The sequence below is a fragment of the Hirundo rustica genome, chromosome 1 (genome assembly GCF_015227805.2).
Source record: "Hirundo rustica isolate bHirRus1 chromosome 1, bHirRus1.pri.v3, whole genome shotgun sequence".
Classification (NCBI taxonomy): Eukaryota; Metazoa; Chordata; class Aves; order Passeriformes; family Hirundinidae; genus Hirundo; species Hirundo rustica.
In genome coordinates this window covers 2,017,831-2,432,830 of record NC_053450.1, presented here as the reverse complement: position 1 = coordinate 2,432,830, position 415,000 = coordinate 2,017,831, and the positions used below count along the sequence as shown (strand labels likewise).

The window sequence follows — 415,000 nt, the reverse complement described above, 5'->3', positions numbered from 1 at the left end:
CTGATCTCTGGATGTTCTCTAGTTTTAAACTATTTCATAGACACTGTGCTCCCAGCAGCTGATCCCAAAGGAACGTGTTCCTGATGCATTTTTGAACAGCTGACGCACTTCACAGCAAGTCAGTGAGAGAATGGCTTTAAAAGTCTTACAGACTTTTGTTTCTTCTGCTTAATTTTTCCCCTTTCCCTCAGCTCATATTAAAATGAGTTGTTATTTTCAACAGTGAGCAGACAAGCAAGAGTAAAAGAGGGCTGGAAGCAGAAAGCTGAGGAAGATCAGAAAGGGAAGGAACCAAAGAAGACTTGGTGACAGGCAGTAAACAAACATCAGACAGGAGTCATCCAAGAGGGAAAACTCATTTTGGAGTTTGCACCTTGTCTCCTTAGATGAGGGGTTGTCATTCCTCCTTCACAGAAAAGGTTGAAGACACCCACTACACAAAATGCTTTTAAGCCCTAAAATCAGTGTGGGAAGAACTGGAAGACTGTGTGTGTGTGTACTTCCACCATCCCACCAGCCTAGCACCATTCATTTTCTTGAGAATGCCCTCTCTCCCGTGTGGGGCTTCTGCTTCATTCTGACTTTGTTAGGCTAGGAAGGCTGTCACAGTGTCCAATTCGCGCTGACCCGCGCGTCCACAGGCTAGCTCAGAGTTTCACTGTGGCAACGTGGTATGGTCGGAGCGGCGGACGAAGCGCGCCGCTTCCTCTCTGTGGGAACTTGGATCCCACCCTCAGCGACGGGCACGTAGATGACGTAAGCGACCCCGGCAGCTAAGTGAAAGGCGGACTCTCCCGAGCAGGATGTAACGTAGGTTTATTGAGGCAGAGGAAGCGCGGGGCTCTGCACGCTGCACCTGCTGCCCAGGAGAGACCCTGAGGCCAGGCACGCGGCAGGGTTTAAGGGGGGGTGGAAACAGGGGTGGCGACAACCGGTCAGCCAGTCACAGGGATCGGGGGGTTAACCGGGGGTGTGAACCATGGAACTGGGGACCAATCACAAAATGAGGGGAGGGGGTCTCCCGGGCCCCAGCCTATCACTCGACACCCCTCCCGGAGTTTTCTAGAAGCCAGGGAAGGGTCTCCGAATGACAGACAGGGCGACCACGAGGAGAGAGGGGGGGAATTGACAGCGACAGGTGCAGGGAAGGGATGAATGACAGAAAACGTCTGGTTTTACAATAGACAAAACAACCAATGCAGAAGGGAAAACCAATGCAGACCACAGGGGTGTACAGTGGACTCAGCCATTATAAAAATAACTTAAAAATCTTACAAAAATAACTTAATAACTTAATAAAAACAATTCTCACACCACCACAGAAGGCAAAACCACTGCATGGTGGTATGGGGGACGAGGAAAAGCTGTGAACACCAAAGCCAGAGGAGAAGGAGGAGGAGCAGGTTTAACCCACCTCAGCCAAGGGCAGCTGCCAACCTGCACCTCGTTGTTCTCTCACTCTGACTCAACAGGTGGGAAAAGGTCAAGATAAAGGCTGAAACTTGTGTCTGACAAAGGGGAAATCCAGTTTCTTCTCCCTGGCTACTCTGCAGCCCCCACTGCCAACCCCTGGGCACAGCCTGACAGTGTGAGTCACCAAACTATGGAATGCACAGGTCTTGCCATCCAAGAAGCCAAAGTAGCCTCTGAGAGACATTTCACTGGGAGAGCACTGGGGTAGGAAAAAAGCCAGAACCTGAATTTCCCCTACAGCTCCCTACAACTGAATTTTTCCTTGTGTCTGCCCAGAATTAACTGCATTATCTCTCAAGGGAAGCCAAAGTGAAAAGGAAAGCTTAATTAAGCAAAATGTGTTAAACACTCAGCTAGAGAGTCAACTACCCCCAGAATACTGAGAGCAGAAAATGTTCTAGTCTAGATACGCGTTCTATGGATTTGTATTGCAAATTTCACTTTGTATTTCTAAAACGTTTTTCACCACATTGATTCTATAGGAAGAAGCCATGGCTGAGAGTTCAGCCACTACAACTTTTGTATGCAAGCAGACTCTAAAATACTCACCACTAAACGCAGAAACAGAAACTGCCCTGTGCTGCTGTGTCACAACTAGGAAATGCTAACAAAAAAAAAAAAAAAAAAAAAAAAAAAAAAAAAAAAAAAAAGATGCAAAGAAACATCTGATTTCTGTACCACAGCAAGTATGGGGGAGGTTTCGACTAAAAGAGGAAGAACAGAGGCTGAGTTCTGTCCTGTAAATCACCACTGTAAAACCAGCCCGAAGAATTACTCTGGATTCACATTGTGCAGATTTGTCCAGGTGTTAGGAAGCACATTCCTTGACCAACAGAGCTTTGCAGGGCAGCATGTTCCAAACTAAAAATGCCTTACCTGCACTGGTGTCGCAGTGAGATTTCCAGAGCAGGGTAGATTTACTCCCCTGGTTCAAAGCACAGTTGGTTTGCACAGCTGCATCCTGCTCTCAGAGCTCTCTGCGAGTCCATCACGCTCTTAAACATTCCCTTAAGTGCTGACATTATCATAGATACGTAGTTTGGGAGAAGGGGGATTTCACTCTTGGTTGGAGCTGCAATTTGGCCTGACCTCCTCTCCTGCCTCCCGAGGCAATTCGCACCCTCTGCACCCCCCGCACTAGAGGAGAGCACACAGCTAATGATTCATTGAGAGCCCAGGCCTTTAAACCCCATTGATTTCTTGCGTCTGGCTCTTGATTGCATCTGGTAAATTCATTTCTGTTGGATGGTATTAAGTGTTTTGAATAATTAATATGGTAATTTATCCCAGGCTGAGGAGTAAATGTTACCTTCTGCTGGGAGGAGGGTTGGGAGGGGAATACTCTTTAGGGCACTTTTCCCAATCCCTTTAATGTCAACGTGGTACTTAATGTAAGTGCCTGTCTGACAGCTATTGCTGCTCTGAGACTCCAGGGCAAGTTCGGCTGCGAGAACAAGCACTCCACGCACAAGCATCCCTTCTTGCAGTTTGCCTTTAATTGTCTGAAAAGCGATCAAAATGCCTATGTGACATCAAACAGAAGTGGGGGAAAAAAAAAATCTCTGATCTATCATGGTCTTCTCAAATCAATGGAAGTTTTTCATGTGAGGTCTTCAGGAGCTGAACTGGATTCCAGGTTCCAAACAATGCTAGGAACACTCTTTCACAGAACTCTCCTGGAAGCTTAATCCATTTCGGATTTAGCAGACCTGGTAATGACTCCTGGACCTTCCTGTCCAATCCACAGTAATGTAATCTCTTCCTTAATGGAAATCAGCATTGGGACATAATTGAATTTTCTCATTATTTCCATTGTAGTACATCTAATAATCAGAACCATTAATTACAAATGGGCTCCATTAACTTCTTTTCTAGACTGGTATTGATATATTTCAGGCACTCATATAATTCCTAGACCTTGAAGTCATCAGTAAACTGACAGCTACCCAGACCAATCGAATACTTTAAGTCAAAATAACTCTTCCTTTGATTTGCTTCTGATGTGTGGGTTCTTTTTCCTTGTGAGGTCATGCAGTACTAAGCATTCAGACACTGAAAAAAAAATCATAAAGTCAAACTGCTAAGACACTTTTCATTACAAAGGTGTTTCAGAACCAGGATTCCCTCTAAACAACGGACTGAAATATCCAGCAGTGGTTATGTACAAGACAAGCTTAACTCCTCAAAGTGTCTTCCATTGTTTAATGACTTCCCTTTAAGGGTTTGACTTCTGACAGAAAGTGATTGGTTTTGAGATTTTTGGGTTTTTGTTTTTTGTTTTTGTTTGTTTGTTTGTTTGTTTGTTGGTTGGTTTTTGTTCCCCCCCCTAAGCTGATGTTGTCTTCTCACATGTCTTTCCTGGCACTTGGGTCAGTTTCTGATCTGTTTCCTTTAGTGCTGTGTGCAGTTTTGAGGACAGAAATAAGAAATGAAGAGACAATTTATTTTTATCAAAACTGTAGTGATGAAAGTAATTTAATTCTCTTTATTTATTGGATAAGTCCATCCAGAGAGGGTTTGAGCCGTATTATTTCTTAGATTAGACAGCAGTATTTTATGACCAACTGCAGAACTTTCCTGTCTGACAGTGCCTAGAGAGCAGTTTAATTCCCATGGCTTGGTTCCAGTAGAGCAAAATCCAGAATAAAAGTTTCAGGTAAGTGGTGGGGCTCCAAACCAGTGCAATTGTGGATTAGAGGTTACAGCTCTAATTTGTGGGGGTTTTGTCCTTGCTGGACTGTTAAAACCTTGATACCTTCCTTCTTGTGCAAACTCCATTCTGTCACTACCCCTACCATCTCCAGGAGCAGAGAGATTCAACCAGTGACTAAAATGTGTTACACATTTGGGCACATCTGAATTGATCTGTGCTTCTACACATCTTCCAGCTCTGCTTCTCCACTGCAGAGTGCCCTTTTCTTTCCTCGAATGCACATTTTTATCTTCAGAGATGGATTCCACATTGTATAAACAGTTGATCTGTGAGAACATAGTCATTTATTAGCTAAAATGTCCAGGGGCTCCTATTAGAAGAGGAAAAAAATCTGAAAGGCATCTATTTGGCTGTTTGCCCACAATTCAAAGCATTTAATATCTAGTGCTATCTTAAATAATTAATTACTGCTCAATATGCCTAATACCTCTGTTGAGAGCAACGATAAATGAGGTTAAACGGGATTCCTGCTGATTTCTTCTCCTTCTGTTAGTTTAAACTTTGATAAATATATGTTTTACTAGGTTTGATAATAACATCAGGGAACAAATGCTTTCAGTCAGGGAAATGAGTCAGAGGCATTTTCCTCTCTCTATGACAGCAAAGATAGTATTTCCTCTTTAACCTTACAAGTTTCTTTGAATTACAGCTGGTGAATTTGTATGAGGAACTGGTCCTTAAGGACCAAGCTGTGTGGATCAGCTCAATAGCTTCAAAATTCAGATTAAAACAGACTTTTGGCAGTATATGAATCTGTGTGTACGTATTTGTCTGTATGCTGCTAAGCAGCTAAATCAAATAAACAAATTATAAGAAAAAAATTAGATAAAAGACATTTCAAATATATCTGCCTAGCCTCAATTTAAGAGAATGTGCCCCACTGGGAACTTATCCTAAGTGGAAATGAATATCCAGACATTAACCATGAATCTTGCAAATATTTCAGCCTGTCATTTGTAGCTGTTCAGGAGCATAATAACTTTGCAGATGACGACAGTGTGAAATGTTTCCTCTCTCTTAACCTATGCCCCTCCTCGGTGTTCTTAGAACTTTCCTAATAGGCAACATGATTCCTGCACAGGAAATTTATTAGCTCAGCATACTGTTCCTGACTTGCCACCTTTTGCTTGTAATTAAATCCAACTGCAGACGGAAAGACAACAAATCCCTGGCAAGGTTCACTAGGAAGACAGAGAAGCTGCACATATGGGATAATAAAGGATAACAGATCGTGGAAATGACCTCTGATCTGAGGTTTTCTGGTCTAGAATCATACTGAAAGCTAAACTGAAGTCTGCCCACCTGTTCCTATAGCTCCTTCACTTGGCAACTCAGTGTTTAAACTGGGGTGCATCTCTCAAATGTGAAACCATCATCATCTCCCATGCCAAATCTCCTAGCAGTGAGACTTGGGCCACTGCACCCTCCCTCCAGAGATTTTGCCTGAAGCCAGGGAGGAGATTCTAGGAACAGGGTGATGCTAAAGATTTTTACCCTTTTTTTATATATTTCATGTATTTGTATCTTGGTAAACTGTTAATACATAATTAAAATACATAATTCTAGTACTTTTCTCGCCCTCTACCATAGTTTATCAAACCCTTATTATTACAATGTTGAATTCTATTTAGTCTTGTTTTTAGTCTAGCAAGGACATTTTGTTTTCCACCATACATTGTAGACACAATAAAGTGTAGTAATAAAAGCTGGGGGGGAGGGGGGAGCTCCAGTGGGGCAGAACCCTGGAGAGAAATTACCTAACCAACTGCTCTTGTAACTGGACAATATTTGATAGATATACTAATCAACTAACATTATAAAAATTTCAGAAATGCTACATCATGTGTGCATATTTCCCTATTGTGCACATTGGAAGCTTTCAATAAAACACCTTCTATATTATTGTTTTAACACTGTTTGGAAACATTTTGTGTTTTATTCCAGGCAACAAGGACACTGGAGCAGTAGTTCCATCTAGTACCAGAGACCACGTCTGTGCAGACTCCCCCACACCCACACTGTCTTAAAACTAATCCAAACCCCAGCTCTGACAGCCAAAGCCCCTGTTAGCCAGTCCTGAGAGCTGTGCTTCTCCTTAGCTCTTCTAGATGTCATTCCCAGTAACACCTGGGTAAGAACACTGAGAAGGAATTATCTCAAGCTAAAAAGGGAGGACTTTCCTTAGTCAGAAAATTTTCAAGCAGGGAACAGCTTAGGAACATTTGACTTTACGAGCTGCTCTGTAAGTTGTTATTTATCATTATTTGTTGGAAGGAAATGATTGTTGTGTTACCTGCTGGAGTTCTCAGCTGGTCTCGATTCATCACACTCTCTTTTATGAACACAAATTGTGGGAGCAACTTCTGTGTCACAGGTTACTGAAGGAAAAACTCCAAGTTGCATTTTAAACCTCAACAAACCAAGGACTTAAAGATACCTGAACAATTCTGAAGTACAAATGAGAAACCACATAGAAGATCTACAGTTTGGTGTCTTCTTTGTGGCACTAAATATTATTCTATTGAAAATTGTAGTATTGTTTTTGATGATTCTTTTGTTGGGAAGTCCATTAGAGAGAATATAAGCTACAGAATTTTGACAATTAGGAATCTTGATATAGGTAATCTGGAAAAGAAAAGTAAAGCTGCACTGTGAAAACACTTGTTTTTCAGACAAGCTGTCATAGTTTCGCTGAATAGTTCCATCATATTTTGATTCATAATAATTATAAATATTTAAATAGGTGTATGTATGGAAATTGAGGTCTATATATATTAAAGGATTAAAACAGGTACAAGAAAGCCCTGCATCATAGAAGCATGGGGGAAAAAAATATTCCCTGTAAGGATGGTGAGACCCTGGCACAGGCTGCCCAGAGGAGCTGTGGCTGCCCCATTCCTGGAAGTGTTCAGGGCCAGATTGGATAGGTATTGGAGCAATCTGAGATAATGGAAGGTGTCCCTGCCCATGGCATGGGGTGGAACAAGATGATCTTTAAGTCCCTTCGAACCCAAACCCTTCTGTGGCTTTGTGACAGAGTATTCAGAAATATGTTATAAATATTCTAATGTTTGGTTTTTTATCATTCTTACAAATATTGAAACAGTGTCCATGTTTCTTGTCCATAATCTGTGAGGGGTTGGTTGAGTTTTGGTAATTCCACCATCAGACAACAATGGTGATGAGACAGCACAAGAAAAACAGTTTGGGCAAGTTTCTTATGGTCATTTTTCAAGTGGGACAACTTTTGAGAAGATAACCAGAAAACCTGGGAGATACCATGTGTCACCAAGTGAAAAATAATATTCAGCAAACATAAATTCTACTTTTCTGAAGCGATTATATTCTGAACAGAGAAGTCAAACAGGGAAATATGCCGTGACTACAACACCTCACAGCATTCTGGAGTTAACGATACAATATGTCATTCCAGCTCTATAGTAAAGCAGGGAAAATGCTTCCAGGTCTCTGAGACTAAAATTAATTCTACATCCAAGAACTGGAGCATGGAAAAGAGACAAGCATTAATGTATTGTTACTTTTCAAAATTGACAAAGAAAATAAAATTTGTCTTAATTTTGTTCCAAATACAAAGTTTATTTGGCACTTGCAATACTCCCATGAGGTGATTTATTTGTTTGTTTGTTTGTTTGTTTGTTTGTTTTGGTCATAAAAAGGCTTTTTCTATCCAAACAAAAGTCTCATTTCCTGGGGTACGACTACAGTACTTCAAGTAAAACATGACAAGAACAGGGACTGGATAAAAATAAAAAAAAACCCTTCTCTTTCATTTTACAGATGATAAAACTGACAATATGAGAGACTGGGTAATTTATACATCACACTGAAAATTTAAGATGGGCTTGAACGAATTAATGTCTTGAATTCCCATTCATTGAATCACTGATTAAAAGATAAATAAATGAATAAACAAACAAACAAACAAATAAATAAAATCTCTTCTAGGAAGTAATTCTGTTGAAAGTTATTTAGCACTGAGAATAAAAAAAAAAATTTTAAATGTTATTAAGAACATGATTGAAATATCAGTCATGTTCATTTAAGTGTGTTAAACATCATTTTATGAGAATACTTTTAAAAGGTGTAATTTCTTTGACTAGCAGCTAACCATGCAGCATTTTTATGTCTTGTAAAAAAATAATTTTATCGAAAATACATGCAGCATTTGAATGAGATGCAAACTAGCTTTTATGACCCCATCCAAGTACGGTGAAATCTTCAGTCCCTTTGCTGCTGCGCTGGAATAAACGGGCAAATTCATACCCCTTGAAAAAGCAATTTTTTAGCAAAATGCTGATCCTGACGCTCCACTCCCAGAAACTCGACTGTTTATCTGCCTCGCCCACAGACACCATACGGAGCATATGTAGGATACACTGAGGGGCTGGAATTAGCAGAGTCACTTATGAACTGCATATAAATGCATCATTTGCACAAATTCTCAGTGATAATAGCCAAATTAGGGAAGGTGATAGCACCATCTTTTTTTTTTTTTTTTTTTTTTTTTAATTTAACATTTATGGAAATGATTACTTTATCCAGCTGCAGTGCTTCTCAGATCTGAAGTTAAATCAGAAACAAGATGTCAGGATATATTAGAAATAAATGGTCAAAACATTCTATTTCAGTGTGTATTGGAATTACGAGAAGTTTCTTTTTTTCTCTTTTTCTTTTGAGGACCAGAGGGATATTTTTCTCATACTGACTGCAGTTTAAAACCCTGATTAAACACTTCCTTAACCTCATGGATGTCAGTGGATCTAAGTGTTTGTTGAACTGTTACCACAGCAACTCTTCCATACCCTCAAATGCATCGATGTGGCTCTGGTGCAAGCTAAAAATCACTTCCTTGCTTTTGAACATTGGAGTCTGAATGCAAGCAGAACCCGGCCCAGGGATGCCAGACAGACTCAGTGTAGGGAAATGAGTTGGATAAAAGCTTAACGTGCCAGCTCAAAGAACATCTGTTCCTGCTTTTCAGAGAGAATGGAGCAATTTAAAGGCAGTGAAGCCTTTTGTCAGACTTCCTGCTTAGTCTATAATTGATCTGCAAAGGTTTTTCAAAGTGTCACCAGAGGAAAGAGACAAGCGGGTTCAGGATTTTTAAGATATTCTGGTTCTTCTGTTAAAATTTGCCTGAACCTTTTTTAGAAACAGAAACAACTGCACTCCAAGATTGGTATTTTTCAAACTAAGATGAAAATATGGCAGTGGCACTGCCTTGCTTTCCTCATCCCACATCTCAAGCCACGACCGAGGAGTTCAAAGGGAGGCTAAAGCATCACATACAGCAGTCAACAACTCAGTTTCTCCAGGGACCAGATGTAAGAGAGGAGCAAATGTAGGCTGTGATTATTGCCTGACCAATTTTATGCCACTTTTACTTTCTGGCAGCAGCTCAGTTCCTTGTGGGAGGGAATGAGTGTCAATACTTGCTGAAGTCAGTTGTAATTTCTCCTCATCTTGAGTCTTGGAGAAACCAAGCTGCTTCTGAGAGTAATGCTCCACAGACACAGATGAAGGAAAGAGGTTCCTACTTCCAAAATTTTGAGAAGCACTGGCATAGCGTTAATCACTGTAATTTGCCAGTAGAAACAATCATGGAATGCAATCACTTCTTGATTGCTAAGGAAATTTTCCTTTGCCTGGAGTACTAAGGTTTGATTTTTCTTTTTTTTTTTTTTTTAGCAGAAATATCTGTTGCAGCTGCCACTGAAAACCACAACTGACAGCAGAAGATATTTGCGATATTTTGGTTTTTCTGTTTACAAACAGAAGCTCAGAAAGTTTTTATATATATATATATTTTTTATATATATATATATATATATATATATATATATAATATAGACGTGATGGAGATTGTCATATCCATGGGTATTTCTCCTCTCCTTGAAACCATAGTCCATGAGAGCACCACCTACCACTCACAAAAGTCCTGTATTCATTTAACCCAAGGAATGAAGCATTATAACTTCCAACTTTTCACAGGATATCTGGAGCTGAGGTAGGACTGCAGCTGGGATAAGCATCCTTTGAAATGGGACTTCCACTCACTGGTCTCTATTCCACTCAGTCATGGCTGCTAAAAGAATTCTCCAGTGATGAGCAAGTAATGCTGTTATGTGATGTTTTATGTAATGCTTTTATGTGATGTTTTACCCTGAGTCTTTACCAAGCAACAATTAATCTTAAATCATACTTTTATTGAGTATTTATTCTTTTATTCCCTCTGGGCTTTGTGATATCAGCACCATGCATGTCACAAACAGTGACAAGTGGTGGTACTGAAAACAAAGATGCTTAAGAGGATGTATCTTGTTAGGAATTCAAAGAGATAACACTTGATCTGGGAATAACAGTGAAAATGTCCAGGAAATAGGCGTTAAATCTCCAAATTCACATAGATGTCTCTGTGGCAAAGAAGAGCAAAGCAAATAAGTTTTTTTGCCCTGAATGGTGGCAGGTGCCCCACCCCTGGAAACATTAAGGTGAGAGAGAGCTCTGAGCAAACTGATCTACTTGTAGATGTCGTTGATCATTTCAGTTGGACTACATCACCTTTAAAAGTCCCTTTAAGCCCTGAGCATATCAGTGGTCTATTTTAGACTTTTGAGGACTAGAGAAACCTATCTGAAATGATTGCATCACAGACACATTTGCATCTCACCTGCAGCAAGTCATCACAAGCACCCGAGAGTCAATAAATTGCAACTGAGGGACTGACTGATTCCAGCCCTTAGGAGTATTTTCATCTCCATTGTAAGGAATTAACTTCCCACAGAGACAATAATTACAAGACCATGAAGCTTGATCTGGTTGTCAATGAGTTCCACAAATGACTTACAAATTTAGGTGTCCTTCTGCTTCCTTTCTCTGAGATGCAAAGCCAATAATTGGGATAATAGGTGGAATGGAAATAGGTTTATTCCTCATGAATTTTCTGTTATATTGGTCAAACTGCAATGTTCTGTATGGTTTATTTTCCTTACCAGAAGTTTAACCTGGCATATATCCTGAGCAATATAGCCTTCATTGAGGAAGAAATCTAATTAATCTGCTGTTCTATTGGTTGAAGAAAAAACAACGACCTAATGCACAGACTCATCTCTCAAATTAAGAAAGTGGAAGGGACTACAGCATAAACAGAGAGCAGACATAATTGAATATCAATAATCCAGTGGCAATGGCCATTAGTCTCTATGGGAACTTGTAATCACATAACAACAATTAAGGAGACTGAATGGGTGATAATGAGATAGAGAAATGCTGGCAGTGTCACTGGCCACGACAACAGGACTAAGAGTTATACAGGAGAATACAGAGTTGGGCAGAGAGAAACCCAATGAGGTTCAACAAGGGCAAGTGTAGGGTCCTGTATCTGGGGAGGAATAATTCCAAATGCCAGCAAAGGTTGGGAGCTGACCTGTTATAAAGCAGCTCTGCTGAGAATGATCTGGGTGTCTGGGTGGGTGACAAATTGTCCATGATCCAGCATTGTCCCCAGGGGGCCAGGAGGGGCAGTGGGATCCTGGGGTTCATAAAGAAAAATGTGGGGGTCCAGGGAGGTGATCCTCCCACTCTGCTCTGCCCTGCTGTTATTTTGGTCTCCACAAAGACAGGGAGCTACTGGAAAGGGTCCAGCAAAGGCCACAAAGATGATGAGGAGCCTGGAGCAGCTCTGTTGTGAGGAGAGATGTGGGAGCTGGACCCAGCTAGTCTGGGGAAGACATGGCTGAGAGGGGATCACATCAATGCAAATATCTCAAATATTTTATATCTCAAAGACTAGTGTCAAGAGGAGGGTGTCAGACTCTTTTCAGTGGTGCCCAACAACAGGATGAGGTCAATGGCCATAAACTAAAACACAACAAGTTCAACCTCAACAACTTCTTTCCATGAAGGGTGGCAGAGCTCTGGAAGAGCTGCCCAGGGAGGGTGTGGAGTTCCCTCTCTGGAGATATTCCAAACCCACCTGGATGTGTTCCTCCTCACCTGGTCCAGGAGACCCTCTCTTGGCACAGGGGTAGGCCTCCACAGGTCCCTTCTAACCCTAAATCATCAGTGATTCTGTGATTCTGTGGTTCTGTGATTCTTTAATGAACAGAATATTACAAATGTATTTTTTTCTGCTTTCACTTATCTTTCAGAAATGAGACTTAAGATATTGTTATGACCTGCATGTTTCTCCTAAAAATATTTTAAGCATTAGCCCATTTCAAAAAACAACTAAATAAGGCAATATCTGGAATACCTTAAATTTTGTCATTAAATTGATTAAAAAAAAAATAGATAGAACTGAGAACTAAGGGAACTGAAGTGTCTCACAGAGGGAAGCAACACAATGTGACCATGCACCTTCCAAGATACCAGAAAACTCAAATGAACATTTCTATATTATTCTGAATATAAATTGATATAATTCATATAATTATATAATGATTTGGGTTAAAACAGACTTCCAAAGGATCTTTAGCCCAACCTCTGTGCCATGAGCAGGGACATCTTCAAACAGACCAGTTTGCTCAGAGCCCAAACCCAGAGGGCAGAAGCTTCTCTAACTCCTGTGTTTACAGAGTAATTTTTGCCCTTGATGTGTTTGTTCAAGCAAGGCTTTAGAAGAAGCATCTCTTCCTGCCTCTTTCTTTCAAAGGTCGCCTCACCTCTCCTAGACTTCTCCCCTCTTCTGAGCTCTCTTCACTAATCAAAAACAACATTTTCAATCTGCTCTTAATTTTCTCAGGCCCAAGTCCTAATTCCCAGTCTCAAAGACTTTTACTGCCCCTCCCCTTCCACTTGAATTCTAACAAGGGAAATTATTTCCAAAAAATAAGTGAAAGCAAAAATTTAAAAAATCCCAGAAACTTCTGGTTCAAATTCAATGTGCAACAAATGGAAGACGGATGGCATTCCCGATCACATCCATTATATTTTCATTATGATGACAACACACGAAGTTCTGACAGTTCTGAAGTTCCTACATTAATCAAAAGCTGTCTTCATTGTTTTTCTGGCACTTCTTCATTAAAACTGTTGCAGCTGAGCTATAGTCCAGTAAGTTATCCTAAACTGACTCCTTTTCAAGTACAAATGCGATCCAACCCTGGAATATATGAGAATTTCCAGGCATGGAGATTTCAAAGCACAGTAGGGGGGGATAAAAGTAATTATACCTCTGTTTTAAGAGAAAGACTGACAGAGGATAACACCAAATGTGTCTGACAGTTTCTCACTTTAATTTCTCTAATGTATGTCTAAGCACTCTCTTACCATTAGCTCACGACTTCTTAAAATTCAGCCTCATAAGAGAACAGATTTTACAGAAGGACCGGTGAACACTTTTCCTAGGAGGGAACTGAGGCGAGACACATCTGGGGTTGAATTTAACTCTTCTCATGTATCAAATTACTCCTTTAAAGAATGAGGAAACTTTTTTGTCCAAAGTCTAACAAAACATTCAGAAACATCCTAGATCTAATAATATTGTGATGTTCATTGACAGTAACCAAAAAAAAAAAAAAAAAAAATCCCAGCCAATTCAAATTTTCTATATCTGAAGAGACCTTCTCTGGTCAGGCTGGCACTCTCACCCTAATCTATGTGTAGGTTTGAAAATAGATGGCCAGTGTCAGGATAAGTGGAAATGGCCTCAAACTGTGCCAGGAGAGGTTCAGGTTCGGCATCAGGAAGAATTTCTTCTCTGAAATGGGTGAAAAGCTGGTATGGCATTGCAAGGGGGTGTCCAGAGAGATGGTGGAGTCCCCATCCCTGGAGGTGCTCAAGGAATGACTGGAACTGGTACACAGGGGTCTGGTCTGGGTGACAAGGTGGTGTCTGGTCACAGGTTGGACCCAATGATCCTGGAGGCCTTTCCCAAACATTATGATTCTATGGGTTTAAGGCCAGGAATATCATACAGGATTGCAGTAACACTGCACAAAGTAGGGCTGAGTTCTGTACTAGATCAGGTTTTCCACCCAAAAATGGATGTTGTGGAGCATCTCTGGATAATCTCTTCTAGGGCTTTACTCCTTATTTTTCTTGTATAATGCCAGCGTCACCTCATGTGGTGACTCAAGGACTAAGCATTCTCTTAGATCCCACAGACCACTCTCAGCAGCAACACTGACCAGGATCATTTCCTCAGGGTTTGCTGAAGACACAAGAATTTTTCAGCAGACTTCTCAGATGCCTATCTTCAAACTTTTTATGAATTTTTCGGACCTCTCAGTGTTTGTGGTAGACATGGAGCATCCACTTCAGCCTCTGGTGGAGTAGAATGAGGTGTCCTTTGTCATTCTCTAGCACTGTCTACATTATGTAATTATTTTACAAATAGCTCTTTACTTTTACCATCAATTCTCCCACTTTAATTCATAAAGGGTCCAGTAACACCACTTACCTTTATTTTGGTTTTGGCATGTACAAGATTAGCTCGCACCTAACCTATAGTTCTTTAAATTAAGCATTTCCCTGTGTTTTGTTTCCCTTACCACTTATCTGTTTTCTCATTCCTTAAATTATATTGATTGTAGTAATTCTTTCTACCTTCTGTTTGTTTATATTTCTATTTCTATGTCTACCTAGAAATTGTCATCATTTTATATCTTCCTTTCATTTTCCTGGCAGCCCAGGCTGGCTAATAATCAATGTGGCCTTTCTTGAACTGCAATTTACTGAGTTTCTAATAAAATACACTTATAGCTTTCAATTTTTCATTTTAGCTGTGTTTTGTTTTTCATATTTCTAAAGCTAATTGAAGCAAAGGAGACAGCAATCACCTCCCTCTGTCCAACAGGTCAAGTCATAGGTCTAGAATAAATGCAGACACACTGACCCCCAATTTTTCCTTTTATGCATTGAAATAATTTTGTGACAACCAGCTGCCTCTCTTTGCCTTTGGTTGGAATATTTCTGGAATACTCCACACCTACACATGCAGCTGTTCCTTGGACACAAAATTGGACGCTGCTCTGCCTTCTGAGAGAGTAAATAGTGAGTTAAATATCCTACTGATTTTGCAGGGTCTTTTTATAGATCCTAATATTAGTTATTGCAGGTGTTCAGTGGTACAAGTTTTATTTTCAGATCAATTTTGTCAACAGCATTTGTTGTGCCTGTGATGCAAGAGCTACTAAGTGCAGGAGACACACAATCTTCTATCTGTCAGGTTTAACTTGTTTTGAGCTAATAATATGTTAAAAAAAAAAAAAAAGGAGAAAAAAATTATTTGTTGCTTTAGTAGGAGATACACCTCGATCACCCTGAGTGAGCTCACTTTGCATTTAGTCCAATAAAACTATGAAAGAAGTTTTGTTGGACTTGCCATCTAAGGCAGTGTCATAATAATTGTCCATCTCAAGGATGGCCACTTCCATCTGTTGACATGTGAACTGGAGGAAGTGCAGAAAAGGCTTCTCAGATCCTTTGGAAGCACATCAAAAGCATCACTTATTCTGTGTATCTATTACTACAGCTCCATGGGGAAAACCAGTGATTATCATTTGGGTTCAGTCCTGTGGCTCCCAAATTTTGTTACAGGAAATTTTTTACTCTAGGGAACTCTTTATGCTTTTGGTGAGCATGGGACACAGAGCCCAGCAGAGAGGAGAAAATTCGCTGTTGTAATTCCTTACAGCTCAAACTGTATATGTCGATATATTTTATTATTGAATGAAATGCTCTTAACCACTAAGAATACATGTAGCAAATCATTAAAATTATAAAGAAATAATTCTGTATGAAGACGACATCTCTCCAAATTTCCAGGAGTGAAAGCACAGCTTTCCAGAATTTATATCAGCAGGACCACAGTGTCTTGGATATTTCAATCTTTGCCTCCCAGCATGCTACAAAAACCAGCTGTTCAGGCTCTTGTTTTTCCTTCACTGGGATATGTTTTCTTGGTCTGTGGTGTAGAGGAAATCTGATTTGTAGCAGTTGCTCTCACTCCTAAAATTGAACTATCACCCTATATCTTCCTGAATGGACCAAAATAAATGTGTGTGCAAAGAACGGCAGTGAAGCTGGGGTACAAGTCCTGGGAGGAGCAGCTGGGGAAACTGGGATTGTTTAGCCTGGGAAAAAAAAATAAAAGAGTCTCAGTGGGGGAATTTCTTGCTTTCTACAACTCCCTGAAAGGAGACTGCAGACAGGTGGGGGTCGGGCTCTCCTCCCAGGTAAGAAGGGTTGGGATGAAAGGAAGTGGATGTTAGGAAAAATTTCCTCACCAAAAGGATTTCCAGGCATCTGGACTGGCTGCCCAGAGAAGTGGTGGACTGACCATTCCTGGAGGTGTTTAGAAGATGTAGCACTTGGGGGCATGGATTAATGCAGGACATGCCAGTGCTGGGTTAATGCTTGGACTTGATAATCTCAGAGGTCTTTTCTAATGCAAACCATTCCCTGATTCACTGAAAATATTTAGGATAAACTCTGAAGGAGGGGGAGCTACAGGCAGAGATTTGAGATGTAAACCTTGCTTTGGACCATTTTTCCCCCAAATCCAAGAGCTGTCTGTTCCTTGACTGTTTTTGAAGCAGCCACCAGCATTGTACCAGTAGCATTCTACCTCTCCTTGATCTCTCTCACTGGAGATTTCCCAAGACCATTCCCTGTACCTGAGATTGTTCAGCATTCAAAGAAATACTCAGTTCAGTTTTCCATAAGTGGGCAGATTTTATAAAGACTTTCAGACAAACGTACTTGGTCTTACCTGCTCCAGGTCGGGACTTTACACAACAGGAGCTCAGCCCAGACTGAGAGAGATGAGACACTACTCAGAAATGACTGTGAAACCTTGCTTTTTATTTTATTTTCCAGGACATTTCCCATTTTCTCCTGAAGCCCTTCTTGAGTCTTTCTGTCTCCCTTCCCTGCTGCTTTGAGAACTCCCTTCCCTATTTGTTCTCACTTAGCAGAAAACTGCAAATGGCCAGCAATTTTCCATGTAAAAGAGGCTGGTTTCCTTAAATCTGCCTGAAATTTAATGACTTCACTCCCTGGGTAAGGAAACTGAGCCAAGTGTACCTGCAAAAAAAATTTTTTTCTGCCTTTCCTCTAAAGAAAGTGCATTTGCTCAGATGTGTTGTTTGTCTGTCTGTGCTGAAGGTGTTTCACACTGCTTATTCATCAGAAAAATGCAGCTCATGAAGGTAAAAAGTATCAAATATTTTAAAGAAAATGGATTATTGAACCCAGTGAGAAACTTGAATTAAGGTTCTCAACATCCTATGAAACCAGTCATCTCAACAGAGATTGGAGAATCCACACAACAGAGCTAAAAGCAATCAGACCTCATAGTTCCCCTGAACATATACAACATATTTTAAATTTAACTTAAACTTCATTAAAGTGCATCCCTTCAAGAAGAAAGACTAGTTAGGCAGGAGTATGTTTAGGCTGCTATTTCATTTATTTGAATGTTATCATAATTTATGTGTTAAGGTGGTTGCTCACTGAGCAAACAAATATAACAACAGTTTTTATTCTGATATTGATTGGGATGTTATTTGGACAGATAATTTTCTTTATCTTCTCAGTCATCTCCATGCTGCTGGAGATGCAGCATGGAGATGACTGAGAAGATAAAGAGAGAAAAAGACTCTGATCTTTTTTCTCAGACAGAATGGAATTGCACTTTACGCTCCAGTTTGGGATGGTGTGTAACTTAAGGCTCTCATGAAACTACTTTCCTGCTTTCCTCAACATTTCTACACTGGCAGTAGCATTAATGCTGTAACAGCCCTGTCTGTCTTTGTAAAATATTTACAAAATGAGTCTTCAACATTATTATTAGTAGTATTATCATTACTATTATTATCATTACCATTATTATTATTACTACTACTACTACTACTACTACTATTATTGGACTAGTTCCATACACAAGAAATTTATAGTGGGACAGCACAATTCTGTGAAGATAAAGAAAATTATTTCATTTAATTTTTATATTAATAAAACCAGAGATTGAAAGGCTGACTCATCTTCCTTTAAACACTGAACTCTTCATCCCAGTCCTTGCAGAGACCGCAGAGAAATTTATTTGCACAGGAAGCAGAAATATTGAAGAAATAGCAGTATCCCACAAAAAAACAGTATACCAAAAAGTAATTATTGATAAAAATATTGGTTTTCCCAGCATTAATTTGAGAGGATCTCTGAGTTTGATTTTGAAATATGCATTATATAGGGAAAAAAATAACATTGCTCAGAAACACAGCAAATGAGGTACTGAAGCAGGACAACCCCTGCTTTACTGCCTAAACTGGCTGACACCTTGAATCTAGTGGGCTAAAAAATCCTCCATTACAATATTGATTGCACTTTGTTATTCTGCTTTGGTGATTAAATGCGTCAGCCACACCATCACAGCATTGAGTCTTGATTAATCATTCTCAGAACCACAGGAGTAATATACAGAATATTTATTTAAAGTGTAGGTAGACAGACCCATTTATGATTTATTCCTAGGTCAGCTGGAAGCTGTCCTTTGACTTTTCATTTATTTTGTTTTGATTTCTCTCAGTTCCTCACAGTTCAAAGGATCACAGAATATCCTGAGCTGGAAGAGACCCACAGGGATGATTGAATCCAACTCCTGGCCATGCACAGAACACCCCAAAAATTCCACTCTGTGCCTGAGAGCTAACATTCCACTTCCTAAGCAGCTGACTCAGAGTTGGGCAACATTAAAAACCTACTATAAATACCAATGTTAATATTATACTACTTTATGCTTTTGTTTAAAAAACTGTAAAATATTTTGGACATGAAACAAAAAACAAAGCAGAAGACAACATCAAGTTATTATCTAAAATGACAAAACAGAAAAAGACAATTCAAATAAAAAACAGAAAAAAATAATAATTTAAAAATATATTAATTTTTTTTTATCATCATTTAAAAAAAAAAAAAAGTTCTGAGCTAGTTTTTTTTTTTTTTCATGCCACTAAGATATGACCAAGCTCCAAGCTGCTAACAATGATTATCATAGGGCAGTATTCAAAGTGGCAAATCCAGACTCCCAATAGGATTTTATAACCTCCAGTCCATTGTTTCATTAATGCAAATACAGGGTCAATACCTGAGTGATGTCTATGCTCCTGTGATCAGAAGAAGCTTAAAGTTCTGGCTTTTCTTACAAGAAAATTCGTAAATGTCCAGTAACACAGAGAGGAAAATATATTTTTTTAAGTAGAAATTAAACAGAAAAAAACTATGTTGCATTAGGATTTTTTTTATTCATAACCCTCACTTGCAAAATAATTAATAACAAAATAGAAATCTAAAATGCTATTCCTTATCAGTTTATGATTAAATTGCAACAAAGAGGAAGAAATGTTTATCTAGCAGAGTTACAGAAGAACAAACAGCCTCAATTTTCATTGCTGTCTCTGACAAAAGTCTTTGCCTGGTGGGATAGTCTTCATTTCAGACAAAATATGCACAATCCAAGCTGGAAGAGACAAAAAGGCTTCAAGCAGATTATCCAGACAAGTGAGGTTGTAAGAAATCCAGGGCCACCAAGGACTTCTTGTTTGTCTTTTTTACACAGAGTCTGGCATTTTCACAGTGATGCCTGCAGAGCTCTGTCTGAAGAGTTCATATTTTTATATTTTCACAGGGTCCTAGAATGGCCTGGGTTGGAAGAGACCTTAAAGATCATCTCACCGCAACCATGAGCAGGAACGCCTTCCATGACACCAAGGTGCTCAGAGCTCCAACCAGCCTGGCCTTCTTCTCCCTTGTTCTTTTTCTGCATGTTTTTTTTTAAATAAATAAAAACCTTGAGAACTATTCTATGCCTGCAATTCATGATAATTGCACGTGACTGAATTTTGAAGTTGGCATTCAAGGTTTCCAAGACTGTTTCTGTACCACACGAGGGAATCGTCCATATTACAAACCACATATTCCTGTGACTCTCCAGTTTATTCATGAGACTCTTAGAACATCCTGAGTTGAGGGGACTCATCAGGATGAGCCAATCCAGCTCCACCTCAAGAATTCCACCCTGTGCCTGACAGAGTTGTCCAGACACTCCTTGAGCTCTGGCAGTCTTGGTGCTGGGACCAGTTCTCTGGAGAGCCTGTTCCAGCAGCCAACCACCCTCTGGATAAAGAATTTTTTCCTAATATCCAACCTGAACCCCCTCTAGCACAGCTCCAGCCATTCCTTCAGGCCCTGTCACTGGTCACCAGAGAGCAGAGATCTTCCTTGTGAGAAGATGCAGAGCAGCTGCCTGTAGAAGGGCACCCCACAACCGAGTGGGTGTTTCCAAATAAGGAAAAGGGATTTCAAATCTAACCCTAACTTTTTTTAAAAAAGAATCATCAGAACTTTCTGTTCTTTCCTTATCACAAGTGGCCTAATGCCGGCACAGGGGCGCTGGTGGGCTTTGGAAATGTTTCTCAAAACCTGTAGCTGCTTCTCTTGGCAGTAAGCCAAATTGTCCCTCCTTAATCATCCTATACTTGCGAACGGCTCAGAGGTGCTTGGGGCTTTTGGGGTGTCAGGAGCTTCTCTGACACCTGTGCTCGGCTTTTGCTTTTTGTTTCTGTATTGTTTGTTATTTTCCGCTTTTATTAAACCTTTGCTTTACAAAACACTCCCAAGAAGCTGTCTCGCAATATTATTAAGCCACTCTGGGAGGTTGCAGGTCAACCCTCAGACTTGATACATCTTCACGGAGCTTATTACACTCTGACCACGGCTGCAGACCTCCCAGAGAAGGACTGATGTTCACGCACAGATAGATCTTGATAGGAAGATGGATCTGTTGAACATCTCACACCCATATCTGCACTCAGCTCTTCACCCTGCATTGCACAAAAATCCGTTCCAGTGAGAAAAGAATGAAAAATGACAGCCTTAGAAGTAGAAATGAGGCCCTGGGTGTTGTGTTTTCCGCCTCACAGTACAAACTCGTTTCTTGTGTCACCTGCTCCCTGTTTTTAATACTCATGTTGAATATCTTTTACTTCAGCACTGAGCCGAGTCCCAATCCATCCTGTGGTTAGAAACGCTTCCTGGGACACATGTTGTTCTGAAAATCTTTGTTATCATCACCATAGAAATGTCTGATTAGTTATAACATTTACCTGGGAAAAGAAAATGAAGTGTCATGTTTCTGAAAATATGTGCAAGGGCTACAGGAGACCGAGTTATTCAATTCCTGTAATTCTGGCGTGCACTTTTAAAGGTGTAGCTCAGCTAGCTGCCAGTTTTCCTTGCTGCCTTCTTCTTATGGGATTTCAAGAGTCTAAATACACCTCTGTGGCATGGGGGAACCCCAGTAACCAGTCTGAAATGATGATTTTCTCTAGGGAGGAAGGTGTGTGCCTTATTTCTGTATATTTTGCCCTTGTTATATGTATATTATGTAGAAAATTTTAAATAAATAACTTATTTTTATTTTAGTCCTTAAATTGATTAAAGCTAGAGTCTGAAACAAGCAGAGATTATCAGACCTTGAGCAGGTTTCATTTCAAGTAAACTAAGAGGAAATACATATTTTTTTAACATCTGATAGCCAATTATTTGACAATTCTACACTTAAATAGAATCTCAATAGAAATATAAATAACATCCCTGTGAACAGCAGATGGTTTTCCATGATGGATGCCATTAAAATAAAGGATGAGAACACTTCTGCAAACAAATAGGCATTAATTAAATCCGTTATCTATATTAAAATATGGGTGTGCAGAGAAACATATTACAGATGTCTGATGTGTTAAAAGTATTTTTCCTACCAATTAATACAGTACTAAACATTATTTTATTTATTTATGATTTTTTGAGTGCAACTAACTTAGAAAAATAATCTCCTGAGTGTAGATCATTTCTTTATTAGCCTCTGGAGAAAATTGCTCTCTCCCTGGGGAAGAGTAATCTATATTCCTTCCATTCTTCTTTAACTAGATTGTGTTTGCAAATACAATTGCATTAATAAGACTCCCACTTGCTCAGAGTCTTAGATAAGTTTAAATATAGAATTTTGGTAGTGCTCTCATGATGAATGTATCTATTGCTACAGGCACTCCAAGACCAATTTTTCAGAGTTATCTGCACGATTATTCAGGGAAAACTTGTTCACTGTGTCCTGGGAGAGTTTAATGCATAATGACTGCCTTTCTTGTTTCAAATTAGGTAAATACCTGAGCAGAGAGTTAGAACTGCGAGTAACTATTTATGTAAGCAAGGTTTTCCTTTGTTTACGCTGAAATAATTGTGTGTATAACCCAGAGGTGTCGTTACATCTCTATTGCATGAACAACTGCATCAGCCCTTGCAACACGTGGAATGAAATCCTCTTTTCCTGCAGTATTTTGATCTGTCAGGCTAAGCATGGACCACTGCTGCTGAGCCCACTTGTCCCAGTGCTCTGGAGGCTTTTCTCCCAAGGGATCACGTGCTATATCAAATGATTGACAGCAGCAGCAAAATGTCCTGGGAAATGGAAGTGAACCTTTAAGAAGAGTTTCTTCAATTATCGGTGTTGTTCCAGGGTTCATTAATGACTGGAAAAAGCTCCCCAGGGAAGGGGAGGAGTCACCATCCCCAGAAGGGTTCAAAACCCAAGCAGATGTGGCACATTAATGGGCGTGGTGGTGTTTAGTTGAAGTTTGGACTTGATGACCTTGTTGGCTTTTTCCAAGCTCAGGGATTCCACAATTCTATAATTTGGTGTGACCACAGCTTCCAGAAGGATCAGACTTTTAAAAGCAGGAAAATTAATGTTTAGAACCCCATGTGTTTCTTGTGAGCTTCAGGCCTGTATATTTAGGGGTTCAATTATATATTTCTTTTGGTGAAAGGAGCTACAGAATGACCAAAGCAGAGGAAAAGGAAACAGAATATATGAAATTGAGTGTGACCAATTTAGGAAGCAACTTCAACTGGGTGAATTTGTATTTCTTTCTGTGTGACATTTGCCAAAGAAAGAAAAGGAAATTAAGACAAAGTGTGGTTGTTATTGGCTCATTTCTCCTGCAGTAACTGTCTGTACCTTGTCTTTGCATGTCATGGAGAAGCACTTCATCCTAGAACTGAGGCAGCTCTTGATTTATCCAGGTTCTTCTTTTACCTTGAATGAAAGGGAAATATTTACAGGATTAGCTGACAAAACTGCAAATTCATTCAAGAACTTGCTGCTATTGAGATCTCTAAGCATCTACACCACAAAACTTTGATGTCCCCTTTCTCCTTGTTATTTTTAGCAAAATATGTTCTAAATGACAAGCTAGGGAGCCAGGCCCACACCCTTTCATCCCCAGAATCCTCTTTTGAAGGATTTAAAAAGGGGAATATGCAATTTCCTTGTAACTGCTGTAAAATGGGTGTGCAGCTGGCTATAATGATGTTGAAGAATTTAGAGGAAAAATCAAGTAGCAACAGCTTCTGGATCTTATATAGTCAGTATTTTCACTAGAAATGCAGAAGATGCTACAGGAAAAGCATATCAGGCATTAAAAAGAAATAAGTTATTAAAGGATTTAAAAGGACAGGATTAACATTCAAAATGACCTTGAGAAATTAACATGTGGGGCTCAGACTGATAGAGCGAGACTCTTAAAGCAAAATTAAAATCATTCTTCTGTAGAAAATGCAACCCAACACAGAAGTTTGGCATTCAAGAAAACCAGCAGAACAGCTGAAGAGGGGTGAAGGATGATCAAAGGGCTGGAGAACCTGTCCTATGAAGAAATAGTGAAGGAGTTAAGATGTCTCCCATGGAGAGGAGAAAGCTCAGGAAGACCTCACCACAATATTCCAGTATTTGGAGGGTGGTTCAAGAAGAAGAGAGTCTCTCACTGCATGAGGGGCCACTTGCAGAAAACGAGGAGAAATGGGAACCAGTGGGAGAGGTCTCATCTTGATATAAGGGAGAAAACTTTTATAGTGGGAACAATCAACCAGCAAAACAAGCTCACAAGGGGTTCTTAGGATGGGTCGGGACAGCTGAGTGACTTCATCTAGGCCCCCTTTCCCAGGGAAACTTGGACCAGGTGGTCTTTTGATGTCCCTTCCAACCTAGGCTGTTCTGTGAGTATATGAATTAATATCTGTCCTACACTATTTTTTCTTCCACCCACTCATATCCAGAGCAAGATCTGGGAGCAGGATGGCCCATATGCTTCTGTGAGGTTTTTTTTCTCCTCAATGTGCCTGTTTCTATATATTTCTGTTAGTGAAGACAGGCTCTGTGTGTATGTGTCACACAGAAATTAAATTTGCTCTGACCCTTTATACATCAAGCTATCTGTCTCACAACTAAGTTCCCACCCTGCTGTTGTCAGTTTTTCTCATAATATCCATAGCAACAGGATTGTCTTGTCAATCAAATATTTCACAAGTTTCAAGACCCAAAAGAATTATTAAAACATCTTCTATAGCTTTCTGAAGGAAAAAAAAAAAAGAAAAAAAGAAAAAAAAAAAAAAATCCTGTTTTTCCTGCGATGAATCCAAAATGCATATTTTTGAAAAATACCTTCCAGAAAGAAACCACCTGCATATGGCCTGTAAAGCCCAGAAAGATGGAGCATTCACCAAGACCATTGAGAATTTTAGACTATGTTAATTTTTTCATGTGTTTTAGAATTCATGTCTTGTTTCTAATTTGAATTTATATGTTTCTCGCTTCTGGGCTCTGTTTCTTGTTATGTCTTTCTCTACTAAATTAAAGATCTCTTTACTACCTGGTATTTCTCCCTGTGGAGATATTTAAACCATAATAGAGTCACCTCTTGGTGGTCCTTTTTTAAGACAAACAGCCCAAGTTCTTTATGTGTGATTAAATAAGTCTTTGAGCACATGAAAAACCTAATAACTGAAAACAACAACAACAAAAAATTTCTTTCTTTCTCGTCCTCAAACATCCAAAAAAATTACATGGCTACTCAAAAGGGAGTACTTACAAGAAAATATAATAATCTATACAACACTAACGAGTTAGACTACAAATGCTGAAGTTATCCCAATACGGTGGTTCTTTAGATGAGAGCTGAGAGGGGAGAAATGAAATAAAGATGAAAATTTTGTATATAGGCTTTTGGTAATTAAAAATAAGTTGAGCAGCCTCTGTTCAGAGAAAAGGAAGCAGCCATTGCTTAAAGAGCTGGTGTAGAAGGGCTCAAGCATCTCTTTGAGTCAAGTGGAGCCCATAAACAGAACAAAGCAGGGTGTGCAAAACTAGGGGGACTTCACTAACGAGGACTTGAAAGTAACATGAAGAGAAATACCATAACTTAACAATCATTCTGGGATTAGAAGTAATTGTCAATGAAAGTTGTGGAACTGTCATCAGAGGAGTTATTCCAACCTTGTTATGAGCTTTTGAGATAAAACCGTGTGCTGGAAAACTACCGGGAGTGATTGGGAAACCTACATGGTCCCGTTTAAAGCCAGAAATCCATAATTAGATATTTTAAGCCACACTGAGGAAGCTGATGGATGATGAACTGAGGGATGAGCCACACTGAGGGATGATGGTGAAACATCAAATGAGTGTCATTAAGCCACTCTAAAGTTAGTGTTCCTGATGATCTGAAAGAAATTTTTTTTTTCTTTAATTAAAGCCCAGCAAATTAGCACCAAAACTGGACAATTAGAGTTGGAAGAAACTTCAGGCTCAACTTCCCATTGTAAACTGGGCATATTGGGTTGAATCAGAAAATATTTCTGACCATGACCCAATAGTGGGAGAGCAGCAGCTGCCTTTGCCCTGGGCATTGCATCACTGATAGCTGTACATCACTGGAACTCAATCAGTCAGTCAATCAATCAATCAGCTACTGGAGATCAGCAGGAAAATTCTAGATCCCTGGTGCTGTAAAACAAGATATTGGTGAATGAATGACAGGAAAGGGGATATTGCTGGTTGGAAGCCCTTCTTCATTGTGAAGAGAGGAAAGGCACTCCTTGCTCTGAGGAGGGGATTTTCAAAGCTGATGCCTCTCTGCCCTCATCATTAGGTCACTAACTCAAGGACTATCAGTTTGTTTTTCTCCATGCTGAACACGTAACTCACCCACCAAGTGTGATCCAGCAGGATACCCCCAACAGTGAGATTTCTGAGACAGAAGTGTGCTGGGCTGTCTGTGGCTAATAGGGCCAGAAGAGCACTGAAAACTTGAAAAGTTGAAATTCCAGACTGCCAGAGGCTCTGCAGGTCTGTGTTCAGTGTCTAACAACATTTCTTTCTTTGTTTATCCTTTAGGATGATGTTACGAGATTAAGGGGTAATTTGTCTTTCCTTTGAACCAGGGTTTTGTTCAGTCTCTTGCCGTCTATGATTACAATACCGGGAACTCTGGAAAAATCACAACCAATTAAAAAAAACTAACCAACCAAACAAAAAAAAACAAACAAAAAACACAACAACAACAACAAACAAACAAAAAAACCCAGTAGAAGCACAAACCTAGAACTATTTATCTAATGACTTACAATGGGACATGGCTTCCTGAATGTGTGATTAAAGTTTTTTAAAACTGAAGCCACCTGTGGTCATTTTCCAGTAGGTGTAGGCAGCAAGCAATAAATACAGGTAAGATCCAGAAGGAAAGAAATCAGAAGATGTGAGATACAAATGCTGGATGTTCTTTCATCATGGAAAAGGATGTCTTCCAACATCATGTTACATTAATATATTTAAGATTTTAATCTAGTTGATAATGGCTTAAAAAATGGGAAATTCATGTGCCCATTCAAGACACACCTGAAAGGAATTTTAAAAAAAGCCCCAAATTTGTATTTCTTGTGGAATACATCCCTTTCAGCAGGGGATCACAGCACAATTGTCTCCCACAGTGCAGGCTTGAGCACTGAGTTAGATAATGAACATCCATAGGTCTCCTATCACGTTCTTGGATCGAGACAAGGCACAACAAGGATGGGGGCTATTTTCCTGTAAGTGGATAAATTTCTGTTTGGACAATTTAGGGTCAAATATTTACCTGGCTGTGAATGTCTTGGTTACCAAAAAAGAGCAATTAATTTTCTTGTTACAGGCAAGGGATTCTGCAACCTAGATAGGAATATTTTATTTAACATAATTAAGTCCTTCATAACACCATGTATCATTTTTGAAGACCTGAGGGTAAGATGGATAGATAAACACCTCCAAATTTTTTTTTCTCTCCTGGAATTTAATTCACAATTAACTTACTGCTATATCTGGTCAATCCCCTTCAGCCACATTTCACTCCAAAGACTGCAGCCACAGCAGTGAATGTTGTTTTAAAGACTACTTGAACATTTCTGGTTTTTTATCCCAGTGACTAATTTAGTAGTCCTTCACCTCTTGCTGCTTCCTTATCAAATCTTGCATCCTCATCAAATTTATAACAGAGGAGGAAAATCAAATAACTATTGTTATGAATTATAATGTTTGCTTTTGCTATTGCAAAATCATAATTTTTATGAAGCATTTTCAGAAGAACCAGAAGAAGCCTAATCTAAAGTCAACAGTGCTTCTAATCTCACCAATGTTCTTGCCCAAGATGAAATAACTTGCCTGAAAACAAAAGGAATAAACCACTTTAAAATTCCAGAAAATATTGGTTTCAAGTGCTTCAAGAGCAGGTTCTATATCTTTGACTTTTATACCACAGCCAAAATCAAAATAAGTGACTCCAGACATCTCTTTATCCTTACAGAACTCCTTCCACAGTCTACATTCCAGAAATTTGTCACATTTCACTATTAACTTGCCCTCCTACTTAGGAAACATCAGGAAAAAATATTGTGGATCCATGCTTAGTGGGGTTGCAAATCGAGGGGAATCTGACAAAAATCTAATACCCCTGAAACAAATTAGAACTGGGGTTTTTTTTATTTTTTAATGTAATTAATGGGTCTCAGTTGTCTGCAGCTGTAGTTATGGCAATTAGTTCAGCTTAGCACAAGTCTCTAATTTCCTACATCAATAATTGTTAGATCAGGGCAGGATCACTATCAAGCATAGTCATTGTTTACAGCATATTCATCTTCATAAGTGCCTGACTATAAACAGAACATCTTTCCACTGATGTTGGCCTAAAAATATCCATCATCGTGCCTTAGAAATCCTGGGAAATACTGGAGGGAGGGAGGGAGGGAGAAAATGCAATAGATCTTCTGCAAAATTTTAAGCCAAAATGTCAGTGTAAGGAAGACATTTATTTTCCTCTACTACTTAAGTACCTACATGAAATAGAAAGCCTATGGTCTTGTCCAAGCCAAGTGAGAAATGCTTTCTGAGGGATCAAGAGCTGCACTTAAAGGATCCTCGGGGGTCCCTTAAAACTCAGGATATTCCCTGATTTTCTATGATTTGCTAAGGCTACAAAGTGGGGTTAAATGTGGAAGATGTGTGAAGAGGGAATAAGAGAAACAAGGATTTCATAGGAATGTAGTGGTGAAGACAGGACTGAAAATCAAGTGTTCACCTACAGATCACAAAGGGACACAATAATTTGGACTCCACTCTTTGAGGAGAGCGGTTAGGGAGGAAGAAATCTGAGGGAACTCTCACTTTGCACTCCTAAGGAAAGACCTTAAAGAAAAAACATTCCTCTACTGCAACAAGGTACTGACTCTGCCACTATTCCCTAGGAAGGAATCGCAAGGCTAAATCTACTCCGGCATGAGCAATGAGGGCAATGAAACACCAAATGCATTAATTTCTGCCATGAAGTTTGTGCTCCTTGATAGTGGCAGCACTAGTGAAGTAAACCCAAGGAAGAACCTTGTACATCATTCCATGGGAAAACTGCCACAGGCTACACTGGTACTTTGTATTTACCTTTAATTACACTTCCTGGATTAAAAGTAATTTTTAAAATGTGTGTGGGAGCACTCAGATGTTTGTTTCTATGGAACAGGAAGACTATCCAGTGCTTAAGGAGATGGTTGTAACAATAAATAAGACTTAGAGTACATTTTTTCAGTGCCTGGTATAGCAGAGCTGGGACATAACAAACTGCTCCTGACTCCCGCAGTTTTGCTGTTTCCTTTCAAAGAGAGGAGTTCTGCTTCAGTTAACAAATTTTTAAAGCACCTAAAGAAACCCTAAGAAATGAGTGAGGCACACTTGAAGACTATCATCCTTTATCTCCCCTTGAATTCATTAGATTTGGCCAACCAAACACATTGGAGGTTTCAATAGGTTCTTACTCCATATATCTGTATCAGGAAAGTCGCTCATTACCAGAAGAGTCTCCAGAAAAGAGGAAACAAAAACCACTTATGAACATACAGTTTCCTCTTTCTCCTCCCCAAATGAGCAAAAAACCTGTTAAGATGACATTTTCAATAATGTATTATGGCAGGTAAATTAGGCAAAGAGTTAATTAAAATCTGAGAGTTAATTAATGAGATCCACTGCACGTTAAAGATCATTACTCCATCTGAAAAGAGTAATTAGAGAGCAGTTGCTGGTGTGTTTTATTCTCCTGGGTGTTTTGCTGACATGCCACATAAGTCATTTGATGTTGAGAAAATAATCTGCTGATCTCCATATTTACTGTGATTATTAGATAATTGTGGAGAGTTAAACTGTAGCAGGGAGAATCCTATTTCTACCATATTTCCTCTGAACTACTTATTCATCTGTCTATTTATCTGGCCTCTTATATCCCTTAATTAAGTCCTTAATGATAATAATAATTTCCAATCGCCATTTTAACTGGTTGCTTTCACCTAGAAGGCTCCTATTCTTTAAATCAGCTTCAGATAATAGAGCTGGAAGTTCAAGAAATCTGCTCTGCTGCCACTGCTGGGTTGTGTGGCCATGGGCAAACTTGGCTCACTTCAATTCCCAACCGGTTGTGAAATGAGACTGAACTTGTGTGATGAGACCTCTGATAGTTGGGATGTCAGCCAGCAGCTGGATAATCATTTACAGGGATAACTCTGAGAAAACAGTTAAGTACTCAGTGGATAATTCTTCTTGCCATTTTCTAAGTTGCAGATCCTTGAACATTTCCAGAATTTCATTAGCATTGATTAGAATTGTTGCTGCTGAAAAATTCCCAGTCAGTTGTCATTGTTCTGTTTGCTTTATTTCATTGTGGATTTTTTCATCACAGAAGGGTTTGGGTTGGAAGGGGCCATAAAAATCACCCAGTTCCAGTTCCCTGCCAAGTGAAGGGAACCTTCTACTAGATCAGGTTTCTCAGAGCCCCACTCATCCTGGCCTTGGACACTTCCAGGGATGGGAACACACAGCTTCTCTGAATAACCTGTGCCAGCGTTTGACCACCCCCACAGTAAACGATTTCTTCCTAATACCCAGCCTAAATCCAACCTCTTTCAGCTAAAAGCCATTTCACCTTGTTCTGTCACTGCAGAGATGTTTTCGGGGTAGCCTTTGAGAGTTTGTATTTGTCTTCACACACTGGCACAGCAGCTCACTCTCAGATCCATTTGTTTTTGCCTGATTGTTATTTATGCTGCCTTCGTTCATAAATGCCTTAAAGAATATTGCTTACTTCAGTTTAAGCTTGATATTTCATGTCCTGCCATCCCCATCCAAGAGAAGTGTTCCTCTTTCCCTGTAGGATCCCTTCATCAGCCCACATTTCAAACCCACATTTTTTTACATCTCTCCTCCACCTCTTTACCCCATCCCTCTTCCCAGCCTTACTCTGTCCTTCACCTCCAGCCCTTGCAAGCTGTTACCTTTCTAAATTTGTCCTGCATTTCTGAATTTCCCAGATGTTTTCCATCTAGCAGTACCCCGAGTCAGGATCTATTGGCTGCAGGACTCTGAAATTGCTCATTTCATCTTTAGCTTCATTAGATAATCACAAGGTTTCTGCTAGGAAGGAGGTGGATGCCTTCTTCAAGTTTGTTTGGTTTTTTTTCTTAAGCTAAAGATAACTTCAGAAATCAAATTAAGAAACTACAGAGACCAGATCTCTGTGATAGTTGGAGAGAAGCTGAAGAAAAAACACCAAGAAGCATATTTTGGCTCTATGGTGTAAACTCCAGAACACTCTCTCCTCTCTTCTATTTTCAATAAACGTTTTTCATTTTCTCTCATACAGGAGCTGATAGTTTAAAATGATTGCTCTCTTCTCCGTAGACCACTGGTTTCTGAATTTTTCAAAAATCGTTGACCCCCTATAAATTTTCATCTGGCAGTGTTCTGAAGAGCCAATGTAAGTCTGCTGTCAGCTGCTGTGTTTCTTCTGTGGCTTTACAAGGATTTTTTAGATGTAGATTACAAGATGCTCCCCATGCAGCCCTTTTATCTCCCAGAAATTCATGGTCTGTAATTTCAAAACCTTTCCTGTGTGCTGCACCTATAGCAGCAAAAAGCTTTCCACATATGGTGAAGATGTCAATATTTGCCACCCGTCATTCAAAGATCATTATTTTTCTCATGGAAACAAAATGGAATAAATTTTTGGGTATAATACCAAACTCTGAGTTATTTTTTTTTCTTGAAATTTTTGTGTGAAAAACTTTTCCCACATCTCAGAATTGGGTTTCCATTTTTCCAAAGGAAGTTCAGATTTTATTCTTGTTCTGCTTCAGGAAGCTGAGAGCTTGATTTACTTCAGGAAAGAGAAGATCTAATAAAACACACCAGAAGGGAAGAAACAGTAATATTTACTGATTAGTAAACATGTGCAGGTCTCAGTATAGCTGATGGCTCCACTGAACTGGAATCCTCCTTTCATCCCTCACGATCTGCCTACATCCTCCCTGGATACACGTGATGATAACTCTTTATTAAAATGTCAGGCCATTCTGCGAATCAATTAATAAAAAAAGAACTCTGGAACTGACACAACACTAGATGTTAGGAATTCTTATTAATCCACAAACTACATCCACACAGCAGGATGACAGCTCTTCCCAAATGCATTAAGCAGGGACTTGACACAGACAAATGGTTTAGAGAATCAGAGAATGGTTTGGGTTAGAAGGGACCTTTAAAGGTCACCTAGTCCTGCCATCCTGCCATGGCTCAGGACATCTGCCACTAGGCCAGGTTACTCAGGACCCCTTTCAACCTCATCTTGAACAGTGCAATATCCCAAGATTTTTCCCAATGTCAGTGCCCTTGCCTAGGCAATTTTTCCCTGTTCTGATCAAGAGGTCCTTACTCAGTCACACTGGTCTCCTTCCTTCCATACTCTGTTTCTTGCATGTTGGAATGAAGAGTTATTGTGCTTGATGAAAAATTGAGTTGCTGCCAGTTCCCTTCTACTCCTGGGGGTGCTTCCCTAGTTCAGCTCACCACTTGCCCCAGGATACCTGAGGAGCAGCCAGGACTGGAATTCAATCCCAGAAAAGCAGATTTTCCCAGTATTCCCACAGGGAACAGATAGACACCTTAAATTAAAAAGCTTTATTGTTCAAGTGATTTAGTACTTCAGGTTGTTCAGAGGATTTAGTACTACATGAAAGTTGATTTGCAATCAATTAGAGTTAAGAAAGGAGGAAATTGCTCCCCAACACAATTATACAATTCTATATGATTATTCTATATTATACAATTTTCATGTACACAATTAGATTCCAGTGAATATGGATGATTACCTTTCAGTCTGAACTATCAGCCTAATCCCTCAGCTATAAAGCAGCAGATAAAATATGGGTTTTTTTCTATCAGATCTTTAAAAAAATAAACATTTGAGTGACTTTCAACATCATTATTAAATCAGCTATGCTTCTGATTACATAATGAGATACTATTAAAGAGCACCTAAAATCATGATTCTATTGTGTTGCTGAAGGGTATTGGAGACAATGAAGACACCTCTGGATTTGGAAGTTCCTTCATAGCAAGTCCCCACAGGCTGAAATGCTGTTCTAGAAGAGTATGGATCAATTCTTGCTCTGTCCTTGTAAAGCCAAGGGGTTGTCTCTGCAGTGTCCCCTTCCCAGGGCCCAGCCACCTGATTTAAGGACTCTCTGATAAATCATATGCCGAAGTTAAGTAAAAAAATATTGTGTTAAAAATAACAGAAGCTTTCTAGGGCAAGGATCCAGATTTCATTCAGTCCATGTGGGCCAGGTTCTGATTTATCATAGAAATTTCCCTTAAAACGTGTCCGGGCAAAGCCCTGCAAAAGCTTACTATTTTTCCTTCTTTTTTTTTTTTTTTTTTTTTTTTAGATTTCTTTAATTTATTTGATTTTTAACCTCTCCACCTTGAGCATGGGAATTTTTTATTGATCCAACGCACCTCATAAATCATCAATTGCTCTCAACCATCTCTTAGAAAACTCCAGATTCTATGTTTTCAAATAGACATTTTACCTTCCAAATGCACCTGCTTATCTTTTTGAGCCTCTTTTCCCATTTCACTTCTTTCCTTCTTAACTCATAGATGGCTGAAGGCATGAATTGGTTATAATTTTCTCATCTCTTGCATCTTTATTTATCAAATGGAGGCACCGCTCTTCCCAAGTGCAGTGGTTTGTAAACAGTGCCAATTAGACTCTTGTTCTGCTCCAAGCTGGGACAGAGCAGAGAGAGGCAGAAGGGAGGTGCTGCCTTACAAATGGGACTCACTGAGTTACGCATGCCAAGACTCTGTAAAAGCCTTATCAAACAAAGTCGGCGAGGGGAAAAAAAGCACAGAGCTAATTATCAGGCAGAACTGGTAAAACAAAAAAATGTGCTTAAAATCCTGATAATTAAGCCTTGGTTTAGGAACAGGGGGATTCCTGCCTGCATGTTCAAGTCTTTCTAAACCTGAATTTGAAGGCAAAAAGTAGTGTTGTTTGAGTTACTATTATTATTTGGCCCTCTGGTGAAGAAGAAGAAATCATGGGAAAGTTGCTCAATTGTTTCATAAGAGGAAATCAAATAGATAACAAAGGGCAACTTGCCATGTTGATTGTCTGACAACTTTTTAATGAGTGGTTCTGGTGAACATGTTGGGAGAATTAAACAAAGTGTTTTCTTCTGAGTGATATCCCAGAGTCATCTGGATGCAGTCCTGCGCAGTGTGTTCTAGGGTGACCCTGCCTGAGCAGAGAGGTTGGATCAGCTGAGCCACTGTGGTCTCTTCCAACCTGACCCATTCTATGGTTTTGTGTGGGTCTTTGATCTGAGAAAACACCAGCTTTAAACTGAGAATAGATTTAAAATAACCAAGAAGAAACTCCTCCTGTGAGGGTGGTGAGGCCCTGGCATGGATTGCCCAAAGGAGCTGTGGCTGCCCCATCCCTGGAAGTGCCCAAGGCCAGGTTGGATGGGACTTGGAGCAACCTGGGGTAGTGGAAGGTTCCTTGCCCATGGCAGGGGGTTGGAACAGAGTGATTTTTAAGAATGATCTTCAAGAATGATCTTCCAACCCAAACCATTTCATGTTTCTATGACTTCTGATGCAAGAGACTTTAGAAAACCCCAGTTTGCATATCAAGGTAAATATGTTCCTAAATTGTTCAGGTGTGTTTAAATATTCCTAAGAATGACCAGCTGTGAGAAGGGATATGTGAATGTTGATAGTTTCATTCCACCCTTTCTCTCTGGATGGTTGTGGGAGACCATGGAGGGCTCCCAGCTGCTCAGAGGGGACTGGAAAATTCCAGAAAAGAGAGGCTGAGCAATGCTTGTAGGGGAAATTATTTCTTTTCAATTTATCAAAGCTATCAATTTCCTTAGTCTAGATGTGCAGGAATATATCAGACTTCTGCATCCACCACACAGCCCAGCTGAACACACATTGTAAGGCTGTTGTGTTCCTGACAATAACAACTGTGACATAAATCTGATGAATTTTGGTAGTAATGGTCAATTTTCTTGTGTGTTTCTGATTTCTTGTCCAGGAGATTGTGCTGCTGTTATGGAATGCTGAGGTGCTGGAGTGTGTCCAGAGAAGGGAATGGAGCTGGGGAAGGGGCTGGAGCGTGAGTCCGGTGAGGAGAAGCTAAGGGATCTGGGGATGCTGACGCTGGAGGAATGGAGGCTCAGAGGAGACCTTAAACCTCTCTTCAATTCTCTGACAGGAGGTTGTAGCCAGGCCCAGGCAGCAAATGGTAGGACAAAAGGAAACGGACACTTTCTGAGGTTTCTTTTCTCCTTTTTTTTCCCATTTTCTTTTCATTCTCAGATCAGTAAAGGACAAGCTTAATTCTGATCCTTGTCCTTATTTCATCAAGTAAAGACCCTGAAAATATCCTGAGTTCTGTGGAAATAGATAGTCTTAAATACAAAATGTCCTACTGCTGCCAAGACATCTTTGATGACAGATAAAAGTTCTTTAACTGACAAGTCAAATATAGACTAAGGTGGGTAGAGTTCAATGGAAAGAGAATGAGATTGTAAAGAATTACAAGGACTGGTTCCAGAGGATTTTCTCCTTTTGTCTGAATTCACTTTATTTCGCACTCCTGGATTTGGTTTTGCCCCAAAGGTAAGTGTGTGGCTGTGTCCATACCTCTATGAAATCCAAGCTCTTTGTCAAAACCACAAGCCTCATATCCAGATTTCCAAACATGAAACAATATTTATGGCACAAGAACTTCTGGTATTAATAACCTGTATATTTCTCCTCTGTTCTTCTCCTCCCTTCCCATCCCACCTTCATTTTGAGGTGCTGCTGATTGTCAATTTCAATCTTTTAAAGCTGCTGCTGCTGAATTTACACTGAAAAACCACAAAGTTTTAAGAATGAAAAGAGAAGTGAGGGAGTGGGGGAAGAAACAAAGAGAACTCCCAGGTTTTCTGCTAAACATGGGTTAAATTCTGTGAAATTACTATTTCAATCATACTTTTTTTCTATCAGTACTACAATGACAGCCATGTTAAGGAAAGGAGATAAGGAAAAGGACAATTTGTACTTTCAATGTCCAGGCTTTGGTTCATGAATAGGAGGTGGAACGCAGGAAGTTAGCTGCCCATTGGATCAATGGTTTCCCTAAATTTCCCCAAAAGAAAATACACAGCAGAAATTTTAGTTTCCAGCCCTGCTGCAGAGCACATACTAAGCTTTCATGGCACAGTGCTCTGTACACAATTCATTTGCTGGTCTTTAGGAAAAAAACAAACACAAAGAAACTGAAAACCTCTTAACAATATAGCAAAAGTTACTTGCCTGATTGTTTTTCACCTCTATACAGACAGAAAAGGAGAAATTCCTGCTTGCACCTTGTATCTGGGCTGTTTTTAGCACTGCTCCAAGTGGTCTGGTCTGAACTGCTGCCCCCAATTCCTGGAGGGTGAGATCTCATGTGTCAGGTTAAGATTTAAGCAATCCGGAAACCAAGTGTTGAGCACTTTTTAAAGTTCAAGAATGGGTTGAGTACTTGTGTAGTCATAATCCCAGAGAAAATCCTTCTGCTGGAAATGGTCTCTATCACTGCTTCAGCTAAAGCACGAAGGTTTTGTCACAGCAAACCGTTATCAGCTTTGAGGGGATCTCAGCTCCGGTTCTTTGTGTACACTCAGCATCTTCCCAGAGGGATTCACTTAAAAAAAATAATCACCACAGAGGTGGACTCTTTTACACTCCATCATAACACATTATATTTGAGATGCAACCACCAGCTAGATGGAGGCATCCAAATCTCTCTTTTAAAGAGTAAATAACAATTCAGTGCTACATGGAACAAAAGAGCTGCACGTGGGAAAACAGTGTTCAAAGAGCTAGCATAAAAATAATGAAGCCAGGGAAAGTGAAATTAGAAGATGAAGCAAAACCAGAGGGAAATATAGCAAGGAACCATAAAAGGGATGGGAGATCACAGTTAAAATAAAATAGACAGCAATTTAAAAATTGTTTAAAGCTCCTAGAAAGTTGTGAGACAAAAACATAATGGTGCTAGAAAAAAATGAGAAGTGATAGCACAATGTAGGAATTGTGGGCATAAAATTAATGTATTAAAAGTTATGATATGCTTACACTCTTCAGAGAAAAAGGTCCATTTCACAAGTGATAACACAGAGAATCCTCCCCACCTCTGTCAAGGTCGTGGACCAAAAAGTGCATTCTACGTGTAATTGTAAGTGGGATAATGAAGCTGCAAGTCATGATTTCAAACTCCTCCTTCTACCCTCTATGAAGGTGTCCTAGAGCATATTGTCTATGCCACTGCCCAGCAGAACTGTCAGTGGTTAACAAAGATTGATTTGGTGGAAATAAAATGAAAGTGCAAATCTGAGCAAACAAGTGGATACGGAGCTATCTGGGATGAGGAATTCCTGGCAGCTACCCTGAAGCAACCAGCTGTGCACGAACATGGAAACGGTCACTGGGATTATTATCATGCACTTTGCCTCCAGCATTATTGTAATTATTGCTTCCACTGGACAAATTGTAAAAGTCAAACCAGCCATGTTGTGCCACTCTTTGTGCCGTGGCAGTTTTCCAGGTAGAACTGAGTAACACATGTGAGTAGCAGAGAGGTGAAGAATTGAAAACACACATCTGTGCTTTGCTTTGCCTTTTTCTATCTCCCTCCTAGCAGATATTCCTTTTTGCGTCCCACGTTTGCATGTTTGTCCAGGAGAGCTCAGATGGCTCCCACTGGATTTGCTCTTTGGAGAGCTGTGGAACACTCCTTCCAGCTGGATGGAGAGTACTTTGGCAAGAGGCTGCTCCTCAAGAGAAAAGTCTGGAAACTTTTCCTGTCCACTTAGTACTTATGAAGACTTAAGCAGTAAATACAAAGTCCTTAGTGCTTATAAGTGTAAGACTCATCACTGAGTATCTCTGGAAGGCAGGAACTCGAGTGCTGAATTCAAATTTCAAGAGAGTCTGAGTCTCTCCTGCATGTTGTAAACAGACTTTCATGGACCTTTTTGAGCTCAGGCTCAGGGAAAACTTATGTGATGATGACCATAATAGATGTCTTGACATTTCTTGCAATTTTGAAAAGCTCCATTCAGAGTGGGATGGTAAAATATTAGAAATTGATTTCATAAGATATTTGACATGCAGTAACAGGGCTGTTGCTGTAAACAGCACCGAAGAAATCTGGCAAGATGACTGTCAATCAAGCAGTTTTCCATTAGGAATGTTGCAGTCAAACAATGATAAGAACTGGGGCATATATAAATAATGTCATGGATTAATGATGGACTTTCTTGTCATAAACAACCACCTAAATAATGTTTATCATCATAGTCTTCCAAGTTCATTACCTTATTACATACCACTGGAAATCAACAACCAAAAATGTAATGACTGAGAACTGGCTTGAGAGGAGGAGCATGTGGGAAATCTAATGTGCTTAAAAATGACAAGTCAGACTGATAAGAATAAATCAGAATCTTGTCAAATATGTCAAAGCCAAATTCAACATAATAAAATTAATCTTTACTATGGTAGTTCCTGTGACCATGACTCACTGGCTCAGACGCCATGTTGCTTTCAACATTGTCTGTGTCTTCTCATTTGTCATTTTGACAATGACTTAAATTAGGTTAAATGTGAACTAATGTACAAGAAGTGCAGGAAATCATTAGGTGTGAAGTGTTTGTGGTGTACAGAAATAATTTAAAGAGCAGCAGTGTATGCGCCAACATAATTAACAAAGTAATGCCATAATGCCAGTTAGTACTTTCCTCGAGTGAGAATTTTATGCTGCTGCATTTCAGTGTGGAAAAAACTAATTTACAGTGTGTCTGCAACAAGCAACAATAAAGCTCTTATTTGTTTACAAATAAATCTTCCAAGGAAATGAAATGCTTGGGAAATTACAGGTAATGCATTTCCATTTTTGACTGCAAAATGAGGGCTGTGATTTCAAGATTTCCACGGCCTTACAAAAATAGCACTTGTAGTGGAGCAAGAGTTAATCAGCTACAACAAAAACTGAGGCATCAACTCTGCAGCAGGACTTGGGACAGCAGGAGATTGTTAGAAAATACTGAATGGCCAATGCTCTGTAGGAGTGGGAGGTGGTGCTCCATGAAGGGGTTCAGGAGGTGACGCTGGAAATGTAAAGCATGATTGAATATACTTCTGGGAAAACGCGTATTTATCACCTACACACACACACATTTCACTTGGAAAAATCCTCCCTAAATAAGGGGATAGCAAAACCTTCCAAATACAAAACAGCAGAAGGAACCTCCCTTCCCTTCCCTTCCCTTCCCTTCCCTTCCCTTCCCTTCCCTTCCCTTCCCTTCCCTTCCCTTCCCTTCCCTTCCCTTCCCTTCCCTTCCCTTCCCTTCCCTTCCCTTCCCTTCCCTTCCCTTCCCTTCCCTTCCCTTCCCTTCCCTTCCCTTCCCTTCCCTTCCCTTCCCTTCCCTTCCCTTCCCTTCCCTTCCCTTCCCTTCCCTTCCCTTCCCTTCCCTTCCCTTCCCTTCCCTTCCCTTCCCTTCCCTTCCCTTCCCTTCCCTTCCCTTCCCTTCCCTTCCCTTCCCTTCCCTTCCCTTCCCTTCCCTTTTCCCAACTCTTATTTCCTGTAAATTTGCAGTATTAATCCACAGGATGTCTGGAGCTACCATAAGCTTAAAAAGCAATGCAGGTTTTTTAGACCACTTAAATATTTTTGGTGCAATGGTTTTGTCACAATGCTCAAAGGCTATCTCACACTTACTAGAGCAATGCTTAAAATAAAGTTGGTTTGGTTTGGTTTGGGGCTTTTTTTTGTGGGGTTTGGTTTTTTTTTTTTTTAAGTTAAAACCTGAAGGGTTTTAGCTAAAACAAACCTCCAGTTGGTGCAGGCCTGCTAAAACTGTACTTAAAGTGAACAGTGGATTTTTACACAAACTTGGGTTGGCTTGACCAAGAGATATCTCCGGCCTCTGTCATCACAGCATCTGGTCTCTAAAACATTTTTAATGTCTTTAATCTCACAGCAGCCATAAGAAGCAGAACATTTATATCCCTATTTGATCCTTAAAATATCACTTTTGTCATATAAGGCCAACACCGAAATGGATGAGGATACTTGCATAACAGGCATGGAATTGTTAAGGCTGGAAAAAACCTCTAAGATCATCAGGTTCAACCATTAACCAGCACCACTGTGTTCACCACTGAATCACATCCCCAAGTGCCACATCTGCAGACCTTTTGAACACTTCCAGGGATGGTGACTCCACCACTTCCCAGGGCACCCTCTTCCAATGCCTGAACATGAAAGTTTGAACTCTCCTGAATGACTTGTCCAAGGACATGGACTTTTGGGGTGGAGGGAAATTCCATTCTTTGGAGCACCTATGTGTCATTTTAACCACTGAACCAGCCTTCCTACAGCCTTCAGAAGGATGTTGAATTAGCACATGGAACAATGCAATAAAATAATTGCTTCTTTGATTTCTGTTGTGGCTCTGGGAAGATTCTTTAGATAATATACTTTACCTGTGTATTGAATTTACTCCAGAAATCACCATTGTAGAAGCCTCATGGTTACAGTGCCAACACCCATGGAGCTTTCTTAAGAGAGCATTAAAAAATTCCTCTCAAGTCCTTTGAAAAACAGATAATCCTATTTAATATGCCCAGAGACAGCAGAGATCTGCCTGCAGTTAAATCTAAGGCTGTGGCTACACTTGCTGTTTTTTCCTTTCCTTTTTTTCTTCCAAAACTCACTGCTAAATCCAGAGAGGAATCATCTCGCAATGCTTACATCTACGACCATGAGAAAGAAGAATCTCATTTATCATGGAAATATATCTCATTTGATGCATTGGAATTTCTTGCCAATGTTTTAATTCAGGTTGTTTAGTAAACATTAAAAACAAAAAAATAAAAGGCAACAAGAGGAAGGAAAAAAAGAAAGTTGAAGAAGAAAGATTGCCTTTTAAACTTTACCGGTTTTGTTTTACAAAATTAAAATGCATCTAATATACACAATCTTAGAAGCTCCTTCATCCCGTCAACACATTGATCCCTTTGGCAGTGTCTGTGTTCCCTCTCCATCCTTTCAGTAGTCATTCTCCCACATCCCAACCAAAGAGAAGGAAAAAATGCTATTTTCTGACTCTTTCACCAAATCTAGGTAAGATTGTGTTGTCTAGACTTGTTTAGGAGGAAGATGAGGAAACAGGTCCACGTTGCACACACTCCCTTACTGTCACATGAGGGGTGGTTGCAGGTGACCTTGCTATATCAAATCAACCACAGATTTCCTTTATTTGTATTGAAAGACAGCCTGATTTACCCTGAACAGACTTCCTGCTTTCATGAATGGCCTCCAAGCCACCTAGAGAGACAGAGTGCCCCAAAGAACTCAGCTTATCCATGAACACCTAAGGGCAAGAGTGGTCTCCAATTTCCTTTTAGTCTTCAGTAGATGTTGATACACTTGATAACCCCCTATACCAGCGCAGGCTGCTGGAGACCGGTGTCTTAGGATGCAATGCAAGATGTAACCAAAAGTATGTGTTCTTGTTACCAGCTGTTAAAACCAGGAGTGGCAGTGTTCTTTATCTCTTCCACTACTCATCGTCCCTCCAGGGGATATCTTCCATTAATGGGCCATCAAGGCTCACTGCCTGGCTGATACAATTACATCATCCCATTGTGAGATGCTCCACCCAGTGGGAGGAGCCAAGAATTCCTACCTGGATAAAATCTGAGATTCAGAAAACCAGATCAGCCTATTTGCACTGGATTCCCAGAGGAAAACTGGACCCATCTCACCACTACTGGACCTTCAGAGGAAAACTTCATCCTTCTGCAGGATCATTGCTTCAACAGAACCACGTCTGTCACTCCAGGAGGACTTGATTGGACTGCTGACAGAGTGTCAGGTTGTATTCTGACTCTGCCAGTGTTTTCTTTTTCCGTTTGTTTGCTTTTTTTGTGATACTACATTTTTATTTTAATTTTCCTAGTAAAGACCTGTTATTCCTATTCTGAAACCTTTGCCTGAGAGCTCCTTAATTTCAAAATTATAATAATTCAGAGGGAGGGGGTTTGCATTCTCCATTTCAAGGGAGTCTCCTGCCTTCCTTAGCAGATACTTGTCGTTCCAAACCAAGACAACCAGCTCCATGGGAAGGACCCGGTGTTCCTGATGGGCAACAACTGCCCATGACCAGCAGAGTGACCTGGCGGCCAACAAGGCCAATGGGATCCTGGGCTGCATTGAGAAAGGCATGGCCAGAAGGCTGAGGGAGATGATCTTGTCCCTCTGCTCAGTCCTGGAGAAGCACATCTGGAGTGCTCTGTCCAGTTCTGGGCTCCTCAGGAAAAGGGAGGCATGGAGCTCCTGGAGAGGGTCCAGGGGAGGACTGTGATGATGAGGAAGGGACTGGAGCATCTCTCTTACAAGGAAAGGCTGAGGGAGCTGGGGCTGTTCAACCTTAAAAAGAGAATGAAAGGGGACCTGATCCCTGTCCGTCAGTGTCTGCAGGGAGGGCTCAGAGCAGGGACCAGGCTCTGCTCCTGGTGCCCAGCAATGGCACAAGAGGAATGGGCAGGAACCAATGACCAGGAAGTCCCACCTGGACGTATGGAAGAACTAATTTAGTGGGCACTGAACTGATTTTCCAGAGAGGGTGTGAAGTCTCCCTTGCTGGAGATATTCCAGAACCCTCTGGACACAATCCTGTGCCCTGTTGCTGGCCCTGCTGGAGCAGGGAGGTGGGACCAGATGACCCCATGGTGGTCTCTTCCAGCCTGATCCATTCTGTGATTCTCCAAATGTTATCTTGAGAAATCATTTTTTGCTCACACTATGGAAGCAAATCATGCTGTGGTTTCAGGCACACTTTAAAAGTAATGGATACGTAGGAAACTGCACAAAGCTGACTAAATTGCAGAAAAATTCAGACACAACCACTTGTTATGGTCGGGTAAAGTGTCCTTGTGATGTGTATCAACAGATGAAGTGGAACGCTTTCATAACATGAGGCAAATACAACTTCAGAGTTCTCAGTAGAGCTGGACTCAAGTTCTTAAACTTTTACAATATCTAAAGCAACCTTTTTAGAATAGTAGTTCTATATTTTTCTACCCATCACTGCAAGAATAAGATTTTTTTTTTTTTTTTTTTTTTTTTTTGCCAGCATGTACATATCTCTTCAATGTCACCCTGTACAGTGGTCATTTGTTTTCTTGACAGCACAGGCATAGGATATCTGAGGACAAGAACAGTATTTTAATCCAAATAGCATTCTTGCCCATCAGATTCTTGTCTTACATAAACATAATTGTCTTGGATAAATTTCTGAAGCGAGTAGGAACTGTTATTACATGAAAATTAAATATGAGTCCTTGCAGTTATATCAATTACTTACAATCCTTAATTACTATTATTGCAACCTTTATTTCTTGCTGTAGCACCATGGGTATACACAGCACACACAAAAATTTGGTTTAAAGCCTTTTCTAAGTAGTTGGTGATGTAAAGCACTCTGTTGTCTTCTCAGATGTTGGTCAGGTTAATTCTTGTTTTTCCTCACTATGTTGTTGCAAAACCTGGCACTGCCTCTCTCTTTAGGAATGTTGCCATGAAGCAATGGAATTAAGGAGTCCTTAGGAATTAGTAATAGACTTCAGTGTGCACATGGAATCAATAGCACTCTATAAATTCACCCTAGGAAATAATTTCATACTCTGCACTTATTACTGTTGCAGAAACTGTGCACTGAATATTGCTTTAAGCCCATCTGTAATGCTGAAAGGGCAAAGCTCACAAGTTTCTGACTGTGCTGAATCTGTATGAGCAGTGGTGGTTGGTGAAATCAGGATTCAGATGGGGTGTGCCTCAAATGGACCAGCTCACCGAGCTATTTCTGCATGCAGTGGATAAATTCTTTCTTTTACAGAAGATACCTGGGGAAATTTAGCAGTTCCTGCAAAAGGAGCTCATGAAACATCCCAGCTCCAACCTGCTCCTTGCAGGCAGTTCATCTCATGGCCTGAAACCCTTGGAGGCACCTTATTGCTTGCAGAGTCCACTTCTTAATTTATCTTCAATACTTCCTAAATCGATACTAATGAACTAAAGAAGTTGTCAGGGAAAGAAGCAAGCAAACTCTGGTCTCTGCACCAGTGCCAAGATAAAGTGGTGAGGTGGATATTAAGAAAACAGTTCTAAGTACATATATAGAGGGAATTAAATACATAATTTAAGAGGAAACATTATTGGAGGAAAAGAAAAAAAATCATTGAGACCTACTGTTTGTTATTTCTAGTTCATTAAAAAGTAATTGCTACATTTTACTCTTCTTATGGCTGAAGATTTTAAAGCACTTTACAAGCATTAGCAAACCAACTTTTCCAGCATCCCAAGCAGAAAGTCGAGGCTTACTATGTGCACTATATGCATGGAGAAACCAGTCATCATTAGTATTTGAAGATAATTCTCAATGTCCTGGGAACCAAAAATATCTTTTAGGTCTTATTTTACTTTCTTAGAAGTACAATTTTTATTTAGAAGAATTCTTTGTAATTTTTCTTTTTTCTGGAAAAAAATTGACTTAGACAAATAATCCAGAGCCATCAGCTATTCTTGACAGAAGTTACAGAATAATTAAACAATTTTTGCCTTGCACATTTTCAGGCTCTGACAAGAAGACACTGAAAACTTACAAAAACTCAGATTGACATATGTCAATGTATTTTATTGAGAAATTGTTGCCAAAGTTCAGACATAAAATAATTAATCTTGTGGAGGTCCTAGGTCAGCCTTGGCAAAGGTTGTGCACAAGTAGCAGCAGCAAGACTGTGAGTAGTGGTTGCACTGCAGAGTACAGAAACTTTTTCACTCTTACAATACTGTACTTTCAAGCACAAAATCAAACTGCCACATGTTGAAGCAAAGATAATCTAAATATATATATACATATATATATGTTTACTTCTATCCATCAGCTAAGAGCAGCTGAGGAGAATTTTAGCTCATCTTCAGCATCCTTTTAGGTATTAAAATAGAAGAGAAATACTCTATGAGGGTATCCTGAGCAATTTATTTTTTTTTTTTTTTAATAATAGTTTTTATTAACCAAACAAATCTGTGATTGGGGAAGATACTATCTATGAATAATGAAAGGTTTCCTTTTGTATTCAATTTCTGGATGCCTTGTGATTAAATGGATGTTGTTTGTGAAATAATAATAAAAACTGCTGACACCGTAAATCAACCAGAACCAATCTTCTACTTTCCCAGCCATTACTGTAAGAAAATTAATTCTCTGCACCCAGGAACAAGCCCTGTATCTCAAAGTAAATTGATTAACTGTGTTTCAGCTTCTGTGTAATTAGGAATAATGGTTCCCATTCTTTCAGGTGAGTGGCAGAAGCAGGACTGAGGAGTTTGCAATATCTGTTGGTGAGATATTGTTGAGGCCTTGTTGCCTCATTGCCTTGTACTTCTTTGTTGTGTGAAATCTCATAAAGTAAAGCTGCAGTTCTTTGTCTGGGATTTTTTGAAAGTGCTTGATCTTCATCAGCCTCTGCAATTTCCTTGGCTGTGATGTGCACTGGGAGGATGGAGCACCTCTCCCACGAGGAAAGGCTGAGAGAACTGGGTGCTCAGCCCCAAAAAGAGAAGGTGTTGTGGTAACCTAATTGTGGCCTTGAAGTACCTCAAGGGACCCTACAAGAAAGATGGAGAGAGATTATTTAAGGAGCCTGAAGTTACAGGACAAGGGAAAATGGCTCCAAACTAAAAGAGAATAGGTTTGGATTAGATATGAGGAAGAAATCCATTACTGTGAGGGTGGTGAAGCCCTGGCACAAATTTTCCGGAGAAGCTGTGGATGGCCAGTCCCTGGAAGTGCTCAAGGTCAGATTGGACAGGGCTTGGAGCAACCTGGGATAATGGAAGGTGTCACTGGACATGGCAGGGGGTTGAAACTAGATGATATTCAAGGTCCCTGGCAACCCAAAGCATTCTGTGATTCTGTGATCCTATGTCATGGAAGAAACTTTCTGTCTTGGTCATCAAGAGATGGTTAGAAGGCATGACCCCAGAGAAACAACACAGAGCTTCTTCCTCCTTCCCACTCTGTGCCATGCAGCTCCCATGCAGAGATCCCATGGATGGGGAAATTCAAGCGTCTGTTGATCTGTAGCCTTATTCCCACATTCATAGGGCGGGAGAGGGAAAGTGGGACCATGCTGACAATGCATACGTTCTGGCTGATCTAAGATGGAAAATAAGTGCTATGCTGTCTCTTTGGCAGTCTCAGAAATTTATGCTGGTTTCTGTCACTTGGGTGCCTGAATATGAGACAGATGATGAGGGATCATATTTACCGGAATCTTCTTCCCAACTTTATCTCCACCCCAAAGTTTATACTTGATATCATGTGGGATCTCCACCCCAATGTTTACACTTGATACCATGTGGGACACTGACCAGACAAACTGGGCTGATTCTTCAGGTGAAATTTCACAAGCCGCTGTGGCACGTGCTTGCTTCATCCTTTCCATTTCCATCAAATTTTACCCACCATAATTATTGTTTTACAAAACTGGGAAGCTTTCCCTCTCTACATCTGTTTTTTTTTTTAGCAAACAGAAACAAAAGGCTTTCATCATTCTAGAAATGAAAGTGTAGTATCTGAGGAATACAGAGTAACAAAATCTATGGGAAACCCATGAATTCCAGACAATATTGAGATCGTAAATCTTCACTAAACCACTCACTTTGCTAATAAATTCTAGCATGAGCATGGGGAGTTTGGACTCGGTCTTTATATTTTAGTTTCTTTGTAATGTGTTAAAGTACATTTATGGGATTTTTTAAATCCACAAAGGCCTTCTATGTAGTAGTGGAATTGTTGTATCACTTCAAGGCATACTTCCTATGCTGTTTGCACTGGGGTTTTTTTGAGGATTACTGAACATTTTCCACTAGGGGTTGTATGCCTCTAAAGATGTCTTAAATGTAGATCATCACATGGCAAAATAGAAACTGGAACTCAAAATACCCTGCATTTTTTAATGTTACCCCAGTATTCAACTTTAGACATGGACTTTTAGAATCTATTACCCAAAATCTGCAAAAAGTACTTGAAAACAATGGCAAATTGATTGATTTTTTATTGAAAATGCTTGATAGTCATGGTTTTACTCCTGTTTTTATAAGTGATTTTTTTTTCCAAACTTACTAATGGTTAGTTATTATAGTAGCAATAAAAAATAAATTAAAAAATAACCTGAGGGGTAAAATCATTGCTGTGTAGAGCTTTCTTATTAAGAGGCAGGAGAGGGAAAGGTGCTGATCCCTTCTGTGGTAGGGAATGGCTAAAGGATGTGCCAGGGGAACTTCAGACTGAATACTAGGATTCAGGTCTTCACTGTTCAAGCACTGGAACAAAATCCATAGGAATGTGGTCATGAGTTCCAGCCTGTCAGTGTTCAAGAAGTGTTTAGGTAACAGTCTTAGATACAGCATTTAATTTTCCAGTTGTGTGGTGCCAGGAGTTGGACCCATTGATCCTTTTTAGTCCCTTCCTGTTCAGGATATTCTATGAAAAATTGTATGAGATTTTTACCCTAAGTGACTACATCTGTTTCTGTTATGAAACTACAATTCTATCACGTCCTTTGAAGCCTTTGGCATTTTGTCACTTATCACTTGGACTGAGCTCTCCTGCAAATCAACAATCAGCAGGTCTGCGCAACAATTCCTTCCCAGAGCCTTCTCTTCACTCATAAAACTGCTGTAGGACGACAGCTGTAATTATGCTTGATGCTGATGTCCAAACAAGCAAAGCCAGCAGCAGGTCAGAGATGAGAGATAACTGAGAGCAGCTTTTTAGACACATCTGTGCTGTAATTTGTCTCACATTCTATCTGAAGTCAAATCAGCCCTGTCTCTGACCTGAGCATCTCCATCTGGGGATTTAGATCACAGAGATGAAAAGCAGAGAGATTGGGTTCTAACAGCTTGAAGAGAAAATGAGGCTGGAATTAAACCTTGGAAAATGAAACTGGAATCAGACCTGGGTTTTATATACAACACACCTCAAAAAACCTCAAATGAGGCCAAAAATCCAGCAATGTTGCCAGGTTGCTGGGAACCAAACACTTCTGAAAAATGTCATTAATATATGGGATGTGACTTTCACTTATAGTGCGGGCAGCGAAGGTATTCAGTAGTAGATTGAAACAAAATTCCTGACATTTACTGTTTTGTGTTGGAATTCTGGAAACTTGGATTTTGGGATTTTCGTATTGTTCTAGGGTGACTTTATGCTGCTTGTATCCCCAGTCGTCTGTTCTGTTTGTGCTGTATATTGAGTTCTGTGCCTTTAAGACTGGTTCTAAGAGCAAGGAGAAGTTCAGAGTTTGTTTTGTGAAAAGTGCCTGACTCCTCCACATTCTTCTCCAGACGGGGTGTTTGGGAGGCTTGGAGAGACTGCAGGACAGAGATCTTTTTGCTTCTAGTTAGTTTCAGCTAGCTAGGGCAGAGGAGTTCCCTGGACTGTTTTTTTTTTTTCTTTTTTTTTCTTGTTACTGTATAAACCTGCTCTGGAATGAAAAATACCCAGGGGAGCACTGGGGGCTTGCATCTTCGGCCTACCAGGTCCTGGACCTTGGCATTTCCAGCGGTGCTGGAGAGACAGGGACTGATAAAAGACTGAGAGAGAGCCAAGACTCCATGGCAAGAACTTTCACAATTTGCCATCTCACTCCAGAATGAGAGGTTTTATTTTTTCATATTGTTCATTCTTTATACTTGTGGACACTTTGTTTGTTAAGTAAAATAGTTTTTTCCACTTTTCTCTGAGGAAGTTTTTTACTGGACTGGTGGAGGGAGGGGCCATTTGGGTTTGCATCCTGGAGGGATCCATTCAGGAGTTTTCTCACAAATTTGTCCCTAAACCAGGACAAGTATATAGCAATACATGTGAGTCAAGATGGAGGGCTTTGGGCGTTGTCTTCATCCTTCTTCTTCACCTTCTTCTCCCTTTTTCTTCGTGGGTTTGCCTGGTTTTCTGTAATTGGGTGAAAAATGTCCGCCTTGCGGGCCTTGGGTGGTCATTATTGGGTCAAAAGTGTAAATAATATGTGTCACCTTGTTATTGGATATATTATCACTTAAATAACCTTGGAAAGAATTAGAAGAGCTCCATTTTACATCATTTCTCTAACTTGCTAGATATGCTCACGGCTCGTGAGTTTGTAAATACTGTAAATAAATAAGATATAATAAGCAACCAAGTCCAAACTTGACATCTATGTTTCTCTGATCTTGGCAGAGAAAAGAAATCTGAACTGCAATAGTTTGGGTTGAAAAAGTTTTCCATGGATATTTCTTAGGCTGTGATGGATAAAAGCCCATTAAGTTTCTCCTGGTGTCTGGGAGAGATCGACTGGTGTGGTGCAGTGTAATGGAAACCTGGCTAATCAATACTGGGCTATTTTTCTGTTTAACTATATTAATTGTGCATACTGTGTTCATTTGTGTCTGAAAGAGAAATAAACAGGTGTGAACATCGATTCCTGCTAAATAACAACATTATGAAAGAACATTATTTAGGCATGTCTCAGCTCCTCACCATTGTTCTAGAGAGGCAGAATTATGGAGAGGCCTCTTCTGCTCTTTACCCATGAAAATTAAGACTCACTAACCCTGGCATCCATCATGTTCTAACACCGTGGCAGTATTTCCATGTATCCATGATGTCTGAGTGATTGAGACAGGTAGCAGGGCGGAAAATTAGGCCATACCTTAGCAGGCAGTCATTGGTTCTTGGCTGTAGGCACAGAGAAAGAGTTCCCCCCTTCCAATCCATGGAAAATAAACCCAGCAGCTTAAAAGTGATGAACTCCTTGTCTCCAGAGGGCAGAGTGATAGAGTGGAGAGAGCAGCACCTGCTCAGAGACTCCTTCCAGCTCTTTCTTAATGCTTGCTGAGAAATGTGCAGAAAGTCTTTATTTGCAAGCATCTCCCTCCTGTACCCCTGCCCAAATCCATTATATCAAAACCAGAGACAAAATCAGGTGCCACAACTCATCCTCCTGCCTTGAGTTACAGCCAGAAAAAATTCTTGAAAATAAGCTTTTGACTAGTGAGGTTTGGCAAATCAAATTTCATGAGGGATTTGTGCATCTGAACCCCACATCAACCACTGACAAGAGATGAGCTTTTGCATCACTATAACCTCTGGCAGTTGCTCCATCACAAGGCATCTCCAGCCTGCTGCCACCTCCCTGTGTACCAGATGGGTCCTGGTCATTATCCCCAGTCTGGCACTGCCTCTCTATCAGTCAAAGATACGCAACAGATCCATTATATCACAGCTTTTAGGATGTGAACTAATTAGTTGTCTTGAAAATATCAACTAAGTTCCTTCATATTTCCATCTTGCTCCCTAGGGGGTGTAATGTATGTCCAAATACATTTATGTAAGGAGGATTCATAATGTCTGGGGAAACAAGCCTGATAATAAATAATAGTAATATCGTAACTTGCAAACTGATAACAAAAAAAATATAATAAATCATGTCTAATAAGGTAGATGTTTATCTAATTTGCATTGCCTTTATTATCTTGACTTTAGTTGAGGTGCGCTGCTCTTCACTGCTGGGAATTCAGCCCACAGACTGTATAAAAAGGTGGTAGAAATGCAAGGTAACATTATAACTTGACAATAACAAAGCAGAAATGCAAGAGAGGGAGCACCTTCTGCAAAACAAAACCCTGCTGCCTTCAAAAGCTGTGGTGAGGATCCTTGACCTTGTGGTACGTCAAACCTGCTTCACACACTTACTCCTTCGTATGTTTTCTTGCATGGATAAAAAATAAAGCAAAATCAGTTTGTGGATCTGTTGGCTTCATGCAAACAACCTGTGGGGAAGAGGAAATGTAGTAGATACCTGTCCTGGTTTAGGGCAAATTTGTGAGAAAACCCCTGAACGGGAAGCAAATCCAAATAGCTCCTCCCACAACCCGTCCAGGAAAGAACCTCCTTGGAGAAAAGTGGAAAAAACTATTTATTTAACAAACAAAGAGCCCACAAGCATAAAGAATGAATAATATGAAACAATAAAACCTCTCATTGCTCTGAAGGGGGATGGTAAATTCAGAAAGTCCTTGCTGTGGGTAGCTCAGCTTGCTCAGTCTCTTGTCAGTCCCTCCAGTGCTGGAAAATGCCATCCTGGGCCCAGTGGGCTGCAGGTGTGAGATCCGGGTGTCCCTCCAGGTTTTTCAATCCAGGACAGGTTTAAACTGTCCCAAGAAAAAGGAAAAAAGTCCAGAGAGCTTCTTTGCCTCAGTTAGCTAGAATTAACTAAGAGCAAGGCAAATCTCTGTGCCGTCATTTGTCTGTGCCTCTGACAAAAACCTTCTGGAGAAGGAATTTGTAGGAGTCAGGCAGTTTTTCTCAAAACAAACTTGGCACTTCTCCTTCCCCCTCCTTTACTCTCAGAACCAGTCTTAAAGGTGCAGAACACAATATAAAGCACAAACAGAACAGACAATTGTGGATACAAACATCAGAAAATCACCCCATGACAATACCAAACAGGAGTAAGAAATGGTCACGGTCTCAACATGCCAGTTGTAAGAGTCTGTCTGAAGTTCCCCTCATTTGCCTCACGATCGTCATAAGGACCCTGAGGACCCCACTGCAGTTCTGACCTGCTCAAGGTGGATGCTTGCCAATCGTCTGCGGGTGCATTTTCCTGTGTCACCACACCACGGTACATGGGCTTTGAGCAGTGCAATGGTAGTTCTGTACCTGAAGATTGCACCTGCTTCACGGTCCCTGCTTCACAACAATAGCCTATGAATTTCCCCACCTCTTGGCCAAGGGAACTTTCTGGGGTAACTTTGGTGGTCCCCCACAGAAAATCCTTCATCTGCTTCGCAACCACCGTGACAGACAGAGATCAAAACCCCCCTTCCAAGGACTGAGATTGAGACCCCTATATGAAGCCCCTCTCAAGGACTGAGACATGAGACCCCGACAACCCTAATTCAGGGGATGGGGGCTGACTTAACTGAAGCGAGATGTTTGCCTGGAGGCGTGATCGTTGGACCAAGAAGACAATGGCTCTCGCTTACTGCTAAGAACATGGACTACCTGTTCCCCCTCGGTGGCTTCAATAGATTTACCTGTTCCCCCCCGTGATTGAGGACTATAATAAAAACGCCTGAGTTAACCAGAGATTTTGAGAGACTCTCCCTGACGTGACAGGCGGACCCATCGACCGGACCACGAGGACTCCGTCTCCACGTTTGGTAGCTATATCCCCCCTTTCCTCTATCTCTTTCTCTATCGCTTTCTCTCACTCTTAATCCCTCTATCGCATTTGCTATGGTCAATCAATAAAAGGTGCATTTGTTTTAATGCTGAAATCCCCTCTGTGTTGTGTTTTGCACTCTGAGATCAGTAAACGAACCATCACGACCCCCGCTTGTACGAGCGGATCGTGACACCAGTGACCAAGACAGAGAGGGCAGAGGGATAAAGACACAGACCAGGACATGAGGGGGCTGAGGCACAGGGTGTCTGAACTTCTTTGTTTCCAACAGGCAGCCAGTGTTGTTGAACTGCAGCTGGGTGTTTTATGCGCTCTGGGATTTTGCAGCCCTGTGCCTGAGCCTTGGCTCTGGCCGTAGCATTGCAGCAAGGGCCAGAGAAAATCACAGATTGCACTGGAGCCATCAGAGACCCAAAACAGCACTCTGGGAGAGTGGGTTTTCTGGCAGGCTTCTCACAAACAGTTTTCAGGCTCCCTTCAGGCACTGAGCAACTTCTAGAGGAGGGAAAATCCTGAAATTTTCTCGTACATTAGCAAAATTCCCATACATTCTGCCAGCTTTCCCTGCTGTGACATTAACACCAAGAGTCACATCCTGTACTGCTCTCACCTTTGATAAACTTATAATCTATGCAACACCTTGCTGTAGTGGTAGTCAACATTGCTGTAGGACCCCAGGATATTTCAGGTGGGTTGGGGAAATTCTGTATTTTGCCATCCCTGCCAGCAATTCTAAGTCCTGTTATTCAAAGCCTCTTGTGACTGACAATATTCAGACCAACAGAAGAGCTAATTAGTCTGAGCTAGCTTGGGAGTCTTTCTGCTGAATTCAGGAGGCTTTGGGACCAATCAGCTGGGCTTTGTGCTGCCCGGAATAAGAGACACTTGCCCTGGGCTGCTGTGACAGACGATTTCAACTCCATGTATGAGTCATAGCATTAAATTTCATCTTTTTTTAATGACATACAGGTTCACTTGACAGCCATTTCTCTTTTTTTTTTTTTTTTTCTGCTAAAAATTCTTTGTCAAGCTCTTTTGAAAAGACAGGTGTCCAAAATACAAATTTTAAAACCAAGCTCTATGAAATCCTCATATTAATAGCTGGCTACCACTTGAAAATTTAAGCTCTCATTTCCCAGGGACTCTCTAACTATATGGTCATGGCCAGCACTCTTCTTCTTTCCTCTCAGAGGGCAGTTTCAAGTACTTTCATTATTTAATTTTCCAATTTTCCCTGGAGAGAAAGAGGTCATAGATTATTATTATTATTATTATTATTATCATCCCTAAATTCAAAATGTGTAAACCAAGGCATAGCAACAACAAGTGAACTGCTTAGCAAGACCAAGATTAAAAAATGGCTAGGATATCATCTCTTCAGAAAAAGAGGTAAAATCAAGATTACAGGTAAAACCCTGTAATTTAACACTTCAGACCCTGTGCATGATGAGATGGGAGCCCACTCAACAAACTATTTATAAAAGCTTTTTGATTGTTTATTCCTAGAAGGAAACGATGCGAAGTCAATTGTCCCAGACGCTGTATGAAATCAGTCTGTGGGGAAACTGTGATCAAAACTGAAAAGGGGAGATCATGGCAACTTGAGAAGTAAGGAGCAATCCCAGGATTTTTAACCTTCCCCTGAGCATAAAGGATTGCCCAAAGCATGCAATCTTTTAAAGCATGCATTTCCTTTTAAAATAAAGATATTAATAATCTATAGCAGTGATTAAATTGCTATTTCTTCACTGGTGTCACTGTCAAGAGAGGCTCTACCTTGAGAGTGCTGGAGTCCAGGAAAAGAGTAATAGTCTAAAAGTGATGTTTACTTTAATTACAATGACTGAGTCGAAATTCTGTGATCTGTGGGTTTGTGTTATGGCGTGTCCAGAGAGCCTTTTCTCTTGATTTCCAGCTCATCTCTTACCCAGGTATGGTGGTTTCTAGACCACCTAAAGGAAAGTTTAGGTGAGATGGGACTGGTTGGCCCTGTTTCTAAACCCCGTAGAACTGGGCTTCATCCGAAACACAGGCACGGGATCTTGGGAGCACTACTAACCCCATTCTGATGTTGATCAGTGCGCTGCCTTTGATGAGTTATATTCAAAGCCTGAGGTGGTCTGAGGAACTCAGCAAGCTTCTTGCTAGTCAGCCTTTTCTTCCTCCTTTCCCTTTGATTTTTGCTGAAAGATGCAGGCAAGTGAGAAGAATTATTTTTAAAGGACAGCCATCAATGAGCAAGAAACCAACCGAGCATGAACATGCAGAAAGAGAGACATCAAAATACAGTGAGATCAAAGGAAAGAGAACTGTGGGGCACATCTCCTTTATTATGAGTGTTAATCCAGCAAACCCTCCTTTTTCAACACTGTTATTGTCTGCTTGAGAGGTGTAGGCTTAGGGCAAGTTACATTTCTGTATATACCAGCCTTGTCACAAAGTACATTTTCATGGTTGATTGAGAAAGGGGAAAGTGATTTTCCCAGGTTTGTTCTCCAGACACATTTGAACAATCCAGTGTGAACTGCTTCACAGAGTTTATTTGCATAGCTTTTACTGCAGCTCCTTTTAGTTTAATGGCACAGTCTCCATTGCTGAAATATCCCATCCTACATAATCAAGGATTATCTTTCTTAGTCATATGATATGATACAATTTATATTTTATAGAAAAAAAGCAATTGCCCATAGATAAATAATAGATAAATCACTGATATACAAATGGAAAACTTGAACCCTTGCACACATTGAAAGACAACCTCTACTTCCACTGAAAGAGAAGTTCAAACCCAAAAGTTGCTGAAAGTTAATCAAGGATATACTATAGAGTCATTGAATGGCTTGAGCTGGAAGGTACCTTAAAGATCCTCCAGTTCCACCCTCCCTCCCTGGGCAAGGACATTTTCCCCTACATCAGTTTCTACAAGACCCATCATTTACCTTTGGTCTCGAACACTTCTAGGGAGGGAGAGTCTACAATCTCTTTGTGTAAACCATTCCAGTGCCTCACCACCCTCACAGTAAAGAATTTCTCGCTATAAATAATCTTATGCTTCTCTCCTTCCATCTGAAAACCTTCCTTATCCCAGAAATCTATTTAGCATTTTTTAATCACCATTTCCCCTTTGATATACAGGCTATGGTACTTAGTTTCAAACTTGACTCTCGGCTTTTGGATAACTAACATTAATTAAATCAATTATATGTCTGTGTGACTTGGGGTTCAGTTCCAACATTTGCCAGGTATTCTATCATGTCCCAAAAGACCTTGCTTCTCTCAAGCCCTCTGCTTCTGGACAGGGATATTTTGTGTTGTCTGTTTACTGGAGCAGTGTTTATTTTCTTTTTGGCCTTTCAAAGAGAGCTTTTTTCCTTGGAAATCCTGTGTCTCTTTATGTGCTATAGGCAGGTACAGCAACATTTACCAATTAAAAGATTAGCAAATGTCCTTAAAACACTGTAACCAGAGGGATGCAATTTTTCTCTCCAGCCTCCCAGTTTCAAGCACTGCCTTAAAAACCTTCTTGGCATCTTTTCCCTTTGTCATTTCCATTTTTATGGAAAATTCTGAGAAGAAGAGAAAATGAAGCATTTGTAGGCTAAAATAAATTAGTTTAAAAAGTGTTTTCTTTGGGTTTCTTAGTGTTCATTCCCACAATGTAAAGATTTATGATTTGAATAAAAGGAAATAAAATTTAAAAAAAAAAAAAAAAAAAAAAAAAAAAAAAAGACAAGAGAAGGAAAACCCTGAAATTGCACTTTTTTGCTTTTATGGATTTGCATATAGTTTTTTCAAAGGAAGATTCACACTAGGCAACAAAGACTGAATAAATCATTAAGTAGAGACAGAAGAACACTTTAAAAGAAATGATTTGCTGCAGATCTACTGTAAAACATTACCCATGGTAAATGTTGGATCAGCATTATATATAGAGCTGCCACTTAGGAATTTTATGGGCTTCTTGGGAAGTTGCTTGTGAAGAGAACTCTGGTCTCTCCAGCACAGGGCTGTGAACTAGGAGATCTTGACTCTATTTTCAGCAATGTCAATGCCCTCACAATGTCAGCTAAATAAATTACTCCATTTCTCTGTTTGTCCTTGCAAAACTAAAGGTGAACTATTCATACACATGAACTTAGAATCTTATTTAGGAATATACTACAAGATCTTCGGGTGCTACAAAATCAGAAAATTAAGTTTCTATTACAGATTTTATATTATTTCTGAAACAGAGAAAGTTTGAAATAACTTAGAATTGTGCATGCTACATGGAAAGACTAGTCCATTTTTATTTGGCAAAAAATTACAAATTTTTGTAGTGGAACATTCTGTCAGAGTGTATAAAAGTCTGTGGTTTGGTTTATAAGCAGGTTGTACGGAAAACATTGTTTGGGTTGTATTGCTTGTGTTGATTTTTTCTTTTAAGCTCTATGGAAACCAACAGCAAGAAACTTACTCCAGACTGATGTTTTTATTCCCCTTTCAATTTGTTTTTATTTTCAATGAGAACTTAAAAAAAAAATTAAAATCTGAGGTCATTTTAATCCTTGACTTGATAATTTCTCATCCACCCAGACTGGAGTGATGAAAGAACCTGCAACATATACATACTGAAGCTCTGAGGGAGTTCCTTTAGCAAGTCTAAGTAAATTGGATATTGGTTTTATAAGATTGGTTTTATTTTTGTAGCAGTCATCTCTGAGATATCTGTAGCAGCACTAAAAGAGATTGGAGTCCCTTTTCACCTTGGGAGAACATTATTATTTGAAACCTTTCACCACTTAGGTATGTGAGTTAGATGAGATATTTCCCTAACTTAAAAAACTGAGCTTAGCTTAGAAGTTTGTCTCTGCCTCTGGCCAGGAACCATTATTAGATTATTTTCATAATTACAGGATTTTTAAACAGGTAATTTTATATTTTACAGATGTGAGGCTGTGTTGCTCCTTAATTAACCTTTAATTTTATTGTCCGTAGCTCTTAATCAAAGATTATAGGATCAAAGAATGTTCAAGGCAACGCTTGACTGCTTTGTGCATTTCATAGTTTATGCATTTTATGTTACGTTTTCCTAACTCTGGTGAGTCCTGGGTGTAGGAGAGACCCCTAAACACCTTCTTCTGTTACACAGGTCAGCAAGACATTCTCCCAGAAGGGTTTGTTGGCTTTATCTCAAAACCCTGTAAACACTGACACTGAAGGGGACTAGAAAATTCCCTCCTTGCTGTCAAACAATAGGAGGTCAAACACAAGCCCAGCACTTCTGGCATTTCCATCACCAAAAAAAAAAAAAAAAAAACCCACACACACAAAAAAAAAATACCTCAGTGTTTTTTAGCTAAAATGTTTAAATACAAATGAGCTAAGCAAGACTTCAGATGGTTCTACTGCAACACTATAAAGTCAGGAGAGGCTTCTGTAGGAGGGAGCATTTGAAAATTTCCTTCATGTCAACTGCATAGCTGAGTGCTGTCACCATGATCCACAAATTTCTTGTAGCTCCATATGTCCAAGTGCTAAAGCATGCCCGTGCCCTTATGTTTTTATGTAGGTCAAATCTTTGCTTTGCCATCACTGGAAACAGCTCTTTAAACCAAAGAGAAATGGCCTCTTTGTGATCAGTGTTATTACAATGAATTTTAGGAGAAATTATAATAATGGAGCACTTAAAAGTAAAGAGCCAGCACTTGAGCTAGCTAGCTATTAATTATAAATGCCAATCTCTATCAGGAATCCCTTTTTATGTAAAAGCGGTCTGTTCTGAGTACTTATTTTAGTGTTAATTAGAGGGAAGTGAAGATGAAGTGTTATCCAAAGATGAGCATTCATTACGAGGTCTGCTGGCCCCTTGTGCTTTTCCCTGGAGTGCACTGGTGGTGTCCCTGGCATGAGCAGACGCATTAAAAACATCTATGTTTTGTCCTGAGTAACAGTGAAGATATGTAAGGGTGAGATCTACAGAAGATTCTTGTTCCAGTAAAAGTGTTTGAAAGGGTTCGGTTGTAGCACAGAAAGATTTAATTCTAAAATAGCCATGCTGTGGAGGCCACAAAGGTGAGGGAGCATCTGGAACATCTCTGTTGTGAGGAGACACTGGGAGCTGGGACGGATTAGTCTGGAGAAGAGAAGAGAAGAGAAGAGAAGAGAAGAGAAGAGAAGAGAAGAGAAGAGAAGAGAAGAGAAGAGAAGAGAAGAGAGAGAAGAGAAGAGAAGAGAAGAGAAGAGAAGAGAAGAGAAGAGAAGAGAAGAGAAGAGAAGAGAGAAGAGAGATCTCATCAACCCATGTAAATATCTCCAAGGCAGGCACCAACACTTTTTCCAGTGGTGTCCAACAACAGGATAAGGAGAAATGGCCATGAATTAAAACACAACAAGTGACTTAACTGACTTCTTTACATGGAGGGTGGCACAGCCCTAGACCAGCTGCCCAGGGTGGGTGTGGAGTCTACTTCTCTGGAGACATTCCAAACCCACCTGGTTGTTTTCCTGTGTAAACTGCTCTATGCCACCCTGCTTTAACAGGAAGACAGGACTCCAGAGGTCCTTTCCAATCCTAACTATTATGTGATTCTGTGATAACGAGGACCATATTTTCAATAAATATAGGAAAACAATATTCAAAAGTCCTGAGAAGGAAAAAAACGGAAGACATTGACCAAAGTTTTAATGTATTTTGACAGTGCATCCATGAGCCAGGAAGGAGGGAGATAATTTAAACATACCTAAAAAGAACCCTCCTTGAACTGTCTCTGCTGTCAGAGGGGCTGCCAGGAACATTGAAGATCACAGATGACAGCAGCGACTCTGGTGCTCATCCATGTCCATGGACTCCCTGACCACTCTTTCCTCACACACTCTTCAAGAGCGCCCAGACAGCAGAGGCTGTGGGCCAAGATATAACAGAAACTCACTGTTCTTTCCAGGTCACTCCTGGCAAGGTTGGTTTTTCTTTTGTCCTGCAGGATATGCAACCCTCCAACCCCAGTAATTTCTGTCATTCTCTGAGTCAGTGAAGGGTGAGGATTTACAGTGCTTGTTTTACTGATGTCTTTACAGCTTGGGATAGGATTGCATTGTTTTCATCAGCTCTTGTGCTCATTCCAAAGGTAAGTTAGATTGACTTATATGGAATAAGAAGGATGAATTTTAAAACCAATTTTGTTTCATGTATAGAAATGCAACAGTCAATAACCCTTATTTTGGGGCAAATAGACACTAGTAAAAGCCATCAGACCCACCAGAGTAAATTAGAATGATTTGGCACAGGACCCTTTTGGGAACCTTGGCCAGTTTCATATATATCACTTTAAAGTGTAGAAAACACCTAAAAATGCCCTAATTATGATAACCTATAATAAAGACTTTTTCAGTTCCTGTGGCACGTAAATACAATTGTTTCCAAAAGGTTTTGGTTTTGGTTTTTTTTTTTTTTTCTTTACAAATGCAGATACTCTTATCAACTACAGGAAAGTGAGCTTTTACTCTAAAAATGTTGTGTACATCCAGAGTCCTGAAGACTGGGATATGACCTTTCCTATTGCCTGAATTTTCGTAAGCATTTCTTTAATTTTTACATTCATGACAATGAGCCTCCTTTCTTTGCCAACTGTTGCCCTTATGCCTCCCTTCCTGCCATTAGTGAACTAAAAGTTTGGAGAATGTAATTGTAAAAATCATGCTTTAATGTAATAGGCTCTAGACACAAATGTCAGATTTTATTTCCGCTAAAGCCGATAATGGCACTTGATAGAACCATTTATAATTTCTTAAGAGGGAGAAATAATTCTCTTTAACTGATTTATTCACATAAAGCCATTTACTCTTTCCCTGTATGTAGTGGATCAAACTGAGTTATGTTCCTTAATTGACTATTGATACGTGTGGGGCAATTCTAACCATGCCCACCCACATCCTCTTTTATATCCAGGGATCATCATAACGGGCCTGAGACCTTGGATAAACCAGCTGGAGAACTGCTGCTATCTACTCTCATTCCCCAGCCTCTTAAAATAAAGTCGTTCCATACAAAGGAGCTCTAAAACATACAGAGAAGTTGAAGGCAATATTCCCTCTTAATCCTACTGGGATATGTTCTGCTTTGGAGGATTGAGAGTTTTCAAAACCTACTGGGTGTTGACCTCTTGATTGCTGGTTCACCCTTAATAATGAAACCACATCCTTGAGTGTCCTGACTGGGAAGACCTTTGCCAGGCAGAATAACCCCTGGCTCTAGGTTTGAAAGGAGTGGAGAGGTACACTTTGACATCTTCCCTTTATAAATAGGCACAAAGCATGGCAGGGAGGCTTTAAAAATAACATTCCTCTAAGAGAAAGGAAGATGAATGCTGAAAATGAAATTTTGACCCCGCTGAAGTCAATGGAAGTTTTCCCACTGATTTCAGCTGGGCCAAGACTTCATCTGAAGCACTGATCCATTTAATGGGCTTACAATAGCTACACAAAGGTGGAGAGGGCCTTTGAAAATTGTATTCAGTGCTTCAATGTGGCTGGAAAATCACTGGGTCTAGAAATCAGGGAAAATGCCACAATAATATCAATTATTCCAGTATCTGCAGAATTATTAAAGGGAGTGCCCAAAATACATTCACTAATACCTGCTTTTGTTTGTCACCCTAAACTATAACAAACACTTTGTGTAGGGTTGGATATATGTCTACATCACTATAATTTTATGCTGCTCTTGCTTTTCTGGGTGCCCTCAGAGTTTTTCTACTGCATTTTACCAAGAAATCAATAATAAATTTAATAGAGATTTTTCTTTGCACCAGACTGGTTATAAAACATGTCACCATGTGCAAAATTTGTAAATACCATGCATTTTGTGGAACAGTGCATCTCATAGTAAGCAGAATCTTTGCCTCCTGAAAAGGATGATCAGAATAAATATGAAAACTATTTTGTTAAGGCGAGGCAGATATTCTTACCAATAGTTATCAATTTAGCTTAAATGGGTATATGCTGATTCATATCAGCTGGGGATATTACTCTTGTAATGCACCTGTGTTTTCAGGAATGTTAAAATGTTTTTACTGCTTCCTTTAGTGTTTCACTTCATGCACAGAACTGCCACAAATGTAATACGCAATTATTCTCACCTAAGAAGCTATTCCCACACATCCCTGTACTCTGTACACACTTGTACCTTCAAATGACTCCTTTCCCTATATTTTATGGGAAGATATTGCCCTTCTCTGATTTCCTGTATAGCCCACTGGTTCTACCTTATTAAACTCAGTGATCCTCAGACAGGGTTTGCACCAGGACAATATTTAACTCTAATGGAAATTCGGCAACAAATTCCCAGAAGCATCTTTGAAAATTTATCCTTTGGTATTATAATTACTTTCTGCTCTTCATTCTACCCCGAGCGCTTTTGTTTAAAGTCATTCTGTAGTCAAGCTCTGTGTGTGCTTCTAGCAAATGCACACAGCTCCTCATTTGCACTTTGATTTAACAGATACTTTTTCTAGCTTTCCTCCAAAAGGCTGTAAATCTGGAAAGAAAAAATGTTTTTCTTAATTTTTTTTTTTTTCTTTTAAAGAGATGAATCAAAAGAGAGAAAAAGAAAACCGAAATTTAATTGGTTCAGACTATTTCAATTAAAAATTAAAGTTTTGTTTATATAGGAATTATACCTATATACCTGTGTGAGCAAATCTATATTCTTGTATTTATCTTCTCTGCCAAACCCTTTTGGTTTAATAACCCACTGTTCACACTAAAACTCACATGTACTCCACATTTCAGATGAAGGGATTGTAGGTCTTATTAATGATGCAAACAAGGCTGGATATTTGTACAATTTACATGCCTGGCTTCCATTTGCAAGATTGTAATTAATTTTAGCAGCTAATTACCTACCCTCTATTCATGGCAGTGGAAGATTACAGATCTATTTTGTACAATGTCATTGAATCTGTTGCAAGCAAATTTCAGCTTGGTCATCAGCACGATTTGGAACAGGTTTGCTGTCTGTGGTTTAGCCACAGAAGTTCTACCTGAAATCCAATTAGCTCCCAAAATGTATAATGGGAACAAAATATTATGTTGTTATTTCTTCTGTTGTGCTATCCTAACTACAGGAATATGAACTTGTAAAAATAGTAGAACTGGGGAAATGATATATCAGATATCAGGCACATTCTCTCTGGAATACTTGAGATCAAATCCATGCTTGCACCCCTGGAAACAGAATCACAGAATGGGTTGGGTTGGAAGGGATATTAATCTTCATCTTGTTTCAGCCCCCTGCCATGGACCAGGACACCTTCCACTAGTTCCACTTATTGCCTGGATGTGACTTTGGCCAAGTCACTTGATCTATTTTGAGCCTTAACTCAGTTGTACAGATAATGATTTACATCTCCCTTGTGCAGAGAGTTCTTTGGATACTTGTGGGGTTTTTTTGGCATAAATACGAATTCAAGATGGTTCAACCTCCACTGTAAGGAAGCACTGAGAGAGTTGGAGTTGTCCAGCCTGGAGAAGAGAAGGCTTCAGGGAGACTTCGGAGCCCCTTCCAGTGCCTAAAGGGGATCCAAGAAAGATTGGGAGGGATTCTTTGTCAGGAAGAGTAGTGTAGGATGAAGGGTTGTTGTTTTAAACTGAATGAGAGTAGGCTTATTTTAGATATTAGGAAGAAATTCTTCCCTGTGAAGGTGGTGAGGCCCTGCAACAGGTTTCCCAGGGGAGCTGTGGATGTCCCATTCCTGGAAGTGTTCAACACCAGGATAAGGTTAAGAACCACACTGCCTTTCCAGTTACCTAGAAAATGGGACAAGGCTGAATCTGGATTTTTTTGGGCTGCACTTAGGAAATGCTTGCAAATATGCATAGACTGCAAATGTGGAGGATAGAAAAAAGACAATGCAGAATGGGGGCTTATAATGAAATTAATCCTATTAAAAATGTAAGGTGGATACCAGGAAAGGAGGCATATGTAACACACCAAAGTCTGTAAATTTTCCTTTTACACAAAATAGTGGAAGTTCTATGATTTACCTTGAGAAGCAAAGCACTAAAAATCTGATTTTTTTAAATGAGTTTTTAAATGTTGCTTTTCAAGACTATTTACTGTGAACAACTAGAAACTGGCTGCAACTCAAACTGAGTTCTGCGGCTCAGAGAAATCTCAATTGAATTTAAAAAGGGATTAAATGAGAAATAATAGACCTATAAGCATTGAAACATTTGAGATACTTCTGACAATTTCCCCAGATTAAAAAGAAAAATCTAATATGTAAGGGATTAGGATGTTCAAAAGCGTGAATTACTCTGTAAGTAATTTCTGGAGACTGGGGAAGTGTTAAAAAAATGCTAAAGACTTCTATGAACAACCCAGCTGCTAAACCCTGCACAGCCAACCATTTCTTAAATGAACTCAGCAGAAACTTTTCTGAGTTCCTGGTAAGAACATTAACATCAGGAAATAAATAAGAACAATACTCTGGAATTCATGAATAGGCTATAATTTGTATTGTGAAATATAAGATCAAGTCAGGATTGGAAAAGGGCATTTTATTGGTTCTGAAAATGAACAGAATTGAAAAGAATATAGACCATGCATGTTGATTGAAGAAAGAAAAACCCTGTCCCCACAGTACAAGTATCTTTGCAAAGGAAATTTGAGAGCAAGCAATGAAAAAAGGCAAAATCTTTCACAGTTAGAACAAATAGCTTTCAAGTCTTTTGGGTCTCATGAATTTCAAGATAGGGTGCTTAGGCTGAAAACTGAGGTAACTGCAGATTTCTTCATGGACATTTCTGAGAACTTACGAAATGCAAATGAATTCCTTGATAACTGGTAGAATGAAATCTTAATACTTATCTTTAAAACTCAGAGAGAAGAGAAACTCTAAACTAGTCAGCTTAGCTTCAGTTCTTGGCACAACACAGTAACAAATAATCAAACAATCCGCAAACACTTAGAAGATAACAAAAGGATGAGTTAAAACAAAAATAGATTTGTCAATACAAAATCGTGCCAAGCGCTCTAAAATCATACTGTGTAAAAGAGAGTGTAAAAGCCTCATGGATATAAAAAAAGCAATAGACATCCTCTGTATTAGATTTAGAAAGTGTTTGACACTTCTGGTATTCTTATCGTGAACAGGATCTAAACAGAACGACTGATGTAGATGCATAACTGGTAGAAATACCATGTTCATGGTGTGATTATCAGATCATTGTGACAGGAATCCCCTACTGAACTGGCAGGAATTTATCAGTCTTCAGAGCACAGTAGGTCATAACAGAAAGTAGATAAGGATATCAGATTTGTAGGTGTCATTATGATGGCTGGGGCTACCAGGAGGATGCAGTGGAAGACAAGATTAACAAAAACTCAAGAAAATTATCTTGACAAAGTGGACTGAAGAAACTAGTACACTGCAGTTCAGTAAGGGCGAATGCATATTTTAATCTAAAGGGTTGAATGATTGGTTTTGGTTTTGTTTTTTTTTAATTTTGTTTGTTTGTTTGTTTGTTTTTGTAGGTATGGATGAGAAATGTAGGCTAAATAGTCTGCAGCAGAGGATCTAGACTACTGATGCCTTGGGAAAGCTGACCTGGAACAGAGACTGCACCGAGCTAGAGAATTAAGTAGATGTTTATTGAAAGGCCTTTAGGATGCACCTTGGGCAGGACAAGAGCCTGGCCAGGGCTACACCCAAGGTGGACCTAAAATGGTCACAAAATGGACAATTGGTGATGAGGTCTTACATTTTTATAAGTTTTGGTCCATTGGTATATTGGGGTTTAATTGTCCAATTACAGCTTCAGGTTGTGAGGTCCCATCCTTGTTTTCTCTTTTCAGTCCACCATTGTTTGTGGTTTGGGCCTGAAAGTTGTACTTGTTGTCCTTGGTCTTCAGCAAGAAAAGGATTTTTTGGTCTACCCACTCTGTGAAGAGAGCTGAGTGACACTGAATGTGAGGTTCAGAACTGCACCCATAGGCAGCACAGAATGTGAAAAACATGAAAGCTAAAACTTAAGGCATCACTTCCCCCCTGCCAGGAAAGTATTACTGGTTCACAAGCGGTTTAGAGCCACACAGTTAAACTAAAAGGTCCCATCCAGAGTTCTGCTTCTACTTCTGGTGATCCCAGCACAGGAAGGAGATCAGTCTGCTGAAGCAAGTCCAGAGGAGTCCATCAGGATGATTAGAGGGGTGGAACATCTCTCCGGCAAGGAAAGGGAGAGAAAATTGGGATTTTTCATTCTAGAAGAGACAAGGCTTTGGGGTGACCTCATGGCAGCCTTCCAGTACCTGAAGGGAGCTGACAGGAAATCTGGAGAGGGACTTTTCACAAGTGTATGGAGTGACAGGACAAGAGAAAATTACTTTTAACTGAGAGTAGGTTTATATTAGATATTAGGAAGGAATTCTTCCCTCTGAGGGTGGTGAGGCGCTGGCACAGGTTGCCCAGAGAAGCTGTGGCTGCCCCATCCCTGGGAGTGTCCAAGGCCAGGTTGGACAAGGTTTGGAGCAACCTGCGATAGCACCCATGACAGAGGGTTGGAGCAAGATGATCTTTAAGGTCCTTTCCAACCCAAACCACTCTGTGATTCTGTGATTCTGTAAAAGGACAAGAACAATGAAGAAATACTTCAAGGAGCATGGAGTGCTCTCTTCTCTGTTAGACACATGAAACAAAATTTCAGTTTTGGCTGCAACTGGTAGGGAAAACGCCTTCTGCTCTGATATCAATCTGTTTAGACGTCATGCATAGAGGTTTTCATGTTCCCTTAGCTGCTGTTTCTATTCTATTCAAAAGAGGGCTGAACAAAACTATTCAAATTCCATGGCTCAGATTCTATGATAGGGGAGATTTCTTCAATAAAGCATAAGGGGGATTATCAAATTCTATAAGGGCAATTTAGATTAGACAGTAGAGTTTCAGTTCAGTGAATGGTATGGCATTTATCACCACTCACACAATCTGACAATTCCTACAGTGTTTTGTCTGGCCTTATTCCCTTTCCAGAAGGTTGTGGCTTCTGTGGCTTCTCCGTCATATCTGTCAGCCCATGTGGACATTTGGACTCCTCAGGATCTCTCAAATGGTGCTAAATGCCTGTACTCCAGTAACTGAGCTGACATACCCTCACAGTTAAATTTAATAAGTGCTAAGGAGAAAAAAAGGAAGTCTCCTATGGAAGGTGAAGATTTCACAGAGGTGACTCACAGATTTCATGGCTGGGTGTTCCCAGAGATGTGGTCAAGCAGACATTTGGTCAGATCTCTTTCTAAGAGAGTTTTTGCTGCCTTGTGACTGAAAGAAGGGCTCCTTGACAGGGTTCCTTCCTGCCTTGTTCACGGTGTTTTTGTGGGCAGCACTAAAGATTTAAGTTGCTTCCTCTCTTACTTTGGGAATGAACTAGAGAATGTCAGATTGTTCACTTGCCAGCTGAAATGTAGTGAGCTGACTGAGTGCAAAGCCTGTGCTGTGCTGTTCATGCTTGCTCTTTTTTGTTTTCCCCTCAGTGGTGTCTCATTTTGTGAGTCTCTGTTTGGGTTGTCTGAGGATGTGTGAACTTTCTTAACAAAAAGGCAATGAATAGTTACATGCACTTTGTCATCTGCACTCTTCCCTGAATATCTTCCTGTTCCTTGCAGCTCTGTGGTTCCTATTCTGTCTCTCCCCATGCCTGTACATGACTCTCATCTTCTTACTCCAACTAGCTTAATCTACTTTTCATTTCTTACAATGATCATTCTTTGTTTTTCATATTTATCAAAATAACTTATAAAATCATCACCATCGAGACGCCTTCTCTCTCACAAAAATCAATTCTCAGTGCCCAAGTCTAAGCAAGACCCACCTGGAGACCCACCTCTGACCTGCTGAAATGAGTCCAGAAGAGGCCATCAGGTTGATGACAGGGCTGGAGATCCTCTCCTCTTGTGGCTGTTTCTGTCCCGCACTGGGCAGATGCCAGCCTCTGGCTGGCTCAGATCTGCACAGCTACAAGATGTTCCCAGTTTGGATGGGCACACAGGTTATCTTTACCTGCTGGATCGGCTTCTCAGCAGCAGCTGGACTAAGTAGTGTCGTGAGAGCGGCGGCAGCAGAAAAGGCTGGCTCTCAGCTTAGCAGGTTAAAAGATGTTTATTCAGGCCCAGCTGCGGGAAGTCCACAGCTGGTCCAAGCCTCAGGCCAGAGAGCCCAGAGGCCAAGAGCAGAGAGGAGAGCAGAGCAGAGAGAGTTTGAATCTCCCTCCTCCACCTTATAAGCGGGGGAGGGGTTCAAGGCAGGTTACAACAAGACAACAAATCAGGGGATTCAGGGGGTAACAAGGTGTGCCCACCCCCAAGCCTCTGACCACTGACACCAAGGGCAAAGGAATTCGGCCCCCGGGGGACCTATCACCTGAAGCCCTCTCCCTGAGATTTTGCAATCTGGGAGGGGTCCCAGAGTGATAGACAGGCTGCCCCAGAGCGGGGCGGGGCAGAGGGGATGTTCCAAGTCAGGTGAGGGGCGGCAGGACTGACACAAAACACCTTGTTATACAGAAAACACAAAAGGGTTACAGAACTGGGGATACAGTGAAAGGAACCATAACATAAAACTTCTTACAAAAACCTAATAAAACAATTCTCGCACCGCCACACTCTCCCATGGGGACAGGCTGAGAGGGTTGGGGCAGGTCAGCCTGGAGAAGAACTGGCTTGAGGGAGAATTAACAGCTCCTTCCAGTGCCTAAAGGGGGATTAAAGGAATAATGGAGAAGGACTTTGAAGAAGGGCATGGAATGACAGGACAAAGGGGGATGGCCTTTAGCTGAAAGAGGGTAGAGTTAGATTGGATATTAGGAACAAATTCTTCCCTGTAAGGATGGTGAGGGCCTGGCACAGTTTTCCCAGAGAAGTTGTGTATTCCCAGCTCCTGGAAGTGTTTAAGGCTGGGCTAGGTAGGGCTTGGAAAAACCTGGTCTAGAGGAAGATGTCCCTGCCTGTGGCAGGGGGTTGGAACTGGATGCCCCTTGAATTCTCTCCCAACCCAAACCATTTTGTGACTCTAAGATGTGCACATGAGCACATGTACTCTCTTCTCTCTTTGGTTATAGTCTCATCCTTCACAACCCCTGACGTGATCTACAACCAACTCCAGTTAATTGTAAACACATCAGTTACCACAATAAACAAGAAACCTTTTGTTTGTACAATAGTTGCAACTTAGAGACATCTAATGAGGTGGTTTCTTTGCTGTGATTGAGGAGTTTTTGATATGTCTGCGTTCAAAAGATGTTAAAACAACTTTTCACCGGAGGTTTAATTACAAAGCAGGCTGATCATATGCCAAACCCACAATCCTTTAAGATCCTCTTTCTTCTTTACATTCTTATCTGAGATTTTTAAGACACTGATACTGCATTAGAAAGATATAACAACAAATTAAAAAATCTGAACAAACTAAAGAGATGAGATAAATACTTTGCAGATAATGTTCAATTAGATGAGTGAAATGATCACTGAGTCATCAAAACTTTCAATTCCCTTGTTGCACCATCATATTTCACCAGTAAGTGAGAACAGAGTTGTAGCTCACAAAAGTCATCTCTGGTCTCTCTGTTTCCCTTGCATTAAACGTATTGCTCATGAAAAATTCAATTATGTTGAAACCAATGAGTCTGTTGTTTTCCCAGGAAATATAGAGGTGGCAGCAGTGCCAGTGTCACCCCTCTATCCCCGCGGTGGCCGCCAGTCTGCCCAGTCTGTCAGCCCAACTCCTCTGCCACACTGAGCAGGGAAGCCATGACCATGGTGATAAGAAGAACCCTAGGAGGAAACAAGCCAAGATCCACACCACACAAGGGGTAATAATTACACAAAGCGAGAGCGGAACAAACCTGAGCCTTTAAAGTTCCAGTTAATTTCTTACTGACCTCCTCTGTTCTTTTACTGTGGTAATCCTGATCATTTGGAAGTGGATCAGGTCCTGCTGAAGCTGTAAGTCCTGAAAGAACTGGCAAAAAAAAAAGAAAGAAACCTTCAAAATATTAATCAACTGCCAGTCAAACTCTGCATCTCCTACGCCTCCCTCGGTTCTTGGCTCAAGACGCTTTGCTGCTGAAATCATAAAATTAATTATTACTAAGGATTTTCAGTATAATACTCCGATCTTAATATTTGAACAAAAATCCTTCAGTGTTTTGAATGCATATTTAAACCAGCAAAGCATAAATTTTTAAAGTAATACCCACAGCAGATGACAAATGTGTCTTGTTGTTGTAATAACTTCAGATCTCTAAATTACGAACTGTGGTTTGAAGGAATAACAGTAATAGTTCACATACAGAGAGGCTTTTCATCTAAAAGGAAATAAAGTTGCCTTTCATGGCCCAAGCACACACACGCAGGTGTAATTGCAAATACTTAGTTTGATTCAGTGGTCATTCAAGTAAATTGAGATTATTGGTGCTTCTGCAATACTGACAATAGTGAGTCCCCAGTTATCAAACTGTGCTTGGAGCTGCATGAATGAATGTGTGCAAGCAATCATCTACAAGCAAGCTGGAGAAAGAACTCTACTCCTCTAACCTACACTTAGCAGAGGCGTCAAAGTGTTTGAGGATAATCTGGAATCACAGAGGTAATTTCATGTCTCCTTACTGATAGGACTTAGTAAAATTAGTATGAATTTTTAAGCCACAATATAGAAGAGGTGTGTCCCAAACCCATCCTTGCTTGGTTTTAGGCTGGGATGTCTGACAGAGTAAATTCCATCTAAGCCCTTCTTGATGGCTTTTTTCCCTGTGCCATGTCAGACTAAGCTGTGTTTTGGGACTTCATCAGTGTTTGATGTCTTACTCAGGAATTCCACCCAGGGTGAACTACAGCTGAGAGTAAAGGAATTCACTTTCCCACACTGCCATGTTTCTTTACCATATAATTTACTTGTGACTTTTTCCATGGCAATAAACCCACCTGGAGACGGTGAAAACTGACATGGATGTTTTCCTGTATCATCTGCTCTAGGTGAACTTCCCTTGGCAGGGGGGTTGAACCAGATGATCTCCAGAGGTCTCTTCCAGCCCTAAATATTCTGTGATTCTGTAATTGTCTATTGGTTTGTTATTTCAAGCACAGTATTCAGTTGTTGATCAAAACTCACCTTTCTCCTTTAATATCTTACGTTATTTGAGAAAAAATCTGACATTAGATGTCAAGCAGACACTGTAGGATATTCTTCTTTAATACCACTTATATTTAACTTTTCATCATCTATAATCTCACTTACCTTCCTTGTTCTTCTGTAGTATCAGGCTGGCATTGATGAAGAGATTAATTCTCATCTAAACTATAAAAAGAACTGTGAAAAGTTTATTAAATGAACATGATCTGCGATCTCCAATATGTAAAAGGTATGTAAAACTGGGGGGTTTTGTTCCATTGATTTACCAAAGTGAGACTTGGACATTTTAAAAAGGGACATTTGTGTGGTGGGGTGGATTTTCATCAGGAACACTTTGCACAGTAGTCCATGATATGACAAGCTAAGCAGTGATAAAGTCATAAAATTGTTTTGATGCATTTTCAGAGATATGTTTTTGCTGAAGGTCTGATTGTCATTGACTGCAGGTAATACTGTTTGAATGAAGACAATTCAAAAACAGCCAAACTGATCCTACAGGTTTTTTGTGGGAGAAAAGGAGGCATTGTTGCTCAAGAAGTCATGTGAAAAACTCCTCCAAAAGCACAACAGACTGAGTATAACTTCATAAAAAAAATGTCCTTTCAGCTCCATAAAGCTTCAGTAGGATTTGAGGTGAAGAAACATACAGAAGCCTTGAAACAGAAGCAGCCCTACTTTGACAGTTACATTCCCAGAAGTCTTCAAAAAATGTTTGGCATTGGCCCCTGGGGACATGGTTTAGTGCTGAACAGGGTGGGTTTGCTGCATTGATGGTTGGACTTGATAATCTTACAGGTCTTTTTCAACCTCAAGGATTCTATGATTCTCGGAATACAAAAGAAAAAAGTTCAACTTTCACAGTTCACATGTAAAACGGCCTTTATTTTCTGTAATAAAAGGCAGTAATTTTTCTAAGGGTTCTTTATTTACCCCAAATTCGAGCCAAACCTGCGCACAGGTGTAGCATCAGGCTGGAATCCTCAGACAAGAGACTTATAACGCTAATGAATTCCCCTCACCTAACTCCAGATATCTGCAGCGGGGCATCTGCTTCAGAGATGGTTCTTCAGGCTCTTAAAATAGTCAGTAAAAAGCTGGTCAACAGAATTTATATTGAGCTGAAAGCAGGTGCCTATTTAAGGAGATGAATCACATCCTGAAGTCATTGACTACACAATGAGCTCTCTACTACCTTTGACAGGAACCCAGAGTGATTTCTTCAGATGTGCCCTGTAGATACCAACTCCTAAAGATCCTAATTTAGTATATTTTACAGTTACACTGATTTCTCATTAGAGCTCTTTCTTCCAGTCTAAGCTGTTACAAAACCCATCCAGGCTTCAGATGGGAGCTCACAGCTCCCCTATGCACAGGGTATGAATGAATAGTTATTATTTCATACACAGAGGAAATCTGGTCTGTAAAATATATGTTGGAAAAGTCAATGCAGTTGCATCCATTTATGTCTGCACCATGTAAAATAACTCCATGTCCAATATTATTATTCAGCAAATGCATCCTGTAGCCAGTGCAGACATCAAGATTACCTTGTAAAGCAGCTGTGTTAAAACAGAACCTTTTCTGACCAGTCATTAAGTCAGTATTAAACTCCTTTCAGTCAATGGGGGCATGACAGTGTAAAATTTATAGGGAGATGGAAGTTACAAGAATAAACTTCTTTTATGTTTTGTAAATTCAAGGTCCTTCGTTTCTTGTGAAAAGGGAGTATAAGCAGACTGATACAAGAATGAATAAAAGGCATCAGATTTTATGTTGTCCTGCAGTCTATCAGGATCTGATTTTATGTTGTCCTGCAGTCTATCAAGTCCGGGTGAAAGTGAAGAAAACTGTATTTCTCTAGAATGTTTTGGTGATATGGCATAACTTGAGCAGAAGTGATGAATCACACCCAAGTATATTTTCTCCATGCTGCAAATTTACACCAGTTGCAACAGGGCTTTTGGCAGCAACATTTTATGGTGATTTAATTATTATTTATAGACACAAAATCTATTTTTGTCATCTTTACCTCTATTTGAAATTAATTTAATGTATCAATTTTTCAACTGAATGCCTGCAATCATAAATGTTCATGTTGCATATATGTTATCAAAATGTTCCTCTGAAGAATGTAAGATGTTAAATGGGAGTAGTAAAGGCAATATGTTCCATTTCAGTCCATGAACTGTTCTCTGAAATTTATCCTGCCTCTCTTAGCTTCTTTCCAAAAAGGAAATATTAAATTGCTTTTATGTACACTTGATCCATATTTTTGGTGATGAATACATAGAAATTTTATTTTGGCCTTTCTTTGAATTAATGAAGAGGAATTTTTTTTTTTTTTTTTTTTTTTTTTTTTTTTTTCCCTGACAGTAATTGATGATAAGAACACATGACTTTATTCACTCCAGTAAAACAACTGTGAGGATTTAATGGGTAAATTAATTGTTCTGTGTGATGAGGTGTGAATGAGTGCCTTTGTTAGGTAGAAATGATTTATTAAGAAATTCTCTACTGCAAAGTTGTGGAAACAATGGAACAAGCTGACCAGAGAAGCTGTGGCTGCCCCATCTCTGGAAGTGTTCAAGTCCAGATTGGACAGGACTTGGAAAAACCTGGTCTATTGGAAGGTGTCCCTGCCCATGGCAGGAAGTGGAACAAGATGATTTTTAAGGTCCCTTCCAACCCAAACCATTCTATGATTCTCTGATGACTAAACAGCAGGTGGAATATTAAGTCCTGGAAAGGACAGTGTTGAAAAGAAGAACAAAAAATTGAAAATATTTTAAGTTGCATCTGAGCTTGAAATGACAGTTGGCTCACATCCTAGAATCCCTCTGAATGTCTTGATGTGAGTTTTCAAGTCTACAATAGGCTTTGGTTGCTAAGAGCTATGAGAAAGGTAAAAAAAATTGACAAAATGCCAAATGAGCAAAATCCTGCATAAAGCAAAAAAAAATGAGGGAAAGAAAGTGATGAGCAGCTGCAAATATTGTGAAAACAATGTAAATTCTGGTGAAAGAATGAAATACGAAAGAGTCATGTCCGACCACTGGACACAGACAAAGCAAACAATGACTGTGTATCAGCACAACATGATATCAGGATGTAAGAAAAGCCAGAGATGGTCAGAACAAGACTCGCCTTGCTCAGTATTGCCCTGTTCTCACCTGGAATAGAGTAAATTTTCTTTCTCGTGGCTTGTACAGTGCTGTGCTTTGAATTTAGGATGAGAAAAATATTGATACACACTGATGATTTAGTTGTTGTTTAGTGGTTACACTAAGTCAAGGACTTCCCACTCATACTGCCCTGCCAGCAATGAGACTGGGGAAGGACAGAAACCTGGGAGGAGGCACAGCTGGGACATTTGATCCAAAGTGAAATTCCATACCTTATGCCATCATGCTGAACAATAAAACTCAGAGGGGTTGACCAATGAGTGGCAGCTTCTGCTCAGGAACTGGCTGGCCCTCAGTCAGAAGGTGGAGAAAAATTGTGCATCACATCTTTGTACATGTTTTTATTCATATTATAGTTTCCCCTTCTTTTTCTGTCCTATTAAACTGCTTTAACTCAAGCTACAAGTCTCAGCTTTTTTCTGATTCTCTCCCCCATCCCACTGGGGGAAGGGGGTGTGAGTGAATAACTGTGGAGTTTAGCTGCCTGCCAGGTTGACTACAAGTGCCCCGTCTTCAACAGTACCATCTTCCCAGAGAAAGAAGGTAAACCAAGATATTTACTAAATGAACTTTATGTGTACCACTCCACAGGAAGGTCTTGAGCAATTTAACTCACTCAGGATAAGATTCAGTGAAAGATTTAGACTTAAGTACCCACCTGTGAGCATTCCATGGAAACCAAGAAAGATGTGATACACAAAAACTGGAAAGAATTTAGCTGGAACAGCCAGTCTTTTTTAGGATGAGCTCTTTCGCTTTCTAGGCCCCTGTAAGTATATGAGATGCCTTAAGTTTTAGATTTCATGTTTCTCAGATTCTGTGCCCAGGGGTGCAGTTCTGAGCCTCATATTAAGTGTCAGTCAGCTCTCTTCACAGAGCAGATAGATGAAACAAATCCTTTGCCTGCTGAAGATCAAAGATGAGTACAAGTTTCAGGCCCAAAAGCATAAACAGGGGACTGAAGAGAGAAGAAAAGAAGGATAAGATGTCACAACCTGAAGCTATAATTGGACAATTAAACCCCAATATGTAAATAAACAAAAACTTATGAAAGTGTAAGACCTCATGACCGGTCATCCATTTTGTGACCATTTTGGGTCCATCTTGGGTGTAGCCCTGATCAGGCTCTTTTTCTGCCCAGGGTGTACCCTAAAGGTCTTTTAATAAAAATCTACTTTATTCTCCAGCTCTGTGCAGTCTCTGTTCCAGGTCAGCCTTCCCAAGGCATCATGTGGAGCTGATGTTCCCTGAGTGTCACAGGAGCTCTGACATCTCCTCCACCTGTAGACAACTATCAGTTCTAAATTTAGAGTCCTAAAACCATAGAATGGATAGGGTTGGAAGAGACCTTAGAGGTTTTCTAATTCCACCCCCCTGCCATGGACCAGATCAGGTTGCTCAAAGCTCCATCCAGCCTGTCTTGACCATCTCCAGGGCTGGGGAGTCCACAGCCTCACAGGTGTCCTCATCTATGGCTCACTCACATATTCAGTAGTTAATGAGCATGGACCCTGTATATGCTTATTAATGAGAAATAGAGTTCATGTTTTTCCATTAAGAAGGTTTAATTTTTTGTAGTGACTGTGTGTCTCTAAATCACCATTGCTTGCCTAATTTCAGGTGTGTAGGTTCATCCTAGGAACCATAGTTCTAGTCTGAACAAAACTCCCCTACATGATCTTTAGACTGGATATTAGGAAAAAATTTGTTCATTGAAAGGGTGGTTGAGCATCAGAACAGCTTCTCAGGGCAGTGGTGGAATCACCACCCTTGGGATTTTCAGAATGTGTGTAAATGTGGCACTTGAGGATATGGTTTAGTGGTGAACATGGAGGTACTGGGTTAATGGTTGGACTTGAAGATCTGAGAGGTTTTTCCCAATCTTAATGATTCCATGATGCGGATTTTTTAGCAGGTAGTAAGCAGGAAGCAATTGCTCATTCATTTTCAAGAAGGACCCAGTATTGGGAGGAACACTCTGTAGGCTCAGCCATCTTCTTAGGGGATGAGATCATAATTTTTCATGAGACATCAATCTTTTTGCATTTTTCTCCCAGAAAACTTCCAAATCCCCTGTCCAAGAGAATATACTGCTGCTTGAAAGCAAGCAAGCTTTCAGTCCATGATGCCAACTCATGCCACAGAATCCGGGCTTTGTGAGCTTTGGTGTCTTGTCTAAAGAAATCATTGAGTTCCCTCGAGGGTAGGGGAGAAGTGCCTGCAGCATGAGATGCATCTCTGCCCTAGAGACCTATTTTAAGATGGGATATAGGAAGCAATAGCTCACACATGCTTTGCTTTTAACAACTCAGCCTGTCTGTTTATCCTAGGACTATCATTATGGTCTCTGCTTTATTACATTAACTCAGCAAAAGCACACATGTGTGTCAAGTGCTTCAGTGAATAGACTTAAGCACATGATTAACTTTAAGAGTGTGCTTAAGTACTTTGCTAAATCAGGACTTCTATGTTTTCCCCTCTCAGTACATCTGGTCGATTTGCATACACTTTCCATATAAAGAAGTTCATTTTCAGAGCAAAATGAAACTATTTCCTTGCTTGCACATTCAGTGGTACTGCTGCTGTAGCTAACTTGGGCAAATTTAATCCCTCTTCCCTTCCCACAAGTTTCCAGCTGGTTGTTCCAACAACTGCAGGCATTGTGCTGGAATGACTCAGATGGTGACAGTTGGGTGAAGTGGATTAAGGAAATATTTAAGTTGTCAAGTAATCATTCATTCATATAATCAGCATGGTTTGGATTGGAAAGGACCTTGTAGGTCATCACCTTCCACCAGAACAGGTTACTTCCCGCTCCTTCCAGCTTGGACTTGAACTCTTCCAGGGATGGGGCATCCAAAAATTCTCTGGACAACCTGTGCCTGGGCCTCCCCACCCTCACAGTAAAGAGTTTTTTTCCTAATATCTAATTTAACTCTACCTTCCTTCATCTTAATGTTGTTTCCCATTTTCCTATCCTCCATGCCCTTGTGAAAAGTCCCTCTCCAGCTCTGTTTTATCCCCCTTTCAATAAATATGTATTCATATATATTGTAAGCATAATTTTGGTGAGTTGTTTTATTCTGGATTAGTTTATGATACGCTGTGCAACCTGGCTGCACAGTCAATAAAACAGATATAGTAACATGATCAGATTTGGCAAGTGTTTAAACTGTCATCAGCTGAAGAAATGTAGAAAAAACTGTTGATCTGCAAGGCTGGGGGTTATGATAAATTCAGAAGACATTGTACTACATATTGTTTCCAGGACTTTTTCCCTAAAAAATCTATATTTAGGTGTTACAATGAAAGTGGAAAAAATCAATAGATTCATTTTCAGCCATGTTGCCAAACTCACTGGAAGGAAAATATAATGCAAAACAACTTGTAATTACTGTCATTGTTTGAAATTACCTAGAGAGCATGAAGCATGAGAAAAGTCCTGCTTAAAGACAAATCAACTCTAAAGTTAAAAAATTATTTTTTGTGGTTTAGATAAGCCAGTTTTCCCATAATAATAATCTTCTTGTTCCAGCAAAGACAGAAGAGAAAGAAATGAGCATTGTTAAATGTTAGCTTTGATCCAGACATATGTGACAATACAAAAATATTAAGCGCCACAGAAAAAGAGGAGCACTCAGTACCAGAGCAGCTCCTCCTCTGCGTTCTGCTGGGTCTGTTGGATCAACAAAATATTCTTGGATTGAGACATTTTGGGAGAGCTGGACATGTTTAAGGACCTGGCATTCCCTGCTGTCTTTGTAGGAGTAAAAGGACAATATGAAGCTCTGAGTAGTTTTAGTCCCTTGAACTATAGTTTTGTCTACTCATAAACTGTTAAAAGACAACCCAGCAGACAAATGTGTGCTGCTTTTGATAAAAACATTTATCCTTGTGGAATTTCTTCACTGTCAAAAATAGAATTCATACGATTAAATGTGAGGCTGACAAGAAAAAAAAGTTGTCTAGTTTTATTGTTGAGTTCTAGCAATTAATGTGTGGTCTAATAGCCTATTACTGCTTAATGTTATACTTTTCTACCAATTAAAAACCAAGAGCTTCTTCCTCTGTGATACATGAACTTACTCTATGGCCTCATGTAGATGAGACTTGAATCTCAAAGTATTTGTATACAACTATTATATTTCAGTTCTATTGAATTATATATATTTAATTATTAACTTAATTGTTTAATTTAATATATTTTCATTCTGGAAAATATTTGGAAGGACCTTAATAAACATGATTCCCTCAGGAATCTGTGTTATGGACTAGGAAATGTGTTCTTCCATTTTTTGTCCCAGATATTTAGCTGAATTTGACTTGTGTTCTTACATTGGAAAAGGCACTTGGGCCAAAAATGCAAAACCTGATTATCTTTTCAGAAACTTGCATTCCAGAGTCAGCCCTTTAAGTTTTAATTTAAAGCATTCTATGTCTCAGAAACTCTGAGTGATTTTATCTCCCCAAAAAAGTTGACATAACATTTATTTAACTGGCTGGAAAAACACAGCTTTGCACATAATTAACAGATTATAGCAAGTAAAACCTGGGCGTATTCCCATCTACTTATAATTACTCTCAGCTGAATGTGATGTAGATGATTTTAGCTGATATTTTTAATCAATGTTCTTAACAATCAGTTATTGTATTGTAATACATGGCAGAGCTTGATCTGCAGTTTGAGACTTTTGTACCCAACACTGTGCAATGTAACACAAAATTCTTCCACTCATAACTCAGAGTTTACAGAGAAATTATGCCTGAAAAAGGAGGCAGATTGATTAAACAATATATTCTTTCTGTGTGCTTTCCAAGCAAGGAGATAAGCAGATAATGGACAAAGGAGTTTAAGCCTTAATTACTGTCTACAAATCCATTTTAGACAAAGACTTCCAAAGAAAATCTTGAAAGGTTTTTCTGCTCTTTTCCTCAAACAACACTTTGATAGCTCATGATAAAGAAAAAGAAAATTGATTTGAACAGAAATAGTTTGGCTTCTTTATCTGAGAGTGTGGTCAAGTGGATTACTCATTGGTACAAAACAAACATTTATGAGCTATTGCCTATAATAAGCCAGGGTTTAGGTATAAAGAGCTGCCTTGGTTTATCAGTTACCATAGTTTGATACTTGTGGGCAACCATTGCTCAGACTTTTAAACTGGAGGAAAATAAATTACAAACAAAGCTGGATATTATCCCTATTAATGTATCTTATGAGATGATTAAGCTCACAGTGCTGTTGACTAAATCTCCCTGGATTTTTCATTTTTGTTTGCACAGCATGCAGAATTTATCCCCTTTGCTGGTTTAATTACCTCTGGTTATGTTTACACTGACATCATTATGAGATGATAGAAGAATAAAAAGCAGTGTCAATTACTTCCAAAGACAATGAAATTAATCTATGTAGATAATGGAAAAGGTGATTGAAAGATAGATTGTTCAGGAAAACAATTAACACAGGCACCTTGAGCCCTAAATGGGTTATCTTTTTATAAATCCTTGAGTCATAGGAAGCAAACCAAGTTAACACATCATTGTTTAGTTCAGCTCAATTAGAGTCTAAAGCAATTGGGAAGAATATGCCTTCCATGAAGCAACATGCAATGTAAGCTGATATGAACTTCCAACTCTGCATCCCACGATGAGCAGAGAAAGAATTAGAGGGGCACAGATCTGGAATCATGGAATCACAGAATCATTGAGGCTGGAAAACACTTTTAAGTCCAATTGTTAATTCAACACTATCGGGTTCACTACTAAACCATGCCCCCAAACGCTGCATTAATTGAACACTTCCAAGGGTGGTGACCCCAACACTTCTCTGGGCAGCCTGTTCCAAGATTTCACCATCCTTGCAGTGAAGAAATTTTTCCTAATATCCATTCTAAGCATTCCCTGGTGCAACTTGAGGCCATTTCTTCTTGTCCTGTTGCCTGTTACCTGGAAGAACTGTGGAAAGAGAGGCAAAACCCTGACCCCGCGGGAACCAGTTGGGTGAAAATTTTTGTGCTTTCATTCCTACCACAAAGCAGAATTCCTTTGAGTTTCTCTGAGACTTCCTGATGGCTGCAAAGTGAGATGCAACTATGGGGCCTCTACTTTTATAGCAGAAAAACCATAGAAGGGTTCTTTAGTGAAGAATGAAAAATATGAGTGAAAAGAAGAGTTGTCAGCTGGAACATACCATGCTACTGTGCATCTTGGCCAGATGCAGAGCAGGCAGATCAGGGAGGCGAGGAAGATGCAAAGGGGAGAGATGGTGACACTCATTCCTGGTTCAGAAAAATACACTAATCAAAAATTTAACAGGGATGTTGTGTAGAAGTTGCACATTCATAGAGGAAAGTATATTTACCTGATCAATGCTATCTTCATCCTCTTGCCTTGTGGCTTTTCTTGTTATTTTTACACCTGGTGGGAAAATATTTGGGAATATTTTAATACTCATATGAAAAGTTTTCTCAGGCGAAGTGAAAAGGGGATTCCAGGGAAGGGCAACAAAGTTGATGCAGAGCCCTGAGAAAAAGTCATAGGAGGAGAGACTGAGGGAGCTGGAAATGTTTAGGCTGGAGAAAAGGAGTCTCAGGGAAGAGCTTATCACTCTCTACATCGCCCTGAAAGGTGGTTGGAGCCAGGTGGGACTCAGCCTCTTCTATCAGGAAATTAATGACAGGACAGAAGGAAATACTTCAAGCTGTGTTAGGGAGGTTCAGGTTGGACATCAGGAAGAATTTCTTCCTGAAAAGAGTGGTCAGGTATTGGAAGGGGAGGGGATGCCCAAGGAGGTGGTGGAATCCTTATCCCTTGAGATTTTCAAAAACAACTGGATGTGGCATTCAGTGCTCCGGTCTAGTTAACAAAGGCGGTGGTCGGTCAAAGTTTGGACTTGATGATCTTGGAGATCTTTTCCAACCTAAATGGCTCAGTGATATTGTGAAAATAATAGACCTAAGATAATTCCATTTCATCACGTTTATGTAGATGAATATTCCTGCCTTAAGGACTACTTGGTTTTTAATTAACTGCAAAGAATCAGGCTGCCCATCATCCTCCTGCTTGTCTGGAAAAACACTGTCATTCTGAAGAAATTTAATTTCTGAGAGCATTAGGCTGCTAAACATACTTATGTCTGCTCGTCAAGTTACAGAGCACTACTGCAGGTTGGTATTTAATTCTGAGTATGCATTTCCTTTGTACAGATGAGTGAGGAGAGACAAACACAACCCGCGCTTACAGGACATCTCTCTCAGGGGTTGTGTACTACAGGTTCATAACACAAGTGGAGGAAACTTCAGAGGAGGGACAGTACTGAAGACAGAGATGTGAATTACCGCAGAAGTCAAAGTTTCTTCCTCTTCAAAGAATTGATATCCACAGGGTCTGATGGAGACTGATATAACAGAGAAACACAACAGAAATAGAACATTAATAAAATGCAACACAAGCTCCCCAGGCTGTGGCATGCAGGGAACCTGGAAAGTGTGAGTCCAAGGGCTCCAGAAGGATCTAACCATAAATCTTGGGCTAATTATGGAAACTAGCACCTCTACAAAGCACTATTCAGTTCGACATGGACGTACTATTTTACTTAAACACCTTTACAACTTACCTCACTACTACCTTGCAGATTTTTTGAGACTTGCCCTTCATTTTTGGAAGCTTCACCTCCTGAGACCTAGATTCAGCCTTTCCTTCACAGAGGAAAAGTTATACTCCATCACCTCACACTGTGAAATGAAAGCAAAAAATTTAAAATGTTCCTCGCCACATATTTGAAAAGTCACAAATACATCTGGGTTTAACAAGAACCATTTTGCACAAGTGTTTCCCCCTCTCATGTTCTTGCCCAGAGTTTGTCTAAAAGATGAGGTGCCCAAGGAGGAATCAGGCAGAAAAGTACTGATACCAGGGTTCAAGTCCCATAGAGTACTTCAGAGATGGTAAATCTCAAGCTCAAGTACATACCATAATTAATAAATTTATAATTACCACACACAGTGCTGCAATAGTGGAGCTAAAGTTAAGAAGATGCACTTTGATGAACATAAACCTCCAGCTAACATAGAGGGTGGAATTTCAGACAGCCAAGAGGAGTCATAAATCAAGAACAGAAGATATAATTATTCCCTGAAATAAACAAATAAACAAGATCAGTGCAAGACTTCTTTTCCAAATTAGGAGTGGAAATACTGGCAGAGCTGGAATGAGGTAAACATCTCTATAGACTAATACAAAGCCAATCTCTGTACTTCCTGCATTTTAGCTACAAAATAAAACCAGGACTTAGTTACATTGAAAGAGTTTGCCATATATTTTATACCATGCATTAAGAAAATCTTTCACTGGAGGTTTTAAACAGCATATTAAGAAGTACTGAAATCATTCCTATCAATTGGCTGCGGTATAATTGAGCTCTATAAAGATTATTGAAATACATTTGCAACTATAAGAAGTCGTATAAATAATAAGGTGTAATAAATCATCTTTTCACTTCCCACTCCAGAAGAAACAAACTTTCTTGGCATTTGCTTCTGCATTTTTGCCAGCCAAAAATCATCAGCGCAAGGAGAAAAAAAATCTTATCTTATTCTCTTTATATCAGTAACAATGGGTTTTTTGTGCTTTCAAAATTCTCCATTTCTTGCTTGCTTCTTAATAGAATTTGTTCCTTTGCGTTTTCTTTTGAGGGGAATGTCCACAGAGTATACTCACTATACAAGGAAGTTTTTTTAGGTTTTTTGGGTGATTATGGGGAAGTTTCTTTAGTTTGTTTGCTTCTTTCTGTGGTGGTGGTGGCTTTGATGCTCTTGAAAAAGAACATGATCCAGATTCAGACCAGAAGGAAACTTGATCTGTCAATGTATTCACTAGTTGATATTTTCATTTTGAGGCTGACAAGGCTGTGAAAGGTGTGACCATGGGCTTGGCAAGAGACTCTTGACTCCCCAAGGGACAGACTCATCCTTTCTCCTCACTCATGGCAAGGGCACCAAGTAACCTGATATATTGTGGTGCCAAAATATTTCCATAAATGATCCAAGTATCACCTGTAAATTACAATTACACAAGACAAACACACAGACACAATAACAGAGATTCTTACACCCACAAATAAAATGTCACAGTGGCCATGAGAATTCAATACACCACTTAATGTGCTCCTGCAGTCCAGTGTATTTCATTTACCAGGTAATATATTACCCAATTTATAACCAATCTGTCACGCACATGGATCAATACAAATCATGAAAACACACATACATTACACGCTTCTCATAATCGAAATTTGTGCTCCCTGGACTCTCATTACCCTGCTTCAAATGAATACCTCTTATTACCTTCAAGGTAAACACAGCAGGGACACCAGGCCAGGTGCTGCACAACTTTTATATATAAAACCCAGTATCAACTTTCAGGGAGACTACGCATGTGGAAAACCTAACTCAAATTTCCAAAGTGTATCCTGAAAAATCATGGAGGAAATGAAGAAGCTGGTAATTTAAACCAAAACAGTCTCCAGTCTTCATGGTCTAGAAGAACGTAAGGACTTGCATGATTGCACTTGGTGCCCCTTTGAGCCACATCTGACTGTGTCACAGCCATGTGAATGTGAGCAGCATCTGTCAGTGCATGTTACACGTAGATGGATGTTGTTGCTATCAGGCTGTCCGTGTAGATCTTGGTTGGGAAGGAAGTAGGTGTTCCTAAACTGTCTCTGTCACAGGTTGGAAGCATGTCCATCAAAAAGTCTGGCATTTTGGCCAAACAAAAAGAGCTCAGAGCAACTCCTTAGTATAAATTCGATAAGTTTGATATTTTTACAATTAAGGGAGGGTATCACAATGGGAATTTAAGCATGTATATGGATTTATTGGGAGTAACAGTAATTCAGATTTGAATTAACTTTCTTAATTCTGACTGCACTTTCATTGGAATTGTAACTCTCTAAAATGTGATGTCTCTTTAGCTGCACGATAAAGGTGAGAGTAAATTTTAGAGAACACCTTTTTCCTCACTTCCTTTCATACACAGATAACAGGCTTAGATAACTGAAGGAAACTCCCACCCATTTTGAGGATCTCTTGTGCATTCAGACGTTCCGAGTAAGAAGGATATCTCATATCAAAAGTGTCGTGTATGTCTGGCAACTGAGAATGAAGCTGATACCTTCTCTTTAGTTCTGGAAGAACTTAGCTACTCTATATACATGACAGGTGTTTCCAGGTATCTTGTGTATTCATGCTTTTTATCAAGATTTGTTGATGTTTTTCTCTTGATTACAGGGATTTTTTGCAGTCAGTTCTGTTGTATTTATTTAGCTATTGCCCTAAATATGCAAACTGTGCTTAAAAATCAGAGATATCAGAGCTCCTTCTGACAGGTTTACATATAACATCTTTCAAAAAATGATTACACAGCATTCATGTGTATGTGGTTAGAAGCTGGTGCACAACACTGGATTGACAAGTGTGGAAATTAAATTTTTCTATCTGAAATACAATAAAGAGCAAGCAGAAACAGCTGAGGTCTGTGGGCTACCCATATGGTGGTGTCTGGGTTTGTAAAATGACATTTTTGAGCTTTGCACAAATTTTGTCCCCAGTCCTTGCACCTGTTTTGAGCCTTTTTTAAGTTCATGCCTTGGTTTTGCAGGTTCTCCTAATCCATAGGAGGACATAGAAAGAAAGATCAGATCTATCCACCCTGATTTAATGTATTTCTTTTAATTTTTCTTTACAAGTTCTCTGTCGGAGAACTTGAAAAATAAAATTTTGCCTTTTTCTTGTTACTGTAATTGTCCCAGTCTGTCACTGTGATGGTCATTTGCCAATCCCATTCTGGCTCCCTTTTCTCTGTATCCTGTGAGAATTAAAGGCAACAGCATCTTATCTCCTGCTTTCAAAGGCTCCCAAAGACTATTCAAAGACTATTCCCAACTTTTTTTTTTTTTTTTTTTTTTTTTTTTTTTTTTTTTTTTTTTTTTTTTTTTTTAATCCTATAATGCAGTTTCAGTCTCTCTTTAACAGTCTGGCAGAAGATAACTCGTCTGCTTGGTGGAGCTCTGTATCTTTGGGGAGGGATTCATAAGATCCTGTCTAAAGCAGCTTTTTTATTTACATTTAAATTTTATTTTTGTTTAATCTGCCATGACAACCATTCAGGAAGAAAACAAAAATCAGGAATCATCCCTAACTGCATTTTCTTAATGGTCCAGTAATGTTAAGAGCAATAAGACATTAATGTAAAGAGATGAAAATTCTATTTGCTGTAGTTATTTTAGTCATTCACATATTTGTTGTAGAATCCTTTACTGGTAATAATCTAAGATATTTTAGAAAATTTAACAACATTTAGAGGAACTCTTCTTAGTTGTCTCCTGCAGTCACTTAAATATGTCTAAAAGGGCCTTCAGTTCAGCAGGTACAATATTGGAATAAAATTGAAAAAGCAACTCATCTTCTTCTACCAAACAAGTTGGGAGATCTGGGAACCACTCTTCTAAATTAATTATTTTGAAAATCAAACCAAATCAAATCTTTGATCCAAAGACATTTCTATTTGCATCAAGAATTATGAGGTCCTTCTCAGTATGTTCTTAGAAGACTTGTGTCTGTTTCCTGTCCCATTCATTTATGACAGGATGCTCTCTGGTTCACTTGCACAAATCCCAAGCCAAATTAATCCTATGACAATGGAAGTATTGCTTGGACTTCTGGAGACCTGCAGTCCAGCCTCCTGCACATCACAACAGTGTGCCCAGCAGTAGATCAGGCCAATTATCATCTTGCCTCACCAAATCCTAAAATCCTCCATGGCCAAGATCCCACCAATTTCTGGATGATCTGTTCCAGCACTGCACTAACTTTCTAGTGAAGTGTCTTTCACTTCCCCGCCCCCCCTGCCGCCCCAAATAAAATCTGAATCTGTTGAGCCCACCCTGAACTCCTCATTAAATCAGAATTCTCTTTTGTAAGACTGGATCTCTTGAGAAGGAAATGCAATGCAAACTTTGGCCATAATAACCCAGAACCCACCATGTGTTGAATGCCCATCCAAGAAGTGGGAGATGGGAATTTTAGGATGTCCTTGGCTTCAGGTGTTTAAAACTCTCTCTCTAACATCCTAAGAGGATGGTTTGCCCTCCAGGCTAAGGAATGTCCTTGCCATTCTAAGCATTTCCAAGCAGTTTATTTGGCCAAGCCGATTATTTGAGGTCAGATATAGGCAAATAAAAAGCAAATGCTGAATATGATTAATGCTAAAAAAAAAAAAAAAGAAAAGAGAAACATAGGTAAAAAAGTCCCAAAGAGTGTCCTGCTGCCAAAACTTCAGACTGATTTTAGATTGATTCTGTTTTGGTGGTTTTATTTTTTTTTTAATTTTGTTTTGTTTTGTTTTTTCTTTTGTTTGTTTGTTCAATTGTTTGTTGGTTTTGTTTTTTGGTTTTTTTGTTTTTTTTTTTTGTAGTAGACCAAGTTTCAATGCAAATGATCTGTGCTTTTTTTTTATTGTCTACACAGGGAGTCAAGCAGTCAAGTCACTGTAGCCATAGCCAAAGTGGAAAGTCGAATCTCTGAGGTGATTTACAGCTTAAAACTCATGATAAAGGTGCTACAGCCCTTCTAAAATTGATTGTGTGTCTCGGAGAGAAGCTAGCACCTCATTTGTCCTTGTTCATTTCAATAAACTCAGAATTAGTCCCACAATTTGGACTCAAATTTCAATGTGTTCACCCATCATGCTTGTGACAGGAGTGGTTTGAGGGTATATTGGAACAGATCTGATCAGATTACTTTGAAATTTCCATTATAACCCCGTGAAACAGCTACATATTCATTTTGCTTTGCTTCCAAGGCCCCTGGCTCACTCTGCAGGCAGCAGAGAGCAGGGGGAGTTAACTTCAGTCAAGCTGACTGAATGAATTGGAACAAGATGAAGTGTTTCTGAGGATTCAGGATGTGTTTTTTGTGTGTTGTGACCTTGGCAGACCCAAGGGAGCTTCTGTGGGGCAGTGCTTGGATGAGGAACTTCTCAGGCAGATCCAAAGTAAATGGTAGTTTTACAAATCATATTTAACAATAGAATCATGGAATGGTTTGGGTTGGAAAGAACCTTAAAGCTCATCTCATTCCAACCCATGTCATTGCCAGGGAATCCTTCCACTGAAGTCAGGTATCTCACTGAGAGCAACATGTTACTGCACCCCTAAGATTGTTCTCCTGAGACATAAACAAGATTATTGGACTTTTTTTTTTTTTTTTTTCCCTCAAGCAAAGAAAGATATCCTGCACTCTTTGCAAATACAGCATCAATAAATTTAGTGCCCTGGCCAGACATAGGAATTTCCAGTTTTCCCTGCCTAAATTATCTTTAAAATGTCAAATCTTATATTCTTTGTTCCTGGTCTATTGAGAAATATTCTACCACAGCAACAAAGAGACAGAAGAAGCGACAGATTAAAGTCACAGGTAAAAAGTGAAGATCTGGAGCTTGTAATCTTTAGTCTCCCCACTTTAATAAAGACACATGATTAGCTCAGCTATCTGGACAGTTGGCAGAATTGCCTCCACAGCTTAAGGAAAATCTATGAGTTTCAGAAAAACACCCAAACCAAGCCCAAAGTGGAAAATATGTGGGTAGTTTTAGAATAAGGTAAGTAGCAATAGCTCAGACAACCAAAAAAGGAAAACTCAGTGTTCCATTACAGTAATTAATTTGCTTTCTTAAAGAGTTGCTTGTGGTGGGGTGTGGTTTTTTTTTTTTTTTTTTTGTTTGTTTGTTTGTTTGTTTATTTGTTTGTTTTTTAATTTAAGGCAATTAAGTGATCATTAAAGTGACCTGATTTGTATGTTTATTAAGCATTTTTATGTTTCATTTTACATTCTTTTGTATTTCTCACTGGAAAATGGGAACAACAAACTGTGTCTAAATAAAGTGACTGAAAGAGCCACTATAATCCTAGAACCACAGAATCATTTAGATTAGAAATAAAAACATTAATATAAAGTCCAGCCTTTAACACAGGTTTTCACCACTAAACCATGTCCTCAGGTGCCACATCCACACATTTTTTGACCACAGCTAGGAATGGTGACTCCATTGTCACTTGATCTGTTCCAATGATTTACAACTCTTTCTATGATTTTTTTTTTTTTTTTTTTAAATTAACATCTCATCTAAGCCCCCTGGTGCAATTTGAGGCCGTTTTTTCTCTTCCTATAACTGGTTTTCTGGGAGAAGAGACTGATCCCCCAGCTGGCTGCCACTGAGGTCTTTCCATTACGTTTCTAAAGACTATTATTTGAAGAGAAACAAATTTAAACTTCAAGCACTAATACAGCAGAAAACATCTGGTCTTTGAAGAATACACAATTTCAAAAATAGCGTTGCTTCTTCTTTCACGTGGACTTAAGAAAGACTGAAGAAACAACTATTAATAACCCTGTATCCTTTTCTTTCCCGTGAACATTTCAAATGTCATCAGTATTGTGAAATGTTTCTCTCCAGCATCACCAAGAAGTGGAATACTGACCAATCAACCAGCAGTTAATTTCTCATATAAAACATTTCCAATCTTCACTGAATGTCCTGCATGGGACCTGATATAAATTAGGAGCATTATTCTCAAGAAATTGCCACTGTCATCAAATCCAGAACCAGTTATTGCAGGCAACTGCCTCATAGGGCCCTGTTGACAACTCTTCATTTTCTGTCTCAAGGCAGTCAGATCTTTTCCTTCCATGTCCCTGAGCAGAGACTATCCTAGAATTAACATGGACTAAATATCATACGAGCTGAAAACAGCAAAATCCCTCCTGACATACAATCCTGGCAGGAGTCCTTGCTTCTGGATTCTCTATTCCTTGACTTCTTGCCATGAGCAGATGCCTGATCTTTTGAAGATCTCGGGGAATATGTGACCAGATGTTTCTAATCCCCTGTTTCAAGCATTCCATGAACAAACCAGTGCAAAACAAGCCCCAAGTTCACTGTGTCAACCTTTGAGACGTGTTGAATAGTGCAGCAGAAAACTTCAAATAAAACTAGGTCCACAGTTTCATGAAGACATCCACCTTTGATCACTGTTCCATACAGTGAGAGAGGGGGACTTAAAAGAAAAACATGAATTCGTACTTCCCACAGGTACAGCAAGGGACTCCCTTTGTCTCCATTCCTTTTTGTGGTATTTAAGTGGTTAAAGAAGTACCAAATTCTGTAATCAAGAGGTTTCTGTCGCCTCAGAATAAAGGGGTTTGAGCTATCCATGGTGCTAGTTGTTCATTCAACACTCCTGTGTTGGCCTGTTATGTAGAAACATGGAAGCCCAGAATAGTTTGGGTGGGAAGAGACCTTAAAGATCATCTCATCTTTAAGTGTCAAGGAACACCTTCCTCTGATTACTCAGAGCCCCACGTGGTGCTTTATCACAGCAATGATATCTCACATCTGGGGATGTGAGATGCGTCTGAATGTCGGGAGATACGGAAAACATTGATAAAATGACATTTCATATTGAAGTAACTGCATTTTTAATTTGGTTAATTGCTTTTAGACACAAAAACCACATGTGTGTTTAGGTCTGCTTTCTCAGTGCTCATGCAGTGGTTGAGAGTATAATAGCAAAAATGTAATTTTCGCAAGTAAAAATTGCGCTGCAATAGCAGTTTTTAGAAAAAGGCATATTAAGGGATTTGTTTTGGTCCTACCTGTTTTATTGCAGGAGGAGGAAATTTAAGTAGTAGTTTTGGGGTTGAAGTGTCAAGCACACAGAAAACTATTTCTCAATCATCATGATATCGCACTTTATCATGTGAAAAATTCCCGGCTTGCTCTGGGGATGCAGCAGGATCAGGCAAAGAGGAAGATGTTTTTGGGATTCACTGCAGCCTTTGAGAGAGGTAAAGTTTATTAGGAAAGGAACCATTGGAAATCTGACAACGTCTTTCTCTCTAAGATAAATTGTGTTTTACTGCTTGGGGCTTTTGTCTGAGAGGTTCAGTTGTGGTCAAGTCAAGGAGCTGGACTTGAAGATCCCTGTGGGTCCCTTGGAACAGAGATTATTCTGTGATTCTGTGATTCCATGAACTTAAGAGATTTTATGATAAGTAACTATGATTCTATGATAAGTAACTTCTTCCAAGATATGTATTCCTTATATGTTTCTCATTTTATTCCTTGTGTGTTCTTCATTTTGTGGGTACTGAACTTTTGGGTTGTGCATGAAGCCCATGGCAGAATGACCGCAAAAATTCAGAGTTCCGCTGAGTTGCGCTCCAATTCTGATCCATTCTTCTCTCCTGAAGGCTGATGGTCAGGTGAGCCTTAAATTAATGAGTTACCTCACAGATGTGAAACTGGAAATCTCACAAATCCAGAATTCCTTAGTGAAGTATTTGCTTTGTGATTCTGGTGGATCAAGATCACCATGATGAAGGTTTTCTTTCTCTGCTCCTGATTACAGTCTTCATTCTCAACCTCCCCACCAGCAATTGGAATTAACATTTATTTCTCTCATTGAGTTTTACCAGAAAATGCATGTGGAAGTGGGGAAAATTTGCATTATTATTGTAACTTCAGACTTGGAGAAGCCTTATTTAAAAAAAAAAAAAAAAAAAAAAAGGGAGAGAGAATAGGTAATTTTGGAGACTAGAGAAATTTTTGTAAATAGATCAGAAAAGTACTATAAGGGATTTGACGTTATTAACACCACAAATATGACGAGAGTCCAATCCTGAAAGATGCTGAGTCTATGAGAACATGCAACATTTGGCAGCTCTCAGGAAGCTCTCAATAACTCTTAGATTCAGGCATAAAGTGCTGTGATCCTGAGCCGCCCATTAAAGATGCACTAAATGTTTCCACTAAGGGAAGTCCCAATTATGTGGTTTTATATAGAAAAAGGGAAAGTTAATGAATGGAAATGTAACAGCTCTGACACCACTGAAGCACTGAGCTGTCATCCTCATAACTTTCCCAGGGAGATAAATATGCTCTTTCCAGCTCCTCAGAAGTTATTATCACATCTGATTTACAATCAGTATAAAGGAAGAGAAAGGGGAAAATCTGTGGCAATTTTTAGAGTTTTTTTCATAATGAAAATTTTAAAAGCTTTTCTTAAATGAGCAGTAGGGAAATACCACATTTTTTCTTAAAGAAAAAAAAATCCCCCATAGATTATAACTAGTTTGTATCTAATAAAATAATCATGCTGGCTAACATGCCAGCACATCATATTAGAAATCTCATGCATTTAAAAACATTTTTTTTTTCCAATCTCAAACATTTGAGGTTCACAACTGTCCTGTGGAACATTCTAAAACCACACAGGTTTTAAACCTTCTTTTTGCAAAAGGCACCAAGATTCACTAGAGGGGGCTCAGATTAGGGGTTGCATTTTAGAAAAGTTCTTACTGGGGTATGTGTAAGCCAAACAATTTTTATATCTGTATTAGAGTGAAAAGATTCACCTTCTGGAGGCTCCAGTGTGTTTCAATTGTGTGTTGAAGAACTTGTTTAAGTTAGAAACCCAATTTTTATACTGTTGGACTGTATTAGATTGATGCTCCTTATGCTGTCTGTTGTTCCCACCATCTGTCTCTGCTTATTTCACACTGTTTTTCTGTTCTGATAGACACAGAAGAGATCCACTGTTTGCCTCCACAGCTTTTTGCTATTACAATGACAGCAGCTGGCACTGTCCTCTGACAGCAGAGCCCACTTGAGCTACAGGTTGCAGATGCACTTCCTAAAAGGTAACTTCAGCTCTAAGGTCTGTTCTGCTCAAATGCAGCAAGGAGGGATGGATGAGAAAGTGACTATGGGAGGACAGGAGAATTTGACATAATCCTCAGCTTGCCTTCATTGAGAACCAAACCTGAGTTTGTTGCTGTCAAACTGTGTACAAGCAAATAAATCTTCACATCTCTGTGCATTTTCTGGTTTTATCATCATTTTGAGAGTGTCAGCAGTGATGCAGATGAATGCCAAGCCATAGCAAAAGACAAGAGTCAATTCATTAAGCCCCAGGTAGATAAAATCTGTACCCATTCAAAACAGGCAAATCCTCAGTGTTGTGTTTAAAGGTGGTGCCTGCAGTGTGGGTTTATTCCAGCTTAAGCCGGGTTCAGGTCACTCTGGAGTCCTGACACACACAGTCCAAACAGCAGTGGGTGAAACTCAGCTTAAGACAAGATGTCCATGTTTATTGGTAGGACTCACATCTGTGTTTCCATTGACTCTACTGGCTACAGAGTCTACTGCCTGTCAAATATAATAACCTAAGCCTTCAGCTCATATGGAGATGGATGGATTGTGCACTTCCAAAAGAGAGCAGAAGAGCCCATTCTAGTTCCTTTATGAGGGACCAAACTGTACTCTACAGAAGACCCTGGTATTTCCATCCATATGAGCTTCAGTGACTTAATTGGATGAGTTCAGCTAGTTTGTTCGATCTTCTGGAGAAACTTGGGGATTTCAGCTTCCTCTTCTAGAAATTTCCCTCCCAGCTCAGGTTCTGGGGTCACTTGATAGCTGACAGCTTTATGTCCTTTAACTTTCTCTGGGAGAGTGGCAGGTGGGGAGTGCACAAAAGATAAGACATGTAAGTAAAGGAGTTTGGTTTGTGTCATATTTTGCAGAGATCCCAAATCAGAAAATTGAAGTGTTCAGGTTTTTCTGCCACTGATATCTCCTGAAATATTCCATCTGCCTTCAGCAGAGTGACCTGTTTGCAATACTTTGATTTTGCAGACTCAGCAGCAGAAATGGAAGAAAATTTGGGAAGGAGAAGATGCACAACTACTCCATATTTCCAATTACTATTTTTAGGCATTAGGCCTTGGCACAAAAAGGGAGAAACAATTACCAGTACATAAAGAAGTCAAACGTTCAGTATCCCAGTGTTTGGTGAATAACAAAGCCAGCATGCTTGGCAGGGAAATATGTTTATGGGCCAGATCAGGCTCTTGAAGCACATAAAATATCTCTCACACCATCATTATTTGAAGTGCCTGTGTTTGACAAAGAGATCAGAAAGGGTTCAGAAGGGAAATCTCAGTGAAGGAGGATAATCCAGAGTGTTTTTCAGTAGGAAAGAAACAACAGGACTGCTTCTTGCTGTATGTGTTAAAGGCATTAGAGATTAAACAGCACAGATTGAAAGAGGGGAAAAGCCCCAAATGAGGAAAAATCAAGAGAAGTCAAGGCATGTTTTCAGGTATTTTAAACCAATATTTCATAGTACAACGTTCATGAATACAAAATGTTACATTTCAATGTTAAATAAAATATAGAACAAACAAGCATGACTAATAAAAAAATAATATGAAGTTCAGTTTAGTCTTATAAATAAAAATATATAATAACAAAATTTGTGTCATAGATAAAGAAAAGAAAGTGTTTTATGTGGAAAAGAAATTTGATATATTCTCTTGGTCTTGTTTCTACTATGCTTGAGAGAGTTCGAGGCAGCAACAGCTTAAGTCTTGTTTTCCTTAAGGAACTTATATAGTGATCAATAATTTTGTAACCTACCATATTTTACTCTATGAAAATACATTCTTTTTGAAACAGCTTTTAATAATCCATATGACTGCTTAAAAAGATGAAATTACTTCAGAAGCAATTATTTTCTAGAGCTATCTTTTTCTCTACCAAATATTTGTCACTTCAGAACAATTTCTTATTGCCCATTATTTGACTATTTAACTACCTTAATGTGCTCATTCTCTACAGTCTGCAGTGAGGTAAAAGAATGGTCTTCCTCTAAAAGAAAGGGGAAATAAGGCAAAGTAAATGCATGAGCATTTCATGACATGAAGGATTTTTTTACTACCTCTCTGTAATGTTGACCTTCTGTTTAAATTGCAAATCTAACCTTCATTGTGGAACTGGATTTAACTGTCTCGTTGAACCACCTTATTTCTATATAATGTTATTTTAATGGGCATTAATCCAATGTATATATTTTGGAAGCTACGGAATAGATTGTAGAAACTAGAGCACAGATATTACATTCAGCGCATGTAAAATTCAGTAAATATCACAAGAAAGCTGACTCTTTCAGTTTTTATACTGCATTACTTTGCATTTCATGAAGAACTATCCTTACCCAGACTTCATGCAATCTGTGTGCCTTAACCACATTACTGAATATACAATAGATAAAAAGCAATGTTGGGCATTTTATTTCATTCAAGTGAAATAAATAAGTAATTCTTTTTAAAAAATTGTTTGCTCTGCATATAAAAATTTATCCTTTGGGATGCAGTGTGGTTTTTCACACAATTATGGCATCAGCCTGAAGGCAAAATGCTAGAATGTGGAAGATTTTGCCTCACAGGAGTTGTTTTACAGCCTATCAGTATGGCCTCAGTGTCGGGGCACGTTATGGAGATCACCTGGAGCACCCTCATGTGACTTCTGCAGAACCTCCAGGGGATGAGGGGACTTGGGGCCGTGAAAGTCAGGTCCTGCTTGACCATCCTGATCCCATTTTATGACAAGGTGACTTCAGGGATGAGGGCAAGGCTGGAAATCTCTAAGTGGATTTTAGTAAAGCTTTTGTCACCATTTGTCCCATCGTTGTCATGGATAAACTGCTCCGGGCTTGGGTGGGTGCTCTGTTAATTGGATAAAAACCAGGCTGAGCAGCCAGGCTGGGAGAGTGGTGGGGAATGGAGTTAAATCCAGCTGGGGCCAGGCACCAGGGGCTGAGAACTGGGGTCAGCCCTGTCTAATATCTTTGCAAATGATTTGGATGAGGGAATCAGGGAGTGATGGAGTTACCATGTTTGGATGGATTTAAAATACATGGCACTTTGGGACATATTTTAGTGGGAACACCTGCGTACATGACCCTAAAAGTCTTTTCCAACCAAAATAATTCTATGACTTAATGTTTCTGTGAGTTTTTAAACACATTTTTTGGAAAGGTCCAGCCAGCCTTGTGGTCTGATGCTTAACTACATCCAGGTAGTCCCAGCTACTCAATTAAGGAGATATTTTCTCTGCCCCAAAGAGAGTTTCTGTCTAAACCCTAAGGGTTCTGCATAGGCATTCCTTGAGCAGCAGTGGCTGTGCATACCTTCCAGGAAAGGAGAGGCACTGTGGGAATACAGAACAGGCAGCACTAGCTCTTAGCAGGAACTAAGTCATTAATTGTTACCTCAATGGTGTGTTTCACCATGGAGACCCAGATGAACTAAATCGTGACCCGCAGAACTAAATCATGTGGGAAGACAGATGTTTTCTCTGATGAATGAGGTCTTCTCCCTAAAAGAAATAAGCCGTTTCCTAACATTATGTTACAGATGCTAATGCATCTTGCACAGCGATGGGAAGTGATTTGCTTTAGGGAGACTTGCTGCATAATTCCTTGTTCCCTGATGTTGTTTTTCAGTTCTTTATTATTGTGATAATTTATTATTTGTAACTAAAGCCCTTTCTGTTAAAAACCTCCAGCCTCCACTGTAAGCAAATGCTTCCTAACTGATCAATTTGGGGATTTCCTCCAATTAAACTAAAACGGAGAATATATCACAGACAAAATTAACATTTGCTTGCTTGTCTATGTAATGGTTGATGTGTGGGGCTGCAATTCTTCAGATAAGTCTCCAAGAGTGGAACTGTACTGAAATAGGTCCATATAGACAAAACATGTTATTGAACACAATTTTTTCCAGGCAGAATCTCCCAGCAAAAGTGGAGCTGGCTACCAAGGGAAATGACTTGGATTAGACAATTTCTCTTCACAGCCCATTTTGGGATTCACCCGTTATTAGTTCTGACAAACCCTTTTTCTCCCCAGCTCTAGGGAAATTCAAAATTAAAGGCTGCTGCTTTGTTTGGTTCATTCAGGGAGTTGTACCCTTTAAATATGTGTTAGTATTCATACATAATGTCAAGCCCAAAAAATAAGGAAGCAAATGAACTGGTCCTGGAGGGAGTTCTGCAGATCCTGGTTTTTCCAATCACTGCTGATAGCAGCAGATACTCACACGATCAATGCTTGTGGATAACCAGGAGGGCTGTACCAAATCACAAGTCCTTCCAGTCACAGATATTCTTTAGACTGTAGGTTCCATAACCCACTAGAAAATTTGTCGACTTTGCATTTTATTTATTTGGAATAGAACTGGAAACCCAGTTTGATTCAATCCAGTCTGGCAAGACTGTTTACAAGGGCATGTAGTGACAGGACAAGGGGGAATGGGTTCCAACTGAAAGAGAGTAGATTAAGATTAGATGTTCACTGTGAGGATGGTGAGACACTGTTACAGGTTGCCCAGAGAAGCTGTGGCTGCCCCAGCCCTGGAAAGTGTCCAAGGACAGGTTGGATGGGGCTTGGAGCAGCCTGGTCTAATGAAAGGTGTCCCTGTCCGCAACAAGGGGCTGGAACTGGGTGATCTTTTAGGTCTCTTCTTACCTAAACAATGGTTCTTGTAAAAGCAGAATTGATTTCAATCCCATGCCAGTGCTGTGTACCCCTACACCTTCCAAACCAGTGTTTGGCCATTGCAATAGAAAGCTTGCCAGATAAGAGAAGGAAAGTGAAAATCTGAGTCCATGCTCTGGGTGACCAGACAGTGGATTCTCCAAACTCACAGAGAAACTTTGGACAAAGACCCTGAACAGCAGCCTCAAGCTGCAAACATACCCTTAGACAATCAAGTTTGTTAGCCATGGAAATTTTGACAGATGGATCTTTGAATCATAGACTGCTTTGGGTAAGAAGGGGCCTAAAATTCATCCAGTTTCAACCCTACAGACATGTGCAGGGACACTTCCCACTAGTCCAGGCTGCTCAAAGTGCATTTACCCTCTTGACAAGTTTGGTGAGTTTTTATTGTGAGACACTAGATGCTTTTTAAATTATTTGTCTCATCTGCCTCAAGTGATGTACAAATTAGTCCAAGCACTTTATCAAAATTTCCACTCTATGTGATGGAGAGAGATAAATAACTACAGAAATCTCTGTAGAAAAGAGGTGGGCAAAGTAGGTTAATAGAATTTCATTAATAATGATAGAAGTGTTTGGGGAAAGAAGGGGAATATTTGTGAAGAAATGGTATTTTTCCCTCTTTCTCCTAGAGCTGTGCATAGATTCCTTAACCTGTGCTCACACAGAACTACTGGATGTGACCACACATTCATTTAGCCAGTGATTGGATTAAGTGGTCGCTTTTTCCATTCAAGGAAGGTTTAGATGGGATATTATTAAAAACAATAAACAGAAAAAAAACCCCAAACCAAATCAACCAACCAACCAACCAACCAACCAACCAACCGCACAACAAAAAAACAACAACACAAAAGCTCTCAGCAACCTGGAGGTGCATAGTGAGATGTGGGTATAGATTACATCTTGGGGCTGCCTCTAAGGGTTCTGCTGAAAATTAATAATTTCCATCAGCTGGTTGGAAAGATATGGGTTGGAGTGCTTATGTGGCACAGTTATCTTCAGTGAACTCACCCGGCTGACACCAATTATAAATTCAGGTTGAATTGAAATGAGATTCATTATAACATAAAATCCCAGAACCATGGAATTGCCTGGGTTGAGAGGGATCTTAAAGATCATCTTGTTTCAAGGTCCCTACTATGAGCAGGGACACCTTCCACTAGACCAGGTTGTTCCAAACCCCATCCAACCAGCCTTGAACACTTCCAGGGATGGGGCATCCACAGCTTCTCTGGGAAAAGTGTTGAACTCAAATAATCTTCCTACCTATTCTTTCTTGGACAACTCCATTGACTTGCTAAAGCCTCCCTCAGGTTCCCAGGAAGAAAGTCTGGCTCAGAACTGTTTCCTAAATTGTGGATTTCCTCCCATATGACATTAAACTGCTGAAAGCAATCTTGAAAACCCCGATAAATGCGTGTTTCTGTTAAACATAGTTTTCAGTTCTGTTTTCTGCTTCTCTGTCTCTTGGTTAAAATCCTTCTGACAAATCTGTCAGTCTCAGTCTTCTCAGGGGATCAGTCCTGGAGCCATATTTAATGCAAAAGCTGGAGGGAGAGGAAGGAAATGCCTTTTCTCACTTACTATGGCATACTGAGAAGCCCAATGAGTTGATTTTGTTAAGCGTCAGAGGACTGCAAAGGAAGAGGAGAAATTTTACGAGGATCCAGGAGGTCATTTGGTCAGTCCCTGAAATACCTGGCAGGTTTTGATCAATGATCTTGAAATCACCCAAGAACAGGGGCTGTTTTTACACTCCTGAGGGGAGACTATCTCTTCCAAAGCCTCGCCATCCCATCTATCAAAAAGTTTGACATAAATCTACATGAACATTCCCTCCCGGGAAATGTGCGTGTTGCTTTCTACTTATGTTGAAAACAGAACAGTTTATTCCCTTTTTCTCCATGTTATCTTCAGCAAATTTGAAGATAGTTTGATTATCTTTGACTAATTACATAGCCCAGACTACTACTGAATTTTGGATCTTAAAAGACCTCTGATTTTACCTTGCTAAGTACACACAAAGGTCATCTGTGACACTGTGCAATCCTATTGTGGGTATATTCAACCTTCCTGACACAACTTCTGCTTTCTTAAAACCATTTTTCACACCTTAATTTGGATATGTTAGAATACAGAGCGTAGGGGGCAAATTAGATTGTAACGCTTGGCTTGTTCCTCTTATTATTTGTTTTACTATTTGAGTTTCAGACAAGTCACTGCCCACCAGCACTTCTGATTCTCTTGAGTCTTGTTTGGACTTGGGAGCCCTGGCCTCACCTAGCTGAGACTGGAGCTGTCTGTTGGGTGAGAAAAACTGAAAATAAGTCAAAATTTAATCTTTTTATACACTGGTGTATCACATACATTGGAGATACAGAGAAAATTTCCCACTTGGAGCAGTCTTTGCCACCAGGAAGATATTTATAACCCCTCTGCCCTGAGGGTTGCTGAAGCCACTTCCTCCTCATCCAAAGGAAGTGGAGAGGATGGGAGGATATGGATACATGCATATTAGTTTTGGGAATAGAGTAAAATATCAAACTTTCTACAGGCCGGAGTAGTTGTTGTCATTCTTCTTTAAATATTCTTTGAGTGTTTGTAAAAAATCTTTGTTGTCAATATCCTTCTACCTTTGAAGCTGAATTTTCCATCTTTAGGGTAGCTGGAAGCTTCAGTCTGGAAAAGCCTTGATCCTAATTATGTTTTTCTGAGGGAAAAATAAATAAATAAATAAATAATAAAAAATATATATATATGGGTTACTTTAGGTTTTTTACAAATAGGGGCCAAGAATCCAATCAGCAAAGGATAAACATCTCTTTAGTTATCTCTTTAGAGATAATGTTGGAACCTAGGAATACCAGTGCAATAAGGGACTCACTTTTAACTGGTGATATGTATCAGGCCATTCAGACCATTTGCTATAAGAACCCCACATCTTCACAATTTTCTTTGTAGAAATCAAATTAAATAAATCATTGTTGGGGGTTAAGTTTGGTTTTGTTTTTTTCCTTTCCCTATAGAATTTTTCCCCCCTATAAGTTGCTAAGAGACTAAATACTGGTGCTTAAAGAGTACTTGACCCACACAAAAGAAGTGGCGAAGGTGGTAGATCACTTAGTCTGGGGGGGAGGGAAAGGCTTGGGGGCTCCGGGAGCTGAGAGTGCTCTCTTCCTGCTCTTGGCTTCAGAGAGGACGGTCAGGCAACTGCTGGCTGCATGAGGAGTCCACTGTTAACGGAGGGTCCGGTCCTGGGAATTCTATCACCTGCTGGAGCGCCCAGGAATTCGGAGCTCCTCGCCTGCCCTGCTGGAGCTGGGCCAGCCTCGTCCAGCCATCACGGCTTCTTCAGCACTTCTCACTTTGCCTGCTGGGACACCCCCCTGCCTGCCGGGACACCCCACCGTTTCCAGCCATCAGCCCCGAGTTTCCACTGTTGCGGCTTTGTGCTCTCGGGGTCCCAAGAGATCCGACTGCCCGGGGCTTGTGAGACAAAGCTCCTCAGAATTCTTGGTTCTCTTTATTATTATTGCTGTAGTTGTTGTTGTTTGTTTGTCCTGTTATATTTACTAGTAAAGGTCTGTTATTCCTTTCCCCATAGCTCTGACTGAAAAGCCTCTTTAATCTTCTAAATTATAATAACTTAGAGGGAAGGGATTGGAATTCCCCATTCCTAAAGGGGCCATGTCCCCCCCAGCAGATACCTGTCTTTCAAACCAAGACAATCATGTAGAGGTATATTTTCAAATGTTTTAAGGATACATGTGGTTTTGCTTTGGTTTGGTTCTTTGGTTGTGGGGGTTTTTTTGTGGGTTTTTTTTGTTTGTTTGGTTGGTTTTTTGTGTGTTTTTTTTTTTTTTTGTGTGTGTGGGTGGGTTTTTTTTGTTTTGTTTTGTTTTTTTTTTTTTTTTTTTTTTTGTTTTGTTTTGTTTTGTTTTGGTTTGGTTTTGTTTTTTTCGTTTCATTGAATTGCCATTCAGAATTAAACTCAACTGGAGGTTAAGAAAAGGACATGTAAGTGTCCTTTATGATGAATAAAGTTACAAAAGGAAATAAATAAAACATGGCATCACTAACCACTGAGACATCTGGGGCTTTTATCTGCACTGTAATAAAATACTTAACCAGTGAACATATGTGATACTTGAAAAAATGACCTTTGCCAAGCAACAAGATTTTTGTTCTCCCTTGTCTAGGAAAAAACCCACAAAACAGTATAGAGCCTTGCAGTGCTTGCGGGTTTATTACCTCTTTTTTGTTGTTTCTTGCAACCTAATGCAACAGTGATGAAATACTTTGGGGGGACAGCCCCAGAGGCTCTCTTAACTACATACCTGTGCAAACATCCCCAAGTCACCAGACGAACCAATGGGCTCCAAATGTGCCCCGCAGGGTCCTCACCAGATATTTACTTCATCAGAATAAGAACTTTGGTTTATGTTGAAGAATGGGGGCAGGAGAGGTAAAGCACTAACAATTTACAGAAATACCTTTGAGCTGGCAGCAGGAGCTGTGTGTTTTGGCTTATCAGTGGTTTAGACTTTGCAGCATGAACTGCTGGTGGGGAGTCACTCCAGTTGTCGTGGTGAGAGATGCATACAGAGTTAAAATATATATATAAATATAGAATAGTTTGGGTCGGAAGGGATTGTAAGGATCATCTCATTCTACCCCCTGCCATGGGCAGGGACACCTTCCACTGGACTAGATTGCCCAGAGCTCCATACAGCCTGGCCTTGAACACTTCCAGGGATGGAGCAGACACAGCTTCTCTGGGAACTATCTACAGGTTTATTAAAGTTGTGATTTGCTGTTTCAGTGTTCATCTCCTTGCCCCCACAGCATATTTTAAAAATACCAATGAATGCTGAGATCAAATCCACCAGACTCTGAGACTCCCACCCACCCAGGTTACCTTGGGGGAGTTACCTGAAATATTGCACAGTATCCCTGAGGAATCATTCTGGGGTCTCTCATTCTGGAGCTTCCTCTGCTGCTTTTGCATCTCTTGTCACAATGGTCCTGGTGACAATTTGACCTTACCCTGTCTTTTCTGTGACAGTCATTCAAACTTCATAACAAGTGTGGCTTCCTTTTTCTTTCTCCTTTTGTCAGCAGCAAAAGAGCTCAAAACATCAAAATTACATCAACATATTGATACATCAGTAGTCTCCTTTGTGTGACTGGGAAATTTTTTGCACTTCAGTGGAAGTTTTCCATTACTCTGAGTGGAAAAAAGTCTTGCAGCCTCAGGTATTCTCTCCTTGGCCCAGATGATGTAGATTAAGACCAGAGTGACAATTCCACCCTTTTTGATCCAAACAAAAATCCAACATCTTAGGAGTGCCCAGGTTTTAAAAACAATCTTGATCTTCATATTTTTTTTCCCTAAAGTGCATCTTTTTTTCTTTTTTTTTTTTTTATAAACCTCTAGTTTTCTTAAGGGAGGCATGAGACTGACCTCAGGCAGCAATAATTATTCTTTACCTAAATTTATGTGCCTCTAACCAGCAATAGAAATATGACAAATGAGTATCAGTGGAAACTGTAAACCCCAGACTCCCCTGGGATTTAGCAACTTTCTTAATGAGAAAAACAATAACCATCCCAGTCCTGGGAGAGTTGAAGATAAATGACTGTCTGTTGTTGATATTTTGATCTATGGGACAAATATGGTGTTTCTATTGAGAGAGAGTTTATATAAAGGCAGCTGAAACCCATAGGCTGTGTTCCTTGAAGGTAAATCTACTTGATATCACTAACAGAGAAAAGCAGAAATATGTTTTTAAATCACTACTTTTCCCAGGCTCAAAAAGGAACATTTTCCCCCCTTCTCTTTTTTCTTTATTTCCATTTTTTAAAAATTTCTTTTCCATTTCTTGAACTAAAGGATCACCTAATGGGTGGAACAGTACCTGGAAGATCATGTCACAAAATTCACAGCCGTCTGTTAAACTGTCCTTTAGACAGCCACATACAAAGGCTCTGAACACCAAAAATCTTCTTTAACATCCACAAAATGTTTTAGTAGGGAAAGAAAAAAAAAAAAAAAAAGCACATGTAAAGAGACAAATTTAAATGGACCTCAGAGGCAGAATTACGGTAATATTTCACAGAATTTCCAGTAATATTCCTATTTTTTCCCTTAGCTTTCAGACTGTATTGTCACACTCTGTGATGTAATATTGTTAAATTGTATGAAGACTGTATATCACACTTACTTTAATTAACCCAGACAAGTAATTTTCTGTCTGATGGCAAGTTTGTGGTGTCAAAATAAAAGATGGTTTTTCTCTTGAACAGAGTATTGTGACTTTACTGATACAATTCTCTTGTGGTTTAACCCCAGTTGGGAACTCAGCCCCACAAAATCCCTCATTCGCTCTCCACTGGAGAGGTGGGAGAGAGAATCAGAAGGGTAAAAGTGAGAAAACTCATGATTTGAGATAAACCCATTTTAATAGGTAAAAGCTGAACACACCAGCAAAGCAAAACAAGGAATTAATTCCCTGCTTTCCATGGGCAGGTAGGTGTTCAGCCACTGTCCTGGTTTGGAAATATGGGTGTCTGCTAAGGAAGGCAGGAACCTCCCTTGAAACGAAGAATGTAAATCTCCTTCCTTTTGAATCATTATAATTTTGAAATTAAGGAGCTCTCAGGCAAAGATATGGGAATAGGAATAACAGATCTTTACTAGGAAAATTAAAATAAAAATGTAGTAGTACAAAAAAGCAAACAAACAAATAGAAAGTACTGGCAGAGTCAGAATACAGCCTGACAACCTGTTGGTCAGGGTGTTGGTAACAGTCCAATCAAGTCCTCCTGGAGGACTTGTTGAAGCAATGATCCTGTAGAAGGGTGAAGTTTTCCTCTGAAGGTACAGTGGTAGTGAGATGTGTCCAGTCTTCCTCTGGGAATCCAGTGGAAAACAGGCTGTCCTGGTGTTCTGAACCTCAGATTTTATCCAGGTAGGAATGTTTGGCTCCTCCCCCTGGGTGGAGCATTTCCCAATGGGATGATATAATTTTATCAGTCATGCAGTGAGCCTTGATGGCCCATTAACAGAAGATATCCCCTGGAGGGAGGATGGGTCATGGAAGAGATAAAGAACACTGCCACACCTGGTTTTAACAGGTGGTAACAGAATACATACTTTGGTGACATCTTGCATTGCAACCTGTGACAGCCACTCACAGGAAAGCTGGGCTCTATTTTGGGGGAAAGAAGCATGACAAGAAAACACTCAACAGATTAAAAACAATTCTGGAAAGTGGAAGCAGGGAAACTTTCAGCAGGGTTGAGTTTGGGGTTTTTTCTTTGAGTGAAGGAATTCAGTATTTGAAATTATTCACCATATAGGATTAGCCACTTTCAAAGAGTTAAAAAATCCAGATTAGCATTGATGAGGACAAAGTCTCCTGAGTCTTAGCATACCTCTTGTCAGGCCCTGAAAAAACATAAAAATTTTGAGCAGTATGTGTCTTAAAGTTTCCAAATTCTCTGGAACTGGAAGCCACAACAAACCCAGCACAGTAGAGGGGGGGTGTCATTTTGGGACCCTGCAACTGGATTTTCACTGAACGCATTGACTATGCCAGCAAACAGATTAAAGAAGGAAAGCAAAGGAGAAGAGACACATATCCACAGTGACACATTTAACATTTTTCTTGTGAACTGTATTTTTGGTGCCCTCCTATCTCATTTCACTCCTCACTTGCATAATTCCCCCCCGAACTTCTAATTCTTTCTCCCTTAGGGTCATTTTATCCTGTAGATCTCTGCCTCCACCACCTGAATTTTACAACACCTCTTTTCCAGATTTTCCCTCTCTGTAGCTCAGATGTCAAGGCATTTTAGGCAGCAGGGGCTTTAACAGTTGTGCTCACAATTGTGGCAGTTCTCATGGATTTTATGTCTGTCCATTAAAATCAAAGGGGAAAGATGACTAAGAGAAAAAGATGTGTTCTTTAAAAAACTTTATTTTATAAAACTGTTGCAGTTTAGCTTTGGTTACATATAATGCAGAAACAGTGAGGTGAAACCAGCAATGGAGTTCACAAGACAAAGCAGGTCTTCATTACACATGAGCAGTGATTGTGTGATCATGGAATAAACACTAAAACCTTTCATCAACACTGCTGAGAGTTTTGTGGCTTACCCTCCAAATTACCTCTCTTTCTCCTACTCTCCTGTTCCACTCCAGGGGTTTTACCTTACCTCCAACCATCCCTTCAGACCTTCTGACATGGACCAGCCAGTTTCCCTGGCTTATATTTTTTTATATTACACTTATTGGCTGTGATGGAAACCAGCAAGAGGCCGTTCTCCCACTCCCAACCTCCTGCCTCCATGTAACTGATAATTGAGTTGTGGTTGGGGAACATTAACTCTCCAAAGGCGTATGGAAATGTTTGCTCTGACTGGTGATCTGGGAGATTTTATTGTCATGATTACCATCTTGCTTTTCTATTCTTAGCTTCAGTTCTTGCTTTTAGTGCCTGCCATATCTCAAGGGGCTTTGCAGAGATAGAAGTAATTTTCTGGAGAAGAATGTGGAAGATTCCATGGGGCACAAAGTATGGAAAGGGAGCGTGGTCAAGTGAGTAACAAATCAGGATATGAATCAAAGACTGTTAAAATTGAGAGGAACAATAATATGAACTGCAGGGGCTTTGGGTCTTGGGAGGCAAACTATATCTTATTATGCCACAGCTTAGTGTACAGGGCAAAAATGTAAAAATATAACAGGGTTTTTTTTGTTTTTTGGGGGGTTTTTTTGGGTTTTTTTTTAAAGCTGTGTTTAATAATATGTAGGAGGGACTGCTGAGAGCAGGAGAGCAGTGCATTTCCCAGTACTTCCTTAAAATACTTTGCCCCATTAGTTGTAAAGTGTTTTACTGGGAGATTAAATACAATCCTTAAATCCCTTACTATAAACATAGTCTGAGTCCAAACCAAACAATGCACATACCAGCAGCAAGCCTTTACTCCTGATCAAGTAGGGAATTAATGAGCTCAGAAGGCAGTGCCAGGATTGCCTCTCTTGGCCACATGTAAGGAGAAAGATCTGCTCCAAAACTAGCATCTGTGTTCTTGCTTGCACAGATCAAACCCCTATTTCTACCATCATGAGTTTGGGAGGAATACATGGGAGACTGTGACGAGGGAAAAGGTTTCAGTGCTGTGGACAGAACAGTGAAAAGGGGAAAAGTGACTTTATGAATCTTTCCAAACCTCCTCACCACTCCAGACCTCACTGGATTTTCTTCCTAATCCATTGTCTCCTTTTAGACTTCCTCTTTTTGTTTTTAACCTGTATTTCTCTGAGGCCTGGCATCATCTTCACATTCTTCCCCTGAAATTCCACGACATTTTTTATGCCTTAAGGGCTGGAAATGAGAATGAGGATCCCAGGCAAGGGTTTTTGCCTTTTGAGGCCACCTCACAGCTATTTTTTTTTTTGCCACGGCTGACAGAACAATGAACTTTCTGATTCAATTACAAATTTCCATTTCCCCACACCACGAAAAAGGAAGCAAAAACCCCATGCACACTGCTCATCAGTAAATCAGACAAAACCAAGCTCGTGTACAGGAAATGATTAACTAATTGTGGAAAATAACAACACACTAGGATGACGTGCAATTTGGCTTCTTGGTGCTTCTCTGTTGCCTTTTAGTCTTTGGAAACTGCCATTGCCCTTCATAAGAGGGCAAACCTCAATGGACTGAGTAGTTGGACAAAGGCAGAAATATTCACCTCATATAAGAAGCTGACGAAAGTGAAGTGATCCATCATTTCCCGGTTGTCCTGCAGCTTCAAATACAAGAGAAATATTGATGATTTTTAGCCCATAGGCACTTGATAAATGTTGTTGATCATGGAAGAAGGGTGGCTGATAGCCAGGGTAGCATAATACATCCTGTTTAGGTTTTAAAGCACAGACCATTTGATGCCATTTCTCAGTAAATCAAAGATCAGAATCTGAATTCTATTGTTATGGATCTAACATGGAATTGGTCATACCTGGAACCCACCTAACTTGGACGATCAAAATACATTAACTGAAGAATTAGCAACAGTTTCCATCCCTGTCTATCTTGCCTCAGACATGAAAAGCTGTTTTGTCTTTACTATATATCCATATCTCTCGGATTTTTGTCCCGAGATTCAGGTGGTTTTAGAGTCTTTTTGCCTTCTGCAAAGCCCTGAGCCAGACGCAAGAAAGAGACAGTCTTTAGGTTGTGATTTTCAAGGTTGTGCACTTTGTTTATTGTTTCTTATCTTACAATTCTCTCAGTGCCCAACTAAGATCTGTGCAGCTGCTCGGGCATCTGACAACTCCCCCTGCACTGGGCTGTCGCTATCTTTTCTACTAATTGTTACGTGCTCTTTATTTATCATTATTTGCCAATACCTACTACCTATACTAAACAGGTCACCTCTACTTTGACCCAATCTCCTTAAACTACTTTGTGCCACCGTCACCACAGAAAATGGAGTGAAGGAAGAAGAAAGAAGAAGCAAGAGACAATGTCCAAAATCCTTCATCTTACTCCCATCCACTTCCATACTAAAAACCCAAACCCACTATTTTTCACCCTGTGATAAGCTAAACTACTCTCTTTCACACTCTTGTGGCCTGCGATCCATCCCAGAGTGCAGGAAACCTCTCCCATGGACTGGGATCAAAGCTGGTGTCTTCCTGGGCTCTGTGCCAGGGTCCCAGACCCCCCTGTCCAGCTCCCAGACCCCTCTGCCCAGGTCTCTGACCTTCCAGGGCAACAAAAGGAATGCCCTGGACTCCAGCACGTATCATCTGAATTCTCTTCAGCTTGTGTTCAATTCTGTCCCCATGGATGCATCTTTCTCTGAGTTATCCCAATAAATCCTTTCACATTATCCAGTGCCAAAGTTTTGTGACCATAACACATGGATATAATTTCTCAGGTGCCATCTACAGCAAAGTTCTTCACAAAAAGTTTTCTAATTTCAGTAATATATAAAGCCATTGATGAATCCTCTAAGGACTTTGGACAATGGAGAGTGACTTTTTTCCAGTTTTTGGACTGTGCTTGCATTTTCTCTTTTGGGGACCTTAAATATTTCAGGGCATTTATAAAGGTTGATTTCTTCTGCTTTGCCTGCTTAGCTCTGTGGAGTGTTTTATTTGGTCTTATGTTAAATGAAGATGCAGGATCAGAAGGTTAGTAACACTTGAAAGCACAGGAAAGATCAATATGGGATTTGGAAAAGTGGGAAGAAGCAGCCCTGATGGAACTTTATAGCCCACCAGAGAGCGTTTTTATCTTGGAGCTTTGTGAAGGGAAAATCAGTCTAGACTCACCCCACCTAACTGAGGCTCTAAATTTTGAACACAGCAGCCCTTGGGAAACATAAGAATCTCCAGAGGGTAGTACAGTCTATCCCAAGATCTTTTTCCACTGACTGTAATAGGAGCTGAACGTGGCTGCGCTCATTTTTAAATGCTTAAAGTAAGATAAGGTAAATCTGGGCTCAGCAGTGAATCCAACTTACCTGTAAAGAAAACGAGTGCTAAACCCATCCTGTAGATTGAAGAATTGCTGAGTCTGTGCACGGAATGTGCAGGACTGGAGGATCCTGGCACAGGCTTTCTAGCACTTGGCTGAGCTGCTGAGCATGTCAGAAACACCCCAGTGGAATCATAAAGCCAGGAAACCAAAGGCAAAGGACATCCCAGACCTGGCTTTTGTTTTCCTACCTGCTGCTGTCAGCACTGTCACTCATTCCAAACTTCTGCCTTTTGCTAACTGTATGGTGGTCAGGAATTCCAGGAGCTGTTCTGGTGCTTCAGCATTCTCCAAGGAGTCATTTTTTGTTTAATTTTCTTTTTTTATCTACCATGACAGCAAGCTGGATACTACAAAGTTAGTGCCACAGTTAGAAAGAGGATTGCAGTAATCACTCCTGGGGTCTGTTCCAACAAATTCTACTCTGCTCTTGTGAGATCCTTCCTGCAGTTCTGTGGTCAAACCTCAGGACCCCAACACAAGAAAAATGTGGACCTGTTGGAATGAGTCCAGGGAAGGACACTGAGTGGATCCCAGGGCTGGAACAGCTCTGCTATTGATCTGGGCTGGGAGAGCTGGGGTTGTTCAGCCTGGAGAAGAGAAAGCTCTAGCGAGAACCAAGAGTCCCTTCCAGTGCCTGAGGGGATCCAAGAGATCTGGAGAGGAACTTTTCACAAGGGCACAAATACCTAGGATGAGGGATGATATTCTTAAACTGAAAAAGATTAGGTTTTAGATATTGGAAGAAATTCTTTATGGTGAGAGGGGTGATGCACTAACACAGGTTGCCCAGAGAAGTTGTGGATGCCCCATTCCTGGAAGTGTTCAACACCAGGCTGGATGAGACTCTGAGTAACCTGGGATAGGGGAAACTGTCCCTGCCCATGGCAGAGAGGTTGGGACTGGATGACCTTTAAGATCCCTTCCAGCCCAAACCATTCTGTGATTCCTTGATCCTGCTTTCATATTTTGCAGCCAGCACCAGCCAGAGTCCCCTGGTTTGTCTCTACAGGTTCTTCCTTTCTCCTCTAGAGTTCAAGTCCTGCAGGGATGTCAGTACACTCATGGAAGCACCTCTGCAGCTACACAAACACATCCAGAGCCTGTAGGGTCTCTAAGCTGTGTCACCCCCTGAGACACGCAGTGCAGTGGCAGTAGTGACCCATATAATGCCCAGCTTTATCCCGTAAATGCATGCTACAAAGTCTTTCGTTCATGTCTACAAACTGTGTGAACGAAGGATGGAAAAGGATGCTCCACCTATGCCTGTAATGATCTTTTGGGCTTTTTCCCCTTGAAATAAAAAGGAGACTCAGCACAGGGATGATTCACTCTATCCTTCTGTACTCTTGTGATTCTTGAGCACAGAGAGATCCCGTTAGGTTGTCCGAGGGAGCAAGAAGAATTTGCAATAGGAGATTGAAAATTCAAGCAAAACATTTTGAAAAGTCATTTCAAGATAGGATACTGAGGAATTTCTCCAGGTGAGGCTCCCTCACCACCCTCACCAGAGGTGAAAATCCATTTTTAATGGTGTTTACTTCTGAATCTTCAAATATTCTACTTCAGGGGCAGAAGAATATAATTTCTAACTTTTCAAGTGATCTCACGAGAGAAAGAAAAAAAGGAAGGAAGGAAGGAAGGAAGGAAGGAAGGAAGGAAGGAAGGAAGGAAGGAAGGAAGGAAGGAAGGAAGGAAGGAAGGAAGGAAGGAAAGAAGGAAGGAAGGAAGGAAGGAAGGAAGGAATTTCTAATGGAATTAATAGAATATGTCTTTTAAATATTCATTTTCCTACACATTTTTCATGAAACCTCAGTACATGACCTTCCTTGCTCTGTTTATATCAACCAAAAACATATTCACCTTGGTGGTAGGTTCTAATTTAATTTCTACATTTATCTATAATTTCTAGTTATGATGGTTAGAGATTTTGGCATTGGTCATATCTCCATTGCACTGAAATAAAGACTACCAAGAAACAATGACCTATCTTATTTTCTAAATCCCATCTGATACTCTTAAACCTGATATTCCAGTTACTGACAGCATCCAAGGATCAGGAATCCCTGTCCTTTATTGTGAAACTCAGCAATTTCTGCTACTGCTGTGTATAATCAACAACTGATCATCATCAAATTTTTATTCATCTTCCTTCCATGGCAAAGTGAGGTGGAGTTGGCCCAATGTCCAAAGCAAACAGTAAATTCCAGAACCAGTAAAACAAAGAAGAAGTCAATTAAACTTCCTTATTACATATTACTGATCTGCCCCAGACCAATTATAACCATATTTCTTTGTGGTCTAATTAGGCTCAGCTCAGTTCCACAGTGTGGAAGCCTGTAATGAGTGAGCACATGAGAAGCACAGCCCAGACTCCATGTGAGGGATCATTAACATGCTCTGGGCTGCTGCCTTGGAAGAGACTGCACCTCATTATGTGAGTTAACACACTTAAACTAAATGGATGAATTGCAGCCACTTTCAGTGTTTCAAGTCCCCTTGGACTGACAGAACTGCAGATTAATAAGTTGTTAGAGAGTGATCTACTGACCTGCTCCATCCTTCTTTGCTTTCACTCCATCCGCTCTTGGAGGCGTGAAATGCTAAAGTGTGGAAATGTGTCAATCACTGTATTTTCAGTTTTGTGGCTTTCTCTGTTTTTTGCCTAAGAAGTTATCAAAATAGGTGAATGAGCAAAACAGAATGCTTGACATGCCCAATAACTTCAGGTGGCTTTGGATCAAAATGCACAGGAGATAACAGGTCCCCTGCTAGCACAAAACAATTTAGGATAAAGACTGAACTCCTTTCAGCTGGATCAGGCTGTCTAAAAGTCAGCATATCACAGAATCAGAGAGTAGTTTGGGTTGGAAGGAACCTTAAAGATCATCTTCTTCCAACCCCCTGCCATGGGCAGGGGCACCTTCCACTAGATCAGATTACTCCAGCCTGGCCTTGGACACTTCCAGGAATGGGGCAGCTGCAGCTTCTCTGGGCAGCCTGTGCCAGAGACCCTTATAAGAAATAATTTCTTCCTAATATCTAATAAATCTTCTCTCTTTGGGGTTTATATCCTCTGTTTAACAGCCTATGAAATTATGATGAGGTAGAAAGGATGTATTGAGACAGACTGTCAACACCTTTTGTCAATGGAAGGAAAAAATGGATATGAAATTATAGTAGTAGGAGCCAAAATAAATGAGAAAAAAATAAACAACAAAAACAAACCCTTTGGGATTTACACACACACACACACACACACACACCCGCCCCAGGTGGTAGTAGACCTTTGACATTTGTTTTCAAGCCACAGCATCACCAGGAAATTCCCTCAATGGAAAAATTAGGATTGAAGACTGTGAGATTATTAGGGAGAAATGATCAAAGGTACTTTCTCTGTCTCCTATTTACTTGTTTATGGCCAGTGCTGGCGACAGAATACCAAGTGATATAGAGCATCGAGTTGAGGCAGGAGAATTGTCCTCATGTCCCACCTTGTGCTGATGAATGCATAGAAGGCAACTCAAGGCTTCCTCCTGCTTAGTTCAAGCACCTGTTTTCCCAGCAGAGCATCTTTCACAGAATCACAGAATATCCTGAGTTGGAAGGGACCTACAAGGATCATCAAAGTCCAACTCCTGGAATTGTGTATGCAGTAAATTTTTTCATGTGTCATTAAAAGGGAGAAAAGGTCTAGAAATTGTTGAAGAGTTGATGGTAGGTGCAACACTGTCAGTTTTGAGATCTGTCTCCTTTAGTGGACGCAGCTTTGCCAAACAGTAATTTTTAAATGTCTCAGATCTGAGAAATTTCCCTGGCTCCTGCATGGCTTTTCAGCAGCAGCACCTAAACTGGTTTCTTTTCTTGTTCCATTTATCCTTAAGGCACCAGACGAAAAACTGTTTCCTATTCCACTCCAGACTAAGAGGACCTGACAACTTAATAATTGAACTGGGTACTTAGCTCACTATGCCTCTGATGTGCCTCTTCTTAATTGATTTTGTCAGGATCTTTTTAACTTCTCTTCCGTTCTTGCCAGCATGCTCTCGCTCCTCATAATGTCTTTGCAAAGAGGTTTTATTAGAATTTTCCCTTGTCATATCCCATTCTCACCTATTTGTTACCAATTAACCCTCTACACCATGGTGGTTCGCAGGATCTGCCAAATTGAACTGCCTGCTGTTGGAAGTCTTTGAGCTCTGTGTCTCTGCCAGAGATATTGTAAAGAAGAAGAAACTGTGCCTGTATTTTCTCCCAAAGCTTCAGCAACTAAAACAGCTGCTTAATCGCATTGTTAGATATATTTTCCATGAGGGGGGGAAAGGAAAATATACTCACAAAGCCGCTAAAGAAATAGAAAACAAATCTTCATTTGCAGTTGCAACAAAGTTTGCAGTCAATGGCTCGTTGTCCAAATGGAGGCTGGTAACAAGATGTGTCCATATTGGAGCCAGCATGATTTAATATCATTATAAATGACTCAGGCAACAGGATTGAGTGGATGCACCAAAAGGAAAGGATGCTGGGCAGGGGGACTTTGTCAGGTTGGGAAATGTGAACTGTGTGAAGCTAAACAAGGCCAAGAGCAAGGTTCTGCGTCCCATCAGGTGAGATCACCCAGCAGTTACTGTCATGGGCAAAACACTCGACTTGGGGAAAGTAGTTTAATCTGTTACCAGTGAAATTGGAGCAAGATGATAAGAAATAAACCCAAATGTTGAAACACCTTCCCCCACTCCTCTCTTCTCCCTGAGTTTGACTTCACCCTTCAGTCCTCTGTCTGCTTCCCCTCAGTGGGGCAGAGGGACAGGGAATGGGGCTTGCAGTCACTTCTTCCCCCATCTTTACTGATCCTTCTTCCGCAGGGGGAGGGCTCCTCACCCTCCTCCCCGCTCCAGGGTGGGGTCCCTTCCACATGAGACAAGTTTTCCAGGAACTTCTCCAATGTGAGTCCTTCCCACGGGCTGCACCTCCTTCACAAACTGCTCCAGTGTGGTCCCTTCCATGGGGGGCAGTCCTTCAGGAATAGGCTGAGCCCTTCTGGGGTGCTTGTGGGGACAGTCAAACCTGCTCCAGGGTGGGCTCCTCTCTCCACAGGGTCACAGGTCCTGCCAGGAGCCTGTGGACCCCCGAGAGCTGCAGGGGCTTGGCTGCCTCACCATGGGCTGCACCCTGGGCTGCAGGGAAATCTCTGCTCCAGCACCTGGAGCAGCTCCTGCCCCTCCTTCACTGACCTGGGTGTCTGCAGAGTTCTTCCTCTCACACTTTCTCACTCTGACTGCTGCTGGTGCTCCACTGCTCAGCCTGGAGAGGAGAAGGCTCTGCACAGACCTTATTGCACAATTTCGATGTATGAAGGGAGCTTATAAAAAACACAGATTCTTTTTACCAGGAGGAATAGTGAAAGCACAAGAGACAATGGTTTTAAACTGAGAGAGGGTAGATTTAGATTAGACATGAGGAACAAACTGTTTACAGTGCAGGTGGTGAGGGTCTGGAACAGGGTGCCCAGAGAAGATGTGGCTGCCCCATCCCTGGAAATGTTCAAAGCCAGGTTTGGGACAGGGCTTGGAGCAACCTGGTTTAGAGGAAAGTCCCGGTGGCAGGGACTTGGACTACACAATCCTTGAAGGTCCCTGCCAAACCAAACCATTTTCTAATTCTATGATTTAGCATGAATATACTGTTTTAGAATGACCTCATGAATTGTTTGGGGTTTTTAAATGACATTTACCTTTATAACCAAGTCCCTAATACACAACAGCCCATCTTTGTTGCCACATGATTTCCTCCTTGCTTGAAGCCAGGCAACCTCTGTAGTTTCAGCAGAGAAATTCTTTACCTGGGTCATCAGTGCCAAATGATCTGCTATGTGAGCTGGCTCAGGGAAAGCTCAGACATACTAATGAGGTAATCACTGAGCTCCTAATGAATGGGATTAGTGACTGGGCAAGGACTGTTTGTCCTGGATCCCTTGTTCAAATGCAGCTCGAAGCTCTCAAAATATTTGCTTGCAATCATATATGAGCTGGGTTCATTTCAGCTCTCACTAACTAGGTGGAATGATTTTCATCACTGCAGGATTTGCCAAATGTGCTGATGGAGTCAGTCTGCAGTTTGTGGTGAAGAGGGGAGTTCTATTTCAGAAGTAAACTCTCTGTAGTAAGGTAAAGCTGTAGGTGTCATAATTTCTAATTTCATGCCAGCATGAAGCTTGGCTGGAGAAAAAGAAGGAGAATATCAGTGTATTCATTAGCTTTTCTTAATAGCAATTAATGAATGCTTAATGTAACATACCGATCCAGTTAGGTAGATTTTATACATCTAAAGAAAAGCCATCAGAAACTGACTTGTGTTTCATCTCCAAACCTGACTGTGCTGATTTAAGAAGTTTCACAGTTTTGACCCTGAATGAGCTTAAGCACCTGCAAGATTTCTCTGAGCATTTTCTATGCTCAGCCTTTACTGATGAAAGACTCTGTCAGCTCTTTGGAAAGGGAGCATGTCACTGAAATCAGTGCAGGTAAGAATCCAGTTCAATATTTGTTACTCTTCTCTAAAACTTTATGGTACCCAAAACCCCATAACGTATAGAAGTAACTTCCCCCCCCCCCCCCCCCAAGATTTTACTTTTCCCTTTTTCAAAAAGATTTTACTTTAAAAGAGTATAAAATATATAACTTTGTTAAATTCTCTTCAATAATTCCTATGGCCTTTTAATTAAAACCATTTTTTAAATACTTTATTTTCTGGAGGAAAACTGCATTTATAATACACGACAGTTAAAGATTAATTTAAATGGCACTTTCAATCATGTCAAGAGAAAACATTGTGGATGAAAATGGAACAAAATCACAAATGTTCGTTGCATTGAAGCCTATTAAATGAAGTCTAGAGCAAGATCTGGCATTTTTCATGAGATATTTTGCTTGGTCTTTTTTAAAGGCCACCAAAAAGTCATAATAGTGTATTTTGTTTATTTGTCCTGCTCTTTCAGTGATGTTTCTCATGAATAAATATGGTGTTCTCTGCATACAGTGGGATAAAATAAGCATCTAATTCATGTGTTGTAAATGGCATATGTAATTGTGGAAGTGCTTAGCTCAGATCCAGCAGAGCAAATTCTAAAGCAGCAGTGCACAGCAGGGGAATCTGAGCTAAATTAATTTTTAAACGTACAAAAACAGTAACAAAAAAAAAAAAAAAAAAAGAACCAGACAAACATCTTGACTTTCACAGTTTTAAATGAGCAGAATTAGAGATCAGGAGCATGTTAAAAACACAAACAATAGAGATGGATTAAAAGCTACTTATCTTACAGCACATTGTATAGCAAATTTGGAGGCAAAGAAATAGAATACCTCAGATACAGGGGACATAATTAAAATCTGTAACATAAGGTAAAACACGCCTGTGATGAAAGGGAGAAAAACAGGCAAAATTATTCACAAATGATAACAACACACAGTATAAAACTTAGCTCTTCTTTCATACAATTAGTGCTTGTTGGCTATAGCGGGTTTAATATGACGTGATCAGTAACGCAGACACGGACGCGGGGCCTGAATGTGCAATGCCTTGAGAATCCATTCCACTTCCCAGGGTGACCACAGGCTCTGTAAAACCAAGAACAGCTGGTGAGTATCCACAGGATCCCCAGAGAATTTCTAGTGCAGAGTTGCGCAGAGGGTGACTGCCCCCAAAAGGCACAGTCACCAGCTGTCTTGGATTATGTAACCTAAATATGTGTATTCTATTTCCTCTGTTGAAAGCTGTTTTTTGGGAGATGTCTTATCCTTCTTACTTCAGGGGGGAGGGGGGCAGATGCCTTCTGATAATGGCCCAGCCATTAAAACCAGGTGGGGCAGTGTTTCTTATCTCTGTCACCACCCCTCCATCCTTCAGGGGGACATCTTCTGATAATGGGCCATCAGGGCCCACCAATGCCATGACACATTCCATCATCCCATTGGGAGATGCTCCACACAGTGGGGGAGGAGCCAGCTGTTCCCAGCTAGATAAAAACTGGGAATGAAGGACACAAGGTACCCGGTTTTTCCACTGGATTCCTGGAGGAAGATCGGACCCATCTCGTCGCCACTGGATTTTCTACAGGATCATCTCTACTCCAAAGAACCACATCTGTTACTCCAGGAGGACTAACCTGGACTGCCTCCAACACCCTGACCAACAGGGTGCCAGGTCGTATCCCTGACCCTGTCAGGGTTTTTTCCAGGTTCTCTGTTTACTTCCTTGCTTGTTTTTTTGTACTACTACATTTGTATTTTCCTTTCTTTTTAATATTCCTAGTAAAGAACTGTTACTCCTATTCCCATATCTTTGCCTGAAAGCCCCTAATTGCAAAATTATAACAATTTGGAGGGAAGAGGGTTTACATTCTCTATTCCAAGGGAGGCTCTAGGTTTTCTTGGCAGACAACTGTCTTTCAAAACCAAGACACCAACAAAGAAGATTAAGCTCAGGAAAGTGAATTTTCCCTGACTCCAGTCTAAGATAATCATGGAAGTGGAAGGGATGAGAAGACTGGGACAGATTACCCAAAAAGGTTGTGGACACCTCATCCCTGGAGGTGTTCAAAACCAGGTTGAAAGGGGTTGTGAATAACCTGGTCTAGGGAAAGATTCCCTGCCCATGGCAGAGAGGTTGGAATGAGATGATCTTTAAGGTCCCTTCCAACCCAAACCTTTCCATGGTTCTGTGGTTCTATGACTGAGAATACAGAAAAAACAAATTCATCAAGAAAATACAGCATATAACCTGCTGTGACAAGGAAAAGAGTAAATTTTGTGTTCTCTTCAGTGCCAGCAGTTCCCATACCTGAAGAAAAGTGCATTTAGTTTTAAAAACATATTTTTCTGCAAAATGGACAAAGAATAGAAGAGAGAGTGTGACACTGGTGCACTTTGCAGGGCAGAATACAGCTGAGAAATTGTATTGTTTCCCATTTTTCCATGCAATGAAAAAATGAAAACCTTAGGTACTTCCTCTGACTAGGGACAACACATTGTAACTTGTAGATGTCTAATCAGATATCATAAACATGTAGATCTAAACCATGAAATGTCTACACTATTCACGTAGACAGTTAATGGAATAAAAAAGGGGCAATTTTTGATGAAAAACTGTTTCTCTCCAATTACTGTAAAAGAAAGTTCTTAAGAAAGACATCAGCAGCAGGACAGCACCTCCAAGATCAGCACTTTGCCCTTCTGAGGTCACACAGATTGTATTTTTGCACTCACACCTATGAAGCGGCCCTGTGTGTTTGTAGGAAGCATCACTATGGACTACATCAGCAGGCTTTTCTAGTGTTTGTGTTTATTCTACCTCTGCTTCCTCACTGACTATGTTTGTGTACACAGGCAGTGTAAGAAAGTCTAGTTAAACCTGTTATTCAGGGTGAGGAAAGGAATGAAAAACTGGTTTGTCATTATTATTACTGAAGACATAACTGTTGACAACTTATTTTTTCTAATTCTCTTGATACAGGTGAAAGCCTTGGAAACATTGTTTTAATTATGCTTTACTGCAAACCAACAAGGTGTTAAAATAGACCATGCTCAGACACAAAGCAGCCAAATACAGACACAAACATATTTTCATTTATGCTAATTTTTAGACTGCTCATCATAAGATTGTTCAGATAATATTTTTGAAACCAGATGTCCATTTTGTTCTGTGCCGCAGATACAAAGCAGAGATGAGAGTTCCTGCATTGTATCCATATAAACACCTCAAAGAGGCAATAGAAACACTCTAATGGGAAGGGTACACTTCTGACGATGACATTCATCCCAGCTATTTTAAGGTGTAAGCACCTCCATCTGAGTATAATGACTCCCTGGCTGCAGGCTCCTATTACAGTAATTACAGATCTAATCAATACAGCCAAATATTTTTAGGGTTTTTAGGGTGGGGATCATTTGAATAAAGTAATCAACTCCATTTGACCTAAATTTCACTGGCTGATATTGACCCTTATTAACTGCAAAGGGATCTTCAGAATGACTTTCTCAGATGCAGAAAGGTTCACTGTTGACATCTAAATTTAGCTGTACAAATTCAGCAGCGTTAAAAGTCCTTTTAAATGTTGCAAGAGGAGTTGCTCCAGTCACGTAAGTAAAAAAGCTCTGGAAAGGGGATGGACACCACTAACCCTTTAACCTTTCTGTCCACTTGGGAACTATTCTCACTTTTCTGTCTATTTAATATTTTTTAAAGAGGAAAGGCTCTAAGGTGCACCTAGAAGTTCTCTTCCAACCCAAACCTTTTTACGGCATTATGGAATACTATCATATTTCTGCAGTTGACAGTCAACAACATTCACCATCTGGTCAAGTTACAGAATCACAGAATGATGATTCTGGAGATGGAGCAGGACAATCAGGGCTGTGTCCAGTTGGATTTTGAATAGCTCCAAAGCTGGAAGCTCCACAACACTCATCAACCTTTTATCCCATTTGGTCAATCTTATACTGAAAACAAAGTGTTTTCATATGCTCAAAAAAATTAATATTTTTCAGGTTGTGATCACTGACTTTTGACCTGTCAGTAGAAACCACTGAGAAGAGACTGCTTCTACCTTCTTTATCCCCTGCCTCAAGTATTTACAGATGGGAAAGATCCTCCAGAGCCTTCCCTTGCCCAGGCTGCAGTCCCAGCTCCCTCAGCCTCTCCTCATATGTCAGAGAGTTCCTGTGTAGGCACACACATGCCTGTGTTCAGGAGAAAAAGAACACAGTCAGATCCTCTGGAGCTTGGATAGAATTCCCCAAGCACAGGGTTGAAGAGCACCATGGGCTGGACATGAAACCAAACCAGCACAGGCCACTGTTCTTAGCAGGCTCTGCAGCTGCTGGGGATTCTGAATTTTGATTTGCAGGCAGGGAAAATATTTAACGTTACAAAAGACATTTGAATGAGAAATAGGTAATCTACCAGCTTGGAGTGCAACAAGAGAGATTCTCCAGACACAAACTGGCTAAGAGATATTCTGGGCCAAAAACTCAACAGATTTCATATATGTTTCAGGATTGCTTGAGGATAAAAATCAATTAGAGGTACTGAGAGAGAGTTTGAGTTCTGTCATACTCTTAGGTTTTGATTAAAGATGTTTTTTTTACCTTTTGGGTGGTAATAATTATGCTGAGCTTAGCAGTTCTACTCACAGACTATACAGTCTTGTCTTCATTGCTATACAAACAGAGAACTAAATAACAATCTCTAGAAAGAAAGAAATTAAAATTGTGCTGGAATATATCCTAGGTATTTTTAATGTCTGGAGAACTTTACCAGTTTAAACGTGTCTGACTTGAGGCTTTGTATGTTGGTATTTCTGTGAGTAATTTCTATTATTTTCATAATCATCAAAAGGAAAGAGATATATCTATCTTGGATTTTTTTTTTTTCTTTTTTTTTTTTTTCATGCATAAAGAGAGAGGGCAAATAAGAGAAGGACCCTGGTGCTGTCAGTGTGCTAAAATGATGCTTGTATGCAAGCTGACAGATCCCTTTACTGAGAACTGTAAAAACAGACTGTAAAGGGCTGCTCCAGCCATGTGGTAGCTCCAAGATCCAAGAGGAACCTGAGGTAGGGATCCATCCTCCAGCCCTCCTCAGCTTTGGAGAAGCTTTCCCCTCTTTGAGGTTTACAGTATAGACTCTGCTTGTTTATTTAGTCTAGGCTGTTCTGGCTGTGAATTAAAGGGGTGATCTCATGGGAAGATAAATTATCCAGAGTAATAAATTAATTTGTCCCCACCTGCTGTTGTTTCAAATCAAGTGAGATCTCTGTCTGGACAAATATGAGGACGTCTATCACACTGTGTAAATAAACTGTGATAATACAACCTCTGACATCTGCAGATTTGTATGGATTTTAAGACTTTCTCATAGATACGAATCTCAATGAACTTCTCCGTTGGAGGAGGCTCATCCAGATAGATCACAGTCCACTATTAGTAGTAGGTGACCATTATATATGCAGAGCTTTTGAGTGCTTGAATGCTTCTTTAAAAGTGTGAAGCAGTGACAATCATTAGAAGCCAACTGAGATGATTGAAGGTGCCCCACAAAATTGCCAAGTGGAATTCTGCACCAGAGAAAGGGGAGAGATGATCCAAAGCTCATTAAAGTAGCGCAAAAACTCTCACTGACTTCATCCAGCCTTGCATCAGGCCCATAGGAGAGTTGTTGCAGCTGCTCTGCAAAGTCACAGAATGAACAGATGGACTTTGGTGGTGAGCACTGACCATGAAATGACCATGGAATGACCATGAAAACATGGACATGAAAACCACTCTTCAGAGTTATTTAAAGGCTCCTTCCCAACATGACAAATTCAGGCATGGAAGGAGCCTGTGCCAGTGCAGACCCTCAGCACAGGTATCTTGAGTTGAAGCCCAGAGAAAGGAAATGTTGAGCCATTGATTTTATTTTGCTTTTGTTGTTGTTGTTGGTTGTTTGTTTGTTTAATTCAGTTTTGTTTTCTCTTATTTTGATTTTATTTTTCAATGTTCTGGTGAACCTGTTTCCAAGGCACTACTGTCTTTTGATATTTTCAAACTGAAACCTTCCCATATGCAAATTCACACTAATTAAATCCATGTCACAACATACTTTATTTATCTGCTTTCCTCTGAAACTGTCGCATACTTTATAGTTTCAGATGAACACTGCAAAGTAGCTTCAAATACCACAGAGCTGAAATCCTGCAACATCATCTCATTCATGATGTGAATGTAGCACCCAAATTAATCTGTAAGGCTGATAGTGGAGACAGCATCTTGTAACACGAGGATCTAAATTTTCTATTTCTGAAACCCCTAAGGGAGTATAAAAGGGAAAGCAGGAAATCTCTGGTTGTTTACATTTTTCTGACTCTAGCCCCTTGTAGCTGCTAATATTCTGATTTTCATTTCCTGACAATATGGTAAAAATACGTTGCTTCATTGTTCAAGATCCAACAGATCAACAGCTTTGGACATCAATGTCAAATTTATCCTAAGTCAGATAACCTTTTTCTGCAGTTGGGGTGCAATTCATGGATTAACTCACTTGAAATTAATCTCTTCCATCTGTGGTAGCAGGGAATGGCCTCTGAAAACCCTTCCTGATCACTTTGATGAGGGTTTCGACAAGGGCCTGATATAACGGCTTTCTTATATACATAAAATTTAATGATGTATTTTCAGGATAGGAAAAAAAAGACAATAAGACAAGGAAAGAAAGAAAAAGGTCACTAAGAAAACCTGTGGTGTTTCCTGCCTCTTTGAAGCTGAAGTTAATCAGATAGCAGAATAGTCTGAGAATTGCAAAATAATTTACTGACACTGTAAACCTTCCAGGCCTTTAGCTGGGCCTTTTTTTCAAGTATAGTATATGATGATGAGATTTTGCCTTCAGTAAAGACTGTTGTTTCATCAGTTAAAGTTCATCACTTTAAAGAATCCTTCCTACTAATTTTCTAGGGAAGAAAATGATGTCCAGTTTTCATTACAGGATTTCTTTAGTACACGACTGCCCACAGCAGGAAAGCTGCTGCTCTTATTCAGCCTCTTTGGTAATTTCTGCTTATACTGGAGTTCTAACAGCAGCTTCTTAAAATAGGACAGACCTAATAACCCTAGAGTCTTCTGTCAGAAAAAAAAATGAGATGGCAGGGTGATGATATACCCCGTGCAATATTGCTTAATATTCACTTACACTTTTATTTCCCCTGTGCATTCTCTTAATGGCATCAATGGTTCCCAGCAGCCACCTTTGATTCAACTTCACAGAAATAATTTCTTTTTTGGTTTAGAAAGATGCCCCAGTAGAAATCCAGGTCCCCTGGAAGTCTAGAGTATTTTTGATATGAAGTTCTTCAAATTTGGCAGCTGCAGAACATTGTTAAAATAGCAGCTTTAGATAAAGATATTAATGCAAGTGCATGGTTATTTTTCAGGGACCACCACAAGAACAGAGATATGTTTCGTGGAGAGGACGGGTTAACCCTAAAGCAAAAATAAATCAAGGAATTAGATGATCCTGGGAACAAAACAAAGCCCCAGCAACAAATCCCAAGCCCACAGTCCAGGAATTGTTTAGGGGTCCAATAAAGGTGTTGTCCATCCAAGTCAGTTCCTTGGGATTCACTACACTAAAAGAAACCCCAAATCTTTTCCATCTTGGTGTCTGAAGTTAGTCATGTGCCCAGTAGGAATTTACCCCTGTGCATTTCTGTCTGACCCCTAAAGGTTAGTCTTAGCAGTGCACGGTGCATGCCAAACCTTTTAAGAAATGTGCTACTGGTACTCATATAAACTTGTAAAAAAGGTCTGCAGCAGTTCAGAATTCACACCTGGGAGGCAAAGCTGCAGAAGATGACACAATAATGTGAAGAGATATAATAGGTGATATCACATTTCAGAAGCAAAAATTGCTAGCTGAACTTCGGGGATCATGAGAAAATTCATTTCACAAAGGTGGAATGCCCAGTGCCTGGGAGGTGACATGTAATGAATTAGAGTAATTTTGCCCAACCTGTTAAAAACAAATGCTGTTATAGAACTTGCAGGGCCATTTGCATAAAGATTTTTAAATTACCTGATGTTGAATATGTGAAACATCGGGTAATGACATTGCAAACTCAGCTCTGATTAAATGGCAAGTGAAGAGCGAATCTCAGCAGCATTGTCTTATCACATTAAAACAAGGGGAAAATCTATTTATGAGTGAGCTGACCTCATTTTTTCTCTCATAGCCCGCTGTGCGTGGCAGAGCTTGGTATGATTGAAAAGTCATTGCATAGTTCTTTAACATGACAATGTTTAATCCAAGAAAAAGTCCCTTGTCAACCTCCAGCAGCAACTTTTTTTTTTTTTTTTTTTTTTTTTTTTTTTTTTTTTTTTTTTTTAATGCAGTCGATGTAAGCCTCAAATGCATTTTTTTGAGGTTGTGTGAGGTTTAAAATTTGGGTTCTAGCAAGTTCTCCCAGAAAGTTCTGACTTTCTCAGAGCTATGTGAAGCACAAACTTCATGCCTGTACTCTAGCAAGTCAGGAAAGAGAAAGAATCAAAGAGAAAGAATCCAACTCAATAATAAGGCCTTGCTTCTTCTCATGGCCACAAGTCACAGAAGATGCTTCCCCCAAAGAAATGTGTACTCATTTTCTCTTAATTCTACTTTTCTTGTAGAAGCATTGTCACCTTGTTTAGCCTGGAGAAAAAGGAGGCTGAGGGGTGACCTTACTGCTTTCTACAACTACCTGAAAGAAAGTTACAGTGAGGGGGTGTCAGTCTCTTCTCCCAGGTAACAGATGACAGGAGAAGAGGAAATGGTCTCAAGTTGTGCCAGGGAAGATTTAGAGCTGATATTAAGAGACTTTCTGTCATGGAAAGAGTTGTAAAGCAATGGAACAGGCTGCCCATGGAAGTGGTAGAGTCACCATCCCCAGAAGTGTTAGAAAAAATGTGTGGATGTGCTCCTGAGGGATTGGTTCAGTGGTGAACTTGGCGGTGGTGGTAGGAGGACAGTTGAACTCAATGACCTCAGAGGTCTTTCGGAACCTTAATGATTCTATGATTCTACTTCTCAAAAACCTCCCATCCTTGTTGTTTGGGATTTCCTTCACAACATCCCAGTAACAAAATAAAGAAACTTATCTGGAATCATCTGTTTCTGAGGACTGAAACTCAGAAGAGTGAGGCTCGAGCTACAGAGGAAGGCTATGACTTTATTTTGTTGCCTTGACAAAAAGGTTAAAATTTCCAGCAATGTGTGATCTAAACCTAAGTGACTGAACGACCTGGAAAATACCATCGGTTGTTCTTCATCCATGGGTTCACTTTGCAGCTTAAGTTGTGATAACTTTGCTCAGCTGCAAGATGGTTTTGTGAAAGAGGCCACATCTCTTCCGGTCTGAGTAGCCACTGCCTTTCCCTAGCAGGACAGAGCTCCCTGACTCACACTTGGCAACTCCTGTAGTGTGGAGGGAGGAAGGAGAGAGAAAAGCAGCTTCATGAATATGTGGAATTATTCTGGGAAGCACTCAGGATAATGTAAAAATGAGGAACATAAAACAGTGGCCAGCTAAGACACTAAGAGAGATTAGATACAGACCTGGCAAGCCATCCATTTGCACCAGCATGGCAAATCTTGTGGGTTTTTTTTGGGAACGAGCAGAGTTACTGGCATTTGACTTTCATCTTGGATTAAGCATCAAGATGAAAAATGCTGACTTATGTTAAAAGGTGTCTGGTTGCAGGACAGATCCAAGGAGATGGACGCTTAAGCACTGGAGTATACAGCCAAGGGTGCCAAGGATGCAAATCTCTCAGTGCCCATCCAGACTATTCCACCATCCCAGAGAACCTGCCAAGGGGAAATACCAGCCTTTCACCTTGCAGCTGCTTTTAACTACAGAGCGAGCAAATCACAGCTGTAAAAGGTGACAGAAACCCTTAAATTCTCATTCACGTGTTACTGGAAATAAGCCTTAAAAAAGCCCACAGAAGACACACAAAATGGTTGTCATTAAACTACTCCAGCTAAGGGAGCAGGAACTGTATGCTCCAGTTCTGCTGAAAAGGAGCTGGTGGAAGAATAATGTGGTTTGTGTAGAACTAGAGAAAATGAGAGCTGAAAAGGTTCCCTATCAGGGAAGAAAAAAACATTTGCATAGCAAGAGTTGCTCTCACACACTGATGGGTGTTCTCAGAGCACCAGCAATGCATATTTAAACTCAGGAAGGACCTTCCTCTGATATATTTTTTAAAGACTATTTAACTACAAAGGAAACAAAACTGGTTTTAGTCAATGAGGGCAGAGATGGAATGGATAAAACTCTTAACACTGGAAATAAAACTGCAATTGATAAGGTTTTCATTAAGAACAGCACTGGAAATAAATAGCTGCATAGAGAGATAATTTAAAAAGAAGTAATAAATTCTATAGATGTAAATATAATGCTTTTTTTTTTTTTCATCCATCTGGGCCCTAGTTGTTAACTCTGGGTGATGCTGGTTTTACATACATATGCTGGTGTTATTCCCATAAATGGTGCCAGGGCTGAGGCACAGGGTGGAAGGAAGCTTCACGTTTGCTTTGATTGCACTCTAGCAGTCAGTACTGGATTAATGCAAACCCTAATCCCATCAGAAAAGAGATATTTTAGTAGACACCAGGGAGACTAATGCAGTTGATCCCTGCTTATGGCAGGAAAATGCACATATGTCAGGGATTTCACTCTGATATTTCTAGATAACCTTGATAAATCTTTTGGACACCTCCTCATTTAGACCTTAGTGGGCTGTTCATAAATAAGGGCAAAAATAGCTGAGCTGACTTTCCTTTTGATCTCTTCCACCATTCTTCCAGTGTAGGTGGGTGAAATATCCTATCTAGTGGATGTTTATTTCCTTTTCTACTGCTCCAGATGAATCAATATGGAATATTACAGATGAGATTCAAATTCAAATGCTCCAAATCAACACAAATCACCCTCTTTCCTCTTTAGAGCGGACAGTCTGACAAATCTATTCAGTAGGGGGAAAAAAAAAAAAAAAAAAAAAAAAAACCATGCATTAGCCTGAAAGGGAACATCAAGTGACAAGTTTTAGTTTAGTTGTCTAAATTAATGTCATATTTCTTCCTTTTTTTTTTTTTTGATATCTTAATTCTGAAACAAATATTTCTGTACCACCTCATTCCGTTCATGGGTTTTTATGTTTGTCTTTGTATATTTTTTCTATAAATAAATTTTCAGTGACCAGACAGATGAGTGTTGCAACCACTAGTATCAGAAAGAAGCCTTTATTTATCATGTGCCCTGAAATTTAGAAGTCCTTCCTTCCTTCCTTCCTTCCTTCCTTCCTTCCTTCCTTCCTTCCTTCCTTCCTTCCTTCCTTCCTTCCTTCCTTCCTTCCTTCCTTCCTTCCTTCCTTCCTTCCTTCCTTCCTTCCTTCCTTCCTTCCTTCCTTCCTTCCTTCCTTCCTTCCTTCCTTCCTTCCTTCCTTCCTTCTTTCCTTTTTTCTTTTTTCTAATGTACAAAGTGTTCTCATTTTCATATGGAATCCAAATTATCTTCATTTTCTTGGGCAGCATTATTGGAAATAAACGTAAGTATCAATTCCCATGTTAAATCCTACTGGGACCCATCTAATGAAAGCCTTATAAATTCTTTAGTTACTGCATGGATACAACTCCCATCGTGTTTTCCCCATAATGCACTTCAGGCACAGAGAAGCAATCCTACCCTCCATGTTCTCCCACCATCCTCACCAAAAAATGAATAAAATAAAACCCACAGGTTGAAAGGAAGAGTAGAAAAAATATTTCAAAGAAAGATCTCTGAGTTACTAAGCAAGAAACAATGTCAGAACTCCCTGAGCAGGAAATAATCAGAAGCTTGGACAGTGCCTGAGGGAATGTTTTATGTACATAATTTGTTATTACTCTTCCATGAGTGCCTGTTCATGGGTGCTGCTGGAGACAGGGAAGGGGTGAAATATTATTTTGTGCTGGCCAGGTTGGGTGTCCTAACATTCCCCAAATCAGGGATTTGGTGGATTAGTCAGGGTGCTGCATCCATTTAACTCCTCCCTGTTTATCATCACTGATGGGAAGAGCAGCACTAACGGGATTATGCAGAGTTCTGCAGAGTTCCAGGAGTGTCTTTCTCTCTCTCTCTCTCTCTCTCTCTCTCTCTCTCTTTTTTTTTTTTTTTTTTTTTTTTTTTTAATGAAGAAACAGTAGTTTGCTGGGGAGGAAAAGTAATCATTAGTAGTCATTGAAGAGTCAGTTATACATTATATATTCTGCATCTTGCTTCTGGTTCCATTTCTGTGAGTAGAAATTATTAAGATTTTACTTACTCCTTAGCATGCAGTGCTATAAGGGATTGAGAGAGAAAAGAGGGGAGATGAAGTATTTAAGGGCTCCGGAAGACACAGAGAAAGCTTTTGGGTATCAAAAAAGCCTTTTTACAGCTCAAGTCTATTAAACAAGAGGCAAAGGAAGAAAAAAAAGGAATATCTGTTCAAGTATTTTTAACAGATCTTGGATACTACAGTGACTGAGGTGTTTGACATGCTTAATATAAAAGTAAAAAACTAGTACAGACAAAATACAAAACAGGAATTTCCAGGGAGTTACTGTGAATCCATGGAATGGATAGTGATTTTTGAGTTTTCTTTATGTCTCTGTAGCTGTTTGAAAAGCAGAATAATTTTGGTAGTTGATGCACAGCCTTCTCTGTCCAGCATAGCCAAGACCTCCAAGACAATGGCATTTAGCAGTGAATTTTAGGACTGCCCATGTTCTTTTTTAGAAGGCTTTTACTGCACATCATATTTAACAGGACTGAAGAGAAGCCTACACTTCCTCACATGCACCAAGCAAGTGGAGATCCTTTCCCCTCAGATACTGAACTTTCCTCTTAACAAGAATGACAGCAACACTGAAAAACCAAGCAAACAATCAAACTAAAAAAATCAAACGCCTAATATTTATTCTTCTTCACCTGCAGCTGGCAGCAGCTGGAAGAATCAGAATAAACTCCAAGTACACTTTGCCAAGTGTTTCTTTAGATACCTTCTGCCTTCACTGCACTGAATTCCTAGCTTGGAATTCCTTCTTTGAAGGTGGCAGATTCCTACAGCACCACACCCCAGCCCATCACTCGAAGTGACACCCCAAAGCACACGATTCCTCTCTACATTTGCCCCTCAATAAAGCTGCAGCGCAGCTGCATCTGGAAATGAGGAACTCCCTCCTCCTGCGCAGCAGGTGGAGCCCGGAGCACAGCCTTGTCTGCGGCAGCAGTGGTGAAGTTGGACAGGTTCCTCCACAGTAGGAGGGATCACACACGTTTGGGAGACCACTTTGCCTGTTATCCCCAACTCTGAGGATGAAGGAGAAGTGAATCGCTTTGAGAAGGACAGGAACACTCAATGAAACACGTCAGGCTGTGATTTTAGACCAGGTTCATCTTTGTTCTTTGGTGAGGAATAGTAAATATTTTAAGGGAAAACTGCGATGCTACTTAAAAAGCACTTACCTAATTAAACCTCAAGTGCAGGGATCTTTATTCTGCAGAGCTGCACTCTGTGATGCTCAGCACCTCAGGCTATACCTCAGCCATATGGTACTTTAATAGGCACTAGCAAAGGGAGCCCTTTTTATATTTTAACAGATGGGTGCAAGATACTGGGGTTGGAGCAGAGGGCAGAATGAAAGCAAATGTAAGGAAACAGAATTAAGAAAAAAAGACGAAGTTCAAAGGATGAATTCCTTTTGAGCTCTTTCACTTCTGCTTAAAACAGCTCGAGGTCTTGTTTCTTTCCTAGAAGGAGATTCTGTCATTCCAGCCCCTTGGACTCAGACTCGCCAATCACAAACCACAGCAGATTTACCGTGTGAGGCATTGTCCTTGCAGCGGAAATATCACTGCTGATTTCAGAGTCTGCTGGCCCAACAAATACTTTCATGAGTTTAGGAGTAGGATTGAAGCTTTTATAGTGTTTCTTCTGCTGTACCTGTGTCCCTGTATATTACAGTCTCAATGAATTTGGGCTGAATCTGAAAATTACTAGAAAACCTCAGAGGGGAAAGCCAGTGCAGAGCATTTTACTGAGGAAACAGGAAAAGAAGAATCCAAGAAAAGAGTCAGAAATGGGAGCCCTATTTGAAAATAACTAATTTGTTGAAACATTTAGCTTTCAGATAGCTCCTCATCATGAGGCCAAGAAGACCAATGGGATCCTGGGATGCATCAGAAAGAGCATGGCCAACAGAGGGAGGGAGGTGACCCTGCCCCTCTGCCCAGCCCTGGTGAGGGACATCTGGAGAGCTCTGTCCAGTGCTGGGCTCCTCAGGACAGCAGGGACATGGAGCTCCTGGAGAGGGTCCAAGGAAGGGTTATGAAGATGATGAAGGGACTGGAGCATCTCTCTTACAAGGAAAGGCTGAGGGAGCTGGGGCTGCTCAGCCTCAAGAGATGACTGAGAGGGGACCTGATCCCTGTCTGTCAGTGTCTGCAGGGAGGGCTCAGAGCAGGGACCAGGCTCTGCTTGGGGGGCCCAGCAATGGCGCAGGAGGAACGGGCAGGAACTGATCCCAGGAAGTTCCACCTGGACATGAGGAATTTCTTCCCTGGGCCTGACTGAGAAGATTACCCAGAGAGGGTGTGGAGTCTCCCTCCCTGGAGATATTCCAGAACCCTCTGGACACAATCCTGTGCCAAGTGCTGGCCCTCCTGGAGCAGGGAGGTGTGACCAGATGACCCCGCTTTGGTCCCTTTCACCCTGATCCATTCTGTGGTTCCGTGTGATCTGGTAAGGCTGTGGTTTTAATTGCAGCAATTGCATTCAACAAATAAGACAATCAGCCATAGGGTTGAAAGGATGATTATTCCATTTACATTGTGGTTGCTACACAGTTTCCCAGATCTGTTTGGATGGCTGCCATTTCATACCATTGTTGCCTCACCCAAAATGTTGTGTGATGCCTGTCTTACCGTCCTATAATTCCTTGACTGTACTCCCAGAAATACCATTCTTTTCACGATATGCATTCGTTTTCCACTTCACAGGGTAAGTTTGATTTGTCCCAAAAGACCTGTGGCAAGCTTTTACCCTCTGGGGATAGATGGGGACCCGATTCCAGGGAGCTGTGATGCAGAGTGGCTGCATCATTCGACGTGGCACCACAGACAGTTCTGTCTGCTGATATTCCTGCACCAACTCTGGGGCTGCATCGCGCAGGGTTAAGCATCTGCAGCAGCTCAGATATCCTTCTGCAAGGGTACACAACATGCTAAGTATTTAATGTGGGCTCTTGATAAAACGCTCTCTGAGTTACCTTGTTCTATAAAAACAGTGAATACATGAAATGTATTAAATATTTATTTAATCAGTGATTTTTCTTTCTTTATCTTCCAGTGTCCATCGGTGCACCATAAAAAAATAATGTTCTGTGAATGTGTTCTCAGAGCATTAATTCCTTTATTGAGAAAATCTCTTGTTATTTTAATCCTCCATCTGAATTCCTTATGAAGAAAATTATAATTAATGTAGAGTTTTTATTTTCATTATTATTCCTCACTCTCTGCAATAGTTCAGTATTTTAAAAAGGCAGAACTGGATGTTTCCAGAAAAACATAGACTTCACATGGGATTCTATTGAATTTTAACTACAAGAAATAATAAACAGGAACATGTTAAAATGTTTATGTGTATTTCAAATTGTATTTCCCAAATTATCTGTAGATCTATGTCAGATTTGAATGAACATTAGATCTACTCATGGCTGTCACATTGGAAGTTTTGTGACAGGCATAGTCATGCCAGCCACAACATCAAATTTTATTCTTAGAACATTATCAATTTTTATATTAATTTTTTCTTTTATTTAACACACTGGAGACTTTTGACGGGAACTACCTGGTTTATATGTTTAGGGTTTTTTTTTAATTATTATTTTTTCCTATGTGGCCAGGCCTGTTTTGGTCAGGTTTTACCCAATAATTGAGAAGTAATTGTCATGGATCAGCTGTGCACAGGGGCAGGATATTCTAAGTCCAGCGTGGTGTTCATGCAGTCAATAACAGAGTTATCTGCTTCAGAAATGCTCTTTTTTGTTGTTGTTGTTTTTTTTTTTTTTTTTTTTTTTTTGGAGGGGGGTGTTATTCTTTTACTGGATCTTTTCTAGCTACTCCAAAACTGTGCAAACTGAAAGGAAGAAGCTCTTCCAACTTGAAAGTGAGCAAACAGCAGTGATGAACCCTCTGTTAGGAAACTGGAAAGCATTGCACCATCTTTGGGAAGCTGGTTGTAAAACTGCTGCAAACACACTGGGTCTGGTTCTCACATTAGGCACATTTTATGCTTAATGTAATTCAGTTTATGGCCCCAATGCACTGCAAGAGTGGTGTAAATTTGTGTTAAAGTTAATGAGAATTAGGCCTAGGGAATCTAATATTTGCTTTGTACAGTGTTTGAAATTACTTCTGTTGTTTTGTAGCAGGGTTTAAAAGTCATCACAGAGACATTGCAAATAAAAAAACTTGGGTCACATCCATCCATCCATCCATCCATCCATCCATCCATCCATCCATCCATCCATCCATCCATCCATCCATCCATCCAAGAGAAATGCACTGCAATGTTTGATACAGAGTCTAAGCCTTGTTTCAATTACAAGGAGGATTAATTTGGCCTTTTAAATGTAGATGTGGATACAGTACTTTCTCTAAATCCATGTCTTTCAATCACTTAAAACTGCCAACTCTTTATTCAGAGGAAAAAGTTTTCATGAGCCTCATTTCACATTTCTTCTGTGAGTAAAAAATGATGCAAGGATAACAATGATAAACACAAATAGTGGATCATGAATAAGTTTCAAAATGCTGACAGAAAATATTTGCTCTTGCATGAAAGAAATGCTTTGGGAAAACAGAAACAGAGATTTCCTTTACCTTCAAATGTAATAACCTTTTTAATGACTTGGGAGCCATCTGATTGTTTGTTATGAAACTCATTGTTTCTGCTTATGTAAGGATTTTGTTTATTATTATGGTGCTATTTGTCTTTCTCTATCCAAAATTAGTTGGTGCCCAAAGGAAAGCTTTAAAAAAAGAATTCACAAATTTCTGATATTTCATCATTTCAGCTATATTTTAGCAAATATTCAGATCTCTGAGGTGCTCTCAGAGCTGTGTTTTGCAGTGGTGTTATAATTCTATGAGGCTGGAGAGAGATATCACAGAAATCCAAGAATACAAATGCATTGAGACTGTTCTTTGTTGGAGGAAAAATCTGTAAGACTACAAAAAAGCAAATGCAATCCATGCAGATACTTTTTGCATTTTCTTACTAAAAATTATCATTTTTTTATAGACCAAAATAAAACAACAAAAAAACCCTTTTAAGTATATTTACTGCCATATATTATTTGAAGGTAAAAGGTGGGAGATAACTTCAATAATTGATAAGACAAGGGGAAAAGGCCTCAAGTTGTGCCAGGGGAGATTCAGGTTGGATATTTGTAAAAATTTCCTCACTGAAAGATTAAATTAAATCTTTTAAATCTGGTTAAATATTGGAACAGGCTTCCCAGGAAAGTGGTGGAATCGCCATTCCTGGAGTGTTTAAAAGATGCGGCACACATTATATTGTTTACTGGGCATGATGGGATTCACTCAGAGGTTGGATCTGATGATCTTTGAGGGGTTTTCCAACTGTAATTATTCTGTGATTCTATGATTTAACACAGGTGTTCAGAATATTTCTTGGAAATGAAGTTCAGTGTCCTGAAACCATCTAAGGCAGACAGCAATATTCAAATGGCATGGTAAAGGAGGTATCCTATTCTTTACATAAACTTAAGTACTCTTATTTGTTGAAATTTCACAGATATTTATGGTTGGTGTCTCTATGGTATAGAAATCCTGTTGAAGAAACATTTTTTACGTGGACTATTAATCTGGAATAACTGAAAATGTGGAAAAATATGTCTCATGGGAATCTCCACAAACCTCACTGACAAAATTATATGCTCCAGACTTGAGGTTTCTTCCTCAATGTAATTAAAAGGCAAGGGTAATTAAAGGGTAATTAAAAAAGGACACATAGCAATCCCAAATCCAATAAAAAGAAGATCAAATTCAAAATATTACATAAAAAATGCTTCAAAGTATAATCCAGAATACCCTACAAAGGCTTTTATATAATCCTTTACCGTAAAACAGGAGTACTAGTTTTGGAAACTCAAGGAATTCTGACTCACTACTCATGGAGCTGGAAATCAAAACACACATAAGTATAATTTTTAGCTCGGGCTAATATTGTTTTGGGGGGGGGCAATCATTACAGAGGATGTCTTAATAAAGGGCTTGAAGAAGAATGGGGAAATGGATTCACTTCTCTATCCCTATCCAGGGATTGAGAAGGCAGAAATGCCAAGGTGCACTTATGGCCTTGAAAAACAAAGGCTGACAATTAACATTTCTATTTAGAAGTTGGTCTAATTTTCTCCCCTCCAGTATGCACTAATTAGCTCTGGAAATGCAAAACATGTTTGTGTAACTTTGTGGATTCTCATTTTCTAAACTTTGCAATCAGGAGGACAGATATTCCTATTAATGCAAATCTTTTTGCTTTTCTCTTTTGATTCTTGTTTGTTTGTTTGCTTGTTCTGTTTTAAAGGGCTGCCAGTGGAAGAACCACACTTTGTAGAATCTGTTTCTAAAGTGACTAGAGGGACTTCAAACTCTATAAAATCACGCTTCTTATGGTAAAGAAAGAGAGAAAAAAGGACAGTTTGCTGAAGCAAATTATCCCATGAAAAATTCAGAACCACATGGGCTACCCTCAACATCAGCAGAACAACACATTTCAACATAACCATAAAAGAGTCTAGGAAAATCAAACTTAATATTCCATCACCAGCACATCCATCTCCTTCTGCCATATGCCATTTCCCTTCTAGCTGCATTTAAAAGTTTTCTATTGCATTGCCTTGATACTGTATTTGAGGACAAGATGTCAGAAGAGATGGCTTGAAAGGGAAATATCTGTCACAGGCCCTGGTGTCACATGCCAGAAGTGTCTTTGAGGAGCTGGCAGTTCATTTGAGAGTGAGAACACTGTTCCTGCTACCTTCTCTTGCTTTCTAGCCCTGCTCACACTGTGCCATGAAGCCTTGAACCCCCACATTTTTCAGCCCATGGACTCTAAATATGAACTATGTTCACAGAATAATAGAATCAGAATGGTTTGGGTTGAAAGGGACCTTAAAGATCATCTCATTCCCACCCCCTGCCATGGGCAGGGACACCTTCCACTACCCCAGGATGCTCCAGGCCCCACCCAGCCTGGCCTTGGACACTTCCAGGGATGCAACAGCCACAGCCTCTCTGGGCAACCTATGCCAGGGCCTCACCACCCTCGCAGGAAAGGCTTTTTTTCACTATCTAATTCAAACCCACTCTCTCTCAGTTTGAAACCACTTGTTCAACATATTATACCAGCCATGTCTGAACGTAAATGAAAACTCACTGGAAGTTGGGCTCTTTTCTCTGAGGAATGCAGAAGGACCTCATGGAACCCGAGGTGACAAACTGGAAAGTCCGGGTCTCACTTAGGTGTTATACAATAGGGAATATTTAGAATGATCAAAAAGTTTTAGTGATGTTCTGCCAAGAGGTACGGACCCCAAAATTGATTTAGGATCATGGAATATCTCAAGCTGGAAGGGACCCATACTAAAACTAAACAATTTGAGTAAAAGCTTTGTCCATACTTTCCTTGAATGCTGACAGACTTGGTGCCAGGACCACTACCCTGCTGAGCGACCTCCCTCTCAGTGAAGAACCTGAAAATGTCTTTTATCCTAATGGAGAACCTTCAAATCCTGCTGGAAGAAGATGTGGTATGACTCGCTGGGTTTCCTTAAAGGCTACAAATAAATGCAAATTGTGAGGTGCTTTCCTCTTCTTTTCATTAAACATTTGGAAGACAGAGAGAACAGACTATCTAATTTTCTGGTTTAACAGTGGCTTGTTATATATGAAGTCATTAGGAACAATTAAGTGATAATGCTGAACATTTTAATAATGGAATTAGAAACCTGAGAAAGTACAGGAAATGTATAATCTACGTAATTTGGGTCCCAATTCACCCAGTTCTGCTGCTGCTACTGCTCCGTGGAGCTTCATCACAGCAGACTGTGCGCTCTCTGTGATGTCTGCCTTGGAACAGTGAGCAAGAATTTTGAATTCAATTCCATTTCTGGGAATAAATAAAAACTCTTTGGATTTTAATATTAAATCCACTTGGTAATGGGCTGGATTTGGTTTGTATTCAGAGAACAAAGTCATATTTTTTCAAAATCACAACAAAAATTTTTAAAAAATCAAGAAAAAGAGAGAACAAAATACATTATTTACAGATTGAAATGAAATTCTTTGGGATAACTCATTCAAATTGCCCTTTGACAATTGAGCCAGTAATCTTGTAAAGATGGGAAAAATGTGTCACAAAATTACTATATTTTTTATCCCTATTTTGGTAGCTGCAGTTGCTGTGATCAGCCTTAGTGGAGCACAGGACAGGCAGGGATCTCTGGGTTGTTTTAGATCTTTTAGAAGATGCACACAAGTTCAGCTTTTGATCTCAGCTCTGAAAAAAAAAGGAGTTTGGTTTCCTGTGTCTGCAGCATCACTCCGTCCTTCTGGCACCAAACACCAACCAGCTGCAAAGTTCATTAAAAAACAATATCCTGCAATGAATGGTTACATCAACACCCAAGCTGAAGCCAGTCAGCAATGGGACTTTTTTCTTTTTTTTTCTTTTTTTTTTTTTTTTTTTAAGAACAGCAAAACAACAACCACAACAACAACAACAACAACAACATAAAAAAAAAAAAGACAGAAATTTAGTCAGATGAATATTTCATCACCCAGTTTACTTCTCCACTTTAAACACAAATTGATGCTTCAGCAGGACTACAAGGCAAGCAGCCACCTACAGAACTTCCCCAGGCAGAAATCATATGTATTTTTTGAAGTTAAACAGAAATAAGACAGTGACGATTTTTTCCATTTTGTTCCCCTAATTGCTAGACAAAGTGCAATTTTCTGTTCTGTTCTATCAACCAGATGCCCTTGTCATCCACCATCGTGCTACAGTAATGGAACTTGACGTCCTCTTTGTTGTTTCTCACTGCATTCGTGTGACTCACTGCTCAAAATAAAAATGTACTAAGAATACCAAAGGTTGTTGTCATAGAAAAGTTATGAAATTCCTTTCATCTAATTGCTTTCAGTTGTTTTTTCCTTTTTTTTTTTTTTTTTTTTTTTTTTCAGTGCTGGGGCTTTTGAAGTTGTCTTGATATGCTGTGAGCACTCAGCCATGTGGTTATGTACCATCCAACACATCAGTTTTCAGCAAAAATCCTGCTAAATGTAAAGTTTTCCAAGGTACTTTGGCATCTAAAGCACCAAGCGGAGACCTGAGCAGACTTTCCAAAGATATGAAATCTGCAGGATTGCTTTTGAATACTCCACTGAAAAGCTGTCCAGAAATGACAAATGGCCACAAATTACCCCAGAGCATTACAAGTCAGCTGAAGTTGTGGTGCTCACCAGTCGAGGTGTTGGAGCATCACAAAAGGTTAAAAAGAAAGGAAGGAATTGTGCCATTGGTTCTTGAAGCCAGGACTGGTGAGTCACACAGGTGAGTCTAAGTAGGAAAATTTCCTTTCATTTGTTAAGTATTAAGAAATCAAATCAGTCATTCCATGACTGTTTTACAGCTCCATGTCAGTGAAAACCTCACACCAACTTTTATTTGTGAGGCCAGTCCAAGACTGAGAGAGAAATTTCACTTGAAAAGATAATAGCATTCTAAAAAAATGGAAGGGAAGGGAAGGGAAGGGAAGGGAAGGGAAGGGAAGGGAAGGGAAGGGAAGGGAAGGGAAGGGAAGGGAAGGGAAGGGAAGGGAAGAATAGAATAGAATAGAATAGAATAGAATAGAATAGAATAGAATAGAATAGAATAGAATAGAATAGAATAGAATAGAATAGTGCAGTAGAAACAAGCCTACAATGACCATCCAGCCCAAGGGATTTATTTTAAAATTCAGATCACTTCTCTTCTTTATAAAAAGCTGGATGCATAAAAATCAAAGCGAGGACAACTAGTACTGAAACAAAACTGAGGGACAGACTCAAGGGAAGAAACATTAAAATTTAATGTATTTAATTTTCCTTAGTGATTGTGGAATATGGTGAGAATTTGCAACAAAGGCAAATATAAAATTAGAGGTGGCAGGGCAAACATTTAGAGCCTAAACCAGAATGAGGCGAAGAAATGGTGAGGATGGAATTACTGATAAGAGGAGAGTATTCTCCCAAACAAGACGAAAAAATCAGGAGGTTTATTATGCAAATGCAGTGACATGGTAATGTAGCTAAAAGCATGTAAAATAATCACATTTTACCAAAGTCAATTTATAACTCAGAATTGATCCAGAATTGTATAGAATTTTGGAGTAGGAATAAATTGAAAAGCTGTATTCCAAATGACTGAAAATCCCACACATAAACTCACATTTGGACTGTGAAACTCACTGCCCTGTGATGCATTTCAGCTTTTAGCAGAGCAGTTTCTAGAGGTGTGGATAAGAATGCTATCAAACTTCATCCCAACATATTAAAAAAAAAAAAAAAAAAAAAAAAAAAAATTGAGAGCATATGATACTTTCACTGTTAACAGTTTAACCCCCCCAACTTTGGGAATTAGCAATTAGTATGAAAGTACAGTTTGGTCAAGGTGAGAGAGGAAATATTTTCATCTTGTATTTAAAGTAATCTGCATTTTGTTCTGAATATCTGCACCAGAGCTCAGGGATGCTTCTTTCCTATGAGTCCAGCCTAACTCAAGCCAAGGAGGTTATGGGCTGTAAAGTAAGAACAGAAGTAGATCAATAACGCTCTAGGAAGATGGGAGAGGTGAAAGTCCTGAAGTGAGATACATTTATAACAAAACCAGACAAATTACTTCACCAGAGCACCTCAGCCAGACAGGAGCCTCTCTCCACAGCACCCCAACTGCACTATGGCAGCACAATGGCCTTTCAGACCATTTTCCACCTTCAAGTCTTGTGAAGTTTCTATATATCCTTGTTTTAAAGGATATTTTTTTTCTGCATTCACCCTTATACCTTGCTCTCAAAAGACTTGATGCAGGCCTGAGTGTGTCAGAAATTACATAAAATTGTTCTCAACCCAGAATGGCAGTCACAGCACAAAAAAAAAAAAAAAAAAAAAAAAAAAAAAAAAAAAAAAAAAAAAAAAAAAAAAAAAAAAAAAAAAATTTACAAACTCAACTACTGTAACAGTCAAAAGAGTTGGGGAAAAAAAAAAAAAGGCAAAATTCTTAAACCTAGAAACAATAACCTCTGTTTCAACAAAGGCCAGAAGGGTTCTGTCATACTCCTGAATGTCTCATTCCAGGTAATGTGAATGGTTAATAAAAATTTGCTTGAGTTAGGAAATTACATACTCTGGCTTTCATCCCAGGGGAATTTGTTGTGTTTTGGGTATCAGATGGCAAATGTAAAACAGAGTTTAAAACTCCTTGCAGGCATTTTGAGCCACAAAGAGTTCAAATGGCTCACCAAGAGCTGTATGATGAGCAGATGACAGAATTCGCTTTTCATCGCGGAAGTGGATAATATAAAACTCAAAATTCTACTGCAACAGCTGTTGAATACAGTGACCCAAGTGCTTTAGTACCACTTGTTTTGCATGTATTTATCCTATAATTTGACAGCACAGCGTTCCCACCTTTTTATGCTGAAGTTTCCTACATTTATTTCAAGCTTTAATTTCCGATCCCAAGGATTCATTTCCATTGTCACGCGGTTTATCGTGGATGTTTGATCAGTGGCTATCTCTGAACAGCTGTAGGAATGAATTGGCTTTGTCAAAATACTGGGTTTTTGTGGGTTTTTTACAACTTCTTTTTCTCTCTGTTTTGCTGACTTTTTATTTTATTTTTTATTATTATTATTCTCTTCTTCTCCCAAGTTTGTAATGTGCAAGTGTATCCATTGCTGGAAATAACCTTAGCTTTAATAGCCTCATTGATGAGGCCATAAGGGGGCACATAACCATTTAAATGAGCTTACCCAGAATGATTCGCTGCCAGAAATGCTTGAAACATCCTGTGCATCTCTGCCTCCCTTTCAATGAGGGTCATTCTTTGCTTGCTGATTACCACAAATCACTTCATACAGCAAGGCAAACTTGGTAAACTGATTAAACTTTTCTCTTTTTTATCCACAGTCCTAAAATATTCTTCGGATGCCCTGCTGAGAAATTCTAATGTAGCCATTTTTCAAACAGGGGACTGATACTGGAAGTGGTCCCCAGAATATTGCTTTTGTCATTCATCTGAAAAATAGATGCAGGGCTGGATTTGCCTATGTTTATTATAGGCATCAGGATGGCCACTTCTAAATCCTTCAGAAATTTAAAAACTCTTTAGAAGTGTCACCTGCATGATCCATCCAGTTGCTCCTGTCTTCATCCCACAAGCTCTCAGGAAGTGCAGGCAAAGGCAATGCCTCTTCCATGCTTCTCTTGACTTTCACTCACAGGGAAACAACCATCCAAAGACCTGGGTGTCTGCAAAGCTTCTGGGAAAGCACATCTGCTGCTAAGATCTGTTGTGAACCTACAGGCTGTCCTCTGGCTCAGCTCTCTGGATAAAACAGGCTGTAAGCATCAATAATTCAGCATCCAGATGCCACCAATCACTGTTGATGAAAACATCTCTGCACTTCAGGTCCCCGTTCATAAAATTTGATCAAAAAAGGGTGATCCTACATAAAAGAGGTGTTTGAGAGGTAAGCCCTGGTATGCAAGGGTTCAATGAGGTACAGATGCTCCCAAGGAAGAGAATAACTTTATGTTTTTGGTTTGAGAGGTGTACAGTAAATTAGATCTGTGACCACGTTTTGGTTTAGGGTGGATTTGGGAGAAAACCCCTGAAAAGGGTCTCTTGGGGGGGCAAACTTTAATGGTCTTTCCCCCAACTGATCTGGGAAAGAACTTCTTTGGAGAAACGTGGAAAAAAATATTTTATTTAGCAAATAAAGTGCTCACAATCACAAAGAATGAATAATATGAAACAAGAAAACTTTTTGTTGCTGTGAAGTGAGATGGCAAATTTAGAAAGTCTTTGCCATGGACTAGTTTAGTTTTTTTTATTCTTATTAGTCCCTCTAGAAGACTAGGCCCCAGTGGGACCCAGGTGCTGAGCTCCTAGTGCTCTTTTGGGTTTTTCAGTTTAGAGTAGGTTTAAACAGTCATGAAAAAAAGGAAAAAAAAAAAAAAAAGTTTAGGAAACTTCTTTGCTTCAGCTAACTAAACTAACTAAAAGCAAAAAAAAATATTTCTGTCTTGCTACTGTCCATGCTTCAGCTGAACACACAATCTGGAGAAGAATGTGGAAGAGTTAGGCAGTTTTTCTTCAAACAAACTTGGTGCTTCTTTTCCTGCTTTACTCTTAAACCTAGTCTTACGGGTTCACAATATGCAGCACAAACAGAGCGGGCGATTGGGGATACAAGCATCATAAAGTTACCCTAAGACAGACCACAGGGTAGAGATGAGATGGAGAAATGATTGTTCACTGGCCACTCACCATTCTGTGCCTAATGTCATGTTCCTTTGATGAGTGAAGTTCATATTGTGGTATATGTCCTAAAGTTAATTCGTGTTAAGCAATATGATATGTAATTGATTCACTGCTGAATGTAATAATATACCATGTAAAATTGATCTACTGTAAGTTTGGTGTAAGATCAGTAAACCTAAAATGGTGTATAGGGTTAACTGAGATGAAAAGCCGCACGGGGGGGACACGAGGAATTCCTGCCAGGAAACGTTTTGGAAAAACACAAAAAGATGGAAAAAGGAGATGGGTGCCCTGACGATCAAATGATTACATCAGATCGATATCTTATCTGTTCCGGCCCGGTGTTAACATTTCCAAACCTTCTCCAGACACGGCAATCAGGACATTGTTCTTCTTCGAGAACCCATTCAACAGACCCCGGACACGAACACGAATACCTAATGAAGCCACCCCGATGCAAGAGTCTTACGGTCTCGGTCCACTCTCAGCGGAGGACTGTGTAAAAAACCAGCAGCGTTGGACCCAATTTGTGAACAGAGGGGGTAACAGCCTGACAGGGTCGGCTACCGTGTTCACCCAGTGCCGAAATCCCGGGATTCGACGCTGTCCCTTTTAATTGTGGCTATCGGAGACTGTGTTCAAGTCTCAAAATAAAATTCTAAATTTTGATTTACTGAATTTGGCCAGTGGTTTTTATTACAATATCATACCAGAAGATATACAAAAGAGAGATGAAATAAATTATATAAGCAATATTAATTTTTACATTTGTTAACAATAAAATAGTTTAGTTTTTAAATATTATGCTCCTTTTAAAGATCTAAATCTTTGCATAAATAGTTTATACTCATTTCACATAAAACACACTCCTGTTTGTTGCTGAACTCTGATTATTTTTTCTTAATAGATAAAGTTGATTATACGTGGAAAAGTGGTAATCTCCACGTGTCAAGTATTGTTTCATTTTAAATTACCACCAGACAACACTGAACATCAAACACTGAATGCAGAATTCTTCATTCAGACATGACAGTTTTCTTTGTCTTTTTTTTTTTTTTTTTTTTTTTTTTTTTTTTTTTTTTTTTTTTTTTTTTTTTTTTTTTTGGTGCTTTGCCACATCATGCCACACATTTTTTGGGGACAGCTGATCTAAATTCAAATGCCAAAGAATTCCTCTCCTGTTAGATTCCAATTAGGATCAGCCCTAACTACACAGCTGGCTGTTCCCCTTTTATGAGGCTCATCTTGCTTTGCAGCCTGCCTGCTGGAGGCTCATTGCCTCTCCCTGGCTGTCAGATATAACTCGATGGGATGTGCCTTTAGGGGGTTCTTGCACTCCCCGTTGGAGGAGCCAGTTGCCAGTGGAGGTTAGAGATTCCAAGATATTTGTTTCGTTGAGGCTGCATTAAAAATAAACCAATCCCTCTCTTTGTGTGGAGAGGCTGAGGTGCCTTTCACATTCACGGCAACTTTCTTTTGATGTCTGCAGGAGGTTCATGGTGATTTCAATACCACGGATCACATTTCACTGAATTTAATTGCTCAGTGCAGGACTCCTTATCAGCCTGGTGCTTCCCTGTCAGTGCTCTGAACTCTCCTCCCTGAGGGACAACAGAAGCACTGTGAAGTAACTGCTCAGAGTCACTGATTAAGAACCAGAGCAAAAGGGTTTCCTTGCTCTTTTCATAGATTGTCTTGGTCCAGGTGTTACTTAAGACTGGTGTCCTTAGGTTGTTTAAGACTGATGCTGTGGTCTGCATCTTTCTCACTGATCTCTTCTCTCTGGGGATCAATGACAGGACCTGAGGGAATTTTCTGAAGCTGTGTCAGGGGAGATTTGAGTTGGATATTGGGAAAATATCACTCAGGGATGTTGGGCACTGCAAAAGGCTCCCCAGGGCAGTGGTCACAGCAGCATGTGACAGAGCTCAAGAAGTAGAAAGTGCTTGAAGCCAGGCTGGATGGGGCTCTGGGCAACCTGGTCTGGTGGAAGGTGTCCCTGCCCATGGCAGGGTTGGAACTGGATGATCTTTGGGATCCCTTCAACCCCAAACCGTTCTGCTGGTTAGAATTGGACCTGCCAGCATCTTCAAGGGAGCACTGCTGAGTACCCAGCCAGCAGGGACAGGACCACACAGGCTCTGCTCTCACACTCTCTCATTCATTACAACCCTCACAAAAAGAACAACTCAAGCCAGGATGAACAGTGAGAAAATCCCTGTAAAAGTGAATCCATTACAGCAGAGTTTGGGAGCACAGCAGCTGAGACCCTACCACCAATGGGAGGTCCCACCAGCTAACAGCCGCCTTCAAAGATGTCTTCATGTAAAGAGATGGTTCTTTTATCTGTCTCCTGCCATGGAAGCAGGTTAGGAGAAACTTAGCAGCACTTTTTTTCTAAAGATGCTCAACAGGAGCCTGGCTGCAGAGATGGAGATGAAAGTGGTCTCAGCTTCTCAATGCTGGAAGGTTCAATTTGGTGGCAGTCACTTTGCAGCCTCTCCAAAGCAAATCAGTGCCTCATCCCCATTCCTGGGGAGGCCTTGATGGTTAAAGGTACCAATGATTGTGGCTGTGCTGCTGATGTTGTCTGGAGAGGTGCCCGAGGACAAATTCTTTGTGCCTCTCAAAGGTTTTAGTGACTTTGAGACAGCACAAAGCCTTGTATGACCATAGGTGAGAACTTAATTGCTCACTAATTTTTTGAGCTTTGGTAACACTTTCTTCCTCACAGATGAAATATGTGCATTTACATATGTATATGTATACAGGCAATTTTACCCAAATTACATAAATTAGCAGTTCAAAATCAGGATGTGAAATGGGGAGGATATGACTGAAGATGTGAAATAAGACACACCATTCATCCATCGAACAGGGATCTGGAACAAAACTTTTTTTCTCAGCCATGAAAGGTGTCCTTCCTCTCTGTTTTTCATTTCCCCCTCATTTTCATGTAGCATTTCTCATAACTCATCACTTCAGCTTGCCCTGTGTCCATGGAAAGGAGACTGGGGTGACTTCAGGTGGTCCCACTGTGCTCAGGCATGGTTTTTGAAGGCTGTGGAGTCCTCCCATGTGCTGCGTGAAGGATCCCACCACAGCTGCCCAGTAAAATCAATACTGCACCTCCACACCGTGGCATGAGGTGTTTGTGTGCACAAATGTTAATAAAGACAAAACTAATGGTAATTTATAATCTTAATCAGCCTCACAGCTCTGCCTCTCATTACAGCTCTCCTGATGTCCCAGCTCAGATCCCCTCATGCTTTGTCCTTTTTTGAGAGACTGGAGAAGAGGGAAGAGCTGAATAATCTGTTCTGCTGAGTGCACTTTTAAACAAGCAGATACACAATGAGAGTTAAAGTGTCAAATTTTCATCCTGTTGTCTGCAGACAGAACTGGAAACAAAACCACTGCAGGATCAATCAAATTCATGGAATAGAATCACAGAATCACTAAAACTAGAAAAGAGCTTTAGGATTATCTGATCCGACTGTCAACCCAGCACCAGCACCATGATCACCATGAAATGTCCTCAAGTGCCACATCCATGTTTTTGGGCACTTGCAGGGATGGAGCCTCCACCACCAAGTAGTTTGGCTGGTAAACTTCATTATATATTGTCTTCATAGCCATGATTCTGGGCTTTTTAAGGTGGCAATTATTTTTCTTTTCAGTTCTTCTCTGAAGGTGTCACATAAATCTACCTGAATTTTTAGGCATTAAACACTAAATTGTATTATATTCAATTTTACAGGTCATAGAGTTTAATTTTTTCTTATCCCTTCTCTCATGTCACGTGGCTGGAGAAGCATGTTTCAAGAGAAAATGTTTGTGTTCTTGTGTTTGAAGCATAGATATAAACAAGAAGGCAAACTTAGAAGCTATCATGGGCTTAGAGTAGGTTTATTAAAAAGAAAAAAAAAATCAAGATCTGTTAACAACAGCAAAAAAACGGCATTGGGTTTTGCCAAAAAAAAAATCTAAAATCAAAATAAATAAAAGAAGCAGGAGGATAAAATCTGTGCTTAAATATTTTCAAAAGAAAATAGAGGGAATTGGAAAGTTAAACACTTTTATTTCCAATTAAAATTTCTATGTTAAGAAATAGAAGAAATTAAAAGAAACTGAAACTGAAATATTCAGGTTGACTTCAAGCCTTAATAATTTTTCTAGTCTTCTAACAGCTTTTTTTAAAATTTAAACTTTGTTTTGACTTGATTTTTTTTTGCTTTCTTGTTTTTTAGATCTATTTGACATTACAAATGCCCAGGATTTCCTTAATTTTTGGAATACAAATTGATAAAAATAAAGGACTATTAAATGATGGGATCAGTAGGATGGGATCCCATACCAGAAAAAAAAAAACCTTCTCTGATGACCTTGACTAAATTAAGGATTTAAATTATGAAAAAAATCCTTCTTGTTAGGTTTTACCACCGTGATGTGTTGGAAGGAGAGATTCCTGTAGGTGCTAAACCCGCAATTTCAGCCCTTTAAAACCAGACACAGACACAATTCCCAGCTATAGACTGAAGTTCAAAAACATGATACAAGGCTAGTGGACATTTTCTGGGGATCAGTCCTACAAACTGACCCGTGAGTGATCCTCAGTTGTAACCTCCCTGCACCACAACAGTGTTTAGCCATAGTCTCTATCCCTTATTTCTGCACTCACTGAAATAGGGGCACACAGATGTATTTTCTCCTGTGCCCGAGTGCAATTCCGCAGTTGGATGCATCAGCTTCGAAGTTATTGGGAATCATTTAAAGAAGTATTTCCTACAGAATTCCTCTTGACACCTCCCAGGCTACCCCAGATGTTCTACAAACTATCTTCACAACATAATTAAAAAAAGCTGACACCTTGTCTCTGCAGAATCCTGCCTTAGACATTTTCCTACTATTTTCATAACTCCGTCTTCTCTTTCCCGGTGGGTTAACTCGAGTTTTGTTGTTTCTTTCCACAGTTGCAGGACCTGACCTCGAGACCAGGCAGATCTGACATCTGATCCACGCTCTAACACTGGACAAAGCGATGGTGTCCTAAAATTAAAGCATTTCTAGGTCTTCTCCCAAAATGTTAAATATGTTAACACATTCCAGACAACAGTAAGAAATTTTGTTTTGCCTTTTTTTTCTTTGTTTGTTTGTTTGTTTGGTCTGGCATTTTTTGTTGGTTTTGTTTGGTTCTGCTTTTGTACATATGAGAAAATCTAGGACAGGTAATGGCAAAGAAACCATGTTTTAACTGTTCCATGGGTAGCCACAGCTGAGACATGAATGATTTCAGACAGACCTGAGAGGCTCATCTTGTTCCCACACATATTCCAAACTCTAATTGTTTCCAGCCAAAATGAGGATTGGCTGATGGCAATGATGGTGTGGAGAGGAAGATTTTCAAAGCTACAAAAGCACAGTCTCCTTCTCACTGTAAACCAATGAGTAGTAACATTTTACACTTGATTTGGATCTTTGAAGTTCTCTTTCTTCTCTGTTAAAAAAGATTATATTCCTGCTGTCTCATTCTGTGCATATGCTTTACCCAAATAAGCACTAAAACTCAGAAGAAATCTACATGGCTACACAAGCCGAAGTTTATGCATCTGCCAAAATAACTGGAACTCCAGCTGAACACTTGAAACCACCAGCTTAACTCAAACAGCATCGAGGTAAATTCATCAGCTTCAGACTGAGAGGGAAAAAGATTGTGAGACCCCTCCTGAACCCCAACACCTTTTAGGCTGAAATACCCTTCCAGATTTCCATTCCCTCTGTTCCTACCTGAGGTATTTCTGAATTTAAGCAGCTCTGCAGGTAGCACAGCAGCAATAACCAATGATGGAGAGCTACAAAGTTCTGTGAAGAGAGCACTTGCAAAAGCCATAATCCTGGAGAAATAAAAGAGTTCCCCCGCGCCGCTTAGCAGACTGAGAATTCATGATTTCAGGTGCTTTTTTTCTTTTCTCTCTATGCATTAAGAAGATGCACATCCCGTATTGAGCATTTGTTGGTTTGCACTCTCTCTCAATTCCTAAAGAGTGTTCTTAAAGTGAGAAAGATATTGCATGAGTGGAGTGCTGGCATTTTTCCCAGCAAGGATCTGAGCACTGGCAGTTTTCCTGAACTAAGAGGGACATTTCTATTTTGTCCCTTTCTGTTTTACTTGAAGAAGGATAAAAAAAGAAAAAACAATTGCAGCAATAAAAGGAATCAAGAAGCCAACCAATCCTGCAGTTAATTCGACTTCAATGTATTTCACTCCAAGACATGCTGCAGTGTCCAAGCCACTCTCCCATTTTCCTGGATGTCTCTGTGTTGTATTGCAGGTGGTGCCTGTGGAGAACAGCTCTTCCCAGGCCTGAATCTGAGCAAGCAGCTCCACTGTCTAAAGGTTTTTCATGAGAAATATTCCATATCTGTGATCAGCATCATTGCCTTCCTCTGTATTTTGTTCCATGTTTCTATAACTTCCAGAGACAGAGCAATTAGTCTGGCATGCAGCTTCTGGACCAGTGCATCCTGTGAATTTTTACAGGCCAGCTTAATGATGTTTTCTGGTTTGTTCTCAAACAGTTTTCAAATAATTCCTGTCATTATAATTGCCCTTTTGGCTGCCACTGAGCTCTGAGCTGGCTTTTTCAGGTGATGACTTTACGATTCCTTCCCCAAGCTGGAATAGATAATTTGAGTTCTGACAATAATTGCACACTGTTTCCATATTTTTTCCTATGCACCCATTTTTGTTTTTGTCAACAGTGAATTTTATTCTTTTGTGCAGTCATTGAAATCATTTGAAGACTCTTTAGTTCTAAATAACCTGAATGACTCTCCATCAGCAGTAATTTTACCAGATCATTACCTCACTTCTTGAAAGAGCATTATGCACAGCACAGCCAAGGCTCCTGTTCATAATTTCCTCCACCATGAAAATTAATCACCTTGTTTCTGATCTCTTTTGTTTCTGATCTTTTTCGTGCTGCTAGTTACCAACGTTCTCTCTTACATTGTGACAGACTCTTTAAATGTGGGTGTGGAAGCGTTTCTTTGGTGCAGGACTCTGTGGGAATCAAACCACCCTGTGCTGACCACTCGTTCTTGACTGTGTATTCTGGGCTCTGACTCGGCATCTGACCCTCTGCTTAGTTTTGTGTTTTTTTTTTTTTTTTTTTTTTTTTTTTTTTGTTTTTTTGTTTTTTTTTTTTTTTTTTTTTTTTGTTTTTTTTTTTTTTTTTTTTTTTAAATATTATTATTTGCTGTGCTTCACTTACCCAGCAGTGCTGAAGATTCTTTGAGACATTATCCTGCTGGATTGTCATTTAAAGTTTGTAACACTGAAATTGCACCAGCCAGGCTGAGAGAGACTCACAAAAGGAGAACAGACAGAACAAGAGCAAAGCAGAGGCTATGACAAAACCCCAGATAACGAATAGCATATGGAATTGCAAACTTGTGCTGATATAAAACCAGATAAACAGGCAGGGATTCATTTCCAGTAAATCTCCAAGGATATGATCTCCAGTTCTGCAGTCCATTCTGCTTACACTGCACACCCAGCTGTCTGAAAAATACATTGTTTTGCTCATCCCAGTCTTGCCCTAAAACATCTGACGGGTTTTATAACATCAAGCCGAGTTTATTTGTCTGCTGGGCAGGAGCCCCTTTGGAAGTCAAACAAGCTGAGTTATGGGGACTGACTGGGTCAGTGAGATATTCCCTTTGCCTCAGTGCTATCAGTGATAGAATAACAAGAATTTCAATAGGGCACAATGGCAATCAATTTAGGACTCATCATTTGAAAGGGAAGTCACTGAGAATTTCTCTCTGCATGCTTTCATTCCTAAAAAATCTTCTTTCACTTCCAAAATGTTTTAATTTGAGTTTTCATGAGTACAGGGTTGTTATTTTCCTACTAAAGGAAAATAACTGTACTGAAGGTAGAGTACTAGAAATAAAGGGTGCAAAATATATATGTTGCTTTCTTCCTTGTTGTTCAAAATCTGGGTAGTTTGTGTACCTGGCTAAAAAGACACAAATGTATCTCATTGTTTCCTATGTAAGACATTTTCTCTGATTAAAAATAAAGGTAATCTTCATTTTCAGAGGCAACCATCAGCTTCTGAGGAAGTGGATTCAGGCTTTCTGAAGAGGCTTTTATTTCTTGCCATAACCTGAACAAGTGTAAGGAAAAATAAAAACTTGAATAGGACTTCTGAACTGTCTTTGACAACAAACACATGATAATTACCTGCACCTCCAGCTGTCTGATATTTTGATAAATTTATTAGATCTATGGGACAATTGTGGAAATGGAAAAGTACACAATGGATTTTCAGAGCTTTTTGTGTTTGCAGTTGTGTTCAGTTGCTGCTTGAAAACATGAGTATCATACGGTTTTTACCTTGGGATAGGCAATATTCAGATGAAATTGGTATAAAAGCAATTAATATGAAATTATATGGAAGTCTGTAGTAATTATAATGCAAATAATATTTTTGTTACAGGTCTAAATCAACAACTAGAAATCATTTTCATGTGTCATTGGACTCACTGGATCACAGAACAGCCCAGGTTAGAAGGAACCTCAAAGCATCCTCTGGTCTAACCCTTTCTGGGAAAGGGAGCCTTGGTGAGACCATTTAGGACTCTGTCCAGCCACAGACTGAAAGCTTCCATGGACAGGGACACGTCCCTCTGGAGGTTGTCCCAGTGATTATTTGTTCTCACTGTAAACAATTTGTTTCTTTTCTCAAGAAGAAACCTTTCCTGGTCCAACTTGTCCATGTGTCTCCTTGTGATGAGAGAGCCTCTGTCCTCTTTGTAGCCACCCTTTGAATTCTAGGGTACCATAAAGAACCTTCCCTTCTCCAGGAAGAGAAGGTCTAATGTCACCCTGGTTTTTCTGAGTTTTTTAAAGCCTTTTGATTGTTCATAAAATGGAATCAGACTTTTTAGCTACTGTACAATATTAGGAGCAGTTTTCACTTTTTCTCACACATGTAACATAAACAAATCCTTTGTTTTTCATTCTCTGTCCTTTGTTTGCATATTTCTAACCTGAAAACAATTGTAACTGACAGTTGGTCTGGCCACTTGGCTGAGGGGTGAAAACTCCAGAAGCCAATCCACAGCCAGACCCACAAATGTATAAAAAGTAAGAAATAAACAGGCTCTAGGTGTAGAAAATGCCTCCTGCTGCTGCTGAGGACTCCAGGATGGTGTGGATGAATGTAGACGAGAGATCTCTGAAGTTAGGTTTTAGAAGAAGGGGTTTATTGTATGGGATGTGAGGCCTTGCTCAGAGCTGCCAGGCGCAGCTGTAGCATGGCCTTGGAAGGTGGGGGTAGTGAGAGATAAGGAAATTCCAAGAGCAAGATGCAAGAGGCAAGAGAGCAGAGCAAAGGAGAGAGAACAAAGAGACAAGAGAAGAGAAGAAACAGAAGGGACAGAAGGGAGGCCCACTCTCGCAGCCCCCTGATAAGGGGTCTCGAGGTGGGCTGTAACAGGCTTGTGCCAATGGGGTTACAGATACTTGATACTTCGGGGGAGGTTACATGTGTGGGATAAATCATACATTGGGGGTTGTTTTCGCAGGCATCTAGTAGCTAGGACATCTCAAACATCAAAACTTACTTTCAATTCTAGCTCAGTTACAGGTTTCATATTCTCAGAATCTAAGCAACCATATTTATAGGGCTTTCTGGCTTCATCCTTCCCAACATCTAGGGCTCTTGGCCTCGGCTCAGCCTTGAGCTTGCTCGGAAGAACTCTCTGCCCTGCGAAAATCTCTCGTCTCCGTGTGATTGCTTTGCGTATCCCGGTCACAGTCTAACTCCTCCAGTCTTTCCTTGCTATTTTCCTTTTTATTTATTTTTCCACTTTTATAGGGCTATAATAAAAATAAGATTATATTTGATATTGTGCTGCTCTTGTTGACACCTCTGTCAATCTCCCACCACTGTTGCAGTCTGTCCTGCTCTTTTTTATCCATACTTCCATCCTGATCCCAGAAAGCTGCCCTTGAATCACTTCCACAATTTCCCACACTGTGTGGATCTCTCCCTTGCCTTACAGGGCCACTTTACGATGAAACTCTCCTTTCAAACATCTCCAGCCCCCCATGCTAAGTGAGATTGATGTGAAACTAAGAACACTTTGGGGAGGGTTTGTTCAATTTGTATGCTCTGCAGCCCCCTCTTTTTGCATGGAATGTTAAACTTATGTTAATTAAAGCTGAAAAATGGCTTCTGCTGCAATTGAGTGTTTGCAGGATCCTTTATCTCCTTTTTGTCTTGGAGTCAGAAAACAAGTTTTACTGGGAGAAAAGCTGGAAAAGGGCCCCATTGAGGCTAGTATGGGCATACCTTGAATTCCTTGGTGAACCAACCAACCTGAATATCATGACATCACCGAGCCCCTAGTCTGCCAAATTGAAATCAATATCACTTAGGACAACATTTCATTAGAATTTTATGCCCGTAATTACAACATATACTGCAGCTCGTGGAGGGCCTGTTCTCTGCTTGTCGATTCAAGTGCCCTTGCCAAGGTAACCTGTAAACTGCATTATATAGGATTTATTACATCATTTCCTTTGTGAATATAAGGTGATTATCACCTTCATTACCAGTCATAGATGTATGCACTATTGTATTTTAAGTGTATTAGTGCCTTCCACGTGGCACAGGGTAATTTACAATTACAATCGTTTCCCCTTAATCGTTACACTACAGTCTATTAGCAAATTGCATTTCCTAAGGCCCAGAAACATTATTTTTAATCATCCTTGAAACACAAGGGTTTTGGTTTCTTGATGTTCTATGCTGCTTCACTTTTACACAAACTTTTAAATTGTTTTTCCTTGTCTCGTCACCCTTGAAACCAGTGTGCTGAAGGTATTACCCAGCAATCCTCACCTTATGCTAGAAAACACAAAAATACCCAGGAAGACAGTGAAAAACTACCCAAAAAATTAATTAAATTACCTCTTATCTTACTCTTCCAAATGAATTACTCAATTCTGTGCCAAAATCATCTCAACTGCAAAGCACCTCCAGAGCAATTTTTACACCAAACTGGGATAGGAAATGTAGAAATTGCTCCTCTGCTGTGGACTCCAGGACGGTGTGGATGAATGTGGAAGAGAGATCTCTGAAGTTAGGTTTTAGAAGATAAGGTTTATTGTAAAGGATATGAGGCCTTGCTCTGAGCTGCCAGGCTGCAGCTTGTGGCAAGGCCCAGGGAGGTGGGGGAAGGGAGAGGAAATTCCAAGAGAGGAAAGTCCTCGGGGAAGGGTGCCAGGCAAAGAGAGCGTCCAGTCCCCTGGGACCCCTTATCAGGGGGCTTCAAGGTGGGCTGGAACAAGCCTTGCGCCAATGGGGTTACAGATACCTGATACCTCAGGGGAGGGGTACAGGTGTGGGATGAACCATACATTGGGGGTGAGACAGAACATTCCATTTGACCTCTGGGTCTAGCTGCAGGTGACCTTCAGCTGGTCACATAACTGTTTTCCCAGACATCTAGTAGCTACGACATCTCAAACATCAAAACTTACTTTCAATTCTATCTCACTTACAGGTTTCACATTCTCAGAATCTAAGCAATCATATTTATAGGGCTTTCTGGCTTCATCCTCCCCAATAGGAAAGGATTTGGTACTTCAGGGTCTGAGATATTTTCTCAGCATTTTAAATCCCAAGGCTATCAATTAATCATCACTGTCAAACTCTATCCAGAATGCCACTATGCTGATTGCTAAAAAACACTCCCTTCCCAGTGGAATAGAGGAATTAAGGATAATATTATACAATCTGTGCGACACTTTTTTCCTTTAACTTCATCTTCAGTCTCCTCCCCATATAAGACAGTGTATCAGATATTTTTTATACTTTTCTATAAGTAAAATTTACTGTTTACTTTTCAAGTTATCAGGCCTGATTTGACTTATCTGTAAATTTTCTGTCAATTGGGGGATTGGATCATATCACAGAAGTTAAATGAAAAGTTTTGTACATTCTAAATGAAAAAAAAAAAAAAAAATTAGAATGATCTGTCCTTAAATTTGACTGCTAGGAAAATCTGCTGGAATCTCTTAATGACCAACAGTTCGACAACTGAATCTGCAACATGTGCTTTTCCTGGGAATATTCATTTCATGTGGATTCAGAAGGAAGGAGCCTGTATTTTGCATATAAACCCACACTCTTCCATCCATTCTTCTCCAGGCTCCTGACCAACAGCAGCAAGGAACAAAAATCCATGATCTAATTTGGGGTACCATTGATCCCTGGTGTGAACCCAGCTGAGTGCTTGAACCCAAGAAACCATCCTGGGGAGCCTTCAGCAGGGCAGAGGATAGATCTTCACTTGTGGGAATGGTTTGGGAACAGTGACAGTGTTTTGGGAAGTGACAGTGACAGTAGTTCAGTAACTGACAGCAGAGCTGAACAAGCTCTGAATTTTGTATTGAGACCTGTGTTTCTCCATCAGAAAGGTTCTGGATGAGTGGAGTTGAACAAATGAGCCCTGAATAGATATCCTGGTTCTCTTATCTCCGAGCTGCAGTCTGCACTCAGCTGTGTGGCAGATTTTCTAATCTATGTTTCCCCAGCATTAGAGTCAGGGAATGATGGGATGCTCAGTCAAGACTGCAGGACAGACTCTTCCTTTCTCTCCCTTTGACATCTAGAGATTTAATCCTTCCTAATCTGTGAGTGTCCCACTGCCCACTACAAGATGGTTGAACACTTTGTCAGGCCCATCCAGCATTTTTGAAACGGGATGGAAAAGAAATAAAAAAACCTCCCCCAAAATAGCTGTCTATTTGAATACAGATTTCTAAACTCACTACTGATCTGTATTAAGCACATGAAAGGGAAAGGAGTAAAAATTAGATACAAAAGAAAACTTTCATTTGGAACAAGACATTGATTTACTCACAGCTTTAAAAACTGAATCTGTGCATCTTTCTTAGCTGGATCTTTGTGATAGATTTATAATGAATATTTGCATCCAGTCTCAGATTGCCTTTTGCAAAAAGAAGCAACACAAGCCCTTTGTGGGCTCTGCCACATCTCATTGCACACAGGAACATGGAAGTGCTGAAGGAGAATGCTCAGTAAATTGGGAAAACCATTGTAAGCGACCTGCACTACCTCTAAAGTGCCCCAGCCCAGGAATGAAACGTAGCCTTGGCCAAGCTGAGCTGACTGGGGTTCCTACAGAGCTCAGCTGGTCAGTACAGGCTCATTAGACAATTTTTGTAGGACAAGGTCTCCTCCTTGTTGTCACAGCAAGTTACTGCAGTGTCCCAGGCTGTGGCCAGGGTGGCAGGAAACCTGCCCAGCAGGAAAGGCCCCGGGGTGCTGGCTGAGAATGCCAAAGGTGAGCTGGCGTGTGCCCAGGTGACCTCCTGACCTCTGTGTGAGCATCAGTGTGGCCAGCAGGACCAGGGCAGGGATTGTCCATCTGTGCTGGGCCTTGGGGAGGCCACACCTTGAATTCCTGGGTCAGTTTTGGACCCCTCACAAGAGAGACAATGAGGGTCTGGAGTGCATCCAGGGAAGGGAACAGAGCTGGGGAAGGGTCTGGAGCACAGGTCTGTTGCTATATTCTTTTAGCCTTTTGATTGCATTTTTGTAGTGGAGTTTTCTCATGGATTGTAACATAAACAAAGTGATTGTTTTCACATTTCTCCTTGGAGGAGGGAAAACTGATGGACTTTTAGTCTGGCCAGTGGGGTGGAGAAGTGTCAACCTCATTCTCCAATCCCTGGTCATTGTCCAGAATCTATAGAAGCGAGGTCAAGAAAATAAACTTCCCTTCTTTTTGCCCTGACGCCTTAACTGTGTAAGTATAATTCCTTTCGTGTCCTCTAGCAACACAGGTCTGAAGAGAAGCAGCTGAGGGAGCTTTGAAGGGCCTCAGCCTGGAGAAAAGAAGGCTCAGAATGGACCTTACCACTCCCTACAGCTCCCCAAAAGGAGGCTGTAGCAAGGTAGGGGTTGGTCTCTTCTCCCAACTAACAAGTGACAGGACAAGGGGAAATGGCCTCAAGTTGTGCCAGATGATGTTGATATCAGGAAGAATTGGTTGGTCAGACATTGGAACAGACTGTTCAGAGAAGTGGTGGAGTCACCACCCCTGGAAGTGTTCAAAAAAACAGCAGATGAGGAGCTTCATGATATGGTTTAGTGGGCACCGTGGTATTTGGTTGATAACTGGACTTAATAATTTTGAAGGCATTTTACTGTCCTAATGATTCTGTGAGTCTGTGATTCACTAAGCAGTAACTGCTTCTCCCTCCGCTCCATCTTCCCAGTTTGAGTTTAGGCTTCTTAGCCATAAGTATGTGTTATGTTCCAGAGGGAAATCCTGTCATTGCCTGTGCCATAATTGTTTCTGCATCCCAACTGGAAATGGATTAATTGAAAAAGGCCTCATGAACACCCCACATCAATGCCTCACCCTCTGGTCAGCCGAGTTCCTTGATGAGGAAAGAAGTGCCACCACTTCTCTGAGTGTCTCTGCACTTTGCTGGTAAAAATAAGCTTTGTTTCTCTAAACTATCACTGTGAGGAAAATGAGATGGGTTCTGCTCTGTCTCCTATATAATGCACCATATATTTTGCCTGAGTATCTGTGACAGGGTGTACTATTAGTAATGATAGGTGATTCAGAAAGAATAGGGGGATTGTCATATCCCAGGCATGATCCGGTCTATATCAAAACCCAAAACTTTCAGCTGACATACAGAAATGTCAGTTCATTTTGTAGGAGTGATTTCCCTTTCTGTTTCCACTGGAGATGTGCTATCTTTGGATTTCACTGCAGCGTGATGCTACACTCATTGTAGTACTGAAGGAACAACTGCTCTTGTGAGCAGGAATGGCAAACAAAACTGCTAAATTACTATTAATCTTAAAGTTCTGATAAAATTTAAAGAAAATGAATATTTTAAAATAAATCCAAAGACAAGAGATTTAGATTAGATATTAGGAAGAAATTCTTCCTTGTGAGGGTGCTGAGGCCCTGGCATAGGTTGCTCAGAGAAGCTCTGGCTGCCCCATCCCTGGAAATTTTAAGGCCACATTGGATGGGACTTGGAGCAACCTGGAATAGTGGAAGGTGTCCCTGTCTATGGCAGGGGGCTGGTTCCCTACAACCCAAACCATTTTATGATTCTATGATTTTTTAATTTTCTTTATGTTAAATTATCTCATTTAATAATTAAAACATAGTAAAGCGGGATTGACAGAGAGTAAAAACCTCTTGTCTCTCTCTGTTCCAGTAGAACCTGATGTCTTTATGTGAAATGGGAGAGGTCCACATGTATTTTCTAAAGGTAGGGAAGATAAAAGGCCTTATAGGATGCATGTGTTGAACAGCTGTAACTATTCAAGAATATGCAGATGACCACTATGCAAGCAAGTGCTTGTCTGAGATCTCAGAAGCAGGAGAGAAGATATTAACAAAGCATAAATCTGCTTTCTTACATTCTAAGAAACAGCATTAAGTTCTTACTAAACCTGAAATGTGCCAGAAACTGGTGTTCTATTCCAAAAGAATTCTAGAAACATTGATGAAATTCCTAATAAATAAGTAAAGCTGAATTTTCCTAGTCACACATTAAAAACAAACAAACAAACAAACAAACAACAACAACAACAACAAAAAAACCCACACAAAAAAACCAAAAAACAAAACAAAAAAAACCAAACAAAAAACCCCCACCAAACTTGGTGGAAATGTAATTAAAATTAATCATTAATGTTCCAAGACTAAAATCCATAGCTTTTTCCACAGGAGAGGCAAGTCCTGTGCTGACTGCTCTGGCAGAATAGCAAGGAAAAACAAAAAGACCAGATAATATATGAGGACCAATGTTAAATGCTTCATCAGGCAGGAACAAGGAATTATCTCTTAATAGGAACTGTTCTGCCCTCTTTGGTTTGTTCCTGTAAAACTGAACTAAATAGACAGTAAAAACAACCTTTTATTTTAGAGTGTAATGTAACAGATGTTCTTTTTTTTCACCTCTGCTGCCTTTTCAGAACATGGTTGTGTAAAGATAACTTTTAAGTAATGGAACATCTAGTATAGTAAAAATACCTTATCTGGAAATGCATTTTTAAGAACAACACAATATATAGTAAGATAAGGGTATTTAAGTTTACATCCTTTTCACTGCTTCTTAGTGAAAAAAAAAAAAAAAAAAAGGAACGTTTTGGTAATACAAAAAAGATTCTATTCTCACCCTCTCAAAATCTAAATTTTGTCCTTTTACATTTTTATTTGAGTCCTAAAATCCTGTTTCTTTGATAAACCTGTTTAAGAGATTAATTTCTTAAATTACTAGGACTTAATGACTGAATTTCAAAGCAGTCCTGACTTCAGCAGATATATCATTAAGGAGTGTGTCCTTCCAATACTTGTGCTCCTGTGATTCTCTCACTCACAAGTTACTGATTACTCTCTCAAGCAACTACAAAATATGCCAAAAAGTTCATAAAAAGAAACAAATTCTGAAATAATTAGTTTTGGTGGCAGTTGTACAGTTCTCTGAAGGAGATGGCTGAATCCTATGGAATTACTGGAGAGGAAAAGGCGATTACAGCAAATTTGAGCTCTTTGAGCCAACATTCTGCTGGGCAAAAGGAGCAAGGTAGAATAATTTTTGTGCATTCATGAATTTATTTAGATTATGCGGACTGAAGGGCATTCAAAATGCTGCCCTAGTTTCCTGTTGGCAGGCAGGACCATCCCAACACAATTAACTCCCAAATCCATTTAATAAATCCACAAATCACATATAAAAGCAGCAGTAGGTCTCCCAGACATCCATGGAGCCAAATACAAAGCACAAAATCCAAACAGAGCTAAGGGAATTTGGTAAAGGAAGTTTGTGTCACTCACTACTTAATTGCTAAAGAAATGTGGGAGAAGCTGCAAACTCGACCATACCATTGTTTGAGGATGTTTGGCTCGTCCAGGCAACAGTGTTCCCAGTTTTATCTAATTATTAGCACCTGAAATCAGAGAGTCATGGAATGGTTGAGGTTGAAAGGATGTCCACAGAGAGCCTCCTGTGCTTCAGGTTGTGCCCATTGCATCTGATCCTGTCACTGGGCTCCCCCTGGAAAGAGCCTGGCTCCATCTTTGCACCCTCCCTTCCTGCATTTTAGGAATTAATAAGATTCCCCTTCAGCTTTCCTTCTTCTCCAGGCTGACCATTCCCAGCTCTGGAAGAGATGCTCCAGACCCTCTCTCTGGCCCTTTTGCGGGACTCTCTCCATTATGTCCTTGTGTCTCTTGTACTGAGGAGCCCAGAACTGGAAGCAGCACTTCAGGTGTGGCTTGGAAGTGCTGAGTAGAGGTAAAGATTACCCCTCTCAGCTGGCAATACATCTAATGCAGCTGAGGATTCAATTTGCTGTGTTTGCAGCAAGGCCCTGCTGCTGGCCCCTGCTCATCTTGGTGTCCACCAGCACCCTCAGGGCATATTCCACAGGACTTTCCAGAGAGATTTTCATAAGTAGTAGGGCTGGATTTTTTTCCTGAAAGCACCAACATTTCTCTTAAAGGCACTCAGACCTTGCTTAAAAAGTAGGAAACTTGCAGTACTGGAGCTCCAGACTGGGCAGTAACACAAAGTGCTCAACCACGTGAGGACATCAAGCTGTGTGGGACGAGTCTTACACCAAGGGGGAACACAATTGAAAGGGAGACAACAGCATGGTTGGTTTATGGATGTAGATCATTACCAGTCAGAGAATCTTATTATAGAATCTCAGAATGGCTTGTGTTGGAAGGCTCAAAGATCATGTAATTCCACCCCTGGTTATGGCTAGGGACACATTTCCCTAGACCAGGTTTCTCCAAGCCCTGCTCCAACCTGGCCTTGGACACTTCCAGGGATGGGGCAGCCACAGCTTCTCTGGGCAACCTGTGCCAGGGCTTGACCACCCTCTGAGTAAAGATTTTCCTCCTAAAATCTAACGTAACCCTGCCCTTTGTCAGTTTAAAACCACTACCCTTGTCCTGTCACTAAAGGCCCTTGTCAAAAGTCTCTCTCCAGCCTTCTTGTAGGCTCCCTTCAGGTACCTGAAGGCCAGAATAAGGTCACTCTGAAACCTTATTTTCTCCACTGCATAAAATCAACATATATCCATGACTCGTGAATTTCCACCAGTGTATTTGTAGTTTTGATCTACCAGTTCAGGAAAATGCTGTTGACTAAGAACACCACAGGTTCCTGCACGCATAGTGGGAAATGATAATTTGGCATTATTCTTATGAGCACCTCATTAATGTTATATAAACTTTGATAAAATTCAAAGTACCACTTTCTGGCCCCAAGTTTCAAGGGTTGCTTAGTGTGCATGAACTCTCCCCAGAAACCACATCAAACTGATAAAAATGGGTATTTAACTCAAGCAGCAAAGTCTTTACTCAAAAAACCCCCATTGGTTCCCGTTTTAAGTACTGGCTGCATTAGCACATAGGAGCCAGCAAGTCTCACTGCTGGATAAGGTACTCAGTCATTTAGTGAAGACTATTAAACTATTTAGCCATTACTGATAATACAATTTACCTTGCTATTATGGTCATTATTATCAGTATTTATGTTGCTCCTGGAAGGTTGAATCAGACAGTGCATTCACTAACCTGAACTTTACCTGAAAACACAATAATTGCCTCCAATATGTTCCCCAAGCCTCCTGCAGCCACAGCTCCTGCAGCAGATCAGAGTGGCCTTTCTTCATTCATAGAAGTATTTCTACCACAACTTTGGCCTGGGACAGCTATTCCTGCCTAGGAAAACTTGTAACTATGGCTGAATGGTAGCAAGGACCAAGGGCGATGGACTGTTCCCCACATGGATACAGGAACTCTGTGCCAGCTGAGCCTTGACAGTCTTTTTTTTTGCAATGGATATTGTAGGAGAGCTCTGCTCTTCCCAAACCAACAGAACATGGGCAAGACAAACCAGATCTGTTTATATTATTGACCTCACTGCCATGTGATGGTGGCTGACATGTGGCTGTGCTGTGTCTCAGGAGAGGCAACCTTGCCAAAAAGGCTTGGTAAAAATACCTGGCCTGATATCCTTTATTTTACCTTTTTTTCTTCCTCTTTAACAAAGTCTGGAAGCTTTTTGAAAGCTGTGACTGCTAAGCAGGACCCATCTGAATTCACCTGAGCTGGTGCAGGGCACCCTTCTGCGGGCTGGCCGATCACAGAGATTTCATTGTGGGTGGCCCCTCAAAAGCTCCAGGGATACTTCAAAGGAAATGCATTGAGATGAGGGAGGACAATGGGAAGGAATTTGCATTTTAAACAGGACACTTCTATGAATGACTAATAAGGGATTTGCAAGGTTGGCCACCAAGAATTAAAGGAATAAAACCCTCTTCATTGGTGCTACAGTTAATTCTTCAGGCCTGTTTTTCAGTGATATTAACTCACAGTTTCTTCCAGCAGAGGCTTTAGGCAGCCAAAATGATTAAAACATTCCATCAGTTAAATGACAGACTACTCTAGGGAAGGTGGAGTCCAGAACTTAATCTCATGACACTTGAAACCTCTCAAACTGGCAGCTGGACTTCTATAGGAGGTCTCCAGTCAATCTTAGGAGCAGTCTGTACATCTTAATATTATGAAAATTAGCATGAAGCAGTTTTCATATTATTCCCTTAAAATGGAAGCAATGAAATTTTTTTTTTAGCATGAAGCAGTTTTCATAGTATTCCTTTAAAATGGAAGTAATGGCAATTTTTTTCCCCTTTCATTTCCACTAGGTTTCTAGGTTTCCAATACTTCATGTGTAGCAGGTTGTGATACTCATCAGGAGTAACCCAGCTGCATCTCCTCCGTGCTTGGGCCCTACAGGGTTGTGAGAAAATTTGAGGAATGAAGCAGTACATTCACCGTGGTGTTGTGGCCTCGTTATTGTGAGCATTTTAACATCCTACAGGATTCAGAGCCATATCTCATTTACAGCCCCCCCAAACATCAGCCTTCCAGCAAGAAAATTCTCCTGTGACACTGAGAAACCTCAGTGATGAGCACAGCACAGAAACCCCACCAGAACTAATTAATTAATTATTTTTAAAAACCCAAACGGATAAACAAACAAACAATTATCCTCACCTCTGAGTCTCAAGCAACTTCTCCCCTCAGTGACCAAACTGCATCCTAACAATGATCAGTTTGAAAAGGAAGAGATTCCCCCTCTCCTGTCATCAGAGTAGCAATTAAAAGATGGATTTATCATTAAATCACATCTAACCATGGGCAGCTGGGTGCAGAAAATTCAGCTGGCAGAGGATGGAGAAGATGTTGCAGTTGAAGTAATCATGTGGCAATAAAACAGGAGGAGTCGTGGTCCTGTACTTTAAAGTTCTTTATTGTGGATTTTCAGTGTGGTACTGGGAAAATTGATAAACTGTGTGCTGCTGTTTCCTCAGTCACTGAAGCACAGTTAATATCATGTGTTTTTAAAAGCATTTGGAGGTCTCCAGATGAGAAATTGTGCTGCACAGTAGACAGAATGCTTCTCCTTTTGATGATGATGATGATTATTATTATTATTACTGCTATTGGGAAAATAAGGACAAAACCAGGGTTGTTTCCTCCTTGGTAGTTTCCAGTATCATTTAGAAAGGAAAATAGAAAGCTATTTTTATGGAACAATTCAGGGCATAAAATAAGAGCATATCTAGTACCTTACCTGAATATAAGAATTATTTTGAATTTTAGATGATTTAAAAAAAAAAAAAGAAAAAAAAAAAAAAAGAATTATCAGAAGACACAACACTCTGCTTCTGGTAGCTGAAGGTAAGTTATATATGATGCCATTTGAGCTACATTTTCAAGGTAAATTTCAAAGAAAGTGGTCTGAAGCATAAACAAGAATTTAATTTTTGACATCTTATTCTAATATTTGCTTTTTTAATAATCTTTCAAATATAAAGAAGAAAATAAAAATATTTTTCTATAGAAGCACCATGTTCTTTTTGTGGACTGCTGTCCCTTTTATTGAGCAGATTGTTTGTGGCTTTGAATCACACTACAGCAAAAAAAAAGGCAGCAGTCCTGGTTCCAGGTATAGGCTCCCTGAATATGGAGCTGGGTTCTGTAAAATATTTAGGCATCCAACAAAGATTAAGTTGTTTTAGAAGGTACTAAAATGCTGTTCCTACTCTCTGGTTTTTTAGCAAAACCAAAAAGAACTGAACACAAAGTACTGGAACAGTTGGAATAAAGCAGGCCAGAAATCTGAACTTCACAGCAGCATGTTGCAAGTTTTTGAGGGCTATTTTAAAGTAATTAATGATTTTTGTTCTCCTGATGTCCTGACTAAAACACGAGGGCTGGAGAAAATTACCAACAGTTTGGAAATAACAATAAACTGGACAGTCTATTTTGTTATTTGGTATCTAACTGTCCCCTTGCCTACACCCATAACCAGCTGCTCTGTATTTTGTCCTCAGTTTTAGCCATGAGCTCTTCCCAAACACATGGGATAAAACTCTATGCCCTTCACCACCCTCACTGTCTAGTTGGGTGAAAAAGTTGCAGTAAAAGTTGAGTTAAACTCCACGGTGGATCTTTTTTAAAACTTTGCAGTGCTCTAATTGGCTTTTTAAAATGCTGCTTGGTGGTGGTTGGTTGTTTTTTTTTTTTTTTTTTTTTTTTTTTTTTTTTTTTTTTTTTTTTTTTTTTTCCCCCCTTTCATCTATTTTCTTCAGCATCCCTAAACAGTCCCATCAAAAAATCATGGTTGTGGACTGGATGGACTTCTGTCATTAAATCCTCTTCCTCTTCTTCTTCCTCTTCCCCTTCCTCTTCCTCCTCTCCCCTTAATTTTCCAAAGGACATCTACCCAGATGTGTGAAAAGCCATCAGGAAGGAGCAGGCAGCTCCCAAAGCTGTTTCATCATCTGAGATATTATTAAAAGAGAGGAAGAACTGCTCAGCCTCTATTTATAGCTACAATTTTGGCTGTCCAAAGGGGGGTTCAGAGAGCTCACTGAGGCTAAAAATCTAACTTTTGGATGGACAAGTTCATGATGATGAATCTGACTTTCTCCATTTGACTCGGGACTGTTTTTCTTTAGGAATCCTTACAGCTGGTTCACATGAGGTGGCTTTTTTTTTTTTTTTTTTTTTTTTTTTTTCCCCCCAAGAAATGAGGTATAAGGCAGAAATTTTGATGTTGAATATCAACACCTTCCTCATGCAGGGGTCACAATCAATATTTGACCCAAACGCAGCAGTGAAATTATCAGCAGAGGTTGTGGGAATACATTTATATCTGAAATCCCTTAGATGGTGAAAAATATGCTGGAGTGGAAAATAATGAAACACTACAAAACCCAAACAAAATTATCATCATGAAGACAAACGACCTACTGCAACCCAACGCAATCAATTCCCCAGCAGCCCCAACAGGTGGGACCAGTGTGCTTTAAATACACACAGCAGAGTTCCTGGTATCTACCCAGAAATGAGCAGATCAAATTAATCCCCAAAGCACTTCTGCTGAAATCATCAGATTTATGCAACAGATATTTTCCCTTCATTTATCTAAACATGTACTTTGAAAAGAGTGTGGTGCAAATAAAATCTCTTTGAGCTTGAATGGCAAGAGCTTGGGAGGAACTGACACAATTTTGCTTCTCTAACAGCCTACAGCAAGTGATTTAATCTCTTTATATCTCAGTTTTGCTTCCTTTAAAACAAGAATATTGAAAATTCTGCCCCTCAGAGGGGTGCTCGGAGGGTGAGCTGAGACCTGCTGGGTGAAAGGCATGCAGGGCTTTTATTTACATGTGTTACAGCATCTTCAGTTCAGCACACAGGCTTAGTCCATTATTAAAGGAATGTGAGGCAAACAACACTGTTCAGTACTAAATGCTTCAATTTCTGTTTATTCCAACAAAAAAGAATACCTGGATTCTTGTTGAGCTCCAGAACTGATAGCCTGAGTTCACTTAATGCCAGCCTCTGCAATACCCTTTTATAAATCCATTTTTAATTTATTATTTTTTACACTTGGCTACATGCAATTCTGCTGCTGCTCAAGAATCAAACCCTTGGTCTCAGCCTTTGCAAAACCTGATAGTGCATTTTTCATTATGTCCATAGTAATTTCAATTATTTTCCTTTGTCTAAGACTTCCGTTACGCTTTGGTGCCTGTAGACATTTTAAGTAACTACCTTTTTTATTAGCTGACTCAACACATGACAGATTATTCTGTCCAGCTCTTCTCCTTAGGTCCTTTTACCAGCCTAAGTCCTTATACGACCTTTCTTAATGTTCCTGTATTATCTGTGAGGGTGGAAGCACTCTGTGAATTTGACATAAAAACCCATAAAAACTCTTTGGGTCAGAGATTTACACCCATTTTTAGAAGAAGAATTGACTCAAATGACCCAAATAATCGAAACAATTGGTCCAAACGCCACTGTCCAAATCTGAGAAAGAGAAATGGACAAAAAAATGGGCTGTTTTCCCATGGAAAGAGATGTTAAAAATGAGGTTTAAGCTGGGATTGTCACTTTTTTATACAGTTCTTTATCAGTCATCAAATTGGTCCTTCAGTCCAAAGAACGAAAATAAAACACAGGTTTTGTGCATTCTGGAATCTAATTGCTTGATTGTTTCTCGAGGCTTTCTTTTGTAGAAAGAGAAAGGCAGAAGTCCCTCAGCTGGAGCTGTTTTTCTTGCAGAAGTATTTTCACTTTTGTCAATGTCTGTGTCTCATTCTGGTCCCCAACAACATCAGAGCAGTCAAATATTTAAAAACTGTGCTCCCTGAAGGATTCTCTGTGGTAGAACTGACATTCTCAGGCAGAACACACCACTTTCTTTTGACCGAAGAGTCTCCCTAGGGGTGGACGCCTCAACCCATTCCATTCCATTCCATCCCATTACCATCCCATCCCATCCAATCCCATCCCATCCCATTCCAATTATCCTATCCTTTCCCTTTGCTGAACACCCCAACACCTTTGAGAAATCTTACCACAAATCCACCTCTCTTTGCTGTATCTCCGGCGATGACTCAAACAAAGAAGTTTTAGGCACAATCTATCACAGCTATTCCAAAAGGATTGCCAACTGGAGCTAAAAAAACCTCTACACCTTTCACAGCAAATTCTGTGACACTTCTTAGCTCATGAGCTCACTCTTAGTAGAGTGTTACATTGTGGGTACTTCCAGAGACAGAAACACAGCCAAAAATGTAGAAAAATGTCTTAGAACCCCACAGGACCCAGAGAAGACTCAGAGTTAAGGATTATGAGATGCTACCCTACAGTATGGAACTGCAGGATTTGCTTAAGTAACAAAGATGTGTAATTTAGCTCTGAGGCCAGAGAAATGTTCTTGGTATTTTTAAAATCAGAAATAGACCTGAGGCCCCTGGAGGTCCGGCCTGAGCTAGAGCAATGAATGGAAAATACACAAATGTTTATGCTCAAATATCCTTTACTTTGCTTTTCACTTGCATGGCAGGCAATTTTCCCATCTGTACCATCATCACCCTGAGTTTTCAACTCTTCTTCTCTCCCAAGAAAAGTAACAGCAAGCAAAGTTTGTGTCTGGAGAAAAATCCTCATTAACACTCCGAAATAAGTTTGGTATATTGTGATATTTTCAAGAGATCTTCCTCTCTCTAGTATTCATTTCTCCAGGAATCTATGTCAAAATGTACAGAAAAGAAACATCAGTTCCAATGAGTGGCTCTTCCGTCAAAAGACAAAAGGATGGAATAACACATTAAATTTTCCCTAACCCTGAAAAAAAAACCCCTTAAAAATCAAAGCCTTCCCTTCCTTCTGACATATCCTCACCTGAAAAACAGGCTCTTTGATGGGACTGTTTCTGCTGTCTCTGGTTCTGGATACTGAGAGTTAAAAAAGGAAAAAATTATGAAACTAATATTAAGTTCAGAACAAGACTTAGTGATCTCACTAAATGCAAATTGAGCTTTAATGCTGTTTTCATTAACTTCATGCCCTTTCATATAAAGCTGGAGGGCTACTCAGTGATAAGAGAGCCCCACCAATAGAGTAATGTGAATGGATGCTAAATGCAAATTCTGGAAGCACTGGGCAATGCTCACAGCAGGCTTTGACAGGATAAAGATTTTATGGAGTGCCATATCAGGACTTGTTGAGAAGGCTGAATGTCAAGAGTAAAAGCAACAGCAGGAAAAAATGAAAGCAAGAAGGACTCTGAAGTGATGAGGTGGTTTTGCTTTGTTTTTTGTTGGAAACCACAATTAAAATAACTTTCTGCTGTAAGTAGGTAAAAACTCAATAGGAAGCTCATCAAAAGGAGATTAAAAATAAAAATAAAAATCTGACAGAGAGCAAAACCCTGCTTTTCACTGGAAAGCCTAAGATAGGCTGACAAAATATTTCTGGCAGGCCAAAACTTTCCCAGTTTCCCAGTCAGTGAATCTAAAGTTTCAGCAAGGGATTTGGGTCTCTGAGCTGCAGCATCGAATGTAAAGCTTCGGCTGAGTATTATTTTTTTTGTGGGGCTTGGATGAAGGATTTGCATTTAGGCTGGCAGGAGAAAGAACTCCCAGGACCAGGAGAGTTACAACACCGAAGTGTGTCCCTACCTGGAACTGCAGAGACCGTGGAACCCCTTCCAGGGCCTAAAGAGGCTCCAAGAGAGCTGGAGTGGGATCTTTTACAAGGGCAGAGAGGGACAGGACGAGGGAATGGCTTCACACTGCCAGAGAGCGAGTTTGGATTGAATATTGGGAAGGAATTCTTTGCTGTGAGGCACTGAAACTTCTCTGGAGGGGTTCAAGGCCAGGTTGGATGGGGCTTTGAGCAGCCTGGTCTGGTGGAAGGTGTCCTTGCTTATGGTGGGAGGTTGGAACAAAACGGTCCCAAAGGTCCCTTCAATTTTGGTTTCACAGTGGATGAGAGGAGAAAAATAGTGCAGTGTCCTGGAAGACGAAAATCTGCTTTCCTGGCTACTGAGCAGCTTTTCTCCACTGTGCCCGTGTGCAGCAAGTTCTTACCAGGAAAAGGGCATTACGTGGACTCGCAGCGGGATTTTCTGTTCCCATGGAAGTAAGCTCATTAACTTCCCGGGTGTTTAGACAAGAACAGCCCTCATGGCCTTGCATTATAAACAACACAAAAGAAAGAATGGCCACCTTTTTGACTTAGGAAAACATTTCAAAGGGAAAGCATTCAGTGCTTATTCACAGAAATGCAGGGTAATTTTAAAGCCCTTTGTTTTGTACTGAAACAACTGAAACCAACAGTATCCGATTTGCATGATATTTCATAGTGAAACGAAACTGGTTCTTGGCAAAGAAAGTGATCAGAATGGCATGGGTTGGAAGGGACCTTTAAGATAGTCTCACTCCAAGCCCCTGCCATGGGCAACTGGATCAGGTTTCTCCAATCCCCATCCAACCTGGCTTTGAGCACTTCCAGGGATGGATGGGGCAGCCACAACTTGTCTAGGCAACCTGTCCCAGTGCTTTGCCATCCTCTGAGCAAAGAATTTCTTCTGAACATCTCACCTAAACTTGCTCTCTGTCAGTTTAAAACCACCTTCCCTTGTCCTGTCACTGTACAAAAAAAAGTCCCTCTCCCTTCTTTTTATCACCTCCCTTAAGGTTCTGGAAGGTGTTCTAAGATTTTCCCAGAGCCTTCTCTTCTCCAGGCTGAACAACCTCAGCTCACTTTCTCATCTTGTCAGACACAGATATGAACAGAAAAACACATAAACACACAAAGATTCATGCACTTAATACTTAATCCTGTTAGTACCTTGCCCTTCAGCTCCAAGAAAATGGAAGGGAAGGCTGGCTATGTGTTAACCTCTTGCACTTTCATTCCTCTTCATAGCTGGAGCAATCTTTACTTTTATCCCCAACTGTAATAATTTCTGTGAGTTTTTTCCACACTCCAAGTTCGGGATTTTTTTTAGGATTGCTGATTGCCCCAGATTCCGGGGGGGTGTGTGTGGGGGGTGTGTGTGCATACACATCTTTGTGTACTCTAGCAAAAAAATGAATGTTGACTTCACCTAAAAAAAAACCCAAAAAACACCCGCAACAGAAAATTGAATTGAAACTGCCACAGCAAATTGTCAGCAGGTTCTAAAATTCAGTATATCCACAAATTTAGAAAATAAATTTTAAGGTGATGGCCTTCCCTCACTTACATTTTTCAGCAGTTGTATGGGACTTAAATTTTGCTTTATCCCTGTGAGAATGAAGGATAGAAATGGCTCTGCCTTTGGGTACACCTGAATGCTGTCACTTTGGTTCCTTTAATCCCACAAGAGTGAAGGAGAACAGTTTAGTGCTCCACACAATATTCCTTTTGGCTTTATATTTATATGGTTAAGATGCTTTAGATTTTTACAGTTAAATTAGAACTCAAACCTAGATCTTGCCTTAAACCCTGAGGAAGGATTTGAACCAGATTCCTGCCAAAAAATCAGGAGGGTATGAGGCATGCAGGAGAGATCACCATTTAATGTTTTGTAGTTGTTTCACTGTTCCAAAAGTATAAATGACTGCTGAGACAGACATTAAACAGGCACAGTCCCATTGCTTGACAGCAAAGACAGGAGAGAGGCAGTGTACTCAAATTCTGGTCTTTTCATCAATAAATATTTAAGCATTCATTGAAAGTGGAAAAGATGTAACAAAAAGAAATCAATTCCTCCCCATGTCTGAGCTGATGTGAATTACCTTTACCAAACTGAGAATCACTCTGTCTCTGAGATAATTTGATTAGATTTAAGGTAAAGCTGCTCTTTAGTTTCTCTTCAGATCAAAATCAAGAATGTGTTAGAGATGGAGAATGTTCCCTGGTGATCTGTTGGATAACCTGAGCCATGAAAAATCTGCCTCTCTCTGTCAGATATCAAACCCAGATGTGCCATGGAGGAGGTGGCTCAGCCAGACACTGTGCAAAGGGCACAAGGAAACTCAGTTTTCCATATAAACCTCGTTACAAACAACAAAATAATAAACATTTAATTCAAATCCAGCCTGGAAAATTGGCTCTCCAATTATCTCTGGAAAACTGGTGAGTTTAACTGCATGTCAAGCTACTGCAATATGCTTTGTTTATATTAAACAATAAACTATACCAGCCCTTTTTGACCCAGGAGAAACAGATGTAAATTAATATATGCCCAACTCAAGATTAGCATCTGCTACTGCCCAAAAAAGCTGTTGATTAAAAGCCTCCACTAAGTAGTTCACAGTAAACACAGTGGGAAATTATCCAGGACCAAAGAAGAACATCAGAAACTATTGCTAGCAGTAGATGGCAGAGAAACATTAAAAAAAAAAAAAAAAAAAAAAAAAAAAAGCGCAAAACTGGAAAACTGGCTATTAAAATATATTTTGTACTGATAAAATTAGCCTTAATGAACTATACAATAAATAAGCCCTAATGAACTATAGCAGCCACTTGCAATTATTTCTGTACTAATAAGCTTGGAGAATATATTTGCCATATACTGGTCATTATCAAGATATTCTCTGAAATATGTAATTCAGTAAAGGAGAAGTTGCTACAAATTAAAGGGATTCCAGAAAATTTTTGTGCCCATACTCCACAAAAATATTTGAATGTCAGAAGAGCAGATTTCCTATCCAAATCCCCAAATTTGTTCAACAAGCTGAAATGGAGGTTTTATAGCTCCTCTCTTGCATTATATTTCTTCTCTATTGTCTTTTCAATACTGTGCTCTGGAAAAATGTAAACAAACATTGGTCATTGGGATCTGCCTTGTGAAAACATTTAATAGGAGTCCTTAATTGCATGTCGTAAACTTAATACAAATGGCAGTTGTAAAACTGAGAACAATTTTGTTCTAAATAATCAACAAGAATGCCTCTTCATAGAGCAAACCCTTACAAGGCACTATACATCAAAAAAAACCCCACCAATCCTTGCAGGAATTGAAATAGAGGGAATTCCATCTTTGGCTTAAGAAAGAAGCTCTAGTTCATTGGATAGGGTCCCATGAAAAAGCAGATGCCTTGAAAATACTCCGCAGATGATAGAGTTCTTTCTTGTTTTTTGGGTTTTTTTAATAAATATCTGAAGAGCAGGCAGACAATGAAAAGGGATCAAATCATTGCTGTTTAATGAGTTACTGCTCGTCAGCTGTAATGTCTGGGATGTTATTCTTGGCAAGTTTCGATGGTGTGACATCAGGACTAATGCATTTTACTCCGCACTCTCAGCGGGCTGTGCACGGACAGCCACGGCAGTTCAACTAATGAGAAGTAATTCAATCAACCCCAGTAATGTGCAAAGTGAGGTGATCTTCCTCCATTCCACCTCGCTCCTTGTTTCAGTGGCCAGAAGCTTCTCCCACCTTCTGGGCTGGGATGGTGAGATCCATGTGAGGTGCACAGTTGTAAACGTGGGGGCTCTTTGTAAAAGCCCCACAAATGCAGTAATTTCTGGCAACCTACTTGTGAGAGGAATTAAATGGTCTATGGACTATACAGCAACACTGTAATGTGAAAAAAAAAAAAAAAATCCCATTTCAGTGTCAAAATATGGCTGTTGAGGAATTAAGAATCTGTCAAAGCTCAAGCAACTTCCACACCAAATCCAAAAGAAAAAAAAAAAAAAAAAGAGCCATTTCTCCAGCATTTCTCTTTCTTTTTTCATTTTTTTAGGAAACAAAAACTACTGGCTACTGAAGTCAAAAGTCTCCTTTCCCAGAAATACCTTAAAAGCCCATTTTGAGAGCTGGAGAACACTCTGTAAAGATTGATCGTTGTGAAGCAGATTCCAACTCCTTTTAAAGCCTAATGAAGTTACAAGAAATACTTCAGAAAATTCACCGAGTAGGATGGAATTATAATTCTCTTTTTAAAGTTGGTTTGAGAATCTCACATCAGAGACATGATTACAATTAGGAGGTTACTATGTACATATTGAACAGACTACGTATTTTCAAAGATATTTTACCAAAATGTGGACATTTCTAGTTTCACTTAAAGAGGTGGAGAGCTAACAAAGACATGGTTACCACTGCATTAGAAAGAATGTAGTAAAGTATGAGTTTTAGAATTTTCATCTTATTTTTATATTTTTTATAATTTTTATCACTTTGTATTTTTTATTTCCTAGGGAGAAAAGGAGGCCACCAAAACAGCCTTGAAGGAATCCTGATTTCACTCTCAGTTTTGAAGGATAACTCCCACATCATTGTGGTTGCTTGGAAAGAGTCATGTGGCTGCAAAGGAGAATTTAACAACCTGCAGCACATCATGGGATAAGGCCACGTCCTAAAAAAAGGCTGACCACCACCAGGGCTTCAGAGGAAATGGATGGGACAAAGCACAGCAATTCAAAGAGTAAATTTAATCACTTGCAGTGATTTTTCCTCTGACACTGAAACGTTTTCCAACCTGTTGAACATCTCCCAAACAGCGCTCGAATTTTGGCACTGAAGAAACAGAACAATCTTCCCATCTTACCTCACTCTGAGAGGCACAACACCAGAAACACTGTCCCCTCCAACATCTTTCTTCATGAAAAGATAATCATGGGTGTATTGCCTTTCTGAGATTTTGCAGCTGAACTGACAAAATATTTATTCTTTAGCAGACTTTTACCAAAGAAAACCATCCTGTGCTGATTTTCAGTTTTTCCTCCAGACAACACTGATCCAAAATTACCTTGCTTTGACAGCACCAGCAAGGATAACCAAGTAACACTTTCAAGCAGCTTGGATACCAGTGAGAATCAGAGTCTACCATGTAAGGAATCGCTCTGATGAACTTTGCGCTGCCCTATCCCCAAGAAAACCTCTGAGACTCTGAGGTGGGTTGACCTTGGTTGGACACCAGGTGATCACCAATCTACTCTCCCTTCCTCATCAGGATTGCAGCAGTGGTAGTGGAGAAAATAAGATGGAACAAAAAAAAAAAAACCCTTTTGGACAAGGTAAAGGCAGTTTAATAAGGCAAAAGCGAAGGCTGCACATGGAAGCAAAGGAAAACAAGAGATTTATTCTCTACCTTCCATCTACAGGCAGTGTCCAGCCAGTTGAGATAACTGGAATGATGGTAAAACATACAGAATTTGTGGCATTTATTGGATCAATACAGGCCAGAACAGAAGTGGTCACCCCTGTTCCCCCAAACACCAAGCTCTGCACCCAGTGGCAGAACCTCACCCATGTTCCCATCACTCCCAGGCCAAGAGGAATTGGTCTCTACAGAGGAATTCACTGCTTGAGCTTTATTAAACAAAAACCCACACACCTTCCCAATCTGACTTCACTGCAAATCCAGTCACTCCACAGTCCATGGGCATCAGAATGAATGAGGGATTTCCTTGTGCTGATATTTGCTCTTGTCCCTCACGACAGCGCAATCTCACTGCATTTTTGGGGCTTGATGGGACAGGTAATTCCAGCTGAAAATGTCAGCTGATAGTGGCGCAGTGACGTGAGAGCACTTTCTGACTCTGTGTTGCTCCTATAGAAAGTTTAATCCTTTTTTCTCCCTAGGTTACTGATTTATGCCTCAGAGAACCCCCCTGAGCCATTAATCACTGCAATAGCTCCCTGAGCTGAGCAGCAACTGCTCCCTCAGACATCACTGCTCCTGAGGAACTGAGACTGTCCACAGGGAAGAGTGCACTTTGCACCGTCTCATTCAAATATTCTAGATTTATAAAAATATTTTCCAAGTTGAAACTGAAATTTTAGTAATCTACAGCCACACTTGGGCTGGTGTTGTCCACAATTCTAGCTGAAATATCAGCTTTTCAGATGTTATTTCCTTAAACATCTGTGAATGGGACAGTAAGTGAAAGAAAAGCCATTGGTCTGAATCAGTGCATCCATTTTTGTGCTGTTGCACAGTCCAAACTGAAAGTTCTGAAAATCACCGTGTTCTGCCAGATCCTTAGAGGTGCGTCAGGATGGTTTAAGTTTAAAGGAGTTACAAAGCATAAATAATTATTGTCTTCAGAGAGCTTTGGGAAGTTCAGATCAGAGACTTGTCATCCATCAAAAGGGTCAGCATTGTGCATTCAGTGGGAGTATCCCATTTTCCTACTGATGGCAAAGAAACCTGAGATGGGATGAAGAAAGCTGCTGGCTGCTGACTTTGGAATCAAATCAATGAACTCGAGTTAATTGAGCTGCAGGAACTGCCTGCACATCGGCTCTTGAGCAAAGGTAATGTGATACATCACCCCTACACTCTCTCACAGAGTTAATGACCTGGCATTATGTGAGACCGATAAAGGTCAAGGACCATAAGATGGGCAACAATCATAATCTGAAACGCATTAAAACACAGTAACCTGATTGTGTGATGTCCCATCAAAACACTAATCTGTTTGAAGGTTTGTCTCAACAGTCAAAACTCACAGAAATTCTTAGAAAGGGATCTGCCTATTTCCTGGCACTTCTGCCTTTATTGCCTGGTTAATTTTTTTTTTTTTTTTTTTTTTTTTTTTTTTTTTTTTTTTTTTTTTTTTGTACAAAGCAGAGCTCTTATCTCTTAAAATTTATTTTTCTACTAGCAATCATTTCTCTCTTCTGCCCATTTGTGGCAGCACATTTTTATTGTGCTGTCAGGGAAATAATTTAGCAGAGAGAAGTGGAGATGTGGCCATTGGAACAAGGAAAGTCTCGAAGAATACAAACGTTATTACCTAATTTAAGAAATTGGGCCAAATCATAAACCCAGGCCCATTATATACTATTCAGCGAAAATTCAGATCCCATTTTTGACTCACTTAAATTTGAAGCAAAAAGTTACTGCAGAATCAGGATGTACCTCAGTCTTCTTGTCAGAGCAACAATTGAGCAGGGAGGCCAGTTGGATCCAAGCAATTAATTATAGACTAAAAGACAAGAACTGAAATGACAAGAATTGACACCTGACTCTAAATGTAGGAACTTTTTCGAAGTAATAGGATACAGGGAATAAAAATATTACAGAGCTATTGATTTCTGGTTGGGCGGCACAGCAAACACGACAGCAGTGCCACAGCCGGGTCAGAGGGGTGAATTATTTTAGGATTTCAGTGACAGCTGCCAAAAATATTATGACCCTTAAACAACTTGAAAAATTGAAACAAGGTTGAAAACTCAGCCACTTAAGCCACATATAGATGTGTGGTGAAAACAGAGACACCAAGAAAAGCCCTGTGATAACAATTTAAAAAGCAAAAACAATACCATGAAACAAAATTCTATGTGCTTTGCCTTTATTTACGGAGTTCCTAAGGTTAAATTATTTCTCTGCTCAACACTGAGTAAGAACTGCTGTGCTTTAGCAACCTGACATGGCCAGGGAGAGATGCACCAGGCAAATGTCAGAATTTCTGCTGCGTGTGTCAGAAGAGGGTGCCCAGACTCGGCTCCTGCTTGGAAGGAACAACAGACCTGCAAATGCCAAGTGCCACAAAGCCACTTGTCAATCACCCCCTCTCTGCCATCCCGACCCTCACAACCCCGACACGCAGGGGCTGTGACTGCATTTGTTGGTGGCAGGAGGAGCAGCACGCAGGGACAGTGTAGTGCACGAGGCACTAAAATAATCCATCCAACTCAAAAGGCATAAGGTCTGAAAGAAAAACAAACACCAAGGATGGGCTTGCCACACCAAGGATGATGTAAAATCAGCCGTCTGAGCCTCGTCCTCATTGATCAGCTTACATAAAACACTTACCACATTAGAAACCCATAAATGAATTATGCGAGGAAAGCTGTAACTGTCAGGGAGGGGAAAAATAATCCAAGCTAAACCAATATTTTCTATTTTTCCATGATAATTCAATTTAAATCCTAAACAAGACAGTTGTATATTCGGGAAACACATACTTGGTGCCTGACTATAATTTTTTACAGCCCAATTAAGGAGACACTGTCCAAGATGTTAAGTGAGATATTAGAACGAAAATCTTTACTATGAGGGTGGTGAGGTGCTGTCACAGGTTGCACAGAGAAGCTGTGGCTGCCCCATCCCTGGAAATTTCAAGGCCAGGCTGGATCGGGTTTGGAGCAGCCTGAGCGGGAGGAAGATAACACTGCTCATGGCAGGGGATTTGGAATGGGATGATTTTTAAGGTGCCATCTAAACACAGACCATTCTATGATTCTAAGGATTTATGTTTGTGTAATTAAGATTACATGCAGACTGTAACCAGAGTGCAACACCTCACTCAGGATGGTTAATATTTTAAAAGCTGATGATGGTTCAGAATCCAAATGGTCAGATTATCAAAAAAGGAATGAATCAATGTCCGTTAAAGATTTAATAACTTTTCTTGTGTATCAGAAAGGCTTTGAACTTCAAGATACTGAATGCTGGGAAAATCTGAGGAGTCACAGCACACAAGATTTAAGGAATCTGTATGGCAAAGTCTGTGTGCTCAGCCAGTAACCTTTGGCTGACAGAAATGTGTCTTGGTAATGGTGAAGGCACCCTCTGCTGCAATGACTTCTTCCAACAACAGGGCTCAGACAAGTCATCATTCATTCCCTCTTTCCTTGGCTAATGGCACTGAGATGATGAAGTTGTCGTTGGAAACCATATTTTCCAGCTGTCACATGCATGCAGCATCTTTCTCAGAGTTTGTCACCTCTATTTTCCTGTAAAGAAGCCTTAAAACCAAAGATTCCAACAGTCTCGATTGTCACTTGGGATAAGTGTGCATTCATGCAAATGAGTCAAAAGAAGGGCACAGAAGATCTGTCTCGCTGAAATATTAACACTATCCAAAGCTGTTGTTAACAAAAAAGCTTCTTTCAGACTGCTCCTGCAACACTGTCCTTTTAAATGGGCACTGATGTTGATGGAACAGCAAAAAGAGCAGCTGCAGTGCTGCTCCAAGATGTGCACAACGTGACCCAAAAGTTCCTGGGCTCTTTTCCTAAGGTGTCAGCAAACAAATGCACAGACACAAGTCCTCAGGAGCTGCTCTGCAGTCGCTGTGGACACTTTTCTCTCTCTGTCTGCCAGACAAAATTGCCCCGAGGGAGCAGTGCCACACTTATGGCGGGGCCCTCGACAGGCTAAAGTCAGGGCTGGGAGCCCTCCTGAACAGCTGTTCTCTCTCTGCACACACTGAGAAGCAGCTAGTGAAGGCACAACTTGGGAAACTCACAGGGAAAACTGCTTTTTACTTTGCAAGATCCATCAGGTGATGTCCCCTACGGAAGGAACGGGCTTGTCTGTCCAAGCCATGTCCGATTCATGGTGTGGGGAAAAATTCTTCTTTTGAGAACTGTTGATTCAGTATCATTATTGCAAAAGCAACAAGAAACATCAACAGATTAAAAAAAAAAAAAAAGAAAAGAAAAAAAAAACCTTTATATGCTAATGATCAAAATAATAAATGCTGATTTTATTATTAATTAACTAATCATAGATATTAATGGCATAATTTCTTTAATTCACTGGATAGTGACCTTCATATTTCTTATCAACAGCTAAAGAAGCTTAGCTTTAATATCCTGCAAATGGGGTTTAAACCACTGGAATGGAGTGGCTGGGGGTTTTTCTTTTGGATCCTTCCTAATCCAGCATGGAACAAACATTTTGAGGAGATGTTAAGTAGGAATTCTTGCCAGTCATTAAAAACTTGGGATTTTTTCCAGCCTGTGCCAAACAGAGTATGTAGTAATTAGTTCCCTCACTTGCTTTTCTCCCTTTATTTTGTCTGAAGTCATGCAGAGCTGTTACACATTAAACCTCAGCTGTTCTCTAGCTCCCTAAAGTGTGTAAATGAGCTTTACATGAACCTGTTTCTTGAGGTAGTCTTTATAGCCACTGATATTTTAAAAACAGATTTTTAAAAAATCTGCATTAAAATTCAGAATAGAATTTCATTTTTCACTATGGACACAAAAACCCTGAAAACATCCTGGTTTAGAAATCCTCAGAGCATAAATATGAACTCTGCTGCACACCATGAGGGCTAACCCAGACTAAGAACCGTTTATAAAGATCAGAAATCATAATTATTCCTGTATAACTCAACGCGGGTCCTGCCTCCAGTTCTACTGCTATGGAGTAACTCTTGTTTTAGAAGCTCAATAATTAGTTTCACAACTGATGATGAAAAGTAGAGCATAATATTTTTCCTGGGGCTTTCATTAGTATCTCTAGGTTCACTTTCCTCAAGACATGGCTCTTATAAGAGGAGATTAATTTTAGTTTTCTGAGGGAGCTTTGTTGTAAGAATATTTTGTTCTCTGACTTTCTCTACTGAAGGGATTTTGATTAAAATGTGTCTAGATGTAGTTAACTGATGGTAAGGCTTGTAATTTCCAGTAGATAGGAATATTTAACTATACTAAAAGAAATTGCGTTGTATTACAGATTATCCTGATGGAACACATTTCCAAACTAATGCAGAGTAAAAGCAGAGTAGTGCAACTAAAATTGTTGTAGTTGCTCTAGATTTAAATTATCAGGACAGATCCCTGTTTGCACCCATAAGCAGTGTCTCCTCTATAAAAACAGGATAAAAAATATATAGAAATGATAGATAAATAGATGGGTACACTATAAGAAGATTGATGTTCAGTCAATTAAAGTTCATTTCACTAATATTATCCTCACTTCAGGGTTGGCCAAACACCTAAGTAAAGTTCAAGTGTAGCAAAATATTTTTACCTATTTCTCCTAGCAATGATATAGGGCTTGTGATCATCCTCATCCAAAGCAGTGAGATGGTTCTTGACATCCTTCAACATTTTTTATCTTTTTTTTTTGATTTGTACAATTCCTTCTTGTACCCAAATTTTGATGGCCACAATGTCATGTCAGAAGTGCCAAAGCTTAAAAGGTGTGAAGAATCATCCTTCTAGGACGGTTTTGAACCAACCCCTTTTATTTCCCAGTGGAAAGAAGGCATTTTAGAAGCCTCATCCTCATGTGGAAGGAGAGCATTTTCAAGTAACACTAAACCCTTGTTAAACAACGGAATTAACAAAATCTCTCAATCCTTTGTGCTTTCCCAAGGGTAGTATTTGCTGTCTGCAGGAAAAGTCCCATTGCTGCTTTTGGGTTCTGGCTTTACCCGATGGGACCCCTGCCCTGGCAGCAGGCACACAGCCCCTGCTCTGGAGGGGTAGAAAATCTGTAAATCTGATATTCTCTCCTTGAAGAATGGCTTGGCAACCTTCTAAAGAAGGAGACAACCAGACATGCTCTGCATCAGAAAAGAGAATATCACAAACAATTGATGAGACATTCTACCAGGGCAATGAGGGAAAAGAAAGGAAAAAAAAAATAAAAAAAAAGAAAAAGAAAGTGTCTTATACTTACATTTAAAGCACATTTTGTTTTACAAAGTAAATATGCTATAGGTGAAGCTTCATTAACAGGATGAAGTTGCTTTGATATCTCCCCTATATTCCTAATATTCCTAAGATTACAGCCCAATCCTCCTACTAGAGACCCAATATTCCCTCTAGGTGTAGATCCAGAGCAAAGATCACCAAAAATCCATTTTCATATTTCATCCCTACTGCAATCTCCAGTTGTTTGTCTTCCTGTTCCTTAGGAGGGCCTCTGGCACACCTCAGAAGACAAAAGCACTTGGGAACAACTCTGGGCTGTTGGATTGCCCCTTACCCTGATCCATCCTGGAGTCCTTAAAACTGCTTCTGCATCTCTAACTCCTAATCCTAATCATTAGGATCCATTAGTTAGCATTGCTATGAAATTCATGTAAAATCAAACATGGCACAAACAGCAGAGGAAAGGGTCATATGTTGTTTTGTTGGAATCTCACCTTGGCTTAATTTTAAGGATCCATTAAGAATATTTCTAATACCGTTTAAAAGAAAATATTTTAGTATGCCAGACCTGACTCTGCAGGTGAAGATATTTTTTTCTTATCGTGATCAGCTTCCTAAAAATGTCTTTCAGGCACCTTACAGAGTATGATGAAGGACTTGGCTAAAGGGCTTTACCTGTGCAAACCCCAGCCAGGTCAGCGCTTGACGGAGACTGCGATGATTATGACAATGAGCAGCAGAACAGCCAAAGCAATGGAGAGAAGGCAGCACTTCATCTTCCTGGCTCGTAGCTGAGAGGAGAAAAACAAAGAAATTAATTCATAGAGATTAAATCCACAAAGAAATGTTATTATTCCATTGAAAAAATGGTTTGGAACAAGCTGAAACAACACAGAAAATTTCTCTGATTTTTGGATTGATTTATCCTTCTGGATAATCCAGATTCCTCCTCCTGGATACAATCCCCTTTTCCTACACTACTTCCTTCCTGCTTAAATCACCATCACACTAAATTTCCAGGCTCAGCTTGGAGGGCTGAACTTGGGTAAGACCACTCAGTTTGGGTGTGGTTTGGGGGTGTTGGAGCTGCATCTGGCTGCCAGGAGAAAGCTTTCCCCTCTCCACTCTGTTGTGCAATGAAATTGAGACAAGCACTGACATAGGCTGCTCACAGGGCAGGCAAATATACTTCCAGTGTGAACCACCCTGATCTCATTCACTTTCAGATATGGTAAAAGAGATTCTACGGAGTTTTAATTTTGATGTCTGTTTCTACTTCAACCCATCGGTCGTCCTAGTGATCTCCGTGGATGTGATGTTGTTTCTTCCTGTTTAAAATCTTTGCAGATAATTCAATTCCCCTTCCTCCTTTTTAGATGGATTAGAAGAAGGGTGTTTCCATGATCCTGCAGTGTAAGTAGCCCTGTTATCCAATACACACAAAAAAAAGTGACTTCAGTGAAATTCTTAACTTGGACATTTTCCTTGAGACCAGATCAACCAGTCCTCCAGCCACCAGAGTTGATAACATCACCTTGATGTGACAAAGCAGTTGCTTTATTCCAGAGTATTTTATCTTCCTTTTAATGGAAGCAACACTCTCACAGGGTAGGTGATGTTAATATTACTCCTATTATCCACTTTTCCTCCTTTTCCTTTTCCCTTCCCCTTCCCCTTCCCCTTCCCCTTCCCCTTCCCCTTCCCCTTCCCCTTCCCCTTCCCCTTCCCCTTCCCCTTCCCCTTCCCCTTCCCCTTCACCTTCCCCTTCCCCTTCCCTTCCCCTTCCCTTCCCCTTCCCTTCCCCTTCCCCTTCCCTTCCCCTTCCCCTTCCCCTTCCCCTTCCCCTTCCCCTTCCCCTTCCCCTTCCCCTTCCCCTTCCCTTCCCTTCCCTTCCCTTCCCTTCCCTTCCCTTCCCTTCCCTTCCCTTCCCTTCCCTTCCCTTCCCTTCCCTTCCCTTCCCTCCCCTGCTGCAATCAGGTCTCCCAGTCTGCCTTGGATCCTTCTCCAGCTGCTTTACATCATTCTGCACTGCATTTCCCACAGAGCCATTGTTCCCCAGCTGTTCTGTTCCGTGGATGTTTTGGTCTCTTACACTGCAAAGGGCAGGAGACTCATCTCTTCCATTGATTCTCCAAATCCTGTCCTTCATTCCCTCTCGGTGCCTGAACAAGCTGGAGAAGCACTTCCAGCAGGGAACAGTGATGCATGGCCTGTCCTCTCTTCCAAAATCAATCACCAATAAAACTGGTGGTTTTATTTAAGTGTGGATTTCCAGATTATTATTTTTTTCACCTTAAAATGCTGCACTGTCCTGCCTCCCTAGCAGATAATCAGTGAATCATCGTGGCTCTCCATCAGCTTTTCAATCACTCAGACAGGGAGTTTTTCTTTGATTTGGAAGAGAAAAAAAAAAAAAAAAAAGTGTTTTAAATTTATAATTCCTTGTGCACTTGTGAAGAGGGACCTTCTTGTCAGGCATGGTAGGAGGGAGTGTGTGAGGGGACATTATTCCTCTTCCCCAAACCCCTGCTTTGGAGCACAGATTTGTTCATGCTTTCCCATCAGTTTACTGTGGCTTTGTGGGGGCAAATATGAGAGGACAAAGACTCACAGAGATCATTGTGATGGTGGTGAGGTGCCCAGAGAAGCTGAGGTTGCTCCATCCCTGGAAGTGTTCAACGCAAGGTTGGACCGGGCTTGGAGCAACCTGGGATAGTGGAAGGTGTCCCTGCCCATGGCAGGGGGTGGAATGAAATGATCTTTAAGGTCTCTTCCAACCTAAAACGTTCTCTGATTCTCTGATTCTCTTTAACCTTTTTTTTTTTCTTTTTTTTCCTTTTTTTTCTTTTTTTCTTTCTTTTTCCACACACAAAAGGATTTTCCTTTGTAGCGGATCCTCACCTGACACTCTTATTTCTTCAGGAGTAACTGCAATGCCTGCAATGCCTTTGCAATGCAAAAACTGTAAGGTGCCTGAAATCTCAGCCCATGAGACAACAGACTTGCTGCTGCTTCCCCTTTAATTTTAACCTTCATTAATTCCAAGTCAAATAAGGAAACCTCTGCTTCAAGCTGCAGACTTTCAAAGGCACTTGGATGTCCTTGCCCACTTCTAAATCGTCAGAGCCTGTGTTTGGTCAGCAGAGGATGCTAATGGGTCATTTAGCTTCAAGCAGAATTCTCAAATAGTCCCATTAAGAGCTTCACAGACTGCACAGTTATCACTTCACACGGCTTTTCCATCATTCCCTTTGCAGAGAGATTCCCTTCTTTTCCCCTTTCCAGCACTACAAAGTCCAAGTCACTCTTATTTTGCATTTGTGTAGTCTCTTCTCCCTTCCCTTTTTCCTTGCTTATAACCAACTAAACCATAACAGAGACTGATCGGAGGACAGGAGAGATGCAGCCCAGTCTGAATCCTGGGATTTGGTTCACATTTTATGAGCTTGTCCTTGCTGGCAAGTCAGGGTAATGATTCCTGCCCTTTAAGATATCTCCTAGCATATTTAGCATAACTGCCCTTCACAGCCAGAAAATCCATGGCAGGATCCTCCTGTCTATTCCTAGTTTTGTTTTTGTTTTTGCTTTTTCTTATTTTACATTTCAATAAGGAAAATGTTGAATTCTTTGAGTTGTTTTAGTTTCCAGCCATAAATCTGTACATGCTGGTGGAGCAGTAGAAGCAGCTTCTGATCCATTCCTGGACACACCATCTTCCCTACAGATCCTGAAGAAGAGTGGCAGGATCCAAGCACTCCAGGGTTTTGTCACTTAGTTAGAAAAATACTGATATCTGAGCAATAGCAGCATGTCCCTTCACCGGACAAGCGCACATGTTACTTTGGGAAGGGCCTTGAAAACATCCCTTCAGTGAGAGTTGGCACTAAGACTGGAATTGATAGCGTTGGAGGTCTTTTCCAGCCTTAATATTCTATGATTTTATGATACTCTGTGGAGCTCACCAAGCCTGTCCTGTGGAGAGGACCAGCCTGGATTTCTGTGAGCCCCTGGGACCCCTTCCCTGCCTTTGTCAGAGGAGATAAAGATGCAGGCACAGAATGTGTTGAATAGATTCTCTTCCTCAGACAGGATCTGCAGACTCTGATATTCACCTTCACTTGAATATTACATAAATATACACTAATAAACAACATAAATAATAATATTACATCTAACTAAGTCTGTCCCTTATCCCTAGTTTAGGTTTACAGAGTCTGCCAAACTGAGATAACGAATGGTGTCTTGATGCCCTACTGCCATTCTTGAAGGAAATCGAGAGACAAAAATAAACACATCCCTTTTAATGAGTTTTTCAAAGAGGATTTTTAAGAATCCTGAGGTGACATTGCACATTGGAAGCGCAGCAACCTCAGAAATATAAACACTGTGCAGCGAAGAAATTCCAGAGCTTGTGTTTTCCATGTAGGCATATACAGGGATCAATCTTTGCCCTCCCTCTAAAGTTGGATTTCTGCCTTATTCAGTAGGGGAATAATTATTATGCTGCGTTCATCATACATATTTAGATATTTTACTTATCTACTCAACTTTTCTTAGGACATCTATCCAAAGTCATATTCACATGAGGCCACACAAAGCTCTCACTTAATGTAAAGATCCTAATTTTTTTTTCATGGGGTTTCCATGGCAGCAGAATCATATGATTAATGCTTTCCACCCCAAACATCAATACAATGATTGGGTTACATCCATTGTAAGTGGAGGAAGTAGAGACACATTCCATGGGTGAAAGTACAGCAGATCTCAAGAGAGTTCCAGTTTTCCCAAGGAATAATAATAAAAAAAAGAATAAAAAGCAAATGTGATTCATGATGCTACCCCTTGCATCACAGTTAATCTACACTTACATGGAAATAGAAAACTGTTTCCAAACTTGTAACAGGATTTCTCACCAGGACAAGTTCCTTACTGCCCCAAAACAGACACTACAAGGTTTCTGCTGTAATTTTAGTAGTCTCAGAATAACAGAACCACAGCCACAGAAAAGCTGAGGAAAAAATAATTAAAAAAATCAAACATCAAAACAACCCACAAAAAGCCAAACCACCTGTAAAATGAATCATTTGTGTTGCACCATAATTCTTCAGGGAGCTTTGCATTTTTTGCAGCATTTCCCAGGCATCCAACTATAGTGCAGTGGATTTCACTCATCTTTTCCCAGCTCTTTCTGCCCTCAGCTGCTGAGGATCCTTCTCTCTCACTGTGCATTATTCCTATTCCCTGTCTTCCTTGGCTTTCCTGGGAGCTCTGAGATGATGTGACCTCCTCTCAATTCCTGCAGCTACACCCATGATTGCTCACAGGAGCGATTTTAAGACCATTTCTCCCAGAATCTTCCACCTGCACTTGGACTTAGATGTTTGCAGAGAAGACATACCCAAGACCATTGGCACAGTGGATGGATCAACAGCTGGAGGGCATTTTTGGTACAAACTGAATTAGGAGTGTCTTCACCTCAACTTCAAAAAGTATTCAGAAAACCTGAGGGAATAACTGGTTTTGTTGTTTTTTTTTTTTTTCCCCCAGAGACCTGAAGGTTTTGACGATCACTTCTGGAGGTCACAAAAATCTGTGGCTGCTTTCTCCATTTTTTCCTGCTAAATTGCAAAACTCTGTCCACATACAGGAGCTGCTGGAATTTAACAAAATCTCCCCAAAACCCTGTTTCTCCCAGGGAAAGGTATCCTGGAATTCCACCTTGGAAAGCACTGACTCCCTATAACTATCTGTTAAAATAAGTCTTTAAATAGAGATAGAGAAATCAACGCAACAAACAATTTCAGGCTGAATTTGGGAAAAGTTCAAAGCTACAAGATTATATTCTGCTGGAAAATGTATGAGAAATAATTACAAGCTCACTATCTGATTTCATTTTAATTATCTTAGCTTATTCTAAACCTTGAATGCTATGCTGCAGCACTGCTCTGGTTTTACAGCTCTGTCCCTACCTGTTGTAAGTCCATTTCCCATAACACCTAGAATTTGTTGATTAAATTGCAGCTAATCTGTTTTCATTGTACACATTTTCCCACGATGAAAAGAACGCAACATGGGACCAAAAAATTCTAATCCTGTAGCAAGATGTAATGGCTTTTTACAGTTATTTTTTCCGGGCTCTCAGGGTTTTTTAGCAAAATAAGTAAAGATATATTTCAATCCTGACAAAGGCTCTTTAAACACACATGTGAAATAGGAGTGAAAAGCAGGGAAGTAATGAACAAGGGTATTTAGGGACACAGTTGAGACGCACTTTATATCGACAGGAAAACTGGATGTGACTGAGCCTGTAAGAAACCTTTCCCTCATTGTTTCAGAAAATTAAGCTGCAAGTCATATTTTACAGCCTAGAAGATATTTACTTCTTGGGGGTGAAATGTTGAAAGATATTTTAATTATGTCACAACAGATAGTTAAGTAATTAAAACCCATTAAAGCCCATTACAGCCCCAGGCCCTGAAAAGTTTCATCTTGGAAACTTCTAAGCAAACACACTTACGAGGAGAAAAAGAAATACTTTCTTGCTAAGCATTCAAAAACTAGCTAAGGTCAAGCATAAGTAATAGAAGAGGCAAAAGGAAACTGTTTTTCCTGTATTTATAATGAATGGAAACAAACAAACAAACACTGGATTCACATATAGAAAAGCAGCACTGAGCTTCTCCACCCTTTGTGGAATGACTACATTATGGGCTGTAGCGAAGGGAGGTTGAGATTTCTCAACTGCCTCCATAAAGGAGGTGAAAATCCCTAGAAATAGGAATTTTAGTTAAGGCAGGGATTTGTACTGGAACAGCTGCTCTATTCTGGGAACATCAGAGCATATGACACCACTTCAGAGCAGAGTTACACCCTACGACTTCATGGTCAAGGAGTTTTCTAGGTCTTCTGCAGGACAAAATTGGGAAGCTGTCTTCATTAGAAATTAGTTAATTGATCTCTCCAGTATCCCACCTTTATTCCATCACTCCCAAGTCTCAGCAGTGGGATAAGGACAATGACAGTAACCAAAGAGCTTTGCCCAAGAGGGTTAACCCAAGACCACCTGACTCTGACTCTGTCTCCCCCTCCTGCAATGTTAAATAATATAAAATTAATAGATAAATGGGATTGTTAATGGGACTGTTAAGGAAAAATCCTTTAAGGTCACCAAGTCCAAACTTCAACCCTGCAAGCACCACCACATCAACCATTAAACCACGTTCTCAAGTTTCATATCTGCAGTTTTTCAAACACCTCCAGCGACACTCACCCCACCACTTCCCTGGGTGGCCTCTTCCAATGCTTCCAAAGTTTGGGAGCGGGAACTAGGAACAGGGCTGGAAATACCCTGAGCTTTTCAGTTTGGTTGTATGGGCAAGAATCTGTCTCCTAGTGAAAAAGGACAATTTTTCCATTGTCATATCTCAGGTTATTATGGCAAGCAAGCAAAAATCTACCCATGAACTCAATGCCAAAAGACTCAATAAGACAATCTGTTTTACTTACAGAAAGGCTTACCCATATTTCAAACACATTTTTAAAATAAAGAACAAATCATGAAGCATTTTCAAGCAGAGCCAGAACTGGAAGAACTTCTGAAAGTACAGTTCCACTATTCCAGAAAAAAAAAACATTGCAAACTAATCTGCTCTGGAAATTTATTTCCTGCAAACCCACTCAGCAGATAAAAAACAAAATTAAATTTAGCAACCACACAATAACAGCCTTCAGTTATCAGGTCAGGTCCTTTTAAGGGCCTCTGTTGGGCAATGAAAACCCACCCTGATTAATTTTCAAGTGCTGCTTCCTTTATTGTAAGATTAACAAATCTGTTTGACATAAAATGGTTCATTTTATATGCAAATCTCTGTAGAGAGTTTTGTGACATTAAAGAGGTTCATACAATTTTGTTCACCCTGACCTCAGAGGTCATTTGGAATTTCACGAGAGCATTTGTCTATGCTCTTAATATGCATTTTGAAAGCTAATTTGAGGTATGCTGGATTGAGAGCCCAGGTTCTTAATTACGTTTGGACGTGTTTATACAGAGATGATATTATGAATCTGAAAGTGCTGTCATTCCAGTGGACAATAGCAGAAACTCTGCTGAACGCTGGGGAGTTCTCATGGGAGAGGAAAACAAAATATTGGAGCAACACAGCAGAAAGTCGGACCCTGTAGATGTGTGGTTACCTCCAAGAATTATATAAACTTACAGAGGGGAAAAAATCCCCTTACACTTGCAACAGTATTATTATTATTATTATTATTATTATTATTATTATTATTATTATTATTTCCATTTGCATTGATCAGATCCCTTAGCTAAGCCATGCACAATCAGCTCAGATAAGGGAGTAAACACTCTGTGTTATTGCAGTGAAAGGGAGGAACATGACCTTTTACGTGTGTACAAATTAAAATGCACTGACCAAATTTGGTGACCTTTATGGTATGGCTTCCTTATAGAGCTACAATGAATTTGCTATCAAATATCACTGCTTCTGCAGGCAAGCTAGAAAAGGCCAGGAATATTATTAAGCACTTACAGTGTTTTTTAAATTAGAACAAAGTAGACAAGTTACATATGAATAAAACACAGAAGTTATGAGAGCAACAGGGAAAGGCCAGCCCACAGCAGCAAGGAAATAGATCACTTGGCTTTGAGATATTACTTTTGGGCCTTCACTTGCATGCCATTTGGACTGATTCCACACTTTCCTTTACGGTGCTGTGTCTATGTACTTGCTGCTTCCCACTAATTCTGTGCAGTTTTCCCATTCCCCACAAGTCTCTTCATGATCCCCTTCTCATTAATGAATTTTCTTTGCATACATCTCTGGAGGTGTTCAAGGACAGGCTGGATGCAGCCCTCAGCAACTTGGTCTAGTGGAAGATGTCCCTGCCTATGGCTGAGGGGATGAACTGGATGATTTTTAAGGTCCTTTCCAATCCAAACCATTCCATGATTCCACATGTTTCTATGATATATCCCAGGTGACGCCAAGTGCCATCTACAGGTATGATTCCTCAGCATATCCTACTGCAAGCCTGTGTTTTCTGCCACTTAGCTAGCCAGGGACAACGATCCAGGATTGTATTTTCCATGCCTGGGATCTCCCCCAAGCTATTTCTTTTGAATGAAAATATGCCAGCCAAATTAAAGGAGAAAACTATTAAAAAATTTCCAAGTATCTCATCCTGAAAAGGATAATGGAAATATTTCCTCTACTCCCTCCCTGCTTTGGGGAAAAATCACAGAATCATTAAGGTAGGAAAAGACCCCCAAGACCATTGAGTCCAACCTTTGTCTGATCACCACCTTGCCCACTAAACCTCAGGAAGGAGTGCCTCATCCATTTGTTTTTGAACACTTACAGGGATGTTGAGCCCACCCTGTCCCTGGGCAGCCTGTTCCAATGCTTGACCACTCTTTCAGTGAAGAATTTTTCCCTGTTATCCAGCCTGAACCTCCCCTGATGCAACTTGAAGCCATTTTCCCTTGTCCTGTGTAAGGAAGAATAGGGAGAGAGGGAATTGTCCCTTTGAGCGTGCTAATTTTAGTGTTTCTGGGAAATTCGGCTCAGTTTAGGAAAAATGACTTATCTCAAACTCTTGTTGATGTACACTCTTGACTAGTTCAAAATTTGAGATAATTTTCACCATCTGCCACATCTATCAGGGTGAGGATGGCAGCACAATGCTTTCTGTGTTGGTTTGCCTGAAAGCTGACAGGGGCTGATGTTGAGCCCCTACACTCAGATTTAATTGCTGCATTTTCTACCTTCTAAATGCTTGAATTAGCAATCTTAATATTCCCCTAATACACTTGTTTTTCTAACGGCTGAGACATCATTTGTAATAACACATGATAATGGCTTACATTTCTAGCACGCCTTTCAAGGCAGCAAACCTCCAACGTGATTTACAAATTCACTATAAAGAGGATTATCTTTTTACCAGCTCTGGAATGAAGCCACCTACCTCTGGCAGCTGTTTGAGTTCTACACAGCAGACCCAGCCAGTAATTTAAAGCAGGTAATGACTGGTGTATGCACCTGAAACACCAGAGACCGCAGTTCCCAAATCAGAAGTCACCCAATGTAGCAAAACAAACGCCTACACTTTTGCAGAAACCACCTTGAGATGCTTAAAAGCCCCACACAGGCAGATTCAGAGAGAACTTAACTCCCCCAACAATTCAAAGCCAGAAACACTGCAAGAGAGCAGAGCAGAGGGAGAATGATTCGACCATGTTAAAGTTGCGCAGTGCTCGAAGAAAACCTTCCTGCTGAGCTGTGTTGATTAGTTAGATTATATTATTTTATGAATGGGACTACTTGGAAGGATTGGAAGTGACAGATTTTGGCTCACTGTGCTGCTATCTCAGTATTTTGAGCCCATCCAGCTTTCGACCAACCTCACTTATCAGGTCTGTACATCATCAGTTTCTCTTTCAGGGCAGAAAGTCTTAATTCTTGAACCAGCTCAATCTCTGTTCCCAAAGACACTTGTGCCCCCCCAGATTGTCTCATTTTGCCAACAACAGCCGGGTCAAACTTTGAAGAATCTTAAAAGAATCAGAGCCAAAAAACGCATTTAGTCTGGCTTAACTCGAGCATACTCTGATGAGACTCTGGTCCAAATAATTTAAGAATTTCTCCTCACTACCTTGTATATAGGTGCAAAAAAGAATATAGATGAAAATTCTAATAAAGATAAAATGCTTTACAAAGGATTCCAATATCAGCCATGTAGGACCTTTTGAACATCTTCAAACAAATGAAAACATCAAATAAAGAAAACACCTTGCAGGGGGTAGTAAAAAAAGAACCACAGAATCATTTGGGTTGAGAAAGACCTCTTAGACCACCAAGTCCAACCATTAACCCAGCGCTGCCAAGGCCACCACTAAGCCATGTCCCATTTATATGTTTTAAATCCTACCAGGGATGGTGACTCCAACACTTCACCAGGCAGCCTTTCCCAGGGCTTGACAACCCCCTTAGTGCAGAATTTTTTCCTGATGTCCAACCGAAACCTCCTCTGGTGCAGTTTGAGGCCATCTCCTCCTGTCATACAACAACATTGCTCATGCTGGGACTGAAAGAAAGGTTTTCTGTCTTCTAGGCAGAACCTGTGATCTTGAACCTAAACTTACCTTCCAATCTCACCAGCAATAAAGATAAATTATCCTCAGTGCAAGTCTTCAGGCACCAAAAAACAATCTGAAGGTCTAAGCTGGTCTGACCCTACCACCAGAAGGTATCTGTGCACCTCAGTATAAGTCAGTACATTACAGGAACTGATACACAAAAATCTCCTCCCAGCCATGGGAATCACAAGTAAAACCAACTTTTGGAAGGGCTTCCATGAAGTACCACGGCATTAATGCCTCAGAATGCCAGTGTTAGGAGCTGATGAATCTCCAGAGCAAGAATGTCACAGAACCATAATAGGCAGTGTTTAACATCTGTGTTTTAAATAAATTGATTGATATGATTGGGATTTTTTTTCATTACTGTGTCCATTGATTTAATAGAGAACGTTACTTCCTACAAACTTTGCTCACCGCTATCACTTACATCACTACTATTTTACTAGTACTAAAATACTCCCACCATTAGCAAGTCAAACAGTGGCAGACGGGCACAAACTACCCTGCATTATTTTGTAAAGTGATAGAACAGAGCTGAACTTCTGCTCTGAATTTCAAATAGACCTCTAAATACAGTAAATTATTTTGCTTTTTTCCTGGTACTGAAATCCAAAGAGTGTAGAAAATAATTACACGCACTCACCATGTCCCTGCTGCTCCTTTGCACCCTGCAGGATACTTGGGAGCAAAGGGCTAAGGAAGAGAGAGAAAATTACATGGAGACCAAGGATGAAAATCTTCCTTTTGAAAAGTGGCAAGTTGTCTGCTAGGAACTCAAGGAATGCAAACCTCACACTTTGCCTAATACGGACTAAAATGTATTTTGCTGCTTTTTAAACCCATGTATATAAGTGTGAATCTTCACCTCTTCAAAGCAGAGCTGAGACATAAAAGCTGAGAATCTTAAATAATTGCAAAATTACAAAAGGATGTTTCCATTTTATTACTTACTTATATGTCTGTCACAAAAAAAGAAGTGGGTAAAGTCACATCTAGTGTAGCACCAGTGAAACTAGGCAGAAATTGAGCGACCATATCATTTTACTGAGTGGCACAGAATTCAATTTGAGGCAGGTTGATTTTCTATAGAAGGCACAGAGAACTGGTTAGGCTGTCAAAATATCTGATCTAAGTCTTTGTTTAAAGCCAAACAACTTCTTCAGGGTTTAAAGATTATTTTGACTGCCTATTGTTTTTTCATTTTCATTTTTCTGGTGGATTAAATGCACAAATGGCAGGAGGTAAACTGAGTTGATATTGAACTTCTGGCTCCAGGGGAAAGCACCAAGTATTGGAAAATCTTGTGTGAGACAGTATTCTCCTGAGGTTTGCTTCTCAGTTTAACAGATGGAGATCAGGGAAAGTCAAAGAGCAGAGTCCCGGACTTGTAAGAAGAGCATTTAAATACCAAAAAAGAAATCTGGAAACAGCAGGCAATGAGGGGAACTGTACAGGGAGATATAGCACTATCCCTCCTTTTCTGATGAAATTGTCATGTGGCCATGTATTTATAAGTCCTGTAACTTCTGCATTCCTCATTTTCCATGTTATGACATCAGGGATGTGACTTTGTTAAATGAATAGAGCAAAAATAGTGACACCTGTGGTGATGGAGCCATTATTTGCCAAGATCAATGCACAAACATCAGCTTTTTCAAATATCCAGTTTTACAGGGATGGTTTTTTCTTCGGTGTTGTTTTAGGTAAACTGTTTGAGCCATTTCTAACTTAAAACATTTAAAATTTTCTCTTTAATTATGTAGTCACATAATAGAGTTATGGATATGACACTGGAGCTCGTATCACAGAGGAATACGTTTTTGTCCCTTCCTTCATCTCTCAAACAACCATTCTAAGCTCTTGTCAGCATCCTTAAATACATCCTAAAGAGGAGTTTGGTCTGATCTAAGCTAAGGGGGACAACGAATACAAAAGCTGAGAAGGACCAGAGGTCAAAACGTTTCACTGTTCCTCAGTCCCCGGCAATGAGACAGCATTCAGAGCATCCCGAATTATTCACTGCCATCAAAGCTGAGAGTTTCCTGCTCTATGTCAAAATCACTGCAAAACTGCAAATTGTAATGGATTCTGAATGAAAGGATGATTGTAACAAACAATGGAATATCAGCATTGCTTCACAAATGGCCTTGGAGCCTGACCTTGCTGGTCAGAATCCCAGTTCCTGTGACTAGGCTGAGTCTTGTCAGCTCTGCCAGCACAAAGGGCTCCTTACATGAAGAGTGTAGGAATAACTCGACTGTGATAGACAACATAATAGAGCTCTGGGAATGTCACACAGCACAGTGCCAACAGTCTGTCCCACAGAGCATATCAATCCCTCACAGCAACGAGAGGACAGCCTGGAAGAGAAAGAATTAAATTAAATCACATCACAGGTCTATAAGGATGGGAGTGAAAACAGTCTTCATGTTTGAGTTTTATCTCATGGCAAGGATGGAAAGGGGCGGAAAGGAATGAAATGTGTTAAATCCAATGTATCTTTGTGTTTATGGTTTCTGTCATGGTGCCAGTTTGGAGCCAGGTTCACATTAGAAAGCTCATCTACTCCATCCACTAATGCTGTGTAAGAAACAAACAACCTGTGAACATTTCCTCCAATTAACAAAGCAGCAGAGAGATGGGATCCTCCAGAATGGTGGAGCCTGGAACATGCAGCCAAAAGGCAACATGTCACTCAACCATAACTAACTTTAGGCCAAGAAAAATAAATTTAAGTTACACACCATCTGAAGAAAGTATTCTTAGAGGTGCACAGACAACAAATTAATAAACTGAGAACTAAGTTAAATTAAAAGGGCTTTATGTAGTTAGTTTGCTATGACATTTTTTTTTTTAAATGTGGCAAATGGTTCTCCTACACGGCTGAGATGTGGACATTAATCACTTTTTAGGATAAGGCTGATCTGAAAATCCTCCCAAATCTATTGACAGATTCTCCCAAAGTCCTGAAAACTGGACTGAATTACTGTTTTGAAGCTCTGAGAAAGTTTCCAAAGTAGTTCTGAGCACTTCTACCTAAACTGAAGCCTCCATGGGAGATTATGCCCTGGTGCTATTTGGAGAACAACTCAAAGACAGGCATCTCCAGGGAGGTCCCGCTTACGGAATTTTTTTGAGGTTGACATTGAAGAAACCAGGTATTTTTGAAGAGTCTGGAGAAGTGAAGGGAACCTCTGAACTTGTGAAGTGTCCCAGCTTTTTTTGCATGAAGCCGATCAAAGCTTTTAACTCTTCATCCCTTTTCTCCTAGCATCTATGACAAGAGCTTAAATAGTTGAGCTCCACGTGGGGAAAAACCCATATAGATATCCATATGGATGTCTGTATATTCCCCCTCACGTCAGAGCCTCTGTACTTAACATATTAATTTACCAAGTTTAACTTTTTAATGCTAGCTCCTTTAAGTCATTAGAGAACCTTTTCTCATTATAATCCTCTTATTTGGTAATCAGTCTGAGGCTGTCTGTATTTTAAAAGAATATTTTAAAGGTTCTGGTGAAGATCAATGGAAGTTTTCTCTTGCTCTACTTCACAAACTCCAACTTATTATTAGTAAGTGGTTCAGTGCAACACTACCACAGTTGGTTTTTTTTGCTCTTCTGTCTCATCCTTTATAGAACCACATTATCATAGAATTATTTAGGCTGAAAAAACCCTCGAAGTTCATTCAGTTACAATCATTAAGAATGGAAGTGCTACTTTTAAATGCATTATGGCTGTTGAAAGCTGACCAGAGGAGAGATGGAGGAAAGGAAATGGATACGGCAAAGATGGTAGTAATAGCTTCTGTAAAGTGCTTCAACTGGAGGAACCACCAACAGACCCTTTTCCTTCATGAGTCATTCCTAAAATTGGTCATAATGCATTTCTTAATGATCTTAATTATTTGTCATGCAGGACAGTCTGTGCACAAGAGGTCTGAGTAGATGAACTAATCTCAAGGCACCATGAGCAACAAACCCCCAGCCACCTCTGACTCAGATTTCTATTTCTAAAGACAAATAAATCCACTGTTCACCATTACCACCCTTCCTGCTGTTCACTGGATGTGCTTTAACAGCCAGAAAAATCATGAATTCATAACTACATCATATCCCAGTTTAAATGTATCAAAGAAGTTCCTGATAATCTCTTTGGATCTAAGCGATGGGGCACAGTGAAACTCACTGAAACAAAGGGCCACAATAGACTTTACAGAAGTTTAAAAGCTCCCTTATACCCTCTGTGAGCTTTCAAACTGTATTTAAGATAGAACTTAATTTATCCACTTCAAGCAAAAATCTGTAGACAGCAAGCTGTTTATGCTTCTCCCTCAAATTTAATGTTCACAGGGGGAGGGGGAAAAATAAGAAAAGCAGTCCCACATCAACTAATCCCTGCAACCAATTAATTAAACAATTATATTAGCCAAGCCTTCACTTCTGACATGGAACAGCTGACATTAATTGGGCCACAATCAAGATAGTAATTCAGGTTAATTGGATTTCCACTGTCAGCAGCTATCAGCTTGTTTCAATATGCTGCTGTCATTTAAGAATAATTAATCATGGATGACTTTATTGGATGGCACCAGTTGACAGCTGATGCCGTGGTGACGCTTGAAGAAGTTAGTGATTGCTCTAGGCCTGGGGAAATCTGGATACTTTTGGAGAGATTATTGCACTCCCACTGCGTGTTGAGACCCAAAATGTGCTGCATGAAGTGTTGAGCTGGTGGTAAAAAGAGGGGGCTGGAGGAAGAGTGAGCCCTTCCCATGGAAAGAGCTCAGCAGAAGGTCAGAGGGATGTGCAAGTTCCACCACCTTCAGGGCTTGTTTGGCTCTTTCTGCAGCAGCACAGGATTCAATAAAACACTTATTCACGTGCTGCAGGAGCAGAGATGCCACCCTTCACCTGGTGTTGCTGTTCTCCATTCATAATAGGCCATTACTCTGGCTAACGCTGGATAATATAATTTATTCAATCCGCTGTCAGAATGTCTGCAAAAATTTCAAGGAGCTGGTAGAGCCAAGTCTTTATTTATTAATAACTTGAAGAAAAAAAAAGAAAATAATAAAAAAAAAGGTGACGAAATTGTTGTGAGGAAGTGGGGGGGAAAAGATCTAGACATTAAAGTGTAAGCTGAAAATAGTTTAGAGTGTTCCATGAGGAGTAATAGGAATACATTATGCCTCTGAAGGAAAAAAGAAAAAAAAAAAAAGGCAATTTAAACTTGAGGAAAGAAAAAGCTTTAGCACCAAGTTCTATTAGACTACATAATTATTCCCCAAAGGGGAAAATATACATATATATTTAAAATTAAAGTACAATTTTAGGTTATTCATGACAGAGTGTTAAAAAATCATACCAGAAGTGGCAACACTACTTTGACAGCTGGACGGAGAAAATTTTCCATCAGAAATATGATGAATTTATTGTGTAACTGCCAGAAACCAGTTCAAGATGGATGGAGTACACGGAATGAAATTTCTAAAGGAAAATTTGACACCATGGCTGGTGAATTTGGCTCCCTCCTTTTCAGCAAAACCCTGGACAAAAAAATTGATTATGCACACTGCTCAGCAGAGCACAAATTCCCGCTTTGGAGATATTTTCTTGCTGTCAGTCAGAGAAGCCTGATGAGGCAGAAGCACCCATTAACCAAAGCTGGGCAGAAGAAACCATTAATTGTGACTTCTCTTCAAAGTGGGCCTGGCAGTGCTGTAGGTACAAGAGAGCAGCACACAGGAGGTTTTTACCTTCTAGGGGTTTCAATTCAGTGAAATTCTCCAGCATTTTACCTTCTATTATAGCTAATACCTGGTTGCTTCCTTTACCTTATTTTCTTGGAAAATTCCTGTGTTTACAACATACTTCTCTGTTAGGATGAAAATAAGCAGTCTGTTGGAAGCTAGTGAAAAATCCTTGCTGAAATCTATCCTAGCCTGAGCAATAGGAAAAACCATATAAGTTTTTTGGGGTTTTTGTGTTCCTCGTGACCAGCAGATCAAGGGAGGTGATTTTCCCGCTTGTGAGATCCCACCTGGAACAGTGTCCAGCTCTGGGCTCCTCAGCACAAGAAAGGTTTGGATTTCTTGGAGTAAGCCCAGAGGAAAGCACAAAGATTCTCTGAAGACTGGAGCACCTCTGCTGTGAAGACAGGTTGAGAGAATTTGGGTTATTGAGCTAGGAGAAGAGAAGGCTTTAGAGAAGCTTCATTCCAGTCCATTAAGAGGGATTTAAAAAGGAGGGAGAGGGACTTTTGAAACGGACAGTTAGATTAGACAAGGAGGGATTTTTTTTAAGGAAATATTAAGGATAATAATTAAGGAGATATTAAAGATAAAATAATAATTGAAAGGGTATATATTTATATTAGATATTAGGAAGAAATTCTTTACAGTGTGGGTGATGAGGCCTGGTAGAACTTGCCCAGAGAAGTTGTGGATACCCCATCCCTGGAAGTGTCCAGGGCCAGGCTGGATGGGTTTTGGAGCAACCTGGGACAGTGGAAGCTGTCCCTTCCCATGGCAGGGGGTAGATCTGGAAGATCTTTAAAGCCTCTTCCAACACAAACCATTCTGTGATTCTGTGCCTCTGATTCAAACCATGCAGTAGCTGGCTGCCATTTAAAAGAGGAATGAGTGGGAATGTCAGTGAACTTCTTTGCTTGGTTCACTGATGAGGTTTTTTTTTTTTTTTTAATCCATAATCCTCCTAAATCTTATCAAAATGTCTCATTAAATTGTGGGTGTAAATTACTTCTCTAATTGGGGAGTTCCTGAATAAATATCCCAAAATGTTGTTCTACAAGTGAATGTTGCAAACAGTTGATGCTTATCAGATTATCTGTGGGATCACTGCTGACAGATAAGAATTGAATCTGAAGCTACATGTTTTTTAAATCTTTTTTGTCCTTCTACATATATCCTTTTAAAGCAGGATTGATGTGCTCTGTCAGTAGCCTGTAATTTGCAGGAAAGCAGGTATTCTGTTTGTCAGTTCTTTTCCTGCTCCCAAGTGCTCCAAAATTTCTTTGCCAAATTCAATCGCATCTGAGAGAGGAGCAGAAGCATCTTAAGTACTCCTGGTTTCAGGATACTTGATGCCTTGTAGAGAAGACACCTCCTTCTTTGGTTAGGCAGAAGTTAATTGATTAAACAGCAAATAATTCAGTTTCTGGAAATGCCCTATTCCTATGGTTTACGTATAGTGGAGTACAAAGGGGAGAAATGCAAGGAAAAAAAAAAGAAAATTAGGGTGACAATGGCCACAGGTGACAGCAAATTAGGCATTAAAAATTCTGCTCTTTGGAGAAAAACTTGGGGTACAGTCCTAGAGTTTCAGGAAGTGCTTCTGGGACGCAGGGAAATGCAGTGTCCTGTTACCCATGACAGCTGCAGTCTGTGGACCCTGTAGATCACCATGGCAGTATTTGGACTGGATGGTCCTAGTGGGTCCTTCCCAACCAATGATTTCCTTTGAGTCTATGATTCTGTTTGAGGAAGAACCTGTCACAGACAAAGATATGATGGAATAATAATTACTTTTGTTCCTGTTCTTTGCTCTTTATAAGGAGAAATCCCTTTTGGATCTGGTCTAAGATAATTTCTCCAGACCAGAAAAATATGACAAAGCAGGAAAACAGCAGCCATGCCTCTCAAGCAAGCAGATAAAAATGCTAATGAGATCAAGAACAAACACTGCTCCCATCCTTTTAGCAGGATGGGCTGATCATGATCTTAGACTATGCTCACATCCCCAGATTTAATGAAAAAATGAACCCTGGTGGAAGCAAAGGTTGCCTTCACAGGCAACTGTTTCTTCCCTGGAGTTTTTGCTGTTGAATAAGAGATTTTTCTGCTTTATAGCCTCAGCCCACCCTTCTTCAGGAGTTCTCCAGCATTTGGAAAACAAGAGGAAAAGCCTGAGCAAGCAGGGGAGCTAAACTGCAGCTGTGCTGTGAACCAGGGGAGTTCCCCCCAGCAGTGTCAGAGCAAAGCTGCTGGTGAACGGACATGAAGGATGCCAGGGCAGCTGTAAATTTGGGACTGCTGCTGGCTTTCAGCTGCTCACTAGCATCTGATATCTCATCCTGCAAGGAACTTGTAGGCCCTGACAGTATCGCCAAGTGCTGTCATCTCTACAGGCTGTCACTGGTGCCAAGGGTTGGGAGAAAGGAATAGCCAGGGATGTCAGAGCTGTGGTTAAGCTTTTAACCTCGTTTCTTGCTAATTTTTTTTTTTTTTTTTTTTTTTTTAATAGGGCTCAGAAAACGATCCAGATGGCAGGCAGGTCAATGTTGTGTTATTATCTTTTCACCTTGGAAAGACACAAAAATTATGTTTCCAAGAAGGAAAAAAATATCTATGTCTTTTTTGCTCCACTTGTTCAATGGAACAGAAATTATATCAAAAGATTTTGGGGGGGGAAATTATTAATTATTTGTTTGTTTCACACAGCTAAAATCATATCATAATATTTTAGGGTTTTGATAATTGTGTGCTCTTGTCGCTTAATCCTTCAGAGCACATTGCCATTAATAACAAATCACAAAGACCCCACAGCTTTTAGGTCTAAAAACTGCAGAAAAAGCCAGGGTGTTCCTCCTTGGGTTCTTATGTAGAAATACCATTTGATGTAGCTTATACTTTAGAAAAAATGTGATTTTTACCTCTCAAGTTTACAGGTCCCTAGCACCTGGGTGTTAATGAAAAGATAAAAACAGGCCCATCCTTTTAACCTCCTGTTGGAACAGCAGCTTAGGAGGAGAGGTGGGTGGGGATCTTCTATGTAGCATTTTTAGAATTTCTCAAATTCACACGCCTAGTTTGTAAAATCCTGCAACTGGAGCCTTTTTGGATGCATCAGCCTATGATACTCAAAGCAGTGGAATTGAAATAATTACCATCTCTCTGTAATTAGTTCTGTTAATCTCATTAGCTGAGCTCAGGTGTTGATCTGTTGATTGTCAACTTGCAACTGCCATGAATCAATAAATGATTGTGTGGGTGTGGTGGTGAGAGAGAAGTGAGAAATTGTGTGGTTTTTAAAGGATGTTTCTCTTTTGCTTAGACTACCTCATTTTCTTATTTGCATCTCCATGTTGTGGACGATTCATTTTTTTGTTCTGTTTTGTTTTGTTTTTAAAGAGCATAGAATTCTGGGTCTGTGGGCTCCAAAAATCCAAATATTTCAGAAGAAAAACTCCACAGTACAGGTAAGAGCATTTTCACTTATCCCTCATCTCTTGTGACACCTTGGGGTGGCATTGCAAGAGAATAACACATCAAAGGAGAGCTGTTCTGAGCCCATGGCCTGTTCAACACTTCATCTTCACCACAACAGTCAATGAAGATGCTCTTCTTGACCAGACTTTTCTAGTTAAGAAACTGGCTTGGTCTTTTGTAGAATCGTAGTAAATTAAGGCTGGAAAAACCCTCTCAGATCATGAAGTCCAACCTTTGACACAAACCCACCACACCCACCAAATCATGCCAAGATATGAGACATGGACTCATTTATTTGAATACTTGCAGGGACAGTGACTCTGCCACTCTTAGGAGCCTGTTCCAATTCTTGACCACTTGCACAGTGAAGAAGCTCTTCCTAACATCCAACCTGAACTCCCTTGGTGCAACATATGGCCTTTTCCTCCTTTTGTTCCTGTTTCTATCCAGCTGTTCCCTGGCAGTTCAGCTGAGATCATTTCAGCTGTGAGACATTGCTGAATTCTAAAATGCTTCTCAATGGGTGACAGAGATTCACGTAAATAAAGGGACATGTCTGAGGTCTCACAGCAGAGCCAAGACACTGTGTGTGATGTGTGTACACACATTTCTGCTGTGGACTTTTGCAGCTCTGCACCTTGGCAGGTGCTGAGCCCTTTCTTTGGAAGGTGAGGAAGTGGCCCGTGAGGAGAGGAGGGCAGTGGATTTAATCTCTACCTGGCAGATATTGAGCTGGGAGCACATTTTGAGATGTTCACCCCCTTCAGCTTTCCCAGAAAGTCAAAAAAACACTTCTGATGTTTAGTTCTTTCTTACTTAACAGGGCTCAAAAAGGTGAGAGGGGTGGAGAGGACAGCAATAAGAACTCTTCATCAAAGATTCTGCTTTTTATTAAACAATTGAGAATTTCAGGATTATTTCTGAGCCACTATTGCAAAATAATTAATATTTCTGAAATTCAGTGCTACCAAGTAAAGCCCAGGAGCAGACACAGAGGTGGAGATTTGTTATAACTATCAAATAAAACAGAGAAAATGAAGTTACTCCTTAAGCACCTGCCTGCTGATAAGAGAAGGTTAAAACCAGAATCTATGTTGGGAAGCAGAATTTCAGTTATTGAGGAATAAGATTAAGGTTGCAAAGAGTCACTATTAATGCATAAAAACGGCAGATGCTACTTCTTATACCAGGCTACTGTAGCCACAGCGAAATTACTTGGTTGTACTTGATTATGAGGGATATAGATGAATTACTTGCTGGGTTGGAAATCTGTAGGCATCCAGGGATGAGTGATCATGATTTGATTACATTCAAGATGAAAACCAGAATCAATTCTCAATCAGTAACATCTTATGTATATAATTGGTGCCTCTGAAGAGCACATCTCCCGAAACAGAGAAAGTTCTGAGAAAAAAAAAAAATCACAACAGAAACCATGTAAATAAGAACATAAGAGAGAAAACTGAGTGTGCTCAAAAGAACAGCTCATTAACTGGTGAGGATGCCTTGATCTCACAATTAAAAAATGGAGAGTTTTAGCTAAAACCTCGTCCTGATTCAGTGACAGATTTTGGGCAGCAACTAGAAATTGAAGGATTTGTCCTGTAGGTGGGGGAGGAATCTTCTCTGCAATCCTCCAGTTCTACATCCAGACTGGAAATGTCCCTGCATTGGTGACAACAGGTTTTGGGTCTGGATCTTTAAGGTCTCTTCCAACCCAAACCATTCTGTGGTTCTCTAATTCCCTCACAATGATACCACCAATGGTATATCCATAATCTGGAATCCCCACGAGGAACACCCACACCCCACCCTAATCTGATATCCCCAGGTCTCAGTGATGACAGATTGTGGCAGAGTTTTGTTAAATACACCTCATTTACTCAAGAGATGGGGCTTAAATAATATAAAGGTAATATAAATAGACAGGTTGTAAGGTCAGCTGCACATTACAAAGAGAAGCTAAAAGCACCAGTAGAAACAATTCCTGGCCTAGCTAAGGATAAAGGTTTGGGATTTGGGGCAGAATGAAAGAAAAAAAAAAAAAAGAGCAGAGAGACAAGTAACTACAATGTGCTGTTTGACCCCAAAAATGCAACAACACAGGACTCAACTGAGAATGAATTAAAGTGTGAGGCTGGACCAGTACTAGACAATATATACACATGTGTATATATTTAATTTTTTAAAAACACTAATTATTGGGATTAATTGCATTGCATTCTGAAATTAACAAGAGAACTGACTGCTGAAGGTGATTAACAATCCAATTGTGAAGTATGAGGTCCTTGACTTCCACAGTCCAGAACACTCTGATGGAAAATGCAGCATTGAGAAATTTCCACAGAATAATAGAATGGTTTGGGTTGGAAGGGACCCTAAAGATCATCTTGTTCCAATCCCCCTGTCATGGGCAGGGACACCATTAAAACATTTCCATTTCAAATAAAGATGAGGGAATATTACCAGTATAGACATCACTAAGGAGGAGAGGAGAGGAGAAAGGAAAGGAAATTCTGAGACCACCAATAATCCCTCATAAACCATTTCCTGGGACATGGTCATATCCACAAAGTTTTCCAATTCTTCATGCTGTTGTTGAGGAACTCATTGAACAGAACAAGTTCTAAGGTGGATTTCTGAAACAAATGTCTGGATCTGACATTTCTGATCTTTGCATCAGTGCTCAAAGTGCTGCAATGAACACAAGGAAATAGAGGTGATGAAAGAGACACAGTCAAACAAATTAAAGCATTTCAATGCAGATAAATGTAAATCCAAACATCTGAGAATTGCAAATATACACCCTGGAAATGGGAAAATGTATTTTAATATGTAGAGAGTGCAGAGGACTTAGGAGTCAAAGCAGATAAACAGTTTGAGATGAGATATTGGTGCAGTAATACGACCGTGGGTCTGATGCAAACCCTGGCTGATTTCATGGCTGTGTGACACTGAAGAGATTGGTCCTGAAATTTCAGTACTGGTTTAAAATGGATGTTAAGTAACATGATGTGGGTGAGAAGACAAAAATTATTTAAGGCTTAGAAAACTCTTTTTCAGCAAAAGACAGAACACTAAAACCTTTAGAAAATTCCAGGAACAGAAAAACAAAAGCCATCTATTAAAAGAATCTTCAAGCTAATGGGAAATGAAACAGAAGAATGTAGTTGGAAACATCAGTTATATTCTATTTAGAAGCAAGGTGTGGTGCTTGGGAGGTTGATTAACCTCTGGAAAAAACAGTCTAATTTCTGAATCTGGTTTGCTGGTTAAGCCTGAACATGGAGTAATAAATACTTTTTAAAAAACACAGTTATGAGATTCAATGGACAGGTAATTGAGCTGGGATATAAGCAATCAGACAGATCTTATAATTACTTTTGAAAATCAATGCATCATCAATGACCTACACAAATTTTTTTGTGAAGTTTTAGAAGCATAAATTTCACCACTTTAACTCAAAAAAGGGAACATTTGATGCAGCAAGGTTGTGCTCTTCTGCAAAATGGAAAGCATCTGTATCGCCTAGATGTTGCACTTGCCCTGAACGTGAGCTGCACTATTTCCAAACAGAATTATCAAAACTGTGTAAATGCATTCTATGTAAATATATTCATAAAATATGTCATTCAAGATAATTTGTTTATATTTAGACCACATGTCAGATAAAGTACTCTAGAAACAAACCATTTAGATAGATCCAGGTGGAGTGTGTTTATTTCTTAAGTGGTGCTGTCTACAGTGCTACATTTAATAAAAGAGTGCATTGCATTGGGGAGAGGCAGGGGAAAAAAAAAAGAAAAAAAAAGGATACCAAAACACGTGGATGTGTAAACAACAGAACTGATCTGCTGAGAAATTATAATTGCAAAAAGCATTTATTGGTTCTCTGGTAAAGGCAGCTAACACCACACTGTTTTCTTTGAAGGCAAAGTATTGATCTGAATAACTGTCAAAGGGTTTCATCACGCCAACCCCCCCTGACTTCTGTGAGGACCCAGAACTACAGCCCTTTGTCACATATCTCGTGGGTGACATCCCTTCCCACGCCAGAGGGGTAAGAACTAAAGGATCTTTAATGTCTCTTCCAACCCAAACAATTCCATGATATCCAAGAGGAAAAGCTTTGCATCACCTAGGGTGAAACAAGGTGTCTTCATGATGCTTAAATGTTCTTTATGGTCTGTGTAGTTACAAAAACTCTGTGAAACTGTCTAAATTATGTCTATCGAATTCTGGAGTACTTCCATGTTCCTGGAAATGATCACTACTCATTGTTACCATTTGGGATGGCTCAAGTAACAATACGTAGAACTCTGCTCCCTTTGGAAGGCATTATAGCAAAGGTTTATTGAAAGACAAGCTCTTTTATGCAGTATTTCAGTACAATGAATGTTATTGGTTGTTTCAGACTAACGCCTCTTAGTAAACTTCTTTACCAGTAAACAACTTGGATAAAACACCAGGTGTCAGGAAGAAGACATCTGCAAGGATTGTTTTGGGTTTCTCCTTATGATTTCCCAGGCCCAAGTGGGATTTTCCCACAGGCTTCGAGCTACTGTCTGGAGCCTAAAATCTATTTTCTGACCACTGCCAGTTCGCACAACTACTCGCCCTCCAAAAAGCCTCTGTAGTGTCAACACACAGGCACATTTTTCAGTTGCTATTCCATTCCCTGCTCTGAGAGAGGAAGGTGTGGTTTCCTTTTCACTCATTTTGGTGTCACCTACAGCAGCTGAGGCGGGAGGTGAGGAGAGACACAGGCCCCTTTTTCCCCCCACGGTTGTTCACTAAACATTTGGAGCCAAGGAAGCTTCTCTTTGCTCCAGAACTGGCTGCAGACTCCAACGATCAGCACTCCAGATTGTTCCCAGCACCATCACCAGGAATCCTTACTGCCCTGGAAGGCAGAAGGAACCTGCCTGTAAATTCATCATTAACATTTCCCATCTGCTCTCGTAGACAAGCCTCGCTTGACAGCAAGACCACCTGCTGTGAAAGCATGCCTGGTTTTCCAAGAATTTTCTCCTACAATAAATAAATAAAAAAGTCTGAGAGCAGAGAAGGACTTGGGGACACTGGTGAGTGGAAAGCTGGCCAGGACCCAGCAGGGTGAAGATGGAGCCCAGAGAGTCAATGGCACTGTGGGTGTGGCAGGATGCCTCACCCCGATAAATGTCACCTGCTTGGCTTGGAACCCAGACAGAAGATAAAAACAGGACAAGCTGTCTGTGCTGAGTTACCAGTGGGGGCTTTTTGGTGCTGAATCTGCTAAAAAGCCACTCTGGGTGGTCATTTTCAAACACACATCTGACCCTCTGAAGTGAGGGTTGACAGATAAGCTGTTAAACTGTCCTGAAGGCAGCAGCTTCCTTACACTGTAAATCCAGAATACCTTTCATACAGTCAAATTCTTCCATTTATTTATGCCTCAAAGTACATGGAGCTTTTCCCTGGGACAATTCTTTATGGTTGCTTTCCAGGGATTGAGAGGAAGAGGGAGAAGTACCCCAAAAATGAAGAGGGAGTGCTAACATACATCACCCTCTTCTTGAAGTTTTTTTTTTGCTAGTTTCAATATATGACTGCTTTACTGTTATTCCTTTAATACAGTGCACTTTGCCCTTTAATGTTATAGTCAATTATTGTTTTTAGCTTTTATACCGTGCAGTAATTCTGATTCAGACCTTCTGTCTGTTCGTTTGTCCAAACAAATAAAGCATCTTTCATAAATAAAGCTGATTTATCATCATTAAAACTTACAGGACAAAGTTTCAAAACTTAAACTGCTAAGGCTGAGATTGGATCCAGCTGTCCCCTTAACTCCTCTCTCTGAGCAGGTTTTTGAAAGCCAGGGAGTCTTTTCAGCACCTCATGAGTCAGCCTCAGGGCTTCTTTAATAAACTTTGAAGCTCCTACTCCATCCATGACAGGGACTGCAACAAAAGCAGTGTGGGCAGTGGGAGAGGGAGGTGACTCTGCCCCTCTGCTCTGCTCTGCTCTGCTGAGACCCAGCTCTGTGGGCTCCAATACTCACAAGATATGGACCTGTGGGTCCAGAGGGGAGCCAAAAATTATCAGAAGGATGGAAACATTTCTCCCATGAAGAAAGAATGAGAGAGGCCGTGTTGTTCAGTCTGGAGAAGATGAGGCTCCAGGACAATATTTTTGGAGCCTCCCAGGGCCTAAAGGGGACTTAGAGAAAGACAGGGACAGACTTTTGGTGTCACTGGAGTGATACAGGGTACAATGGTTTTAAATTAAATGAGGGTGCATTTAGATCTGACATAAAGAAGAAACTTTGTTTGCAATGAGGGTGGCAAGAGACAGGAACAGGTTGTCCAAAGAAATTGTGGATGTCCCATCCCCTGGAAGTGTTCAAGGCCTCATTGGATGGGGATTTGAGCGACCTGGTCTAGTAGAAGGTGTCCCTGTCCATGGCAAGGAGACTGAACTAGATTACACTCAAAAATCCCTTCCAACCCAAACCATTCTATGATTTTATGATACAGAATCACTTTGAAAATGCCATAAGCATATAAAATAGTTTTATGTTTAATCTGGTCCTTCTCCAGTGCCATTTATTATTCAGCACTAAGCCGAGTGCTGACTAAATCTGACCACAGAGTACCTGGCAACTTTGTGCCCACAATTCAACAGCTGGTTTCAACCAGCCCCAGAGAGAAGAGCTAAACACTTCTGAAGAGAGGCAGTTTGCAGTTCTGCTCCATTAGCCAATTCCAGTTTTTGCCTCCTCAAGAAAAATCCAAGTCAATAATTCTCTCTTTGTCAAAGTAATGAACACATTTCACCACAGCTGAGTCCACAACTGAGAGACTGAAGCATCCCCTGCTGTAGACAGAGAAAAACTGTTGAGAGGAAGGAAAAACCCTAAAATCTCTACTACTTCTGGAAGGGAAGAACTGCTGGCAAGTTCCATATAAGTTCACAATTGTTCAAGAAAAAGGATTGAGTCATTTGGTGTCTGAAAAAAATCTGTTTACTCACTTTTTTCAGGTTAAGAGGGAGAAGGAAGAGGTACTGACTTGGCAATTTTTAAATGGTAAACTCCTTTCAAAGATGGAAGTGTTCCCTTTTTTAATGGAGTTTGTGCCACTGACGGTGTTACTACATCATTTTCCACTCTACTATTCCAGACCAGCACGGGTAATCAATCATTTACTTATCACACCAGCAAAACAGACTTTTCTTGGAAGGAGTGTAAAAAGTACTACAATAAAGCAATTTTGCCAATTTGAGTGTTCCACTTGACAACTATTTGCATAATAAGGTTTTGCCAAGATAAGAAGATTGGTAATTTTCAGCAGTATGGAGGGGATTGAAGTTTTTAAGCTTTTTTGCCCACTATCTACACACTCACAGACCTCCGCTCTTGATGTATGGTTCTTTTTAAAGTACTCCATCTGTCTCCGTTGTGTAATGAATTCTGTCACTCTCAATTGTGCTCCTGAGCACTGAGCAGTGGAAGGGAGTTTGCATTTTGATTACAAAAAGGTACCGTCAGCTCTTATTACAATGGAAAACCCATCTCCATGTGAAATTTTAAGGCACTTACAAGCTTAGTCTCCCCCTCAGAAGCTGCCTGTAGATCACACTGTCACCATCTGACAGCGAGAGCACAGGCATGGGCTGCACTGCCAGAAGAGAAGTTCAGAGAAATGGGAGTAAATCCAGTTTCTTCCCTAAGAAGCTCATGGGAGGGATACAGCAGTGCTGTCATGTAAAAGTTGTTCCACGTGCAGCTTATGCTGGAGCTCTCACGGGCTATCTGGAGGAAAAGGGTGGCAGGAGGAGATCAAACCTGTCAGCTTAAGTCTCTTTCCATCTCCTCACCCTCATGAGCCAGTTTATCTCATCCCAAGACTTGTCAGCAGTTTTCTATTTGGGATAGTGGGAGGGCAGGAGAAAGATTAGCAGAGCTTTTACAGGTTAAGCATTAGCATACTTTTAGGGGCTTTGACAGCAAAGTGCTCAAGAAGGATTAGGATGTTAAGGAAAATGTAGAACACGTCTGCACCATGCAGTGGGAAGAGCTGCACAGATGCTGGGCTGGTGAGAATAAACCTCCTCAATGTGATGCTGTGTGGAACTTAAACTGTCACTCCTGCTAAAGGACCCAGTAAAGAAAACCACCATAGATCAGCCTTTTCCTAAACACTCTAGAAGCAGGTTTGCAGATTCAAAGTGTTCAGCCAGCTCAATGGGCAAATTTTTAACCCGATATTAGCTCCAGGTGTGGTGCAGGTGGACTTATCTGGATGAAGCAAACATCCATGAAAACACATGAAATGAGCCTCAATAAGTGTAGCTCAAGATGCTGAAAGGATAAAGAGAAAGAGGTTTCCAGTGCAAACACCAGATTTTAAGAGAACATGTTTTGGTTTGCTGAGGGAACCCGTCAGTGGATCCCATGTGAGGCTACTCTGAAGGGGAATGGAGTTCAGAAAATATATCAGAGTTTTAAAGACAGCATCCTCCAAGCACAAGAATGGTGGGAATGGGGCATACCAACACTCAAAAAAACAATCAGACATATCAGAACATGAATCTGGCCTTGAAGAAAATTCCTGACAGGCTCCAGTGCACAAAGGCAGGACTCAGGGGGCAGAGGCAGCAGATTTTGAGCTGGAGTTTGAACTGCAGAGCTGCTGAGGTCCCTTTCAGCCTGAATTATCAACCAATCTTATGCATTCCCGTGGAAAATCATCACCTACCAAACCTAAACCAAAAGCTAAATAACGTGGGAAATGAAGACATCCTTTCGTTCACAGTTCTGGATTTGTGTGTCCCAGGTCCATAGTCCTACATCTGGGGGGGAATAGTCCCACACAGCAGCACGGGCTGAGAGCTGGGATTTCTCAGCCTAGAAAAGTCACAGGTGTATTTTATCCATGTGTATTAGAGATAAATGTGAAGGGAAGCCCTAAAGAGTTCCAGGTGAGAGAACAAGAGGCAACGGGCACAAATTAAAATAGAAATTTCATTTAAACACAGGATTTATCATTCTTCTTGTCTTGTGAAGATGTTCAAACATGGGAACAGCTTGCCCAGAGAGGCAGAGGAGTCTCCATTCTTGAAGATATTCAAACCTCAGATGAACACAGCCCTGAGAAACCTGCTCCAGCTGACCCTGCTTTGAGAAGAGGGCTGGATTATGCTTTCTCCAGAGATGCCACAAATGGAATTATTCTGTGATTGTCAGTGCATTCCCACTCAGCTCCCAGGCAGACATGGAGTCCCTAGTCTTGACCCAACAGGCTGTTCTGCTTTGCCACCCCTCTGTCCTCTCATTGCAGTGTCCCAGAGAACCCTTAACTGATTTCAGGGAGCAGTAAGAAGAGCACTGCACAGTCAAAAAGTAGTGGTACCCAAAATGCAGCCAGTGCAAAGCCACAGAACACATGGGGCAAAATAAAACACCATCCAGAGGCTGCAAATGCTGCTGTTCACTGCTCTCCAATCTGGGCTACCAGCTGTCATATTAAGGTAGGAACTGGCATGATAACAGTGTTAAAACTCCCTGTTAAAACTACATCTGTGCCTCCAAACCACTCTTCCACCCCTCCCTTTTAAATCCCTTTGTAAAACCCACTTTATGGCTGACAGCCTCTTATATACTTAGCAATAAAGAGGTTTAAAAGAAATAATCACAATAACTAACTAATAAACATTCTTCATTATTTCGAAGATGATAATAATCCCTTGCACTTGCATTGCACTTTACGTATTCAGGCACTTTATAATCATTAACTAATTAGTCCTTGCAAAGCTCATCTAAATATTATTATCCTGTTAATGCAGAAAGAGAAGCTGTAAGAGAGAAGGTAGAGAATTTGCCTAAGGGCATACATCAAGCCATTTGCAGAGCCAAGATTGGAATTCAGCTCTTTGGCATCCTAATCCTTGGCTCATATTCCTCTTGCTGTCTCTGATAATATGGGCTAAATTACGTGATAGTAGGATCATTTTCTTTAATACTCATCCCTAAATGCATGGTGTGGAATATTACATTTCACCTTTTTGTTGTCCTCAGGATCACTTATTTCTTTCTCCCTCTCCTTCTGCTCTGATAATTTCCTCCTGCCTTTATATCATGAGGAAACCTTAGTAGCACCCATGGCCTAGCTCCCATTTCTGCACAGGAATAATGGACTTGGCCATGCTATCCATGCATAAAAAGGGCAAAATTCAGGCATGCACCTTTGAGCAGGCATAGGAAACTCCAGGTCTTAAAGGAATAACCTTATTGATGGTTCACAGACAGAAACCCCATCATATACAGCCCTTTGTTATTCCTCTTTTGATGCCTCAGCTTCACAAGGAGGGGTGCAGGCTGATTTACCCCAATACCTTTTATACCCCCAAAATAAGTGTGAGGACCAGCCCTTTTCCATATTTTTTTTCCAATAAATTGAGGATGCTGGTGATCACAGAATCATGGAATAGCTTGGGTTGTAAAGGACCTTAAGGATCATCTCATTCCAATCCCCTGGCATGGACAGGGATACCTTCCACTATCCCAGGTTTCTCAGAACTCCAGTCAACCTGGCCTTGGACACTGCCAGAGATGGGGCAACTTCTCAGAGTAACCTGTGCCAGGTCCTCACCACCCTCAAAGTAAAGACTTTTTGTCTTAAAGTCTAATCTAAACTTACTCTCTGCCAGTTTGAAGCCATTCCCCTTTGTCCTGTCACTCCAAGTCCCTCTCCATCTTTCTTGTCATCTCTTTCAGGTACTGAAGGGCTGCAACTAAATCACCCCAAATCCTTTTCTTTTCCAGGCTGAACAATCCCAATTCTCTCAGTCTTTCCTTAAAGTGGGGCTGCTCCACCTCTCTGATCATCCTGGTGCCTCCTCTGGACTCCTCCAGCAGCTCCACATCCTTCCTGTGCTGGGTCCCAGGGCTGGGGCAGCTCTGCAGGTGGGGTCTCAACTGAGCAGAGCAGAAGGGCAGAATCCACTCCTTTAACCTGCTGGTGTTGATGGGATTTGGGGGAAGGACCCTTTTTTTTTTTTTTTTTTTTTTTTTTTTTTTTTTTTTTTTTTTTTTTTTTTTGTGGTTTATTTTTCCCCACTCAGATAATTTATACAAGAAAACCAGACCTTCACATGAAAGCATCACATGGCAACTCTGAAACACAATGAAGATTTTTTTGTTTTGGTTTGGTTTTTTTTTCCCACTGTCATATAAATCCAGACTGTGGGAATTATTCCTACACAAGAGATGCTAAATATCTTCATGGTTGGAAAATATGAGGAAAAGCACAGAATCATAGCGCAGTTTGGGATAGACAGGAGCTTAAAAGACCATCTAGTTCTAAAGCTCTTGCCAAAGGTAGTGACACCTTCCACCAGAGCAGGTTGCAAGATGTAGTGGAAAAATAATGGGGGGAAAAAAAAAATAAAAAAAAATAAAAAAAAGAAAAAAAGAATGTTTCCACCAGAGTATTAAGCACATGGTTAGCATGGTTTAAAAAATGCCTGAGCTAGGGAAAGTGGTGTCAGGGATGTATCATCACATGTCTGTCCCTGCTGTTCTCCCCACTGAAATTTCGAAGAAAGAAAATTTTTTCCAAAGTTTACTTTCTTCATAAAAGTGGTTTCTTTTCATAAAAGTTTTCTTTCTTTTCAAAGTGGTCATGCATGGTCTATGCAAAAACCCTGCCCAAATTAACCAACTTTGAGGCAAGTCCTGAACTCCTACTGTACTCTGTCAGTACATTCTCATTCTCGTTTTATTTCCTGCAGCTGTCATGCTAATTCCCTAAGGTAATTTTAGTTAATTGAAAAGGAATGATTGCCATTGAAGGCACTCTTCCTAGCGAGGTAAATAATGTTTCTTCCCTTTACCTTAATGTGCCACTGGATTTTGTTTAAAAATTTAGTTCATTTTAATTACATACCTTTTTATAATTGAAAAGAAAAAAAAAAAAAAGGGCAATAAATTAAATTATTATTTTCCACACCAGTAGGGATGATTTTCTTAAGGAAATTAAGCTGGTTTTTCCCTGTGACTGTGTCTTCCATGTCTGCAGTAACACTCACGTGCCTTTCAGCCTTCCAGCATGGCCCCTTTTGCCATTGATGAGGACAGAAAATCAGACTATGATCCTGCAGCCCAAAAGAGTAAATCTGAATTAAAATGTAGTGGAATCACCATCCCTGGAAGTTTTCAAAAAATGTGTGGATGTGGCAGTTGAGGACGTGGTTCAATGGTGAACATGGTGGCGGTGCCGGGTTGGTGGCTGGATTAATGATATCTTAAAAGTCTTTTCCAACGTTAATTATTGTGTAATTCTATGAAATCACCAGCCAATGATAAAATTTGAATGGGACATGATGTTTCTGTTGAATTATTCAGTGAAACAGAGTTCAGGCTACCTTCACGTGGTATTTGCTTTTACATAAAATTGATAGAAACTTAATACAACCACTGGCTGACCTACAGTCTCTCATGGCAGGCTACTCCAACCAACTTGAGCAGATTTTAACCTGAGCAATGCCTTTAGACATTACATTGCACTGATGCAACATTTAAAATTTATTATTCGCCATTCAAATCACAAATTTCACACCCTCATGAGCTGTTTTATGGGGAAAAAACAACAACAACAACAACAACAAACTAAGGCCATGGATGTATTAGTTTTACTTCCAGTGACTGACTGCAGATAACAACTGTAACAAAAACAGTGGGGAATTCCCAGATAAGCTTTTCCATGATGTGGATTCACACACAGGGTATTTCCAACAGAGTCAGTCTGGCATTCTGCACCAACAATCCATGAGCCAGTGCCTTCAGACATCTCAGCTACCCCACGAGTATCCACTAATAGCAGTTACATTTGAGGTTAGACACCTTCTTTTCATTTAAAAAAATTGACTTTGTTGTTGCTCGGGTATTGCTTCGTTTCTCCTCAGCCCAATGCTGTCCCTGCTACTCTTCCTGCTGGAACAACCCGGGAACACTGAGTGTTCACTCATAACAGCTCATCTGAAAGGTGTTAATTGGAAGGTGAGGTGTGGAGGTTTTTCAGCTGCTCTAACCTGACTGCAAGGTTAGATTAAACTTGTATTCCCTCTAGCAGTGGAGAACATTTGAACTAAGAATTGGGAAGGACTCAAAACTCCCTGATGGCTCCTAAAACTCAAGGTCAGCTCCAAACAGATTACGGGAAATCAATCTCTGGTAAGGAACAGTAGATAAATTAGCAAAATAACATTATTTTGGGCTTGGTGCATGTGCTTCCCATAACAATGGGATTGTATTTTTTAAAATACATTATCTCAACTGAAATCCATATCCCTTTGGGGAAAATTTCCATCCCAGTCCTGTATCACACACCCTTCATTTGCCGTTGTGTTCCATGACCATGGAAGCTTTACAAACCCAGTGTAGTTTAGCTTGAAGAGGATGTGGTGGGGTTTTTTTGTTGTTTGTTTTGTTTTGTTTTTTGCAGTGAAGAGAGGGTGGAAAATATGAGTAGAAGCACAGAATCATTAGAGGGTGAAGAGAGGGTGGAAAGCTGAGGGAAGCATCAGCCTGAAGAAAGCTGCAGCACCCACTGCAGAAATTATAAATATATGCAAGCCAGAGGGGCTTCTGATGGCAGGTGGAACAAATTTCTTTCCCGAGTTTTTAAAGCCTGTGTGCTGCATCACAGTCTGCAGTGATAACCAATCTCAAACACTTATCACAGGGTATGATGAATTTCTTATTGAAGGAGTCTTTCTTTCCCCACTAGGAGCCCAGATGAATTAGTTTAAAAAAGGCAAATCATATTTGGATGGTGTAAATTAGTTACAGCAAATCCTGATGCTTTTTACAGATAATTCATAAACTGTTTTTTAAACTGAAGTGACTCTCCACTCCCTTCTAGCTTGTGTGAAGGCTGAGTGTGCCTTGCGTACTGTGTCTTGTGTCTGGACCTGCCTTCCTTGAGGATATTTAGCCTTTAGGTGGACACAATAACCACGGGAAATTTCCCATCTGTATTTCTGAGGCATAGATTTATTGTCCCTTTTTTTTTTTTTTTTTTCCCCTTTTTTTTTCCTTTTTTTTTTCAGAGCAGGCTGCTAGGATTTAAGGACAGGTGTTTTTCCAAGTGGGCTTGTTACAGATCAGCTCTTTAATTACACCTACTAAAGAAGTAATGCACAGTGATACCCTGAACTTGTCCCTAATTAAAAATACTGTACTTAAAGCTTGCATGATTCCCTTCTGCTGAAATATTTAATCAGGAGATGAATAAGGCTCTGGAGCCTTGATTAATAACAGGACCAAGTGCTGTGCAGCTGAAAATGCCAGGGTATTAAATTTCCTTAAGTCACCTGGTGTCCCCATCTAATAGAGATCCTGGCAATGTTACTTATGCAATAGCACAGAATAATTGAGGTGTAAAGTTATCGGTCCCAAATGAGACAAATGATCCCAATTCTCCTGGAGACAAGTCTGATGTGGATGTGTGCACTAATGTAATAGACAAGATCCCTTTGTAATTGCATCATTAAATAAAACAAATGGCCTTCTTTGAAGCAGTACTCATGGAATACAATGCACAGGTGAGATGCATTAAAATCTGAAAAAAAGATCCAAGTACAAGGGAGTTGGGAAAGCGCAGAAATAAGTGTCCTAAACAAAAACAACACAGATATGACAGCCCTGAAAGTAAGATGAATTTTCAAAAGAACTAATTATGCAAAGAAGAAAAAGGTGTCTGATTCTTTTACTAAAAGTGCTGGGCTTGGATCAAGCAACGAAACAAACCAAATATAATCCAAAGCTTGTGGATATAAGCCTTGTTTTCTCTAGGCTGGTTCGAGAACAGCTGGTGGCAGAACAGATTCACAATTCTCAGGAGGTATGAACAGTTAAAACTAAAATATTAAGAAGAAGAAGGAGCTTTCCTAAATTTTTAGGTACAATCTCCTCCTCTTCAAGAGAACTGTGTCATGTAATCATGCTTGGCTATTTCACTGCACTTAAAATAATGCAACATTATTACTTTAAAGGCATATAAAGGAATGAAAGTGGTAAGAAATAATTCCACAACAGGTCCCAGGTACCACTAAAACAGGTCCCAGGTACCACTAAAACTCAGTTAAAGGCTGGGCTTTATGATCTTGGAGGTTTTGTCCAACCTTAATGATTCTATGATTCTGTGATATGGGAAGCACTGTCACAGGGAGCAGTGCAGAGTCCTGAATTGAGAACTGCAGAGGGGAGGCTGTAAAACTTTTCTTGGAATGTGCTCATGACTATGAATTTTTAGGAGCGCACACTGAATCAGGCACCTGCATTGGTGCCCTGACCCCTGCAACTGATCAGAATGCACCTCAGCCTGAGTCAGATTGTGTTCCCTGGACAGGCTCAATCCAAATTTAGCATGAATTTACTCAAGGGTACGGTATAAGTGTTTGTTCTTCCAGTGCCACTGATCTGAGGGATAAACAGTGCCCTTCAGCCCTTCATTAGCTCTCCCCTCATGTCATATAGAGACAAACTCAGGTCTGAGTGACTTCACCGAAGTGTCAGGTGCAGGAGCTCTGGGTTTGGTATTTGGGAGGTAAACAGCCAAATTTCCATGTTGGAAATTCATCCATGCACTGCCAGTGCTTGCATTATCTGAGCTGTCCCATATGGAGCCAGCCAGCACAATTCAGTGCTGAGCTGCAGATTGCAGCAGGCAAAAATGCCTTTATTCGGGTAATACCCTCCTCTCCCCATCATGTCCCCTCTGCTCTTGCCTGAATTAGGGTTTTTTTTTGCTCAGGGTGACCCAAAATACTCTCTCTGAAGTCCCCACAGTGTCTGGTACAGTGGCAGTAGCCCCTCTTAGCACCAGAAATATCTTGCCTAACACATCTCATGGCCACACCTGTCTTTTCAGGAACCTGTACATTAATAATTTATTCTCACCCTGGAACGCACAAGCTTTTTCCTTTCTCAATTTCAGCTGATGTGGTACCATTTTACACTGAAAATTATTAGTCCCTAAGTGAATAACTTGGTACTTTCTGTTAGGAAATGTATTTGCAGCTTCACTACCTGGGGTAAAAGTATTCCCTGTGATACCCTTTTCTCCCCCAGAACTCCCAATACCTCCTGACCGAGCACCAGGCTAGAATGGGATGTGAAAATCCTGAACAAGAGCAGTCCCAGTTTGCACTGCCAATTCAAATCCAGCTGATCATATCTCAGCATCTCCCCTTAAACTAGTGCTTTATCCACTTCTAAGTGTTTTCTGTAATCTCCAGCTTTTTCAAATTAAGTATTCACTTTCCAAGTGATAATATATCAAAGAGCTTCACTGATTTTTTACATGCATCCCATCAGCTTAATTTCCTTATCTAAAAGCTCTTGAATGTTATCATAAAAATAAATATTTAAAAAATAAAAAATTTGTCTGATTTAGCAAATGGATGATGGTCCCTAAAAACAGATTACACAGAAAAATACAGATAACACATCACTATATGATTTTGATCTATAGTTTCTATTATCTAATCTAGTAATTCCAATATGAAACAGCCCATGAATTAAAAGCTTCTGGTTTCCACTCCATGCATTGCCTGCATACCCTTAGCAAGGGTTGTAATCCTTGCAAATGCAATCTGAATATGATCCCTGAAAGACAAATGATGGGGAAATTATAGTGAAAACAGTTGTAGCCAAAGAAAGAAAATCTCTTGTGACTCCATCTCCAGATAATAAAGTGTTATTGAATTTTTAAATTTTTTGTGTGTTTTATGGGGAAAAACAGTGCAATAATTCTTACACTGCAATTGCAGTGTAATAATTCTTGTGTTGTTTTGGCATAGGTAGAATTGTAGTTGGAATCCAAGTTTTAATGACTGTGGATGTTTAGAAGCCTCGTAAAATGCATGATATAATGTGCACTTATAATAAATACTGTTAATCAAGCTTATGGCAGTACTAGAAAAGGGGCCTGGAGTACCAGGCAGGGTACAAATACCACCAGTCCTTTAATAAGGGATTGGAGCTGAAGCGGTTGCCGTGAAATAGGTGAAATCAGCAGAGCGACAGAGTTCAACTTGGTGTGTGGGACAACAAAGAGGATGACACAGCTTCATCTCCCAGCACTGGTGGAAGTCTCAAAGCCACGACAGAAAATGAGCCAGGCCCTGGGGATCCCTTTTCCATGCCAGGCAGAGCTCACACCTGAGTGGGACATGTGAACCTGCCTCCCAAAATGTGCCCATCCTTCTCCTGCCCTCCCCCACTGCCAGGCTGCTGAGGCCCTGGCAGTCACTTCCAAGACGTCCTGCCCAGCCAGGCAAGAAGTGATCAAAGAAGAGGAATTGCGTAAATGTTTCTCCCAGGCCTTGATTATCGCTTTTAATAAGCAGATTTTATGTGAGCAAATTAATTTGTGTTTCTTCCTTTATATTTTCATTGTGAGGCTGAAGTCAATGCCATATTAGAGGCTGAAAATAATCCACTCAATGGTTATTATATTTATTATTTTTTTATTATTATTTTTTTTCTCCCTCTTAATGCAGGCAGCTTAAATACATAGATCACTGAGGAATTTGGCCAGGTTTTAAGACATTAAAGTGCATGGAAAGTGAAGTAATTCTTCAAATGGATATGATGGCTTGGATCAGCAATAGTGTGGCCATCAAGACCTGGGCAGGGATTGTCACTTTGTGCTGGGCAGTGGTGAAGGGCGCACCTTGAAACCTGGAGACAGATTTGGGCCTCTCATGATAAGAAAGACTTTGAGGGGCTGGAGCATGTCCAGAGGAGGGAATGGAGCTGAGGAAGGGTCTGGAGCACCAGGAGCGGCCGAGGGAGCTGAGAGGGCTCAGCCTGGAGGAAAGGAAGCTCAGGGGGGACCTGCTCACCCTCTACAACTCCCTGACAGGAGGGTGCAGCCAGGTGGGGGTCAGTCTCTTCTTGCAAATAACAGGCAACAAAACAGAAATGGTTTCAAGTGGTACCAGGAGAAATTTAGATTGGGTATAAGGAATAACTCCTTTGCAAAAGGGGTTGTCAAGCATTGCCACAGGCTGGCCAGGGAAGTGGTGAGCTCCCCACCCCTGGAAGGATTTAAAGATGTGTAGACGTGGCACCTGGGTACGTGGTATGGTGGTGGACCTGGCAGTGCTGGGTTGACAGTTGGACTCAAGGATCTTCAGGGTCTTTTCCAACTAAGCAATTCTATAATTCTACTTAGGAAATAGATCAGAACATGAAGACAGGAATCTATACCAATATGGGCCAGTGAAAAATGGACAGAATCACAGGAATGTTTTTCCCACTGCTTTCAATGTTTAAGTTAAGATTGCTTCATGGATTCTCCTCTTTGTCCCTGATTTTTCTCCTTTGACCTGGTCAAAGATGAGCAAGCTCTCCCGCACCAGAGCTAGGGTTACTTCTCTTACCCAAATTCTATCAAGTACCTCTGCAAAGCAGCACAATTTAAGATGCAGATGTTTCCTTAGAAGGGTTGCTAAAGTTACCTAAGACTGCCTGCATTAAAAACTGTGGCTCCCAAATCCCAAATCAAGATCAGGAAAATGTGTGTCCCTAAAGACAAAGCTTTGGCATCACCCAGATGGTGTTTCAGGTCTTTCTTGCGTTTGGGTTACAATATGATAATGATAAAAATGCTTTTGCTCCCTCAGGTCTCAAGACATGAAGAGATGGGCACTTCCTAACAGGGGAAATCCTGACATTTAAATGACTCTGTGACAATTTGGGGAGTGGAAAGTCATGGAGTTTTCCTGGAGAGCCTAGCCCTGGATTTTAGTAAGGAAGCAGTCAATCCGTGGACCATAAGTTGTTAAAGAATTTGGGTTGAATTTTGATTGGCAGAAATTCTACCAGCAGTTTTTCTTAATTCAGATCATAATTTGCCATAAGATTTTTGAGGCCTAATTAGACTAAACCAAATAGCAATTACAATTCCATCCCTTATGTTATTCTGCTGTCACAAAAGAAGAAGAAAAACACTCAGATTTTGTTTGATTTTAGCTTTGTATGTTAATTAAGTCTAAAATGAATTTACATATTTTTTTCTTAACAAAGTGTCATCTTGTCACACCTCCCCCAAAGAAATTACAGTATAATTAAAGAGCAAACATAGTGAATCAGATGAATTGCATCTTCAATTTGCACAGAAAATATTTGAACGAGACAAAGGTAAAGAATTTTTCCCAAGATTCACTGGACATAAGTGGCATCTTTCAACAATGGAAAATGGAATTCCGGTGTCCAAATTGTAGTCCGAGTATCCAAGTGTGTTTTCAAACAAATATTGCATGTTTTTCCAGAAGAATATAAAACTTCCCTTTCCTTCAGGAGGAACAGAACTTACACATTCCAAGATTTGGCACTGCAGTTTGCAGAGATGAGATAAACCAAGAAATTGTAATAAAAAATCTGTCTGTTCTAATATAATCCTATATTAATCATTTAACAAATGAATAATATCACCATAATTAAACTCTCCATAAAGAATATGCAAGTATTGGAGAAACTAATTGATTAAATTCTAGTTTTAAATCCTGCCACACATTCATTTTCTCTGATTTTTTTCCCCCCCTATTTTGTAATATTGAACTTAGTCCTGTCAGGAATGTTTTATCTCTCTGCTTGTCTGCTTTCCTGACTTTTGGAAGTAAAATTCGCAAACCTGTCCACTTATAACTCACTGAATCCCTTGAAGATACAGGGCAGATAATGTCAACAAATGGCTCTCTGTGTGTTCAGTGAACTAGAAGGCAAAATTTTGTACCTTAAGAATGCTCTTGTTGGAGCCCAAACTAGTGGAGGACTGTGGAAGGTTAAGTAAATTGAGAGAGACTGTCAGCGTTACAGGGGCTTTCTGTACGTGGGAGTTTTACTGAAAATGCAGTGCTGAGACTGGCAGAGCACAACAACACTTAAGGTCAGATGATTCCCTTTGAATTTTATCTTTGCTGAAAAAAGTAGAAAGCAACATGAATGAGGAGGGTCTGCTGTGTTTTACATTTTGCTGTGAAATCCTATGTCTGGGAGAGAAAAAAAAAGTGACAACTAAAGGTACTCTGCATGATGTCGCCTTGCCTTGCCTGGCCTTGCCTTCCTTTGCTTTATTTACATTTCTCTGCATTGAAATGCTTTCATTTTTTTGGATGGATCTTTCTCATCCATATGTCCTCATGTTCATTGGCACTTCACAGATGCACAGAAACCCAGAATGGGTCAGGCTGGAAGGGACCACAGTGGGGTCTTCTGGCCCCACGCCCCTGCTCCAGCAGGGCCATCCCAGAGCACAGGCACAGGATTGTGTCCAGATGGCTCTGGAATATCTCCAGGAAGGGATACTCCACGCCCTCTCTGGATGATCTATTCAAGTGCTCAGAATGAAGTTCTGCCTCATGTCCAGGTGGAACTTCCTGGTCATTGGTTCCTGCCCATTCCTCTTGTGCCATTGCTGGGCACCAGGAGCAGAGCCTGGTCCCTGCTCTGAGCCCTCCCTGCAGACACTGACGGACAGGGATCAGGTCCCCTCTCAGTCTCTTTTTAAGGCTGAACAGCCCCAGGTCCCTCAGCCTTTCCTTGTAAGAGAGATCCTCCATTCCCTAACCATAATTGCAGCCCTCCATAGGACCTGCTCCAGGAGCTCCATGCCATTCTTTTATTATCTCTATAACCCTGACATGAAATCATTAAATTCCTGCCCAGTCTAAATCTTAAAATGTGGCATGGAAGACCCCCAAGTATCTGTGCCTGTAAAATACCCCAGAGATACAAAGGCAGCGAGCTCCACGCGAGGCGGAGCGAGACTCAACCAACAGCCTGATATCAGATGGTTACTGAGTGCTGGAGAGAAGTTATGAATAAACGACAAAAAAGTGCCTGCTCTCCTCACAGAGTAATCTGAAATGTGCAACTTTGCTTGCAGAATGTTGTATTTCTATCCCCTCTTGCCAATTACTGAGTTAAGTGGTGCATGGAGCCTTTTAAAGACTAGAATTATTTTCTAAAGAGTAAGAGAACGTGAATCAAAGCTGCTCATTACATATTCTCCTAACTTGGATGGTGTCCTCCACAGTAGGCTGCAGCTACTGGTTATTACTTTTTTTTTTTTTTTTTTCCTGTTAACAAGAAGAATAAAAGGCTCTGAGCCAAAACCCAGAAATATCCAACAAGCAATTATAAAATCCCATCAGGAAATAGCTGCTGGTTGATTCTGCTTATTATAGCAACTCCTAATAACAACAATGTACTTCTAAAGTCAATTTGGGCACCTCGTGCTGGATGATGATATTTAAAAACACATTTTGGAATTTTCCAAGATGCTTTTCATTGTTGGATGTGGTCACAGAATATCCTTCTGAATTAACAACCCTTTCCTCACTTTTATATCTATTATGGATGTATGGGGAGACTTAATTCTACTAAAATAGAATGTACCTATCTATCTATTCTAAATATATATCAAGGGAGGAGAAAAAAAAGATTTCCTCTGTTAGACAGATCGTTTTCTGCAGAAATGTACTTTCCCTTTACACTGAGGAGTAGAGTTGGTGATTTATTATTGATCTTGACACAGAGAGCAAAAGTGTAACACAGTAGTCCTGCCACACACTGCTCATTGACTTGCTTAAAGCTGCAAAATCTGTTTTAAAAAATCTGTTAATGTACATTCTGAAAAGAATTCAGTAGTCTGATGCAAATCCTGAGCTGGAGGAAACAGTCATACCTCCCACAGACTTCAAAGGCTTCTTCTCATTCCTGCACTAGACAGAGCTTTTTTATCTCTCTGGGATGTATTTAATCCTGCCTCATGTCTTTAGCTCCAGCAAAGATCCAACAACAGAAAATCAGCATAATAAACACATGTCATTTATACTGAGGATCCCTGAGACACATTTGGGCTGGACCAGTGGACATGCTCTCCTTGAGGATGTGAAACTGTGAAGGCTGACACATTTCTCTGCCCATCTTCCCCTTCTTCTCCCTTGTTCTGACTAAAAACCAGACAAGGAGGAAGCTGCTGTGTTGCACTATTTCTAATCTTTAGGGCAAAAAATATCCATGGTAGAAGATACACACGTGCATGAACATGGGTTTAAATGACATGACTTAGAGATTTTCCTGTGAAGAAGATGTGGCATTGCAGGGATCAGCTTGCAAAAATGGTCGTGATGAATCAAAGCAGTGCTACCAAAAAAAAACCCAACAAAAACCAGACAAGTGTTCTGGCTTCTGTTTTGTTTTGGATTTTGTGTGTTTGTTGGTCTATTTTGTTTTTTCCCCCAAAACTCTAACCAGAAAGGCTCTAATGAGACATTTGATTTGCAGTCCCCAGATCAAAAGCACTTGATGCATATGCAGCAAAGAATACCTGAGTACCCAACAGCTAAAAATACCCTCTCTCCTCAGAAGCAGAACCTTAACCTTTGTGTTACCCCATGATTTCCCTTGAAAAAGGGTGTTCCTTGAAGGCTTTACTCCCCTGAGGGTCTAGAATAGCAGCCCCTTTAAAGGTACAAGTAAGAGGAAGTTATGTAATGTTCGGGATAAAAATGTGAGAGTTTCAGTTGTGATCCTGGTTCATGCAAAGCTCCCAGTAAAATCCCGAGGAGCTTTGCCTCAAATATCTTCAGTGCCTTGCTGTGCTGGCATCACAGTGAGTTGTTAAAGCTGTGGACCTAAGCAAGCCTCTTCATCCCAAAATTTATAGGCTGCTGGATATATATTTGACGCCGTCTCTCATTAGCATCAAGCTAATGAGCATAATTGAAGGTCTTGAAAAACTTATTTACACTGCATTGTTTGTAATTGCTGACAAATCCCTTGAAAAGAGACATCTGTTCCATATGCCCGGTGGGAATCAGAAAGTAACATTTTTTGTGTGTAGGTAAATCACAGGATATTAATAGATCTCGAGAAGGAACTGGCTGTGGAGGGATGGGGCGGAGGGAAGGAGTGGGCTGGTGAGATACAATGAGAGTTTAACCAAGAAAACTCAGAAATTGTTGCTAATTGCTGCTTCAGGGGCTCAGTGCTGCACATAGATTTGTTCCACTTAAAGACAGGACATGTCGGTGGCTGGGCAGCTCTGGAATGGGAAAAACACTGACTCCAGCTCCCAGGAATTGCCTCATGACCCAGGCAATGCAAGCAGAGCATTGGTCCTGCAGGAGAACTGGGCTGAGTTTGGGGTTCCAGTCTGGGAAGTGGCACAAAGTGGGAAGTTGGCCACTTGCAGGTGTAAATGCAGATCCCCCGGGTCTCATCTGTCTACAGCTTGTTCAGAAACTCTAGATAGTAAAAACAAAGAGCTTTTAGAGGAGCAGAGGAGAGGATATGAATCCATACCAGGATGAACTGGTGATTATCTTGCTCTGCTCTGCTCTGCTCTGCCCTGGGGTAGCCTCACCTTGAGCACTGTGCACATTTTTGGGCACCACTAAATAAGAAGAATATAAAGCTGTTAGAGGACTGTCCAAAGGAGGGCTATGAATATGGTGAAAGGTTCGGAGGGGAAGCATGAGGAGCAGCTGAGGTCACTTGGTTTGTTCATCCTGGAGAAGAGGAGAATGAGGAGAGACCTCAGTGGGGTCTGCAACTTTTTTGTTGGGGGAAGAGCAGGGGCAGGCACTGATCTCTTCTCTCTGGTGACCAATGACAGGACCTGAGGGAATGGCCTGAAATTGGGTCTGGGGAGGTTTAGTTCGGATGTTGGGGGAAGTTTCTTCCTCTACAGGGTGGCTGGGCTCTCCAGCTTCTGGGAACGAACCCAGGGGAGTGATCACAGCACCAAGCCTGACAGAGCTCGCAAAGTGTTCAGACAATGCTTTCAGGCACGTGGTGGAACTCTTGGGGTTGTCCTGTGCAGGGCCAGGAGCTGGACTTAGTTGATCTTTGTGGGTCCATTCCAACTCAGCATATTCTAATCCCTTCTGATCCTATGAGTCTATGACCAAACTATCCAGTCCCAGATCTTTTCCCACTCCAACACAAAAAGTCTATTTACATCATCTAACACCTGAGGACTAACAGTTCCCCACATCCTGCACTGCTCCACTGAACACCAGGGACTGCTCCACAGTTACTGTTTCATCTTCCAGCTGTGGAAACTACCAATTCTAACAGTTTTAAATTCCCCCTGATGCACAAACTCTTGAATTCTACCACATAATCCCACAAACACCACTTCCCAACACGATCCTATGTCCTCCTTCACCAGAAACTCCCCATTTTCCACCTCGGTGTGGAGAAGGATTCTCCTGTTAAACTTTGGCAAACAGCTTGCTGAAACACCCCCAGTAAAGATTCAGTGCTCAGTGCAGCAACTGCAATTGTAGTTCTTGATTTTATTATGTTGGTTTGATTGGATTTTTAATTTTCTTTAACATGTTCTTCCAGGCCCTTCAATCTCTAATTTGTCTCTAAGATTGTCTGTCACCCAGAATGAGATGAGTGGATGATCAGTCGGGCAACATCTTTCTGGAGCCATTTACCATCAGGAGGGGAACATGCTTCAGGATGAGGAAAACCAACAACCAGCGTCTAGCATCTTGCTCAGTGGAAATCAATCCAATCAATCCTTTTATACACTCATATATATATATGTATATGTATATATATATATATGTGCGTGTGTGTACATATATATATGTATATGTGTGTAAATGTGTGTGTGTGTGTGTATGTGTATATGTATATGTAAAGGTTTAATATTCTCCATCTGTTAAAATCCCAGAGTGGCAGAAGAAGGCTCCTATATTTCTCACTGAAACATAACAAACCCTCTCCTTGTAAACTGTCCAAAAAATAAGCCAAAACCAAACTAAGAGCAAAATCTCAACCCCCCCCAAGTAAATAATAATAATAATAATAATAATAATAATAATAATAATAATAATAATAATAGTAGTAGTAGAAGACAAAGAAGACAAAATCCCCATACCTAAAATAAAACCACATCACCCAGAGGGGATCCTGTGACTTAGTGTGTTATACTCATAGAAGCCAAAGGCAAAGGGATATTAGTGCACACTTGAGATCACTTAGAAAAGCCCAAGGGAAATGCTCCAGTATTACTGTCAAAGTAGCACACACACACACAAACACACCCTCCCCCCCATGTCTCTGAATACCCTGAAGGGATGAAAAAAATGTTTAATAAATGAGTTCTTTTCAGAGGTCAAATATTAATGATTTGTGTGTGTGTTTTCTATTGAAATTTCATTTTCTCTGTTCCAGCCTGGACAGGGAAAAATATCAGGAGACAAAACTTTGATTAAAATAAACGAATCAACGCAGAGCTGTGTGCCTGGGTGAAGCTAATGCATGAGATTATAGAGTGCGACAGCTGCAATATTAATAAGGTGAAGAAGAGGAAAAAAAAAAGTGTTAGAAACCTCCCAGACTGATCTTATTTGGCTTGACTGTTCCTGCATTATCTAAAAGCCAGGAGAACTGGACAAAGAATGATCTCTGTTATTCTGGATATTTTTGTTTTCTGTGGTATGGTTAAGCAGAAATGGAGAAAGAGAGGGGGAAAAAAAATAGACATCATGGAATCACAGAATGGTTTGAGTTGGAAAGGATCGTAAAATCATCTAGTTCAACCCCTGCCATGGGCAGGGACACTTTCAACTGGATCAGGTTGCTCAGAAAGAAAAATAAAGACGAAATAAAGTTAAATAATTAAATTAAAAAATAGAGTTAAAATATAGTTAAAGAGCTAATCCTGAGGCAATGTGAGCACAGATGGTAAAAGTGATGTTGGAAAGGAAGAGAGGAAGACTGGAGGCTGCAAATATTGAAGCTCACAGGCAGAGAGCAGAGGAGGGAGGGACGCTGCTCGTGTCAGGGAATCCTTCCCATGTGGTGTGAGCCCTGTCCAGGCCAAGTTATGGCTGCAGGATTTGTGGCTGCACAGGGCTGATGGCAAAGTCTCCCCGTGCACCTGGCTCTGCGTGGCAATTTGTAATAATGAGATTCATTAGCGCCGCGTGCTCCGCTGGAAACGCTTCCAAAGGTTTAATCAGAGCCGCACAAATGAGTATTTACTTAGGTAGCACTTCATTAGCTGCTCCTGCCCTGCTGTGCAATATGGGATAAATTACTGCCTGGCACCCAAACTGCCTGCCCTGCTCATCGTGCCACCCCGCTGGCTATCAGCTGCAGGGGATTCTGCTTTACAACTGAAAAGATACCACTCCTGGCCAAAAAAAAAAAAAAAAAAAAAAAAAAAAAAAAAAAAAAAAAAATCCAAAATGTGTGCAACATTTTGATTTTCAGGCACTAAATTTATGGCCTGTGTAGCAGAATGTGGTATGTCCCAGAGAGGGGACCAAGTCTCCTCTTCTAGGTAACAAATGGCAGGATGAGAGGAAATGGCCTCAAGGTACACCAGGGGAGGTTTGTGTTGGATATTAGGAAAAATTTCTTCCTGGGAAGGTTTGTAAAGCCCTAGAATAGACTGCCCAGGGAAGTTGTAGATTCACAATCCCTGGAAGTGTTCATAAAATGTGAATGTGGCACTTGAGAACATGGGTTAGGGGTGAACGTGGTGGTGGTGCTGGGTTGGCAGTTGGACTTACTGATTTTAAGGTCTTTTCCGGCCTCAAAGGTCCTATGATTCTATGAATAATTTGATATGCATGGCTTGAAATTTTTCCCAAGCCTTAAAAGTCCACAGAGCCCACAAAACAAAAGTGCCCTTTGCAGCCTCCCCTGCTTTCACTCCTTTTGGTTTTCACCATATTCTTCATGGAGACTCCTCTCAACAGCACCAAGATCTCAGGTGTTCAGAGCAGAAAGAAACCACAGGTCAGGCAAGGAGCTCAGAGACCTAGAGCCTGGACTTGGTCAGTTTTGGGGGGACCTGGGACCCAGACCCCTTTGATGGTGGGGAGCAGAAGCAGGTGACAACACCCCACTTTTTAAAAATGCTTCTGTAGCTTTAAAAGATATCCGTCATAGCTGCTGAAGCCAAAACCAAGCTGGTTTGTACTAATGGGTTAAAAATTGATGTCAAGCCTTACATTTTTTACTTCTCTGTCGAAATGAGGCTGTTCCTGTGTCTGTGTGGAGCTGACACTGCATGCTCCCAGCCTGTGAAGTGTGGCACATTCCTTGTCATTTAGATTGCAAGGCAAAGGGTGGCAAGGAAGGGTCTTTGCATGAAGATTTGGGCCAAGACAAGTAGAAACTTGAAATCTTGCAAATTGCTTTCTGTGGGATTTCTAATAACACAGAGTCTTCTGCAAGCACTGAAATGTGACGAGGCAAACACAGGCTTCAATATTAATTAAGCCTGTGAAATGCAGGTGGTCATTTTCAGCTAATGACGATGCAGGCAGCAGTTTTCCCTGCCCTGATCCACAGGGAGGCCCTGGCTGTGGTGGCAGTGGCCTGGTGGACAGACAGGCACCAGACCTGGATTCCTCATGGGCTGCCTTGTCAGTAGGTTCCATGGGTGAGTTCTGTGTGCTCCAGCAACTCCTGGAACCACTAACCTTTACACTAGGCAGGATGAGAGAAGGCTGTGAAATCCTGATGTGTATTGAGCTGTTTTCCCCGCAGCTCCAGCTAATCACCCCAGTTTTAGGCACAACTGCTTGAGCATAGGACTCAAATATTTCCTGAGGCTCCTCCATCCCAGCAGCAATTTTGATTTACATTCATTAGTTGGATGAGAGGAGACCTCAGGACAGCCACAAGCTGCCACACAACTCTTTAGGGTACTTCACTTCGCTGTCATGACCTATATTATTGTACTATTTGCTCATTACCTTTTAGGCTGTTTCTGAGTGCAACACAGTCTCTGAAAACAATTTTACATGGAAGAGTCACAGATATCAGATTGGATATTGAAAAATTAGGAAATCAGATCAGATATTAGGAATAAATTCTATATTGTGTGAGCAGGGAGGCATTGGAAGAAGTTGCCCAGAGAAGCTATGGCTGCCCCATACCTGAAGGTGTCCAGGGCCTGGTTGGATGGGGATTGGAACAACCTGGGATAGTGGAAGGTGTCAATGCCAGGGGTTGGAATGAGACGATCTTTAAAGTCCCTTCTGACCCAAACAATTCTATCTGAAAGGTTTGGGGAGCTGGGAAGATCTGAAATAGTATATTCAAAACCCCAAAAAAAGGAAAATGGTTTTAAGCACTTTTAAAAGCTGTAGGAAGCTGGTTTTCCTTAGTACCTTTTAAATTACTCTGGCTTCAAATTTTCTCCATGTAGGGCACCATGAAAGACAACCCTTCCAATCAGAAGTCATGAAAACACAAAGAAAAATGATTTAATTATTTTCTTAAAAAAAACCCCAAAAAACAAAAAACAAACAAAAAACCCCAAACAAACAAACAAACAAACAAACAAAAAAAAAACCACAAAAAAAACCAAAACCCAAAACAAAAACAAAAAAACCCACCCAAACCAAATCAAAACAAAACAACAACAACAAAAAAACCCCAAACTAGATAAAAAATGATGCAACCATGACCAAGATGAACACCATCAGAGGAGGCTTTCAGGGTTATTTTCCATGCTGTGGGTTGAAATTCCAGAAAATCCTTAACAGGCACCCCATCATGCCACTGTCCAAGATTCTCACCTTGCAGAATGAATCAGTGCAGTTCCAGTGCAGGCTACTGACTTCAGCAAGATTGAATCACGCCACAGAGAAACCCAGCATCCCAACACAGATGGAAAATGATGTGTGATAAATATTCATAACCAATCACTGGGATTTCTCCCGAGCTTTGACCAGGCCAGTAGAATCCTGGACTTGACTGGGAAAATGACTGATTGTCACTTCCAACCCAGAGAAGCTGCCACAATCTCCTAACACCTCTCAAGGGGTTCCCAGGGATCTTTATAGTTCGTGTATGACTGAAAACTGTAAATAACAGAGGATTTAGCAACCTGAAGAAGCAGAGCATCCAATTCTATGAACACTTTCCTTTGCCTGGAAAGTCATCTTCTTCTCCCTCATCTCTTTCTCATCTTACAAATATATTCCCCAATATTCCTCACTCAGCCAGAGCATTGCTCCATGCACAGACTTTTATGCAAATTATTTTGTTTATTTTTATGATGTATGCAAATGAAGTCTTTACTCTGAACATTCTTTATGGTGCTATAAATGTAAGAACAGATCTTGAATTAGCCCTTGTCATTGTCAGAGTGGCATTAAAACCAGCTGAGGGATTCAGAGGCTTAAATATGTAAGCATTTGGGTATAAAACAACTTTAATATCTTGTAAAAATTAAGGGTCTGGGCTGAGGTATTTGAACACTAAAACAGGATCTCTAAGAAGTTAGAAAAAAACCACATTTTTTCACAGCTAAATGGAGATCAAGACAAGAAATCAGTGAGTGAAGCAACCTGTGGTTTAACAACCTCTTTCCATTCAGTATTCCTTTTCCTATATTAACTGGAAACTTCTAATGGGAGCTAAAGATGGCAATTCCAGCAGGAACTGAATAAACAGGATGATGTTCTATCACTTTTTTCCCCACCTTACGCACTCCATTCTCTGCATTGTCACATTGTACCCAATAACCCACACTACTCTAAAAATAGGTTTACTTGGCAAAATATATCATCAGATAAGCTCCACTTCCACACAACTGGGACAAAAGGAGGTGCACAGGCAGGGATGAATCAGAAACAGGGAAGGACTGGAATAACAGGAGCAGATGAGGGAAGATCAGAGGCCAAGGACTGCTGGGGAGCTCTGAGGCAAACACTTGACTTTGCCTCTAATTGTGCGTAACTCGGGCTGCTGCTCAAATATATTTCCCTCCTTATTCTGACTGTTATGTTCATGGGAGAAAAAAGGAAAGCATATCCCAGCCTTTTCCCACAGAGAAGGATATAAATTCCTGCCACTGGGCTAGAGGAGTGTTGCCCTGAGTTTTAGCCTTCTGATGTTTACATTCCTGTAGCGGAGTTTCTCACATAAACAAGTGGCTGTTTTTCGTTTCCTCTCTGATGAGGGACAGTTGATGGATTTCTAGCCTGGTGAGATGGAGAGGTGGTAACCTTCTTCTCCAATCCCTGGTCGTTGTCCAGAATCTATATAAGCGAGATCATCTAAATAAAGTTCCCTTCTTTTGTTCTGGACGACTTGAGTGTGAGTATCATTTCTCTTCATGTCCTCTAGCGACAGTGGAGTACAGAGGCAATCAGGGAAACACTCCCACATTTTAGGTGATCAGGATAAATATTCTTACCTGCAGACATTCTACACTTAACAAATGCCTCTTTGGTGAACGAAGGGAAAAGGTGTAGGAGACACTGGACTTGCACAGGGTTGTTCCCAATGGTTAAACAGAATCTCTAAATTTATAGCTATGGATAAATATTTTCTCTTACTCTACTGCTTTACAGCAGAATATGGAAATGCAAAGGTTATTTCATTGAAAACTTCCCCTCCTTTCAAAGACCCAAAAGAATACTGTTGATTCCTGTCCTGTGGCAGGGGATTGGAACCGGATGATGTTTAAAGTCCTTTCCAACCCAAACCATTCTGTTATTCCATATTTTCATAATATCAGCTTTCTTAAATCTACTAGGGTGGAAAAAACAAGAAAGTCACTGTTCTAACTTTCATGAGGAAACCCAAGTCTATAATATTTTTCTATCACTGTGTTTTGATCAACACAATACAAAAAAAATCACCTGACATATATAGCCAGGAATAGGAGAGATAAAGGGAATTTCCTTCTACAAACTTTGTTCTCGAATTGTTTCAGTACCCAGGAAGGCTCTGTGAAGACAGAATTCATACTCTCTGCTTAGGATTTACCTGCACGTGCCAGCTGGGGTAAACCTGGTGCTGGAACTGGGAAACTGCTGTGGGTACAGGTTTAACACGGAGTAAGAGGGAAGGTACAGAGGAGGCTGGATGAAGGAAGAGATTTGAAGAGCTTAAGAGTTTTAAGTATGAAAATATCCACATTGACATGGTGCCAGTGGCTCCCTATGCCACTTGCAAGGAGTAAATACAGCCCAAAGCTCCTTTGAGGAGAATCCATCTCCCTGCAAGGTGTACAGCAGGAATGTGCCTTTACATGTTGGTAAAGTCAATTTGAATACAGTGTGAATATGGGCTTATGCACACAGCAATTCTCGACCTTTCTGCCCCAGAATGTCCAGATTGCCATCTGTGCTTCCACTGGACCATGGAATTCTTGGAAACTTTGACTTTCTTTGCAGCAGCCCACAGCACGCTCCTGAGCATCTTCCTGAAAAACATCTTTTGCACAGACAACACTGGAAATTTATGAAGATTAATTTAGGCTTGACTGCATAACCATTAATTTAGGCTTGACTGCATAACCATTAATTTAGGCTTGACTGCATAACCAGTTCCTGCCTCCAACTTCCTGAATCCAGAAAAAGAGATTAACATATCTTTTCTCACTGAGTGGTTGCTTCTGAGGCCAGTCCTAGACCAGGTCCTGTTCATATTCTCACTGCTGGAGCCCAAGATGCCTCCATCGTGCTCACATCACATCTACACTGCACTACCTACAACACAGGACAGAAATCCCAAAGCGCTGAAGAGTAAAAAAGTCAAAGATCTTCTGGGAGGAGTCTCATGGAGGAAAGAGAGGCTCAGTGAGGTTGATGAGTATTCAAGAAATGTCTCTTCCAAGTTCCAGAGAGCTTCCATCCCAGTGAGTAAGAAGTTAGATTAGGAAACACTGTTGTATTGATGGAGAATAAAACCTCAGTGAGACAAAACATCTCATTCAATATTTTTCTGTGTCAAGAACTGACCTGAACTCAGATACAAATTATTTTTATTGTGATGAGGAAACTTCCTTCCCTAGACCTCCACCTCCTCTACAATGAAAACAAACCAAACCAAAGCAATTCAGCCTAAGATTTCTTTACAGACAGAGAAAATTTACTGTGGAAAATAAGAGTGAAGAGTTTGCCTGCTGAGCTGTGTCTCTGAGCCTGCAGTACAGATGCCTGCAGTAACCTCTGTGGGACTCTAAATTCCTCCATTCAGAGTTCAAATATGGATATTTCCATGAATATATCTGTCACATCCACAATGGCAGTTGCAGAAGAAAAGAAACCCCTATTGTGCAGAAAGCATGGAAATGAGAATAACAGTGAAAGTGGCACCATTATAGCATTTAATGAGATGCCCTCACCTGGAATATTGTGCTCAAGTTTCACTGTACTGCCTCAAAATTGAAATGAAATTAAATGAAATGAAGTGCTATGAAATAAAACATAGTAGGTAGAAGGGGAGGAGGAGGCTGGAAGAAGTAAAGAAAATATCAGAAGCTTGGCAGGAGAGGGAGAAAGAGAAGAGAAGAGAGAGAAGAGAAAGAGAAGAGAAGACAGAAAGAGAAGAGCAGGAAAGAGATAGAAAGAATGAGAAGAGAAGAGAGAGAAGAGAAAAAGATGAGAAGAATCGCAAGAACATAGCCCGACGAGGAAAATAAGAGGAAATATAAGAGAAAGCTCCTCTCTCTCCGCTCAGAAGGCTGAGCTGCAAGAAGAAAGAGCCTAAGAGCTCCGACTAGAAGAGAGAAAAGCAGAGAAGCTATTTCATTTGGGGTAACATCACTGCAGAATTGTGATTGGCACAAGGAAAGCCAGGCAAACAAAAGAGGGAAAGGACAGAGGGGAGGGAATCTGGGAAAACTAAGACAGCACAGCCTTGTGAGAAGATGACAGGAGACAGAAGAGATAAGCATTTTGTGCCATAGATTCCTGAGTAGATTTCCTAAATTACAGCTTATGCTTTTGTTTTGTGAAGGTTTGAAAACCTCATCTCTCTGCATCTTAAATGAGCAGGTGAGGCAGACGGAAGTTGTTTTACAAGCGTGAATTCTTGTAAGAAAAGCCAAATGAAATTAATGAAATGAAATTAATTACATGAAATGAGATTAACAGCAAGGAATCAAAACATCTATCTCATGTACATGGCTACATAGTTCACATATATCTGAAATAAAGTTTTATTACAAATAATAATAGTACAGCACCACGAGACACATAATTAACTCTTCTGGCAACAAAATATCCCAGATTTCCCACTAAGCTTCCACAAGTATCAGAATAAAACTGTCTTCCTAAGATGTCTGACCAAGTTTTATCTTTTGCTGGTGCAGCCTTCTACAGTATTTCAGGAGTTTAAGCCAAGACCTCACACAGTGGAGATCATCCCATTTCAGAACACCCACTAAGATCTTTGAAGTCTTCAGCCAGGATCTACAGCAAGCTGCTGGGTACAGAGGGCCAGGAAATCTGATGCATCACAGCGGATTTTGGGGAGTTTTGAGTAATTCCTGGGCTTTGCAGAAGACCATCTGATCAGAAGTGAACACTTTACCCTAAATACTCACAGAATTATAAGGCTTTGGGGCTGGGAGCATATATGGGATGTGGAAGAGCAGGTTCCTTTTTCGCTTTGGTGTATCCATGTTCACACTGCTCCTATCACCACCGCTCAACATGCTCTGATCATGTTGTGATCATTCCTTGGGAAGAAGTTAGACTTAAATCTTCCCTTCAAAGTCCTTTCTCCAAGCTGGGCTCAGTGGCAAGGAAGGTGGAGCTGGGAGAAAGACTTCTGTCACAGGATTCTCTTCTGTTTATATTTACACTGCTGCAAAATGCCTGCTCTGGGACTACGACTTCAAAGGGCAGAGTAGATTTATCTGCCTCATCCTGGAATGGATCGGGCAGGTCCTTGGCCAAACTGTGATGCCTTCCCAGCTCCAAGATATGGAATCATAGAATCATTAAGGTTGGAAAAGACCATCCAAGATCAAGGTCAACCATTAACCCAACACTGCCATGCCCACCACTGAAATGTGTCCCCAGGCATCTACAGACCTTTTGAGCACTCCAAAGAAGGGTGATTCCACTGTTGGAGTCCAGGGCATTCCTCTGGCTGCCCTGGAAGGTCAGAGATCTGGACACGGGGGTCTGGGACCCTGGCACAGAGCCCAGGAAGACACTGGCTTTGATCTCAGACCATGGGAGAGGCTTCTTACACTGCAAGATGAATTACAGGCCACAAGAGTGTGAAAGATAGTTTAGCTCATCACAGGGTGGAAAATAGTGGTTTTGGGTTTTTAGTATGGAAGTAGATGGGAGCAAGATGGAGGATTTTGGACATTGTCTCTTGCTTCTTCTTTCTTCTTCCTTCACTCCATTTTCTGCAGTGACGGTGGCACAAAGTAGTTTAAGGAGATTGGGTCAGAGTAGAGATGACCTGTTTAGTATAAGTGATAGGTACTGGCAATAATGATAAATAAAGAGTACGTAACAATTCGTATAAGAGGCAGCGACAGCCCAGTGGCAGGGGGAGTTGTCAGATGCCCGAGCAGCTGCACAGATCTTAGTTGGGCACTGAGAGAATTGTAAGATAAGAAATAATAAACAAAGCGCACAACCTTGAAAATCACAGCCTGAACACTCCATCTCTTTCTTGTGTCCGGCTCAGGGCTTTGCAGAAGGCAAAAGACTCTAAAACCACCTGAATCTCGGGAAGCCAAACCCGAGATTCCACCACTTCCCTGGGCAGCCAGTTCCAATGCTTGACCACCCTTTTGGTGAAGAAATCTTTCCTAATGTCCAATCTAAACCTCCCCTGGTGCAACTCACTTGTTACCTGGGAAAAGAGATTGATCCCACCTGGCTCCTGTCAGGTGGTTTTAGGAAGTGAGAAGGTGCCCCCTGAGCCTCCTCTTCTTCAGCTCCCTCAGCTCCCTCACCTGCTCCTCATCATCCCTGTGCTCTAGCCCCTTCCCCAGCTCCATCGTCCTTCCCTGGACATACTCCAGCACCTCAATGTCTTTGTTGTTGTTTTGATGGGCCCAAAACTGACCCTGGGCTTCAAGGCAGGGCCTCACCAGTGCTGAGTACAGTGGAAAATAATTATCAAGTTTTGTGTATAGGTTTATCAAGTTTTGGGGTTTTTTGTTTGTTTGTTTGTTTTTTTCACATCAAAGCTGCCTGAAACACTTGAAAGATTTGTTGCTACCCAGCATGGTTGGATTTTATGTCATGATTGTATGAGGATATTGGAGGCTCACAGTGGAAATCACGTGAAGGGTTGGAGTGCTCTGGATGGGGGAAGAAGTTAAACCTGGTGTGCTTCCATTCACACTGAGGGGATTCATCCCACAGTCATCCAGGTTTCACTTTGGTGTGGAGTATTTGGTTCACACAAGCAAAAAAAAAATTAACCCAGAGAATCAATATTTATGTGATGTGGATGATCAGGGGACCAGGGTGTGAGAGTTATTTGACAGTGTCGATGCATCCTCTGCAGCAGCCTTTGTTTATTCCTCCATCCTTTATCTCATACTGGTGTTTACAACTTAAGGTTCCTGATGTAGGAATAAATCCTCCCCATGGATTTGGGTAATGCCTGGTATGAGAGGTCTGTGATCTCAGCTAAAAATTACTGTCATATCAATACCAGCATTCCATCTTATAGATGGAAGAATCTCAAAGGGCTTTATAATTTTAAGCGATTTACATAGGCTAGGATTGCTCTGTCTGCTCCTGAAATGCCGCAGTCTCTGGGGGAGAAGGTTTTGGCCTATAAAGAATATACAGACTGTGCATGAGGGAATTGGGATTGAGTAGTGATCTCTCTCTCTCTCTCTCTCTCTCTCTCAGAGACTTGTTCCTCAACTGCTTGCACTTAAAGGAATTTAAAATGCAGCCCATAAAATAGATGTTAAGTAAGGAAACCAGCAGTCTGCAGAATAGGTTGTACACATTCTACAAAAAGCTATTGAGGGAGAAATATTGTCATAAGCTGTGTAAAGAACAGTGTGTTAAGTCAGAAGCACGGTTCTGACGGAAATTACAACAGCAGATCGAAGGCAAGTAATTTTGGGTCTTGTGCCATGCCAAGCAGGTTGTACAAGGCCTGCTTGATGGGTCTGGCAGCAGCAGGTCCTGGTGTTTTCCTCTGCCACAGCCATTCCCCAGGAGATGCACTCCTGTGGGGAGAAACTCTTGCACAAGGAGGTCATGGGCTGTCCATTCCTGGAAGTGTTTAAGGCCAGGTTGGATGAGGCTTTGAGCAACCTGGTCTAGAGGAGGTGTCCGTGCTCCTGGTAGAGGGTTGTAACTGAAAAAGCTCTATAGTCCTTTCCAACACAATCCACTCTGAGATCCTATGATCCTGTGAAACTTGGCCCAGGCTGAACAAACTGAGCATCAATATTGTGCCCATTGATTACAAAGAATTTTTTGGAGCACTTTTTGGCCTCATTCCTAACAAGTTGCTCAGGTTTGGACCTGAAACCTGTTACTCCTGGCCCTGCCTCTCTTTGTTTACCTAATGGCCACCAGCTTCATGGCTGCTTGTTTTTATGTAGCCAGCATCTGAAGGAGGGCCAGTATCCATCCCTTCCCACAGACACAGTGGGTGGCATAAATCCTCACCATAGGGTTGGGTTTAGACCATTTTGGGCATCAAAGCAGGACTTCCATGAGGCTTTTGCACACGTAGGTAAAAATAAATTAATAAAACACCTGGTTTGAAAATTTACCTGCTCAGCCTCAAACTGGATTTGCTTCCCTGTGCTGTACTGATGATAAGGGAAAAATATTTAGAGTAATTTGCAGGTAAAAAGTAGGGAGCTTAGCAAGCTCAAAGCTTCCTGAATACAGAGGGAATTGATTTTTTCCAAAAATAGCTGATGGGGAATTTCTCTGCCATTTATACAGCTCTAGTACCAGATGACTCCTTCTAGCTTGATATAAGAAATCTGCTAAGGAAGGGACAAATGGGAGTGTGACAAAAGAGAGCCCTGCTGTTCTTCCAGCAGTGTCAGCATCTCTCTGTGAGTGCAGCAACCATCATTTTAGGCTTCATCCCCATGTTTCCTGCCATTGTCTGTACTGCTGGGTTCACTCCCAGACCACAAGCAACTGGTCCCTTCCCACTGGTGGGATTCCAGGGATTGTTTGGATTTGTCTGCCCTTTGCAGAGAGCAGGGATGGGCATCACACTGGGAGTTGCTCCCTAAAGGAGGTAAGAAAAAGAAACATAGAAAAGTGTTTTGGGAGGGTTTTGTACCAAGGAAAGGTCATGTTGACTCAGGAGCTTCTGGAATGTTACCTTCCTTGAGTGCTGAGGACACTATGGACTCAGTGTGCTATTTTTGGGGGCCAGAAGCAAACAATGAATCTAAGTAAAATGAAAATGGATTTTTCTTCTGCTTTTGAGTCAAGAGAAAGCCACTCACAAACAAAATTTAAATAAATAAATAAATAAAACCTAATTTTGCAGTCACATAATTTTTAGTCATCAATACTCTTGTGTGTTTTTTCCTCATGAGGACAAAACTGGGTCTGCTGGGGAGGAAGGCTTCTAGGAAATTTTCTTGCCCTTTTGTTGGAGTATGTTTTTACCCTGAATTATCACCCAAACACTATTTGCATTTTACCATACTCCTTATTCACATCTTTTTTGTTTTTCCTTTAGGTGACAGATCAACACAGAGAATTCATAACCTGGTAAAAAAAAAAAAAAAAACAAAAAAACAGAAAACAAAAAAACAAACGTGCAAAGAGGATTCTGAGTCATAATGTACAAGACATGTGTTTGCCCCCTGAGCAGCAGGCAGTGAGGATATAATTGGCAGGTTTTATTCTTCTTCATGCGCTCTAACTTTGCCAAGAGCAAGCTGAGAGGGAAGCTGAGAGAAACTTCTCAGGTTTCAGAGGAAATGATGGCCTGCAGCTTAGCCCCAGCTTACAGAGAGCAGGTAAGTAAGGAATGTTAGTTGAATGTGGAAGACCAGAGTAGTCCAGAATTTCTCTTCCTTGGGACTGCTGTAGGGAACTAAACGTGAGTTTCACCTTTTCTCTGAACCTCGACTGCACAAATCTGAGACCCACAGGAAGAAGAGCAATGGAATTACTCTGGAAGGGATGGCTGGGGAATGCATGGAATGAGGATATCATTCAAAGCCAATATCAGAACCAGAATATCACAAAATTTTTCAAGTTGGAAAGGACCTTATGGATCATCTTGTTCTGACTCCCTGCCATGGGCAGGGATACCTTCCACTATCCAGGATGCTCCAAGCCCCATCCAGCCTGGCCTTGAACACTTCCAGGGATGGGGCTGATGCCTTGGGAAGGCTGACCTGGAACAGAGAATGGACAGAGCTAGAAAATAAAGTAGATATTTATTGAAAGGCCTTTAAGGATACACCTTGGGCAGGACAAGAGCCTGATCAGGGCTACACCCAAGACAGACCCAAAATGGTCACAAAATGGACAACCGGTCATGAGGTCTCACACTTTTATAAGTTTTGGTTCATTTGAATAATGGGGTTTAATTGTCTAAATACAGCTCCAGGTTGTGAGGTCCCACCCTTCTTGTTTTCTCTTTTCAGTTCACCATTGTTTGTGCTTTTGGGCCTGAAAGTTGTACTCGCTGTCCTTGGTCTTCAGCAGGAAAAGGATTTGTTTTGTCTACCCACTCTGTTCAGAGAGCTGAGTGACACTGAATGTGAGGTTCAGAACTGCACCCCTGGGCAGCACAGAATCTGAAAAACGTGAAAGCTAAAACTTAAGGCATCAGGACATCCACAACTTCTCTGGGCACCCTGTGCCAGGACCTCAGCACCCTCACAGGGAAGAGCTTCTTCCTAATATCCAATCTAAACCTACCTTTTGTCAGTTTGAAGCCATTTGCCTTTAAATTGTCACTCCAGGCCCTTGTCCCAAATCCCTCTCCAGCTCTCCTGGAGCCCCTTTAGGCACTGCAAGGGGCTCTGAGGTCTTCCTGGAGCCTTCTCTTCTCCAGTCTGGACAACTTCGGTTCTCTCAGCCTGTCTCCGTAGAAGATGTGCTCCAGTCCTCTTGGATAGCATAGCCCCCAGCCAGACAATTTAGTAATTAACCCTATAACTTTCCTAATGCAATTCCCCAGCACAGGCATCAGTGAAAATGAATGACAGGACAGTGGAGGAGGACAACAATGGATAAATGTCTGCAACATCACATCATTTTATCTCCTGTGCTAAGCCCAAAATTCTCCTAACATATCCCATAAGCAAGGAAAAAAACAGTCAGATCCTGTATGACATGCTGCTCTAGGGCTTAACCCATAAAATCCTCATATTTCTTCCTGCTAATGATATTTTCCACAGAGGAACTAGATCTGATTGCACTGGTGTCAGGAGAAAGTGTTCCAATTAACTCTATAAAAGTCACTATTGCTTCTGAAAGCCTGAAAGGAGCAATATCACTCTCAAAAAGTAGAACTGTGAAGTCTTACAGCTGCTTTGTGGCTTGGGATGTTTGGACGAGGCTGTTTGTTGTAACAAAACCAAGTTCAAATCCCACAAGAGTTGTTTTGATGACTGCGTGTTTCATTTTGAGAGTGTGTGTGTGTGTGTGTGTGTGTGTGTGTGTGTGTGTGTATTTTCACACTACCCGTGGCTGGTTCAGACCAGGAGAACAAAGGCTGGGGAAGGGGATGACCAATCTCTATGAATAAAACAGGAGGATCCGCATCAGGGAGGGAGACAATCTACTTAAAGCAAATGAAAAAAGGTGCCACAAGGAGAAATTTTTGCAAACTAGCCACAAAGACATGGAGACTATAACTTAGAAGGCTGTCAGCGTAAGAGTTGTGAAGCTCTGGAGCAGCCAGAGTGGGAAGTGATGTGGGAAGGAACAAACTGATAGGTACCAAGATAGAAACTGATGCATTTATATTCTTAAATAATGAATAAATAATGCTGGTTGCATGCACTAAGTATCAACCAGCTCTCCTCTCCCAGTTAACACACAAACTTTGGGGACTCAAGGACAGTTTCGTATTTTAAATTGCTGTATTTTCCAGTTTTTTCTCCTCCAGAGAATCAATAAATAAATACCCACATAAATTATAAATTTGAGCTGGAGAAAACAAAACAAAACAAAAATGAAAGCACCTAGAAAAATCAGAGAATGAACCATCCTCCAACCCCAGAAGAATTAGGAGCTCAACTGCAAAGAAAGCCACCAGGCACAGGGACTGCATGTCCCTGAAGGCCTGACTGTGAATGTTTCATCGGTCCTTACTACCAGGAACTGAGAACATTTAACAAACTATACAGTGTTCACAGATCAGACCTGGTGACATCTGACTGACATGTGAGAAATATTTGGTTCTGTTGGGAAAACACTGAGAAATTGAGATTCTTTCTTCCTGCTTTTTTACTTCAGAAGAAAGGATTTAAAAACCAATCCAGGCAAGCTCCACAAAAAGGAATTTTCTTAGAAGAAGACTGACCCACTTAGGTTTATTTTTAATAGAACTGGAAGACCTGAGATATTTCAGAGACTAGAAATGTAAAAGTAAATAGCATAACCTCATTTTACTCTGTAAATGGTGTAATGAGACAAATACCAGAAAATTGCTGTCTTTCAGGGGAAAAAAATAAAAGGCAAAAGAAAAGAAAAACTAGATAGCGGATGGGAAAAACTAGCAAATATTATTTTAAAGCTGAAGGGAAAACTTCAAGGAGACAATGAGATAAATTGATTTCTTAGGATGGCTTTCTCTTTTATACAAAAAAATGAGAACAGGTTAAGGCATGGGCCTGGGAGTGTGACAGAATTTTGTGCCACACTAGGTATTAGGGCATCTGGAGCTGAATTCAGGCTTGAATTTGTGTTCATTTGTAAAGCTCAGTGAGTACTGAGCTATACTGGTTTGGCTCAAATAACCACTTGATTCTGTAGCAGCACCTTCACCCTGGCTGTATCCAAACAGTTTACGTGTCCTTTATAAAGACATTGCTGCCAACAATTTTGCTACCATTGTTACACTTCAGAGAACAAAGCAAGAGCAGTGAATTGTCCAAAATACAGAGAACTGACAATAATTACAGACACCCAAACAGTTGTGGGTGGGTTTTTTGGGTTTTTTTTTGTCTTTTCTTCTGATGACAGGAATGCACATCACCCACTTCCTAGTTCTTAGAAGCATAAAATGAACAGAATCATTAAAATTGGAACAGATCTTTAAGATGATCAAGCTCAACCATCAACTTACCACCACCACCGTGTTGACCACTAAGCCATGTCCTCCAGTGCCATATCCACGTGGTTTTAAAACCCTTCCAGGGAAGGTGATTCCACCACTTCCATGGGCAGCCTGTTTCAGTGATTTACAGACCTTGCCATAAAGAAATTTCTCCTAATATCCACCCCAAACTTCTCCAATGTAACTTGAAGCCATTGCCTCATGTCCTGTCATTTGTAACTTGGGAGAAGAGACCAACCCCTACCTGGCTACGACTTTATTTCATGAATTTGAAGGGAGAAATAGGGTTTACCCTCAGCCTCCTTTTCTCCAGTGGAGGCTACTAAACTTTCTTACTAAGATATTATTCCTCTAAACTTTCTTAATAAGATTTTATTTCTCTGGATGCAATCGTAGAGCAAAGTCTGTGTCCCAAGGAAAACTTGGCAGTGTTTGTTTCTGCAAAGTGCAGCACTAATAGCCATTGATGGTCAAAAATAGTGGAGAAGTGTGAAGAAAAGAGCCATAAAATTCCTGCCCTGTGATGGGGAAGTGGCAGATGACTGAATTACCTGAAGTGAGGTTGTGATGAGGTGGGGATAAGGCTCTTCTTCCAGGCAACTCGTTATAGGACAAAGGGAAACAGCCTCCAGTTGCACCAAGGGAGGTTCAGGTAAAATATATAGGGAAAAATTCTTTGTTGAAAGAGTGGGTAGGGATTGGAACAGACCCTCCAGGAAGATGCTGGAGTCATCATCCCTGGAAGTGTTCTAAAAAGGAGTAGACATGGAACTTTGGGGTATGGTTCAGTGGGTGTGGTGGTCTTTGGTCAAGAGATTGGACCTGATGATCTTGAAGGTCTTTTCCAACCTCAGTGATTCTGTGATTCTAAGACAGGACTTCCAGATCCCATCACTGGCTCCTTACTGATTCCTCCTGTGACTGAGACAATATTTGTGGCAAAACTGGTATCCAAATGCAAAGAATTGTTCCTTCAAATTTCCTCCCTCTCTCCCCCCTTTAGAAGGGATGATAAACACACTTCAGTCTTTAGCTTTTACACCTGTGTTTCATTGCTAAAATTGCTGCTGGTTCTGTAAAGGTTACCTTTGTTTCAGAGTAATTACGTGTTGTACACAACAGCAGAAAGAAAAAAAAAAAGGCAAGAGGAGGCTTCAAGAGAAACTCTGACACATTTATTGTCATTTCATGGGATCCTAACCAAAAAAAGAGACTTCACAAACTATTAATTTGCTCAATTATGGCTGATAGATGCTAGCTCTTTCATTCCCGGGAATTCATCTCTTTCCTCGAAGCTTGTCAACGAGTCCCTGAGTGGCACTACAACCTTCACCAGCAACAGATCTCTAGGTTTCATTATGGAAGATTTTTATATTGCTCAGTGATTTGTGTGTCAGTAGGTGCTACACACTCACAAATCTGCATGCAGAGACAAGAGAAAGAAGGACAATGTGAGAGTTTGGTTTCTTCAGCATTTTCTGCCATGGGGTAATGGAATGCGTTGTTCAATCTTTGTAAAAAGAGAGGTTTGGTAACACAGCCTGTCCGCGGCAACTCAGCCCAGTCAGATCCAAAGTGCTCATTAGCTGATGTACTCCATGACAAATTGCCTACCTGCTACAATATGCGGAACCTCTCATACCAATTGCACCCATGAAATGGTCTCCAGTTAAATAAGATTGTTACAGCTAAATTATAAGTGAGGGAAGGAGAAATTAACAGGCAGGAGCCAGGGAGAGATGAGCTGTTTTCAACTTGTGTTTGAAATGAGTCAGAACAAATGGGACACAAGGATAAAGTCAGAGCCGTAGGGAAGACACCAGCAGCAGAAATAGCCCAGGAAATGCCTGCTAATAATAAAAGAGAGGACAATGGTGGCAGAGGCTAGTCTTGCCTTTGTGGTGGGTTTTATAACACAGAAGGGTAATTTTAAACTGGAAGGTGTCGTAAATGAGGGAGTTAAGAGGAATTGTCTAAGGCAGAGGAGAGTGTGGACTTTGTCTTTTAAATATGTAGAAAGTGGCAATAGCATTTGTGCTTTCCCTTGACGAACTGCAATAGCAAAAGGGGGTGATAGTGGTAATGAAGACCAGAGGAGAACTAATTAAATTCAATTTATTAGTATTACTCTCTATTTCTTCATGTTCCATGCTGATTATTACATATCTGCTTCATAACTAGGCTCCTCCTGCTGTGCTGCTTCCTAAGCTGCACTGACAGGCATTTGGAGCTTCCAGGATGTACCAGGTAAAGCCACTGTGTTTGGGGTAAACATCCAGACTGGAAATTACCTGCTGATTCCTGCAAACAGAAATCTGACAGTTAGTCCACAGGGAACTTCCCAAATCCTAAATGAATGTTGAAATTAGAAGGAAACAAAGTTTAAAGTCTCCAGTTGGGGCACACAACAGAGGATAAAGGTGAATTTGTATTGCAAAGGAGGTGGAGGGAATTTGATGGGTGATCTCACACTGGGAGAGGTTGAAGCCTGTCCTACAGAGATTCCAACAGATCCTATCAGTCCTTAGAGCAGGAATCAGTGAGGTCCTGGGGCATTACACAGCACAAAGGAAGGGCCAGGAGAAGAAACTGCCTACCCCTGGTGAAAATCTCCTAATCTAGAGAGTAATAGTGAAGTTAGAAGACAAATAGGATGTGCTGGCTTGAAGGCAAAATCAGCGAGAGACTCCAAGTCAGAAAAAACAATTTAATAGGAGAGGAAAAAAAAAAAAGTAAAATAAAATAAAACACATGCAATGGTACAAAAGATCACTGACAGAGTCAGAATACAACCTGAAACCGTGGTGGTGGCAGTCCAGATGAAGTGGTCTTGTTGAAGCAGTGTTCTTGTAGAAAGGTCTGGTAGCTCTTGTCTTCTGGGAATCCAGTGGGTAAGGCTGCCTGTGCTGTCCCAAGGCCCCGATTATATCCAGGTGGGAATGCTTGGCTCCTCCCCCTGGGCGGAGCATCTCACAATGGACTGATATCATTTTATCAGTTTTGCAATGGGTCCTTGATTGCCTATTAAACAGAGATAGCTCCTGGGGAGAGTTATCTATGAGTCATGCAGGGCGGTATTGATGGGCCATTAACAGAAGATAGTCTGGAGGGAGGGGGCACGGGAAACAGTGGTGCACAACAACATTTCATGTAGATGGTGATAGAATACATACTTTGGGCACATTTTACATTGTAACCTAGGACATAATCCACCCCTTATTCTATGACCATCTACATTATACCTAAATTAATACATTCTTACAGCTAGATAGATAAATATACACATATACAGAATGAAACCCTACACTCAGTTCTCACTTAAAATTAGGTCTCCCTGTGGTACACAACGGGTTTCCCCATCTTTCTGCATTACCCACCAAGTGGAACCAGGTCCTTGAGCAAAAACAATCCCACGGATGGGTCTGCCTTTGCTTGATGTGGGATTAATCCAAACAGTTTTTCCTAAGATGCCTTTCATGTGTACCACAGGGACTTTATCTCCATCCACTGTGTGCAAGGGTTCAGACTGGGCAGGACCAGCTCGATTGATTGACCCTCGAGTGTTGACCATCCAGGTGGCCTTTGCTAAGTTCAGTTCCCAATTTTTGAAAGTCCCCCCACCAAGCGCCTTCAGGGTAGTCTTAAGTAACCCATTGCACCGTTCAACTTTCCCGGCAGCTGGTGCATGATAAGGGATGTGATATATCCATTCAATGCCATGTTCTCTAGCCCAGGTGTTTATAAGGCCGTTCTTGAAATGGGTCCCATTGTCTGACTCGATTCTCTCAGGAGTGCCATGTCTCCACAAGACCTGCTTTTCAAGGCCTAAGATAGTATTCCGAGCAGTAGCATGAGGTACAGGGTAGGTCTCCAACCATCCAGTGGTGGCTTCCACCATAGTTAGCACATAGCGCTTGCCTTGGCGGGTTTGGGGAAGGGTGATGTAGTCAATCTGCCAGGCCTCCCCATACCTGTACTTCAACCATCGTCCACCGTACCACAGAGGCTTTACCCGCTTGGCCTGTTTGATTGCAGCGCAGGTCTCACAGTTGTGGATGACCTGTGAGATGTTGTCCATAGTAAGGTCCACCCCTCGGTCACGGGCCCATCGGTATGTTGCATCTCTCCCCTGATGACCAGACGCATCATGGGCCCAACGGGCTAAGAATACTTCTCCCTTGTGTTGCCAGTCTAGATCCACCTGTGATACTTTCACCTTGGCGGCTTTGTCCACCTGCTCGTTGTTGTGATGCTCTTCATTAGCCTGACTCTTGGACACATGTGCGTCTACGTGTCGAACCTTAACGGTCAGCTTCTCTACTCGGGCGGCGATGTCTTGCCAAATCTCAGCAGCCCAGATGGGTTTCCCTCTGCGCTGCCAATTGGCCTTTTTCCAGCGGTTCAGCCATCCCCACAGAGCATTAGCTACCATCCACGAGTCGGTGTAGAGATAGAGTCTTGGCCACTTCTCTCGTTCAGCAATATCTAAAGCTAGCTGGATGGCTTTAAGTTCTGCAATTTGACTTGATCCACCTTGTCCTTCAGTAGCTTGTGCAACTCGTCGTGTGGGGCTCCATACTGCAGCCTTCCATTTCCGGTTAGCGCCTACAATTCGGCAGGAACCGTCAGTGAAAAGGGCATATTGTCTTTCAGTCTCCGGTAGCTCGTTATATGGTGGGGCTTCCTCGGCACGTGTCACTTGTTCTTCCTCTTCTTCAAAAGATAATCCAAAAGTCTCACCTTCAGGCCAGTTAGTTATAATTTCCAGAATCCCAGGGCGATTCGGGTTTCCAATACGGGCGCGCTGTGTGATGAGGGCAATCCATTTGCTCCATGTGGTGTCAGTGGCATGATGCGTGGAAGGAACCTTTCCCTTGAACATCCATCCCAGCACTGGTAGTCGAGGTGCCAAAAGCAGCTGCGTTTCAGTGCCAATTACTTCTGAGGCAGCTTGAAGTCCTTCATAGGCGGCTAAGATTTCCTTCTCTGTGGGAGTGTAGTTGGCTTCAGATCCTCTGTAGCTTCGGCTCCAGAATCCCAGTGGTCGGCCCCGAGTCTCCCCAGGCACCTTCTGCCAAAGACTCCAAGACAGGCCATTGTTCCCGGCTGCTGAGTAGAGCACGTTCTTCACCTCTGGTCCCGTCCTCACTGGGCTAAGGGCTACCGCATGAGCGATCTCCTGCTTGATCTGGGCAAAGGCTTGCTGCTGTTCAGGGCCCCAGTGGAAATCGTTCTTCTTGCGGGTGACCAGGTAGAGAGGGCTCACAATCTGGCTGTACTCAGGAATGTGCATCCTCCAGAAACCTATGGCGCCTAGGAAAGCTTGTGTCTCCTTCTTGCTGGTCGGTGGGGACATGGCGATGATCTTATTGATGACCTCAGTGGGAATCTGCCGCCGTCCATCTTGCCACTTTACTCCCAGGAACTGGATTTCTTGGGCCGGTCCCTTCACTTTACTTCGCTTAATGGCAAAACCAGCTTTCAGCAGAATCTGGATGATCTTTTCTCCTTTCTCAAAGACTTCCCCTGCTGTGTTCCCCCATACAATGATGTCATCAATGTACTGTAAATGTTCAGGAGCCTCACCTTTTTCCAGTGCAGTCTGGATCAGTCCATGGCAGATGGTGGGGCTGTGTTTCCACCCCTGGGGCAGTCGGTTCCAGGTGTACTGTACGCCCTTCCAGGTGAAGGCAAACTGGGCCCTGCACTCTGCTGCCAAAGGAATGGAGAAGAAGGCATTGGCAATATCAATGGTCGCATACCACTTTGCTGCCTTGGACTCTAGCTCGTACTGAAGCTCTAACATGTCTGGCACAGCAGCACTTAGTGGTGGGGTGACTTCATTCAGAGCACGGTAATCCACAGTCAGTCTCCATTCTCCACTGGACTTACGCACTGGCCATATAGGGCTGTTGAAAGGTGAACGAGCCTTGCTGACCACCCCTTGGCTCTCCAGTTTCCGAATCATCTCATGGATAGGAGTCACAGAGTCTCTGTCGGTGCGGTATTGCCGTCGGTGTACTGTTGTTGTGGCGATTGGTACCTGTTGTTCTTCAACTCTTAGTAGTCCCACAGCACAGGAGTCATCTGAGAGACCAGGCAAGGTACTCAGTTGTCTGATGTCTTCTGTCTCTACAGCAGCTATCCCAAAAGCCCAGCGATATCCTTTTGGATCTTTGAAGTATCCATTTCTGAGGTAGTCTATGCCAAGGATGCATGGGGCCTCTGGGCCAGTCATGATGGGGTGTTTTTGCCACCCATTCCCGGTTAAACTCACTTCGGCCTCCAATACAGTCAGCTGCTGGGACCCTCCTGTCACTCCAGAAATAGAAATGGATTCTGTTCCTACATACCTTGATGGCATCAGGGTACATTGGGCACCAGTGTCAACCAAAGCCGTATATTTTTGTGGGTCAGATGTGCCAGGCCATCGGATCCACACAGTCCAATAGATCCGATTGTCCCTTTCCTCTACCTGGCTAGAGGCAGGGCCCCCCTATTCCTGGTCATGGTACACGTTGCTTTCTTCCTGTAAATATGTTCCTGAGGTCCCTTCAAGTGGATCAGTCATATCATTCTTCTTATACTGTCTGGGGTTCTGTGCCTTTGAGACTGGAGCAGTGTTGGCTCTAGATGAGCTCTTCATGGTAGGTGTCTCTCTCTTCAGTTCACGTACCCGGGCTGCTAAGGAGGAGGTGGGTTTTCCATCCCAATTCCTCATGTCTTCTCCATGTTCCCGAAGAAAAGACCAGAGGTTACCCCGTGGAGTGTATCCTCTCTCCCTGGCTGGTGGGTACCTGCTCCTAATGGCAGAGACTCTTGTTGGTTCTGGCGAGATGTGGTAAATTTCTTCCTTAAGTTCCTTTTTTAGTTTCTGATGGCCCTCTTCAATCAAGCTCCGGACTTGCTCAGCCAGCCTTGTTTCCACGGATGAGACATGGGTACGAAATGGGGCGGTGACAGTATCCTCGTAAATTCTTAGTTTATTGACCAAGACGCCCACCTTGTCCTCACCTTCCCTCCATTGCAGCGTTGCCAGGTAACGGGAGTACATCTCTGGTCCAAGCCGTGCAAATCTCAACCACATCTGCGATGTGCACTGGACATCATCTGGGCTTTTAGGAAATCTCTCGTCTTCTGAGAAAATGATCTCTAGCACAGCCAATTCCCTCAGGCATCGGGTACCTTGTTCCATTGTGCTCCATTTTCCTTGGTGCACCTGGAGGTCTTCTTTACAAAGGTATCTGTCCCTCACACTTGTTAGCAGTCGCCGCCAGAGGCTGAGAGTTTGTTGGGTTCTCCCGATCCCCTGGTCAATGACCACATCCCGAGACAGCGATCCCAGTTGCCTGGCCTCACTTCCATCCAGAATGGTGTCATTGGCTGCAGCGTCCCAGATGCGGAGCAGCCAGGTCAGGATGGACTCGTTTGTCTGGCGGGTGAATTCCCTCCGCAGGTCACGCAGTTCACCCAGGGATAGAGAGCGGGTGATGATCTCTGGCTCTGTCTCTTCTGCTGAGTGTGAAGGTCCTGCCACATCCTCATCAGTCATTATGCGGACTGATTTGCTCTTTGATTTCTTCTTCTGAACAGGGGCAACTGCCACTGGTTTAGGTTGTTCTGCTTCGGTGACAGTTTGTGTGGAGATGCTGATGGCACCTTTGGTTTCTTTCTCCTCTGTGACAGCTTGTGTAGACACTGACACTGTTGCTTTGTTTTTGGTTCCTTTCTTCTCTGTGATGGTCTGAGTAGATGCAGAAACTGTTGCTTTGTTTTTGGTTCTTTTCTCTTCTGTGATGGTCTGAGTAGATGCAGAAACTGTTGCCTTGTTTTTGGTTCTTTTCTCTTCTGTGACAGTCTGCATAGATGCGGTTCCTGTTTCCTCTACGACAGTTTGTGTAGACACGGATGCCGTTGTTTTGCATTTGTTTCTTTTTCCCTCCTCCTCAAGGAGACGCTGCACCACCCCATGTAGTGTTTGATTTCTAAACATGGTGAGCATGGTGCAGGCCGTGCAGAGAAGGCAAAGCAGAACTAACAACAATATTATGCTGTCCTTGGCACCTAGAGAGAACTCAATACTTTTGAAAACTGCTGTGCCATACCTAAAAGACTGGAAAAAATCATTCTTTACCCCTCCCCACAGGGGCTGGGTGCGATTATTGAGAGCCCAGATGTAGCATTCTGGACCAGGACAAGAACACAAAATAGAGTATATATTCCGAATGATGCTCATTGCCTCAGAGGTTATCATACAATAAACATAATAGACCAATACAGCAATTCTGGTACCATACCCTGGTCTACACATGAGCATTAAGACCGGCAAATACTGCCCCATGTGCGGGAAAATGTAGAGAGCTAGGTATAAGATATATGAAAGCATGTTGAGCATCATAGCGGACAGCTGTTTCTTTTTTCCTCACTACAAAATTGTAATTCTGACTTCTCTCAGTACCTCCTGCCCCACGTTGGGCGCCAAAATATATGTGCTGGCTTGAAGGCAAAATCAGCGAGAGACTCCAAGTCAGAAAAAACAATTTAATAGGAGAGGAAAAAAAAAAAGTAAAATAAAATAAAACACATGCAATGGTACAAAAGATCACTGACAGAGTCAGAATACAACCTGAAACCGTGGTGGTGGCAGTCCAGATGAAGTGGTCTTGTTGAAGCAGTGTTCTTGTAGAAAGGTCTGGTAGCTCTTGTCTTCTGGGAATCCAGTGGGTAAGGCTGCCTGTGCTGTCCCAAGGCCCCGATTATATCCAGGTGGGAATGCTTGGCTCCTCCCCCTGGGCGGAGCATCTCACAATGGACTGATATCATTTTATCAGTTTTGCAATGGGTCCTTGATTGCCTATTAAACAGAGATAGCTCCTGGGGAGAGTTATCTATGAGTCATGCAGGGCGGTATTGATGGGCCATTAACAGAAGATAGTCTGGAGGGAGGGGGCACGGGAAACAGTGGTGCACAACAACATTTCATGTAGATGGTGATAGAATACATACTTTGGGCACATTTTACATTGTAACCTAGGACATAGGAGAACCATAAATTCACATGGAAAGGAAATGTCTCAAGTACACCTTGTGAGTTCACTGTCACACTTAGCTTTTGTTTATTTGTCCTTTTTTGTTTCTGTGTTTGTTTGTTTGTTTGTTATTTTGGTTTGGGTTTTTTGTTGTTTTGTTTTGTTTAATTTTATTAAGCAAAATTCTTATATGAAGGAGAAAGACTCCATTGGATTCAATAAATCTACTCCACTTTATCCAGCCTACGATTCAGTCTGACTTTCTGCTATGACCTCCCATTATCTTTCTACTTCACCACTCTTTATTACTTCATTCATTCCCTGTAGACACTGACACAGAAGTTCTTAGGGAAGGAGGTGAGTGTGATTTATGCAACGAGTCGATGTATGGGTTCACGGAAAGGGCGGGATGAATTTAATTTCCCTTTAAGGATCTGATACAGGTGTCCCACCTGAGTCCCTTGTCTCCCACTGAAGACACTTGGAGGTATAGAAAATGTGGTTAATGGAGTTCAGCGTGAGTCATCTGGCCAAATGTGGGTGCCTATTTTGGGATGGGAAATCACACCCTGAGCTCCATTGACTCTGCTGACTCACCCTCCATTGACAGTGAGCAGAATCCAGGGCAGCTTGCCCAGATACTGACACCCACACTGCAGACAATCACAGCTGATGGGACAGCTCCCACCAAGTGTGCTCCAGGTGAAGAGCACGACCTGCAAGGTGTCACGTGAAGGGGGACAGAGGGACAAAGGTGGCCCTTCTGCAGGGAACAGGGTGTGGGATAGGGAGAAGTTTTGTTGGCTTGAGAATGAAAAGGAAGAGATGAGAAAGATTTAGCTGTTAAATATTTTTGCAATATGCTGATCATTAAGAAGCTGATTTTCAGAACTGCTGAGCAGCCATGACGCCCACTGAAGACAATGGGAGCTCAGCACTTCCGAAAATCAGGCTCTTGATGCTTACATTGAATGTAATCTTTAATATTTAAAGGAATAAAAGGGTCTAGGGGGGCGGGTATGCAGGAAAGTAAATGAGCTTCCTCCTCAGATGCTTTGCAAAGCCCTTTCCATCATTATTATTAATGCTTGCAAACATTATGTTCTAAGAAACACTACAGCTGGAGCATTACATGGAGAGGAAGATTACAGAAGGTTGGGTAAACTGGATGCTGCTCCAAAGGCTGCTCCAAAGGTTAATAAAGTCTGAAAGAAAACACCTACTGGAGTGACAGTCAGAAGAGAGGTTTTATCTGGTTGGAAAGGGGTTCCCAGCGGTCCATCTCTGTCAAGGCACTGGGGCTCACTGCCCCCTCAGGGGGAAGCTCTGTCACTTGGCTGAGCTAATGTGAAAACACATCTCTCAGGAAATGTGTGACTTGATCTTTAACTACTGTCCCCCCTCACCCAACCAAAGTGCCAGTGTGTGCCAGCTCCAGTCTTGGACTGAGAGCTGCAACTCCTTTCTGCTCTTGAGGAATTTCCCTGTTAGGTGAGTAAGATGAACTGGTTCTCTACAGCGCTGGGCAGACACCAGAGCCAGAACAAAGAAAGGTGACGCGCAAGATTTTGGGAAAAGCGAAATGCGTCCTCACCCTTTTACAGAAGGTAATGTGGCCACCTTGAGGCACTTTGTCACATGAAGCTACACCCTGCTGTGCTGACCTGGAAGGAGGTTGGAGTGAAGAGAGAGTTGTTCTATTCTGACATGTCTCAGACGAAAGAGGAAATGGTCTTAAGTTGTGCCAGGGGAGGTTCAGATTAATTTTCTTTTTTTTTTTCTCACTGAAAGAGCGATTGGGCACTGGAATAAGTCACTGAGGGAGGTGGTGGAGTCACCGTCTCTGGAAGTATTCCAGAGGTGCCAGGATGTGGTGATTGGGGATACAGTTTAGGGCTGATTAGGGTGGTGCCGCACTGATGGTTGGACACAATGACCTTGAAGGTCTCTTCCAACCTTGATGATTCTGTGATGTCCACGTGCTCTGAAAGAATGTATGAAATCACTACATGGTGGTGAGCAAAACAAAATGTTTCTTTCTGGTTTACTGTAAAAAAATCACCTGGATAATTTTCCCAGTGTGGTTTTTAGTGTGACTGTTGCAGCACAATAAGGATGAGGCCACTTTGCCACTAAATTGCTTATTTCAGTGATCAGGAATACACAGGAGCCCCGGTGAATCCCTTTTCCAAAGAGAGAAATCAACTCCCGAGCTTCAGCTCTACCCGCAGAAAAAACAGTAACACTTCTAGAAATCAGAAGTAAAATAGTGATGGTTAATGAGGGTGCAGAGAGAGCTGAGGTACCCCAGGGATGTTTTGCTTGTCTTGGCAAGGATGGTAACCTGCGAGTAGATGCTGGCATAATTATTCTTACCACAGGAGACTGGAAGGAGATTGTATCACAGGAAGAGTGGGTTTGAAGTATTTCATGATGGCAGAGATGTTTGAATCAGTTGGGTCTTGAAGATTTTGCAGGAAACCAGCTAAAGAAAACTGAGTCATTAGTGATTATTTTCAAGAGTTTGTGGAGGATTCAGAAGTACCAGAAGATTGAAGAGGCACAAATATAGAACCTGCCTGCAAAAAAACAGAGTTGATGACTGAGAAATTACAGACTGCTAGGCCTAACTTCAATTTGTGGGCAGATGCTAGAAGAAATTATTAAGCAATCATCTGCACATACTGAGAAGATAATCACCTTCCTAAAGACAAATAAATAAAATGCAAATGTACTATAGGAAATAATTCCAAATAACCTAATTTAATTCCTCACTTTAGAAAATGCCAGAAGAGAGAAAGATGGTAAAACAAGATGCTACATGAGGCTAGAAAAAGTTTTTAACAGTAAGGTTAGGAAGAACCAATTGTAGTGAGGAAGGGATAATCGGCAAATCACTTTTGAAGGGTAATTTTCATAAGCTTCTTGGCATCAGAATAGAAGGCGATCTTAAATGAGATCTTGGTGATGTTTCTTAGACCTGCTTCTATCCCAAATACAACCACTGACTTGTTTTAATGGAAGAAATATAGCTAAATGCTTGCAAATATCAGCAGGGTGGGGTATATGGAGATGCATTTTGGTGAACAGAGGTGGAATCTAAAATGGTCTCGAAAAAAAATGGAGAGAGGTGAATTTAGGAAGAAAAAAATTAACTTGCAGGCATACAATATGCTATGCCAAGGATTAAGAAGGTAAATCCTAGAACCATAAAATGGCTTAGGTTTGTGACCATTCAGTTCCAACCCTCTGCCATGGGCAGGACGCCTTCCACCAGACCAGGTTACCCCAAGACCTTTCCAACGTGGCACTGAATACTTTCAGGGATGGGGCATTCACACCTCCACAGCTTTTCTGGGCAAAAAGCACAAATGTAAAAATGTTTAGCAGGATATCAGACACAATTCTGGTGATGAAAGGGGATCTTGAACTCCCTATAAAGCAGTGGTGTGGTGCTGTACAAGAGTAGAACTCCTTTGGGAATGTCTTGATGGGACTATTATCAGTCAGAGCAGACTTGTCAAGGGAACTCAGTGCCAGCAGGGCCAAGAGCTGCAGCTCATTGTGGACACTGCACTTCACAAATTGTAGATATCACTTGGTAATAGTCCTGGTGGAGCAGCAGAATTACGAAAGGGATTGAACACTTGTTATATCGGGAGAATTTGGGTAAATAACCCTCTTTTGTTTCAGCTACTGCGAACATTTCTCCACCTCTCAGACGGTCCTCTGATTACCAGAGGCAAAGCAATGCTCAGATTCCACACTTGATGTTTTGACCATCCTGACTTCTTCCTTAAAGACCTTCCCCAGAATATCCAGACAAAATTCCTTCTTGTTGCTTTCTAAGAAGGTCTGCATTCACTGCTTCTCCACACTCTGCCACTGCCTCATTGAATTTTGGATCCCCTCTGCTCTGTTCCTCATAGAATAGATACCCTAGTCCCCTCAGGGGGATTCCTCTTCTGTGTTTCTTATTGGCCTGACTGAAAAGAAAATCACACTTCTTAACTTCAGGAATGAAAATCAAACATCTTAATTAGACCTATATTTACCAAGTAAATCCTTCTCAGTCCTACTCAGTAAAAAAAAAAAAAAAAAAAAAAAAAATTGAATAATTACTGTCTTCTGCAGGGCCAGGAGCTGGGCTTTGATGATCCCAGTGGGCCTCTTCCTGTTCAGGATATTTTTTTGATTTTATGATACTCCAGTAGACAATCTAATACTTCAAAGGTCCAAGCTCTAATCTGGGTACCTCAATTAAATGAATAAAGTCAAATGCTGTAACTCTACCCCAAACTGAATGTCCTGCCTTAAGTCCCTCATATTGACTTCATCTTTCAGTGGAAACTTCAGAAAAGGTTGGGGTTGTTGTTGTTGTTGTTGTTGTGTTGTTTTGTTTTGTTTTGTTTTGTAAAGATGCTTTTAAGAAATTCTAGAATGCGGTGACACATATCAGCACATTCCCAAGTCTTTTAGAAAAAAAATAGTAAAATATATAAAATTTTCCTACCCTAACATCCATGCTTTTTCATTTCAATAATAGGATCTCCTCAAGATAGGGAGTTTTCAAGAACTGACACCTCACAAGCACTATAGAAACATTTAATAAGCAATACATTTCAAAAATTCCCATTTCTCCCTTATCTTCAGCATTCTTGTCCACATAATATATAAACTGTTTTCTATTTCTATTCTTCCTCCCACTAAAAGCTTATGTTTCCTTACAAACCCAGAATCTATGTAATTTGACACATTTACACATTTTTTCCAACATTTCCAGAATAACCACTCAAGTCACTGCAAACCCAGCCCCTTAAGATAATCCCCTGCTAATCAACCATGAGTTTCTCTATTTCAGAAAAGACTCTCCAAAAGCATCACACACTAATATTTAAGGAAATGTATTTTCAACCCAAAATCTTGACTAACTGCAGTGAAAATACTTTAACTGCAGGCAACAGCTCTTCATATATGAACTTTTCATCCTCAGCAAGAAATGTAGCCTTGTGGACAGGGAGAAGTCAGGTTTCCAGCCCAACTCTGCAAATGATTTACTGTCCAGTCTCTTGGTTAATTCAGTTATACTCTCTGCTTATTTCCTGCTGTGTAAATCAGAACTCAAAATCTCATCAGAAGTGGAAAGTTCTCCATGGTAAAGGAATTAATATTTCCACACTGGCACTACTCATTCAGTTTTGTGTTTAAACTATTATTGTCTGGATCTGAGTTAGATGCCAGTTGAAAACTCACAGGAATTCATGTGAATTCTTCATAGAGCTGTAAATCAGAAAATTCAGCACTGGAATGTAACAGATCTGATTCTGAAATGAAATGGTTGCAATACAAAACTTGGAAAAGTTATGAAAAGGAAAGCAAGCAGTGGCAACAAAGCACATAACCTAGATTTTCCTAAAGTTTATTCTTGATTGTAGGAACATAAATTGTAACTAAATTGCATTTTATACTAAATTGTCATTTGGTATCTTTGCTCTGGAGGACTTATTTCCCGTGCCAGTCTGTTCTGTAGGGTTTGATCAATAAAAATACCCAGATATTTTGCAAATGGGGAAAAAATAAGAATGTGTTATAAATCAGAAGATAGGAAATGAAGAAAATTCATCAGGTGAACTACAGGGCACATGACAAAAACTGTGATTGGCAATAGTAGGGACAATAAAGAAAAATTTTCCAGCTATGAGAAAAAAGACAAACCAAAACCAACTTAAGCTAGAAGCTATTCCTGCAGGTGAAATGAAAGAGTATCATTAATAAAGCTGAGGGGGGGAAAAAAAAGAAAGGTGAATGAATTCAGTGACATTTAGGTCCAGTCTTTGTGAAGAAGGCAGATGGTGTAGACAGATCAAAAAAAGGGATGGCCCAGATTATTAGAGGCCTGTCAATCTAGCATTGATCTTACTCAAAATAGTGCAGCAACTGATATAGGACTCTGTTAATAAAGAATTAAAGAAAATTAATATAAATCAGTATCAATCATCACTAGCTTCTGGAGAAAAGACTGCATTAAATAAATGCTATGTCCCTGTTGGTGAGCATATAGGACATGTTGGTGTGATGAAGCCAATTATGTAAAATTAATGTCTGGGCTGGTGCAATGAATCCCCAGGTCTCAAATGATACCAAACAATGGATGACCAAGCACTCTGGTCTCTGGCTGCCCCAGTAACCAGGAAAATATCCCACAAGAAAGTGGTTTTCCTTCACAAAAAATGGCCCCTCTGAGTATTTCTATCAGCTGAAGCCTTAGGAAGGCTGACCTGAAACAGAGACTGGACAGAGCTAGAAAATAAGATATTTATTGAAAGGCCTCTAGGATCCACCTTGGGCAGGACAGAAGCCTGACCAAGGCTGCACCCAGGGTGGCTATCAAAGAAAGATAGCATCAGAGTCACAAGATCTTACATTTTTATAACTTTTGGTTCATTTGCATATTGGGGTTTAATTGTCCAGTTACAACTTCAGGTTCTGAGGTCTCATCTTTCTTGTTTTCTCTCTTCAGTCCACTGTTGTTTGTGGTTTTGGACTGCAAGTTGTCCTTGGTCTTCAGTAGGAAAAGGATTTGTTTTGTCTATCTGCTCTGTGAAGAGAGCTGAGTGACACTGATTGTGAGCTCAGAAGTGCACCCCTGGGCAGCACAGAATCTGAAAATATGAAAGCTAAAACTTAAGGCATCACAGCAACATGACAAATCTATCACATTGGACAGATTACTGTAGGACCCTTGTTACAGGGGTATCAAAGGACGTCCATAAGATCAAAGCAGTCAATTGGGACAAATGAACATCCAGAGATGGATTAAAAAGGGATTTGAGATCCTGGAATTTGGGACTCCCAAGGAGGAATGTGAAGAGCCCATCTTCAGCACTCATTATTGAAGTGCTGAGGTCCACATCTAGGATCCACAACCTATGAAAGATTTTGAAGACATAGGAAAGAGTCCAGCAAAATTCAGTAAGTGATAAATCTAAACAGTCCTACCCTCAAAGGAAAGGAAGAAAAAAACAAAACAAAAACCAAACCAAACCAAACCAAACCAAACCAAACCAAAAACAAAACCAAACCAAAACAAAACAAAAAACAAAACCAAACCAAAACAAAAAAACCACACCAGAACAAGCAAACAAAGAAACATATAAAAACCCAAAGCCCACATCAAGAGAAAGGGATCAGGAAATTGTATGAACTTCCTTATCAAAGAGAGAAGACAATCTCTCATGGCACCAGGACATGGTTATTTGGGGAATATGACTTTGTTAATGATGGCTATGATAGATGATGTAAGGGAAAAGTAAAATACTGTGGTAGGATTCATTAGATGGACAAATTTACTCTGGGAATCCGGGGTGGGTTTGAACATGGCAGGGAATTTCCATCAGAGAAGCAGAATTCAGGTTATGGTCAGGCCCCTCATCATTCAAAATTTTAAAACGGCAATTCCTCCCTCTATCTCCCTTGTCCCCAAGGTGAACTCATTGAAGTCAAACCTGATTTGGGTGAAATTCACTGTCTAATGGTCACTTTATGTGATCACAGCAGTTCCTTCTGCTTTCATCATTTAGGATACCATGACTGGATCCAGTAACTGATAAAAGCTTCCTGGCACTTCAATGTATTTTCTCCCCCTGCACTGTACTTGCGTAGTGTAACATATGTTCACTGGGTGCACAACATGGTATTGTGGTTATTAAAGAGCAGAATTAAAGGAGGAAGCCAAACAGACCTTCCCAGGCTGTATTTTCTTCAAGCTGAGGTGTGTTTTTCATCCCATAAATTTGTAATGGCTTCAGCTCCCAAGCTTGAGTGAACATTCATCTTTCTTCCTTTACATATATACCCAAACAAAGCTGAGCTGTGGGCTGGCAGTAAAGAAATGAGACTCACATTATTGGCTTTGCATTAGGTTTGTTTATAAAAGACAAGGCATATTAATCATAGATATCTACAGTGGGAGAAGCATGCAGCAATGCAGGAAATGTATTCATTCCGCAAAAGCAGGATGTCAGGCAGACGAGGAGGTGCTGTGGATTGATGCACTGGCTTCTCTCGCATAAAGAAAACTAAACAAGGTTTTTCTCCAGCACAGGCAGAAAACACAAATTAACCCTGCCCATTTCTGGCTCCCCAAGGGACATTTTAGAACAGGTTTTTCTCCTTGGAGTTGCCAATTCGTTTGCACTGCTGTGACAGTCAGTAGGTGATGTTTTAACAAGGGTTTGCTCCAAAACACAGTCCTTGTCATGCTCCCACAGAATATGCCTTCCCCATGTGGGCGAGATAATTGGCTCACGAAGGGACAGGCTGGAGAGTCCATTCACCTCAATTCTGGTTGCTTCAAATTTGAACGCTAATTCTGCCTTTAACATTGTAATGCCATACAAAAGTCAGTGATACTCCATGGGGGAATATCTGCTGAGTGGCAGGAACCTGCCTTTAACATGGAAATTTGCCTTAAAACCAGGGGTGAGGGAACCTTATCCTATTGTGCATATAAGTGCTCTGGGAAAATTACTGGACAAAACTGTTGTGATAATGGGAGATATTCCAGAAGTGTCTGGACATAATCCTGTGCCCTGTGCTGGTCCTGCTTGAGCAGAGAGGTAGCACCAGATGATTCACTGTGGTCCCTTCCAACCTGTCCCACTCTGTGATTCTGTAATTCAAAATTATGAATTCGCTACTATTAAAAGGCAGCACAATTTGTGCAACCACACATTGAAGGAAAGAAAGGGACCCTGTCCAAAGGAACCTTTTAGAAAAAGTTCAGTCACTGGGGACAAGCTTGGTTCCTAAAAGCTTCCACAGAGCTATGTAGGATATTTGGATATATGGGTCCCAAAGAGAAATTTCACCCCAAGTAATTTGTGGTGACTTGTTCCTTAACTGCTTCTCCTCAAATTTCTGCTTGTAAATGTGACCAAAATCTTTTAGAGGCTCTCACCTAGTAGCACAAACAACTTTCAAATGAGTGAAAAGACAGGACATGTGGTCCCAGTTTCAGTGCTAAAATAGGAGCTCTTTTCCTGTGGTGGTGTCGTGTGGAGATAGACCAAAACCCCTGGATTTCTCTCTAGCATTGCATGACTAAGAAAAACAGGATTGACAAAATCCCGGGAGGAAACTGAGCTCAGTTGGGTTTTATGTGTTCAGTGACCCCGGCGTTGTTAAGAAACAGCGCTTGGTAGTGACAGTGACACAAGAATGGCCACACGACTGTCTTGCATAGTGGTGACCTTGAGAAGTCATTCACAGGGACGTTAAGAGGAATGTCAAAAGCATCACAGAGTGATGTCCAGAGGCAGGAGATCCAGAACAGATCCAGACAACTGGAGACAACAACAACAGAGGAGACAAAAAAGAACTCAAAAATTAACCACCTTACACAAAAGAAAGTAGCAGAGGCTTCCACATCTGTCTCTTCGCATAAATGTAATCAAGCAGCACAAGTAGCTGACGGCCAGCTGACTGTAGCCCTCAGAAGTCAGCAGATGCCAAGAAGAAATGGTCCCGGTGGAGGAGCAAAGTGATGCAGAATCAACAAACAATGGATTTTATTCTCCAGACAAAACTCTTGCTCAGTCTGAATGGGAACAAATGACTGGCAGCCTGTGAACATCTATCTTTATTTATTTATTTATTTCAGAACAGCCAAGACCATGATCTAGTCATGTCTCCAAAGGTCTCTGGAGGATTTCTCTCTTTCTTTTTCAAAACTACTCAGAAAATGGAAGTTTTGACTGGTCACATACTCTTGAATGTCACAGATAGTAAAGACTATTCCCTTGGTTATGACATGGAATCAAAAAGGGGTTGAAAAAGTGAATTAACTTAACCTTCAAGGATAAGATGCGCTGCTCTGTAGAAAACCACAACATGCCCTCTGTTTTCCGATATTAAACCTTCTTGGGAGAACATTCTATGGAAAACCTGGCCTGGCAGCCCCTGCAGTTCCAATGGAACATGAGTTCTTTCCACAGAACCTGCTCAGTAACGCAAGGAAAGCAGAAGAGACAGTCCACAGGAAAAGAAGGAAAATACTAAAATCCTCCCCACTGACAGAGAGATCTCACAAAAATCACAGAATGTTTGACGTTACAAGGGACCTTTGGAGGTCATCTGGTTCTACCCCCGTGTCCAAGCAGGACCACCCAGAGCCACTTACTCAGGCCCATGTACAGGATTAAACACTTCTTGTTCAAGTTCTTGAGGTTGCTGTCAGCCTATCTTGACTATCTTTGCTTTCTGCTCATGTAGATTAAAACAAAACAAAACAAAACAAAACTTGAAGAATTTATTATCCATCAACCCAGGTCACTGTCTGTGCAGGACACGTGGCAGTTTGACTTCTCACATATAGATAGCAGTGATGTCACAGATCAGAGAATCATAGAGCAGCTCTCATCACCTTGGTGGCCTTCTCTGGACTTGCTCCAACAGCTCCTTGTTCTTCCTGTGCCGGGACCCCAGAACTGGAGGCAGCTCTGCAGGTGGGGTCTCACCGGAACAGAGCAGAGATGCCATCTGAGACACCACAAGATGTAATCTCTGTCCATACCAATGTCCTGTCTCTCTCCAAGCTGGAATGAGAGCAAGTCTTGGTGTTGCCCTGTGCAGGGCCAGGAGTCGGACTCGATGATCCTCATGGGTCCCTTTCAGCTCAGGATATTCTGTGATTCTAGCATGCTTCTCCTCCATCACCCTCTGGTTCCAGCCTCTGAAAGTCAGTTTAGTATTTTCTTGACTTAGAGAGCCACGTGAATGAACATCTCAGCACACATGGCCTGAGAACCATCTCAGCAGGCCCAGCCACAGGACAGGGTGGTGGAACAACCAGAAGAATGAGTCAAACCCCTTCTCCTCCACACCCCATGTCATCATCAGCAGCTGCAGCCCAATACAGCTCAACAGTTTACAGGTGTCTCCAGGAACAACTGTCGCAAAAAGCTCCTAAAATATGCACTTTTTAAAAATTTCTTGTTTTGTTTTTTTGGGGCTTTTTTTACAACTCTTAAAATATTGTACAGCAACAGTTACCCAATGAAAGCAGGAATTAACAGAAACTAAAGGAAATGAGAGACACTGAAGGAAAAACAAACATAATCAGCACCAGCTGCAGCTCAATTAAACAACCGCTCAGAGAAAACTACTCATTCATAGTTTACTCACAGATATCCACTTTCTTACATTCTCTTCAGGATTTCAGAAGCACTCTAAGACTCCTTATGAAGCAATTTAAAGCCCTCCAAACTGCACAGGCAAACAGCACCTGCTTCACTGGCCACCCTCAGGGAAGCTGATGAGAGGTGAGGCCAAGAAGTGATGCCCCACTGTTAGGGAACAGGTTCAGAGCCTGTACTCATACGGACAGAAAAAAAGAAACCTGAGTTTCTTCTTTTCAAGGTCCTGAGCTCTGCCTGCAGCCTCCTTCTTGTCATTTGGTTGATTGGGGTCTTTTTTGGCAAGAGTGTGCACTCACCATTTTTCTTCACCCACTTGTCTTTATCTCATGTCCTCATTTTCTGAGATGATCCCAATGTTTCCAATTTACATAGGAAATATATTATGAGCCCAGTGCACACACAGCTGGTGTCAAAAGTCCAGGAACATGATTTAAGATTGAAATACTTTTCCTTCAGACTCTGACAATGAAATCCTTCCTCCTTCTTCCCACGAGACATGGTCCCTCTCTTCATGTACTTGTCTCACCCCAGCAGGAATCAGCTTTTATTCCAGCATGAGCAGGAATGAGCAAGCAGCAGTGAGGAAAGCTCTCAAACTGGAGAAGGGATCAAGTTAAATATTCTGCCTTCTTATTTTAAACCCAGTTCCAACTGTGACTAAACGGTGTCCTGAAAACACTTCTCATATTGCCCCCTCTGAGGGAGAGTAGCTGATCCAGTGTGACCAAAGCAGACTGTGGGGATCTTTCCTTCCAGCATTTAGGATTTTTTTTTTTTTTTTTTTTTTCAATGTACCATGATTTGCAAAAGCATGAATTCAGAAAAAAATAGATGCAAAGAAACTTTCTCCATATATTTCTCAAACATCAGCAGAATATACTTCATTTTAGGATTAAAAAAAAAAAAAAAAAAAAAAAAAAAAATCTTATCTTGAGTTTTAAAGGATGGATAGGTAATACAGAGAGGTAAAGGGAGAAATTATCTTGTCTAACATCTTGCTGTTACTGAAATACCTGTCAAGGCTCACAATACGGTTTGTGTGTTTGGGGAAATGTGGATGTCACTAAAGCACTGACAAGCTCCTAAAGTGCAGCCTGGGAAGACCAAGACCCACTAGCATTTCCAAGGTGGTGCTTATCTATCAAGCCTTCATTTCCAGAGTCTGGACACTGGATACTGCTATACTTTCTTTCAGCATGTGATATTGTGATTTTCTTAGGCAAGCACAACTGCAGTGACATTGCTTTCCTCCTGCTGCTCTCAGATAGTAACTAATGAGATTCTATTCTTATATTTTTTTATCAGAGAAAAGCCAACCCACTTGTCCACTCACAATGGTAAAGGAATAAAGGACTTATAAAACATGAAAACAAGACATTCACTTCATAATCAGTGTAATTACAACTATTTGGAACCTTGGTTATAAAAACACATTTGTTCTGTTTTCAGTGTCTGAAAACCACTGAAGCCTGAACTCTGCTCTTTCTTCAGACCTTTCAAACCAGAATTGCTCTGTGCTGAATCACACAGGTCTTCTACAACTGAGTGCAATTCTCTCAATTACAGGGCAGGATGTAGGACAAAATATTGTGAGGCATCTCCTTATGTATTCATTCAAGTTCAATAGGGAATGGTGTTGAGGGGCACAGTCCCACACTGATTCTGCAGATGGGCCAATCAAGAGGACCTGTCCAGAAAGATTCTGGGCTCCCAATCCACGGAAGTGTCCCAGGCCAGACTGGATGGGTCTTGGAGCAAAGTGGGATAGTGGAAGGTGTCCCTGCCCATGGAAGGGGTTTGGAATGAGATGATTTTAAAAGGTCCCTTCCAACCCAAACCATTTTATGACTACAATTCTATGATCCTATGACCTTTCTCAAGGTGACATTTTAAAATATGTCACCATGCTCTATTTTTCCTTTACAAATACAGCTTCTACCTCTCCTGCTCTATCTTCTTCAGTGCACACCCATCATTACACTTAATATCATCCTGAAGTATCTGCAACTGATTCAACCTCTGGTGAGCTGCTCTGCAGCTCAAGCATGTGTGGATGTCCTGCATCACGACCTAACAGAGAAACATAAGGAAAAGTTTTCAACAAAACAAAGGCCCCTGAGGAATGCGCTGTAAATATCCCTGCCCTCAGTCCTGCCCTGAGCCTTGAACTGATCCCATGAATTTCTCATCAGCAACCTGAGGCTGTTCTGGGAGACCTGTTTTGTCTTCCTCTCCAACACTTTGCAGCAGTGCAGCTCTCAGGCTGAGGGAGATTCTAACCATCACCAGTGAGTTTTTAATTGATTCTTTATTAAATAAAGAGTAATTTAATTCTTTACCAAAACTTCTGCCTGGTGTAATACCAGCCATAATGACCAGGATCTTCCCTTGGGATACACAGAAATGGGAAGAAATGACAAGACCCTGGATCACCTGCACCCATCTAAGAGTGTTCTGAGCATGGGCCTCTTCAGAATTCTGGTGTTGAGAAAACTGTTTTTTGCCAAATTGGTCTGCTTGTCGCATTAAAATAGGAAGACAACCCATAAATATTTAGATTTACTGCAGAGCAAATTTGGGATAAGAAATTAAATACTGGAAAGTTTCCAAGGGAGAAACAGAACTGAACCAAAACAAAATAAAATATCTCCTGGCTTTAAATCAGAGTCCTCTGTCCTGCACATACCTCTACATAATTTTATTGTCTTTTTCATGGCTAAAATTATTTTCCTTTGCTCAAAGTCTGATGTTGAGAACTGTGTACCTACAAATTTAGGTGTGATCCTCCCTTCCCCATTTTAAAAGCCCAAAAATATTTGTCAGGACATTCTGGGCATAAAGTTCCATGGGATTGCTTGAAGACATTTCTCTGACTAGAGAATCTCTTTGTTCCGTATTTACATATTTACAGCTGCAGTCGTTGGGAAAGCTGTTGTGTCATCTGGCTTGCTGAGCAGCACAGAAGTGCTGTGAACACCTTTTGGGACTCTGTCAATGACAGATAAATATTAATAATAATGTGACTTAACATCTGTTTTTTCTATCTTTTACTACCCTGCTTCCATGCAGTAAATTGCAATGCTATAAAAATGATTGGAGCGAAGAGAAATTTTAAGAGGCGTTATCGATTAATATTTCGGCATGAAGAGCTGAGTAATTCTTGGCAAAGAATCTTACTGAATTTATTCACTCTAAATTGCATTCAGTGCCAGGAAAAGGTGACCAGCTGACATCAGTGAAGGCAAAACTTCTGAGAAGCAGATCTTCACTAGGAAAATTGTCTCTGCCTAATGGGACTTAGCAAATCAAAGAAAAAAGGTAAGTGTGGACATTTCCAGGTTTTAATCTATCTAGAAAGCCATAAGGAACTGAAGACATTCTGTGATCACTAACCCAAACTCACAGCTTACTGTTGTGATAAGATTTTTTTTTTTTTTTAAATGATTGAATGAAGATTTTGTGCCCTTTAATAAGAAAGGAATTAATGAAAATAAGCACAAAACCAGCGCAGTGGGCAGGGGCAGTACAAGCTCCTGCCAACATTTCTGTAACACAGAAGGATAATGTCCAAAGATAAAACCACAGAATCACAGAATGGCTTGGTTTTGAAGATCATCTTAAAGATCATCTATTTCCAACACTCCTGAGAAGATCTGGGACACTTCCCATCACACTAGGTTGCTAAAACCAAGCTTGAACAATTCCAGGGATGGGGCAGCCACAGCTTCTCCGGGAAACTTGTTCCAAGCCCTCAGCACCCTTCCAGGGAAAAAATTATTCCTAATATCTAATCTATCACTTCTAGAAGTGTTTAAAGATGTGTGGCTCTGGCATGCGAGGACATGGTTTAGTGGTGAACACGGCGGTGATGTTGGCTTGACAGCTGCAGCTGATGATTTCAGAGGTCTTTTCCAACCTAAACAGTTCTATGGTTCTATTAAAAGAAATGTGAGACACATCCAGAAACCTCAGGCTCTCTCTGTGCTGTGGGATGGGAAACTGCATCATCCTGTGGTATAGAGAACACATTGCAAATCATGGGATACACGGAATGTACCCACTGCCTTAGCCCTTTCCTTACTAAACTGGCACTTCTAATTTACAAAAAAAAATAGTTTGGCACAATGATACACTATTCTAAACATTTGGAGCTGAATTGCCACTGCCAAACAGAGCCTGTGTGGTTTCTAAGCAGGAATTCAATATGGGCAAAACAGTGACCTTCGGATGAGCTTCTGAAGAGCGTCTCGTGTAAGTGGAAAGAGTCAGTCTGTGAAGAGATGCCAAACCTCCCAGCTCTTCCAAAAGCTGCATGGAGGTGCATAACCTGAGCTAGTAAACCCTTCCAAGTGTTTGTGGTGTTCCTATAGCAGTTTAGATGCTGTATATGTTCCTATATTTCCATATAATGCTGTATCATACCATGGGTGCGTTTTCCTCATGACACACTGAAAAGCTGGGAAGACCAGTGGATCATGGAGTTTATAAAAACTCCATTAAACACAGCCAGGGTTTCTGAAAATTCTCCAAAAGCACTTTTGCGAATATTATCCCCAGAGGTCTGAGATGGAAAAAGGCAGAGACCAACCTGCATCCTGCTTCATCCAGGGAACAGCTCAGCTGAGCAGCCCCTGTGCAAACATTTTCAAACACTGCGCTCGGCAAAGAAAAACACAATTTGGGAACATGAATGAATGGGAATGGAAATTACATGGCTGCCTTGCAAAATAAGTGGAAAACAATGGAGTGAAAAATAAGTCGAGTAAGAGAGAGAGAGCAAGCACAGCACTAATGATAAGGCAAACTTTTCCAGATGTGAAAATCAATTTTATTCCAAAACTTCCCAGCCTTTTCATTTACAAAGCAATAAAATTCTATTTGTCCCCCATTCATTTGCTACATAAAATGCCACTAAGCTACTTGCTCTCGGCAACCACACAAAACGTAATAGGTTAGGACTGCAGCCTTAAAATATATTAGGGTTTTTTAATGAAACCAATTTATATCAGTTTGTGCCAGTGAAAGGGCTGAAGCAACTTAATTTAGTTTCATTTTCCACACACTTGTGGTCAAAGCTAGGATTCACTTATTTCTAATTCAGCCTGGCCTCCACGTGCCTGTCTAAGCCATTTCTAACTGATTTAGCTGGTGACCTCTATTAAATAGCCAGGTGTTGGGCTCTATTAAATGGAAAATCTCTTGGTACCTACATATGACCATGGCAGACACCTCCTCATTTGTATGGCTTTGATTTGCGTGTGTGCTCAGTCAGAGGGCACAGGACTTTTTGCAGATGAGGGGGGAAATTATAGCCATGAAATTGAAAATTCTTGTAGCTAAAACCTGCCTGTGTCTGTCCGTGCTGTATGCAGCATCATCGTAATCTGAGATTTAAATGTTACAAAAGCCCCAGACAAACAGATTTTCAGGGCTTGGTTCTCTAATAACTAAATACTTTTTTTTTTTTTTTTTTTTTTTTTTTTTATGTTTCCTTGTCTAGACACTGTTTCCTCACTTCATAAAATCATTGAATCGCAGAATGGTCTGGTTGGAAGGGACCTTAGAGGTCACCTGCTTCCAATCCTGCTGCCATGGAGGAGCTGCAGATAATTTAAATCAGTGTGAGATCAGTCAAAAAAGCTTTGTAGGATGAGCATAAATCTTTCATTAGAGAGAGGAGGCAGAAAACTTTGAGGCACATGAGCCAGTCTTCAGGCCACTCCAAAGGTCTGTGCTCCCAAGAGAGTCTCTGGTTTTGTTTTTTCCCAGATATCTGGCTCAGTCTAATAAAAAACATGATCTCCACTACGAATCCTGTTTGAGTTTTATCTCAGAGCAACACAAACACAGTCAGTCCATTTGTCCCATGCTCTCTGTTGTAGTAATGGTGGATCATTTTGAAGTTTACTCCAAATTTAATAACTCAGAGAGTACCAACCTACCAAAGCTGTTTTTCTCAAGCCTTCTGTTGTGTAGGGTATTTTCCATCTAGCAGGGAAGTATCTTGCCCTATACTCATTTCCCTGGTGGAGTTATTATTAGTGTTTCTCCTCTGCCTGGCAGAGGTTTTTCCAAAACTTTGTAGGAATGTAAACCTGAAAATTTCTGCTTTGGCCAACTTGATAGAAATCAGCTGAATGATTGTAAATTTATGCAGAGCAGAGAGGACACAGGGATGCCAATACCCACAAATGGCAAATTCCTGGAAACAACATGTCTGCAAAGCTGAAAGGAGAAGAAGGGAGGTTTAAAAGAAAAAGAACCATCCTGCTTTCTAAAAATTCAAATCCAAAGCCAAATTTGTTGGAAAACAAATTTGGAGAGAGGTTTTTCCATCTGACCTCACCCCTTTGAAATCCTGCCTTGGCCACAGGGATTAAGGGATCTCTCTCCAGTGTATTCTGTGGAACTGTGGAGGGAATTTTATTTCATGTTCAGTGGAAAACAGGAAAACAAACTCCTGTGGTCATTTCTCAAAGGAGTGATGAAAGGCTGAACTTCTTCTCACCTCTCTGAGGATGATTACTTTGCCGTTGTTCCCTAGAGAATTACCAATGGGACAACACAGCTAACTGTTATACAGGAATAACATCCTGCCTGAGGTATCCCACAAATTAAAAGGTTTGGAAAAAGCTCTATTTCTCTCAAGACCTGGGAGCATTAAATATGAGAATGAACAATGTGTTTTTGTTTTGGGATTTCATTTTTTGACAGTCCAAAGTTAATAATCTCTAGTCTGGGACTAGGAGATCAAACTCAATGTTAGAATTGAGAAATCTTTCATACCTTGTTTATTTACACTCAGACAAAAGGGAGGTGATGATTTCTACTCTGTGGGGTTCTTCAGGCTGGAAAAGTCTCTGGGGAGACCTCACTGCAACCCTCCAGTACTTAAAGGAGTTTTATGAAAAACAGGGAGAGCAGCTTTTTAAACAGGCAGACAGTGATATCAGGGGTAACAGCTTTAAACTAAAAGAGGAGAGATTTAGATAAGATACTAGAAAGAAATTCTTTACCCGGAGGGTGATGAGAAACTGCAAATGTTGCCCAGAGAAGCTGTGGCTGCCCATCCCTGGGAGTGTTCAAGACCAGGCTGGAGCAGCCTGGTCTCATGGAAGGTGTCCCTGCCCATGGAAAGGGGAGTTGAAATGAGATGGTCTTTAAAGTCCCTCCTAACCCAAGTCCTTCTGCAATTCCATGATTCTATGATTATTCTCTTTTCCCATTTTACAAAACGGGGATGCTTTGGTGGACTAATTATCTACTGCTAGACAGATTGAACTGTGGTCATGTCAAAGTGTTAAGAGATTCATTCCACACCTGATGGACTAAAGTGCCTGCTCAGTGTGTTTGAAAAAGCAATGCATCACATATTTGGCTCTGCTTAGACTGATTTTCTATGCAGAAAGTTATTTTTAGTAGTTTTCTCCCGCTCTTTTGCTGTTGCGATCAGAAAAGTGACTGTGAATATTAATCATTTTTCTTTCCATATTTCTCTCTTCTTCCAATGTGAATTCCATCACTGTGCATGCCAAAAGTTTATTTCTGAGAGCCAGTGTTTTAAACTTCACCAGGAATTGATTATCAAGATGTCCGTCCTTTCTCCTTTGCTCATCCTCATCATTCACAAAGATTACAGAAAAGTATTAAATGACAGCGTTGTTGTTGATGCACGAGGCAGAACACCACAGCATCCACCCTGCTGCAGCTCCATCAGTCTGCCTAAAAAACGAGAGAGATGAAAACTAATGCATTTCAGTAAAATCCATCAGAGTCAACGTCACAAAGGACAAGACTGGCAAGGGGTGGAAGTTGATGTAGTGCCACAGGCTGAGTCTGTGCCAAGTATTGCAGCTGAAAACACGGTCCAAGGGGAGAAGCCTTCAGATATTGGATGAAATATTGCTTTATCTTACATGCTCTAATGACACTTCATTAAGTATGAAGGGGCAGGGGCGAGGATGTCAAATCTGACGAGCTTCTTCATTTGCTTAAATCTATTTGAAAAGTTGAAAATGCTAGACTTACTTTTCCTTGAAAATTAAAGCTGTCTTTTAAAACTCTTCTGGTGTCTTTAGCTCTGCTAGTAAAATACAGATCTTCAGGAGCTCTGGTTTGGTTTCCCTTCGTGCTCATTTGATCTTGCTTGTTAGCCTTCCTCTTCACAGTACAGCAAATCGCTTCAATTAAAGCGTCATTAAATCGACATTGCCATAATCACCATATGTTACTTATATATTTTTAAAGCATAACTGTTACCAACTGATCAAAATACAAGTGGGCATTTTATATGTCTGTATTCTGTGGTGTACATACACTATTTATGGTACACTTAAATTTTCACTTCCCTCAGTGCGGACCAGAAGGAATTGCTGAAATCATTTCTGCATTCACTTTCTATGATTCTCTGACAGGAGGCTGCAGCCAGCTGAGGCTTGGTCTCTTTTTCTGTGCAGCAACAGGGCAAGAGAAAACTGCCTCTAGTTGCACCAGTGGAGGTTTAGATTGGATATCAGGAAAAGTTTAATTACAGAAAAGATGTCCCAGTATTAGAAGAGTGTACCCAGGGCAGTGGTGGAGTCACCATTCCCAGAGGGATTAAAAAGACATTTAGATGTGGCACCTGGGACATTCTTCAGTGGTGGCCTTGGCAGTGCTGGGCCAATGGTTGTATTTGGTGATCTCCAGGGCCTTTTCTAACCTAAACAATTCCATGATTCCGTGATCATTAGTTTTCAAAAGCTCTGTGCCCCTGTGATAATGGCATCCACCATCCATGGCCTTGACTACTTGATACTTTTCAGGTCTTTCATTCTCTCTCCTGTTCTTCTGCCATCAATATTATGGAATCCAGAGGGAAAGAGGCAGCAGAACTCTCAGTGGGGTAAGCCTGGGGGATGGACCGGGTTTTGAGCAGGAGGGAGGAGCTGCAGCAGCAGCAACAACCACACCACAACTCCACAGCCTGTGCCCACTGGCAGGAGCAAGCTGGGTATGGTGGCACCAGTCCAACAGCCCTCTTGATAGCCACAGAAAATAATTCTCACAGCAGTGAAGTCCAGATGAAGAGGAGCTGGTGGAAATGACCGTGATTTTCTTGGCATGCCTCTCTAAACAGCCTGTGGTTATGTGCAGATGGACCAGCTGATCGCATCATGCATTTCACATGATGTAAAAGACAATAATGGAAAACAGTAGTTGTCAAAACGCTGTGTTTATACCTGCACTTATTTTTCATTGTCTTGGAGCCTGACTGAGTTTGGATCAATAATATGATTGTGGTGCTTTACAGAGCAGAGCAAAATATCAGATCCAAAGCCCTCCAAAGAGCGATGGGCACATGGATCCATGACCCTGGCCCAGACCCTTGTGTGATGATGTATGACTTCTAAAGGTCAAAGGGAATAAAAGTTGGACTGGGTACTAAATTATGAAACAAAAGTGTAATTATCTCATTTTTTTCCCCCTCTCCCCCCAAAAACTCACTGACAGTCTATATTCAAAACCAGTTAATAACAAAGAAATATCTTCTTTTCTTTGTTTACTGATGAAGGTCATACAACACAGTCCTGACTGCATCCTGCTGGTCTTCCAAAGATTTGCTAAATGACACATATGAATTATTCTACTGCTAAGAAGAGTAGATAAGGATTGGGGTTTTTTTAATAACCTGATAACTTGCTCTATCAACTGCTGAAAACTGGTACTACGTGCTGTATCTGGATTTGTTGCTGGTATATGGAAAGATGTATTTTATTCAAAGAGGAAATTTCCAAAGACTTCTGGTGTAGCCAGAGAATATACATGTGAGGACACAGGCACAGAAAAAGGAATAAGAGACAAACAAAAAATCCAGGGGAAAATAGCAGGTATATAAAACCTGAGAAAACTGGTCCTTGATTTATTAGCTGTAATTGCATTTAGGCACACATTATAGTACTTACTATTTGTGTTCCAAAGGAAAGACTAATAGATAAATTAACACTTTGCGTATGTTCCAAAAATGTATTAAACAGATGAACAAGGTACTTACTAAGAAAACAAAGCTAATTAAAATTGCTCTTTTGTAACCACTGTTCTTTGTAAAGAATAACTTTTCAATGCCTAATGGTATCAAGGCACGTGCATTTTTTGCTGGTCTCTCTCGTCCCAAAGACTCTAAATGCAGAGTGTGGTGTTGTTGGTGGTTTTTCCAATGTGCTTCTCTCTTAGGAACAAACTGCAGTTTAATACAGGGTGAAAAGAGTTTTTCCCTTGTTCAGAGAAACAAGCTCAGATGCCTGTCACATTCAGCTGTTAATCCATATTTATAGTCAGTGTGATAGGAATAAAAGCCCTTCACGACCAAGCCACAGCTCTGAGTTCATAGTTCAGAAAGGGTCACAGAAAGACAACAAAGGGAATAATCGATGTAAATCCAACCCTGAACTTTTAGACTGGCTTGCATCAGAAGGCAATGAGAAGTCAGACGGAAAAGAGAGTTAAAAGGACAGTTCCACACAAATCAATTCAGAGAGACAGAGGAACAGCTCTTAAAACTGGATCAATGTCTCTTTTCTTTCCCCTACTGAGAAGCTTTGATGCCAGCCTAAGCCAGGACTTCAAAAGATATTTGGGTGCCAATTGAAGAAAAATAAGCATTGAGAAATTTATGACGAATACAGGGAAAGCAATTGAAAACTTCTGGAATGTTGTACATGAGAAAGTAACTATCTATGCCATTAAAACTGGGACACATCAGGGCAAGGTTTCCCTGGTGTTTCCTTAGTGAGGTATTTGTTAAGTGGCAGGGAGGAGCACAAATCTGGGCAGGCAGCTCCTCAGGCAGGAGCAAGAGGAAAAGAAGCAGGATTTTAATTTGGGGCCTCAGTTCAGATGTCCCAGAGCCTAGTGCCATTTGAAAGTCTTTGGGGCATTCCACGGGGCCTTCAACAGCTGATCAAGAAGGCCATGAGTTTGTCCTGTTCCTGTGCCTCACCCGAAACAGGGGATTTATTTTGGGGGGTCATGAAGCCACTGAAATGTCACAAGCAGCACTAAATATTTGCAGAATCTGGTGATCTATGCCTAGGAGAGTCTATTTCAACTGTGGGCTCCCTCAGGAGATTTTCTTTTGTGCTATATCCACCGTGATGGAGGTCCAGCTTAGTTTCAGAGGAACTAACATATAATATTTTGTAAGAAATGGAGAGAAAAGGAGCATTTCTTGTATCCTGTGGACAGCAGATAAACACTGTTGTTTTTCCAGCTCCTCAATGGTTCATCGCTCCCAGGAATCTCAAAAACATCCTTCATCAAAATGATAGGAAGCTTTCCATGGACTCTCACTCCAGGAAGCCTAAGAGCTCTGATATCTAATCAAATTCATCTGACAATCCCTCAAAACCTCATATAAAACAATTTTGTTCTCACTGTAGTTCTCCTTTCAGTTCCAACAAAAAATCAACACTTTATCTTTGCTTCTAGTCCCTCAGATACTGGAAGCTTCTGGAAATGTTGTCAAAGACCTCACTTAACCACTCACGACACAAAAGGTCACAAGGGATCACAAAACCCCTTCAGAAGGGGTAAACTGAGGCATTTAAATGACATTTGAGGGCATGTGAAATACTGAGAGATCATGAATGGATTCACTCTCCACTATCCTATGTATTGGCCTTTTCTTTAAAACATTGCTTTTGTCTTTGTAGAAGGATGTGGTGATTTCAGCTGATTTCTAAACTGACAGGGACCAGCCCAAACTCTACTCCAAAATGTTTCCAACAGCTGCCAGAGCTGTCATCTTGGCTTGAAACCAACTGGCTAAAACTCAGCCCTGAAGCTTTTGGCTATGACAGAATGTATTTATTTTGTATTTAAGGAATAAAGCTAATTAATTTTTTAGACCTTGCTGAATGTGAGACTCTTCCCCCTACTGCTGGCAGTACTTACAATGGATCCTTTAATGCTTTTTATACTGACTAAAAAAAAAAAAAAAATTAAAAACCCCCACAGCTTTAGCTGAATAAGGCATTTCCTAATGGTGGTACAGGACCTGGAAGCATTACAGCTAATTGAACTTACTGTTTTTGGAGTAGCCACACAAAGGTCAGGTTGTCTTAACAGCTTGTATGCTGTCAAGCTGTATTTGTTCTTGAATACATACAGCAGTCCTTTCCACCCCGAGCAGTAATGACTCAGTGCACCCAGCTCCAAGAACCCTGCTTGAGTGCCAATCCCCTTCTTACACTCTACTAAAATGGAAAAAGGCAGGCAGCAAATACAGGGGTTTTATCTCCTGGGTTCCCACAGACTGGGGACAAGAAGAGTGATTATGTCACCTTCACTAATTCAGGCTGTCTGCCTGGGCACCCCCCATTTATGGCAGGGTGTCTCAGCCCCCCCAAGAGCTTATCTGTTGTTTGGTATCCAGTCAGATAGCTCAAGCAGGACAAGCTGCCTTGTAAGGAGTTATTTTGGTGCCTTGGAGTAGCCACTGGTCTGGCATCTCCCAACTGCCAATGAACATCTTGCTTTTGAAGCGACATCTGGCACATTAAGCTGGATTTCTGACTGACGGATACTCTCCTTACAACTATAAAAGCCATACCAAACTTTCCAAAAGTGGAAATCTTCTATACATTTCCCCGGAAATATGGGGAGTTTTTTTTCTGTGAGTGGGAATGCTGCTTCATGGATACTACCAGGAGGAGAGTGAAGGAATCTGTCCATTATCAGCATTTTGTTGTAAGTTACATTAGACTCCTAATGATACTACTTCTTTTGCTGGCTTTAATACAGGTACCTCAATATAGTGAACTGTTTTGTGTTATGCTGAAATCTACCAGTAGTTCTTTTAGTTTACTCTGCACAGTAATTCTGATTAAGATCTTTAATCTGTTATCTCTTATCTGCTTAATAAAGAATTAATTTTTACAAATAGATCTGGTTTGCCATCATTAGATCTTGTGGGCCAGAGCGATTCCTTAAAGTGTCGTGAAAACTTGAGTCCAAGGCAGGGCTTGTCTGAAGCTGCCACTCTCCCTGTGACAGCGTTTCACATTCATCAGTAATTCCCTTAGAGAAAGCCAGCACTTTGAGGAAGGCAAGCAGCGTGGATTGCAATGCAGCAGAAGATGAAAAGCCTTCTGCTCTTTTAGTAATCTCCACCAGTTTTCTATTACCCTTTCTGTTAGAAATAATGAAGTAAAGTATGAAGTGCCTGGCCCCAGCTTCCAGGCATTGATTTTTGTTGTGTTTTCTGCCTGCTACATTTCAGAACCCTGAATGCTCAGTATTCTCCTGCAAGCACTGTACATGCACAGTGCAATAAACTTTCTCCTAAGTCTTCATTCTGATAATCTATACACACTTCTAGTTTTTTCATACATGCTATTCTTTTCAACCTGGGAATTTTGCCATTTCCCTTTTGAAATGTGGCAGACAGAGGTGCCTCTTCTTGACCATTCAATGCAGAATTAAAACCTTCTCCTGCAGCCTCAGGGGGACTCACCTGTCATGGATTTCTGCTGGCTGAAAAGGCCACTCGAGAGTACTCAGAGGACTATATCTAAAGATATAGGACTGAAGTTAGAGGAATGTAATAACAGGTAAAAAATGGCAAGAAAATACCACAACCATGAGATTCAATAACAACGTTATGGAATCCTGGGAAAACTGATTCTTCCTTTTGACTACATCACAGACACAAGGAGAATCATCCCTGAAGTCTCTCACTGAAGGAGGTGCTTTAGCTGAGCAGTAATTCCTCATACACGCAACATTCAGGATCAAGACACATCGCTGGAAACCAGATGAGTTTATTCCACTCATGTTTAAGCCACTTTTTCTTTGGGGCACCCTTCTAAGTCCTAAAGTCCTTTTCTCAGCCCTTTTGAACCCTTAAGCAAGATTGATCTGGTAACTCAATCTCTGCTCTTGCAATTGCTAAGCTGATTATCTCCCCTCACAGGTCTGCAAAGGCATTATTTAGCTTTCTTCAAACTTTAACTTCCTCAGATTGTCTGAGAAGCTGCCCCTTTCTTGAGCTATTTCTGTTCCAGCCTGACAGGAACAGTAACTAAAGCACAGGTCTATTGATTAAATATCCTTATTTTTTTCCCCTGCAACAGCCTAAGGCATTTAATCAATATGGCAATGCCCCATATCATGGACCAGAGATACAATATCCAGTGATCATAAACTGCTCCAAGAAGTGGTATAAAGTGATTTTATGACCTGGCACCTGCTAAAACATCCATTCGTAGTGGAATAGATACATGCATTTCCTCTGCAAGCCAGTTACATAAAAGGAGTTGAACATCACATGGAGAAACTGAATCACAGAAAAGACCCCTACAAGATTATGATTTCACATACATCAAAAGGAAACAGATTTTGCTAAAGCATTTCTATACAAAATGCCATTTATTTCTTGAAAGTGATGCACAAACACTTCCCAAGAGGAGGAGGAGATGGCACTCTGTCGAACATTCTTTATGTGAATCCTCCTCCTATAACCCCTGAACTGCTCACAAGCTTATTCCTTTTTGAATTCAATTCTCCTCACAACCTTTTGGGAGAACTGGCTGGTACATTTATCCTTGGGAATGTAGAGCTGATTTGTATTAAAATAGTTTTTCAATACAATAATGCCACTCAGGTTTATTATTCTTGAGCCTTTGTAGAAATGAATGCCCTGCTGCAGATACACCTGTTTGTAGCCAAACAAAAAAAACCCAAATTAACTAAATAACAGCACTTATAACTTGGAAACAAATAATGGAAATAGGGTAGTGGCAACTGTTACAAATGAAAACATCTATGAACAAAATAATACTTTTTCCCACTCAGGGTATGGTTACAAAACTGACATTTTTTGTGCCACTGTTTTAGACCATGGTCCATGTGGCAAGAATTTTAAGTGGTCAGAGGACATAGTCTTCTGTCAATGTCCTAATCGCTTGGTTGGAGTTTGGCAACTGAGACTAATTATAAAAACTTAGTGGTCATCAGCAAAACTCAATATTCATCAGCTCAAAGCTCTTGAAAAATTAAAGGGACAATCGATTTCTATGGAAACCTTAGGAGACAAGCCAGGGTTATTCATCTTATATAAGACACATGAAGGACTGGAAATAAAAATTACACTGGTGGTCACTACTAAAATCTGCTTTTTTCTGAAGTTTCTCAGTCATTTTATTGGTAAATCCATGAAAAATAAACTCAGTGATTGTCAGTACCATATTCACGACCCTCTTCTGAAAGTGAACATTTTTTAAAACTTCTGCACTTAGTCCTATTTGGCTACAAGGAAAGATGAGTATTTAAACATTTCTATTTCAGCCTTCTAGGATAAAAACCTCCAGGATTAAACCTGATTTATTTGGTCATAGCATGGGCTGTCAATTGAGGTACCTCCTGTTATGGAGCATTTTGGGCTACAAACCAAAAGGTTCAGTGTGTAAGATTCAACTCACCTGGCATCAAAAATCTAAAAGCCAGGTGGTTAAACAACCAGGGTTGATTAACCAGGGTAAGTCACTGAATCCTGAATTAGATCTTTTAAAAGGGGAAGGACCTTCTAAAGGCACTGGTCTTTCTCAAGTGGTTGTGAAACAGAGCTTGAGAATTGGTTTAGCACAGGTTCAGAGAGAGATCCTTGTAGCCAGCCGAGCCCTCCTCACACTCCTTCCAGGCAGGAAAAGGATATAGATGCTTTTTTGGATATTGGCTTCTTTGACTGGTTTTGTTTGTTTGTTTTGGGGTTTTGTTTTGTTTTGAACTTCAGCTGTCTGCTGTAGGATAATGTGTTTGGCATCCAAGTACAGGATGAGTGAGAAACAAAATAAACGGAGTGACAGTGACTTCTCTCAGATTATTCCATATTTATGCAGTTATTAGGAACGTTTAAGGAAATATATCTATACCTATATATGCAATTCCCAGGCTGGTGTGAGAAAAGGTTGAAAAATTATGTACAATGCATTCACATTTAACTTGGAAAAACCTCTTTTTACCTTTAGGTATTTTGCAATAGCTCAGATCTTTCCTTTCTACCCCATCCTTAAAACTGTGAAAGAACACACTGATTAAAATTTTTTCAAGGTCATTTTCATCTTTTGCATTAACATTTGCGTATAACAGAAACATCCAACCACTGCTTCTGAAACCAGGGGGACAGAGGCAGGGAAATTTGAAGAGACTTGACAGGAAACCAGCCCTTTGCTTTGAAAGGGGAGAAAAATCAGTAATTAAATGTGCAGTTCTCATAAGCACAGCAAGGATGGTACATAATGCCACAAAAGTCCAAATTTATAAAAATATGATCAGCTGAATGACATTTTCAAAAATGCTGCTTTCAGGGAAGCTCTGATTTGTTAAAGCCCATTGTAGATTTCCTATGAAATACACTTCTTTAAAATTTAGTTTGATGCACCTGAAAATTAGGAATGTAAGCACTTCTGGGCAGTGGCTGTTGCTGGTAACAATAACTGAAGTTCTGCTTTCACTGCCCTGAAGATACATTTAGAGAAATTTCTGATTTCAGCACTTAGTCCTGGTTACAGTGGAGTAAGTTGGAGTAAATATTTTGCAGTAAAACTAATTAAATCCTGCAAACATCCACTATATACACAAGGGAAAAGAAAAGGAGGAAAAAAATAAAAAAAGAGCAAAACAAAAATTTAAAAAGTAGTCTTATTACTTGGATTTATCCCAGAGTGAAACTGGGAGAACTGAGACTGAAATGTGCCTTTCTGCAGCTCTAAATGTAACTAATGTAGAAAACTAATGTAGAAAACAACTGTAGTTTGATTTGGTCACTAGATCTGGACACACAACAGCAAATACCTTTTCAGATAAGGAGAAGGAAATCTATTCTAAGTTGGATTTTCCAGACTATTCTTTATTAGGAGGTGAGATCAGCTGGAAATAAACTGTTTTTAAGATATGAATCTGAATGCAAAGAATCACAAACAGTTATGTATATGGAATTTTTGTGAAGAAAGAAAGGAGCTACAGGATAAAAAAGTAAAAGGAGAAATTGTTTTAATCCTATTAAGAGCCCAATTAATGCAATTAAAGAAACATATTTCAATTAGGCCATGTTTCAAGCTGCTTTACTCCAAGGTACTTCTCCCTGCGGTACCACCCTTTAGCATACTAGATATAACATTGAGGTTGGCACTTACAGTACAATCCTTCTGTCCCATTTATCCAGCAGGAACTAATTTTCTTTTCATAGTTTTAATAATGTGGGCCTAGAGGATTTAGACATGTGGAACAGGATATAGGTAGGATATAAGTTCAGATTTCTTCATTTCTGGTAAAACAAATGCCCCCAGGGTTCTTTTCTTAGGAGGCTGCAAAGCAAACAGAGGAATAAGTTTTATGTTTTCCTGTTTGAGGAAGAGGAAGGAAGATGTTCGAGGGCTAAAAACCCAGCTTTGATAAACTGAACTCATTCTGGGGAATTATGGCTGTGGCCAGGAGTGGTGCTATGGGATGAAGGAGCAGCGGGCACCTGATGTAAAGAGAAGGGAGGTGCTTGCTTTGCTCAGGGAAATTCTCAGGAAGGTCAGGAGGAAATGCAGACTATTTCTTTGTGAAGCTTACTGTCAAATCTTGGACTATGGAAAAGGTAACGGTGCAGGGAGAGGGAATAATTCAGCCTGGATCCATCCTGGGTTTGTGAAAATCCCAAAACCATCCCACCTCCACAGAAAAAAACCTTTTCAATTCCTAATTAAGTTTGGTACTCTGGACATCATTTGGTAAGGGATTTCCTTAACTTTTCATGGTGTTGGGAGAACTGGAATGTCCTGAATAGCATTTTCCTGTAAAATGAACAATGGGATTTCAAATGTGAAACGTTGACTTTCACATTATCATCCCTGAACTCTCCCTGAATCTGGGGTAAATATCTGTAGAACTTCACTAATGACAAAAATAGGAAATGTTGATTGTGAATGAGGAAAAAAAACAACAAAAACTTAAGTGCTGAAACATCAAGGTACTTTCTTTTTCCCAAGTGCTTCCATAAGACTTATTTTGCCATTGACTCACCCTGTTCATGCCTCAGCTTGAGGTAGATTAAGAGAAAAAGCATAAGGGGAAGGCAGCTTTTCACCCTGAAAAGCAATTTTATGTTTGGCTTGGAAAAAGGAAAAACAAAAAAAACCCAAACCAACAACAAAAACAACATTACAAGAAAGGATGAAAAGTGAGAAATAAAGCCATGTACAAGTTCAGTACAAGAGACCTCACAGATCTGGGAATGAAAAACTTCAAATGAACCACTGATGCGCTCTGATGGAGAATACTATGGACAAGAAATGAAAGGAATATAAAACAAACAAGCAGGAAGGAGTTTCAGCGGAAGATTGGCTTGTTGTCAAGAGGAGCATCTGCAGAACAAGAATTACAGGGCTACCTCACACTCAGCATTTCTGGGTATCAGATGCTCACCAGCTGAGGCCATGAAGACATCTTCACCATGGGGCATGGATGCGCACATCTGAGTCGCACTGGATTTTCATGCATAAGTCCAGAAAAACAAACAAACAAACAAAAAACCCAAATAAACCCCAAGAATTCCATAAAGTAATTGAAAGTATTTGCTTATTTTAGGCAACCTAAAAAATGTTGACAGCTGAGCAACAAAAAATTCTCCTCAAATAAAAGAAGAGTTATAGCAAAGTTAGTCATGCTCTCCTCCCTTGTCCTGGTGAAGGTGGCTAAGCCTTGATGTACAAAATTAATGTAAAAGCAAGAAAGACACCACAATTCACTGGTTCTGCTTCCTTCTGCTTTCATTTTGAGCATCAACGGGTCAGAGATTGATTTGCTTTACATGTAGACAAATTCGTTTGGAGGGGAGCATGCACATTTATGAAAAGGTTGGTAAAAAAGATCAGCTACAGGTGGAATATTTAGGAGAATATGTGACTTAGGGAGACAGGTTAATAATTAAATAGCAAAAAACCCACCCTCATTAAAAAAAGGAAATTTTTTTAGTAATTAGTGAAATCAAACCAAATGTGTTAGACCAACTTCATGGCAGGGGAGGTGTGACGCTTCACAAAAAACAAAACAAAACAAAAAAAAAACCACCAAAAAACAAAACAAAACAACAACAAAAACAAAATAACCTCTCAAAAAGCTATTCAAGCAATTTATCAGTCTAGCAGGAGTGAAGAACAATTCTTACAGGAGTAGGTAAAATTCTCATATTTTTCTTTGAAACATGGAAAAACCCTAATCAACAAGAGAATGAAAGAAGAATGAGACCTAATATACTAATATACTGGAGTGCTGCGGAACCATTCCCAGCTGGAGGTGACACAGGGCTTTCCCAGGTGTTGGTGGGATGGGTGATGGGCTTTGCAGTACAATCCTCCCCAGCCAGCTGCAGAACAGAGCACACATACAAATACAACCTAAAATAGAGTGAATAAGGCAGTGCTAATGGCAGGGGGATTGGAACTAGGTGATTATTGTGGTCCCTTCCAACCTAAACCATTCCATGATTACCACAAGGAAAGTCCCAGTAAGTTTGAAATTAAATGTTTTTGGTAATTGAAAGGAAACTGAGAAAAATACAATTAAAGTAAATCTTGGTTCTGGTTAAAAATCCTGTGTTCTTGGCTGTCAATCACACCCAGCATGGACATTCCATGGCAACACAGGAGCGGCAGGAACCTCCCTCCACCTGTCACCTTTGGGGTGTAGGCATCCATTCATACATTTAGTGCCGCAGCCTCTGTTTTGCCAGCAGTCACTGCCAGCAGGAACATCCACACTTGGAAAAAAAAAATAAAAATAATGTATTGCACTGCCACAGCAGAGCTGAATCAATCTTCAGCTTTTCCCAGGCTGACATCCGATGGTGCCTTCAAGTACCAGTATATTTTGTTAGCAAAAGGTGTCAAGCCAGGCCTGGCTCAGGGTGCAGCTTAACTGCACATAAATGTACTCAGCGTGCTGATAGACTCAGTGAGGCTGCAGAGAGCTACAAAGGCTTTATCCTGGGGAAAAGAGGCTCAGGGAGGATCTTACCACTCTCTACAACCACCTGAAATGAGGATGTAGCCAGCTGGGGATTGGTCTCTTCTCCCAGGCAACCAGAGACCGGACAAGGGGACATGGTCTTAAGCTCCAGGGGAGGACATTAGGAGAAATTCTTCACTGAGAGGGTGATCAGACATTGGAAGGGGCTGTCCAAGGAGGTGGTGGAGTCACCATTCCTGGAGGGTTTTAAGGAAAGACTGAATGTAGCACTCAGTGCCATTGTCTGCTTGACCAAAGTGATGTTTTGTGAGTGGTTGGACCTGAGGACCTCAGAGGTCTTTTCCAGCCCATTTAATTTTGTGATTCTGAGGTTGGGATGCTTTGAAGACTCATGCTGAAGCTCTTCTAATACAAACTATTGTCTGGGAGACTTTTCTTCTCATGAGCCCCTGATTAGGGTTTTTCTTTTCCTCATAAAGTCCTGTACCAGGGTTAAAAAATGAACGGAACTTAAAGATTTTTGATCTTTAGAGATGAGTATTCAATTTCTTATCTCAAGGTCCTCATGTCACCAACACCTAGCTTAGTGCCCTCGAAAACACAGCTGGTAAGAACACCAGCCAGAGAATTCCAAGGTCTTCTAAAGGTTTCTGGTCCAATTAACTCTTAAAACGTACTATGTTTACAGTTTTGTGCCAATAATCGCTACCTATTCTAAACACTCAATTTCTGCATCAAACCCATTCTACCAATGTCTCTGTGCCACCATCACAGCATAAAATGGAGTAGAAGAAGAAGAAGAAGAGGAAAAAGAAGAAGAATAAGGAGAAAATGAGGCACAGCCCAAAATCCTCCATCTTGCTCTCATCTATTTCCATACTAAAAACCCAAAACTACAAATTTTCACCCTGTGACAAACTAAACTTTTATTTATTTCAAATCTTCATTGCTTTTAATTCTTCTCTAAGTGTTGGAGGTTTTTCCTATGGACTAAGGTCAAAAGCAATGCTTTTCTGGGATCCCAGCCAGGGTCTTGGACCCCCCAGGGCAGCTCGAGGGATTTTCCACGTGCCCTGGACTCCAACAGTTGTCTGGTGTGTTGTTACATTTGAAGTTACACAGGCTTTTACAGGCTACTCAGGTAACTTCCTGATGCTGCTCTACCCCTGGAATATCCCTCCCCACTACTCATCTTGCTCCAGGTAGGTTCAACAACTTGGGATCAGCCTTTTCTCCCAGGCAGTTACGGACAGAACAATGGAAAACAGCCTTGAGTCATGCCAGAGAAGGTTTTGGTTGATATTAGGAAAAAAGTCTTCACCGAAAGAGTGGTTAAACATTGGAACAGGCTGCCTAGGAAAGCAGTGGAGTCACCATCCCTGGAAGTGTTCAAAAGATGAGCAGATGTGGCACTCTCTGATATGGTTTAGTGGGCAAGGTTGAATACTATGCTTTAGTATTTGGTCAAAGGTTGGACTCAGTGATCCTGGAGGTCTTTTCCAACCTCAATGATACAGTGATTCTGTGAAAAATAAGCCTTCCCTTCCATCTTCAGCAGGTGAATCCTTTTCTTATTGCTCTCCATCAATAGACCTGAAATAGGTTTTTTTGCCTTTATTATGAGGAAGTTCTGCTGACTCCTTACCTGGTCTTCAGGGATTGGAACTGCATTTAGGAGATGGAACAGTCATGAGGCAAAGCTTTACAAGTTTATGCCTGTTTCTCTTTGAAGAGCCATCTGTGGATGGCTACACAGGGACCAACATTTTATTCATTTATTCATTTATTCATCTGTGCAAACAAAGCAGGTACACCAGAATTTTTTTGTCTGCTTGAGAATACCAACTCAACAACCTCGTTCTGTTGTTCAATCCTAATTAGCTTTGGATGCCAAAATGCAAGGAAGACCAGGGAAAAGCAATAAAGCAACACCCATGCTGCCTGTCACTGAAGGTGGTGCTGCTGAAAAAGTCTGGGACACGGGTTGGAGACGTAATCCAGTTCCTGGTGTCCTTTGGGTGTTCCTGGCAATGGTGATGGATGCAGCAGGCTGATTGCCACAGCCAGCAGGCATTTCACTACGTCTGGGGCTGGGGAGAGAGCAGACAATGTCCCTCCGCTGGTGCAGAAGCATGGTCAGAGTAGGAGGTGTATTCTGCTTTCTTTCTACCAGGTTACTCCTTCCCAATTCCATGATGATTCTCCAGATTCACGGCAATGACACCGAAAGCGGGCTATGACTTGGTGGCTCTTTTGCTGCATGCGGAAAAGCACTCCAAGTATTTAGAGAGCAACTTAAAAAAAAAAAAAAAATTAAAAAAAAAAAAAATTAAGCTCAACTTTGTATCTCACATCATTCTGCTGCTTTGTATTTCTCTGTGCTCTCATTTCCTGCTGCATAGATCAATCTGCTGCCTGGTCTTGGGCATGCTGCTCTCATTTCCAAATCCTTGGACTTTCAGGTCTTACTTTATGGCTTGCTGCTGATCCTCTGCTATGTTTAAATCCTCTCTAAATGCAATACCCAGAATTCAATGTCTTCCCTGCCAACACAATTCAGCTTTATACAAGCAGTACCTATATTCAGCATTCTTTTTCTCTCTACAGTGAATTTCCAGGATGATACAGAAATATGTCATCTCTCCTTTGTCCTCCAGCATATCTGCTCCTAAAAGTTGTGAATTCTAGTTGCCATTTTTAGAGGCTTTCAGATAATTAATGACCATCACATTTGTGATCATGGTGGAAAAGACTGGTTTTCATGTGTTATTGGGGATTACTCTCTATCAGAGCCCAAGGGTCCAAGTAGTGATTCAGTCCCCTCTTCATCTTGACTCTATTATCTCTTTTAGCACAAAAACCCCCCAAACCCACTCTTATTAAATTAAGAATTCCTTTTGGCCGTGGAAAAGTAGCATCAGTAGCTACTCAATATCTTTACTGGACACACCACAGCTGTTTCAAAATCTATGGGTCAAAAAATGTCTATTCTGTTTATAAATACAGCCCCCCAAAAAAATTAGAAAAAAAACCCCAAAAAGGCACTGGATCAAACATGGAGCACACCAAGTTCATCTCTGCCTAGACCATCAGAAAGAAAATTTAGGTTGCTCATGACTCACAGCACAAATACCAGAGTTGGTGAACACCGGGCTCAGCTTTCTCAAGAACAATTCTAAGTGATGAGTAAGTTTATGCATCCCTGAGAGAATTTTTATTTTGAGTTGCCAGGGAGCTCCAAGCCCAAGCTGCTCTTCCAGGGAGGGCAAGCCAAGAAAGGGGGTGACAGGAAGGGGAGCTGGGGCAGCAGCCTCAACACCAAGGGCTCGGTCCCACAGAACCCAAGCAAGAGCAGAGCAGGTCCCGTGACAAAAAACAGGGTCAGCCCAAGGGTCAGGCACCTCCAGAGAGGAGATAAGGGAGATGCAAGGCCAAGAGAGAGAGACAAATGAGTGAACTGGGTGGGGTCAGCACTGTGCATGGGCAAGACGGGCAGAGTAATGGCAGAGCTCAGGCAGGGACTGAATCTCAGTTTATCTCCCAGGCAAAGCAGTGCTGCTCCCATGGAGGCATCTCACAGCTCTGTAACCCAAGGATGCAGAGGAGTGTATCTCAGACCTGGCCTAAATCACAGTCATACAAAACCCTGGGGCAAGGGGAAAATAAGCAAAGAGAGTCTGCGCACAAACTTTGGTGCAAAGTAGCTGCTTCTGTGCTCATAACTCAAAGAGGGATGAAGTAGAGGCACAAGTGGTGACTCCTCATCATCCATACAATTTTTTGGGTGCGGCTTTGTCCTGCTCTCCCAAGGAATGACCCAGGCCCTGTGTAGCAGGTGGCAGTGACCTTTCCCAGTGGAGCGTTGGGATGCTGTCCTCTTTCTGCACAGGAGATGTCCCTGCTCATCTCAGGGGGTTGGATTAGGTGACGTTTAAAGGTCACTTCCAACCCAAACCATTCTATGTTTCTGTTTCATAATTTAATCATGAGGACATAACCAGGCCTTGGATTCATAGGACAGCCCCCGGCCTTATTTAATTCAGCAGTAGGGTTACATTCCCTCCTGAATTCTACCATTACTTTCATTTCCTCTCTTCCTATAAATCCTCCTTATTTCCAGCCCTGATGTTAATCAAACATAACCAGAACTCAGAATTCCAACAGCTTGTTAAAGTGAAATGTGGTGATTATTTGTTACCCTTAAAGGAGAGTACAATGCCAGCTCCCACAAATGTCAAATCAATGCCTGTGTGGCTCATCTGCCTCATCCAAAGGACTGCTGAGGACACCCACCATTATTTTATTGACTACACTTCTGTGGAAATAATTTGGAGAACAAATCTGGGACACCTGGAAGCCATGTAGAAAATACTGGGATAAAGTGATTTATGGGATTTAATGGCTTTAAGCCGAAGGAGGTCTGGATGAGATGTTAGGAAGAAATTCTTCCCTGTGAGGGTGATGAGGTCCTGGCATGGTGTGCCCAGAGAAGCTGTGGCTGCCCCATCCCTGGAAGTGTCCAGGGCCAGGCTGGACAAGGCTTGGAGCAACCTGGGACAGTGGAAGATGTCCCTGCCCATGGCAGGGATTTGGAACTGGATGATTTTTAAGGTCCCTTCCAACCAAAGGAATTCCATGATTCCATGACTTGTCCCCAACAGCCAGTCTAAGCAGAGCTGACAGAAAATGTTGAGTCTCATCACCTTTGTCAAACTAAATCAGCGATTTTGGTCCCTAAAGCAGTTTCCCAACAGGAACACGTTTCTTTGGAGAGGAGAAGGCAGGGAAGGAGGAGAGGGTGAGAATGAAAACCAAAGAATTATTCACAGCTGCAGCAATTTCTGATTAGATAATGATGGTTTGTGATACAATATGAACATGTCCTGTTTACACTGGACCTTGCAGTGTGATCTGACAGGCAACAGTAAAACCAATTACACAAACACCGTTCCTGAAATGTTTCACTTGATATTGTTACAGATATCCAGTGCTAGAGACTCTAAAATCTCCCCAGAAAGTATTTCAATCTCCTTATCATTAAACAGCTTTTCTTAATATCAACCCTGATTCTTTCTTGCTGCAGCTTAAGTCCATTACTTCTTGTTCTTCCCAGCTGTAATAAACAAAAAACCCCAGTGATTATTCTTTTCCTCTGTGCAGCAGACTTTTATATACCAAGAAACCTTTATCTTCAACTCTATCTTTTCTTTTTTAGCTTAAGCAACTCTTTTTGTAATCTTTCCTCACCAGCCTGGCTTGGCAGCTCTCGGATCACTCCTGCTGCTTTCCCATGCCCTCAGTAACTGCCCCCTGCCTCAAAGGGAGTGCCCAGCACCAGACAGAAGATTAAAGTGGCCCATTCTAATGTGATGAAGACTCATACAAAAGCCACATTAGGATTAATTTATTTAATAGAGAATTGAATTAATTAAAGCCGCATTAAAGTCAAATTAATTAGAGAATTATTTTTTGAGGAAACTAAAGCTTGTGTTCTCAACCCAGGCATAATAAACTGCCCTGCGATGGGATCTCTCCAACTCAGTGCGGCTCACTCCCACCTAAAGACAAACATCTGGATATGAGCTGTCATGTGGGATCTGGCACATTCACACAGACCTAAGGGATGTGGCACAGGCCGTGTTTGAGGCTGGAACAGACCCCATAGTCTGGGGGATCCTATGGAACCACTGATCCCATCTTTCAGCAGTCATATGAAATCAAAATGCTCCCTAGATCTCTGCTGAGGATGTAGGGTGCTTTGGCAGCACAGCCAGTGATTAATTCCTAATTTGGAGACACCCAGACTTGGTTGAGGTGGATCCCACCTCATGCATCAGCTGAGCTGTAATCAATTCCACGTTCATGATCATTGTTTGTGGCAAAGAAAAGCAGCACTTAGATTTTTTTCTGCTTGAGATGTAAGGAAGCCATGCTGACAGTCACCAAATATTAGTTTTAATTGTTTCTTCACTAGTTTCAGATCTATTTAAGTCTTGCCTGGATGGGGAGAAACATGGCCTAGCATTAACAAGATTGGAACCTCTCAAACTAGAGCAAGATTAGCATCCTTATACTACTCAATATTCCATAATAAACCCTTTTAAAGGCACAGCTGGGAAGAGTGGGGAAAGCTTGGAGAATGTGAGTAGAATTTAAGATTTCTCTGCTTAGAAAAAAATAAACTTACCTGCACGCTCATGAATTCTCCCCAGTCCTATTAAATCAGCAAATGTGATCTGTGTAGTGGAAAAAGCTCTATTCTCTTTCTGTTAACGTGCCTTTGACATCAGTGAAAGCCTGAAGTTACAGATTATTCCTTTTCCTTTAAACTCTTAACCAAAAAAAACCCCAACATTTCAGAGAAAAGGTAATATCCACTGGGACAGACTCTAAAGAGGAAAGATAAATACAAATAGAGTTTATTTTACTTTTTATATATGTCAAGTCTATGTAAGAAAAATGTCTTCTACAGTAAAAAGAACTGATGCAAGAATTGTGTTTGTAAATGGACAGCACTGTTGTCTGTAAAAATGAAGAAAGATATGTTGTGGCTCACTAGACAGAAAAGAAAAAAAAAAAAAAAAACTATGAAGAATATACCCAAACCCACTAAAAATAGATCAAATACAGCACTTACTGTTATATAAAAACCATAACAAATTTTTGACCCACCTGGTAAATTGTTTTTCCTAGAGTCATCATAAAAAAAAGTAAAAATGAAGTTGTGCTTTATGAAGAGGAGCATGTTCCTGTAGATGTTTCCTAGCCTCCTAAATTCATTCCACAGAAAGCCTTAATCCCTTCATTCCCCCGCAGGGAATATTGGAATGACTGAATCTTGTCAAAGGCTTGAGCTGCGAATCCTGAACTCATGACAAGGTGTGAGGAAGAACAAAACAGAGAGACACCAGAGCTGGCCATACAAGAACAAGCTTCTCCTACAAATCTTCTAAACAAGGACAACCCTCATGTGATAGAATTTAGAGAATATTTCCCTGAAGACCAGGAAGTCAAGTGTCTCTCTGTCGAAGGAAATCCTTTCTGCTCACAAAGAGAGACATGCAGTGACTCTTTCAAAGTGAAACGAAACCCCGAATTGTCCCACCCAGCGCAGAACTCCTTGCTTTTCATTAATTTCAAAATGTTTCCAAGAGCTTTACGTGTTGCTGAAGTCAGATTTAGAAAGGCTATAACTAACTCTCTTTTCTCCTCTTGAGCACAAGCTGAACACAACAATTCCCATTCTCCACTTCTGATAGTGCCAGGCCACAACCCGAGAGCTGTGCTAAAAAGGTGCCCTACCGGGCCTGCAATTTCTTTCAGGAATATGGAAAACACTTTTGATTGAAGTGCTTCCAGCCTTTGTCAAAATGGAAATAAAAGCAATTTCATTTTCTGTAGCTTTTTTTCTCCTTACATATCATTTTCCCTTCGTGGTCAAGACAGTTATTAAAGCACAACAGGGGAATAATCATTTACTTTCTCAGCTACTTCCTGACTATTGGAGATGCCCCAGGTTCTTTGCAGCATTTAAACACAACTGGCACAGGTGACACGTGATTTGAGGAGGAACAACAGTCTTCCATAGCAGAAGCCAGAAAGGCAGCAGGATTCCCTACTCAGTACAAAAGGATAATAAATATCAGCTTTTAGGCAAAAAAGTCAAACTCTCCCTGTCTAGTAAAGTGGTTTTTTGAAGGTACTTGTCTATCAGCATGAAAGCAAGATGTTCACCTCCTGGGCAGTGTTCATCACAGTCTGAGGTACAATATCCAAGAGAAACAGGATGAACAATCTTCCAGAGGCATGGGAAAGGAAGATTAGCCTGTTCTCTTCCAGCTGCCTAAATGTTCAGTACCAAGTCTGACTGCAGGTCCCTTACATGTCCCTGTGGAAAGATGGACTGAAACTGGTGCTCAGCAAGTAAATCAAGTTAAAAATTAAGACACAGGAACTGGACTGTAAATCCCCACAATGGAATTTAACTATTAGTTTCCCTATGGCTTTGAAGACCAGTGTGGCACCTTTAGAGTCACCCAATGGTTTGGGATGGGAGGGACTTCAAAGATCATCTCGTTCCAAACCCCCACCATGTGCAGGGACAGCTTTCACTATCCCAGGTTGGTCCAAACCCCATCCAACCTGGCCTTGGACACTTCCAGGAATGGAACAGGTGATACGTGCCAAGGTCTGCACTCTCACAGTGAAGAATTTTGTCCTTATATCTAATATAAATTGACCCTTTGTCAGTTTAAAGCCATTTCCCCTCGTCCTGCCACTCCAGGCCTTTCTTAGAATTCCCTCTCCAGGTTTCCTGCTTGTTCCCGTCTGTTTCCCTTAGAGCCCTTGAGGGGGCTCTAAAGTCTCCCCAGAGCTTTCTCTTCTCCACACCCCCAGCTGTCCCAGCCTGTTTCTAGAGCAGAGGATCTCCAATCCTCTGAGCATCTTTGTGGCCTCCTCTGACTCACTGACACTTTAGTGACTTTACATGAAATACTTGAGGAGTGGTGGCACTGCCTGGACAGTGTCCCTGCGCCAGAAAGGAAAACAGAGCAGGAGAACACTGCTGCCTGCATGTGCAGATTTTCAGCAGAGGTTTCCAGTGCAAGCTCTGGCCAGCCTCGACCATTTTGCTGCTTGATGAGATGTGACAAGCTCACAGCCCAGTGCAATAACACTCCAGGCTACACAGCTGGGACTCAAGGATTCTTAAATTCTGTTCCTCATTTCCATGGACCCCAGGCAGGTATGCATCTCCAGTGATAATATTCCTAATTCCTTGGTATCCCTAGCCCATTAAAAGGTAAGTTTAATACAATTTCTCAAAGCTTTGACCTTTGAGCAGGGCAATTTATTATATGTGCTGCCACTGGGCACAAAGATAAGTGTAAGTGTGGTTTTCCAGTCAGTAACCAAGGATTTCCATTCGTTCCTCTGTTAAATGAGGCCATTAAGAGAAATGTAACTCACTGGTTTACGCTGCTGCTAGCAAGGGAAAATTGCTTTTTAATCTCTGACCCCTCAAAATGAAATTGTACCCTGGAAAGAGATTCTGTTAAACAAATGAATTAGAAAAACAAAAGACAGTCTGTGATTTCCTTCTGCCATCTCTGACTTGTCACAGATCAGACATGTTCAGAGCTTTCAAATGGAAAATTTTTGCCTTTGAGATACTGAATGCAGGCCATCACAATCAGTGTAACTGATATTCTTATAATAAGAATATTCTTAACTTGGAACAGCCCCAGTGCTGCATTCCACCAAGGTGAACAGTCATTAAAATCTGTGTCCTACTCATCTTCTCACCAGAGAAAACAGACTGATCACCAATGGCCCACCAAAAAACTTGCTCACAAGTCTTTCATATCACAACAAATCACAGAATGGTTTGGTTCAGGAGGAACCTTAAAGATCATCCAGCTCCAACCCCCTGCCTGGGCAGGGACACCTTCCACTACCCAGGTTGCTCCAAGCCCTGCCCAGCCTGGCCTTGGACACTTGCAGGGATGGGGCAGCCACAGCTTCTCTGGGCAGCCTGTGCCAGGGTCTCACCACCCTCACAGGGAAGAATTTCTTCCTAATTTCCAATCTAAACATGCAATCTGTCAGTTTAAAGTCGTTCCCCATTGTCATATCACTCTTCCCTTGTAAAAGTTCCTCTCCAGATTCGTGGTATCACCTTCCAGGTACCTCAAAGGCCACATTAAGTTCACGCTGGAGTCCTCTCTTCTCCAGGCTGAACCATCAGCATTCTCTCATCCTTTCCTCACAGGAGAGGTGCTCCATCCCTCCAAGCATGTTCATGGCCTCCTAGGGATTCCTTCCCTTCTCCATTCATGCCCCTTCCATTTCCTCCTTGAATGATTTGTGCTTAAATAAAAAATGAGCTCACAGTGGATAATTTTTATTTTACAATAAAGGATTAAAAAAAAAAAAAAAAAAAAGACTAAGCTACTACCTGAATCAGGCATCTCTCCCTTTTGGATGGTACAAACTAAGAGATGTTCAGCTGTGATTAAAAATGGCCTGAAATATTTTACCTTTACACACAAGAAAATGCAACTGCACAACATCCAAAAGCTCTAAACAACTCCTTTCTTAATAAATATTTGATCACATGGATCCATTATTTACAGAAAACAAAGAGAGTTTTAAGTAAATGTTGTGGCTCAGACCTTGCTGAGGTTAAGTTGCTGCATTCACACAGTTCATTTATCACACGGACTGGCGCTGGCTCAAACGCTGCTTCCCACCGAAAGCAGCTGTTTTGTAAATGGCTGCATTAAAATACAGTGAAAAAGCAGGCAGAGACAGAAGCTGCTTCAAAAATGAAGCACTCTAAAATTCGGAAAACTCAGCCCGCCATTCATAGGGAGCCAGTGAGCAAGGAAAAAAAGCAGGCAGAAGTTTTATCCCAACTGACCACTGCTGGTGATGGGGCTGAAGCAGGAGTCTGATGAGGAGCAGCTGAGGGAGCTGGGGGAGCTCAGCCTGGAGAAAAGGCAGCTCAGGAAGGACGTTTGCATTCTCTACAGCTCCCTGACAGGAGTGGGTAGCCAGGTCAGTGTCAGTCTTTTCGCCCAGGTAAAAAGTGACTTGTTAAGGGGAAATGGCCTCAAGTTGTGCCAGGGGAAGTTTGGGTCAGATATCTTCACTGAAAGGGTTGTTAACCACTGGAACAGGCTGCCCAAGGAATTGGTGAACATTCCTGGAGGCATTTAAAAAAACATCAAGATGTGGCATTTGTGGGCGTGGTTTAGTGGTGGACCTGGTGGTGCTGGGTTCATGGTTCGACTGGATAATCTTAGTAGCCTTTTCCAAGCTAAATGATTCTGTGATTATATTTAATCATTGAAAGCACTGCCCCAGACAGCTCTGTTTGCTGCCCAGAACATGCTGCAAGACAAAGAGAGCCTGAAGGAAGGGGCAGGCCTGCAGCAGCAAGGATTTTCTTCAAGGCTCTGTAGCAATACAGACCATGCTGGGGCACATCTGGCAGGAAATTCAGGCAAACATCTGTATGTGGGAGATTTTGAGCAACCTGGGCAAGGAGGTTAGTGGGATCATTGTGAGGGAATGGAATGCTTGAGGCAGCAGTCGTACTGGCAGCCATGCTTCAGCAGGGAAGGACTGGGAGGTTGCAAATGGGGGGAAAAAAAAAAAAAAAAAAACCAAAAAAAAACCCACAAACTTGATGGGAGAGGGAAAGGGTGGAATTAAAACAAGTGCAATGGGGGAGAAATTGCTTTGAAGCTGAAGAAATTCAGTGTGAGTGGGAAACCCAGGCAGAGGTTCCTGAGCTGACCTGGTATGAATGTGTTGCTGTGGACTGAGAGACAGAAAGTGGAGAGGGTCTGCAAATTGATTTGAGAGATTCAAGCAATTTGTGCAGAAATTCTTTTCCTAACTGGAGATCACGTTGCAGAACCATGAAGACTCTTTATGGTGGCAAAGTTTCTTTCTTCTGCTGAAGAGGAGGATTAAGGCTCAGTCACTTCAGTAATGGCTTTTGCTTGGAGTCCATACAGAGACCTGCGTTCCTACTGCAGCTTTAGTTCAGCTGCCATCACTTTGACAGGCAGGAACTGCCAGGAGAAGGAATAGCTCTGCAATCCCCCAAATGAAACTTCCTAGTGATAATTACCCAGGGGAGCTGCAAACTCAGCCACTCGCATCGTGGTGACACACACGGACAAACAGCAACATGAGGTTGATTGTGTTGAATCCTAGAAATTTGCAGTAGAGTGATGTTACACCTCGGTCACAAATCTGCCATGTGAGCACCCAGCCTTTTCTTGTCCTAGGAGATCACAGAATCACTGAATTAAAGAGTTATTTAAGTAGCAAAAGGCCTCTAAGCCCATCGAATCCAACCCTTGACTGATCACCACCTTGTCATCTAAGTGCCACATCCAGTCACTTCTTGAACATCTCTAGGGTTGGTGATTCCACCACCTCCCTGGACACCCCACTCCAATGTCTGACTTGGAAGGGTCCATGGAGAAATTTTTCCATGCAGAAATTCTCCTTCAGTCATTTCTCATCCTTTCACAGCTCTGTTGCCCTCCTCTGAACATGCTACAGCACCTTGATGTCTTTCTTGAGCATAGGGATCCAGATGATGCAGCTGAGGGAGCTGGGGTGGGAGAAAAGGAGGTTCAGGGAGCAGCTTCTTGCTCTCTAAAACTCTCTGAAAGGAAGGTGCAGCCAGATGGGGGTCAGTCCCTTCTCCCAGGTAAAAAGTGACAGGTTAAGGGGAAATGGCCTCAAATTGCATCAAGATAATCCAACCATGCTGGTCCCCCATGGCTTTGAAGTTGCTGGATGGCTGCTGCACACGTCAGGGTGCAACCATGCTGCCAGCTGGGTCTTAATTATAAAACTAAGGTTAAAATTATTTAGTGGCAGCAAAAGACAAGGTCTTAGAGCACATCCATAGTGAAGAGGAGGAGATGACCTTCATTGCCACAATATTTACAAGCAACAATTGCTTTGAGAGGCTGCCATGCCAAAAAATTTCAAAGACTCTGAAAAGGTGATTTTTGAAACTCAAATTTTCTTTAGTTGTTAAAACACTAGTGAGTTATTTCAGTGAAAGTTGAAGACAGCCCCTTATCAGTGGCCCCCAGGCAATGAGATCTCTGCAAATATCACAGATTTATGGGGATTTTTCTCCTCAGAGCTCCAGCGTTCAAAGTGCCTCTCTGTGTACCCATGAAAGCCAGACCCAGGAATTGCATTTTTTACTGGGAAAAAACCCCATTGTTCTTAGACTACACAAGTGAGTCACTGCACTTTGCAATGCCAGTGAACCCAAATCAGCTTGACTTCCACAGAGGATTTAGGGAAGGAAAGCAATCAGCATTAACTAGAGCAACACAAGCAGCTCTTCCAAAACAAATTAGCTTCAGCAGTCAGCACAGAGTCCTTCAGTCAGTGAGGCCAAGCTGAACGTGGGCCAAACTTCGCATAAGAAAAAAGAGCAACTGGTTTAATGTGTACCCGTGGTTTGCATTGGTTTCTTTTCTCAATCCACCTGCAGGAAGTTCTGAGCAAAGCGAGTTGAGCAAAGTAAAAGTGCTCATCTCCATGCAGCCATCCCTTTAGTGTGATGTCCAGCCCACCTAAACTAACCTCAAGGGCAGGCTGGGTGTCTAGATATTTCCTTTTTTCCCCAATAAAGAGACAGGTGGTAGGCATGGGATTAATTTTCCATTGAAATATTTGTGGTATAATTGATATAATCTCAATTTAAAGGACAAAGGAAAGAGCAAACTTGTCCTAGGAGGCGGCCACCAGACCTACCTATGTCAGGCATCTCCTGTGAGACAAGACAAGATGTGCTGAAAGCAGTTCCTCCTCATGAATCACAGAAAGGAGGTTTAGACACCTAAACACACATCACCACCAAACACACTCATATCTGGTCCAATAAATTCCTCTCTTCCAGGGAGCAATCTAACCCAGGTTAAAACTGGTGTTTCGAGATGGGTGGGATGAATCAGTTTCTGTGGGGACAAGGAAATTTCAAGAGGCAAATCTGGGCCGTTGGTATTAATAGCAGGAGTCACCATTCCTGCTCGAGGCCGGAGAGGAATGAGACCCCCACTGAAAAGAAAGAAATGAGACCCCTGAAAGAAAAGACTGAAAAGAAAGGCCTTGAAGCAAGACCAGTGCAGGAGATAACTTCTACTGGCTTCTCCCTGCCAGATTTGCTTGCCTCTCACTCATTTTTCAAACTTAGTTTTTCTAGTGAGAGTAGGATAAAAAATTGTCATATTTCTGTGACCAACAGGATTTTCATATGGAAAAAAAAAAGGTCTCTTTTTGGTAACAATATTCAACTCTTATTGCTTTCACCTGCATTTTGACCCTGTGTGTTCCCAGAGATAATGCACTGGCCCAGCTTAATTGTGACGTGTAGTAAAAATAAGTTTAAGCAGAAACAGTTATTTTCCAACTATAATTTAAAATGAAAGAAACAAAGAAAAAAAAATAAATATATATATATATATATCCCAAAGCTCTGACAGCTCCCACTAATCTTTTACAGTTTAGATGGGGCGCTCGAGAATTCACTCAAAGTAATAAAACTCTGCTGTTAGCACACAGATCTCAAGAGGAAGGAGCACCTTACAAAATTTAAAATGCGGACAAAGATGCTCATTGAGAAGTTTTTTGGTTTTTGTTTTTGGTTTTTTTTTTGTTTTTTTTTTTTTTAACACTCCTATCATTTCAGGGAACCTAAATGTCTTATTTTGTAGTACCTAAGGAATAACTATTTACTGGTTCTTTGTTTTGTTAATGTGCAGGTTGGGACTGGTTCTCCAAGTTGTATTGTTGAAGTGACTGCATGGGTTACATGCAAATATTGTGCTAAATAACCAGCCATTGAATCATCATTCCTGACAGAAATCCCTCCATTAAGTTCTACAGAAGGTCTTAAACTTGAATGTGTGGTGGTGTGAGAATTGTTTTTATTAAGTTATTAAGTTATTTTTGTAAGATTTTAAAGTTATTTTTATAATGGTTTAGTTCACTGTATACCCCTGTGTTCTGCATTGGTTTTCCCTTCTGCATCTGTTGTTTTGTCTATTGTAAAACCCGACGTTTTCTGTCATTCATCCCTTCCCTGCACCTGTCGCTGTCAATCCCCGCCCCCCCCCTCCTCGTGGTCGCCTGCCTGCCACTCAGAGACCCTTCCCTGGCTTCTAGAATCCTCCGGGAAGGGTGCCGAGTGATAGGCTGGGGCCCGGGAGACCCCCTCCCCTCATTTTGTGATTGGTCCCCAGTTCCATGGTTCACACCCCCGGTTAACCCCCCCGATCCCTGTGACTGGCTGACCGGTTGTCACCACCCCTGTTTCCACCCCACTTTAAAAGCTCGTGCACGCCTGCCCCCAGGGTCTCTTCTGGGCTGTGGGCCAGAGAGTGCTGAGCCCCGTGCTGCCTCTCCCCCTGAATAAAATCCTGTTTAACTGAGCCCAGAGGAGTCCGCCTTTTGATTAGCTGCCGTGGGTTGCATACGCCATCTGCTGGCCGTCGCTGAGAGGGGAACCAAGACCCACAGGGAGGAGGTGGCTCACCCGACTTGCCACTCCGACCTCACACGCTGCCGCGGCGCAGGAGACTGAGCTAGCCCGTGGCCGCGCTCATCAGCGCGAGGAACAGCACCGCGACAGCGGTTGGCGCCCAACGTGGGGCCCCCACCCTCAGGACACGAGGCGGACCCCGCGGCACGGACTGAGGCTACAAGAGCCTGAAGAAAAGTCCTTGGACGCCCCGCTACCCTTGGTCGAGCGGCTTCGTAGATCACGCTCCCAAGGGACGAAGAGGACAGCCTGAAGCGCCCAGCAGGTCCTCTTCAGGCAGCTAATCTCGAGACCCCAGGCTTTATCGCATCCCAGGAGGGGGTAAGCCTTCTTCGTGAGGGGGCTTACTTTCGGAGGGTGCTCCCGGTGTGGAGACCCTAATTTCGGGAGGGATCCTCCAGGAGTGGGGGGGATCCCAGGCTGCGCAGCTCGGGGGGGTGGTGGTTAGCCTCATCCCCCTGCGGATTACTCTCCTCGGGGTGCTCTTTTGTTCTTTTTCGTTTTGTAAACTTTAAGTTTCGGGCAGTTGTCTTTTGGGTGGAAGTGTCCACAGGGGTTTTAGACACTGCGATTTTATTTTTCGGTGCGGACCCCCCGGGTTTGGGTTTCAGGTTTTGCCCGGTTTTAGGGGAGTGACCTCCGCGTTCGTTTTCTGTTAAGTTTGCTTTTGTCTGGGTGTCATCGGGTGGGCAGCAGGCAAGGGGGATTTGTTAGGTGTCCCCAAGCCCCTGATTTTGGTTTCGGTTTCGGAGAGATGGGCGCAAAACTCTCCGCTGCCCAAAAAGGTGTGTATTATAGTTTTAAGTTGGTTGTGGAGCTCGCCCAGTTAAAGGTTTCGAGGGGCGAGCTCAAGGGGTTTGTGAGGTGGCTTTTCCTGCACTTTCCTCATGTGTCCCCGGAGCAGGTGTACAGCCCCAAGTTTTGGACGGTTGTACAAACCAAAATCCATAATTTGGCACTCTCAGGGGACAAACAAGTCTCCAAATTCCTCAGTTTGGCTTTGCAGCTTACAACTGCTGTTACACAAATGAATAGGAAAGTGCAGAAACAGCCACGTCCAAGAAAACCTGCCCTTTGTTCTCCCTGTCCCTCTGTCCCTTCTCCTTGTCCCCAGAAGGGAATTCTGAAGGGAGCAGCAGGACCCCAACCTGCTGGCTCAGGCTCCCCCAAGAATTCTCAACCCCCCCGCCCGGGCAGTCCTAGCCAGACTGCTCGGGGTTTCTTGGGCAGCCCTGGCCGGGATGCTCAAGAATTCCACCCTTCCCCATCTTACCCAGTTAATAAACCTCGTGTCAGATTTAGTCTAGCTGAGACTCCCCAACCACAAAATGGCTTCCCTACCCCTTATCCCCAAGATGGAGGAGACCGCATGGCACGGTCTTCCCCATCCCCCTACCCTCCTTCCTTCAATCCCTTTCTTCCTGCCCTTGATGAGCCCAACCCCTTCCTCTCCTCAGCCCCTCCTATCCCCCAAAAGACTCCACCCATGCTTCCTCCCTCTTCCAAGACCACTCCCACAGCTCCTCCCAGCTACTCCTCCCATGGGAACGCCCACATGACATCATCGGGTTCCCAAACCACGCCCCCTGCCGGAAGACCTGCCTCCTGGGCTTCTGGTTCCCACGCTCCCCCTGCTGGTTCCCACGCTCCCCCTGCTGGTTCCCACGCTCCCCCTTCCGGTTCCCACGGTCTGGGCCCGGAGGGGGCGGGGCCAGGGCCTGAGCCTGCAGGGATGCATGAGCCTTCCCCTGTTCCTTCGGTATCCCCAGTCGTTTATAAGGGCTCCCGAGGAGGGCAGCGGGTCCGAGCGATCCATCACCCGTTTCCCCAGTCCACCATCCGGGATCTGTGCAAGGCCCATCGAGATTATGGGCGGGACAGCCCCTATTTCAGGGGTTTGCTCCGTTCAGATCTCGATGCTGCTGTCGTTATTCCTGCGGACCTGAAGCAGCTGTTCTCCTGCCTGCTTGACTCAACAGAGTTCAAACTGTGGGTGGCAGCATGGAGGCAGCAACTCAGGGAGGCCTTGCCCAGTCTCCTCCGAGACCCGGAGACTGCGGTGGACGACAACGGGAACCCCCTCACTTTAGAACACCTTATGGGTGAGGGGAGATGGGCCGACCCATCGGACCAAACCTCAGATATCCCCATCAAAGCCCTCCAGATTGCCAGGGAGCATGCGGTCTCCGCATTTTTTGGAATGGTGCCAGACGGCCCAGTCGTACCCTATTACAAGATCATGCAGGGGGCCAAGGAAAGTTTCACTAAGTTCGTCGAGCGGCTCACCCGAGCAATCGAGGTGCAAGTAATGGAAGTGGCGGTAAGGGATGGGATCTTGAGGGAGATGGTGTTTGCAAATGCAAATAATATGTGCCGGAGTGCAATTCTGAGTCTCCCTCTGGACCCACCTCCGACCCTTCCAGATATGCTCAGGGTGTGTCAGCTAAAGGTCCCCTACATGCAGGGAAACGACCGGGAAGGGAAATCAATAACACCAAGAGTTTCAGCAGTGTCTGGCACCCAAGGACCGACACGCGGACCGTATGTGCCCCAGAAGAACCGGTGTCTAATCTGCCGGGAGCCCGGGCACTGGGCGAACACCTGCCCACTGCGGGATGCCGTTGAGGCCTTGAAAAAGAAAAGGGGGGAAGGCGGGGGGAGTGGGAACAGGGGAGGGTCGGGAGATAGCTCCCAACAGTTAAACTAAGGGGGGAGCGCAGGTCCGCCCGGCGCGAAGATAGAAATAGGGCGGACCGAGCAGCAGGGGAGGGGGAAGAAACATCTAGCGCCAATGATACGCTGCCTTTCACTGAGACAGACAATAATACCGGATGTGACACACCGAACTTGACATACAATACTGACCATGACCTTTCAAAGCCAATTTTAGTAACATCATCAAGGCATGAACCTTATCGGCTGCGGCTCACCGAAGCGCTCTATCTGAGGACGGCGGATTGGACCTTTCTTTCCATAAACACCAAAGAACAAGGAGCCTGGCCAGTCCAAGGAAAGGAGCTTGTCATCATCGGGGACTGTAAGTACACCCCGCAAGAGGTCGAGATTCTTCCAGGGGTTCTCGTCAACAACCCCAGAGATCTCGTCCTCTGGCTGCGCTGCACCCATCCACCCACATTTATTCCTAAGGGACAGGTGATCGCACAAATCATCCCTACCCGGGGACCGAACAACACCCCGGTGGCTTGCCCTGTGCAAGCCATCACTGAAGAAAGGCCCCGGGTAGACTGTGAGTTCAGGGTGGGCGGGGAAACAATTAACATCACTGGTCTTTTAGACACCGGGGCAGATGTGACTGTTGTGCCAGCCCAGGATTGGCCGTCACATTGGGCTCTGCAGGACGTGGCTGGACACGTTCAAGGTGTCGGAGGGTTGCAATTGGCGAGACAATCCAGGAGCATAGTGCAAATTAAGGGGCCAAAAGGACAATTAGCTAACATCCGTCCTTTTGTTTTAGATTATAAGGAGCCTCTGCTTGGCAGAGATCTCATGTCACAATGGGGGGTCAAAATTGACATACCCGACACCTCAGTGGAAATTTCCGCAGCGTCCATTGACGAGCGTCCCACCAAGAAACTTAATTGGCTGACGAACAAACCAGTTTGGGTGGAGCAATGGCCGCTTTCAAAACCTAAATTAAAAGCGCTCGAGGAGCTCGTGAAGGAGCAATTGGCCAAGGGCCACATTGTAGAAACCGACAGCCCTTGGAATTCCCCAGTTTTTGTGATTCAAAAGCCGGGGAAGGACAAGTGGCGGCTCCTTCAGGACCTCCGCCAAATTAATAATGTTATCGAAGACATGGGGTCTCTCCAACCTGGGATGCCTTCCCCGACTATGCTCCCCCAAAATTGGCAATTGGCTGTAATAGATATAAAAGATTGCTTCTTTCAAATTCCTCTGCACCCTGACGATGCCCCACGTTTTGCTTTCTCGGTTCCCACCATCAACCGGGAAGCCCCGAGGAGACGCTATCACTGGCGAGTTCTCCCGCAAGGGATGAAGAACTCACCTGTTATCTGCCAGTGGTATGTAGCCTCCTTGCTGTCCCCTGTCCGCGCAGCCGCGGGACAGGCCATCATCTACCGCTACATGGATGATGTCCTGGTGTGCGCCCCGAATGATGACATGCTTTCCCATGTGCTTGGTCTGACAGTCGATGCACTGGTTGCTGCAGGGTTTGAGCTACAGGAAGAAAAGGTTCAGCGGATGCCGCCCTGGAAGTACCTCGGGCTCGAAATCGGAAGGCGGACCATTGTTCCCCAAAAATTGGCAATTCGAACAAAAGTAAGTTCCCTTGCAGATGTCCACCAGCTGTGTGGGAGTTTGAATTGGGTAAGGCCCTGGCTAGGTCTCACCACCAACGACCTAGCCCCCCTTTTTAATTTATTGAAAGGGGGAGAGGAGCTGAGTTCTCCTAGGGCGCTTACCCCTGAGGCAGAAAAGGCTTTGGAAAAGGTGCAGGACGCTATGTCCAAAAGACAAGCTCACAGAATTGACCCAGAGCTTCCTTTCAAATTCATAATAATGGGAAAGTTGCCACACCTCCATGGGATGATCTTCCAATGGAAGAGCATCCCGAAGAAGGACCGTGAAGGGAATGATCCACTCTTGATCATAGAGTGGGTCTTCCTGAGTCATCATCGGTCCAAGAGGATGACCCGGCCACAGGAGTTGGTTGCTGAGCTGATCCGGAAGGCAAGGTTCCGGATCAGAGAATTGGCCGGCTGTGACTTCGAATGTATTCACATCCCAATTGGCTTGAGATCGGGCCAAATTTCAAAAGCTATGTTGGAGCATTTGCTTCAGGAGAATGAAGCACTCCAATTTGCTCTGGACTCCTTCACTGGGCAAATTTCTATTCATCGGCCTGCCCACAAAATTTTTAATTCGGAAACTAAATTTATATTATCACTCAAAGAGTTTCGCAGTAGGAGGCCGCTCAAGGCTCTAACCGTTTTTACAGACGCGTCCGGAAGGTCCCACAAGTCAGTTCTGACTTGGAAGGACCCTCAAACTCAGCAGTGGGAGGCTGATATTGCCGAGGTGGAAGGATCACCTCAAGTCGCTGAGTTGGCCGCTGTCGTTAGGGCATTTGAGCGGTTTCCCGAACCCTTTAATCTGGTCACAGACTCCGCCTATGTGGCGGGGGTGGTATCCAGAGCAGATCAGGCGATTTTACAGGAGGTGTCCAACATAGCACTTTATGACTTGCTCTCGAAATTAGTTAGATTGGTTTCCCACCGAGAGCAACCCTATTTTGTGATGCATACGAGATCACACACCGATTTGCCAGGGTTCATCGCAGAGGGGAACAGGAAGGCTGATGCCCTTGCTGCCCCCGCTGAGATGGCCCCCCTGCCAAACATCTTTATGCAGGCGAAACTCAGCCACCAGCTCTTCCACCAAAACGCGCCTGGCCTTGTTCGCCGTTTCCACCTTACGCGGGAACAGGCCAGAGCGATCGTGGCCGCGTGTCCATCATGCTCCCAGCAGGCTGTTCCAACTTTACATGCAGGGGTTAATCCCCGAGGGCTGAGGAGCTGTGAGGTGTGGCAAACGGATGTCACACACTTCCCACAATTTGGACGACAAAAGTATGTTCATGTATCTGTGGATACCTTTTCTGGAGCCGTGTTCGCCTCTGCCCACACAGGGGAGAAGGCCGGGGATGCCATAAAACACCTCATCCACGCCTTCTCCTTCATGGGCATTCCGAGGGAACTGAAAACCGATAACGGCCCAGCGTATAAATCCAGGGAGCTTCGTAGCTTCCTGCAGCAATGGGGGGTGGAGCACAAGACCGGCATCCCCCACTCCCCCACAGGCCAAGCCATGGTTGAGAGGACCCATGGGACCATCAAGCGTGTACTACATCAGCAGCAGAAGGTCCTCAAGACAGAGTCACCATCAGTCAGGCTGGCCAGAGCTTTGTTTACCATTAATTTCCTGAATTGTTCTTACGAAGGTCTCAATCCGCCCATCGTCCGGCACTTCGGTGCCAGCTCGCTGTTTGGGGTCAAAGAACGACCGCAGGTCATGGTCAGAGATCCTGGGTCTGGAGGGACAGAAGGGCCACACGATCTAGTCACGTGGGGACGTGGGTACGCCTGCGTGTCCACCCCCACGGGACCAAAATGGATTCCAGCTAAGTGGGTGAGGCCCTATGTTCCCAAAAGCCCAGGGTCTGGCAAAATCAACAGTCCGCAAGTCACCATGGCAGCGTGGAGGCGAAAAAGGAAAACATCGAATGAGGAGAGCTGAACATCAGCTCCGGGCGGAGTCATCCCTTTCCCTGCTGTTGTCAAATTTAAGTAACATATTTGTTTAGTGTCTTTCAGTTTTTCATAACAGCAACCCGAGCCGGATTCCCCGCTCCGAGGAGGTTCCACCTAGCCCTCGGAGCCTTGGCAACGCTCAGCCTGAGTCTCCCAGTCGTCGGATGGCTGGTCCACCAACCGAACAACTACACCACCATCCGACAAGTGACCAGCCTCAAAAGGGAGACCAAAGACTGGCTGGGCGGACTGTCTTCTAATTGGGGAATATCCGGTTGGGCTTCATCTATGATAAAACTGGGTTGCTGTGTTTGTTTGTTTTATTACTTGTTATCCTTGCTTTCGGACTTTTAAAAAAGATGTTGTATAATTTGGTTTCCGCCACCTCACACTCCCCCACAGTTAACTATGTCACCATGCCATCAGAAGAGGACCATGAGGAGGAAGGACTGGAGTTGGAAGAGGTGCTGGAGGGGACCCCAGAAGACGGAGAACGAAATCCGGATGAAGAAGAGCATGAACTGGGGTACCCAACGCAGCATCACTGACCTCCCTCCTCCGTTCCAGTCCCACTCCTCATGAAAAAACAAAAAAGGGGGAGATGTGGTGGTGTGAGAATTGTTTTTATTAAGTTATTAAGTTATTTTTGTAAGATTTTAAAGTTATTTTTATAATGGTTTAGTTCACTGTATACCCCTGTGTTCTGCATTGGTTTTCCCTTCTGCATCTGTTGTTTTGTCTATTGTAAAACCCGACGTTTTCTGTCATTCATCCCTTCCCTGCACCTGTCGCTGTCAATCCCCGCCCCCCCCCTCCTCGTGGTCGCCTGCCTGCCACTCAGAGACCCTTCCCTGGCTTCTAGAATCCTCCGGGAAGGGTGCCGAGTGATAGGCTGGGGCCCGGGAGACCCCCTCCCCTCATTTTGTGATTGGTCCCCAGTTCCATGGTTCACACCCCCGGTTAACCCCCCCGATCCCTGTGACTGGCTGACCGGTTGTCACCACCCCTGTTTCCACCCCACTTTAAAAGCTCGTGCACGCCTGCCCCCAGGGTCTCTTCTGGGCTGTGGGCCAGAGAGTGCTGAGCCCCGTGCTGCCTCTCCCCCTGAATAAAATCCTGTTTAACTGAGCCCAGAGGAGTCCGCCTTTTGATTAGCTGCCGTGGGTTGCATACGCCATCTGCTGGCCGTCGCTGAGAGGGGAACCAAGACCCACAGGGAGGAGGTGGCTCACCCGACTTGCCACTCCGACCTCACACGCTGCCGCGGCGCAGGAGACTGAGCTAGCCCGTGGCCGCGCTCATCAGCGCGAGGAACAGCACCGCGACAGAATGTTTCAGCATTGTTGACATTTCTGATTTTTCAATTTATGTATACATTCGTTGATGGACTAATAAAAACACTACATTGACTAATAAAAATATTGCATAAACACACACATGTTTATGTATGTACAAACAGTAATAAATAACAAATGTTTGTAAGCCAGCCTGCATTTACAGGATAATGACACTGTAACATAAGTAACAAGCAGACACACTCATGAATCAGCAGTTTAACATAAGAAGGAAAACCGCTCAGTAAGATTTAAGAAACAGTTCGCGCCTTCGATCCCTGAGCAGCACAGATGGAATTTAGAGTGTGTAAGGCTCTGGCAGCTCACCCACATGGCCTGATCACTCTCCCAAACCCATCCCAGATATTTCCAAAGCAGCCAAAGCCAGGCAAACCACCCAGAAGGATGACCTGTACTCACACTGCATTACCCAAATGTTCCTCCCTAGAGCATCCATGAGGGCTGTTTGGGTGTAAGATGAGCAGATATTACGGCACAGAACACATGAGGCATCGCCTGCAACTTTGACCGGCCCCAGGCCAGCAGGCCAGCCCTGGAACTGACTAAAATTAACCTCATTTTCTGTTCATGGTGACAGGGAGTGAGCTGGATTTACACGTATTTTTTCCAGTGATCCACACCCAGTAGGGCACAGGATAGTTCACTGTGCTGCACAGGAGATCTGGATTGCGATTTCCTTTAGCAGCCAAAGTTTTGTAAATGATATTTGTCATTACGGGCTGGTTTCAAGTGCAAGAGAGACTCTGTTTTCTCATGTACACCAATCGGTTCATATTTATGCCCTTGCCAGGGATTGACTTGCTAAAACTGGCTATTCCTCTATCCTGATGAACATATCTGAGGAAAAAGGGGCCTCCTGTCTGGGCAGGCTATTTCAGCAGCTCCTGCTAGATGAAGAAAGCGGAGCGTTTAGACTGTGCTGCATTTATTTTCTGCCTGACTCCTCTTTGACCTTCTTTGCCAAAGTCATCATTAACTCATTTGCAGCTTTGTAATCAGCTCCACAGTCAGGTCAAGTATTAAATTCATCCCAGCTTCATTTTAGACTTCATGTGGTATGTAACAAGTTATTTTCAAAGTGAATGCAGGATTACATGCAGGGCGACACACATTATCTTGAATATATATACATTAAAAACCAAAACGTAGCTGAAGACAGCGCTTATTTTCTGCAATATCGAAGTTCTACAAAATGCACTCTTATTACCCAAAACTGGGACAATGTGTTTCACCAGAAAATGAGCTATAGGTCATTTTAAACTCACATCATTCCATTACATCAGAGTAAAATGCCTGTGAGTCTTATTCCTTTGGTCTGGAGGTTTGCCCCAGAGATTCAGAGTTCACACTGTCCAAGGACCAACCAACAGGCACCATGTGCTCTCATGGACCTCAGCTACATTTTGTCAAAACTCCAGACACATGAAAATCACCAATTTATACTTAAGGAAAAAAGATAACTAGCATGTTTTTCTTCTGTCCATTGCAAAGCAGTTGATAACAATTTTTTCTTTGTTTGTTCCCCCACCCTCCTTCATCCCTAGAAAGTACTAACTAAAACCATCAAAGAGTTCTTTCTGGGCAAGCTGTTTTCAAAAAGATTAATGTTTGTGTGTGCATGTGTGTGTGTTTATATTTTATTCTTGCTCCAGTGAAGAAAAAACCAAAACAATTCACGAAAAAGCTCCCTCAAATTGCCTTTGAAAAGTGCTGAACACCACCGCCACAGCCATTATTCACCAACCACATCATGTTGTTTGACAACTCAAGTTGTTTTCTTAAAGTACTGTTGCCTGATTATAGGGAAACACACCAAACAGAAGCACATATGCACTTAAATGATGTGCTTTTTATGGTGTCTTTCCAAGAACAACAGTAGCTAATTGTTGACTTTACTACTGGGAAATGTCTGTTTAATATGCAGATCTCTTAATGACTACTCTAAAGCAAATTGTCTGTGCTAGGGTAATCTAATCATATATATATATTTATATATATATAAAAGTTTAGTTCCTACTTAGAATATGCTTTATCATCTTCCCAGATAGCACAAATCCAGTGGTGCACAGCTGCCAGGTGTTTTGTTTACTGTAAATACTATCACGGAGAGCATTTTTAGGATTTTTTTAGTCCCACTTACTTGGTGCTGACTTGCTTTTGCCAACTGCTCATTGGCTGATTCTACGTTAGAAGAAGAGGCCTCAATGTTGGCTTCGATGCTATCTGTAAATTAAAAGAAGATAATTACAGGGTACAAACCAAAAAAACAAAGGTTTTACCAACAGCATTTCAGCAATTTACTCATGGGCATGAAGAGAGGAGCAGTCTCTTGTTTCTGACCAGTAGTTCTGCAGGGAAGCAGGACCAACACCCCTTTTTGATGAACATCCAACCCATCAGTGAGAGGCAGGATGACTGGTGGCTCTCCACATGCCCCCTGACAGGACGAAGGTTGCCTCTCATCCCATTCCTTCTGAAGTCAATGGGAAGAGTGACAAGGAATTCAACGGAAAATGGCTCAAGACTGATAAATTTACTGGATTAAGTTATAGAAGGGACATGGCACCTGAAATTATCTTGTTATTAGAGCTCAGGGATAAGATTCATGTGGGTCCATGTGGGTTATTAGCCGTGCCCAGGTGTCTGTTGTTGATCAAATCATCTCAGACAATATCACAGAGAGAAAACACAGGTGTGCAATTCCTCCCACTCCCCAGGAGTGGATCAGATTAAACAAACCACCAGCCAAACTCCTGGACCACATTTCCAAGCTGCAGTGGAGATCTGTAAAATGGCTCAGACTGAGACAAATTGCTGGAATCTACAATTAAGGGAGAAGAATCTCACCCTACATTGCTATGTTTGGCTCTGGGAAAGCCTGAAGGAACCACAAGGAATCAAAATGAGACTGGAAAAGAAAGATTATCACACACCCATCACAACTGGCAGCTCCCCACTTCCATTGAAAACAAATATTAACTTTGACTCCTGACTGTGCTTAGAAAGCAAGACAGCTATAGTATAAAACCTGCAAAAAAAAGTTGCCTTTTTTTTTTTCCCAGCAGAAATCTTGGAAATATTGACCAGCTTGTCCCTCAAGAGATGTGCAGCCAATAGTTTCTGCTCACAGTGGAAAAGCGTGTGCCCTTGGTCTGTCTCTTGATCAAATGGGTGGTTTGGGGTACAAAATACACCACAGAGTGCATGAACTGGATCAGGAGAACCCAGCCTCAGGTAGAAATTGGAGAATAAGGTTCCAGGGATTTCTCTAATCCTTAATAAAACAAATAGAAATTCTTCAATTAATAGTATCAGGAGTTGGATTAAGACATATCATAAAAGATTCAAGTAATTTATTCCTTGAGGTTCTAAAGGAAAGAGCAGGGATTAATCTCAACATTTTTGTGGTGGACAAAGAAGTGACAGTTTGCAGGTAATTTGTGGAAAGGGGTTGCACTCAGTTTTTCAAATGAAACAGTGTTAAAGTCTGTTAATGCAATTATGCACTTATAGTAATAATTCAAAATAAAATACATTTTTTAAAAAGCAAAGAAAAGGAGGACAAAAAACCCAAACAAACAAAAGAGGAAAAGAGTAGAACCCCAAGTGCCTAATCAGTCTAACAGAAATCACTTGTGATAAAGTTTCTTGGGATCCGAGTGCAGACACCCTTCATTGCTCAACATCTCTTAAAGGCTGGATTCAGAAAATTAATCATTTAGGCAGAGAGAAGCTACAGAGGAGAAGTGTATTAAATATATCCTTCTAAAACAAGAGTAATTTGTCTGTATTTCTCCTGGGGAAGAAGGAAATCATAGAAGCAGCTTAATTTAGCTTCCTTAAAAGGCCCTCCAGAGGAACCCAACACCTTCCGCTGCCCACAGGGAGGCCTGAGGAGATTTTCCTTCGTTAGATAAAATTAAACACTGTGCGCACCCTGTTTGTGCTCCGTGGAATCAGAGACCCACACCTTAGGCACTGTTTTTGCAAACATCATCGCTGTTTTTCCCAGCACAGGCTTTCCCAGGTGGGAAGGACGTGTGCCACATGTCCTGGATGAGGGGATGGGAAGGTACAGAGGGGGCTCGGAACAGTTTCTGCTCACTCCTTCTCCCAGTGGGGGAATACCAGCCTTGGAATAAGTGAAGCTCCCATTTAAATTCTATTTTTTGAAGAAATTTGTAATCCTGAGGCACAGGGGGAAAAGTGAAACAAACAAAAAATAAATACCACCAAACCAGCTCTAAAATTCTACAATAATGAGATATAAATATGTAAACAGGGTATTTCTGCTGATTAACACTGGAAAGCAAGGAGAGGAAAGAGAATTTGGCTCAAGTCACAAAGAAAGGAGCAATAATTCAATGATGGTAATAAGTCAGTGGTGAATATGTCACTGACAGACATTTCAGTGAATCTTTGCTGGACAAGTGGTGGTTCACAGCCTCACCTTGGCCACTTTCAGGCTCCTCGCCAGGTACCTCACCTGGTACCTGGGTACCTGGGTACCCAGGGGGGTACCTGGGGATGGAGAGACAAGGGTGGCAGAGTCCTCAGTAGGCAGAAAAAACCTGCTGGAGGGATCTGCCTTTTCCTGTCCCTTTGGCTTTGGGATGAAGGGACAGAGAGTTTGTTCGCAAAGAGATGAGATAATCCAGCCCTGGGTCCGTAATTTCTCAAAGAACCTGAATCCCATGAAAACTTTCTGCCCTCAGAGTCTGGTGACACATTTATTGCACAATTTGAAAACAAAAATCCCAAGGGGATGCAGTCGACATTTTGATAAACTCAGGGACAGGGCTGCACCAAAGCAGATGGTGTTTGCAACCAAATACATCAGAGAATTAGGAAAATATTTATAATTTTTCATCTAAAACAGTCTTGCACATAGGAGTAGTGAAGGTGACAGAGCTAGCCAGGCTTTAGATTCAATTTTTTATGATTTTATGACAGATTTATCACACAGAGATGGAAATAATGATGACCCCAAGAGCTATCTTTCAATTGCAGCTATTTCTCTGTGTCCTGAGATCAAGCCCTTCTAATGACCAACAGGAAATTACTGGATTGACGGTGGCTGGAGTGGGGGTTTTGCCCTAATCTTTCAAGGAAATACTCACATGACCAGATTTTTTACAGCAGCAACAATGGATGGGTTTCACAAGGCAGAATTTCAGCTAAACCACTTGAAAGACAGGAAAGTGAGATCGTGAATGAGAATTTTTAAATGCTCCCACTTGGCAGTAACCAAAATGGGCCCCTTCAGGTTCTCATAGTATGCTTTTATTTTTAGCACTTTAATAAGCTTAACCCTCTTTTATCGCCACAACTTCTGGCTAAAAATAATCAATAAAGCATACTGAGAGGCACAATAAAAAGAAGAAGGGAAAAAAAGGAGTATTTTGGTATATAGAGGAGTATATAGCGGTTTCTTTCCTAATTAAAAGCCAAGTTTGGAGGGAAATTGCTTTCAGCTTGAAAATTAATTTTGGCCATTTAAATTGCCATGTACTTGGAAAGTTTTAAGTGAGTGTCATTCCGTGAACAAAAGACCCTCAGGCTTAGTGAAGACAGAACTGTGGATGCTAAAGGGAAGGAAAACTATGACAATTCTTCCAGAGCAAAGTTGAAAATGGCTCAGGGTTAGTAATTTGCAAACTTCAATGTAAACATTGAGTTATAAATTCTGCACATGAGAGGATTTATAAAATAATCGTGCTCATATGTTAAATTCAGGCTAAATGGGTCACACTGGCTTTGATTGGTGCAAGAAAATACAATTTTCAGGACTGTGAGTCATCAGGAGCTGTGGTTATTGCTTCTAAAAAAAGGCAGATAGAACCTACCATCCTATCTGATTTTAGCAGAGCTCTAATTCTTCCACACAACACGTTGTAACCCTCAGAGGTAAGGACTCAGGCACTGAACAACCAATCAGCACCATTTTCCAGGCAGGCATGGAAAGACTGTGTAAAGTACCCTAAAATGTCATAACCAGCTCTTCTTGTTGGTTTTCTTCAGCCAACAGCCCAAACCCCTTGGTATGAATAAATAAAAGTGGCTACAGGGCAGTGGCCGAACACCAGCATAAATTCACAGCACTTTTTCTCCTGAATGATTTATATTGTCCTTGAAACGCATCTTGGAAATGTCAAGTATCTGCTGCATATGGATGTGCTGAAAAATGGTACTGCCCTGCCAGAGGTTTGCCATGCCTGCCAGGATACACCTCCCGGGGATTTAAAATTCAAACATTTTCCTGTGTGTATCTGCTGGAAGACAACACGTCCTGTCAGAGGATGAGGCACCTCCTACCATCTGCTCGGTGCTGAATGGCAGAGTGCAGGGATGTTATCACTTTGGCTTCTTCAAAGCAATTTATTGTCCTTCCTTACAGTGACAAGTGGCCTCAGATTCCTGATGTTTGCCTCAGAAGAAGGATCAGCACATGAGGAGTGTCCTGAGGGTGCATGTTCTGGAGACAGTAACCACTGCCCACTCTCAGTGACCCACCCAAATTGTCCTTAATTCTCATATGCTGCCCTCAGATGGCCTGGGATACTCAACCCAAGGCTCTACCTCTAAACCTACAAAATTAGCACATGTAAGGATATTATATCATGACAACACACCTGATTTTTTTCCCCCGTTTCCTTCTTTTTCTGATTAAAAAAAGTTATTTCAACAGGAGGTGGTGTGGGTGTCTTTTCTTTTCTTTTCTTTTCTTTTCTTTTCTTTTCTTTTCTTTTCTTTTCTTTTCTTTTCTTTTCTTTTCTTGTTTTGTTTTTTTTGTTTGGTTTTTTGTTGTTGTTGTTCATTTGGTTTGGGGTGGTTTTTTTTTGTTTTGGTTTTTTTTTTGTTTTTTTTTTGTGTTTGGTTTTGTTTTGTTTTTTTGTGACGTAACTTGTGGGTATGTCAGATTTTCTTAGTTCACCAAGTAATCTCTGAAAGTAATTTTCAGAGCCAAACAGCTCAAAGAGCTTTGAATGGGAAATTCCAGATAATTTCTTGTAGCACACCTTTTCTTTTCATAGCATCAGAGAATCATGGAATGGTTTGGATTGGAAGGGACCTTAAAATTATCTTGTTGCTGCCGTGGACAGGGACACCTTCTACAGTTCCAGGTTGCTCCAAGCCCTGTCAAACCTGGCCTCAAACTCTCCCAGGGATGGGGAGTCCATTAGTTCTCTGGGCAACCTTTTCCTTGTGATTTACACTCAACTTTTTTTTTTTTTTTTTAAATTCTGTAAGACACCCAAGTTACAGAAAAATAAAATATGTTTCTTTAAATTTGCAAATTAAAAAAAAAAAAAAAAAAAAAAAAAAAAGTAAAGGTTTGGGGTTTTTGTTTTTGTTTTTGTTTTTTTTTTCCCCAAATCCAGCTTCTGAATTGAAACAGTTTGGATAAATCCCTTAATTTCATTTGCGTGCAGCATTTTTCACAAGTCTATCTTTGTCTATAATTAACACAAAACTCACTTTCCATCGCACAGCTGAGTTATTAAGTCCTATTGCTGATGAAAGAAGTTCCAATCGGAATTTGTCACCGGAATAATAAGGTTGGTGGGGGTGTGGATTCATAGAAATAAATATATTTTATTTCTGCTTGCTGTATTGGAAAGATCATATATTTTACCTACCAAGTAAGGTCACTGACGTTCACAATTTGCTTGACCTCTTTTGCTTTACATGGACTGTTTGATTTACTTAAACTGCTCGAGCCATGTTTCCCAAACAGTCTGTCTGGCAGAGAATTGCACCTCCCAGCAGAAACTAACTACCCACCTGAGCAGCTTCTGCCTTTCTGAAATTCACTGCTCAGTTGAAGCATTAGTAGAAACTGAGGCCACGGCAGTTCTAACTTCCCAAAAACTGCTTTGGATAAATTGATGTGAGAAGAATCCTAGGGGCGGCAATAAACCCCGTGGAAGGAAGAGCCATGCTTCTTGTACAAAATTAGCTGGCTCATTAACTGTAATTATACCAGCCCAATCACATTATGAGGGTCAAACACAGAAACAAACACAGCAGACAAATCTTTAGGCGTTAAGAAATTTGCAAGTGTAGAGTCGCCCATCACTCTTCTCCTTGTAAACCAGCATGTGCTGTCTTACCAGCACTGCCAGCACCAGAGCTAATGTGAGAGTCATAAAGGGATGACACAAAAAATCACACTCACAGAGAGCAGGAGGTGGAGAGGAACAAAAGCTCCTGCAATTTTTGTGTCGCTTGTTATCTCGAGTAGAATGAGTCGATCAGAGATCACAGTAGCCCACAACCTGGCTCCAACAACTTTGTCACAGCAGAGGTCACCAAGCAGTGCCTCACATGAAACTGAGGCTGTCCAGCCCTGTCCAGAGAGCTGCCCAGTGGAGGCCACCCCTGCTGCAGTCCAGACAAACAGGGAAAGGTGAGTGGTATTGATGCCTTGGGAAGGCTGACCTGAAACAGAGTCTAGACAGAGCTGGAGAATAAAGTAGATATTTATTGAAAGGCCTTTAAGGGTACACCTCGGGCAGGACAGGACCTGGCCAGGTCTACACCCAAGGTGGACCCCAAATGGTCACAAAAAGAATGACTGGTCACGAGGCCTTACATTTTTATAAGTTTTGGTCCATTTGCATATTGAGGTTTAATTGTCCAATTACAGCTTCAGGTTGTGAGGTCCCATCCTTCTTGTTTTCTCTCTTCAGCCCACAGTTGTTTGTGGTTTTGGGACTCAAAGTTGTCCTTGGTCTCAGGAAAAGGATTTGTTTTGTCTCCCAACTCTGCGAAGAGAGCTGAGTGACACTGAATGTGAGGCTCAGAACTGTACCCCTGGGCAGCACAGAATCTGAAAAGCACAAAAGCTAAAACTTAAGACATCAGTATAAAACACATCATAGAATCACAGAATGATTTGGCTTAGAAGATGCCGTAAATATTATCTTGTTCTAACCCTCTGCCATGGGACACCTTCCACTAGACCAGGCTGAGCAGAGACCCATCCAACCTGGCCTTGGACACTTCTAGGGGTGGGGCAGCCACAGCTTCTCTGGGAAACCTGTGCCAGTGACCCACTGACCATGGCCCTCAAATTGTTGCCTACAAGGCAGTTAAGGATAATAACACCATATTTCAGTAGCTGGGGTGGTTTGCAATGAAGTTTTGTTAGTCTTAGCACAACACAACAGGGCATACTCTGAAGGTGAACAAAGATACGGGAAGTTTCTTGGGGAGTGAATGGGAGGTGGAATAGATTCAGGAACACCCCAGTGTACCCTTCCTTCATGGGCTGTGCTCTGTACTGACACATAACTCTGGGTTTTATCAAGTGCCTGAAAGCAACACAGCCAAGAGAAGATTTCCCAATCCATCAGGAACCAATAAACATAATTGTACACGTTCCCGTAACAGCCTCCTCTGAGTTTACTCAGGAATCTCAACCAAATGAGAGACTGCAGGCCACATTCAACTGATCAGAGATATTAAAGCTGTTACATTCAGGTGTTTGGGGACTGTTCTCAAGATGTGTTCATTTTCTGCAGATGTCCCAACTGAGGCACATAACTCGGGAGGGTTTAGTTAAGGCTCCAGTTGAATGATTTCCCAGCTCAGTTTGCAGTCTGACAACAGACTCCTGGCTGTGCCATCCAGGCAGTCAGACTGGAGGAGGATGTGCTGATGGCCTCTTTTGACAGCATTTACGTGTCAAACCAGCCTTCAGGTCAGAAAGGGAACAAAGTGGACTTGATTTCACAGGAAAAAAGCAACAACAACAACAAAAATAATAAAAAATCCCCACCTCAAACACAAAACTGGAAAACCCTCCCCATATTCCAAAGCTTCCAAAATAAGCAACCCATTTGCATTCATCAAATATCTTTTCCTTTGAAGGAAGTTTGTAGCCATTGTTACCATCACTAAGCAACAAGTGAAAATGTGGCACTTCAGTGAATGGAACATCACGCAAGGACTGAACACATTGGCCCATCAAGAAGTTCCTCCTGACTGAAGGAAACCAGCAGCTGCCATGTCTTTACTTCTTTTTTCCAGGTCTCTGGGCTCCAGCCTGACAGACACCTGGCAGAGATGTTTGTTAAGTGAGGGAACATCAACATTAAATCGTGTTAGGATTTTTTTTCACACAGTTATTTTTGTATGTAAAAAGTCCAGACTTCAAGAGTGAAGTGAAAGCTAAGCAGCACCAACATCTAAGTCTGGACAAATATTGGTATAAAAACAAAGTCTGAGGAAGTCTTGAGCTTGACAGAGTAGGACATTGATCTGTTCTGGGGAGGCCACCGAGTCAATTTGAGGGATGGAACACCTCTCCTAAGAGGAAAGGCTGAGTCAATTGGAACTGTTCAAACTGAAAAAGAGAAGGGTTTTTGGTGACCTAATTGTGGCCTTCAAGTACCTGAAAGGAGCCTGCAAGAAAGATGGAGAGAGATTGCTTACAAGGGCCTGGAGTGACAGAACAGCAGGGAACTGATTAAAAATAAAATAGAGTAGGTTTAATAGGAAGAAATTCTTCCCTGTGAGGGTGGTGAGGCCCTGGCACAGGTTGCCCAGAGAAGCCCCATCCCTGCAAGTGTTCCAGGCCAGGTAGGACAGGGCTTGGAGCAACCTGGGATAGTGGAAGGTGTCCCTGCCCATGGCAGGGGGGTTGGAAGTGGTCGAACTTTAAGGTCCCTTCCAACCCAAACTGTCCAATGATTCCACGATTCTTTCAGCCAGTGAGATTTTCTGTGCCAAGATAGATTTGTGTACATTCATTCTGGACAAAGAGGTGGGGAACTGGTAATTCCCTTCCTGTGTTGCTGCTCTTGCAATATTAAAATAAGTGGCCACTGTGTGAGCTTGGGATCTTTTCCCATTTTAGGGAGTTGGGGAGGTTACAGATACACAAAGCTTGGTCCCAAAACTGCTCAAAAGAGTCCAAGATGTGATGCTTTTAAAAGCGCAGAATGTTTTCAGAACAATGCAGGTCTTTCCTTGTGTTTTGTGAAATGCAATGGAGCTGTAAATAGCGATAGAAGTGGTGGAAGCTGAATTAGAGCAGTTCAGATAAGGGATGTAGGTCTTGAGTCTTATTCTGGCATTACTGTTAAGGTTCCATACACAGGTAGCATGGAGAAATGGCTTTTCTAAAACACAGATAATTTCCTTTTGCCATGGGAAAAAAAAAAAAGAAGAGCACTTGCTCCTATTCAGGTCAGATTTATTCTCACCTAACTTACAAGACAAACAGAAGTCTACAAATTGGACAAACATGCACTTGCTTTCATCAGGCTCCAATATAAATATTGGCAGCTGTGTTGTTGACACTTTCTTCAGAGGAAGTGAGGATTTAAGATTCTCTTCTCAACACCAGTCACAAAATGGATTGCATGGAAGCTTGCATCCATATCCCAGTACCACCAATCAAAGCACAAGCTCGCACATATAAAATAGAGACGCTCAGCATGAAATACTGGGAATGTTTCAGACTGTTGGGGAACTTTCAGTTCAGCTGAGTGGCCATCTATGAGTATGGAAAGGAGTGATTGTTGCTGTTGCAATCGCCTCCACCATAATTTACTTCTCACAGTGCCAAGCCTTTACACCTTGGATGCTTTGGCTTCAGAACCCGTCTGCTGCCATGACAATAAAATCTAGTGCAGATGAACCTCTGCTGGCCATCTGGAGATCTTTCCACTTGTACATCAGATTCCCAAAGCTGTCCTCAATGCACACCAGCACCTCCTGGAATATTTCTGCCCTGCTGTGTTGTCCTCCCAACTGAGGGTGGGGTAGTTGAAATCCCCCGAGAAGACCAGAGCCTGAAAAGCTGAGGCTGTTCCTGTCTGTCTGTAGAGAGTCTCACCCACTCTGCCTGTCCTCCTTTTAATCTTGACACATAACTTTCCATCAGCTTCTCATCCATCCCCAGGCAGCATTCCATGCATTCAAGCTGCTCTCTCTATAAAGAACAACTCTTCCTCCTCATTTTCCTACCCTGCTCTTCCTAAAAGAGCCTGCATCCCGCCAAGGCTCATCGCAGGAGCCAGCCCACCACATCTCCATGACCCCAACAAAACTGTAGCCCTGCAACTTCACACGGATCTCTGAATCCTCAGGTTTATTCCCTACATCATGTGCATTTAGCACCCCAGAATGTTCAGCTCCTGCAGAGGATTTGGGATATTTGTCCATGGTGGTGGTGCCTGGTAGTCATTTCCCTGCTCACTTCCATCTGGGTCTGAAGGTAACCCTGCTCACGCCTCATTTTGGTGACTTTTGGAACCCTTCCTGCCACACCACCCCATGTCCTTTTTTCAGCAATCCTGTCCTCTGCTCCTACAGGACTTCTGGCCACACCCTCCCTCCCCCACCATTATTAAATGTCTCCTTATCTGGCGGATCCCATCTGTCCACAGCAGCTGCAAATCCCCAAAGAGGGTCCCACTGAACCCAAAACCATGTCAGCAACACCAATTCTACAGCCAATTATTGTTTTATCCTATTAGTGTCCTCCTCCTTGCTCTCTTTCTCCTCATCAGCAGCCCGTGTGATGAAGCTGCCCTGGTTATGTTTTTGCCAAGAGCTCCTGCAGGATTGTGTTGGGAAGACTCTGCTGATTCCCAGCTAACCCAGGCCATTGGCTTGTTTTGGTTTCAAAGGCTTGGGCTCACTGATATGGTAATTCATAATTAAATATTTGTATCAAAGAGATGCCATGACCAGGAACTTGGGCACAGAGTTTGTTTGCAGAGGACATAAAAAAGCAGAGATATCTTCTCCCAAGCCTGCATTCTATTCCTTCCCTGCATGACAGAAATTGCTCTCTCCCCTAGGGAGTGTCATCAAAGTGTTTATTAAGGGACTGGCCCACATGCCAGAAAAACTCGTTTTAGACTCTTGTAAGAAGCAAGGGCTGCTCTGCCTATGCCATGCACAGATCAGACAAATTCTCCCCACAGTTCTCCCCAGCTCAGGTGAACCAAAGAGGGGTTTTCTCTGGGACCATTTTTCTGAGGGGCTTGTCTCATATTCCCTGGTTTTGCATTTTCCCTGTATTTCCTAGACAAGCACATACAGAGCTCTCATTCCATGCATGTCAGAGGAATGGACCAAAAAAAAAAAAAAAAACCAAAAAAAAACCAAAAAAAAAGAAGAAAAGAAGTGCCAGAGAGCTGTCTCTTGTCATCATGGAATTTTCACTACGGGGGTTTCAACATCTCTTGCCTCCTGATTCTTTATCTCTCTTACTTTTGTGTAGAGTGAATGTCAAAAGATAAACAGTGGGACCCTTCAGCAACTGGTGGGGAAGATACCTCGATTGTCTGTCAGGATTAAAAGATAGTCTTTAAAAAACTGCTAAAAGTCTGCTGGAGTGTAAGAGGAAGAAGAAGAAGAACAAAAAAACCCCACAAAAACCTTATGCTGGCTCAAAGACAAAATGTCCTACTTATTCTAACAGCTTCTCACAGGGAAGTTAATACTGGGATGGCTTCTATGCATGGGCAAGGTCTTAAAATAATAAATATTGGCTTAAGAAAAGGAGTTGTGAGGATCTTGAAGCTAGCTGATGTATGTTGTCATGTCCCTCAAGGCATTAGCATCTGATGTGCTTTTAGAGATGAATCAGGCTCCAAAGTTATCTATGTACAAAAATAAGCTTTCAAACCAGCATCAAGAGAGGGAAAAAAAAAAAAAAAATCGAAGGAAAAAAAAAGAAAATATACTAAAAATTTGATTTTAAATATAATTTTGATTTTTTTTTTTTTTTGCTACCCCTGTGAACCTGAGTGGTGTTTCTCAGAGGGGTGTAGATCACTCATTTCAGTGTGATAGGAAGTATCTTATGATAATGGAAATTTGCAGAGATATGAACTCAGTAAAGAAATCCAGAGCTATTAGTAAGCAGCAGAGAAGAATTTCTGCTTTTAAAATCTGCATATGGCTGTCTCAGGACTTGCTCCTGCTCCCAGGAGCACCACTGAGAACTCCAGCTGAGCCTCCAGCTGAGAAATATCCCCACAAATCCTGCTGTTCTGGAGTTTAGGTCCTTCAAGCTGCCTTTAGGGCTATTAGCTCCCAAATTTGGAAGTGGGCAGTTGTTTCAGGAGTACTATACCACATATTATTATCGTGCATATAAAAACCAAGAGATAGAGAAAAAAAGGCTGATTTTTCTTCACATCATCAGAAAAGAGCACTGATGAAGACAAAGGTCAGCGAGAGCTGATCTCTGTTCACCAGAAGTGGTGGCTCTCAGTGATGGGCTGCTCCTAAAGATAGGACTAACAGTTTTCTCTCATCTCTTCCCAGCTTTCTCCACCCATTTTTTTCCTAGTCATTGGTAGCTGGAGAACAAGAGGAGATCAACTAATGGGCAGAAACCACTGACTTTATATGAGCATATCTTGATGTCAGGCTTCTGTAAATTTAGTTAGGCGCACCCTGCTATGTGGAATGAAAATTCTATTTGGAAACAAAAGGCTGGTTAATTTTATCTAATTTCATCAATAATCATAAAAATAACTGCCATTATTATTGGTTTTTTAATTACAGTTCCAGGTAGAAAGGAAGAATTGGATCCCTTTCCAATTAATGTTATATATTCTCCAGCTTCCTTTTTGCAGTCAGAAGGGAATGGATTCATCTCCCTGCGAATTCCATTTTATGCTAAATATACCAGCAAACTGCCCATAACACAAGAACCTTATTGCACAGGGCAGCTTGTCAGATCCAGACATCTCTGGATGCACAAAAAGCTCAAAACACAGGGAAAATAATCCCAGCATCAACAAAGGACAGTTCGCGAGGGACAAGATCACGTTGGAATGGTGGAAGAGGTAAATAAAGCCCATAATTTTCAGGTGACACCTACCTATTGTGTCTCCTTGCTCGTGCACCATGCAGGCCAGGTCTTTGATGATCTGGTTCACATCCAACATGTCACTCTGAAAAGACAGAAGTCCTAACATTAACGAGGAATGGGAGATATCCAAGCACAAAAGGCACAAAAGTTCCACAGTCCAGTTTGGCAAAGAAAAACGCAAAGCCAGAAATCTTCATTGGTGGAGAAGTAAAAGGGTAAGTTGTTAGGTCTCCATAGTAAAAAATTCCCTCAGAGCCATGGTTTGCTGGATCTAAGTCAGCCAGCTGACTCAGGCTTTGTGAGAGGAACAAGTGGAATGATCAGATTTTATGGCTGCTTTTCAGAATTGTGGAGGACTAAGGAAAAACAACAATAAAAACAACAGCAGGAAGCCTTTCTCTTTCTAAAAAAGTTATTGGTGACGCAGGCCATTCATCCCAGACTGTTTTCTCCTACACAGAAAAAGGCCATCTCTCAGCACAGCATCCATCTGATGCTATTCATAAACTGATGAAGATACAATCAAAAACTCCCTGAATTTGAAATTACCTTATTGGCAGGGCAATAAGGAAAGAGCTGTTTGATAAACAGATTCATTTTTATGTTTTTTGAGTAGTTTAAAAAAAAAAAAAAGGAAATACATTCAGCTCTGAAATTTTCTCTGTGAAAACACAGCAAATTACCCATGAGTTTGTTTCCTTCATTTCTGAACACTTAGCATATAAAAGAGTAAATGTGAGCATATGTTGACATCATCTGACACTGTCTCTTGTAAAAAGAATTAATTTAGCAATAATAGACATAATAACATAGACACTGCTAAATGCACTACTAGTAAGGCACCATTACCAGAGCAGAAAAAAAGACACTAAAAGAGGATGCATATTTTTTTCCAGCTGTACAAGTCAGAAAATCACAGAAACATTGAAATGGGCAGGAACCTCTGGAAATTATTTAGCCCAACAGCCCTTCCCAGAGCAGACAACTAAAGCAGGGTGCTCAGGGCCATGGTTTTGTCTGCCCCCAAGGATGGAGATTCCACAGACTGTCTGGAAAACTGTAAGTCCATGGGACCCTGTGTGTTGTTTGACCATGGCACCCACCAAATCTGCTCTACCACACCCCTCAATTAGTAGACAGGGGACTGAAAATATAATGAAGGATTCATAAGTTGAGATAAGGACCAGGAGACCTCAACCTCTAAATATCATCATGGGCAAAACAGACAGATATTAATCAAATTTATTACTAGTGAAACCAGAGCAGGCTAATGAGAGGTTTCAGAGCTGTCTGGACACAATCCTGTGCCTGTGCTCTGGGATGGCTTGAGCGGGGAAGTGGGACCAGATGACCCCTCTGTGGTCCCTTCCAGCCTGGCCCACTCTGGGATTTCATGTTCATCCCAAAAGATCCAACTGCCTTCACCACATTTTTATAAAGAACTCCATTTCCCTATTAGCAAATTTGGAAAATGGTGCAAAATTAATCCATGTCCTCCTACTGAAGTTTGTTATGAGAATGTAACTGGCATAACACTTCAACACGTAATGCAATAGAACTGCATCAATTTAAAATGAGGTCTGGGGTTCCCACTGTGAGTGCTAGAATACACCAAATTGTTGAATAACTGAAGATGGAGGAAAAGCAAAAGACTGAAAAAGCCGTGAGAAATCATCATAAAGCAAAAAACACTCCCTCAAACAAAGATGATGTAAAGCACCACAAAATGCACTTCATTCCTCCCCTTGTTAAGCATAATGAAGCTTTAATTATGGATGGCATTACTCCTAAGTTATAAATACTGCAGAATATTTTGCAAACCAATGAAATTTAAGTAATTTGAGGTTGTACTTGAGCATTGTGTTAGTAAATCATTACTGGGGAATGAGGAGAAATTAGTGGCAATTTTTTTTGTGTGTAGGGAACTTTTCTAAGCTTTTTGAAAAAATATTTTAAAGGAGAAAGTTAAAGTTTAGCAAAATGTGAAGAATTGGGAATTAACTTTAATGTCTTGTTCTGCTCTTGTTTGACTGCTTTGCAAAAGATGATTAAGGAAAATATAAACAAACAAACAAAAAATAATACTGAAAAAGCCCAGAATGCTAATTTGTCTCTTGGCTAAATTGTCACTGACATGATTTTTTGTTTCTGTTCCTTGCAATACAAACACAGTCCTTTCTACACTTCAATCTGCTTTATTTTGTTGTGCTTCTTTTTCAGCACTTTAAGTGAAGGTGGCTTAAAACTCACAAATATGTTTTAGCATGTACATCTGTTTATACAGAGTTTACTGCAATATATTGAATTACACACACTCTCCCCCAACCCAAGCATTTCCACTGGAATAAAACAGATGATACATCGACTTCCTAGAGGACCCTCTCCAGGTAATTTAGGCAAGAGGAGTTGGGATGTCTATGTCCTGATCCCCAGATATTACGTGAGGCAGGGAAGAATGAGAAAGAAAATCCAACGTTGTGTGTGAACGGTGCTGGTTCAGCTTTGCCATTTGTATTCAGGTACTTGAAACCAACCATCTGCAGCTGCAGAGAATAGATCCTTCCCATAATGTTGCAATAACACTTAAAATTACTGTTTAGCAAATATGCATCAGTGAGAGCCAGCGCTGAGCTGTGAGGAAGGAAAAACTGCGACTACTGCACTTCAGGAAAAGCAAACGGGAGAGTTATAAAGCACAGAGCACAAGAACAATCTGACCTGAAGCAAGAAATCTGTTGAATAATTTAACCTGGCAATGTGAAGTTTCAAAGTCCTTGATATATGTAAGGAAAACAAAGGAAGAAATAGAAGAAAGAAAAATACCCAGAAATAAAGACTTTCCATAATGGAATATACCTTGGAGCTACTCTCCTGCTCCTTCTTGCCGTGTCTGCTCCATCCCCAAGTACCTCTGAACTTGCCAGGCACCAGAGTTTGTTAGGAAAATCAGATTGCCTTTGGTTTCCCATGTTTGCACACACGTTGCAGAATTCACAGTGAAATACAGCTCCTCATAAATCTCTGACTGCATAGAACCCAGGAGTGCGGCAGCCACCACCATTCCCAAAATTCTGTCTTCCTGCCAGCTGACTAGGCTGGGGCTTCCTGGGTTTCAAATTAACACCAGCCTTTCCTGTCTGGCAGCAATTCATTCACTATATTCTGCAGCAAGAGGGAGACAGGTTTAAACAGTTCTATATAAATCCTCTTTTTTTTTTTTTTTTTTTTTTTTTTTTTTTTTTTTTTTTTTTTTTTTTTTTTTTTTTCCCCAAAAGGGAGAAATCCATTTTTCAGATTAGTAAACAGGATTTAATATCATCCATTCTGGAAAAAAAAAGAATTAAACTAGTCAACAATAAAATGAAAGTGATAGATGAGAGAACCAGAGATGTGAAATAATTTGAGGCCCTTAAATTCCAGAGGATTGGCTCTCATTAGGGAGAATTAGTTTGGGAAGTTCTTAACAGAATGTACTAGGTTAAAATGGCAGGACACTTTGAGTCACTTAGCCTGACTCAATAAGTGAATAATGCCACTGCATAGTACTAAGATTTTTGGAAAATAATTAAATTCAAGTCTGACACAAAAATGGTTGGAAATATGCTTTTGCAGGTAAACCAGAAATTTCAATTTCCCAATTTTTGCTTTAATGAGGTAAAGATTTCAACATTTTTGAATTTAATTTGTGAGCAAGTCGGGTGATAAAACCCAGGTGTTGTCACCAATGTGGGAACAAATCCCAGCAGCCTATTTCCCCACAGAATGAGCATTACTGAAGTATTTCCATGACAGCAAATAAGTAAACCTCTTCTCTCTTCCACTCTCATGCTTTGTGGGGTGAAGATTTACTCACACTGAAAACTTCCAATGTAACCCTGCCCTTGATGATATTCTAAGGACGCTGCTGTATTCCAGACATGGGAATGGCGTTAAGTAAACCAGAGAGGGGAATATGCTCTCCTCAGAAAGACACAGAACAAATCTGTGTAGTCAATAATTCCTCTCTCACATGGAGCCAGATCCCAGCCTCCTCTATCAGTGTCAGCTCAGGTCCTCGAGGGAAGAGTTACACTCATTTCTAGGAATGTTTGCCTTAGGTTGGTATAAAAATGGGATCAAAAGTGTCAGTGGTCTATCCTATTTAGCACATGTGCTTTTGTGCTTACTCACAAACCAGCCATCCATTTTTTTTAAAGGTCTATAAATTAGCATTTAAATTAATTGATGCCTCAATATTCAGGAGCTGCTGAATTTTTACAAGCGAGGTCACATTCTGAGCTGTCATCTACTCTGCAGCAAGCAGCCAGGAGAGCTATAAAATAAACCTCAAGGAGATCCTGAAAGATGTCCTATGAGGCCTATTTCTGCACATGGAAGCACTCCAAAACACAATAAAGCAAAACAAACCCCTTGTGCTTGTTATCTTTGGGGGAGAAAATACAGAAACAAGGAAAAAAAAATATCAACCAACAGCCTTTTGTAGTGTCTGTCATGTTTTACCAAAGAAATGCTGAGATGTTCCTTGTGTGTTGTCCTGTCTGCAACAGCCGTGGGGCATCTCCCATGGTCCACCATGTATGGACATGGAAAGACAAATCAGAGCATGCTGTTTGTCTGTCCTCATTCCTTTCTTAAATACAGGGGAAGGAAAGGAAAAGAAAAAACAATAATATAAAACGTGAGCAAGCTTCTGATGCAAGATAGGCAGAAACTAAATCTTGCTGCAACAGCCTTTCAACAAATATTTTTCTCTTGTCTGTGGCTGGGGAGAAAAAAAATGACATTCAATAAATCAACCTGATTCAGCCTAAGCAACAGCAGACCAGCAGAAAATTGTTTGGAGGGCAGAAGCCATCCAGAACAGCAATTACAGACTGAGTTAGCTCTCCTCTGGGACTCAACAACAGCCAGAGTGCGGAGTTTCTCTCTGCCTCTCTTGCCTGTGTGCATTTCCTCTCTCTTTTGCTCTCTTAGAGGTCTGTGTCATCTCAGGGAGTGTAGAACTGTGCTGCATGATTAAAGTAGTCATGCTGAGCTTTGGGATGGGACACCAGCTCAGGTAACACAACAGGAAGGGGGTTCCTGCCCACCAAATCCGAATGGAGAGGCTCTGGGAGGTGAGATGCCTCCAGCTCATGGGGGCAGCTGAGGCCACTGCAGAGGGCACCTCAAGAGGGATGAGTACAGAGATCCTGCAAGCTGCCAGCTGGTGTTTTATTCATTCCGCCCCTGGCTGGATGTCACATGGCCCACCAAAGCTGCTCTGTCACTCCCCTCCTCAACTGGACAGGGGAGTGGAAATATAACTGTGGGCCTGACATTTCTAAGTCTGAAGAGATTTCAGCCTGCTAGCAGTGCTAGCTGTTTCACAAGGGAGAAGTTCTTGAGAAAGTTTCTTCTCAAAACAATCTTGGCAAACAACTGTCCTTTCCCAAAACAATCTTTCTCCAGGTGGTGTTTTGCTGTTTCTATGGTTTCACCAATGGGATTAGAGAGGTGTCGTTCCTATTCACCAATCATGTTAAGTCTGTATCGGAACATGTTATAAAAGGCGGTAAGAATTAGACAATAAAGCCTTCTATACTCTTTGCCTTCTGAAATATTTGGAGTCTTTCGTCTTTCTTTCATGTCCTATGGTGACAGGGGAAGGTCAGTCATCAGTTACTGCCACAGGCAAAACAGACTTGATTTGGGTAAGTCAGTTTCATTTGTTACCAATCAAAATCAGAGTAGGGTAATGAAAAGTAAGATCAAATCTTAAAACACTTCTCCCCAACCTTCCCTTCTTCCTGGTCTTCACTTCACTTCTACTTTCTTTCCCTCCTCCACTGCTGTGGCACAGGGGAATAGGGAATGGGGGCTGTGGTCAGTTTATCACACATCTTACTCCTCACACTCTTCCCCAGCTCCATTGTGGGGTCCCTCTCAAGGCAGAGAATCCCCCACAAACCCCTCTAACTTGGGTCCTTCCCATGGGCTGCAATTCTTCAAGTGGATCCTCCATAGGCTCACAAATCCTGCCTGCTGTATCATCATGGAATTAGAATCATGAAATCACAGAGTGGTTTGGGTTGGAAGGGATCTTGAAGATTATCTTGTTCCAAATTCCTGCCATGGAAAGGGACACCTTCCACTACCCCAGGGTGCTCCAAGCCACATCCAGCCTGGCCTTGGACATTTCCAGGGTTGGGGGAGCCACAGCTTCTCTGGGCATCCTGTGCCAGGGCCTCACCACCCTCACGGGGAAGAATTTCTTCCTAATGTCTAATCTAAATGTGTATTCTACATTTGGTTTAAAGTTATTCTCCCTTGTCAGGATTGTCTAAGGGAAATATAATAACAAAAATATAGGAAGAGGTAGCTTGCCCTTTTAAAAACCCTTTGGATGAGGAAATAGGAGATGTGTTAATGGAGGAGGTCGTCAATAGTTCTGATTTTGTGGAGATATCCTCACTTTATATTTGGGAAACATAATAAAGCATCAAAGATCACATAAAGCATTCTTTTTATCAACTTTGATTCTGATCTTCAAATTAACACCCCAAATTTCATTTAAATTCATCCACTTGTAAAGGTCTGTGAATTCCCATATGCATGTACGTGTGGGTATTTATACAGGCACATTAACACATGTATTCTCGTGTACCACAAACACTCCCACCTGTATAAACAGCCATTGTATATAGACAGACACTAATAATTTTAAGATTAACTTGCCCTGAACATACACCAGGTGTTAAGTGAACATTTGAGGCTTAGCAGATTGCAGAGATATAAACATAGCTTATTTCTGTCTACAGTAGCAGAAAACAGACCTTAAATCTCAGGCTTCTTTTTCCTGACTAAACACTCTGGTGTAAAATAAGCAGGAACACTGATATGATCTGATATCAGGCAAGTAAACAAAAAATTAAAAAAAATATATATTTTTTTTTTCCTTTGCTTAGTTTTAACCAAGAAAAAAATCCAACAAAACCTGGGTTGATTCAATTTTGTCTTCAAGTTAATGCTGTGATAGTTTTGATATCAGGGAGAGCAGGTGTGATGCATGCAGGAACGGGTCACATCAGAACACTGAGATGACACAGTTGTGTCATCATGAAATCAGCATCATAAAGTCATAAAATGGTTTGGGTTTGAAGGGATCTTAATGATCATCCAGTTGCAGCCCCTGTCACAGGTAGGGACACCTTCCACTGGACCAGATTGCTCCAAACCCCATCCAACCTGGCCTTGAACACTCCAGAGCTGGAATCAGTGCTTCAGGTGGGGCTTCACAAGAGTGGAGAAGAGGGAAAGAGGGGTGTGGAAAACAAAAGAATTATGCTACAAATTCGAGGGCCAGAGCATATGCAGAACATTTCAGAAAACCCCCATGATGGAGAAGAGCATGTGAATTTACACATTTTGCAGTGCCCTGCCCCTCCTTAATCTCCACCACTCTCCTCTTCCACTAGAACTCATAAAGTCAACAAACAGTGGAAGAGGAAGGGAGATCCACAAACTAAGGAAATGAAGAAGGAAGTGACTTCAGTACTCTCCAGAGTGAACATCAGCCCTGCTCTCCAAATGGGAATGTGCTGCAATTTTATTTCTCTTTACTGAATGTCTGGTGTTCCTGTACCTTGTTAGCACAGGTGGAACAAGACTCTGGGATGTTACAACGCATATTTGGAAGCAACAACTCCGAGCAACCTGATCCATGGCAGTGGGATTGAAACTGGGTGATCTTTGAGGTCCCAACCCAAACCAGTCTATGATTCTATGATTTATTTTCTCATGGTTGCAAAAGAAAGTTTCTGCACCCACACTACGAATGCAAACTTTTGCTCTCCTACAGCCAAGTTTCCATCTACTTTACCACTAAAGAAAGATTAATATCCTTGCTTTTCCAACAAACCCTTGGGCTGGATATGAAAGAGACTCACAGACCAGAAATATTGCTTTTGTTTTCTGATCTGCTAGAAAGGTTTTTGTGGGATTTTCTGCCTTCTCACCTTTTCCAGCTCCCTGGAGTTGAATTAAGGAGTTCCTTCTGAGTTAATTCACCTATGTATATAGGCTAATCAAATGGCACAAAAGTAATTACATGAAGGGCCCAAAATGAACAGAGATAATGAAATGCCTGACATTGTGGCCTTTGTAGACCGGGAATAAAAATACTCAGTGAAGATGAGGGTTCTCCCAATAGAGGATATCCATTTGTATTTCAAATATAGATTGTAGCTTAGGGTTTGTGAAATTTGCTGGCCTGACATTCTGATAGCAAAAACTGAATACAAGACAAAAGGTAAATATAGAAGCCACGCAAACCAGAGCAGAATTATCCACCAACAATAATCCACAGCCATGTCCAATAAAAGGCTTTTATGAGCAACAGATCCCTTTTTCTTCTGCAAGAGCTGGGCAATAACCAGAGTGGCTTGATGCAATTGTCACGGAGTGTTTCATGTGGTGGGTACCTGTCCAACAGGAACTATTTGTCTGCATTGCACATTTATTTTACTCTCCAACAGCTCCAAGGAGCCACTGGTCTCCACAGTAGCAAACTGCAAAAAGTGAGATATATGAGTTCTTACAGCAACCTATGGAAAAAAGGTATTTTTTTTTTTTAATATGCAATAAAAATGTTTGTTGGTGAATCTTAGTCTTTTTAAAATAAGAAAATAAAACGCATTTAATATTTACACCTCCACTTTTTTGCAGCTGCTCAGAAGTACCAAGTCACCAAAGATATGGAAATCCATCAGCAAACTCCAAACTCAGTTTGTTCCACACTGGCGTTTCCTTTAGCATGTCCTGCTTCCTGCCCCAGGCTGCAATGTATAAACTAATAGCAGAAGTGAGGGAAGTAGTTGTAATCTATCACCCTGACTGATACCAGCCCCGGGAAAGGCAGTTTATTGCAGGTGGTATGTTATCTTCAAAAATAGAAACCGTGCAAAGACTATGACAAAAACTTCAACACTTTCTACACTTTGTTTGCAGCACTATTAATTCTCCACTCTGGATTTATTTCCATGAGGGTCATGCAGCCAGAAAAAAAGAATACAATGGAGGAATTAATTTTCTTTTTAGGAGTGTTCTGGGAAGCCAAGCAATTAGAGCAATCTTAAGATGTCATGTATTATCAATTGCTGCTCAATTCTTTCACTTAAATAAAATACTGATTGCGGAGTCTGATCTGCAGCTATCAACAGAGTGATTCATTTAGGTGCACTATTTATTCTTGACAAATTAAAAAAGAACATCTAACTTCAACTGAAAGGAAAAAGACGAAGGGACAAGGGAAATACACAGCATCTTTTTACAGCTCACTGCTGTGCTGCCAATCCTCTGTTTAGAAATAGCTGAGGCTGCTGTACCCTGCACAGAGTTTGGAGACAACTCAGACCTTATTACCAATGGAGTTCATGGGTTTGGTGCAAGAGAGGAAGGGAGCCACAGTCTCTCACAGGGGTCACTGAAGGTCAGAATCATAAAATCATAGAAGGGTTTGGGCTGGAAAGAAACCTTACAGAGCTTCTGGTTCCAACCTCCTGCCATGGACAGGGCACCTAGACCCGGCTAATCAAAGCCCAGTCCAGCCTGACCCTGGGCACCTGCACAGATGGAGCATTCACAGCTTCTCTGGACAACCTCTTGTAGTGCCTCACTTCCTCTTGTAGGAAGGCAATTCCTCTTAATATGTAAACTAAACCTCCCCTCCTTCAGCTCAAAGACATCACCCCTTGTCCTATCCCTCCTTCCCTTGTCCCAAGTCCCTCTCCAGCTCTCCTGGAGCCCCTTTTGGCACTGCCAGGGGCTCTGAGCTCTCCCTGGAGCCTTTTCTTCCCCAGGCTGAACAACCCCAGCTCTCCCAGCCTGCCTCCAGAGCAGAGGTTCTCCAGCCCTTTCATCAGCTTAGTGGCCTCCTCTGGACTTGTTTGAAGAAGTCAAACATCTCTCTTGTGTTGGGGGTCCCAGAGCTCCAGGTGGGATATCTTAAGGGGAGAGATCTTGTCCTCTTTCTTCAGGGGACTGAAGAGGCACAGCCAAAAACATGGGTATGGCTGTTGGTGCTCCACAGAGCACCAGCTCCATGAGTAATTCCATATCCAAGGTCTGCCCAAGGTTGACCTTCTCCTCAGTAGTACAAATTGGGCAAGAAGAAGGTACATGCTCATACATTAAAAAAACAAAAAACAAACAAACAAAAAAACCCTAAAAACCACTCTCTCTGCCCTACATTTCCTTGCGCATTTCAAAGCCAAATGCTATGATCTTTGTTCTTCCAGATTTGGGCTCTGTGGACTGCAGACATTGCTGTTGACATTTTTCTTACGTATTTTCAGTCAGTAATGCAGGTTACCTAAAAGGCAAAAATGCTGAGTTGAGGTATCTGAGGGCAAATTAATTACAACTACAGCTAAAAGGCTCAGAAAAGAAAGGTTGATGGGTATCACCTCCTTCAAGTTGACTCTCCCAAACACCCTCACACGGTTTTATTCTCCATTCTATACACGAGAGACTATTTAAAAAATATCCATTATATCCAAAATGATTCATCTCATTGTTCAAGGATTTTTTCTTAATGTTTAATTTATTTCTGTCTGTCCTTAGTTACTACTTGGTAATTTGTTACTACCTTCAACCTTAATATTTTAAATTATCCTACCCTTTTTTCAATGCTATTACACATCAAGTATTTCTACACAGTCATCATGGCTCAACTAATCACTGCTGCACTTTCTGAGCCTGCAATTGGTAAATTCCTGTAATCTCTCTTCATGAATTTTACTTAATACTTCTTCCTCATTTATTTCCTTCTGGATCACCTCCAAATTTCTAATAGAAAAAGCAGGCCAAAATGCTCACATTTCTCACACACCTTCTTATCATATAAAAGGTGCCAACGCCTAAGGCAGACACTAAAGGCTGTGTGACAGTTCACTTTGTTTTCCAATTGTCTGTGCTCAGTACCCAGTTGAAAATTTCCAATTTCTGGTTTAAAGTATCCAACAGGTCCAGTAGCACAGCTTCTTTAGTTGGCTCACTCACCTGTTGTGTCAGGAATTTATCTTCTACATGCTCCAGGAACATCCTGGACTGTTTCCTCTTTGCTGCGTTGTATTTCCAGCAGACACCTGGTTAAATTGAATTCCTCCATGAGAACAAAGGCCAGAGATCATGAGGCATCTCCCAGGTGCTTCTAGAGAAATTTATCCATCTTTTCATCCTGGCTGGGTGGTCTATAACAGACTTCCACCAGGATATCTGCTTTGCTCACCTTCCCCATTTTCCTGACCTATAAATGCCCAGCCCTATTGACACAAGGGTTACCCCACTGCCTCTCCTCCCTTGCTGTCCCTTCTGAAGAGCTTACAGCGATCCATTGCAGCACTTTGGTTGCCTGAGTTGATGCCTTAAGTTTTAGCTTTCATGTTTTTCAGATTCTGTGCTGCCCAGGGGTGCAGTTCTGAGCCTCACATTCAGTGTCACTCAGCTCTCTGAACAGAGCAGGGAGACAAAACAAATCCTTTTCCTGCTGCAGACCAAGGACAGCAAGTACAACTTTCAGGCCCAAAAGCACAAACAACGGTGGGCTGAAGAGAGAAAACAAGAAGGGTGGGACTTCACAACCTGAAGCTGTAATTGGACAATTAAACCCCAATGTGCAAATGGACCAAAACTTACAAAAGTGTAATACCTCATGACCGGCTGTCCATTTTGTGACCATTTTGGGTCCGTCTTGGGTGTAGCCCTGGTCAGGCTCTTGTCCTGCCCAAGGTGTATCCTTAAGGCCTTTCAATAAATATTTACTTTACTCTCCAGCTCTGTCCAGTCTCTGTTCCAGGTCAGCTTTCCCAAGGCATCAGAGTCATCCCACCCTATTTCCAATCACACTTTTCCAGTGGCACAATGGCTTCCAGCTCCTCCATTTGTTGTTCATGCTCATGTGGGCATTGGAACTCTTATGTTTGCACAAACAGTACAATACCAGCTGGTGTCTGCCACCCCAATCCAGAAATCTTGTGTTCATTCTCAGATCAAAATTGTGGATTGCAATTCCATCCAGTAATTAAACTTATGGGTCTGAACAACAAGCAGCTCACTCTCTGATCAAAGGAGATATAATTCAAACAATTAATCACTCACTTTACTTTGACAGTCTTGCTTATGTGTCAGTGTCAGATGAGGGCGATACTCTCAGAGAACAAAGTCTGGGTAATCTCAATCTCTAGAGGAAGGAGGAATTATTTATAGTGTAGTCTTGATAAATTATATGTTGATGTCTTCTACATTTACTGCTCAGCAATTTTCCCTGGCTCACTTCAGAGTCAATGGGGAGCCAACACTGGGATTATGGAGCTCAGATTAAGCGTTAGGTATTTTCAAACTGTCTGGGACTCATAAACACTAAGGTGAAATTTTCAGAGAAATGGTGAGACAACCTTACAGCTGTAAACTAAAAATTCATGGGGGATCAGGAGAGAGATAAGAGAGTATCTGAGCAGTGCAAAATCCAAAAGTCTGGGAATTAGAGGCCAGATATCTTAATGCCAGCCCTGTGCAGCCCCAGTTGTACAGATGATGGGGGGAAATAATCCAATGTATGATTTGTTGCTGCACAAAAAACAGTAGGAGAATGAGCAGCAAGAAGTGTGCCTGTCTCAAAATTTACCTGGTACCCTTCTAGGACAGGACAACACCTGAGGAGGGGGAAAAGCAGATGACAAATACACAAGTAGAGCAAACAATGTCTAGGTGAAAATACTGTAAAACTGGCTCAGAAATCATAGTTTAAAACTACTTGTTCATCAGTACATTCTCTTTGGTAATGGACTTGAAGGATTTCAACATCAAAAAGTTCAACAAGGACAAATACAAGGCTCTGCTCCTGGACTGGGACAATCCCCAGAATTTGAACAGATTGGGAGATGGAATGGGAGGAGCCTTGCAGAGAAGAAGGTGGGAATAGCTGGTGGATAAAAAATTGACATGAGCTGGCCATGTGCACTTGAAGCCCAGAAAGCCACCCATGTCCTGGGCTGCATCAAAAACAGAGTGGGTAGCAGGTGAGGGAGTGGATTTTATGATACCCTGAGTTCATGTGGTTTTCCTGGATCCAGGACTAACCAAAATTTTTCAGGAATGGTTTAGGTGATGGCGTAGAAAGAACAGCTCGTAAATAAGAAGGTGCAGTGAAGCTTCATAAATGTTTGAGCCTGTCAGAAGATATTATTAGAATTCAAAGGGATCTTTTTAATGGGTAATGTTGTAAGGAAAAAGGTTGAAGCCAAATAATGAAAATGCAAAGTTCTACAGTTAGACAAAAAGAATAGTGATAGGCAATTTCCTGGGCATAAGTCCTCAAAAAGGAAATAAACAAACAAGCAAAGGTGCTGAGGGGTGCTGGGGACAAAGCTAGCACTTGTAGGATAAAATATTGTGTCCAATTTTGAGCAACAAATCTCAGGGAAACCACCTGGAGACAGCCCAGAGAAAAGCCATGGGAATGATCAAAAGTGTTAGAAACACAGCCCGATGGGAAAAATAGGAATTAGTTGGTTTTCAATGTAGAAAAAACAGGATGTGTGGGATTGGAGGGGTGGGGGATACACAACAGATGTGATAATGCTTTTCTGACAAGTGGAACTGTTGCAAATAGGAAGGGAATAATCTGTTCTCCACATTCCCCCTCCATATGACAGAAATTCATGGACTGAAACTGCAACAGGAGACATCTATATAAGAAGTTAATGATTCAAGCTGTTGATCCTGTTTTAGAGATGAGAAAAGGATTTGATGATGTTTAAAGATTGCTCTTAACTCCACTTGTCTAATACTCAGTGCAATCAATACAAACCTGGAAATCAGAGAGAGGGACTGTTTCAGAATGCAGCCACAACCTTCCCATCAGCTCCAGTCACTAAACTGATTAAATCGTGCACCTCTCCCTTAGCCTTTCCCAGTTAAGACAAATTCGGCAAATCTCTGCTCTGTTAAACATCCTCGTCCACAAAAAAAAAAAAAAGAAAAACAAAAGGGGAAGCTCAGTAAGCTTTAACTGATCTATCAATAGCCACAAAGACAGTTTCTGCCATTAAATTGCAGCAGATAACAATCAGACAGTAGCGTCTCCCCTTCAGCGAGGAACAACAGCATCTGCAGCAGGGAATCCTGACAACAGTGTGCCATCTATCAGCTGTGTGTGACAACAAACCACAGCCAGCCCCTGTCCTGAGGGCTGCATTTAGAAACCATCGAGCACAGCTACAGTGACAGAGCAGATACTGCCGCGCTTCTAAACCCACCAGTCACTTAGCAGAGAAGTGAGTTACCCTGCCTTCCTTCCCATCTGCATTGCCCCCTTGTCTTGGATTATGTAGCCTAAAAAAGTGTATTCTATTTCATCTGTTGAAAGATGGTTTTTGGGAGACGTTTTATCCTTCTAACTCCAGGGTTGGTGGCAGATGCCTTCTGATAATGGCCCAGCCATTAAAACCAGGTGGGGCAGTGTTTCTTATCTCTGTCACCACCCCTCCATCCTCCAGGGGGACATCTTCTGATAATGGGCCATCAGGGCCCACCAATGCCATGACACATTCCATCCATTGGGAGATGCTCCACCCAGTGGGGGAGGAGCCAGCTGTTCCTAGCTAGATAAAAACTGGGAATGAAGGACATAAGGGATCCAGTTTTTCCACTGGATTCCTGGAGGAGGACCGGACCCATCTCTTCACCACTGGACTTTCTACAGGACCACCTCTACTCCACAGAACCACATCTGTTACTCCAGGAGGAGTTATTTGGACAGCTTCTAACACCCTGACCAACAAGGTGCCAGGTCGTATCCCTGACTCTGTCAGGGCTTTTCCAGGATCTTTTTTTCCTTGCTTGTTTTTTGGTACTCCTACATTTGTATTTTTCTTTGTTTTTAATATTCCTAGTAAAAAAGTGTTACTCCTATTCCCATATTTTTGCCTGAAAGCCCCTAATTGCAAAATTATAATAATTTGGAGGGAAAGGGGTTTACATTCTCCATTCTAAGGGAGGCTTTAGTTTTCCTTGGCAGACAACTGTCTTTCAAAACCAAGACACCCCTCCCCAAGGAAATGCTAACTTTAAGAGACTTGGGATTCAGCTCTCTGGTTTATTAGAAAGTTTTAAGCATTCATATTCAATCATGCTCAGCATGTGCTCCCTGAGTTCAGATTAGCTTTCAGTGGACTATTTTAATTTTGTTTTCATTTGCAAATGAGGTAGGTGAGAGTCTAGACCTGAAGGGGATGGCTCAGCTCATCCCCAGCCACACACTGCTGCCTGTGGCTCAAAGGATGAAGCACTGGAAAAGCCGGATGGATCTAGGTGGTGGGGTGAGGATTGGAGGAATTGGGGAGTTGCTTTCAGACTGAACATACCTCGAAGAGGCTGCTGTTTACTGTTAACACTGCAGGTAATTCATTGCTTTTTCCTTTCAAGGAATTGCAGATTGGCAAAATAAATAGTTTTCCAGCACAGAGGACTTTAGACTACACCTACCATACCTCATGTTATGATTTGTCATAGAGTATGATACAGAATCGTAGAATCTTTAAGGCTGGAAAAAACCTCCAAGGCCATCAAGTTCAATCTTTGACCAAATACCACCATGTCCCTCAAACCGTATCATGAAATACCATGTCTGTTCATTTTTGAACATTTCCAGGGATTGTGATTCCATCACTTCCCTGGAAAGCTTGTTCCAATGTCTGATCACTCTTTCACTGAAGAATTTGCTCCTAATATCCAATCTGAACCTCCCATGGTGCAACTTGAGGCCACAGATATATTTGAATTTTGATTAATACTCAGTAATATCAAAATACTTTTATCAGGCCTTCATGAACAAGGCTGAAAAGTCACTGAAGTAGTTCAAACACTTCTAAAAGCAAGAGGAAAGAGCCATTTTTGGGGTTTTGTCTGATGACAATAAGTTTTCACTGTTTGATGACTTTTTGGCAAAATTAATAGGTTTTTCTCTCTGTCTGGTTCTTACCATCCGCAACTGCACCCTTTCTTTAGTTGGTAATATGAGGAGGCAATTTACAACCAAAATGCAATAAAGTTTCAGTTACCATAACCAAACCCAAAAAACACAGAATCATAGGATGATGGAACATCCTGAGCTGGAAGGGACTCATCAGGATCCTCAAATCCAACTCCTGGCCCTGCATAGGACAGCCCTAAGAGTTACACCATGTGCCCGAGAGCATTGTCCAAAGGCCTCTTGATCCTTTAAATCTGGGCCACCGTCATGTCCAGCCAGCCTCAGCCCAGCAGAACACTGAACTAACATCCCTTTGCATATTTTGCTTGTGAAAGGTCCCAAGCCATGCCTGTAGAGTGGCTCCTGCCTTTGTAAAGTGTGAAATACCAGGAACCAGCCACCCCCTCCTCAGCATCATCACATCCTGCCACGTTTTGATTTATTGGGCTCTCAAAATGGTTTATTTTGCAGGAGAGTGTTTCTGCCCTGATTCCCACCCTTACACATGCACTGAACCCTCACCTCTGTCTGAAGCCTCTTTGAGTTTAGGTTTGTATCTTTTCATTGAGTTCTTTTTTTTTTACAGAAAATAGATTGCCATAAATTTTGCCCTTTCAAGAGTTTAGTGACAGAATGGAGTTGCCCTCAGTCACATCTGTTTATCCTGGTAAGCACATTTATAAAGTGATTTCCCATCCTCGTTATTCTGTCAATGGCATTTCACACTGCAGCTACTTTAATGCAGCATTTTATCACTTGTCCTGGGGGCTGCTGACAGCTGCCAATTCCAAGGCTTCTTTCCAGTCTTAATTCTCTTCTTTTCCTTCTCTTTGCCCTCACTCCCCTTCCCTATCTTCTCCTTTATTTCCAGAAGAAAGGGGAATTGGATGAGTGCAACGAACGCCGAGGATTTCCTCTCCCCTTTAACACACAGACATTATAATCCCATAATAATCCCATAATGTGAAGTGTGTTCGCAAGTTAAAATTCAGGAGAGTGCAGCTGCATTTCACTTGACTATTGAACATTTCATCTTTTTCTCTGAAAAATTCTCCATTAATGCTCCTGGGATAAAATTTCCCTGAAATTGGACTGTTCATCTCCCAGGGAAGGTACTTTGTGTTCTTGATTGCCGTGATCCTCCTGCCATCCAGAATTACCTAAATCACACCAGAATAGGCTACAATCCAGATCAAAACACAGGAGGACAGAAATTTTACTCAAGGAATGCTTTTTAGACGTCCTTGGGATAATTCCCTTCTTGCCACAAGCCCGTATTTCATAAAACCATGGAAAAATTTAGGATGGAAAAGACCTTTAAGACCATTGAGTCCAACCATTAACTCAGCACTGCCAAGGCCAACGCTAAACCATGTCCACAAGTGCCACATCAACACATTTTCTGACAGTTCCAGGGACAGTGACACAACCACTTCCCTGTTCCAATGCTTGACAAACCCTATGTGAAGGATTTGTTTTTCTTAATATCTGATCTAAACCTCCCCTGGCATAGCTTGAGGCCATTTCCTCTTGTTCATTTTTTACTTTAGAAAAGAGACTGACTCCCACATTGGTCTATCCATGACCATCCAAGGAAAATTTTTAGGGTCTCAGGCTCAGTTTGGTCGTGCCTTACAGGTAATTCTTAGTTTGCTTAGTGTTCCATCAAGGAGACTTTTACACAGCAAGAAAACTTCACAGGAGCCTGTTCCAGTGCCCAACCACCCTCTGGGTGAAGAACCTTTTGTTAACATCCAACCTAAACCTTCCCTGACACAACTTCAGGCCATTCCCTTGAGTCCTGTCACTGTCACCACAGAGCAGAGATCAGTGCCTGCCCCTCCTCTGCCCCTCATGAGGAAATTGTAACTGCACTGAGGTCTGTCCTCAGTCTCTTCTTCTCCAGATTGGACAGACCAAGTTGCTGGAGACCTTTCTCACATCACTTCTCCTCTAGAATAATGTTTTGCCAGCACCAGAAATGTTGGCCTGGTTCGAGATACTATCACTGGTTTGCAAGGTCATATCAAAGTGGGTCTTGCATCATTCTCCAAGACCAAAAGAAAAATTTCATCCTGGCATGGGCCAACCATTCTCTTACTCACATTGTCACTTAGTTTTACGAAATAGTAAAAACAATTTTCTTCTTCTGATCTGCAATTAACATGAGTTTAAATTACTACGATCTTTTTCCAATGGAATCCATTTTTTTTCTCCTTTTTGTTGCTGGAATGTACAATCACGTTGGTGAAAAAGGGCAATGTGCCAGAATATTACTTAGATAACCCTGGCATGCTTAAATGGAAGGTTTTCCTCTATTCAATTAAAAATACCCATCAAAATCAGGACATTGCTTTTTCTTTGATTTCATTATCCAGACTGATGGCTTACAAATGCATTTACTCACGGCATCATCAGTCTGTGATTATCAAGATAATTGAATCATAGAAAGGTTTGGGTTAGAAGTCACCCTAGAAACCGTCTGGTTATGCCATACTCTGAAGAGGAAGCAGAAAACAAGTAAGTCAAGAATGGTCTGTGAAAAACAAGTACTTGCTATTTCCTTGAATGCTTCCAGGGGTGCCCCATCCCTGGGACTGTTTAAGGTCAGGTTGGACAGGACTCTGAGCAACCTGATCTAGTGGGTGGCATTCTTCTGTGGGGCAGGGAGGGTTGGAATTAAATGATCCTTAATGTCCCTTTCAACCCAAACTTTCTGCTACTCTGATTTTTATGATTCTATAGATGCAAGTTAAAATTTAAAAAAAAAAAAAATCAGGTGACAAAAATCTTCTCAACTCAAACACAAAGGGAGGACATGCTCTAAGACATTGGGGTGACAGAAGCTGGGATGCATCACCACCATAAAAAAAAAGAAAAAGAAAAAGAAAAAGAAAAAGAAAAAGAAAAAGAAAAAGAAAAAGAAAAAGAAAAAGAAAAAGAAAAAGAAAAAGAAAAAGAAAAAGAAAAAGAAAAAGGAAAAGGAAAAAAAAAGGAAAAAAGGAAAAAGGAAAAAAAAAGGAAAAAAGAAAAAATAAAAAGAAAAAGGAAAAGGAAAAGGAAAAAAAAGAAAAAATAAAAAAGATAAAGAAAAAGGAAAAGAAAAAGAAAAAGAAAAAGAAAGAAAAAGAGAAATCCACAAAATAGTATTTTGTCCAAACAGTCTGGTGAAGAAGCAGCCTACAGGTATCACTGGTTATGGATGTATGTTTGAGCTTTTGAGATAAACAACGGGTGATTCTATACAGTACATTAAGAGAAAAAAGCTGATCATGGGTTAGCTCATGCTAGAACAGATGTCTGAAATCGTAGTGGATGAACTGTATTCTAAAAGTGTGTTTTCATAGATTATTTTAAGACCTTAAAGTTAGGGAGGGACATCTACATCCTGGAAACCTCCAGTTCAGAGAGAAGTACCTTGCTCTGGGTGACAAGAAATCTTAATGACCTGCAGAGCCCCCAGACTTGCTAACAGGAACATCAAATCCCTGTCTAGGAGCAAGCCCTGTTGCAGATTGTCAATTACAAACAACTGAGCTTTACAAAAAGTCTTGGCTGTTTGAATGATGAATAGAGTAATAAAACCTTACACATTGTGGTAAAATGGCTAAAACAGAACAAAACAACAAAGCACATGCAAGGCTGTGACAGCCTGGTCCTTGCAAGGAAAATCACAGCTCACTTAGCCCTCACAATTCTTTAAACAAGTCGATAAATCAGTGGAAATGAAAAAGAAAGTTCAAACCAGTTGCTTTAATTTTTTTTTTTCAGATTATAGAGGTCTGTGATGTTGTCACTCCTCAGGTGACTACAGAAGGTAACTACCATGGAGAGAGGTACAAAGCAATGTCAAATGCAAAAGCAGAACAGGAGAAGAAAAAAAGTAATAAAAAGCAAACAAAAAACCTACCCAAAATTAAGACTAGGTCAGTTTTCATCCTGACGAAAGGTTGCCAGCTTCCTCTAGGCATTTTGCTGGACGCCACATTTTAAAATATAAGTGGTTCAGGAAGGAGAATCACTGGGAGAGAGAGGAAATAAAAAATCCCAAAAAAGACAACCAAACACATCTCAGTCTGTTATCATGATAATCCTGCAAATTCCGTGTTAACATGAAAGCTCTATTCAGATGCACAAGGCTGTAACCTTTGGTGAACTCCCTTGGGGCAAGAGTTAGATACAGAACTATCAGCAAACCCAGGACCACTCAAACAGTTTCGCCTGGAGGCTGCAAGGGTGAAGGAGGCACAGTTCAAGGACATGGGGGCTACAGGTAGAGCCAAAATCTCCAGGCAAGCCTTGAGACTGGAAGATGTAAAAACCTGCCAGGAAAAAATGGAACATGCAGCTGAGTCTGGCTGCCTGGTGAGAAGCAGGGCATCCCCAAAACCTAGGGAGGACCTGGCTAAACATTATCAGGTCTCAAAATACCCTAAGAGGTGCCCAAATCCAACCAGACTGCATTTGGGCAGCTGAGTCTGGACTTTGTAGGATGTCCCAGCTGGATGTTAATGCCAGGCTGCATCAAGAGCAATGCCCAGTGTGCAGGGCGGTGAGAGGACATCACCTGGAATGGATGGAATAATGAATAGTATGGATTTGGGACACAAAAGATGTAGAAGACAACACCTGGGGGCAATCACAGGGCAGAACCAGACTGTATTTCTGTAGTCAGGCTCGTTAGGACTGGACAGGGCTGTTGCAAACATCAGAAGATGCTAAGCAACAACTGACGAATGCAAGTGTGAGAGAGGGAAATGAAAATTCCTCCTGTACCTCCCTTGACCCCACACTTGGCACACAACTCCAGCGGAGACTTGAGCAGCCTAAGGAAAACCACTGCTTAATGCCCTGGTGCCTTCCAGAACAGCAAACAAGGTAAGAGGACATACAATGCACCAGGCACTAAATAACACAGGGTTGGCAGTCTGGCACCACTTCCCAGCTCCAGCCTCGCTCGGGAGGAGAGGATTAATTTATCCCTGTGCTAATGCAGCACAGCCAGCAAGTGCCAGCACCTTGGTGGCTGGCAGGAACAACGTGGCCAAGGCAGGTGGCACTCCAGTGGCACTCCTGACCCCGGGTCTCAGAGGAGGGGGTCCTGCCTCACCTCTTTTGAAGGTCACCAAGCATCAGAAAGCCTTCAGTACAAAGCCATCTGCTCAGCCACCCACTCGACCCAACCCACCACGATGCATGGATGTCCTGATGCCCACAGAGAAAATCCACCTGGGAAACAAAGCTCTGGTTCCTCACAGCTCCTCCAAAGCTATTGTGGCAGCCTGTTTGGTGGCACACAACAATAGGTGCTCTAACTCCATAGGAACTGGGAGAAAAAGAACAGCAAGTGGTATTTATATAATAATCTTTAACCCAAACCTCACTGCTCCCACACAGAGTGCTGTAAAATAAACAACACCAGTTTCAGGAGAAGTGGAGGGATGGAGAAGAAAAGAGCTCTGACTGAGCTAGATGTGAAGCCTTTACTCTTTTACCCATGGTATAAAAACTGCATGGGTTTGGTGGGAATGCACTGGTTGTACTGGTGCCCTGGGGGCATCAGAGCTGTAAAAACTCCGGATATGGCACTGTCCCCAGTTAGGAGGTGATGGTGCTACTGTGATATTGGAGATTTTCATCTTGCCCCTCAGCCCGCTCCAGACCTTCTCTGTGTTGTACAGATCCCAGCCCTGAAATCCTTCTGGAATGCCCTCTGCCTGCAGCAAGGACGGTGATCCCATGAGGTCTTCTCAGCCCTAGGAACACACAGCAGGAAGGAATCCTAAAAAATATTCCATCTGACTGCTTTCCAACCCCAGCAAAGGTCCAGGGTTAAGACTGGGACAACAGGGAAGAACCACTGCACCCTGAGATTTAGGGGATGACACGGTACCTTGAGGGAGGGACAAGGACAGAAAAACATTGAAAGATGATCTCGTGTGGCAGGATCTGCTTGAGTGTGGCTGTAAAATACCTCATGCTTCTGCAAAAACACCCAGGGGAGAGGAAAGCTGTGCATGGCAGAAATGCTGTTCATGCTTTTCATTGGAGGAGTTTGAAAGTCATTCAAAAGGAAATACCAGTTCATTGACAGCATGGAAGTCAGGGGACCCATAACGGAAGAAGGGGATCTATAATAATTTCCCATAGCTGGAGATCCATCCTATAAGCAAATTTACCCACTCACCAAATTCCTGAAGTTTATTTAGGTAAGTCCACCTATATTTAAAATATACTCTTTTATGAGAGGCTCCCTTGGGTCTCTCCTATGAGGTGACTCAGAAGATGCAATAATTTTCCTCCTGCCATTCAAATAAAAGGAAGTTCCTCTAAATTTTAATAGATGAGCTGTAAAAAATTGTGACATTCAGCAGCACCTGGAGCTGAATGGGAAGACAGGACTGAAAGACGCAGAGTCCTTAATCCTCAGATAGGGAGACAGGTGACTGGTGGAGAAATGCACAGCCAGTTCCCTGTTTGCATTTAAAGCTCTTTATTCCCTGGCTCAGCAATTCCACTGCGGTGTTTATTTTTAATGCTTTATTTTTGCAATTTGACTTTCTAATGGCAACACCTGAAGTCACCTTCCTTAACCTTTCTCAGTGATATAAATCAGACAGAACATCAGGGGGAAACAACCGAGGGAACACGACTCAGCCCTGTCAGACTTCAGTAGGAGGTGACTCCCTCCTAAGCAATCAGCACCAACATGCAATGGTGCAGCATCTCCTTTTATTCCCTCCAGAAACACTCGGGATGGAAGGACCTGATCTCAAAAGTCCTTGCATCCCAGTGCTGAGACTTATATTTCCAAGAGCTGAAACTGGGGAGGCAGAGGAGTCATGGGGTTTGCTCTTAATTTCCTTCTGCCCACCCCTCCCATCCTCACTTTGCATTTTTTGGATGTAGTTAGCAAGGAAAAAGAGGATGGGAAGAAGTACCTTGTGTGACAACTGAAATACTCCAGAAATTTAATTTTTAAGGGCTATTTTAAAGCATCATGCCAAATACAGGGGCTGATGCTTACAGTAACTTTTGGGTCCGGGCTGCTCACAGCACCCAGAAATCAAATCAGGCTGAAGGACTGAAATTTGCAGCAATTTGCAGGATTTTTATAGAGACTGTCAAAACAAGACTAAATATGAAATTCTGCTGAATCATTGCTGATCAAGACATTCTTCACTTTGCCTCTTTACTGGTCTCCCACTCCCGTTACCCCACGATGAAAAAAACCCAAAAATAAAGAGACACTTCTGCTCTCACCTTAATTTTGTTGAGAAAGACACAAATCCCTGGAAACCATAGGAGGGTGACTCTCCAGGAGTACTTGTGTCTGTTTTGGGCAGTGGGGAGAGAACATGGATTACTTTGTGCAAACCTTCAGCTGCAGTGATTGTGGACAGGCACTTTCTGGTCTTAAACTGAATCACCAAATTAATTCAATCCCTGTTAAATTGAAGTTTTCTGAAGACACTTTGGTTCACCTGTCTGATACAGACAACAGAGCAGCTGAAAATACTCCATTCTGAAGGGAAAAAAATGCCCAATGTGCAGACCAGACCCACTTCTCAGGGCAGTCCACTGCCTCCCTGGCGTCTGGGCTAAAGATGAGAGAACTTCCTATCCTGCTACAACCCTCAGATTACTGTCCACTATTGACTTTTTTTCTGCTAGGTAGCAATGAAGTTGCAATAAAAAGGACAATCAAGAGATTTCAAGGGCTTGGGATGATAGATTAACAGATCAGGAGCACAAGCAGTGTTGTCCTCTATCCTCCCAGGAGGCTGCAGTGAGGTGGGGCTCGGTCTCTTCTCCCAAGCAATGGACAAGAGGAAATGGCCTCAAGTTGCACCAGGGGAGGTTTAGGTTGGATATTAAGAAAAAAGAAATTCCCAAAAGGGTTGCCCAGGACAGTGATGGAGACGTCATCTCTGGGGGATTTAAAAGATGCTTAAATGTGGCATTTGGGGACATGGTGTAGTGGTGAGTTTGGCAGTCAGATCAATGGTTTGAATTCATTATCTGAAAGCTCTTTTCCAATCTAAACAACTCTAAGATACTATAATTCCTCAAACTTACTGGATTTGTGGCCAACTCCAAAAACTGGTCAGCCAAAGAGAGAGTAGCTGCCATCTTCACACACTGGTCATGCAGATGAAGTTGAGTTTTGTCTTGGATTATGTAACCTAAAAATGTGTTTTCTATTTCATCTGTTGAAAACTGTTTTTTGGGAGATGTTTTATCCTTCTCTTGTAACTCCAGAGGGGAGGGGGGTGGATGCCTTCTGATAATGGCCCAGCCATTAAAACCAGGTGGGGCAGTGTTTCTTATCTCTGTCACCACCCCTCCATCCTCCAGGGGGACATCTTCTGATAATGGGCCATCAGGGCCCACCAATGCCATGACACATTCCATCAACCCACTGGGAGATGCTCCACACAGTGGAGAGGAGCCAGCTGTTCCCAGCTAGATAAAAACTGGGAATGAAGGACACAAGGTATCCGGTTTTTCCACTGGATTCCCAGTGGAAGACCGGACCCATCTCGTCGCCACTGGACTTTCTACAGGATCATCTCTACTCCACAGAACCACAACTGTTACTCCAGGAGGACTAACCTGGACTGCTTCCAACACCCTGACCAACAGGGTGCCAGGTCGTATCCCTGACTCTGTCAGGATTTTTCAGGATCTTTGTTTGCTTCCTTGCTTGTTTATTTGTACTACAACATTGGTATTTTTCTTTGTTTTTAATATTTCTAGTAAAGAACTGTTACTCCTATTCCCATATTTTTGCCTGAAAGCCCCTAATTGCAAAATTATAATGATTTGGAGGGAAGGGGGTTTACATTCTCCATTCCAAGGGAGGTTCTAGCTTTCCTTGGCAGACAACTGTCTTTCAAAACCAAGACAAGTTTTTTTCCTACATGAGGAGATAGCAGCCTTTTCAAAGATAGTGCAAGAGCTCTAAGTGCTGTATGAGATTTAAAGCTGCTCCTCCTCAACACCAACAGATATTTGGGCTCTCACCACTTCCAGGAGAGCAAACGGTCTGCCAAGAACCATAAGAGGGGCAAAATGAGCAAAGGTTCTTTTTGCAGCCATCAATAAAACACTCTTGAGAAAATCAGCACATGCTAATCGAAATCTCCAGCACCCAGCTCTGAGCACTGAATCCCTTGTGCACGTGTGTCTCAGGCCCACAGCACCCACAAACTCATCTTTTAATCCCTCAACACCACCTTGTCTGGCACAACTGACAACCACCTGTAGGCTTCCCCCCAGGTGTGTTTTATGTGTAGAAGCATAGGGCAGATCTTTCCCCCCTGCCCTTACTCCTGTCGCCTCATCTTCACGTCTGAAGATTTTCCAGAGGGCAAGAAGTTCTCAGTCTATCTGTGCTCTCAGGGAGACAGGCTGCTGTTCAGCATCTCCTGATAAAGTCATGATTTCATGGGTGAAACTTCATATCTCAGCAAGCCCTCCACCCTTTGGGGACAATCTGCCTTCAGTTACAAAGGAAGATGAGTGTTTTCCTTGCGCTTCATCCAAGCTGAGTGGATGACAGCGTGTTTTCTGAACAGGAGCACTCTCCCTCTGCCTCACAATTCAAACACGGGGAGAAAAATTAGAAGCTAAGTATGCCAGATCTTGTATTTGGATCTCTCATCCCAGCACAGACTGAAGAGAATTGGGTACGGAAGTGCAGAACAAGCAGTGTTTAAATCCTGGCACTGATCCTGACTCTTTCCCAGGTCTTAAGCAAGGCATTTGCATTTCTATGGAGCTCCACCGGCAGAGAAACAATCCATAATGTCTCAGTTTCTCCAGCTGTGAAATGGGAATAGGAGCACGGTGAGAAATCTGTGGCAGCTTTTATCCCTCGTGGGAGAGCTGACAAGGAAAGATGAAACTAAGGAACATTCGTTTCAAAACTTACCAGCTCCAAAGGCAGAGTTAAAAATAAGCAGATGTTTGTCATTGTAGGTACAACAGAGAACCATGGAATGATTTTGGTTGTAAAAGGCCTTAAAAATCACCCAGTTTCAACCCTCTGCCATGGGCAGGGGCACCTTTCACCATCCCAGGTTTCTCCAAGCCCCATCCACCCTGGCATTGGACATTTCCAGGGATGGAGCATCCACAGCTCCTCTGGGCAACTTGTGCCCTCACAGAGAAGGGATTTTTCCTAATAGCTGATCTAAGCCTGCTCTCTTTCAGTTTAAAGCCATGGAACAGTTTAAAACCTGGAAAGAAGGCTGTCTTAGACATTCACAGGCTCTCTTTGAGTGATCCAGAGGAGTCCTTTTAGTCTGACAGTTTAATAGAAGATGTTAAGAGTAAAATGACAAAAAACTGTCTGGACACGTGTTGATCTTTGATCTAAAATCCTTCTAACCACTCATCCTTCAACAGCAATACCTTAGCCTTAAATTAGAAGATATTTCAACTTGTTTTCCTTATATCAATAAGAGTCCACATTTTCAAAAAAAAAAAGTGGATTTTGATGCCAACATGAGAAAACCACATCTGCATTCCAGTTATTACTGGACAAGAGAGATAGAATTCTTCTGAAACGTGACTCTGGTTGTATCTCTGCATCAAAATCACAGAATGGTTTGGGTTGGAAAGGACCTTAAAGATCATCTTATTTCAATCCCCTGCCATGGGCAGGGTCACCTTCCACTATCCCAGGTTGGTCCAAGCCCTGTTCAAGCCCTGTCCACGCCCTGGTCTTGTACATTTCCAGGGATGGGGCAGCCACAGCTTCTCTGGGAAAACCCACTGATGGCACACAGACCCACTGGGCACCACAGTGTCCCTCCTCCAGGGACAGCCATCTTTCTGATGGGTAAAATATCCTAATTCTTTCCCCAAATAAATGACAATTGTGATATGAATAGAGGAGCAAAGCATGAACTCCTGCCTGTGGTGACAATGAATGGAAGAGGAGGGAGAATGAGGCCCACTCAGGAGCTCACACAGGTGGGGAAGCAGAGAATTTTTGTCTTTAGATTGAAGCAAGATTAACACATGAACTTTTGGTAGCCCTCAGTGGTGCAGTCAAAGGAGGCGGAGAGATAATGGGATCTTGAGACCACAGGATAATTCAGGTTTGAAAAGGACACAGGAGAGCTCAAGTCCAGCCTCTCACTCACAGCAGGACCAACCCTGAGGTCAGACCAGGTTGCTCTGGGGTCTAGCTAAAAATTTGCACTGAACGAAAAATATATAATATTAAAATTTGCAATTCTCCATAGTTCCTAGGTGACTCTTAAAAGTCTTTCTGCCTAAAGTGAGCCATCTGAGAGCCTCAATACAGACGAGGAGAGGTGACTTAAGTGCAGAGAAGGAAATGACAACCAGAGGAGACACTCTGGGTAGATAAATGGTGAACAGGGTGGTGGGGATAGACAGTTCTGTAACATCCTCTTCCATAAAGCAGCAATTAAAAGTACTAAAGAACACCTGAATTAAATGAGCCTGCATAGTGCAGAGGGCATAAACTAATACTGTCTTTGTCATCAGCCTCTAAAATTTGACATTCATCGTTAACAATGTTAAGAATGTGATTTTCAGTCTAATTTCTGTGAGGATGTGGGAGAATATTCCTGTCAAGGATAATTTATAAAGGACCAGGCACCTTTTGGTAAATAGGAGGGAATGGGAACTGTTCTTGCTGTGAAATGTGGATTTCATTGTCCTTCTCAGTCATCTCTTCCCTTGTTACCTCTGTGGGGTCTTTTCAATATCCTTGGTTCACTTCCCTCTCTGCTGAACTCTGACGAGGGAGGGCTGAGTCACTCTCCAGCGGGTTCTTGAGATACTTCAGGGTTTTGCCAACAGGAACTTTTGTATTTCCATGAGTTAAGACTCATCTGCTCTTATTTCCCCCATCTTGATTGGGGAAAAATTCTGATTACCCTTCCCAAAATAATTAAAAAAAGAAAGCACAGCATCCAATTCAGGAAGGTAAGAAGCCAAATCTGCAGGGACAGCTCTTTTAAACACTGCTAGAGGATCTCAGCTGGTTGATGGGCTATTGATGTCGATTGTTATTAATTAGCATCACAGAGCTTGAGAGTGAACTGCTCTAATCTAAGTGATAGGTGAGAGGGGTAACTCCCCTTTGGGGCAGCAAACCACCGACACAAAAATTGCTGTGTGGATGAGGCATTGTAGTGTCCGTGCTAACAGAAACAGAGGCAAGGCATTACCTTTGTTGGGACAGTCATCATCTGGTGGCAAAAACTCAGGCAAAAGTGCAATGAATGGGGGAGGAAAGTAACACATTCTTTTCACCAAAGAAATATTAACACTTAAGCAGGAGGATTTGCAGAAGCTGAACAATATTTCACCACCAGCACTGGAGGTCTCTCTCCTTCTATCTCTGCCTTATCAATGAACATTGACAGTTCATACACGAGACTTTAACTCAGCTCAGTTTCTCTGGATATAAATATGCAGATGTATCTTCCTAAAATTCAGATTGTTAGCAAATTATGTGTGTCTCAGCACTATTTTCTCCTTCTGCAGAGGAAATACTTCACTTTTAGTAGGTTCGAAAGTCCATCCCTATTCAGCAAAGCTTTTAAGACACTCAGAAGGGATTTGCTGAATCCAAGCTTTCATTACTGCCTTCATGCAAGCTCGCTGAAGGAATAGTGCATGAAGGAAAGGGTTTAGGGCAAGACTCTCTGACACTAACAATCTTTCGATAAGGCACTGGGAATGTAAGTGAGAAAAGGAAAATTGTCTCTAGCACACAGTGGAAACCTCTCCAATTTATTTAAAAACACTTCACTACACACAGTTTAGTCATAAGGTTACACCTGAGACATGAGAAATTGCCTAGGTCTAAAAAAGATTTGTGATACATTCCTGAAACCTCACTATTCTTGCAAAGGGATAGCCAAGGCTGTTCAGGTACCCCTGATGAAACACTGATTGCAAAAATGTACATGCTCTAAGCATTTCCATGAGGAGAGGAAGAAATACAGTTTTAGCCAGGCAAGAAGAAAAAAGTTGGACTTTTGCATGTAGCCATAGCAAAAGTGATGTGTGAGCGGAAAGGAGATGATGAGAGAATCTTCACAATGTGTTACCCAGTGGTATTTCATCTCTTGCCTCTCTGTCAGGATGTACTGGGATTACAGAACAGATGGATGTGTGTTGATATATTTATAATAGTAGCACTTAATAAAGAGTGGAAAAATGGAAAGAGAAGGAAATACAGCATGTGATGTGTTTGCTGTTTTAGCGATAGAACCTGGGGGAACAGTCTGAAGCTGTGTAAGGGGAGGTTTAGGTTGGATTTCAATAAAAGTTTCTTCCCCCAGAGGGTGGTTGGGCACTGAACAGCTCCGCAGGGCAGTGGTCACAGCACCAAACCCGACAGAGCTCAAGAAGCATTTGGGAAAAGCCCTCAGGGACACAGTGGGATTCTTGGGGTGTCCTGTGCAGGGCCAGGAGCCAGACCGTGTGATCCTTGTGGGTCCCTTCCAGCTCAGGGTACTCTGTGATCCCCACAGAACCCCTGAATCTAAAATTAATGAAACTTTTCAGACCTGCCTGGCACAAGAGTAGACAGTGGCAGTTTGAAAGCAGCATGCTAAAGACACGTGGATTGACTGTGAGTGGTTTTGACATGAAGGGAAGTCCCTTAGAGCAAGGCAGGAGTGTTGGAGGCCACAGAGGCACAGAGAGGGAGGCACAGTCAAATCAACATTCAATAGAAATGGCCACTGAAGGATTCCACTGGGATTAGATGCTCTTTGTTCTCCAGACTTGTTAAGGCTTCTCCACATTTTCAAAGATGCTATTTTCACATCCACTTCATTTTGCCCGCAGGCTTGCACAGTTTCCCACAAAATTCACCCTTAATTCACTTTGCTCTTCCTCTTCCCTAAATGTCAGTGAGGGCTAGAGGAAGTTTTTGTGATCAACCCATAAATCAATAGGGCTGAAGCTCTACAAAGACATGGGAAATGCCTGTTCTCAGACACTGAAACTGCACTTCATTGCATGCACATCATTAAACCCCTTTACCCTCTGAACAGTGTGGCTGCACCAAAACTGCCACTAGAAAACATTAGCTCTCAAACTGTGTCAGTAATGGGCTAATGTGGGTCAAAATTGTGTCAGGATATGCTTAACAACTAAAAAGTGTAATGAGCAGGTTCCTCTGTCTTTGGTGAGTTTAATTTACTAGTGCAGAAATTAACTAGAAATTTTCCATCAGGACTTTTGAGCTCTGAATTGCATCCACGGGGCTTTTTACACATTTCTTCTGTTCATCCCTGGTACAACACCAAAATCCTATGTACAGTCAGCTGCTGCAGGACCAAAGAACTAACAAATGGGAAATAATTGAGAAGAGAGCACTGAAGTGTCTGAAAAGCCAGGGAGACCAACTTGTGAAGAGAAGGATAACTGCTAGCATTTGAAGAGTTTAAAAGCCAAAGAGGAAGAAGAATTATTTGCAGGACCCAGCAGAGTTTCACTAGGTGTAAAAAGCTGAGAATGAGAAAGGGATCTTTAGCAAGAACAGAGGGAAGCATTTCATCAACACTGAAGCCTGCTGGACCGTGAAATAGTCTCCTGAAATAAATGGTAGCAGTCCCGCAGCTTGGGTCATTTTAAATTAGACTGGGCAGGATACTGGAGCTGGTTCTTTAGGGAACAACTCAATACCAGTCCCAGGGATAGCCATGTCAATCTGCAGGCAGCTCTGAAGCTCAGGATAATTAGGGTCCCCAACGCCGTCAGGAGGAGAGCTTGACACTCACACGGTGCCAGACCATTCACAGATGGTGCTTGTCATGATCTTGTGTTATTTATACATTACTCGAGTCAAAAAGCCTCTGTGAAGAGACAGGCAGAGCCCTCATAAGTCAAAGCCCTTGACTATTGAAGCTGATGAAAGGTATAAAAAAAGCTTGCATTAAACCCTATAAACGGCAACCATTTGGAGAGATTTCACCAAAGACACCCCTCAGCAAGAAATGATACGTAGTAATGAGGGAACAAGGAGCATGTTTGAACTAGCAAACACATTCTGCCAGACTCTGTGGGGCTTTCTTTTGTTTTATTTTTATTGTGCTTCATTTTCTGTCTGCCTACAGAGGCTTGAGTGACAGGCGGGGAGGCTGGCATCTATCACTTCTCTTCAAAACAGATAGGGAACAAACATCAACATTTCTCAACAACGACCTCTCCTAAAAATAAAAGCATTTTCCTCACACCTGTTGCCACAACCTGTCGCTCTCTCTCCTTCTTTTTTGCCAACAGATGCATCAACTAAAATGCAGTTCCTGGAGTGGGTTTTGCTTTCTTCAGGATAACATGGAACCACAGAGTTGTTTGGGTTGGAAGGGAACTTAAAGATCATCGTGTTCCAACCCCTGTGCCATGGGAAGGGACAACTCCCACTTTCCAAGGTAGGAGAATGCCCACTCTGTGGAAGAAGAGCATGGGGATGGGAAGCTGCTGTGAGATAGGAAAAGTGTTGGTGACCACCTTGGGGGAGTTTTTTCCTCCTTTTCCTTTCTCATCACCACTGGGGAAGCTGCCTGCATGGGGAGGATCACAGGAGACTTTCCAAATCAATACAGCATTTAGAATATTTTTTTTTTTAAATCGGTCTTTCCGGTCACCAGCTGAAATTCTGTGAAGTTCCCATTCAGTGCTTATCTATTTCTTCTCAAACTTTTATCGCCTCCCATTTTTCAGATGACCACAGGTGCAAATGAAAGGCACAGGATGTTAAAAAATATATATTATATATATATTTGCTATGACAGAGCTTGTGCCAGCACTGAGCACTGACAATGCACATTACAGTTCAGCTCATGTATTTCTGATGGCACATTTTACAGTGCTATATATAAAGTTGTTATGGTATCTATTATTCACTGCCAATACAGTTCAATTTAAAATAGGTTTTATATAACAGTTCAAAGCAATATTTTAAGAAATAACACTTGTGTCAAGGCTGCTGTGTCCTACCAGATTTTGACATTTCGAAGCAATAAAGATCTTTATCCAAAATGTAAGGTTTTGGCGAGACATCTCCCTTGCAGACGTCTCTGGTTTTAATCTGCAAGCAATAGCGAAAGGAACATATTTAAATAAAATGAACAGCCAGGTGAACTTTTGACTTGGCTGTTATCTGTCTAGGTGGAAACTGTGAACTGCAAAGTGCCTCGAGGGATGCTCCTGACAGAGAACAATGTCCCATTAACCCCAGCCTCTGAAGAGATTTTGGAAAACACACAAGTGGGAAAAAGTCATTGGAACATTAAGAAAATGTCTATTATAGGCACAATTTTATATCTGTTTTTCAGGACACAAGACAAGAGAATTAATTTCCTTATTTCTTCAGCAATGAAGAAGGTTTTTCTTGCAAAGGGTAAATTCAGTGTCTTTCAAAAAAAACCTCTCATGACTGATACCAGCCCCATGAGCTTCTCTAAAGTTGTGCGTAATCAGAAGCTGCAGTGTTCTCTCAATTTCTCCTGTGCTGCTCAAAATCTGCATGTTTCTGGTGCTGGATATGCAGTAACATGGAAATCCCAGTGAGACCAATCTACCTGCACAAATAAGGTTCTGCACAGCTCTGTTCTTTATTCTGATCCCCAAAGAACAAAGGACAACAAAAGCTATACATCAAATTGGCAATAAATTTATTTTATTAGTTATGTCTGACAGTTAGGAATAAGGTGTCATTTTAACCTTCTTGGCTACTCACTGGTTATGAAAATTGGAACTGGAAAAAAGTTGTTGTGGTGACTGTGAGCTCAAGGAATCCACAATTTCTACTGAAAACAGGGAGGTTTTAATGTGAAAGATGAGTCCTTTCACAGGAAATGTGCTCATGTGGGTCAACAAACAGAAAAGCAAAACACAATGAAAATTATTTAAAAGCACCATCTGCTTATTCAAATACAGCTGGGGAGAGGAACAATGCTGTCCAAAAAACCTCATTTTCATTATATTTCTTTCAAAAGAGATGTTAAACAAAGTACCATCAGTCCTAAATGTTTTCCCCCTGAGGAGAAATGTTTAGGCTACATTTGAAATAATGTTTGTGGAACACAGCCCTTGTTAGAGGATAAACAGGGATCTTTTGAGAGCAAAGCAAAACGGATAGAGGAGATGGGGAAAAAGCAGGTAAAAAGAAAGCTCGCACAGTCTCAGGAAGCAAAAGACCAAACAACATTAACTGCTTAAGCTGACTAAATCATTAATTATACAAACTAAGCTTTTCAGAGGTAAATTCATATTAGGCAGAAACGTATCCAGGATCAAATCAATAGATAGAAACCCTGCACAACACATGAAGGTAGATTTATTTTTATCTTAAAGTTATTTAGGATTGTGATTGGGTTCACTCCACCCCCCTCAACTACCCCACCATGGCCACACGCTCCTGTGCAACTTGGTGCAGAGACATCAGATTGTGACGCACAAATGGGATTTAACTAGCAAAAGAAATAAAGATCTCTCCAAGGAGGCCCAACTGCATGTCTTGACTTTCTAAAGCTGGTGTGCTTGAGGCTGCCTTAGGGGTTTTCATTCCCCACTGCCTAATGGACAACTACTAAATATGTGGTGGGGTTGGTTTTTTTTGTTTTGTTTTGGGTTTTTTTTTGTTTGTTTGCTTTTGTTGTTGGTGTTGTTGTTGTTGTTTTTGTTTTTTTCCTGGGGAGGACAGGGGCAATGTAAAGACAAACAAAGAAAGGCTCGGACTATATTTCAAACAAAAGGGATCACAAATCACAGAATCACAGGATGGCTGACGCACCACAGTGGGGTCATCTGGCCCAACATCCCTGCCTAAGCAGGGTCATCCCAGACAACATGGCACAAGGTTCTACTCAGACTGTTCTTACATATCTCCAGTGAGCTGGTGGTGCTGTTCACAAGATCGTTTCGGAAATACATTTGCTACCATCCCTCCTGAACATCAAAGTGCAGGAACAGCCCAAAACATGCACTCTCTTTGCAACCAAGTTCCCTACAGTTTGTCCTGCTGGATGCACTAAGATCCCTCAAAGTGCAAAATGACAATTCACAGCCAAAGATACTCAGGGTAAGAATATTGTTTGACAATTTCACCCCTAGTAATGGACACAAGTCCACAAAGCTCATTCATCTACGCTCAGTGAACCACAACAGAAATTAGACAAACACTGACCTCGACCTGCTTCTCTAAAACTCTCAACATTTCTGACTTGGAGAGCTGAGTCATCTGTGGCCATCACTGCAAACAGAGGTCCCAACCTCAAAGCGCCAGCCCCCAGCAGGAACTTTTGTCCCCTTTTTGCACTGTTAACTCAATCATAATTCCTGCTGTACTTCAACCCAAAATCTATCCTGATAAAATTAGCCCAATCCAATTAAAAGACAAAGTATAGCCCTTAATTAAATGTTCTGATTATTCTGAAGCCTTCTTTTTTTGGTTCATCTTGAGTTTAGGTCTGTAAAAGAATACAAATTAGGAAGGTTTAACATCTTCGTGTTTTACCCATTTATCGCTTAAATTCAACTAACAAGAGTTTCCCAAAAGCATAAAAAGGAAAGTATAAAAAGAAAATTGTGGGATGTTTAACTTATTCAGGCCTCTTTTTGTTCCTTTTATTGCATATTTTTACAGTGTTTTTGGGAAAAAAAAAGGGGAATAAAAATAGTAGGTCCTCTTTTAACTACATCAAGAATGTCCAAAAACTTTGATACAGCAAAATATTGAATAATTTGAAAAGGTTAACAAGTTATTTCCTTTTGTCTCCCTATTATTCTCTCTAATGGTAAAGCTGAGTGTTTTTTGCCTGTGACACATTTCAGGTTTGCGTGCACTGAAGGAATTGTTTCGCTGCAGAACCCAGCACAATTAAAGCACCTCACCACAGACTCTGCTGTGGAAGGCTCACTGGGAAGAACCCAACCATCAGCACATGAACATTAATTAACTCTTGTCATTTTAATTACAAATCACATGGATTTCCAACTTTTCCTTCTATCACTGATTCCCAAGTTTGGAAATTCTTGGTAATCTCCCCTGTTCTTACCGGCGCTGTATTGGCAGCAATGAAAATCAGAATTTCCTTCATGTTGAACAAGGCACAACGCCAAGGATTCTGTACTCCCAACTCACAAAACCATGGTGGGAGGAGGTTACTGACCTCAATTTGCTGAATGGCCTCTTCCCTCTGGCGGATGGCTTCCAAATCCTCCTCCGTGATTTCCGAGAGCAAGGCTTGGTCTTGGCCCTGGTTCTGCCACACGCCATCGCCTCCGTTAAAGATCTTCTCATCATCAGGCAGGTCAGAGAAGGGGGTCTTAGGGCTCTGCTGAGATGGAAGAAGGGAAAGAAAGCAAAGGAATGTAAAGGTTTTCCAGTTTTACACAGCTTTAGTGTGGGGAAAGAAAATATTAGTATAAGACATGGCATAAACAGTGGTGAAAAGGTGAAGAGGCAAAAAGTAAATTACAAGAGAGGAAACATTTCAAGTCTCAAATGAAATGTTAGGACCTGAAGTCAGATCTCCTGAGCTACTTTTAGGCCCCAGTAACCAACTTGGATTTTCCCCAGTTCTGACAGAACAAAATGTTGATGTGCAGCTGAAAAGTAATGCATTTACCCAGTTTCATTTCCCTGAAAATTCTTCCTGAATTAGACACTTTCTAAGGAACAGAGAAATCCTACTCATTTGCCATGCAGATTTTATGATCTAACTTGCAACACTCAAAATACAAAGGTTCCAGTCTTCTTAATTTATGAGATAAACAGCACAGCTTAAAAAAGGGGAAATCACTGCAGTGATGTGAACACAGAGTGATCATCTTGAGCAACTCCCAGGTTCGTGGTGTTCACTCTGTGGAGTTGACCTGTTTTTTCTGACACACCTGATCACAATTATAGAATCACAGAATGGCTGGGGCTGAAAGGACCTCAAAGATCATCTCAATCGACCCCCCTGCCATGGGCAGGGACACCTTCCACTATCCCAGGTTGCTCCAAGCCCCATCCAACCTGGTCTGGAACACTTCCAGGGATGGAGAAGCCACAGCTTCTCTGGGCACCCCATTCCAGTGCCTCACCACCTTCTGAGGAAAGAAACTCTTCCTAATATCTAATCTAAATATCTCCTCTTTCAGTTTAAAATCATCCACTCGTGGCTTATCTGCCGGTTTAATAAGCTTCTCTCCCTCTTTTTTAAAAGCCCCTAACTTGTTTTATAAGCCCCAAGATACCATTTTCTTTTACTTTGGGTGCTGCACTTATATTCAGGTCCAGATCTTAAAACCTTGATCAAGAACGAACCGATTTGATCTACACAAAAAGTAGGCGCAGAGGTTTAACAAGGTCTTCTCCACCCAGCCTTTAGGTTCTGTGCCTGTGTCATGTTCAGTCCTGACTGGACTTGGAGAATGAACTGACTCAAGGTTGGTTTGGAGGCTGAGTTCCAGTTCTAAACTAAGAGGTGCTGTAGAAGGCTCTAACCTTATAACTGCATGAGGATTCCACTTCAAACAAAGTTCATGGTCCTCTAACTTGGTCTTGAGCTGAGCTTTGACTCCTGACCTAAAGTTACAATAAATGAACAGGCCAAGAGCTTCTGATGCTCTGAAGTTGAAAGAAGAAATAGCAGTGTCCACAGCACATCCTTGACCTAAACATCCCCAAAGTCTCTGAAAGCTATAGGAGAAAACAAGTACTTGGGGGATGTTCAGTTCTCTGAATCTGGGTTTATCTGAAGCTCAAACACTTGGAGCTGTGCCTGAAAAAGAAAAGCCTTTGGTGTCTTACTGTGGCTACATCTTCAAAAGTATTAATTCCCCTGAATTTCTACAGTGTGAACAGGAAGGGAGGTCATGGGGCATTTATATGGAAAGGCACAGGACTGGGGAACTGCAAGGACTGGGAGGACATGAGTATGGAAATGTTTATTTAACTCTCTAACTCTTCTTTAACTCTTTAAAAAGTATGCAATTCCTCTATTAAGAAACAAAATAATTTTTGCATTTGCCTATACTTAGACTTTGTCTTATGAAATTAATTTGTTATTATTATCACCATACCTTGTTGGAGACAAGGAAAATAACACAATGTGGTGAAGGAAGGGGGGTGATGGAAGAAGTAGAAGGAAATAGGAAAATCAGCAGCAAACAGTCAAGTATCTTTCAAAATATGAACAGAAGATGAAAATATTTTACATGAATGTTTTGCTTTGTTTCACCTTCTGCTTTACAGGGATCTTCTGAGAAAGGGTGTGTTACAGGAAAAAAACTCATTTAAAATTAGATTAAAGATTAATTTACACTTTATAAGACATATTTTAATAGGATTAAGAGACTCTGGGGGTGTTTTATTCACTAATTATTATGTGCCTTGGACACTAACTTCCCTGGTAGAGTGTTTCAGTCCCAAAAGAGTGTATTAATGGACTCTGGAAAAAAACCTTGGGGTATCCTAATGCTTCATTTAGTGACAGAGGCGTCCTCTCATCTTCACCAGTGGGCTCAGATGAGCAGAGGCAAACTGAACATGGCCAAGTGGATTGGAAGATCCCAAGAATCTTCCTTATGGAGACACAGAAAAGGTGTCCTGATGAAATTTGTGCACTCTGGTCACAGCAAGGATGCTGCACCAAGGACCTCAATGCCTATGAATGGACACTCAAAGCCATGCTGGTCCTGTGTTGGAAAGACAACAAATTTACAAGTGTTCAAATATTTCCTGTTCTGATGTGGGAGCACAGGGATAACAGGAGAGGCAGCAACCAGCTCTTCAGATTGGGTTAATCCATGGAATAACACAGCTGTGCCATAAATATGTTTTATCTTGGCCTGTGTCAATTTTGTCATCCTCACTTGCTGGGCTTGGTATCTGTAAATAACACGTCCCCTCCCGCGAATTACTCACAAAAGACACTGCAAGAGCTGCTGCTCAGTCATCTTTTAGAAGAAAACCATCTATCCATATGTTTAAATAGGTAGAGGTCTAGACACAGATCGTTTTCTCTAAGCAAAGTAGTGGCCTAAGCTAATTCCAGAGCTGCTGAAGGCAATTACATGCGTTTGCATCCTTAACATCTTCCAAAAAAATCCAGCCACGGCTGCTGAATGAGTGAATCAGTAAAACAACAGGATGCAGAGGGGTTGATATTTCCTTCCAGACATAAAAATGGCTCCATAATAATGTTAAATGCAGTCACCACAACCTGCTACCAGGGTCTGTATGCTGCACTAACAAAAAAAAAGGGATTTTTGTGCTGTCCATGGTATTGAGCCCCTCATTTCTGTGATAAAGTGAAAAAATCTTAAATCTGAAACTGCGAAGAAATCTAATCACTTCTAATGCTTCTGATTGAAAGCTGCATATAGCCAGGCTTATCAGTGCTCTTCATTCCCTTCTGAGTTATGTTCATTGCCATGTCTGACAAAACATTTTATTTATAGCAAGAAAAGATCAGATGGAGGGCACTCGCTGAGCCTCCACAGATGAAGTTCCCTTTGACACTGCACTGGAAGGGGCCATAACTCCCTGTACAGGCATTTCCACAATAAATTTGATTTAGTGCCAAATTTTATGCCCTGTGAATCTCTGTATAATTTTCTGTCAGATTTCCTTTCATAAATCGTTAATTGGATGTGTTTGAAGTTGTTCTTTTGTTGAAATTTGCCTCTGGCAGATTTTTGTCAAGATCTATACAAAGTATAAAGATACTTTCTCAAGTATCTATAAATTGCCAATAGGGGGGGAAAATAGCAGAGAAAAAGTTGAGTATATCTGATATGCTCAGTAGTTTTTTTAAAACTAAATCCCTAGGACTGAGGGTCATACCATGCTGTTGTTCATCATATCTGAAAAATTATGCCCAGGAAAAACATTTTTCTTTTTGGATAAAATCTTTTCACCAGGATAAAATCATTGCTGCTTACAGCTACATTTTTTTATCAGATTTATTCTTCCAGTGGGGAGATGCTATATGCAGCTGCTGATAGAGGGAAAAAAAAAAAGTTTTATCTGGATGGTGACAGCTTCTGTCAGTGCCTGTACTTTATCAACAGTAAAATCTTTGCCTCAGAAGCTGCATGTCTGAGATCCCTCCAAAAATAACCCCCTCCCAACCTTGGTCCTGCCTCACTCCCCATTCATCTATCAGAACATGCAGAATATCACAAAATTGACAACTCTTTGTCACTCAGAATCACCAAGCAAGGGATTGAAATGACCTCTCTTCTGGCTCCCATATGGTCTTTATTCCACAGAGAAGCAGAAGTCTGATGGGAACTCCAGCTAACATCACACAGCCAGCCCTCACAGTCCATCTTCAGAGGGTTGGGAGTCTCCTGTAGCAGTGAAAGTGTCCTGGCAGCTTCCAGTCCTGCAGCTCTTTTTTACATCACTAACTTCAATGATGACATTCCTGATTGCCAGTTACAAGACTGTTCCCTCACCACAAATTCAGGGCATGAAATATTGACTGGAGATGGATGAGAAATGTCTTTTAGTGCCAGAGAGGTGTTTAGTGATTTCAAAGGAAAAATTCCTCTCCAATCCACCCCAAAACCTGAAGATATAGATGAAAAGTTATACAACAGGGACAAATAGGGATACACACATGCTCCCTCCAGCACAGGTTAGTACAAGACAGATAATAAAGGTGAGAAATAAGATGGGCCTCAGTCTTGCCAAAAATACCAGTAAGAGTTGATGTAAATAACCAAGATTTATTGAAGCTGGATTTACAGACTGTCCACCAGGTCAGTGACACCACAGGGACAGGAGAATGAAGGACTGAGGAACACACTCACAAATTCTACTTTCAACCTCGGCATGAAGAGAGTTGAGAAGGGAACTTGATTAAGCCTGGAATGAGACAACATTAACCCATTCCTACACCACCTCCCTCCACTCCAAACTCCACCAGGAGGGCTTGTGTCCTGGGGAGGAGGGTTTAATTTCTATGTATCAAAGTTTGGGAAGAGGATACAAACACAGTACCTTGGTGTGGATGTGGCAGAGCTGTTGTCAGAGTGCGGAAGGGGATCAAGAGGCTGGAAAGCAGCCGTTGGAAAGGGATCTGGGGGTCCCGGCTGACAGCAAGGTCAATTTGAGCCAGCAGTCCCCCACCTGGCCTGAAAAACTAATTCTGGAGAACAAGAAGGAGCACAAGGTCCTTTTTCTCTGACCACTACTCTGTTTACAAGCACATTTTAAGCATGTGGAGCATTGCTGAGCTGTAAGGCCCTGGAGATGCCTTTGATATGCACAGCACCATTCACAAATTCCTTGTTACCTTCCAGTTTATAGGAGCACAGGTAAAGCCAGTCTCACTTGTCTGAGCTCATTTTGTACTACAGACTGCAGGCAGCTCCAAGGAGATCTTCTGCAACCATGAAAAAAGAACATTTCAGAGCTATTATGTGGCTCAGGGAGTGAACCAAGGAAGGTTGCTCTCTCTTCCCCAATCTCCAGAAGCCTCCTGCACCTCTAGCAGGGATATGGCCAGCTCCAGCAGCAACCACTACACCTCCCACAGCTCCTGCAAACTCTCACATCTCCTTGGGTAACATTTGGCTCTGGCTTTCAAACCAAATGCAAATGCAGAGATGTTTATCTCTTGCTTTATAGTACATATAGACACATAAACAGCCTTTACGAGGATCTCCTATTCTCAGCAGCATCCAGGCTCAGAGATTCACATTTTATTGCATGTAGAATAATGAGGCTAGAGTGTCTGCATTAGAGATCAATAAAACACCATGCACGGAGGGCCACAGTGCAGAGCACTGCTGGAGTTACTCTGCCTGACACATTTTTAATCGCAGGCTGGCACCGCAAAGCTGCCTGGGACAAAAATGACTCAGAGCAGCCAGTTTGGCCTGACTATGCCCAAAATACAGTCAGGTTAAGGTTGACAGATAAATTGGATTAGATGATCACTCTCAAACCATCCTTCCAAAACAACTAACCTTGCAGACTCAATGAGATTTAGAGCTGTACCATGCCAAGCAAAAGCCCAAAGCAATTACAGGTAGAAAGGCCTCAGGCAGGCACAGAACAAGCAGCCTGGGACTTCTAAATCTTTTAGAGGAGAGAAATAGCCATATTACAGTTTTGCATTATCTTTCATACAGAAGATCACAGCAGTGATTGGTAATCTGAGCTCTGTTGTCTTAGGAGAGGAGCATCCCACAACAACTGGGAAAGAAATACATCACAATTAACCATTGCCTGCTCTTCCTTTTCACTCAAAAAAGGCCAAATTTAAAATTACCACAACAAGGGCAACTTTCAAGTGAAATGTGTTGAATCCTTCCTGCAAGCATCACTGAGACGGCCAAATACAGAAATGGATTCAGCATTTTCTTTAACTTATGCAAAGTTGATTACTCTGCACCAATGTAGCATGAGCAAAAACAGGATGGGGAAATTAGCATAAAAGGAAGGGTTGAAGTGCATTTTTATTTAAATTAACTAGAATCCTTCATGCGTTTCTGTCTTCACTCTTGATCAAGGTGTTTACTTTTGAATGAAAGGAATGTGAAAATGAGCAAGAAAACCACCCCTTCCACCAGTTCCCTACTACAGATTCTGCAATAAATTACTAATTTTAGGGAAAAGGTACTAAGAGAAAGTGTTTTGCTAGTTTGCTTTTCAGCATTTTAAAATTTACTCATTAAAGTCTCTGCAGTCATGAGGACTGAGAAAATCTTTTCAGTTTCCTGGAACTGGAAGAGACTTAGTAACAGAGTACCTAGTTCATACCTCCCACTGTTTTTCTCCTCTTTAGCTTGCCTTCAAGACTTTATTACTTCACCAAATTCATTCTAAGCAATCCTGACCTCATCACCCAGGGCTGCTTGAGTTCAGAGTCGATCTTACTGTACCCAGGGTGGGAGAATTAAATGACCTGTCTGTGGTAGATGAAGAAAAAGAAAATAAGCCAGGGGCCCGAGGTTTAGCTTTCTAATAACTGATGTGTTTTTAAGAAGCACAGCACATTTTCTCCCCACAGTGAAGACTAAATTTAGGAGGAATACCCTTCCTATGAGGCTTAGATGGTGGGGCTGACACTCATATTTTGCTCATGGAGATCATCAGCATCTAGGTCAAACTTCAGTTGATAATGAGGGCTATGTTTTGTCATGTACTTTCACCCTATCTGATCGAAAAAGGAAGGAGCAGCTTGTTCTATTCCTATTTCCAGTCCTTCTCCTTCTTTTTTTCCTCTTGATTTGGCAGCTTTATCTACCATGCAAATAGAGGGTCCCACGGCGACATGAGTGAAACAAAATAGCACCAGTGAAGAGAGGCACACATCTCCCCCATCTGTAATCCAACATGCTCTGCTTTTCCAACCCTGACTTCAGCCTGACTGCGCCCATCCTTCCCAAAGCCAACTGCCTGGGCTGCCACCAGCTTCAGGTGGCACCTCCACAAACATAGAGCAAGTGGATAAATGCTCCTTTAAGACAGGAAGGAGAGCATTCCCCACTGTTGTTATGGCATCACAACACATTCCTAAAGCTGTTCCTGCCCTTTCCTGTCCATCTGTGTGTCTTGGGTTCTACGCAAGATGTATTTTATTTCCCAGATGTTGAAACCAGTCGGGAAGATGTTTCTTTCCTTATCTCTTGGCTCCAGGGGGAGAGAGAGCAGGTGTGTTCTGTTAATGGGCCAGCTGTTAAAACCAGATGGGGCAGTGTTCCTTACCTCTTCCACAACCTATCCTCCCTCCGGGGGATATCTGTTGTTAATGGGCCATCCAGGCTCACTGCATGGCTGATACAATTACATCATCCCATTGGGAGATGCTCCACCCAGTAGGAGGAGCCAAGCATTCCCACCTGGATAAAAGCTGAGACTCAGAACACCAGGACAGCCTGTTTGCATTGGGTTGCCAGTGGAAGACCAAACCCATTTCACCACCACTGGACCCTTCTACAGGATTATCTCTACTCCAAAAGAACCACTCCAGAAAGACTTGATTGGACTGCTACCAACACCCTGACCAACAGGGTATCAGGTGTTCTGACTCTGTCAGTGTTTTTCTTTTCTGTTCACTTGCTGGGGGGTTTTTTTTTGTACTATGACATTTTTAATATTCTTAGTAAAGAACTGTTATTCCTATGCCCATATCTTTGCCTGACAGTCCCTTAATTGCAAAATCATAATAATTTGGAGTAAGGGGGTTTATGTTCTCCACTCCAAGGGAAGCTCCAGCTTTCCCTGGCAGACACCTATCTTTCCAAGTTTAGACACTGTGTTATACTCTCAGCATTCTCTGTCTCTGCACATCTCTGTTGGCACCACATTTTGGCTGGCAGTGCTGTCTGAGAGCTGAGCTCTGCACTGTCCCTGGATCCTGATGCAAGGCAGAGACTCCCTGCTTGCAGCTCCCTCGCTGAGCAGCTGAAACCCCCAGCACTTGTGTAAATGGCCCATGCTTGAAAGAGCTTACAGACACATCAAGACTGTCTAGAAAGTATCGTGTTGTCTCTGTCTTCCAACATATGTGCTGCACAGCTGGTGAGCAGGCTCCTGCTAGAAAGGCAAACAGGAGGGAGAATGAGTCACTAGCTCATCCATTAACACCCATCTAGTACCAAAAAAATTAAAATAGTGAGGAGTCTTTTTTACCTGGGTTCACACAGAGTCAAGAACCAAATTCAGCTTGATTTCCTCCAGCAGAGACAACCCCTAGCACGTGCACAGTGCCACTCTGGAGCAGTGGAAAGGCAGAAAGATGCTGGAAATAAAAAGTATGTCTCTTTCTTTCACAAAAAATTATCTGCTTTTTTTTTTTTTTTTTGGACAGCTCAGACAGGGTTTTTTTTTAGAAACATGTTTGACTCCCACTAAGCTCCATTGGCATCAATTTTTTAATCTCTTTTTGTTCCTGGACTTTGGCAGAGTTTCACTGGACTGTTCAGTGTCCAAGCAAATGTTCATAGCCTAATGTTGAGAACCACTTTCTTTTATTGACTCTTTTAAAAACATCTGCCCATTTTACAGCCCCCGCACTGCCAGGGTGTTTCTGTTGCTGCCCAAAAGCCTGTTCCCAAATTGGGACAAAAATCAGAGGAATCTTGTCACCACACATCTGAAAGAGCCTTGGAGGGGTGGGGGTCAGTTGATGGGAATTGGGCTGGGGATACAAGACAAGGTTCCTGCCTCCCTGTGAGAGCGGGGTACCTCTTTGTGGGAGAGAAGGATGAAAGCGGGATCTGAGCTTTGAGCAGCAGGGTGGGACAACACCTCATTATCCCACCACAACTTTTGGCACCATCCACAAAGGAGTGTCATTTTGAATAACCATAGAACCAGAGTTAGGTTTGGGTTGAATGGGAGACCTTAAATGTTATCTCATTCCACCCCTCTGCCATGGGCAGGGACACCTTCCACTATCCCATGTTGCTCCAAGCCCCGTCCAGCCTGGCCTGGAAAACTTCCAGGGATGAGGCAGCCACAGCTTCTCTGGGCAATCTGTGCCAGGGCCTCACAATCCTCACACTATAAATAATTTCTTTCTAATATCCAATCTAAATCTGCCCTATTTCAGTTTGAGGACATTTGCCCATTTCCTGCCACTCCAGGTCCTTGTCCAAGGTCCTTCTTCAGCCCTCTTGGAGTCTCTTTAGGAACTGGAAGGGGCTCTGAGGTGTCATTGGTTCCTCCTTTTCTCCAGGCTGGACATCTCCAGCCCTCCCAGCCCGGCTCCAGAGCAAAGGTGCTCCAGCTTCCTGAACATCTTTGTGGCCTCCTCGGGACTGACTACAAATGATCCATGACCTTCTCATGTTGGGGGGACATAGAATTGATTTCCTGTTATAATCTCCCCATTCTTCCAACCAAACTATTTTTTTCCCCTTTTCCTCTGAACATCAGATGCTACAGCTCAAGGGACACAATCATCCAAGTGGCAATACTGAGATGAAATAAAAACACCTGGAAATTTGAATTTGATTATGGTGTTGTCTTTTTAAGTGTACAATTATGGAAGAGGACTGCACAGCAGAGCCCAGTTGGCCAGGAACTTTTATAATTAAAAGGATCTGTAGCATTTTTTCCTAAAGAGATACATTCAGCGAAACAGGAAGGGTTGATGGTTCTTTCTCCTGGCCAGTGATAATTCCCACCCAACTCAGTCTAATCTCCCAACCTGTAAACAACCTTATAATATAAGTTTAACTGAAGGAAATGAAATGCTTGGCCTGATTTCTGTGTGCTCTGACAGAAAGGACTGACATGGACAAGAGGACATTGTTTTACTGGAAATATTTAACAGCAGTCAACCTTATTCAGAGGATACGAGCTTCAATCTCTTGAAAAATGAAGAGTGACAACTTGAATTTCAAGTCAAATCAAGTCAGAACATTTACTGGTTTAGAGAAAAACACAAGAACAGCAGAAAGAAAATTATATTCTTCCTCAAGAATAGTGATACAGTTATTATGGAGCTAGGCAATGTCTCAGGGAAGAGAAACTAATGCTATTAGGGAAATTTAGACGCAGAGGTGTATTTGGCACCAAAGTGCCTGCAAAGTGAAATAATGAAAATAGGAAGTGTAAACATTGCTAAAGGGAACAAAATCTTGCTTCTGAGTTTGTCCAGGGAGAATGAAGTAGGCAGAATTTGGCAGTTTGCTAATTTACCCTGTATAAGTTCTTTACAGGGCAGTATGAAGTGAATTTAACCTTCCAAACGGTGACAAGAAATAGGAAGTTTCAGGAAAGGGAGCAGTGCAGAGCAGCTTTATTATCCTCAGGTGCTCAGTGCTGTCTCGGTGATATACACTCGCAGAGATGTTAACCTTTCCTCATTCAGTCCCACACCACCTCATTAGCATAGTGCCTTTCGTGAGCATTGGAAATCTACCTAAACTGTTTCCAAAATAAAGCATTCAGCAAAAGGATTAAGATTAAAAAAAATGCTGAAAGGTTTTCGGCTCAGTGCCTCCAGAACGTGACATGTAATAAAATCGTCCAAAATATGCCCATTTTTCCAGTTAATATCAAGACAATGTCTTAACTGTGTCAGAGGCAGGAGAAACCACTGATAAACATTCAGATAATTTCTATCAGAGATTTTTATTGCACTATCATTATTATTTATTTTACTTCTGTTTTAACTGTGCTATTGACTTTGCAAACTGATGGGGTTTTAGCCATCCACACAAGTGTTCTTTATTAGTTTTAGCACTTAACCTACATGTTTCTTTCCTACCATCAGGCTATCCTGGCTTTTATCATTTAACTCTGTGAATAATTCACCTGGTCTTCATTTGTGGTTTCACCTTGAAAGTATTTATAGACTGTAATCATGTCTCTATTGATACTTTCTTCAAGACTATTTAATTTAGCTCCCTCATTTTCTCATCTGATGTTTATAGACTATATACCTCATGTTATTTTGCTTGCCCTGTTCACATTCTTTTTTGTTCTCTCTGTATGTACCAAAGCCCTTCCCAACCCATGAACTCCAAGATTTCATTCCTTATGCCATAAAAGTATATTTCTGTTCGAAACTTCCTCCCAAACACAGGAGAAATTTTCTCATGTGTTAAAGTCCACTCTCAAAAATGCTGCATGGGGCTTTGATTGGTTGACCTGTTGCATCTTGATAATTTTTCTAACTATTTGACCCAGTCCCAAAGGACTCAAATCTGATCATTTTCCACTCCCATAGTAATAAAGAAGTAATTTACTGATTCTGAAAAGCTGGGATGCACTCACTGAATTAAAATCATATTTCACTCCTGGAAAGAGATCTTTGTCTGTAAACACACATTGGAACAGGATTTTCTTTGTGGAAAGGCAACAGTTTTCTGCTGTTCCTCTGAAAGTTTATGTGAGTGAAAATGATATTTTTATTACATAGAGCCATGTTTTCACTGCACAGGAAGCTCCTTACGAACACACATGGGTGCAGACACTGCCACTGAATCTGTGAATTCTGGAGGGACAAAGGGATCACAGCGAACTACCAGAAGGGTGTTTGCACCCTTCCTTCAGCTCCCTGTCTACTCAAAACTGTGAAGTGGGTATCTCCAGCAGGAGATTCAATCCAATAAAGTTCTGCCTTTTTTTTTTTTTTTTTTTTTTTTTTTTTTTTTTTTTTTTTTTTTTTTTTTTTTTTTTTTGCCTTTTATGGCTATAGAGCACAGAGCTTTACCCTGTTAGCAGAGCTGCCACTTTGTTCCACCAGATATCAAGTGTCATTTCAGAGAAGGAGGGATAAATTAGCCAGGTGCTGGTTCAGGACTGGTGGTATTGACATGTAAGTGGGATCCCTCTTAACACCAATTTGAGATGTTTGCACAGTGGATATCTTTGTTTGAATTGATCAGGCAAATTGAACTGCCAGAAATCCACCTCTCCGACTTTACATACCCACAGTGGAGTCACTGACCTCCGAGCTCCTGATTAAGACTCCTACTATAATCAATGGAGACTTGGTCAATAAAGTCAATAGAGATAAGAGCCCTATTCTCCAGATTAAAAAGATTGACAGCTACTTAACACAAGGCTGTGCCATAGACTATAAAGGGAGCCTTGAATGTCAGGCTCAGAAGTAGCTCAGAAGAGATTCACACTACACATGCCCAGATGTGGCCAAGGGAGACTATGGGGGAAAAACCCTAAACAATCCAAAATAAGATTAAAAAAACCCTGACCAAAAACCACACAGATTTTTTTTTTTTTTTTTAAAGGAAAACAATATATCATACTTAGCTCAGCTGAGTACACTAAGATGTGTTTGTTTCTACTACCTGTAGAAAGAGTCTTGTTGCCTTCAGAGATAGAAATCTACACTGTGGAGGAATTAACAGAGATTCCTTCAGCATGCATGGTTGAATTCCCAGTATACTTGTCAGGGACTAGGTGAGCACAGAAAGGCAAGACAGGTCTGGGGTGATGCCTTAGGAGCTGCCTCTTGGATTCCCTCTTCATGGAAAAACCCTGTTTCCCCCCAACTGGCACATGTACGAGCAGAAAATGTGTTTGCAATTGCCTGGCCAGTGTGACAAAAAAGTGACAAAACCACCTCTGGTTTACTGATCTGAAGTTTGTTTATTCATCTGTCTCACCACACAGAAGGCAGAATCATGTGAACAGGTTAACTTCTTTTGACATGTTCCCTCAGCTGGTGAGGACTCGATGCACCCAGCGTCTCCCTCACAGACCAGGTCTTTAATAGACTAAACACCATGAGAATATGAAGTGATCAAAGGTATGTATTCACAGTGTATGAGATCACAGCGCATCAAAACTTTGATAGATGCCCCTGCTGTTTGCTCATCCTTAAGGAGCAATGACCTGGACATTAGCATGTCTAGTAAATTGTTCTAATGTGTGGTGAAAGGGGACTAATGGATACAGTAATTGATTGTTTGATGGATAGCTGGGGAGCCCTTTGATTATGAGTTTTTGCTACGGTCCAAGACATTTTCATTCTCCAGTTAACCCAGAGCTGATTGCTTGCATGAATTATCTCCTTCTATGACTGCAAATATCATTCACTTAATAAATATTTCATTAGAAACAAACCAGTGGTGGGGAGAGAGGAAGAAGCAGATGCTCAGCTCTGTGTCTGTGGAAGATGTTACAGAGTTTACAGAACAGACACAGGGATTATCCATGAAATGTGCTTGGGTCAGACAAGAGGTGTTTGCTTCTCCAGGATTTAGTGCTCAGAAGCAAGAAGAAGCCTGAAGGTCGATTTAAATCAATCAAGGGTCGATTTAAATCAATCCACTATGGACCCAGAAGGATGTGGCGCAGCGCTGAAGTCACTGTGTAAAGGTTGGCCTCCTCAGAAATCCCACCCTCCTCTCTCAAACTCCAGCCTGAGCTTTCATGTTACAAGGAGGGACTCTGATTAAGAAATAGAATATCAGCAAGAAAACATTTATAATTCCTGGGATTTCATTGGTGAGGGCAGAATTTTGATCCTAGTGAAGGTTATAGCAAAATTTTCCTGACTATTAATGCAGTCTTTTTTTTGATCCATTATTTTCCCATTATGTCTTCTCAAAAGTTATTTCTACTTTTATTTGTCTTTTGATATTTAATTATTCACCTGTACTGTACACATTTGTTTCATTTCAGATGGTTGCTTTCCAACACGACATTGTACTTTTGAGTTATGAAGATCACTACTCTTCTCTCCAAGGAGAATTCTCCTTGGGCAGTGCAGAAATCAGGCAGAAACAGGCTTTTATTTTTTTTTAACCATTTAGATTCCCAATCCCGGATCAACCCTGTTTCACATCTCTTCAAATTTTCAACTAAGAGGACAGCAATATTTGCTGAGGACACTTTGGACTTCCACAGGCTCCAGTGAGGTGAGGAATTCCACAAACTAAGCTGGAGTCACAAGTAGTTTGTTACAACATGGAGTCACTACAACAGCTAATCCCAATTCACCTCACGCTCTTAATATGCTGAAAACTGCAGCAGTTTTTAAATCCTCTTCCATTGAAAAATTGTTGATGAGCAAAATACATAATGTTCCCTATTACTCTCCACCTTGTGTACATCCCCTGGGCATTGAGACTCTCTTATCTTGTTTTCCTAGCTGCTCCTCCAGCATATTTATTTTGTTAGTCTCACAATGGGTATCATTATGACAATAAGCACAACTTAAATATTAATCCTATGGTTATGGGCAGAAATGTAACTGATCATATCATATGCTATAAAAGGGGAACGTGTCAAAATGAAATGGCCTCAATGCTGTTGGCCCTCAAATGCTTTTTCAAGAATGTTACAGAAGGGAATAACATGAACAAAATATGGGGGGAAATAAGAGAAGGTGACAAAGGAAGAGGGACAACCAAACAAATGAGAGTAGGGACTGTGCAAGAGTGAAAGAAGAACACAAAAGGTGCTCAGAAAGGGGACAATGAGTAAAGAAAGCTTGGAAGTAAATTGAAAGGAAGCCAAAGGCAGATTCAGGTTACCTTCAAAATGCACAAATTCCCCAGTCAGGTATGACAGGAGCTGAGATAGGACCCTCACAGGGACTGAAACCCTCGCTACTGCTGATATATTTCAGCAGGAAGGGTGAGAGAAGGAAGGCAGAAAATCTTCCAAAACCAGAACAGCCATTATAAAAATCTACACATTCCTGTTGCTTCTCTTTCATTACCATATACAGACCAAGTATTGACGAGCAGGAAATCTCATTTTTAGACAAAAAATATCTCTCTTCTCTTGAAGAAATACTTGTCACTAATTTCTGAAGATAAACCAACATTCTGCCCACATCCTGGAAAAGAATCTTTCTTGCCACAGGGTACTTCTAATAATAAAGACAAAAATAGGTTAAAAAAAAAAAAGGAAAAAAAATGCTCTTCTAGATAAATACTATACTCTGTATTTATCTGAGATCAGACTGAGTGAAGAAACTGTTGGCAGAGTTAGTGTTGGACATATATTTTCCACACCAAACTGTGGAAGGTGACTGAGTCCAGAGTATCCCTGCATATTTTATCATAATCATGAGGCTGCATGCCAGATTTCTCCATGGGAAGCTCTCCCTGAACCACTGACACTGCCTGCTGAGGGAGGTGACACTTTCCATCAGCAAAGGAGCATCGATCTGGCTCAGCATTTTAAAGTCCCTGATGAGTTTACATTACCTTTCTGCTGGAGTCCTTCTATTTGCATCCACTACCTGTGCTTTTACCCCTGCTGCTGCTCAGCTCAAACACAGCTGTGTTAATACACCAAAGACACACAGCTAATCCATACCCCTCTGGTCTATTTTCAGATCTCATTTGGCAAACAGGAGGGAGTGAGACCAGTGGGAACACAGAGGAGAGAACAAGCCCTTGAGGTGTGTCCTGGGCCAGTCTCTCAAGGACACTGATGTAGGCTTTAGTTTTGTGAGAATCACAGAATCACTGATGCTGGAAAATACCTCCAAGATCATTGAGTCCAACTTTTGAACAATCACCAGCTTGTCACCCGGACCAGAGCACCAAGTGCCACGTGCAGCCACTTCTTGAACACTCCCTGGGATGGTGGCCCCACCACCTCCCTGTGCAGCCCCTTCCAATGCTTGACCCTTTCCATGAAGAAATTCTTCCTGATGTCCCACCTGAGCCTCCCTTGGCACAGCTTGAGGTCATTTCCTCTCATCCTTGTTCCCTGGAAAAGGAAGCAACTCCCACCTGGCTATAGCTTCCTGTCAGGGAATTGTAGAGAGCAAGAAGGTCCCTCCTGAGCATCCTTTTCTCCAGGCTAAACACTCCCAGCTCCCTCAGCCTCTCCTCACAGGTCTGACTCTCTAAACCCTCCCCTGGACATGCTCCAATTCATCTTGCCCTGAGGGACCCAGAATTGGACACAGTACTTGAGGTGTGGCCTCACCAGTGCTGAGCACAGCCGCTGCCCTGGTCAAAAAAAGAAACTGCACTTGGCTGAGTTTTAACAAAAGGTTCTGAGCATTGAGCACATCCTGAAATCCCAGGTGTTTTTGCAAGAGGAGCTATGATAGCTCAGCTGTCCTGGGTAAGTGTCATCATTGCCAACTCCATCCTGCCAACCAACACGTGTGGGTTGTGAGGATAGAGATATTCTTCTCCTCCAGTCTCACCCCGACATGCAGTGACAGTGCCCAGTCCAACACTCCTCAGAAGAACTTGGATTTCTCTGAAAGAAATGTGAGCCCTTCCACCCCGACTTATTTTAGATATGTCTGGTAGGTCTCATGAGTAATGTACCTACACAAAGAGATCTCAGAAAACGTACAGATTGTGCAGGAACATAAATTTTGACTGAGCAAGTGATGAATAGAATGCAGAGCAACATCCTCAGATTTTGGGCAAAGACTATATAATCATTCAGTGGTGTTTGTGAAACATGTCAGGCTCTGTCAGGAAGAAGGGTTATAAATAAATGTGAGGGAGATACTTTAATAATGCTATTTCATATACACTCAATAATGAACTTTAATTATTTCTTTGGGGTTTTTCCTTCTTTCAGTGTAGCAGATGAGTCAAGCCCAGATGTGTAATGAAACTGATACTGACATCACAGCTTTTTCTTTAGAGGTGGCTGAAAGAGCTCTATGGATCAGCTGTCAAATCATTTCTCCTCCTGTGGGGTTTCCTTCATGCATCTCACCCAGAATTTAATTCCTCCACATATGGCATGAGTGAATCATAGTGCAAGGAATTTTCTTGATGGAAAAGATTTTGCAGACAAGCGGTCTTCTCACATCACTTGTCCTGAAATGATGCCAAAGTCATCTCTGTCATAGGCAGCGGAGCAACCTGCCAAGAGGAACCAGTTGCCATGGTATGTAAGGCTATAACATCTATAACTTTGCATTCTGAGACTATGAAAACTAATCCAGAGCTTATCAGTAACCTCATCACCAAATATTTGCAGCAGGGAATGAGGAGATTGATTTGTTTCCTGCTGTGATGCTGGGAATTAACAGAGGATATCAAAAGGAAAGCTCCAAGGTGTTAAATGTAATGATGTGGATAAATATGAAATATCCCACCAATTCCTTGGCTTTTTAGTAGAAACTCAGGGAAATGAACAGAGGAAGGTGTCACATCACTCCTTTTGCAAAATGACTTCCTGTCAACGTCTGCAATGACTGCAAAACTTTCTTGAAGAGGAAATCACATGTGATGAATCTCACGGAAATATTTTTATTCTCCCTTTGACCTTTCCTGTTCTGTAAGCAAGGAAAATGACAACACAACCCTACTGAAAGAAACAGGATGCTCCCCAAATCCCCGCACTGTGAAGAGACTGTGGCCTGATTCCCCTGCTCTCAGAGACAGGAGCTTTCAAACTCACTGAGGGCCACACAGAAGTGTCTGAATTCACTTGCCAGGTCCACTCCCAGTCGCATACCCAATATTCCACGATAAACAATGGATAAACAAACCCAGGAAACACATCAATTCTGCAGACTCCTTGCATGTAAAAAGTCCTTGCACTGGGCAGCTACTCAACATGCTTCTCTTTGTGAACACATCCACACCCACCAATTTCCATTTCCTTCTGCGAATCATGAAAAAACAGAACAAAAACTCCATGACAGAGGAAGGCAGAGAACTCTGGCAGGACCTGTGGATTAGAGGAGAGATGAACTTGAGCTGGAGCAGTTTTACTGGTGTGACCTGAGACCCTGTGGAAAGGCCCCACTCTGGAGGAGGGTGAGGAGGAAAGAGCAGCAGAGACAACTTGTGATGAACCCCACCCCCACCGTGATGCTGGTGGGGAGGAGGGAGAGAATTCAGGATTGAGATTTCCTGGGAAGATGGGAGGGGTATGGGAGAGATGTTTTAAGATTCAGTTTCATTTCTCATTATCCTACTCTGATTTAATTGGTAAGGTATTAAGCTAATTTCTCCACATCAAGCCTGTTTAGCCTGTGACAGTAACTCGTGAGTGATTTCTCCTTGTCCTTATCTCGACCCAAGAGCCTGTCACTACATTGTATCTCCCCTGATCAGCCGAGGGGGTGACAGAGCAGCTTTGGTGGGCACTGGCATCCAGACAGGGGCAACATGCCACAAATGGGGATGGGTTCTTCCCCTTGTGGACAGAAACATCTCAGTTTGCAAAAAGTTTGTGATCTGCAGGGGTGTCTACTAAAATTCAGCATTTCATCACAACCTATTTTGTATCAAGTCTTATTATGCAATCACCAGTTTGTAAACAAAGAAGCAGCTCCAAATAAAGCTGTTCCAAAAAATAGCCTACAAAACTCCATACCACACTTTCAAAAAACCTTTTTTTGGTGCTCAGTTAATAATTTGTAATGTTTTCCAGCTCCTCACAGCTTAGAATAGGAAAAAGCAGCACTGGTGAGCTCTGACACTGGAGAGGGCACAAGGGGAGAGTCAAGAAAGCAAAAGGGTGATTAAAGGGATTTTGTGTGAACTCAAGTCCGCAACGGGTCAATGCCTGTAGGCTTGGAAGCAGCAAGCAGTGTAAGGAGGAGAAAAAGGGTTTATAACATTGGATATAATCAGGCTCAAAATAAAACGTGCCTCAAAATAAACAGGATTGGTGTAGGATAAGAAAACAAATTACACCTCACATGTGAAGAATACATCTTTGTAAAATGAGTCCCTTTGGGTCAAAATGTATAAAAACATATAAAAACAAGCAACAACAACAAAAAGGCAGAAGCAAAAATATTTAAACAAAAACAAAAAATGGTTCTCTATAAACAAAAATCCCTTTTCCTCCTTTACTTTTTTGCAAAACTCTCCTTCACACCTCATTTTTTCTAAGCTGGGGCTGGCTGGCAGCTCTGCCCAGGCAGGCAGGTGTCCAACAGATGAACATCATTTGCTATCACTTTTACCTGCTCTCACACCAATGAGCTGAGGTTTCTTGTTCATTTAAATAATTTTGAACATTTTAAACTCAAAAATAGCAAATTAGCACTACCCCATCCTACACCAGAAGTGTGTTACCCTCTGCCATTTATCAGGTGACCTTCCAGTCCCTACTGTGCTAAGGCAGATGTGCTGATGAGCTATGCTCACCTTTGGGTGCCAAAATTATGTGAACTGGCTAGGGACCTGCAGTCCTGTGTAATTTACTAAAGATGAGAACCAGACAAGCTGAGACTAAAAACTGCTGAACTCCCAGCAGATGTCACCTAAAGCTCAAACTCCTCCTCCCTAGCAACCTCAGAAGTTATCTATTTATACACAAAATCATTAATATTATATTTATTTTAACTCCAGTTAATATGTTTGTTCTTAGTACAGAGAGGGGACATGGAGCAGATTTCCACAACTGAGCAAGGGATTCTGCCTTCAACGGACACACAAAACATCCTGTTTCACCCCAACTCTTTGCAGAGTTTAATCTCATCTCAGTGATTCATCAGGGCTTCCCTGACACGGTTTTCGTCTGAGCAGAGTAAAACCCAGCTCCCGTATCTGACCGAGTCCTGTGCCAGCAGATGGCACTCCGAAGTGCGCAGCATCCTCAGCTTCCCTCACCCCACCCCCAGCAACTGCTCTAAGAGGTGTTCTTTTGTTTTCTCCTCTGCCCCGCTCTTCATTGGTGCTTTGAATCATGCTTAAATATAGGGGTCAGCTTAGGAGCTCCCATCTCAGGGCCATCAAACTTCCCAGTACTCAGCTTCCAGAAGAGGTCACTATGTCCTGCTACACATAAAAGCCAAATTCCCACTCTCTTTTCTTAAATCATCTAACCAGTTACAAACTGCTGGGGACAGAAACGGACAAAACACCTTCCTCACTCGGCAGAAATCAGCTGTGATTGCAAAAAGATGATTTGATGCTTTTTGTTGTTGTTGTTGTTGTTTGCTGGGTGGTTTTGGTTTTTTTTAGGGCAATCACCTGTGTTTCTCAGCACACCACCGCTGAGCTCTTCAAGTGAGTTTAACCCAATACAGAAAGGAGAAGGGAAAGGGAAAATCCTTCTTAAAGCAAGAAACGTTGCAGATCAAGAGATTCAATTGTGTCAAGTGTAATATTGAGTTAAGGTTCTAGGAACCACCTCAATAGTTTTATTACATTCAGGACTTTATACACTCAGTGAAGGTAGAGAATAAAACACTGAAGCTTTTAATTTCATCCAAGTGAAGTGTGCAAACCACAGCAAACCACAGAAAATCCAGGGCTCGCACAGGTTGGAAACAGGATCTCCAGCTTTGCCCCATGGAAAACTGGGTTCGTGGAAATAAACATTTATGGTTTCATCCAGTTCCTCCATACAGAGGTTTCTCCATGGCAGTCTTTGTGCCAAAGGAAGACTTTGGGAGCCTCTTGTCTGTGAGTTTGGCTTTGGGAGCCTGCACAAAAAGGGGCAGAAGATCAACTTTCATTTCCCAGAAGGAAGAACTTTCCTTGCACTACCATTCCCAGCTCCCTTCCAGCATCTGCAGAAAACAGTGAGGCAAGAGATGAGATTGAGACCTTAACTGGTTTAGGAAACAGGGAAAAAGTCCTCCTGCACCAAACCCAATTAATCCAAGGCTCACTGGAGTGACATAATGCTCATCCCAGGGTACCACGTGGCAGCACAGCTTTAATTAAAGCAGATTAACGAAGGAGACGCTGCAAAGCTTTGCTGTGTTTTACTGCAGGGGACACAGGGAGATGCAGTCCTGTCACCTTGCTGCTGCAGTGATAACGTGACCATTTGAACGCCCACAAGAGGAGAAGATCTGTGATGGCACAGCTGCATCACTTCCCCCAGGATTAATTAAGAGCTTGCAGGGATGAGCAGGGATAAGGGTGATGCTCAGCAGATACCAACCACAAAACTTTGATTTGCTCCCAACAGTGGCAGTGATGAGCAACGCTCACGGCTCCATTTTTCCATTCATAGAAATCACAGAATAACTCAAATTAGAGAGGAGTCATGAGGTCCATCAAGTCCAACTCCTTTCCACTCTTATCTACAAAAGCATATCCAGGGAATTTTCATCAGGGCTTGCTCATGGTCATGGTGAAGGCTCTGAACCAACACCTCATTTCATAATTGGGACAACTGGGTGAAAAAGTCTCTTAAAGTTAAGGGAATTGTTTGCTTGAGAGACACCTCAGATCAACAAGTTTGTGAGCTTGCAGTGGAGAACCTCCATCTGTGTTTAGGTGAACACATTTATTTTATTTATCACACAGGCTGTTGCTATCAGCTCAAAAATAACTACTTGAAATGTTATCTGCACCACATGCCTTATCCTACAGAACCTGTTGTGTTTTATAACGACACTATATATAAATTACCTCTCTGATATATGTCCAGCTTTATGAGTTAACTCCAAAGGAATTTCAGCATCCTGCATTATCATTAAAAGTGAGGATGAAACTCTCTAACCAACCAGTACATCAGTGGAAGTTTAGCTTGGCAAAAAAACAACATAATTTTGGGTTACAGTTTTCAGCTAAGGAACAGCATAAAAAACCAGAACTGTAAAAGTGATTCTGTGTTTCCTGGTGTTTTCATAAACCAGAAATAATTGTGACCAATTCAAAGAGCTTGAGCAACCTGGTCTAGTGGAAGGTGTCCCTGTCCATAGCAAGAGGTTGGAATAAGATGGTTTATAAAGTCACTTCCAACTCAATTCATTCCATGAGTCTGTGATTTCCTAGGTGAGATCCAGTATAGGGGAGGTAACAGCACTGCCTTCTACACAGGTGTGAAAGGGGTTTAATATCTTTAAGTTTTATGGTGGATATAATGTTTATTTTGACCTTGAAAAGTCAATAAACATAATTTTTGTATTCACCCTGGTGCAGCAAGGGTTAGTATATTTCCAAATTTTTTTTTTTTTTTTTTTTTTTGGTGGGAAAATACCATTGCTGTCCCCATTTAATCATGTGATAAATGCAGCCATCAAAGTGGGTTTAGAAGAACACTATTTCCTTCCTTTCAATAATTCATCTCCACAGGGGTTTTAAATGTATTAAATAACACTGCATTCACTTTGGAGCAAGGTGACACACTCAGTAAGGTTTCACATTTGTTACTCCACTTGCCGCATGCGATCTTTGCCAGGGCAAAAGTCAATTTAGACTCTTGCAGTGCAGCTTAGGGGAGGTGGGGTTGAAGGAAGGGAGGTGCATGGGGTCATATAAGCAGCCCCCTCACAGCAGCAGAAACCATGCTTCCACTGGGCAGAAACACTCACTAAATAATTATGCTTCTGCAAAAAAAAAAAAAAAAAAAAAAAAAAAAAAAAAAAAAAAGTTATATACAGAGGAGTCAAGCCCACAAAGTGAAAAAAATTCAAGCTTTTAATTCAGTTTTTGATAATTATAGTACTGCCATTGTGGCCACACACGTCCTGCAGACACAGCCTACATTTCATCAGCTCTGGGATCTTGGCCTGTGTTTGCTCTCCTCTTCAACTGCTGTCACACATATCTGACAGAGCTGCCAGAGGTGACCCTCACTGCCCAGAAAAGCTGCATGCAAGGACAAAGCTCTCTGAGCAAGGTGAGTGTCCATCCAGCTGCCACTGTATTTGCAGTTGCATTTAATTTTATTTTTTATTTGTGTTTATTTATGCCAATGTAGGTGCAGATGTCTACAGTTACACATATATATTTCTAGATGTACAAATCTGTGCCAGCAGTGCTGAATGCAACCATGAACTGCCCATACTCACTGGGTAAAGGGCAACACTCTGGAGGAAAGAGGATTCAGAATTCCTTGAGACCAAGTCTGGTTCTCATATAATAGGTGAGAAATAGGTGAGGTGCTTTTCTCCTCTATACGGGTGCAGTGACCCCCTCCATGAATGAGCCTGATGTGGCAGGAAGATGTGGATTCACTGTATTCTTTAAATTTAGGGGCTGACAATACTTAAGGGATAGAAAGATTGGAGAGGGATTTTTTTGCAAGGGCATGGAGTGACAGGACAAGGGGGAATGGCTTTAAGGTGAAGGAGAGTAGATTTAGATTTGGAAGAAATGCCTCCTTGTGAGGGTGGTGAGACCCTGGCACAGGTTACCCAGAGAAGCTGTGGCTGCTCCATCCCTGGAAGTGTTCCAGGCCAGGTTGGACTTGGACAGGGCTCAGAGCAACCTGGGATAGTGGAAGGTGTCCCTGCCCATGGCAGAGGGTTTTAAACAGATGATTTTTAATGTTTCTTCCAATCCAAACTATTTTGTGATTCCACGAGACAGAAGCACAGCAGCACCCCAGGCAGCCACCACAAGCAGCAGGGAAAATAATATTTACAGAGCTGTCTCTGGCTACAGAAGAACAATAATGTGGGCACCAGCTGAGTGATCTGTCCCAGCCTCTGGGCACAATATAGATTTTTCCCTGTCAAAGTGCTCTCTCCTATTAGCAAGGCTGGTTCATGGCCGTGTTCCATCGCGTGGCCTCAGACGCCTCCATGCGACCCCGGTGTCACCATTCCCCGGGCACAGCAGGGTTTGTGCCAGCCTGGCATGAGAGGAAAGCATCTCCCAGGATTTGGGAGCATAAAAGCAGAGCTGGGGGCGAGGCTGGCACATTCCAGACTCCAGCAGTGACTCAGAGCTGGGGCAGAGGAGCCAGGGGAGCTGCTCTGGAGGAGGCTTCGTACAAAAGAACTCCTTCCCTTGTCTTCATCCTCTGCCCACACAGAAACCTCTGTCCTTTCTCACTCAAACAAAAGGAAAAATAAATAAAAACAAAGTAAAAAAAAAGTTTAAAAGCCACACAAGGGAACAAACAAACTGAAAAATCCCTTAACTAACCAAAACCCAGCTAGGGGAAACTCAGTTCTTTGCCTGGGTGCTGATGGAGGCAGCTGCAGTTTCTGGTTCCATCAGCAGACACAGGGAGAGTGGGCTGGTCCCTTGAAAGGCACTTAGTAGAGGGCTGCCAAGGAAAATCCACAATGTTCAAGTTGTTTGGGCAATCTAGGAAATTGCAAGTTTCAACCAAACCTGATGATACACATTCCTTTCATAAATACGTTTGGTCTTTTCTTACTTTTCTTCTCTTGTAGGATAAGGAGATTGGGATGTTATGGGAAGCTCATACCTCCAGCTTTTGACAATTCATTCCATCAAAGCTGTGGTAGCATTTGGGGTTTTTTTTACACGTTTTTACTGAAGCCCAGAGCATTCCTGGGGTCCCATAAAACCTGCCACCAGCAGCATCTGGAATCCAGGTGTTTTTCCAAGGGCTCTGGTGCAGGGTTTTTAATTTTAAGTTTTACAGTTGAAAAATGCTGCCTCCCTGACAAAAGGGGAGTTTAATGGTTACTTCGGGAAGTTCTGTGCCTATAAAGCCCACTGGAATTTTTTTTCAAGATCGTGGGCATGATGAGAAGAAAAGACCTTCCCTTTCCAGACACACTGGAAGCAGAGCAAGAGTACTTTGGGACATTCAGAATAGATTCCACCTCCCCTGAAAATACAGGGAACAAATTAAAAGATTAGATGTGAATCTATTTCCATCCACTTATTAAATCCCTTTATGAGAATCTATTTCTCTACCCCCAAAGAGGCAGAAAAAGAAAATATTTAAATTTTCTTAAGAAAATTGCTTTAATGATTGCCTTAAAAAAACCCCAAACACTTTAACATCAAACAAAAGCCCACACTTGAGTAAAGTCAAGAAAAAAATAACTGTGATTTAAATGCTCCATATTGACAACCCTAGGAACAGGGGAGTGGGTTGATTACAATATGGCTTTTAATTGATGCATAGTCATTTAAAACAAAGTTGATATTATTGAAATAACACTTTTTACAGAAGTAGCTGCATCCCAAACAACCTTGAAAAGACATAGCAATTGCTACCACATATGCAAGATAAATTATCACCAAAGCTAAGGCTGGATTTCCTGAGATACAGCAGCCAGACTGCAACGTTAGGAACGGGGATGAGTTCTGAGATAAGATGGTAGAGTCAGTAAGACAAACGTGTAAATAAAAAGCTCCATTTGTTGGGGAAAAAAGCTATATTTTGATTGTGAGAAATTAAATTTTGCATTTCAGGGAAATACGTCCTCTCACAAATGTGGGAGCTGGTTTCAAACAGAAGGAGCATGAGGAGCATCTAAAAACTCATAATTAATTATTGTTCAAGATAAGCTGTTGGTGTTGGCTTAGCCTGTGAGATCCTCAGGGTGGCACAGTCCTGTAGCTGTGCTTATACAACACCTACCATGACAAGGCCCTGGTAAAAATAGAAGCCTAAATAAGCAAAGTCATTACACACTCACACACATACAATGCAGTTCATGCAGACATTACTGCCAAAAAAAGTTATTCTTCCATAAAGCCGAGGACTGGATCTCGCTGCCCCCAAAATGAGAATTTTACTCTAATCACATAAAAAGAACAACTTCATAAACACAGGAAGAAAGGGAGAAATTATGCTTCCTGTGGAAAGGAAGTCCATTTAAAGCAAGAATAAACTGATGCAGTCAGGAGGAAAAAAAAGAAAAAAAGCTTGTATATGCAAATAGACATTTATTACCCATCTTTGTGCTCCTAAGAAATATAATTTACTGACCTTTGAGAGATGGGTCAAATAGGCCCATAGAATAAGAAACAAAGACATCTTTTTGGCAACTGCCATGTTACAGAGCAGTAATTATCCTTTCCTCTCCCTGTGAGCAGCAGGAAATGAAGAGGGATGCCATTACACCATGACAATTACTGTAATTTTAATTTCTAAATATTGCTAGGAAAGTTTCCTCCAAGAAAAAAGAAAAAAAGAAAAAAAGAAAAAAAGAAAAAAAGAAAAAAAAAAAGAAAAAAAGGAAAAAAAAAAAAAAGAAAAAAAAAGAAATGAAAAAAAGAAAAAAAAGGAAAAATGAAAAAAAAAAAAGTCTGTTCAGATTTTTGACGTGGTTTTAGATAAAAACTCATTCCCCAGCTAAAAAAGAAACAGAGCTGTGCTTCCCCTTCTCCCACTCCCTTGGGGGAACCACCTACAAAGTCTGCATGGTGTGAAAAACCCACTCTCCCCCCCATTAGTGGAGAAGAGAGAATTGCAGAGAATCACAGAATGGTTTGGGTTGAAAGGGACCTTCAAGATCATCTTGTCCATCCCCTGCCATGGGCAGGGCCACCTTCCTCTGTCCCAGGTTGCTCCAAGCCCCATCACTTGAAATCATTCAACCACGGGCACAAAAACAGATTCTTTCTATCAGAAGCAGATGATCTTGGTTGCACAATAATTATAAAAAAATTAAAAAGAAGGATTCTTTTCATCTCCTGTGCTGAGAGACATTATCTTCTCTGTTGTGGCCTTTCCACAGTCTACCATTAATTGTTTTTATATTATGGATAAGCTATTCTGTGCTATTTGAACATTATCATATTATATATCCAGTTCTTACACTGTGGGATGGATTTCACCCTAGAGGACACGTCTGGTCAGCTGTCCAGACTCTGCTGCCACTGACCACACTGTCCCAGGCTCCAGCAGACACCTGAAACACTCCCACTCCTATACTGGACTCCACCTGGGAGGAGGAGTTTGCACCTGGATGCTTCTGTTCAGAGGGAAAAGTGGGATTTGAAGCCCATCTGCACCAAAAATAATCAGGAGCAGAGGCAACCATATCCCCAAATCCTGCCTCTGCTCTAGGTTACACCCACAATTCCCAGAAACTGGAAACTACCTTCCAAAATTCCCCTCAGCGAGCTTTTGGAGGTCTCACTCTGGCCAGTAGGTGAAGACTTAAAATTACTTTCACAGATTCAAGGGAAAGGGTTTTTTTCCTTTTTTTTTAATTGTTGCCACAAGGCACCTTCAACAATGATCATTTAGTGTAGTAAAAAGTTGTGTCTTTCAATATCTGCACCTATAGAACTCCATTGATTTGTCTATACACAAACACATTCTTACAAATATATTTGATTAAGAATTTATATAACTTCAGGCTTCAAGGAGTTTTGGATCAATGCCGTTATTTTGCCTTTATAAATGAATAAACTCAATTAAAGAGTACTTACAACAAACAATAAAGGGAAGGAAAATACTTTTCCCAAGGCTTCCTATGGCAATTTTTACCTGTTACGTGGGTCTAGGGAATCAATTACTCCCTAAAGGGAAATTATTATTGCTTGTGTTACCCAACATCTCACCTTTCCCACTCACCAGTGGGAGAGAAGTATAGGGACGGGCATGTAGAAAAACGAGTATTCTTCAGACGTCTTACAATTTGCTGTAATAAATTGAAGTATAAATAAAAGAGAACAAAGCCCTGCAGGCAAGCAAGGCTGGATCTGCACCAAGTCACTGTGCAGCTTCACAAGGCCCATAAATCAGGTCTCCTGAACATATGTAGTATTTTGCATTACTCTGTAGGGTGTTAACTTTAATGCCTTAATATATTCACATAGTGGTCAGATTACCATTCCTGTGGGAACCATAAATTTGTATGTCCCAGCCAATCTGCTGCTGGAAAAATAATAATAATAAGTAAAAACTAACCACACCACCGCATTGCCTTCAGCAGGTTCTGTACCTTTATTTTTTCTCCTTTCTGTACTTGAGGGAGGAAGAAGAGAAGACAGTGTGAAGCTGCAAATGTACAGGGAAGCTGAAGCAGGTGTGAATTAATTTTCATCCTTTTCTTGCATGAAGGCTTGTGTGTCCCCAGCCCAAGCAACTCTCACTGCATTAAAAAGATTTGCTCCTGGGTGGGATCAATCCTATTTCTGAGTCAGAACCCTCTCACACAGGACATGCTAAACCTCCTTTGTAATCCACCAAAACCACTTCACTTCACCTGCAAGCGACAGCTCCAAGGAGAAACAACCTCAGCTGATCCACTTTAACCCAATTTATGCTGATTCTGCCTGACCCACACCAAACTGATGCTCTACAATCTCTCAGTGGTTGGATTCCTACATGGTTTAAGGCAAAGAGGGTTGTCCCTGTCTCATTCTTCCTCCAGCCTCCTTTTGCTCCAGCCCCACCATAACTGGCTTCAAGATTTGAGTATTTTTGTCTGACATCCTATTTTTTCCCCGTATTAAAACTCAGTTTACTTCCAAAGAAAGCTGGTTTTGGAGTCACCAAGCAATTTCAACATACCAAAAAAGCTGGTTTCATGCGGGCTTGCTCCCAGTGCCAACAATTCCCAGTAATCAGCACTCTTCATTCGATTTGCACTTGTCAATGGCCAGCAGTGTCCCACATCCAATGGAGCAGCCATGGCCATGGACACAGGGCAGTCCAGGCAAGAGCTGTTCCCTTCCCTGCAATCCCCTCCACCAACAGCAGTCAAACAAAACTGGTTAAAAGCCAAAGAAGAGATGCAATACAGACAGTGTGAAAACAAATCTCAGTTAATTTGCACAAAATGACCCAATAAATATTTGATGTCTGTGGAATTTGACCATGGTTAAAGGAGTTGTGATCTATGCCCCTGTTCAACACAGATCACCAGCTGGTGGACAAAAAGAGACTGTTAATTTTTATAAACACTGGGCTGAAAAGTAGTATCTGTGCACAATCTCTCCAAAGGTAGCAGTGGAAACCCTCACTCTGGATAAAGGAATTCATCAGCCCCGTGGTACCTTAATTTCATTTCACTGACACCTAAACCAACTAAGCAACAAGGTCTAAGGCAGAATTGCAATTGCTTGAAACTTAGTTAATATCAAAGCTTTGGTCCATTGATCTGCACATAATGATGGGGTCTTCAGTGGCACCATTCCACTCTCTTTTACAGAGAATCATCAATTCAAAGTTACAAGGTACAACTATTCCTTGTATACTTTAAGGAAGTTGTAGAAAACCAGGCAGCAAAAGGTAGGGAGAGAAAAGTCATCAGGAAAGCAGAAAACCTGCTGACAAAAAGTATCAAAAATAACAGAAATAATCACTGAAATGAGACATAGAGTTCTGGGTTTTGGTGGCAAAGTATCAGCTGCAAATGCCTACAAGTTTCTTAGCATGTAGGATTTAAGAGGCCAACCTAATCTCTGTTGGACCCTTACTACAGCCAAAGGATCTCCTGGCATCCTCTTGGAAATCTGTGGATATTTGTTAAACACACATACACACATACACATATTAAATATGTAATATTTTGTATTACTGTTTCTGAAAGATTACACATTTTTCTGTATATATACATATACCCTTGCACAAAGATATTTTTAATAATCTTAATAATTTGCATATGTTCACTGACACACAAGCATCTAATTATATTTTATATATATATATTCACATACATGTGCATATGAAACAATAGATGCATCATATATGGAGTAATCAGAGTATATATGAAAATGTGTACATAAATCAGAATAAATATATATACTCTCATTCTATATAGTATTTATCCATTGAAAAATTTCCTAATATGGCTAAAGGAGAAGAAAAAGGTTCAATTTGCATATGTATATAATAGTTAGCCACAGGGCAATGAAGCCAAGCAGAATACATAATCCCTCTTAAAACTGGGGACAGGTTTGATAAAAACTCTTCCCAATTTCTTCTACAAAATTGTCCTTGGAAAGTGATTTCACTCCACATACAAGCCCATTTTCCAGGAAAAGGGGGTATAGGGCTGCTTTTTGATTTATTTCATAGCAGACAAAACTCCCATCGAGAATGGAAAAACGGCCCCATGAGGACAGAAAAGCAGAGAATAATTAAACAGATCTTATATAAGTCTTTTTTTCCTCAGTCCTGTTTTCTTCCACCTCCAAAGACGTCACACATCTCTATTGCAAAAACATCTTACTGGCTTCAGTGTAGGCAGTGGAGGAGCTCCAAGCTCTTCAGCATCATTAGTGGGGTTAGAAAACAGCTTTTTTTACCACTGTATTTCTTTCCAAACACAGAGACACACGTGGATTTACCTGTTTGGTGCTTCTCTGCCCAGTAGGAAGCAAAGCTTTGGATTTCTCTGCTATTTTCTGTTAAAAGGAAAAGAAAAAAAAAAATCTGAGGGAAAATGGCTGAGAAAACAGAGTCCAAATATTTAGGGAAGAAATCATATGAATATGAATATGAAATCGTATTTTCTTCTGCTTTCTAAAGAAACAAACATAGAGAAAGCTCTTACTCTTTAGAAAAAAACAAAGGAGTATAAAAGCATTGAAAAGTTCAGTCTTGCAAGCATTAAAAGTCTTCAAAGCTTCCAGAATGACAAGGTTATCAAAACTGAAACAGGCATTTAAGGAATGACAGCCAGGACGTGGATAAGTAGCAATTTATCACTCAGATTGTTTCCCTGACGCAGCCGGGCATTCACAAGCCACAGTGGTTAATTTTGGCACTACTGAATTGATGACAGTTTTTAAAGTAAAAGTAATCCAACCTAGATATACAGTTCAGATGGACTGTGCTCATGAACTTCAGGGGAAAAAAAGCATAAAAAAGATGTGTGTGCATGTATGGGGGTGGATCTCTTTATCGAAATAATTCCAACTTCTCATTTAACACATAAAATAATTTCATTTAAGGACCACACACTCCCTTTCTTGAATAGGACAGATAAATAACTTAAAATATGAGGCAGCACTAGAGATGATGCAATTCTATCACACCATAGACATGCTGTTGAACTTCAATTTTATGTACATCCATTTATTTATTTAATTTTTAAGGCACAGGCAGCGAGTGCTGGGAAATCAATCAGTCCAGAGTGTTTCTAATAGAGACACATTATTAAGTGCATGTTGCCAGCCAAATTTCATTACACCTCCATAATTACAATATATCCTTCCCATTGTTGCAGGCATGCTTCAGACTCATTAAAGTGATATACTACAGCCTCCAGAGTTTGTCCAGGTCGTATTTTGATTAATCCAGATATATCTCCTAACTTGCACTGGGGAGGGAAGCAGTTTGGGAATGCTAAACTTAAGTCATTACTACAGTGTTTAAAAGCAAAGCAAATCTGCTCATCAGCAGAGACTCCCCAGGGTAAAGCGGGTGAGCAAGAAGCAAATGAACGAGCTGGAGTTCAGGCTTTGTTTGTTTTATTAAACAACTTGATCTTGGTGACAGATCCCAACCACAAGATGTGCCTGGAAACTTTCTAGCACAGCCAAACAGCAGAGCAGAGCCAGAAGGTGGGGTAACATTTGAATTATCAACGCTGCCTGCACATTTTCTGCAAGCAGAAAAGGTGAACTGTGCAATCACCTCTCTTCCTCCCCCGAGAGTGGAGGCACCCCAAAATAATGTCATGGCTAAGCCAGGGGAAATACTTTCCACTGAACTCAGCACTGGGGAGGCCACACCTCAAATCCTGGGGTCAGTTTTGGGCCACTCACAAGAAGAAGGAGGGGCTGGAGTGGAGAAGGGAACAGAGCTGGGGAAGGGTCTGGAGCACAGGTCTGATGAGGAGCAGCTGAGGGAGCTGAGGGGGGCTCAGCCTGGAGAAAAGGAGGCTCAAGGGAGGATGTAGCCAGGTGAGGGTCAATGTCTTCTCCCAGGGAAAAAAGGGACAGGACAAGAGGAAATGGCCTTCAGCTGCCCCAGGGGAGGTTTATTGGGTATTTGGGATACTTCTGCAGTGAAAAGCTTGTTAAGCACTGGAAAAGGCTGCCCAGGGAAGTGGTGGAGACACCATCCCTGCAAGTGTTCAGTAAATGTGTGGGTACGGCCCTTGAGGACACAGTTCAGGCAGTGCTGGGTTGATGGTTGAATATGATGATCTTAAGATTTTTTTTTTCAACCTTAATTCTATGACACTATGATCTGGCTGACAAAGAAAGAAAAGAGGAAGGAAACTATCCAATAGCAGCCCTGTGGAGATGTCCCGGGCTCCCAGGAATTACACTTAACACATTCCCAGTTTCACAGATAGGAGAGCAGAAGCAAGAGAGATACTCACTTTCTGCACAGCTCCGTATCTCTGGATGGCATCTGACAGCTGGTTCTTCAGCCTGTCCAGCTGAAGCCGTTCTTGCTGTATTGGGGAAAAAAAGAAGGCTGGTTAGCAGGACTGTTAGAGATAAATCCAGTAGTAGGCTCTGTCTGCAACCATGGGAAAGTGTCCTGGTTGGAGACACCAAACAAATAAGGTGGACACAAACCATATCCTAAAATAATCCATCACACCAGGACGGCCAGGATGCACTAGGATTTTATTTAAGGAAATGTGATGCTTTGGACTTTCAGGCCAAGTTAAATTAAAAAAAAAAAAAAAAAAAAAAAAAAAAGACACTTTGAATATTCAAGATAACATTGGAGAAAATAACTGGAGGGATATTTCTATAAAAAGTTCCTTTTTCAGATGATAAATCATGTTAGATTTGATCAGCTCATTTGGGAGATTTACTGGACTTGAGAAGTCAATCAGCCACAATATCCCTATCCTTGGTCTGACTGTCAGAAACCAGCCTATTCTCATGTTTTCCAAAACATGAACGCAAATGTCACTGCCTTTATGGCTGGAGCTTGCTCTAGCAAGATTTTGATCTATGTTTTAAAAATAAAACCTGTTCCTGGAATGAAGAACACAGCCTGATGTAAGTATCCAACATGCTTCCACATCTCTGCTTTCAGACGGAATGACCAAACCCAAACAAGCTCCCCTGGCACTGTTCTACACCCTGGATTTCAGATTTCACATGTGCAGGAGTTAACACGTCCAGATTTTACAGAAGTAAGGAAGTGGGATGTCACCCTAAAAAACAAGTGGCAAACAGAACCCAATCTACACTAAGCAACTAAGCAGAAATGTTCACTTTTCAGCCATTTCAGCTGCTTCAGAAAACTGCTTGGGATTACAAAAGCAGATTTTATAAAGGATGGGATAAACATTTTTAATTTTAATGGCAGAATTTTCACACACAGAAGAATATCCCATTTCGTCATCTAAAGACTTAAAACAATTTTTAGAGCAGGGCAAGTATCATTATTCCCATTCTACAGATAAAGGTCCATAAACTTCATGTTTGTTCCACATGCAAAATAAGAAAAGACTGTCACCCTGGAGAGCTGATCTCATGCTCCAGCACTCACCCTACCGAAAAATGGAATTCCAGATCTACCACTCTATTTACATCCGTTGAGGTTAGTTTGGAATGAAGCCCTAAAAGAGCCATTTCCCATCAGTCTCCTGCCTTGTAGCACACTGATCCACTTAGAGCAGCATCTTTGCTCCTGCAATACTATCAATTTGCTCAGCTGGGCATCCTGACTCCAATATCTCCAGCAGCACGTTGAGATTTATGGGAAGTCAGAGAAAGTCCCATTTTGCATCTCGTTGGCAGTGCATTACTGGTGGAAAATAAGGAAAGAAATGGGGGAGAAAAGCCTTTTTTTTTTTTTTTTTCCCCCCTGTGTGTGCATGCAAAGCAATCCAGAGAAAAATGGATTGGCGAGGACTAACTATAAAGCTCTGTAAGGCTTTTCATGCTGTGAGCAATTTTATGGGAGAAGAGTTTGCAGTGCTACCCAGATTCCCAAGTTGGACTTACTGACCAGCAGCCAATATCCACCAGAACAATTTATTATGTAAGGGACGGGAGGTACAGGCTTTTATCAAAATTTGTAGGTTTAATTACTAAAACTCCACTGTTAAAAAAGAAAAGTTAAAAAAAAGTTAAAATATTTTACCAGTGAGCAGAAAAAGTTATTATACAAAGTAATAGAGAGCAGCAAGTTTATTTCTTGTATTACTGCAATTGTTTCTGTATCTGTTTTCTTCAGGTCTTAAATTTATTTTCCCTTCAACTTGGCATTTTTCTCCCCATGACAGTAAAACCTCTTCTCCTGAGACTCCCTGTGGGCTTCAAGGGCAAATAATGACATTCTTGTGTGGCACTGTAATTGGGCTTAATGTGACCTTGCCTGATTCCCCTTTGGACCCAATTTATGTCACAAAACAGAGCCTGGAGATCAGCACAAAAAAAAAAAAAAAAAAAAAGCCCCAGATTCCCATATCTCCAAGGCAGCATCTTCTGTTTCATCAAGCTCAAATGTAATTACGCAAGAAAACAACAAAAAAAAAAAACAGTTTTGCCATCCATCACTAGCCAAAGCAATATGTTAAAAATTATTCTTGTATTAATCTCAATGTCTACATGTGGAAACAGGAAACAGTCATTCCAGGCTTCTCTCCTATCGTCTGGAGAAGACCACCACCCATTCTTTTTTTTTTTTTTTTTTTTTAGGCAGGCACAAGAATTGCACATGGTCCCTCACAGGTTACCAAGGCAGCCTCGGGTGATCCAAGTCTTAAATCCTTATCTCAAGTGCCTGTTGGCAAGTGCCATAAATCCAGGCTGTAAAAGCCACTTGGTCAGAGATGAGTTGTGTGTTTAGAGCAGTTTTATTTCTAGGTGGAAGAGCAGTGAGAACAGAGTTGAAGTAATACAGGACTTTGGAAAGTGGTAGGGAATGAGTGAGAATAAAACTTGAACTCAGGAAAGTTCCTGACTTAGAAACCATATGGATGCTGGAAGTGTAACAGAAATCAAGTAAAATTGTCCTTATTTTCATTTCAGGTGCTGAATGTTATGTGGGTGAAAATTCTACTTTAACTCTCACACTAGCTGGAATCCTGTCCCCGCAGTTTGCTTGTGCACAACATGGGCCAAAGCCAGTAACGACATCTAGGGTATAAAATCATTTGTGGAAGGATAAAACCTTCTGTTTGTCCAGTCTTTGTCCTGGGGACAGCTGGGGATGGGGATCATTCCTACCCTGTGACAACGATGCTCGTATGAGTTGAACCTACAGATGACAGCCCAGTCTGCACACAAAACAGATGGGATTTTCTGGGGTAAACTGGAATCCAGAGTGGGGTAAATTCTAATTGAAAATCCTGCTCTGATCTGGCCACAGCCTGTATTTATCCCCAAAGCTGCCTTTGCACTAGCACACAACACTGCACTGAATCAGTGTCATATCCAGATATATTCAATGGCTTTGGCCTTTCCAGACACTTAACACACTCCCAAACTCACCAGCACCTCGTGCCCCCACAACTGAGTCCTTAACCAATGCCAAACTCATGTGAAGCCGGATGATTTCTGCAATATTTTCACCCAAACTGAGACCCTGAGATAGATGTGACTGGCCAAAGACTGTTGCTGAGTTGATGATTTCCTATTCCACATGAGCCAGTTTTGGGAGGAGAGCTGGTGTCTGCAGCTGTTTTCCCCTGGGTCATTTATGAGTTAAAACTACACTTGTTTGGGAGGAAAGGAAGTTATAGCAAGACACAGAGCTTAACAGCTTTAAAGCACCCACTGCCACTTCACATTTCCATTATTCCTCCTTCCACAAGACCCATCATTCTCCCCCAACAGCATCTTGACTGACACATACCCTGGATGAGCCTCTGACAATCTCAGACAGCTGCTTGATGGCTTTGGTGCTGGTTGTGATGGTTTTATTAGTTTCCTGCTGGGTGGCATGCCTGCAGAAGAGAAGAGATGATGGGAATTGCAATTGAAATTAATTGCATAATGAGACACTTGGAGAAATCTATCAAGCTACAGAGCAATTGAGACAACACAGTAGCAGGAGCACACAGAGGCACAGGGGGGCTACAGGAGTCCTGTGTCTTCACCAGCAATGGAAGCCAGAAGGAAATACTGGGAAGGAGATGCCCAAAGTATTCTTCCTGCTGTCAGCACAAACACAAAGTCTATAGACCATTCAGAGGGAAGTGATAAGGTGAAAACACAGAGTGGACAGGGAAGAAGGCCACCACAGATGGTTATTGTAAATTTTCAAAGAAGGGTTGTACAGCAACAGGAGATTGGGGAATTGCCTGATGGCTTGCCCAGGAAAGTATTGTACTTAGGAGAGAAATCTGAAATCGAGCAGGACAAATTTACTTACCCTGGTCATCTACCCCTTAATGACACAGTATCTCGAGGACAGTACTGGGGATGTGGAGGTGCAGAGCTGTTTTACCAGCACTGAAACAGGCAGAAAGGGGGCCAAACCAGCCACACCCTCTGTCATGGGTGTCCCTCCCTTTTACACCCCAAATTCCAGTACCATTACTCTCTTAAAGCACTGGTTGCTGGTCTTGTTCTTTGGGACCGTACAAATGAAGGGGAAGAAACATAAATGCTTTCCAAAGGTATTTATGACCTCAGTCCACTATTTCTCAAGCTTTCTAAGGTCAACAGAGCACTCTCAGCTCCTAGGCTTCTCCAGAGAGCACTTCATATCCTTTTAGTCAGAAAGAAATGGTTTTCCATGAGGTTTTGTTCTAAAACTCAAGAAATACTTGGAAAAGACCTGGAGAAAATGATTTTTTTTTTCTCCCTTAGAGGATGCATGTTAGTATGAGCCACAGTTGTATCGAAAAGACTAATTTTTCAGTACTTTTTTTTTTTTTTTAGAGTGGTGAGATTTGAAGTGAATGGTGGTTCTTTGATTAAAAAAATGTCAAAATGTCTATTTATGGTCCCTCACTCCTGAAGACCCATGGCTTGTCCTGACTCTTCAGCTCCTTCCTTCTTCTCTGTCAGCTCTGATGGAGAGCACCCTTTTTGAGACTTAGGTCAACTCTTCCAGCACCTCCTTTGGAAATCAAGGCCAGTCCCCAAACATCTTTTACCAAACACAACCTTTACTACAAGCACATTGAGACCTCTCTTGCTGACATCCTAATCCAAAGTTTGGCAGTTTTTTTCCCCACTTCAATGTTTTTGTGCAAACAGCTCAGTTGGAAAAGCTGTCCAGCATCATGGAATCATAGGATGGCGTGGGATGGAAAGGACCCCCAAATCATCCAGTTCCACACCCCTGCCATGGGCAGTGGACCAAGTTGCTCCAAACACCATCCAACTTGGCCTTGGACACTGCCAGGGATGGGGCAGCCACAGCTTCTCTGGGAAACTTGTGCCAGTGCCTCAGCACCCTCCCAGTAAATAAAATTACACTTGAGTTCACAAGGTACCTACAAGTGAAAGATTAGTACACCACGAAGACAAAATCTCTTAGTTGCAGAACAGAATTCAGAAGCGTGTCAAGGGTTGAACACTCACACAGAAAGCATAGACTCCTTTGGCACCATGCAAGAAGGAGAACTAATCCCATATGAATGCAAAACCAGGTCCAAAAATGAGTTATTACCTCTGTTTATTTAAATTGAGATACAATTTCTGTGTTCATTCATCAAAATGCACTTCACTTACTGGTGAACCCAGGACTCACCACACCAGCTGAGCAATTACTTCACTTTTAATTTGAGATGGAAGAGGTCATATCTATCACAGACAGGTATGCCACAATGACACTGTGAGAGAAGGAGCTGGGAATTGAATCCTGTCACATTGCTAACATTGAGGAGTGCACAGTCAGCCTGATCTCCAATCTCTGAATCAAGTATATCTTGACACCAAATGCATGAATTCTATAAGCAGCAGATTCAAATCCAGATTTCCATACCCAATTCCTCTTAATGGAAAGCAAGATGCTGGATCCATTTTGCCAACCTCATTAAATTATCTGCCCACAGAACAACTCAGGGATTTACATACCAGTAATTCCCCATCCCCAAAGTAAAATGGCTTGTTAGGCTCTTGCCTCTGATCCTTCCCAGTCTCTAAAGTTAAATAAAGCCTTCTCCATTTGCATTGTTATGTAAATTTTATGTTAGATATCTTATGTAATAAATTCGTGCTGGGCACAACTTTACTCTGCTGCTAAATAACTGGGAGCAGGAGTACAAAAAACTAAAAGTTCTGCCTTCCACCTCTTAATTAAAAATGCACTTTAACCAACATTCTGGTGCTTGATTGTGGCACTTCCCACTATGCTGTCAGCACAATTAACTTATTATTCTTCAGTCTCAGAGATGCACTCAGGAATTAGACAATGATTATATTTAATTTACATTAAATGCTATTAAGATCTTAATTTAAAAAAAAGTCCTCTCGAAACCCTGCTTCCTGCATTATTATTTTTTATTTTTTTTTAATTTGTACTGGTAAAAAGATATGTTGTTTGTGTCGTTGTTTGTGTTGTTGTTTTTATTATTAGTATTAACAGTATTATTAGTATTATTATCTGTCTTTATATTCTGCTCCCCATGGAGGCATGGAAGTTAATTAAAGGGGTCTCTATGATGAATAAAATTTCCTTCTCAAAAGAGTTCTCCACACAACAGTAAGTTAATACTCCATTTGTGGAGCTGCCAAGTACCTAAAATACAAATGTAATAATATATTCACCTGTCTACAGCCCTGCCCTGAAAACAAACTCTGGAAGGGTAAAAAACAGAGAGGGCACCTCTTAGGAGGAGTAACCTCTCTGGCTGAGCATTTCTGCATTGCACAAACATTGCAAAGACAATGCACTAAATAATCCATGAGATGCCAAACTGCTGCCTACGAGTTCCCCATGGCTGCTGCTTCCTCTGCCGGAGGAGCACAGTCCAGCAAATCTGTGATCCCCAGCCGCTCACAGTTTGTTCTTTGAACGATCATCTCTCTAATTTATTTATCCAGTTTTAAAAGGAGCACTGCAGAGAGGCAGATGCGGCAGCGGCTGCTCCCCTCATCCACAGGGACACCGGGAAGGAGCTGAACTTCTGCCTCTGCTGCTTTCTTGAAACACTTGATGAATGACCAAGCGGGCAGAAAAATAATCAGACACCAAGTGCAACAGCAAACAGCAACAAGGGAAGGAGTTCTCTCTACCTCACCATGCCTGCCGATACTTTACAATAATCCCAGAGAGCTTTGTTTCCCAGTCCCAGCAGGAAATGCCATTTCCACTTACAAAACAAGACATAGCTTATTTTATTTTCATCTGATCCCTCATGGAAGAGAAATAACAAAATTTTCGGGTACAGATCAAAAATACCTTTGCCGCAGTGGTTTGAACATCATTAGATTCAGAATCCCCTTTAGCACAGGGCAACTGCACAGCAAAAGAGCTGTTTTTTGCACTTAAGAGTGGTCAAGTAAGCATTGGCAAGAGTTAAGCCAGATAGCTCAGCATAACTCAAAACTTGCCTTTTTCACAGCTGCTGTAGTATTTACTGTAGTGTTCTTATCCAAAAAGAGGTAAAAATCAGAGTACTTTGAGCAGAGCACTGAGCTGCAGGATCTGTGGCTTAAGCAGAAGTAGGTTGAACAGCTGTATTTGCATTTATTTCATTGCTGCTGGAGACAGAAATGCATAAGGGAGCATCAAATATGCAGAGGGAGATTGGCACCATAGGACATCCCTTTCCTGTCATACAGATGGATTCTGTGCAAGACTGGTGGCTGTGGGAACTGATAGGGCCCAGAAAACCACAAATACACGTAGATAAAACTTCATGCATTGCCCACAGGGACAGCAACGGATCCAAGGATCCTATTTCCCTTTATTCCCCATAATAAAGTTTTTTAACTACTGAAAAAAATCCAATGGAGATTCTTTGCGGTCTGCAAAGGGCGGCACCTGTAGCATGAAGTTCTACCCTGGAATGTGGTCAAAACCCTCAAACAATGCCCTGTTTTTCAAGCTATCAGTGGTGGGCTGAGAGGGGCACCGTGTGCTGGGTTTTGGTGTTGAACTGCATTAAAACCATCTGCCATGCCAGCCTCAAACCTCACCCTGACAGCGAGGCAGAGATTTGGCAGATAAGCTGCTAAGCTGATCTGGAGACACATGCCTGGCAGTCACCCCATGTAAATGATAAAAGTCCAGCCCACTTTCCATAGGGCTGGTTCTTCTAACATATTCCTCCTTGGAGTATGTGTGAGAGTCCTCCTTTGGGTAAAGGATGTGCCCCAAGTATGTCCCTCAAGGATGAGTGAAAGAGATTTGCCCTCAGTCATCACCCTGAGTGAGTTACATCACTCTCTAACAATTGATTGTTTTGGTAGCTTTAACATAATTTCTTTAATATTGCTTTGATATAGTGCACTATGCTATCTGATACAATCATAGTAGTTTTAGCTCTGATGCTGCATAGTAAATAATTCTGATTGGGTTCTTTTTGTCTAATCACTCATTATAATAAATAATCCATTTTGATTGACATAAATCTGATTTTTCCATCAATAAAGTCTGATGAACAAAGCTGTAAAACTTAAACTGTTGGCAAAGTCTGGGGATAAGCCTGGATCCAGCTGCCCCCAGGCTCCTCTTTGAGAAGTTTAGGAAACAAAGAGGTCCCCTCTGCACCTCATGACTCAATGGGAGCTTCTCTAATAAACTTTATCTGAAGCTCCCACTCCAGGCTTCAACACCACCTCCAAAATGATGCACAGAATCCACACCTGAGTGGTGACTCAGTGTCTTAAGGTGACTTTGTGATGCTTGCATTTCCGATCGTCTCTTCTGTTTATGTTTGATATTATGTCCTGTACCTTTAAGACAGGTTCTGAGAGTGAAGGGGGGAGAAAGAAGAAGGGTCGAGTTTGTTTTCAGAAACTGTACTCACTCCACCCCGTTCCGCTCCTGGACTGTGTCGTCTGCAGGACAGAGAGACAGTGGGACAGAGATCTCCTTTGCTTTTAGTTAGCTTTTAGCTAGCTGAGGCAGAGAAGTTTCCCAGACTGCTTTTTTTTCCCTCATTTTCTTGGAACTGTTCGAACCTGCTCTGGACTGAAAAACCAGAAGAGCACTGGGAGCTCACACCTGTGGCTCACCGGGGCAGGACCTCAGCATTAGGAGCAGCGGGCTGGCCCTGCTCCTCCACGGGCCCCTCCCGGGCCTATGCACGGCCCAGCCGGGCCCTGCCGCTTGCCAGAGCCCTGGCCGGGCCCTGGCAGCTGCCGCGCAGACCCTGGCTGGGCCCTGTCGCCTGCCGCAGCCCTGGCTGGGCCCTGGCAGCTGCCGCAGCCCTGGCTGGGCCCTGGCAGCTGCCACAGCCCTGGCTGGGCCCTGCCGCCTGCCGCAGCCCTGGCTGGGCCCTGCCGCTTGCCGCAGCCCTGGCTGGGCCCTGCCGCCTGCCGCAGCCCTGGCTGGGCCCTGCCGCCTGCCGCAGCCCTGGCTGGGCCCTGGCAGCTGCCACAGCCCTGGCTGGGCCCTGCCGCGTCCGCAGCCCTGGCTGGGCCCTGCCGCCTGCCGCAGCCCTGGCTGGGCCCTGCCGCCTGCCACAGCCCTGGCTGGTCCCTGCCGCCTGCCGCAGCCCTGGCTGGGCCCTGGCAGCTGCTGCCAGGCCGGCGGGGGAGAGGAAAGCCACGGCTACTAACATCTAGCCAACTTTAAATCTTGCTTTGCCAGCCAGGGCTGAGGGAAATGTCCTCCGGGGCCCCCGGGAGCAGCGTCAAGCCCGGGCTGCGCTTGGCCCACCCCAAGAGACGGAGGGGTGGTGGGGAGGAAAGCCCAGCCATGCAAGAGATCCTGGCTGCCGTTCCTGAGCCTTCCTCCATCGGCACGGCTTTGAGGCCTGACACACAGCGGCCACTGATCGGCAGAGATTGCGTGCCCACCTGCAAGCCCAGGCGAGATGCTAACTCTGACAGATGAAAATTGCAAAACATTATCTGAATGAGAGAACAGCCAGAGTGAACCATGGAGAGACACTGCATGAGACGGAAGTCAGTGAAGAGAGAGAGTTAAGTCCTAAGTGGGAGAATGGATTGAGGAGTTGCCTCATTTGGCTGGACTTCTCTTATGAGGCCATGGAGAATGGACTGAATGGACTAAAATTTCCCTGTAACATCTAGAATGCTTTTTTTTAGGGGGATGCAGAGATCTAGTTATAACTGTGGACTGATATAACTGAGATTTAATGGAGAATTTTGAACAGAGGAAGATAAAGTGATATGAAGCCCTTTGCTCCCAGGGAAAAAGAGACCTCTGTTACTTCTGATGAAGGTGTTTTAGGAGATAGAGGAAGAGAACCCTTGTTTTATACTAGAGGAGGAATCCTTAAACAGTACCCTAAAATAAGCTGATATGGCCCATGAGTGCAGCTAATGGGAAAGCTGCGAATGGGAGGGGGAGTCACAGTTTGCAGAGATTTTTTCTGGGCAGCTGCAGATTTGTGACATCAGAGCCACCAGAGGATTGTTTTCTTGTGGCAATGTCTCCATGGGAGTTCTAAGAGAGACTCCTCTCCCTAAGAACTGCGGAAAGACTATTTTAGTTGGTGAAACTGACTGAAACTTGGTTGGTGAAACTTGTCTCTTTATATTGTTAGTTGGCAAGTGAACAGTTTGTGGGGAAAAGTGTTTTGAAAGTTTCATTTTGAATCTCATTTTCTTCTTTTAATGTGTCTTAATAAATCAATCTTTGTACCTTTGAGTGCAGTTTTGAGCCTGCTTTGCTTTTCTCCTAATCCTATCTCACAGCAGAGTTCTGGTGGACACTAAAACAACTACACCCAGCCTTACAGTATATCCTACACAACCAGGATGATCCTACAGCAGAACCAGAGAATCAGAGAATATCCTGAATTGGGAGGGACTCACAAGAATCATCCAAGCCCAAATCCTGGCCCTTCACAGGACAATCCCAACAATCCCACTCTGACTCTGAGAGCATTGTTCAAATGCTCCTTGAGCTCTGGCAGGCTTGGGGCCATGACCATTCCTTGGGGAGCCTCTTCCAGTGCTCCGTGACCTTTTGGGGGAAGAACCTTTTCCTAATATCCAACCTAAGCCTCCCCTGACACAGCTTCAGCCATTCCCTCAGGTCCTGTTACTAGTCACCAGTGGGATCAGTGTCTGCCTCTTCTCTTTCCACCATCAGGAAGCTGAAACACTCCTCTGTAGGATGGAAACTTTTCCTGCCTTAGAGCAGTGCACTTTACAGAATCACTGAAAGCCCTGTACCTCATTCTCCAGGATGTATGGAAAATCACACTGTGAAAAGGAGACAGAGGAGTCCTGAAAGTTTATTTGAATGAAGAGAGAGATTCCACCAGCGCACAGGATGGTTTGGGTTGAAAGAAACCTTTCAACCCTGTGCTATGAGCAGGAAGGCCACCCACTAGATCAGGCTCCTCAGGACCCCATCCACCCTGGCCTAAGTTGTTGCATTAATTTTCACCAAGCCCTAAAGTATACTTACTGTGTTGTAACAGTCATCAAAGGAAGAACAGTTAAATCTACTTATTCTGGCTCCAAACTGACTTGCTCAGCCATTTTTTCCCTCCACTTTTTCTTCTTCAAGACCTAATTGTGCATGTTGAAGAATAGTTTACAACAGAGCAAAATAAGAGCTCTAATTCTGATCTGTCAGCAAACCCCTTTGCATAGGTGTAAATCATCCAGCAGAGTAAAAGTCAGGAGAAATACGGACTGCTACTTCCAGGTTTCAAGCCACACAATATTCTAAAATAAAAGCATCATGGATTTCCAATTTGCCTGTCACTTGAAAGTATTAGGAGACATGGTACTATTTTTCTTACAGGAGCTTAGGGGATGGTCTGTGGCTGTGTGGGAAAAGAAGAGGTGGTATTTCAAAGCCACCTGACACAGGTGAAATACCATCTCTAGAGAGGAACATGGTTTGCAGTTCTGTTGTTCAGTGGTTCTGCATTAAAAAGCAGGAATTTCTGTCAGCAGTCCTCACAAATTTCATCACAGAAGTGCAAACTTTAGCAAATTTTTTCATGGCTTTTTCAATACCTATTTTTAAATACCTTTTTAATCATGGCTTCTTAAAATTAAATAATCATAAATAAAGGAGCAGTTATTACTAAGAAAAGGAGAATGCTTGCTCCTCCGCAGGATTTGACCCGCTGCAGGCAGCTAGTTACCCATTAACCACTACCAGCGATTCAGATTTGTGTTTTTCAATGAAATTATCTGCAAAGCAGTTTATGAGACACCCCCCTCCCCCCTCCCCCCAACTTAACCCCTGCATCACCTACAGATTAGTTCAGCATCTCCTCAGACTCCATCTGTCAAGTCATTGCTGACAGTTCTCAAAACGGGACCCCACGGGAAGCAGCTCAACAATGTCACTGCCATTAGTCACCTCTCACATTTTTCTTTCTCCCACTCATTTTATTCCCAAGTAAGTTTTAATTTTAAAAGTTTCTCTTTATTTCCTAATGGGAGAGACCCTTGAATCCCTTGCAACCGCCCTGCTAGCACTTGAGATATATTATACCTCCCTCTCCCTCATTATGCAGTAACCCTTTTAGCTTATGAGAGGCAGAAATTAATTTAATTTGCCATAATTTCGTTTTCATGAACCCTGGTGTCTACTGATCATGATAGTTATATATATATATATATATATTTTTTTTTTTTTTTCCCCTCCAGGTGCTGATAAACTGCTTATTTCTTTTTACCTCTTCTTGCAACTTTACTTGTGCTGAGGTAAACCATCCACCTGCACCAGATTTCTGCAAAAAAAGCAAACAGAGAGCAAAAGCAAAAGATCTCTCCCTTTCCAGTCCAAGGACCTCAGCTGCCTCGGTGAGCTCTTAATATTCACCTGAGTTTTAAGAATTGCCCCTATAATCCTTTTAGCACCCCGAGATAAACAGCACCAAAACTGTCACCTCTCTGATTGCTTTGCCCATGCTTTCTAATTCTGTTGTGCCTTCCACATTCCCGCATTAAACGAGGGGACAGCGGCTCAGCATCTGTCAGGAGAGGTCACCAGGATGTGTTCCCACAGCAATTCTCAGTGGCAGAGCTGGCTCTGCCTGCAGCAGTGATAGAAAGCAGCTGAGTGGCACACAACCTCCACAGAGTTGTTATCACTCCTTCCTTCTAGTGATTTGCTGCAGTTCCTTGCTGAAGCTTGGACTGGAGCTGTCTTTCCAGGTTTTTCAGGGTTGGGAATCATTGAACTTTGGGGTCGCTTCCAAGTCGTGCCATTCTATGATTTGATGATTCCGCTTTTGTGCAAGGAAAGCTCAGGGTCGCTGCTTTTAGGGCTCCGTAGAAGGAGTTAAGTCAACTTGCAGGGAGAGATGGGGAGAACTTAAGACTTCCTGAGTCCTGCTTGTAGTCCAGAAATACAGAGAAAAAAATACATACTGTGAAAAGAGTTTTAGAAACTGGTGGAAGGTGTCCCTGCCCACGGCAGGGGGGTTGGAGCTATGTGATCCTTAAGATCCCTTCCAACTCATTTGATGACTCTATGATGAAAGATTACCCCTTCCCTGGCATGGCAGAGAATGTGGATGCTGTCTTAGTTTCATCCTTGAATCTGTTTGAGTGTGGACTCCAACAAACACAGATTCCCTCTTACCAATAGGCCCATTGCAGAAAATAGGCTGGAAGGTACACTCAAAATCCAAAATGTTAGAAATTCCAAGGACTTCATGAAGATAAAAATGATGACTGATGTATCTGCTTAAACAAGTTTACTCATAATTCATGCTCTTGTGGAGATTAGCTTGTGTGTTTCAGCATAGAGTCACAAATATTGCTTTGAGGGTGCGCAAATGTGCCAGAAAGTGCCCTGCACACACACACACACACACGTAGGAAACACAGGGACAAATGGACAGGAGATAAATGGCACTGTGGATTAATGTAGTCTATTATACTTCCCACACTCCCTCTCTTGGTTTTAGCATTTAACATGCATTCACTACTCGATAGGGCACCGTGAAAAGCAAAGATGAAGGGTACTTTACTGATGTGAATGAATGATCGATTTCTTCAGGTCTCCTTGAGAAATTACAATGGAACCATCATTAATAAAAGAGCCAGTACTTGGAGGATGAAAAGTTTTGGTGAAGAGAGGTGTAAATTTTTTTTTAGGATTTATTTCGATTTTAAAAGTTGCTTCTGCTGGTTCATGTGTTTTCTTGCCACCAATTTTTTTTCAGTGGCGAGAGCACACAGAGCAAACATCTGCAAAAAGGGAACAAATCACATCAATTTCTGAGATGTAGGCATTTTCATCCCAAAAAATTTGTTTCATTAAAAAAAAACAAAACAAAAAACACCAAAAACCCCAACATTGCTTAAACCCAGGCAATTTTAATTGAAAAATGAATCCATTTCACTCAAATGACTGCGATGAGTTTCATTATTTTGTGAAGTGAGCAAGAAATCAAAGGCGAACAAACAGCTCAAGACACTTTTCAGCTGGCTGTGGTTATTTGTGTATTTCTAGTTAGGGGCATTAAAGCACAAATGCTCCTGTGTGTATGCTTAAATTAAGTGATGTGCCTAAACCCGGTTCCTCCATCAGGATTTAAGTGAGAAGGAAAAGGCATTAGCAGCAATTGTGCCCCTGGAATTGTCAATGTGGAGCAAACAGGCTGTCTCCTACAGCTGTGAAAAATGTCCACCCTTGGACCAACAGGAAATCTAAACAGAAAGGCAATGACCAAGCAATTCTTTTGCAGTCCAAAGAGCAAAGCCAGGTGGTTTATCATCTCCAAGAAAGTCAGCTTCAAGAACCAGCAGACAAATACCCAGAGCCCTGCAGCAGTGCCCAGACACGTTGGCTTCGTGCACAGCCCTGGCAGGAATCAGGTGCTGTGGGGTTCAGGAGGAAGCAGCTCAGCAAAAGAAACACATTTGTTACCCTGGTCCCCAATTTCATCCCAGATTATAAGTGAAGGAAATGTCACCATGAAGTTCATAGACCAAGATGGAAGAAGGTTTGATTCACACTGGTTTTTTTGATAGAGAATATGAAGACAATGTTTCAAAACACAGCACTGGGGACACCAGGTTTGTTAGAAATGCACCTTTTAGGCGTTATAAAAAGACTTCATAAACCTCTACTCTGATATTAATAAATATTGCACTGTAAATATCAACTATTTCAGCTGTCTGTGCAATGCAAATGGATTGGTATTTACAACAGGTGTTGGAGATAATGCAAACTCCACTAAGAGTGAAGCAAGGAAATCCAATATTTAGCCAACTCCTGCTCTATTTGATTTCCTTTGGTACCATCACTGGCAGAAGCAATGGCATAGCTTTTGGCTTCCAAGACAGATGTTTGTGGGTCCCACAGGCTGGGTTTCTCCTGGCATCTCTTACTTTTCCATCTGGAAATTCCATTCAGGTGGGACAAGATTATTTTGGGTTTATTCACCTAGGATTTAAATGCAATTTCACAAACAAGCCCTGCTTCAAACATGGCTCATCTACAGAGTCCATATCCTTCTAAACAGAAAAGCATCTCTTGGACCTCTCATTACACAGACAGACCCCTTTCTGTCCCCAAAACACACAGTCTTATGATGCTTTATTTATGTCTCACATTTCACCTCCCTGGTCCCAACCCTCTCTCTCACATGTCCTACAGAGAAGGAACTAAATTTTCCCTCCGTACCATTTCCACATCCCCAGCAATATAAAATTCACCAAAACCAAACACCATCCACAAGTTCTCTAATTCTTAAAATAAAACAAAAATAAAACCAAAGCAAAACAAAAATCCACACCAAGAGTTTGCTACTATACGTTTTTTATATCAATCTCCCTAAGCTCTGATGCCCAGTTCCAAATTCATGTGTAAATCTCAGCCCTGGTGAGGAGTTGAGGCACATGTGGAGTGCCGTGTCCAGTTCTGGGCTCCTCAGTACAGGACAGACATGGAGCTCCTGGAATGGGGCCAGTGAAAGGTGATGACGATGATCTGGGGACTGGAGCATCTCTGATGAGAAAATGCTGAAGGGGCTGGGGCTGTTCAGCCTCCAGAAAAGACAGCTGAGAGGGGACCTCATCCGTGTCTGTCAGTGTCTGCAGGGAGGATTCAGAGCAGGGACCAGGCTCTGCTTGGGGGGCCCAGAAATGGGACAGGAGGAACAGGCAGGAACTGATCCCAGGAAGTTCCACCTGGACATGAGGCAGAACTTCTTTCTGAGCATTGTAACAGAACATCCAGGGAGGGTGTGCAGTGTCCCTCCCTGGAGATATTCTAGAACCCTCTGGACACAATCCTGTGCCTGCTCTGGGATTATCCTGCTTGAGCAGGGGGTTGGGACCAGATGACCGCATTGTGGTCGCTTCCAGTCTGACACATTCTGGGATCCTGCATTCCCAAAACATTTCCCCAACCACATCACCAGAGCTAGGACAGGACCTCTTGCCCCATTACATCGCCACACATTTGTAAAGCACAGCCCCTCCCACCCCTCAGCTGTCCAGATCCAGCAACTGAGGAAAGATACCAGGACTTCTCACTCCAGTCCTCTGATAGCATCTTCCCTGATAGGGGATGTCCAAACCACTTCCTCACCCACCTAAAATTCATCCCACATTTGTACCCACCATCATGTCTTGAGTGAGACCTGCAGCTCTCAGCTTGCCTGGTGCAAAAACATTTGGACCAGAATGGGAAGCTGCAAGCTGCTGCTGCTTCAGACAAAAAATTATATTCACAACTCCTTCTGAAGGTGATCACTTCCACTGGTGCTGAGAACAACTTTCCCTGCTCTGTGTCCTGTGGGCTGGGGCTCTCTGCTCTCACCAGTGCCATTTCTGCTCACACTGAATCCATTGTACCTTCCTGAGCAGCTCCCCCAACTCCCGCAGCGAGAGCAAACACCAAGTGCTCCACAACTTTGGTTTTTCTCTCTCCTCTTCCTCTGCTGGAAAGGGTTTTGGAGTGCAGTGCTATGCAGAGAGGGAGGTCAGCTGGAGGAAAGAGACATTTTAAAGTACAAAGTGAAGCGTAAAAGTCGATGTTGGTAACAGTGCTGGCGCTTTCTGAACACACTCCCTTGAGGCACTTGTGCCAAGATCTATTTTTTCTGGGCTGTTTTTTGTTTGTTTGTTTGTTTTTGAGCAGAAGATGGGAGAACATAAAAATACGAACATAATATAAGGCAGCAATCAGCTTTAAAATATGTTTCCTTGAGAGCAGGATTTTTTTTTTTTTTTTGTGTGTGTGTGTGTGTGTGTGTGTGGTTTTATTTGTTTTCAAATTACACTTTGTTCTCAATAGCACGGAGATGACTGGAAGGAACTGTGCTGGGAAGAGAGATGGATCTCAGCAGCCTCCTTGCCACCTATTGCTCTATCCCTTATACTTCATATGCCTCTTTAAATCTGACATCTCTGCAACTTTCTGAACATAAGGGCAAGCTGTGAAGTACAAAGCAAATTAATATATTTATCCCACACAGAGTGCAATGCACTCAAAAAATAGAGTCTAAATCTCTAAATACTTTTCTTTCTCCTTCACTGTCTTTTCCATTCACCTTACATTTCCCTCTGCCTGGCATTTCTTTTTGAGCAACACTTTAATTTAGCAGGCAGATAAATGTACCTGTCTCTTTTCAGGAATGATTACGTTTTCAAAACAGGCAAAAATCTTAAAAGAAATGCCGCTGGTGAGTCTCCTCTGCTCATCAGACCCACATTTCATTGCTCTAAAGATCCTTCAGGCTCTCAGGTGACAATAATGCATAATTTCCAGCGTGCCAGAAGCTGCTCTTCCCCACCACCCTGCAAGTGACATCAGACCATAAAGCAGACGAGCACTTAGATTACAAAAACACAAGGCTCTTTATTGGCCCATAAAACACCCGCTAGAGCGGCCATGTGAATGAAGACCCCATTTTGTGGGGCAATAAATTTTGCACCAGCACCCAAAAGGCACTGCTATTACAGGAGCTGTGCAAATCACCAGCCCTGGCCCATGACAAAAACCCTCAGGCTGTGGCCAGGAGGACCTGTGCCTCCACAACAGTTAAAATGCACCACTGGTGGTCCAAAAAATTAAACTTCAAAGAGATCCTGCCCTATTAAGAAGAGGGTAGAAATAGATAATAAAAGGGTGAACAAACAGAATAAAAGACCTGAGGAAGTCCATTACAAATCACCAGGCTCTGAGGTTTGTTTCAGGTTAGGCAAGACTCTCTTTCTGCTGGCAGAAGGCAATGGATGAAGCATTTAATGAACTCAGATACAGCAACTCTCTGTTTACAGGGGGGCCAAGGGAAATATCCAAGTGTTCCAATCCATTCAAATGTGAAAACTGCGAGCCCCGTTATCAGGAACCTCTGCTGCTGATAGCAAATTTGTTCTCTAGGGGGAAAATGGATTCAGCTTAAGAACCACTGTTAAGAGTCCAATGCAGGTGCTTGAAAGAAAATTACCTGATGAAAGATCAATAATGCTTCTCCTCTCCCTGAATCGAGGCTCATGCGCAGAATAAAAAATTCCAGAGACTGATTCTCTGTTGCCTCCAACACGAGGCATCGTAAATGTAACCAGGGTAGGAAATTACATATTTAAAATAATGTGGCAAAAGTCACATTGCATTTGTTCAGGTAGGGACCCAAAAAGAGAAGGAAACACAGAAAGTCACACTCGTGTACCATAAAATGAGATGGAGCAGCACAAAGGTGTTTCCTTGCAGCTTTAGTGCTTAAAAACAGGCTTGCATACCAAATGGTTAAGTGTGCTAGGTTTATGCAACAGCTGCCAAAAAGTTGAGCACATGGATCCAGCTGACAAGTTCCCTAAATGAATTCAGCAGCAATATCCATTAAAGGACCAAAGCACCACAGGAGAGATGCTACTGAAGCATATGACTGACCTTTCCTTTTAAATTAAAGGATTTTACATCAAAACAGGGTCAGGCTGAAATGCAAGAAGCTAAAGGGAGTAATGCTAAATATAATTTTTTCCTTTTCCTTCCCTAACGAACAAAAGAGTTTGCTCACCTGAAAATGGACTTCTGGAGTACAATGAAAATCTGGAGAATTTCAGACACATGAGATCTTGGATAAATGGTGATGGCTCAGCTATTACAGGGCAGAAAGAGACGTTCCCTTCCTTGTCAGCTCACTAAAATCTCTCAGTTGGTGTGTGCTGTGGTAGCAGCAGGAGGCATATGTCAACTCCAAACTTCTGGGCTGCTTTTGAGTGATTTGAATCAATAATGCCATAGCTTTCTGGATAAAACCATTGACACTGAAAGTTGGGGATAATTCATTACATGTAAAGTCCTGCCCTTGGGTCACAACAAGCCCCTGCAGTGCTCTGGGCTGGGGGCAGAGTGGCTGGAAAGGAATTTGTTCCTACTCAGTGTTGATTCTTTAATTGCGAGTAATCAGTCAGTAGCAGATATAGCAAATCCCAAACCAGTTCTTGGGGTTTGTTTTATTGTTTGTTTGTTTCAGGACTTCTTCCTGAAAACGGAACAGAACACAGCCACTGGGTGAGATCCAGACTCATAACTACTGATGCATGTGACATCCAAGGCATCCATCCAACCTCCTCTCATCCAGGACTGTGCCACCCTGGAGGTACCAAAACACAGACTATGGCTCTCTGGTTACTGAAAGGCCTGCAGGAATTTAGCCTCTGTTCCTCCCACGGCTTTAAAAACACCAGCTCCATGGAGACATGCAGATTTCCTTTCCTCAAAGCTCTTTTGCTCCCCAGGCTGACCATTCCTGGACAGAGAACACAACTCAGTTCTGCTGTCAGCTCACAAGTTGTACGCTGTCTTCTGACTGGAGCACTCACCTGGATCCCTTCCCCTCATCCCAAAATTGCTGAGGAGGTGCAAAGATCCCTTCCTCTTATCAAAGAATTGCTCAGCAGGTGCAAAGATAAGCGCTCTGGAGGCATGAAGTCAGCAGGGGCAAGGGCTAAGACATGAACGAATTCCACCATTTTCCTTAACTGAGGTCTACACTCACTTGAGGCTGCAAGAAGCCTGATCAGAGTTGGTCTTGTTCTTGGTCCAGATGGCATCCAGAAAACCATCCCAACCAACACAATTTTGTGATGTGTTCAGCTCCGCTCAGATTACTGGATTGATGCTTTCCCCCAGAATTTATCACCCTTTTCCTGTCACCACTTTATTCCAAAGGTAAGTGAGGGTTATCTCTGGTCAAAAAACCCCCAAGAGTTTATCAAAATGTTTGGAAAGCCCTGAAGCAACTACACAATTTAAATGAAATGAAATTTAAAAAAAAAAAAAAAAATCAAAACACAAAAATAATTTCTTCCTGATTTTCTGCTTTCCCTTATTAATGACAAAAAATTAAAAAGAAATTAAGTCATCACTGGGTGGAACAGCTAAGAGATATTTTTAGCTGCATTGCCTAAGAGAAATGTTCTGCCCATACATTCCACCCATCAGTGGTCCTGACACAGCTGCAGCCATTCACAGCCCTGCCTGTTCCTGTCACAGGCAGTCACAGCCTCAGTTCAGCAAGATTTTACACCCTTGGTGAGATAGAATTTTGTGCCACACTCTCTTACTGTCTCTTACAGAAGATAAAAAATCTCTATCAGTGCAGGATCTTATCTACCCCAAAAACTTCCATACTGGAACTTACTGGATCAGCTGTATTCCTTTGATTGCTCCACATCAATCTCTTGCATAAATGTATTAATTCAATGCCACTTCAGAAGTGTGCTTTATTATTATTATTTTAGAGGCTGGAAGATGTGAGAGATAACTACAAAGAAAGGTCTTTGGCGCTGTCTCACCGAGAACAGAAAATAAAACCAGCAATACACAGCAGCAGCTTTCAAACAACGTTAGAAAATCAAGTTGTCGAATGTCTGGATGTGTGGCAGAGAACCTGATCTGGGAATTATTTTTCCTAATAGAGAGAAAGTATTGCAGAGATATCCCTCTCCCCTTCTGCCCTCCCTCCTTGGAGAGTTGATTTTTAACACTTCTTTACTATTTCCCAACCAGCCTGGTACTGTCCAGGACAGTAAATTGCAGATCATAAAATTTTACCAGAGTTTAGGCAACATTCCTTGTTAGAAGAGCCCAACAGCTCAGTAACAGCTGTTGTCTCTTGAGAAAATCTGTTTGCAGATGGGATGGTTGGGGGAAACTCAAGGTATTTCAGTTAATTGTTAAAAATGTAGAACAGCTTTGAGTCCCTCTGAAGCCACAAAGAATTAAGCAATAATAATAAAAAAACTGATAAAACTGTGGGTTGAGGAGAAAACACTGATCATAAAAAAGCCTATTTCATGTATGCTGGCTTCTTCCATATTCCCTATTTCAGCAAAATTAGTTTTGTGTTGTTGAAGAAAATAACTATTCCTTACCTGCATGATAAGATGAAATTTAACATTGTGACTGCACTAGCTGATATTTGTTCAGATATTGACTGAAGGAACAAAATTTTTTTTTTTTTTAAAGCTTGAGGAAATAACCTTACAAAGGAGATGTTTTCCTACCCTGCATTTTCTGTTGATTTTTTTTTCCTGCAAAGATCAAAAAACTGTCACCCAAGACTGTTCCTTTCCAGCAAAATATCCAACTGTCTCTCATCAGCTGCCCCTTTCAACAAACTTTCAAACATTTATTTTCTTGTTTTGTGTTGGTTTTGGTGTCTTTCGTTTTGGTTTTTAGGTTGTTTTGGTTTCGTTTGGTTTGGTTTTTATTTTTTGGTTTGATTTTGTTGATTTTTATTTTGTTTTGCTTTTTGGTTGTTTGAGGATTTTTTGTTGGTTTTTTTTTTTCCCCTCCCCCCCCAACTGACTCCAAGGACAAGCTTTTCTCTACCCTGAAAGCACTGGCCAGGTGCACACTGCTCCCACAGAGAGCACAGCACTTGTTTTTCCTTTTACAGTGCTATTTTAAAAAACACATTAATGAGCCAGGTTACTTCTGTTTTAACATTTTGACTTCTTTCCTGTTCCAGTTCCCCTTTCTGTCATACTCAGAACTAATTTCTGCTTCTATTCTCCTGTTTTCTGTGCCTTGTCAATGAGGGTTCACCCAGCACAGCAAAGTGATGCTCTCATTTGGGCTCCCACTGCACTACAAATGCTGGCAAACAATATCGAAATCTCATTTTAGGACCAAGATGTAATTGGGTCTGAACTTACCTCCGGTCTTACCCTGACGTAATTCCATTACCTTTAATGGAATTACTCTCGATTTGCACCAGTGTCTTGAATTGAACTTTTGCTTTTCAGGATTTATATATCTTGTTTTTCCTACCATTTAAAACATGAAGCCAGCCAAAGCCATTTCCAACTCATTTTCCCCTCCCCAATAAATTCAGGCGTTATTACAGTTTATCTCTGCGACCTCCACTTGCTCTTGTACATCATCCATCTCATTATTCACAATTTCTGCAGGACGTTGCATTCCATTATCTCCTATTTATAGAGAGATGTCCTGAGAACAAAAGGGGGCAGGGTCTCCTCCAGAAACACACCTTTCTGGTCTTTTTATGAATTTTCTTACTCATTTCCAGCTGCTCCCTGCCTACAGCCTATCCTTTATCCTCCTGAAATTTGTGTCCTGTCCTTTAAATACAGCTTCCCATGACCCACCTTGTGTCTAATAAAAAGGAAGATCCAAAGAGGCATTGAAGAAAATTTGTGAACTAGCAGAAACCTAAAGAGACATTTGACATTATCCATTTTTTTTTAGTTCAGTCCAGGTGGGAAACCCCGGTTGTTGATGTGGTGGGTGATCAGAAAGTGAGAGGTGGGAAAAAGGCTTCCAGTTCATCATCAAAAAATATTATTTAGCCTACTCTTTGTAAATAATACTACATTGTTCAGCAATGTATTGGTGGATAAATTTTGTAAATTAAAAAGAAAGGAAAGCAATAAAACAAAAGAAATAATATATCTGGATACAGTCACCAAATGGGAATATTCCAATCAAACACAGGCAGCTCTATGTCTTGGTTGACTAAAGAGATTTTTTGTGTGACCAGCACAGTGAAAACACCTCTGCTGCAAGGTGTGATCCCTCTCAGCAGGAGAGGAGACCTCACTTCCAGGCCCTGCCCATCTTCACAGGTGGGAGCATTTTCTCCTGTTCTGGGAGCATCTCCTCAGAAAAATGCAGTTCAAAAGTGGAGTCAAATGTGCAGACCAAAACCTTAGCGATGAGTTTCCCCAGTTAAGCACACTCAAGTCTATTTGTTAATTGTATTTTTTTTCTTTAATTCTTACCCTCTCTTCAGTCCTTTCCCTGATAGATTTAAGAATTTCCCCTCTCGAAGAGGCTTGTACTCTGTAACATCTCTTCTCAGCCTCATTTTTAAGTAAACAAATAAAAATAAATCCCAAATCAGACTGTGTTACAAGGTTCACTGAGAAACATTCTCTTTTTTAATGGATCTCAATTATGTCTCGTGTTTTCTCAGGATTTTTTTTTATACTCTAACCACAAATTATGAACAGTGAGAATATTCCACTCTGTCCTGCTGCATAATTCCTGAGTTATACAGAGAGACAAAAAAATTAATTTTCCTTCCCAAACTGTCTAGTTAAATGGTCAAGCCTGGGAATGTCATTCGTGGGGATTCCTGCTGAGTTTCTGGACCCACGTCAGGGCAGTGCTTTGCAACGTGCACCTCTGGTGTTTTTTTGGTTTAGATAATTTCCTTTTTAGAGCAGCTTTGTGCCTGGTTCTACAGGAACTTGCTGCTGGACAGGACTCGGCCTAACACAGCTCTTCCAGCCCCCTCGGGGGAACCTCCCTGGTCTTTGTGCCAGCTCTGAATTCCAGTAGAAATATTTTCACAGCCACTTAGCGCTGACAAGAGAAATCACTTATGAGGATCAGGCCTGATAGCAAACACAGAGAAAACCCATTAGAAATGCTCGGGTTTGATTCCAGTTAACTTTGTAGAGAGCTGTCACACTCCCAATCCTGCCTTTCAGACTCAGCAGACCATGGAGGAAAACTCCTCTTAGGTGTGCCAGTGCTGGGAGAAAAGCAGAGAGATTTGGGGTAATAAGAATGATATTTTATGTGACAAGGGGAGCGTTTAGTCCTGAGCCAGAGGGAGTCCCAGGCATTTCTCCTTCTCCTTCGAGTACCTTCTTTCCTTGAAAAGTGAAGCAGGTTGGTATAAGCCAGAGGAGACACAGGATATCCCAGCCACATCCCAGGGGCATCCTGGAATTCTGTGTCAGCAACAGTGTGGCCAGCAGGATTGTCCCTCTGTGCTGGGGCACTGGGGAGGCCACACCTCATACCCTGAGCCCAGTTCTGGGCCCCTCATGACAAGGACATTGAGGGGCTGGAGCGTGTCCAGAGAAGGGCAAAGGAGCTGGGGAAGGGTCTGAGGGAGCTGGCAGGGCTCAGCCTGCAAAAAGGAGGCTCAGGAGGGACCTGATCCCTCTCCACAACTCCCTGACAGGAGGATGCAGCCAGGTGGGGGTCACTTCCCCAGGTAACAAGTGACAGGATGAGAGGAAACAGGCTCAAGTTGTTCCAGTGGAGGTTTAGACTAGATATCAGGAACAATTTCTTAACCAGAAGGGCAGTCATTGTTAAAGAGCAGCCCAGGGCAGTGGTGGAGTGACCGCCACCCCTGGAGGTGGATGTGGCACTTGAGGACGTGGTTTAGTGGTGACCACAGTGGCAATGCTGGGTTTGGCAGCTGGACTTGATAATCTAAAATCTCTTTTCCTATCTGAACTATGATTCTCTGACCCTGTAACACTACACTTGTACAATCCACGCCAGACTCCTGATGCACACCTCACCACGAGGGTCAGGTGCCCTCACAGCCCCGAAATGACTCTTCCCAGGTGTGTGAATGGCTGAACATCCTTCACGAAGGCTCAGTTTCACAGAAATCATCTTCTGCCTCCACAGGAGCCCAGGATTAACACTGTGATAGTGCATCTTCACCTGCAGCAGGCAGTGAGGAACATTGGCTCTTTGTCCCCTCCACAGACTAATTATCATTCCTGGACTAATGAAGAAAGTGGAAGCATCTGCTACAGTCAGCACCAGGACATGAGAAAACACAGCACATCTCAAAGTGCACAGCTCACTGCTAAAAAAACCTGTTAGTATGGGCCACGAGACCAACCCAATTAAAGGAATTTAAGGATCTTAATTAATGTCACTCAAACCTTAGGTATTCAAATCCACCTGCAGAACAAGGGTGAAAATGATTCATTTATCCTGCAGTTTTTATGCTAAAAGTTTCTGAGCTCAACTTCCCATTAGCAGAGAGCATCAATCCTTGCCAGCTTTGCTATACTTCTTCACCAACCTCACCCAAAATTGGAGTGATCTGTCAAAAAAAACCCCACAAACCCCTCCCCTGGATGTCTGTGTTTCCCTGGATTTTGCAGCGGTAAGGAGAGCATTCCCTTATTCTTCCTTCCGAAAAGGGATGGTCTGAAGAACTCACATGCTGCTGATGCAATCCTGTTGATTTAGAAAGAAAATGCGCAAAGACCTCATCCTCAACTTCAGTAAAATGAGGAAAAAATGCAGAAACAAAGAGCACTAAACCAAGCATCAGAGTTTTTTGTTTTGTTTTGTTTGGTTTTTTTGTTTTGTTTTGTTTTTTTAGCTGCCTCTCTGGCAAGCTCTGTGCCCTAAGGCCTCCTGTCCATCCCAGTGCTTCCACAGCCCCTTCTCCTCAGCATTCTGCAGGGTGAGAGCCTTCACCAGCTGCATGATGGAGATGAACCATTCCTTCTGGTTAACTAGAGGAAAAAGCAGCCTGAATCCCATCATCTTTGGGAGAGGGAGATTATTGCTGAGCGGTTGCACTTGTGGGACCCAGCCACATATTTCTAAATACTCTAGAAAATAAAGTGCTACCCCTGGAACCTCTGCTGGCTTTTTGTTGTTGCAGTTACTGAGTGCCGAAATAAAGGTGCTGCTAATGCTGGGGTGAACTGTGATTCCACTTCTGACTGACTTCACATTTCTGCTTCGTCTTTTTTTTTTTTTTTTCCCTCATGTTCTCCTTTATGCAAGACCTTGAGTATTTATTTTGACAGCTTACATTATTCAGCAAGCAATTAAACTTTCAAATGTATTGTGTTCTCATAGCTTAAAATAGCTTTGGCAACATCAGTAGGGTTTCTCAATCCCCCACACAATGTAGATAAAGAACTCCTCTGTTGAATTTTTTTTTTTTTTTTTTTTGGTTGCTTATTTTAAGCAAATACAGTATTTTAGAGAGTCTTCATGTGTTTGACGTTCTTACACAAACCAGGCAAATACTACCCATGGAATTTCCCCCAAAAAAAGTTTAAATTGGCAACAGGTAAATAAAATATGATACAGGATAATGGAAGTAAACAGACGGAGTGTGAGGAACAAACCAGACTGAGCAGCTCCATATATTCCTTTTTATTTCATGGCTCTGCCTGTCCCCTGCACTCTCCTGTGGGAGGTTTTGAGGGGTGCGAGAGAAAAAAATATTTCCAGGATTCAGTTAAAAGAGACAATTAAAATAATTGTGAACACCCCCAGCTCTCCCAGCTTCTCTAAAGGCAGATGTTTTCCAGCCCTTGGAGCATCTTTGTGGTCTCCTCTGAACTTGCTCCAACAGTTCCACATCCTTCTTGTCCTGGGGGCCCAAAAAAACCCAAATCCTTTGTTTGAAGAAGTCCTTCAGAGAGCTCCAGTACATAAAAGCTACCAAACACAAACACTTCCAGTTTTTCTACATTTCCAAGCACAACTGCAAATCTGGTTTAATTCTTTTATTAAAAAACCCTCTAAACCTCACATTTTGCCAGCTGAAATAAAAGATTTTGTGTCATCCAGTCTCCCTTTTATGCTGGCAGTCACAGGGAAGGGAAGGGAAGGGAAGGGAAGGGAAGGGAAGGGAAGGGAAGGGAAGGGAAGGGAAGGGAAGGGAAGGGAAGAGGAAGTGAGATGTACATGATGACATTCTATGGTTATTATTATTTCTTACACCACCATTCAATATCCTGCTGATGTTGGACTGAAGGACTCACACCTGCAACTGCTTATTACAATTGTCACCACTCCCTGTAAACACACCTCAGCTCAACAGAGCAGGAATTAGCTGCTCTTTTTTCCCTCTGCCACTTACCATGAGACAATTTCCTCTTCTCCCTCAAGTAACCCCTGCTCCCCAGTAATTTATCGTCCTACTCCTCTTGGCTTCAACCAACCAGTGCCAGAGGAGAGAGGCAGGCAGTGCTTCAGCTGACAGCCTTAAAATGTAAAATTTGCTTTGATTTTCCACCATTTAAGTTGCACTTTCAAGTGAAGGGATGTCTCTGCAGAGCAGTTTCTGCACTGCAATCCAGTCCTATCCAGGAACCACAGCAGCTCCAACCACCTGCAGAAAAAGGAGTTCTTTCTTCCAGAGTACCCTGTACAATCTTCCTCCTTTTCCCAGGTAACAGAGAGTAAATTGCTGTAGTTGTTCTGGTCTGAGAACAAATGTAGGACATTTTTAGGCAGAGGTAACCCTTTTTCATCAAAACAAGTGGTAGAGCTGGAAGAAGCTTTAGGCCTACAAGTGAGCTCCTGTACAGCTGAAGGAAACTTATCTATTCTTACAACTCTAACACTTGGTCTAATAAAAGATGCTAACTCTTTAACACCCAGACTGAGCTAGGCCAGGGTTTCTTCTCCGAACAGCACAGCACTGAAAATACCCATCTTTACAAGGCAAAGCCTAAGCTTGGTGTGCTCACAAAATCCCTTCTCCTCATTTTATAACCCTCCAGACAAAAAAGTGCTGCTTTTCTGACTTGCCTTTTGTCAAGCCCAGCACTAAGGCTGCTGTCACTCACAGCATCACAACTCTTCTTTCCCTTTCCAGTTAGGGAAATTTAGTACAAGAAAATTAAGGGAAAAAAAGAAAAGTCATCTCTGATTTGGAGGCTTATCAGAGGAAACTCATTTGCAAACTGCTGCTGCCTCCCCCTCACTGCCCCTGTCCCCTGTGTGGGGAGGTGGCGAGGCAGGAGCAGGGATGTCACCACTGGGGACCTCCAGTTTGGGTCTCTGAAAAGGCAGGGTCACAATGATGCCTTGGGAAGGCTGACCTGGAACAGAGACAGGACAGAGCTGGAAAATAAAGCAGATATTTATTGAAAGGCCTTTAGGGTGCACCTTGGCGGACAGAGCCTGACCAGGGCTACACCCAAGGTGGACTAAGAATGGTCACAAAATGGATATCTGGTCACGACGTCTCACACTTTTATAAGTTTTGGTCCATTTGCATGTTGGGGTTTAATTGCCCAATTACAGCTTTTCTGAGGTCCCGCCCTTCTTGTTTTCTCTCTTCAGCCCACCGTTGTTTGTGCTTTTGGGCCTGAAAGTTGTCCTTGGTCTTCATCAGGTAAAGGATTTGTTTTGTCTCCCTGCTCTGTCCAGAGAGCTGAGTGACACTGAATGTGAGGCTCAGAACTGCACCCCTGAGCAGCACAGAATCTGAGAAACATGAAAGCTAAAACTTAAGGCATCAACAAGGCAAGGTCATGAAACCTCAGCATTCTGGATGAGTCATGAAATTTATGTCCACCCCTGCTGGCATGTCACAACCTTGGAGGAAGTGGGAAATGGTGGGAGACAGCTTGGGAGTGTGTGGAGGGAACAGTTGGTTGCTTGAGTCCTGCTGATTTTTCTTTGCTGTATTCACTACTCTGAACACTTTGAATTCTCGGCACCATCCTCAAATCAAACGGGCTTTGCTCCACCAAGAGCTGCATTCAGCCCCTAGGGCTTGTTTAGGTTAAAAACAAAAACCAAAAAACCCCCCAAAAAACCAGCATTCCCATGGCTGGAGCTGGCTGTTTTCAATCCATGGTTTCCTAGGAGACATTTTTCATGGAATGAAAGCAGTGACTCACTGGGTTGCAGGAGTGTCCCTCTTCCCTCCTCCTCAGAGGTCAGCCCCATGCTCTTTGTCTTCTGTGAACACACACCAGAGCTCTCATTTCCACACCACATTAACTCACACTTGGCATTGAAGCAGCCCCTGGGGGGACAAAAAACGCCTTTTCCTCCCATCTCCCTCAAAGACTGGATTGTGGAGGTCAGCCCCAACAAACCCAACTGCACATCCCAAAGTGATTGATCACCACCGAGGGTGTCCTCAGATGAGTAATGAGCCAACAGCATCAGTCCAATGTTCGTGACGGAGAAAGTTTAATCAACAAATTGTATTTTTATATGAAATTTAGCATTCAGTGTGTGCAGATGATAGTAGGGAGTTTGAATACCATCCTGCCAGGCAGGGAAAGACAAAATGTTTTAACTCTCATTAGTTTAATCACTGCCCAATAGTTTAGTTCAGTGCCAGGACAGCCAAAAGACTCAGGACAACGGAAGATTTTTGAGGTAAATCAAGAAGTGCAAGGGAAACTGGAAAAAGCACTAAAAAAATTAAGGAAACTCCAGGAGACTCCCAGAAGGTAAAAAACCAAATCTAACCAAACCAAATAAACCCAAATCAAACCAAACCAACCAACCAACCAAAAAACCCCAACCAACCAGCCAACCAAAAAAAACCCAAAAACAACAACAAAAAAACAAACAACAGAAAACCCAAACAAAAAAACACTTAAACTCAAACCCACTAAACAAACCAATGGAAACCCCCGCCCAAAACCAACCCAAACAAATAAACAAAACCCAATAACTGCCCCACCCCCCCCCCCAAAAAAAAAAAAAAAAAAAAAGGTTTAATTAGAAGCTGTGAAAAGGAGAGGAGCATTATCCTGCCCAAAACCCAGACACCACCATCAATCATTTCCATCACTTTATGTCTATTTGCCTTTTCCAAAAGCAAAGGCAAAACTCAGTCTGGGAAGATGGGACAAAACACACAAAAGCACAAAACTGAATCCACAACAAAAGGGTGGAGATAAACCAAGTTAAATCTGTGTCACTGAAAGCTGCACATGAGCAGCATAATCCTTTGGGCAGGAAAATCTCTTACTAAAAGGAGAACAGGCAGGATGAGGAGAATCTTTGCAAGGAAAAATGACAAAGATGACGCTTTCTGTTTGATATTTCCCTTTAATAGGAGTAACTTCAAATTTTTCAGGCATGAAAAACTAGTGGTCATTGCCTACACCACCAATTAAAAAAACCAAAAATAAATCCAGCTTTAATTAAATTATGAAAGTCCTCAGCACTCTTTCTCTAGAGCACATCCTTCTCTTTGTTCAGGGACGCACACCGGAATAGTAAGTGCCATTTGTTGCTTGCCCTCAGATTAAGTGAACAACCCAGGAAAAGAGGGGCTGCACTCCAAACTGTCACCAGAATTGCACCTTTTTAGGGCTATAAGGCTTGGTCCTCGGAACTAATTTCAAATTTGGGATGCATTGGTCACTCAGCATCATTCATTCCCTATTGCAAAATCATTTCCCAAATCTGGAAGGACTGGGCACAACACAGAGTCGTTTATCACACTGACCTTAGCACTTCACACAGCATCAAAATTAGCCTCAATCCTGTTTTCTGGGACAACCTGGGTTGTCACTTTTTTTTTTAAATTAGTCACACCAAAATTTGTTGTTCCTGCTTGCTGTTGAGACCAGAAAAGTAGTCAGAAAATATGATTTTGCCATTATTTACCAAAAAGCCACAGTTTTGTCCTGACCTGACAGTGCAGGGTCTCAAGGACTGCTCTGAACTTGTCTTGACCTGAGCTCGTTTGAGGTTATTTCAGCTGCAATGACGATGGTCTGGATGATTGTCACTGACCAAATCTGTTCTGGTTTTGTGTCAGCTTACAGAAATAACAGGTAACTACTCTGTGTAAAGCCTGGATTAAGAGGCAGTGTGGATGAGTGCAAGCACAGGAGAAGAGCAGCAGTCCCAGTCTGTAACACAACTCACAGTTCATCACTGCTTGTGGCAGCAGAGCTGCCCTTTGAACCAGGTAGGAATTTTGGGGAAAGTAAGGACTTTTTATAGACAAAAGAGAGCAGAATACCTGAATGACTGGGAACCAACAAAGCAAAGTACCAGCAATAACAACTTCAACTCTTATTAATTAATGAACTGTAGAAATTATGTAACTTGGACAGTAAGAGTGTGAAAAAAATCACTAGACTAACAATAAAACTGGACTAAGAATGAAACCATTGTCCTCCCTTTTGCCCCCAACAAGTTTTGGGGAATAACAAAATGCACAACCCTGTGGTGTTGCAAGGTTTGGAAGATGCCAGGGACACCCTGCCAAGAAAATTGATGGGATTGATCTGCTGGATCCTCCAGTTCCCCAGACAACTGCTACAGACCTGCCCTGAGAGACACAGCCCTGCTTTGGGAGTGAAATACTGATCCTGGCAGTGACCAAAACACCTCCCAGCAACCTCTCTCATTCTCACCACTATTACAGCTGCTTCTGGCACAGCTGCTGCCCCAGAGGAGCACACACTGTGGGAGTTTTACACACCTTCTTTTGCTGTTCAAAGGATTGCTGACTAAAACCGTAATAAATACCAGAAGCTCGGACATCCCTGCAATGGAGGCAGGGTGGAGATAAATTAGGTATGTGCCAAACCAAACGCTCAGTCTGTGATGAATTATTTTAAGCCTGGAACTTCACTTGTAAATTTTACCAGAAACACTGGCT

At 41.5% G+C, this 415,000-nt stretch overlaps 1 protein-coding gene and 1 long non-coding RNA gene across 2 annotated transcripts; one reads left to right on the top strand and one right to left on the bottom strand.

The window, feature by feature from the left end:
* Positions 1-114,370: 114,370 nt before the first annotated feature.
* TSNARE1 (t-SNARE domain containing 1) lies at positions 114,371-390,311 on the bottom strand. Its single transcript, XM_040070046.2, has 9 exons — positions 390,217-390,311; positions 387,190-387,280; positions 383,744-383,818; positions 381,759-381,815; positions 351,617-351,784; positions 316,433-316,505; positions 303,716-303,798; positions 177,847-177,962; positions 114,371-115,268 (listed from the first exon to the last, which is right to left on the bottom strand). Exons 1-8 carry the CDS (start codon positions 390,309-390,311, stop codon positions 177,867-177,869), a joined length of 738 nt encoding a protein of 245 aa, XP_039925980.1. The 3' UTR covers positions 114,371-115,268; positions 177,847-177,866.
* On the top strand, positions 197,485-202,490 carry LOC120761359 (uncharacterized). The gene is made up of 3 exons (XR_005703611.2): positions 197,485-197,548; positions 201,490-201,618; positions 202,294-202,490. It is a non-coding gene; the product is annotated as an uncharacterized LOC120761359 (long non-coding RNA).
* Positions 390,312-415,000: the final 24,689 nt, after the last annotated feature.

Coding starts and splice junctions, on each gene's coding strand:
- TSNARE1 (XM_040070046.2), bottom strand. CDS start 390,311: ATGATCGTTCAAAGAACAAACTGTGAGCGGCTGGGGATCACAGATTTG. Junction 387,281..390,216: donor GCAGCAGCCATGGGGAACTC/GTAGGCAGCAGT, acceptor TCTCTTCTGCAG/GCATGCCACCCAGCAGGAAA. Junction 316,506..351,616: donor AGGCCATTCAGCAAATTGAG/GTCAGTAACCTC, acceptor CTGTCTTTTCAG/AGTGACATGTTGGATGTGAA.